Source organism: Phocoena phocoena, chromosome 2, assembly GCF_963924675.1.
Source record: "Phocoena phocoena chromosome 2, mPhoPho1.1, whole genome shotgun sequence".
Taxonomy (NCBI): Eukaryota; Metazoa; Chordata; class Mammalia; order Artiodactyla; family Phocoenidae; genus Phocoena; species Phocoena phocoena.
The window spans coordinates 158,049,565-158,554,963 of NC_089220.1; the positions used below are offsets into that span (position 1 = coordinate 158,049,565).

Consider the following 505,399-nt stretch of genomic DNA (forward strand, 5'->3'; position numbering starts at 1 on the left):
ACAAAGAAGGACACTACATAATGATCAAGGGATCGATCCAAGAAGAAGATATAACAATTGTAAATATTTATGCACCCAACATAGGAGCACAAATACTAACAGCCATAAAAGGGGAAATCAACAGTAACACAATCATAGTAGGGGACTTTAACACCCACTTTCACCAATGGACAGATATCCAAAATGAAAATAAATAAGGAAATGCAAGCTTTAAATGACACATTAAACAAGATGGACTTAATTGATATTTATAGGATGTTCCACCCAAAAACAACAGAATACCCTTTCTTCTCAAGTGCTCATGGAACATTCTCCAGGATAGATCATATCTTGGTTCACAAATCAAGCCCTGGTAAATTTAAGAAAATTGAAATTGTATCAAGTATCTTTTCTGACCACAGTGCTATAAGACTAGATATCAATTTCAGGGGAAATTCTGTAAAAAACACACAGGGAGGCTAAACTACTAAATAACTAAGAGATCACTGAAGAAATCAAAGAGTAAATTAAAAAATACCTAGAAACAAATGACAATGAAAACACGACAACCCAAAACCTATGGGATGCAGCAAAAGCAGTTCTAAGAGGGAAGTTTATAGCAATACAATCCTACCTTAAGAAACAAGGAACATCTTAAATAAACAACTTAACGTTATGCCTAAAGCAATTAGAGAAAGAAGCACAAAAAACCCCCAAAGTTAGCAGAAGAAAAGAAATTATAAAGATCAGATCAGAAATAAATGAAAAAGAAATGAAGGAAATGATAGCAAAGATCAATAAAACTAAAAGCTGGTTCTTTGAGAAGATAAACAAAATTGATAAACCATTAGCTAGACTCATCAAGAAAAAAAGGGAGAAGGCTCAAATCAATAGAATTAGAAATGAAAAAGGAGAAGTAACAACTGACACTGCAGAAATACAAAAGATCATGAGAGATTACTACAAGCAACTCTATGCCAACAAAATGGACAATCTGGAAGAAATGGACAAATTCTTAGAAAAGCACAACTGCCAAGACTGAATCAGGAAGAAATAGAAAGTATGAACAGACCAATTACAAGCACTGAAATTGAAACTGTGATTAAAAATCTTCCAACAAACTAAAGCCCAGGACCAAATGGCTTCACAGGTGAATTCTATCAAACATTTAGAGAAGGGCTAACACCTATCCTTCTCAAACTCTTCCAAAATATAGCAGAGGGAAGGACACTCCCAAACTCATTCTACGAGGCCACCATCACCCTGATACCAAAACCAGACAAAGATGTCACAAAAAAATAAAGCTACAGGCCAATATCACTGATGAACATAGATGCAAAAATCCTCAACAAAGTACTAGCAAACAGAATCCAACAGCACATTAAAAGGATCATACAACATGATCCAGTGGCATTCATCCCAGGAATGCAAGGATTCTTCAAGATATGCAAATCAGTCAACGTGATAAACCATATTAACAACTTGAAGGAGAAAAATCACATGATCATCTCAATAGATGCAGAAAATCATTCGACAAAATTGAACACCATTTATGATAATAACCCTCCAGAAAGTAGGCATAGAGTGAACTTACCTCAACATAATAAAGGCCATATATGATAAACCCACAGCCAACGCTGTTCTCAATGGTGAAAAACTGAAACCATTTCCACTAAGATCAGGAAAAAGACAAGGTTGCCCACTTTCACCACTGTTATTCAACACAGTCTTGGGAGTTTTAGCCACAGCAATCAGAGAAGAAAAAGCAATAAAAGGAATCCAAATGGGAAAAGAAGAAGTAAAACTGTCACTGTTTGTAGATGACACTATACATAGAGATTCCTAAAGATGCTACCAGAAAACTACTAGCTAATCAGTGAATTTGGTAAAGTAGCAGGATACAAAATTAATGCACAGAAACCTCTGGCATTCCTGTACACTAATGATGAAAAAATCTGAAAGAGAAATTACAGAAATACTCCCATTTACTACTGCAACAAAAAGAATAAAATACCTAGAAATAAACCTACCTAAGGAGACAAAAGACCTGTATGCAGAAAACTATAAGACACTGATGAAAGAAATTAAAGATGATACAAACAGATGGAGAGCTATACCATGTTCTTGGATTGGAAGAATCAACATTGTAAAAGTGAGTATACTACCCAAAGCAGTCTACAGATTCAATGCAATCCATGTCAAACTACCAATGGCATTTTTCACAGAACTAAACAGAAATTTTCACATTTTTTATGGAAACACAAAAGACCCAGAATAGCCAAAGCAATCTTGGGGAAGAAAACCGGACCTGGAGGAATCAGGCTCCTTGACGTCAGACTATACTACAAAGCTACAGTAATCAAGACAGTATGGTACTGGCACTAAAACAGGAATATAGATCAATGGAATAGGATAGAAAGCCCAGAGACAAACCCACACACATATGGTCACCTTATCTTTGATAAAGGAGGCAGGAATATACAGTGGAGAAAGGACAGCCTCTTCAATAAGTGGTGCTGGGAAAACTGGACAGGTACATGTAAAAGTATGAGATTAGGGCTTCCCTTGTGGCGCAATGGTTGAGAGTCCGCCTGCCGATGCAGGGGAAACGGGTTTGTGCCCCAGTCTGGGGAGATCCACATGCCACGGAGCGGCTGGGCCCGTGAGCCATGGCTGCTGAGCCTGCGCGTCTGGAGCCTGTGCTCTGCAATGGGAGAGGCCACAACAGTGAAAGACCCGCATACCGCAAAAAAAAAAAAAAAAAAAAGTATGGGATTAGAACACTCCCTAACACCATACACAAAAATAAGCTCAAAATGGATTAAAGACCTAAATGTAAGGCCAGAAACTATCAAACTCTTAGAGGAAAACATAGGCAGAACACTCTATGACAAATCAGAGCAAGATCCTTTTTGACCCACCTCCTAGAGAAATGGAAATAAAAACAAAAATAAACAAATGGGACCTAATGAAACTTCAAAGATTTTGCTCGCAAAGGAAACCATAAACAAGACCAATAGACAACCCTCAGAATGGGAGAAAATATTTTCAAATGAAGCAACTGACAAAGGATTAATCTCCCAAATATACAAACAGCTCATGCAGCTCAATATCAAGAAAACAGACAACCCAATCCAAAAATGGGCAGAAGACTTAAATAGACACTTCTCCAAAGAATAATATACAGATTGCCAACAAACACATGAAAGGATGCTCAACATCACTAATCATTAGAGAAATGCAAATCAAAACCACAATGAGGTATCGTCTCACACCGGTCAGAATGGCCATCATCAAAAAATCTACAACAGTAAATGCTGGAGAAGGTGTGGAGAACAGGGAACCCTCTTGCACTGTTGGTGGGAATGTAAGTTGATACAGCCACTATGGAGAACAGTACGGAGGTTCCTTAAAAAACTAAGAATAGAACTACCATATGACCCAGCAATCCCACTACTGGGCATATACCCTGAGAAAACCATAATTCAAAAAGAGTCATGTACCACAATGTTCATTGCAGCTCTATTTACAATAGCCAGGACATGGAAGCAACCTAAGTGTCCATTGACAGACGAATGGATAAAGAAGTTGTGGCACATATATACAATGGAATATTACTCAGCCATAAAAAGAAATGAAATTGAGTTATTTGTAGTGATGTGGATGGACCTAGAGTCTGTCATACAGAGTGAAGTAAGTCAGAAAGAGAAAAAGAAATACCGTATGTTAACACATATATATGGAATCTAAAAAAAATAATTGGTTATGAAAAACCTAGGGGCAAGATGGGAATAAAGACGCAGACGTAGAGAATGGACTTGAGGACACAGGGTGGGGGATGGGTAAGCCTGGACGAAGTGAGAGAGTGGCATGGTCATATATAAACTACCAAATGTAAAATAGATAGCTAGTGGGAAGCAGCCATATAGCACAGGGAGATTAGCTTGGTGCTTTGTGACCGCCTAGAGGGGTGGGATAGGGAGGGTGGGAGGGAGACGCAAGAGCGAGGAGATATGGGGATATATGTATATAGAGAGCTGATTCACTTTGTTATACAGCAGAAACTAACACACCATTGTAAAGCAATTATACCCCAATAAAGATGTTAAAAAAAAAAAGATGACAAGGGAATATGAGACACGGCATCTGTCTTTTGGGACTCAATGAAGAGGTTAGACATCTGTGCACATGGAAATAAGCAACTTAAATGTCCCATGGCATGGCACGATGGATAATTATGACGGGCACGTGCTGGCTGAGGAAGGGGAGCCCTGACCAGCCCATTTCTCAAAAGATCAGGAGACTAGGATTTAAAAGTTCCATGTTTTTTTTTCTTCCTTCCTTCCTTCCTTCCTTCCTTCCTTCTTTCCTTCCTTCCTTCCTTCTTTCTTCCTTTCTTTTTCTTTCTTTCTTCTTTCTTTCTTTCTTTCCTTCCTTGTTTCTTTCTTTCTTTCTTTCTTTCGTCTGCATTGCATGGCTTGCAGGATATTAGTTCCCAAGCAGGGATTGAACCGCCTGCAGTGGAAGCATGGAGTTCTGACCCCTGGACCACCAGAGAAGTCCCAAGCTCTGTTTTATAGATGTAAAAAGTTGAGATACAGCCTTCCCTGTGCATGAGGATATCAATTCAAATTAGCATCCGAAGCCAAATTTGATGTGTACACAAGAGTAGCATAAAGCTGGGGTTTGGGGCTGGAAAGTAAAAGATGTGAAACTCTCTTGGCTAGCACCCATATGCCCCCTTCTCCCGCCCATTCACCATTTGTCACTGGCAGGGAAGGTTGTGGGGAGGATGCAGGTGGGGGGAAGAGGGCTCTGAAAGCCTCCTTCCTCCTGGTTTACTTCTGAGTTGAACTGGAGCTCATGCCCTCCGTGAGTCTGAATATTCTGATTTCTGGCTCAAAGACTGCATGCAGAGGGTCACATGAAAACTCTGGGCTTTATGTAGGCAGAGCAGCAAAAAAGTTCAAGTGTGTTGTCCAAGGATACATATCAAGCCAGAAATAGAAGTCGGACGCCTGGCCTGCCAGCTTGGGGCTGCCTCTAATTGAACAGTCCTCGTGAGTCACAGCTTCACCCAGTGCAGGGAGGTGACCGAGGGGCTCGGCATCCTTTCCTAACCCTCGGTAGCTGGGTTGAGAGTTTTTGTTCATGAGCTCATCCCGATCCGTGTGTCCAGACACCCAAATATTTGACTTGAGCCTGGTTGCTAAGAGACCTCCCACTGGGACCCAGCTGCCTGAGGGCAGGAGGGCAGGATTGGCATCGCTTCAGATTTCTGCCAATTTATTTTGAAACCAGAAAACCTGGAACCTTGGCCTCCTCAAGGCAGCCACAGAGAGAGGAGAGATCTGAGTTAGCCAAGCAACAGAAGAAAAACCCCCACTGACCTTCTGCCAGGGATCCGTAGGAGGGTTTAGGATAGAATTCTTACATGGCATTTGTTGACTTGGGGTGAAATTTGCTGGTACGGTGATGGGGAAGGAATTGGAGCTTTGTGCCTGGTCATGCTGGAGACATCTCGAAGCAACCCCAGGGATTCCAGAGCGAGGCTGGACTTCTGAGCTCTAACTGGGCGTGGTAAAAGCTGCCTTGCTTCAAACCCAGCACCTTGGGTTTTAATTGCCTGGTGACTTAAACCTCCTCTGGGAATGCCATGGGCAAAAGTCAGATCTACACAGGTGTGTTAGGGGTCAGTGCACGTCCGGGAGCTGGGGAAACCCCACTTTCCCAACATAAGGCGGACAGCTGAGCGTAAACATCTGTATGGTTATCAGTAAATAACTATCACTGCTTCCCCACCCTGTGCAACTGAATAGAACCCCCTGGGCAGGACCCCTGGTCACAGCACCATTCATTCTCAGGACCAGATAGTGATCATGACAGGCTTAAAAGCTTTTCCCGGGTAGTTCGTTTCTGAATTTGGCTTTAGTGCTTATTTATAAATAAGTGTATGGATGTGAGAAACAGATTTTGTTGCCAGGATTTTTGCATGAGAGTTGTTGTGTGATGAGAAACATAAAGGTCATGGATGGTGACCCTTGACTATCACCCAAATCCCTCCTTTCAATTATTTGCTCAGAGGAAGTACAATCTACTGGGTTTTGCTTTCAGATAGAACTGAACTGTGGGCTCCATTCTTTTCCACATAGATGTGTGCCTTTGGGCAAGATCTGATGCCTTGGTTTCCTTATCTGTCAAAAAACACGGAAAGGGGCATTTGTCGGGTTTGAGAAGAGGAGGTAGGAAGTAGTCCTACCTTGGGAAAAATCCACTGGAAATAGGAAAGAGCTGGAAATTAAATGGAAACAAGAGAGCAAAGGGAGTGGGACTGGGGTCATCACAGTGCCATCCTGGAGACCAAGGAAAAGATACTCTCCAGCCATGAAATATACCTGAATCCAGAGAGAAGGCCCTTCAATAAAGTGAGTTTTTGCTGTATGTGTGCTGAAGAAATCTGCAAGAGATCTCTACACTTATTACCCCCAAACTTCTGGTTAAATATACCATGTCATCCAGGGTACAAAGGATTTGTTTCCATGAAAGAAGCTATGATATCACAAGGGCTGTATTGTGACATCATCACAGAATCTCTTGGGCGCCAGACCAAGAGAGACGGCCTCTTGTTTGGAATACAGATATGCTTGCTAATGAGGAAACTTGGCAGGGAGAAGAAGGAGGACACTCCAAATAAGATAAACGTGGCAGATGGAGGGCCAGATCCTGCACAGAGATCTTGAATATTCTACAGGATACTCGGCCCAAACCGACTTTTCTCTCTTAGTTTTTCAGTAATGATAGATGACAAAGCCTGGGGTAAAAATAAACCCACTTCCAGTGTTGTTTCTGGGCGGTTCAACAGGAAACAGCACTGTTAACCTTGAGGGGACCGCCGAGCTGTCTGAGATTTGGAAGCCTGGGCGTCTCCTGGGAGGAGAGTGATGGGGAAGGAGGGGCGCTCCAGGGCTATTCAGGCCCAAGTTCCACTTGGCCCCCTTCTTAGTTCCTGTCTAAATTCAATTAGAAGAAAGGCTCTTCTTCTGGGTGGTAATTTAAATATCTTTCCTCAACATTGTCAGTTTTAGACATTTTGTCACGGGTGTAGTTAATGCCCCAATAATCCCACAGTCTGGTTTATGTCCATCTGGGGTATAAATGCCACGGCTGCCTCTGTCTGTGAACTCTGGAAAAGCCGTTGGACCAGGAATGCTGAGAAGCACTTAAATGATTTTTTTCCCCATAACTTTCGGGTGAATATTTCCCCCTCATGTTTCCTCTGTTTTTAGAAACACTTTGGAGAAATAGAACGATGAAGGCCTCCAGGGGCACTCTGTCACCTCGAAGGAGCATATCCTTTTTAAAAAATTAAGTGACAAGTCATTTGCTTTTGTAAAAACTATTGGTCTCCACTTGTAGGTCTATGGTTTATACAAAAATACTCATATGTTGCTGTTTACAGATTTTTTAAGGTTTTGATTTTGAAGAGTTAATGCCCACGATGCCGAGATGCTCTTAGGGAATAAGGTATTGGCAGGGTCTGGCTAATGAGGTTTCCTGCAGCTAGAAAACCCCTGCTGGAGACAAGAATCCAAGACATTCCAAGACTACTGACATTGAATCTAAAATGCAACCATCCAGTGGAAGTCTTGTGGGTGGATGTGTTTTTGGTAGGATATTTTTTTAATTCTTAAAGCATTCATTTTATAATCTGGGCAGAAAACAAAGAGCCAGATGTGACAGCTATTAAAAAGTAAAAGTGCATACTGTTAATACCTTATGTTTACCTACTGGCTTTCTTCTGAGAAGTCCAGAGTGCTTTGCTGGTGTTTTCTTCTCCACACCCATATGGTACCCTCATTTGGAGAAAGGACTGGAAAATGCCTGAAGTCAGGGAGTGGGTTAGACATCAGAGGAGACCTGGGTTCTTTCTTTTCACACAAACACCTTGCTCTGGTTTGTGCTCTGAATTCAGTGGACCAATATCAGAACACAAGCTAGATGCCTTTCACACCAGTTGTGTTTTAAAAAGAAAACCCCACACTTGCACCTACTCTGTTGTTTCTCTGTAGCCCTAAGGGAAAAGCCTGAACTTGCAAACAGCTCTCACCAGACCGACTGACAAACCTGATTACTTGTTGGCTTGGTTCCTGCGTCAGGCTGTTTGCAAAGTCATTTTTGCATGGAGTACCCACCCACTCACCAATAACAGCACACTAGGGCTCTGTTGGACTGGAGTTACGATTGTATTGGACTAGAGCTAATAGTCTATCGGACTGGAATTAAGATTCAGTGATGCTCCTGACTGTTTCTGAGACTCAGGACTGCAGAGATGCCCCAAAAGGAGATTGCATTTTAGAGTCCGAGCTAATCAGTCCATCCTTGGCACATATGTAGGACCTCACCCCAGACCTCAAGATTCCTTAAAGACTAGAAATTGAAATACATTACTAACATCAAAAGTAGGAATGTAGGAAGCAATACTGCAACCTCTGGAGTTGTTGGTTCGAATTCCTTCAAAGGTGTCCAGGGTTCCGTCGTGCTTAAGGCTGTGTTCTACCAGGATCAGAAAAGCAGCCACAAGCCCATGTACAATCTGTGGGTGACACAGCCGTTCCTGAACTGCAAGGTGGGGTGTGGCTGTTTTCAACCCTGATTGTCACACTTGTTGAAGCACTTAAAATTTTTATTTTGGGGCCCAAAAGAAGGACAGTGAAGGCCTTTCACAAACAGATCCTTCAATTTCTTCCAGCCTATTCTGTGTTCCCGTCTCTGCTCCCTGCATTCTAACCACCAGCACCTCCAGCACCATTTCCTGAACACACAGCCTTCTGCAGTGCCTTTGGTGTGGTTATTAGCGCTGTTTGCAAATCACTGCAGCTCTCCACCTTCTGGGTGCATGATAAGATTGCCTTTCCAGGCCCCCTTGTGGGGTGAGGCTGTGTCATCAGTTCCGGCCAGAGTGGAAGTGATGTGTGTCACTTCCAGGACAGAGCAATCCACCAACTGCTGTGCAAACCTGGCTTGATTCCCCTCCGCCACAGGGACCAGCAAAGTTCAAGATGGCGGCTACTCTGCCAGCAGGTCCCGACCAATTGATGAATGTGAGAAACAAACCTTTGCGCCTATGCTGCTAAGATTTTGGGGTTGTCACCAGGCTATTCTGATGGATATACCTTTCTTTGGTTTTTGTTCCTTTACACATGCTTTTCCTTCTGCTTGAAATCTGCATGCACCCTCCATTCCCTCCTTGGCAAATTTTTACTGATCCTCCAGACCCAGGTCGAAAGTCTTCCTTTCTATGAAGTCTCTTCTGATACCTCCAGGAACTTTGGCCCTTTCTGTTCTGTGCTTCCCCACCCCTCTCTGTGCAAACCTCCGTTATAGCCTCAATCACACTTTATTTTTACTACCTGTTTACATGTCTTTGTCTCTTAGACTTGGAACGTCTTGAAGGCAGGAACTGTGCTTCATTCGTTTTTCAATCTAAAGCTTCTATTTCTTTTTTTTTTTTTTCAGAGTGTCTATTTCAAAGTACAAGCTCAACAAATATCTCACAGAGAAATTAAGCTGCTCAGAATGGTTGATGGACAGAGTTCAGGTCAGTTCACTGGTGTTGCAGTTCATCTTCCCAGTGCCCCCAGATGCACCAGAACTGGTAATTTACCAAACACTGGAAGACATTTCTAAAAAAAGAATTTTTATTGACGTATAGTTGATTTACTGTATTGTGTTAATCACTGCGGTGCAGAAAAGTGATTCAGTCATACGTGCATATATATTGTTTTCCATATTCTTTTTGATTGTGGTTTATCACAGGATATTGAATATTGTTCCCTGTGCCACACAGTAGGACTTTGTTTATCCATCCTGTATATAATAGTTTGCATCTGCTAATCCCAAACTCCCAATCCTTCCCTCCCCCATCCCCTCCCCTTGGCAACCACAAGTCTGTTATCTGTATGTGTGTCTGTTTCTGTTTCATAGATATGTTCATTTGTGTCGTATTTTAGATTCCACATATAAGCGATATCATATCGTATTTGTCTTTATCTTTCTGACTTCCTTCACTTCCTATCACTTATGATAATCTCAAGTCCATCCATGTTGCTGCAAATGGCATTATTTCATTCTTTGTTATGGCTGAGCAGTATTCCATTGTGTGTGTGTGTGTGTGTGTGTGTATACACATACGCCACGTCTTTTTTTAAAATAAATTTATTTATTTATTTTTGGTTGCGTTGGGTCTTCGTTGCTGCGTGTGGGCTTTCTCTAGTTGCGGTGAGTGGGGGTTAATCTTTGTTGCGGTGCGCGGGCTTCTCATTGTGGTGGCTTCTCTTGTTGCAGATCACGGGCTCTAGGCGCATGAGCTTCAGTAGTTGTGGCACGCAGGCTCAGAGTTGTGGCGCACGGGCTTAGTTGCTCTGTGGCATGTGGGATCTTCCCAGACCATGGCTTGAACCCGTGTCCCCTGCATTGGCAGGCGGATTCTTTTTTTTGTTTTCTGAGAAACACGTACATTTATTGAATGGAAAACAAGCCTCTTCGTAGAGCCCAAAATCCTTGGCAGGCAAATTCTTAACCACTGCGCCACCAGGGAAGTCCTATAAAATGTCTTCTTTATCTATTCATCTGTCGATGGACATTTAGTTTTTTTCCCTATCTTGGCTATTGTAAATAGTGCTGCAGTGAACACTGGGGTGCATGTATCTTTTCGAATTACAGTTTTGTCTGGATATATGCCCAGGAGTGGGATTGCTGGATCATATGGCAACTCTATTTTTAGTTTTTTGAAGAACCTCCATACTGTTTTTATAGTGGCTGCACAAATTTACATTCCCACCAACAGTGTAGGAGAACAAATGCTCCATATCCTCTCCAGCATTTGTTATTTGTAGACTTTTTAATGATGGCTATCCTGACCTGTGTGAGGTGGTACCTCATTGTATTGACAGTTTTGATTTGCATTTCTCTAACAATTAGCGATGATGAGCATATTTTCCTGGGCCTATTTGGAAGACATTTCTTAAGATTGATCCCTCTCCTTCTTCAACATTATTTGACTGTTACATTTTAAAAATGTTTGTGGTTCAAGTTACTGAAAAGGAAGAAAGATCATCTTACAATTAGGCTCCCATCTTTTGATAATTACTCATCTTTACAGGAAAAGATTTTTAAAAAGATATGGGGTTTTGGAGAATATCAACTTTATGGGCAATTTTTGGAGGCCATTGTGGTTGGTTGTGTAGGCCTGGCTTTGTTAATATGAAACAGCATATTTATTGACTAAATGCCCTCAAATTTTATAAATGCATTTATGTGTATCATCCAATGTACCTCCTTCAGTTGTTTGGAATATAGCATTAAGTTTAAATATAAATTGATGAGATTCTACTTCAGTGTCTGTTGTAGGTCCTGTTCTGGGTAGAAAATCAGGGGAGGTACCATTTTTGTTTAGGCCTGGTTCCCCATAGAAGAGGAAACATATTTACTACTTTCAGTGTCCTCAATTTAATTTATTTTTTTGGCTGTGCCACATGGCTTATGGGATCTTATTTCCCCGACCAGGGAATGAACCCGGGCCCCTGCAGTGAAAATGCTGAGTCCTAACCACTGGACCACCAGGGAATTCCCATTTTTTTTTCTTGTTTTCAGTGTCCTCAATTTTATAAATGCACCTGTGCATATTGCCAAATGCACTTCGCTAAGTTAGGAATAGACTCTTTTTTTTTTTTTCGGTACGCGGGCCTCTCACTGTTGCGGCCTCTCCCATTGCCGGAGCACGGGCTCCAGACGCGCAGGCTCAGCGGCCATGGCTCACAGGCCCAGCCGCTCCGCGGCATGTGGGATCCTCCCAGACCAGGGCACGAGCCCGCGTCCCCTGCATCGGCAGGCGGACTCTCAACCACTGCGCCACCAGGGAAGCCCAGGAATAGACTCTTAATTCTAACATGAACTGACAAGATTGTGTTGCAATGTCAGTTGTAGCAGAAGCAAGATCCAGGTCTGGGAGAATGTTGGGAAAGGTTCCGCCCTTGTTTCAGGTCTAAGGTAGGAAGATAAAGGTTATGACCACCAGGTAAAGATCCAGGAGGGTGTGTTCATTTAAAAGTCCCTTGAGGTTTGAAAAAAAAAGAAACTTAAAAAACAAAAGATACATTTCTGGATTTAGCAGTCATTTGATTATCCTATTTTGTTTTTGAACAACTATCATTCTCCTCTCTTTCTTTATGGAAAACATGTTTACAGGGTGGGGGAAATCTCTCACTTTTGCCTGCTCAACATCCATCCCTCCCCCTTCAGTAACAGCTTCTCAGTGTTTGTCTGATGCCTTTTATTTGAGTAACACTTTGACGGAGGGACTACAGTACCACAGTTAAGGGCAGGGCTCTGGAGCCAGGCTGCTTGGGTTTTATTCATTCATGCTGTGTGCCCTGGGGTGTGTTTCTTAACCTTTCCAAATCTTGGTCTCCTCTACTACAAAATAGGAATAGCGATATTACCTACTTCATAGAATTGATGTGAGGATTAATGAATAAATATGGTAAAGCACCTGGAACAGGGTCTAATGCATTATATGAACTCAATAAGTATTATCTATTATTATGAAATTCTTACATAACAATTAATTTCTTCAGGGACTTTATAAACATATCCCCTATCATTGGATGTGGCTATGGAAGTCTATGAAAGGCTGATATTTATATTTCCCATTACATGTAACTCGATTTTTTTTTTTTTTTGAGAAAACAAAAGGACTATTTCTTTGGAGGTAAGGAGTTTTACTAGGACATGTCTTGATATTGATCATCCATATATTTTCTGATACCTGATGTGCCCCTTCAATCCGTAGATTAAGTTCTTCATTTCTGGAAAGTTTTCTTCTTTTTTTTTTTGCCACACTGCGTGGCTTGTGGGATCTTAGTTCCCCAAGCAGGGATTGAACCTGGGCCCCCGGCAGTGAAAGCTCTGAGTCCTAACCACTGGACCACCAGGGAATTCCCTGGAAAGTTTTCTTGAATAACATCTTTAAATATTTTTTTTTCCATTATTTCAGTCTCTTCAGAAGGGACACCATTTATGAATATATTGAACTTTGTGTTTCATATAATTTTCTAGGTAACCTTTACTCATTTCCATTTTATTTTCCCACTATTCTTTTATATTCCTTAAAAAGTTTTTATAAATTTTCCTTGTGCCTTTTCCAATGTAGTCTTTATACCTATGGTGATTTCATTTTGTTTCCTGATTCTTTTCTGAGCTCTCCAGCTCATGTTTTAAGTCCTGTTGTTATCTTGCTCTATCTTCCCTGAGCAAGTTCTTGTCTTATACAATTTTTCAAAATAAATTTTGATATTTTGAACACAAATTTTATCTATTCTATAGCAGAGTTTTTTTTTTTTGCAGTACACGGGCCTCTCACTGTCGTGGCCTCTCCCATTGCGGAGCACAGGCTCCAGATGCGCAGGCTCAGCAGCCATGGCCCACAGGCCCAGCCGCTCCGCGGCATGTGGGATCTTCCCGGACCAGGGCACGAACCCGTGTCCCCCGCATCAGCAGGCGGACTCTCAACCACTGTGCCACCAAGGAAGCCCCAGATTTTTTTTCTTGTGTTGAATCTTCACTTCTATTGTTCTTCCTACTCCTTCACTCTCTCTTTTTAAATTGGAGAAATTTTGTAAAGATTTTGTGCTTGTTCTACCTTGATTTTTCATGTAAACTAGATGAGTTCCTCTACGAAGAGCTATTTGTAAGAGGTTCATGGTAAGCAGTGAGACTTAGACATCTTCCAGGCTAGCTGGAATTTTCTTTGAATCACGCTCAGGTTCTTTATAACCCAGGTTTTTGACTAAAGGCTCTTTTGTCTTTACCTCTTTGAATAGAGATCTGAAACAAAAACACTGAGTCCCTCTTCTGGACCCTGCCTCCCTGCCAGGCTGCTTTTTTTTTGCAATGGTGGCAATTATGTGTGATTCCTCATTCAGCTTTGATTTTTCTAGGTGTCGTTGTGTACACAGTCAACAACTTACGCTGATCATCAGCACATGGGCAGACCTCATTTTATTGTACTTCGCAGATATTGAGTTTTTAACAAACTGAAGATTTGTGGCAACCCTGTATCGAGCAAGTCTATTGGCATCATTTTTTTAAATGACGGTCCATACATTTTTTTTAGACATACGCTATTGCACACTTAATAGGCTACAGGACAGTGTAAACGTAACTTTTACATGCAATGGGAAACCAAAAAACTTTTGAGACTCACTTTATTGTGATGGTCTGGAACCAAACCTGCAGTATCTCTGAGGTGTGCCTTGCTAGGAAATATGGCCTAGTAACTCTCCTTAACTATTTCTAGGAATTACATACACAATTTAAGATAACCAAACTTTACAGGGTTTGTGAGAAGAGGCCTCTAGCATCAGAGTGTTGTCACACAATCCATTTGATGGAAAGGATGATGCCCAACTTTTTATTTTTTGGCTGTGCAGTGCAGCATTCAGGATCTTAGTTCCCCAACTAGGGATCCAACCCACACCCCCTGCAGTGGAAGTGCAGAGTCTTAACCACTGGACCGCCAGGGAAGTCCCGATGCTCATCTTCTAATAATGAAACATTTTTCCCTGCAATATTTCTGGCTGAGATTTAAATAAGTTTTTCGTGTAGAGTGTATCTACGTGAAGTCACCTAATAAAACATTTTTGATTAATACATTTTTAGACCAAAGAGTTCTTATGTTTTCAAAGAGTAATGATATTCTGGATAAGCTTTTCATCATATGAAAAAAACACACTGATTTACAAATCCTAAAATCATTGAGTTTACTTACCACTCTCCCTCCTACAACCTGGGTTTTATAGGCTCAGGGAGGTAAAGTGTCTTTAACACAAACTTAGCAACAGACTTGGGACTTGAGCCTAGTTTCCTGGATTTCTAGTTCTTTCTACCACCCCAGCTTGCCTTCCTGGTTTATCACTTTAGGTACTAAAGGCTGAATAGAGGTAATTTAGAAATTTTCAATTATTATAATCTATGCATTTGCTTTAGATAGTATATATTTCCCCCACACCACCTGCCCAGCTCTGAACCTGGGCCACACAAACCTGACCTACTGGCAGGACTGTTGGCTGGAAAAGATTTTGATGGGCATAAAATTAGTAAGTCTTTAATGATGGGTTATTAAACAACGTGTTCTTTGGGTTCTTTAATTAAAAAAATTAAAGGCTTTAAAGGAAATATAAAGACTTGGGACCTAAACTTTAGTAATCTGGAATATCTGCAGAGCTTTCTGGAGTGGAACTGTTAGGGAACAGACAGCTTTTGACCGATAGGTAACAACTGATTGACAACGGAGTTGGGGTGGGAAGAAGAGTGTGGCAGCCACCACCGCTAGAAAAACACGGCAGCTGGAGGAAATGGTCTGTTACTGGAGAACAGTCCAAGCAAGAGTCCTCAAGCAAGCAGAATTAAGCCCTTAACAGGCTACGGTTTAACCATTCTTCGGGAATGATGGTTTTGTTTTCTATTGCAGTTTCCAAGGTCAAGATCTCTTACTTTACATGGCGTCCAGTAAGGGAGGAATGACAGTGCTAAAGCCAGACTGAATTGTCTTTGACATTTCCACCTCCTTCTTTGGGTCATGGGATCCATTCTTTTGGGCTTGGCCTCTTCAACTCCCCATTAGTTTGAGTCTTTTCTCTAGGACCTAGTCCAGCTGAGGATAACTTGATAATGCTCTGAATGAACATCATTACGGAAAATTTGGAAGAGAAAGAAAACTCCCCATTACAGTTCCAACCGTACAAAACTTCTTTAGCATCACCACTTCTTTATTTCCGGGGACAAAAGCTGAGACTGAGAATTGTTATCATGAGCTCCGGTGTTTGATCCATAGGCAAGGAGCAAGGGTGAAATAGAGAGGAAAGAACGGGATAAGAAGAAGGAGTGGAAGGAAGGGAAAGGAGAAAAGTGATGAGCAGATGCATATGGCGGGCATGGGAGTGTCCACTGGGATCTTAGTCACACCTGGTTCCTACTCTTCATATTGCCTAAACTTTGACCCCAATAAACGATAGTATAGTTCTTCAAAAAAACCTTTTTTTTTTATTGAAGTGTAGTTGATTTACAGTGCTGTGCAAATGTATTTCTTCTTGAAGTGGTGCTGTTTGCTTTTGGTGACGTGCCCCAACTTTGAGAGAGGTTCCCTAGTCATCCATCTTGGAAGTTGGGTTTGTCAATTTAGTCAGTTTCTAACAACCGAATCCCCCATTTGCTCTCCTCAGCCTGGAGAGCCTTAAGCTAACAGCCCCTGAAAGGCGGAATCCAGCACGCAGATGTGGAGGAATGGGCAGGCCAGATTATCTTTCCACCTCCTTGGAGTCAGGGAAAAAAGGTGGAGGGCGGCAGGGTGCAGTGTGGGGTGGGTATAGACGGCTTCTGGGAGAGCAGTCGGCCTGCATCCGGCCTGTCAGAACGAGGAAGAAGGTGCTGGGTAAGTTTCCTCTTCAGGGAGTAGAATATTTTTCTCCCCCTTTTACAGTGAAATTGGAACAGTCCTGGGAAAATGGGACAGGTGTCACCAATCAAGACACGGGGCTGTTTACCCAACTCAGCCGAGGGGCCCTCAGGAAGAGAGAGTCTTGATACGAAGGAAACTACAATTTTTCGAAACACGAGGTAGTCCCTGCAGGTTGGGAATGGGCGTCTGTACGTGGATCGCCCTCTGACAGGTGGACACGGGAGAGGGATGGGCAGTCAGAATGCGCCTCCGAAATGGGAGGCCAGAGGCAACTCTGGGTGCGTTTCTCCAATCTGTTAGAAAGGCTATTTCCAGGTACCTTCCCTGGCACAGCGTGCCCTACTAAACCCACTGCGGCTGGGCTGAGGAGGGGCGGCCCCCCTGGCGAAGAGAGTGTGGGGCAGAGGTTCACTTTGCTCCAAATCTCTGGGTTTCGGCCGGCGAAGAGAGGGAGAAACCAGGAGGGGCCGAGCTGGAGCGAAGGCCGCTCCAGCCCTGGGGCCGAAGCAGCCTGGGAGGCGCACAGAGCCCGGCCCTGAATCCACCCGCCGCTCGGCCGCCAGATAACCCTGGGAGTTAAGCTCCCACAGAGAAAACGAGGCAGCGCCTGGCACGTCTTGCGCGTCCCCGGCCGCGAGGCTCCCGGCTCCCTCCTCGCTGCGAGGCCCCCTCCCCCAGCCATAATTGGACACGGGCGCCGACTTTGGTGCAATGCGAATTAGCTCCAGTGGCCCAGTCGGGAGGGCCAGGCAGGCTCGGGGAGCGCCAGCCGCTGGCGGGCGCCGCGCCGCCCGAGTCAACGCCCACCTCCGCCAGCATCCCCGCGGCCGCCGCCTCCCGTCGCCATAACAACCAGCCCCCGCGTTCGACCCTGCGCAGCGCCCGGACGCCCAGGGAGGACGCCCCCGCCCTCGGCGCCCGGCATCCGGGTGGCCTCGCGCCCCCGCCCTCGCCCTCGCCCCCGCCCTGCAGCGTCCTAGCGCAGCGCAGAGGCGCCCTCTCCCGCAGCCGGAGAGGAAAGCCCTCGCGCCCCCGAGACTTGACTTTGCGGAATTAATAAAGCAGCCCCGGGGGGCCGGGGTCCTCCAGCACGCGCCTGGGCGCCCGCACCTGCCTGGGTCCCCCGCACCTGCCCTCTCCTGGGCTCCAGGGCGCGCGCGGCGGCGGGGAGCGTAGCCGGGCGGTGACGGCGGTGCCCCGGCGTCCGGGGCACGGCGTTCCCGGGGAACAGGACATCCCCGAAGGCGGCAGCACGCGGGAGGCGGGGAGGCGGGAGGCGGCCGGGGCGTGCGGGGAGGGCGGGGAGCCCGCGGGAGGAGGAGGAGGGAGGGAGCAGGGCGGGCGGCTGGGAGGGAGGGGAAGGGAGGCAAGAAAGTAGCAGAAAGTGAGGTTGGCAGCCGGCTGCAAAGGAGCCGGGCGAGTGGCGGCGGCGGCAGGAAGTCTGTGCCCGAGACGCGCAGAAATAAGAGCCAGGGAGGGACCGCGGCGGCGGCGAGAGTGAAAGAGGAAACTGCAGAAGAGGAAGCTCTGCCGCAGCACAAAGTCTCCTCCGGCTCCCGCGCCGCGCATCCCCGCGCCGCCAGCCCAGCCCTCCCGGACCGGCTAGCCACCGCCGCCGCCGCCGCCGCCCCCGCTGCGCCCGCACCGCCGCCCCCCCCGCGCCCCCGCGCTCGGGCGCCCCCTCCTCGCGCGCCCACCCCGGCCCCCCGCGTCCCCGGCCGCTCCGCCTCGCCGCCCTCTGCGCACGCCGGCCTCGTCTGCCATGGCCCGGGAGAACGGCGAGAGCAGCTCCTCCTGGAAAAAGCAAGCTGAAGACATCAAGAAAATCTTCGAGTTTAAGGAGACCCTCGGAACGTAAGTGGGGACCGGGGAGGAGAGGGTGGAGACGGCAGCGGCCGCGGGTGCAGAGGTGGCTCCCGCTGCCACCGCCGCCGCCACCGCGGTAGGAACCGGCGGGTCGCCGCGTCCTCATTGTCCAGTTCTCGGCTCTGCGTGCCCCGCTGCGTGCCGGCCGCGTGGGTCGCCCCGCGGGCCCGGGTGGGAGCCGCTCCTGGGCGGGGGAGGCTCTGGGCTTTCGGGGTCAGTCGCAGGCGGGCGACTTTTCACTTCCCTGACACCGCCGCCCTCTCGACTTCTCCCCACGCGTGACTGTGGGCTGAGCATGGTGGATATTCCTGTTTACTGGCTGCGTGCGTCTACTCACTGTGTGCATGGGTGCACCGTGTCCGCGAGAGACGTGGTCACGAGAAAATCGGGCTCCAGGCATTCACATTTCTGTCTTCCCGTTATGTATCCTTATAGAATCGACATCTTCACGTACTAGGTGTAGGCAAGACTTAAGGAAGGGAGGAATTTCGCAGTGTTCAGGGTCACGTGTGGGCTGAGCCTTACCTGAGCGTCTGTCCATTTCACCAGGCTCGGCAGCACACGCTGGGGTGCGGGTCGCCAAGGGAGGGTCTGCGAGGGTCGCTGTACCGGTGGTTTCTCTCTAGGGCTGTGTGTAGTCCGAGGCTGGTGGCGGAGTAACCAGAAGTCCATGGCAGGAAGGCTCCGAGCATGTGCTGCTCCATTCAGCTGCTGTTCCCTTTCTGCCCAGGAGTTGGTTTTTGTTTGTTTTGTTGTGGAGTGCCTTAGAATAGGTAGGGAGGCTGATAGTGAAAGAGAATCGGGCACTGCTGGAAGAGTCTGAAATTGGAGTTATTTTCTCCCCTCATGTGATCGGTATCTGTCAGCATATACATTCATACACATATGTGCTGTATGAACCGAACGTTTTGCAGGGGTTCATGGAGGTGTTAATTAGGCTGGGAAGAGATAGACGAGGTGTTTCATAAGAGAAATCAGTGTGCTCTTCTCTCCTGTCTTCCTTAAACCCCCTTTACTTGTTATTGTGGTTGGTTTGCTTTTCCAGGACCACATTTTCAAACCCAGATTGTTTTCTGTCCCATACTCAGGGTCCACTGAGTTGTTTGGTCATTTTCCCTCCCCCAGCCGCGCATCTGCAATGGTCCCCCAGAGCCCAAGTTGTGAAGGTAGCATCCCTGCCATGCTTCTGATCCTGGGGACACACACTTGCTGAGGATGAGAATAGGGTCTCCCAGCCGTTGTGCTCGCTTCAGGAACACAGTCTACCTGTGGGTGTAGACTTTCTGTCTGTTGGAAAAAAAACAGAAAGGACTTAGCCTTTTCATAGAGAGGGGCTTGGGGCTGCCTCTTAGCATGGCCTGTTAAGGGGTGAGGTTTTGTCCATAACTTTAGAAAATTATCATTGAGGTTTATTTGGGTTTGGGGTAGTGACTCTGAGGTGCTTAAGTTGCCGAGAAAGAAGAAGCGTGTGCTTGCTGGTCATCCTGAGACCGATCGCCTCAGATGAGGGGATGGGAGAGAGTGGAGTCCCATCATGAGAGAATGCGTTCCTTTGCCAGGCGCATCTCCACCCGAGCCCCTGGAGCTGGTCCCTCTGCCTGCAGCCTCCAAGCAGATGGATGCAGCTCCCCTGACTGCCTCATGCTCCCGGGAGAGCCGGGTAGCTGCCCCTCTGCCGTGGCTGGGCTGCTCAGCCCCATGAGCTGTGGCTTCATTGAGTGGCTCCTGCTGTGGCAGGTGCTGTTTGGGTATGACTGCTGGTGGTTCCACCTCTGGGCAGGATGGGGACTTGACTCATGGTGACGGAGAGACTGTACAGCTCTTGCAGAACAACCTCTTGGACTCTGGCCACATTCCCCGTGAACCTGGGGATGGGTCTCTGTTAGGGTTCCAAAGCTTTGCCTTCTGTCTTGGAAAGAATTCTTTGAAAAGAAGCTTCCCGCTATGGTCCTGTAGTGCTGACAGGGGTTCTAGAAGAGTGAAACACAAACAATAAAATGATCAAAATGTTTTCACTCTGACCCAGCAATCCCACTACTGGGCATATACCCTGAGAAAACCATAATTCAAAAAGAGTCATGTACCAAAACGTTCATTGCAGCTCTATTTACAATAGCCAGGACATGGAAGCAACCTAAGTGTCCATCAACAGATGAATGGATAAAGAAGTTGTGGCACATATATATATACAATGGAATATTACTCAGCCATAAGAAGGAATGAAATTGAGCTACTTGTAATGAGGTGAATAAACCTGGAGTCTGTCATACAGAGTGAAGTAAGTCAGAAAAAGAAAGACAAATACCGTATGCTAACATATATATATGGAATTTAAGAAAAAAAAATGTCATGAAGAACCTTGGGGTAAGACAGGAATAAAGACACAGACCTACTAGAGAACGGACTTGAGGATATGGGGAGGGGGAAGGGTGAGCTGTGACAAAGTGAGAGAGAGGCATGGACATATATACACTACCCAACGTAGTAGGAAGCAGCCGCATAGCACAGGGAGATCAGCTCGGTGCTTTGTGACCACCTGGAGGGGTGGGATAGGGAGGGTGGGAGGGAGGGAGACGCAAGAGGGAAGAGATATAGGAACATATGTATATGTATAACTGATTCACTTTGTTATAAAGTAGAAACCAACTCACCATTGTAAAGCAATTATACTCCAATAAAGATGTAAAAAAAATGTTTTCACTCAATAGCATGATAATAATAGTAGTAGTAGTAAAGGTAGGTGACTTTATTAAATGAATACCAAGAACCAGTTGTTATTCTAAGTGCCTTAGGTATAGTAACTCATTTTACTCTCAAGTTAACCTGATGAAGTGGGTATTTACTTTTATCCCCACTTGGCAGATGGAAAAACTGAGGCAGCAGAGAAATTATGTGACCTGCCAAACCGGAGCTACTTATTAAGTGGAGCTGATATTCGAATCTAGGCAGAACAACTTGTGATTCTGCATGTGGGGTTGAGCCCCTCTGTGGATTATGTAACAGCAAATGTTAATAATAATTTGACTAACTTTAGTATTTGGAAAGCTAATTTTAATATTAAGGTAAAGAAAACCTAATTATCCAAACATGTAACATGTGAAAGCTTTTGGGTTATCAACACCTTTTTGTCTCTTGGACTTTCTAGAAGTGGGCCAAAGTTCAGGATGCCTGTTTCGCCCTGGGCCAAGTCCAATGATCTTGACCTGAGTCTAAACAGAAGTCACTTCTGGTTCTGTTAGTGTGGATTTTGGCTTTGGGCTCTACACTTGTTTGCAGTGGAACCTAGCATCAGTCAAGGGTGTCAACAGTTACAATTGGGATTCATTTCCAAGGTACTCTGCAGGCCCAATCATTTTGTTTGTCACACTTTTACCATATGCCTTTAGGATCCTAAGGCAGGAAAGCCCTGCCAGGAGCCAGATTGTCAGCCCACAGTGTTAAAATGCTTTTAAAATAAAGCACTGTGAAGGCTCAAGGAGCACTCACTTGGCAAAACCTTGTAATCTGATATCTGGCTGTCTGATCCCGGTACCTTTCCATGCAGAGCACAACCTCTACTGTTGAAGGCCAGAGGGTCAAGCCATTTAGACCATGTGGTCAGCGGGACCTTGCTGGAGGGTGGGAGCCAAATGGGAGTGAAGGGTGGCCCAGAAGGGTGGGAAGAGAGCTGGAGGAAGCAAAGGACAGCATAGGGGAAGGAACCCACTGTGTGGTTTGGACCTGGGTTTTCTGATGCACCCCTGAGTCAGGCCTCAGGAGAAACCTCTCAACTTATGACCTTCAGTGTGGCTCCCTTTGAAGGGGAATCCCAGGCCCTAACCCTGGCTCTGAACAGGGTGGGAAGGCTTGATTACTGTTTATTAATCAACGCTGTGTTTTCAGATCCCTGCCTGGCACGCCAGATTAATGTGGGATCAAATAAATGTTGTGTAACAGCAATTAGGAGTCGGAAACATTTCTGTGGAGCGTTTGCCGAGGCCGTTCAGGCCATCTCTACCGTAGGTGTCTTTCCACGTCTTCTGAACCAAGACAATGAAAATAGGCCATTTGGAGAAAGATACAGATGGGAAGAAAGGTTTGACCATGGTGTCCAGGAAGTACCCCAGACTCATGGAAGTGGCTTCTGTAATTGCCACACCATGAAAGGCATCTGAACAGAGGAGGCCCTGAGAGTTGACACAGAATGCTTCTCCCAATATACCTCATTTGTTCCCCCAGAGTATGGAAATGGCATGTTCTGGAAAATAGATCTTCATCTCTGCAGGGTATGAATACACGCTTTTCTTACAGACCGAATGTTTTGTGTTGAAGTAATTGCTGTTTGTGGGGGGCTGGAGCGGGCACCATGGAGGCCTTGGGCCTGGGCTCACGGTCTGACTCAGCCGCTGCTGGGTGTGTGGCCTGTGGGCTGCTTGGTCATTTTTCCACATGACCTGGTCTTAGCTTCCTCACCTGTAAAATCAGGGGGAGGGCAAGGAAGATGGGATGATTTTCAAGTGCCCTTACAACCCTAAGATTTTTTTGGCTTGTCTAGGTAACGAAGGCACTCACTATAATTTTTCGGGAGCTTTCGTGTGTAGCTAGAGCGGCTTAGCCCTACTTGGAGGGACATTTTTATGCCCAGGCTAGTTAGCAAAGTGATACAGCTCAGGACAGGAAGTGTTATCCCACTTGATGTCAGTAGCACAATGCCTTTGCTTTTTCATGAAATGAGGGCCTGCTGGGTGCTGCTTTAGGAGGAGTATAAATAGAAATTTCTGTGGGACCAGCGCTGTCTTTCCCACTAGTATCTTCCGTACATGCCTTGTTCTGAAATTGCTCAATCTACACCTGTTGAGGACACAGATTATCGATTTATCTGAAAGCCCGGGTAGAACACAGACTCACCTGTTCTTTTGTGGGAGGCAGGTGTGTGCACGTGGGTGTAGGGGGAGAGGGAGATTGCAGAGCTACCCGAGGTGATTTGTGTGTTTGACCGACTGATTTAAGAGTAATTTTTCTGAGACTACTCAAAATTTTAGTCTGTGAAAAGCATTTAAAAGAATATTACCCAGAGGAGCAGAGAGGTGGGCAGCCCCCAGAGTGCCCCCCGAGGGCATCCCAGCTGCGGCATTGGTTAGAAGTTTGCATTTTTCAGCCCTTTGTTTGAGGCGTGATATAAATTCAGCCTCTTGTACATTTAAAAATATCTATTGAACACCTGCTATATTCTAGGCACCGGTGCACGGTAGCGGGGAGTACAGCAGCGAACAAGCAGACACAAATGCCTGCTTTCCTGGAGCTCACATTCTGGTGAGGAAGCCAGAAAAAAAACAAAACAAAATGTGAATCAGGAAGATGTAGAGTATGTTATCTAGTATACACGTTAAGGGAGAAATGAAGCAGGGAACGGGGATTTTTGGGAGGGGGAGGTGATGGTGGCTTGAAGCAGGGTAGCCAGGGAGGGCCTGGCTGAAGAGCTGCTATTTGAATAAAGATCTGGAGGCTGCATTGGGATAGCTAAAGGTAAAATGTTCCGGTCGGAGGGAACAGCAGGGCTGTTTTGAGCAGAGGTGTACCTTGACCTGACTCAGGTGTTTCCATCATGGCTGTGGTTGCTGTGTTGAGAATGAATGGATGGGTTCAAGGGCAGAAGCGGGGAGACCAGCTCGGAGGCTATGGAAACCATCCAGGGGAGAGAGAACGGTGGAGGAGGACTGGGGTGCTGCTCTGGGGGTGATGAGAAGTGGTTGGATTCTGGAAACATGTGGAAGGGAGAGCCGATAGGAATTGCTGGTAGATTGGGTGTGGGATGTGAGATTCGCCAGGGATTTGGGGTTGGAAGAAGGATGCTGTTTGTTGCTTTTGGTCAGTTTTGTTCCAAGGATTTTCTGAGCACCTGCTCTGTGGGCACAGCAGGGCTGTCCATGTTCTGGGAAGCTCTTGGAAAGAGTTTGGAGGGAAAACTCAACATCCTTTGGGCTCCTGGGTTCTCCTTGTGAGGGACTCTTGCATTTATTTATTTGTTTATTTTTAAAAAATTAAAAAAAATCTTTGGCCACACCATGCGACGTGTGGGATCTTAGTTCCCCCACCAGGGATTGAACCTGCGCCCCTTGCATTGGTAGCATGGAGTCTTTTTTTTTTTTTTTTAAACATCTTTATTGGAGTGTAATTGCTTTACGATGTTGTGTTAGTTTCTGCTGTATAACAAAGTGAATCAGCTATATGTATACATATACCTCATATCCCCTCCCTCTTGCGTCTCCCTCCCACCCTCCCTATCCCATCGGTCTAGGTGGTTATAGGGCACCGAGCTGATCTCCCTGTGCTATGCGGCTGCTTCCCACTAGCTAGCTATTTTACATTTGGCAGTGTGTATATGTCCATGCCACTCTCTCACTTTGTCCCAGCTTACCCTTCCCCCTCCCCGTGTCCTCAAGTCCATTCTCTAGTAAGTCTGTGTCTTTATTCTCATCTTGCGCCTAGGTTCTTCATGACCATTTTTTTTTAAGATTCCATATATATGTGTTAGCGTACGATATTTGTTTTTCTCTTTCTGACTTACTTCACTCTGTATGACAGACGCTAGGTCCATCCACCTCACTACAGATGACTCAATTTCGTTCCTTTTTATGGCTGAGTAATATTCCATTATATATATATACATGTGCCACATCTTCTTTATCCGTTCATCCGATGATGGACACTTAGGTTGTTTCCATGTCCTGGCTATTGTAAATAGAGTTGCAGTGAACATTGTGGTACATGACTCTTTTTGAATTATGGTTTTCTCAGGGTATATGCCCAGTAGTGGGATTGCTGGGTCATATGGTAGTTCTAGTTTTAGTTTTTTAAGGAACCTCCATACTGTTCTCCATAGTGGCTGTATCAATTTACATTCCCACCAACAGTGCAAGAGGGTTCCCTATTCTCCACACCCTCTGGAAGCATGGAGTCTCAACCACTGGACTGCCAGGGAAGTCCCAAGGGACCATTGGATTTTAAGGCTAATCTCTTTCTTTCCAAGAGCTTGTGTCTGGGATGGGCTTTTGAAATATCTCCTGTTCTGTCACAGGGGGAAGTCATGATAGGCTGGACATTTGAGCAGCTGGACGAACTGCTCAACTTCCTGTGAAAATGCTGGGTTTTGCCTCTAGAATTATCAACAGGAAGATCACTTTGGCAGGTTTGTAGGTTACCTACAGCTCTCCCACTTGATTTGGGAATTAAAGCCCAGACGTTCTGTGAAAAATAATAAACATGCAAACTCCTGCTACGTCTTTCTTTGATAGGATGTTTTATGTTTGGAGAGAAAAAGCCAGAAGTTTTTCTTGGTTGCAAAAAAGATAAACCCTCGTGGCCTTACTGATTATTACGGTGGGATCTGGGAAATTGCACTTTTTAGAGCTTGGTCCCAGAGGGGCTAATGACGACTAGGTCTCAAGTAGAAATTTCTGGATCAAACTTGGCAACCGAGTGGACAATAATTAGACTTGGCAGGTGGACTTTCTTGTCCTCTCAGAGGAGGATTTTAGGGGTTAACTTGTTGAGCTTTTTTTTGGCTGGGTCTCCATAAATCCCTTTAATCTTTCCTTTCCCCAAATAAATCTCCGTAAATCCCCTTCAATCTCTCTCCTTCTCTGCCTCTCCCCTCTGGGAGGGCTTAGCATTGGTCCAGCAGGGCACTGTCACATTATTGGACAGCTTACACCCACAAGGGTGGACCCCAGGACCTCACATTGCCTCCAGTCCTCATGAGATTTTGCAGGAATCGCCAGGGAGCCCACAGCCCCTGGGGACACATTTCTTTAATTGAAGAACGAACCGCTTATGGGTGGCCAGCGCGAAGCCTGGAGCCTGGCTCAAGATGTTCCATCCAATGCACAAGGACACATGGACCCTGGGAGACATGCCAACATTACCTTCTTTTGCAGTTCACGTTGGGTGCCTCCCTTTGACTCCCTGTGGTGCAGGAGATCACCTTTTCCTTGGGCTAGTTTTCTGTTAGACCCTTCTTGATTTTTCAAAATGTTTATTATGCAGTATGTGGATTCTTCAGGTTCGAATCAGACCAGATGGATGCCACAGGCCAAGTTCATTCCATGGCAGGCCAAGTTCATTCCATGGCAGACCAAGTTCATTCCCTGTCTCCAGTGGTCAGCTGTGGGTCTCGTGCTGTTTTTCCTAGTATTTCAGCAGGATTCAGAGATGGAGGAATGCGTTTCTTGGTTAACACCAGATCTTCAGGATAAGCCTAAAGACAGCATATTGGCTGAGGCCAGGCAGGGGAGGCGTCAGGAGGCAATGAACCATACTAGAAAGGCAGCTCCAGCACCACCCTTCATAGCTGCATCCCTCTTGATGTCCATCCTTCATCTTTCTGAGTTAAGATGCAGATGGAAGTTGCCGCTTGTGGGATTCCTGTAAGGATTCAGTGCCATCTATGAGGTTCCTGGCACATAACTGAGATTGAGTAAACCGCAGCTGCCATCAAGTTTTAGTTGCCTTCAGCAGCTGTGGTGGAGGATAGCAACCCTCAGATATTCAGGGCCAGCGCTGTGAGGAGGAACATGTCAGTGTCTGTTGGAAATTGATTTTTGGAAGCTCCTGGGGCAGAGATGCAGAACAGTGCATACTTAACCTCTCCCTGCAAAGTTGATTTAAGAGACCATCAACAAGTCCTCTGTCAACCAGGGAAGAACATTCACTGGATATTCCGTGGGGTGCAGTCCTGAGCTGCTAAGAACGGAGGATCTGAGGTCACCAGGCCATGGGTGCAAATCCTGGGTCCACTGATTCCTAGCTATTAGGTTTTGGGCAAATTATGTCACCGTTCTCGGCCTCGTGCCCTTATCTGCACAACAGGATAACACTAGCACCCGATCTAAGGGTTGCAATGAAGGTTAGATGAGGGTGCGTGGAAACCCCTTAGTGCATGGACATGGCTGTGAATCTGTGTGCAGGAAATGCTCCTTCTCTCTCCTTAGCCCCTGTGGGGCTGACACCCTGCTCCTCAGAGGCCACCTGCCCAGATTTGGGGGGTCCATTGCACCATCCAACACATGCTTCCCACAGGAGGCTGGTTGGTTCCCCTGGCGCTGGTGTTTACCAAGAGCCTCAGCCCCAAACGTCCTCCAGGCCTGCTCGCATGTTGAGTGACCTAGTTTGCTGCATACATAGACTCATCCCCTCCCTGGGTTATGTCATCAGCTTTGTCTCTCTGCACCTCTCCCTGTACCCTGAGCTGTTTTGTTTTTTTTTTCTTCAGTCTATCTCTACATCAGCTTGTGCAAGACGCTCTTCTAACTGCAGTTTCTGTTGTTGCCAACAGCACTTAGATCTTGATGCAGCTGTGGCCCTTCTTGCAGCTGAAACGTGCTTCTTTCTGGGAATGGCTTTAGTCTTATCTGCTTTGGTTTCTTATTGAAAATAACGTTTGGCTTGGAGGACTGAAGTAACTTGTTGATTACAGTATTCCAAAACGTCACTGACTTTTGTGAGTTTAAATTCTCTAGGTAGTGAGTTTATTTTAATGCTAGAGTTTTCAAAAATGGCAACGTGTCTAGGTATAGACCACATGAATGTGCGTAACAATTTACTCAAAAATACCCTTATCAGGGATTGTGTGATGGAGGGTGGGAGATGATCTCAGAAGTTTAATTTCCCAGGTTGCAGCATGTAGGTAAAACAGTCGGAGAGCTCATGTCTGAATCGGGTGAAATCCCTCATCTTGACCTCTCCATGTTAGACCTTTCCATGGCCTGACCAGGTCTGGGGTCACAGATTATTGGTACCTCTGCAGTGCAATGAGCATGGGAAGAAGAGGCTTCCCAACTGGACAGAGTCAATGTTTTTACTGGTTGAGAGGCCCCCCTCTCTGACATTTATAACCACGGCTTACATCACTGAAATTGCTTTTACTCCAAACTGGATTCGGGGCTGTAAGTGGAATCCTAAAGGTATCATATTCGACAAATACGATACCTGCACACAATCCCGTCCCCTCCCACCAAGGCCCACAGTGTTGTGGGAAAAAAGCAAAAAAATGAAGCTGTGCTAAGTGGAGAGGTCTGGTGGGATGATGGCGGGGGGCAGACACCCCAGGGCCCCTGCCCCCTGCCCCCCTGGGCTCTTCCCATTTCTTTAACCTTCATAAAAATGGCTGCTCGAAATTTGCCTTTAAACATTAGAAGATAGGAATGCCTTGAAATAGGTTGAGAGACCAGCTGTCTGTGATGTAAGTGATTTTAAAGAAAGTACTTTTTCCTCCCACGTGTAACTGACAAGAACTAGCAGTTTGGCTGGAAGACAGGAGGAAAGTAGGTAATTGTGGTTTTGGAGCTTTGGGGGGGGGGGAAGTGGGGAGGTGCAAATGAGTTCCAAACTGGGAAGTTGAAGGCCAAGTGAGGCGACTGGGAGAAGGATCCCAGACCGACCGACTGATGAAATAAACTGGGTTCTGGGGCTTCCCTGGTGGTCCAGTGGTTAGGACTGTGCTTCCACTGCCACTGCAGGGGGTGTGGGTTCGATCCCTGGTCGTGGAACTAAGATCCCATGTGCTACGTGGCCAAAAACAAACAAACAAACAAACAAAACTGGGTCCTAGACTGGCCTGGGCCCCGAAAGGGAGGCTGCTGTAGTACTGCCTCTGTGACCTCCCCCCTCCCCTCCTCCCCCAGCACAGCCGGGCTCCCAGGACCCGGCTGGGACATTCACACTGTAATTCAGCCTCACTGGGCATTGGTACTCAAGGCTTCTCTAGGTGTGAGTGGGCTCCTTACCCCCATGAGACATTTCACTTTCCATAAAAAATATGCCTTGAACAACCACCACACCCAAAAGGTGAAAATGAACTTCGGGGGCAGACCTTGTATAAAAGCTGGGGACATGGGCTTCCCTGGTGGCGCAGTGGTTGAGAGTCCGCCTGCCGATGCAGGGGACACGGGTTCGTGCCCCGGTCCAGGAAGATCCCACATGCCGCGGAGCGGCTGGGCCCGTGAGCCATGGCCGCTGAGCCTGCGCGTCCGGAGCCTGTGCTCCGCAACGGGAGAGGCCACAACAATGAGAGGCCCGCGTACCGCAAAAAAAAAAAAAAAAAAAAGCTGGGGACAGCCTGTATCTGGTCCTCGTGTACAGGAACGATGCTGCTGGGATTCGCTCTGCCTGCATTAGCGTGGCCAGTGTCAATGGAATTGGTGGTCCTAAGTCATGATAAAAAAACCCCGATGTTGACTTTTTAGGGCCCTCTTGGCTCCTTTGACAGCTGGGAAATAGAAGACATAATATTTGGGTGTGTGTGTTTTTTAATTGTGGTTAAAAAAATGCATAACCTAAAATTTCCCATCTTAACCATTTAAAAAAAAATAAATTTCTTTCTTTATTTATTTTTGGCTGCGTTGGGTCTTCGTTGCTGCGTGCGGGCTTTCTCTAGTTGCGGCGAGCGGGGGCTACTCTTTGTTGTGGTGCGCGGGCTTCTCATTGCAGTGGCTTCTCTTGTTGCTGAGCATGGGCTCTAGGTGTGTGGGCTTCAGTAGTTGTGGCTCGCGGGCTCTAGAGCGCAGGCTCAGTAGTTGTGGTGCATGGGCCTAGTTGCTCTGCGGCATGTGGGATCTTCCCGGACCAGGGCTCGAACCCGTGTCCCCTGCATTGGAAGGCGGATTCTTAATCACTGCGCCACCAGGGAAGCCCCCATCTTAATCGTTTTTAAGCCTATGGTTCAGTGGCACTAAGGACATTCATGTTGTTGTGCAACCATCACCACCATCCATCTCCAGAACCTTTTCATCTTCCCAAAGTGAAGCTTTGTCTCCATTAAACACTCACTCTCCATTTCCCCTCCCTCCGGCCCCTGGCAACCCCCATTCTGCCTTCTGTCTCTGAATTCAGCTACTCTAGGTACCTCCTGTAGGTGGAATCAGACAATTGTGTCATTTTGTGTCTAGTGTATTTTATTTAGCGTAATGTCCTCAGGGTTTTTGCCTGCCCTTTTAAGGCCGAATAATATTCTGTTGTATGGCTAGACCACATTTTGTTCATTCATTCTATTTAAAAAAATTTTTTTTTATTTTGCGGTACGCGGACCTCTCACTGTTGTGGCCTCTCCCGTTGCGGAGCACAGGCTCCGGACGCGTAGGCTCAGCGGCCATGGCTCACGGGCCCAGCCGCTCCGCGGCATGTGGGATCCTCCCGGACCGGGACACGAACCCGTGTCCCCTGCATCGGCAGGCGGACTCTCAACCACTGCGCCACCAGGGAAGCCCTGTCCATTCTTGATGAACACTTGGGGCCGCTTTTGCCTTTTGGGTTTTGTGAATAATGCTTTATGAGCATGGCTGTCCCTCTTCAAGTCCCTGCTTTCAGTTCTTTTGGTTCTTTCATTTCATACCCAGAAGCGGAGTTGCTGGGTCATGTGGTAATTCTCTGCCTCGTTTTTTGAGGTACTCGCAGATAGTTTTGTGCAGCTCTGTGGTGTTTTGCAGTTTGCAAAATACTTTTGCATCCACGATTCCTGTTGCGCCTTAGGACAGACCTGCGAGTGGGGAGCAATCATTGCCCTCATTATACAGAGAAGAACATGGAGGTTCTGAGAGGAGATGAGTCAGGAGAAAAGGTTGCCCAGTGGCGCTTGGAGGTTGGAGCATCTTCTGACTCTGAACTCAGTGCTCTTTCTCCCCCATCGTGCTGCTTACAAGCTGGTTAGTGGGGACAGTGGGAACAGAGAACACTGATGGATGAAAAAGGTACCTCCTCGTTCTGTGGATGTGGTGTGGTTAGGAGACCATCGGAGCCCGTTGTGTGCTGTCAACCAGCTCTGGTTTGTAACCTTGCTGATTTCCATGGTGTAACTACTTCCACTGGAACCACTTAAAGCTACCCCTGGTTTAACAACCGATTGCAGAATTCTTTTTTTTTAAAAATTAATTTATTTTTGGCTGTGTTGGGTCTTTATTGCTGCGTGCAGGGTTTTCTCTAGTTGCGGCGAGCGGGGGCTACTCTTAATGGTGGTATGCGGGCTTCTCATTGCGGTGCCCTCTCTTGTTTTGGAGCACGGGCTCTAGGCTTCAGTAGTTATGGCTTGCAGGCTCAGTAGTTGTGGCTCGTGGGCTCTAGAGCACAGGCTCAGTAGTTGTGGCACACGGGCTTAGTTGCTCTGCGGCATTTGGGATCTTCCCTGACCAGGGCTCGAACCCGTCTCCCCTGCATTGACAGGAGGTTTCTTAACCACTCTGCCACCAGGGAAGCCTCCAAAATTCTTGAATGAGGCTCTTGTGAGCACGTGTGAGTTGACTCAGCACACCTTTGGAGGAAGTTGACGTCAGGAGATCTGAGTTCAGTTCTGGCTCTGTAGCTTCAGAAGTATGGAACCTTGGTCATATCCTCTGTACGTCTGGATTACCTTGTTTGTTAAATGGGGATAATGACACCTGCTTCCATTACAGACCTGTTGTAAGGCCTGAATGAGATAAGGTATGTGCAGTAAGGCTTTATACAAATAGAAGATATTATTATGTTGCAAAGGTTATAGCTTTAAAATAGTTCTTTCTCATAAATGTTGGTGTCATGCATACTCTTTGGAACCTAGCTATCATCTTTTGGGCACAGTTCCCAAGAAGTTGGGCCATGGTCAGCCTTGACGCTGAAAGCATCAATGCAAAACCCAAAGTTTCACAGTATATTTTATCTAGGCCTGTTCAAGTGTATGTTGTTTTTGTTCTTAGTGTTTAAGCAATTGGTACGTTTAGAAAAATTCTTTGCAAATTATAAAAAGGACATGTCATCCGGGTAGAGAATTTAAAAAATAGGGAAGAGTATAAGGAAGATGATGAGAACTAGTTGGCTGGATGGGTCTTGGGTCATCAGTCCCTCTAGGGGGCGGGGAGATCTCAGGAGAGACCCTGGCGGTCAGCGTTTGGGGGTGGGTCTCTGGGGGTGGGGTGGGGCTGTGGTTATTCACTCACTGCTGTGGAGATATTTCAGTATTTTACCAACTGGTCTCATTGGACCACTGCACACCGGTTGAGTATCGGCTCTGGAAATAGGGGTGGTGGTGTTTGTTGAATGCGGTGGGTGTCCGATTTTTCTCAGGGTGCCGGTAGTTTGTGTTAGTTTGGTGCTGGTGGTGATGGCGTCATTGGGATTATTGTCATGATTACCCTCTCTACTCTCATCACCACCTCTAAACACCTACAGAGTCAGCAGTGGGACAGAACCAGGTGCCAGCAGGAGACCCCGCCCAGCAGGCTTCCAATGGGCTAATCACCCATGTGAGAAGAAGGAGGTAAAAAAATATTCGTGTCCAAGTGTGCCTGACTCCCCTTGGTTGGCGTAGGACACAGGAACCTAGATTCTCAGTCACTTCATGGCATGAAATAATTACTGTTCACTATGGACTGAATATTTGTGTCACCCCAAATTCATGTGTTGCAATCTAACCCCCAATGTGATGGTATTAGGAGGTGGATATTAGCATAATATCCTCAAGGTTTATCCACATGGTAGCATGTGTTAAAATTGCCTTCCTTGGGCTTTGGGAGGTGATTAAGTCATGAAGGTGGAGCCCTCTTAAATGGAATTAGTGCTCTTGTAAATGAGACCCCAGAGAGCTCCTTTGCCCCCTCCACCATATGAGGACACAGCGAGAAGGCAGTTGCCTTCTCGAACTAGGAAGTGGGCTCTTACCAGACACCAGATCCGCCCATGTCTTCATCTTGGACTTCTGGGGGCCCTGCCTGGCTGGCTAGGCTCCCAAGGCAGGGTTCTAATGGGGCATGGACGTGGAAGCCTCTGAGTCTTCAGGATCACTGTGGCCGCTCTCCCCACCCCTCAAGGCTGTTCCTGGTGGCCTTCCTTTCTTGTAGGAATTCTTGAATGTATAATATATTCCCTAAGTGTGATCTCATCCTAGGATCGCAGGAATGGTCCAGGTAGATGCAGGGGCCTCCAAAAAGCTTGGTTAATCCTGAAGGTACTAAGAGCTGGGTGTCCTTCCAGAGCTTTCCAGGAATTTGGAGTTTGAGGTCTCTTCTTCTAGCATGGCCAGGGGGTTAGGCCCTAACCCTGCAGAAAACTTCTGGGTTCATTGAACCCTGAGTAAACTGGGCCCCTCTTTACAAGCCAGGTCTGCCCCATAGGAATGAGGGAAACTTGAACTAGTCCTGGTGCTAGAAGTTCCAATGGGTTTGTCTGGCCAAAGCCACCTGGAAGTGTGCCTTCATTTAGTTGCCTCGGTCAGGCTTCAGATAAGACTGGAGAATTGTGAGACTGATTCCACAGTTTTTTCTTTTTTAAAAAAATCATCAGATATTATAGACTGAGATTCTGCTCTGTGCCAGGCACTAGGGAAGTGCTGATAAGACAAAATGTGGTTCTTGTCCCTGGGGAACTTTTGGGGGGGGACAAACATGTAATTACACTTCAGTGTGGTAGTGCTGCATGGTGGGGACACAATATGGAAGCTGCAAAGAGGGGCACCGTGCCAGAATTGGGGCTCAGGGACGGTGAGCTGGGCTGCTGCCTAAAAAGTCAGAAGTGGAAAAGATCTAGCATTCTTCATTACTTAATGAGCTCCTGCTTTATGCCAAAGAGAAAGCTGGCTTCTGTAAGACAAAGGAAACATATAGTTTTTTTTTTTTTTTTTTTGCGGTACGCGGGCCTCTCACTGTTGTGGCCTCTCCCGCTGCGGAGCACAGGCTCCGGACGCGCAGGCCCAGCGGCCATGGCCCACGGGCCCAGCCGCTCCGCGGCATGTGGGATCTTCCCGCACCGGGGCACGAACCCGCGTCCCCTGCATCAGCAGGCAAACTCTCAACCACTGCGCCACCAGGGAAGCCCCATATAGTTTTAATAATAATAATAGCAACCATTTATTGAGCACTTACTAGGTGCTAGGCACTATGCCAACTACAGTATTTTACATGAATTTTCACAATAAATCCTCATAGCAGCCCAATATAATAGGTTCCATTGTCATCACCATTTTAGAGATGAGGACACTGAGCCCCAGAGAGGTTAAGTAACTTGGCCAGGGTCACACAGAACTATGTGGAAGACTTGGGGTTTGAGTTTAGGTTAGGTTATCTGTCTGGGGCCAAAGCCAGTGCCCTTAACTATTATATCATTGTACTAACATTCTGCTGACTTCATAGGTTGGCAAATTTTGTCCCCCGAACTCTTAACACAGCACATGGTGACATAAGCATGGGGCAAAGTGTTTTGGGGTTTCCAAGGGAAGGGAAGTAATTTTTATCAGAAATAATAGATGGAGATGAATCATAAGAGCAGGTAACTGAATTGTTTTCCTAGTAGAGCTTCTCCAGTGGCCCATTTCCCAGATGGCAGCCATGTATTCATTTAACCAGTGGTGGTTAAGCTCTCACTTATGGCTGGTGCTGTACCAACTGGAGATTCAGTGGCAAATGAGAGGAGTGGTCCCTGCTGTGTCCTCCAGACATGCTAGACCTGTTCTGACTTCTGTGTCCTGCTCGTGTAGGTCCTCCTGTTGCCGTCGCTCCCCATTGATTTTCCAGGGTCTTAAGATCACTTAAGTCTGCTCTCTTCCATCGAGTTTCCCCAGACATAAGCAACGCACTTTGGACTTCTCTGCTTCTGTTCTTTCCAGTCTTAGAATCATTCTGTTGAGGGTCAGCCACTGCAGGTTTCTTCCTTTGTGAGAATTTTCTCCAGCTGGTGCAGCTCGGAGCTGCTCGCTGGGGACATTCTCACACACGTGGTTTCCCTCCCGGGTGTTTCCCACAATGCCTTGCACCCTGAGTAATAGGTGGAGAGTGTGTTTGGTTCAGTGTTAAAAATCCCAAGTAATAAAATTGTCTCCATGGTCTGTTAGGAAGCTTGCTTTTCTAAATGTTTTCATTACTGATAAGCTCTTCCGAACGTTCTGCCCGTATTTTCTCCCCCTGGATTTCATCTTCAGATCGTCACCGCTTTTCCACGTGTGGCTTACTCAGCCGGTGGATTAGCTGCGGTGAATTTTTAATCTGTGGGGCTTTGCTTGCTTCCTCCCTTTGGCAGCCTCTTTCTCTTGGCCGCCGTGGGGCTGCGCTCGGAGAAAGAAAACTGGTTGTCAGGCTCCAAAAAAGAGTCCTCCTCAATAGGAAGGCCCAAAGCTAAATAGAAGTGATACTTGGATCATCACATCCTTCTGTTCGTTTTGCGGCCACGGTTGGTTGTGTCCTGTGGTATCCTGTGAAATACCTCTACTTTCTATTATTTTCCATCTTGGAATTTCCCCCCAAATGTGGCTTGTTGCAGTCTTGAGGTACTCATGGAAGCAATATGTAGTTGGCTTTTTTCATCTTTTCCTTTGCAATCAGGCCTTTCATAGTTTTATGACTTTTTCTGCATGCTAGTGTGTCCAGACCCAGGGGCGATCCAAGGGGTAGTTGGCAACTGTGCTGTTTTTCTTCTGAAGGTGTGATGTCTGTGGAACTGATGATGGGATGAGAAATTTCTGGGCACGTACAGTAGTCTTTCCTGATGTTCTTTCCTTCAAAATTCAACAAACTCTTTGTCTCAAAAGTCCCAGATTCATTGACTTGGAGGTAAAAGTTTTCCTTGCTCTCAGTACCTGGGCCAAACCTCCTGAGTGCAAAAATGTGCCGTTTTTCTTTTGCCAACCTATTTTCTGAGGAGGTCGCTGGTGTCCCTGGGAAGGTGTGGAGGTGGTTTGAAAAAACCTAATAATGGCTACCAATATCTGAATATCTTCCAGGTCTGAGGTCTTTCACTGGCCACTTGGCCACTTCAAGGGTCATTTAATCCGTCAATAACCCTGTGAATTAAGTACTGTTTGATAGTTGAGGAGAGCTTACTGGTCCCAGGGCACGTGATTCGTAAGTCACAGGACAGCGATTTGGACCTAGATCTGTCTGAAGAAGCTTCTGGAAGGCTGTGCCCAGCTCACAGCTGTGTTGACTGGGGTGAAGCAGGCTTCTCCAGGGTGTGTCCTGGCATGGTCCTGGGGGCTCTGACAGGGAGACTTGTGTCCTTGTGTGTTATGACCATTGTCACTGAGTCTCCAGAATGTCACCGCGGCCACCCTTCTCCTCGGGCCCATCAGAGCCTTGCTCTGGAGCTTGGAGCCTGGAAGTAGTATGATGTTCAGTGTGCGGGTGAGGACACTGCCACTTGGAATTCGTGCCCTGGCTCAGGCTCATCAGAAACCTCTGTGCTGGAGTCCTCCCTGGAGGTCCAGTGGTGAAGACTGCCTTCCAATGCAGGGGTGTGCAGGTTCAACCCCTGGTCAGGGAGCTGAGATCCCACATGCCTCTGGGCCAAAAAACTAAACATAAAACAGAAGCAATATTGTAACAAATTCAGTAAAGACTTAAAAAATGGTCCACATCAAAAAAAAAAACAAAAAACCAAACCCTTAAAAAAGAAAAACCTCTCTGCTGAGAGAGAAGTGGGCCTCATCACAATGTTACAGGCTGAGGTTAGATTTCGTTATCACGTGGCAATTTCAGTACTGGCAAAATGAAGAAAATCATATTGAAAACATCGAGAGAACCCTGAGATTTTAAATCAGACTATTTGCCAAAAAGAAACAAAACCAAGCCAAGACAGAGCACTCACCTCAGGGTTCTGGCAAACAAAATGCTTTGGAACCTAAAAAAATACACATCATTTATAGCATAGATATCCATTAGCAAAAGGTCGTGGAACACACAGGCAGATAGCCAGAAATTCAGACCAAGTCTGGTTGATTTTTCTCAAATGGCTAAAATATGTACAGGAGTATGATTCTAGCCCCGGCTCTCCTATATGACCTGGCATTGAGCTCGTTCTTAGTGGCAGTTGAGTGACAAGGGGACAGATATTCTTGACTCCCAGTTCAGTGCTGTTTTCCTCACTGAAGGGTTTTTTCTTTTTTTTTTTTATTGTTGATGTTCTCACACTAAATAATTAGCTTTGTTTTCTTATTGCAATGTATTGTAAGTGCTTTTCAAAAGTGTGTTAGAGCAGATTTACTTTTTCTTAGGGCTTGTTAATTAAAAAAAGTGACTATTAGTTGTGCAATAAAGACTCATCATATATGATGGACCTCACATGGTTTCTTTATATTTTCATTACTTGGAAAACACCGGGAGAGAGCCAATAGGAATATTAAACATGTTGAACACCTGCTCTGTTAAGAAAGACGTACCAGCACAGTATGCCACGTTACTCATTGTTTCTTTTCAGGTTATGTTTTTTTTTTTTTTTTTTTGTGGTACGCGGGCCTCTCACTGTTGTGGCCTCTCCCGTCGCGGAGCACAGGCTCCGGACGCGCAGGCTCAGTGGCCATGGCTCACGGGCCCAGCCGCTCCGCGGCATGCGGGATCCTCCCGGACCGGGGCACGAAACCGTGTCCCCTGCATCATTAGGCGGACTCCCAACCACTGTGCCACCAGGGAAGCCCGGGGTTATGTTTTAAAATCTGTTTCTCTAATGATTTTTATGCAAGATGACCTTTTCCTGTTGTCACAGGCAACTTCTTAGCATAAGAAGCAGTTAACACTGGATCTTGTATTGAGTTCACATCCAGAGGTATTAGCAGCCAAACTGTTTAACGTTCCAGTTTGAGATTCTGATTTTGCATGTGGTTAATTTTGGAGAAAGCGTCTGACACATGTAGCTGAGCTCACAGACCAGTTCACAGTCCTTTTGGCCTCATTGCTCTGGAGTCCAAAGTGACCTCTGGGGCCCTGGACACCCACCCCTCCTGGGGCCGGCATCCTGGGTGTGCAAGCTTCATAGTCACACGGGGCCCTGCGCTCAGAGGGCCCCAGGCTTCGTTTAATGAGCTTTTCCCGCTGTCTTGAAATTCTTAATATTTTTTGAACAAGGATCCCCCCCCCCGCCACCATTTTCATTTTGTGCTGGGTTCTGCAAATTACATAACTGGTCTGATCCCTTTTAATAATAAAACGTTCCTCTCCACTCCTTTCAGCCTAATATCAAAGGTCTTTTACTGATTGATTAAAATTTTCTTAGGGCTAGTTGTTAAGGTTTACCAAATACTGAAGTTCATTGGATTCTTGGGAAACCCTTGTGATATTGTGATATCTTGGGTAATGAACACTACCCGGGTATGGGCATACAACTTTTAGTATTAAAAAAACCTCTGAGGCACTACTTCGCAAAAATTTGAGGTGCTCCTAGAATGTTGTGGCCTGCTGGCTTTCTTGGTATTATTAGGGATCTTGTAAGTAGGTCGTGGTCTGTGGATGGGGAGACAGCATTCTCTGCCCAGCTTACCTCCTCACCAGCTGTGTGTGTGTACTGCTGAGCCCCTATTTGTAATTCATAAAATGGGGATAATAATGGCCCACACTGTATAGGATTGCTTGGAGGTTTTGGTGAGATGACTCATGTACATTTTTAAAAAATTTGCATAGTGTCTGGTCTATACCAAATGCTTAGTAAATGGTAGCCGACATCGCTTCATTTGGAGCCAGTTTTTTGCCCTCTGATTCATGGCCAGATATGATACCTCTAACTCGCAGTTAGAGATTGTTCAAAAAAATGGGTCATCAAGTAGATGGATCGGCATGAATCCTTTAGGAGAGCCTGAAAAAAGGGGGTGTCGTTTTGAGATGTCGTTCCCTGCATATGAAAGGCGGGGACTGATAAGTTTCCTGGCAGTTGCTAAGTCAGAGAGCAGCCAGAAATACTATTCGGAGTATCAAATTGAAAAGAGGTAAGACTCCAGCGCCTTGTGTGTGCGTGCGTGTGTGTGTGTGTGCGCGTGCGTGTGTGTACACACACACACACCACCCTACTATATTACAGGCCCTATGGATACAAAATGAAAAAGTCACATATACACACTATGATCTATAAAATACATAATCAACAGGGACCTTCTGTATAGCACAGGGTACTCTGCTTAATATTATGTAATAACTTACATGGGAAAAAAATCTGAAAAAGAATGGATATATCTATATGTGTAACTGAATCACTTCACTGTACACCTGAAACTAACAGAACATTGTAAATCAACTCTACTCCAATATAAAATAAAAAACTAAAAAACAAAAGCAAAAATCCGAAGTGAAGAAGTCCCCATCACTTCTCTCCTCAAGGAGCAATTAGAAGGGACTCTTTCATGATATTTGCTACATGATTCCTCAGAACTGGAAAAAGGGAGGCATTTGCTCCTGTGGGTTTTCTCTGATGTAAGACCTGCAGGGTCTTAGGGCTTTGGTTGCAAGGCATGATGGGAGAAGGTGGATGTGTTAATAAGTGTGTCTGGCCTGCATGACTGTAACAGGGAGTGGGACGGGAACGGGGTCAAGAGGAAGGGGGAAGCTCTGATTTCAGGGTTTCAGATGAACCTCTTCTTCCTCGGGTTTGAATCCTGCAAAGCACGGACCATGATACTGCTTCAGCTTCTGATTAAGTGGATACACGATTTCAAATACGAGCTAACGGTTCATGGTGCTCCAGGGTTTCAGTCACACTTGTCGCCTCTTTTATGTAATAATGATTCAGTTTGACAACAGAAAGGAGGCCAAAAAATCCTTCCTTTCAGAAGCAGGTAAGATAATGGCACGTCTGCTCTCGCGTGATTGCTGCCCTTATAACATGGATTGATTTTTGCATCCGGATCAACATACTTTGAAAGAGCATTTCTCAACTCATTGAAGGCTCACATAGTCAGTAGTGATATAATTGGCGAGTTGGGCATTTATCCATCTCTTTGGGGTTAAAATGAATGGTAAGAGGTTCCGGTGGAAACAGTGCTAGGTATACTACCTGTGTCAAGTCGCTGGTGCATCTTATGAATTTCATCCATTTAGATTTTGTTGAAAGCCTTCCTTTTCCCATTAGACTTAAAGAAATAAAAAGGAGGTGGAAGTGAAAAGAACCCGCTGTGCCTTTAAAAGTCATTGTAAAAGAAGGTCAGGTTTGTACATACATGGAGCACTAACAATGGGATCGGCGACTTACGGAGTCAGAGTTAATGCCACCCCCTTCCTGGTGTGCGCACAGCTGGACTTGGCCAAATGTGATGAAAATGTGAACACTTCAAGGAGAGGTCTGGGGTAGCATTTCTTCAATGGCAGATCAGAAGAAGTAGAACAACGTGAGGTTTTATCGTGGATCATGTCACCCCATCCCTCTGGCAACCAGGCCCAGCCCAGGGCTGTGTCCTGCAGTCCTCACTCGTGTGGCCGTGAGCACATTCGAGGACGTCTTAGATTTTCAAGCTTCAGCACGTTGACTCTGGAGAGGGCCTGGCGAACATCTGGTTCTTTGATCAGGCTGAGAAAGCAGAAGGCCCCCAAAGGGTCAGCTGGGGGCCTTCTCTTTGCAAGGTTGCATTGGGATTCCAGATGCTAAACTAATTTAGGGGACAGAAATACATGTATGTTCTCCTGTGAAATGAATAAAAATGAGCTCAGTGTTCCTTCTTCTTGTCCTACTTCTGATTCGTTATCCAGATCTCAGGGAGGCCCAGGAGTGTAGTAGTTGGGGACCCTGTCTCTGGCTGTGGTGAGAATTAAGTGCACTGACATATAAAGTCTTTAGCCAGCACCTGCTACAGAGTAAGTGCTCATTCAACACCAATTCTCCCTGTCAAGAGCTGCGGGAGACAGGTGAGGAAGGAGTGCACTGGGGACTGGGTGTAGTTTTCTGTGCTTTATGACCACGTGGCCTTCAGCCTGGCTGTGTGCTTCGACGGGACAACTTTTATTTCAGGAGACCATGTGGAGGAGGAGCCCCTATCTGCCAGATTATTGTTGGATTTATTTCTCTTGCTGCCTGATGATTTTTAGTTGTTGATGAATGGTTTTCTCTGGCTGACTTTGCTAATTACAAGGCGGCCCTGCGTCCGGGCATGCACACACGTGTGTGTGTGTGTGTGTGTGTGTGTGTGTGTGTGCGCGCGCGTGCCTGCGTGCTGTTTGCATATGGTAGGCATTTCATGCTGGCTTAATTGTTCTGTGTTGTCTTGGTGGCTCAGCTAAGCCCAGCACCTGGACCAGGGGAGGTGTCCTGGCTGTGATTGTGGAATGAGTACAAGCTGGGTACTGGGTTTAGTTCTTCTCTTAATAACAGCTGCCTGGTGGACAGAGCCCCTCCCCCTTGTTGTTTTCCCCTGCGTGCCAGTGTGCTAAGCTTTTTGAGACAGGAACTGTTGTCAGGTGCCTACAATTTTTTTAAAAAAAATTTATTTATTTATTTATGTATTTATTGGCTGCATTGGGTCTTCGTTGCTGCGCGCAGGCTTTCTCTAGTTGCAACGATCGGGGGCTACTCTTCGTTGTGGTGCACGGGCTTCTCACTGCGGTGGCTTCTCTTGTTGCGGAGCACGGGCTCTAGGTGTGTGGGCTTCAGTAGTTGTGGGTTGCGGGCTCCATAGCTGTGGCTCGTGGGCTCTAGAGTGCAGGCTCAGTAGTTGGTGGCTCACGGGCTTAGTTGCTCCGCGGCATGTGGGATCTTCCCGGACCAGGGCTCGAACCCGTGTCCCCTGCATTGGCAGGCGGATTCTTAACCACTGTGCCACCAGGGAAGCCCGGTGCATACAATTTTCACAGCTAGAAAGATACACTGTCTAGAAGAAGGCTTCAAAGAAGACAGAGCAAACCTCTCCAAATTGATTAGAATCTCAGGCTGAGTTTTCTGAAGCTCGTGGTGTGGTGTCCAGGAGCAGCCTGGCTTCCCCTTCTTGGTGCTGGTACGTCCTCATTAGCTCATTGATTGGACAGTTTCAGATGTGCCAATTAGCCGGGGTTGGAAGGATGCTAATGTGGGAGAAGGGAGGGGTTTGGCAGTGCCATCGCTGATTAGTTTCCAGAGTGTAGACGTGGCCTTTTGGGGGATACAAGGTAAGAGTAAAGCTTTCAGTTCATTGCCTCTTTTCCTCTTTGGGGGATACAAGGTAAGAGTAAAGCTTTCAGTTCATTGCCTCTTTTCCTCTGCTCCCCTTTTAAGGAAAACAGGCAAACAACAGTTGCCTAAGCTCGTATTTGGAATGTATTAATGAAAACCACGTTTTAGGATGTGTGCCAGGTCACTCACTGTGTAGCCAGCCCAGTATCCTGCACCTTCTATCTCTATGAGACTGTGTAATGATCATGCCCCTCACAGCCTTATGGTGTGTATCTCGTTCATTTATACCAGTTTCTGAACTACTTGTGGATGAGCCTGACACACTTTTTGGTCACTGACATAGTATCAGAAATGAAATGGAAGATGTACCTGTCTGTCTACCGTAATACAGAGAGATGATCAATGCTAATATTGTTGAGAAGGGTTTTCAGCCACACAAGTTTGAAAACCAGAAATTATAGTGGACCAGACTACTCCATTTCCTGAACAGTTTAGTTAAGAAGTACTTCTACTACTACTAGTAATAATAAAACCTACTGTGTTCCAGGCACTTTATGAGTAATACGTAATCTTCACAGCCTCCCTGCAAGGAAGGAGTTTTTTGTGTTTTTCTTTGCGGTACGCGGGCCTCTCACTGTTGTGGCCTCTCCCGTTGCGGAGCACAGGCTCCGGACGCGCAGGCTCAGCGGCCATGGCTCACGGGCCCAGCCGCTCTGCGGCATGTGGGATCTTCCCGGACCGCGGCATGAACCCGTGTCCCCTGCATCGGCAGGCGGACTCTCAACCACTGCACCAGCAGGGAAGCCCCAAGGAAGGAGTTTTATCCTTAAATTTTTTTTAACAGTTGGCACAGAGAGGATAAGTATCTTGCCCAAGGATGCACAGGTAAGAATGGAAAGATCTGGGATTTGAGGCCAGGTCTTTTGAAGTCCAGGTGTTTCCCCCTGTACCTCTATGTGTCCTGGCTAACCAAGATGTTGCTCTCATACAATTTGTTTAGGGGTCAAACTGGATAATCCAGGTTTCAGGGTGTAGTTTTTCATCTGAAGTATTTGGTATGACTAAATAATCAAGTTAAGTAACTGTCAAATCCCTCTTTGTTCTAGGATTTACAGATTTAAATACAATTAGAATAGATCTTGCCAAATGTTTTTTTTAGCCTTTTGTGGTAGAACTAATTTTGGAGAGCAGCAGAATGGGAACTCAGGGAACATTCAAGCAGGGAAATTGACACAGAATTTCAGAACATGCTCAGAATAAAGTGGAAATTGACACAGAATTTCAGAACATGCTCAGAATAAAGTGGAAATTGACACAGAATTTCAGAACATGCTCAGAATAAAGTCTTCCTTTCTGCAGGGAATTGAGTAGCTGACAACTCAGGGAAACGTCAAATTGACTTTAACTTCATGCCCACTGCTTGGGCTTTATATTAGCAGTTGTTTATTTCACCAGACACAGGCATTGAATTTCATTAAATCTGTCCATTTCAAGTCTTCTTGAACTTGAGAATTACTTGAGATTTTCTTTAACATGTCACTGTGCTTTTCCTACTTAGTACAAGTACAAAGACTGTTGAAATTGGTTTAGGGAAAAAATTTGAAGATATTGCATATTAGGAAATGGTTGTATTTAGGATCTCTTATGAATCGGTGTTATACTGAAATAGCCTTTTTATCTTTGTGTGACAAATACAGTTAGGAATTATACTCTCAGGGCTAACATCATACTTAATGGTGAGAGAATGAAAGCTTTCCCCTCAGATCAGGAACAAGGCAAGGATGTTTGTTCTTGCCTCTTGCATTTAAGGTTGTACTGGAGGTTCTAGCCAGGACAGTTAGGCAAGAAAAAGAAATAAAAAGCATCCAGATTGTAAAGGAAGAAGTAAAACTGTCTTTATTTGCAGATGACATGATCTTGTAGAGGGCAAATCCTAAGGAATCCACTAAAAATCAATTAGAGCCAATGTATGAGTTCACCACGGTTGTAGGATGCAAGATCAGTATACAAAAATCACTTGTATATCCACATTCTGGCAATGAACCATCTGAAAATGAAATTAAGAGACCAATTCCATTTAGCATCAGAAAGAATAAAATAGGAATAATTTTACCAAAGAAGTGGAAGACTTATACGCTGCAAATTACAAAATACCGAAAGAAATTAACGAAGAAGACATAAATAAATGGAAAGACATTCTGTATTAATGGCTGGAAGACTTAATAGTGTTAATGTAGCAAAAGTCCCCCGATTTTTTTAAAAAAATATTTATTTATTTGGCTGCATTGGGTCTTGGTTGCGGCACGTGGGATCTTTCGTTGTGGTGCGCAGGCTTCTCTCTAGTTGTGGCGCACGGGCTCTAGAGCACTCGGGCTCAGTAGTTGTGGCGCTCGGGCTTAGTTGCCCTGCAGCATATGGGATCTTAGTTCCTCAACCAGGGATCGAACCTGCGTCCCCTGCATTGGAAGTTGGATTCTTTACCACTGCACCACCAGGGAAGTCCCCAAAGTCCCCAAATTTGTCTACAGATTCAATACAATACCTATCAAAATCCCAGCTGCCCTTTGTGTAGAAATTCACAAGTTGATCCTAAAATTCATGTGGAAATGCAAAGGACCTAAAATAGCCAAAAACAGTCTTGAAAAAGAATGAAGTCGGAGTATGCACATTTCTTGCTTTCGGAATTTACGTCAAAACTACAATAATCAAGACAGTGTGGTACTGGTGTAAAAACAGACATATTTGGATCAATGAACTAGAATTAAGAGTCCAGAAGTAAACCCTCACATTTACAGTCTATTAACTTTTGACAAGGGTGCTAAGACAATTTAATGGGGGGAAAGAATAGTCTTTTCAAAAAGTAGTGTTGGGACAACTGAATATCTACATGCAAAAGAATGAATTTGGATTGTTACCTCATACTGTATACAAAATTAGCTTAAAATGGATCCATGACCTAAATATCAGAGCTAAAACTATGTAAAACACCTAGAAAGAAACATAGGCATATATCTTCATGATTTGGAGTAAGCAGTGTTTTCTTAGGACCCCCAAAGCACAGGCAACAACAAAATAGATAAATTGCATTTCATCAAAACTAAAAGCTTTCATGCTTCAAAGGACCATCAAGACAGTAAAAAGACAACCCAAAGCGTGGGAAATTATTTTCTGCAAATCTGGTAAGGAACTTCTGTCTAAAATATGTTTTAAAATATAACTCAATAATTAAGACAACTCAGTTAAAAATGGGCAAGGGATCTGAATAGACACCTCTCCAGAGAAGATGTACATATGGCCAATAAGCACATGAAAAGATGCTCAGCATCATTAGCTATCAGGGGAATGCAAACCAAACTCACAGTGAGATACCGCTTCATGCCCACTAGTATGACTATAATGAAAAGACAAATGACAACAGTGTTGGTGAAGATGTGGAGAAATTGGGACCCTCCCACACTGCTGGTGGGAATGCAGAGTGGTGCAGCTTCTTTGGAAAACAGGATAGCAGTTCCTTAAAAGGTTAAGATAGAGCTGCCATACGAGCTAACAATTCCACTCCTAGATGTACATCCAAGAGAAATGAAAATATGTGTCCACAGAAAAACTTGTATGTGAATGTTCATAGCAGCATTATTCATAGTAGTCAAAAAGAGAAAATAACCTAAATGTTCATCAGCTGATGAATGGGTAAACAAAACGTAGTATATCCATACAATGATATAATATTTGGCCATTTAAAAGGAATGAAGTATTTATATATGCTACACTAAGGTTGAACCTTGAAAACGTTGGGCTAAGTGAAAGAAGCCAGTCACAAAAAAACTGCATGTTGTATGATTCCATTTATGTGAAACGTCCAGAATAGCCAAATCTGTAGAGACAGAACGCAAATTAATGGTTGCCTAGGACTGTGGGTGGGAGGGCTCGAGGGGATATGGAGAACGACTGCTATAGGGCATGGGATTTTTTGGGGGGATGATGAAAAGGTTCTCAAATTGATTGTGGTGATCATTGTGCAATTCTATAAGTATTCTAAAACCATTGGATTGTACACTTTAAGTTGGTGAATTGTGAATTATAGTTCAATAAAGATTTTACAAAAAAGAAATCTGTTTATCTGTCGATCGATCTATCATCTCTCCATCTATGCACTAGTATTTCCTGTAGTAATTGATTTCCTATAGTAAATGAGTTGGAAACAACTCATTTAATAATACAAAATTTACAAAATAAACTCTGGCACATTAACAGAATGCAACACACTGCAGACTTAACTCGTGATGCAGAATATCATTTAAGGGTGTGGGTAGAAGATGTCCTGTTTAATGTGAAAAAGAAGCTATCAAGTAACACCCCATTTTGTGGAAGAGCATTTGTGATTATATGCAGAGGGAGAGAGCTGGAAGTAGCTACGTCAGTTATAATGAGAGTACTCATCTTTGGGTGTGGAGATGACAAATAACTTTAATTTTCTTCTCCTTGCCTTGCTGTATTTCCTAGATTTTCTTTTTCTTTTTTGGCCGTGCTGCATGGCATGTGGGATCTTAGTTCCCCGATCAGGGATTGAACCCGTACCGCTTGCATTGGAAGAGCGGAGCCTTAACCACTGGACCTCCAGGGAAGTCGTTCCTAGATTTTCTATGCTAATCAGATATTAGTTATCAGAAAAAGGAATTTTATGTACAACTTACATATAATAGACTGGTTTAATACTTTAATGAAATAAGAAGGAACTAAGAAGATAACCTTACCCTCACATGTTTCATTTTACAATTATTACCATTCTCAGGATTATAATGTTCTTCCATGTTTTGACATATATACACGTTTAGTCATAGTATATAATAGCTACCTTATTGAGAGCTTAGAAAATATATGTATAGATTGTAAGCTCTTTCTAAAAGTTACATGCGTTTATCTTACAATGTCATAATAATTGCTTAGTAAATTCCAGCTATATCTGTTGGAGGGTAAGTTCTAAAATATTCATTTAAAAAAAGTTGGGCCATAAAACCATCTCTCTTTTGGGACTTCCCTGGCGGTTCTGTAGTTAAGACTCCGCGCTTCCACTGCAGGGGATGTGGGTTTGATACCTGGTCGGGGAGCTAAGATCCTGCTTGCTGTGCCACGGGGCCAAAAAAAAAAATGTCTCCTCTTTCACACCTGCCTCCCCTCACCCCGCCTCTGTTCCCATAACGAGTTGCTTTCATTGAGTGAGTGAGGCAATGGAGCCTCTTGTGGGAGAGAAGAAACCTCAGATATTTCCTTTTCTGTTTCTCCCTAGAGCGTCCCTCCTTTCTGGCACCCGCCACTTAGCATCTCACCTGGGGCTGGTGCTCTGTGTGGTCGGAGCAGTGATTCTCAGGAGATGTTCACTCTCCAGTGATGTCTGTAAACAGTGGCTCCTTCACTGATATTTTGGGGCACTGGGTTGTTTTCCCCTCCGCATTGGCAGGAGACTTCTCAGCCCTCCTGGTGACAGTAGAATCTTACATGTGTCAACCTTGAAACTTACAAGTGTTCTCATTTTCCACTTTTTCCCCAGACTCCAGCTTCTAGGTCCTTTGTCTGCAAATAAATGGTGTCAGTAAAACTGGGTAAAAGCAGAGGAGAAGAAAGCCCTAGGATGTTCTGGGGTGCCTTCTTTCCCCAGGAAACATTTTTGGCAGCCTCTGTGCTTGTGCTCTGCTCTGTGCTCTTCAGAGACCAAAGGAAAGGGGCCAATCCGCTAACTGCAGAGGTTAAAAGCAAAAATTAGAACACATCTCATCTAACGTGCTGCTTGAATTAATACACCGTGAAAAACACACACTTGCAAGGCTTCCGAGGGGCATGTCAGCAGCTCTGGGATCGCCTAGGGCCAGAGGTTCCAACCATTTTTCAGATAAGCTGTGCCAACGCAGAGGTTTGTCTGCTGTGAAAAGAGAAACCTCACGCCTGAGGAAGCCCCAGGCTCTGGCATGAATGGAGTGTGTTTCCATGCTCCCCGGCTTCTCCCAAAAACTCTGTTGTTGGAGGAAAATGCATTATGAGCCCCGAGAAAGGTGAAGCTTGTGATGCAGTTGCCAAGATTTCCATTAAGTCTGCATGATTTTTGTGCCAGGGAGACGTGGCTGCATTTCACTGAAGCGGCTTCTCGTCCGTGTGGTTTCCTTCTGCAGGATCTGGCTGAGGAGGCAACATCATCTGGCTAGAGAAGGGGCTCTTTATTTGTTGCATCAGCTCCAGTGTGTGGTTCCGAAGCAAGCTGAGGCTTTGGGTGGAAGGGGTACTGCCGCATGCATGTTTCATGTGTGTTTCATGCCGTGTCAGCCCTGGCTTAGACCTCTAGCTACAGTCTGGCCTCTGCTCTGGGGACAGGCTCTTTAGGATACCAAGAAATGTCCCGATAACTGCTCCCCTGGCGAGGGTGTGGCCAGAAGTGCCTTCCTCAGGCTTCCCCGAGAGATGCTGAGCCCGACAGCACGACCCGGCTTTGCCCGGTGCCACCAAGCAGCCGAGTGGCTTCGTCCACGCCCGAGTGGGAACGTGACCTAGTTACTGTGCCTCCCAGTGCGTTGGCACAATAACCAGACCTCCCTTCCTCCTCTCCCCACATCAGCAGTCATTCTGCTGAGCCTCTTGGAGGCTGGAGGGCCGGTTTTAGTAACATGCCCTTTCCTGGTCGGCTCCCGTCCAGTTATTTCGGGTGAGTGTTAATGGCCGTGAGTTTGAAAGTTTTATTTATAAGGAGACTGTCCTTCTTGACCCTGGTGTCCTTGTCAACTGTTATTCTGTCTCAAGCCCTTTCCTTCTTGGGGAAGAGGCTGAGAGCAAAGTGGTCACGCAATCCGTGGCTTTGAATTGTTACCTGTGGTCTTCTGCTTTTTTTGGGGATGTGGAGTTGGGCCAAGGGAGGGGGGTGAATTCAGCATCCGTACTGGTAGTAGATCTCCCAGAGCCCCAGCGAGTAGGCCACTTGTCTTGCAGGTGATTTTAACGCTGGTCGTGGGATGCACCCTGCTGCCGTCCACAGTGACTTGAACTTTGGGAGGTGCCTGGTGGTCCTGGATGAGATATCATTTTGAGTCACAAGTGTAACCCATTGATTGTTCTGGCTTTGCTGGAGGAGCAAATACATAACGTTTATACTATATATGACATTTTATAAAGCACTTGTCCCCTGTGGCCTGTCCATTTTCAAAGCCGATGTAGAATTTTTATAGTCCTCCTTCTGGTGATTTGCACCAAGGGGCTGAAAAACGATAAAGTGGTTCAGAGCCTCTGTTTTACTCCCCAGTGGAAGGGATTTCTCCAATAAGTAGAATTCTAGAGCTAGAAGGGACTTAGATACAGCTTAATCCCATGTTTTGTAGAGGAAAATAAAAACCCGGCACAGAAAAGCGAAGCCTGTTGCCCAGGATCACACAACTAGTCAGGGATAGAACACGGCCCAATATGCTAGAGTGAAATGGGTTAAGAGGGCAAGGCCAGGGCAAGCACAGCCTCCGGAAGTGCTTCTGAAGACTCATGTATTTCCAGTCTCTTGGTCCCCTGACACTCAGGTTACGTGAGAGTAAGAGCATCTGGTCCAATGTGTAAGTGACACATGAGGAAACAGACGCCCAGAGAGGTTGAGTGACCTGCCCAAGGTCACACAGCTAGTGTGATCCTGGTCTGAAATGCGGGTCCAGCTTTGCCCACCGGGTGTCCTTCCAGCCCATAGATTCAGCATGTACTCTGTACGTGACTATGGAATGCTGTCTTACATAGTCTTGACTGTATGAATTAAATTGGTGGGGTTCAGTTGGGGGTCACTGATGGGCTCAAAATCTGGCACCGAGTTGTGGGGGTTGGTTCACGATCAGTTTTGGCTGCCTCCAGAGTGGGTGTGTTGGGCCATCATTCATTCTCTTCTGCTAAGAGTGCGAAGCCCTGTTCTCAGGTGTGGTGTGTTGGAATCTCAGTCTTTTTGATCATAGTGGGTATAGGGGGAAGATTTAACTTCTGTTCTAAGTCATATTTCTGTCGAGATTCTTGTTATTCTCAATACAAAATCCAATACATGAACTTAAAGCCTTTGGGGCCCTGGGGACAAGTTGTAGGTTTGCTTTGCCCTGAATCAATTGGAATCACTATGTAAATGAACACTCCAGAGGATTGTCTTTGGGAATTCCTAAAGCAGTCTTAGGATTGGTAACACATATAAAGAAAATGCATCAAGCAATTCATCTTAGAAGCTTATTTTCTATTCAGGGTTTCCACAGGAAGGCAGTTTCACCCCAGCTGGGATCACCGGTTGCTTTCATATTTTTAATTCTTTTGCCAGTTTTCCAGATGCCTTTGGAAATTCATGCTGACAGTTTTTTTCTTTTTTTTCATTCCATTCTGAGTACTGAATATTTTCCCGTCACTACTTAAACCGGCATGAATAAGATATTCCTTTTCAGGATGATGATTTTTCAAATTTTTTTTAAAGACAAACAAAACACCCCAGTTGGTTACATTGGTGAGGTCTGTTAAAATGTCCTCACACTGCCAGTGGGTATATTTGGGAACAGGAATTCTGTCCTTCTGTAGGCCACAGAGTGTCAGGCACAGTGCTTTCTGGTAGTAGGGTCCGTGAAGGAACCAGTAAAAAATAAGCAAATGTGAATGAATGGAATTGAGTCATTCAAGGCTCAGAATTGAGTGTCTCCCTCAGAACCATCTGGATGTCTATACTAAATTCATGGGATGGTTGCTGTCATTGACAACGATATAGATAAAAATGGGGGAATGATTAAAAATAATAGAAAGATCTTAAATTTTGTATACGTTGCTAGGGAGTGTTCTAATTTCATTCTTTTACATGTAGCTGTCCAGTTTTCTCGACACCATTTATTGAAGAGGCTGTCTTTTCTCCATTGTATATTCTTACCTCCTTTATCAAAGATAAGGTGACCATATGTGCATGGGTTTATCTCTGGGCTTTCTATCCTGTTCCGCGTTGGGTCTTCATTGCTACGCGTGGGCTTTCTCTAGATGCGGCGAGCGAGGGATGCTCTTCATTGCGGTGCATGGGCTTCTCATTGCTGTGGCTTGTCTTGTTGCAGAGCACTGGCTCTAGGCACACAGGCTTCAGTAGTTGGGCTCGCAGGCTCTAGAGTACAGGCTCAGTAGTTGTGGCACACGGGCTTAGTTGCTCCGCGGCATGTGGGATCTTCCCGGACCAGGGCTTGAACCCATGTCCCCTGCATTGTCAGGGGGATTCCTAACCACTGCGCCACCAGGGAAGCCCTATGTTTCTGTTTTTGTGCCAGTACCATACTGTCTTGATTACTGTAGCTTTGTAGTATAGTCTGAAGTCACAGAGCCTGATTCCTCCAGCTCTGTTTTTCTTTCTCAAGATTGCTTTGGCTATTCAGGGTCTTTTGTGTTTCCATACAAATTGTGAAATTTTTTGTTCTAGTTCTGGGAAAAATGCCATTAGTAGTTTGATAGGGATTGCATTGAATCTGTAGATTGCTTTGGGTAGTAGAGTCCTTTTCACAATATTGATTCTTCCAGTCCAAGAACATGGCATATCTCTCCATCTGTTTGTATCGTCTTTAATTTCTTTCATCAGTGTTTTATAGTTTTCTGCATACTGGTCTTTTGTCTCCTTAGGCAGGTTTATTCCTAGGTATTTTATTCTTTTTGTTGCAGTGGTAAATGGGAGTGTTTCCTTAATTTCTCTTAAGCAGAACACTCTATGACATAAATCACAGCAAGATCCTTTTTGACCCACCTCCTAGAGAAGTGGAAATAAAAACAAAAATAAACAGATAGGACCTAATCAAACTTAAAAGGTTTTGCACAGCAAAGGAAACCATAAACAAGACGAAAAGACAACCCTCAGAATGGGAGAAAATATTTGTAAACGGAGCAACTGACAGAGGATTAATCTCCAAAATAAACAAGCGGCTCATGAAGCTCAGTATCAAAAAAACAAACAACCCAATCCAAAAATGGGCAGAACACCTAAGTAGACATTTCTCCAAAGAGGATATACAGATGGCCAACAAACACATGAAAGGATGTTCAGCATCACTAATCATTAGAGAAATGCAAATCAAAACTACAATGAGGTATCACCTCACACCAGTCAGAATGGCCATCATCAAAAAAATCTACAGACAATAAATGCTGGAGAGGGTGTGGAGAAAAGGGAACCCTCTTGCACGGTTGGTGGGGATGTAAATTGATACAGCCACTATGGAGAACAGTATGGACGTTCCTTAAAAAACTAAAAATAGAACTACCATACGACCCAGCTATCCCACTACTGGGCATATACCACGAGAAAACCATAATTCAAAAAGAGTCATGTACCACAATGTTCATTGCAGCTCTATTTACAATAGTCAGGACATGGAAGCAACCTAAGTGTCCATCGACAGATGAATGGATAAAGAAGGTGTGGCACATATATACAATGGAATATTACTCAGCCATAAAAGGGAACAAAATTGAGTCATTTGTAGTGATGTGGATGGACCTAGAGTTTGTCATACAGAGTGAAGTAAGTCAGAAAGAGAAAAACAAATACCGTATGTTAACACATATATTTGGAATCTAAAAAAAGGTTCTGATGAACCTAGGGGCAGGACAGAAATAAAGACGCAGACGTAGAGAATGGACTTGAGGACGTGGGTGGGGTAAGGGTTAAGCTGGGACGAAGTGAGAGAGTGGCATGGACATATATACACTACCAAATGTAAAAGAGATAGCTAGTGAGAAGCAGCTGCATAGCACAGGGAGATCAGCTCGGTGCTTTGTGACCACCTAGAGGGGTGGGATAGGGAGGGTGGGAGGGAGATGCAAGAGGGAGGAGATATGGGGATATATGTGTATGTAGAGCTGATTCACTTTGTTATACAGCAGAAACTGACACATTGTAAAGCAATTATACTCCAATAAAGATGTTAAAAACAGACATAAAAAATAATAGAAAGAGCAAGTATAAAATGGTCCACCTTGTCATCCACTCAGTACATTTTCATTTAGCTGTCACTACGTGTCAGGCCCCGTGCTTGTTCCTTTGAGAAAGACAAAAATACTGCACTCAGGGAACTTACATCGTTAGTAGGAAGAAAACTTATAAGCCTAAATTACTGCAATAAAATTTAGAGAAGTAATAAATTTCACGAGAGAGGGGAGGCGAGGAGAATTTAAACCAAGAAGTTTTCTATATATTATGCCCACTTTTCCTGCTCACCATGGTGAGATTGGTTCAGGGGTTTTAGTTTTCTGACCTAGCGGTGTTCAACTAGTAAGTGGCAGAGCTGGGATTCAAACTCCTGACAGGACACTCCCCTGCCTTCCCTGTAGAGCCCTGAAAGCTGTGTCACTTCAGAAATGGAGACATTAATTCCAGCTGTGGGGGAGAAGAGGGAGGTCGGGTTAAAGCATGAGCCAGTCCTTGAAGACTTGGGGGGATGTCCAGCTTTGGAGGCAGGTACCACAGGCAGGTCAAACATGCCAGGCCAGAAGCACCACTGTGGGAGATGGTAGGGTTGGCATAGAGGGTGGGGCTCAGGTGGGCATGAAGGAGGCATGAAGGAACCAGTAGGAAGTAAGATTAGGAAGGTAGGTAAGGGTAGAGTATTCTTGGTCATAGGTTCTTCCCTTTCATCACTTTAAATATATCATGCCACTCCCTTCTGGCCTGCAGAGTTTCTGCTGAGAAATCAGATGATAGTCTTATGGAGATTCCCTTGTATGTTATTTGTTGCTTTTCCCTTGTTGCTTTTAATATTTTCTTTTTGTCTTTAATTTTTGTCAATTCCATTACTATGTATCTTGGCATGTTCCTCCTTGGGTTCATCTTGTGTGGGACTCTCTGCACTTCCTGGACTTGGGTGACTGTTTTCTTTCCCATGTTAGGGAAGTTTTCAGCTGTTATCTCTTCAAATATTTTCTCAGGCTCCTTCCCTCCCTCTTTTGCTCGGACCCCTGTAATGCGAATGTTGGTGCATTTGACGTTGTCCCAAAAGTCTCTTAAACTGTCCTCATTTGTTTTCATTCTTTGGTGGGGGGAGGGATCAATTAGGAGGTTGGAATTAACATATATACACTACTATATATAAAATAGATAATCAGTAAGGACGTACGGTTTAGCACAAGGCACTAATACTCAATATTTTGTAATAACCTATAAGGGAAAAGAATCTGAAGAGTATATATGTATATATGTATAACTGGGTCAGTGTGCTGTACACCTGAAACTAACACGGCAGTGCAAATCAACCATAGCGGTAGGTAAGGGATCAGATCATGATGTGTCTTGAGTTCTAGGCTAAAATGTTTATAATTTTAGCTGGTGATACCAGCAATTAGAGTATCTGGGATGTGGTGATAGAAGCTCCTAGAATACAACATTCTAATATTAGAATATGAGGAACCGACCTCAGTGTCTGGGGCATAGGGGGCTGGGAGGCAGGCACAGGGGTCCCAACGAGGCGGGCCTGAGTTAGTGATGAGGTGCGCGGTGGGGGACACAGGTGAGAGAGCTGTTTCACCTGGGAACTCGGAGAATGGGGCTGGGTTTTGGCGCTGCCTCGGGAGCTCCCCATCCTAGCACAGTGCCCCTCCGATTTGACTCGGGTGTAGTTTGTAGCTGCTTCCTGATGGTGGCTAGAACAGCTCTGTGTTTTCATTTGAACACCTAGTGCCACATTTCGTTCTAAGTGCTTTACAAAAACCAGTTTATTCTTCATGACTACCCTATAAAGTAGACTTTTATTATTCTTCCCATTTTACAGATGAGAGAATGAAGGCGGCTCTGGGATCTGTATTCTTAACGGTTACACGAAGCCTAGCCCTCCCTTTGGTGTTCATAGTACCATGGGGATTCAAATTTTAGTGAATTTCCCTGAATTACGACTCTTTTCTCGTCCTAAAAGAAAACGATGGTAGTGTCCATTGTTTCATAATCTGCACGGTGGAAGCACCTAGAATGAGAGGATATTGGAGTGAGAAAGACAAGATAGGTTATGTGCTAACTGAATTTGGGTCCAGCCTTTTCAATGTGTGGGTGGGAGAGGAGGTGGGGGGCGGGCAGCCGTCGGGGCAGGGCTGGGATTCAGGGCTCTTGACATCTAGTGCACCGAGAAATGCTCTATTATGTTTGGGGAAACTTCCTGAAGAATAACTCTTCCGTAGCCTGCAGACCAGGGCTGCTTAAACAGGTGTCCCGAGTGGGCTTTCCGGGCGGGGAATGCTGGCGGTGACGCCGGAGCCCCAGGGGGCTGTGTGGCCCGGTGAGGGCCCCTCTCCTCCTTGCTGCCGTCCTCTGTACTTTACTCTGTGTCTTCCTCGTCTTCCTCCATTCCTCTTGGAATGAAAACTTCGGGAACTGTTGCCCAAATTGTTCTTTTTCTGATGAGCGTGGTTGAGGTTTTGTCAATTCTGGTTCCTCTAGGGTTTCCAGAAGGGTCTCCCACTTAATGTCCTCTTTACTATCTGTGAAAAAAGCATCCTTCTATCAGAGAACATTCCTTTCCTTACAGGCCCCACCCCCCCATGGTGCAGGGGCTGTGCGGACAGAGTTTTCTCTTGCGTTGGTCTCTTATTATCTCTCCTTCTGAGCTAGGCCTCAGCTGAGCAGATCCTTGACATGGGCTTAAACAAGCACTAAAAATCTTGCTTGAGTTCAGAGCTGGAGTTGTGTTCCTTGCTGCGTTGCTGGTTCCTATGGGCTGTGCCCAGCCTTCTCCGTCCACAGCTGTTGCTGGCTTGGTTCCGTAGTTCAAGGCCACAGAGGCTGCCCGCCGGCCCTGTCCACGGCGTGGGCTGTGTGCCTGCCTTGCGCCGTCCCTGAGGTTTGCATTTTTAACTCGTGTCACCCCCAGGAATTGAATTATGGGCCCAGGAAGAAGCAGGTTTTGTGCAGCATCTCTGCGTTTGGCCCTCAGCTGTGTTTGTATGATGGTGAACCAGTTTCTGTCTCATCTCAGATGTGCCCCGTCGGCTGACCGGGCTCATCTGCCTGCCGTCGGTAATCTCAGTTTTAATTAATCTTTCAAAGAAACAGATTAAGCTGATTGCTTCACAAGCTGAGTTTTGGTGTACGTACCTTTCAGCTGCCTTCCAGAAGTGATTAAAAGAAGAATTTTTTAGGAGCTTGGACGCCCAGTTAAGATTATTTTTGGATCTTGTCTCAATGGTTTATTTCCATCTTGTGCCTGTTTTTAACTGAAGAACTGGAAATGAGGAGAGGGGCTGGTTTTTGTCTCCTCTGGATGTTCTTAGCTTTCGGACGTCCTGTCATGATCTTAGTTCCTGTCTGCCTGATTGGCCATCTCCCAGGGAGCCTTTCCAAGGTAGCCAATCCGATCCCCAGCACTGAAGTCATACCTGTGTTGGCTTCTTGGGATGCTTCTAGTCCTGCCTCTCTTTAGTTTCAAGCTTCTGCAAATAAAACCATCTACTCCTGACCCACCCAAGCCAAGGTGCTTGACCATTGCACCCAGGGTCTAACGGTAGCACTGGATTTTTTTTTTTTAGGATGAAATAGTCTGCTCTCTCTCTGTCTGTCTGTCTGTCTCTCTCTCTCTCCCTCCCTCCCTACCTACCTATCTATTTTGGCCACCCCTCGCAACTTGCAGGATCTTAGTTCCCTGACCAGAGATTGAACCCATGCCCCCTGCAGTGGAAGCGTGAGGTCCTAACCACTGGACCGCCAGGGAATTCCCCTAGCGCCAGGTTTAATAGACGGTATTGCAAAAGGTTGTCTCCCGGTCGATGGCCCCCCTAGGGTGTCTTCCTTGAGGGCAGGTGTTGTTTCTGCCATCGCTGGGTCCCCAGGGCCCGGGATAGCACCTGCCAGCCCGAGATGTTCAGTGAGGGTTGTTTGAATGAGTGGATCTCATTTAAGTATATGGAAACGTTGACAGAGGATGCTAACTATTGCTCAGAGTCAAGGTAGAAAAAATGTTGGCCTGCAGATATGTTTTGTTTGGCCTGCACACTGTTTATAAAATTTCCAAACCAGTATTTTAAAAAAAGATCAATTGTACATAGAAGATCCAGATCTCCAGCTTCTCTTGCAAAATGTTAAGACTCAGACTACGCTGGAACTGAGGGGCAAGCTTCCTTTGGAGGGGCCTGTACTCTGCCTTTTGCTCCCCTAATCCCTAAAATAATTTGGTAAAGCCATCTACCCCCTCACACACTTTGAGTTGATAGCGAAGATTTTTCATCATAATTTAAGAGTTTCATTAGTTTACATTAGGAGTTTGGGATTAACAGATATACACTACTATATATAAAATAGATAAACAGCAAGGACCTACTGTATAGCACAGGGAGCTCTACTCAGTATCTTGTAATAACCTCTAATGGAGAAGAATCTGAAAAAGAATATGTATATGTATAACTGAATCACTTTGCTGTATACCTGAGACTAACACATTGTAAATTAACTATACTTTAATTAAAAAAATGGTTAAAAAAAGAGTTTCAAAGGATGTTATATCCAGCTTATCGTAAATATTGACATATTGAAATAAAACGGTTACATCATTCTTTTAAATAGAACCAGTGGGATCTAAATAGAGACGATACCTATTATCACGTAAAAAATGCTTAAACAGACTCCTCTTTAACCATTGGAATTTCTACCTTATTCTCTTTTTATTTTTGAATTCATATCCTATTCCCACAGAATGATACCTTTGGGTATAATATTTGTCCTTGCAAAAAAAAAAATGTCTATATATGTCAATTAAATTTCCCGTGGCTATAAGGGCCTCTAAAGTTTTCTGTGTTTAGTTACTATGATTGATTACTATTATACATTTGAGTGAAATATTAATATATTACAGATTTTGATAAATATATTAAAAGGAAAAGGTAAAGTTTACTTGGAAGTATATCTCCTAATGAAATGCTTGGAGGTCTTTGTTTTCTGTCTTTTTTGCAGTTGTTTTCTGTAACCAGGGATGAATGTTGCTTATTGCTGGAAAAAGAAGGCCCAATATTGGCTCATTCCTGTTTTTGTGTGTTTTAACAGGTGTCAGCACAGAGAAGTCATATATAACTGAATAGGTAGATGGGATCGGGGTTATGTTATATATTATAGCAGCCCTGTATTTTGGGGGGGAACTCCTTCTGAGTTACACGTCAGGTTATTACTCTGCTGCATTCATAGTTAGTTGCTGTCATTAGCGTCTTCATTTTCAGCAGGTAGAGGATTGGAGTTGGCTGGGGGTGGGGAGGGTGCTGTCCGACTGTCCACGTGTGTCTCTTTGAGGCTCTGGTGTGAGGCAGTCGGAGGTACCCCCAAGTACACTCGGGAGGATGCAAGCTGAGGGTTGGTGCTGTAGCTCCCCAAGGTCAGGAACCACACCGGCAGGGAGGGGCTCAGTTCTGTCGGGCCCTCCCCCAACATCCAACCTAGTCTCAGTAACGTTTGAAGTGTAATGCAGACGACAGCCAGTCCTTGTCATACCCAGATTCTGTGTCTGGGAATTCATTGACTCACTCAAATGTATTTGAATCCCCAAGCAACACCTGAGACGCTTCTGTGACCGTTCAAGGCCATGAGCAGAGCAGTGAGAAATTTGCGTCGCCTGCTGTACGTGTTCCCGGGGCAGGTGGGACAAGGCGAGGCTTTGCCGTGGGTCTGGTTCTCAGTGTAACACGCGCCCCTTTCGTGGTCCTTCTAGGGCTGTGTTTTTCACATTCTCGTGCCTTTTGTCGGTGACTTCACTGTTCAAAATGGTGCCCAGGGGACTTCCCTGGTGGTCCAGCGGTTAAGACTCTGTGCTCCCAATGCAGGGGGCCTGGGTTCGAGCCCTGGTCAGGGAGCCATAAGTTTGTTTTCTACATCTGTAACTCTGTTTCTGTTTTGTAAGTAAGTTCATTTGTACCCTTTTTTTAGATCCCACATATACGTGATATCATATGATGTTTATCTTTCTCTGTCTGACCTACTTCATACAAGAGAGTCTTTTTTTTTTTTTTTTTTTTGCAGTACGCGGGCCTCTCACTGTTGTGGCCTCTCCCGTTGTGGAGCACAGGCTCCGGACGCGCAGGCTCAGCGACCATGGCTCACGGGCCTGGCTGCTCCGTGGCACGTGGGATCCTCCCGGACTGGGGCACGAACCCATGTCCCTTGCATCGGCAGGCAGACTCTCAACCACTGCGCCATCAGGGAAGCCCCAAGATAGTCTTTTAAAGCGGTTCCCTGACATGTGTGGCATCTGCTAGCCGGTCTTTAGAGTTCACCCAAAGGAGAAGTGTTCTAATGATGGGAAATGGCTTTGCTGTTTAAACTTAACTCTGAACCTACTTCTCGCTTCGAACTTAAAGTCTGAGAGTCAGACAGAGGCTGAGTGAGGGGAACAGCATCTGAGTTACTCTTTTATTATTTGACTAAAGCATCTGTCACTGGAGGAATAAAAGACTTGAGAAAAGAAGCCTGGAGTTTGGAAGCTGCACCGACCTCCTGATTTACACTCAGAACCATCATTTAGCCTCTGATGTTACATGGCTTCCACTATATATATTTTTTTTAATACCTGTGAGTCCCACAACCACTAATCCCTACTAACTAGTACATAAAAAGTAATTGTCATGGTTTTGAGACATTTATATTCTGAGGAGCTGAGTGTGTTTTAAGATGCGACTTGAGCCTGCTGGAATCCCCATTTTGAGAGCTTGGCGTTTGAGTGGAGGGAGACTCACAACCTTTACCCAGAGTGTGACGTGGGCATTCAGGAGTCCTTATCTAATTCTCTCCTCTTTCTGGGACAGATCTCTGGTCCAAGGGATCCTTTCTGTGCCCCACCGACTCCTCTTTATAGAATGTTTTATTTTACTTTATTTATTTTTTCTTTTCTTTTCTTTTTTTTGGCGGTACGCGGGCCTCTCACTGTTGTGGCCTCTTCCATTGCGGAGCACAGGCTCCAGACACGCAGGCTCAGCGGCCATGGCTCACGGACCCAGCCGCTCCGCGGCATGTGGGATCTTCCCGGACCAGGGCACGAACCCACATCCCCTGCATTGGCAGGCGGACTCTCAACCACTGCACCACCAGGGAAGCCCTATTTATTTTTTAAATAAAATTTATTTACTTATTTATTTATTTTTGGCTGCATTGGGTCTTTGTTGCTGCGCGCGGGCTTTCTCTAGTTGTGGTGAGCGGGGTCTACTCTTTGTTGCAGTATGTGGGCTTCTCACTGTGGTGGCTTCTCTTGTTGTGGACCTCGGGCTCTAGGTGCGCGGGCTTCAGTAGTTGTGTCATGTGGGCTCAATAGTTGTGGCACACGGGCTTAGTTGCTCCGCGGCATGTGGCATCTTCTTGGACCAGGGTTCGAACCTGTGTCCTCTGCATTGGCAGGCGGATTCCTAACCACTGCACCACCAGGGAAGCCCTATAGAATGTTTTATAAGCTGAAATCAGATTCCAAGTCTGATCCCCCCAAATACATTATAAAGCCATGCATGCTGTTTTTATTCATATTTATGGAATCAGCAGATATGGCTGAGCTCCTGCTTTGTGCCTGGGCCTATGCTGGGTGCTGGGGGTACAAAGACAGCTAGCGCTCAGCCCTGGGGTCTAGGAGCCCACTCTCTGCTGGGGAGAAGCATCCATATCATAGCCTGGAGAGGCTGGTAGGGGACGTTCCTGAGCTGAGCTCAGGGGGACCTCAGAGTTTGCCTGGGAGCATCAGGGAAGGCTTCACAGAGGAGGTGGGGCTAGGTTTGAGGCTTGAAGGACAGGTAGGAGTTTACCAGCTCAGCAAGGGAGAGAGGGCTTCCAGGCAGATGGCCCCACTGTGGTCCTAAGACCCAGAGGATGAAAGGGCATGGGGTCTATTTTGGGGGTGCAGGCAAAAATAAGAGGAGTATGAGAGAGGAGGCTGGAAAGGGACTTAGGGCTTTGGTTTCAAGGACTTCTGGTGCCACACTCAGTAGTTTGGACTTTACCCTGAGGGTGGGGGAATTGAAGGGGAAACGTGATCAGCCTTTGTGTGTGTTTGAAAGACCATTTTGGAGAGAAAGTTGGGAAATTGAAGACGGGCATCAGGGAGACCAGTTAAATTGCCCTTGGACTCATGGGTGGGGGAACTGGGGGAGAGGTAAGTGCCCTAACTGGCAGGGGGCGTGGAGAGATGGGAACGGACAGAAGATGTGCTGAGGTAGTTAAGTCTGATTCTTTGGATTTTGGAACCTCAGTCAAGGAGAGGAGGGCTAAGAGGTTTCATGCTTGGGCAATTGGGTAAAAGATGGTGCCCTCTACTGAGGACCCACAGGAGAGGGCTGTGGGGGAAAGGTAGTGAGTAGAATTGCATGGACCATGAGACCCCAGAATGGAGTGATCCGTTACACAGGTGAATAGATTCATCATTATGGCATCAGTTCAGCTCCAGGATTATAGCCGGGCAGCCAGGTTTTGTGTTTTCTTTTTGTGTTGTTAGCATGGTTTTGCCTGCATTATCTACGTAAGGAATTTATGTCGATCTGTTTGTTAGCAGAAAAAGAGCACGGAGCAAAATGTGTGAAGTTACCTGGGAGGAAGGAAAATTCTCTACCGGTGTGGTCTGAACACCAACGTGGGCACGTGAAACCAGATGCAAGGGAGGCTGTGGGCTGGTTTTGGAAAGTGACTTAGGACAAGCTGTCCCCTCCCGGCCATGCTGTGTTCACCTCTGCCCTGTGGAATTGCACGGTGGCTCAGAACACTGGTTCTGGTTTCAGGTGGACCTAGTTCATCCCTCCCTTGGGCAAGTCCCTGCTCTGTGTCTAAACATCTTTCCTGCCTAATGATGATAATAGAAGCTGCTTTATTTGTGCAGATTAAACGAGCTAATTGATGGTGTTTCTTAGCCCATTTCTTGGCACAGTGAGTCCTGAAAAAACTCATATCTTGAAATAATTACCAGAACAGATTTTATGGAGTGACTGTAAATTCACAAACATAAACCTGGGGATCAGGATTGATTTTCTGAAAGATTTAATCTCCATTTATGCAAGGATGCACCATAGAATCCCTATAGAACACCTTCTTATTAGTGCATTTAAGAATACCTGATTTGCAAATATTCCATGTGCTTTAAGATCATAGTCTGTTATTAATCATGCTTAAATTATGATAAACTGTGTTACATAATGCACTGAACTTTTACTTTCTTCCCCCCAACATTGTCTCAACGGCTGCTCCGTCACAGGACTCCCTCACAGCGGGGCAACACTGTGGTCCCATGGTCTACTGTGACAGTGTGGAGGCCAGGGAGCTCCAAGGACATCACTCAGGTGACAGCAGTGGGGCCTTTTCTTTTGAAAAAAAGGATCAAAGAGAAAAAAAAATGAGCATCTAGTTTCTTGAGCTTTTTGAAGAGGAAGCAATTGGGGAAGAAACCACTAATCGAGCAAATCCAGATGGTTCCTTAACATTTCAGAGAATATACAGTTGCATCTAATTCGGTTTGGAAATATCACACCCCTTATAAATAAATATGCCATTAATTAGTTGAAAAGATATAGACGAGTGTAGGGAAGCTAAGAGAGAGAGCTGTTTGTTATTGTTAATTATGTAGTGGAGGGGGCTGCCCTGAGAATGGATACTCTTGGTATGAAGAACTTCCTGTGAAAATTAGAACCGTAGGATCGTGAAGCAGAAGGGATCTTAAAGATCAACTTTTTCATCACAAGGACCAAGGATACTGTATTTTTTTTTTTTTTTTTTTTTTTTTTGTGTTACGCGGGCTTCTCACTGTTGTGGCCTCTCCCATTGCGGAGCACAGGCTCCGGACGCGCAGGCTCAGCGGCCATGGCTCACGGGCCCAGCCGCTCCACGGCATGTGGGAATCTTCCCGGACCGGGGCACAAACCCGCGTCCCCTGCATCGGCAGGTGGACTCCCAACCACTGCACCACCAGGGAAGCCCATGGATACTGTATTTTTGAGGCACTCATTCATTGCCTGTGTGTTTCTGTTAATATAGGACAGGCCTAGGTGCCAGCTCTTCCCTGTGCTGTCCCCATGGCCACTGCACGCTGAGTTGACATAATCCTAGGCCAAAGCAAATATGTTTTAGCCTGTGCCATTATAGTGTGGGTAGTATGTGGTCTCTGCTGGGACTTTTGAAATACTGAATATAACCCTGGTGTCCCCATCACTCCCTTTGGGGACATCCACAGCCATCTCCCGTCCAGCCAGCTCATTTCACAGACTTCATTAGTGTAAGTCACTTGGCCAAGGTAATACATTGTATCCAGTGCAGATAGAGTGCCGAGAAAACTGGGACGAATCGCTGATGTTCTTTGTGGAAAACACAATGACAAGGGTTGTAGTACACACCATTTTTAAAAGTTGTAATATACACCATCTTTATGTTCCCTTGGAAGGCAGGCAGTAAACCAGCGACACAGCTCAACTGTTTGCTTAGAGTGTCTTGCATCTTGACTCACATGCCCACCGTCCTAAGCAGCTATCTTAAAAAAGTAGTCAGTTTGTCAGATCGTACACAGAATAATTAACACCTGTAATGGTTTAGCTCTGTAAGTATGTACTGTGCGCCCTAACCCCCAGTAAGACCTCATTCACGGAGACCCCCATACGTTTGGAATGCCCCGTGGTAGCCAGCAGGGGCAGGCTGGTATCTACGAAAGAGGAATTTGCTGATGCTGACACAGACAGCATCAACACAAGTGTGGTCACGGTGTTTAACCACTTAGCTTTAGCATTTACACATGTAATTAAATGTTTATGACAAGTAATTCTTACCAGGACCGACAGGACTCCTGCCTAGCAGTACTTTGCCAGCCCTTTGAAGCTGTTTATGAATTTCAAAGCATTTGAAGTGCATTTCTCTACGGATGTCTTAAGATCAGTGGGGAAAGTGCAGGTGAAAGTCTGTGACTTGTGGTGATGCTTTGCCTGTGGTTGACGCAGTGCTGGCACACAGGAGCCGCTCAGCGCTCATTTGTCAAATGGATAATTGTATGCAAATACATCGATGACACTGGGATTGTTGGGAAAAGTAACACATAGTGTTTTTCAATGGGGCTCTGTTGGTTCTGTGACCAAGATGCCTCTTCCTAGCTGAGCCCTGTCCGGGGCATCCCTGGTTAGGGACCACCACTTCTCCCCAAACACCAAAATCAATTCCAGATACTAGAAAGTTAAATGTAAATAAGAACATAAGAAATAATAAGAAAACGTAAATTAATATCTGACAGGATTTTTAAAAATTGAGTTCTCTGCAGAGTCATGCTTTCTGACTCTACCTGGGCCTCCTCCGTTGCCTAGCAGGTCCTTCTCTCCAGTTGTCTATTTGATTTTCTCATGGGCTCTCCCACCCTTTTCCCATGCTGTTCTTGATTTTCTCCGTCTCTTTACAGAGGAGATCGACGCCAGCCAAAGTGACTTGTGGAAACTGCACTTCTCCAAAGCCCAGAATCCCTCCTTTCTTTGTGAGGAAGACTCCTGAGGGGGCCTCACTGCCCCGGCTTGCTGCTTCTTCAGCCCTACCCCTACCTCTAGCATTTTCCATTTTATTTTCTCCTCTGTCTCTTTCCACTTTGCCTCTAAACCTTGTCAGGTGTCCCGAAATTCTAAAATAAATCTTGAACATCCATCTTCCTGTACCACCATCTAGTAGCCTACCTTGGTCCTTATGTTCATGGCTAAACCGCTCAATAAATTATCCTTAACCTGCTGGAAAGAGCATGGGTCCTGCGTTCAGCCGCCCAGAGCACAGTCCAGCCTCTTTGACCACGCTGAGCCTGGTGCGTAAAATGGGGATGAAGATGCCTTCCCTGTAAGGAAAGATCCCCATGAGAGATGGACCTAAAATGCAGACAGGATCCTATTGTGGCCCAGCTTGGAATCCCTCAGAAGCTTGCCATTGCCAGTGGGAGATAACCTCCCTTGCCCTCCCTCCAGCTTAAAATTTTAGTCCCACTGGGCTGTTTATGGAAACCATCCCCATCCCCGCCTCCTCCCCCAACCCTTTCTGCTTTGCTGTTTCCCACATGGGTCTTTTCTGTCTGGCTGTCTGCTTTCCAGATCCCTCCTTCCACCCCATGGGTGACTCCAGCTCATGATTTCACGGTAGCCCCTTCTTCTGGAAGGTTCCCAGAGACCCCTCCCCCACTCCATCTCTGCACTTGCACATTGTCCTACAGGCTTCCCCACTAGACGGTGAACCTCCTGAAGGCAGGGAGGAGGCTGCTTCGGGACCTGTGGACAGGTTGGCCAAGGGATGGCCGGTTGAATGAATATCCATTCAGGGAGATGGTGGATCCAATCCCACCAGTTCTAGCTGTGCTAGAAGTTGACAGACGTCATCCAGATAGGTGATGTTCTTGAATGTTTTACAGTGGTTCATGGTCTAAGTGCCAAGCATATCTTCTGGGGGAAACAAAAACAGGTTCTTTCCCCAGGGACATAGTTTGCTTACTCTTATTTTCTCATACCCCATTTCAAACTCCACAGCCACTGATCCAGGTATGCACATGGCGCAGTCAACTTCCTTTGCTTGAGAAAAGGTTCGAACCAAGGAGAGGTGCCTTCTCAGATCTTTCTTTTGAGAATTGTTTCTATCCAGTGCAGACTGGGCACTCAGGTTCAGGTGGGGGGGGGCAGGTGGTGACGTGGCAAAGCGGTGGTGACTCAGGAGCTCAGAAATGTAAGCAGTTGCCCTTTCTCAAGTTGGACGCCACTTAGTGCGTGGTCCAGTGGTGCTCTCCGTCATTGGTACTTTCTCATCCTTTTAAAGTAAAACAGGTATTTTTTCTCTTTTACGATTTTTGTCTCATTCCATTACTTACTTTGTTTACTTATTCTATAAATGTGAGGCGTCAAGCTAGGTGCTGGGGAGTCAAATGCTTGGTCCCTGTCTCCGGGTATTTGGTCCCTACACTCATGGGTAGGAGGGGAAATGGGATGTAGGCTATGAATGTGTACAAAGAAATAAAACAGCTACACCTTGTGATGAATGCTGTGATAGAAAATAAGGGGAAAGAAGAGGGAATACTTTTACAGATAGGGTGGTCAGGAAGCTCTCTTGTGTTACTTGAAATCTTTAAAAAAAAAAAAAACAGCTTCCGTGAGACCATATAAATTGATACAGATTCAGAGACCATACGGCTCACCCATGTAAACTATACCATTCAATGGTTTTTGGTAAATTATATCAATAATCCTCTTTATTTTATTTATCTTATCTTTTAAAGATTTATTATTTATTTATTTATTTTATTTTTGGCTGCATCGGGTCTTAGTTGTGGCACGTGGGATCTTTGTTGAGGCATGCCAGATCTTTTGTTGCGGTGCATGGGCTCTTCATTGCGGGGGCTTCTCTCTAGTTGTGCCATGCGGGTTTTCTCTTCTCTAGTTGTGGTGTGAGGGCTCCAGGTCACGTGGGCTCTGTAGTTTGCAGCATTCAGGCTCTCTAGTTGCGCACAGGCTCAGTAGTTGTGGCACGTGGGCTTAGTTTCCCTGTGGCATGTGGGATCTTAGTTCCCCGACCAGGGATCGAACCTGTGTACCCTGCATTGGAAGGCGGATTCTTTACCACTGGACCACGAGGGAAGTCCCTCAATAATCCTTTTTAAATTGTGGATAGTATATGAGTATATGTATGGTTAATATACATCACAAAGTTTGCCATTTTTAACCATTTCTTTTTTCATTTAAACCAATTTTAATTGTACATCAGTGGCATTAATTGTATCCACAATGTCAAGCAACCATCACTACTACCTGTTTCGAAAACTCTTTCATTATCCCAAATGGAAATTCTGTAACCATTAAGCAGTAATAGCATTGCCGCACCCTGCAGCCCTCAGAAGCTCTAATCTATTTTCTGTCTCTACAAATTTGCCTCTTCTAGGTTCCTCATATAAGTGGGATCATACAATATTTGTCCTTTTGTGACTGGCTTCTTTCATTTAGGATAAGGTTCTCACATTTCATCTGTATGGTAGCATGTGTCAGAGCGTCTCCTTTTTTATGGCTGAATATTGTTGCATTGTATGGATATACCACATTTCATTTATCCAGGTCACTTGAAATCTTGGTATATGTTGTTTCTTTTCTTTTTTAATAAATTTATTTATTTATTTATTTTTGGCTGTGTTGGGGCTTTGCTGCCGTGCGCTGGCTTTCTCTAGTTGAAGTGAGTGGGGGCTACTCTTTGTTGCGGTGCGCAGGGTTCTCATGGCGGTGGCTTCTGTTGTTGTGGAGCTCAGGCTCTAGGTGCACGGGCTTCAGTAGTTGTGGCACACGGGCTCAGTAGTTATGGCTCATGGGCTCTAGAGCGCAGGCTCAGTAGTTGTGGTGCACGGGCTTAGTTGCTCCGCGGCACGTGGGATCTTCCTGGACCAGGGCTCGAACCTGTGTCCCCTGCATTGGCAGGCAGATTCTTAAGCACTGCGCCACCAGGGTAGTCCCAATGCTGTTTATTTTCTTAGGGCTTCCCCATAATTCTTGTCAGATTAATTTGCCATATTATTAGTAAATATTTCTTTTTTTATTTTGCGGTACGTGGGCCTCTCCCTGTTGTGGCCTGTCCTGTTGAGGAGCACAGGCTCCGGACACACAGGCCCAGTGGTCATGGCTCACGGGCCCAGCCGCTCTGCGGCATGTGGGATCTTCCCGGCCTGGAGCACGAACCCGTGTCCCCTGCATCGGCAGGTGGACTCCCAACCACTGCACCACCAGGAAAGCCCTAGTAAATATTTCTTGATTGACTTTACTAACAATTTCCAACCAGATGATGGTGGTGACAAGTCAGCAATGCCATTTCCTGGTATGTGTGAAACTACATGCATTTTCTTGATATGTGTATATTTTTCTGTCTCATAAGTGAGGTCATCCAGTTGGTAAACGTGTCTGAGGAAGATACTGTGGGGCAGGGGTGGAATCGCAAGAACTTGGAGCCGTTTTGCCCTGCCCCTTGCCCCGAAAGTGTTTGAAGGAAAAGCCAGTTTCTTTGAAGCTTAATATTGTCCTGATTTACAATCTGCTCAAAATAGACTTATATCTGTCTCCTTGTAATAAATGTGTCTCGATAGGCTGAAGAAACACATAGAAAAAAAAAAAAAGTACTTCTCTGGAAGGCTGCTCCCCAGAGAAAGTGAACGGATAAATCTTTTTGTTGCTGGTTTCACACATCAAAGGAGGACACCTGGAGTGTGATAAGGCAGTGGGGCAAATATATATAATACGTTTGATAACAGATATTAGTTCTCTCTGAGCTGGAATGACACGCATCTTAATAGGTGACCAGAAGCAAGGCAATTCTAGATCTTAGGGACAGCCTGGGGTCTCGCCCTTGTTGAGCTTCAGTTTCATCTTGAAGGATATTCTTTCCCCTGCCCTCTTTTATTGATTATTTTTTAACCCATCTCTGCAGATATACTTAGTGCTTCTGCTCGTCTTGGGTTTGTACCAATTGCCAAAGGTGCCGGAGCATCGTGCTTTGTTGTAGTGGCCGCTGTGTGTCTGTGACCTTTCTAGAATGCTTGTAGATCCCATCTCACATTGCAAGACGTGCTCGAAAATCCAGTGCGTTCATGCCTCTACTATCCTCTGACACCACCTCACTAAACGTTGACTCATGGAGTATTTATTTGGGCTGGTCTGGGTGCTGAGTAACCATCTCCGGACGCGATGACCTTGGCCAGGCTTATTTTCTTATCCCGTGGCACAGCTGGGCCTTGGCCGGGTTTTATTTTTTGGGCGGGTGCGTGTGAGGAGAATGCCAAGAACCTGAGCTCACAAGTTTCTGGCTTTAGTTTAAAAAGAATTTCAACTTGACCTCAGCGCCTTGGGCTGTGCTCACGGGTATGAGTTCATGTTGGCTTGCTCGTTTTGTGGCATCTTGCAGAAGTAGAGCTTGTGGCCTTGGTGGCTCTGGATGGGATGACCAGAGGGAAGCCGGCGACTGTCTGCTTTTTCCCCCAGCCAGCTCCGGCATGCTCGCACCGCCTCTCGATAGCCATTCAAGAAAGAAAAGTGCAATGGTGTCTATTAAAAATGAAACCAAGTGTAAGGGGTAGCAGGTACCGGGGTTGAATGTAGCAGAAATGGGTCGGGGTGAAGTGCGGGTGTTTGGCACTGAATTTTCTAGCCTCTTTTCCCCCTTTCTTTCCTTTAGGTGAATCAAATCACATGCTCATCTGTGTTGGGTCCTCCTGGGCCCTTTCTGTCCCTGGCAAGAGGTCATGAACATCCCTGCTGTCCTTTTCTGCTTGACTCACACCGGCCCTCGCACTCACTGCCTTGTGTCACAGGGTTGGTTCTGGGACTTTTGAAGGAGGTGCTCAGCCATCGCTCTGAGAGTAGCTCCTTAGATAGAAGACAGGACCCTTCCCTTCTCCCAGGGGCCTTGCTGTCTTGAGGTTCTAGCAGTGATGCCCGCATCTCTTGGCAGGTGGGGAGGCTTATACAAGGGTTGGGGAGAAAGGTCCATCCGTGCCTTTGTCTGAGGTGAAGGCCAGCCTGGCTGAGGTGCAGGGGAACCCAGGGAAATCCCAGGTAGCACACAGTGGTCCCCAGGGACCCTAGATGCAGGTCACCAGGTCTGAGATTCTGAGTGGAATGTCTGTCCCACCTGTGTGGGGAGGGGCTGAAGCTGCCTGGGGAGACCTTCTAGGGAAGCCTCCAGAACCTCTGCAGCATTCTCTGTGTGCCATATATCACCACAGCAGATTGGCAACCCACTTAGGCAGTTATGAATTGGGGAATTGTACCATGGGAAGGACTCTTGTTGTGCTGAATTGCAAGGGACAGAATGGAGGATCTCTACTGTAAAAACAGAAAATGTAAAACCCCTGTTAAGAACAAATAGTGAATGCTCGAGGTAGCTGACGTGCCCTCACCAAGCCAAACGGGTGATCGTATCTATTACTACACCTACTCCACAGGGTTGCTGGGTTGATCAAAATAAAAATGGAATCATGAATTTGAAACTTGCCTTCACATCTTACATGGTGTGAGCGTTGTACGGTGATGGTGAGGAAGGTGGTGACGATGCAGGGTCCCAGAACAGAAGGACATGGAACTGTGGTTTGAAGGAGAAGTTTATGGTTTGCTGGTGTTTATGGATCTCGAATCCCTAGATGTGGGATTGTTCTGATTTCAAATGCCCTGTTCCATGGTCATACTGTATATTTCAGACTAAAATCGGGCCATTGTTTATTTGGAAAAAATGGGCTGTTTTCACCGAGGTTGATGATGGGAAACCTGGCTGGCCAGCCTTGAATTGGGGTCCTTGCGCTCCCTTCCCGGTTCTGAAGTCCACATGCTTTTTGCCAGTGGTCTTCAAACTGTAGCCAGCATCAGAATCACCTGGACGGCTTGTTAAAACACCCATTCTAGGCTTTAGCCCCTGAGTTGCTTGGGGTTTGAAAATTTGCCTTTCCGACAAGGTCCCAGGTGATGCCAATGCTGGTGGTGGGTGGCCCATGCTTTGAGAAGCATTACTCTGTACCATCTGGACTGCTTTTTCTGGGCACTGGTTCAAGACAAAGTTTTCCCGGGTTCATAATAATGTACTGGGGTTTCCAGAAATCCAGATATGTTAAGTGTACAGGATTGTCCTTTTTTTCCTTGAAATTTTGTCTTTCCTATTTTCTCATGGTAAATATCCTTTCTGTCATGAAATGATGGTAACCGTGTTGGTAGTTTGGAGGTACTGACCTTACTGGAAAAATTAAGAGTTGGCAACTCTCCTCAAGTTCCTTGATTTGGGGGAAAATTCTGCAGCTTTCTGAAACTCAAAATTCGGCCAACGATAATCTAATACCTGTATGTGTAGTTTAGTTCCTTTATTTAGAAATTTTCTCCGTTTGAACAGGAGGTGGGGAGAACGGAGGTGGTGAAATAAGAAATTTGTGTTTGTTACTTTGGCAAAGTCCTTGCTGTTTTATTTTCTGGAGATAATTACACTAAACTTCCTGTTTTGTTCCTTTGTTTTACAAAACCCCTGTCTCTTGCAGGAAGCTCACTGTGCGAAGAAGACAGTGGCCCGGGTATAGTAATGTACATTGGCTGTGATGTGTGTTATCTTGGAAATCATCTTTTTCCTCTGTGGTTTCAGAAGTAGCTGGGAGAGGGGTCAGCCACGGTGAGGATTGGGCAACGGTTTTTGATCTGATGTTTTATCTGTTGTGCCTCCTTATCTTCCTATTTGGCGGGAGATGTTACGGTTTGTACAAACATCTTGTGTTTTGGGAACTTTTTACAGCTTTCTTAAGCCTCGCTTTTGAAGAAATCTAACACTAATAAAGCCCGTTTGCAGGCTGCTTTCTGGAAGTGTTCTGATAAGCTTTCCCTATGGTTTTGGAATATTTTAGGCCAAGTGCAGAAGAAACTCGAGCAGCTATTCCCTGTGAATTTGAATTTGGATAGTTTCCTTGAAAAGCCCTCTTCTTTTTTTTTTTAAAATGCATTACTTTAAAAAAATATATTTATTTAGTTTTTCATTTATTTGGTTGCACCAGGTCTTAGCCTCGGCAGGCAGGCTCCTCAGTGCAAGCATGCATGTGGGATCTAGTCCCCCGACCAGGGATCGAACCCAGGCCCCCTGCGTTGGGAGCACGGAGTCCCATCCACTGCGCCACCAGGGAGGTCTCAAAAAACCCTCTTTCTAGCTCACAGTGTCCGGCTTTTTGCCTTGAGTTTTCAGGTGGTTAATCAGCTTATTTCTCCATTTGGCTTTCCTGTGTAGACGTCATCATAGTTGAAGCCTTTCTGCCCTAGTTCAGTTCAGATTTAGGAAGTAGGTGATGGAGGGTCAGTTTCTCCTCTGTGCTCAAAAGTTTCCATTAATGTTCATTTTGAATTTCTGCTGAAAAAAGGCGTCGAGTTAACCCTCTTTGATTTTCCCTTGTAAGTCTGTCTTGTTTCCCTGTTTGATTGTGTTACCTTCCCACGTGTATAGATTCCGCCCCGGCTCTTGCCGTTTTCAGTCCCATTATTACAGTTAGGACACCGTTTCTTAGCTTACTAACTTTTCTTTTCTTGAAAAATGGTGTTACAAGCTTCCCAAGATTTTCTAGTCCATTAAACTTGAAACGTATGTGATTTTCCCTTTCAAAAAATAAAGTTACTTCCTTACCTAGACATTTCTTTTAGTATCTTGGAGTACCTGTTGGTGAGATACATTTATTCTATAAGTATTTATGCTTTCTAAAAATTATTTCTTGCGAGCATTCTATGTCCATGGCTCTCTTTCAGGGTCTTCTTACTTCTTTACTTTACTTCTTTATTCTTAGCTCAGCGCTAAGAAATCACTTCCCCGTTCAAAGCAGATTGAAATCACGGACAGTTATTTCGTCTTCTTTAAAATAGGCAGTTGACTGTGGGAGCCAAAGTATTTATTAATATGTGATTGTGGCTCTTCTTACTCTATGACTTGTGTCGTGTAGCAGAATAAAGGACAGTATTTCAATTCATTTAAAACGTTTTATCTCTGGGTTTCTTAGGGTCCACATAGTTTTTTCCTTAGGTAATAGGATAGTCCCTTTTAAAAAATCAGTGTTAAGTATATGAATGGAGAGGTCTCTGCAAATGTCATTTCAAAAGAGAACGTTTGGTTTGGATTGAACTTTTTATGGAATTGGGCATGTAATGCCATTTGATTTGCTGAGATTTGGTGTTATTAATAGAACAGACGGATCAGCATTTTCTCGCGTGTGTGTAAGACTTGCTTGTTTTTCCTGTCTTGATTGCTGGTTGCACATGAGATTCAGAAGAGGAGAACTTGTGTAGTGCACAGAGGAAGGGTGGGGGAGGGGTGACTCCAGACCCCCAGGGTCCTATGTCTGCTTCTCTTACAGCCCCTTTGGCTAGAGACCTTCATTTCCAAACTGCCCGGATGGGGCCTTGCAAAGCTAATCCAGGACCCTGTGAGTCTGGGGGTGGGGCGGCAACCCCACGGATTGTGTGTTGGCGGTACTGAAGGTGAGAAGGCTCTGTCTGCAGGGCGGGGTGGCCATGAGGCCAGGATGTCACTGGGCACCAGAGGGGAGGTTCTGACTAGTATTCAATACTTGGCAGTGGAGAGAGCTAGAAGCCACTTGCTTTACTCCGTGTCACAGTTTTTCCAGGGTGAGTGGAACTCTCTTTGCCTGTGGCTTCTGCTGCCCTCAAAGTCCTATTCCTTCCCATCTCTTCTTTCCTTACTGGTCCAGCCCACCCTGCTCCAGCATCCCCAGCCGTTCTGCCAGAAGTGAGCCTCATCGCGGGTGTGTCCGAGTCTGTTGGCGGACTCCCTAAACATCTTCCAGGGTCTGAGATGCCGGAGATGCCGTAGGCTGCTGAGGCCTGTGGACTAGTTTGTTAATATAACATTGTTGGGGCTCCTGAGTCAGACTGCTTGGGGCTGAGTCTCAGTTTGGTTGTGTGACTTTGGATGAGTCATTTAAACTCCTGAAGCCTCTGTTTCCTCATCTGTGAAATGGGCACAGTAACAGTACGTGGCTCATAGGGCAGTCCATGGAAAGAACATAGCATCGTGCCGAGATATAATCAGTTTTCAAAAAATAGTGTCTCTTAGTACTGCCTGAACACAGGGTGATGGATGTGACCTTCTGATTTTTCTTCGTGTGTGTGTGTATGTGTGTGTGTGAGAGAGAGAGAGAGAGAGTGAGAGAGACGGGGGTGGAGGGTGGTATTGCAAATAGCACAACTACTTCATGGACTGTGGGAGATATTTGAACAGAGTTTCGATGTTGTGTCTTTGAAGAGAGAGAGCCAGGAATGTCGGTTTGGGGGCGGAGGTGTGCCACCGTGCCAGAGAAAACAGGCTCCTGAGAAAGAAAACAGAGGAGAGATCCCTTGCAGACCAGGAGGTGGGAAAACGTTGCGGCGTTCAGCCAGGGGGATTGCTCAGAAGGTGGTCCTGGGGCCCAGGGGAGGAAGGCTTTGTGGGGCTGTGGGCTGGGAACCAGGGCTTCAGCCTCAGTGACTTGCAGGCCTCCTGGTTTTTGCTCTGGCTCCCGCGAGGGGTGAGCTCGGACTCTCTGGTGTGGTGGCCCCGCTCTAATGTTGACATCAAATAGACACTGGGCATATTTTCTTTCAAAGACGGTTTCTTCCTGCCATCTGGGCGTTCCATGCTAACTGACACATAGCAAGTGAAGCAGGAATGAATAAGCATCTCCAGGGCGTCAGAGCAGTATAAATTGCTTGGTATCCAAAGAAATGTTTGGACCACTCCTTGCCTGCAGGGAGCTGTCATTCATAGGTCAGCTGTGGCAGATGACATGTCATCCAAAGAGGCGTATGGTTATCATATTGTGATACCATATGGAGGATAAAAGCTTGGCCAGCTGTTGACAGATTCGAGATGCAGGTGGACCTACCTGATCGTTAGAGAAGGATGTGCTTCATCACTGACTCACCATAATTAATGTCCTCATGGGCAAAAGTACATTTATCTAAGTTGGTAGCATCCTTACTGTATAGCTTTACACCTGACTTTTTCTTCCCAACACACACACATGATCCCTAGAGTAATTTACCATGAATTATATAGCTGTTTGCAAATATGCCTTTTAGTGGCATTTTAATATCTCATTGCAGTCTCCTCTCCTGTTGTTCGACATTTGGCTTATTTCCGTTTGTTTTTTTTTTTCTTTACTGTTAGAAAGACGTATGTGGAGAATATCGTGGTGCATAAATCTCTTTCACAATCCTGCTTATTTTCTTTCTTCCCCTCCTGGTTTTGATTTTTGTCAGCTTTCTCAAGGTATAATTGACAAAGTCGTGAGATATTTAAAGTGTACACGTGTACGTTGTGGTGACTTAATATACGTATCCCATCTAGTTAATTAATACACCCGTCACTTCACAAATTTACCTGTGTGTGCGTGTGTGAGAACGTTTAAGTTTTACTCTCTCAGCACATTTCAGTTATATAATACGGTGTTGTCAGCTGTAGTCACCATGTTTTACATTAGAGCCTCAGAACTTACTCATTTTATAGCTGAAAGTTTGTACCCTTTTACCAGCCTCTTCCTATTCTCCCCAACGCCCAACCCCTGGCAACCACTTTTCTACCCTCTGTTTGTTTCTATGAGTCTGACTTTTCTTTAGATTCTACTTATAAGTGATACCACACAGCATCTATCTGACTTCTCTCACCTAGGATAATGCCCTCAGGGTCTATCCATGTCGTCACAGATGGCAGGATTTCCTTCTTTCTCATGGCTGAGTAATAGTCCATTGTGTATATGAACCACATCTTTATCCATCCATCTGTTGACTGACACTTAGGTTGTGTCCATATCTTGGGAACTGTGAATCATGCTTCAGTAAACATGGGTCTCGTGATAGGTTCTGAGATGGGGAATTAAGTTAAAAGATAGATATTTGTCGTAAGGGCTTACATGATGCCATAATGGCTCTCAGAAGGATTTTTTACTAATTTACATTCCTACTAGTATTGTTTGAGCGTATCCATCTTATCACATTCTTGCCAGTGATCATAAAACAAAAAATTTTTTTGGCCATTTTGAAAGTTCAAAATGAAACTTTTATTTAAAAGATAATCAGGGTATTACAAGAAAACCCTTGATGTTCATTTGGGCGAAGGTCCCAATTACTGTGTTTGTCCAGGAGTTTCCGACCCCGACCTGAGTGGGAGGTGGAGAAGGATGGTCTCTCCATGCTGGGAGATGTCCACAGGTTTACTGTACAAGAAGGACCTCAGCTGAGGCTGTGCTGTGGTTAGGGCATCGGGCAGAGGAAACTTTAGAACAGCTGCCTGCTTCTTTTCTGCTTGCCTTTCCTCAGTGAATGGACTTCTTTATTTTTGACTGAAAATTTAAAAAGGTCCCTGGGAGGTCATCCATTTCAAACCTCGTGTCTCAAATAAATGGAAATCCATCCTGCTTTTTAAAACCCCAGGGACAGGAGATTTCATAAGCGTTAATGATTTTCCTCAAAACTTGGCACGTATAATCTCATCAATATTTACCCCCCACCTCCCATATTTAAAATTTTTTTTTAAATGAGTAGGCAAAATTGAGAGAACTAATCCCAAGGAGGTAGGTTTGCTACCCTGCAGCACTTACTAGAGATTCCAAGAATGGAAGGGGGTTTCCCTGACACCCACTGATTTTGGGTGGTGACATTTTCTAGGTTACTGTGAAAAAAACCCAGGAAAATCCACGCGAGAGCCAAGTTCTGTTTCCTGACTTTTCCACAGCCTTTATTAACGAAACACAGGGCACACGTTAGAAATGAGTCAGACCCATGGTTTTCCTGGGGCATAAAGCACTGGGAACAAGTAACCAGTCCTCATTGGGCCTCAGTTATTCTAAATGAAGCCAGAGAGTGATTCAGCCTTAGATCCAAAGAGAAAACACACGCACACACGTGACACCCAAAAGCAAAAAGAGTTTCTGTTATTTCTAGATTGTAGAAAGTATTAGTATTGGAAAAACCATTTTCAGCTTCCTAGGGTTTTATTTTATATATTGGGTTTTTAAAAAATAAGGTTTTCTTTCGTACTTAAGTCATGACCACCACAACTGTTTCACCTGGAGCATGACTCTTGATGGATCCTACTTTCTTACTGACTTTAGTAAACTAACTAAATTAATTGAGTTTAAAAATTTCTTTAGTAAGCAATGAAAAATTGGACACAATACTTTAAAAAAATAACACTTAAAAAATAAATTTATTTATTTTTATTTTATTTTTTTTGGCTGCGTTGGGTCTTCGTTGATGCGCACGGGCTTTCTCTAGTTGCAGTGAGCGGGGTTACTCTTTGTTGCGGGCTTCTCCCTGTGGTGGCTTCTCTTGTTACGGAGCTCAGGCTCTAGGCGTTCGGGCTTCAGTAGTTGTGGCACGCGGGCTCAGTAGTTGTGGCTTGAGGGCTCTAGAGTGCAGGCTCAGTAGTTGTGGCTCACGGGCTTAGTTTCTCCGTGGCACATGGGATCTTCCCGGACCAGGCCTCGAACCCGTGTCCCCTGCATTGGCAGGCGGATTCTTAACCATTGCGCCACCAGGGAAGTCCCCCAAATAACACTTTTGATAGAGGTAACAGAGGGATGATATAATAGCCCTTTTAATATTTTACACTGATGGGCCACTCCGGGCAATTGAACATTATATAATTCGTTTTATCGTTCGACAAATTATAATATTTGTTTTTAGAACTCCAACAAGACCTTACTGGCAATGTATTTTCTGGATTAGTAAGATTTTGAGGTAATTGAGGCTTCCTCATTTGATTCACCCTTTGGGAATTCTGGGTGGAAATCTTAGTCCAATATATTCTTTTTTGGGGAGTTATCCAGAAAAATGCAGTATCCAGATGGCTTGAAGTTTCTGGGTGTTTCTAACAGTCTCTCTCTTGCAGAGGGTTGTCATGGAATCTAGGAAGACTGAATATTTCAGGAGAAAACCAGTTGGATTCTATCAGGGCTGTTACAGACGATGTCAAGTCTCTAACCTGCCACCTATAAAATAAAGTGTCAGATGTATTTTCTTGCATTTCCAGGGGGCTGCCATCTTTTCTGTGGGCTCACTTTGGTATCTGGGCCAACAGAGGAGTTTGGTGCTCTGGCCATCAGATGAGGAGGGGGGTCGCAGGGTGCAGATGGACCCCTTATACATCACTGTAGCGTCTTGCTGCAGGGGCTTGCAGCCCCTCCATGTAAAAAGATTAACACACTGCTTTCCCCCAGGCCTGGAGAAGTCCCTCTTTCTGGTTGGAACTGCCTCCTCAGGGCCCTGCAGGTTTTCTGCATCATCTCCAGCCTTGGGCCTCTGGGGGAGGCAGGAGGCCCTGACCATCATCATGGCCCTGAGCCCCAGCCTGTGCCTCTGGGTAAGGAATTCCAAGACCAGGCAGGTGTGGGCTCCAGGTGGTTGAGCCTCGTCTGCTTCCCACTTTCACATCCAAGGAAGAACTTTCTCTCCAGCTTGCATCAGCCTGGGCTTTGCTCTGTGAGCCTAATGAGAGGAGTGAAATCCTATTGATAAAGCATCTCGCTTATACTACTGATTCTAAGGGCCAGAGGCTTTGTGGGCAGAGCTGTGCCCTCTGTGCTTGCCATCAGAATCCCGGGGAGCTTGAGACCCGGTGTTCCTAGCCCACATTATAACCATGTACAGCCAGTTCCCACGTCCCAACCATTGCCTTCAGTCTGTTTGATTTGTGCCTTAGTTCACTGTCCACTGTTTACGTCAGGCCATTTTGCCCGGGCACTTTAAAAAAGATAACAAATTTATTTATTTATTTATTTTAGGCTGCGTTGGGTCTTCGTTGCTGTGCACGGGCTTTCTCTAGTTGTGGCGACCAGGGGCTACTCTTCATCGTGGTGCGCGGGCTTCTCGTTGCGGTGTCCACTCTTGTTGTGGAGCACGGGCTCTAGGCGTGCGGGCTTCAGTAGTTGTGGCATGTGGGCCCAGTAGTTGTGGCTCGCAGGCTCAGTAGTTGTGGCGCACGGGCTTAGTTGCTCCGCGGCATGTGGGACCTTCCCGGACCAGGGCTCGAACCCATGTCCCCTGCATTGGCAGGTGGATTCTTAACCACTGCGCCACCAGGGAAGTTGCTGCCTGGGTACTTTTTGATAGTTCGCAGTCATGCCCCAGCGGCTTTATTTTGAAGCCAGGCATTCAGAACGATTTCTCAGTGATATTTGGTAGTTAAACCATATGAAAATTCCTCCTTGGTTTCAAGCCCTAACAGATACTGAGGAGGAGATAAATCTGTTGAGGATGAACCTTTAGTAAGGATATTTTAGTTGTGAAACAGGAGGGTTAAAGAAGGCGATCTTATCTTTCTCTGGTTATTCTTGGTTTTCAGCCCGTGTTGGTAATGAGATAATTACACAATGATCAAAAGATCACTCACTAGCTCTGACTGAAGGTGCCCCAAATCCACAGGCATGACCACATAATAACAGGTATTAAAGGGGACGCGATTCCTTGGATGTGAATAACTGCTGTGTTTCAGGTGCCAGCATGCCATGGGAACACCCAGCCAAAATGGAAGAGAGAATCTTGGAGTTTCCAAAGAAGAAAAGACCTTACAGATAAATGGAAAATAATGATCTGGCTTATGGAACTGTTTCACCCCTCTGAGCTCTCTTTAGGAAATATGGGGGTAATATATAGTGGTTATAATGTATTACTTTTGAGGGGATTGCTTATGTCCATGGAGTATGTGTTGAGATCTAGAAAGCAAGGATGTTGTTTTATGGTCCAGAAAAACAGAGGAAGGAGGGGGATTTTTATGCCCCTTCCGTTTACTTCTAGGCACGTGAGAGAGATTTCATCTTCCACTCTCCATGGACCTCATCTAATATGATAAGAGTGACTAGTTAACTGTATCAAAAAGAGAGGCCCCTTAAATCCTACCCTGTGACAAGTAAATTGTTGCCTCTGGCTGCTGAGTGAGATACTGAGGAATACCAGGTACCCAGCACCTCTGTTTGTCTGGAAGCATCAGTGACAGAAATTTCATCTTCTTCTCTCCCATCAGATTGCCAGCTTGAAATGATAACTTGAGTGTCTCAGACTTAAGCATAAGAAACATTTCCCTCAAGGTTCGTTCAGACAGACAGAGATGTTGTATCCTGACTAATTTGGTTATTTTAGGGTTCGTTTTTCGTGGAACCAAAATAAAAAAGATCCTGAATGGTGTGTATTTGGACTTAAGGAGGCCTTTTGCCAACATCCAGGTGATGACATTTGCTCTATTCAAGTACGCCTGGTAGCTTCCTGCTTCAAGTCTTGATCCCTCTTATTTGATGTCCCCCAGCCTGCGACACAGTACACTCTCCAGGACCAAATATCTCGCCCAGTTTGCTTCTTGGTCCCCTCACTTCTCCAGCTCACTGCAGCCTGTACACCCCAAGCCTCCATGGAGACTTTTCTCCCGAAGGTCACGGCTGCCCATTCCAGGGGCACTTGGATCATCACATGGATCATCACATTCCAGAGCCCTGACCCCTGTATCCAGCGGCTCCCTGAATAATCAAGCCCAGCACGTCTCGAGTGAACCTGGCCTCGCTCCCCACCTGAGTCCCCTGGTTTCCAGTGGCCCCAGTATCCTCTGCTCTTTGCCCCAGCCAGACATCCAGTTATCAGTTGGGCTCCTTCCTCTACCTTGCCTCTCTCCTGCCAACGCCCACTTCTGATCCCTCTCCCACATCATAAATTTCAGTGTAAATGTCTTGCATTCCTCTGTGAACAGTGACCATCCCGCCCCCACCCCCATGCAGTGAGCCCTGGCCATCTCCTTCCTGAAATTCTCCAGCAGCACCTTCACCGCCTTCACCGTCTTCACTGTCAGCTTTTCTCGAGCTTGTTGTCCACGAGGGGCCCACAGTGATCCTCCTAAAGCACAGATCTGCCCGTGTTACTTCTCTGCTCAGACCCCATCAGGCACTTGTCCGTGTGAAGTGTGCACTGCCTCACGTGTCGTGGTAAGTGGAGTGACCCCGTGTCTGGGACAGTCCCAGCTTAGGTGGGCCTTCCCAGCGCACATGTGTCCCGGTTTGGCTGATAAACTGTATGGTTTCCCTCCGGATGAGGCCGTTCACAAGGTGTCACCCACACCCCCAGCCTGCTTGCCTCTGTCCTGCTCACACTTTGCTTCAGCCGCTCTGAACGCCTAGAGCCGTGTCATGTTTCCTTTTCCGCTTTACACATTTGGGTCCAACCTGACCACCCCCATCCTCTCTCTCGGGCTGGCTACTGCCCATCTCTTGGCCTCTGCTTAGATTTCATTTCATCCGGAAACCTTCCCTGTCCTCTCCTCCACGCTAGATAAGACACGCCCCTCCTAAAGTTTTCCCCAGCTGCCTACTGAGCTCTCGGCTCCTCTTATTGCCTTGCATTTAATTGTGTGTTTCGTTGTTTTTTTTTTTTTTGAGGCACGCGGGCCCCCCACCGCTGTGGCCTCTCCCGCTGCGGAGCACAGGCTCCTGACGCGCAGGCTCAGCGTCCATGGCTCACGGGCCCAGCCGCTCCGCGGCATGTGGGATCTTCCTGGACCGGGGCACGAACCCGCGTCCCCTGCTTCGGCAGGCGGAGTCTCAACCACCAGGGAAGCCCTAATTGTGTGTTTCTTTATCTCATTCCTCAAAACTAGATTCTCATCTCCTTGAGGGCGAAGGACTGTACCTTGCATTTCTCTCTGAGGTTGGCCCAGTGCCTGCCAGTATCAACAAATATTGATAAGGATTTGTTAAACAAGTGAATACATGGCAAGATTAAGGTAGGATTCCTCCCAAATAAGCAAATGTCATGTATCAGTTGTCCCGAATTGTGTAGGATGACAAGAAGACTATAAAATCCGGCATTAAGAATTATATTCTTGAATGTGTTGGTGGAAGAATTGGAAATAATAACTAGAAAATTCTCCTCCTGCTATTAAAGAATCCAGGCTCGCTGTGATTGTACTGGGGCCCAGGCCATGCCAGGTATGTGTCAGCTCTTTAACTTTAGCTAACTTTAGCCGACCCTGCTATTCCTTTACAATTTCCTCTTTAGCACACTAGGCGTGAGAAGCTGTTAGTTTGAGTACTGCGGCAACTCCTCTTTAATGAGACATCTTTGCGCTTTGGAATAGTTGGACTGGATGGGGAGTCAACCCCGGATACCGGGAAGGCACGTCCCCGTGCTAGATGGGCTGCTGTGTTTCTGGTTTAGAGGGTTTTCCAGGCACCTGGGCATCCCTCATGTTTCAGATGGGATCCCAGCAGGAAGGGGACCCACTCTAGATGCTTCCAGTGAGGAGACTTTAATGGAAGGGCTCGTGACCGAAGTGGGCGGGGGAGGGAATCAGCAACAGATTTGGGCGCCCGAGGTCTAGTGCCCTTCCCCCCTCCCCTGGCAAAAGGGCAAAGAGAGGAGGCCACGAGCCCTGGAGGATGGATGCCAGAGGGAACCATGGTTGTGGGGAGAAGGCCATTGCTGGAACCCCAGACCGAAGCATGGAGGGGGCAGGTAAGTGATACCCTGACCTCTCTGTTTTGCTCTCTGCTCTTCTGACTGTCACCCATGGAAGCCGGGGTCATGCTGTTACCGAATGCAAGTTCATGCGCCCGACGCACAGTGAGGCCAAACAGTACTGAAACGTCACAGTTTGGAGTGGAGAAAGGTTTACTGCAGGTCCACACAAGGAGACAGGTGGCTCATGCCCCCAGAAACCCTGAACTCCCCGCAGGCTTTCAACAAAGCATTTTTAAAGGCAAGGTGAGGGAGGGGCGTGGTTCGTTGTTGCAGACTTCTTGATCCAGGAGTCTTCGGTCCAGGTAGGTCAGGTCACGTTGTTCCTGTAAACGTCCGACAAAACAAATGTTATTCTCTGCTCTGCAATTTTTTAATTCTATAGGAATGGAAAAGTGTTACACTCTTAAAGGTCAAAGCCTTGAGAATAGGCTATAGACAGCATCCTTAACTCTAAGCGAAAGCAATAGAATACAAAGGTTAAAGTGAAAGAAACGGATCTAATGTGGCGTCAGGTTTGTTCTTCCCTACTACAGTACCACTTGCTGAGCTGTCCTGTGGGGCCGAGGGCAGGACACTGCGGGGTGGAAGGCAGAGCTGGGAGGTGAGGGAGAGCCAGCCTGGGCTCTCCTTGTCCGGCAGCCTTGGAGGCCCTTCCCCTGCCTTCATTCGGTTTCACTTATTTTCCTCTCTGGGAGCTGTCACAGGGCTAGCAGGATGCTCCTAGCTTTACAGAACTCACGCTTTCTTGGCAGGAAGGTGCTGGGCTCTGTCCAACCTGTTGAGCATCCTTGCTGGCTCCTGGGAGCCGTCTCACCTGGGCTCCTGATTTGGGAATTGGACTGAGGGATTTTAGGTCGTTGCAAGTAAACACTCGCTAAAGACCCAGACCTCACCGTTCTTTGTCACTGAAGCTTCTTATTCCACTTTCAGAATTCTGCCCCGTGTCATCCCTCAGAGCTGTCTGTTCCTCCCCATCTCTGTTTCCGCAGCCTGAATCCCAGGCACTGTCCTCTCTCTCCTGGGCAGAGGCAGTAACTTCCCAATGCTTCCCCCACTTTTGTCTTGTCCTTCTTCTTCTTTTAATTATTCCATTTTAAAAATATTTGTTTATATTTTATTTGGCTGCATTGGGTCTTAGTTGCAGCATGCAGAATCTTTAGTTGTGGCATGCAGGCTCTTAGTTGCGGCATCTGGGATCTAGTTCCCTGACCAGGGATTGAACCCGGGCCCCCTGCACTGGGAGCACGGAGTCTTAGCCACTGGACCACCAGGGAAGTCCCTTGTTTTGTCCTTCTTCGATGTCACCTCCTCCACGGGAGCATCATCACCGTCCTGGAAGACGGCAGTTGATCAAGGCACGTCCTGTTCCAAAGCTTCCATCTGCTTCCCACCGCGTGTAGAACACAACCCAACCTCCTTACCTTGGCCCGGGGATTCCGATGTGGGGCCTCTGCCCCTTCCCCAGCCCCCCTCTCATTCTTGCAGTTATGCGTCCCTCACCAGCCCCTGCAGCCCCGGACTTCCGGCACCCGGGCGCTTCCCCAGCTCTGGGCCTTGGACTCACTCTTCCCTCTTTTCTGTCTCCTCCTCCCCCCACCCCTCTCTTGGCCTCGCTGGCTGCCCTCACGCAGTTGCAATGTCACCTCCTCGGAGCACTCTTTCCTGGCCACCCAGTGTCACAGTGGCTGTTCTCAGCCCTGCTGTCTCTCTCCTGACACCTGTAACTCGACACATCCATCCCGGTGTGCCCGGCACTTAGCGCAGGGGCTGGCAAACTGTCGGCACCAAGTTCAGGTCTCAGGAAGGTGACCACACGGGTGCACCTGGAACACAAGGGCAGAGGAAGTTGTGTCTGCAGCTGGAAGTCTCCTGAGCTTTCCCTTCTGGCAAGTCCCTGGGCTGTGTGTGCACGACTGTTTGCATTCACTGGATTTAATTTACTGGTTTGGTGGCCCGTGGGCCACCTGGACCAAGGGCAGGCAGTTCCCAGAGCAACAGCTCACCGCCCCCAGTGCGGGGGTCCCTTAAGTGGTCGTGGGTCACCTACTTTCGTTTTGTCTCCCGCCTTCTGTCTTGCTTGCTTGCTTGCTTTCTCCTCTGACTCTTAGCAGCCTCTGACTTGCCTCATTTTAACCGCCAGCCACAGTGATGAAGACACACACACGTCCCTTCTCTCTCTTGCCCTTTTCTCTCGGACACAAGTCAGCAGCCAGGATAATCGTCAAAACCCCTTAACCCCGTCGTACCCCTAGGTACTTCATGACCTTTTTTTTTTTTTTTTGAGCATGGACTTGAGGATATGGGGAGGGGAAGGGTAAGCTGTGACAAAGCGAGAGAGTGGCATGGACATATATACACTACCAAACGTAAAACAGATAGCTAGTGGGAAGCAGCCGCATAGCACAGGGAGATCAGCTCGGTGCTTTGTGACCACCTGGAGGGGTGGGATAGGGAGGGTGGGAGGGAGGGAGACGCAAGAGGGAAGAGATATGGGAACATATGTATAACTGATTCACTTTGTTATAAAGCAGAAACTAACACACCATTGTAAAGCAATTATACTCCAATAAAGATGTTAAAAAATTTTTAAATATACAATTACCATACGAAAAAAAACCCAACTCTTATCACTTCAGATCAGCCTCTTTTCGAATTTGTGAGCATTTGGAGAGGATTAACCTCATGTTGACCTTGGTACTCCCCACAGAGAGAGGGCTTGCTTGGCAAAGCGAAGTGATAAATGTGGCCCCCAGGGCAGCTATCGGCTCTGTAAGAGAACCAGGCGTTGTGGGGCAGTTAGCCCTGCTGGCAGGAGGGTTGATGTCAGTGTGATGGGGGTGGGGGGGTGGGGTGGGGAGGGTGGGGCAGCGCCCCTCAGCCCTGAGGTTTTGCTTCTGATGAACGAAAGGGATCAGATTGCTTTAGAATATCGAGAGCTTCACTAAATCAAATTAGCCTTCACCCCAAGTCATTTGAATTAATTACACGACTTTCGCCTGGTCCTACTTGCGGGCCAAGTGCAGTAGTCTGGGAATGCCGGCTTTGCAGATGAAGAAAAGGTGGTCGAAGAGCTGCTCAGGCTGTAACTACCACAGGCCTCCCCAGGGGCAGAGCTGGAGCCAGAACCCACGTGTCTTGAGTGTTGGATTTCTCTCTTGCTTCCCTCTGGAGCTTTGCAGTCTTGGAGCTTTTGTGTCTGTGTGATTCATATTTTTAAATGCTTTTAGGGGCTTGTGCATAACAAATCAGGAGCTTGGTCTCATCTTCTCATTTACTGAAATGGATATTCCCTCCACCTTGGTCTCGGTGTCTTATTACTGTAGTAGAGAAAGGAAGAACAAATGAAAACAATAAACCAAAATGGTAAAGGGAGTTTTGTGGGAAAGTTGATCAAACACGCATCACCTCAATATGCCGCTTAGAGCCCCCCGAGCTGTTTTTCACAACTGTGCTGTCATCCCTGGGTTTTTTTTTTTTTTTTTAAACATCTTTATTGGAGTATAATTGCTTTACAATGCTGTCTTAGTTTCTGCTTTATAACAAAGTGAATCAGTTATACATATACATATGTTCCCATATCTCTTCCCTCTTGCGTCTCCCTCCCTCCCACCCTCCCTATCCCACCCCTCTAGGTGGTCACAAACCACATAGCTGATCTCCCTGTGCTATGGGGCTGCTTCCCACTAGCTATCTATTTTATGTTTGGCAGTGTATATATGTCCATGCCTCTCACTTCGTCCCAGCTTACCCTTCCCCCTCCCCATATCCTCAAGTCCATTCTCTAGTAGGTCTGTGTCTTTATTCCCATCTTACCCCTAGGTTCTTCATGACATTTTTTTTTTCTTAGATTCCATATATATATGTTAGCATACGGTATGGACACCGGGAGCAGCTCTTAGCTGGTTGCTTACCGAATGGGAGGGAGCTGGGCTTGCAGTCGGGTCCGAGTGAATCCGAGGCTGGGATCCTTCAGTCACTGGGATGAAAGGAGATAATGTAGAGACCTGGGACCCAGGTACTGAGTGGGGTGCAGGACCAATCCTCAGACACCCCCAAGGGAACCGGTTAATCACACAGCACCAAGAGGTGATAGATGGTCCCCATCTCCACAAGGAATAATTTGCTTAAAAGATTCACCAATACTCGAGAAAAGCCGGTGTAACTCTTCAGAGAGCCAGCCTGGCTGGTGGGGAGTAGCCAGGGGGCCAGTGGGTGGAATGTGTTTCTCTCTCCCCCTAGGGCAGGGACGTGGAGAGATGTCCCTGCTTTGCAGGCCTCTCGTCTTGCCTGCATGACCACACCTAACTTTTCGCCTGATTTTCTGCTTCCCCGAAGGGATTGCTTAGGAAAGCTAGGACTGATGGCTCTTACGCATCTTTTCTATATTTACATTTTAAGCTGTAGGACAGCAGAGACTGGCACAGCATTGTAAATCAACTCTACTTCAATAAAAAAAAAAAGGGGCTTCCCTGGTGGCGCAGCGGTTGAGAGTCTGCCTGCTGATGCAGGGGACACGGGTCCGTGCCCCGGTCCGGGAAGATCCCACATGCCGCGGAGCGGCTGGGTCCGTGAGCCGTGGCTGCTGAGCCTGCGCGTCCGGAGCCTGTGCTCCGCAACGGGAGAGGCCACAACAGTGAGAGGCCCGCGTACCACACACACACAAAAAAAGAAGATTTACGACTCCCTCGCCTTCAGTGAGGATTCGGAGATGTTCTCTGCAGCCTCTTGCAGCTCTCCACTGTTTTTTCCTGACATTGTATGACCCCCAACTGTGACTTTCTTTTCAGCCACGAGTTGGGGGCTGGAGAGTCAGGTCACACCTGGGAAAAGATGACCTGAGAAGGCTCAGCACATCTCCTTGAGCACAGCTGGCTGTGGGAACCCTTTGGGCCTGGCATTCTGCATTAGGAAGAAGGATTTGGGGTGAATCTGAGGAAGGCTGGTTTCCAGATTCTGCAGGCTCTTTGAGGACAGGGGGTAATGCTGCTCCCAGCGACCGGGGGCAGTTCTTCCCCTTTGGTGACAGTGGGCTGTGGGGAGCTGTTGGGCCCACAGAGACCGACTGGAACTTGCCCCTGTTGGCGGGGGGAGACAGCTCTAGAGTTTTCCCAACCGTGTGAGGCTGTGACTCTGAAGCCTTTTCCGTCAGCCCACGGTCGTTTGCAGACAGTGCTGGGGGTGATTCCGGGGTTCATTCGTCTGCTGTCTCAGTGTTCTTGGGTCTGTGGCAGGTCCGACTGGGGGGCTGGGGCCAGGTTTGAAGTCTTTTACTTTCCCTCCAAAGTGGGAATGAATGAATGAATGAATGAACGGATGGATGGTGTCAGGTGCCAGCACTTAACCTGTGCTGCTGGAGCTGTTGGGATTGCTCCCTCCCTGAAGACTCCCTGTCGTCCAGCCCCATGGCTTCCTTGTCACCTGTGCTCTGCTGTCATTGGGAGAGCTTGGCAGCTATTGAAGCCCAGATTCCAGCCATCTTCTCCCAGGATGGAGATACATTAGTAATTGGGAGAGCCTGCACAGCAAGGGGAGACCCTTGGAGAGAGTCTTGTGTGAAGCCCACTCAATTAAAGTAAATCCAGATGCTATGTAGCCACTGAACGATCCCTGAAGTCTCACTGGATAACTGAAAAGAACCACTGACTGTGCCCAGATGCATTCTGGGCATTGGGGAGGGGGCGGGGAATGGGTGGGGCACAGATGACATCATATCACCAGGGAGAAACCCACAGACCACACACCAGGTGCTTGGTCAGGTTTCATCTCAGCCAGCCTCAGAATTACCCTCTTTGTGCTGTTCTCCTCTTAGAGATGAGAGGGGCATGGAGATCCCCTGGTCTCCCAGCTGAATACCTTTCCTAGCCTCAGCTACTTTGATGCCTCACGCTTTCCCGGAGATTTGCTGCTTATTCTCATCACTACAGAGTGCCCTTTTGCAGACCACAGGATTTGATTACCAACGATTGGTATTCTTCTTTCTGCCCTCATTTCCTGTTCCAGGTTGCATGGTATTCTTTTTTTTTGCCCCTTTCTCAGATTGAAGGGTTTGATATTTTTTATATTTGCTTTTTCAAACAAAATAGTCTAGGTTTTCTTATGGTTCTCTTCCTCAATTTTCCTTGATGATTCAGTCAACAAAAGAAGGATGAAATTGGGCCAAGGGAAGCAGAATCTGGTAGTTCCAACTCGTGGAATTTTGGAACACTTATTCAGGGTTCACGTGCTTTGAAGGGGAACAGGACCTTATTGTTAGTGTCTCCCCAAAATGCCTTACATGTGGTTCTCCAAGAAGTGGGCACTTGTTGTATGTTCACGGAATAAAGCCCGCAAAAACGAAGGAAAAACAAAGCCATGGGTTCAGAGCGTTTTTGGCAGTAATATGTTTTGGCTGGGCTAAGGGATGCCCAGATAACTGGTGAAACATTATTTCTGGGTGAGTTTGTTTGAGGGTGTTTCCGGAGGAGATTAACATTTGAATCAGTGCACTGCATAACAGAGAGCCTTCCCTAACATGCAGGAGCCTCATCCAATCCCGAGGGCCTGCGTAGAACAAAAAGGCGGAGGAAGGGCAGATTCACTCTCTTCTTGAGCTGGACGTCCATCTCCTCCTGCTCTGGGACATTGGGGCTCCTGGTTCTTGGGCCTTCAGACTCTGGGACTTCACGCATTGGTTTCCCGGTTTTCGGGCCTTTGAACTCAGACTGAATCGCACCTCTGTCTTTCCTGGTTCTTCAGCTGGCAGACAGCCGGCTGTGGGGCTTCTCAGCTTCCATAACTGCGTGACAATTCCTATAATAAATCTCCTCCTGTATCTCTCTGTGTCTCCTACTGGTTCTGTTTCTCTGCAGAACCCTGACTAACATGCAGAGTGATGAACCTGCAGAACAGATAACACATTTGCGGCCCTGCTCCTGGCCGACTCTCAGCTCCGTTTCATCCGGGTACTACGAGCGGTCAAGCCTCACCTGGTGAATGGTTGTGTTTATAGAGTCCCAGTGTCAATGGGAGGACTACCTGTCTGTTAGGCCAGCATTTCAGGATGCCACGCTTCCTGCGGTCCAAGTTTGGGCGGATCTGTGAGTGCCTCTGAGTTTGAAGTATCATCCCTCCTTGGTGCAGTGGGACGGGAGACGTGCGTTCCTGGTCCACACGGCAAAGGGTTGGATCTTGAGTATCTGTGGTACCATGGCTTAGTTGGTCGCTCACAAGATAGGTGTGAAGCCCCCTGGGTTAGGGTCCCCAAGACCACCACGGTTTGATGATTTGCTAGGAGAACTCACAGGACTCAGCGGATCGTCTTACTCATGGCTGTGATTTATTACAGTGAGAGGATACAGAGCAAAATCAGCGAAAGGAAAAGGCATGTGGGGCGAAGTCCAGGGAGACCAGGCGCGAGCTTCCAAGGGTCCTTTCCCTGTGGAGCCACACAGGACGAGCTTAATTCCCCAGCAGTAAGTTGTGACCCTGTGTGTGAGATGGTGTCTCCTGGAGAAGCTAGGTTAAACCCCAGCAGCCTGGGCTTTTACTGGCGCTGACCATGTAGGCACCTCTGCCTGGCTGTGCCCCTATTCCAGACTCCCAGAAGGAAAGCAGATGTTCACCGTAAACCTTTTCACCCATCGTGGAAACGTTCACAGGCGTAGTAAAGTTTTATCCTCAGCTCGAGTGGAATGAGACACTTATGTGGACGCCCACCGTAGGGGCAGCTGGTGCCCTGAATTTCAGCGACTTTTCCTTAAGTCTTTGGAGTCTCACCTGGGCTGGGTATGTTCTTCTCAGGGTGCTCTCAGTACTTCCAGAGGCCTAGGGTGATACTGAGTGTTTTTGTATATGCCAACAGGGAAAAGCTCTCTTGCTTTTCTGTAGTTGTCTTACCTTGAATAATCAGCCCTAAATTTTTTTTTCTTCTGAACAAAACCCAGTCCGTTGAAGTGTTTCTCAGATTGTAGTTGGCTACAGAGTGATGATATAGAGTGTGTGGGGTTTGGAACCAGACACAGCTTGACTTGTGACTTCTGACAAATTGCTCTGCCTTTCCGAATCCCATCTGTAAAATGGGAGAGTCCTTCAGGGTTTGAGGTTTTGTGATAATGTGTGTGAAAGGCCTGGCACAGAGGCCAGATGATGGGTGCCCCGTAGCTATCCACTGCTGTAGTTACCAGGGGCTGGAGCAGGGCTGGGTCCAGTCAAAGCTGTGAAGTAGGCTGGGGTCCTGGCTTTTATGTTCCAGGCTGTTCTTCCACTACTTGTGAGCCTTCATTACTAGCCCTGAATTAACCAGTGGCTTTAGGGATAATAGCACCTAACAGGTTATCGCTTAATGATTCCAAAAATTTAAGGACGTAAATTAGCAAATCTCCATCCATAACTGAAAAGTCAAAAAATTCCTTGCAATAGCCTCAAACCTATTAAATAATATTCTTGTATTATTCAGGGTTCAGCAGAGAAACAGAACCAAAAGGAGATAGATAGATACATAGATAGGTGGATAGACAGTTAGACAGATAGGTAATTTATCATAAGGAATTGGCTCATGTCATTATGGAGGCTGAGAAGTCCCATGATTTGCAGTCAGCAGCTGGAGGCCCGGGAGAGGTGGTGGTATAATTCCAGGCCGAGTCTGAAGGCCTGAGAAGCAGGAGAGCCAGTGGTGTCCGTCCCTGTCTGAGGGCAGGGACATCCAGCACCAATGTCCCAGCTTAGTAATCAGGTGGAGAGCACATTCTCCCTTACCTCACCTTTTTGTCCTACTCAGGCCTGAACCACACTGATACATGAACAGGGTCGGACGGGGAGCCAGTCTCTGCAGTTTGCATGGTGGGAACCCTTTGCACATCCAAGTTCTCAGGTGCCCGTCAAGGGCCAGCCTTGGAAGCAGCCCCTTCCAAGGACAGAAATCAGGCCTGCTGTGATCACTTCCTGCATACCCCGCTCCAAGCCAGGCTTATAGAGTGATTCCGGCAGCGGAAGTCATTGCCCTGCACTTTGCGCCTTGGTCCTCATCCTCTTCACCTTGGACCCCTGATCTCAGATCTGCCTTGGAGAAGAATCCTCATTCAGAGCAGTTCTTGGCCTCTTTTCTCCAACCCTGGTCCTTTGCTTCACATCAGGTAACGGCCTCATTTGTCCTCTGCCCTGATGGAATTATATATTTGGCTTCTGTCCTCTCTGAATTGGAAGGATGAAAAGGCTTAACTCCCCAGGACATTAATTCAGTTCCTTTCTTAAATGGCATGTTCAGCTTCTAAGAAAACCCTATTTCTAAGCCCAGGCTATTCTATCAGTAGGGCTTCCTGGACACATCTTTGCCTTGTCACCTTCCTGTTTGCTGGAACCTCCTTTCTATTCATTTCACTGGTCTGGGACTTAAATATTGTAAGGAAATTTGTCCGCTACTGCTGATCTCTTACCAGGGGTAGTGGGTCTACATTTTTGGAGTCGTGCTAGGGATTACTAACCTTGAGGTTTAAAATTCTCACCATAACTTCTGAAGTTTGAGGCATCGTGGTAGAGATGTGATGGTTTTGTTCTCCGTAGCGTAGAGGAAGCCTGCCTGCCTTGCCCCATTCTACCATACAGTTAATAGTTTTGACTTCAGGTAGACAACCAAAAATAAAGAGACTTGCCTTTGGACACCGAGTATAAACCATATCCTCAAACAGCACTATGTTACTTCCATTTTTTTTTAGAAAGACATAATACTTGCATCGGATTTTGGTTTTCCCTGGAATTTTCCCAAGACCTCAGCCTTCTGGTGCAGGAATCTTTCCCATCTTCCCCTCCCAGCTGTTAAAACGGAGTCATGCAGCCCTTGTGGGTGGGAGACTGTTGTCTGGGTAGAACAGATGTCAGGCACCCTTGTCTACATCTCCCAGGAGCTGTTATCCCAAGCCCAGTGCCTGACTGTCAGAGGACTATTTACTGTTCTGTATCGCACAGGCTAAAATTGTTTTTCTTTTCTGCAACTCATTTTTGAAGTTATATGACAGGTGCTTTCTGTGGGTAAAAAGACTGCGTGTGTCTCAGAGACCAGAACGGTTGTTTGCTGTGGTTTCACGTGGATTGAAGGTGCTCGTGTGTGGGTGCATTTATTCATTGAAGGCCAGACAGCAAGAGCCACATGTTTTTACAATTATTTTGTGAATGCACATCCCTTTATATCTGCTGGAAGCTTTATCACCATTCAGTGCGCTGTGGAGATGAAATTGATACGCCTGAAATGTGCATCGTATTGTTTGCCTGCATGTGAGGGTTCGGCTGTGATGACAGCTGTGGAGTTTTCCTCTTACTGTTCATCCTCCCTCCTTCTGTTAGCATCGTCGGTGTCAACATCTGTTGCATGAACAAGTTGCAGAGCTGTGTTCTGAGTGGTTTGCACTTGAACCTGACGGTCCCCGAGTCCTGAGAGGGGCCTGCAATTCCGTCTTTTCTCCTGCTGTATCTTTGGTACCAGGCAGGCTGAGGAGACTTTGTTTGTCTAAACAAAATGGAGAAGAATTTAGTGGCTTGACGTGTCTTACTTTATAGCAGGAACTTCTCTTTAAATCTGATGAAAGGCAGAGATGGGGCTTCCCTGGCCTGGGGTTTGTTTATTCCTTGTAACTCCTCATAAAAGTCTCTTTTAAAATATGTAGTAATTATGAAAGAGTAGAGCTGTTCCCCTTTTTTCCCTCCTAATACTCTTGTTGTATTTTAGTCCTTTTGGATATATAGATATACATTGGTTTGTTTGGTTTGGTTTGTTTAATTTGATGTGATAAATGGCAAACTCTATTTTTCCCCTCTCTCATCTAAGCTTACTTTTCTTTATTCTACGCTGTACTCAAAGATGGAAACTAAAACCCTCAAATAACCCGAGAAGCACTTGCTAATAGTCAGATTCAGTAAAATCTCTAGAACGTAGAATAGATTGGAAATTGTATAAATTGAATTTTCTTGCACAGAAAGGTGAAAAAATGTAAAATTGCAATTTGCATTTAAAGTTATAAAAGACAATCTCTTTGACGGCATAAAAGCGCAGAGGAAATAATTCTCCAGGTGTTATTAATGAATTAGAATGGACCAAAAACTCCATAAAATTTAAACCATATGCTCAAGGAGTTATTAAAGTAGTCTTTCCTAGTAATTTGCTTTTCTTAAAACTTTGATTTCTTGTAAACGTTATACAGAAGCGGAACTTCATTCTCCTAATGTTTTATTTCAGTTGGATCTGCAAAGCCCTTCCTTTCCTGGTCACTGTTTTTAGTTGTCACCCCAAACCTTGAACATTGACCTGCAGGCAGAGTTTTCACGTCCAGAGTCTTAATGATGTTCCTCTTTGAGGTCGTGAAAGGTGGTGTGTGGAGTGTTCTTCTCTCCTTTTGTTTTGCTGTCTTTTCTAAAAAGGAGAAAAAAATCAAAAAGAAACTTGCAACCACTGTTGAGCATTTTGGGGACCGTGAAAACCTGTTTCCTCCATTTCGTTTGTAAGAAGAGGCACAATAGGAGTGAGTACACCCAGGAACGTCCACAGCTCTTCCAGGAAAGGAGGCTGTGATGATGGATTCCAGGCAGAAGTGAAGAAGGCGTGTGTGTCTTTGCCTCCTTCCCACCTTATCTTTTCTTCTCATTTCCTTCACTCTTTCCACCACCCCTTCCTCACTGTTTCTTTCCTCTTTAATCTTTCCCTTTGAGCCATTTTCTTTTATTCCGTTTATATATTAGCTCACAGCAGATGAGAAGACAGTGACACCCTTCACAGAGATCTACTTTAAAAACTCTGGAAGACAGAGCCAAAGAAATTAACCTTTAATAGTGAAATTCTGGCTTGAGTTGGAAGGATATTTTTGAGCAGAAAGTCTTCTCAGAGATTCTGTGTTTATAAAGATTTATTCAGTATTTATGGAACAGAGATGACAGATGTCCAGTCAGAGCCAGGCGCTGCTGTCAAACAGATGAATACATGGTGTGCTGGTGTTTTGAGGGCCCTGTCATGGAGGGGAAGGGACAGACAAGCATAGAAATTAGTGGTTACAATATAATATTGTAATTGCCTTCCTGGAGGCATGAACCATGGGTTGTGCTTATATAGTCAGGCATGAGAAGGACCGTGGAAATCTCCATTTCCCTGGTCTCTTCGACTTTGAGGAAGAGAATATGCTAGTTGAGTTAATGTGAGAGTTCTGAAATGAAACCACCTTGGAAGTGGTTTAAATACTGCACGGCTAGAGTTTAGTTAGAATTAGCTTTGGTTCTACCTTTTTTTTTTTTTTTTTTTTTTGCAGTACGCGGACCTCTCACTGTTGTGGCCTCTGTCATTGCGGAGCACAGGCTCCGGACGTGCAGGTTCAGCGGCCATGGCTCACGGGCCCAGCCGCTGCACGGCATGTGGGATCTTCCCGGACCGGGGCACAAACCCGTGTCCCCTGCATCGGCAGGTGGACTGTCAACCACTGCGCCACCAGGGAAGCCCCCGGTTCTGCCATTTTTGTCGTGGCTTCTTTGGGGTGAAAGACAGGCCTAGGCCTTCTGTCTCTTGTTATTTGGCTGGCTTCCATGTTGGCCTTGCCATTCCCAACTGTGAGATACTTAGCACCAAAATATGGGTGAGAAAAGGGAAGACACACGACTGGGCTGCAGAATTGACAGACTTGCCTTTGGGTTTTCAAAGTTTCATTGCTTTAGTCATGTCAACACACATTTTTAGACAGGAGACTATCCCAAGGTCTTTTCCTGACTAGCCTTTAGCCATTATAACCGTCACATCTGCACTGTCTGAAGTCATAAAAAGAAAAAAAAAAAAAAGAAAAAGAGTTCCCAGTCTTTTTAATGTAAAAACCATAAAGCATGCCCTTGACGATGGCTGAAAATTATATCACTAATTTATTTTTATTGTTAGTATAACTTCAAATTGCCTTCCTTATCTTCTTGCCTGACGGTTGTTTTCTGGGCCGAAGTTAACCATGTTTTGGAAGTCAGCTCAGAGGTGAACAAATGATGTAGTCATAATAGCAGATAGAGGCCTGCTGTTGGCATTTAGTGAATGTCAGATACTAATTTTCACAATGATAAATTGGGGGAAGGAATGAGAAGTTCCCAGCTAGTGAAAGGAAGCTGTTCCATGTGAGAGGCTCTTGTTATTTGTAGATACCGCTGTTCATTTCCATGGCAGATAGGAAATATGGCCTCTGTGCCGTAATTATTACCTTCCTCATTCAGCCTACTAATTTTTGAGGAAACCCAGGTTTTTCAAATAGGGAAGGTAGCCAAGATAAAAATCCTTTTTCTTTTTGTGATCAAGGCCCTTTGCAGAAACGTTCATGCCAATAATTACTGAACCCTTTGGAGTTAGAACTCTTGGTTCTTGTTGATCTGGTTTTTAGTCTGCCCTTCCCTCCGTGCTTTCAGATGCTACATGTGCTGTATTTTGAGAAATCTTTGAGAATCCTCAAAGAATTGAAGACATCCTTTGAGAATTCTGTGACTTCTTCTAAGATTACACCAGACACCCTTAACTTATTCCTGTTGGATTAATGGAGAGAAAGGGTTCTGGAATGGGACCATTCCAACAGGCAGTATCCCCATTTCACCCTAAGACACCTCACCTTTTCTAGGATCAGTTGTTTCAAATTGATTTTTTTAGTCTTGTATCTCATTTTAGCTTTGAAGACACAACATTAAAGATGTAATTTAACTGTAAAGTTTCTTTCAAAGTCATTGTCACTACTGGAAGCATTAGAGAAGGTATTGGAAGGTTGACTGCATCCTCCTTTCTTTGGTGTGCGTGTGTGTGAAGACTTTTCTGCAGAAACTCACTCAGAGCCCTTGAAGGGAATGACTGGCAGCTGCCCATCACATCGGGATGAGAGGCTCAGTGGGCAGCCTGGGTCTCTGCTGTCCAGTGGGGAGCCTTCAGGTAGTTCTCTAGAGGGGAAATCACAGAGCTGCCTGCCTTTCTAGTCCAGATTTGTTTGGAGAAGAGAGTTAGGCGGGTACTTGAAGGTTTGAATTTTTCATGAGAAAAACAAAGTGAAAGATTTTTCTGACATCGGACATTTTGTTTGGGCCTGTGGGGCGGATTCTGTTTTTTCTCTTTTACCTTTTGTTTTCATTCTTTTGTACTGTTTTTAAGGACAGAAATGAGAAGTATCCCTGGACCATTTCTCCCAGAGAAAAACATCGGCTGTGACTATGTGGAAATGGAGTGTGGCACAAGGAGCACGTACGGCAGAGTCATCCTAAAGGGTGATGCTGTCCCTTAGGGCTCTGTGGTCGTGGTAACTTTCTCAAACTCTCTGTGCTCTGGTCCCTTCCTCTGTATGATGGAGACAACAGCCTCTTTGGATGTTGCAGTGATTAACTGAGATTGTTCTTGTCAAACCCTTAGAATAGTCCCTGGTACATAGTAAGCAGTTCCTAGTTATTAGTGTATGAATATACCCTAATTCTGTTAGGTCATGTTATTACATGATGAGAGATTCTAGTTTCTTGGTACACTGATATGGTTGTAGAAACTTGGAACAGATGTCTCCTCAGACCAGTGTTCAATGACTGTTTGGCCATGCCTTGGTCGTTTGGATCTGAGAAGAAGCCCAATCTAGCAGCTTACTCTTTTCATCCAAGCCCAGTTTGCCACACTAATTTGGACGGTGCAGGGCCCTTCCAAAGCTGAGTGGGTGGAGCCCAAATGGGCCTCTGAAAGGCTGCGGTCATTCTTGAGTAGCTGCTCTGGTGTTGAGAGTATAAAACACTGTAAAGGGTCCCTTGTAAACCAATAGAGGAAGGATGCTTGGCTATTACCCAGCTCCTCCACTAACAAGGTGTGTGTCCCTTGGGTCAGACAGCTATTCATTCATTCGCTTATTTAACTCGCTCCATTTGTGAAAAATGCTAACATATTTTAAAGTAAATTGAAGATATCTTATTGCAGCATTAATCACAATAACCAAGACATGGAGACAAGCTAAGCGTCCATTACCGTATGAATGGATAAAGAAGATATGGTATTGATAAAATGGAGTATTATTCAGCCATGAGAAAAAAGGAAATCCTGTCATTTGCAAAAACATGGATGCACCTAGAGATAAGTCAGATAGACAAAGACAAATACTGTATGATATCACTTATATGTGACATGTAAAAAAGCTGAACTTGTAGAAGCAGAGAGTAGAAAGGTGGTTACCAGGGGCTGGGGGGTGGGGAGGTTGGGGAGATGTTGATCAAAGGGTACAGACTTGCAGTTAGAAGATGAATAAGTTCTGGGGATCTAATGCACAGCATGGTGACTCTAGCTAACATACTCTACTATGTACTTGAAAGTTGCTAAGAGACTAGATGGTAAATGTTCTCGCCACAAGAAAGAAATGGTAATTATGTGAGGCAGTGGAGGTGTTAGCTAACGCTGCAGTGTACTCATACTGCAGTATGTAAGTGTATCAAAGCAACATAAAGCAACATGTTGTAACGGTAAATTTACACAATGTTATATGTCAGTTACCTCTCAACTTCAAAAATAGGTATCTTGACATTCCACCCCGATAATACTTAGTGTGGATTAAGTATTAATCCCATCCTGCGAAGAAAGGAAAGAAGGAAGGGAGGGAGGGAGGAAAGAAGGAAGGAAGGAAGGAAGGAAAGGAGGGAGGGAAGAAGGAAGGAAGGAAAGGAGGGAGGGAAGAAGGAAGGAAGGAAGTTTCCCCATGTAATTAAAATAACATGATCACAGCTAACACAATTAATAATTTTTTAATATCCTCTAATACCAGTTCCTGTTTGGTTTCCCCATGTGTGGTCAGGTCATATACTGAATTTACTTTATGTCACTACAGTTGCTTCATACAAGGAACGAGGGAGAAGGACTAACTGAATGATCTCTAAGGTGCATTGCTTTATGTTTAATACCTTTAGGGAGCTGCTCTGATTTTGTTCATTTCTCTCTCCTTCTTGGAGGGGGAGGATTCAAAGTTTATTGACATAAACTGTGGCTCTATAGCAGGATGAGATGGAAATTTGGAAATGATTTGGTTTACGGGATCAGTTGAGGCAGTTTGGGGTCGCCTCACACTGGCCTTGACCTGTAGGTCAACCTGTAGGTTGGGCAGACTGAGCATTGACAGTGGTTAGAAAAATTGTACACTTGCCAGAGAGAAAGAGGCAGTCAGTTCATTTTAAACCCAGCAGGTTTGGGTTTAAGCTTGCATTTTGTATGTTCCGTAAATGTTCATAATGCCATTTAGAGCTAGCTGAGGACTTTGAGAGTCTTTTTGATTTCGTGGTTTTTTTTTTTAATTGAAGTATAGCTGATTTACAATGTTGTGTTAGTTTCAGGTGTATAGCAAAGTGATATATTACACACACACACACACACACACACACATACGTACTTTTTCAGATTCTTTTCCATTATAGGTTATCACAAGGTATTGAATATAATTCCTTGTGCTATACAGTGGGTCCTTGTTGTTTATGTATTTTATATATAGTAGTGTGTATCTCTTAATCCCAAACTCCTAATTTATCCCTCTCCCTGATTTCATTTTATTTATTTATTTATTTTTGCGGTACACTCTTTTGCGGGCCTCTCACTGTCGTGGCCTCTCCCGTTGTGGAGCACAGGCTCTGGACACGCAGGCTCGGCGGCCATGGCTCACGGGCCCAGCCGCTCTGCGGCATGTGGGATCTTCCCGGACCGGGGCACGAACTCGCCTCCCCTGCATCGGCAGGTGGACTCTCAACCGCTGCGCCACCAGGGAAGCCCTCCCCTGATTTCATTTTGTTACTTGAGGCTCTAGTGTTTTATTCAAGGAGACTAAATGCTGGGTCTCTCAGGTTACCTATCTAGGAAATACCTATTGTTCCAGAACAAAAGAATGGAAAGGTCATGCAGGGACTGCCTATGGGTGGATATCAGGTGCTCCATCCCCAGAGGCCCCTGTGATGGGTGTATTCTCTGCATCATGCAGGGGCCCTGGTAAAGCCTCTTCCCAGCTTCTTTGCCTTCTCACCACTCCTGCCCCAGGGCCCCGGGGGCCGTGTGTGAAGCGTGCGGGCCCATTAACAACACAGCCTTTCCCACCTGAGCTCTGAACCAGTTGAGAAGTTGGGCTGAGGGTTCAGATAGACAGAGACCAAGATATTAACTTTATTCCTGAGAAAAGCTAATTGAGGGCTGTAGTATGTGGTAATAAAGGGCTTCCTCATTCTGAACCTCTGACTCAGGCCACGCTGGTTTAGGGGAGAGAAGCAGTAGGTGGGCTTCCAGCAGGTTCCCAGGAGTCGGGAGGGGGAGGGGGCTTCACCCCTTCTGCTCCTCTGGGCCAGCCTGGCACGGGGGGGGAGGAGGAGGGAAGGGACGCAGTGGGGGGCACTGCTGGGAAAGGGCCATCAGGGCTGTGGAATGACTCCTCGCCCTTTACCCTGACCTTCCCCTTGCGGGGCTGGGTGTTCCCCAGCATCATGGGTGCCTCCTGGGTTCTTCCCTCTGTCTTAGCCTCAGCGACTAATTGATTTAGAGGGGGTGAGAGAGGTAAGTTCTGATAAGAGTATCCTTCAGTAAATATTGTCATTCCTATGACAGGCACTCCTAGAATAGATAAATCTTTTTTTTTTAAAAAGAGCATTTATTTATTTTGGCCGCATAGCTCACGGGCCTCTGTGGCATGTGGGATCTTCCCAGACCGGGGCACAAACCCGTGTCCCCTGCATCGGCAGGCGGACTCTCAACCACTGCGCCACCAGGGAAGCCCGAGTAAGGACTTCTTGGTTAGGATGCTAGCTGACCAGCTCAGGTATAATTTACATAGCGTAAAGTTCACAAACCTCAAAAATTTTAACCCATGTAATGACCACCTAGATCAAGATGTAAGACATTTGCATCACCCTAGAAGGTCCCTGGTCCCCTTTTCCCAGTTGGAACAATGTCCCCCTCCCCAAGGGTAATCATTCTGACCTCTGTCGCCATAAAGTTGTTTTGCCTGATTTAAATTCCACATGAATGGAATCATACTTACATTTTGTGGGATTCATTCATGTTGTTGCGTATGTAAATTGTTCATTTTTCCCCGTTGCTGTGTAGTGTTCGGTTGTATGAAATTTAGATACACATTCTACACTTGATGGACGTTTGTTTCCAGTTTGGGGCTAGTATGAATACAGCAGCTAAAAATACTCTTGTGCATGTCTTTGGTGGATGGAGTATGAGTTACTGATTAAGGTTAACAGACTGTCCCCGGAATTGAAGTTCACAGTCACTAGCACAGGAAAGGATATCGTACTGTCCATGCCAAATGGTTTTAAAGTGTGTTGACGGCATGGTACAAAAGTACAGTTGACCCTTGAACAACATGGGTTTGTGCCACGCGGGTCCACTTCTACGCAGATTTTTTTTCAATAGTAAATACTATAGTACTACGTCATCTGCAGTTGTTTTATCTGTGGATGGTTGATCCTTGGGATGCAGACCTCTGGATATGGAAGAGCCACTCTAAATTATACTTGGATTTTCAACTTCCGGGAGGACTGGTACCCCAGCTGCCACGTTGTTCAAGGGTCAACCGTATATCAAACAAAGGAACGAATTTAGTCTAGTGTACTTGTATTTAGCAAACCGTGCTGGTACGAAAGCAGATTATTGTTGTGCTCCTTGACTATGATGAATATCCTAAGCTAGAGGGTCAGTTTCCTGAAAGCCGAGATTCTCATGTGAAAGTACGTTGTTTCCTCATGCTGTCTCTAAAAGGAGTGGGAGGGCTTCCTGGTGGCGCAGTGGTTGAGAGTCCGCCTGCCGATGCAGGGGACACGGGTTCGTGCCGCGGTCCGGGAAGATCCCACATGCCGCGGAGCGGCTGGGCCCGTGAGCCATGGCCGCTGAGCCTGCGCGTCTGGAGCCTGTGCTCCGCAACGGGAGAGGCCACAACAGTGAGAGGCCCGCGTACTGCAAAAAAAAAAAAACAAAAAAACCAAAAAGGAGTGGGAAAAGGACCTTTTCATTAATTCTGCAAATAGCCATCATTTTCTAATTTTAGGTTCTCACTGTGAAAAAGAGTCATGAATTACTAAAAACTCTGAGAATATAAACTAGTTTTGAGGGGAGTCCCCTGAAGTGGAATGAATAAAGATTTTAAATATTCATTTATGTTTTTCTTTCCATGTCATTTTGGATATTGTGATGAAGTAAAAAATTTGCTGCTGATTGAGAACCCCTGAATACACTTATAAAAATTTAATTCCCCCCCATATTAACTAGGCTTTTTTAGAAAGCCTGTTTTCCTCTAATAAGTTGCTAGAGGGAAAATCTGTTAGCCTAGAGAATTGACGGATAGAAGTAGAATAGGAAAACTGAACCGACCGTCATCAGGAGATGCTGCATTGATTTAAATTTTAAAAGAGCCTGGATTTAATGAAAGTGAAGAATTAGTTTAGCGTTCCCCTTGACAAGAATGGGAAAAATTCTAGTGACCGACGCGGCACACGTACTTTTAAGGCATCACCACCTCCTTATAGCCACCTAACAATATCTTTTAACAACCTACAGGAGGGGAATCTGGCAGTGTGAATCAGTATTAAAGATATGCAGTCCTGGCCTGGGAATCTTCCCTGTACATACACCTGCTCATGTAATGAAATGACATGTGTACACGGTTATCACTGAAACTTTGCGTGTTAACACCAAAACGTCAGAAGCCACCCAGTGTCCATCAGTCATCAGGGAGCAGTTGAGGGATGGTGTATGTGTACAGTAGAATGCTGTGCAGTTGTTAAAAGGGAGTGAGGAAGATCTACATTCTGATGTAGGATGATGTCCGGGTACATTGCCAAGTACAAGAAACAGGTGGAAAGTAGTGTAGACAGTGTGGTACCTATATGTAAGAAAGATTGGGTTGTGAAATATATATAGGTGAATTTGCTAATATTTTCATAAAGAAATGCTGGATGGATAAACAGGAAACGAATATAAATGTGTATCTGGAGCAGGCAGAGGGGAACGGAGCGATCGGGAATAGATACAGGAACAGCTCCTGCACGTATCTTTTTATATCATGTTGACTTGTTGAATGATGCAGAAAACAACCAACCAGCGGAAGTGAATCTATCTGGGCATTGCCCTTTGACACTGAACCAGACCAAGAGTAGGTGGCGTGAAGCTGGTTGAATGCATCATGAAAAGGTGAGGCCATGGGCTCCGTTTCATTTCTCGGAAGCTAAGTCAGTGCATTCAGTGCTTTTTGAGCCAATCTGCCAATCCGACGTGCCAGGCGCTATTTTGGGCGCTGTCAGCAGGCGCCTTACGGTCCAGGCTTTCATAAGGCTGGCGTTGTTGAAGGAGCAGGCAGACAACAAGCAGGTGATGAGCGAGGGAGAGAAGCCTGCTACTGCTGGGGTCCAGGGAAGGAGGTAAAAGGGGTCCGTGCGGAGGTCAGAAGGGAGGGTCATTGCTGATCTACATCCCTACGTCTTTGTGGTGCCTTTGTGAACAATATTCTTACAGATGGGGTAATACAGTGGGGTCATTACATATAGACCCATATAGGTCATTACAGAGTATTGAGTAGAGTTCCCTGTACTATACAGTAGGTTCTTATTAGGTATCTATTCTATATATAGTAGTGTGGATATGTCAATCCCCATCTCCCAACTTATCCCTCCCCCTTCCTTTCCCCCTTGGTTAACCATAGATTTGTTTTCTACATCTGTGACTACTGAATTCAGCTTTCAAAGAGGAAATAAGAAAGACAGGATGCAAAGGTGAGATAGGGCAGTGGGGAAATTCAGCAAAGGTGGGCTGATTCTCTAATGCCTTTTGCTCTTTGGGGCTGCAGTTCAGCGAGAGACATCTTTAAAGTAAACGTAACCCGAAGCAGTGGAAATCTTTCACAATTAGCTTTAGGCATTCTTCCCCTATGATTGTAGTCGATACATGGTCCTAATAGCAGATGAGCAGCCCCGGGTGGAGACGGTGTTGTTTTGCCAAAACATCTTTGGAGCCAGAAGTTTGTTGCTTGTCACAGAAACTGAAGACTGTTCTCCTGGGAGCATCTCTGTCTCCTAAGTACACAGTAGACGCTATGCTCTGCTATCCGCTTACCCTGAATATTCCCATCCAACACCTCTTGCATCTTCTGCACACAGCAAGGGCCTTAGCTCCTTTGTGAGTCAATGAAAGAAGACGTGTGTGTGTTCACAGTGGTTTTAGGGGTTTGCCAAAACCCCAGTTCTGTTAATTTATGAAAAATAAATGATTATTTTATGGGCACGTTTTCCTGAATGTTCAGTTTGTATTTCTGGCCTGTTAAGAGTTTTTTTTAACTGCTGATGAGCATTTGACCATATTTGTGAGCGTCTCAGGGCAGCCCGGCACGATGGGTGTAAAATGACAATAGTAACAAGGACAACAGAAATAGAGTTGACGTTTGTAAAAGGAGGGGGGGTCCAAGGACAGACGAAACAGGCTCAGTGGGCTGATTTGATTCGGGAAGCTTTTATTTTTAACCAGTTAAGGTAAGAGGGTCTTATCATGTTGATGAGAATAATTCAGAGGACAGCACTTAACAGTAGCATGGACAGGACCATTCTGAGTGGACTGGGAAGAAGAAAGGAGCATTGTGCTAGAGAAGGTGCATCTCTGGCAACATTCCGTCGAGCAGACAAGTGGCTGGAATTCGTGTTGGGAGCAAACTTATTTCCTGACTAGCTGGGTTAGGGAATGAAATTAAACTCTAAGAGTTAAAAAAGTATGTGTATATATTTATAAATGTATCATGTATTGGTGTTTATGAGTGTTTTTTAGTAAATTTGATCATTTGTTTATATTCAAAAGTTGACCTTTTTAAGTAAACCACAAGAATTCATACCCCTCCAGCACATCTGTATCTGTGCCAACCAATTTTCTCATGTCTGCGGTTGCCGCTGGTGTGTTTTCACTACCAAGTTCCTGGTGCTTTTTTCTCACCTAGGGCCTGAGACTCAAAGATGTGATATAAATGCTGAGCTGGGTTCTGAAAACCCAGTTAAAATGTATCTCAAAACAGTAATAAGTCTGTGACTGTTCTTCCCTCTTCTTCCCATGATTGTTGAATGACTAAGTAAGAAATTAACCAAAGTGATGGTGTGCAGACACCTGGCACAGGCCTTGGCAGATGGGTGTTCCATAAATTGGCATTTTCCTTCACCCTCAGAAGTGCTCTTCAACCTTTCCCCCGAGGACTCTCCAGTGTAGAGAGTAGTAAACACAAGAACTCAGGCATCTCTGGATGGTTCACGGACTCTCCTTGAGGACACTGGTGCATCAGGAAGATGTGTCATTGTAATTTTGCGGCTCACCCACCCCCCTGGCACCCATACAATAATTTGAGAGGTTTAGTGTTAATGGCTAATGTCAGACAAGGCAGAAAGGAGTGGTCAGTATATTCACTCCAAGTGCGTTTTGTCATATGTCTTTTCTTCTTTTTAATTTTATTTATTTTTGGCTGCGTTGGGTCTTCATTGCTGCGGAGGGGTTTTCTCTAGTCGTGGTACGCGGGTTTCTCATTGTGGTGGCTTCTTTTGTTGCGGAGCACGGGCTCTAGGCGTGCGGGCTTCTGTAGTTGCGGAACGTGGGCTCAGTAGTTGTGGCTCGCGGGCTCTAGAGCGCAGGCTTAGCAGTTGTGGTGCATGGGCTTAGTTGCTCCGTGGCATGTGGGATCTTCCCAGACCAGGGATCGAACCCGTGTCCCCTGCATTGGCAGGCGGATTCTTAACCACTGCGCCACCAGGGAAGTCCATCATATTTCATATTCTTTGAAATTTGGCCACTTAGAGATAGTTCATAATGCAATTCTCTTCAGCCAGAGGCTAAGCACACACTTGTTTCCCAGTCATTCTGGGCATCGGCAGGGAATAATAATCATTTCTAAACCCTGCATTTGTGTATACAGCCATAATGTGGAAATCCGACGAGGACACACCTGTAAAGTACTTAGAATTCTGTGGATTTTAGTTATATGCAGAACTTTAATGGGGGATCTCTGATTGAAGGATAAGATAACAGGGCAGCATTTCTTTACCAGCTCAGATAAACGAAAGGAAAAAAGAAATCCTCTTGCTAATCTGGGCATTTCTGAGGCAGCCACTTATTATGGACGATTCTCAATTACCCAGCAATTCATGCAGATAATTAAAATTCTCTGATAACCCTAAAATTTCACATTGGTTGTTAGTTTCTTATTTCTGTTGAATGAACCTTACTTCAAAAAACAACTTTTGACACAAGGGGTAACATTTTGAGCAACCACTATCTAGACTATTCACGTTGTCACATTGAATCTCCCTTCAGCCCTGCAGTGTGGATGTTAACCCTCGTTACAGATGAAGAGACTGAGGTTCAGGGAAGCTAAATGCAAGGTCACCGGTGAATTATGGAGCTGAACTGTAACTTCACCTCCCAGACTCAAGACCCATTCTCTCTCTCCTAAACTATTGCCTGCTCCCTGGTAGAAATGGGGTAAAATGTCCCCAAAGCTAGGAGAAGGCCAGAAAAAGGCTAAAATTACGTTGAATCGTCAATTCCTGAGTAAGCAAGAACTGATAAATATTTGAGAGAGTTAGTTTCAGTTTCATCAAGTAAAAGTATTGATACGTATCATAAGAAGCAAATGAGATCATGGATTAAAAATACTTTGATACGTTGCAAGCAGCAATAAATATGCCAAGGAAGATTGTCGGTCCTTGACACCTCCATCCCTTGGGAAGAGTCTGTTCCCTGGGACTGTGCCTTTGATCTTTGTGAGTTATGGGGAGGTCACCATGGTAGCTCCGAAGGGCTGTTTAAACTAGTTGAGAGCTACATGTCGTCTGGATAAATAAGAGTTACCAAACAAAGCAGCATGTTAAACAAGGGTTGTCATGGCCTGTCATGCATGGCTTGTTTGTTGAAGATCTCCAGAACTTTCTGGTTAAAAGGTACACAGGGTTTTTTTTATTTAAAGGTGAAATTATTTTTATTTTTAAATTGAAGTATAGTTGATGTATAATATTATATGAATTACAGTGTACAATATAGTGATTCACAATTTTAAAAGGTTATACTCCATTTACAGTTATCATAAAATACTGGCTATATTCTCCATGTTGTACAGTATATCCTTGTAGCATATTTTATACCTAATAGTTGTTGTTTGGTTTTTTTTTTTTACATGTTTATTGGAGTATAATTGCTTCACAATGGTGTGTTAGTTTCTGCTGTATAACAAAATGAATCAGCTATATATATACGTATATCCCCATATCCCCGCCCTCTTGCACCTCCCTCCCACCCTCCCTATCCCACTCCTCTAGGTGGTCACAAAGCACCGAGCTGATCTCCCTGTGCTATGCAGCTGCTTCCCACTAGCTCTCTGTTTTACATTTGGTAGTGTATGTATGTTTATGCTACTCTCTCACTTGGTCCCAGCTTACCTTCCCCCTCCTGCTGTGTCCTCAAGTCTGTTCTCTACATCTTCGTCTTTATTCCTGTCCTGCCACTAGGTTCATCAGAACCATTTTTTTTTTTTTTTTTAGATTCCATATATATGTGTTAGCATATGGTATTTGTTTTTCTCTTTCTGACTTACTTCACTCTGTATGACAGACTCTAGGTCCATCCACCTCACTACAAATAACTCAATTTTGTTTCTTTTTATGGCTGAGTAGTATTCCATTGTGTATATGTGCCACATCTTCTTTATCCTTTCATCTGTTGATGGACACTTAGGTTGCTTCCATGTCCTGGCGATTGTAAATAGAGCTGCAATGAACACTGTGGTACGTGACTCTTTTGGAATTATGGTTTTCCCAGGGTGTATGCCCAGTAGTGGGATTGCTGGGTCATATGGCAGTTCTATTTTTAGTTTTTTAAGGAACCTCCATACTGTTCTCCATAGTGGCTGTATCAATTTATATTCCCACCAACAGTGCAAGAGGGTTCCCTTTTCTCCACACCCTCTCTAGCATTTATTGTCTGTAGATTTTTTGATGATGGCCATTCTGACTGGTGTGAGGTGATACCTCACTGTAGCTTTGATTTGCATCTCTCTAATGTTTAGTGATGTTGAGCATCTTTTCATGTGTTCGTTGGCCATCTGTATATCTTCTTTGGAGAAATGTCTATTTAGGTCTTCTGCCCATTTTTGGATTGGGTTGTTTGTTTTTTTGATATTGAGCTGCATGAGCTGCTTATAAATTTTGGAGATTAATCCTTTGTCAGTTGCTTCATTTGCAAATAATTTCTCCCATTCTGAGGGTTCTCTTTTTGTCTTGTTTATGGTTTCCTTTGCTGTGCAAAAGCTTTTAAGTTTCATTAGGTCCCATTTGTTTATTTTTGTTTTCATTTCCATTTCTCTAGGAGGTGGGTCAAAAAGGATCTTGCTGTGATTTATGTCGTAGAGTGTTCTGCCTATGTTTTCCTCTAAGAGTTTTATAGTGTCTGGCCTTACATTTAGGTCTTTAATCCATTTTGAGTTTATTTTTGGTTACACAGGACTTTGAGAACTCATTTTGAAGCAAACCAAGTACCAGGTTCTCTCTCGCCGCCCCTTGAGAAACTTGTTTCTAAATAGGTGGAAAGCAGAAGGATGAAGGATGCCATGGTTAAGCGTGTAGTCAGTAGTCAGAGCTGGTGGTGGGGAATCCACCCTCATGTTTTCTGGACAGCTGGAACTATGGGAGATGATGAATTGTTACTGGAGCAATGTCCGGTCGTAAATAGTGTGGTTATTTCATGGGTGTCTAAATATTTTTGCCCCTGTTAAACAATTGAAACTGTCAGGCACACGAGGCCTTCCTCAGTGATTTTTCTCTCATCGCTATTCATTTTCTGAGAACATCAGCTGAGGCAGATGTCATAATACCTGGCATGGTAACCGGCACACTGAGGGCTGACATACGTATTTGCTGAATGATAGAAGCCTGGACGGCAGCCAGGCTCAGTTTGTATGACCATCTTGATCCTCATGTAGGATGACCTCTTGGTTGGTCTCTATTCACATGAAGCTTATAAAATATGTTCTTTGGGTTTACTTTAATGGACATTTTAATTGAGGTAATTGTCGATTTACATGAATACAGGAATAATACATATGTAACATATTATAGGAATAATATGTAGAGAGCTCATGTATCCTTTATCCAGTTTCCCCAGTGGCAACATCGTACAGCACTGTAGCCCAATATCACAACCAGGATGCTGACATGCTGACAGTACATCCGTGTCATTCGGATGGTCTGCTGATTTTATTCAAATATGTTGTTTTCAAGTGATTTTAAAGTGGCGACATATGATTGGGGAGAATAAAAGCCAGGCTGTGGGCTACCATGGCAAAGATGGAACCAGACTTTGTAGACAGCTGTTGAGATGAGGCTGGTTCCCAGATGTGGAAGACAGCTGAGTGTAGGATGACTGGGCTGGGGGAGTCCCCAGTCGATGAGGAGAGGTTTTCCCAGGGCATGTGTAGGACTTGAGAACAGAAGAAGTCCGTCTGGCAGCCCAAAGGCAAGGAGAGAGCATTGTCCAGGGATGAGCTGTCCCCCTGGTGGGCACCCCTGCCACCCGGATCCCCCTTTCCCTCCAGCCTCCAGTCCACGTGGCAGGATCATGTGTGATGGTACGGGGGCTCCAAGTCTGGTCTTCACCCAAATCCCAGACCACACCGTCCCCCTTTGGAACCAGAGTTTCCTGAAGGTTTGAGAAGAGTGAGCCTCTGTCTTTGTCATCCTTTTCTTTCATGGGGTTGTTTTTCTTATTGAATTCAGGCAAGCAAATAATTAGGTATTGGAGGGCTGGTAACGCCTCTTTTTATGCATTACTTAGCAGTCTCTTCCCAAGTCTCATCTGCCCTCAGCAGCCCACACAGCATCCTGCCCCCGAAAGGTGGATCATTAAGGCTAATGGAAATGAAGTCAGCATCTCCACAGAGGGAGACCTGTAGCTCCCCTGACACAGAGGAAACAGGGAGAGAAGAGGAGGGTAGTGGTGTAGTGTAGGGCAAAGAGCTGGTTCTGTTCCTGGGACCCTGGATGTCATGGCCCCCCTGAGCTTAAGGGGGCTTCTCTGAAGTGGGAAGGTGGTCTTGTTTCTATTTAGGGAGAGAAAAAAACTCTCAGCATTTTTATACTCCAGAATTAAATTCAGTGTTCTAGGTTAGAAGATCGAGGTTCCGCCCTCCCCCGTCCTTTGCATATGTAGACCTGTAAATGTCTGCATTTTGGACTGTCCAAGTAACTAACTCATGGAATTAACTCTTGCCTCTGAGGCAGGCTTTCCCTCTGGGTGTGCGGACAGCCTGCAGTAATTCCCTGCCTTCGCTTAGACACGGCAAAGGGAGGCGACATTTGTATAATATTCCCTTATTTGACTTGCCATCCTCTGCTATAGATTTGGAAAATAAAAGACACGCCTTTCACAGGAATTACTACTTCTTAAATAACTGCATAAACAACAACTACTATGTGGGAATGCTGAGAACTTTTTTTCCCAGGAAAAGCTAATATAATAATATGCTTTTGAAAATATAGTATAATATAATTTAGTATGTTTTTAAGAATCTGGTTTCCAAATTTGCAGCTTCTGGAGAAACTAATGTTATATTTTACTTGGGGAACAATTTCATTGAAATGACCCTTTCAAGGGATTTGGAAAGTGCACGTGTTAAATTATTCTTTTAAGCCTTGACACGTAATCAGTTCTCGCTGAACTTTGTTATTCCTGGCAGATTTTTTTCTCTGTCCTCACTTTTTTTGGTTTATTAGGTTCTTCTTCTTAAGTATTGAACATTTTCTTACGGGCATATTCTGATATTTGAGTAAATGGATGAAAATCAGAAAAAGGATGGTGAATTCCTGCTTGATTGCTTTAGATTTTTCTTTGTATTCAAAGATATGTCTCAGTGGTTCCAAATGTTCACATATTAGTAAGCAACCAGATCATTAGGTTTTTCAGATTGTGTCAAAATGCCCATTATTACGGAAACACAACTAGCCTCGATGGCAATGTTTGCCTCCCAGATTTCATAATGATTTTCTCTGATGCTTTGAAAACCTTGGCTTTCTATATAGTATGTCTAAGCTTGCTTTTGTAAATTAAGGAAAGTGCTCCCCGTATTTTGTATAATATATAAAGACATGAAGAAGAATGTAAAAATCAACTCTAATCCTACCACTCAAAAATAACCACTGTTACATTTTTAAGGTATTTTCCAGGCTTTTTCTATGCATAAATAGTTAACACAATTACTTTCATATTGTATGTTGTTTCTTCCATTTCTCATTAAATGAACTATCTGGGCATATTCCTCATATAAATCTCCCCTAAAATACTATATATGCCTTTTGAATCCCAAGAAACCCAGTCTTGGTTTGAAGTGAGCATCATGGCCCAGTGTACTGCCGCCTCTGTACTAAACAGGGCCCCCATGTGTGTGTATGTATATGTATGTGGGGTGTGTATATGTGTGTGTGTATGTATGTGTGTGGTGTGTGTGATGTATCTACGAGTGTGTGTGTGGTGTGTGTTTGCATGTGTGTATATGTGTGTATGCACGTGTGTGTGTATGTGGTGTGATGTATGTACGAGTGTGTGGTGTATGTATGCACGCGTGTATGAGTGTATGTATGTGCACGTGTGATGTATGTGCAACTGTGTGTAGTGTATGTGTGCACGTATGTGTGTATGTGTGTGATGTATGTATGAGTGTGTGGTGTGTATGCACGTGTGTGTGTGTATATATGGTGTGTGTGATGTATGTACGAGTGTGTGTGTGTGGTGTGTGTATGCACTGTGTGTGTGTGTGTGGAGGGGTTGGGGTTGACCCTCCCTCTTGCAGTCAGAGTACCATTAGTGCCCTCTCATTTTCCTCTCTTGCTCCCTTTCTTCTTTCACCCTGTGTCTGTTTCCTGCACGTTTATTTTTAGTTCTCCTTCCCCGTTGACCCGTGTAGATCAGAAGCCGGAGGTAGAGCGGCTGCTTATTGATCTTGCTTCCCTGCCTGTGCGTGTGCTCCCTGAAGGCCGTGGGAGCAGGCTTGCTCCTCTTGGAGAGTGGGCACCAGCCCTGGTCTGCCTCCCTGTGCCTGGGTACAAATGGGACAACTTTCTTTTGATTCTCTTTCATGTTGACTTTGGGGCCTGAGCTCACTCGTCCCGATGTTGACTTCTAGCTGGAAAAGCATCTCATTCAAGATGGTGAACCCAGTTTTCAGTGCGGGGCTGGCTTTGCCTATCAGGTGACCACGTGAAATGTGTCCTGGGTCCAGCCTGTCTCATTCTTTCCTCTTCTTTCATTCCCAGTATTAGTCTCGTTCTTTCTTTGCTCAGCATTCATTCATTCATATTTGATTGGATGTCTTCTATGTGCCAGGCCCTCTGCTTGAGGCCGCGTGTGTAGGGATCAGTAGCACAGCCTCTCCCTCTGCCCCTCACCTAGGGAGCCAGGTGAGCAGACACGTGTCCAAGGTGGGGATTGCTTTGATGGTGGGTAAGGGCCATCAGAAACCCAAAGGAAAGTGGGCATAAGTCTGTCCAGGAGCCAGGAAAGCCACCCACGGTGAACTGACACCCCTTCAGGAGTTTGCCAGGTCAACGAGGGGCAGAGGGAGAAGGGCGTGCAGGCAGAAGGAACAGCACATGTGAAGCTGGAGGCGTAAACGGTGTGATGTGTTGGTGAAGATCAGGTAGCAGGGTGATCCGTGCAGGAATCAAGGACAGAAATTGCACTTGGAAAAAGAGCCTGTGGCCACATCGTGAAGATTCTTGTATATCAAAATGATAGCAATAGCTAACACTTACATGATCCTTATTATGTGTACAACACTGAGCATTTTATAGCTATTAATTCATTTAATCCTCATGGCAACTCTAAGAGGAAGGAGCTATTATCGTCTCCAGTTTACAGATAAATAAAGTGAGGCTAGAGAGCCTGAGATTTACACGTCTTTCAGACAGCAGAGGGTGGAACTGGGATTCAAGTCAGGAGTCAACTCTGGGTGACCAGATAGCCCAGAAGTCATCCTCTAACAGCTCAGCTTGCTGCCTCTCATACTCCAGAGCTGGACGTTACCGTGCTGGCCCCGAGGGGCCGTGGAAAGGTGTCAAGTCATGGGGGAAAGGACCTGAGGTTTGTGTAGATAATTCTTTCTCTTTGAGACAGATGGAGACTTGATTCTGGAAGGCTGCTTAGAAGTCCCTGCAATTTTTGTGGGGGAATCTGGTGGAACAACCTTTTTAGAATCACTTTCTCAGAATTATATATACTGAAAAGGCAATTCTGGAACCTATGTTTTAAACCAACATTCGTTTCTAACAAAACATAACCCTATATGCTAATGGAACTTAATGTTTGACTTAAATGAGAAAGATGCTGATAGGATTTAAAGTATTCTGCTGTATAATAAAAGGAATTTCGTTTTTATTAGATGCTTTTCTTAAGTCTCTTTGGACCTTCCTTCCATCTCTGGGTTGGATGGGAAGCTAGCAGTTTTGCTAACAGTACCTTTGGGTACAGCGATTTCTTTAGGGAGTTGCTGGAAGACAGGGGAAGCAGCTGCTCTTTGACAGTGACCCTAATTGGTACCTCATCCGTGATGGTTGTTTTTTTTTTAAATCATTTTTTTGTAGTTATATATATTTATAAAATAAACTTTACATATGTATAAAGTTTTATATAAACTTTTAATATATATATAACATAAACGTTACCATTTTAGCAACAAGTATACAGTTCATTGGCATTAAGTACATTCACATTGTTGTACCACCATCACCACCATCCATCTCCAGAATTCTTTTTATCTTCTGAAACAAACTGTACACCCCGTTCAGCAACTTCCCATTTCCCCCCAACCCTCCAGCCCCTGGCAGCCACTATTCTGCTTTCTGTCTCTGTGAATTTGACTACTGTAGGTATCTCACATAGGTGGAATCATATAATACTTGTCTTGTTGTGTCTGGTTTATTTCACTTATAATGCCCTCAGGGTTCACCCATGTTGTAGCACGTGACAGAATTTCATTCCTTTTCAAGGCTGAATAATATTTCACCATATAGATAGACCACATTTAAAAAATTATTTTATTGAAGTGTATTTGATTTACAATATTGTGTTAATTTCTGCTGTACAGCAAAGTGATTCAGTTATACATATATATACATTTTTTCATATTCTTTTCCATAATGGTTTATCACAGGATACTGAATATATTTCCCTGTGCTATACATGAGGACCTTGTTGTTTATCCATTCTATATATAATAGTTTGCATCTGCTAACCTCAAACTCCCAGTACATCCCTTCCCCCATACCCCTCCCCTTTGGCAACCACAAGTCTGTTTTCTACGTCTGTGAGTCTGTTTCTGTTTCATAGATAAGTTCATTTGTGTCATATTTTAGATTCTACACATAAGTGATATCATATGGTATTTGTCTTTCTGTCTGACTTACTTCACTCAATATGATAATCTCTAGGTGGACAGACCACATTTTGTTTATCTGTTCATCCATCCATGGGTACTTGGGTTGCTTGCATCTTTTGGCTAATGTGAATCATGTTGCTATGAATATATATCAAATATCTGTTCAGTTCTCTGCTTTCAGTTCTTTTGGGTCTTCCATAAAGTTTTAACCCCTCCTAGCTCTGGGTTTGGGAACTATGGTATAGTTGTGTTTATGGGCATGAAAATTGCCTCCTCCTTTTCCTTCCTTTCCTACTATGTTGAATCATACTTAATATTAGCTGCAGATTTCAGGAGGAGTATGTTTTAGAATGGATTCTCCTCCTCACTTTTATGAAATAGGAAGCATAGTGGACATGAGACAGGAAGCACTTACTGAGAAGTTCCAAGCAGGAGATGACTGCTCCCTGAGCTGGGGAAGTGCTGGCAGAAATGGGGGGTGGGGGGAGGAGCAAGGAGAGCAATGCTTATTTGAGCACAGTCTAGGAAGTAGAAATAGGGGCATTCACGAGTCTGCACTTCATGGTGGGGCATGAGGAAGAGAGGAGAGTCTAGAGGGAGTCCTATATTTCTAGCTTGGGTGACCGCATGGCCCTACTACCTAGAAGGACTGGCAAATGGGGAGGGTATTGAGAGATGACAGATAGTACATCTACTTCGGGCTTCTCCAAACTAGGAGAAGAAACTCCATGGATCTGTGAATGCTCTGCAAGGTGGGGATAATTACTTCACAACTGTCTAATGGAACTAGAAAATGAAATAAAGATAACAGTATAATTAATGTGAATTTAGAGTCCTATTCAAAGAGGATGGTTATATTTCTTTATAGATGTTTCTCCTATCGTGTCAGGATATTTTATTTTGGTCACATCTGTTGTGAAGGTTAATATCGTCTCGGTTTGTTTCAGAGGTGACAGATGAAACTAGGAGAGTAAATTGATATTCAGTGTCATAGGTTTTCCCACCTGAATTTGTGTACCCAACTCTGAACTTGAACTTGGGGTGAGTCATAATGGTTGTTATGAGAAGGGTAATGGGTTCACTTACAGATATCCTGATCTCAAGATGCTGGTGGAACATCCAGGTGGAGGGAAGTAGTGGTGGGGTGTGAAGTTCCAGGGCTCAGGATTAATCTGGGGCTGGAGGTGGCCGTGAGGTAGGTCATCCAAATGCCCAGGGGGATGAGATCACCAGAAAGAAAAAAAAAGGCACAAGAAGAGGAGACTAAAGACAGACCAGCCTCTTCTCTGTTCACCTCTGTATCCATATTAGGGGACAGAGTAGATGATAGACCAAGATGAAGAGATGGTCCCTGACCTAGGGAGTTTTCATTCCATTATCTTCATGTGCACAACACAAACTCCAGAGCAGGAAGAATGGGATTTCAGTGGGTTGGCTGGAAGAGAAGTGGGAGGTATGGCAGCTGTGTGGGTGGGGGGAGGAGCCCCAGAGGAGGAGGAAGAGGGAGGTAAGGGTGAGGGTAGGAGAACTAGGACAGGTGGTGTGTTGGAGGTCAAGGGGAGGAGATTGAGGGGGATGGAAGCCATCAACTGTTAGATTCCAGAGGGGACAGTGGTTGACCAATGTCCACTGCATTTGGCTGTTAGGAGGCCCTTGTGACCTCTGCCAGAGTTGTTTTAGGTAACGGTGGTGTTTAATCCAAGATGAAATTCTTCCAGCTTGTTCTCTCCTTAGCTCTTGGATTCCAGACACTGTCAGTTTGGACATGATTCTTCTTCTCACCGTTCCTTACTAAAAATACCCTTCAGCAATTCAGAACATGTTCTAAGGACTTCCATTATACATTTTATTTTATTTTATTATTATTATTTTTTTTGGTGTAGGTAAATCTATTTTAATTCAAATATAAAAGTTAAAAGAGGAAATTATTTAAAATAGCTATGACTAAAATATGTTTAAAGACAAAAATTAGGAACGAATGTAAATTGTGACAACAGTAACTTAAAGTGGGAGAGAAGTTAAAATGTAGAGTTTTTGTATGTGATTGAACTCAAGTTGTTAACAACTTAAGTTAGACTGTTATAAGATATGTAAGTCCCAAGGTAACCACAAAACAAAAATACCTCTAGAATTTACACAAAAATAAATAGAAAGGATTCAAAGCATGTCAATACAAAAAATCAACAAAACACAAAGGGAGACACCTCCGTTCTTAATATATCATTTTTACAGGTTCTCTTTTATACTTTTTATACAAGGTATACTCTTTTATAGAAGATGGTATATATAATCTTTTATACAAAATCTGCCTGTACTGCCCCACACATCTACCAGGAATTGTTTAACATCTACAGGAGAGGTGGTTGTTTTTTTTTGAAACCATCTTTATTTTATTTTATTTTATTTTTTTCACATCTTTATTGGAGTATAATCACTCCACAATGGTGTGCTAGCTTCTGCCCTACAACAAAGCTAATCAGCTATACATATACATATGTCCCCATAGCTCTTCCCGCTTGCATCTCCATCTCTCCCACCCTCCCTATCCTACCCCTCCAGGTGGTCACAAAGCACCGAGTTGATCTCCCTGTGCTATGCGGCTGTTTCCCATTAGCTATCTGTTTTACATTTGGTAGTGTATATATGTCCATGCCACTCTCTCACTTTGTCCCAGCTTACCCTTCCCCCTCCCCGTATCTTCAAGTCCATTCTCTAGTAGGTTTGCGTCTTTATTCCCATCTCGCATCTAGGTTCTTCTGACCATTTTTTTTTCATTCTTTTTTTTTTTTTTTTTAGATTCCATTTATATGTGTTAGTATGCGGTATTTGTTTTTCTCTTTCTGACTTACTTCACTCTGTATGACAGTCTCTAGGTCCATCCACCTCACTACAAATAACTCCGTTTCATTCCTTTTCATGGCTGAGTAATATTCCATTGTATATGTGTGCCACATCTTCTTTATCCATTCATCTGTTGATGGACACTTAGGTTGCTTCCATGTCCTGGCTATTGTAAATAGAGCTGCAATGAACATTTTGGTACATGACTCTTTTTGAATTATGGTTTTCTCAGGGTATATGCCCAGTTGTGGGATTGCTGGGTCATATGGTAGCTCTATTTTTAGTTCTTTAAGGAACCTCCGTACTATTCACCATAGTGTCTGTGTCAATTTACATTCCCACAAACAGTGCAGGAGGGTTCCCTTTTCTCCACACCCTCTCCAGCATTTATTGTTTGTAGATTTTTTGATGATGGCCATTCTGACCAGTGTGAGATAATATCTCATTGTAGTTTTGATTTGCATTTCTCTAATGATTAGTGATGTTGAGCACCCTTTCATGTGTTCGTTGGCAGTCTGTATATCTTCTTTGGAGAAATGTCTATTTAGGTCTTCTGCCCATTTTTGGATTGGGTTGTTTGTTTTTTTGATATTGAGCTGCATGAGTTGCTTGTATGTTTCGGAGATTAATCCTTTGTCAGTTGCTTCATTTGCAAATAATTTCTCCCATTCTGAGGGTTGTCTTTTCGTCTTGTTTATGGTTTCCTTTGCTGTGCAAAAGGTTTGAAGTTTCATTAGGTCCCATTTGTTTATTTTTGTTTTTATTTCCATTTCTCTAGGACGTGGGTCAAAAAAGATCTTGCTATGTCAAACAGTGTTCTGCCTATGTTTTCCTCTAATAGTTTTATAGTGTCTGGCCTTACATTTAAGTCTTTAATTCATTATGAGTTTATTTTTGTGTATGGTGTTAGGGAGTGTTCTAATTTCATTCTTTTACATGTAGCTGTCCAGTTTTCCCAGCACCACTTATTGAAGAGGCTGTCTTTTTTCCACTGTATATTCTTCCCTCCTTTATCAAAGATAAGGTGACCATATGTGCGTGGGTTTATCTCTGGGCTTTCTATCCTGTTCCATTGATCTATATTTCTGGTTTTGTGCCAGTACTGTACTGTTTTGGTTACTGTAGCTTTGTAGTATAGTCTGAAGTCAGGGAGCCTGATTCCTCCAGCTCCATTTTTCGTTCTCAAGATTGCTTTGGCTATTCGGGGTCTTTTGTGTTTCCATACACATTGTGATTTTTTTTGTTCTAGTTCTGTGAAAAATGCCAGTGGTAGTTTGATAGGGATTGCATTGAATCTGTAGATTGCTTTGGGTAGTAGAGTCATTTTCACAATGTTGATTCTTCCAATCCAAGAACATGGTATATCTCTCCATCTATTTGTATCACCTTTAATTTCTTTCATCAGTGTCTTATAATTTTCTGCATACAGGTCTTTTGTCTCCTTAGGTAGGTTTATTCCTAGATGTTTTATTCTTTTTGTTGCAATGGTAAATGGGAGAGTTTTCTTAATTTCACTTTCAGATTTTTCACTATTAGTGTATAGGAATGCAAGAGATTTCTGTGCATTAATTTTGTATCCTGCTACTTTACCAAATTCATTGATTAGCTCTAGTAGTTTTCTGGTAGCATCTTTAGGATTCTCTATGTATAGTATCATGTCATCTGCAAACAATGACAGCTTTACTTCCTCTTTTCTGATTTGGATTCCATTTATTTCTTCTTCTTCTCTGATTGCTGTGGCTAAAACTTCCAAAACTATGTTTAATAATAGTGGTGAGAGCACTATTGGGCAACCTTGTCTTGTTCCTGATCTTAGTGGAAATGGTTTCAGTTTTTCACCATTGAGGATGATGTTGACTGTGGGTTTGTCATATATGGCCTTTATTATGTTGAGGAAAGTTCCCTCTTTGCCTACTTTCTGCAGGGTTTTTATCATAAATGGGTGTTGAATTTTGTCGAAAGCTTTCTCTGCATCTAATGAGATGATCATATGGTTTTTCTCCTTCAGTTTGTTAATATGGTGTATCACGATGATTGATTTGCATATATTGAAGAATCCTTGCATTTCTGGGATAAACCTCACTTGATCATAGTGTATGATACATTTAATGTGCTGTGGGATTCTGTTTGCTAGTATTCCATTATACATTTTAAATACCAGTATTTGAACTCAGATACCTCTAGTTTTCTCTCCAGTGACATTGCCTCAAAACTCATATTATCCTTATTTTAACAATAAAATGGGGAATGCTTTTGGTTTCTGAGATTCCCAGCCCTCAAGATGCTTGAGGAGTCAGTTAGTGGGAATCTCCATGGTTCACAGGTAGTGTGTATGAGTGACCCCGGGATCCTAGGGGCCCTCAGGCGACCTTGGGCAAGGTAGGATGTATCTGACAACTCCCCTTAGCTTCTGTCCTTGGAATATCCTTTAAACGACTTCCCTGAAAAGCAGGGCTGTCATGGATTCCGATCTTATTTACTCTAGGTGTTTCTGAGCTACTGCTGTTTTGTGAATCTGTTCCACTGACTTTGATAGTAATAATAATAAAATAATAATAATAAAATAATGATAATAATAAGTAGAGTGAATTGAGTGTCTACCGTATTTGGGGCACCGTAGCCAGTGCTTGACATCTATTATCTATCTCATTTAATTCTTACATGGTAGTCTCTCATCTATCTCTTTTAATTCTTACATTGTAGCCTCATGAGGCGAGTGTTATTAACCCCCTTTCTTGAGTGAGGAAACTGTGACCCAGAAAAAATTGTCACTTTCTCGAAGCCAGTGGTTTTCAAACTTGGGCGGGCATCAGAATCCCCGGATGGTTTGTTAAAACCCAGGCTGCTGGGCCCCATGCCCAGAGCTTCTGATTCAGCAGGTCTGTGATGGAGCATTAGGAGTTGCATCTCTAACGGGTTCCTGGGAGCTGCTGCCGCTGCTGCCGCTGCAGGGACTGCACTTTGGGAACCACTGCTCAGAGCCATTCAGCTAAGCGGCAGGACAGGGATTCACACTTGGGCCTGTCTGACTGCAGGTGTGCCCTCTTCTTGATGGTAAGGGCACCTCGGGTCCCCTGCAGTGGAAGGACAGTGCTCACTGCCCAGGGTGGATGGACTAAGGGCTTCCTGGTGGGAGATTCAGGTGGGCGGCTCTTTCTCTTTTAGGTGAGATTTTGGCATGCACGGGGGTAACAAGGCAAAGGGAAGCGATGGTCACAGGAGCTGAGAGAGGGCTTTGCCAATGCAGAACTTCAGACGATAATAACATGGACCAAAAGCCTGTCTGCTTTGTGATTGCTGTGAGCTGGCAGTTCTAAACAATGTCTGGATGATGCTCCTTTCCCCACTCCCTTTATATGCTGCCACCTGGCAGCTAAAACACCTGAATACCCTTCATTGTTGGGGCTCTGGAGGCTCCCAGTCAGGGACCTCATCTTCTACTTCTGTGTTTTCCACACATGGCTAAGTGCTGGGTCCACTTCTAGTTGCTAACTCCTTCCTTTTTCATCTTGATTTTGATGCTAAAATAATCGAATTTAAAATAGTCAAGGAAGAAATGAAATACTACAGACCCTTACATTTGGCAGGTAGGTTCCGTAGCGGTCCCTTCTCTCGCCCTCCCTGTGTATCAGACAGAGGTCTGACCCCTGGACACGGGTGAACCGGATGAATCCTCACAATGACCTTGTGAAGTGGCTTCTGTTATCATCCCCGTGTGATGAGTGAGGACCCCCGTGTCCTCACTGCACAGAGATTCAGTGACTTGCTTGAGGTCAGACGACTGGTGTGTGAGCAGAGCTGGGCTTCCTGCCGGGGAGCCCAGCTCCAGGGCCCAGGCACTTAACCACAATGCCATAGTGCCCCTCAGGCAGATAGCGGGGTCCTTAATGAGTGTGCATCGGATGGACAAGTCAAAATGGATAGACCTATGAGATGCCAGCAATCTGGGGTACACCATTCTCCGGTCAAAGCAGGATGCTGTGTGGGTCACCCACTCTACTTGGTGATTACTCTGGGTGCACTCAGGGTACCAGAAGATCCCTCCGAGATGCAGCCCATCTTTTCTGCAGGCTGCTGCAGCATTTACCTCCGCTGTAACGAAATGTGTTTTCCCTCGAGGGGGTGGTTATTGGTATTTATAGAGCATCTTATAGCTGAAGAACTCCAGAAGCAATCATTACCTCTTTCATGCTTTTAGCATCCCTCTCTAGAGCGGGAAGTGAACTGGGGCTGCCTGCTTCTGTTCCCTCTCCCCTCTCGTCTCCACCCCTGCCCCCGTGGTCCACAGACCGCACTGAGCAGTGATGTGATAGAGCAGACGGGGCATTTGGAGGGGGAAAGGCATTTCTTGCAGTTCACGTTCAGAGCTGGGTGGATGTGTGGGGACCACTTGTGAGGGCCTTGAGGTCACCTCACCTGCATTCCCACTTCCTTTGTACCACGTGGTAAGTAAACTGGAGAAGTAAACTTCTCGCTGAAGAAATCTTACCAGTCATGATCACTATTCTCTTCAGGCTCAAGGAAAGAAAGTTGGAATAATGGAATTTTTTTTCCTTCTCAAGCAGTGAATTCTTCTGTCTTGGCAGCTACGGTTTTCAAGATGAGCTATTCAGAGGACTAGCAGAGAAAATAAAAAGGGATGAGGTCTGGGAAACTTCAGTGTTAGTGGCTTTTTTCCATATTCGTGTGTATATTACACACACATTGGCATCTGTGCTGGCTTCCAAGACAAGCCCACGGGGCACGCATGATAAACAGCTTGTGATTGTGACTGTCTTTTGTTACACGGATGTAATTGGGTTCAGCGCAGCACCTGAAGATAGACCCCAAGGAGATAAGACTAATTTTGGTCATCTGAACTCACCGGTGGGGTGCCGTATTGGTGCTGGAGGGTTCTTCGTTTATCCCAATGTTTTCCATTACTGAGGGTGGAATCAAGCCTAGATCAATAAGATTCTGCCATTGCTGGAGTGCATGAAGTTTTCAGACATTAGAATCTCCTATGTCAGGGTTGTTAATAATCATTTTCCTGGCCAGATCACAGTGCTAGCTAGGTGTTCAAGAGACAATACAGTCCGAGAAGTACCTTTAGCTTTTTTTGTAATCCTTCATTCTGATAATTTCTGGCTGGATTAGCTTCCTCCTTCCTACCATTAAGCATCTCTGTCCGGCCATTTCCTGTGTGTCTGGGGCTGGCAAAGTCCCAAATTCCAGACTTTGGGAGACTCCAGTCTATGTTGGTTGAGAGGCCATCATTCGGTCTCACGCTTTTGTTTTAAAATGTTTTAATTTTTTTTAAGGATCTGATTTCTTAACTGGGGAACAGTGGCTCCAAGTTCAGGTTGGTGCACCCAGCCAAGGTCCTGGGAGCTGAAAAGGGCAGGGTGGAGTTGGCATTCTAAATGCTTCACTCTGTGCTTACCTACGTGTCCGTCACCCAGGAGCTTTGCAATCGGAAAGATGTCAATATGGCACCAGCTGGGTTCTGAGCTCCAGCTACCCCCAGGCATCCTCCTCCCTCTTCTGGCCCCAACCCTGGGGTCCTTCTTCTCTCCCTTCCTTGAGTACCTTCTCTGCAGCCAGTGACACCCAGTCACTGTTTGCCTTGGTGTTTCACCTCCGAATAAAGGAAGATGAATTAAATATGTCAGATCTGGGACAAAACAAGAAAAAGGAAGCACGCAGGAAGACCTTTGAAAACTGGTCATACAAGACTTCTCCCTCCTTTCCTCCAGGAAGGCAAAATCAGAGACGGAGAGCTGTCATTATCTCCTGTGTATGAGAGGAGAGAGCCAAAGTTCTAGGAGACGCCAGGAAAGTCAGGGAGCCTTCCAAGACGGCCGAGGGAAGCCAGCAGGGTCGTCGCTCAGGGGAGGATGAGCTCATACAAGGGGACCACTGTGCAGTGGAAATGATAACTTGCCCGGGCCTCAGCCATGGCAGACAGCTTCCTGGGGATGGCTTGCGGAGTTCAGCCTGGTCTGTGCCTTTTTTTTAGATGTTCCCCCGGTTTCTAGCACATGTCCTGTGGCTTCAATGGAGAGGCCATTCTGCAGCTGCTTTTGGGGTGACCGTGACTCTGGGGGCCGGGCGTGTGCCCGTGAGGGAGGAGCAGGTGTGGGCAGAAGGAATTGTGGACTTCACGGCGTGCACAGCTGTCTCCTTCTTGGCCTCTTCCTTTCTCCTCTGACCCCAGCCTTTTTTCTTTTATATCCCCAATGCCCATCCAGCGTGGGAAGGTTATATATCCAATTCCCATCCAGTGCAGAAAGCTTTGCTTTTCAGATGTATGTGCTGAGCAGAGCCGAGAGGAGCTTTCCTGAAGGAAATGCTCTGACGTTCTGAACATACTCACTGCTACCCATACGGGCATTTGTACATAAGACTGCGAACAGGCCTGAAATAGACTGTATTAGTAAGTGTCACAGAGAAGCGAGATGTATTTTTAGCAGATATGGCTAAAGCAGATTATTGCAGTGAGTGAGGGAGACGGAGGCGAGGGGAGGGCTGGGCGCTGAGGCTGAGGGTCATGGCCACCTCGCCTGTTCCCCCGGAGCTGAAACACTGATGGGGCCTGAGTCTGCCTGGACTGGTGGCGGCTCCTGGAGGATGGAGGGCCTCTTGAGGACCCTGTGCTGGTTCTGGAGCCCCTGCGCTCCTGTTTCTGCCTAGAGACAGGCAGCGTGACTGTGGTGAAGCCAGTGGATAACGTCCAGAAAGGCCAGTGGCAGTGAACCCCCCAGGTTCGGTGGAGGGGCTCAGTCACCCACATGCGGTGGCCACCATCCGCCTCTGACTCGGTGGAGGACGGAGAGGCCCGGTCACACGGAGCCGTGTAAGCTGGGGGAGGTCAGGGCAGTGGTTGGCGGGGCTGGGAGCACCACAGGGTCCTGGGAGGGAAGGCAGGGGCTCAGGTTGTGATGGCCAGTTGTGCAACTTCGGCCACAGCACCCCAGACTCTCTCTAGTTCAGTTTCTTTATCTGCGAACAGAGGGTGTTAACATTGTCTCAGAGACTCATGAGTCCCAACAGGGTCACAGACCAGGGAAGGTTGGATCTTTGACAAGAACATTGTTCCAAATTCCAAGATGTCATTTTTTTCCCCTGCAGATTAGCTGTGTTTAATACCTGACAGCAATATGGGTATGTCACTGTCTCTTGTAATGGCACTATTCACGATAGAACAAAGTTCAACCCCAGGTGGGTCCTCCTGGTGTCCTTGTGGGCCTCTGGACAGAGGGCCTGATGCTAAGACACTTTTCACACCCTGGAGTCCCATGGCTGTGTTCCAGCCCTGAAGTCTGGTTTCTTTATGTTGGCCAAGTTCACTCTGGGATCCTCAGCTTTGCATGGACCCCTGACATCTGCCCCTGGATTCCCCTTGTAGAAAACAGCCATTCCTATTGTGATGGTTAATTTTATGTGTCAACTTGACTGGGATCTGGGGTGCCCAGACATTTGGTCAAATGTTACCCTGGAGTGTGTCTGTGAGAGTGTTTTCGGATGAGATTAATATTTAAATCAGTAGACTGAATAAAGCAGATTGCCCTCCCTAGTGTGGGTGGGCCTCCTCCAGTCAGTTGAAGGCCTGAATAGAACAAAAAGGCTGACCCTCCTCTAAATCAGAGGGGATTCCTTTTTAAAAAAAAAAAAAAATAGAAAAGTACCCTTTTATTGAGAGGTAAGACAAGTGTATTTACAATATTCAGTTGTTAGATCATATAATCTGTGATATATAATTCTGATGGCCTTTGAACTAGGACATTGGCTTTTTTGTGCCTTTGAATTTGAATTGAAATAGCAGCTCTTCCTGGGTCTCGAGTCTGCTGGCGTTCAGACTGGAACTACACCATCGGCTCTTCTGGGTCTCCACTTGCCTACTCACAGTGCAGATCTTGCAACCTGTCTGCCTCTGTAATTGTGTGTGCCAGTTCCTTATATTAAGCCTATTTATTGAGTCTGTTTCTCTGGTTCCATTGCTTCTGTTTCTCTGTAGAATGCTGACTAATACAGCCATCTGCCAAGTACAGTCATACTTTGTGGCCCACCCCAGATGCCCCCAGCTCTGTTTCAGGATTTCCTAGGGAGGCAGTGAGTGAGCAGAGCCGTAGAGGCCGGGGTCTCATGGTCTAGTCTTCATGTAACAGCTAGTGGGTCAGAGACTTACAGTCACAGGGGCTTTACTTTTAGAAAGTACAGTGTGTAAAAATTTAAACCGGTGCAAAAGGAGAAGTTAGGAGCTAATTTTTCACTTGAAAAATAGGTTTCTCCACTAGGTCCCTGTAATGAACAAGCTCCCTCTTTTCTATTGAAGATTTTGATTTGCACATGGATTACCTCCAGTGAGCTCCCCTCCCCTCCGCTCCCAGCCCCTCCTGCTGAACCTTGAGTGGCCTTATTGATCAATTCACAAGGCTAATAATATGATGGCTTATTTTCACAGCCTGTTCTCGAACAACTGGCATGGACCTGGGAGTTGCCCTGTGGCAGAGAGAGCGTTGGTTGATTTGTACCCTTTTTGTTTGTTTGGGTTTGATTTTATTGGATTGACCCCGAGTCAATATTTGAGTCCTTTTCTCATCATTCAAGGGCTTGCAGTAAGCCTCGGCTTACCACTGCAATGACACGTATCCCAGAGGGAAGGCGCCAGGGAACTGGAATCATTTCTAATGGGTCCTACCAGGGATTCCTGTCGTCAGAAAGTGGCGTCAGGCTCAAAAGAGCTCTCAAGAGTCAATGGGATGGAGATTTTTCTGTTTGTCTTGACAACACAGACCCTTGGCAGGAGTCAGCAAATGTCAGTATTATCTGAAATAGAAGTGTCAAAATATCTATTCATAGATGCTTATTGAGTAATAAGCAAAGCTTCTGGGCCCCTGGCCCCTCCATTCTTGTGTTAATAACCTGGGCATTTCAGGGTCTCTGTTGATCAGCACAAGCCTGGGAAACACCCCTCCTAGGGTCTCAGGAAACCTTTCCCAGGCTCCCCTCCCTTCCCAGATGTCACCCACACTCATGCCCACCACCTCATTCACCCTGAGATGAAAGCGATGGATAACAACTTAGTAGGATGCTCCAGAGACTTGCAAGTGCGACGTCAAGTTAATGATGTTAATAACTCTTTAAAGGGCGCAGATTTTTTTTCCTGAGGATAGAGGCCTCCCAAACTCCCCCAAATCACAGAGTGGGTACCCCCAGTCCTTCATGTGATGGTGATTCTTCCATAGGCCCTGGATGAGTATTCTATGAGAAAATGACTTTATCTTTAGAGTCTCCTACGAAGCCCCAAATGAAGTGTGGACTCGACTTATCAGACCACCGCAGTCGGCAGGGACTCTGTACGGTGCAGGTGTCAGAGGAGATTTTTTAAAAAATACATTGATGTATTTATTTATTTATTTTTGGCTGCATTGGGTCTTCATTGCTGTACGCGGGCTTTCTCCAGTTGTGGTGAGTGGGGGCTACTCTTTGTTGTGGTGTGCGGGCTTCTCATTGCAGTGGCTTCTCTTGTTGCGGACCATGGGCTCTAGGCATGTGGGCTCAGTAGTTGTGGCTCGCAGGCTCTAGAGTGCAGGCTCAGTAGTTGTGGCACACGGGCTTAGTTGCTCCGCGGCATGGGGGATCTTCCCGGACCAGAGCTTGAACCCCTGTCCCTGCATGGGCAGGCGGATTCTTAACCACTGTGCCACCAGGGAAGTCCCCCGAGTAGATTTTTTAATAGAGGTCGTCCACATGATGTGAATTAATGGAGTGATTTCCCACACTTCCCTTTTGTGGTAGTTCCTGCAGTGTGTACCTGTTCATGCTATTTATCCCTTCCCTTTCATCTCCACCACCTCTTGCCCGAGCTTTTATCTTGAGCCCTCACATTCACTGGCCTCAGGTTGACCATCTACGTCGCAGGTAGCTCTTTGCAGGCAGAGGCCAGCTCTGCAGAGAGCCATGCGCCGCCAGGCAACACCTCAGGGGTGCATTCCTACCTTCAGTACAAGCGGAGTGTGCTGGTAAACACTGTGTCCCCTGCTCTAGATAGCGTGGTACAGCTGTGAATGGGGCAGACCCACGCATGAAAGGTGTGGGTGACACCCAGCCAGGGCATAGGAGGGAGCTGGCCGGCGCCTCCCTAGGGGGTCTCCAAGGTTTTCTGGGTGCGATCTCCAGGGGCCCCTGCCTGGGAGCAGTGCTCTCCTGTGCTGCAGCCCTCGCCTCTGCTGTGAAGCCTTAATTGGGCCTAGGAAACCACTTAAGGTTGTCCCCTCTCTGCCTAGTAGGTGGAGGCAGAGGATGACATCGAGACGTTGTTTTGAAATTAATTAGAGTGCGATATGTGTTATGAAACAGCAATACAGCCCGTGGAACTGCCATCAGAGCCAGCTGCTGGCAGGGCGCTCTGACACCCTGACTTGCTAGATGCTTCTGTCACCCATGGCTGTTAGGTTCCTCTGGTGTGGAATGGGCATTTGGGGGCCCACCCCAGCTTAATCGGAAGTCAGGGAAGTGATGGAGAGGGAAAGAGGCATTAAGACAGAAGGAGGAAATGGGATGGGTGTTGAAGAAAAATATCAGGATGCCATTCCCACTGCCCCTTCGTTGTTACTTTCTCTGTGTAAGGGAGTAAGGCCAGGTTCTCCTGCTTCATTCATTTTTTAATGAAAAGGAAATAATGCTGTGCAGACCCTGGGGATCTGATAATGCTTATTGAGTTGGACACAGTCAGATTTCCATGGCCCATTTCCATGCCTTTTGCAGAATCATCCTGCCCCACGCACATTTGATTGTAACTATGGGTCACTGGAGGCTGTGCATGTGTGTGTGTTATGGACTGAATGTTTGTGTCCCCCCAAAATTCATATGTTGAAACCTAACCCCCAATGTGATGGTGTCAGGAGTTGGGGCCTTTGGGAGGTGATTAGGTCATGAGGGTGGAGCCCCCTTGATGGGATTAGTGCCCTTATAAAGAGATCCCAGAGAGCTCCTTGCACCTTCTACCATGTGAGGACACAGCAAGAAGATGGGAAGTGGGCTCTCACCAGACACTGAATCTGCCAGTGCCTTGGACTTCCAGCCTCAAGAACTTGGAGAAATAAATGTCTGTTGTTTAGAAGCCACCCAGTCTATAGTGTCCTGTTGTAACAGCCTGAAAGAACTAAGTGTCAGGTGTCTAAAGACAGACTCTCAAGCTTTGATAGAAAATATCTGGGCATGTCTGGGCCATGATGTTCTGCTTTGTAACTGATGGCAGGTAATTGAGCTCATCAGGCTGGGCAAAGTAGTCACCAAACTAAGGGCAGAGGTTAAATCGGGTGATGTTGCTTTTTTCGGGAACACATTGATTTATTTTATTAACTTGTGTTTTTGTTTTAAAGTCATACAGCCTCATGGGATAAGTTCACTTTAAATTTACTTTCAGAGGTGATGCAAAGTTAAGGAGATGTATATATATATGTATTTTTTTCTGCATCTGGAAGGACAATTCCTTTTTCTAAAAGAAAATCTCACTGGAATGAAAGATCCCCAGACTCCACCATCAGAGGCTGAGTAGTAGAAGAATTCTGACTTCAGAATGAGTGCTGACTCTATATCCCCTCTCTGCCACCTACCAGCCATGAGAACCTGGTGAGTTGGCTCCTTTCCTCACCTGTAACATACTGTGAGCAGATACGCTGAGATGATGGCACAGAGAGACACTCACTCATTAAAAGATCATTCAAAGCCCTGTAGCAGTGATTTGCCACCATCCTCTGTTTAATACATTTCTAGCTGGAGGCTTAAGTTTTAAAAAAATATGTGACCTCTTTGAGAAGGATCATTCTGGACAGCAACGACTGTGGATTTCATGTCTGCAGGCCCCGGGCTTGTGTCCTCCTGCTCTGGGGCTGTTCTCCAAGGTGGAAGGTTGGAAGCAGAGAGCCTAGAACACCATCATGATGGCTTCCCTTCACTAGGAAACTGGAGGAACAAAAATGCACATCCAGCAGCTGTCATTTGCAATCATATCCATTTGTGCAAGGGCCCTGTGCCCAGTAGGAAGACCTTTCCCATAAGGGGAGCTGGCTGCCTCTCCCCCACAGTCGTGTGGTCTCCCAGCCTGCCCGCTGGCACATATGAGTGGCCTGGTAGAGACAGGGCTTGGAGCTCTCTGAGCTGGACACCAGGACCTGGCTACTCTTGTCCCTGCAGTTGACCCCAAATTGTACCTCTTCTGGGGCGGATTTTATGGCCCCACTCCTGCCTGTTTTTGGCTGAGTGCATACTCCCATCCATAGTGCTGCCTGTGTGGTTCCCTGGTGGCCAGTCTGACAGGTGCAATGTGGTTTATCAATGGATGAAACCCTTGAACACTTGCTTATATATTCTTGTCAGTAACTTAACACGGCATTGTGACATGTTCACTGACCCACACATAGACAGAATCTCTATAAACAACCGTTTTGCCATCTCCAGTCTGCCACTTGGGCTGGCTTGAAAACAGGTCTTTCCGGTGTCTCCTAGAAGCAAGTGGCAGTGGGGCCAGCGGCAGTGATTTCTGTGAAGGTTGAGGAGCCCAGGCTGACATCTGGAGGTGGGCAGGTACCTTTGGGGTACAGAGTGGCCCTGCTGGAGATGTGGCCAGCACACACAGCCTAACCCACCTTACGATGTCTTAGGGCCAGAAGGAACCTTTCAAGATCCTCCCGTGCAAGTTCTTCACCTTTTCACATTGCCTGAAATATCTGACGCCAGCTGTGCATGTTCTCACAAGAAAAAGGGCACATATGCACACACACACCTGCAGTTCTGCAGACCATTTCAGGAGTGCACCGACTGTGTGAAATTTATATATGGACCACAGATAAGAGACAACTGAGCCAGGGTACTCTGGGTCGCCCTATTCCCTTATTCACTGGTGAAAAGACTCTGGTGCCCTCATTTCTGTCTACCTAGCTAGTTTGTGGCGGTTTATATATATTGGATAGTAACCCCTTATGGGTCATATCATTTGCAAATATCTTCTCCCATTCAGTAGGTTGTATTTTTGTTTTGTCGATGGTTTCCTTTGCTGTGCAAAAGTGTTTAAGTTTAATTAGGACCCGTTTGTTTACTTCTGCTTTTGTTTCCTTTGCTTTAGGAGATGGATCCAAAAAATATATATATTGCTGTGATTTATGTCAAAGACTGTTCTGCCTGTGTTTTCCTCTAGAAGTTTTATAGTATCTGGTCTTAAATTTAGGTCTTTAATCTATTTTGAGTTTATTTTTGTGTATGGTGTTAGAGAGTGTTTGAATTTCATTCTTCTAAATGTAGCTGTCCACTTTTCCCAGGACCATTTATTGAAGAGATTGTCTTTTCTCCATTGTATATTCTTGCCTCCTTTGTCGTAGATTAATTGACCATAAGTGCCTGCTCTCTATTCTGGTGCCTTGACCTATGTGTCTGTTTTTGTGCCAGTACCATATTATTTTGATTACTCTAGTTTTGTAGTATAGTCTGAAGTCAGGGAGCATCACATCTTTGTTTTTAAGCATCTGTCTGCTCAGACCCAGTCCCAGTTGTCCTGTGGGCAGTGAGAATGAGCCTGCCATTGGAAATTCATTTTTATAAATGGTGTCAATTACGTTTCTTTGGCAGTGGAGAAATCACACTCTTAGAGAATGAATGCAAAAGGAAATTAAAGACACCACCACCAGCATAAATAGATGAGGAATTCATAAATATTATAATATCTCATGGAGAAACGATGATGTCTTTTAGCCTAGAATAGTGCCTGTGACATCAGCCTGTTTGTATATCTGTTTTAAGGTATTCATTTTATGTGGGGCGGGATCAAGTGGATTGAAGATTAGGTGCCAGTGAGGATACACTTGTTTTCTGGTGGAAGCCCCACCCTTCACCTGAGCTTTAGAAGGACAAATGGGAAATGTTTTAAAATGCGGGAATTGCAATTTGAGGACGGGGAGGGAAAATACTGTGTGAGAGTCATTGAAAGACTATTACAGGAGGTTTATCTTTGGACTTGAGACATGGCTTAACATAATGAAGATCTTTTCAGCACAGTGCTTGTGGAAGGGGAAGTACTGCTCCTGCCGGGGGTCTTGAAGGGGAGCTATGAATTTCTCAGCAAAGTGGGGTGTTCCAGGACTGACAGGTGTCGTGTCAGTACTGACCAAAAAACCTCAGCCATGAATAGTACATCTGTTGAAGGCAAGTACTAGAAGAAGCTTAAATTCAGTTATAGAACCAGATTATCAAGGGTGGATTATCTCTGGGAAAGATTCAATCCCAGGCTAGCTTCACTCTGAATATTTTTGGCATGCAGCTTATTTTTGAGCCGTTTTTCCTTCTCAGTTGGTGTGTGCTTGGGAAATGCATGCTAATATTTAACGTTACATATTATACGAGAAAGTTATACAGAGGAAGGCAGACCTGCTTCCTTGTCTCCCCTCCCCCACCCTTATCATGCCAGCCAGGTGTGTCACCAAGCCTGATAGTTTTGCATTTGCTTTTGTATTCTCTGTGGCCTCGGATTTTCTTGTCACTTTTCACCTTTATTGTTTTGGTTGATTAAGAGCTAACTATCTCATTGTTTCGCGTTTGAGAGCTAGTAAAAAAAGCTGATTCTAAACATACACTAGAAGTCAGTGGGATAAGGGTGTCTTGGAGATGGAATTTGTTTCAGGAGAAAATCTCATTTAGGATTAAAGACACCACTGTCAAAATCCTGCAACTTAAAAAAACGTTGGGAATTCCCTGGTTAGCCCAGTGGTTAGGACTTGGTGCTCCCACTGCCGCAGAAGGGGCCCCGGGTTCAGTCGCTGGTCGGGGAACTAAGATCCTGCAAGCCACATATCACGGCCAAAAAATAAATAAACTGTGAACTAATGGGCTGAAAACTTAGATTCTGGTTCCTTTCAAAGGAAGCACATTTTTTTTCACTCTTGTGTATTTCTCATAACAAAATTTGCTGCTGCAGTGAAAGCCCATGCTGTTTTTGAGAAAGGAAAGTGCCTTCAACTTTTTTACTGCCTAAAACATTCCCAGATACAAATAGTTTTTTCTTCTGTCATGTGTACACATGACTTTATGGTAATGCAGGATACAATGGTGACATCAGTTTTGTGACTGTTTAGAATGAACTGAATGTTATCAAGAATATTTACAGTTAGTTCAAACAATGATATGCCTTTTCCGTGTATCCAAGGCTTTAACGGGTCAGTTCTTTACAGTTTAAAAAAAAAAAGTCTTAATTTTTAAAATCAAAGATTTTTTTTCCAGTTAAGGGAGCAAAATATTTAGCTCTCCAAGAAATGCAGGATGCCAGAATGGTTCGTTTGGGTGTATTACTCACTAAAGGTTTTATGTCCTTTGGAAAGTTAAGGAATAAATATTTAGGCAATTTTGAAAGGATGGCAAGATGCCAATATGTTACACTAGCAGAACACAGAAAGAATGTTTAGGACAACTTATTGTTGTCTGTCAAGGATTTAATGATGTGAAAGATTTACAAAATTGGAGCTATATATTCACTTACTGTAGAAAAAGCTTCTTTCTCCTTAAATGTTCTTTTAAACGTCTGTGTTTGCCTAAATGTTCCTTTGTTCACTAAAGGATGTAGACAAGTGTCTTAGTAAATTAACTTGGTCGTTAATGTCTTTTTGAAGTTCATATTCAGGTTTAAAATTTCAGACTGTTGAACTTTAATATATCAGTTAAGATTAAGGTTGGCTGCAAGTCATAGAAAGCTACAGATAATGATGAGCGAAACAGGATAGAGGCTGTTTCTCTCTTGTACAAATTCTGGTGGGTAGTCTGGGGCTGGCGTGGGTTCATGGTGTCAGGGATCCAGGCTCCTTGTAGCTTGTTGCTCTGCCTTGTGTGGCCTTGAGCTCATGCTCCAAAATGGGGCGTGCATATCCCAGGCAGCAAAATGGATGAAGAGACAGAGAAAAAGGGGCCAAGGTGCATGTGAACTGGCCAGAGCTTAGGCGGTTAGCGACACCTAATGCAAGGGGGGATGGGAAATGGAGTCTTCATTCTGAGACATAGGGGCTTGAAATCAGGGGATTTCTCCCCATAAGAGAAAGAGAGGGACTTCCCTGGTGTTGCAGTGGTTGGGAATCTGCCTGCCACTGCAGGGGACACGGGTTCAATCCCTGGTTTGGGCAGCTTCCACATGCTGTGGAGCAACTAAGCCCACGCACCACAACTACTGAGCCTGCGCTCTAGAGCCTGCGAGCCACAACTCCTGAGCCCGTGTGCCACAACTACTGAAGCCCGTGTGCCTAGAGCCCATGCTCTGCACCAAGAGAAGCCACCACAATGAGAAGCCCACGCACCACAACAAAGAGTAGCCCCCGAGCGCCTCAACTAGAGAAAGCCTGCGCACAGCAATGAAGACCCAACGCAGCCAAAAATAAATAAATTTTAAAAAATGCTTAAAAAAAAGAAGTAGCAAAGAGAAGCAGTAACGATACTGCCCTGCTTTGGATGTAGAACCTTTTCCTTCCATGAAATGGCACCCAGGTTAAGGATTCCTCTCCATTTTCACCATAGCATTTAGGTAGCAGATATTCACGCCCAATTTTAGCAGTGGATAAATTAAGACATTGATTGCAGAAAAACTTGCCTTGGGCCATACTTGAAATCTATGTTCTCGGCTTCTACTAATTCCTTTTTTTTTTTTTTTTTGCATCCATACCAAACTTGGTGATTTATTATCATTTATATTATTGCTTGATTAATGGGCTAGATGCACCTGGGATGGAAAGGGGATCAAGTAAATAAAAATTTCCCCAGCAGTTCTTTCATAGATTGCCTTTTAAAAATCAATCTCAGTACTTAGAGCTGAACGGACAGGGTCATTTGGAGCGACTGACAACCTTGGCTAAGATGCGGATGGATGATTCTGGGTCTTGTTTCACGGCCAGGAACCTACACCTCTTCTCATTCTGATAAGAACCGGACTGCTTTATCTCTGCTGCCCACAATCCATATCCACATGCATATTTCATGATTTTCTTACCTTCCAGTGGCTTCTGGAAAAAAAAAAAGAAGAGAGAAAGACACATCAGAGGCGAGAGCAGAAATAAACACTTTGCTGTCACTGGCCCTGAGGCATCAGGATGGATCTTCCTCCACAAATCTGAGTCCCTCCCCTGGAGACTCCGTCTAGGGAGTGGCACACATGGGGTTTTATGCTAGGATTTGACTGGAACAACACAAAGAAGGGCTATTTTTCTACTCTTTTAAATAGATGGGCTTGAAAGAGGTGAGGCTTTCCCCTTAGAGCAGACCGTGGAGAGCAGAACATAGAATTACAGGCAAGTTCTCTGCCCTTTAAGGGTTAGGCTTTGAGGAAGCTCTTCCGTGGGGCACTGATGGGTGTTGGCAGCGCCGTTACAGTTCCAGAACCCTTCCCAGGGCGCCGGGACAGACCGACACTGCCCATGGTCTGTTTGAGGAAAAGGAATTACAGGGAAAAGGACCCTGCATGGGTCACTTAGTAAGACCATGCAAAGCCGGGATGCCCAGAGAGGAGGTGGTTTTGGCTACGTGGAGGCTGGAGGATGGGGTGGGGGGAAGGGGGAAGAAAGCTATGTAACTTTTTCCTTTCTCTCCCGGAGCGGAATCATTCGCCGTGTGCACCTGTACAGGTGTGCTCACCTGCTTTTAGACCTCACTGAGGAAGGAGGCAGATGAGGCCCAGCATCACCCATCAGTGTGCATCTGCTCTGGTGGGGCTGGGCAGTCAGCCTGGGAGCCTTTCTCCTCTGGGACTGGAGGAGCCCCTGCTGTCACTGCCGTTGCTGTGACCTGACTTCCTAGTGACTGAGAATATATTTGATATACAGGCAGACCTGGTTTTATCGCCCTTTGCTTTATTGCACTTCATTGTGTTTTTTACAAGCTGAAGGATTGTGGCAACCCTGCATGGAGCAGGTCTGTCAGAGCCATCTTTCCACTTCATGGCTGTGTGTCACATTTTGGAAATTCTTGCAGTATTTCAAACTTTTTCATGATTAGTGTATTTGCGATGCCGATCTGTGATCAGTGAGTGTTTTTTTTTTTTTTTTTTTTTTTGCGGTATGCGGGCCTCTCACTGTTGTGGCCTCTCCCATTGCGGAGCACAGGCTCCGGACGCGCAGGCTCAGTGGCCATGGCTCACGGGCCCAGCCGCTCCGCGGCATGTGGGATCTTCCCGGACCGGGGCACGAACCCGTGTCCCCTGCATTGGCAGGTGGACTCTCAACCACTGCGCCAGCAGGGAAGCCCAGTGAGTGATCTTTGATATCACTATTGCAAAAAGATTATGACTCCTTGAAGGCTCAGCTGATGGTTAACATTTTTTAGCAATGAAGTATTTTAAAATTAAGGTATGTGTACATTGTTTTTTTTATACATAATGCTCTTGCACACTTAATAGACGGCAGTATAGGGTAAACATAACTTTTATATGCACTGGGAAACCAAATATTTTAGTGACTCGCTTTATTGCAGTATTCGCTTTATTTCGGAGTCTGGAGCTGAACCCTAAATATCTCTGAGGTGCGCCTGTATAGCAGAAAAGATCAGGCTTTGAGGCCTGGCACCACCCTTCACCTTGTGACTTTCGACACATTAAAGGATTGTCTGTCCTCTCTAATGGCTTGGGACATTCTACCATTTTGTCGTGGAGTCAGTCTCTCTTTCAGAAGACACCGTGGTGTGGATTCTTGGTGAGGGCTTCTCAGTGAAGTTCCATGCTATGCTCTGTACCTCATGTTTTGCTGATGAAAACTATCGTTGAATTCTCTGGCTAGTACAAAGAGGAGGAAACTGTACTGTTATTAAATACCTGCTATGTAAACACTTTTACATAGATTCCCTCCATGAAGCTTCCCAGTAACCTTCTGTGGTTGGCATTCTATTTCTCCCTTTACAGACGACGAAACTGAGGGTCCTAGAGGCCTCTCGCCAAAGACGTCTGAGCTAATAGTTGACATATCCAGCATTCACACCTATGCCCACCTGACACCCCCAGCTCATACCCTTCTCTCTACCCTACACAGTTTCCCAGCTCAAAGCCATTCTGCTTACTCGTCAATGAAGGGAAAATGGAAACCTGGTAGCCCCAGTCCAGTGGGTAGTAGCAATGCCCTTTTTGTTTTAGTTCATAGTTTTTTTTCTATGAACAGTGGCCTGGGTCTGCCCTTATCATTCTTCAGTTTTTTATTGTGCCCTAGTATATTCAAAACACTATCTGCTGGCTAAAATTCGCTAAGGGGTAGAGAGATTCAGAAAATCTGATTCTTGTTTTTAACATAGTAAGGAACATGGGGGATTTTATGTATGCTCAAGCCTGGGTTTACCTGGGGACGTGGGTTGCCCTGTGCCGTTATCCTGCCGTGTGCCTAGTCTTGTATTCATTCCAGCAAGTACTTCATGGTGCTGTTGTGTGCGCAGCCTTGTGCTAGGTGCCGGGGAGGAAATAAAAAGAAATGGTATGGACCCTGTTCTCTAGGAGCTGATGGTTTAATTAAAGCGATAGTATGTACCAGAGATTCTCACCTGGGGGGTGATTTTGCCCCCAGGGGACATTCGGGGGTTGTGTGTGCTGCTATTGGCATCTAGTGGGTAGAGAACAGGGATGCTGCTAAACGACACACAGGACGGCCCCCAGGACAAAGACTGATCCAACCCAATGTCAGTCGTGCGGACACTGAGGAACCCTGGTGTGTCCCAAGGGGCAGCATGTGATAATGCTGAGGACCAGCGTGGGGGGTTGGGGGGTGGGAGCCCCCTGAGCGGAAGTCACAGGGGAGCGATCAGGGCACACTGGACCGGCTGTGAACGTGAACCGTAGTAGAATTTCGGCCCCTGGAGGGGGGAGGGGAAGGGAAGTGTATTGGTGTGTGTATGTGTATATCTGTATATGTGTGTATGTGCAGGTGTGCCTTGTGTATGTGTGCACGCCATGTGTATGTGCTTGTGCGTATGTGTGAATGTGCATGTGTATATGGGTATACGTGTGCACCTGTGGGCATGTTTGTGTGCATGTGTACATGTGCGTGCATGTGTGTACATGTGTGTTGTGTTAATATGTTTGCAAATATGTGTATATGTTTGCATATGTGTACATGTGTATATGTGTGTGTGTGTGTGTTTGCAACTGTGTGTACGTGTGTATATGTTTCCGTGTGTATGTGTTGCTGGGCTTGTGGGAGGAGCCCTCGCTTCTCCCCCTGCTTGTGCCGCCAGGTGCCCGCACGTAATGTATTTAAATACGTTCAATGAGATACATGAACCAAAAACAACTCCTGGGAGCCAGGTTGCAGCCCGGTGGCAGGTCCCTTGGGGTGGCGTGTGTCACAGCCATCTGGCATCCTGGGCTACTTTTAACAAGTGAGGAGAGAGCGGCTGGGCAGAGGGGAGAGAAGGAGAGAAGGGACGTTGGCAGAAGCAGGCTGTTGGGGAGTGGGGGGGGCACTTGGAAACAGAGATCTTACCACGAGACAGAACATTCACGGCAGGCCCCACTGAGCTGGGCTGGCTCCACCCTTACGAATGAATGCATTTGATGGAGGATTAACTGACAGTGATGACTTAGCCTGATATTTTTGTTTTGTGTTTCCTAACACAACAGTCTTCTTTCCTCTGTTTTTGGGCCAGTCCTTCCAAGCTAGGTCTGCACTCCTGCAGGGTGGTCTGGAGGATGGAAGATCATATTAGAACGTTTCTCTGGGCATCCTGCTTTGTGGTGGTATTAAAGGTGCCAGGTTTAAAAGTCCAAGCTCCTAAGCAGGCAGAACACTGGCCTTAGGACAGTTAGCATTTCTCAGGAGACTTGAACCTCCTTCTGAGGGCACCTGGCCGGCTTTGTTATGGACAGAGGACCCCATAGGTGTCCTGCTTTCCTGCCTTCGCTGGAGCATGGTAATCAGATCGGGAGCCTATTGACCAGACCTGGCAAGGCTGGGTTTGCAAGCCGCTGGGTATGTGTCCTACTGGAGACCCCGATGGGCGCTTTGTCCCCTTCTCTCCCCTCCCAGGAGGTGGCTGCTCTCTCAGGTTGTCCCTGCTCTGCATCCATGTCCCCTCTGACTGTCTCCCGAGATGTGACCCACATCTCTTGGGGGCAGGGCTGAAGCCTCACTGGTTGGGGAATTTCAGTGGTTGATGGCAACAGAGCAGTGGTGTCTCACCTCTTCCTGCTTCCAACAGAGAGAACAGTCATGGACCAACATCACCTTGTTCCTTAGGTGTTTTTTGTTTTTGTTTTTTTCTGGCTTGCTGTTTATTTTTGAGGTGTTTTGTGATCATTATTACCCCCATCACCCTGATTGGTGCAAAGGCAGTGAGAGCGTGAGAAGTGTTAGTGGAGCGGGTGCAGGATTGCAGGGGGCTAAGGTGAACCTTGATGGCGGGACCTGTGTGGCCGCCCTCTGGACACGAGGACGGAGGACTCCCAAGAGTCTTCAAGAACTGAAGTTGTTGTTAAGAGCTTCTGGACTTCTTTTCTCTCAAGGTCCCAGAGAAATGAACATTCTTCTGCAAAAACCTAGCGTGGAATAGGAAGGCACAGATTGTCTAAGACCTGTTGTATAATTTTTTTTTTTTTGCGGTATGCGGGCGTCTTACTGTTGTGGCCTCTCCCGTTGCGGACGCGCAGGCTCAGTGGCCATGGCTCAAGGGCCCAGCCGCTCCACGGCATGTGGGATCTTCCCGGACCGGGGCACGAACCCGTGTCCCCTGCATTGGCAGGCGGACTCCCAACCACTGCGCCACCAGGGAAGCCCTGCTGTATAATTTTAAAGGCGATAAAACTGTGATGTAGAAGCTTCTCGAAGGTGGATCCAAAGCTTCCACATGTTATAATATCAGGAAGATTGGTCTTTACTTTCTGGAGGGGACTTTCCATGGCCTGAGTGGTCCATCTGACGACTTCCTTGGCCCGAAGTTGTGCCCTTTACAAACGGGGTCTGTCCTTTATTTGTTTATTCAGCTCACTTGCGCAACCAAAAATAAATAATAGTGAAAGCAAATGGGGCAGCATCAGAGTCTGTTTCACAAGAATTTAGTTATGCTTCTCACGGCAAGATTGGGAGGTTTTTTGTGCTTTGAGGCTTTATTGCTGTTTGTTCTTTATCCAGGCCGGCCCTGCAATCTCGGGCATGTACCACATACTAACAAGATAGAATGAGGAGGGCTGCTCTGATGGAACAGGTGATTTCAGACAGCTGCCTTCTTCGTTGTCCTCCCCCGACCTTTCCTGCCCCCATCACATCACATCACATCACGTGTATACAAGAATTTACCATTTCCCCCAAAAGAAGGGGCACCCCAGAATTCATCCTTTTGTATAAGAGTCATAGACTAGAAGCAGGGGGATCTAGGTGGATTCCAGTCTCTACTACATGCTAAATGTGTGAGAGCTGGCAAGTCACTTAACTTCCTAAGCCTTTATTTTCTCATCTGTGCAATGGGTATATTATGCCTGTCTAGCCAGCTTCCTGGGGTTGCTGTGAGGATCAGAGGAAACAGTGTATGAGCCAGTGCTTGGGACATTTAAGATTCTCTACATGCTGTAAAGGAGTAAATGGAAGGACCCAGGCCATCTATCTTCTGTTCATCCAGCGCTGGGTACCACCAGGCATAGGCAGGAGGGTGGGACCCTGCTACTTCCGGTCACATTGTATCCTTAGTTCCTAGCACAGCTCAATAAGTGTTTGTGGAATTAATGAAAGGAAGCAAGAAAACAGTCTTTTAATATTCCCCATAGAAAGGCAGAGCTGGGAACGTTTTCCAGAGGAACTGCACCAATTAGAGGAAACGATATTGGGTTGTTGGTTACAGTGCCGAGCACCTCATTAAAATTTTTCAGGAGAGCAAAAGAATTGAAATCAGGGTCTCCCAGATCTCTCTGCACCCCCAGGTTCATTGTAGTGTTATTCACGGCAGCCACAATACGGACTAAAAAATTCTAATGTCCATTGATAGAAGAATGGATAAAGAAAATGTGGTATATACCTACAATGGAATATTATTCAGCCTTGAAAAGGAAAGAGATTCTGCCATTTGTGACAACATGGATGAACCCAGAGGACATCATGTGAAGTGAAATAAGCCAGTCATAGAAGGACAAATACTGTGTGATTCTACTTATGTGTAGAGGTGTTGAAAATAGTCAAACTCATGGAAGGAGAGAGAAGAATGGTGGTTGCCAGGGGCTGGAGGGAGGGAGAGATGGGGAGTTGCTTGTCAGTGGTTATAAAGTTTCAGTTATCATGATGAATAAGTTCTAGAGCATTGCATCTGTAGTTAACAACACCGTATGGTGCCCTTTAAAATATAAGAGGCTAGATCTCATGTTGGTTGTGGTAAGTGTTCTTGAAAATTTCTTTGAAAATCGTTTCAAAAGAAACAGAGTTCTTTAAACTTATTTACTCATTTATTTATTTTTGGCTGCACTGGGTCTTCGTTGCTGTGCACGGGCTTTCTCTAGTTGCGGCCAGCGGGGGCTACTCTTCATTGCAGTGAGCGAGCTTCTCATTGCGGTGGCTTCTCTTGTTGCAGAGCATGGGCTCTAGGTGTGTGGGCTTCAGTAGTTGTGGCACGCGGGCTCAGGAGTTGTGGCTCACAGGCTCTAGGGTGCAGGCTCAGTAGTTGTGGTGCACGGGCTTAGTTGCTCCGCGGCATGTGGGATCTTCCCGGACCAGGGCTCGAAACCGTGTCCCCTGCACTGGCACGCGGACTCTTAACCACTGCGCCACCAGGGAAGTACCAGAAACACAGTTTTTAAGGATAGGCGAGGATGAATTTTTGAACACGTTGAAAGACTTACAGCTACTGTTTGAATATGCTTTACTGTCTGGAGTAAAGCTACAGCCTGGATTTTTCTTGCAGCCCTGTTTCCTCACGATTCTTTGTTCCAGTGGGTAGTATGAACAGTATCCCTCAAGCTGATCGACACCGTGGAGGAAACCAAGAGGCTAAGGAAACCCTGGAAACCCTGGTCCAGTGGAAATAAGGTTTCCTTCGGCAGCTCAGCTGGTATCTGCCTCCTGCAGGTGGTGGCTCTGAGGATTCCGTCCTGAGAAGTGAGGGATGCCCAGCCACGGTGAGGCATCCCTTCTCTTTTTAATTTCTGTTCATCAGGTTGGAGAGGCTTAAGCTTACCGAGATGAATCATATTGTGTTGAAGAAGGAGTCTCACCTCCTGGTTTATACTGAGACAGTGATTTGCCACTGACACCAGGAAATCTTATTGTTCCTTTTCCAGGAATGACAAGGGGAGTCATTGATTTAAGCCCCGCAGCTGCTCCCATTTCTGTAAGTTGCTGGCCAAGGGGACACCCAGAGGAAAGGCAGGTTTTGCAAATTGGCACCGTGTATGGGCTAGTGGCACCCTGAAATTTCAGTTTCTAGAAATTCACCAATCAGGTCCCCCTTGACTCAGGTTCTTTCCCCCTCAGCTGGGCCCTTATTGCTGTTTCAGATTCTTTTATTTACTGATTCTCTTGCTGCCTCTCCACATCACGAATTTATCTTCCCTGTTTCCAGTTGGGATTATTTTGGTCCTTCCTTCATGTGAACGTAGATGCTTCTCAAGACTGTTTTCTAGAATGAGCTGCTCCTCTATTCTCTTTATGCATCTCCCGTGTTCACCTTATCTGTCTGATCTCCTGGGGAGCTTGCAAAATGCAGAGCCCTGGGTCCTGTTCCAGCTTGTCTGATTCCTGGGGCCTTGGTGGGGTTGAGACCTTTTAACAGGCATCCCAAGACACCCTGCGAAACAGCTCTGGGATGACGATTCTCAAATCCCGATCTCCAGTTGGCTGCCTGCCCTCAGCGAGAAATCCTCACTTTCAACTCTGTGCCCTTTCCCTCTGTTTATCTCTTTGGTACCTCAGACAAATCCTTCCAGAACTAAAGATGTCATTATTTGCAACAACCGAAAGGTGGAAACAACCCAAAAGTCTGTAGACAGATGATTGGATAGACAAGATGTATACAATGGAATATTATTCAGCCTTAAAAAGGAAGGGAATCCTGACACAGGCTACAACATGGATGAACCTAGGGACATTATGCTCCATGAAAGAAGCTGGTCACAAAAGGAAAAACACTGCTTGATTCCACTTATATGAAGTCGCTATAGAGTCATCAAATTTGTAGAGACACAAGTACGATGGTGTCTGCCAGGGGCTGGGGGGTGGGGAATGGACTCTTACCGCTTAGTGGGGTCACAGTTTCAGTTTGGGAAGATGAAACAAGTTCTGGAGATGGATGGTGGTGATAGTTTCACAACGAGGTGAATGTACTTAATACCTCTGAACTGTACGCTTAAAAACGGTTAAGATGGTAAATTTTATGTTACATGTATTTTCCTGCAATTAAAAAAAACCAAACACATCTATCTCCCCTCTCACTCCCCACCAGCTGAACTCCTTATATCAATGCATATTTAGTTGATATAACCTGGAGAAAGCTGGGAGGAACCACTTTACTTAGTTTGTGCATTTAAGCCAAAGTAATAAAATCAGAACCGTACTTGACCCTTAGACTCTGTAAGTTTATGAAAGGAAAACGAATTCATAAGCAACATTAACACTTCTGGAAAATAGTCTGCCCACCCAAGACTGGGTTGGCAATTCTGGTGGAGTACGAGGTCACCTTTGCTAGGGGGTGTGGGCACAGAGGCTGTGACCATTCACATCTTATTAAATTTTCTGAGATGCAGGAAGGTGTCTCAGAAGAGGAAGCAGCCTGTGCCAAAATGCAGGGGTTGGCAAGAGCCTTCATTGGGTTCATTGCAAGTCTTTCCGTTCAGCAGCTGCTAATGGGAAGGGCCGTGGGCCAAAGGCCCCACCTACCTTTGGTGAGCACGCTGATAGCTACCCTGAGCCCGGCACACACACAGCTATTTCCTGACCTGGAATCCCGCTCTTGGAGGAAAAGCGATTAGAGACGAGTGTTGGACTGGACCAGTGTGGTTTTATCATGACACGAGTGAACGTGGATTGTCACCTTCCTCTTAGACGTGAATTTGCGTGTCTTGACATGGGTGGGGTGATGGCATTCTTTTCCTCCAGAGCTTTGAGGTTGGAGAATGTGACTTCTAATTGAACCTTGTCCCCAGACAGGTGCTGGCAGATCCCTGCTGCTGCACTTAATACACTGGGGTTTGTCCTCCGTTCACAGGGGACTTTGTCAGTGACCGTGATTCAGAAGTAGCCACAGGGCACAAGGTGAATTACACAAAGGCCTGGGTTACACTGCTTATTCCCTCCAGGCTCCCTGGCTGGATGTATGTTTCCATTTGGGGACCAGGAATCACTGAAAAGAACATTCTCTGTTGTTGTCTGCTTTCATTATTATGGGGAGGAAATGCCCTTAGACTTTCAAACAAAAATCGTGTTGTGGGTCTAGAAAAACCTGAGTATAAACCCCAGCCCTAGCCTTCAGCATCTGTGTGTCCTGCTGGCCTAAATGCAGAGCCATACTGTTCATTTTAGGATGGTTTGGGAAGCTTTTTGAAACCTTCTCCAAAGCTGTCTTAAGATCTCCTTTAATCATGTCCTGTTATCCACCACAAAAGCGTTCTTTCCCTCAAGACGCACAGCTGAGAATTGACTGTATTTTCGCTAAGGTGGCCGCATACGGGTGAAGCAGAATTGGATCATTTGCTGAGGGCAGTGTGGTCCTAGTTTCTAGGCCAGCTGCCAGGGCAGCCTCGGGACCACCCGGTAACTCAGCCCTTCTCCAGAGTCACCGACACATGTGATTTCATTCTGGTCATCGCTGAGTGAGTCAGAGGGCCCTCCTGCAGGATGCAGAGGGGACGTGGATGTACAAGCTCGACATTTTCTGAATACCTGTGCATTCATTCTGCAGGAAGACAGTAGAAATGAATGCGGAAAGGTGGTGCCCACAAGCCTTGAGAAGCCTTATTAATTCAGCGGCAGTGAGTACGCACTAGATTTCTCATTCCTTAAAGGCGGTCCCTGCTCTCTGATAAGAAGCAGAGACCGAGGGAGGGAAAGGATTAGGCTGTTAGGTCTTTGCAAAAGACCTGGATTCTGAAGCAGGATGGTTTGACCTTCACTTTTCATTCCCTCAGCAGTTATACTGTGTGCATGGCTTAAATGTGCAGTTGATGTCCCACTTTGTTGCAAAGAGGCTCGACTTATTCATCATCGGTACCTGCCCTGTCTCCCCATTTCAGTGCACTTCAGGTGGCAGGGAATCTAGGTTTTGGAATTGAACATCTCCCTTCCTTGGCCTTTATGGATTGTCACTTCAATTCTCTAGTCAACTCAGATATTTATGACCTGGTAGGGCCTACCGGCTAGAGGTTTTCATCTGTGGCTGCAAATGAGAATCTCCTGGGGGAACTTTAAAAAAAGGCACATACCCAGGCCCTGTTCCAATCCAGTTGGATCAGAATTTCTGGGTGGTGCCCAGACACTGGTATTTACAAAAATCAACTTTTTGGGTGATTCCACTGGGCAACAGTACAGAGAACCCTGGGGCCACACAGAAGGATCCTCATTCCAAGATGGGCATGGAGATTTGTTTCCACTACAGAGAACCTAGGAATGGACCGTCTCTAATTTCTCACCAAGCCAGCAGCATCTCCAAGCAGGAAGAGCAAGTATGCAGGTGGAAAGCCTCATCTATTAGCAGGCTGCCTGAATTCACTCAAAAGTGTGGGTTTTCTTTTTCTGTGTCTTCATCTGTGAAATCGAGATGATCCCTGCCCCGTGTTCCTCACTGGGCTGTTGGAAAGGATGTAATCAAATCATACATGGCCGGGAAAGCACGGTGGTAAAGAGAATGAAACACACGCTAGAGGAAGCTGTCATTATCCCCTGGCATATTTTGGTGTAATGAGATACCCAATGGATTATAACTCTGTCTAAACCCTTAGCATGTGGCTGGAGGGTACAAAGAAGGATCAAAATGTGTTAAGTCACCCAGATATTTATAAAACCCTTCCAACAGAGGGGCTCAGGTGGGCTCCATCAGGGCCCCAGAAGACACTGCCTTAAGCCCCCCTGGTTTCAGATCACCTTGAAGTTTCCACCACCGGCTTCACGAAAAGCCCTTTTTTTTTTTTTTTTTTTTGCACCTGCCCATCGAGAGATTCAAGGCTCATTCCTGGGGCTGTAATTAAATATAGTACGCCTCATTTTAATAGATAAGGCTTCCTTTTGGCCTCCAGGATTTAGACTGCCTGGCTGCCACCCTTGTGTTTTATTCCTTGTTTCCAGTTAGTTGCTGCTTTCTCGATGTCTTTGAGCCTGAAAGTGGGCTTGGCAGTATCTGTGCGTTTTGTTAAACCCAGGAGAAAGGTTGTGCTCGTAAAAGCTCACTAAAGCTCATAGGGGCGTTTTCTTATGTCCGAGGGAAAAATGTTTCCTGGTCCAGGTGATTTCAGTCTGTTCAAAGAGAGCAGGGGAAAAACAAGCAAACCGCCATGGGGCTGATGTTGACAATTCCCATAATAGGAGGACCAACGTGATCAGGCTTTGTTTAACTTTGCTTCAGTTACTGTGGTCCCTGGGTATCCACTGGGAATTGGTTCCAGGACCCCACGGCCACCAAATTCACAGATGCTCAAGTCCTTTATGTAAAACAGTGTAGTATTTGCGTATAACCTACGCAATCCTCCTGTACACTTTAAATCACCTCTAGGGTACTCATAAAAAACATTGTCAATGCTGTGTAAACAGTTGTCGGTGTGTGGCAAATGGGAGTTTTGCTTTTTGGAGCTTTCTGGAATTCTTTTCCCCAATACTTTCCATCCATTGTTGTTTGAACCTGAGGATGCAGAGCCCTCCCATACGGACTGTATTTTCTTTTCCTGAACAGAATCAAGAGCACAGACCCTAGAGAATACAGCTGGGGTTGTGTTTTCACCCCATGACGAGTGGCAAAGGTTTGGCTTTCCCGCGCAGTCCAGCTCCAGAAGAGGAAGTTCTGATGGCGGCTCATGTGGGCAGTGTTCCCAATCACGTGTTTCTGGCTGCAGCTGCTTGGATGGGCGTTTTGCTGGCTTTATTGACGGGCATCTCATTTTTCTGCCTGTCCAAGGTCTTTTTCCTGGCCTTCCTTCCTAAATGCTGTCTGCAGGAGAGTTGTTATGTGAAGCTTTTGAGTTCTTGGAATTGGATGTAAATAAATCCTATGAGCCTCTTGCAGGAGGGTGCTGCGTTACCGTAAGTGCTGGGAATTCTGAGCCTGAACCGCTGGTTGGTTCATCAAGTCACAGAAGGAGCCACAGCCCCACAGAGGAAGGCCTGTTAGGAGGATGTGAGCCTCTTGAGGTCAGGCTCCTTGACTTCTTCCTAAACAGTGCTTAATGAATGTTTGTTGAACCAATGACGCTTTATCCTCTATTTCAAGTGAAAAAGTAGTGAAAGCCCAAGTGATGGATGTGTTGTGTGTCCACATTGGTCTCCTGTGCTCAGATCAAACATTTATTCATCTCGCGGTCTACTCCGTGGCAGTGGTGGGCCGTGCTTGATCCTGAGAGCATCGTGAATGACGCTTTCTGTACCCAGGCCCTTGTTGCTGTGCTGTCTTGGAGAGATCAGACTTTCCTTGGGTTGTTGTGATGGGGTAATGGCATAAGAGGCTCCGAAAGTGCTTTGCAGCTGGAGAAACATTAAAGTGTGCAGTGTGGAAACATTAAAGTTTCATGAATGCTAATACTCATCACAGTTATCTCATCAGCCTGCTCTCACGAGGCAAGAAGGAGATGTTGCACAGGCTGGCTCATTAGCAGAAGGGTCACCCAGCACCCACGTCTATTGCTTGTATTTAGCGCTCTATCCACTATTATGCAGATTTCACAGCAATTTAGGTCTGTCTTGGATCACACCTGGAGTGTTTGCATCAATAAATAAAAATTTATTATGATAAAAATAATAACGTCCGTTCAGTCCTGGTCTGCCATATGCTAGACACTGCCCTGCAGGATCATGCTGATTTAATCGACACGGTGACACAGCGAGGTAGGACTTTTATATCCCTTGTACAGATAAGAAAACTGAAGTTATTTGTCTCAAGTCACATAGGAAGCAGATGGGGCAAGATTTCAACTCATAGGTCTGCCTTGCTTCAAAGTCTATTATTAATACAGTTGTCTCCCTTTATATCGTGGGGAATTCGTTCCAAGACCCCCCTTTGATGCCTGAAACCTGGGATAGTAATGAAACCTATTTATACTTTGTTTTTTCCTATATATACATACCTGTGATAAAGTTTAATTTATAAATTAGGTACAGTGAGGGATGAACCATAATTAATAATAAAACTGAACAATTATAACTCTCCTTGCTCTCTCTCAAAATATCTTATTGTACAAATGCAATGCCTTTGCCTTCATAACTAAGCACTCACCACACACTGGCCATAACTTTTGCAGTTTGAGGTGCGACAGCAAAACTAGCGTGTATTTCTTTTTTCTTCACAATTTCACGGATGGAAGAGTCTCTTTTTTTCTTAATTAATTAATTTATTTTTGGCTGTGTTGGGTCTTTGTTGCTGCGTGCGGGCTTTCTTTAGTTGTGGTGAACGAGGGCTACTCTTTGTTGTGGTGCGCGGGCTTCTCGTTGCGGTGGCTTCTCTTGTTGCTGAGCACGGGCTCTAGGCACGTGGGCTTCAGTAGTTGTGGCACACGGGCTTAGTTGCTCCGTGGCATGTGGGATCTTCCCAGACGAGAGCTCGAACCCGTGTCCCTTGCATTGGCAGGTGGATTCTTAACCACTGTGCCACCAGGGAAGTCCCGGAAAAGTCTTCCTTATCATAGACTGAAGCAACCTCAGCATACAATTTTTTTTTCCTTTCCTTATTAAGTCGAGAACTTTCACCTTTTAACTTAAAGGAAGCACTTTATGGCCTTCTCTTCAGCATATCTTAATTGCCAGCATCACTACTCTAGTGCTTTTGGAGCCATTATTAAGTAAAATAAAGATGACTTGAATACAAGCATGGTGATACCAAGACAGTTGACCTGATAACCAAGGTGGCTGTTAAGTGATTAATGGATGGGATATGCTGGACCATGGGATAATTCATGTCCCGGGCAGGACAGAGTGGGAAGGCGTTATTTCATCATGCTACTCAGAATGGCTTGCAATTTAAAACTTAGGAATTGTTTATTTCTGGAGTTTTCCATTTAATACTTTTGGACTGTGGTTGACCATGGGTTACTGAAACCATGGAGAGCAAAACCTTGGATGAGGGGGGACGGCTGTAAATATGTTTTTTTGTTTCATTTTGTTTTTTCTGCTGTGCCACTTGGCTTGTGGGATCTTAGGGCATGGATTCAACAGAGAATGCTAGACTACCATAGGCTTTTGTCAAAGCTGGTTTGCAACTTGAGAGAAGAAACTGTATATTTCACTTTTCCCACTCAATAAGAAGTGCCTGGTTCATAGTTAGTGCTGTGCTCTTATTGGTGTATGTTTATAACCCTTTTTTAAAAAAAATGCTTTTTAATTTATGGACAGTAAAAATCACTCTTGCAGTGGATAGTTCTATAAGTTTTGACATGTGCCTGAAATCATGTAACCAGCATCACCATCAAGATACAGAACATTTCCATGACCACCAAATTCCCTTGTGCTACCTCTCTGTCATCAGAAACTTCCCCCAGCCCTGATCCTTGGCAACCTTTTCCTATAGTTCTCTTTCTCTATAGTTTTTCTTTGCTGGAATGTAATATAAATGGAATTACACAGTATATAGCTTTTTGAGTCTGGTTTCTTTCTCTTAGCCTCATACATTTGAGTTTCATCCATGTCGTTGCATGTATCGATAGTTTGCTCCATATTTCTAAGTATTATTTTATTGCATGATGTCCAGTAGTTTGTTTGAATCATTCACTAGTTGAAGGGCTTTGGGGTTGTTTCCAGTTTGGATGATTATGAATATAGCTGTTATAAGCATTTGCATATAGGTTTCTGTGTAAACACGTTTTCTTATTTTGTTTTTTTCCGGTATGCGGGCCTCTCACTGTTGTGGCCTCTCCTGTTGCGGAGCACAGGCTCTGGACGCACAGGCTCAGTGGCCATGGTTTACGGGCCTAGCCACTCCGCAGCATATGGGATCTTCCTGGACCGGGGCACGAACCCGTGTCCCCTGCATCGGCAGGCGGACTCTCAACCACTGTGCCACCAGGGAAGCCCATGTTTTCTTATTTTTCTAGTTTCTTGAGGTGAAATCTTAGATTATTGACTTGGGATTTTTCTTATTTCTAACACAAATATGTAATACTATACATTTCTCTCTAAGCTGTAGTCCACAAAATTTCAATAGGTGTATTTTTGTTTCAATCAGTTTATTTTCTACTTTTCTTCTCTTTGACTCACGGATTATTTAGAAGTGTGTTGTTTACTTTCCAAATATGTGGAAGTTTTCTAGATAATCTGATACTGATTTCTGATTTAATTTCACTATGGTCAGATAACATACTTTGTGTGATTTCAATTCTTTAAAAACTTTAAGGTTTGTTTTATGATCCAGAATGTAGTGTATCTTGGTCAGTATTCCATGTACACTTTAAAAGACTGTGTTTTCTGTTGTTGGTGGGTTTAGGGTTTTATATATGTCAATCAGGCCAAAATGTTTGAAAGTATTAATCAGGACTTCCATATCCTTGTGATCTTTTGCTTACTTGTTCTCTAGATTACTTAGGGAGGGATGTTGATGTCTCCATACAAGTGTAATGTTGAATTTGTCGTATTTCCCCTTTCAGTTATTTCAGTTTTTGCTTAACATATTTTGAAGCTGTATTTATGGAGACATACACATTTAATATTGTTATTTCTTCTTGGTAAGTTTATTCTTTTATCATTATGTAACAATCCTCTTTTTTCCTGGATGTCCTTTTTCTGAAGTTTATTTTGTCTGATATTAATGTACGGCTTTCTTCTGGTTAGTGTTTTCATAGTCTTTCTTTTTCCATCCCTTTAAGTTGATTCTATTTATATTTTTATATTTATAGCTGTTTCTTATAGATAACATATACTTGGGTCTTTTTTATAGAGTCTGACCATCTCTGTCTTTAAATTGTTGTTTTTGGACCATTTATATTTAATGTAATTATTGATATAGTCAGATTTAGGTCTACCATTTCATTACTTGCTTTCTGTTTGTCTCTTCTTGTTTTTGTTTCTCTCTTTATTATTTCCTACCTTCTTTGAGATTATTTGATATTTTGAATATTCCAGTAAAACTTTTCTATTGGACTGTGTGTGTGTGTGTGTATGTGTGTGTGTGTGTGTTTTACAGTATACATATCTGTTTTTCATGGTGATTACAGTATACATATCTGCTTTTCATGGTCTACTTTTAGTGTTTTATCACTTGAATAGAATTAAAAAGTCCTACAACCAAATAGATTCCTTTATTGTGGAATTACAGTTATATTCATTATATCTACATACATTAAAACTCCATTTTATATTACATATTACAGTTATATGTATTATATCTACATACATTAAAACTCCATTTAATTTTTGCTTTTGATAGCCATCCTAATTATACAGAACTTAAGCAGAGACAAATAATGTATTTACCCAGCTATTTACCATTTCTTTAGCCTTCCCTTTATTCTTGAAGTTCTTTTTTTTCTAATTATAAAAGTAACATATTTATTATAAAAAATAACTTGGAAAACATAGATAATATAAAAAAGAAAAAGTCAAAATTCCTCCTGTATCACTACCACAATTAATATTCTGATGTATTTCCACATTCTTGAAGTTCTAAGTGTTCTTTTAGTATCGTTTTCCTTCAGCCTGATGAGACATTTATTTGACATTTATTTTAGACCACATCTTCTGGTGATGAATTCTCTCTCTCTCTCTCTTAAAATTTCACTGAAAATGTCTTTAGTTTTCCTTTATTCCTAAGTGGTTTTTTTTTTTGTTTTTTTTTTTTTTGCGGTACATGGGCCTCTCACTGTTGTGGCCTCTCCTGTTGTGGAGCACAGGCTCTGGACACGCAGGCTCAGCGGCCATGGCTCACGGGCCCATCCCGGGTCAGGGCACAAACCTGTGTCCCCTGCATCGGCAGGCAGACTCTCAACCACTGCGCCACCAGGGAAGCCCTTAAATGGTATTTGATTGTATACAGATTTCCACTGGATGTAGAATTTAAAAATCTTTGAAGATTTCTTCCACTGCCTTCCAGTTTCCATCATTTCTGATGAGAAATCTGTATTCATTTTAATCACTGTTTCCTTTATGGTGTGTTGATTTTCTGTGGCTGTTTTCAAGATTCTTTTTTATCTTTGGTTTTTTAGCAATTTGAATATTGTCTCTGTGTTCTTCTCTTTGAATTTATTTTGTTTGGGGTTTGATGAGCTTCTTGAATCTGTAAATTTATGTCTTTTACCGTATTCGGTAAGCTTTCAGCATTCTTTCTTCAAATATTTTTCCTGCACCAATCTCTTTCTTCTCTCATTTTTGGAGTGTAGTGACATGAATATTAGATCTTTTTTTTTTTTTTTTTTTTTTTTTGCGGGCCTCTCACTGTTGTGGCCTCTCCCGTTGTGGAGCACAGGCTCTAGACATGCAGGCTCAGCGGCCATGGCTCACGGGCCTAGCCGCTCCGTGGCATGCGGGATCCTCCTGGACCAGGGCACGAACCTGTGTCCCCTGCATCGGCAGGTGGACTCTCAACCGCTGCGCCACCAGGGAAGCCCCAACATTAGATCTTTTGATATTGTTCCATAAGTCCTTAAGGCTCTGTTAATTTTTTTCAACCTGTTTTCCTCTACCCTTAAGATTCAGTATTTTGGTTGCTCTATCTTCCAGTTTATTGACACTTTCGTCTGTCGTCTACATTCTGTTATTTCGTGCATCTAGTGGATTTTTAAAATATATATAATTTATTATATTTTTCAAGTCTAAAATTTCCATTTGGTTCTTTTCAATAATTTTTATTTTGCTCTGAGAAATTCTGTCTTTCCATTAATTTCAACAGTATTCAAGCTTACTTATGGAATATAGTTAAAATAACTGCTTTACCATTTATTTTGTTTGGGGTTTGATGAGCTTCTTGAATCTGTAAATTTATGTCTTTTACGGTATTCGGTAAAGAGGAGAATTTTCTTGAAGTTTTTGTTTTCTTCTCCCACTGTGTATTTCTTTGATTGGGCCCACTTTTGAATCGAAGCCAAGAGGTAATGGAGGAAAATTTAATCCAGGAAACCTGCCAATGTGTGTTTCTTCAATTTTTAACTTCCTTCTCAATCTGTCTGATATTATTTGCTCTTCAGAGGCTTCAAGAAGTTGGTTTTTATGTTCCGTGCAGAGATTTTACTTGTAATCAGGGGGAGAGAGAGGCTTTTGTGAGGCTCTTCTTCATCCTGGCCAGTCCCACAAGTCTTACATCCCCTTTCTAAAAAACAAACAGTAGCATACTATTTGCTTGGCACTTGTTTTTTGTTTTTACTTGGTAGTATACATTGGAGATAACAATGATACTATTAACGGTGACAGTAAAACAACCATTATTGAATACTTCTAAGTGCCAAGCTTTGTTCTAATTATCATACGTATATTAACCTATTTAATCCTTGCAGTGACCCTATTAGGTAGGTAGTATTACTAAGTAGGTAGTATTATTTCCATTTTACAATGGCATGATACCTCTTTGTGGATATTAAGTAACTTGTTCAAGGTGACATAGCAGTCAATGGAGGAGCTACCTAGTCTGTTTGGTTCAAAATTCCTTACACATAACTACAGTTATATAATAATAATGACGATGATAAAATCCAACACTTACCTATCACATGCTAGCTAGAACATTGCTGTAGCGATAAATGTACAGATCACCTTCAGAGTGAAATGCCTTTGTGAGCACATCACATTTCCCATTCTAAGGTAACAAGTACATTCATTCTGCATGTAGGAAATCTGAGAAAAGTCAGGTGACTTGCCAGAGGGGTGGCAATAGAATTCTCTAGAATAGAGAAGTGGTATTTTCAATGATTCTTGCTGCCCTCTCTGGAAGGTACCATATATTCCTAGCCAGTAAATCTTGGAGAAATAGAATCATAGGAGGTTAAAGTTGGAAGAGACTCACGTGGTTTAAATTTACGTCCTGATTTTATTAATCACACATCATGGTGTATGAGAAAGCATCTTGTCAAAGGTAAAATGATATATGATGTTAGTTGTTTGCATAAGGAAACAGTTCTGGAGAGCTAAACTGATTAAATCCTTTTCTTCATTATCATCATCATAACTGCATTTATAGGACACAAATGTCCCAGGAACTCTGCAGAACACATCTCTGATGTTTAAAATAACCTTGCAGAATAGGTATTATAGTCCCCGTTTTTTAAAAATGAAAAAAACGAATGCTCAGAGATGATAGGAAACTTGCCCAACAAAGGTGCCCCACAGTATTCATCCACATGTCTTTACTGAGTACTTCCTACCTATAAGTATTTGACATGTACTAATTGTATGTGTAATTATCATGTAATACATTGTCCTGATTGGGGTACTTTTCTGAGTGAAAGGGAGACTGAGTAGTCATTATCCTGGAACTGTCCTGGGCAGATACAAAATGCTGTAGATGGCCAGTGTTCATGAGTATGTATTAATAGGTCTGTGGGTCTGTTTCCTAAGGCCATTAGAGGTGAGCCACATGGAGCTGGGTATTCCTTTATGCAGTGGACAGAGGCCACTTACAAATTTTGCTCATCCGTGGGGATTAAGAGAGGCCATTCTTTAAGCCAATATAGTTTTAAAATGAAAGGGCTGTGAAAAGTCATGAAGAAAGCCCTTAAGCTAATATATATTAAAAATTTTTTTCTCTAGGGCTAGGTACTCATGAGCCTTTCAAGATGAATATTATTAAGTATGGATGGGAGTAGATAAGATTCCTTCCCCCTATATTACACTGAGATGAGGGTAGATCCTTTCTGGAGGTAAGGCTTTAGAAATGGAAACGACTTAAATGTGATTTTTTTTCTCTTCTATTCTCATGAAAAAGATATTTATCCAACTGGTCATGATGTATCGAGCTGGGTAATGTGCCTGTAATATACATAAGCATGTAATGCTTATTGCCATTCTAAGGAAGGGACACATATCCCTGTTCTATGTATGGGGAAACTGAGGCTCCGAGTGGTTAAGTTACTGCCCCAAACTTGCAGAGCTGATTGGTGCTGGTGTAGGGATTCGGGTCAAGGTCTGGCTGACTCCGGAGGCCGTGTGCTCCTAAACACTTCTCTGTGATGAACTGGGAGGCTCTTGTCATCAGAACGAGGAACAGGGTGAAGCTGCTCCCTCCCTTCAAGCTGTTAATGGGGAGTATTGGGCAGTCTAACCTCCCGGGTGAATATGAATATCTTGCTTGAGGAAAGCACTAGACTGAATTATCACCCCAGTGTTGTAAGTGCCTGGGCCTTGGGCCAGTTGCTCAACCTTTCCTGAGCTCAGTTTCCTTTTCTAGGAGGTGAGGGGATTGAACTTAATGATTTGTGTGGCTCATCTAACAGTTTGCGATCTGAAATTGACTGGGGTCCCCATTCATCATGGTAGACATGCTGGTGGGAGAATGCAGCTTGCTAATTTGCATGCTAATAGTTTGACAGATGGAGAGGCATGCAAGTCCTGTTGCGACTTATACAGGACTTAGAAGAGTTTACAGGAGGGGTGTCCTTGTGGCTTTGGGGGTCTAGGGGTGGCAGTGGTTCTCATGTGTTTTCTGCCAGGGGCCGTTTTTGTACATTACTTTTGTGGACCCCATCCATCTTTCTGCATTGTAATTCCAAGCTTCCTCCCTTCACTTCTGTTGTTAGTCTGGAGACTGAGATGATTAGAAGTCTGAGATTATCCAGGATCAAATAATTAGAGCATAGGCTTAAAGGACCCTAAATGTCAGGCTTCCCCTTGGCAAATAGAACAGGAAGTGGAAGTTGCATGAAGTTTACATTCATGTCAGTAGTCTTGCTTTGGACATTAGTGGCGAGACCATCACAATTTGATGATGAGTCTCTGATACTTGTTTTTCTTCAGGAGCAGGTAGTGTATCTTAGGGACCCAGTCAGGCAAAAAAAGCAAGGCTCCGTCCAGCAACCTGCCCCAAGTGCGTTCATCCTCCTGTACCTTGTGCTGAAATAGGTTAATGGTTGCTGGGGATGCGTGGAAATTACCTACCTCAGAAGTTTCCTTGTGCCCTGCCCCTTTCTCATCTGTATGCATCACATTTGCTTAAACGGATTGTCTGCAGGCAAAGTCCAATTATTTGGAACCAAGTTCCTAATGATAAACACAATGGCTCCAGTGTCTTTCATTGTGAACTTCCACAGAGCAGGAGAGATGACGGGGAGTCATCAGAACTGAACCAAACCCAGCCCATTTTGCACAAAACAGCGTGGTAGGGCACTAGTTCAAGATGCGTCTTCCATGTTGAAATGATAAACTGTCGAATGCAGAGTGATTATAAGTGAAGCAAGACTTACACGTTGCTTTTCCTTTCTTTGTTTCCTCGCGATAGTGTTCTCATAATGTACTATCTGGGTTGGTCACAAACCGAAAAATGACTTTTGCTGGCTTTCCTCACAGGGTGGTTAATGTCGTAAATAACGGCTAAATGATGAGTTTGGGTCTAGTAACTGAGGCCAGGGAATTGATAATAAAGGCAAAGGAGATTTTCTGTCTCTAATTACAATGATTTGTAACCTAGGAATCAGGGAACTCTTTCATAGGTCATTTTTTTTTTTTTTTTTTTTTTATGCGTTACGCGGGCCTCTCACCGTTGTGGCCTCTCCCGTTGCGGAGCACAGGCTCCGGACGCGCAGGCTCAGCGGCCATGGCTCACGGGCCCAGCCGCTCCGCGGCACGCGGGATCCTCCCGCACCGGGGCACGAACCCGCGTCCCCTGCATCGGCAGGCGGACTCTCAACCACTGCGCCACCAGGGAAGCCCCATAGGTCATTTTTAACAGGTCCCTAATCCAGCTCTTCCCAATAGAGGATGTTCCACATGCTACCCAGTGGAGAGCTTTGGCCAGATCTGCTGATCATTTCCACTGGATAGTACTCTCCCTGGGTAACTATTGAGCAATTAAATCATTCCTAGAAGAGAAAAAAAAAATCTTAATTTTCTCCACTCATAATTGGGCTTCTTTTTCTTAATTTAATCCTTAACCTTGTGCTTTTTCTTTTTTAAAAAAATAATTAATTTTTAAATTTTTGGCTGCATCAGGTCTTCGTCGCTATGCGCGGGCTTTCTCTAGTTGCGGCGAGAGGGAGCTACTCTTCGTTGCGGTGCGCGGGCTTCACATTGCAGTGGCTTCTCTTGTTGCGGAGCACGGGCTCTAGGCGCACGGGCTTCGGTAGTTGTGGCCCATGGGCTCAGTAGTTGTGGCTCGCGGACTCTAGAGCGCAGGCTCAGTAGTTGTGGCATATGGGCTTAGTTGCTCCGTGACATGTGGGATCTTCCCGGATCAAGGCTTGAACCTGTGTCCCCTGCATTGGCAAGCTGATTCTTAACCACTGCACCACCAGGGAAGTCCACATTGTGCTTTTTCTTCTTTGTTGTGTAGGCTTTTAAAAAGTTTATGTTGTCTCCATTCATTCATTCAACAGGTATTTATTGATCGCTTGGCCAAAGGAGTCACGTTTAATTCTTTTCGTTTTATTTTCAAGCCTGACCTTGCTGCATACCTCACTGTTTATGGGCAGTGGTTGGCGTTTCTCTGCCCTGAGCCGTCTCCTCCTTGCATTGTTTGTCTGGCTATGAGATTATTTGAATAGAAGGCTGTGCCGCCCACATCACCCCATGTCCCATCTCCTGGTCCATATCCCGTAATAGGATACAGTACTCCTTCATAGACTGACCAGCTGTGAGTTTATCCTTTTAAAGCCCGAGTTTTCAGGCCGTAACCTTCCAGTTGTGTTTACTGTAAAGTCACAGTGTTCTCCGTGCTCTGCTTTTTAAAGTTTTCCTTGCTTCTTCTATCTCTTTTTTTTTTTTTTTTTTTTTTATTGTGGTACGTGGGCCTCTCACTGCTGTGGCCTCTCCCGTTGCGGAGCACAGGCTCCGGACGCGCAGGCTCAGCGGCCATGGCTCACGGGCCTAGTTGCTCCGCGGCATGTGGGATCCTCCCGGACCAGGGCACGAACCCGTGCCCCCTGCATCGGCAGGCGGACTCTCAACCACTGCGCCACCAGGGAAGCCCCGCTTCTTCTATCTTCAATGCCTTTATTTTAACGGCTCTGTATTATCACCGTGATCCTCCTTTATGCTCACTACTCTGCATTGGGATGCAGACCTCCACTCTAATTGGGTAGTTCTTGTGGCCATTTTATTAGTAAAGAAGTAGACTTGGCAGAGAGTGACAGAGTTCCTGTGAACATGGTATGAACAGATTATGGGTTTATTATTTCACGTAAAAGAATTTAAAAAAATAGGGAAACCAAGACTAGCATGCTGGCTCTATGAAGACACGGAAACCTAGGTTCTTTCTATCTCCCTATTCTGTCACCACTAGGAAGAACTCAAGTTCACAAGCTGACTGCTGAAGTGACAGCTGTCACTCCCTTATTCTAGAAGCAAAGGAGGGACAAGAGACAAAAATATATGCATCACGGCAGGTCAGCCCCCTTTAAAGAGTCTTCTGTAAGCCTCACATGATCACTTTGGTTTAAATCTCGTTGACCACCTCTAGCTGAAAGGGAGGTTGGGGATTGTAACTTTGCAGCTTGGTGTATTAGAGTTATGTTAGCTGTTGGAACAAACCAGCCTCCAAATTTTAGACCCGGGCTCCTTGCCTCTGTGGCACTACCCTCCTCTAGGATCTGCTGTCCTTTGCATTGAGTGAGCAGGTGGCAAACACGGATGGACAGTCCCGTGTGGGATGTTTCTGGGTCAGCCTGGAAGGGACCCAAGGCATCTACTTATGCTCCATTGGCCAGAGCTCTGTCACTTGGTCATGTGTCCCTGTAAGGCTGGGAACTAGAGTCCAGCTGTGTGTCTGGGACAGAAGGGAAACAGGCTTGGTGAGCAGTTAGCCACTGGGCATGTTCCTGCCCCTGTGAAGACACACAGAGATTCATGAAACTATAACAGTCTCAGCCACAGCCCAACACAAGCTCCTGTTCCTCTTTCCCATGGGGACTCTTCCCACGGGGTCACCAGGGTCAGGCCTTGTCTCTTCCGGGTCTGTCTGATGACACCAGCACTTGATATTTTCTCCATTCTCCAACTTCTTGTCCGTCCCACCAAATTTAGCTCTAAATTCCACAGTGACTTGTTTTTATTTGCTCAGTGCTTCCTGGATCTTGATTTTTGTTCCTTAAACCTGTGAAAGCAGGGGCTTTAACCTCTTCTTCCACCGTCATTAGTGGGCAGCGATGCCCTGGTAAGTGATGTGTCCTCCTCATGAGAATGAACAAGAAGTCCTCTGTGGAATCCAAGATCACGAGGCCAGGAGTTAAAGTTAAAACTTTCTGGCCAGCATCCAGAGGCCATTCTGAGGGCATCCAGGCCTCTTTAGTCATGTTCTACCACTGTCAGTTTCATCCTCTGAACCTGGAGAAGGCCCTCCCTTCTCTAGGTCCGAGTTTATTGTAGAAAACTCCCACTCCTAAAAGGTTACTCAAATGCCCCTGCTTTGTAAAAGTATGGCGCTTCATTTTGGCCAGACCACGTTTGTTCTCTTCTTCCTCTGAGTTCTGGTAACGTTTTTTGTGCATGTTTTTGTTTTAGGGCCTATCGCCTCATCAGAACAATTAATATGTATGGATCACACCAGGGAGTGAGGGTATAATTCCCATCTTTTCATTTAATCCTCCCAACAGCCCTGTGAGGTATGGGGTGTCACCATCTCTATTGTACTGAGGGAGAAATGAGAGGTTATTTACATCATGTGGTCCAGTGCTACTGCGAGTGGAAGCCTGTCATTGCTATGCTAGGATGGTAGGTGCATCGGGGTCTGTCCTAAGAAACCGGGGCCCAGGGCTTCCTTCCTTATCTGCCCCGAACTCTGCAGTTCATTAAGGCACCATTGTCTACTCCGCCTTTGGTTAAATGTTTAAAATATCATGAAGTATTTCCAATTTACCAAAAAGCACAGAAAAATAAATGAACAGATTACTATGTACCCACCACCCAGATTGAGCAAATGTTAATTATCATTTTGCCATATTTACTTTAGATATCTAAAAAGTTATGGATGCAGGGCACAGTTATGGATATGTGTCTCATTCTTTTGCCCACCCCACAAACGACTTGTACTGGAAGCTGATGTGTGCATTCTTATTGTGTGTCTTTATACTTTTACTGCATGTGTTTATACTGTGCGTCCTACAGTGTAGGACTTCGTATCGTTGCTGTGTATGTGTGTGTGTTTTATGGAGTGACATAAATGGCCTCAATACTGTCTCTTTTAGTAACCTGCTTTTTCTCACCCATTATTATGTTTTTGAGATTTATCTGTATTAACTCAAGTAGATCTCATCATTTAATTTAATTGCTAGAATATTCACTGAACATCTGTATTTCTTATTTGAGGCATCTGTATCTCTATAGATAAATTTAATATTATGTCACTCTAGATAAATACCTATAACTCTAACTCATTCTTTTTCATGCCCGTGTAACATTCCATGGTATGGATGTACCATTCCAGCATTACTGGAAATTCATGTTGTTTCCATTATTTTCCATTTCTTATAGTGCTACAATCAGCACCTTTATACCTGTATCCTTGTAGAATGCTTTTATTTCTGTAGGATAGATTTCCTAAAATGAAATTGAACAGGGATGGCTAGTTCATTTCCAAAAATGTTGTAGCAATTTACAGACAGCTGCTTTCCCATTGTAGCAATTTACAGACAGCTGCTTTCCCGCATAAACTGACCTTTTTTCAACCTGATAAGAAGCTGTTCTGTTGAGGTTTTATTTAGCCTTTTCTGGACCACTAGGAAGATTGAGCATCAGTTAATATGTTCATCGGCCATTCTGTGAACTTCATATTTGTATCCTGGTTCACATCAATTTGTAGGACTAGAGCATCTCCGCTGGGCATGGTTTCTGTGAGCAGCGCCCCCTGGAGTTGTCTTAGTAGGAAGCCCTTGGTATCAGAGGGATATTAACTCTGTCTTATGGGTTGCAATGATATCCCTTTAGATAAATTGGGGTATTATATTCCTCTAGATAAATACATATAACTCTCATTCTTTTCGATAACCATGTAGAATTCCATGGTATGGATATACCAATCCAGCTTTCCTGAAAATTTGTGTTTCCATCCCACCGTGTCATTTTTTTTTTTACTTTGCTTACAGTATCTTCTACTATTCCCCCCTTTTTTAAAAAAAATATTTATTATTTATTTATTTTTTTGGCTGCGTTGGGTCTTCATTGTTGCGCACAGGCTTTCTCTAGTTGTGGTGAGCGGGGGCTACTCTTCGTTGCGGTGCTCAGGTTTCTCATTGCAGTGGCTTCTCTTGTTGCAGAGCATGGGTTCTAGGCTCAGGGGCTCAGTAGTTGTGACTTGCAGGCTCTAGAGCACAGGCTCAGTAGTTGTGGCGCACAGGCTTAGTTGCTCCGCGGCATGTGGGATCTTCCCGGACCGGGGCTCAAACCCATGTCCCCTGCATTGGCAGGTGGATTCTTAACCACTGCGCCACCAGGGAAGCCCTATTCCCCCATTTTTAATTCATAAGACTTGAATATTTTCTCTTCTCCAGTATTGCTTTTTGGGGTTTTGTGCCCTGCTGTAAAAATGTTAACTTATGCATACCTTCCAATTCTTTTGTCCTAGAACATATCCAACATTGTTATTATATTTTTTAACTGGGAAATTTAAGCAACATCTTTAAAGAACTCAGATTTTCTTGATATGTCAGCACAGCCTGGCTAAGGCCTGGGAACTCATTTACTAAATAACATTTGCTTGGATGCTGTATCAGATGCTCTTTTGAAGAACAGTGCCATGACATGTGTTCTCATCTTTTCCTTTTTCAAGTTGACACTTTGATCTTTCCTGTTCAAATGCGGTGAAGCTCAGAGAGAAGGAGAAAGGCACAGCCAGCCCATAGCCGCGCACCTCCACTTAGGAGGAAGGTCTGGATGGGTATTTGTGTTTAAAAAATCAAGTAAAGAAACAAGGCCATCAGGGGACTTCCCTGGTGGCACAGTGGTTAAGAATCTGCCTGCCAATGCAGGAGACACGGGTTCGAGCCCTGGTCTGGGAAGATCCCCTATGTCACGGAGCAGCTAAGCCCATGCGCCACAACTACTGAAGCCCGTGTGCCTAGAGCCTGTGCTCCGCAACGAGAAGCCACTGCAGTGAGAAGCCCGCGCTCCGCAGTGAAGAGTAGTCCCCGCTTGCCGCAACTAGAGAAAGCCCACGTGCAGTAACACAGACCCAACGCAGCCAAAACAAATAAATTAATAATAATAATAATAAAATTTAGAGGAAAAAACAAGGCCAAATTGTCCCTGATGTTTACCCTTGGGAAAACGCTGGCCCTCAAGCCTCCTGGAGACTGACAGGCGATCTCTTTCGTTCTGCCATCCTGTCATTTTTGAAGGTTGAGACATAGTGATTTGTTCCTGGAGAAGAAAGGAAGGCAGCGGGAGAGAAGAAAGGAATTCATTTTGCTGCTGCTCGCGAGATGGATCTGATTTAATGGTGAAAACAATTTGTGGATCCAGTTTCTATTTTTAAGCCGACTTTTCAGAAGCATTCAGGTCTGTGGCAAATGAAAAAAGAAAGTTAAATCATTTTAGCGTTACGGTGTGTGTGTGTGTGTGTGGTTTCCATACATTTCCATAACCTTCTTTTGTTGATCTGTGCCGTGACTCGAGCCATTATGAGGATGAAATGCCAGTTCCAGGAAGGGCCTGGGGGGTGCAGACCAGTTGCTAGGTGTCTGGCAGATTAGCCATGAGATGCAGAGTGGCACATTTATTCTCCGTGCAGCCAGCGTTGGGCAGGAGACGGGCATGCAGACAGAGTGTGGGACGTGGAGCTGTGAGTGCTGGGGTTTGCGCCTCTGCTCACAGTGGGGTCTGAGGGCAGGCCTGGTGTGCGTTGCCTTTACGACTCTTATTTGGTGCACAAGGTAGAGTGTCATCCCCATTGTGTGGATGGCAAAACTGAGACCCAAAGAGGGCACATCTAAGCAGCTTCCTGAAATAACTCAGGCAAGTACAAAGGGCCTGCTCACAGTTTCATGAGGAACTTGGACTGAATGGGTATGAATTCTACTTTTTAGGGAGCATGAGAGTACCTAGTTAATGTAGCTCAAATGATGGCATTTCTGAAGCCAGTACTGGGCTTGGCACAATTCTTTGTGCTTTTTTTTTTTTCTTTTAAGGTCTCACTCAGAAGAAAAATGTGTCTTCTAACGGGTGGGTTTGCATATCTCTCAGAGAAAAACCCTCAACCTGCCAAACCCTGGCCATGACCCATGGACCCTAATGCTCTGTCTGGATTTCCCGGCCCTCCCCACTGTTTCCTCCTTCCCACACGGCTCCGGGCACCCTGGCCACCTGCTGTTTACCACACCAGGGCCCTTGCCAGCCCAAGGCCTTCATTAATGGTTTCCTCCTTCTGGAAGAGTCTTCTAGATATGCTTAGGGCCCGCTTCCTTGTTCCATTCAGTTCTCAGCAAAGAGGCCTGCCCTGGCCACCCCATCTAGAAATGTCCATGCGATTCTTTTTGACCCACACTTTATCTTTGTTTCCAGCGCTTACCAACACATGACATATATATTTGTTTATGGTCTGCCTCTCTTCTCACTGGCCTGGGAGCTTCCTGGGGCAGAAAGCTGGCTCCATCCGCCTCCCTTGGAGGGAGGCAGATGTTCACTGTGTGCCTGCCGACCAGTCAGCCTGGGCTCTGTCCCCTCTGGGGGCTCACAGATGTAGGGCCTGCTCCCCAGGCAGCAGCAGGGCCTGGGGACACTTGCCCCTGTCCCTCACCACCTCTAGGAAGCAGTGCCGTGTACAGTGGTCAGTGACAGCTTGTAGCTCCGGTTTCTCTTGAGAGTGAAGTTCATTGTCACAGGCCAGAGCTGACTAATGTTTAAACTGAAGATTGTCTCCAGTGTCATTAAGGACTTCCTGCTGAGCAGGTGCGAACATGGCACGCACCCAGGCCATGTACCTCTGCTTCAGAGGGGATGGCAGGAGGTATGTCCCTTTACCAAAGAAGTGGCGCAGGCACCTTAATGGGCAAATGTGGGGAGGTATTTTGGGGCAGACAAGCCTTTTGGAACCCCTCCCCAGCTCTGGGGAGTCTCACTGTTTGAGGGGTTGAACCTGTTTTACCTTTCATAAATCTCAGAGCAGCCCGGCCTGAATATTGCAGTGTCAGGGGAAGGGAACTGTAGAGTTTCTAAGGGATGCATCCACCTTGCGTCGCGAGAGACACATGTGCTCCTTGGCCCTATTGGGAGAAGCCAAGCAGAAAGGACCAGTGGCCTCTCTGGGCATCAGAGCATCCAGTTCCTATCATTGAGACTTGGGGAGGGCTGGCAGGGGCACAGTAGACCCTACATTCCTTTCCATGGTCTCTGTGTTGGGTCATAACCTCCATGGCCAAGTAGTTGAGAAAAGCCCAATGAACCATATCCCCATGCTTCCAGCCTTCCTTTTCCATGCAGAGGCATCTCACAGGATGCTCTTTTGCTTTGTGGGTAGCCACCAGGCAGGTGTACTCATTTTTGGCCAGAGATAATGTCATCAGAGCCTCACAACAAATCGATCAGTAGTTCGTGTGTGTATGGTTGAACAGCAAATAAAGCGTTCCAGCAAGTGACACTAGTGCCTGCAGAGGGACATGTGAACTTTTCTTTGAGATGGGACAATGTTAATGTGATTATGCTTCAGGAAATGGAGAACTGTCAGTTGCGTTTGAAGATTAAGTCGGTTCCATTCATCAGGAGATGAAGAACGGGTGTGTGGGCAGTTTAGAAAAAGAAGGATCAGTAGGTGGGACCATGCCAAGGTCAATCTTGAGTCTACCGAGATTTTATACTTTTGAAAGGAATGAAAATTAGTACGTAGAATTTTAAGATATAAAGGCAATAGGGAGGGGACCTAATTTGAAAACACGGAGGAGTAGCTTAGGGACACGAACAGAAAGTCCAAATTAAAAATTCACCCACGCTCCTTTCATGGGGAGTGTGGGTTCCTGGAAGTGCGGGTTCCTGGAAGTGCCAAGGAAGAGAACAGTCCTGCCTCAGCCCTTGGGATTGAAACGGACAAACATTGTCAGAAACTTACATGGAAACCAAAGTTCCTGGGCTTCTATTTGCAGGTTTGCAGGTTAAGAAAGTTTCAATGAATTTACCCATCAGAACCCAGATAGTCATCGACACAGTATGGGTGAGAGTTTGGACAATTTCCTGGGGGGAAATACAGTAAGAAGGACCTCTGCAACCCACCCACTCTTCTTACTCTTTCTGAACTATGAAATTAACTCTGCCCAAGGAGGTGGCATAGTTTTGAAAATGAAAAAGCATGACAGTGGCATCAAAGCAGAGTTCTCCCATGTCTGTTGATTAACTGATTAGCAAGATTTGAACCTCCTGGAACTTCCGTTTTGCCAGTTGTCAAGTGGGCATGATGTTGTCATGCAGGGTTATTGGTGGGATTAGGACACTGTTGTCAGATCGTTTTTAAAGTAAGCTTTTAATAAGGCTTGTCTAAGCAACGTAGATGATGGTGGCGGCGATTATCGAGGTCAGAGAAGCTTCATTCGTTTCACGATAACCCGTCTTTCTGGGGAAGGGAATTGTTCTCTAGGCTGAAACCTTGCACCTACAAGGAAGCACAGAATAACTTGCATCTTGGCCAGGTTCTGTCTCCAGCCTTGAGTATTTATCTGTCCAACGTGTGCAGCTTGGTGACGGGAAGATGTGTAGACCATGTCATCTGCTTAAGGGAGGGAGATGCAGCCAGTTAGGAACAATCACTAAAGCTAAAAGCAAGAGAAGGGAATTTTCTTGGTGAAAAGGTAGAAATTGTTTTTATATCATTCACAGCTATAAATAGAGAAATGTTTGCCGTAAATGGATTTCCTGCAGGGCCAAGTTTTATCATATCACTGTGACCGGGAGGACACCTATCTGTTTCTGTTCAAAATGATGTAAAAAGACACAAAGAATTACCTGTGACACGTTGGATTGGATTGAGAATATTAATCAGCTATGTTCATTTCCCCTATCTGTTCATGCCTTCTGACTGCCCACTGCATGAAGTGACGGTCTTCCATCGCCTTTTATGATGTCCACAGTGTGATTTTAAGTTACCTGTCCAGTGGCTGCGTTCCATTCACCCCTGACATCTGGGTTTGAATCCTGGCTCCTTCAGTCCCTGGCTTTGAGAGTTGGGCAAGTTGCTGAACCTCGTTGAGTTCAGTTTCCTCATCTGTAAACTGGGGATAAATACTAATAACGTAGATTTGTATTAGTTTCCCATTGCTGCTGTAACAGAGTACCAGAAACTTAGTGGCGTAAAGCAAAACAAATTTATTATCTTATAGTTCTGGTCAAAAGCTCTGAAGTGGGTCTCACAGGGCTAAAATCAAGATGTTGCACGGCTGTGTTCCTTCTGGAGCGTCTCAGGGAAAACCTGTTCTTTCCCTTGCAAGCTTCTAGACGCTGCCTCATGACCCTTTTTGCATCACTGACGGCTGCTTCTGGAGTCCCATGTCCTTCTCTGATTCTGACCCTCCTGCCTCCCTCTTATAAAGACCCTTGTGATTACACTGGGTCACCCGGGTAATCCACGGTACTCTCCCTGTTTTAAGTCCCTTCACCTCATCACAGATGCAAAGTCCCTTTTGCTATGAAGCTAATATTCACAGGTTCCAGGGGTTAGGACGTGGACATCTTTAGGGGACACTATTCTGTCCATCGAAGGATGCTGCAGTGTTGTGAATAGAAATGATGTGTCTTGTAGCTTTATATGTGCCCTCACACACACATGTTCTTCCCATTGCGCTGTGCCCCATAAATTACCCTCTTGCCGCACTCCCCTCACGTGTATCAGCTGCCGCATTGTTCTGCTTTTGTCTGCTTGCCTTTCTTGACCTCCCTCCATTTCCCTGACGTTTGTGTCTGTTGAAACACACTCATACTTCAATTCCCCCTTCCCCCAGAATGAGTTCCCTAGTGTTCTGTATGAATGATCTCTATGAAGAAGAGGTTTTCTTCAAAAAGCTATTGAATTTCTGCATTGGTGAAGGTGTCCAGGCTGATGGTGAGCCGGGTAGAGAGGCTGAGTCACCAGTTCACACCAGCCCTATTTGGATGGACGGTTATCCATCCAGCACAGGCGTGAACTTGGCTCTGTGATGGGATTGTAGCTGACGTTTTGTCGATAGGGTATATAGCTAGGACAAGCCTTCAATTAGCTGGCTAGTCATTTTGCATAGATGATTATTGGTTATTCTCTGTCCTTTTCCAAAAATTTCTCTGCTTCATTAAATAACTTTTAATGGAAAAACAGTGCATGTACATGCACTGGGTATACGGTAAAATGGGTAAAAAGGAAGAAGACTCCCAACCAGCCTCGTTCTTGGGCCTCTCCCTGGAGGCAGTAATTTTACTTGCTTCTTGTCTGTCTTCTCAGATTGCATGTGCGTGCACGTGTGCCTATGTGTTATGCAAACAGGAACACAGACAATTTGCACCTTTATTTTTTCACTTAACGGTGTATCTTGGGGATAGTTCCATATTAGCACACATAAGTCTACTTAATGATTTGAAATGACTGCCTAGTACTCCATTCTATTTTTAGGTTGCAGTTTACTTAATCAGCTCCCGGTGGGTGGACACAAGCAGAGTTCATTCTGTTTCCCTTCACTTCATCGTGCTTCACTGCATTTTCTACTAAGTGGAAGGTTTGTTGCAACGCTGAGTTGAGCAAGTCTGTTGGTGCCATTTTTCTAACAGCATTTTCTTACTCTGTGTCTCTGTATCACATTTTGGCAATGCTCACAATATTTCAAACGTTTCTCACTATGAATGTGTTTGTGATGGTGATCAGTGATCTTTGATGTCACTGTTGCCAAAAGATGACAGCTCACTGAAGGCTCAGATGATGGTTAGCATTTTTTAGCAACGAATATTTTAAAATCAAGGTATATGCATTGTTTTTTTAGACATAATGCTATTGCACACTTAATAGACTACAGTACCGAGTAAACATAACTTTTACGTGCGCTGGGAAACCAAAGAATTCGTATGACTTGCTTTATTGCTATATTCGCTTTAGTTTGGTGGTCACAAACCAAACCCGCAATATCGCTGAGGTGTGACGATATTAGGATATTTCCAGTGTTTCGCTACTTCAAGCTTTTATTGATTTTTTTTTAAACCAGATTATAATAAGCCTCCTATTTTCTTTCTGTAGATACAGCCAAATATCCCTTTAACGTAGTAATTATTATACCAATAAGGACTGTATTATTTAATGGGGGAGCTTGAAAGAATGAGTACCTTGATGTGTGAGTTTGGTTGGCATGGAGCTCAAAGGCATTTCCCTTCAAGTGCTATGTCTGCCCTGAACAAGAATTAAAAGAAGTTTAAAAGAGGGTTTAAAAATATGAGCCCACCAGGGGGCCCCAGTGAGTAGAAATGGCCATGTGAGGGATGGCCAGCTGGGATTAACCATAAATGTCCATCCCGGCTTTGGGAATTATGGTTTTGCCCACCACCTGATGATGTCCCCCGGCCTCTCCAAAGCCTGTGTATTTGGTGTCAGGAGGCTGGATCTTCGTAGCAGTCACAGGATCAGGGGACACAAGTCCACTAGTTCTGGTTTCCCTACCATGGTGGGTGGGAGTGAGAAAGGGCAGGGTCATTCTGAAGAGCCACCCCTGTAGGGAGAATCTTGGTCAAACAGGAGATCTGTGAAGGCTGCAGGTCTAGGAGGTCTGCATGGTTGACAAAGGAACCTGGAAAATATACTGGGAGTTCCAGTTTCATCCAAGTCATCACGCCTGTCATCCAAGTAAAGTGGATTCTTGCAACAGATGCATACATGCCCCACAAGGACGCCTTATGTGCCTTTTAGTGTTGCTAGCCTTTTAGCTGAGGCTACAAGGACACTCTGTAATTCCGGAAGTAATGCCACCACCTTCAAAAACCAGGCTTCCATGAATACTCCCTGTGGATGATGTGCTGAGAAAAAGTGCCGGACTCACTAGGGTTCCAGATCAACCTTTCACAAGTGACTGGAGAAGAGCAGAGAGAAAATATGGGACCGCAGCAAAGAAGTGAAGGGGAAAAGTTGTGCTGTTAAATGAAGCATGTTCTTTAAAATATGACGGGAGGCATTCATTTGGAATTTATTTCTCTTCCTCATTTGGATCGATGATGCAATTAGCGGAAAGATTTACCGCCACAGAAAAACCGTAAGAAACCCAACATGTCACCTGCAAGACAGTGCTGGTGTTTTGCAGCTTCCCCTGGGACAAGCATTGTCATCACTTGCTCCAGTGGTTTTAGAGGCAGGGATGTAATACTTGGAGTGAGAATTGATCCGGGCAATAATCAGGCTAGTCGAGTGAATGCTAAAGAACATTTCATCATGGTTCTTGAAGCTGTTATAGAATCTGGTGGCTAATCATTGCGGAATTTGCCAGTTGAAGAGGGGATTTCTGGGTGAAAAAGAATAGCTGCTTTTAGTAGGAATCCCCCTATTCCTATGCATGATTTACTAAAGTTAAGAAGATGTCTCTGATTTGAACTGGTTGGTGAGACACGGGTTGCAATTAATAAGGGCTTGGGGGGCTTCACTGGTGGCGCAGTGGTTGAGAGTCCGCCTGCCGATGCAGGGGACACGGCTTCGTGCCCCGGTCCGGGAAGATCCCACCTGCCGCGGAGCGGCTGGGCCTGTGAGCCATGGCCGCTGAGCCTGCGCGTCCAGAGCCTGTGCTCCGCAACGGGAGAGGCCGCAGCAGTGAGAGGCCCGCGTACCGCAAAAAAAAAAAAAAAAAAAGAAAGAAAAAAAATATATAATAAGGGCTTGGGTTATACATCATTTTTTTAAAGAAAGTTTGCATTATTTCTAGCTCAAGCATCTACATGAACTAACATGACTTACTATGTAATTGTCAAGTGGAGGGTTTGAGAAGACACACTTGACATAATAGACGCTATATCTAAGTGGGATGCCAATTTTCATGCAAACATATTTGTTCTTGAAGTGAGACTTTTTGGGGCTTCCCTGGTGGCACAGTGGTTGAGAGTCTGCCTGCCGATGCAGGGGACACGGGTTCATGCCCCGGTCCGGGAAGATCCCACATGCCACGGAGCGGCTGGGCCCGTGAGCCATGGCCGCTGAGCCTGCGCGTCCGGAGCCTGTGCCCCACAACGGGAGAGGCCACGACAGTGAGAGGCCCGCGTAGCGTACCGCAAAAAAAAAAAAAAAAAGGAGGAAGTGAGACTTTTTGCTTTGCTTGCTAGTCAGAGCTTTATTCACATGGGGCATGGCTTTCTTCAGATCAGTGGGCTGAATCAGTACAAAATGTCTTGAGTGGTATATGAATTAATGAAGATATTTAAGTGAAGATTCTACCAGAAAGAGTTAATGCCACTTGTAAAATTGCTGAATTTCTGGCTGGAGAGTTTAGACATTGAGACCATCTGACTCCATTACTGTTATTATCTATTTGGATTCTCTGGGGTCAGTACGACTCCTCTTGGGGTGAGCAGACAGGTTTTCCTATTTTAAGAATTGATTCTGCTATGGAACAATAGGTATCAAAGGCACCTGTCAGTTTCTTTATTGTTTGAAGCCAAATATTACCAATTTCATTTTCTGCTGTTTAGGTTGTTTTCATTTTTTTCCCCCATCAGCCCTTAATATTGTCCTGGCCTGACACTGGGGAAAATAGTAGGCTTGGTGGAAAAGAACATTTTAATTTATGGTCCAAAGCCTGGCATAACGTCTGTCTGTCCAGTTGCACGTCGCAGTAGTGGCAATGGGCTAGAGGCGATGCTATTAACAAAGATAATAACGCAGCCAATCTGATTTGTATGTAGAATGATTCAAAAGCGTGGAAAGGCAGTGAAACAATAATAGCTGACTCTAAGGTAATAGGGCAGATCATTTCAGCACCATCTGATTACGTCTTGGTCTAATTTGGGATGGATATAATTTTATCAAGCGACCGCTTTAGTGTACTGTCGTGAGTCAGAAAGACAGCTCTGGAATTCCTGATTCTGCCTGAAAATCAGAGACGTCTTTCGGAGGTTTTGCCAGTTCAATTGGACGGACATTTGGGGAGCACCAAAAATGTGCAAGTCACAGCAGGTGGTCAGAGACTCAGTGTTTGTAGATTTTGTGATTAAAGTGCTCTCGTTTGACAGAAGAGTTTATTTTAAAATTATGTGCACTTACGGGAGCCGGCACATCAGCTACTCTTCTTCGATACTAACTGATGTTTGTTCTTAGCAACTTCAGGTTGTAGATCATAGAAATAGGGAAAACAGAATCCAGAGATCCTTTCTTTAAAAAAAAAAAAAAATTGAAGTATAGTTGATTTACGATATTGTGTTAGTTTCAGGTGTACAGCAAAGTGATTTAGTTGTACATATGTACGTATTACTTCATTAGAGGTTTTCCATTATAGATGATTACAAGGTATTGACTACAGTTCCCTGTGCTCTACAGTAAATCCTTGTTTATCTACTTCATATATAGTGGTGTATATCTGTTATCCTTTACTCCTAATTTATCCCTCCTCCCTGTAGATTCTTGTTTTTACTTTTTATGATCATAAGTGGTAGTGAGTAGTTGTGTTATCTAGCGTTATCTGTGGGAGTGGCTTAGCTCTGAGTTCTGCCCACAGTATATAGCAGCGGATCTGGAGGTAAAGTGCTCTAGGAATTTTCTTTAACAACTGGAAGGTAAATTTCTAGTTGTGGTTCACAAAACCCATAAATGTCTGTTTTAAGCCAAGGCATCCTCAACACGCATGGATTTTGTGCTGCTTTTCCAGGGAGCTCAGAAATATAAGGAATTTCCAGAGCCCCACCCACTTCTTTGCTTGCCCTTCCGCTGGTAAGTTGAGAGTAAGGATCATTTCATTCATGGAGGGTTGGGTGCCGGTCCTCAGCTGGGCTTCATAGCACAGATAGTCTACAGCGTGGATAGTTCATTACTTCGCCAGGGTTCCATTCTTACAACTGACTAGATAACGCAAAAAACTAAGCAGCCCTTTTTCAGAGCCATCATTTATGAAGTGAGAAGCAAAAGTAGTTGCTTAGAATCCTTTAGTGAATATAGAAAATGTGACATTTTCCTCGAGTCTTGGAAATTCAGCTCTCAAAAGATGGTTTATTTTCTCCTGGGTTCCTGGCTTACAATCAGAGCAAGGTGCCTCCAGATGAGGATGTGATTTGCTCTGAAATGTGGACGAAAAGGGGGAAGGATTCAGCTTTTGTAATTTGTACAGCTTATCTTCAGGCGATGAAAATATTTAGCATTTCAAGAATTTTTACTTTGACCTTTTTAGGAATTCATCAAAGAGGTTTAATTTAGATGGAAACTTGGTGTGTTTTTAAAAAATAGAAGAGTTTTCTTTAAATATCAAAGAAATATCTTGTCACAACGTGAAACAATACAATTTTCGAGTCACTGGAATTTTTGCTTCTCCCACGATTATGCATTTCCTAGAGTCCTTTATCTAAAAATCTGCTTTCTCATTGTTCCTACCAAATTTTACTTCTATAACCAGGATAAGGGGGAGAAGTATCATACCATAGATTCGCAAATAGTGACGTCAGCATTATCCAACTGTAAAATATGACTTAAGCATTAAGGTACATAGTGTACAGTTTAAAGTATATCTGGAAAGACTCTAAGAATTTTTACGCTTCAGGAGACACCTTTGAGGATCTTTCTGCATAGGCTTGCATAGAAATTTAGAAGAGTGCATTATAAAGGAGGAAAGGGACAGTATTTTTTCCTCTACACTGAGTGGAAGGTCATTGGCATACATCATTTACTTTGTGGATCTATAGCACAGGGAGGAATCCAAGGAGAGCCCCAGATAATGGTGATCAAACTGCCTTGGATGTCAGTTGGTGCCAATATTGTTAGGAATACAGACACAGAAGAGAATGACTTAGGACTTCTGCTCGCATCAGGCAAGCACACGAAAGACCACCATGGCATGTATAAGTAGGGCAATGACGGTGTAAGCCAAGTGTGTGACCCTCATTCTGTCTGGTGGAAGACAATTGAGAAAGCCTTCAAAGGTTAGGATATATGATATATCAGCTAGGCCCTTCAACATTTATAACGGAATATACTTCCATTTATAATGGAATTGTGCCAAGCAGAAAGAAAAAGGAACGGCATTCAAGGAAAGGGGGAGGTGGGGGGAATTGAACCCAGGCCAGTGGTGTGAAAGGGCATGGGTGTATTTGGGAAACGCCAGCTGACCTTTGTGGCTGGGTGGAGGTGATGTGTGTGTGCATGGTGGGGCGAGTTTGTGTTGGGGAGGATGGCTTGGTGGTAGATGAGCCTTCAGATTGGGGTCAGGTTGGGGAGAGCTTTGAATGCCGTGGAAACTTGCAACGAAGTTTATACTTTATCCTGTGTAGACATAAAACCTCAGTGTTTTAGGTAGGGTAGCCACATAGTCAGATCTTTGCTTTGGAAAAGTAATTCCAGGAGCAGGTAGAAGATAACGGTGGAAGGTAGGCTTGCTGGGGGCAGAGGGGTCCAGGAGAGAGTGCTGGGAGCAGTCCTGAGTGAATAAAGGAACGCGAACCAGAGCAGTGGTGTAGGGATGGACCAACAGACAGGCATCTGAGAATCATTTTAGCGGAAAGCTGGATATACTTGTTGATGGAAATGAGAGAGGGATGACATAGAGTTCTAGGCTGGGTTCCTGAATCTATAGAGAAGAGACTATATAGGAGAGAGAAGTTTGGGGATGAAGATACTGTTTTTTGCTTTGGTTATGGTGCTCTTGAGAGGCTGCTCGGGGGTTTCAGCTGGAGAACCCAAGCGGGCAGCTGGAAAGATGAGATTTGCACAGGAGATGAGATGAGAGATGTTCAAATTTAGACCAAGGTTAGGGGGCCATGAGGAGATAGGTGGTGTGGAAACAGCAAACACCAGATTTCCCGGGGTTGGGTGTAGAATAGGACGAAGGCAGGGCTGAGGATGCAACCTCGGAGCTCGCTGATGTTTGATTGGAAGCAGAGGAGGAGGCCGCAATGGAGAGAAGCTGGATGTAAAGGTGGAAGGAGAGAGCTGCTGTAGAACCAAGAAGAAGGGAGTTTTAGGAAGGAGGCCGAGACCATCAGAGGTCACACAAGAGACCAACAGGATGAGCAGCGAGAAGAAGGCACTGCATTTAGCATTTGGGAGACCACCCTCCCCTTCCCAGGGGCCCAGCCCTCCTGGTTCCAGTCAAGGGATGACAAGGGGAGAAGTCAGATTATGGAGGGGGGATGGGGGGGGATGCCAGGCAGGAGCGGCCACTGCACAGACTGCGTTTCAAGATGCAAGTGCGGGGCTTCCCTGGTGGCGCAGTGGCTGAGAGTCCGCCTGCCAATGTAGGGGACACGGGTTCGTGCCCCGGCCCGGGAAGATCCCACATGCCGCGGAGCGGCTGGGCCTGTGAGCCATGGCCGCTGAACCTGCACGTCCGGAGCCTGCGCGTCCGGAGCCTGTGCTCCGCAACGGGAGAGGCCACAACAGTGAGAGGCCCGCGTACCACAAAAAAAAAAGATGCAAGTGTGGCTCAGTCTGGCTGGAAGGCTCTACCGCTCAGGTTTAAATGCCCAAAGCTTGTATTTTTCAGCTCAGGGAGTGCGAAGTGCTTTGACCTCCTTGTATTTTATAACGTGGTAACTCTCTGTCCTTGCTTGTGTTCTTAGGGGTTTATTTCCTTGGGTTGTCTGGAGGCTTTCTGGCTCCCAGATAATTTTTCTTGCTGTCTTCCCTCCTATTACCAGCCCCCTCTCTCTCCCTCCCCGCTACCCCATTCCCACCTCACACACGCAGACACACACATCACTTTGTTGTGTAATTACATTGAAAGTGCCCTAGCTCTCCATTTTTGAGTTTCTGCTTCTGATGTTTATTTAGCTGTCTTAGAACAGGGAAAGTATCTTCCAGTGATTTGTTTATTGCGGGAACAATAACAATTAATGCTAATCTTATATCCCCCTAAGAAGACTAGAGACCTCTGTCTTTGGAAAGCTTAAAGCCGGGGTAAATGCACGCATTGTTTGGCTCAAAGAGGAAGGGAGGTGGATTTGCACTATCGGTGCAGAGCGGGAGGACAGCTCACCCAAAGGCAGCGTCTGACCCTCCCTTGCAGTCACCTGCCACGCTTGTGGGGAAGACCGCCTGCTAGCAGCCCAGCAGAGTGTCTTGAAAAGGACCTGGGAAGGGTTAGGAAGCGTACGTTTTCTTTTCTGACCCTTACTACCTGAGCCGCAGTATCTTCATCTGTAAAACAGAGGGGACAGTAACTTCTTGGGTTGCTGTACGAATTGGATTTGTTGATAGGGGCCAAAGCACTTTGTAAATGTCAAGTGGTACACAGCATCCGGCACCTCCAGTTATTCATATAACTTCTTTCTCCTTTAGGGAGGTAATGAGTGAAAAAGCTTATCATATGTTTCCAATGTAACCATTTTTAAGCATGCAATTCAGGGGCATTAAGTACATTCACACTGTGGTATAACCATGGCCATTATTCATCTTCCGAAGAACTTTTTCATCTTCCCAAATGGAAACTCTGTCCCCATAACTCCCCATTCCCTCCTCTCCCATCCCCTGACACCCACCATACTACTGTCTGTCTCAATGAATTTGACTATTTTAGGTACTTTGTATAAGTGGAATCGTACAGGATTTGTCCTCTTGATTCTGGCCTGTTTCCCCGAGCATAATGTCTTCAGGGTTCATCCATGTCGTAGCCTGTGTCAGAATTCCATTCCTTTTTATGGCTGAATAATATTTCATTGTATGTTTCTACCACAGTTCGTTTATCCTTTTATCCATCAATGGATATTTGGGCTGTTTCTACCTTTTGGCTATTGTGAATAATGCTGCTATATAATATATAATATATTTTTTATATATATAATATAATATATAATTATATATATATATATAATATATAATACTGTTTGAGTCCCAGCTTTTGATTCTTTGGGGTGTATACACAAAAGTGGAACTGTAGGCTGAGTTTCATTCTGGTAGGATGGGAATATATCCTTGGCTTTGTGACTCTACTTCGTAACCGTGGAGTCACAAGGGTCCTTGTTCGTTGTCAAGTCCCAGCTGCTTAGCTCACGAGGCCCTTTGCGTGTCTGTGTCCCCTTGTCCTGCCCTCGCTGTGGGGTCACAGACAGTTCATCCCTCCCTCCCAACATCAGGGACAAAGGCAGAGAAGCCTTCGACCCAAGAACACCATGTGTCACCTTGGCCTCAGCTGCCCACAGCCGCCCACCAGCACTGGCTCTGATGGAGACCTCCAGCCCCCTCCCCATTGTCATGGGCCAAGGGGTTGATTCACGAGAAACCGCACTTCTCACTCTGTTTCTGGGAGGGATTGATCTGCAGAGCAAGGAAGCACTTCTCTCATGTGTGCCCGACAGCTCAGCAGAACACCTCCTCTGCATTGGCCAAAGTCTGTTACTATTTTTACAGAGTCTGAAGAGGAAGGAGCTCAGGGGAACACAGAGAGGGCAAGGGGACAGCCAAGGGGGAGAGGTCTGCCTGCACTTCTTAACTCAAGTTCTGGCTGCTAAGGGGCTTCTCCACCTTTTGGAAAATGGACGCAGTAAATCTGACAGACTCAGGAGAGAAACTGCTGGAGTGTCATCAGCATCAGGGACCCAAGAGACAAATGGGGCAACTATAAATGAATGCATGGAATCCATGGCATAAAATCACCTTTGGTGCTACCCTAATGTTCATAGCAGCACTATTTACAATAGCCAAGACATGGAAGCAACCTAAAGGTCCATGGACAGATGGATGGATAAAGAAGATATGGTACATATATACAATGGAATATTACTCAGCCATAAAAAAGAATGAAATACTGCCATTTGCAGCAACACAGATGGACCTAGAGATTATCATACTAAGTGAAGTAAGCCAGACAGAGTAAAACAAATACCATGTGATATCACTTATATGTGGAATCTAAAATACGATACAAATGAACTTATCTATGAAACAGAAACAGACTCATAGACATAGAGAACAGACTTGTGGTTGCCAAGGGGGAGGAGGGAAGAGGGATAAATTAGGAATTTGGGATTAACAGATATACACTACTATGTATAAAATAGATAAACAATGAGGACCTACTGTATAGCACAGGGAACTATACTCAATACCTTGTAATAACCTATAATGGAAAAGAATTTGAAGAAGAATATATATACGTATAATTGAATCACTTTGCTGTACACCTGAAACTAACACAACCTTGTAAATTAACTATACTTCAGTAAAAAAAAAAAAAAAAAAATCACCCGTGGCACTAGAATCCTGGCCTTTCCTCACTGATTTTTTCTTGTCTCTAACGTGGATCTTGTTCCACTTCCTGGAGGACAGCGAAAGGGAGCAGGTCCATAGCCGTCCATGTTCCTTCCATCTAAGAACCCTCACTGGGAGAAGAATCCGACTCAATCCATCCCCGAGACAGATGTGAGGGAGAGGGGAAGCTCCTGGCTGGGGATTCCCTCAAGTTGTTATGAATTGGCTTTTTTGGGCGAAAGCCATTGGCAGTGACCAAATGCCACTGGGAATGTCTGATGCCGTATATCACTCTGTGATAAATCTGTCCTGGGTTTTATGTATTTCTAGTTCATAATTGCTGTTCTGGCTGAGTCAAATGTGAGGCATGTGGTGGGAGACTCCAACTTGGCCAATGCTTGTGAGCAGAGGATCTTTGTTCTGACATACTCCACTTGGTCCTTTCGTTGAATGCCTACCTTCTGCCCCTCCGGTTTCTATAATTAGATACAGACCTTGAAGATAGACAGACTCGTCTCTCCAGAGTTAGGGTTCAGGAGGAACACTTGCCCCAAAGACTCACAGTTAATTGCACTAAGTGGAGTGCATTCCTCTCACTGGAAAGGATTTAAAATACATATATTCGTCTTCCTTTGACCAGGACAGATGCCTATCCCTGTCAGATGGCACAAGAGGGGGAGAGAAAAGCCCATTCTTGCATAGGCATCTCTCTTTTTTTTTAAATTAATTTTTATTGGAGTCTAGTTGATTTACAATGTTGTGTTTCTGCTGTACAGCAAAGTGAATCAGTTATACATATATCCACTCTTTTTTATTTTATTTATTTGTTTGAATTTTATTTAATTAATTTTTTTATACAGCAGGTTCTTATTAGTCATCCATTTTATACCCATCACTGTATACATGTCAATCCCAATCTCCCAATTCATCACACCACCACCACCACCACCCCGCCGCTTTCCCCCCCTTGGTGTCCATACGTTTGTTCTCTACATCTGGGTCTCAATTTCTGTCCTGCAAACCGGTTCACCTGTACCATTTTTCTAGGTTCCACATATGTGCATTAATATCTGGTACTTGTTTTTCTCTTTCTGACTAACTTCACTCTGTATGACAGTCTCTAGATCCATCCACATCTCTACAAATGACCCAATTTCGTTCCTTTTTATGGCTCAGTAATATTCCACTGTATATATGTACCACATCTTCTTTATCCATGCATCTGTCAATGGGCATTTAGGTTGCTTCCATGACCTGGCTATTGTAAATAGTGCTGCAGTGAACATTGGGGTGCATGTGTCTTTTTGAATTATGGTTTTCTCAGGGTATATGCCCAGTAGTGGGATTGCTGGGTCATATGGTAATTCTATTTTTAGTTTTTTAAGGAACCTCCATACTGTTCACCATAGTGACTGTATCAATTTACATTCCCACCAACAGTGCAAGAGGGTTCCCTTTTTGCCACACCCTGTCCAGCCTTTGTTGTTTGTAGATTTTCTGATGATGCCCATTCTAACAGGTGTGAGGTGATACCACACTGTAGTTTTGATTTGCATTTCTCTAATAACTAGTGATCTTGAGCAGCCTTTCATGTGCTTCTTGGCCATCTGTATGTCTTCTTAGGAAAAATGTCTATTTAGGTCTTCTGTCCATTTTTGCATTGGGTTGTTTGTTTTTCTAATATTGAGCTGCATGGGCTGTTTATATATTTTGTAGATTAATCGTTGGTCTGTTGATTTGTTTGAAAATATTATCTCCCATTCTGAGGGTTGTCTTTTCATCTTGTTTGTAGCTTCCTTTGCTGTGCAAAAGCTTTTCAGTTTCATTAGGTCCCATTTGTTTCGTTTGTTTTTATTTCCGTTGCTCTAGGACATGGATCAAAAAAGATCTTGCTGTGATTTATGTCAAAGAGTGTTCTTCCTATGTTTTCCTCTGAGAGTTTTATAGTGTCAGGTCTTACATTTAGGTCTCGAATCCATTTGAGTATATTTTTGTGTATGGTGCTATGGAGTGTTGTAATTTAATTCTTTTACATGTAGCTGTCCAGTTTTCCCAGTACTGCTTATTGAAGAGGCTGTCTTTTCTCCATTGTATATCCTTGCCTCCTCTGTCATAGATCTATTGACCATAGGTGCGTAGGTTTATCTCTGGGCTTCTATCCTGTTCCATTGATCTATATTTCAGGTTTTGTGCCAGTACCATATTGTCTTGATTACTGTAGCTTTGTAGTATAGTCTGAAGTCAGGGAGTCTGATTCCTCCAGCTCCATTTTTTTCCCTAAAGACTGCTTTGGCTATTTGGGGTCTTTTGTGTCTCCATACAAATTTTAAGATTTTTGTTCTAGTTCTGTAAAAAATGCCATTGGTAATTTGATAGGGATTGCATTGAATCTGTAGATTGCTTTGGGTAGTATAGTCATTTTCACAATATTGATTCTTCCAATCCAAGAACATGGTATATCTTTCCATCTCTTGGTATCATCTTTAATTTCTTCCATCAGTGTCTTAGAGTTTTCTGCATACAGGTCTTTTGTCTCCTTAGGTAGGTTTATTCCTAGCTATTTTATTCTTTTTGTTGCAGTGGTAAATGGGAGTGTTTCCTTAATTTCTCTTTCAGATTTTTCATCACTAGTGTATAGGAATACAAGAAATTTCTGTGCATTAATTTTGTATCCTGCAACTTTACCCAATTCATTGATTAGCTCTAGTAGTTTTCTGGTGGCATCTTTAGGATTCTCTATGTATAGTATCATGTCATCTGCAAACAGTGACAGTTTTACTTCTTCTTTTCCAATTTGTATTCCTTTTATTTCTTTTTCTTCTCTGATTACCATGGCTGGGACTTCCAAAACTATGTTGAATAATATTGGTGAGAGTGGACGTCCTTGTCTTGTTCCTGATCTTAAAGGAAATACTTTCAGTTTTTCACCATTGAGAATAATGTTTGCTGTGGGTTTGTCGCATACGGACTTTATTATGTTGAGGTAGGTTCCCTCTATGCCCACTTTCTGGAGAGTTTTTATCATAAATGGGTGTTGAATTTTGTCAAAATCTTTTTCTGCATCTGTTGAGATGATCATATGGTTTTTATTCTTCAACTTGTTAATATGGTGTATCACATTGATTGATTTGTATATATTGAAGAATCCTTGCATCCCTGGGATAAATCCCACTTGATCATGGTGTATGATCCCTTTAATGCGCTGTTGGATTCGGTTTGCTAGTATTTTGTTGAGAATTTTTGCATCTATATTCATCAGTGTTATTGGTCTGTAATTTTCTTTTTTTATAGTATCTTTGTCTGGTTTTGGTATTAGGGTGATGGTGGCCTCGTAGAATGAATTTGGGAGTGATCCTTCCTCTGCAATTTTTTGGAAGAGTTTGAGAAGGATGGGTGTTAGCTCTTCTCTAAATGTCTGATAGAATTCACCTGTGAAGCCATCTGGTCCTGGACTTTTGTTCGTTGGAAGATTTTTAATCCCAGTTTCAATTTCATTACTTGTGATTGTTCTGTTCATATTTTCTATTTCTTCCTGGTTCAGTCTTGGAAGGTTATACCGTTCTAAGAACTTTTCCATTTCTTCCAGGTTGTCCATTTTATTGGCATAGAGCTGCTTGTAGTAGTCTCTTAGGATGCTTTGTATTTCTGCAGTGTCTGTTGTAACTTCTCCTTTTTCATTTCTAATTTTATTGACTTGAGTCCTCTCCCTCTTTTTCTTGATGAGTCTGGCTAATGGTTTATCAGTTTTGTTTATCTTCTCAAAGAACCAGCTTTTAGTTTTATTGATTTTTGCTATTGTTTTCTTTGTTTCTATTTCATTTATTTCTGCTCTGATCTTTATGATTTCTTTCCTTCTGCTAACTTTGGGTTTTGTTTGTTCTTCTTTCTCTAGTTCCTTCTGGTGTAAGGTCAGATTGTTTATTTGAGATTTTTCTTGTTTCTTGAGGTAGGTTTGTATTGCTATAAACTTCCCTCTTAGAACTGCTTTTGCTGCATCCCATAGGTTTTGGATCATTGTGTTTTCATTATCATTTGTCTCACGTATTTTTTGATTTCTTCACTGATCTCTTGGTCATTTAGTAATGTATTGTTTAGCCTCCATGTGTTTGTGGTTTTTTTCGGTGTTTTTTCACTGTAATTCATTTCTAATCTCATAGCATTGTGGTCAGAAAAGATGCGTGATATGATTTCAATTTTCTTAAATTTACTGAGGCTTGAATTGTGACCCAAGATGTGATCTATCCTGCAGAATGTTCCGTGTGCACTTGAGAAGAAACTGTAATCTGCTGTTTTTGGATGGAATGTCCTATAAATATCAATTAAATCTATCTGGTCTACTGTGTTATTTAAAGCTTGTGTTTCCTTATTACTTTTCTGTTTGTATGATCTGTCCATTGGTGTAAGTGAGGTGTTGAAGTCCCCCACTATTATTGTGTTACTGTCGATTTCCTCTTTTATAGCTGTTAGCAGTTGCCTTATGTATTGAGGTGCTCCTATGTTGGGTGCATATATATTTATAATTGGTTTATCTTCTTCTTGGATTGATCCCTTGATCATTATATAGTGTCCTTCTTTGTCTCTTGTAACGTTCTTTATTTTAAAGTCTATTTTATCTGATATGAGTGTTGCTACTCCAGCTTTCTTTAGATTTCCATTTGCATGGACTGTCTTTTTCCATCCCCTCATTTTCAGTCTGAATGTGTTCCTAGGTCTGAAGTGGGTTTCTTGTAGACAGCATATATATGGGTCTTGTTTTTGTATCCATTCAGCAAGCCTGTGTCTTTTAGTTGGAGCATTTAATCCATTCACGTTTAAGGTAATTATAGATATGTATGTTCCTATGATCATTTTCCTAATTGTTTTGGGTTTGTTTTTGTAGGTCCTTTTCTTCTCTTGTGTTTCCCACTTAGAGAAGTTCCTTTAGCATTCGTTGTAGAGCTGGTTTGGTGGTGCTGAATTCTCTTAGCTTTTGCTTGTCTGTAAAGGTTTTAATTTCTCCATCAAATCTGAATGAGATCCTTGCTGAGTAGAGTAATCTTGGTTGTAGGTTCTTCCCTTTCATCACTTTAAGTATATCATGCCACTCCCTTCTGGCTTGTAGAGTTTCTGCTGAGAAATCAGCTGTTAACCTTATGGGAGTTCCCTTGTATGTCATTTGTCATTTTTCCCTTGCTGCTTTCAATAATTTTTCTCTATCTTTAATTTTTGCCAATTTGATTACTATGTGTCTCTGTGTGTTTCTCCTTGGGTTTATCCTGTATGGGACTCTCTGCACTTCCTGGACTTTGGTGGCTATTTCCTTTCCCATGTTAGGGAAGTTTTCGACTATAATCTCTTCAGATATTTTCTCGGGTTCTTTCTCTCTCTCTTCTCCTTCTGGGTCCCCTATAATGCGAATGTTGTTGCATTTAATGTTGTCCCAGAGGTCTCTTAGGCTGTCTTCATTTCTTTTCATTCTTTATTCTGTTCCATGGCAGTGAATTCCACCATTCTGTCTCCCAGGTCACTTATCTGTTCTTCTGCCTCAGTTATTCTGCTATTGATTCCCTCTGGTATATTTTTCATTTCAGTTATTGTGTTGTTCATCTCTGTTTTTTTGTTCTTTAATTCTTCTAGGTCTTTGTTAAACATTTCTTGCATCTTCTTGATCTTTGCCTCCATTGTTTTTCTGAGATCCTGGATCATCTTCACTATTATTATTCTGAATTCTTTTTCTGGAAGGTTCCGTATCTCTACTTCATTTAGTTGTTTTTCTGGGGTTTTATCTTGTTACTTCATCTGGTACATAGCCCTCTGCCTTTTCATCTTGTCTTGTCTCTCTATGAATGTGGTTTTTGTTCCACAGGCTGCAGGATTGTATTTCTTGTTTCTGCTGTCTGCCCTCTGGTGGATGAGAGGCTATCTAAGAGGCTTTTGCAAGTTTCCTCATGGGAGGGACTGGTGGTGGGTAGAGCTGGGTGTTGCTCTGGTGGGCAGAGCTCAGTAAAACTTTAATCCACTTGTCTGCTGATGGGTGAGGCTTGGTTCCCTCCCTGTTGGTTGTTTGGCCTGAGGCGACCCAACACTGGAGCCTCCCTGGGCTCTTTGATGGGGCTAATAGCGGACTCTGGGAGGGCTCACACCAAGGAGTACTTCCCAGAACTTCTGCTGTGAGTGTCCTTGTCCTCATGGTGAGCCACAGCCACCCCCCACCTCTGTCAGAGACCCTCCAACACTAGCAGGTAGGTCTGGTTCAGTCTCCTATGGGGTCAGTGCTCCTTTCCCGTGGGTCCTGATGCGCACACACTACTTTGTGCGTGCCCTCCAAGAGTGGAGTCTCTGTTTCCCCCAGTCCTGTCGAAGTCCTGCAATCAAATCCTGCTAACTTTCGAAGTCTGATTCTCTGGGAATTCCTCCTCCTGTTGCCGGACCCCCAAATTGGGAAGCCTGACATGGGGCTCAGAACCTTTACTCCAGTGGGTGGACTTCTGTGGTACAAGTGTGCTCCAGTCTTTGAGTCACCCACCCAGCAGTTATGGGATTTGATTTTATTGTGATTGTGCCCCTCCCACCATCTCATAGTGGCTTCTCCTTTGTCTTTGGATGTGGGGTATCTTTTTTTGGTGAGTTCCAGTGTCCTCCTGTCAATGATTGTTCACCAGTTAGTTCGGGTGTTCTTGCAACAGGGAGTGAGAGCATGTCCTTCTACTCTGCCATCTTAAACCAATCTCCCCACTCTTTTTTAGATTCTGTTCCCATATAGGTCATTACAGAGTATTGAGTAGAGTTCCCTGTGCCAACCGTAGTTCTTTTTTTTTTTTTTTTAATTTATTTACTTATTTTTGGCTGTGTTGGGTCTCCGTGTCTGTGCGAGGGCTTTCTCTAGTTGTGGCAAGGGGGGGGCTGCTCTTCATCGCGGTGTGCGGGCCTCTCACTGTCGCGGCCTCTCTTGTTGCGGAGCACAGGGTCCAGACACGCAGGCTCAGTAGTTGTGGCTCACGGGCCTAGCCGCTCCGCGGCATGTGGGATCTTCCCAGACCAGGGCTCGAACCTGTGTCCCCTGCATTAGCAGGCAGACTCTCAACCACTGTGCCACCAGGGAAGCCCCCAACCATAGTTCTTATTGTCTGTTTTATATAGAGTACTGTGTGTATGTCAATCCCAAGCTCCCAATTTATCCCACCCCCCCTTTTCCCCCTTGGTAAGCATAAGTTTGTTTTCTACATCTGTGTCTCTCTGTTTTGTAAATACGTTCATTTGTACTGTTTTTTTAGGATTCCACATATAAGTGATATCATATGATATTTGTCTTTTTCTGTCTGACTTACTTCACTCAGTATGGTAGTCGCTAGGTCTTCCCATATTTCTGCAATTGACAGTATTTTTTATGGCTGAGTAATATTCCATTGTATAGAAGTACCACATCTTCTTTATCCATTCCTCCACTGCTTAGGCATCTCTTTGATGTTGGCTGAAGAACAGAAGCCCCGAGGGACCCATATTGGGATGACATTCGTCCTTCTAGTGGTTTCTTTTGATGTAGGAGAGTTTGTCTCTAGTCATAACTGTTTAGAAGCCATGTTTGGTGTGTCTCAGAGGAAATGAGTCACTCCTGAAAGTGTAGGGATAGAGAATGACTCGGTGGTTTTCCGTGGCCTGCGTGCACAAAGCCCAGGTTACAGAGGTCTGCAGCGGGCAATGGAGGTGTCTGTTTTTGTTCGAGTAGTTAGGGAAGTTGTACCCCAGTACAAGAGCAGCATCCAGGCATTGTCTGCTGGAAATAGACAAGGTGTCAGGTGCGGGGACAATGCAGCGTCTGGGGCTCGCGGACCACCTCTCTGAAGAAATGTAATCTCTGGCCCCGAATGTTCTGGTTACATTTTCAGTTTGGTGATGTGGCCTCACAGAGTTAGATTTCTGTTTTCAGGCAGGAAGTTCTCCCCACTCAGGGCATCATGTTTCTTTTTATTTGTTTGGTTGAAAAATGAAACAACCTGCTCACTGCAGCCCTGCATGGCCCTAAAAATTAATTAACCTGTGTGGGTACCGTGCGTCGCACATGTTAATTACACCCTTACCTATCTGTGAGAATTAATTACGGCTTTGCCAAGTGCTCTGAAATTTTCTTGGGAATGAAAGGGCCTGGGAGGAATCTAGACATTTCAGTGTTATCCTCTCGTCTGCTTGGGGGTGTGAGTGCTGACAGCTTCAGATGGACCTGATCTTTCCCGCAGGAACCTTTCTGGAGCTTTTCTGTTGCTCCCAAGTGACTGCTGCTTGGTTGTTGTGCAGGATGGCAGGTGCCCACACCCACGTGGGCATTCCTGTGTCCCTTTGCAAGAGGTCACACTTGCCTTTGTCTACCCTCTGCACAAAGAAGTTTGGTTGGGAGTGTGTAGCTGGTTAAAAAGTCACAGTGATGCCGGGAATTGTTCTTCTTGTTATTACTCAGATTTTGGTAGTGGGATCAGAGGAGCTGTCGGGAATGCCCAGATCTCCTGAATCTAAGCCGCTTCTTTTTCTCCCTCTTTGTTCACAGCGGGGCATTTTCCGAAGTGGTCTTAGCTGAAGAGAAGGCAACTGGAAAACTCTTTGCGGTGAAATGTATCCCCAAGAAGGCACTGAAGGGCAAAGAAAGCAGCATAGAGAATGAGATTGCGGTCCTGAGAAAGTAAGTGCCAGGAGGGACGGCCTCTTTCCCCCACCGCCCAGTGGATGATGCTCCGGGATGATCAGGCCTCTGGCCCACAGGAGGGAGGAGGCTGCCGGGAGCTGGCTGCCCAGTGGTCGGAGAAGGTGACCAGGATGCTGGCCCGCAGTGAGGGGTGGGCTTGTTAACCCTGACTGCCTTTTGTGCAGGGCGTCCAGAGCACTTTCCACATTATATAGCATTTCCTAATGTCTGTGCCAGTCATTTAGGTTGTTATTCCTTCCAAAGAACATGGCAGTCAGATGGACTCGGTTTTGAACCGAGACCCCGCCGCTCCCTGCAGCTGGGTGACCTTGGGCTGGTTCCTGAGCTCTGAGCCTCCTCCATAAACTGGAGTTAACAGTATCCTCCCAGGTGTCCTCAGGATTAAGTGAGATGGCGCTTAGCAAGTGTTTGTTCAGCACCTGCTGCATAGTAAGTGCTCAATGAAAGGGTAGCTGCCACTGCCACTGCCACTGCCCCCAGTTACTATTATTGTTTTCTTGTTGTTGTTGCTTTATTTTATAAGAAGGAGGCGAAGCTCAGAAATGGAAGTCACTTGTCCATAGCCTTGCAGCTCAGATGTGGCACAGCCAGGGAGGTAACCCCCCTCCCCCGCCCCACCAGTGTGATTTCCAGTCTTTGGTGGGTCTCCTGCTCTCTGCCACACACCTGGCACCCAGAAAGTGCCAGAGCTCACTGGTTACCTGCTTTACCTCTTCACTGAGTTTGATTTTGCTCCCCGTGTAATAGAACCTGGATGGGGTTCCTGGACCCAATTCCAAGGTGTGTGGCTCAGGGTTTTCCCACATCAACAAACAATTCTTCGTTGCCAGCAGGGTGTCCGAGAGTTCAACTCAGTCCTGACACTGTCTACCCGGAGACAGAATCAGATCCCACAGCTGAAGGGCTCAGTCCCATGAGACCGCTCCCCACTTCAGGCTCCAGTCTCAAGCTTGGGTTGTTACCTGTACTTCTGACCAACTGGTTATAAGTCAGAGGTTCCCAGGGCCCTCTCCTGGAGTTCGATCAATTTGCTAGAATGGCTCACAGAACTCAGGAAAACCCGTTTACTCACTAGATTACCAAATTATTCTGAAAGGATATTAAAGGATGCAAACCAACAGCTAGATGGAAGAGATACGCAGGGCAGGGTCCCGAACAAGGGAGCTTCTGTCCTCTTGGAGTGCGGGGCAGCATGGTGGCATGCAGAAGCGTTCTGGTTCTCCAATGTGGAAGCTCTGCAAAAAGGGACAAAAACTTGTCCTTTGGGCTTTTTATGGAGACTTCATTATATAGTTGTGATTGATAAAGATCATTGGTCATTGGTGATTGGTTCAACCTCCAGCCCCTCTCCCCTCCCCAGAAAGCAGGGGGATGGAACTGAAAGTCTCAACCCTCTAGTCACGTGGTTGGTTCTCCTGGCAACCAGCCCCCATCCTTAGGTGCTTCTAAAAGTCACCTCATTCACATAACAAAGAAACTTCTGTCTCTCTCAACACTTAGGAAGCTCCAAAGCTTTTTGGGAGCCGTGAGTCAGGAACTGTGGACAAGACCAAATATATATATGAGAAATATTTTTTGGTCATCTCAGTGACCAAATATATATTTCTTATAAATCACAGTTTTGCAGAATCAAATCAAAATCATGCCTCCAGCCCAGTGGTGCCACAGAGAACCATTCTGATGTGGCTGGATCCACCCAAAAGATGGCCTCCCGTTAGCGTGGTGTCCAGGCTGCTTCCCATGTCCTCATGATCGAGCCATTCCCCCGTGTCTCACAAGGTTTGGGGGAACAAACCTTTATATGGGACCTGCTTTTGCGTGATTGGGGTGTATCTGAGCATTGTGCTGTGAAGTTTTTAAGCTCTCCTATTAGTAAAAGATGTTAGAAGTATCCTTGAAATTTGAGGGGTTTGGAATCAGCACAAAGTAAGAATCAGATAAGCAAAGAAAAATGGGAACAAGACTTACAGGGTCTCAGAACAAGATGTCACACTCTGCATTCTTCCTGAGTAAGCCACGTCTCCCACTTCTGTGTCTTGGGGAACAACAGTGCCCTCGGAACAGTGCTTTGTTGCCGTCAATACAAACCCAGCGCCACTGAGGTGGTCCGGATCTTCCTGTTCTGCAGCATGTGTGATGTGTGTTCTAGAACAAGTGGGTCTCGATGGCTTTTAAGTCCAAGGGTTTTCTGTTATTTGTTTGGTTGGTTTCTAGGTTGTCTCTTAGGGACCTGAAGAGTTTCAGGTTGTCCTGTGAGGACTGCATGAAATGATTCTGTGGCGGAGAATTTGGGAAAACAAATTACTCTAAGTACATTAGCATCAGGCCGGAAAACAGTATGTTAATGAAACATTTATTTAAATTGTTCATTTTGCAATATGAAATCGGCACTCAGAGAAGAGGATATTGGCTGTATATGAAGTTGTAGCCACATTGCAGATAGTTGGCATTTGAGATGGAATTCTGGGTGGGCTCAGAGCTTCCCCAGAGGGCCTACCTTGGGACACAGGGGCTGCTGGATGCTGAGTCAAGGATGGTGCCTTTATTTTCATGTATCTCCCTTATGGGCTTAGAAGCCACAAAGCCGGGGAAGTCAGTTTTATTCTCAGTGTTATCTTGCATCTACATGGGCAAGGGCAGCAGTGTAGACTTCATAAGCCAGTCTTCATTCATGCCTTGTTCCCTCTGCTTTAAGTAGTGTCTCCACCCTGTGCTTCATTCAAATAATACACACTTCCAGCAAGAGGGCATTTAAAAGTGAGGGAGGGGACTTCCCTGGCGGTCCAGTGGTTAAGACTCCACGCTCCCAATGCATGAGACGTGGATTCAGTCCCTGGTGGGGGAACTAAGATCTCGCATGCTGTGCGGTGTGGCCAATTGAAAACAATTAAAAAATAAATATATCAACTATACTTCAATAAAAAATAAAAATTAAGAAAAAATAAAAGCAAGGGAGGACCAGGGATTGGGAATCACTTATTTTGGTAGTTCTCACTCTCTGCTGTTGGGGTGCCTTGAAGTGTGACCCTTTTTTCAGGAATGGAAAACAAAGAAATGATTTTTCAGGGGATAAAAGGCGCTGTATCTCCTGTACTGATTTATTGTTTCGGTCCCCTGCAAAGGATTTATAAGTGGAGTAAGAAGCCGTTCCAAGTTATAAGCAGCCGGAAGCAAAGTATGTGAGTTGTAAAGAATATAGTTTTGAAACTGCTGTTAAAAGCCACCATTGAAGCATTCATTCATTTCACTGATGTTTAGTAAATTCCTAGGCATCAGTTGGAACCGAGGTTGAAAAGACAAGATACAATCCTTGCCCTCCAGGAGCTAAATAAGTGCAGTAACGTCACAGATACTGTGTGAGAGGTCTGACCAGGGGCTCAAGAGTAGGGCTGCCCAGTTTTCCCTTTGGGGTGGGGTGTGAGGGTAGGCTTCTTGGAGGAGGTGGGTCCGGACAATGAATATATTTTGCTGAAGGCAGGAAGGCAGAGGGATATTCCAACCAGGAAGGAGCAGTGCAAACAGAGGAAAGGAGATGGGGAGGCAGGCTGGTGTGCTGGGAACTCCACATAGCTCACTGGACCAGGTGGAGGGTTCAAGGCGAGGTGTGGGAGACCCGAGGTTGGGGAGGCTGGATCGTGGGGGGCTATATACCCCAGTTTATCCGCTAGACAGAGGGGAGCCTTGAAGGATTGTTTCATAGAGATTATTGTTGCTGAACTTGGAAGGATAGATTGGGGGGTGGGCAAGACTCACTCTCTAGGGGGAGCAGTTAGGCAGCCATTGGAGGCGTCGGGGAAGCAATGCATTGAAACAGGAGGTGTGTGTTGGGATGCAAGGGGCAAAATGGCATCTCCAGGACTTAAGGAATTCAGGAAGAATGGGGGGAGGATTGAGGGGAGAGTGGATTCTAGGATAACTATCAGGTTTCTGATTGGATACCTGGGTGGGTAATGACCCCATTAGCTGAGATCAGAAATCCAGGAGCCGGAGGGCAGGTGATGAGTTCTGATTCAGACATGCTGGTCTTGGGAATGGCTGGGTGGAGTTGACCAGTTGACCATGGAGGTCCGGAGCTCAGCATCTCAGCTGTGATCTGGGCTTGCTGGATGTTAAAGTTTTCTGAAAACACGTATTAAAAAATCCTTTGGTACTTTCCATAGCTAAATCATTGTAGATAGGGTCCCAGAGAGGCCTGCATTATTCCAAATTCTGTCATATACCCTGGTCGTTTGTATATTTCCAGGCTGTTTTTCATCCAGGGAGGCCCATCTGGGAGACTGCTTGCCCTCCTACCTGTTGCGTTTATTGCAGGGTGAGAGATTTATGTATTTCATTGGATTTAAGTAATGTAGCTAATATATCCTTAAGGATGTCTTTATTCTTGCTCTGAAAATAGTTCCAAAATGAATCTCCTCCTTGAAAGTGGATATTAAACCAAGCTCAGAGGGAATAAAAAGAGGCTGGCTTCATAGTAGACAGTGAGAGAGACGCTGTCTGACTGGCCAGGGGCAGGGTCTGTGTGGCTCAGCACCAGCTTTCCCTGGTGGAATGGTTAGCTCAGGTCCCATGCAGGGAGTGTTCTCTGCATTATGGAATATCACATCATCAGTGTTACATACCCTGCACTGGATTATAGAGTTTATCGTTTCTGTAGTATTATTTACTTAGAGGGCAGGCACTACCCAAATCTAGTTCCAAGGCAACACATAAAATATTTTTGGACAAGTAGAAAGGCAAATAGATAGACAGTCTGTATTGAAATGGGGGGATGAAAGGGATGCATAAAGCTGGAATATGGGAGATGGAAGAAACAGGACAGATGTATTTAGAGTAGCCCTTTTCCTAACAGTTGGGGTAACTGAGGCTCAGACTGGTTAAAGAGTTACTGTGCTTATGAAACATGGCACCAGGATTCCACATGCTGTTGTAATGGTTCCTTTGTCGGCTACAGAGATGATCTTCTCTGGGGGAGGAGCCTGGGTAGCGATTGCTTTTAAATTACATGTTCTCCATCTTGAATACACTGAGGAGTCTCAGCTGACGGTCTCTACCTTCTTCTCTCTAAATCAGTGGTTTTCAACCCTGGTGGCACATTAAAATCACCTGGGAAGCTTTTCCGACCATCCTGACACCCAGTCTCCATCCTAGACCAATTGAGTTAGAATTGGAGGTTATGGTGGCCGTTGGGAAATTTTGAAAAGCAGCCCCTCTCCATCCCTGGATTCTTACATGCATTCAAGTCAGTGTTGAGAACAGCTGCTCTAGGGCCCTGGCCTCATGGTCTCACCTCTCAGCGGGGTAAAGATGCTCTTCACGTGTCCAGGAGTAGGGAAAGATGTGTACACACGTGTTTGTGCACACACGCGCATACACACACACACACACACACACACACACACACACACCAGACGACGTTTCCTTTAGGTGAGAGGGTTCATTTACAGGAGCAAACTCAAATGTGGTCCCTTTTGAAGAGCTGGGTTTTATACTAAGAGAGGGGAATTGACCTGACCCCATCCCCCCATCAGTGGGGAGTGGGCACCAGCCACTGGCTGGGTTCAAGAGCGAGAACCTGGCTCTTTGAGGGTGGCAGGGGAAGTAGGGGCAGTGATGGCCATTCCTGGCCTGGAGAGGCTGGCGTAGGGGTTGGTCAAGTCAGCAGGACTCAGTGACAAGGCCACTATCCGAAGGGGGTCAGGGCTGCTGAAGGCAGCAGACGCCAAAGCCCAGGATCCGCTAAGTTCAAGGTCAGGATGGATCTCGGGCAGGGTGGTGGGGCTGGGTCTTCTGGGGGGAGCGTGAGTCAGCACCTCAACCAGGGGACAGCCGGGCTCCGGAGGCCTGGGCACTTCTTTCAGTAGCTTGATTCCCTGGTTATCTTGGACCAGACACGTTTCTCTCGTACAGATTAACTAGAGGGAAGGCAGGCAGCTTGAGCCCCCAAAGGAGAGGACAGCTGGTTTTGAATTAAGTATTAGCCTTCAGAGAAAGGCTTTTCTGTCAATGAACGCATTTAAATCTGGCTTGCTTCTGCTCCTGCAGCTTTGTTCTGATGGCAGCCTGGCCCGTTTGCTTCTTTAAATCACTGCCAAGTGACAGTTTATTGTGTGTGTTAGAGGAACAGACGCATCAATAGAAATTCATCGATTCAGGGCGAACAGAACCACTTTTCCAATGACTGAAAATGGCCGAGCTGGGAAAGCTGATACTCGAGTGTCTCAGGCACCAATACAGCTTTTGAAGGATCTGATCTGCCTAGAAGATGATGTTCCAACATGGAGAGACCTCTCCTCTGGAAAGGTAGTGTCGGGATTAAGGGCACAGGCAGGAAGTAAGAAGAGGAATGGCTGGAGGCCATGTGATAACAAATAGGGAGGCAGGTCTATCTGTTAGGATCCTAGAACCCTTCGCTACCCTGGAAAACCCTTGCTGAAAGTTCCCTTAATTTGGGAAAACAGTTCGAGCAAAACAGGTTGAGGGATGCGGTTAAGTTATTTGGTGGTGGTTATTGTGCTGTGTGTGTGATTAAAGTCACAGTCTTGTCAGGCTTGGAGCATGCACGGGTGGGTGTATCTGCCAAAGGACCCTAGTCCTGTTGGAACGTTGACACAGCCCATCCTGGACCTGTTCACGCCAGGCTCAGTGAAAGCATCAGACACACGCACGAGCTGACGCTCATCCCTCTGGCCCTACCAGAGATTTGACCTTGGAATCTTGCTGAATTTGGTGGACTTTCTCCTCTTTCGCACTGTACCTCGGCCTCTCCATTTCTTTGAGCCCCGTGGATCTGACTGTAAACTCCGCTTTGTTCAGACCGCTATTTGCTGGTCATTGTTTACTTCATCCTAACAGTGGGCATGTGTACAAGAAATAAAACAGGTCTCATGCCAACGTGACTTTACAGCCAAAACGGGATACATGTGATGCTTCCAAGTGGCTTTCCCATGGTGCTTTGTCCATAGCAGATAATCCAGCAACATTTTTAAAATTTGACTTGAGATCCAGAATCAATGTATTTTTATGAGTTTTTATCAATTTCTTGGGCATTGCTTACAGAATGCTGTGAATGGGAGGAAAAGGGAATTGGTGGTATCCCTTAGTACAAAACAGGGATATTCAAACTAGTTTGACCAGGCATGTTGGCTTATCTTTCCAGTGACCATGAACCTCTGGGGCCACTCCCTGCCTGCGGTTTCTGCTTCCCAAGTATTATGTGAAGTGCGGCTCTCATGATCAGACAGACTCCCTTTCTTCATGCCTTGTTCCAGTAACGCTGTGCCACTGAGATTTTAAATGCATGTCTGATTTGACCCTCCCCACCTGAATTCTGGGAAGTCACCTGCTTGATGGAATCCAAGCTCCTTTGTAAACAGCCCCTCCCCTCCACTTTGCCATCTTGCTGTGTAGCGTTCACCTCCCCATCCCCCAAGTTCAATTTCATTCTTCCAAAACAAACAGATGATTCCTGCACAGATGATTCAGGCCTCTGCCTCTCCTTCCCTCTCCTTCCTGCTACAGTAGGCTAAGCCTCAGTTTGAGGTGCCCCCTCCTTCAGGATTCCCCCCCTCCATTGTCCCTGCCGGGGGCGGGGGGGGCCTTCCCTCTGAGACCCCACGGCACCAAGCTTGCCTCTATCCCTCCTGACTCTGACTGTGAGGTCCGCTTCCTGTGGATTTCCTGAGTCCAGCCCTGAGCTAAAGGCATGGTGGGGAGCATGGAGGGGAGGAGTGGGTCGAGGGGATTCAGGTGATAATACGGAGTTAGAAACACTGGACTCAGGAGCTGACTCAGTAGAGATTAGGGCGAGGAAGAAATCTCTGCTGACTTCTAGTGGGCTTTCGTGACCCAGCGCACACGGGTCCATCAGTCAATGGGGGCAGGGAGCATCCTGGAAGATGAGGCAGAGGCAAAGATGATTCTCCTATAACAACAAGGCCGACTTCATCCAGTCTGGCTGTTCCTACCACCTTTTATACTGTACGTATTACTCTAGATATTTAGAGTAGTTGAAGAAACATTGTGTTAGTGTGAGTTATTTGCACGCTTACTTCTGTTTGCTAGCTCTCTGTCAGCTAATCTGGTTCTGTGTTTGGGCAGTTCAGCCCTTGTGGGGATTAGTTGGTGGTTTAAATTCCTCTAATAATATATCTTGGCAAATGTTTTCTCCCTTCTTCAGTAAACTTACTTAGCTAATGATTTATATAAATTTTATTTAAATGATTCCAACAGATGTGTGTGAGTTGATATCTGTATCTGTATATATCTATGTGTATGTGAATATATATGTATATATATGTGTGTGTATATGTATATATATTTCTTGTCTGATATTTCAAAAAAATCAGAATAGCCTTATATTGGAGGGTATTTCACAGCATGAAAGATTAAGTACAAGGAGTCCTAGGATAGACCAGGATGGCAAATACAGAAAAAGAAATAAATATACCCCAAAGGTTCACTGTTTCTTTTCTGTTAAACTTTAGGTTGTGTCAGTTCTATTTTCTACATGGTTTTGGCATTGTTTATATGGGTAGATAAATGATTTCAGTGAAGTTTTATTTATGACTCATTATCTAGTTTAAACTCTATAAAATTTGGTGAATAGATTTTATTTTACATATTTGAAGTCCAGGGTTATTATCCTTGGGTGGTTTAAAAACTTACCATTTTAAAGCCATATCACTGACTTTTGTCCTGAAAGTCAGCTTAAAATCTGAGGTCAGGGCTTCCCTGGTGGCCCAGTGGTTGAGAGTCCGCCTGCCGATGCAGGGGACACGGGTTCGTGCCCCGGTCCGGTAGGATCCCACATGCCGCGGAGCAGCTGGGCCCGTGAGCCATGGCCACTGAGCCTGCGCATCCGGAGCCTATGCTCTGCAACGGGAGAGGCCACAACAGTGAGAGGCCTGCGTACGGCAAAAAAAAAAAAAGAAAAGAAAAAAAAAAATTGAGGTCAGAGTCTTAGGTGATTGGTCTGAAGTTTTTAGGAAATATACAGTGAAAGAAATCATTTCTAAAATAGTGATATATATGGAATTTGGTAAATGGGATTTAATATTCATTTTTTTAACCATTTTTCTTTTATAAATATTTTAAAAATAGGGTTGACTATATGATTCAGATATGAGGTAGATATCATTGGGGAATCCAACCACAGGCAAGGATATTTGTAAACAAATACAGTGGTGTGATGGATGCGCTGTTTTCGTTCTTGTTGAAGGCTACAGAACTGATGTGCTAAATGCATACGTTTATATATGTGTATATGTGCATAAATGTGAACACATGCACATATATGTAGACACATATGTACATACACATATGTATATGCACATTTTAAATTACATTTCAGTTTTTTTATATCTTTCCACTGAAGAGCAAAAAATTCTTTTTGCTTAATTTAGTCAATATACCCTCAAGGCTGTCAAAAATCTGCTGTCTGGGTGCCTAAATAAGATCATAAGGCATATGAAAAGCCTTTTTAAGTTACATTGAAATGCTCCAGTGTTAGGGATTATGTAAATGTTAGGCATTACCACTCTCATCATGCTATTGTAAGAGCTCAGAATGTGTTGGCGGAAGAGGTAAGAGTAGAAATTGTATCCATTTTGTGGAAGGAGAAACTGACGTGCAGAGGGTATAATTTTGGTGAGTGATGGAGCTAGGGAGACAGCAGAGTCTCACTTATGGAGCTGTTCCCCATCTTTTAGGGTCCACAGCCTGTCCTTCTGTTAGGAGACTGTTATGGGAACTTCGTTCAATCTAGAAACAGCCTATAGGAATCAGAAGTCTTATGACTCCCGGAAATTCCCTGGCGGTCCAGTGGTTAGGACTCTACGCTTTCAGTGCCGAGGGCCCGGGTTCGGTCCCTGGTCGGAGAGCTAAGAGCCAACAAGCCACGTGGTCAAAAAAAAAAAAAAAAAAAAAGTCTCACAACTCCCAACAAATAGTAAGAAATAGATGGCAATAGATTTCAATAGATAATAGATGTCAATAGATGCTAAGTAGTTTGATTGAAATAGATGTCAATTAATTAAATTAATAGACTGATAACTCTAAAACCAGAACCTGAAAATTAGAGCCATTTATAGCTACCCTTTGAGACTTTAAATATACATATTGTCACTTTGTCATAATTTAGAAACTAGCTGGGACTTCTAGGAGCCTTGTTTTCTGTAATCCTCACAGTCAACCTCTGAAGTGTCTATTATTATTCACATTTTACAGTTGAGGAGCTGGAACTTAAATAAGAAATTTCTGGAGACCACATAAGTAGATAGAGCAGGAAGTCAGACCCGGGCCTGTCTGTCTTTTCCATCATGATTTGATCGTCTGGTGTTTCCACGCTGCTTAAGACAGGGCCCCATACTCTTGATGTAGGCAACAGCCCACTGCATGGGGGTGCTCATTAATAGTGAAGGAAAATAATCTCTGTCTATCTTATCCTGCCATCAGAGGGGCAGTGTAAATATTGGTGAAGACCTGAGAACCTGCCTGCCCAAGTTTTCATGTGACTGTACCACTTAGAAGCTGTGGGACCTTGGGCAAATGATTTCAACTCTTTGCCTCCATCATCAGGAAAACGGGGGGAACTTCCTGGCCGCTCATTGGTTAGGACTCGGTGCTTTCACTGCTGGGGAGGGGCGGGGGGACCTGGGTTCGATCCCTGGTTGGAGAACTAAGATCCCACAAGCCGCGCCATGCGGCCGGAAAAAAAATCAGGAAAATGGGGATATTATTGGTACTTACCTCACATATTTCTTGTAGGGATTAAAGAGCCGATGCATGCAGAGCACTTAGAACAGTGCCTGGCATGTTATGTGAGCTCTCCAAACGTTTGCTGTTTATTTATTACTATGTGTATGGGGGACATCTTGCTAGACAGCGGGAATGGGGAGGAGGTGCCTTCCTGGAAATCGCATCACACAAGTATGGCCTCCCCGTGGGAGCAGCTGCAGGGAGGTGGCTGCCCTCATCCAGCGGAGAAGGTGCCACAGTGCTAATGCCCGGCGTGGTTGCAGAGTTGTTAGGAATGCATTAGCTTGACTGTTTCTCTTGCTGAAAAAAACTCTGAACGCTGCTGCTCTCTTTGTCTCTCTTACTGTCTGCTTCCCTGACATGAGAGTCACCGGGCATTAGAACTGGAAGATCTTAGAGAACTTAGAGATCTTGATCCAGTTCTCTTGACCTCCAGATGGAGAAACAGGTCCAGAGAAGTTAAGTGAGTGGCCCAAGGTCACAGAGCTGACTTACGCGGATGTGCTGCCAGAGTGATGGTTTCTGGCCTCCTCGTTCAGAGCTCTTTCCACATAACCATGCTGGCCCTCTTGTAGAGCATCCCTTGGTAGAGTGCAAGCAAGTGACTCTTCCTCATCTTTAAGAGCCCCGTGGTGGGCTTCCTTGGTGGTGCAGTGGTTAACAATCCGCCTGCCAATGCGGGGGACACGGGTTCGAGCCCTGGTCTGGGAGGATCCCACATGCTGCGGAGCAGCTAAGTCCGTGCGCCACAACTACTGAGGCTGCGCTCTAGAGCCCCCGAGCCACAACTGCTGAGCCTGCGTGCCACGACTACTGAAGCCCGCGCGCCTAGAGCCTGTGCTCCGCAATAAGAGAAGCCACTGCAATGAGAAGCCCGCACACCACAACCAAGAGTAGCCCCCACTTGCCACAACTAGAGAAAGCCTGTGCACAGCAACAGACACAATGCAGCCAAAAATAAAAATAAATAAAATAAATAAATTTATATATTTAAAAAAAAGGGCCCCGTGTGGTATGTCTGGCAAGGACTAAAGACCCTGCCCCGGTAGCTTGGCCAGATTCCAGTGTGGGACATTGGATCTGGTTCCAGAATCACCTGCTGATTTCAGTTAGATGTGCTGTTCTTTCTGCCTCCCCTCCTTGGTGGTGATGCACTGATGCCGCAGGCTGCCGTGATTGCTCTCGTGTTCTGCCTCCAGCTGTCTCTGGTTCTCTGGAATTTGCTAGAAAGGAGCTCAGAGCCCGTGTTAAAGATGAACCACTAGGAATACTTCCTTCCCATTTCGGGTGTGTTTGAGGGCCTTGGTCCTTTGTGCCAGCTTCTTGGCAATAGAATGACGATACCACTACTCAGAAGTACAGTAGGAAGAAGCCAGCTCCAGACGGTGGAATAATTTGGGAACTATGCAGAGTGGTGCTGTGGCAGGGGGCACGTAATCTGGGAAGCCTTTTTCACCCTCCCTGTCTGGCCACAGGCCAGGGAGGCGTGCTGAGCACCCAGGCCCCGCTCCTGTTCCCGCTTTGCTCTGTTTGACCTTTTGCCCTCGCTGTACCTTTCCGGAATGTTCTAGAAACAAAGGGAGGGGTGCTTCTCACATACCGTGACTGGGCATCAGAGTGGTTTTGAGGGATGTGGGTCATCCTGCGGGTGGCCCAGGGTAAGTGCCACAGGGAAGGGGAGGCCACTGAAGAGCTGACCATAGAGGAAAGGTACCGTTGGCGGGATAAGCCCACCAGTTCAGAAAGCCACAGAATTTTCCTCAATGGCAAGTTTCTATACATCAGTAGGTAACTTTTTCTAGGTATAAAAAGTAAACTTAACAGAAAGAGGTATTTACTCAGCATTAGATATCCTTTCTAGTGAGTCTCTTCGCTGGAGAGTAAGGGATAATGTCGCTACTTCTTTAAAACCAGTGCCTCCCCGGGTCGAGTTGAGGTGGTTGGTGTGAATTGCATTTCCACACATCCAACCCCGATTCCAGAGCCGCTTGATGCAGCCCCTGGGAGGTGACCCAAAGGGGTGGCAGAGTAAAAATTCAGGTAGTGCCCAGTCTTGGGTTGAATGTTAGCAATATCTTGTAGAACGTTAAAACTTGGGAGGCAAATCCGTTTGTGAGCGCATCTTTCTGTTTAACTCGGTAAAGGTCCCCTTTTCTGTTGGATTCAGAACACAGCACATTGTCAGTGAGCCCTAGAAACTCCCACACCTGCTTTTACTCAGGTATTCTTCAAAGATGTAAGAAGAATGGTTGAAACTTTGATTAACTTGTTCTTCTGCCCAGAGCGAGTCCCTCCCTCCCTCCCTCCTGCCATCCTCCCTTCCTTCCTTCCCTTTGTGTTTCCCATTTTTTTTTTTTTTCCCTTAAAACCTTATAGAAGATTGTAGGAATAGGTCAGTAAGCTAAATGTAACTCCTGAACACTACACATGCAGAAGTTGCTTCTGGTCACTTACATCTCAATAAAGCTGAAATAAAAAGTTGTTTATTGGTATAATTACCTGGAGGAATATGGCAAGTGGTTTCACTTTCCGAAACATCATCATTTAATTAAGTGACACAGAGTTTCACTACACAGACTTGGATGCTTTAGCGCATGTAGGTGGTGAGGGGACAACCATTAAGTTATTATTCAGTCTAGCATTATTCTTCAGTCAATGTAATTTTTCCAAAAAGATATTCCTCTTTAAAAAAATAATTTAGCGTGAGAGTTTTTTTTTTCTTTATAAAGACCATCGTGTCAAGCAGTGTAGTACAAACTTCTGGGCGGTAATTTGGTTCTGCAGAAACTACTTACACGGGAAATGTGCCTGAATATTTTCACAATATTGGTGCTGAGTTGGATGAACAGATGGCAGTGACACTTTTCAGAGTAGAGATTTCAGACTTCTGTATTCTCTGTTCTCAAGGGTTCAATTAGTGTGTACATTTAATCTTTTTTTTTTTTGCAGTAACAAGCTGCATTCACTTACTAGCAGAAACCATAATTTTTAACAAAATAACCCATAATATCAATATATCATTCAGCATTTTTTCATTGCATCTTTTTGTAAAATGACAATCATCTATTACATTTATTATATAAAATCTTGCTATTCTGAACTTGACTTACTCAGGATACAGATCCATTTGAAATGCATCCTTTCTACGACTCTCAAAAATTGTGTGGTGAGCGTATGACAGTAAAAAACTCTTAGGAAGGTATTCTAAAAGCTTCCTAGGAAAATGCATATTTTTAAGTTCTTGACCCCAGTGTGATAAATGTTGGTAATTACCTTTTCACCTAAGTAGATGGGGCAGTGATCCTGTGTAGCTGTGAGTTCAAGATTCTACAGGAACTTGAAATAACTCAAGTCCATTTCAAAATATTTTACAGCTCAGGCTTTTAAATATTTTAGATTTGTCCTCTTCCAATTACTCTGAGTTGGAGAGTTCTTAAATCTATTTAAGAAGGCCATATCACACTTCCAAGATGGTTGGTATTTTCCTAGTCTTAAATTTGCTTTTTCCCCGTTCAGTTACCTCTCTGAGATGTTCGTGTCGTGGTCTCCCCTCTGGCTGTGTTCACATCATTTCCTCTGCCTGGTCTCGCCTCCGCTGAGGTCTGGTCTGCACCCTTGCTACTCCGAGTGTGGTCCACAGACCAGCAGCATCTCCAGGGAGCTTGTTGGAAGTGCAGACTCTCAGGGCCCTGCCCTGGACCCACTGTATCAGAGTGTCAGTCTAACGGAACCCTCAGGTGATTCATTTGCACATTTACCTTTGAGAAACACTGATCTAGGAAACTTTCCTTTGGAAAAGAAGATGATATAGCTGCCCCTTCTGTGTGCTCCAGTAACATGGAGTATTTTCCTCCATTGTACCACTTATCACAATATGGAGTAATTGCCCATTTCCTGGTCTTTCTTCCCCCCCCCCCCCACCACCCCCGTACGCGGGCCTCTCACTGTTGTGGCCTCTCCCGTTGCAGAGCACAGGCTCCGGATGTGCAGGGTCAGCGGCCACGGCTCACGGGCTAGCCGCTCCGCGGCATGTAGGATCTTCCCGGACCAGGGCACGAACCCGTGTCCCCTGCATCGGCAGGCGGACTCTCAACCACTGCGCCACCGGGGAAGCCCTTTCCCGCTACATTTAAAGCACCTTGAGGATAGGGCTGAGAGCTGAGACCCTCATGTATTTCTAGTGCCTGGCAAAGTCCCTGCTTCTGTACTCCTCTGTTTTATTGAATTGAATTATACCAATGTCACAGGAGGGAAGATTGAAGAAGACAATGTGTATTCCCTTCCCTCTTAAAAAGAAATCAAAATGCTTTATTTCCTTCAGTGAAGAGAATCTTCACATATTTTGAAAACATAAGCACGTGTATCCTAACCAAAACGTTTTGAGAGTGGCAAACTTGCATTCATTTCAAAGATGGCAATCACTAAAAAACTAAGAACTTAAAAAAAAAAAAGGTTTGATAGAGTACATTAAATCCCTAGAAGAATTGGCACAGAATTTCCAGTTTTGCGGTCAGTTCTTTTCAGATGGAACACATGATCCTCTCTTTTAAAATGGAGACTGCAGAGGGAAACGTTTGAATGGCATACCAAAGACATACCCCTATTGTTTTAAATAATTCTGGTTGAGATTTTCCTTTCCTGTTTATAGCTTTTCCAAAATTTAAAATATGGAAAGATACTATCAATGGCTCTAAAGTTTCAATGACTAAACTACCTTCTGTAAAGAAACTAGCACAGTTTTGCACTGAATTAATAGATTTCATTTCTTGAACCTTGTTGATCGCTATATACACACTTTCAAAAATGAACAAAATCCAGTCCACGCCTCAAGGAACTGAGAGTTGAGACAAGCAGGTTTCCCAGAGCACCCAACAAGTGTGCGTAAGAGTGGCCTGAGCATACTGTAGGAGAGGCACAGATGCTTGGCAGAGGGGTTTGGAAGGGGGACCAATTAGAGCCATTGGGCGAGTCAGAGGAAGGTGGTGTTGGAGTGACCTTGAAGGATGGGGAGGCTTTTCGTGGGTGGGGAAGCAGGGGGGAGGGAAAACATCTCCGTGGATGGAACAACTGGAACAGGTGTGGACAGAAAGAGATGACGTTGGGGCTGAGTTTGGAAGCGTGGCTGGGAGCGTTTGAGAAGATGCAGGTGAGAAGGAGTGGGGGCATGGCTCAGAGCACAGAGGTGCTTACCTAGGAGGATAAAGGGTTTGTACTTCATCAGCTGGGCGGCAGAGTAACTGCTGAAGACTTCTGCATAGAGGAGGCTAGGGAGGGAATGTTGGGAAGGTGAAGGATGATTCCTGTGATGCTGCAGGGGATGAAGGTGGATTAGGGCAATGTCAGAAGAGAGACCGAGGACCATCTGGGGTATGGTTGTGAAAGTCCCCGCTAGAGGGGAGGAACCCTAAACAAAAAGAAAATGGTGCTTGTTTCAGTGAGTGATGCCTACGGCTAAGGCGGGGTTGGAGAGAGAGAGAGGGTGTCCTTGGACCGTTTTTTACCCTGATCAGGGGCTGATTTACATAGATGAAGAGACTGGATATCATGATGGTGTATGATGGTTAGTACTGTCCAGATGCATAAACTCATTAGGACAAAAATTCTGGCCCCTGAGGTAGGTCATAATTATAGTCTGGGTTTTTAAGATGGACCAAAGGAAGCCAACACTTGATATTATTAACAGCATATAGTGGGATCATTTCTCCTCTGAAGTTCTGACTTTTAGAACAGTGGGTTCACCCTGTAGCTTCCGATGGTTTCAGAATGCCCCTCGTTTTCTCTTTCCTTCTTCTGTTTTCTTTTCTTTCCTTCCTCTTGTCTTCTTCCCCTACTAGACTTCTTTAAATTGTGTTTCTGCATGGACTGCTGTACTTCCTCCCTCATCAACTCACTTACTAGCTCTTTACAACACGTCTTCCGCCCAACCATGATACTGACGCTATTTCCTCAAAGAGCCCCAATTAATGTTGAGTTGCCAAACACCATAGCCTTTTCAAAGTACAGATTCCCTTTAATTTTTCTGAAACACTAGACCCTGTTGACCAATGCTGTCTTCTTAAAACTCTCAGAGAGCTTAATTATGACATGACAGTTGCCTTCTGTCTTAATCTGTTCAGCTGCTGTAACAAAAATAATACAGGTGGGTGGCTTATAAATGACAGAAAATTTATTTCTCGCAGTTCTTGACGCTGGGAAGTCCAAGATGAAGGCACTGCTTCCTGGTTCACAGCGGCGTCTTTTTGCTGTGTCTTCACATGGTAGAGTCATTTGAAAAGGTGTCCACTCTAAACTTTTTATCCTGTGTTTCCCTTGGGCATTTTTTCCATAAGCAGAGCATCCAGTGATCCCATCTTTTCTATGGAGGCTGAGGTTGCCCTGTGAAACCACAGAGGGTCTTCGGGCAGAGGCAGAATTCCCCAGTAAGGGGATCCTGAAGGTTTAGTCCTCCAAACCTGGCTGCATGAGCCAGACCGCTCCTGTCTCTAGATATTTCTTAAGGCTGCAGTCTGTTCTTCAATGTGATCTGTAAGTTATTTAATTAACAGATGTTTCTGAGTTGGAAATCTAGGATGTATCAATGTAGTCAGACTAAAATACATATTTTATATATGTAGAGATACATATATATATATATAGCATCAATGAAAGACTGGAGCCTGCTGAGCCAGCCGCTTGCCTCCCAGGTCACAGTATTTGGGGTGCAAAGCTAGTGACCCTGCAAGTGTTGAATTAGTTGCGTATTAAGCCCTCTGAGAACTCTGATTCAGATGACGGTGGGAAACGCGCTTTGTATGCAGCAGCGTTACTGTTCAAACAGGGCTTGTTAGCCAGCTGAAATCTCACTTTGTACTTGAAAAGTAGAATGTAAATCATAACAAAACGACTGTATCATTTAAGCCCCACTGGAGAGGAAAACAAGAGTCATGGGAGACTGTGTCTCCTTATCTGGGTACCAGCCTAAGGAAGGATATGAGAGTGCTTGGGAAGGTTTCACCAGGAGCCACTGGATTGGTCAGAGGTTGGAAATTAGGTTCTGGGAGGAGAGCCAGGAGCAACTGGTATTATTTTACCGGGACAAATTTGACAACTGGCATCCGTTCACATATATTTATTATTGTATGAGAGTGGCTAGCATTCTGTGAGGGCACTGTGCTTTTTTTTTTAAGTTCGTGAAGATTTAGAATCATAACATGTAGCCCTATATTCCATATCATTTATTTTACAGTGAAGAGAATGAGTCCCAGAGAAATTAAAGTACCACAGTTCCCCACTTGCTGTTGGCTGGGCACAGATCAGGACATGGGACTTGAGGACACAGGGGTGTACCGGAGGCAGACTTTTACTTTACTCTCTTAGGGTTCTTTGGGGCTGGACCTGCTAATTAAACTGACCTAAGACAGGTCAGTAGGAGGAAAGCATACAGATTGATTTAACGCAAGTTTTACATGACATGGGAACCTTCCTAAGGAATGAAGACCCAAAGCACTGGTGAAAACGATTGATTTGCTTTCATATGAGGTTGAACAAAAAAAGACAGTTGTTGAAAAGTGATAGGACTATGTGGGGAAACTAAAGGAAGGTAATAATTATTTCAACAAGGTCTGTTTGTTTAGAATGCTCTCAGTTTCAACTTCTAGTCCTTAATGATAAGAATGTTACTTTCCTTCTGCTAACGGGAGGAGATGTCTTTCAAATGGGAATTTCATCTCCTGTTCTAGAAGAAGGAGGGTCAGAGTGTTTTTCTTGTATTTGTTGTTTTTAACTCAAAATATTCAGTATGCCCACATGACACATTTTGGGGTAGCATGTTCTGAACTCCTTCAGAAGTCATAGATGAAATTTTTTTTCATAGATGAAATTTAAATTTTTTCATAGATGAAATAAAAACTTTTTTTGCTAGGGGAAGATTATCTAATATGGGAATGTGGGACTACAGTATCTTATCTGGAGAATTTAGAAAATACTGTTTACACTGGGGCAGTTATAGCTCTGCCTAGAGGGGGAATAGATGAGCTGATGTCTCAATGTCTTTAATTTGATGGCTCCAATTATATGAGTTGGTTTTTCTTTAGCACCTAATATAAGAGAAATTGTTCTAGCAAACATACAGTTTGATATTTGCCATTGTGAAAATGGCTTATCCCATTTCCAGGTATGTTTTAAGATAAACATCAATGATGATGCTGTTTCCCAATAAGACCCTTAGATTTTTATCTGACATTGTCAATGGTTGTGAATCATTTTGAGTATCTCCATATTTCTAATATACTCCATGCTTTGGTCCTTCATTCAGGTAGCATTTCCACTTTGAGTTTTTATCTTTTAAAAAATTAATTAATAAGTAATTTATATTTGGCTGTGTTGGGTCTTCATTTCTGTGCGAGAGCTTTCTCTAGTTGCGGTGAGCGGGGGCCACTCTTCATCGCGGTGCGCGGGCCTCTCACTGTTGCGGCCTCTCTTGTTGCGGAGCACAAGCTCCAGACGCGCAGGCTCAGTAGTTGTGGCTCACGGGCCTAGTTGCTCCGCGGCACGTGGGATCTTCCCAGACCAGGGCTTGAACCCGTGTCCCCTGCATTGGCAGGCAGATTCTCAACCACTGCGCCACCAGGGAAGCCCGAGTTTTTATTTTTTCAAGGACTGCATGAGTGTGATTGTACTAACTAGATTTAGAGTAATCAGAACATTATGATGGCAAAGTAGCTGTCAGCACTCAGGCACAGTGACCACGTGATTTCAGTGGAAACAATGTCTGCACTCCTGGGAGCACCTATTTTCCTTTTTGTCTTTGTGTGTGTGGAGAGTGGAAAGCTGGGCTCAGATAGCTCAGGTTCTGGTTAATACCTTGTGAGTGTAGATTCTTAAAATGATGCTGAACCCTAAGATTTACGTAAGTAAATAAAAAGCTAATGGGGGAAGAGGCTTCTACTAGGTATATTGCTCTTATTTGGAAAATGGCAATACATTTTAAGGGAGTATTAAGGATGAGTAACATGTCAGTTCTACCGGAAGAAAAAAATGGAACTCTCTTCACCAAAGCCATAGAGGCTGTTGTTCAAGAAGTAAGCCATATCTGCGAAAGGACTTGGAGATGATAATGCTGGTAGTGGTGGTGATGAGGAAGAGGAGGAGGAGGATGGTGAGGATGAGGAGGATGGTGAGGATGGTGAGGATGAGGAGGATGAGGAGGATGGTGAGGATGGTGAGGATGAGGAGGATGGTGATGATGATGGTGGTGGTGATATTGAGGAGGAAGGTGGTAATGGTGGTGATGGTGATGTTGAAGATGCTGATGGTGGGGAGGAGGAGGAGGATGGTGATGATGGTGATGGTGATGAGCATGTCCGTTTTTGAGCACACATATTCCTGCTGCTGTGTATATTTATCTCCAGACTTTATAACAACACCATAAGGCAGGTACTGAATCTCCATTTGATGAGGAAACTGAGACTCAGAAAGTTTCAGTAGCGGCCAAAGCTGAGATTAAAATCTAGGTTTCTCTAGAATCTAAGCCTTCTTTGTGTGTGTATCACATGGCCTCCTAATACAAACACGTAGTACAGTTCCTGGATTAAAAAAGACTAACCAACAAGGAAAACCACAGATAACCTGAAAATACTACTAGTAGATTTGGGGGCCTCTTGGGTAGCTGGATTTGGTCATTAGGCTGGGAGCTGATATTCAGAGCAAATATGCCGCTTTCCCTACGTAGATGTAAAGTGAGGATAAATCCTTGCTGAGAAATTCTTCACAACTCGGCCAGTCTTTCTGGGAACTCATTGGAGATTTTAGCTGGTTCCCCAAATTTGAGAGGCATCAGAATCACCTGGGGCAGGGGGCTTGGGAAAACACAGACTGCGGGGGCCAGCCCAGATCCTGGGCCCCAGATTTATGTTTCTGTTATCCCATGATGCTGGTCCTGCTGGTCCAGAGACCACACTTTGAAAAGCACTGACTCAGCCGGCTCAGTCCAGGGGCTCCATTCTGACCCTGCCGTTGCTTCTCAAACATGGTGACCAAGTGCAGAGCCTTTGGGGGCTCTGACGTCAGCCTGGGCTGCTAAGGCTGGTCTCCGGTGACTTGCCATCTGGGCCTGCGGGAGGCTTTGGGACAGCATGCATCATCTATCCTGCTCAAGAGGGCGTTTCTCCCTCACTGAGTGGGATGCTTTGAAGTATGACTGTGCAAGTTCTCGCTGAGGACCGGCTGTGGTGGGTAAACCACCGTCAGCTTCTCTTAGCTTTTTGAAACCAGAGGGGTTTTGCCAGGGTCCCTGCTCTGACGAGTGGTCTCATGGAGCTAACATTTCAGAACAGTCTTCATAGCCTCCAGTGCTCATGGACGGCCCACAGGGATGAAGAACTCAGTGGGTTTCTCCCACCAAACCTGTATGAAGTCTCGCACAACATTTTGAGAAATATTCAAATATCTTTGAATTGTGTCTCCTCTGATTTTCAGTGGCAGCCTAGCGTATCCCTATAAAGTTCTGCATGAGCTAAAGAAAACCAGCTCCAGTTGGCTTAAGCAGACGATGTTTATCGTGAGAATACTGGTTTATCCGAGCTAATCCAAGGGAAAAATGAGTAACCAAGATTCTCCTGCAGAGGCAATCAGGTCTGTTCCTGAAACGTCATCTTAAGAATTCATGATCTTTTTTCTAGGGTGTAACCATTGGTGTAATTCAACCTCAAGTCTCATCCATGTCTGTTTGTCTGTCTGTGTCTTTCTGTCTGTCTGTCTCCCTCCCTCTCTCCCTCTCTCCCTCTCTTTCTCCCTTCTCTTTTCCAACTATCCGATTCCAGGGATAGCATAGACGTATCTTGGGTCAAGAGTTATCTTTGGATCAAACAGATACGGTCAGGCTTACACGGCATGAACGTGACCCTTGGGGCCCCATGTTGGTGCTTTCATAGCTGTGCCCAGAAGAGGGGGCATCCTTGTGAACCCAACACCCCACCTTAACTTGTTTGTCCTATGGGTTTCTCAAAGGTGTGTTCACACTGAAATGGAAGTCAGGGGATTAAAAATGCATGGTTTTGTATGCTAACACATATATATGGAATCTAAAAAAAAAGTGGTTCTCAGGAACCTAGGGATAGGACAGAAATAAAGATGCAGACGTAGAGAATAGACTTGAGGACACAGGGTGGGGGGAGGGTAAGCTGGGACAATGTGAGAGAGTGGCATGGACATATATACACTACCAAACGTAAAATAGCTAGCTAGTGGGAAGCAGCGGCATAGCACAGGGAGATCAGCTCGGTGCTTTGTGACCACCTAGAGGGGTGGGATAGGGAGGGTGGGAAGGAGAGGCAAGAGGGAGGGGATATGGGGATATATGTATATGTATAGCTGATTCACTTTGTTATACAGCAGAAACTAACACACCATTGTAAAGCAATTATACTCCAATAAAGAATAAATAAATAAATAAAAAATCAAGTTACCAAACAGAAAAAGAAAAAATAAAAATGCATGGTTTTATCCCTCAGAAGAGGAGTGTTTCTCTTACCACTGAAGTGGCGTCCAGAACTTGTCCTGTTTGTACTTTAAATCCTCAACTCACTGTTAGCTTACAGGGTGCCTTGGAAGGAGGGACTGAGCCCCCAGAGAGATGCAGGGCATCCTGGTGGCTGACTTTTAGCAAGGAAGATTTGCTTTCGTTTGTAACTGTTTTTCATCCTTTGTGAAATGCCTGGATAGTTTTGCATCCAACAGAGTTAAATACACACGTAAACAGCTGACACTCATGTGGCCTGAATATACTGGCCTTGACGCGTCTTTCTGAAGTGTGGCTCTCCCAGAGTTGTCCAGGGCTCTGCTTTGCAGGAGCTGCAGCAAGGCCCCAGGCTCCAGATGGCCCCCTTTCTGCCCTCTTTTCATAGAGTGCTTACCCTCCCCTGGCTTCTAACTCCCTTAGAGCTCTTCTCAGAGCCACAGGCCTCCTCAAGGCTAGAGGCTGGTCTCCATATGAGAATGCCATTGTCCAGGTCCTAGGAACCAGGGGAAGGAAATGGGAGGACGGGGCCAGGGGAAGCTGGGAAAGCCCCTGATGGGCGCCATCTTCTGAGACTCCAAGTGGAAAAGGAAAGAGCCCAAGAGAATTCAAGTAAGACCAAGTATATATTTGAAAAGTCAGGATGTTTATGTAAGATAGCAAATGAAATCTACTAATGAAAGAATTGAGTAAAGATACATTTCACATGGTTAGGAAATCTGACTTCCTTGGTTAAAGACAACACCTGCTCTCCAAAGTTAGTTCCAAGGGAAGACCCCATAAAGAGAGGGAGCCTGACCCCCCAGCCTCCCCTCAGCCCCAAGAGTCACCTTCTCTGAGTTTCATTCTGAGGAATGTGACCACCTGTTTCTGTCCCTTTACACCCAGGCTCAGACATAGGCAAACAAGCTTTCTTTGGTGTCTCTTCCTTTGCTTACCTCTGGCACTCCTGAGACTACCAATGCTAGGGCATTACAAAGGAAAAATCAAACATGGAGACTTCCATAAATCAAGACGCTTCTGTCCTTCAAGGGACACACAGTATTTTGCTCTCCAGAGCCCAGGGGTTCTGTCCAGTCCGTGTGGGTCCGTTTGGGGATCTGCCTTCTTAGTTCTCAGGTTGCTTCCACCATCTCTCACTCGCCAGGTAGAAGGAAAATGCTGGGTGTTGGCATCTCGGCCAAAAGAGAAAGATCCAGATTCCCCTTCTGCCTTCCCTGATCACTCCCACCATCCCACTCCCTGTCTCTGGAGGGTGCCATCCCATGCCCCAGGGGATGGGCACCAAAACCCAGCCACATTTTTCAGGCAGGATTTGGCTTTTACCTCTGCCCATTTTCTCACGGTCTTTGATAGTTGTGTCTGTACCAGAACATAAAAGGGGAGCAACAGCGTTGATACAACAGAGATTTGCATGTCTGGTGGGAAAAGTGTTTTTTTCCCCTCCCTCACCTTCACGACTGCCTAAGGTTGAATCGTTGATCTGATATAGCCATTGAAATCTATTGTGGATCAGACAAAGATACCTCTCTTCTTTGAAGTACTGATCTAATGCTGATTGCCAAAGGGCATTATCTGCCCGTTTGCTGCTTAAAAAAAATGTACTCAGGGCCTCACACAGTAGGGAGTTACTTGTGTGTACAGGAGCTTTCAATTCAGTTGTTCCTGAAACGTTAATTGAGCAGCTACTCTGTATACACACATCCGAACCAACTAAATCCTTTGTAAAAATCATTTTGCAAAAGAAATAAAGTTAATAGCCTAAACGCACAGGAAAGGTACCATCTCAGAAGAAAGAATAGCCTTTTAAATAAAAAAACCCAAAACTCGGGCTTCCCTGGTGGCGCAGTGGTTGAGAATCCACCTGCCAATGCAGGGGACATGGGTTCGAGCCCTAGTCCGGGAAGATCCCACATGCCACGGAACAGCTAAGCCCGTGCGCCACAACTACCGAGCCTGCACTCTAGAACCAGCAAGCCACAACTACTGAAGCCCACGTGCCACAACTACTGAAGCCCGTGTGCCACAACTACTGAGCCTCCACTCTAGAACCCCTGAGCCGCAACTGCTGAAGCCCTCACGCCTAGAGCCCATACTCTGCAACAAGAGAAGCCACTGCAATGAGAAGCCCGGGCACCACAATGAAGAGTAGCCATCTCTCACTGCAACTAGAGAGAAAGCCTGCACTCAGCAACGAAGACCCAATGCAGCCAAAAATAAAATAAATAAGATAAATGAATAAAAAACAAAACAAAACTCCCCAAACACTTCCTTTCCTATACCTAGTTTTCTGATTCCATCACTGACAGCTGAGAACGTGCCTGACTCTGGTACTGAGAGCAGCTTTTGAGAATAGCTGTTCTCAGGGCCTTCTCTTACTGGTAAGGAACAGGAGTCCTTAGCGCAGGGGCACAGGAGTCCCCAGCAGCAGAGACTGGTCTTCACCCCGTCTCCTACCAGAAAATTGGACTGTGGTCTTGTTTTCTTGGTTCCCTCTGACTTGGGGCATCTTTCTTTTAGTGGTTTTCATTTTATTCGCTCTTGATTTCACTTTCCTCCTCTGTTAATTGTCTAGTTGGAAATGATCTCTGAGTACCATGCTCTGATATTATGGTTTCCTTTTCTTTTAAAGGGAAACAGAGTTCTCTGCAATGTTGGGAGAGGTTTGACGGTACATAACCTAAAACTAATAAGCAACAACTGGGGAGTAGCTAGCCCACAACCGCTTTCCTAAAATATGCTCTGATTTCCCAAATAGGCTGACACAAACAACAGTTTGGAAGTCCCTCTAATAATATCCTGTATACAGAATTCCGGGAGATTTGGAAGTAGCAGCATACTGACTGTCTCATCTACATCTATTCAGGCTTAGGTGATGGATTGCAGTGACTTACCGCCTTTGATTATAGCCTGTGGTCCTGGACTCTGGCTGTGTATTAAAACCACTGGACCCTATTCCACATCAGTTAAATCAGAATCTTTGGGCTCCATACTGGGGTCTGGACATGAGTATTTAAAAACAAACCTCCCATCTGAAAGAGAATAGATTGTATATATATGTCTAACCGAATCACTTTGCTGTACACCTGAAACTAACACAACCTTGTAAATTAACTATACTTCAATTTTTAAAAATGGTAAAAACAAAACAAAACAACCAAATCTCCCTTAATGTGGAGCCAGGGTTGAGAATCCTTAGACCAGAATAACAAATACAGCAGGAAGGACAGAGCAGTGAGGACTCCATAGGGAAGTGCAGGTGACGTGGTTTCTATAATAAAACGATTCACCTTTACATATCATTTTAGAGAAGTATGCTCACCCTCCTTTTCTTATTCGATGCTCAAGAATGAATATTTGGGGGCTTCCCTGGTGGCGCAGTGGTTGAGAGTCCGCCTGCCGATGCAGGGGACATGGGTTCGTGCCGCGGTCCGGGAAGATCCCACATGCCGCGGAGCGGCTGGGCCCGTGAGCCGTGGCCGCGGAGCCTGTGCTCCGCAGCGGGAGAGGCCCGCGTACTGCAAAAAAAAAAAAAAAAAAAGAATGAATATTTGGGTTTGCCTTAGCATCTCCGTAGATTTTTTTCTAGATGTGTGGCTCTGTCACCAGTAAACCCGAGATAAATGAAGGAACGTCTGTACTGTAGAAAGGATGAGTCATTGAAAATTTTGCCTTCAAGCTCTTTTAAATAGTGACTTTGTCGTTGTTTTTAAAGGGTATATTTACATGCAGCTTTGCAGGAGAACGTGAATATTAAGTAAGGGAGTTCACATTTATGTCCTGTTGAAATGAGTCAGTTTATAGCAAATCTGAAGTGACTATTCCCAAGGCGGTGGGAAAAAACTTGGGTGGTTCAGTGTACTTATTGCAGTTGGCAGGGCACCTGGGGACCGCAGCTGCTCTGTGTCCCTTTGTATCTCGTATGTGGGTGACAGCTTGCAAACAGGGCTCTGCCAGATGTGTGCCATAGTGACTGGGTGGGGAGCATCCCATAGTTGGTTTGGCCACCTGAAGAGGGGGAACTTGTTAAGAATAACGATTAGACACGCTGACTGCATACTTAGCAGCATCCTCGAGGGCTTTTAGTCACAGAATTTAAATAGGCACACCCAGGAGAATTTGCAGGAAAACAAAGAGAAACCCTGCTTTCAGAAAGTGCCTGCTAATTGTTTGGGGATGTGCAGTAAATACAGTCAGCATCAGATGGGACCTCCAGATCCCTCATCAGATTTAGTAAATATTGAGTAAGTATTTGGGTGCTTGCTTTTGGTAATTGACAAACCAGGAGCCACTGGTCTCCAAGAACTTCCTGTTTCCTGCCCTCAGATCTCTCTCTAGCTGCAGTGCACCTGCTCAGGGCTGTCTCTCACCCTGGAGAGGAAGTTATAGAACAAGAAAGCCTTTCCATTGCACTGGACATCCAAAAAAGCAAAACAAAACAGATAACCAATTTGCAATTCTCAACTGCTGTTCAAGAAAGTAATGGATGCTCTGCACTGAACTTGAGAGAGTTGTGTCCATCTGAAGTGCCTCTTTTTGTATCAGCGTTTTTTTTTTTTTGTTTTGTTTTGTTTTGTTTGTCTGTTTTTTCCATAGGGAACAGACTGTAAAATGTAACCAAGAATTGTTTGGTGTGTCAGAGAGGCTGACTTGTTTACTGTGGCAGACTACAGAGGCAGTTTGAAAAGCGTGCCTGCAGGCAGTGTCTGTACTTCCTGGGCAGAGAGCACTTTTTATTTTGTGATTTGCATGTTTCTCTTAATTTGGAGAAAATTGAAGTGTCTTTGGATGGCAGCAACAGAGCTGCAAACATTAAAGATCAGGCTTCCCAGCCAGAAAGGGCAAGTGAAAAATCTTCCCTAGCCCCTCTCTTGCCAGTGAAAATGTAAGGCATTCTAATGTTATGAAACTGCATCTTTAAAAAACCCATATCCCCACCCCCCCAACTTCGAGTACTTTCAGGCAGGGGTGGAGGGGAACAGGAAATGGTAATTTTCAATATTTACCACTTCCTAGGAACGGGACTTTGAAGAAAACCGGCCTCATGGGAACATTTCATTGCCCCTTCACTGCAGTTATTTAGTAATTTCTGAGACTGGATTTTCTCTGGCCGGAACATCTTGTCACATGTAGAGTTGCCATTATTCTGCCATAAACCCTCCTTTTAAATGCCCTTTGCAGTGGAGACCAGCTAGTATAACTCTGATGTGCCAAACCCCAAAGTCGAGGGGAAAAGGAATGAGAGCAAATGAAACTTAAAGCAAACACAAATTATTTGCAAGTTACAATATGCAAATTACAGTGTGCATGAAAAGATAACAGCCACTAGCTAATCATTCTTTTTGCAGCCTTTAGGGAAGCCATTCAGAGTGTACAGAGTATTTGTCATTTTCTAGAGCACTTTTGGTATCATTTTAGGGCACTGAGTACTTTGTTTATTTAGAGTTAATTCTGTGCATATTTTCACTTCTCAACTAGCGTCCCTTAGTGCTGGGTCTCTGTTTCTCCTCTGTTTCCCCCATGGCTCCTAGGAGAGTGCTTTGTTCACAGTTACTGTTCAGTAATTACTGCTGAATGTGGATGCACTTTTACAAAACATGGATGTGATTTGTTTTGTTTTTCCACCTCAGCTCCTGATGAATTAATATATCTAGCTGGGCAGACATAACGCTGCCGCATGTAGAATAAAAGAACTCTCCAAGTGACCGGATCATAGAACCATAAAATTTTACAGCCATAAAGGACCTGAGTGATTTTATTTCAATCTATTTGTTTTACAGATGATGAACAATTACGGCTGATAGAGATCAAGTGACTTTCTTGCTCAGAGTTGCAGAGCTGTGGATGAATCAGCCATTCATCTTACTCAGGCATTGATAAGCCACATATAAACTGACATCGCTCACAATTATTTTAGCCACCTATTATAGTACACTTAAGCTTCATCATTCTGTATGCCCCTGAGTTTCCTTGGGGTAGATATTTAATTGATTTTTAATTTGATCTCCTCTGAATTTGGGGTGAATCAGTTGCTTTGTTTTCCCTGTCTACTTTCTAAAATTTCTTCATGCCACTTTCAAGGAAACTGACTTGAATGGTTTGCCTGTTCTCCTCATGTTGGACGCAGAGCAGAGGTGGGTGGGAGACATGATGTAAACAGAAAGTGGCCAGACCACATAGAATATGAAAACTTTGCCTTCTGATCTGAAACACCCAGCCCAGGGAGCCGAACGGTAACCCCTGGGGCAGCTGGCCCTAAATGACCAGGACTTAACTAGTCACTGACACTCCCCTAATTTTTGTCTTAGGACCAGCCTCAGAAAGCCCCATATGTTCTCCAAACCAGCCACAGAGGATGCCCCGCTTCTAGTTTGCCTATAGCTTCTCCATACCGACAGCCCCCAATCAGGGCATCCCTGAAACCTTCCCTTTTTTCACTACAGACTTTCCCACTCTGCCTGCTTTGAGTTTCTGCCAAATGCCAGTGATGGTGGGTGACTCCCTTGCTCTAGCTGGCTCTGATTAAATAATGTTTACCTGTTGTCATTTGCGTGGGCTTTACCCTCATGGAGGAAGACCCACAAAGAAGACCAGTCCTGCCTACTTCAGTGTTCTCTCTGGTTCTCGTTGTGCAGCCAGCTATACATCTGCATCGTGGGGTTTTTAAAAGCCTATTTGTCTCTCCTTTATCAAAAGAATATATGGCAAAGGCTTGGTCATTTGCTTGGCTGAAATCAACGTACACTCTGTGGCATTTTTCTGACCTGTCAGCCCCGTAAACCTACCCAGACAGGGCGGGAGTTTAGCGTGGCTCCGCGTCCTCACCTCAGTGTTTCCTGAATGTTTATAAAATTTCCATTTCATAATCTCTCTAGAATTTCACTAGGAGGAGGATGTCAGGCATCATCTGTCCTTTTTCTGGAATCCATCCTTTTCTCTCATTTTGAAGCTCAGTATTTTTCTTATTCTCCTGGATTTCTCAGTAAAGATTTAAAGGTCTGAAACCACCAATAAGGTTGGTAATTTACCAGCCAGGGATATCCTTCTTTAGAATGTTAATAATTCACTTTAATTCAAAGGATGAAATTATCGTGTATGTTACTTCCCTCTGCACAGTGACGCTGCCACGGCGGCACATGGAGTGTCTGTCAGCCCACACCTACCTCCCGATTCTCTGATGTGAGCAATTGGCATTTTCCCAACATTAAGGGAAGTGTTATGCAAATACAGTTGCAAGCCCCTCATTTCTAATTATATTGGCTCCATAAGCTCCTTCAGGGAGTAAAAAGTTAATGTGTGTAAAGTGCTTAAAATACAGCCTGGCCCATAATACTCAGCGTCTGCTGGATGCTGCTGTTACTCCTGCTTCGATCAGATAGAATCCGTGGAGCTGCGACTATCTCTCTGTCCTGCTTGCATCACCCCTTATAGTCCTTGAACCTGCCAAGCTGTCTTCCACCTCTGCCTTCACCCACACAGCCCCCTCTGCTTAAGACCCCTTTCTCTTCCTTCTGCCTGCCTCTTTCGTCCTCATCTATCAGGTGCCTCTTAGATGTCACTTCCTCCAGGAAGCCTTCCTAAACTTCAGTCTGAATGAAGGTTTGCATTTTATTCTCTTAGGCCAGGGCTCAGTAAATATTTTCTTAAAGGATACAGTAGTAAATATTTTACACTTTGCAGCCATGCAGGTGACTACTCAAGTCTGCTGTGGTCATGCCAAGGCAGCCAAATGCAGTATGTAAATGAGTGGGTGGGCCGTGTCTCAGTAAAACCTTTATTTACAAAAACAAGTGGTGGGCCTGTGGCTGTAGTTTACCAACCCCTGTTTTAGATTACTCCGTAGTTTTTCCACGCAGTGTGATCTTGTGATTGTCTCTTACCTCTCTTCCTCTGAACTGAAGCTTGTTAAATACAGGGATTAATTGGTGTCTATTTCTGTATCTATCGGACAAGCCTAGGGCCGGGCATATAGCAGCACTTAAGTAAATGTTGAATGAATGAATGAATGAATGAATGAGGTGGAAATGCAATAGGCATTGAGGTCTGCCTTCTGCCTTCTCCCACTGTCCTCAGTTTGTTTGCCAACATTTTTCTTTATCTTCCAGCTCTGAATATTTCTTTAAAATAAAATCCTCAGTGGTCTTTGGCCTTTATCCCCTCCTCCTCTCCCCAGTCTAGATCCTTCTGGACTTACTGTCTTCCCAAGCTTGGGCCACTCAGTTGGTAACTATCTTTGGCCGGGCAGTTGTTGTGCCAGATGGGAATTTGCGATCCCTTCTTTTCTCATTAAAACACGGGAGTGAAGTTATGTGTGTGTCATTAGGAGTGGTGAGCTCATTTTAGAGCCTGATGACATTCGTATTACAGGGAGGAATGCTTGGCCATGTCAAATTGTCATTAACGTGATTTGGGGCGAGGAAAAAAAAACCCAGCCACCACCTAGCAACCCTTCCCCAAGCATTTCAAGATGTAGTAATTTCTTTTATACCAAATGAGTTTGTTTTTCTTAACCACAGTTAAGTCTATAGGTGTGAGCCTTGTTTTTATAGGCGTCTCCTTTCGGAGTGATGGTCTGGGACGTGCTGATCCTGGTTGTATTTTTCTTGCCTCTTAAATGGCCTGTAGTCGGGGCTGTCAACACTTCTCAGAGTCCACAGAGCCATAAGTCAGGAGGAATGTGGAATCACCCACCAGCGGAGCCAATGCTGGTAGACTCTGTATCTTCTGCCTTTCTTATTTCCTGCAGTGGATTTTCAGGGAGTCAGTGAACTCAGGTATTTCTCAGTGTCTCAGATGTAGAAACGTTTCTCATGATTGGGAAGTTCAAGGCTAGTTTAGGTTACTAGCAGTGTTTCTATGGGGAAATGCATAATATATATATATTTTTTAGACACATGTTTTCCTGGTAAAAATCTGTTTCCAGAAGGTTGAACCTGTGGTTCTCTCCTGCTCCATCCTGCTGGTGTTGAAGAGGTCCCAGGACACGGTTCACTGAGGCACAGAAGCCATGGTGTAGCCTTGCCTAGGGGCCCAGGACCAGGGCTGGGTAGGGGAACAGAGTTTACTGTCAGGGTTCAGTTGCAGAAAGCAGAAACTCCTGTTTTAAGCACAAAGTCAGTAGTCCAGGACGTCTTTGTCAGCAGGGGCTGCCCTAACAAAATACTATAGACTTTGTGGCTTGAACAACAGATATTTATTTCTCATGGTTCTGGAGGCTGAAACTCCAAGATCAAAGTGCCAGCAGATCCCGAGGCTGGTGAGGGCTCTTCTTCCTGTCTTGCAGATGGCTGTCTTCTCACTGTGTCCTCACATGGTGGAGAGAGCTCTTGTCTCTCTTCCTCTTCTTACAAGGGTACTAATCCCATCATAAGGGCCCCAATCTCATGTCCTCATCCAAACCTAATCACCCCCAAAGGCTCCACCTCTAAATACCATCACATTGGGAGTTAAGGCTTCAACAGATGAATTTGCAGGGAGACAAACAGCCCGTAACAGAGGGATTTGGGTGCTGACACAGTTATTGGAAGGGCTGCCAGGAACGATTCTCAAAACGATTCCAAGAAGATTCCCCTTTCGCCATGGTCAGGAGGCAGAGGAGGATCAGAACTTGGAGAATGATCAGAACCTGGGGGATCACTGAGATGCTGCTGGCGGTGCGATCAAGCCCTTCCTCCTGACTCTAAACACATGAGCCAGGGTCGGCTCCCTGGGACCTCTGCCATCTTGGTGGGTGATAAATCCAGGCCATCTTAAAATCATTAATCATTTTATTTTTGCATTTGTGTTTTGCAGGTTCAGTACAATGAATATGTTCTAGGAACTTGGTACCTTGGCTCATATGAGTTTTTGGTTTTTTTTTTCTTTGTTTTTTTATACAGCAGGTTCTTATTAGTCATCAATTTTATACACATCAATGTATACATGTCAATCCCAATCGCCCAATTCATCAGACCACCATCCCCACCCCCCACACCTTTCTCCCTTTGGTGTCCATATGTTTGTTCTCTACATCTGTGTCTCAACTTCCACCCTGAAAACCAGTTCATCTGTACCATTTTTCTAGGTTCCACATACGTGTGTTAATATACGATATTTGTTTTTCTCTTTCTGACTTACTTCAGTCTGTATGACAGTCTCTAGCTCCATCCACGTCTCTACAAATGACCCAATTTCGTTCCTTTTTATGGCTGAGTAATATTCCATTGTATATAGGTACCACAACTTCTTTATCCATTCGTCTGTCGGTGGACACTTCGGTTGCTTCCATGACCTGGCTATTGTAAATAGTGCTGCAATGAACATTGGGGTGCATGTGTCTTTTTGAATTATGGTTTTCTCTGGGTATATGCCCAGTAGTGGGATGGCTGGATCATACGGTAATTCTATTTTTCGTTTTTTAAGGAAGCTCCATCCTGTTCTCCATAGTGGCTGTATCAATTTACATTCCCACCAACAGTGCAAGAGGGTTCCCTTTTCTCCACACCCTCTCCAGCCTTTGTTGTTTGTAGATTTTCTGATGATGCCCATTCTAACTGGTGTGAGGTGATACCTCATTGTAGTTTTGACTTGCATTTCTCTAATAATTAGTGATGCTGAGTAGCTTTTCACGTGCTTCTTGGCCACCTGTCTGTCTTCTTTGGAGAAATGTCTGTTTAGGTCTCCTGCCCATTGTTGAATTGGGTTGTTTGTTTCTTTAATATTGAGCTGCATGAGCTGTTTACATATTTTGGAGATGAATCCTTTGTCCGTTGATTCATTTGCGAATATTTTCTCCCATTCTGAGGGTTGTCTTTTCATCTTGTTTATGGTTTCCTTTGCTGTGCAAAAGCTTTGAAGTTTCATTAGGTCCCATTTGTTTATTTTTGCTTTTATTTCCATTACTCTAGGAGGTGGATCAAAAAGGATCTTGCTGTGATTTATGTCAAAGAGTGTTCTTTCTGTGTTTTCCTCTAAGAGTTCTATAGAGTCCAGTCTTAGAGTTAGGTCTCGAATCCGTTTTGAGTTTACTTTTGTGTATGGTGTTAGGGAGTGTTCTAATTTCATTCTTTTACATGTAGCTGTCCAGTTTTCCCAGCACCACTTATTGAAGAGACTGTCTTTTCTCCATTGTATATCTTTGCCACCTTTGTCATAGATTAGTTGACCATAGGTGTGTGGGTTTACCTCTGTGCTTTGTATCTTGTTGCATTGATCTATGTTTCTGTTTTTGTGCCAGTACCATATTGTCTTGATTACTGTAGCTTTGTAGTATAGTCTGAAGTCAGGGTGTCTGATTCCTCCAGCTCCGTTTTTTTCCCTCAAGACTGCTTTGGCTCTTCGGGGTCTTTTGTGTCTCCATACAATTTTAAGATGATTTGTTCTAGTTCTGTAAAAAATGCTATTGGTAATTTGATAGGGATTGCATTGAATTTGTAGATTGCTTTGGATAGTATAGTCATTTTCACAATATTGATTCTTCCAATCCAAGAACATGGTATATCTCTCCATCTCTTGGTATCACCTTTAATTTCTTTCATCAGTGTCTTATGTGTCTGCATACAGGTCTTTTGTTTCCCTAGGTGGGTTTATTCCTAGGTATTTTATTCTTTTCGTTGCAGTGGTAAATGGGAGTGTTTCCATAATTTCTCTTTCAGATTTTTCATCATTAGTGTATAGGAATGCAAGAGAATTCTGTGCATTAATTTTGTATCCTGCAACTCTACCAAATTCATTGATTAGCTCTAGTAGTTTTCTGGTGGCATCTTTAGGACTCTCTATGTATAGTATCATGTCATCTGCAAACAGTGACAGTTTTACTTCTTCTTTTCCAATTTATATTCCTTTTATTTCTTTTTCTTCTCTGATTGCCATGGCTAGGACTTCCAAAACTATGTTGAATAATAGTGGTGAGAGTGGATAACCTTGTCTTGTTCCTGATCTTAGATGAAATGCTTTCAGTTTTTCACCATTGAGAATGATGTTTGCTGTGGGTTTGTCGTATATTGCCTTTATTACGTTGAGGTAGGTTCCCTGTATGCCCACCTTCTGGAGAGTTTTTATCATAAATTGGTGTTGAATTTTGTCAAAATCTTTTTCTTCATCTATTGAGATGATCATATGGTTTTTATTCTTCAATTTGTTAATATGGTGTATCACATTGACTGATTTGCATATATTGAAGAATTCTTGCATCCCTGGGATAAATCCCACTTGATCATGGTGTATGATCCTTTTAATGCATTGTTGGATTCTGTTTCCTAGTATTTTGTTGAGGATTTTTGCATCTATATTCATCAGTGATATTGGTCTATAATTTTCTTTTTTTGTAGTATCTTTGGTATCAGGGTGATGGTGGCCTTGTAGAATGAGTTTGGGAGTGTTCCTTCCTTTGAAATTTTTTGGAAGAGTTTGAGAAGGATGGGTGTTAGCTCTTGTCTAAATGTTTGATAGAATTCACCTGTGAAGCCATCTGGTCCTGGGCTTTTTATTCTGTTCATTTTTGTTTTATTTTTATTCTGTTCATTTCTTTTTATTCTTTTTTCTTTATTCTGTTCCGCAGCAGTGAATATCACCATTTTGTCTTCCAGGTCACTTATCCGTTCTTCTGCCTCAGTTATTCTGCTATTGATTCCTTCTAGTGTAGTTTTCACTTCAGTTATTGTATTGTTCATCTCTGTTTGTTCTTTAATTCTTCTAGGTCTTTGTTAAACATTTCTTGCATCTTCCCAATCTTTGCCTCCATTCATTTTCTGAGGTCCTGGATCATCTTCACTATCATTATTCTGAATTCTTTTTCTGGAAGGTTGCCTATCTCCACTTCATTTAGTTGTCTTTCTGGGGTTTTATCTTGTTCCTTCATCTGGTACATAGCCCTCTGCCTTTTCATCTTGTCTGTCTCAGTGAATGTGGTTTTTGTTCCACAGGCTGCAGGATTGTAGTTCTTTTTGCTTCTGCTGTCTGCCCTCTGGTGGATGAGGCTATCTAAGAGATTTGATGGGAGGGACTGGTCATATGAGTTTCTGTCCCCAGTGCCTGACCACCTCTCTAAGGTGGGTTCTTCGCCACGTGCCCCTCCCCCCTTCCAGCAACCAGTGCCACCCTCAGCGTGGTGCTGGCCTGGGCATGGATACCCGGAGGGTCGCGACTGCTGCCGAGGGAGTAGAACGGTGTGCTGACCTTGCATCTTTGTGCCCAAACAAAGCGTGACGTTAAATAGCAAATAAAAAATGCTGTGTCAGATTGAGAAAGAGACTGTGGGAGCAAGGGGAAAACCTCCCCCTCTGCTTTTCTGAGCAAGGAGCCCTGCATTTTTATTTTAAAAATTCTAAAAAATTTTTTATTTTATATTGAGGTATAGTTGATTAACAATGTTGTGTTAGTTTCAGGTGTACAGCAAAGTGATTCAGTTATACATATACATGTATCTATTCTTTTTCAAATTCTTTTCCCATTTAGGTTATTACAGAATATTGAGCAGAGTTCCCTGTGCTGTACGGTAGGTCCTTCTTGGTTATCTATTTTATTTTTAAAAATATTTATTTATTTATTTGGCCACGCCAGTTGCGACATGTGGGATCTAGTTCCCTGATCAAGATCGAACCCGGGCCCCCTGCATTGAGAGTGTGGAGTCCTCACCACTGGACCACCAGGGACGTCCCTTTATTTTGAATATAGCAGTGTGTACACTGCAGTTTTATTTCACAGTGGACTCTGCGGATTGTGTAGCCGGCCGTGGCTAAATCTGATACCTTCAGGACAGTGTGTAGCAGCCTCTGTCTCACTTCTGTCACCCCTGCAGCTGCTGGAGGAGAGCCAGCCATGGGGGAGTCTGGGAAACATAGTCTGGAGGGCTCCACCCTTGGGTGGGCATAAGACACCCTGTGAAGGGGTGGAGATGAGGGATCCAGCTGTCCTAAAAAGGGAGATGACCCAGTAAGACCCAGGGATAGGGGAACAGGGGGTGAGATGAGTGTAGGGAGATTTGGGGGAGGGGTTGAATTTATCCCCAAAGCTCCTGACTTGAGCTACTCCTAGGTACCTACCTGTTCCTTGGTGTAGCTTCCCGCTGTAACGTGTAGATCAGTGTTGTTCAAACTTAGGAAGCAGTAGGTGAGCATGTTTAAAAATCGGGATTTACGGACCCTTACCCTCAAAGATAGTGATGCTGAAGTCCTGTGAGATCCAGAATTTAAAGACGGGGGGTGGTTCTCTGGAGCCCTTATTTAAGATGTGTTTCAGATCCACTGCTAGTATCCCATCCTCTGTGCTTTCGAGGCCACCTGTCCCACCCACATTTTTTTCAGATCTGGCGTTTTCGTTTTCTGCATTTTTTGGGGGGGGCTGTTTTATCTGTCTTTATTAACTCTCTCATTGGTAAAGGGACTGAAAACAGAGTTATTTCTTTCCTATGAGTACTCCAGTGAACCTAGGATGTTGAAGATAAATGCTTAAAAAAAAGAAGATAAATGCTAAGTTAAGATGAGGCTATTGAGTTATCTGTGGGGTTTGGGGTCGACTTCGTTCAACATGTATTGAGCCCCTACCATGCGCCCATCTGCGGGGATACTGTATTATAAATACACAGCCCCTGCCCCATAAGAGTTCACAGCTTTGTGGGGAAGCTTAGCACTTCTCCTCACTAGGGTTCAAGCAGTTGGGGGAACAGGGTCTGTTTGGAAGAAAACAACAAAACAACCATTTTGCAGATCACACTTGGGTTCTGTGGTGAGTGCTGTTTGATTTCTTGAACACAAGGCGCTGAGCTGACTCTGTAATGCCCTGATGGTTGGTGGGACATCTGCGGCTCCCCCTTGAGAACTGAATCCAGCAGTGATGTTCCAGCTATGGAAACTTCAAGTTGAACTTTCAGGGATGGAGGCCAGGGCATTTTTGAGGGGGTGTCCTGGAGTTCACAGCTCTTCTAACTCAAGGTCGTTGGCCTTCCAGGGTTAAAAATCTCCTCCCACAGATGCATTTACCATCTGGAGGGAACAGCATTTCCCTTTCTGGGAGGCACTTCAGTAAGTGATGGGGAGGCTGTGAAGTTATTGCCCTGGGAGGAGGTGGTTATGAGCTAAACCATAAGCAGAGACGGGTACCTTTCTTCTGACAGGGAGGCACATCTGTGGCCCACGTGTTTCCTAATTGGTGGTATGTGGAGAGAGCCAGATCCTTCCTGGAAATTGTAGCCATCCCGGCTTTAGATGATTGCTTCATTCATATCCTTGTCCAGTTCTTTGGCACCCATTTGCCTGTTCTCCTGGGCTGCCCAGAGGAGTGTCTGTATTCACCATCTACCTTCAGCTGTTCTTCTCTCTCCAAAGACAAAGAAAGCTTGATATTTGTGGTTGTAAACTGGGTAGCTTTATCTGTACTCCAACCAGATCTCTGGGAGTTGTGTTCTGTGATCAGAACACCTGGGACGGTTACTTGGATGTAATGCCGGTGTTGGCATCATTTTCAAACAACAGCAACAAGTACTTGCCAGCACTACCTGCAGATGTTACTGTACTAAATGCTGCAGAAGAGAAACACCGCGCAGTCCAGGAGCCAAGGAAGAGCTCCCGTTAAGAGAGACGATGCTGTGAAACACGTGCATTTGTAAGTTACAGAACGTCTTCCTATGCAGACACTCTAATCACATTTCTTTGGTGAAAGATAATTGCTTATTAGCTTCAGAAAGACCTCATTCATGCTTTGATTCTCAGTATTGCCACATGAAAGCAATAGCTGAACCTGGGTCCCTGCTGTGAAAACGAAAATACTGCAGGACATTAGATTGCTTTTCCATTATTCATGTGCACCTGTGGTCTACCATCATGGCAGCTCATCTGCTCGGACCGTGTGATTCCGTGTGGCTCCCACTTCAGCCTGTTTGTTTCATTTCCTACAGCTGCTCTCCAGCAGGATCACATTTGAGTGATGCAGATATTTTGCCCATAAAGACCTCCCAAGATGCATCAATGTGTGCTTTATCCAAAGAGGGGACCAAAGGAAACAGAAGCGTCCTGAGATCCAAAGTAGTTTGAACTAAGGTTTATTGAGTACCGACTCTGTGCCCGGCACCCTCTTCATATCTCAGGAAGCAAACTCGTTTTCAGAAGAAAATGGAATGTGTTTGGGGATAGTCTAGTTCCTGCAGATTTTAGAACAACCCACTGAGAAGTTAAATCCCTGGGTGCTCTTCTGCCATAGTCTACGAAATGCTTGTTGTCATAGAGCAATGCTGAATGCAAACGATCTTTGTAATATGGTCTGGGCTATAGGGCCGAAGACAAGACGGAAGGATTCATTACCTATGGGTTCCTGAAACTTTCTTTGCATGTAGGTTGTCGATTGATTGGACCTCTAGACCAGAGATGGCCCCTGGGTGGGAGCAAAGTAAACCGAGGCTGGTTAATCTTTTAATGAGTGTCTTGTGAATGACATGCTGTCTGCTCTATGAGCGATGCCTGGATATATCAAATCTATTTTCATTAGGTCTACACAGTCCAAAATATTTCAATACGTGTGATGTGTTGTAATCTCTGCATGTGAGGGGGGGCAGTTGCGTAGGGAGAGGATTGAGAAAACAATTACTTTGGAATTAGCAAAAATGTGTACACTGTTTAGTAATTCAAAAGAATGCGTGGATAGGGCTTCCCTGGTGGCACAGTGGTTAAGAATCCGCCTGCCAATGCAGGGGACACGGGTTCGAGCCCTGGTCCGGGAAGATCCCACATGCTGCAGAGCAACTAAGCCCGTGCACCACAACTGCTGAGCCTGTGTGTCACAACTACTGAAGCCCGCGCACCTAGAGCCCGTGCTCCGCAGCAAGAGAAGGCACCGCAACGAGAAGCCCGCGCACTGCAATGAAGAGTAGACCTTGCTCGCCGCAACTAGAGAAAGCCTGCGCGGAGCAGCAGCAACAAAGACCCAACGCAGCCAAAAATAAATAAATAAAATACATTGAAAAAAAAAAAGCGTGGATAGTCATAGAATTGAGAAAGGGGAGACAATTTCCCCATAAATTAGGGAAGGCCAGAGATGTGTCTGGGGGTTGTCTGGGTTCACATGGTAATAAGTGTTTATCATCATTATTAATTGAGCAGTGATAGTGATTTAGTATCTTTTTGGTATTACTTGGACCAGTCGTTCTGTTTCCTTGCGTTGTAAAATTATGGGTCAAGTTTTGGGTTAGAGTGTTGGACATAGGAGGGTCTCCCTGTCCCTGCCGCATTTTGAGAGTTGATGGGGGGAGATTCAGTCAGTTCAGGGAGGCAAGGTGCTGAGGCCTCTAGGTCCTTATTTAACCACTGTGGACTCCTGGAGCCTGGAGGGGGTGGGGTGGAGTGTAGAGAAGAGAGAACGTCTGGCTTCCTGGATCCTGGGTGATTCCATGACTTCATCGTTCGCAGCTGGCATCACGGGAGTAGGTGGTGCAGTGCCTCAAAGGAGCGGTCATCCTGACCGAGCATGAGAAGAAAAGACGGAACCTTTTTGCTTTGCGAGCTTGTCTGTTCCCTCCCACTGAGTCCCTTTCATGACAAGCCTATTACTTGGTAGAGACAGGAACACGATCAGATTTGGGAGAATCCTGACACTTTGGCCTCATCTCTCCAGCCGAGAGATGCTGGTGTTTTATGAGCACTTGCGAGCTCTTGGCACTGACATATGATGCCCCCACCCATAGGTATTAACACAGTTTCCCGACGGGCTCTAGTGGGAGGGCTTGGGGCTTCCCCATTGTTAACCTCTGGAGATGAGACGAATTCCAGGATTGTATAAATCTCTTACTACCAACGAGGGGATGCTTGGGTGTGCATACATTAGGCAAAAAGCCTGTTCTGAACAAGTGACCTTATTTTGCAAACAAACAGAACAATAGAAATTTGTAAAAATACCCAACTGGAAAAAAAAATAGAGGAGGACTATTCACTGAAGTCGATTTGACTCCAGTTCCTAATGCTTAAGTGGCAGGCTGGGTGGGTGTCCCCAGTTCTGATTAAATACTCTCTTTGAGACTTCCTCCACTCGAGGGCAACTTCAGAAACAAACAACCAAAAGAGTGGCCCCTGCGTTTTAACTCAAATGCTTTGTTTAACTCCAGGCAAAACCTCAAAAGAGTCTATACTCTGCAATCCACTCACATTTTTATTTTTTGTTTTCTAAAGAAAATATGGAGCGGTCAGTGAGCATGTGTTTTGTTTCCTAGGAAATTCCAGGCTCCTTTGTTTAGCAAATGTTGATCTGGTGAAGTGTGGTCATGTCTCTCTTTCAGCAACTGAAATGTCCGATAATGAAAGAATTTTCCCTCTCATTTACTTGACCAGACAGGCTGTTTGCTCAGAGATCTCTAAGTCCTTTATCAGTCTTTTGTGGCCTGAACTTCTGCCCACAAGCATTCTGTGTCCTGTAAACAGTGGAAGCAAGTTTTTCTTTTATGACAAGTTTTGTCCCATTCTGTTCTGGTTGGTCCTTATCTTAAGACACATGGCAATGACACATGACACTCTAAATCTCTAAATCTTGTGGTGTCCCTGACCTGGCAGGTGTGTGGAGTGAGGTAACTTCTTTCTTTTAAAAAAAAAAAATTTATTGATGTATAGTTGATTTACATTGTTGTGTTCATTTCAGGGGTACAGCAAAGTGATTCAGTTGTACGTATATATATTCTTTTTCAGATTCTTTTACATTATACGTTATTACAAGATACTGAATCTAGTTCCCTGTGCTATACAGTAGGTCCTTGTTGATTATCTGTTTTATATATAGTAGTATGTATCTGTTAATCCCAAACTCCTAATTTATCCCTCCCCCTGCTTGCCCCTTTGGTAACCGTAATACTGTTTTCTATGTTTGTGAGTCTGTTTCTGTTTTGGAAATAAGTTCAATTGTATCCTTTTTTTAGATTCCACATATAAATGATATAGTATGGTATTTGTCTTTCTCTGTCTGACTTCACTTACCATGATAATCTCTAGGTCCATCTATGTTGCTGCAAATGGCATTATTTCATTCTGTTTTGTGGCTGAGTAATATTCCATTGTGTATATGTACCACCTCCTCTTTATCCATTCATCTGTCGATGGACATTTAGGTTGCTTCCATGTCTTGGCAATTGTAAGTAGCGCTGCTGTGAACATTGGGGTGCGTGTATCTTTTCAAATTAGAGTTTTCATCTTTTCCGGTTATATGCCCAGGAGTGGGATTGCTGGGTCATATGGTAACTCTTATTTTTAGTTCTTTAAGGAACCTCCACACTGTTCTCCATAGTGGTTGCATCAATGTACATTCCCAGTGAGGTGACTTCTTACTTGGGAGTCTCAATTCAGTCCTCAAAGATACAGGGTATAAACACTACTTTCAAGCATTAGAAGGGCTTTCTTCTCACCCTCAGCATCACTGACCTCGTTAAGTCATGTCAGTTGACCTTGCGTGCCTCAGGTGCCTGCCAGCCATCACGTTCCATCATGAGTACTAGTTACCTACCTGTCTCCTCAGGTGGAAGGTGCACCTTCTGAGACCCGGATCCTTTTTCACGTATCTTTGAGTTCTTCGCACCCAGTCAAGCCAGTGTCTGGTACTGAATTGTTTCTCAGGGTGAACGAATGCAGCAACACAGATGCTATGAGATGGGTGTTGTGCAGACAACCTGGGTAAAAACCCCGAGGCTGGTGGAAATTGGGTGCAGGGAATAGTACAAGCGCCAGCATCTTTGAGGACGGTGGACAGTAATCAGTAATCAGCTAAAATCTGTACCATACAGTGACTATTTGACTAGTTAGCCGAGTGCTTGGCACACGGCAAGCTGAATTTCTGCCTCACCTGTGACATCATCCGTGTGGTTATCTTCTCGGGAGAACTTTCTAGAAGCTCTTGTTTGATGCTGTTCAGGGGGTATCAGGAATTTGGGCATCAGTCTTAATTATCTCCAGGTGACTCATTCCTGAGAATAGTAATAATTTGCCACCTATAACTGGTGAGCATTTCTAGGGATTCGGATTCTAAATAACTGTCCAAATGTATATTCATGTATCACGTGTCAGGAGTACAGGGAAGTGAAGGGTGTGACTCTCCAGGAACAGGAGGGGGTGCCCCGGTACTGGAGTGCGAGGGGCTTGCAAACGTCGTCAGTCTCAGAATCCTTTTTCCTGGACACTAGTGTACATGGAGCTCCACTCTGGAGAATACTGATCCGGTGCAATGTTTCTATTTTACAGAGAAAAAAAGCCCTGAGCCCTGGACAGATGAAGGCCGTGGGACCAGGACGTGGTAGACCTGGGGCCAGACCCCAGGTGTCTGGGTTCCTAGGTCAGGGCCCCTCCCTGTGAACCACGCGGCTTCTAATGCAGGGTGAGAGAGTGGGAAGAAGCTGTGTGTGAGTGTGTGTGTGTGCGTGTCTCTGTGTGTCTGTGTATAAGAGAGAGGCGGACAGACACACGTGCCTTGGTCAGAACTGGCCCTGGGCAAAAGGTAGTGTTTGCCTTGGTGTCTGCTCACCCTGCCCACCTGTCAACATCCTTTTGCCCCCGGCCACCCTTCCTTTTCCAGCACCTGGTGATTCTAGGCCACTCACGGGCCTCCCCTCTGACGCCCAGCAGCTCTTCTCCATCCCCGATGCTGTGTCTCAAGCAGAACTTCTCAAATGTGATTCCTGTCCACTGCCTTCAGAGGAACGATTCAGACGAGGGAGTTCTCAGGAGGGAGCTGATGAAGGGCGGCGGTGAAGGTGGGGAGGCCCTCCGGCAGAGGTGCAGAGCACGTGGCCTGTGGCCCGCAGTTCTGCCTCTGCCCTGGGCTGCCCTTGGCCATGGCTCTCTGTGGCCGCCTCCCTGCCTCTCCCTTTGGCAGGGAAGTCTTGGAAACAGCAGTTATTGGGAAACCAAAAGAAAACAGCCTGGCCTCTCCCTGGGGCCCAGAACTGGAGGGGCTGATGCCAGCAGCTGTGCTCGGCCAGCCTGCAGGGATCTGAGCAGAGGCAGGGGGCTGGGAGCCACAGGGCAGATGTGGGCATCGCAGGGGTAGCCGGAGTCCTGACTGCTAGGGGCAGATGGAAGTGTGGAGAAAAGGGCAAACGGAAACGCTTTCTCTGTTTCTCAGCCATGCAACTTGGAGTGGAAAGTAACCAGAATAGCTCTTTACTCCGAGTGAAAGCAGGTGCTTTATCTCATTTCACAGCTGAGCAGAGAGGTTGTGACTAAACCAGGGTCATGCAGGGAAGGGACCACTGGACCTCAGATCCCGGGTCCTCTGACCCACGCATTGCTTTCTCTCTACCCCGTGGATGCCTCACGAATAGAACAGCATCCAGAGGCAGACGATCTGGGTCTCAGAGAGACTAGGATGTGGGATAATTCACAAATAAACCAGCTCTTCTCGACACTGTCCTGCTCTGCCCATTTCCCTTAACGTGCTTGGCTGAGCTCGCCCTGAGGTTCTTAAGACAGCACAGCAGTCGCTGAGGGCTTCGGCTCCAAGATCTTCCAGATACATGTGAAAACCGTGTTCGGTCCTCCCAGGGCGAGGCTTCTGCTGGAAGGCAGGGGTTTTAACTCGTGGCTTCCTGATGATTTTTGAGTGTGGGAAACGTCCTCCCCATCCAGCCCCTGATCTACTCCTAGACCCGAGCCAGCCCAGAGGATACACACATTCTGTGTCACCCCTGCGGTTTGTATGATAACGGCTCCCATTCACCGATTCCCTGCAGCATGTCGAGTACTGAGCACTAAGCGCGTTGTATAAATGAGCTCTTTTCATCACCGGAAGGATGCTGGGAGTTAGATAATATCTCACTCATTTTGAAGATGAGGAACTTGAGGCTCCTTCTGCAAACAATCAAGCCCAGTGCTGTCCCCGTAAGTCAGACTCCTGCCTGCCACCCCAGAGACCGAATGCCCGTTTACTCTTAGGATGGGCCGGTTCTTTGTTTTTTCAGCTTTACTGAGATGTAATTGTCATACAGCATTGTGTAAGTTGATGGTGTACAGAGTGGTGATTCGACACACGTATATATCGTGCAGTGATTACCACGATAAGGTTAGTTAACACCTCCATCACCTCATGTAGTTACCAGGTTTTATGCTGTTGTAGTGGGGACATTTAAGATCTATTCCCCTTAGCAACTTTCAAGTATATAATAGAGTATTATTAAATAGAGCCTTTTACTTAACACTCCAGTGCCGTGCATTGGGTCCCCAAATGTATTCATCTTATAACTGAGAGTTTTCACCCTTTGACCAACATCTCCCCATGTCCCCCACCTGCCCCCAGCCCCTGGCAACCACCATTGTAGTCTCTGCTTCTATGAGTTCAGCTTTTCTTAGATTCCACAGATAAGTGAGACCATATAGCATTTGTCTTTCTCTGTCTGACTTATTTCATGTAGCATAATGGCCTCAGGTTTCATCCATCTTGTTGCAAATGGCAGGATTTCCTTATTCTTTTAGTGGCTGAATGATATTCCATTGTACACATCTACCACATTTTCTTTATCTGTTCTTCCGTTGATGGACATGAGATTGTTTCCATGTCTTGGATGTTGTAAATAATGTTGCAGCCGACATGGGGGTGTAGATAGCTCTTTGAGATCCTGATTTCACTTCTTTTGGGTACGTGCCCAGGAGTGGGGTTGTTGGATCATATGATGGTTCTAGTTTCAGTTTTTTAAGAAAACCTCACACTGATTTTCACAGTGGCTGTCCAATTTCCATTCCTACCGACAGTGTATGAGCGTTCCCTTTTCTCCACATCCTCTCCAGAACTTGTCATCTCTTGTCTTTTTGATAATAGCCATCCTAACAGGTGTGAGATGGTATCTCATTGTGATTTTGATTTGCGTTTCCCTGGTGATTAGTGATGTTGGGCACCTTTTCATGTACCTGATGGCCAGGCCAGGGCTTGGTAACCCAGCTGACCACTGACAAAGGGGAGAAGAAATATATGAAACTTGGCAGTAATGTAGAGCCTTGCTCTTCACTCCTCAACTAAGGGCAATGAATTTCCATCTCATTTGCCCTCCTTTCCCTGAAGACGAGTGGGAAGAAGGGTTAAGGGAAGAGGCTGTCTTCCCCTCTGAAGGCCGGTGGGTGTCCGTGCTTGGTGGTCAGATGGTGTGACCTGGTAGTCGAGGGGAGGCCCTGAGGCCTGCCTGGTACACATTCAGGTTCACCTGCTCACAGACCGAGCGATCAGATTACTTCACGTCTCTGTGCCTCAGTTTCTCCGTCTGTACAAATGGGCTAATAGTAGCACTTATCCTGAAGGTGTGAGATTAGGTGAATTAATACCCGTAAAACAGCAGCAGCAGTACTTGACCTGTGGTATATGCTCAGTAAATAATTACCTTTTTGTATTAGTTCCATTTTCTGTGTACTGTTTTTTTAAATTAATTTTCATTGGAGTGTAGTTGATTTACAGTGTTGTGTTAGTTTCAGATGTACAGCAAAGTGAATCAGTTATACATATACATGTATCCACTATTTTTTAGATTCTGTTCCCATATAGGTCATTACAGAGTACTGAGTAGAGTTTCCTGTGCTATACAGTAGCTTACTAGTTATCTATTTTATATATAGTAGTGTGTATGTGTCAATCCCAATCTCCCAATTTATTGTTTTCTACACCTGTGACTCTATTTCTGTTTTGTAAATAGGTTCATTTCTACCGTTTTTTTAGATTCCACGTGTTAAGTGATATCGTATGGTATTTGTCTTTCTCTGTCTGACTTACTTCACTCAGTATGACCGTCTCTAGGTCCATCTTCTGTGTATTCTTCATCTTTCTTCCCCCTCCTTCCATGTTTCTACCTTCAAAACCTTCTCCAATAGTCCTAGAAAGTCACTAGCTCTTCTGCTGACATCCTATGCCAACGGGGAGAGTACTGTGAAATCTCGTGAACTGATCATCTTTAGGGAGGTCTGGGGGAGTTTAAGATGAGGAATCCGAAAACTCTGAGGTGCGTTTAGATGTGTGGGAGCCCTTTCACAATTTTGTGGCCCAGACAAGTCTCTAACTCCTGACCTCCGAGGGAGAGAATGTACATAGAGGTCATACACAGCTATGTGGAATGGTTTCTCATGACGGCAGAATCACTTTGCAAATGAAATCTTTAACGATCAGTCAAGGCTCAGTTTTCTCCTTGGATGACAGAAGGTTAGAGAAACGAAACTATTAAATGAAAAGATCTACATCATTGATCAGAAAATAGCATTGCATTTAGTCTTTTCTCTTCCTTCTTCTACGGATATGCGGTGTTTGGCCAAACTATCTGATCACTGGGGCCTCAGTTTCACTGTTGGGGTAGGACTGGCAGCAGAGGCGCTGACGTCGGGCAGGGTTGGTGCGGATCCTGCTTCCCTTCTTGCCTGGGTGACCTTGGACCCTTGTCCACACCTTTGTAAGCCTCGCCGTCAGTAGTAAAGGGAGATCTGAAAGTCCTATCTGGTAGAGCGTTTCTGAGGTTGACATGGGAAAACGCCTCCCCGAGGCTTGCTCACCTGAGGCTCTGCCCTGCCTCTCTCCACGCCCTTCCCCTGGGAGGAGAAGCCGAGGGGGTGATGGAGAGCCCAGAGGGAGGGGGGGGCCTGAGCGCTGGGCGTGGCCCCACCTGGGCCTTATGCATCCTCAGGGGACGTGCATTCTGACCCTGCCTCAGCAGAGCCTGCCGCTGGGCTTTGGGGCCAGTGCTCGGAGGGCTGGGCTGCAGAATTCAGGGGCCAGTATTAGCCACCTTCAAGGTCCAGTTCGCTTCTCAGGAACAGAGCTCACGTTTTCATCTCCATCCTCGGTGTGTGTCTCCTCTGACTCATTTTCTCTTGTTTCTAAACTTAGCAAGAGAAGGAAGAGATGTTATGTATTGGTTCCCTAAAACCCGGGAGTGCTTAGAGAGCACTTGGCACCTACTAACTCTCGTTCGGGTGGTGATGGTGCCAGATGAGTGAACTTCTTAGAGTTGCTGTCCATACGAGAGCACATCCTCCGTCGCGTCGCACGCGTGACGTGTGACTCAATATGCTTCACCTGTATGACACAGGGAGTCGAGCAACCCTGTGAGCTGGGTCTTCCCAGTTAGACGGAAAAATAGACAAACCCCGGCTCTCAGTGAGCATGCAGTGGTGCTCAGTGAGAAGAGATGCGTGTAGTCGTTCTCTTCTTAAAGGAAGGGATTGAAGTCAAGGCCCTGGTGAATTACACTTTAGGGATCATCTCAGGGACCCCATTCCTGGGACCCAACACAAGGCTGGCATGGGAAGGTCTTCAGCCTGGACAGAGTAGACGTTCCCAGTGACTTGACTTTTATTTTCTCTCCATTCCCTTTTTCTTTTTCCTCCTTTTTCTTCCTTCCTCTTTCTCTCTCTCTCTTTCCTTCTTTCTTCCTTCCTCCTTTTCCACTTCCCTCCCTCCCTCCCCTCCCTTCCTTCCTTCTCTGTCTCTCTTCCCTCTTTCCCTTCCCCCCATTTCCTTTTGGGCTTTAAAGCCAAGTAAAAACCCATCACCCACATGTCCCGTTCCCTCCATTGGTGAGGAGACTCCAGGGCTGATGGCACACATTCTAATAAGCTATGCCACAGCATTACCATAGAGGGAAGATTGCTCTTGAGAGACATTGTGGGCTTTGTAATGAGAGGAGTTCGGAAGACCTCCTGGGCCATTTAGCATTGTGTTAACTTCCCAGGCACATCTCTCTGTGCTGTGTGTGCTCTCTTAGCATCCCGGAGCACGCGCTGCCTCAGCCGCAGACACAAAGCACACACCTTCTGGCAAGTGCCTGGCAGCCTGTAGTCACCCCCAGGATCTGAAGTGAGGCCCAGTTTTGCAGATTGCTCTGGTGTATCACGGCTTTTTCCTACCCAAACACAAAGATGCTTTTGCTTTTAAAACTAACAGGAGTTCAGACCCAGAGGGCACTATTTATTTTATTTTTTGGGGGGTAACCTGAGAGTCAATAACAAAACAAAACAGACTCACTAGAGAAAATACATGGAGACAATGGACCAGTGGAATTCATAGCCCATTTTCGTAGTGTACAGTGTTTTGCTGTTTGTGTCGAAAGATTTAAGATCATGTTGTAAGTAACAGTTTTCCTTCTTCCATGCTGCACTAATACTTTCACTAAGCCGGTGAAGAAGGAACCATCGGTTGTGTTTTACTGTATAAAAATCCAGCCCCATCGGCCTGAGAAATGGCAGTTGTAAAGAACCAAGTAAATTGGAGTTAGGGGCTACTTCATTTATTCAACAGTGTTATAAACATGAACTTGTATTGAAATAACAGGACATTTACTTTTACCAGATCCCCTGCCTCTCCGTTCCTCTCTTTGTTCCTCATACATACGTTGAATCAAATTCTTGGGCTGCATCAACTGGAAGAGCCACCGTGGGGCAGTGGTTGAGGACATCGCCTTCCATGCCTGCCCGTCAAGGTTCGCATCGGTCTGTGTAATCTTGGGCAGGTTATTCCAACTCTGCGCGTGTCAGGTGTCTCCTGGGAGAAATCATAGGGTTGGCGTAAAGAGTCAATGGAATAATCTATGCAAAGCCCTTGGGCTGGTGCCAGGTAGAGCATGAGCGCCAGGAACAGCCGTTTGTCATTATTGGTTTTATTGTTCTTGCTGTGGTTCCAAGTCCTTGTCCTCCAGGTTCTTACCCTCCAGCAGGAGGGATTACACAAGTAGACGGACATTCACCTGTGATGGCGGAAAGGACAGGAATGTTCTAGAAATGGGCATCACCCAGACCAGACCGGTCAGGGAGGTCTTCCTGGAGGAAGCAATGGCCCAGCTGTGTCTTAAAGGACACAGTGCAATGACCAGGGAGAGAACTGTGGGAACGCCAACATGACAGGGCCTGGTGGGGGAAGGGAATCTTGTAGAGCCTGAGAAAACGTGCTTAGAAACAAAAGAAAAGTCATCAGAGAGTCTCAGAATCTAGGAGGAGAGGAGGTTTGGGAGGGAGGAAGTGATTGATTGACTGTCAACACGCTGGAGAGTTCAAGAAAAATAAAGATTAGATGGTATCCTCTGGATCTAGTGACAGTGAAGTCGTTTGGCTTCCATCAGGGCTATTTCAGCAAGTGGTGGTGAAGCAGCCCAGTGGCGTGCTGGCCAGTGTTTAACAACCGGCTCTCTTGTAGCCTTTACCCACGTCTGTGGGGTAGATACTCCCAACATGGCTGATGTAAAGCCACCAACTTGAGGTCCCTGAATTCTGATTGGGAAGAGAAGCTCACCAGCCTGACCTCAGGGGTCATGGCAGGGTGGCCAGCTGACAAAGCGGAGATGGGCAGATGGCTTCCGGTTTCAAGGTCACAAACTTCCTGTAGCGTTGCTGTAAGCAGTGTGGCACTATGTGTGCTGTCCTCAGTACAGCTGCTCTTGGAGAATCTTGGTGTTCTCCCCTTCTCCGTGGGCACCCCCCTGGTTCTTGGGTGCTTTCTCTTCCCCGTGCTGAGGAGTCCCCTTTTCTGTCATCTGCCTCTCAGAAAGACCCGCTGTCTTACTGTGAATAAGCTGAACCGCCAACTTTCCCAATCCTTAACATGTAATGGAATATCAAAAAGGAGGAGTTTGAGCATAAAGCGTCAGTCCTCCTGGCAAGCACATCTCAGGTCTGGAAAGATGACTCTCTTTCTTTTCTGCTTGACCACTCAGTTGGATGATTTGACTTCGGGCTCAGAAAGCAACCTTTTAATCTTAATCTGGTTTCTTAAGTAGACTTTTCTTGCTTGAATGAAAATATACTATCCAATTGATCTGACTTTTCCCATCTCCTTGGTTATAAGTCTCAGTTCAAAATTATGCGTTGACTTTCTGGCTTATACATCAGTTTCCTGTGAGTTTGGTTAATAGGAGTCAAGACCTGAGAACCCCTGAGGGAAATGATAATAAGAGCAAACATTTACGTGGCACTTAATATATACAGGACACTCTCACAAGTACTTCGTATATAAATCCAAACAATAAACCTACGAGATCTCCATTTTACTGATGAGGAAACTGAGGCACAGAGATATTTAGTAATTTGCCCAGGGTCACTCAAAAAGTATCAGGACCAGAAGTTGAATGTAGGCATCGGTTCCCAGTGTCCTAACCACTACCCTTTGCTGGCTGCTCAGTGGTGCATTCCAGAGCTGAGAATGAGGCCCTGGACCCTTGGACCCCATCCAAGTGCAGAGAACCTGGGAGATACCATCTAAACTACTAGCCACAGGCTTCTGCCCACCCCTGGAAGGAATGCAGCAGAGGCTTCCTGGGGCCTTGAAGAGCTTCCTTCCCACTTTGAAGCTCTACCATTCCCCCTCCTGCAGCTGCCCTGCCCTCACCTGTTTCTTTGGTTTCTGGAAACTAATCCGTGATTACTCTGGCCACACATGTCTGCTTCCTGGTGAGGAGGCTCAGCCCCGCCCCTGAGAACACATCTCTGCTACCTGCCCAACTAATGAACCCCATCCTCCCTGCACCCCCAATTCCCTGGACGCTTCAAGAGAATGTCATTTGAGTTTCTTTTTGCCCCAGGTTATCCTGATAATGCCTTGTTGCCCCACTTCACTGGGCGCTTCATGTCTGAGGCTGGACCATTAAGAGGCTGATAAAAAGGGAACTCGGATACAGTGGTGAAAATGATGTTATTCATCTTAAGACTCTCCTTAGCTCTTCGATGCTTTGTGACAAGATGGTGGCCTTTTGCCTTCCATGTTCCCTCCTCCTTGGACCTCACATAGATGCCCCTGTGAGCTCTTCTCAGTGAGCTTCCACTTCAAAACTCTGAGCTGGAAAAGAGATGACAAAACACCTTCAAGGGTTATGGAGAAGCCTCATTGAGGAACAGAAGTAACTTCTGGGCAGAGGGAAGGATTGGCCTCCCCTGGTGTGTTCATACGTCTGCTGTTTGAAGTTGAGTTTTTTTGGTTTTTGTTTTGTTTTTGTTTTGTTTTGTGGTACACGGGCCTCTCACTGTTGTGGCCTCTCCCGTTGCGGAGCACAGGCTCCGGACGCGCAGGCTCAGCGGCCATGGCTCACGGGCCCAGCCGCTCCCCGGCATGTGGGATCTTCCCGGACCGGGGCACGAACCCGTGTCCCCTGCATCGGCAGGTGGACTCTCAACTGCTGCACCACCAGGGAAGCCCTGAAGTTGAGTTTTAACCTGTGAGTTTAATCGTGCCCTGGCTGTATCAGGGGCAAGAGACAGCTGGCTTTCCTCCCATCGTCCTAGTAGAAGAAGGAGACGACCTTGGCGGAGAGAGGAAGGTGGTTCTTCTGTTCAGGACATGGTGGGAGCACCTTGGGCAGCTCCATTTACTTTGAATGCTAGTTCATCACCTGTGCAGTGGAAGGCTGGAGCTGTTTGATTTCCAGAACACCCATAGACCTAAAATTTCCGTGGTTCTGTTGACAGAGGAAAACTTTTATAGAGGTTCTTTGTGGTTAGTGTCATTGCATTAAAAAAAATTATAATTAGTCTAGTCTTGGCCACGTGAGTCCTATAAGGCAAATCTATGACAATCGTTCATCTTTGGAGATGGTGTCTCTAGGGGATGTGGTTACTACATAGAATGAGTGTCCCTCTTTCTGTCTCGAGACCTGACTAGGATGGTGTGTGGCATTGGTGCCTCCGTCCTTGATGGCTGGCAGGAATAAAGGTAGCTGGGCATCCGCTTTTCCCTACAGGTTAGATCCTAGTCTCTTTGTGAGCTTTAACCTAGCCTACACAGAGACCGTGATAAAGCAGTGGTACCTTCCATCCCCCCCCCCCCCCGCTTACGTGGTCCTCACACCCTCGTGGCCCATTCCCCACGCAGAAACCAACATGGACGTTCTCTGGGGCTACTGCTCTGATAATACAGGAAGACACGTGTGACTCATGTCTTCGAGTGCCAGCCATAGCATTATTGTGTTGGAAACTACTGACCAGGGAGAATCAACCAAAAGAAAGGCATGTGCCCAAATCATTAAAACACAGCGCAGTGAGGTCAACGCCTTCCCGACGAGTCATCAGTGCAGCGGGGCCCAGACCCGGGGCTTCTCAGGCAAGAGGTCAGGGGGAGACAGCGGTTGAGGTGGGTTTTAAGTGTTCGTAGAATCAGCTGAGAGGGGACTGAGAGGGTGTTCTGAGCAGGACTGGCTTGTAGGATGCCTGAGAGCGAAGAGAGAGTGTCCCTGGAGGGTGGGAGGGCAGAGGTAGGAGAGGATGGGGCAGGATGCCCTCAGGTGACCAGAGCCATCGATGGTTTTAAGCAGAAGGAACTCAACTCACTGTTTTTGACACTTGATTGAGGTTCTTCACTTTTTGTATTCCATCTCAATCTAAGTACGAAAATATATTTGAGTCATTGATTCTGTCAAGTATGGTTTCTAGAAGGAAATGGTTCGAGTTCTTTGCCCCTCTTTGGAAAGGAGATTCTCTGAGGAAAGTGTGTGTGTGTGTGTTCACGATATAGTTAAAAGTTGGTAAGGAGATACGAAGAAGTGAAATTAGTTTTCATATTAGGAAAGGAGGGATTATGAGCAAACTGCAAGGTTGTATTTCTTACGTAATGTTTCGATATTGAGTGAATAGCAACACTTCAATTATCCTGGACAGTAATGACGGTAGTCATTTAAAGATGCTTCCAGTTATGCAGACACTGGAAATGTCTAAACTCTTTACACATATGAGCTCATTTAATCCTCTAACTAAGCAATACATAGAATGGGTGTTTGGGGGGTGGGGCAGGGGAGGTGGGAGCAGGACATTTAGTTTGGGGATTGCTTTTTCAAAATTGTCTCTGTTTGGTCCGAGGAGTTCAAGGTGTGCAATAGTCACCTAAGCATTTCACCAGGAGCCTCTCGTTAGCATGGTCACTGGAAGATATTTTCCCTCAATGGCAACATGGAGCCAGTAAGATTTGGAATAAAGTTATTAGTTGAAAATACATTTGTATTTTGCAGTAAAGTTACTTTTGCACCAAAGGAAACATAATTTTTAAGTCCTTGGACTAACTGGTGCTATTGTTTTGTTTTGAAATGTTTTATTTCTTTTTGTAATGACCAAAGCAATCTGTGCTCACAGAAAGCAAATTAGGAAAAGTATATAAGCAAAAGGAGGAAAAACACTCATCATCCCACCTGTGCAGAAATCCCCACTGTTGACATTGGCATCATTTATGTTAAATATTACCATTCATCTTTTTTTATTTTCCCAGAATATATTAATTAGCATCAGCCTTTCAGTGGAGTAGGAGATAGATTGAGCGGCTAGCGTGATAGGCAGATTTGGGGCTGTGATGGCCAGAAGATGAGGAACCCCACAGCATGGCAATTTGCGTTTCTTGCTTCTGGGAGATCTGTTCATTAACTTTGAGGGAAGAAGTAATTTTTGAAATCTTATTAAATATTTTATTGAAGTATAGTTGATTTACAATGCTGTGTTAATTTCTGCTACACAGCAAAGTAATTCAGTTATATATATATTCTTTTCATATATTCATGTCATATTCTTTTCCATAATGGTTTATCACAGGATATTGAATATAGTTCCCTGTGCTATACAATAGGACCTTGTTGCTTATCCACTCTATATATACTGGTTTGCATCTGCTAATCCCAAACCCCCATGGATTGGTTGAGTTTTGAAAGTTCTTTATATAGTCCCAATAGTAGTCCTTTGTTGGATATGTGGTTTGCAGATGTTTTTTTCCCACTCTGTAGCTTGTCTTTTCATTATCTTAACAGGGTCTTTCACAGAGCAAAACCTTTTAATTTTGTTGAAGTCTAAATTTTATATATATTTTATGGATTATGCTCTTGCTGTAACGTCTAAGAACTCTTTCCCTAGCTTTAGGTCGTGAAGTTTTTTCTCCTGTTGTTGTTGTTTCCTAAAAGTTTTCTATTTTAACTTTCACATTTAACTCCATGATCCATTTTGAGTTAATTTTTGTAGAAGGTTGAGACTCAGCTCAAGGTTCACCTTGTTGTTGTTGCCTTTTGCTTCGATTTTTTTTTTTTTTTGCTTTTCGCTTCTGTTGCACCAGTACCATGTGTTTAGATGACTGTCTTTCTCCACTGAATTGCTTCTGGACCTTTGTTTAAAACAATCAGTTGTGAGGGTTTACCCCTGCATTCTCTGTCCTCCGTGGATCTGCGTGCCTACAGCGCCACCTGTATCACACAGTTCTGATTCTGCAGCTAGACAGTAAGCCTTCAAATCAAGTGTTATTCCTCCCACTTTCTTCTTCTTTTTCAAAATTGTTTTTAGCTGTATCCTAGTCCCTTTGCTCCCTTTCATACACATTTTAGAATAATCTTGTTTCCATCTACAAAAAATCTTGCTGGGATTTTGGCACTGTGTTAACCAGCGTATCAATTTGGGGAGAATTGGCATCTTTACCATGTGGACTTTTCAACCCATGAACATGGTATGTCTCTCCATGTATTTAGATCTTTTTTGAGTCTTTTAATCAGCATTGTGTAGTTTTCATGATACAATCCCTGCGCATGTTTTGTTAGATTTATACTTAAGTATTTCATTTTGTGTGTGACTGTGAATGGTATTGCAGTTTAATTATCGGTGCCCGTGGATTCACTGGTAGTATATAGGGCTATGTACAATTGATTTTTGCAAGTATTTCTTTTATCCTGCGACCTGGCTGAACTTCCCTAGAGTTCTAGAAGTTTGTTTTGTTGTGGTTGTTGTTTAGATTACTGGACATTTTCATATTATGAGACTTTGGATCTTACTTAAACCTTCTGTTTTAGATGGCTTTGCTGACACTGCTCTGGCAGGAGAAGGGGGTAGGTGCTGCCTGACTATTGGCAGTTGTAGGGAGAAGTCCAGGTTGGACTGGGCCTCCATTGACACCTGGGAGGCGGCTGCCCTTAGTGCCAGGTGGGGGGAAAAGTGTAGCCTCCTGCGTGGTCTCCACTGAGCTGCCCGAGGTGGAGGCTGGAGGGGACAAGCCTTGTTACTGGCCAGCAGGGACAAAAGTTTCAACTCCCCACCTGGCCTTTCGTGACACCAACTGGTGCAGGTATTGGGGCATCTTGGGACAGTCTTGCAAGGATGGACGTTCAGGCTCCTCGGGTTTTGCTGGGGTGGGCGATGGTAGGCCATCATTTTTCCTGTGCTTTTTTGCTGGAGTTGCGTGGCTGTTGTCTGCATGTCTTGTCTTGCCAAGGACCCTTTCCTGGTCCTTTGGCAAGAGAGAAAGCAGGCTTCCCTTGGGCCTTTTTAGTTTGCACCTGTTGGCGTTTCCAGTTGCCACCTTTTCCAGCTCTATATCTGGGATAGATGGGGCGTAAAGAAAACTCAGGGAGTGCATCACCATCATGTTCCTTGGATCCCAAGGTCCCTCTCCAGCCTGCATCCCCCCTCTGCTGAAGCATCTTCTGATGTTCTTTTTCTATCAGATGTCCGGGGGGTTTGTTTGTACTCAGCAGGAGGGGTAGGGAAAAGTATGTCTGCTCCGTCTTCCTGCAAGAGGACGTGGAGAGCTGGATTTGGTTCCTGGGCCCTTGTACTTAACCCCCAAAAGGAGAGAGGAAGGGAGAGCCGTGTGGCCAGAGTGGTCAGGGAGGCATTTGTAAAGTCAGTTAAACCTGAGTTGGCCAGAAAACTTAGGTTTTGGAAAGCTAAGGAGGAAGGAGCTTTCTCTTCCTGCATTAGCCTGACGAGAGGTGAGGACACAGGAGTGGGATGTGTTGGAAAGATCCGGAAAGAGCCTGGCCCACAGCAGTGAGGGCTGTGGCAGGGGACAGGTACCATCAGGGCGCCCGTCAGGCTGGCGTGTTCCTTGCTTCAGAGATGATGAACCCAAGCTGGGAGTAGCCAAAATGTGCCTGCCTTCTTCCCTTCCTTTTGTGCAGGGGAGTTTGTCTCGCTTAGAAAACTGACTCTCTTGATCCAGGGGAGGCCAATGCTGCTGGCAGTGAATTTTCTTGGAGGAGAGAGTGCCAGAGATGGGGGCTTCCTGCTTATCTCGAACTCCTTTGAGCCTTCATCACACTCTTTATGGTTGTGAAAATTAACTAGCATAGCAGGTAGGGTATCCAGGGCCATGCCTACATGGGCACATGACCTGTGCCTAGTTTTCCTGGCTTCCAGAACCTTCCTTCCCTTCATTCATGGCTCACTGTGTGCTGGTGTCTGCTCTGTAGCAGCCCTCTGGTTCTCAGCTCTTGGAAATCTGGGAGGCGGTTGCTTTATTTATTTATTTTTTTTTTTTTGCGGTACGCGGGTCTCTCACTGCCGTTGCCTCTCCCGTTGTGGAGCACAGGCTCCGGACGCGCAGGCCCAGCGGCCATGGCCCACGAGCCCAGCCGCTCCGCGGCATGCGGGACCCTCCTAGACCGGGGCACGAACCCGCGTCCCCTGCATTGGCAGGCGGACTCTCAACCACTGTGCCACCAGGGAAGCCAAGGCGGTTGCTTTTTACATGCTTGAATATGGTCAGTCAAATTGGATTAGAATCCATAGATGTCTTCACTTGAGGTTTTAAAAGATTTGTCAAGAGTGCATGTGGCCGCATCTGGGATACATGTCACATTACAGTAATCAGGGACGTCTGGACTTCTAGTAGAAGTTGGGCAGGAGTCATACACTCTTACAATATTAGCCCCGTAGGATCCATAGATGTTACCCTGTTTAATCCCTTGTATTCAGTGTTTTCTGTTTTTGTTAATTTTTTAATAGAAAAATTAATATACATTCATTATTACATATCAAGTGACATAGAAGTGTACAATATGGGAAAAGTTAATATCTATGGCATCACCTTGATAATCTTTCATTTCTCCCTCTGGTGTAGCTAATGTTAAAATTTTGTTGTTTACCAGTCTTCACTTTTCTTTCCACTCATAAATTCATATACGTATATGCTTAGTTTTTGTTTTTTTGTTGTTTTAAATGAAAGCTACAATGTATTCACATTACACCGAAACTAGCTTCCTGTACTTAGTAGTACATCATGAACACTTTTATGGGTCTTTATTTTTATTTATTTATTTTTAAATAAATTTATTTATTTATTTTTGGCTGCATCGGGTCTTCGTTGCTGTGTGCGGGCTTTCTCTAGTTGCGGCGAGCAGGGGCTACTCTTCGGTGCAGTGCGCAAGTTTCTTATTGCGGTGGCTTCTCTTGTTGCGGAGCACAGGCTCTAGGCGTGCAGGCTTCAGTAGATATGGCACATGGGCTCAGTAATTGTGGCTCGCGGGCTCTAGAGCGCAGACCCAGTAGTTGTGGCGCACGGGCTTAGTTACTCCGCGGCATGTGGGATCTTACTGGGCAAGGGCTCGCACCCGTGTCCCCTGGGTTGGCAGGCAGATTCTTAACCACTGCACCACCAGGGAAGCCCTTTATTTTTAAATTTAACTTTACTTTTATCAAAGCAGGATACTTACATGTCGTTTCAAAGATCAAATAGTAAGACTAGATTTAAAATGAATAATAGTTTTCATTTGTCCCTTTCTCCCAGTACTCTGATTTTCTCTTCCGAAGAGGATACATTTTAAACTCCTTGAAATGTTTCTTCTGGTATTTACTTCCAAGTTTCTAAACAAAATATCTCTATTATTATATCTTGATTCATTTGTTTTAGAACATCATTTATTGACATTGTACTAACTAGAGGATTCAGCTGTTTCATCTAATCCCACAAACATACATATGCCCTCTCTCTCTCTCTCTCTCTCACACACACACACACACACACACACACACACACACACACACACACCTTAAATGATTAAATCAGAGATCAGTGCTTACATTATTGCTTATTGCTACTCTGTGAATAACATTCACAGCACAGTCATAAAGTATATTAGGGTTACATTTTCTGTCTTGTACCTTTTTGGTTTTCCCTAGATTTAATAAGTACCTTGTTTCTCTTTTAAATTTTCATGTTCTTTATCAGAGTTCAATTTGTGTACAGTAAATGCATCCATTTAAAATGTATGGTTCTGTGAGTTTTTGAGTAGTGTACTCATCCAGATAATCACCAGCCCAATAAAGGTACAGAATGTTTCCATAGCTCAAAAAACTTCCAATGTCCTTTCCCAGTTAATCCCTTCGACTCTGTCCCAGGCAATCACTGATCTGATTTTTTTCACTATAATTATTTTTGCCTGTACTAGAACTTCACATAATGAAATCATCCAGTATGTCTGGTATCTTTGTTTGCTGTCTTTCACTCAGCACCATGTTACTGAGCTCCATTTACGCTGCTGTGTTAGTCCTTCTTCACGCCTGCAAAGTATTGCATTGTATAAACATATACAAAGTGTTCATCCATTCACCTATTGATGAACAATTGAGTTCTTTCCAGTTTGCAGCTGTTATGTTAAAGCTGTTATAAACATTTGTATTCAGGTCTTTGTGTAGATGTGTGTTTTCATTTCTTTTGTGTAAATACTGAGGGGGGACATTGCTGGGTAATTTCATAGGTAGTGTTTTTAACTGTTTCCCAAAGTGACTGTACCATTTTTATTACCTCCAGTAATGTAAGAGAATTCTAGCTACTTGTCAATGTTCGGTGCTGTCAGTATTTTTAAAATTTTAGCCATTTTAGTGCTTGTGTAGGCATGATTCATTGCAGGTTTTTAAAAAATTAACCGACTTTATTCATTTAGTTATTTAGCTATTAATTTATTTAAGCAGTTTTAGGTTTTCAGAAAAATTGAGTGCAGGGTACAGAGAATTCCTATATACCCTCACCCTCGGTTTCCCCTATTATTAACATCTTGCCTCAGTGTGATACATTTGTTACAATTGATAAACCAATAGTGACACATTATTATTAGCTAAAGTCTATAGTTTATATTGGGTTTACTCTTTGTGTTGTACATTCTAAGGATTTTATCGATAACAAATGTGTAATGACATGTATCCAACGTTACAGTGTCATATACAACAGTTTCACCGCCTTAAAAATGCCCTGATCTCCACCTATTCAGCTCTCCCTCCCCCCTTCCTCCCTCCACCCACACCCCAGCAACCACTGATCTTTTCACTGTCTCCCTAGTTTTGCCTTTCCCAGGATGTCATAGAGTTGGAATCACGCAGTCCATGATTGGAAGGCTTGGAAATCAAGCCTTTCCAGGTTAGCGTCTTCCACTTAGCAATATGCTGTTAGAGTTCCCCCATGACTTTTTGTGACTCCATAGCTCATTTCTTGTTCATGCTGAATAACATTACGTTGCCTGGATGTCCCACAGTTTGCTTGTCCATTTATCTGTTGAGGGACATCTTAGTTGCCTCCCGGTTGTGGCAATTATGAATAAAGCTGCTGGAAGCCTCTGTGTGTCTTTTGCTGGGTGGGGATAGAGCTTGGCCGTCAGTGTTCTGGAGCTGAGCTAGGCAGGGCCTTTGTTCAGTCACCTGTCTTCTCTGAAGTGCTTCTTTGACCCCTCAGCCACGTCTGAGGCTGCCTGATTCTATCTGTCTGCAGAGCGAGTCTCAGGCTTTCCCCCTGGGTTTGCTCTAAGGGCAGGAGAGAGAATCGCAGGCCTGATCCATCCAACCTGAGATATCCGGCATCCCGAATTCCTGAGCCTTCTGGGGCTCAGATGCAAAGCAGCCCTGGTTTTGTTTGCTTTTTACTCACCACCCCCCATCCCACCCTCAGGCTTACATTTTGGATCTTCTGATCTGTCAGGCCAGTTACAGGTTGACCTGTCCTAAGTCATTTTTCCTCCTCATCTCTTTTTCTTTCTGCTTATCTGCATCGTATACTATACTGTGAATATATCATGACTTTTCCCCCATTCATTCATTCATTCACTCATATATTAATTCAGTAAATACTTACAATATGTGATGATGGTATATTAAACTTGGAGACAGTCCTTTTTTTTTGGACCACACCCTCTCAGATGCCCTCTTTATCATGACTTGCTGAACCATTTCCCTGTTGATGGACTTTTGGGTTGTTGCTGTGTCTTTATTTTGCTTTTGCCTCCACACATAATACTTGGATAAGCATCCTCCTCTATGTAGCCTGTCATACTGGGTTCTTTTATTTTGATAGAAAGATTCCCCCAAGTGGGATTGCAGGACCAAAGTTGCGTATGTTTTCCATTTTAATAGACGTTGTCAGATTAATTTTCCAAAACTTCGTTGTAGTTTACTCTCCCACAAGCTCTGGAGTCCCTTTCACTTTCCAAGTGAGGAAATTAGGATCCCAGGAGGGCTGAGCATTATTTTAAGCAGAGTATTTGCAATTAGATGATGATTCTTTACTTTTTCAGTAGTAAGTTTTGATAATAATGCTGGACTTTGGGAGTTCCCTGGTGGCCTAATGGTTAGGATTCTGGGGTTTCACTGCCATGGCCTGGGTTCAGCCCATGGTCGGGGAACTGAGATCCCACAAGCCGTGTGCCACGGCCAAAAATAAATAAATAAAATAAAATGGTTAATGGTTAATTAAAAACAAATGCTGGATTTTTTTTTTTAAGTAAGGGGGAGAATAGGACTGTAACCAAAGGTCCTCAGGTCGGCATAGGAACATTTCCTAATTTTCCATGCGGCACCAACAGCTTTGACTGGACCTTGTGTGCGCTATCCCCGAGCTCCTCATGAAGCAGAGGTCATCCTGTCCTCAGTGAAAGGCTGTGAACACCTCTGGTGCCCCATGGGAGCTCCAGCAGGGACACTGCTCGTTCCCCCTGGAGAGGAGGACTTAAGGTGTTGTTTACCTGACTGACCTGAGATGTGTTTTTCTTTGAGGAGCAAAGTGTTCTGTTTCTGAGGCCGTTAGAGGCTCAGTGCATTTCTTCTCTGGACCATAGTGAACAGGACCCAAACGGGTCTTATTAAGCATTGTGACCCCTCTGATTGCCGATTTTTACTGTTCTCATTTTAACTTAGCTGCTTCTAACACGTTCACATCTCTGGACGGTGGAAGGCCTGCCTTTGTGAGTAGCGGTTGCCACCTGGTTCCAGGCCTCCAGCACGGAGGGTTCACGGGGACTGATCCTGGGGAGAATATGGTGCCCCAGAGTTGGAGGCATGAGGAGATAGTTGGAGTGGGGCAGGTGGCCTCAGCCTGCCGGGGCGGAGGGACTGAGATTGTTGCCAAACCAAACTTGGATCCACTGGCCCAATGGGAAGCAAAGCCAATCTCCTGGGTTGTGGGGAAGGAGAGTACAGCGTTTATTGCAAGGCACCCAGCATGGGGCCAAGCAAGGAGAAAGGGCAGCTCAGGCTCAAAAGACCTGAACTGTCTGATTGCTTTCAGGGAAGGGGTTTTAGAGGGAAGGTTAAGGGTTCCTTAACCCTGTGGGTTGCAGGGTGACTGGTCAGCTCACGCACGGGTCTCTGATTGGTCAATGGTGAGGTAACAGGGTGATGTTTCTGGAATCTCAGTTATCAACTTTCTGGCTCCAACCAGTCTGGGGTCTGTGTGTTGGTGGTCAACACACAGTTAACTTCTTCCACCTGGTGAGGGTTTCAGTATCTGCAAAACAAGTCAAGGATATGGCTCAGGATATTATCTGTAGCCCTTGAGGAGGAGCTAAAGGTCCTGGACTTTGTTTTATGGCTAAACTAATATTATTTTGTCTTGCTTGACTATTTTCCTTTGTTTCTGTATTTTCTCACTTCTCTGGTTAAATTTGTTCTTTGGAACACTGGGAAGGCCTAGGAGGCTAAAGCTTTTCTACAAGCAAGAGGCAGGGTACATGGCACGGTGAGGGCAGGGGAGGGGGGTGGGGGAGGAACGTCGGTCCCTGGGAAAACCCTGCAGGGTTCTGCTTGGTTTCAGGTTCTGAGTCCAGCCTGGAGCTTTCCAGCATTGTGGCCAAGGGCAGCCCAGCTTCTCAAGCATCAGATGGGCCACGTGTAGAGCAGTGATAATGACATCTTGTCTGTGTCTATAATGTCTGTAAGACTAAACCCATGTGCTAGCTCAGAGCCCGGTCACACATTCTCCCTGCAACTTTCCTTCCAGAGCCTTCTAGGTTCAATCCTACCTTTCCTGGAGCATCACTTGTTTCTTGTGAAGGCAAAGTTCGGCTCTCCTTTGCTTACTTACCACTGGCTCGCCAGCACCTGCCACAGTACTTAGTGAGAGAGCAAAAGATAAAACAAACACGTCGCTGGCTTCCTCTCACCCTTTGTGCCTTTTTTAAAACCCTGGGAGACATTTAACTTTCTTCATCATCATAGCAATGACCTCAGTGTTCCTGACTTTTCACTCTGCCAGAATCCCTGCTAAGCGCTTGACACGATTATTATATGGACAATATCTATTATATTATTATTATACTATTCTTATTATAGCACATAACTTTCTATTTGCTTATTTAAGCCTCACAGCAGCTCCATGAGGCATCCTGAAAGTGCTCCCATGTTTACGGTTGAGAAAAGTAAGACCCAGAGAGGTTAAGTCATTTGCCCGACAACTCTCAGCTGGGATTCAAACCCAGCCTCTGGATCCACAGCCCAAGCTCTTCTCCTTCACCCCCAATTCCCTCCTTTGTTCCCTTGACCAGTGGTGTCATCACAGCCTTTCCCTCGGTGTCACGTCACAGGAGATCATCATGGTCCCTTGAAGCTCCTCCTAAATACAGTATGTTAGGGTTATGCCCGCTGATGCTTCAAGCCATTTAAAAAAACCAAATACAGTTCAATAGACTCAGATTCTGCTGTATCCTCCCCACTGTTTTTCTCTCCATCCAGTTTTTCTCCCTTAAATGCATCTTCCAGAACTACTTAATTTAACAAACACATACTGTTTCCTATACACAAAGTCATTTGGTCCTCAGAACAACCCAGTGGAAGAGGTACTATTTTTATCCCCATTTTATAGGTGAGAAAGCTCAGGCCCAGAGAGGGTGAGCCACTTGCTTGAGGTCCCACAGCTGGAATCGGTAGAGCTGGGATTCAGATCTTGGAAATCTGGCTCCGAAATTCAGAATCCAAGCTCTGTACGATCAAAAGTCTTTGGCAGCTCCATGCTTGTTAATTAAGAGATGTTCAGGTCCTTTTCCCTGACCTTCAGAGCCCTTCAGAATCACTCCCCAATTTACTTTATTCTGACTCATATCCAGGAAGTCAGCCTTAATCGCTGCTCTTTTAGCCCTTACATCCCTTTAACACCTAATCAGAGTATGGGGTCCGGCAGCTCAGTGTTTGTTCCTCTTGTGTTTGATTCAAGACATGTTGTTTGATTTAGGGCATGTGCTATGGATTATTCGGGATATACTGAGGAATGTTCTCACCACTCGTTGTTAGAGAACCAGACTGATGCACAAGTCCTGAGCAGCTTTCGTTGGAAGAAATGAAATGAACCCAGTTTAGCTAATGTGGACTCTCCTAGATGCTTGTGGAAAGGTAACAGTCTCCCACCTTCTTTCTGAGAGTCTGGGCCCTTTCTTCCCCTTTGGAGTGCATTGATGGAGCTTTTCTGTTCTGAAAAGAGAGCTTCATATATAAAACCTATGCTAGGAATACTAGAATGTTTTCATACTTTGTATTTTTCTTTACAGAGCTTATTAAAGGAGAAAATTCACAGTTAGAAAGTAATTTCATTGTCTTAACTGTGGGTGTAACTGAGGAAAACCTGTGATTCCCTTGCAGAGATTCTGACTCATTAAGCCTGGGGCAGGGTCCTGGGATTTGTGTTTGTAGAAGCTCTCTCCTTGATTCTGATGCATTCCTTCGTTTGAGCACCACTGGCGTTGGGACGTTGCTCTGAAATGTGGTTAACCTTGGAAAAAGTAAAAGGCTTTGCATCGTACTCAGGGGTGCAGCAAACTTTCCTGGTCTCAACACCTTAATATTTAGTCTGTTCTAAAAACTGTTACGAAGCTACAGAGCAAAGATAAAACAACAGAGCATTAATGGTCTGCACTTAAAGGGGATGTTTTTATTAGATGCTGAATTCTTGCTTGTTAGTTTTAAAAAAGCATATGACAAATATTACCATTTTGTTTAATTTACCAGGGGATTTATTTTATCATGATCTTGAAAATTATAACTTTATGCAATCAACTTTGCCCTCCACCTGCTGCCGTGGAAACATCTTGTTCCAAGGTGTTGAAAGCCCAAGATGACAATAAATAAATAGAAATTAAAAGCAGTACAGAAACAGAGGTAAAGACTTGTCCTTCCTGCCAGAACTCTTGTGTGCATCCCATGTCGAGATTGTCAGCACATCACTTGGAGCAAAGTTAGAGGCCTTTGTGGCTGGGAAGGGACGAGCTCCTTGTGTGGGAAGATCTGATTATAGGCATTAGAGACAGGACACATTCTCTACCTCTGGTTTTGTTTCAACCTCCACAGTATCTTGCAGAAAAGTGCCACATGGTAACTCTTAGAAGAGCCGAATGGCATTTTTTGTTTGTTTAATTTTAGAGTTCTCGATTTTGTTAGGATGATCCATTTCTCTGGGCTTGTACCAGTGTTTGCTGGTAGCATCCTCTCAAGCGAGAGGCTCCAGGTACAGAGGGAAGGGGACCGTCTATTGAGAAGGTTATGAGTTCAGGGTTATTATGGTCATAGAATGAGGGTGGATAGAGGTGGGGCTGTGTCCCTCTGTACTGATCACCTGATCTTTAGTGAGTTCAGAGGGAACTCAGGCCAGAAGGGCTTTAATGCTGCCAACATGGGCTTTTCATCTTGCTTTTTGGTATAGTTTGGACTAATGACCCCTTTCTAACCCTAAGGGTATAGGATTCTAACAGTTAAGCCCAAATTCCTCCCCCTGATCTTTGACGCTGTTTATCACCTGGTCATCTCTTACATAACTGTAATACCGCCTCTTCTCCCCAGTATCCTCTTCTCACTGGCAAGCTCATTTCTGCCTCTGGACCTTCCGTCTTTTCTTTTTTATTAATTTGTTTATTTTTGGCTGCATTGGGTCTTCGTTGCTGCGCACGGGCTTTCTCTAGTTGCGGCCAGCGGGGGCTACTCTTGGTTGCTGTGTGCTGGCTTCTCATTGTGGTGGCTTCTCTTGTTGCACAGCACGGGCTTTAGGCACACGGGCTTCCGTAGTTGTGGCACGCAGGCTCAGTAGTTGTGGCTCGCGGGCTCCAGAGTGCAGGCTCAGTAGTTGTGGTGCACGGGCTTAGTTGCTCTGCAGCATGTGGGATCTTCGCAGACCAGGGCTTGATCCCGTGTCCCCTGCATTGGCAGGCGGATTCTTAACCACTGCACCACCAGGGAAGCCCAGCCCAGCCCTTCTGATGGCCCGTTGGGAGTTCTTTCTGTCTGTGGTCTCGTGCTTGGCCTAAAAGGTGGGGTGTCTCCCGGTTGGTGGGTCTCCTCTAGCCAGGCCCCAAGGGGCTGACCCACAGCGAGTAAGTCGGGCCTCCTCTGGTAGATAAAAAGGTAGTAACATGCGTGTTGGGAACTGAGCGTGAGCTGAGAAGTCACTCCTTTCCTGCAATGGGTCCCATCCCTGCAGGGGTGTGTTCTGTCTTGGCCGCCACACTTCGGGAGAATGGGGGGAGATTGGAGCCATGCCTGAGAGGAACAAGCAAATAGATCAAAGCCTGCCTTAGTCATCTTACGGGAGAAGGTTAACGCAGTTGAGAGGCAACAGTAATGCTCAAATAACTGAGGTTTCTGGCAAGTTCCTTCCATCTCGGCAGAAGGTTAAACTGGAGAAGGTCAACTTCAAGTGTAGTGACAGAGGGTGCTGTGGCATCACGAGCTGGCTAACAGTGAGCATTGTTAGATACCTACGCGGACCGCTCAGGGTGATTGTAGAAACTCGGTCCCTAAGACTGTGTGAAAAATCAAAGCTCTTCTTCCGAAAAGGCTGGGCGCAGGCTTTTGTCCTGGACACCCTGACCTTTCACATTCACTTGACTCTCGAGGCCCTGATCTGGGTAGTTTGAAGTCTGCACAGAAAGAATATTTCTCAGGCTTGGCTCCACTTGACCTTGGATGGAGGATTCCTTCTGGGTCACTCAGTGGCACTGTGGGAACTGGGAGAGCCTGAGGCCAGCTGCTGACCGGCTTGGGTTGTCCTGGGGTCCGAGTAGGAGCTTTTTGTTGACTGAAGCATGATTTGCAACCCCATCGTGGTTGGAAACAGTTGTTTGCCCTGTTGCTGAAGTAATTCCTTGATGGGTCCTTGTGCGTTAGCATCCCCCTTCTCGACGGTACCGTCATCTCCTCTGGCCACACAGCGACGAATGTGCACTGTTTGACTGGGGAGAGAAAAAATAAAACGTATCCTAAAAACCCATCTGCTTTTTCAGGAGACACCTCCAAACAGACAGATGCCCCCAGGTTCTCCTCCGGCAGCTGTTTTCAGCTGTAAGACAGCCCCCAGTGACCGTCTTCTTGTCCTGTCAGTTGTCCTTCAGGCACTGGTTCTACAGGGACAGAGCTCTGGGTGGGAGATTTCTCACCTCCTGCTCTAGCTCAGTGGCATGGGGACCAGGAACTCGTGTCCCCTGTCCTGCTGGCCCTGCACCTCCCTTTTCTTCTGTGGATTCCATTCAGGGACCCTCTGGCCAGCCCCGCAGAGCCACTTGCTGCAACTTCCCCACTGAGCATCACTATGATTCTTGACTCTTTACCGCTGTTTCCTGTCCTTGCAGCTCGAGTCTAGTTTGGTTTTTGTTCCTACCAGCTCATTCCCTGTCACCTTCCCTGCCACCAAGAGGCAACATCTCAAGGTTCCCTGGTTGGGGACCGCATGATGACATGAGCCAGGGTTCATGATGGTGGCCAGGGTTCTGGCCATGTTCAGCAGGGCTTGGGTGACAGCACAAGCAGGGGATTAGGGTTTGTTTTGTGCAGCTGTTCATTCATTCATTCATTCATTCGGCATGTGTCACATGCTGTTCTAGGAGATACGATACAATAGTAACCAAGACAGATGCAGTCTCCATTTTGATGGAGTTTACACTGGAGGGGAAAGGGTACGGGACATAGACAGTGAACCTCGTAATTTCAGAAGTTGATACACACCGTGAAGGATATGGGAGAGGACGATGAGAGGGTGAGGGTTTGGGCGCTGCGGACCGAGCACCAGGCTGTCCCAGCTCCGTGACCGTCCAGGCCTGGTCCATCTGGTTGTGCTGGACAGAAGACCAAGAACCACCACCTCCTGCGACTTCCAGCCCAGCTCAAGTGTGTGCTTTTCACTTCTCTCAGGAAACCCAACAGCCTCTCTCAGTTGTTTGTTTGCTTTAAGACCTGTAATCAGTGAAACATCTGATTTAGTGTAAAACTGTTCAGACTTCACCATTTGGAGTAGATGAAATATAAAGTTGTGTTCACTCACAAGTTTACTGAGTGCCCTCTGAGCCCATGGCATCGACCAGGAGCACAGGACAAGGTCCTGCCCTCAAGGAACTCCAGCCTGGGGGTGGGTGAAGGGATAAATCCACCCTTGATAGGGAGGAGAAAACCAGGGGACCTTCCCAGGGATGCAGGAAGCCCCTCTGCATTTCAGATCTATTGGTTCATGGTCCTGCAGATGTCCATAGTTACTGGAAATGAGGCCTCCATATTTTAATGGAGCAAAACTGATGTTATTTATAAATGTTAAACCTAAGTTAAAATTGGGAGCAGTGATCTGCAGAACTAAGGCTTTTACCTTATAAGGGTTAATTCTTTCTCTTTCTTCTTTTCTAAAATATGTGACTCCTGGTAAAACCCAGTGTTTCATTTTATATTTAAATGATGCCCCATTGAACATTTTTATTACTAACAATTCACTACCTAAAAATCCCCTGGGCTGGAAAGAAAAGCAACCAATTTAAAGTGGAAGAAATCTCCCTCTTGATCACTGTGAGTTTCTCCATCTGGACATTCAGACACTTTCCAAATTGTCCTTGGAGTTTTTTTTAAGTTGTGGTAAAATGCACATGAAATTTACCATCTTCGCCATTTTAAGTGTATAATTCAGTGGCAGTAAGTTCACCACATTTCTGTGCAGCCAGCACCACCATCCATCTTATAGACTTCTTTTCATTTTGAGAAAAGACTGGAGTTTTTACAGCTTCTCTTGCTGATAGGTGTATTTTTTTTTTGGTGGTACGCAAGCCTCTCACCGCTGTGGCCTCTCCCGCTGTGGAGCACAGGCTCCGGATGCGCAGGCTCAGCGGCCATGGCTCACGGGCCCAGCCGCTCCGCGGCATGTGGGATCCTCCCGGACCGGGGCACGAACCCGTGTCCCTTGCACCGGCAGGCGGACTCTCAACCACTGCGCCACCAGGGAAGCCCTGATAGGTGTATTTTATTTAGCCAAGGCACTATTACTAGGTATTTTATATATGTAAAATGTATAACATATACTTGATATGTAATCACATTTGTGTTTGATTTAATTCTCACCATAATCCTACAAGGGGCATATTATTTACAGACATACCTTGGAGATATGGCAGGTTTGGTTCTAGACCCCTGCAATAAAGCGAATATCATAATAAAGTGAGTCACATGAATTTTTTGGTTTCCCAGTGCTCATAAAAGTTATGTCCACACTATACTGTAGACCATTACATGTGCAGTAGCATTAAGTATAAAAGAAATGTATGCACCTCAATTTTAAAATACTTCATTGCTAAAAAATGCTAACCGTCATCTTAGCCTTCAGCGCGTCATAATCTTTTGGCAGTAGTGACATCGAAGATCACTGAGCACAGACCACCATCACAAATATACTAATAATGAAAAAGCTTGAAATATCGTGAGAATTACCAAAATGTGACACAGAGACGTGAAGAGAGCAGATGCCGTTGGAAAAACGGCACTGATAGATTTGCTTGACAGAGTTACCAGAAACCTTCAATTTGTAAAAAACCCCAAAAATAACCCCCGCAGTACCTGTGAAGCGCCGTAAAGCAGAGCCCAATAAAGTGAAGTGCAGTTAAACTAGGTGTGCCTGTACTCTGTTTTTACTGGTAAGAAAACAGGTCAAGTACCTTGTTTAAGATTATACAGTCAATAGATGTTGGAATGGGAATTTGAACCCAAGTTTCTCCAAAGCCAAGGTTTTTCCTACTATTTCACAGTGATTTTCAGTATGAAATTTTGGTTCTGGCATCTTGCCCCTCCGTCAGTCACTGTTGCAGCACAGGTCGGAGCGCTGGTCACATTTTCCCAGAATACTGGGCATGCTTCCTTTGTTCTCGAATCTTCCTAGTCAGCACACGTGAGCGCCAACACAGCAGGCGTGTGCAAAAGCAGCTAGAAATCAACGCCATACTCTCTTTGAAGAGGATTTGGAAACTTAGATCCCTAAAACGTGATGACTGCATATACCTCTGTTTAGAATATTCTCCCCTCTAAAAAGTCAAGCATTGTTTTTTAACTCTAATAGGAGGAAGTGAATCTCATTGTTACGTTACCTTCCTGCCCATTGATGATGGCATTTGTGTCTTTCTTTTATGAAAACACGTGGACCTATGACTTAAGTTTCCTTCTTAATCTCATCACTGGCTGGCCCGGGTGTAGAGGGAGGTAGAGGCAACATTAATACTGTATGTAGAAGGTCCAGGAAAGGTCCCGATGTTGGTGCTACTGGACCTGCCAATATACAGGTGCCCTCGTTGTTGGGGAGCCATGTCAGCTGCAAAAATCGTGCAAGTGTTGGCAATCTTTTTTATCCTTGGCAGAAGCAGTCTGTTGGAGAACATGGTTAGGCGCTAGCGGTGAAGCATCCTTGGTAGTGGTAAAGCGTCCTCGGTTCCTTTCCCCTTTGTGAGGCTGTGGTGCTATATCCAGGCGTATCACTCAGATGGGAACATGAACCATATGGCACAAGATGGAAAGAAACGCGCTCCTTCTCTGGTTTGACATGCAAACAAGAGGGAAGACATCACAGATGCACAAGCTGGCTTCTAATCTTAGAGAGTAGGGGAAGGCCACCAAGCACCCCAGCCCATAGCCTCATAATATCTCCTCTCCACCTCCCCACTCCCACGGCTCCTCCCAGCCTGTGCCTCCAGGGACCAGAGGCAGCAGAATGGTGAGGTGTGGTTCCAGACATACACGTGGTGAGAAGGACCTCACGGCAGGGAAAGAGGGTGCTGCTGTGTTTGCAGGAACCGTCTCTCCTCCTCTATCTCTATCTCTCCATCCCCCCCCCGCCCCCCTCTACATCTCATCTTTTCCCTCTCCTTCCTCTCCCCCTCTACACAAACAGACACACGTACCTCCATCATTGATTGAATGAAAGTTCATTGCAAAGTCGGGGTGGGGATTGATGAAGACTAGGCTCCTAGCTAATGTTTCACTTTTTCTCGTTCTCAGATCCAAAACTCTCATCCGTGACCTTCCTTAGATCTGCTTTGAATGGCTTTGCATTGCCATCTGGATAAAGTTCCAACTCCTAGCCTGGTTGCTCTCCAAGATCCAACCATTGTTCTTGGCTTTATCCCACTGCGTCCACCAAGCCTTCCCCATCATCACCCCTAGCCCTTTATAATCTGACCATTGCCATCCCTTGCTGCTCGCCACGTACCGTGATCTCGGGCACTTCGGGCCTTTTGCAAAGGCCCTTCTCTCTACCTGGAAGACTCTGTCCCCTTTATCCCCCACCCACACACCACTTTTCCTGGATGAATTCTCCTCATCCTTCATCTGCCACATTCATTTCCGTCAGGAAGTCTTCTCTGAGCCCCTACAACTGGCCAGGCTCCCCTCCTGCGTGATCCCGTAACCCCTATGTTAACACGTAACATGCGGCATCAGAACAGCCTGCTCGCTGGAGTCTCCTTGGAAAACCCAAGGAGCTCACACGTAGTAATATCCTCAGAGCTCAGTAAACGTCTGATGAAGGAAGGGGTGAACTCCGTCCCACACTCACTGTGTAGCCATCCCTGCCCATCCCTCTTTTTGTACCATCAAGTCTGTAAATGTGGAAGAAGAGCGGGATGGAGGGAGGTGAGCTGTCCACCTTCCCTCTGCTGTGGTAGAAAACACATCCTCGGGGACACGTTCTCTGGCCACTGTCATCTCCATCACTGTTCCTCTTGTCCCACCACCTCCCTTCCAGTGTTCGTTACAGTCATAAATGATCTTACTTGTCTGCTGTCCTTCTTCACCCTGTCTGGACCGTTTTCTTCACAAGCACTGGGACCTCATCCCTCTGGCTCCCTCTTTAGCTCTACCACATAGCTCCTTCCTGGGACATACGGAATGTTCAGTACCTATCTGTAGGAATTAATTAATCCAGTTGACAGCCATATACGGGACTTTCAGCAGCAGAAAATCCTCTCTCCCTTTTTTTGCCTTACAAATATGGAAAAAATGCTTTCCAAGAGGAGTGATCAGAACCAGCAAGCGCTCTAAGGGTTAACTATCTTGTTCATCCCCCCACTGAAGGGAAACCTCAGGAGAATTTTCATCTCCATTTTCTCTAGGACAGGGTCCTGTGAAAACTTGCTCTAAAGGAGATCTAATGTTTATTTACTTTGTAATTAACATTTTGTTTTCCACTGTCCATCTGTTTATTATTTGTTCAGTTACATTGATTGGCATGCTCTTGCTGTCATTACCAGATCGTCTAAGCCCCTAGGCATTTTTCATGGCAGTGCTCTCTGGAAAAGGATTACTGTTTAACGATCCTCTGATTGTTAAATTGTTAAGGATATATATTCCTTAGTTTAGAGAGTCTAACCATGTTGCCCCTGTTCAGTTGGAGACTTCTATGCAACGGATATTTTACAGGAAAACTCTTGGGAGATCTACTAGAATAATCGATGATTTTTTTTTTACAGTGCCAGGTCCTCAAACTCTGAGACTTTAACAAGAGGGAAGAAACCCTATAATATAACATTTTGTGAAACCCCCCTTTTGGATGATAGAAACCGACAGATGTCCTTATTATTATTCTGCAGAACGGTTCCTTCCTCTCACTGGGAGGAATCTGTGTTCCTAGACCCAGCAATTTCTACTCCTAGAAAACTCTTTTCATTTGTTCTGCACATGAAACTGTTTCTCCCAGTTGGGGGTTTTGTTTGCTGTCAGCTTGCCTTCACCCCATGCAATGAAGCAAGGCTTTGCCAAAGTTACATGTTTTGCCAGTAGGGATGGTGGAAAGGAAAAGGATTTTAGAATCAGGAAAACCTAGCTCCAGGATATTTGGCAGGTTAGGGTGTCTCTCCATTCCCAGGTCCTTCACTGTAGAAATAGGGGTTCTTCTGTCTGTCGCACAGGTGGGGCCTCAAGAAGCTAGTACAGAGCTTTCCACGTATTAGATTCTCAGTAAGTGTAGGTTGTATGGGTGGCACTGAGCCACATTGGGAGATCTTATTTGTAAGCCTGTGGACAGATCAGCTAGTAAATTTCACAAAGCAAGTAGTAGTTTGTTTTCTCTGTGGAAACCATGAGGATGTGAGAAATAGATATAAACAGATAAAATTTTTTTCTTTCATGAGATGGAATCAGGCTATTTGCCTCTCTCTGTAATTGGTAGAAAGTACATTCATGGCCTACATCTGTCTTTACTTCACGGCTCTACAAATATGATCTTTTTTTCACCCTCTGGTGACATGAAAAAGATCAGGAATCTGTAAACTGCATATTCTAACTAAATTCTTTCAAACTGATTTTAAAGAATAATTTATCCATCATCATGGATATTCTTTGCCTTAAAATACAATTTTTTTTCTTTTTCGGTACGCGGGCCTCTCGCTGTTGTGGCCTCTCCCGCTGCGGAGCACAGGCTCCGGACGCGCAGGCTCAGCGGCCACAGCTCACTGGCTCAGCCACTCCGCAGCATGTGGGATCCTCCCGGACCGGGGCACGAACCCGCGTCCCCTGCATCGGCAGGTGGACTCCCAACCACTGTGCCACCAGGGAGGCCCAAAATACAATTTTGATAAACTATTTTGACTTAAAAAAAAATAAGTCAATATTTAAATCATCAAAACATGTAAATCTAGGACTATGAGGAATAAGTTGATCCTGGACAGACTCGAAAACATACCATGGAAGAGATGGGCTTTGAACACCGTAAGAAAAGGAAGCAGGAATCACTTCGACTCAGCATAGGATTTTCAGCAAAATTTTGACACAGACGAACTCTCATGTGCTTGGAGATGCTGTACCTGTTATCCAGAGTGTGTTGTAAATATTCACTGGCCCATCGATGGACTAGACTGTGATTTCCTTGAAGCCAAGAGTCATTTAGTCCAGTGCGTGTAGGGACTGGCACATAGTAAGGCTTCAATAAATGTTTGTTGAATAAATTAATGAATATCCTTGTAGGTGAGATGGGAACATGTGAACTAAATCATACCACAGTTAAATGGACAGATGATTGGTTGAGGAGGCACACCCAAAGGCAATTGAAAATATAGACCTGAAAGGAAATTTCTGGAGATTTTCCCCAGGGCTGGCTCAGAACATACTCTTTCCAATACTGGAAAAATAAATAGCTTGAAAGAGGACATGGAAGGCATACTAATTAAATTTACACATGGCCAGAAGCTAGATTCAAAAATAATTCTGCCAATAATAAATGACACAATAAATTAAATTTACCCTAACACTGGTTTCTTTTTGTTTTTTTTCCATGTTTTTTATGCTTTTCATTTAATTTTACCACCCACTCTCTTTAGTTTATTTTAGGGTTTCGAGTTATGATTGGATCTTGACAATGTAGAAGAATACTGTGTAGTCATTTCCAGTGAGTGTAGGGGAATATTCTGTGAAGAAAACTTAACAGTTTTTCCTAGTATATTTGAGGTAAAATATAAAAATAAAGAGTCAAAAGTAGTCTTGGAAGAGACTGAGTTACATAACTTCTTTTTCTTTTCTTTTCCCCAAAATGACTATAAAAACTAGACATAACATATTTATTATGTTATTTATTATGTCACCAAACTATATATATATATATATATATATATATTTATTTATTTATTTATTTATTTATTTATTTATTTATATATTTATATTTAATGCAGTCTGTGTGACCTAGCCTTCTTCGGGGTGTAAAAGTCCCCCCCGCCAAGAGGCTCTCACCCTGTTACTTCTTCCACTAGGGCTGCCTGAGTAAAACAGGACAGAGTTACTTCTCTGAATTTCCCAACAACAATAAATGTCTCTTTTCTCCATTAGTGTGAGTCAAAAAATAAACACAACTCAAAACAGAGGACTGTGTCAAATGACCAAACCTTTGACACCCAAACTCAATTCCTTCCATGTTTGTGACAAATCAGATAACTCACCATCTCAGTAGGCCACCAAATTGAATATTTTCTTACCCACAGCATTGGCCGCATCCCTGGAAACCTCCAAGACCTTCTTCTCAGATGTTGCCTTCGTTTCCTCTCTCGGTTGTTGCTTTCTCAGTGCGCGGCTCCCCTCACCTTTTCCTCGGGGCTCCTGGCTGCTCTCAGCCATCTGAGCTTTGGAGCTTCCCCTGGAATTTTGTTGACCCCCTCATTGTGCAGTCTTCCCTCTGATTCCGAAGGGGCTCCAGGCCTTTTGTGCTAAATTACACATTTTTCCTTACAGGCACTGAAAGCTCTGATTCATATCTTGTGTAACTCCACAGAGAAATGACTTTTCTCATTATTTTTTCATAAGCCATTACAAGTTAATACCAATTTCATGTTAATATCCCTCTAAGGCTGCATTCAGTGGACCTCTTCCTTATCTCTGAAGAAAGTGGAGATGGGTGTCAAACGGCTCCTGTAGAAATTTCCTATGTTGGGATTGGATTTCAAATATGCAGAAATCCAAGTGGGATTGTGTGAAGGTTAGAAAATCTTCACAAATGGCTTAAATCCTGTTCCTTTTCTTTTGTGAAACTCTCGTTTTCTTAACCTCTGACCTTTACCATATGTCTCACATCTCTGAGAATCATTCCAAAGTTTGTATCCTTCTCTGTCTTCCTTATTCTTTTCACATTTTTAAGTGGATGCACATTTTTGTGAAGTATATGAAGAGCAGTGAACGTTTTCCCACACTCTGACAGGAGCAACCATTTATCCCCTGCTATTTTTAGTCAGGACTAATAATAATGTTAGATTCGTTATTAAGGCGATGCTATCATTTTCAAATTTATTGCTAAACCTAGATATGAAACAGACTTCTATTTTTGTTCACACTTATGGCATAAGTTAGAAATATATGAACTTCTTCACTTTTTGGACACTATCCATTAGGATGCATTTGATCGCAAGCAACAGAAAACAAAGCTTGTATTAGAAATTGGCTTAAACAGTCAAGGGGGGAAATTGGTTGATGTGTCTGATTCTCCAAAGATAGGGCTGGCTTTCATTTGGTTTCATTCAGTGAAACGATACTGAGATCAAGACCTTGGTTTCTATCAGTTTCTTTGCTCTGTTCTCCACAATGTCATCCTATTGTTAGTTCCTTCTTGTGGTCCCATGATGGCTGCCAGCAACTTCGAGATCAGTTGCTTCCTTGTTCAAGGTCTGAGCCAAATGCCCCAATCTTACTGCCAGGGGTAGAGTTAACTTTCCCCAAAGCACAAGCTGTGTGGGAATGATGTAGATCGAGTGAAAACTCAAGAACTTCACAAAGGAAGAGGGTTACATGAACATCATCGGAGTTTCCAAAAAATAACTTCTGAGCAGTTTATCTAAAAATGCTGCCTATGTTGTAAACGTTCCTAAGGAAATGTTTTTTTGTCCATCTGCGTCATGGGGCTTTCGGACTTTATTTAAATCATTTTCATACTTTTTGGAGAATTTCTGTAATTTTTTTATACATGTCTAGCTTTTTAGTAAGTGATTGAAACATTGTAAATAGTTTCTGTTTAGTGTCTTCCACAAAACAGAAAATAAATTTCTATGAGAAGAATTACTTGCTCTCTGGTTTATTCTGTTAATTATTTTTATCCAGAAGCTGGGTAAAAACTCAAGTCTCAGTATGGGAGATGATCTCTGAAGTGTAAAGAGTTCTTGTAATTGATTTTCAAAGATTTTTTTCAAGGATATTAGGAGAGTAATTTCCTGCAATATCAGTGAGAACTTTTTAATATTGTTTCATTTGAATGTTCAGAGTTTCTCCCTGTCTGACTTGTGGAGCTCTAAAGAACCCTCCCTGACCACCATTACAGGTAATAGAAATTTGAAAAAAAAAAAATCTTGTTATGTAACTAATATTGTTATAATGTTACAGAAATAGTAAGACTTCTCTTTCTCTGGAAAAATTTACTTATCTTAAAGAAATGTAGGGGACTACACCCAGACTTTCCTTCCCAATAAGACAGTCATGGGTTTGAATTCAGGACATTCCAGTGAACTAATTTTGGGCCAATTGCCCAATCCCCTTAAATCTCAGTTTCCTTTCTTGTAAAATAAGGATAATAGGTCCATCCCCTAGCATTTTCAGTTATTGAAATGAAATGTGATCAGCCCAGGGTCCTGCACATAGAAAGCTCTAAGTAAATGATAGTTATTACAAAAAATATGGAAGTGAACAAGGAAAAAAATCAAAGTCCAACTGAATTGTAGGAAATTATTACTTTAAAACTTCAGCAATTCTTTATCCTTTGTCATGCTGATTTCTTTTACTTTAGCAACATATAGCAGTTTCCTTAAAAATGTTATTTGGCGATGCTTAGTAGAAAATCCATCTCTGTGAAAATGTATGGACATATTTATGTATATGAATATATACATCTATGGAGAGGGAGGGAGACTGCAGGGTCAAGGACACGTGACCTAGGAGATGTCCTGCCCAGGGTGTGTGCCCTAGACTTTGACCCCAGGAATCCTCCCCACGCCACCACCATGAAAGGAGCCCCAGAATGCAAAATTCAAATCTGGAAGGAGGTAGAACAAGTGTTATTTCAGAGTGTGTTGTTTTGATTTATAACTTCATTTATACAGAAGTTGTTTCTCCATAGAATATAAAGGAGTTATACCCTGGGACATACTGTCATCATAACTGGCTGACCATTTGTGAAGTAGTCATTTAATTTTCCCATCTGTAAATGGAGGGCTGGCTGAGACATTGGCTCCCAAATTTGGCTAATCATCAGAGTTGCCAGAAACTTTCAAATATATACATCATTCCCAGGTTCCACGAGCCTAGTCATGGTGTTTTAGGGGAATTGGGTAGGACCTGCAAATGTGCTTGCCTATATTACATGGGAGTCTTGGTGATCTTACCACTCCCAGAGACAGATTTCAGTGTTGGTCTGTTTATTTGATCTAATCTCACAGCAGAGTCTTGTCCTATATATCTGGAGTTGAGGGGCTAGTGTTCACTTTGAAACCCTATGTCTATTCAGTATCTCGTAAGATCTGTGCTTTGCCAAGTTTGAGTTCACAGTAATCCAGAGAGGCAGCTGTGAGGTCTGCTGCTTTGACTTTCATTCTGTGTTATTATTAGGTACTAAGTTTGAACAAGTTAAGAAGAAAAAAAGAGCAGATAGATATGTCTCTAAAAGGAGAGAGAGAGCTGGCCTGCCATATGACCAGAGGCTGTGTGTTGGAGCCCATAGGAACTGTGTTCTGGGCTCGTGGAGCCCAGAAATCCCATCAAGTAGCTGGCAAGTCGGTGGCTGATGAAGAGGCAAAGGTCTTTCCAACATCTACAGTGTGGTTTTGAAAATAATAAGAAATATTCCATCAGTGGGATCCCGATTCTAGAGATGTAGGAAGACTCTGAAGAACAAAACCCCAGATCATGACAGATATTGTTTTCTTTCTCACAATTCTCTTCTCTTTCAGAGGAAGAAAAAAAAAAAAACTATTGGTAGAAAGAGTCATGAACTTGACATTTTTCAGGATTCCACCCTTTCCATCACTACTTACTAAGAGCTCTTGCATTGACCTTGGTCCCCAAGGACATCTAGACATTTACACTGTGGTCAAGTTGACTTTTCTACTTGTTTATGATGAAAGAGAAAAGTGCGTATGAACTTCCCACCTGGGAGGTTAAAAGTGGAAGAAAGTGAAATTTCACGTTTAAAGTGACAACATCAGTAGGAGAGAGAGAGGGTTAGGATTTCAAGCATGGTCTGTGAGGAACTACGTCCCATGGCTTAGTTAAGCAATTAATGTATGTCTTTTTGGTATTTTGCTCTTTTTAAAAAATGAGGTATTTACAATATTATAAGTTTCAGGTGTATAACATAGTGATTCATAATTTTTAGGGGGTAATACTCCATTTATAGTTATTATGAAATATTGGCTATATTTAAATATCCCTGCCAAACAAAACACTACGTGTACTTTTTTCAGAGCTGGAGTTTGACACGTGTATCCCGCTTCCTAGTTCCTTTGGCATAAAACCCACTCTGTTGAACCTGGCAAGCAAGCGTCTCATAATTTTCCCCAATCTACTCTCATCGATTTCTTCCCCATCCATCTGAGTATCCTTATGTCCACATCACTCTTCTGTGTCTTTGCAAATGCTGTTCCCTCTCTCTGGAGTGCTCTCTTCCTTGTTTTTCTATGCCTGGCAAACTTGCCAAAACCCAGAGCGCGTGTCAGCTCCCCGGGTGCAGCCCTGCTGTGTGCCCGGGCAGAATAAGACATGGGAGCAGGCTGTGCTTCCATGATCCACATCCGGCTCCCTGGCAGGAGGTTGGCTGTGCTGTATCCTGATGTTTACATACACACCTGTCTTCCTGAGCTGGCCAGGGAGCCACTGGGTTGCAGGGACTCTGTTTTATTTATCTTTCTAACCCCACTGCTTGGCCTCAGGTCTGGCACCCATAGGAACTCTCTGGATGTTTGATGGAGTCTAGGTCTGTGAGTTTTATGCAAGCTTTCTGGAAATAATGTGCCCTGATGCTCTTGCAGGGGCTCTTGTATGCAGTGAACTTTGAGGAAGAGTGCTGGTGACAGTAAGAGGTCGTGCTTTTCCCTTCCCTTCCCCTGCTGCCCCACCTGCAGTGCAGTTGGTGGCATTCTTGTGCAGGGTTCATCATGACAGCTGATGGACTGTCTTGTTAAGCTGGGCCTCTGGGTGTTTCTTTGTCATCAGGTCACATTAGAGCTTCAGATGCTTCGTTTACCACCAGCCCCGTCCCTCACCCCCCTGCAAGAGAAAAGAGGGAAGGAAAAAAAAAAAAACGATGAAAGAGGGAGCACTACCAGATGGTTCATCTGTCTCCACACCCTTATTGCAAGATCCTAGAACTGACAGTCTGCATTCCCACGTTGGAGTTTGCTTCCCCCTAAGGCTCCTGAATTAACCAGCTCACAGCCACACCGGGGCTTCCTCTGCCTTCTGATTCGGCATTACAGGGTGGGAAATTATCCTGACTCAGTTTTGTGCATGCTTTTCAAGAGGCACCACACTTTGCACCTTCCTCCACCCAGGCCCTTATTTTTTCTGTTCCTTTACCCCTCAAATGTTCTTGGCATCCTTTGCCTGAGATAAATCATTCTGCCAGGCTCTGTGCCTGCAAGAGTGTCTTCCACAGTGCTGACTGCCCCCCCAGCCTCTGGTGGAATAGCAACTGCAATGCTGTTAGATCCAGCACTGTGTGACTTCAGACTGGGCTTAGGGAGAGTGGCCCCACAATGTATGTATGTGTGTGTATGTACATGTGTGTGTGCGTGGATGCCTGTGTGCACGTGTATACGTACGTGTGTACGTAGCGCCTCACCCCCTTCCTGTCTCTGTTGTTGCATGGTTGGCTTCTTCCTGATTTTAACGTTAAGTTAAAAGAAATAACTCTAAAGAGGCCAACGATTCAGGAAGAACATTAGCATCTTGCGGAATGACTTTCTGAGGACAGGTCTTCCCTTTGTATCTGAAAATATATTCATAACACTCGTCTTCTCTAGGTAGAGTAGGGAAGAAACTTTTTTATTCACTTTCGTATTATTTAGTGCACTGGTTTCCTTTTCCCCTATCTTTTTCGTTTTCTTTTCTTCTTTTTTAAAAAAATAAGTTCTTTTAAAAAACAAAAAAGAATAAATTCTTATACATATAGAAAAAAATAAACTCTTATACATATAGAGCCCCAGTACACAAACAGGTAAGAAATAATAGTATTTCACCAGCGTGACATAAGTCCAATTTTATAACTTTTATTTATTACAGAGGCTTTCAAGGAGAACACAAGGGAACGTGCTGGTAGTTTCCACTGTGTTCACATTTGGTATCTATTAGAGTTGGATCTGTGAAAGTTGTATTTCATGATGGTTTCTAAAATATTTATTGAGAATCTGGAGGATTTGGGAGAAACCAGATTGGAAAGCATGGGTCCAAAGTGACCTCAAGGAAGTCTGGCCGTTGGACTAAGATGCTTGGATGTTTGGAGGAAAAAAGTCTCCATGGCTTTGCTCTGAAAAAGGCAGTCACCTAAAATGCACCCGGCGGGCTGTGTATGACCTCAGCCTGGCCCACCCTCCCCGCTCTTTGGCTTGCAGACCGTGGCCATCGCCTGAGCACTTCAGCTGCTCTGCTTGAGCCGAGGAGTCCAGGGACGGCCCCCTCCCCTCCCCGGCTACCCTTGTGTAGCTGTCAGGGACAATCTGTGTGGCTGGACTTCTCCCATCCCCTTCTCCCTCACAGCACAATTGCTTTCCTAATTCTCCTTTAAACTCTGCATAGAAAACTGGATGAATAGCAATTAGTTTATGAGCCACCATCTGTGAATAGTATCATTCCTGAGAATTTGCTCACAGCCCTGGTGCTCATCCCCTGGGTTATCATCATCTTTTATTAGCAGGACATCATATAACTATAAACTCCGAACTGTCTCGGCATTTCACACCCATCTACCATAAAACTGTGATTTGGAGAGGCGATGCATATATCAGACACATCCTCTTAACAAATCATCGACAAAGCAAAACATGCTGTTCTTTCTTTTTTGTTGTTTTTGGCCGCACTGCACGGCACGCGGAACTTCCCTGGCTAGGGATGGAACCCGCACCCCCTGCAGTGGAAGCGCAGAATCTTAACCACTGGACCTCTAGAGAAGTCCGACATGCTGTTCTTTCTAATCGTGCCTCTAATCTCAGGTATGAAGAAACTTACTCTTGCTTTCTCAAGAAAGAATACAGAGTTGCCGTTATTAGACACTCATAGCGATTATCTCTGTGTTTTTTTAAATTATATATATAAAGCATACAACCACCCTCATGAATTCCCACCGTGTAAGTGCCTGAACACTGTTTTTTTCCATTGAATGCACTTGATTTTCTGAAGCCTGGGGCTGACCTGAGCGAGCTGTGTGACGGCTTTAATTACTGATGTGCAAAAGCTAAAGAACGCTCAATTTGGTGTTTGTTGTCTCTGAACGTGGGCACTTTCCTGGAACGGCGAGGAGCATTTTACGGCGCAAGTTCCATCCGCCTAAGTCTGAAGTGGAGCTGACGGGAGACAGTTGTTCAGAGCAGACTTCTCTCCATTTCTCTTTTTCCTTCTTACCCTTTTTCATCCCAACTTTTTCTTTTATAAATTTGCTTCTTGCTTTATCAATAAACAGCACAATATTCCAGCAGATTTAGGGAGCTGCCCAGGATCGTGCTCGCGTGGGTGGCCCTGATGCTTCATTATCTGCAAGGAGAACAGGCAGCAGACTTGTGCCTCTTCGTTTCTTACCCGTGCTCCCGGGGCTCTGTGTCCATGTGCAGGCTGTGCTGTGCCAGGGCCATGACCCTGAGCCATTCTGGGCACCTACGGACTTCGCAGAGTCCTGGATTCAAGTTGTGAAATACAGGACCTTGCTGTGGGTATCAGCACAGAGAAAACACAGGGCTCTCACGGTAGGAAAGAAAAAGGATATGATGCCTTTTCCCAAGATTCCAATGCGTTGTCTTGGTCCCCTTTCCTTTATATTCACATGAATGCAAGTGTTCAGAGCTAGAAGCCTCTAAGATGCTTCTTGAATGCAAGCCCAGTGTCTTCAGTCTGGGGCACAGGGTGTTTGTGATGAAGCTGCAGGATGCGGCCCAGGCCATTGGCACCTGGTTATAGGTCATCACAGGATCTCACATGGGCGTGGCTTCTGAATTTGCCTTGGAATTACCTGCAGTGAACCTGGAACAAGCTTTCTGAGATTCTCCTTCTAAGGTGCCTTTGGAGACTGTGTTTTCATGTCAGTGGAGCTAGTAAATGAAAGTTACAAGACTTTATCTCTGTTTTCAGGCAGGTGTGTGCCTTATGTTCTCCAGGAGTGCAAGGCATCTATTCTCATGTTAAAACATCCAGAAAAACGTATAATTACCCTTTGACGGAAAGTTACCCAAAAATCCAGAGAAGGAAACCACAACATTCCCTTAAATGTGTTAGTGTTTCAAAGCCTTACTAAGAAATACTAGAAATGTTATGGTTAACCAGTTGAATATTGTTAATTTTTCATATTCTTTTTCCCAGAGGACTAATTTGTTGGGCAAGTTGCCTTGAACCTTTATCCTCAGGACACCCTGAATCTTACCTTTAAATCAGATCAATTATGAAATAAATGTATTCAGCCAGGTTTTTTTTTTTGGCGGTACGCAGGCCTCTCACTGTTGTGGCCTCCCCCGTTGTGGAGCACAGGCTCCGGACGCGCAGGCTCAGCGGCCATGGCTCACGGGCCCAGCCGCTCCGCGGCATGTGGGGTCTTCCTGGTCCGGGGCACGAACCCGTGTCCCCTGCATCGGCAGGCGGACTCTCAACCACTGTGCCACCAGGGAAGCCCTTCAGCCAAGTATTTAAAGGTAAATCCTTCCTCACCATCTAAGGTTTTCATTAACTCAGTGACTTACCAGTGGTTCTCAAACTTTGCATTTGAATCACTTTGATTTTTTTTTTTTTCCCCAAAAATATCCAGAAGCCTAGACTACTTCCCAAGCCAATTTAATCATAATGTCCAGGGACTAGATCCAGGTGTCATATATTTTAAAACTCCTCAGGTAATTCTAACATACAGCCGATTTTGAGACCCACCTGTAATTTATCCTGGGTGGTAACAGGAGTAGGAAAGAATTACAGAGAGTCAAATCTTCTAACCTTTTTCAATTCAGGTGCCCAGCTTTTGAGTGCCTTTGGTCTGTAAGACTTGAGGAAGGCTGGAGTTAATTGTTCATTCATTTATCCGTTCTTCTACAATACTCGCTGAGTGTTGGTATGTGCCAGGCACTGGGTTTTTCCCACTGATTTGGACCTAACATTTCTCCTTTGGACTAAAGCTAACCAGGCCTTGGTTGGAACTTCTGGAGTTATTCCAGACATGAACAAATCACTTGGTCCTTTCTCTGTTGGTTCAGGGCCTCGTGGAAGCTGACTTTGGGAGAGGGAAAAGAAGGTCTTTTCCATGTGAATGGATTCTTATCTCAATAAATTCTATTCTACGTCTAACTGACAAACTTACCCACGCAAAAGAGCCTGTTGAAGCATGACTCGTTATCCAGGTTTCTGTGTAGCAAGCAGTGTTCTGGAGAACACTGAATATTGGCTTAGAATCAAGCATTGTGGCATCCTTTATACCTCAATGTACTTTGGCTCCTTAATTTTGAATTCATTGAGAGTTGGAAAGGACCTGAGGGAGCATCCTGTTTGCCTAGTTAATTTCTAGATGAGGAAACTAAGACTCTGGAAAATGATGTGACTGACATACACCATTTTCTGTCCTAGAGAGAATGTCCATCATTTTCCCCTAGAGACAGAGCCAGCCTAGTTAGCGCCCCTCCCGTGGTACCATTACAGGCTCCCGCCCTGCCTCCTTATGTACAAATGCTGGCCAGGCCTCCACCCTGTGTAGCCTGCATTGTGCTAAGGATGCCTGAGATGCTTTTTTGAACATGTGGTCAGCAGTGCACAAGGTTTTAATTGTTGTTTGTTTGTTTTGAAGGATTCAAAGCAAAACTCATTTCAAAATGAGAAAATATCACGTGTACTACTTAATCCTTAAACAAACAAATTGGCTTGCATTCTTAAGATGTAGCTGATTTAGATACCAGTCTTTTGCCTCTTGGTGTCCTGTTGATTACAGCGTCATCTGCTGGCATCAAAAGAAGATGATTCGAAGCTTTGGATTTTGAATCCTCGCCTTCCCAGGAGTGGCCTATATTCTTTTTTAAAAATTAATTAATTTATTTATTTATTGGCTGCGTTGGGTCTTTGTTGCTGCGTGCGGACTTTCTCCAGTTGCGATGCGCGGGGGCTACTCTTCGTTGTGGTGCGCGGGCTTCTCATTGTGGTGGCTTCTCTTGTTGCGGAGCACAGGCTCTAGGTGCTTGGGCTTCAATAGCTGTGGCACGTGGGCTCTAGAGCTCAGGCTCAGTAGTTGTGGCACACGGGCTTAGTTGCTCTGCGGCTTGTGGGATCTTCCCGGACCAGGGCTCGAACCTGTGTCCCCTGCATTGGCAGGCGGATTCTTAACCACTGCGCCACCAGGGAAGCCCCCCTGTATTTTTAATAGACAAGATCTCTATATATATGTAACATGATACATGTATGTGTATATATATAATATTTTTTCTTCTATACATGTATATATATGTGTGTGTATACATAGATAATGAAACCGCATAATTAATGTTCAGTTAACAAATGAGGAAATCAAGTCAGAAAGTATTTAAAGGCTTGTCCAGAATCTTGCAGTTAGATGTGTCAGAGCTGAGACCCAACCTATCTCTTGACTGCTTGAGCGCTTAAACTAATCAATATGTGTTTCTTTGTGTCCAGCATTATGGATACATTTTGGTGAATCAGGTGTGTTGATGATTTTGATCAAGAGCCTTTTAAAAATTACCTCTTCGTAAAAGTCTGGCAGTACAACAGTCCATCAACCTTTCTCTACTTGGGTTCAATGAGAGAATCAGGCCCTAATTCCCTAAAGCATTTATTGTATATAGTGAATTCACTTTCTCCCCTGTGCAACTAGTATGGTGCCATCCTTGGGAGAATTGAGAAAATAGTCACTCAGATCATTTTTCTCTGTTCTGTTCAGATGAAGAACCTCAGTTAAGAAAAACTGGAAGGTGAAAATTTCCTCCCATCCTATAGCACACTCTTTGAGGTGCTCGTTTACTGGTTTAACATGTATCCTTCTAGACTTTTATTCTCTGCAAATAAAACCATTTAACTATGTACACACATGTGCATACAAACAGATGGATACAATGCAGTATGTACAAAGACAAGGTGATGAAAGAACTGGGGTGGCCCAGAGGAGAGGGAATCAGTCCTGCAAGAGGTAGGGGATAGCAAGGGATTCACAGCGGAAGTGATGGGTCTCGGAGGATGAGTAGTTTAATAAGAAGATAAGAGAGGAATGAGCACACCTATGTGGCCAGAGAGGAAGGTGTGCGCTAGTGTTTGAGAACTGCCTGGGTCCAGTAAAGGTCTGGTATGGGGCAGCGGTGGAGGATGAGATGGAATGGACGGGTGAGGACCAAGCAATATGGGACCTTGTAGGTCATGTCAAGCCGTTTGGACTTTATTCTGGACTGTGGAGAGCCATTGATGAATTTCATTCTAAGACATTTGATCAATTCTATATTGTGGAATGATGGCTCAGGAAACAGCATGGAGAATGGTTAGAAAGAGAGCCAGACCAGAGGGAAGATAGGAGAATGATTAAGTGGTTATAAACTAGGAGTGATCATCAATAAAATAGGAATAATAATGCCTACTTTATAGCGTTGTTGGGAGAATGAAATGTGATAACATCTGTGAATGCGCCTGTTAAGTTATAAAAAGGAAAGGTATTATTATTTTAATACCACCTGGCAAATATTTCAACTTTATCACTTTCCCTTGTGACTGACAAATCCTGATTTTCTCAGCATTGTTTCCTGTACTGCTTGTAACAAGAGGGAGAGAAAAATCTGACCCAAGGAAGGATTTCGGGTGATTTTTTAAATGATTTTGTTTATTAAAAAAAAAAAAAAAGGAAATCATAGTTACTTAGAAAAATCAAGACTGTTTGCCAAGACTTCAGAATATTCTTCAAATATTTTTGAGGCCATTTGCCATGCCAGAGAACCATAGCGTCTTTTCTGTGAATGAAATTTAAACTTTCTGGGCTGTTTAGAAAAAGATAAGAGTGGTGGGTGGTGAAAGACCTGGTCCTTTAGGTCTTTGCCTGAGAGGGACCTGCTTTTCCCCTGAGGGAGAACTTCCTTGGATCGGACTGTTAACCCGCAAGTGCTTGTGGGAGGAGGACAGGAAGCTGGTCGTGGCTCATTGACGTAACTCCCGCCTTGTGCACCTGCGCCGAGATCGGTTCCTCCACCATATTTGTTCTGCTTTCACTAGTAATCACCGTGTCTCCTGTCTGCCCCTTCTGATTATATTTCCTTCCATCTCTTACCTTCTTGTGGCCTCTTTAAGTTGAGTAGATAAGTGACCTTTTCCAAGGACCACCCAAAGGAAAGGTGTTTTGTTGCCTTTCCTTCTGATAATTCTCTTAGTGCTCATAATTACTGCCATGGTCTTCCCACCCCCCTCCCCCCCCTCCCCCCTCCAGATTAGTGAACCATGATAGGATGAAAACAAGCAAAAAATGTTGGATTTTCCTTTCTCTTCTCTTCTCTTTTGTGTTTTTCTAACTTTCCTCAGTACATATGGAGTTCAAAATGTGTGGCTCCTTGGACCATGGAGAATTAGACCAGAGGGAGAAATGATGTCACTGTCATTTTCATAGGAGCATGTGTAGTCAATAGGATGCCCGTCCTTTGGGTCCTGATGTTCTCTCCAGCCTGGGGGTTTGGAATGGGGCCTACTTGGCACGATTTTTTGCATGAATTAACTTTAAAATGTTTTCCTGGCTCTTTCTAGGGTTTTCTTGCTTGGCTGTCAGTTACCATGCAGGCAGAAGTCTGCCTCAGTGCCCATATGCTGTTTTCCCATTCAACTTTTCTCTCCCTCTCTCTGCCTGGGCCCACTTCCCTCTATCCACCTCTTCTGTCCATTATTGTAGATTATGGAGACTTTAGAGAAGATTACCACCTAAACCATTTACCCTCTGTACATAGATATACCAGACAGTGCTTACTTTGGGCCTGGTAGATAAGTGATTAAAATTAAGAGAGGGGCTTCCCTGGTGGCACAGTGGTTGGGAGTCTGCCTGCCAATTCAGGGGACGCGGGTTCGTGCCCCGGTCCGGGAGGATCCCATGTGCCGTGGGGCGGCTGGGCCCGTGAGCCATGGCCGCTGGGCCTGCGCGTCTGGAGCCTGTGCTCCGCAACAGGAGAGGCCACAGCAGTGAGAGGCCCGCGTACCGCAAAAAAAAAAAAAAAAATTAAGAGAGGTTCTTTTCATCACAGAGTTGCTTTCAGTGATATTATTCTTTTGAATTATGCATATTTTAGAAAGGATTGCTGTTTGCGGGTGGACATTGCTCATGTTTGAAGGTCCTCTTGGCCGTGTTTTGGAGAGACCGAGTACTGACCTACAGGTATTTCGCTATGCAAGGTTAACAGAACCTTGGTTTTCATTTGCTTGTAGCTGAGATGCCCCACCTCTTTTCTCTGTCCACTTTCTTCACCCTTCTGATGATACCAGCAGATGTAGGCTGATGCAAGGCTCTTCCTAATTGTAATTTCTGGACTCCTAACTGTTCCTTCTGCTTCTGAATATCTCTGCCTCTGGTTCCCTTTGACCCGCTGGGATATCATCTGTCAGGATGTGTATAACCAAGTATCCTGAGAGCTTCCAGTAGATTTCAGGATAGTAGAACATATCTCTGCCCCACTCCCCTCAGAAGTGGATATCATATTGTTAGTTATGAAATTTAATGCTTTAGGTGTGGTAATTCTATGCAAATGACTGAATTTATGTGAACTGTTCGGTATTCTCATAGCTACTAGTTAATATGAAGTTATAAGTGCTTGAACAGGGTCTTGGGAGTTAGAATCTTGGCAATTCCAGTTACTAGTTGTATGACCTTGGAATACTTTCTTAGCCTCTTGGGGGTCTTAGTTTTCCTCTTTTAAAAATAGGGAGAATGATAGCTACTTTGTAGGATTGCTGTATTAAATGAAATCCTTAAAAATGCTTAGTATAGTTTTGACACAGACTTAACACTCAGTAAATGGTATGTACAAAACAGCTATGTAAGTGGGGCCTAAAGAAAGTTATAAAATTAGTTCACTAGGTTTAGATGTGTTACATCCCAGGGGACTAAGGAAATTGCACTTATCGCAAAAAAGTCACAGTTGAAATATTTGAGAAAACAATATAAGAGATGTCGGCAAATTTTCCAAATACGAAAAAGGTAGGCTGTGAGATGTATAAACAGGGAAGTTTGGCTCCAATGCACAGCAAAGTTCTGGAACAGTAAATTAAGCATATGGTTTACAATCATTTAGTAAAGACTGTAGTAGTTGCTAGAAGTCACCATGGGTTTACTAAGAACAAAACTTCCCAAACATTCCATTTCCCTTTCAAATAGTATTCTGTGCTGTGTAAAAGTGAGGAATGCCATTTCAGCCGAGAATCTAATTGTCTACTTATGGTTAGTTCAGTAAAATGTGGGCTAAGACTGCTGGGTTTGTAACTCAGCAGCCATTGAAGCCAGCTGATTAATGTCTTGGTTTTCTTGATGGGGTCTCTGGTGGAATACCATGGAGTTCTGGCATGTAACTCTCTCACTTAAGACTTTAACTAGGAATTTGGATGAAGACATACGGTATGAATGTGTACCAACAAAATATGCACGTGGCCCAAAGTGGAGAGGGGTAGTAACTATAATGGAAGAGAGAATCGAAATTCAGACTGTTTCTGATCATTTGAAGCATTGCATGGAACCCAAAAGATTGGGTTGAATGAAGCTAAAATGAAGACGTTAAGCTCAAAAGGTCAAGCCTGAATAAGAAAGGAGATCTTGTTTGGCAGAAGTTCAGGTAAAAATGATCTGGTCATTTAATTGACCCTAAACTTTATATTCTTCCATTCATCCATCCAGTCATTCATTAATTCACTCTAACATGTATTGAAAGTACTACCTGCCATGCCCTTTTCTTAGCACTGGGGAGACAGTAGTAAACAAAATAGTCAAAAATCCCTACCCCCATGGAGCTTATCTTCTTTATATGCCAGCAGCTGTGTAGCTGCCTTAAAAAAGTGAACCTCATGTTAGACTTTAATATCCAGCTCATGATGGTTAATAGTTCTACTCCGTTATTTAATATGTTGTTCTTGGTGCTGTATCTTACACTGGGATCGTTACTTTCAGTTCTGAATGCTCTAGTCTGGACAAACAAGAGTGACAATAACATGATGGTAGGAATATAAACCATGTTGAAGGGAAATTGGTCGATGATAGGAAGAGTAAACTAAGTAGGGAAATTATATCCCTCAAATATTTGCAAGATACATGAGACGAGTTTACATGATATGTAAGCTTGTTATGCGTGGCTCCCAGGAGTCAATACTAATTATGACGAGGATGATTTCTGGTAAACAGAAGAAAGATGGAGCTCCGTGAGGGCTGAGATGTCGCTGCTGTGATTCCTAGTCATGTGCCTGATACATGGTGGGCGCCCAGAGATGTGTGGATGGATATTCACATGGCATTTTGTGAAGATAGCCTAGGTACTGAAATAATGTAAAAAATTTAAGTTCAGTTTTTGTATATCTTTTTGTGGTACATGGGCCTCTCACTGTTGTGGCCTCTCCCGTTGTGGAGCACAGGCTCCGGACGCGCAGGCTCAGCGGCCATGGTTCACGGGGCCTACCGGCTCCGCAGCAAGTGGGATCTTCCCGGAGTGGGGCACGAACCTGTGTCTCCTGCATCGGCAGGCGGACTCTCAACCACTGTGCCCCCAGGGAAGCCCTAAGTTCAGTTTTTGTATATCTTAAGGAATCTGAGGGGGAATAAAGTACCTGAGAACAGCTCTGAGGGATCAGGATGTTTTCTTCATTCGCGTTCTAACATTTACAAGTGAATTAAACCACTTTTCTTTTTTTTTTTTTTTATTTTTTTTTATTTTTATTTTTTTGCGGTACGCGGGCCTCTCACTGTTGTGGCCTCTCGCGTTGCGAAGCACAGGCTCTGGACGCGCAGGCTCAGCGGCCATGGCTCATGGGCCTAGCCGCTCCGCGGCATGTGGGATCCTCCCGGACCGGGGCACGAACCTGTGTCCCCTGCATCGGCAGGCGGACTCTCAACCGCTGCGCCACCAGGGAAGCCCTAAACCACTTTTCTTAAGAGACATTTAAGAGGCCACTTTAAGATTTCTTTGAAATTTCTAATATGCTTATTCACACATTACCCAACCCAGCTCAACCTCCATCACTTTTTGAGGGCTTCACCATAATTCTGACCCAGGGCCTTGCTTTCTCTGAATTTAACAATTCTGCAGAGCGTAACGTTTAATTCTTCCCTAATTGCTTCATGGGTCTCCCCATCAGGGTGATAAGATTTTGGAAGGAAAAACCTTATTTTATAGTTTTCTTGTATCAGACACAGAGCAGAAAGTCAGGAAATGATGATTGCTTGCTGGCTTGATTCATCCGCTAAGAAGGAGAGTCAGTAGCAATAGCATTTCAGCCACTGTAAGAACTCATGTAAGACATAACGGTTAAATAGACTTTAATTTCTCTAGCCCCTGCATACAAAGAAGGGATTTATGTTCTTAATTTATTAGAGTCTCCTGCGTTGGCCAGGCATGTGCTTTGTACATAGTTGATTCTCTGTATATAGCTGAATATTAATGGCTGTAGTCCAGGGCTCAAATTGTCTTCTTGGCTGAACCTCTGAGGGGAGCTGGGACTCCAGGTACAAACCCCTAAGCCCAGTTTGGAGGCTCATTGACTGTGATTCATGTACTTGGGTGGCCGGATCTAGGACCCAGTTACATTTGAATTTCAGATAAACAACAATGCAATGTTTGGGACACACTTATATTTAAAAAGTGTTCATTGTTTATCTACAATCAAACGTTAACTGGGTGCCCTGTATTTTATCTGGCAACTCTCCATATAAACCCCATTCTTTTCGTGTTCCCATGAATCTAAGCTGCTAATTAACCCCTAAATTAACTTCACTGAAAGAAAATATTCGTGCCCATGTGATTGATTCCAATGGCAACTTTTTTTAATTGAAAAGAGGGAAAATCTATGCGCTGTATACTGTTTTTGTCATATTCTTTCAGGTGTGTCCAATAATGATACTTCCACAGACACCTAGGGTCTCAGCAGTTCCAGATTAATCTCTCATGGTTTCCTTGGTGGCATAGTTTAGCTGGTTCACATGATATGTTGCTGATGTTATTTTGCTCAGACATCACAGAAACCATTGCTAACAAATGATCAGGTTCTCCACGTTAGAAGCGGGTGAAATGTGAATTTGGGATACTCTGTCTTCTCACTTCCTACACATCAACTGCATTGGCTAATAAGAACCGCAGCAGTCGAAGCAAAACATTACCTCTCCTGGTTAATTCTTTTGTTCTCTTCTTTCATCTGCTCAAAGGGAAGATAATATTCCTTATAAACTTCTTTTGAGGGGAAGACAGCTCACACTTAGGAAAGTTGCATCCATTTTCCCTAAATAAATAATGACTTGCCGTTTAGGAACAAAAGCCTTAAATATCATTTATTCACTCAGCAAACATTTATCAAGCAGCTCTATGCTAGGTACTAAGTGGAAACAGAATGAGTAAGATGTAGTCCCTGCTTTCAAGGGTTCACAGGAATCTGCCCGTTCAGTGCTTGCTTTTAAATGGCTCAGCAGTCATTTCAGAGAAAAAGTGTGTAGTAAGAGCTAACTAGCTCATAATGAAAGGATTCTTCTCTCAAATGCTTTCAGCAAATACCAAACCTTACATTCCGAGCAGAGGCTGTTCCTAATCGGTATTTCGAGGGGCTAGACTTGGACTGGTTCCTTCTCCCTTCGTTCAGTCGTTAGGACTTTGCTGCTCCCAGTGTGGCCCGCAGACCAGCAGCATCAGCATCTCCTGGGAGCTTGTTAGCAATGCAGACTCTCGGGCCCTGTCCTGGACCCACTGAATCAGAGTGTGCAGTGGAACCAGGACCCCGGGTGATTCATGTGCGCCCTGAGGTTTGAGAAGCCCTGGTTTGATACAGAATTTCTCCAGCTCCACTTTGTGTGGGATGATCATCTGAGGACCTTGTTGAGGCAGATTCCTGGGCCCCAGCCTCAGGGATTCTGATTCTGTATGACGGGGCCCAGCCTGAGAATTTCCATTTCTCACAATCTCTCAGGAGATGCTGGTGTCGCCTGTTTGGGAAGCACTCTTGGGGTAGCACCAGTCTAGCTCGCTCGGGGTGTTGAGCTGACCTATGTTGGCGATGGTGACTAGAGCCCCAGTGAGGAGCTCAGTGTGGTTTTCCATTGCTTACGCTGGAGTCAGGAACATGAGGACGAAACTGTTCCCTGGACCATCTAGCCTGTTGTGGGGATGGATTTGCATACAGTGGACTATTCAGGCCAGTCTGTTCTGGCCGTTGTGAGACTACAGAAGAGGGAGCGATTAAATTCTCCTTGGGGGCTCAGCCATTTGAGTTGGGCCCTGCAGGATAATAGGATTTTGGCCCATTCCTGGGATTCATATGAATAAATGCCAGGAGAGTGGGATATACATGAAGCAGTGAGAGTTAATCCAGTATTGCTACATTGTAAGATATAGAGCCTCCAGAAAGAAGAAGAGCAGAGAGCATGGGAGGTGGGTCTGGGAAAAAGTTTGGGGACAAGATGGAGAGGTGTCTTAAAAATGTCACCTTAAGGAGTTTCGATTCTGTCTTAGAACTTTTTGCTATAATGACATCTGTTTTTTTTTTAAAAAAAGTTTGCATGTCTCGTACTTACTATTCTGTGTGTGTGCTTTTTTTTTTTCTTTCAGGATTAAGCATGAAAACATTGTGGCCCTGGAAGACATCTATGAAAGCCCAAATCACTTGTACTTGGTCATGCAGCTGTAAGTACCTGATTTAATTGATGAGTGCAGACCAGGGGTTGCAAACTCAAATGCCTAAAGGGCCAGGAGGTAAAATAAATTAATGGAGTGGGCCGGGCAAGACAGCAGGGAGTGGTGAGAACTGTAGGGCAGTGGGCAAGAATGTGTCCGTGTAAGAACAGTGGTCTTTAGACCTCACTTGGTCTCATCTGCGGCTGCTGGATCAGACCGAAAATCTGGAGTCCTCATAATGGAATCCAATGCTACTGTTGCAGGGTTGCTCTATTTAGGATGATGTCTCTTTTGCTTTTTTAATGTGCAAGGTCCAAATGTTGCTTCCTGAAAGCACTTCAGTGGGCCCACTGTGAATACACTCTGCTCCTGTCTCCAGGAGAAACTCCCACCCTTGTCTTCATTTCTAGGGAGGCTGGGGGATGGCAGCAGATGGTAGCTGTGTGTTCTGTCCCTTCCCTTCTCTTCTGCTGGCAGATAAATGCACATGTGATTCATGCCAAACATACGAGACGTATAATTGGAGTTGGACTATGCCATTATCATAGTCCCCCTTTAGAATATTTCTGCATTCCAGTAACTCTGGAGCTTACCAGAAGGTGGAAGAAATAAGAAAGCCAAATATCTAGGTAGAGGCTATACTTGAACAGATGTTTTTTGGTTTTTTGGTTTTTTTATGTGAGGTGAAATTAGCCTGCCCACATACACAAATGCTTTATTCTAAGTGATGTAACTCGTAGGAGTATTCCAGGACTAAACTTGTTATAATTAAGTGACGGAAACTGTATCAGAGTGCTACATGTTCACCACGACTTGAGTAAATTCTGGAACGCTGTGTTACTGAGCTTAATGACCAAAGAGGATTTTTGCTGAAGGTCAGAATATATACTTAAATTTCATTATTTATTAATGATTTTCAGACTTTGAATTTCCAAAGGTATTTAGAAGATTTGAGGGTCAGGCTAACAATTTCTTTTTCATCGATTTTCCTTTTTCTTTTTTTTTTTTCTGCGGTACGCGGGCCTCTCACTGCTGCGGCCCCTCCCGCTGCGGAGCACAGGCTCCGGACGCGCAGGCTCAGCGGCCATGGCTCACGGGCCCAGCCGCTCCGCGGCATGTGGGATCCTCCCAGACCGGGGCACGAACCCGTGTCCCCTGCATCGGCAGGCGGACTCCCAACCACTGCGCCACCAGGGAAGCCCCGATTTTCCTTTTTCTTATGAATGTTTAAACAACACATTAACTTGGAATCATGTTAGGATGCAAATAAGTTTTCATCATTGCATTTATTTAATCTTTCATTATTTTTAAAGTATTTTTAGTAGATTACGACACTTTTGTATAAACACTTATAAAAGTGTCAAGTTGGAAGCATGTGGGCAGTTTTTCTCTGACAAATGACAGTCCTAGGTGATGACCAGCAGTTTTACAGGTTTGTGTGTCGTTGTCTGCCGTTAGGCAGTGACTGGTGACTCCGTGTTAATTTTCAGTATCCTAAGTGCGATCTTTCCTAGTTCCTTGCTATTCTGTTTGTTTTATGATTCACCACATTTCTAGTTCCCCCCAGATCTGATATCCTTCCTAGAAACTCATGTGACTTTCTTTTATGCAGAATCAACTCTTAAAGAAGCAGGTGAATCACTTTTCCATCAAATACTGACTGCCCAATAGGAAAAACGCAACATTCTGGGGACAAGAAAAAGCCCCACAAAATGTCTGTAGTACATTTAAATGTGTGCTTTTTTATTGGCGATGCAAAAAGCAAGATATTAATACTTGAATGCAAAGCTATATGCATTCACTTGCTTTAAGTTCTCTGTTTATGAAACCATCACTAAATAAGAGGAAACACCCCAAATATGTACGTCTCAGCTCTGCCTCTTACTGGCTGGGTGAACTTTAGCAAAATAACTGGGCCTTTCTACTTTCTCTGTGGAATTATTTTATCAGTTTGTCTCTGCAGATGGTCTTTAATTTTATGAGATAAAGTTCAGGTACATTTGAATTCTACCTTTCTAAGCAACTTGATTGTATACTTATGAGCAGTAGTGTATATAAAGAGAGGTTGGCAGGAGAGCATGAAAGTGTCCAGAATGGAATGAACTTTAGAACATTTCTCTTACTATTTTATTGTTTTCAGTGTGTAAGTCTTCCATATCTTTGTTGAATTTATTCTGAAATTTTTTTCTGATCTTGTTGTAAATGGGTTTTTACTTCATTTTTCCAGTGACTTGCTTCTGTTGTAAAAATACAGTTGATTTTTGTACATTAACTTACAATCTTGCTAAATTCACTTATTGTTTGTAGTAGTTGTTTTGTGGATCTCTTAGCATTTTCTATCTAAACAATCATGTCATCTGCAATTTACGTTGATTCTGGTTGGTCCCCAAAGGAATTCTATTTGGTAAAACACTGATAGTTTAGTTCTAAATATTAAGTGTATTTGAATGCTGTAATTATAATCCTTTAAAATGTTTTATGTCAGATGTTTTGAAAATTCAAATTGACCTCCCTCTTATTCCTTCCTCTCCTCCATTCGTTATGTTAATCAGTGAGATTTTTAAAAAAGCAATGGCAAAAAAGAAAGAAAGGGAGGGAGGGAGGGAATGAGGGAGGGAGGGAGGGAGGGAGGGAGGGAGGAAGGAAGGAAGGAAGGAAGGAAGGAAGGAAGGAAGGAAGGAAGGAAACCCTTAATGGATCAGAATATAATCCTGAGAAAATCTTTGGTCTGGTTTGAGGATTTTGTGGGCTTTATTGTTATTTTTGTTGTTGTGTTTTAGTTTTTGTCAGTAAGGCTCAATAGTTTTCGCTCGTGAGGCCCCTGTATTTTTTCTGCCTGGGTCAGCGAAATCATGGGTTGGTTTGTTTTTTTTAAGAGTTTAGAAAGTCCTTGATTTCTAAATACTTGGGGGTGATCTAGAACACAGCATTTGAGAGGGACTTTAGTTCACAGTATTTGTGCCTGGGAGGTTTCTGGTTTCCTAAGAAACATCATCTTGGGCACTGACACTCAGATATAATAGGGGATGCTCAGTAGTAATTTTATTACTTAGCTAATTGCTCTTTCGACTCTGAGTACTGTAGCATGTTTGTTCCTTTGCTACTGCAGCAAAGGAAATTTGATTGTTTATAGAGGTCTATATTTAAATTTGATTCGGGGTTCGGGACAAATATCTTTTTTTTCCCCAGAGTGCTATTTTTGGGAGCATTCTTCTCTTTTTTCAGTTCTTTATTATTATTATTATTGAGAGATAATTGACTTATAACATTTTATTCATTTTAGGTGTACAACATAATGAATAGTTCTTTTTTGGAACATTCTTCCTTAGATAGTGTGAGATCAAAATGACATTGAAGTAAATTACAGAAGAAAGGTCAGTTTGTTTAAAGTTTATTTCTGGTCTGACTTTGCTTGTGGGGTGTTAGCCCACAAGCTGGGCTTGAGGTTATCATATTCACCAGATCCAAAGTAAGCTCCTGAATGTTTCACAAAATCTGCTTTCTCCTGCTGTCTGTTTCATCCCAGCAAATGGTAAACTTCTTTCTTCCAGTTGCTCAGGCCAAAACCCAAAGTCTTCCTTGACTCACCTTTTTTCTCTTAGGCCCTACAGTCCCATCCATTGGCAAGCCCTGTGGTCACCAACTCGAGACTATCTAGAGAATCCAGCCACTTTCTCTTCATCTCCACCATCATGGATAAAACTTATCTTTCTTCTCCCATCCTTTCCCCACTGCACTGGTCTTTCTCATCATGTTAGCCAGACCTTGTCATGCCTTTTGAAAACTCCTACTGGCTTCCCATCTCAGAGTACAAGACCAAGTCCCTTTTTTTTTTCTTTTTTTTTTTTTGGCCGCACCGTGTGGCATGCAGGATCTTAGTTCCCCAACCAGGGATTGAACCCAAGCCACAAGCAGTGGAAGCGGGAAGCCTTAACCACTGGACCACCAGGGAAGTGCAAAGACCAAGTCCTTGTAGCAGTCTCCAGGGTCTTCTGTGTCCAGACCCCCTGGTCACCTCTCTGACCTCGCCCCCCCACTCCTCTCTCATTATTTCATTCACCTTGCTGTTCCTCAGACACATCACGCCTGTGCCACCACGGACCTTTGTTCTGCTTGGAACACTGTCTCTTTGATATCTTCATGCCATGATGGAAATATTAGAATTTCTACCAAATGTCACCGTTTCAATGAGATGATATTCCCCAGCGCCCCTGTGAAATAGCACCTCTCCCTACCATCTCTTGCCATGCACACATTCATTCCTGGCCCCCTGCCCAGCTTGATTTTTCTCTGTAGCACTTGTCACCGTCAGAAAACGTATCTCTGCTTTGTTCTCTGCTAGAAGCATGCTGGCATATTACGGTAGGCACTTATGAAATATTTGTTCCATTAATGATTACATATAATAGGAATAGTGGTTAACACTTATTCACTCATTTAATCCTATCACAAACTCAGGAGCAATTTTTTTTTTTTTAACTTAAACTGCATACAGCATATGTATTTTTTAATTTAAAAAAATTTTTTGGCCGTGCCGTGTGGCATATGGGATCTTAGTTCCCCAAGCAGGGATCAAACCCATGCCCCCTGCACTGGAAGTGCAGAGTCTTAACCACTGGACCGCCATGGAAATCCTCAGGAGCAACTCTTATCCCAATTTTACATGAAGAACCTGAGCAGAAAACTTGGATCATTTATCCAAGCCAGCAAGTGACCCAGTGAATACACTTAATGAAAGTAATACAATACACTGATGACATTTTCTAGGAAAAAATCTTGTAGGTAATATTAATGTGAATAGTTCAGTTTACCTTGAAAAATGTATTACTTATGATTCCATAAATGCTTAGCTAACTATAAAATGCCCTGTATATTGTAGTAGTTTGTGAGGGGAATAAAATTTACTGCATAATATCACAGAAAGTCACTAAACCAATCTCAGTTCACTCACAGCAGTGATTGTGTTTCTTTCTTAATTTTTTCAACTAATGAAGGGATGGATGAACGTGTTTTACCAGTATTGTGATTTGCTGCATTGTGCATATTCCATGCGAGACAGAGAGATTTCTAATATTTCTGATAGTCCTTTTATTCCAGGACAGCATTAAGATATGTACAACTAGTTGCCCGCTGAGCCTGAAAACTAATGATTAAACACACGTTCTTTCAAGAATGTTAATTCGATTCCTGAGCAGTCCAAGACACAAAAATATATGCAGCTTCCAAGAGGAAATATGATTTATCTACTCCACTAGCTGGTGCATGAATCTGTTTGAACAGTTCCCTATTTGTGGGTTGCCAGTGTTATTTCATGTGGATATTGTATTCATAATTCATACTGTGTGTTCCCAGAAACAGTTTTAATTAGAACACAAATTATGACTCCCAACAGAAAGTCTTTTGTAAGTAGCCAAGCATAATAATGAAGACAGAAGTGTTTCTGACTATGACACCTTCATATATTTACATATAATTTACCCAAATCTTCTCCCTGTTCACAACAGGCACTAACTGAGAGCCCAGAGGGCCTGTGGCCTCTGTTCAGTATTGGGTGGGTGGGCAGGGGCTTGGGGGACACACATGAGGTGCAGTCGGGGCATTCCATGGCTCTCTTTGTGGAGGAGCAATCATAACCCACCAGCACTGCACCCCTCAAGGTTTGCGCAGGGAGCTCTGGATCACCAGGAAGTCCTCAGTGGAGGAAACGGCCTTAGGTGGAGGGTGATTAGGACGTAGCCAGATAGATGTGCTGGGCATGGTGTAGGTGGGGGGAGCCATGCTCCAGGCTGAAGGGCTGTCACACAGAGAGGCTTTAAGGAGCCTGGGTGGGATGTGTGGGGCTCAGCCTTTGGGGACTTCAGTTTGTGAGAGGTTTAGTCTGTGAGGGGTTCAGTCTACGAGGGGTCCAATCTGTGAGGGGTTTAGAAGGTAGGGGGGGTCCAGTCTGTGGGGCTCTGTTCTTTGCGGGTTTCAGTTTATGGGGGATCCAGTCTGTTGTGAGCGATCCAGTCTGGGAGGAGTTCAATCCGTGGAAGGTCCATTCTGTGGAGTGTTCAGTCTTTGAGGGGTGCCATCCGTAAGGTGCTCCGTCTGATGGGGTCTGCCTTTGGGGGTTCAGCCTGTATGCGGTTTTGTCCTGTGGGGTCTCAGTCTGGCTAGGATGGGGAACTGTGTGACATCTTGGTGGGAGATACGGCTGGAGACCTGGGCAGAGGCAAAGCCAATACTGCAGCTGCTGCTTCTTTGTCATCCTCCAGGCTAATTACTTAATATGCTTTTATTTTTCCTGCCACTGGAAAACCTACTGAGGGTTAAAGAGTTTAGAGAGTTAAGGAGGAAAAGAAAAGAGAAAAGCCAAGGTCCAAGATAATGATGAACCAATTTTACCAGGTTCAGCTGTCTGAAATTGCCAACATACAATCACGTATTTTAGATCTTCCTTATTTAATGTAAGCACTTAAAACTGTAAATTTTCCTCTTAGCACTGCTTTTCCTGAATCCCATAAGTTTTAGTATGTTGTGTTTTTATTTTCATTTGTCGCAAGATATTTTCTCCTTTCCCTTGTGATCTCTTCTTTGACCCATTGGCTGTTTGAGTGTGTTGTTGAATTTCTACATATTTGTGAATTTTCCAGTTTTTCTCCCACTGTTGATTTCTACTTTCCTTCCATTGTGATAGGAAAAGATACTTTTGTATGATTTCAATCTTTTAAAATTTATTCAATTTTTTTGTGTTTTGCGGCCTAACATATCCTGGAGAATGTTCCATATGAACTTGACAAAAATGTGCATTCTGCTGTTGTTGGATGCTCTGTTCTGTGTATGTCTGTTGATCCGATGGGCTTGTAGTTCAAGGCCTCTATTTCCTTATTGATGTTCTGTTTGGCTGTTCCGTCTATAATGGAGAGTAGCATATTGAAGTCTCCTCCTGTTTTTACAGAGCTGTTTCTTCCTTCAGTCCTTTCAATGTTTGCTTCATATATTTTGGAGCTCTGATGTGTAATACATGTTTGATGTGTGTATCTTCTTGGTGAATGGATCCTTTTATCAATGTATAATGTCCTTCTTTGTGTCTTACAACAGTTTTGACTTTTTTTTAACATCTTTTTTGGAGTATAATTGCTTTACAATGCTGTGTTAGTTTCTGCTGTGTAACAAAGTGAATCAGCTAAAAGTATACATATACCCCATGTCCCCTCCCTCTTACGTCTCCCTCCCACCCTCCCTATCCCACTCCTCTAGGTGGTCACAAAGCACGGAGCTAATCTCCCTTTGCTGTGCAGCTGCTTCCCACTAGCTATGTGTTTTACATTTGGTAGTGTATATATGTCCATGCCACTCACTCACTTCGTCCCAGCTTACCCTTCCCCCTCCCGTGTCCTCAAGTCCATTCTCTATGTCTGTGTCTTTATTCCTGTCCTGCTCCTAGGTTCATGAGAAGCATTTTTTTTTTTTTTTGATTCCATAGTTAGCATACGGTATCTGTTTTTCTCTTTCTGACTTACTTCACTCTGTATGACAGACTCTAGGTCCATCCACCTCACTACAAATACCTCAGTTTCATTTCTTTATATGTCTGAGTAATATACTATTGTATATATGTGCCACATCTTCTTTATCCATTCATCTGTCAGTGAACACTTAGGTTGCTTCCATGTCCTGGCTATTGTAAATAGAGCTGCAATGAACATTGTGGTACATGACTCTTTTTGAATTACGGTTTTCTGAGGTTTATACCCAATAGTGGGATTGCTGGGTCGTATGGTATTTCTATTTTTAGTTTTTAAGGAATCTCCATACTGTTCTCCATAGTGGCTGTATCTATTTACACTCCCACCAACAGTGTAAGAGGGTTTCCTTTTCTCCACATCCTCTCCAGCATTTATTGTTTGTTGACTTTTTGATGTTGGCCATTCTGACCAGTGTGAGGTGATACCTCATTATAGTTTTGATTTGCATTTCTCTAATGATTAGCCATGTTAAGCGTCCTTTCATGTGTTTGTTGGCAATCTGTATATCTTCTTTGGAGAAATGTCTATTTAGCTCTTCTGCCCATTTTTGGATTGGGTTGTTTGTTTTTTTGATATTGAGCTACATGAGCTGCTTGTATATTTTGGAGATTAATCATTTGTCCGTTGATTTGTTTGTAAAGTATTTTCTCCCATTCTGAGGGTTATCTTTTCATCTTGTTTATGGTTTCCTTTGCTGTGCAAAAGCTTTTAAGTTTCATTAGGTCCCATTTGTTTATTTTTGTTTTTATTTCCATTTCTCTAGGAGGTGGGACAAAAAGGATCTTGCTGTGATTTAAGTCATAGAGTGTTCTGCCTATGTTTTCCTCTAAGAGTTTTCTAGTGTCTGGCCTTACATTTAGGTGTTTAATCCATTTAGAGTTTATTTTTGTGTATGGTGTTAGGGAGTGTTCTAATTTCATTCTTTTACATATAGCTGTCCAGTTTTCCTAGCACCACTTATTGAAGAGGCTGTCTTTTCTCCATTGTATATTCTTGCCTCCTTTATCAAAGATAAGGTGACCATATGTGTGTGGGTTTACCTCTGGGCTTTCTATCCTGTTCCATTGAGCTGTTTCTGTTTTTGTGCCAGTACCATACTGTCTTGATTACTGTAGCTTTGTAGTATAGTCTAAAGTCTGGGAGCCTGATTTCTCCAGCTCCATGTTTGTTTTGTTTTGTTTTTGCGGTATGTGGGCCTCTCACTGCCGTGGCCTATCCCGCCACGGAGCACAGGCTCCAGAAACACAGGCCCAGCGGCCATGGCTCATGGGCCCAGCCGCTCCGCGGCACTTGGGATCCTCCCAAACTGGGGCATGAAACCACGTCCCCTGCATCAGCAGGCGGACCCCCAACCACTGCGCCACCAGGGAAGCCCCTCCATTTTTCTTTCTCAAGATTGCTTTGGCTATTCTGTGTTTCCATACAAATTGTGAAATTTTTTATTCAAATTCTGTGAAAAATACAATTGGTAGTTTGATAGGGTTTGCATTGAATATGTAGATTGCTTTGGGTAGTATAGTCATCTTCACAATGTTGATTCTTCCAATCCAAGAGTATGGTATATTTCTCCATCTGTTGGTATCATCTTTAATTTCTTTCATCAGTGTCTTAGAGTTTTCTGCATACAGGTCTTTTGTCTCTTTAGGTAAGTTTATTCCTAGGTATTTTATTCTCTTTGTTGCAGTGGTAAATGGGAGTGTTTCCTTCATTTCTCTTTCGGATTTTTCATCATTAGTGTATAGGAATGCAAGAGATTTATGTGCATTAATTTTGTATCCTGCTATTTTACCAGATTCATTGATTAGCTCTAGTAGTTTTCTGGTAGCATCTTTAGGATTCTCTATGTATAGTATCATGTCATCTGCAAACAGTGACAGTTTTACTTCTTCTTTTCTGATTTGGATTCCTTTTATTTCTTTTTCTTCTCTGATTGCTGTAGCCAGAACTCCCAAAACTATGTAGAATAATACTTGTGAGAGTGGGCAACCTTGTCTTTTTCCTGATCTTAGTGGAAATGCTTTCAGTTTTTCACCATGGAGAATGATGTTGGCTGTGGTTTTGTCATATATGGCCCTTATTAGGTTGAGGTAAGTTCCCTCTGTGCCTACTTTCTGGAGGGTTTTTATCATAAATGGGTGCTGAATTTTGTTGAAAGCTTTTTCTTTCATCTGTTGAGATTATCATATGATTTTTATCCTTCAGTTTGTTAATATGGTGTATCACATTGATTGATTTGCATTTATGGAAGAATCCTTTCATTCCTGGGTTAAACCCCACTTAATCATGGCATATGATCCTTTTAATGTGCTGTTGGGTTTTGTTTGCTAATATGTTGTTGAGGATTTTTACATCTATGTTCATCAGTGATATTGGCCTATAGTTTTCTCTTTTTTTTGCGGTACGCGGGCCTCTCACTGTTGTGGCCTCTCCCATTGCGGAGCACAGGCTCCGGATGTGCAGGCTCAGCGGCCATGGCTTACGGGCCCAGCTGCTCCGCGGCATGTGGGATCTTCCCAGAATGGGGCACAAACCCGTGTCCCCTGCATCGGCAGGCGGACTCTCAACCGCTGCGCCACCAGGGAAGCCCTGTAGTTTTCTTTTTTAGTGACATCTTTGTCTGATTTTGGTATCAGGGTGATGGTGGCCTTGTAGAATGAGTTTGGGAGTGTTCCTCCCTCTGCTATGTTTTGGATTAGTTTGAGAAGGATAGGTGTTAGGTCTTCTCTAAATGTTTGATAGAATTTGCCTGTGAATCCATCTGGTCCTGGGCCTTTGTTTGTTGGAAGATTTTTTTTTTTTTTGCAGTACGTGGGCCTCTCACTGCTGTGGCCTCTCACGTTGCGGAACACAGGCTCCAGACGCGCAGGCTCAGCAGCCATGGCTCACAGGCCCAGCCGCTCCGTGGCATGTGGGATCTTCCCAGGCCAGGGCACGAACCTGCGTCCCCTGCATTGGCAGGCGGACTCTCAACCACTGCGCCACCAGGGAAGCCCCTGTTGGAAGATTTTTAATTACAGTTTCAATTTCAGTGCTTGTGATTGGTCTGTTTATATTTTCTGTTTCTTCCTGGTTCAGTCTTGGAAGGTTGTGCTTTTCTAAGAATTTGTCCATTTCTTCCAGGTTGTCCATTTTATTGGCATATAGTTGCTTGTAGTAATCTCTAATGATCCTTTGTATTTCTGCAGTGTCAGTTGTTACTTCTCCTTTTGCGTTTCTAATTCTGTTGATTTGAATCTTCACCCTTTTTTTCTTGATGAGTCTGGCTAGTGGTTTATCAATTTTGTTTATCTTCTCAAAGAACCAGCTTTTAGTTTTATTGATCTTTGCTATTGTTTCCTTCATTTCTTTTTCATTTATTTCTGATCTGTTCTTTTTGATTTCTTTCCTTTTGATAACTTTGGGTTTTTTTTTTTTTCTTGTTGTTGTTCTTCTTTCTCTAATTGCTTTAGGTGTAAGGTTAGGTTGTTTATTTGAGATTTCTCTTGTTTCTTGAGGTAGGATTGTATTGCTATAAAGTTCCCTCTTAGAACTGCTTTTGTTGCATCCCATAGGTTTTGGGTCATCATGTTTTCATTGTCATTTGTTTCTGGGTATTTTTTGATTTCCTCTTTGATTTCATCAGTGGTCTCTTGGTTATTTAGTAGTGTGTTGTTTAGCCTCCATGTGTTTGTATTTTTTACTTATTTTTTCATATAATTGATATCTAGACTCATGGTGTTGTGGTCAGAAAAGATACTTGATACAATTTCAATTTTCTTAAATTTACCAGGGTTTGATTTGTGACCCAGGATATGATCTATCCTGGATAATATTCCATGAGCACTTGAAAAGAAAGTATATTCTGTTGTTTTTGGATGGAATGTCCTATAAATATCAGTTAAGTCCGTCTTGTTTAATGTGTCATTTAAAGCTTGTGTTTCCTTATTTATTTTCCTTTCAGATATCTTTCCATTGGTGAAAATGGGTGTTAAAGTCCCCTACTATTATTGTGTTACTGTCGATTTCCCCTTTTATGGCTGTTAGCATTTGCCTTAGGTACTGAGGTGCTCCTATGTTGGGTGCATAAATATTTACAATTGTTATATCTTCTTCTTGGATTGATCCCTTGATCATTATGTAGTGTCCTTCTTTGTCTCTTGTAATAATCTTTATTTTAAAGTCTATTTTGTTTGATATGAGAATTGCTACTCCAGCTTTCTTTTGATTTCCATTTTCATGGAATATCTTTGTCCATCCCCTCACTTTCAGTCTGTATGTGTCCCTAGGTCTGAAGTGGGTCTCTTGTAGATAGCATATATATGGGTCTTGTTTTTGTATCCATTCAGCCAGTCTATGTCTTTTGGTTGGAGTATTTAATCCATTTACATTTAAGGCAATTATCGATATGTATGTTCCTATGACCATTTTCTTAATTGTTTTGGGTTTGTTATTGTAGGTCTTTTCCTTCTCTTGTGCTTCCCGCCTAGAGAAGTTCCTTTAGCACTTTTTGTAAAGCTAGTTTGGTGATGCTGAATTCTCTTAACTTTTGCTTGTTTGTAAAGATTTTAATTTCTCCATCGAATCTGAATGAGATCCTTGCTGGGTAGAGTAATCTTGCTTGTAGGTTTTCCCCTTTCATCACTTTAAATGTGTCCTGCCACTCCCTTCTGGCTTGCAGAGTTTCTGCTGAAATATCAGCTGTTAACCTTATGGGGATTCCCTTGTATGGTATTTGTTGCTTTTCCCTTGCTGCTTTTAATATTTTTTGTTTTTATTTAAGTTTTGATATTTTCATTAATATGTGTCTTGGCATGTTTCTCCTTGGATTTATCCTGTATGGGACTCTCTGCACTTCCTGGACTTGATTGACTATTTCCTTTCCCATATTAGGGAAGTTTTCAACTATAATCTCTTCAAATATTTTCTCATGCCCTTTCTTTGGGACCCCTCTAATTCGAATGTTGGCGCATTTAATGTTGTCCCAGAGGTGTCTGAGACTGTGTTCAGTTCTTTTCATTCTTTTTTCTTTATTCTGCTCTGTGGTAGTTATTTCCACTATTTTACCTTCCAGGTCACTTATCCGTTCTTCTGCCTCAGTTATTCTGCTGTTGATTCCTTCTAGAGAGTTTTTAATTTCATTTATTGTGTTGTTCAACATTGTTTGTTTGCTCTTTAGTTCTTCTAGGTCCTTGTCAAACGTTTCTTGGATTTTCTCCATTCTATTTCCAAGATATTGGATCATCTTTACTATCATTACTCTGAATTCATTTTCAGGTAGACTGCCTGTTTCCTCTTCATTTGTTTGGTCTGGTGGATTTTTACTTTGCTCCTTTATCTGCTGTGTATTTCTCTGTCTTCTCATTTTGCTTAACTTACTGTGTTTGAGGGCTCCCTTTCACAGGCTGCAGTTTCCTAGTTCCTGTTGTTTTTGGTGTCTGTCCCCAGTGGCTAAAGTTGGTTCAGTGGCTTGTGCAGGCTTCCTGCTGGAGGGGACTTGTGCTTGTGTTCTGGTGGATGAGGCTGGATCTTGTCTTTCTGGTGGGGAGGACCACGTCTGGTGGTGTTTTTTGGGTGTCTGTATTATGATTTTAGGCAGCCTCTCTGCTAATGGGTGTGGTTGTATTCCTGTCTTGCTAGTTGTTTGGCATAGGGTGTCCAGCACTTTAGCTTGCTGGTCATTGAGTGGAGCTGAGTCTTGGCATTGAGATGGAGACCTCTGGCAGATCTCTCACCAACTGATATTATGTGGGGCCAGGAGGTCTCTGGTGGCCCAGTGTCCTGAGCTCGGCTCTCTCATCTCAGAGGCTCAGGCCTGACACCCGACCAGAGCACCAAGACCCTGTAAGCCATATGGCTCAGAAGAAAAGGGAGAAAAAAAAGAAAGAAAATAATAATAATAAAAAAATAAAATAAAAAAATTTTAAATTATTGAAATAAAAGAATTTTTTAAGTAATAAAAAAAATAAAAGAATAGAGCAACCAAACCAATAAACAGATCCACCAGTGATAGCAAGTGCTTAAAAACTGTACTAAGATAAGTATAAAAATCAGAAGCTAGTCAGTCACATACAGCAAACCCCAAGTGTACAGTTGCTCCCCGTGTCCACCACCTCAATTTTGGGATGATTCGTTGTCTATTCAGGTGTTCCACAGATGCAGGGTACATCAAGTTGATGTGGAGCTTTAATCCGCTGCTCCTGAGGCTGCTGGGAGAGATTTCCCTTTATCTTCTTTGTTCGCACAAGCTCCTGGGGTTCAGCTTTGGATTTGGCCCCGCCTCTGCGTGTAGGTCTCCTGAGGGCGTCTGTTCCCAACCCGGACAGGACGGGGTTAAAGGAGCAGCTGATTAGGGGGCTCTCGCTCACTCAGGCCGGGGGCAGGGAGGGGTACGGATGCGGGGCGGGCCTGCGGCGGCAGAGGCCGGCATGACATTGCAGCAGCCTGAGGCGCGCCGTGTATTCTCCCGGGGAAGTTGTTCCTGGATCCCGGGACCCTGGCAGTGGCGGGCTGCACAGGCTCCCCGGAAGGGGGGTGTGGATAGTGACCTGTGCTCGCACATAGGCTTCTTGGTGGCGGCAGCAGCAGCCTTAGCGTCTCATGCCCGTCTCTGGGGTCCGCGCTTTTAGCCGCGGCTCGCGCCCGTCTCTGGAGCTCCTTTAAGCAGCTCTCTTAATCCCCTCTCCTCGTGCACCCCGAAACAATGGTCTCTTGCCTCTTAGGCAGCTCGACACTTTTTCCTGGACTCCCTCCCGGCTAGCTGTGGCGCACTAGCCCCCATCAGGCTGTGTTCACACAGCCAGCACCAGTCCTCTCCCTGGGATCCGACCTCCGAAGCCAAAGCCCGAGCCTCAGCTCTCAGCACCGCCCCCCCCCCCCACCCGCAGTGCGTCCGCCCCAGCAGGTGGGCAGACAAGCCTCTCAGGCGGTGAGTACTGGTCGGCACCGATCCAATGTGCGGGAATCTCCCCACTTTGCCCTCCGCACCCCTGTTGCTGTGCTCTCCTCCGTGGCTCTGAAGCTTCCCACCCCAGCCCAACCCCTGTCTCCACCAGTGAAGGGACCTCCTAGTGTGTGGAAACTTTTCCTCCTTCACACCTCCCTCTCAGAGGTGCAGGTCCCATCCCTATTCTTTTGCCTCTGTTTTTTCTTTTTTCTTTTGCCCTACCCAGGTACGTGGGAGTTTCTTGCCTTTTGGGAAGTCTGAGGTCTTCTGCCAGCATTCAGTAGGTGTTCTGTAGGCGTTGTTCCACATGTAGATGTATTTCTGATGTATTTGTGGGGAGGAAGGTGATCTCCATGTCTTAACTCCTCTGCCATCTTGAAGGTCCTCTCACAGTTTTGACTTTTTATAACCATGTTTTTAATGCAATCACGTTTGTTGTAAAGATTTTTATAATACTTTTCTAAACAACATCTTACCCATTTTATCCAATTTGAATGAAATTGAACATCTTTCATGAAATCTAATTAGTTCTTTAAAGTATGCACAATTTAAAAATCCCATACATTATAGAACAATTGTAAAAATATTGGTAGGTAACATCTGGTCACTAATACTCAAATTTGAGAATCCATAAAAGTACATAAAGAGTAGAGCATGTGTAGAATATAAAACATCAATTTCAGAAATCATCCACTTATTAACTTACATGTTGTACACATATTTATTTGATTTAAGGATACAGGTAATGCTGTAGAGTCAGCAATTGGAGCTTATAAAATAAAAAATAGAGATAGCACTGTGGACTTCATTGCTTCTAATTCCCTAGTATATAAACATTTGGAGCTTGTAAAAAGTGTGCCTATGCAGTAATAAATTTCTGAATACATCGGATTAGACATTCTGGTTTAAGATGCCCCTGAATTACAATTCTGTCTGATGACTTATTAAAGGAAATGGGCTCTCTACTCCAAGCAAACCAATTTCCTAGGATTTCTCTCATGTCTTCCCAGTTTCTAAAATGCTCTTTCTCCTCTTCTCAGGCATCTAGACCCTCTCTTTTTTTTTAGACCGTCAGACTAAACCCCCTCATTATCCTGCCCAGGCTCCTTAATGCCTCTTTTTGTACCAGCCCTTCAGCTTGGAGTACAGCCTCCCAGCCCACCCCATGCCTGTGCACGGCCCCGGGCGTCCCCGGGAGTCCCAACCAGCAGGACAAATCCTTGTGAGTCCGAGGAGGAACCTGTAGGGGTTGAAAAGAGAAGAAGGGGCAGGAGACGCGAAAGAATGGAGGCAAGACAAAATCCTGATCAAGCCTCAAACTTTTATTGCTGCAGTAGCTGTATTTATACAGTACAGAGAAAGGGGGGCGGGATCCAGAATAAGGGAAGTACTTGGCAAATTATCATTGGTGCTGCGTGCGCGGGCTTTCGTTTTAGGCGCGGGCTTTTATCTCATTAAGCAGGAAGAGAAGCAGGATGTCGGCCATCTTCTAATGGCGAAAACTTCTTGGCTCCCAACATCTCCTCCCTTTTTATTTCTTTTAAGGAGGTGGGCATTAACCGAGTGAGGGAGTAGTGACCTGAATCCTCCCGTGGACAATGTATGTGTGTCCACCATTGCTGGCTCTTGGTATCTTTTGGGGAGGAGAGGCAGAGCCAAGAATAATCTTAGATACTGAAGCCAAAAACAATGTTTAGATACCAACCTCTTTCATAATTCAGGTATACTCACAGGGAATAACAGAGATTACCTTATGTATAAAGGTTTTCCCTTGTGCATGCTTTGCTGTCACACTCAACTCGGTACCCATACCCTCCCATCAAAGAGGGGGGTAGGCATGTCTCTGTCTCATGCCGCTCCAGTGGAGGGGCAGCCAGAATCATCTTTTGGTTCTGCTTCAGGTTAAATTCTGAGGCAAGTGTGGAGGGGGTTCAGCCTGGCTGACAACCAGCAAAGATGACAGGATCAGGGTCACAACGGATAGTCCTTGTTGTCTTTGTCGTCTTTTCAATGCCAAGAGGATCTCCATCTTTTTCTGAAAAGGAAAAGAAATACAATCTCAGGGAAAAGGGCCCTGGATAATTTTCATTATTTCATAGAATTTATAGGTTTAATAAGACGCTCGGGCAGCCAACGTCTGGGTGAGGGGAACTTGTCCAGATTTTTGAGGAACAAACCGAATCGCCCCTTGGTTCGGTTCCAAGGAAGGGGCCAGGGGCTGGCCCCGTGAAAAGTTTCCCTGTTTTTTTTGGGGGAGTAGTTGGCCATTTATGTCCGTTTTTGAATACCATTCCGAAGACCAATGTTTGCCTCTTTTACAGCGAGGACAAACGGTGATGGGAGGAGCTCGGGATTGATGTTGGGGTTGTTGTGGGTTAGCCTTTGATGACTGTCCTTGTCTATATAGTGGACAATCCCGGGCAAAGTGTCCAGGTTGTTTGCAATTATAGCAAGTTTTTTGTTGTTTGTCTAGGGCGGATGTGTCTTTAATAAAATCTTTTAGGGCGGCTCCTATTGCAAGACCAACAAAATGGGAGGGACCAATTCCGGAACACAATTTAACATAATCAGCAAGGCTACCACCACGATGAGCCCGAAGGGCAGCCTGGCAGGCCGGATTAGCATTTTCATAAGCTAAATGTTTAACAAAGGCGTTATCAGTTTCACTGTCGCCCACCAGACGTTCGGTGGCGTCCGTGAGGCGGCTAATAAACTCACAATAAGGCTCTTCTGGTCCCTGGCGAATTTTCGCCAAGGAAGTTGTGGCCGAACCCTTAGGCGGAAGGCGGCGCCAGGCCTTAAGGCCAGCATTTTGTATTTGAGCCAACAGACCAGGGGGAAAAGCAGCCTGAGCCTCATTGGAATCATAGGGGCTGCTTTAAGAATTGTTTCTCCGGTCTCAACAACCTTTTGGATATCGGGGTCAAAAAAAAATGACCCATAAGAATCTCTCTAATTAAATTCCAATATGAAAATGCAGTCACAGGTACTTTAGAAGGCCCAAAAGTCTTATAATAATCATTTAAACAATCTCCTACACGATTCCAACATTTTTTATCTATCGTCCCTTCTTGTGGGAACCATGGGCAAACATCAGACAAAAATATAAAAAAATCACGCAAATCTTTTTTTTCTAGCCTTAATCTTTCGCATCTTGAGGGAATCCTCGATCCCCTGAAGAAAGAGTTCGTGGGAACTCAATTCCTGTCCCATTTTTAAGCTCCACTTACCTTACTCTCTACCGGTCACAACTGCCGAAGGGCGGCTAGTCCTCCGGGGACCTAATCGAGCCGCACTTTCGAGTTCACTCTCGCGGCGGCTCAGTGGGTGCCTGGCCAGGCGTTCGTAAGCGTGCTACCTCCGTTAGGATCCGTTCCTCGAGCCCCACGTTGGGCGCCAATTGTGCACGGCCCCGGGCGTCCCCGGGAGTCCCGACCAGCAGGACAAATCCTTGTGAGTCCGAGGAGGAACCTGTAGGGGTTGAAAAGAGAAGAAGGGGCAGGAGACGCGAAAGAATGGAGGCAAGACAAAATCCTGATCAAGCCTCAAACTTTTATTGCTGCAGTAGCTGTATTTATACAGTACAGAGAAAGGGGGGCGGGATCCAGAATAAGGGAAGTACTTGGCAAATTATCATTGGTGCTGCGTGCGCGGGCTTTCGTTTTAGGCGCGGGCTTTTATCTCATTAAGCAGGAAGAGAAGCAGGATGTCGGCCATCTTCTAATGGCGAAAACTTCTTGGCTCCCAACACATGCCCAGCACATCCATCTGGCTAAGTCCTAATCACCCTCCACCCAAGGGTGTCACCTCCACTAGAAGTGACCTGTGACCCCAGAGCATTCTGCACAAACCTTGCAGAAAGAAATCATTGTATAAAATTGCTCCTCTTTAAAATGTAAGATGTGCACCATCTGTGGTCCCAGGGGACCAGGCCACAGAGATTCGCTCTTTCCTGAAATTCTGTAACATTTTAAATGTGTACCGGTCATTATGCATTATGATAACCATTCATTCATTTACTCAACGAGTACTTCTGGAGCCTCTGACGTGTGTCTGGCTTTATTAACCCATGGGGATACAGCAATGAATACAACGAATTCCCTTCCCCTATAGAGCTTACATTACAGCAGAAGAGAGGGACAACAGATAAACAGTTCACTTCATAAACAAGTTAGTATATACCAGACAGTGGTAAAGTTTATCGAGAAAAGTAAAGTCAGGGGGATGTGGAATGCTGGAAGGTGGGTGAGGGTTTGCTATTTTATATACAGTCAGGGGAGACCTTTCTGAGAAGGTGACATTTGAGCAAAGACCCGGAGAAAGTGATGTAATGAGCCACGTGGCTAGGCCTGACTTCATGGGTGTGTGCCCAGTGTGGGCACACAGAGCCCCATGCCCAGGAGGGTCCCATGCTTGGGGTTCAGTTCTTTGCACTTGCCATCTTAAAATTCTTAATAATTGACTCTGAATTTGTGTTTTGTAAGCAAAGTCCCAGGGACTTGGAGCATTGGCTCACATCAATTTCCAAGTCCTGTCACCTTCCCACCGGACACCTTCTCCCTTGTTCCCACCCAGTGGGGGTCTGGGCATAAGCGGGGGGGTCTGCTCAGATGTTTGCAACTCACACGCCAGTGTAGGCGGAACCGCAGGTGCTATAGGGTCTGCACTCACCCCGCAGGTGAGTATCCCTGTGACCGAAGGAGTGTGACATTAAATAACAGATTAAAAAAACCCACCATGACAGGTTGAGTGTGAGACAGTAGAAGAAAGGAAAAAAAAAGTTTTCCTGTTTTTTGTTTTTGTTTTTGTTTTTTTTGTTTTTTTTTTTTTTGCGGTACGCGGGCCTCTCACTGTTGTGGCCTCTCCCGTTGCGGAGCACAGGCTCCAGATGCGCAGGCTCAGCAGCCATGGCTCACGGGCCCAGCCGCTCCGCGGCATGTGGGATCTTCCTGGACCGGGACACGAACTCGTGTCCCCTGCATCGGCAGGCGGACTCTCAACCACTGCGCCACCAGGGAAGCCCTTCCTGTTTTTTGAACAAGGAATGTAGAGTTTTATTTTGCACCAGGCCCAGCAAATGCTGTGGCCAGCCGTGTGTGTGGCTGTCAGAAAAAGCATCCTGGCAGTACAACCGCAGGTACAGGATGGGGGTGAGCAGCTGCGCCCTGTGGTGGAGGAAGATCAGGGGGCCTGAGAGGCGGGAGGAGAGCCAGTGGGCAGGTGAGCCACTCAACAGAAGGGCCCTGAGAGGAGTTGGAGGCCACGCTGAGTGCGGCCTGGGTTCAGGAGGAGGAAGGGGGTAGCAGGGAAGGAGTCTAAGGGGGGAGTTCTAGAACACTCCACAGTTTACTGATGTGGTGCATTTACTTTTCAGTGATCATATCCTGAATTGCCAATTTAAATCTGAGCTCCTGCAGGGCAGACTATTGAGTCATGGGATGTAGCCCAAGCTAACCTTGGAAATAATCTAATCCAACCCCAACTTCTGTCCTTTTGAGGGAATCACTGCCCCTTCCTTGGAATTGTGGAAATCCAGATGATTTTCAGATTACTTCATGGTGAAAGTTGAGGCTCTTCGGTGTAAACTCCCTCACGGTCCCATTGGGAGATTTTGTCAGGCATCTGGTAGGAGATTTGGGGGCGATCTCACAGGGCTTATTTAAGGACTTCATTTAGGGATGCTGCGAATGGAAAGAGCACGGGACCGGAGCTGGCGGGCACGGGGTGCCAGGCTCCCTCCTGCCCCTGACGAGTCCTGTGACAGCCCAGCACCTGCCCTCCCTGGTCTGTCTATAAAGTGGAGGGTTCTTATTGTTATTGTTTGTTTACTTGTTTTAGACAAGCCTAAGGTCTCAGGTCTAAAGTTCTGTAGTCTGTTTCATTTGCTGTTTCCATTTTCTCGGTGTAAAACTCCATGAAACAAGTGCAGACATTAGAAATCCAGTACTGTAGTTGGGTTTTCTGCGTTTGCTAGCCCAGCCACTCCATTTCCCAGATATTTTTAAAACCATGTCTTATCTCTTTGAATCCATGGGACTTTATAAATAAGGCATGTTGGTGATGAAGCTGGTTCGGCAGCCCTGATGAATGTAGGAAAGTTGATAGGAAATTGATGTTTTACAGGGCAGGGCGCATGGGAATGGCTGGGATTATGGAGATGTTCTCAGGTTGCTCTTTGGAAGCAGGCGTTTACAATTCTGCTAGATCTGGATGATTAACTTAACATTTTTTAAAATTAATTTTTATTGGAGTATAGTTGCTTTACAATGTTGTGTTAGTTTCTACTGTACAGCAAAATGAATCAGCTATACATATTTCCCCTCTGTTTTGGATTTCCTTCCCATTTGGGTAACCACAGAGCATTGAGTAGAGTTCCCTGTGCTATACAGTATGTTCTCATTAGTTGCCTATTTTATACATAGTATCAATAGTGTATATGTGTCAATCCCAGTCTCCCAATTCCTCCCACCACCCTCTTTCTCCCTTGATATCCATACATTTGTTCTCTAATCTGTGTCTCTATTTCTGCTTTGCAAATAAGATCATCTGCACCATTTTTCTAGGTTCCACATATATGAGTTAATATGTGATATTTGTTTTTCTCTTTCTGACTTACTTCAAAAAGATACATGCACCCCAATGTTCATTGCAGCACTACTTACAATAGCCAGGACATGGAAGCAACCTAAATGTCCATCAACAAAGGAATGGGTAAAGAAGATGTGGTACATATATACAGTGGAACATTACTCAGCCATAAAAAGGAATGAAATTGGGTCATTTGTAGAGATGTGGATGACGTAGAGACTGTCATACAGAGTGAAGTAAGTCAGAAAGAGAAAACTTTACATCTTGAAATAAAAATCCTTGCTCCTTTTTGGCTCAGACTCTGAAGCTCTGTTCTCCTCCACCCATCCTTGTTTCTCCCAGCTGCCCATCGTCTTTTTTTTAATTCCAGTTTTATTGAGATAGAATTGCCATACAGCACTGTGTAAGTTGAAGGTGTACAGTACAATGATTTGATTCATGTATGTCATGAAGTGATATCGCAATACGTTTAGTAAACATCCATCATTTACAAAATTTAAAAAATAGAAACTTAAAAAATAGAAATTTTTTAAATTTAAAAAATAGAAATTGTTTTCTTGTGATGAGGACTCTTAGGATTTACTCTAACAGCTTTCATACATAACACACAGCAGCATTAATTGTATTTACCGTGTTGTACATTACATCCCGGTACTTATAACTGGAATTCTGTACTGTTTGACCCAGCCTTCTTTTATACATTGCAGACTTTGGTGTCTGATGCATCGATTTCTACCCCCTCCCCCAATGTCTGTGCTCAGGATGATCAGTGTGGTACCTTCAGTGTCCCTGTGGACAACCCACATGATAAACCTTTAGTGTTTTTCAGCCAGCTCCTCTCCTATCACACAACCCCCTGGGCACTTTCCAGAATGGTGTTCCCCGAAGTTGCTTCAGCTCTTAATCTTAATCTTTATCTTCACCACTCTATCTCTGTTTTCAGCCTTGCTGACAATAATCCCTCAATTTTTTTAATTTCTTGTCTCTTCCTCGGCATTATGGAGAGCCCCCCAGCACCTCCCTCCTTGGGCTTCCTTACCCAGTCTAAACCCTTTCAGTATCCCCGCGGTCAACATCCTTCCTTCTTTGCCTGCTGTATCCATCTTGCAGATGCAAAACTCGACATCACTGTAACTGCCTGCATCCTCTGTTCCTACATCAGGGCTGCTGGGTACTGCTGGGGGATAGGACACATGTGAGTGGCTTGGAGCTGCTGAAAATTAAATGGTCTCCAATCCCAGCCCAGTCCCAGCACTGCTCAGCTCTCCTTTCGTGAGATTCTGGCAAGATTCTTCTTCCATTCTCTTGTTTTCCATTTAACTCTATACGTTTATCATTCTTCTAAGCTACCTGCTCCAACGATTGGATATTAGAACTGTATGAGCCTTTAAGGATGGTACTTTGTAAATCAACATAAGGATACTAAAATGGTATCGAACTTCTTTGTAAACAAATCCCCCCAGAGTTTGGCTGTATTGGTTGAAAAGCAGTTGGAAATCTTTCATCAAACTGTTCAAAAATTTAAGTGCAAAACACCAGCAGCTTTTGACGTTTTTAGCAAATTGCAGTTATTGAAAACAAAACTTGAAACACATCCCTATGAAAGAAAGAAACGGAACAAATTCATGATGAGAGCTCAAAGAATGTATAAGAGTTTTGAAAGTCTGTGATTGTTCTCTGGAATAACTCAGTCTGTGGGCAGTGTCTTAGTGGAGCTCCTATTTTCAATTGGGTAATTTTATGTCTGTTCTGCACTGGATTGAGATTGGGAAGGCTGATCATTTTGCAGCATTCACACACAGAAAAACATTGTAAAAATCATCAACAGAGACAGTTGACTTGACAGGGTTTGTCTGTTAAAAGAAAGGTAGTATTTATTTATCAAAGAAAGGTAGTATTTGTCCAAGAAAGGTAGCAAAATGACAGTAACTATAAAAAAAACTTGGGCTGGAGTCTTTATGTATTCGATTTAAAATTTACAGTTTAGAATGTTTTTGTTTAGCAGGATTTGCTCTGAATGTACTAGGTATTAAAGCAACTTACAGAGTGGTTTCCAAGTTAAAAATATTATGGTTGATAGAGAAGATCCACTTGGAGGTGTTCACAGTTTCAAACTTAGTGATTGTAAATTGCAACTTTGAAGACTGTAAGCGATTTTTTATTGTTTTGGAGTATAATCGCTTTACAACGGTGTGTTAGTTTCTGCTGTATAACAAAGTGAATCAGCTATATATGTACATATATCCCCATATCTCCTCCCATTTGCGTCTCCCTCCCGCCCTCCCTATCCCACGCCTCTAGGTGGTCACAAAGCACCGAGCTGATCTCCCTGTGCTATACAGCTGCTTCCCACTAGCTATCTGTTTTACATTTGGTAGTGTATATATGTGAATGCCACTCTCTCACTTCATCCCAGCTTACCCTTACCCCACCCATGTCCTCAAGTCTATTCTCTATGTCTGTGTCTTTATTCCTGTCCTGCCCCTAGGTTCTTCATGACCTTTTTTTTTTTTTTTAGATTCCATGTATATGTGTTAGCATACGGTATTTGTTTTTCTCTTTCTGACATACTTCACTCTTTATGACAGTCTCTAGGTCCATCCACCTCACTACAAATGACTCAATTTTGTTTCTTTTTATGGCTGAGTAGTATTCCATTGTATATATGTGTCACAGCTTCTTTATCCATTCATCTGTTGATGGACACTTATGTTGCTTCCATGTCCCGGCGATTGTAAATAGAGCTGCAGTGAACATTGTGGTACATGACTCTTTTTGAATTATGGTTTTCTCAGGGTATATGCCCAGTAGTGGGATTTCTGGGTCATATGGCAGTTCTATTTGTAGTTTTTTAAGGAACCTCCATCCTGTTCTCCATAGTGGCTGTATCAATCTACATTCCCACCAACAGACCAAGAGGGTTCCCTTTTCTCCACATCCTCTCCAGCATATATTGTTTGTAGATTTTTTGATGATGGCCATTCTGACTGGTGTGAGGTGATACCTCATTGTAGTTTTGATTTGCTTTTCTCTAATGATTAATGATGTTGAGCATCCTTTCATGTGTTTGTTGGCAATCTGTATAGAAGATTGTAAGCGATTTTATGAAAAAATTAAAAATAACAGATCCACATTGGAGAAAATGAATTCTTCAAATATGGATTTGGAGAGGGATATGAATTAAAAATTGATTAAAATATGTAACTGTGTTCCAAGAGTAATTATTCTACTTACAGTATTTTCTGATAGTCAGACAAGCAACTAAAAAGTTTTTAAAAGTGTTTCCATACATGGATGTAGGTTATTCTAATTTTTTGGAAATAAGTTTATTTTTTAAAATAGTTATTGAACAAAATTATTTTCATAGGCCTACCAATGTGATAAACCAATTGTCAGTCCATAAATAAAAATTTCAGACATTGTATGGTTTTATTAACTTCGGTAGCTTCTTTCATTCTCTAAATAGGCTAGTTAGATACTAAATTATACAGTAGTTCTAGCTGTGATACTCTTTCTGGCCTGCTTCTCTCCAGGAATTAAACCGATCCTCCCTGTCTTTTCCCACTTCTTGTAAATGACTTCATTGTGCTCTTACTTGCCCACACATCTGTCTCTTCTAACTGGAAGTGCCTTGAAAACATTGTCTTATTATTTGTGCATCCTCAAGGTTTATCCCAATGCCTGGAACCTAATAGGTCTGTAATAATGATTATTAAGCAAATGAATTTAGGAATCTAGGATTTTTTTTTTTTTTGTAGAACATTCTAATAAGGTAACCTGTCCGTAAGCATTTTCATTCAACATCATACCTTTCTTTTCATCTCCCCTCCAATAACCATTTATTCAGACCCCTAGTGACAAGCACATGAGACTGAAAACATTTCAGGGCAGCTACACATGGTGTTTTCACTCATAATGGATGCAGGAGTGCCCTCTAAAAGGGATGAGGTTGCATTGCATACAGATTTGACATCTGGTGCCTTTAAAGCAAACCAATGAAGCATGAGGAAGATGCATCGTTAAAGAAGGGGAATTTCTTGTCTGCGAGAGGGTGGTGTACACAGATGTCACTGGGGCACAAACCACAGAGCCCCGTAGGCCAATTTGTAAGGCTTACGGGAAGTCAGAGAGGCTCCCGTGCAGGGACCGGGCTGCAGCAGGAAGTGTTTTCTAACATCTTGATGGTTTAAGAAACCATCATTCTCCCTAGAAGAGTGGAGTTCCTTGAGTCGCCAGGGGCTTTCAACGGATCAGTGACATCTGTCCGAACTGCATCTTTGTAGGCTCAGATGGGATGGGGGCGGGGCAGGGGGATAAACTGTGTTGGGTCAGACATGGGGTCAGTGCAGAGGAAGTCCCAACCAGAACATTTCCTGCCAGTGGATGCCAAGTTATTTGAAAGAAAGGACTCCAGCTATTTTAGGTTATAAACCCTTGGTAAAGGTCCTTGAAGGAGGTAGCTAAATCTTTTAGCCATTCCTGAGTATAGTAGGAGATTATTAATTCATGTATCTAAATACTAAAAAGTATGCAAATAATTGGATTGTTCTAAAATAATGTTTAAATGACTGCTTATTTTAAAAATCATTCTCACTTATAATACTTATAATGAAAAGAAAGAACTAAGAGAATATATTCAGAAGATATTGGGAATTGGGCAAAAATTTTTTCAGTCATGATCCTTTTTATTTATTTGGGTTTTTTGGTTCTGGCGTTAAGAGCTCTGAACCCTGGAAATAGGGATTGTTTGTTTTCACATGTAATACCACAAATTTATTATCATACACACACCAGAAACCAAACCCAAATTTTGACAATATCCACGGAGTTTTCCACAGTCTTTAAAATAGTTAACAAGAAATAAGGGATAATTGAAGAAATGTAACCTCATAATCTTATAATTTCTATAACAGTGTAATCTATTCAGTTAAGAATTCTACTCAATTAAGACTGTAAAATGGCAAATTTTATATGAGTATTTATTTATAATATAGATAGAGGTCCTAAAGGATTTATAGAGATTGTTGTCATAAACCGTATTTTGTAGCTGGACTACAAATAGACAGCCTGAAATAGGTTACCTTTTACTTTGTAAAATAAATATTCATCTAGGGTGGTTAATATTTAATATCCCAGATAGAAGTGGGGATGGAGTAGCTGCCTCCTGAGATTCCAGCAAGGGCTGCAAGTGAATCGTGTTTTTCAAAGGCTCCTAAAGACTTAAGCCTTGTCTTCCAAACGTTATCCAACAATATCTAACGATAGTCATTGCTAACTGCACTGCACCAGAACTGCGACCTTTAGTGTAGATATGTGTTAGAACTATTTAGAAACACCAACAAGCCTGAGCTTTAGCATCTTTTACAAGGACTCAGTGCTAAGGGACTGCCCCCTTATATTAGGAAGAGCCACCATAAATCAATAATAACTACACTATTAACTTTGCTCAAATATCTACCTTCCCAAGAAGCGCAGTTGGCTTAACTGAGTAAATCAACCTGGACCCCTTATGAAGAGCCTGAGTGGCTCATCATCTGTTTCCAGGAATAGTTCTCCAGCCACAGAATTATGCATATTTATATTCAGAAAAGTCATCCCCAGCACCTCTCGGTGGTGACTCACTGTCTCCTGTTCTCAGTCATCCCAGGCTTGATAGAGTGAGAGAGGAGATGGCGTTTCTGGGTTGTGCAAACAAAGTCATGGAAGATTAAGGACTGGCGAGTGCCCGGAGGTGGATAGACTTGCGTCTTGAGAACAACTGAGTGGACAGTAATGGGAATTTTGGACTCTAGGGAAGTTTTGCAGGAGATTTTGAAGGCTAGCCTGCTTCTGCCCTTCAAATGTATCTTGTTTTGTCCCATCATCTCCCAGCTACAGCTACCCACCCACTCTGCATGTGACCCAGAGAGCTGATACATCTACTGTGCAGAGAAGGGCACAGTTTTCTGGATTAGAGTAACAATGAGTAACAGTGAGTAACAGCCAGACCCCTGCGCGGTGGCATCTGCAAGTAAAACAACATAGTTGCACAGGAGTATCTTGTTTCTAAAGTTCTGGATGCTCAGGTCAGCATCTAGAAATCAACATTGTTCACACTTTGTAAGTTCCACCATGTATGCCATATATATGTGGAAATATTATGCTCCGATGTGGTTACTTCTATGTGCTGATATGGGGTGCTTTTGAAGATATGATTTTTTTTCATTTATTTTATTTATTTACTTTTATTTTTTTTATTGGAGTATAATTGCTTTACAGTGTTGTGTTAGTTTCTGCTGTACAACGAAGTCAATCAGCTATATGTACACATATATCCCCTCCCGCTTGGACCTCCCTCCCACCTACCCCCATCCCACACATCTAGGTCGTCACAGAGCACCGAGCTGAGTTTCCTGTGCTTTATAGCATGTTCCCAAGCTATCTGTTTTACACATGGTAGTGTATATATGTCAATCCCAATCTCCCTCTTCGTCCCTCCCCTTCCCTCCACGCCAACCATGTCTACATGTCCATTCTCTACGTCTGCATCTCTATTCCGGCCCTGGAAATAAGTTCATCTGCACCATTTTTCTAGATCCCACATATATGTATTAATATACGATATTTGTTTTTTTCTTTCTGACTTACTTCACTCTGTATGACAGACTCTAGGTCCATCCATATCTATACAAATGATCCAATTTTGTTGCTTTTTATGGCTCAGTAATACTCCATTGTGTATATGTACCACATCATCTTTATCCATTCATCTGTCGTTGGACATTTAGGTTGCTTCCATGACCTGGCTATCGTAAATAGTGCTGCAGTGAACATTGGGGTACATGTGTCATTTTGAATTATGGTTTTCTCAGGGTATATGCCCAGGAGTGGGATTGTTGGGTCATATAGTAGTTCTATTTTAAGTTGTTTTTTTCTTTTTAACATCTTTATTGGAGTATAATTGCTTTACAATGGTGTGTTAGTTTCTGCTTTATAACTAAGTGAATCAGTTATACATATACATATATCCCCATATAGCTTCCCTCTTGCATCTCACTCCCACCCCCCCTCCCTATCCCACCCCTCTAGGTGGTCACAAAGCACTGAGCTGATCTCCCTGTGCTATGTGGCTGCTTCCCACTAGCTATCTATTTTACGTTTGGTAGTGTATATATGTCCATGCCACTCTCTCACTTCGTCCCAACTTACCCTTCCCCCTCCCCGTATCCTCAAGTTCATTCTCTAGTAGGTCTGTGTCTTTATTCGCGTCTTGCCCCTAGATTCTTCATGACCATTTTTTTGTTTGTTTTTTAGATTCTGCATGATTCCCAATGATTTGGGCCTTTAATTATCTCACTGAACAATTCATGTTGATTCAGGATCACCCGTAACCTTTGATTTTTTTGAGTCTACGCTCAGGAAAAAAACATTGCCCAGTCTGTTTTGACAAAGAGCCTTTCAACCCAATGCTGCCTGTCTTGTGCCCCCAGAATTGTATGCCAGAAATGTTTACATCTGTTCTCTCCCTACTGGGTTGTACGTTTGCAGTAAAGATGCTGTTTAATTGTGAGTTTAATATATGATTATGGAACCTTTGTGAATTTATGAGCTTCTCATTTTGTTGTAAGGTGAAATGGTTGATGGGTGACCAGGACTGGCACCTCAATCCCAGCAGAATTACATTTTCTCATGATCACATCACTAAACTAAACTGAAGGCCTCTGTGTGTGTACAGCATAGGAGTGTCCAAAGAAAAGGGCTTAGGCATCAGGCTAGAACAGGAGGCAGCGTTCGCCACAGTGCAAGCAAGAGAGCAAGCAGTTGACTGAAATAAAGACCACTTCTCTCAATTCTGGAGATAAATAAAAAAGAGGGGAACACTGAAGTTCACAGCAGCTGAGGGTTGCAGTAGCTGGGAAGCGTGGCTTTCCCCCTGAAGAACTGTGTGGCTGTAACAGGCTGTGCTTCTCTGCCAGTTACCCTCACGTTCTTCCCTGACAGCATCTCAGGGACATCTCAGCTTGTAAGCCCAAGAATGGTGTGTTGCACTTCTTATGATTTTGAGACTTTTGTGACTTTGAGCATGGCTGTAAATACATTTGATTAATGACCTACATCTATGCAGGTCTCTGGTCTGTTCAGATTGGTTGAAAACAAATCATCCCTGCTCCCCAGAAGTGGACATGATGAAAACCAGCCGGGGATTAAGATGAATGAAATACTATTTTGATCCAAGCTCTGCTCAGAAAGTATTTCCATGTTCTAATTTTGTTTTGTAAGTTTAGATGATACCATTGTGACATGTGTCCTCTTGTTTTCCAGAGTAGCCTTTCAGGGGCTGTTTAGTTCTTTCCAGGCCTGACATCCCTCCTGGCCACCAGGTGGTCGAGTGGCCTGTGGCTCAGTTGGCAAAGCTTCATTTGGTACGAATGACTCAATCGTAGTGTAAGGGCATCTGGCCACACAAGTCTGCGTTCATCCTTAAAGAAGCAGTAATTGATTGAAACAAGAAAAAATGCAAACCAGTTGCTAATTACTAACCTCTGTTTAGCTTCTCAAAGATGAATCATGGAGAGAAAGATTTAAAGGCTTACAAACAACTCAATAGGATTCCATGCCCTAATATTACAGTTACAATATTGGCAGTTTTTCCCTGCCATGTTTGGGTAGAAAACTCATCCAGAATCCCTGGGATTTGCAAGTCAGTGAGGTGGTGTAGATCCTTCAAGGGCCTAGAATTCCTTTAATTTCCAAACCGCTTACAGCTTTAACTTATCCTCAGACGTCTGTGCAATGAGTTATATTCTTCCAGACTTTTTAGAAGGCTGTTTATGCTCCTGAGAAAGGAAGTACTGAGTTCCCTTCTCAGCCGTCTTATATAAGCCTCTAGAAGAGGGAGATTAATGTCCCACCATTGCCTTCCTGCTTCCTACAACTTGGATTAAACCGAAAAGAAGAGAGATTATGACCACCCTATGGGGTGACTATATTTTTTCACAGAGGAGGTTTCCATAGCAACCAGCTTTCATAACTCACTCAATTTTCTTCCCCTCGCCGCTCCCTTCCCTTTCAAACGGAGCTTAATCTCTATTAGTTGGTTAAATAGACTCATTAACTAAACAAAGTATACTGTTTAATAACAACCTATTTCTCCTCATGGCAGTTGGACAGCCTGCTTCATGAAGAGGTTTCATTTCTTTCTCACCCCTCATCTAAAATTTAAAGTACTGTTGAACAGGAAACTCAGTTAAAAGCATAGATAAACTGGTTTTCTCACAAAAGTGTAGATATTAGAAATTGGTTTGAGCTGAGCCTACTATTTATAAAAGTCTTTATATTCACTTTCTCATTAAATGGAAAACAAAATAAGGTTTAGATTGTCTTTTTTTTTTTTACAATAAATATGTAGTTTGATCCTGTCTTTGTTTATTTTTTTTAATTTTTAAAATATTTATTTGGCTGCACTGGGTCTTAGTTGCAGCACGCAGGATCTTTTAGTTGTGGCATGTGTGCTCTTAGTTGCAGCATCTGGGATCTAGTTCCCTGTCCAGGGATCGAACCCGGGCCCCCTGCATTGGGAGCATGGAGTCTTAACCACTTAACCACTGGACCACTAGGGAAGTCCCTAGATTTTGTCATTTTTATGGTTCATTCTGATTCCGGGGTTCACAATTTCATCGAAAGATTAAAAGTAAACAAGGCATTAACACACAGAGAGCTCTCCAATGTTCAGGGATCATGGATGCTGAGAGATATTTATATTGGTTTATGATTTGGTCTTGACAGTAGCACTGACCCATAATGCACCAAGGACTGGTCGGTTCTCTCTGATGTCCATTTGGACCTGTCAACTTCACTCAAACATTGCCATGACCGTATGTCACATGACCACAGACTTGACGAGAGTCATGGAGAACTGACAGAAATATTGATGAGCTCCCATGTGTTGAGCACTTACCGTGCCAGCCACTGTTCCACGTACTGTTTGTGCCCTGACTCCTTTCATATTTCAACTCAAGTCGCAGCTCCCACCGATAAGAGGTTCCCACACACGTGTATGGCTGAAGACCTCATTCCTGAAACAACACAGAGGGTTCAGGAAACTTCCTTTTCCTTGCCCCCAGATTCTTGAAACCTGTCTTCAGAGTGATGCTTGAAACTGACAAAGGGCCAGGGTGGGTAAGGGCCTTCCAGAAATTGGGCTGATGCATGAACTAGGTGTTAGAAGCAGAGAAGTTGAACAGATGGGAAGGTGATAAGCAACGGTGTGAATGGGCATTTGTGGATGGGGATAGAAAGACTCTGGACAGAGAGCTTAAATATTTGGCATGGGGCTCAGTTTCTTTATATTTTAATCTACAATATTAAGTTCTGTGAATAAACTGAAGAGGAGGAGAGGGAAGCCTTCCATAACCAAACCAACATTTACATCCTGTAAGTGTCAATTTTTAGATTGTCAGAAACATTGAAGCAAAGTGACGTCCACTCCCCCGTAGCTGTGGGGCCCTCCTACCCCTGGCTTTCCTGTCTAGCTCACTTTGGCCCCTGGACTGACACAGTTTGGTAGTGTCACCTTTGACTCCAGAGAGAGATGAGACAGGCCTGGCAGCTCCTAGTTTGCTTGTTGTTTTTCTTTTTAAAGGTGAAGTGATTTAAACCAAATGGTTGAACTCTTTTCCTCCGTCATAGGGGCCGTATTAACAAAGCACCTGTTTGAGTTCACGTGTTGGTAATTTTATTTCCCCTTCACAGCTTTTTCTGTATTTTGATACAGCTGTTCATTTCAGCTGCAAAACCAGCCCCTTCAGTGATCTGGTGGTAAAGTGTGGCCTGTTTCTTGCTGGTTAGAATAGAGGCTATTAGCACATAGTGATTTATGTAATATGTGATACTGTTGCAAGACTAGTAAGGCTCAGAGGAGAGAGTTCAGAAAATAGACATTCCGCCCACCCAATTACAAACATATTTGTGTATAAGCATACACACACAGACACACACACACACACACACACACACACACACACACAGAGTTTGGTATATGTTAAAGAAAATATTTCAGACCAGTGGGGAAGGTGGATTATTTAATAAATAGTGCTAGTAATTTAGGAAAACAATAGATCTCTGCCTTATTTCTTTATATAAATATAAAATCAATTCTAGTGGTCCCAAAGATATAATTATAAATAATGAAATAGTAAAATACTAATATCATACTACTTTTTCAATCTTTCTACGCTTGACGTAAAACTCAGAAGCCATAAAGAATGATATTAATAACTTTGAGACTACATGAAAATAAAAATAAAACTTCTTTATGGCTAAAAACAGTTTTTGTAAAAAGGGAAACAGGAAAAAATATTTGCAAAACACATAACTGACCAAGCTTTAATTTTTGTATTCATTAGAGTGCAAAGCAACAGGAAAAGTACAAGCCGTTTAAATAGGAGAGTGGGCAAGGGACAGAAATAGCAATTCCAGGAAGAGAAATTCATTAATTCTCTCGATACATATGGACTGAACATCGTCTGCTGGTGTAGGTGCTGGGAATTAGCAGTGCTCGTGGCAGATAATCATCCTGCCCTAAGGAGCTTACATTCTAGTGGGGCTAACAGAAAATAAACAGAACAGAAATACACGAACAAGAAAATAGCTCACTGGTAAAGTATTATAGGGTAATATGACAGTGTATTAACCATGTGTTTCTGAAGTTTTGATATCTTGGGACCTTGCTAACCCTGGAGGGACTGCCCTTCTCAGCATTAGCCAGTTCCTAGAGATAGTACACAGCTTTACCTGTGATGACACCTTCTGTATGTAGACCGGCCAACCCAGAGCCCACACCCTAACTACCTCCTCTGTGGGGCTCTTATTCTCAGGAACAATACTCCTCTCACCCCTTATCCCCCAGGGCTAGACAATTTAAGACAGGCCCTATACTCTAGAAGTTGTTCAAACTAAAATTATCACTGAAATTATTCAAACTAGCCAGTGCTAAACCTGCTTTCCCTACCTTGCCCATTCTCTTCTGAAACTCCTATAATAATAGGTGATGTGTTTTCATCTTTATATATTTGTCTATAGTTATACAATTCCCATGTGTTATTTAATTTTTAAAAATATTTCAGAGAGTTTTTTTAAGTATTGGGATGGCTGAACTAAAGACATGGCTCATATATTCCAGACTTTATTCTCCCCTCCATCCCCGCTTCCCCCCGAATTTATTTGCCCTCATTAAAATGCCAGAGAGCTAATGTCTTCTATTTGAAAAAGAGAGAAGTTTTGTAATAATTGTGTGTTATTCAGGACTCATTCAGTTAACAACCCAATCCAATTCACAGTGGATTAAGCACAAAGTATTGCTTCAACACTAAAAGTCAATGGGGGTAAAACTTGCTTCTTGACACAACTGGACTTCGGTCCAAATCTGTATCCATCATTTAGTTCTGTGTCCTCTTGAGTCCTTTATTTTTTAGGCAGTTTTTCCAGCTGACAGCCCTAGACTCACCTCTTCACCCTGTGGAAGGAACTCTCCTTTTTTCTCGAAAGTTCCAGCAGAAGGCAGGGCAGGAACTCACTTCAGTCGCCCTCTTGAATGCCCAAGCACTGGGGCAGAGCAGCCGCTGTGGTTTCCATCACTATGGTGGCATCCCTGTTGGGACGAGGGTCCTGGCCTGAACTTGCCTAGCCTTTGCCAAACCTCTGTTCCCAGAGACTCAGACAAAACCCTTCCCCAGTCACTAAGATTCTATTTCCAACTGGGTGGGGTCCCTGACTTACCCAGCGTGGACCCCTTGAGTACTGACAACAGCCTGCATCCTGCCCCATCTCACTATCTCAGTCCCTTAGACACTGACATTTAGATGTTGGCTTCTGTATTAGTTTCTTGTTGCTGCTGTAACAAATTACCATAAGTGGCTTAAAACACCACTACAGTTCTGGAGATGAGAAGTCCAAAATGGGGGGTCACTGGGCTAAAATCAAGGCATCAGCTGGGCTGCATTCCTCCTGGAGGCTCTAGGGGAGAATCTGTTTCCCTGCCTTTTCCAGCTCCTAGGGGCCACCTGCCCTCCTTGATTCCCAGCCTCTTCCTCCACCTTCAAAGCCATCAGTATAACATCTTCCTCTCTCTACCATTTATAGCTCCTTCCTTGGCTTTTTTTTTTTTTGAGAGAAATTTTATTATTATTTTTTTTAATACGTGTTCTTTTTTTACCGTGCCATGTAGCTTGTAGGATCTTAGTTCCCTGATTAGGGATTGAACCCAGACGCTCAGCAGTGAAAGCATGGAGTCCTAACCACTGGACCACCAGGGAATCCCCTCTGGCTCTTTTAAGGATCCTTGTGATTACACTGGGCCCACCTGCATATTCCAGGCTCGTCTTCCCATCTCCAGATCCTTCATTTAACCACATCTGCAAAGTCCCTTTTGCCATGTAACCGGTCAGACCCATGGGCTGCGGGGATGAGGATGTGGACAGCTTTGGAGAGCCACTGTTCCGACTACCTCAACCTCCGTCCATCCTCAGGGCCTTCCTCCCTTTAGCTTCATCTCTGCCCATTCCCAGCTCCCTCCCCTCTCCTCCATGGTCCTGTGGCCATGGCATTATGACAATGACAATGGCATTGTTAATTATTGTAAGTAAAAGGTGATGTTTCACATCAGATAGTAGGGTCCATGCTTTAGTTACCATGGAATGCCTTGTAGTTCACGCAGAAGGGCTTACAGACCACTCGATGGACGCCCTTCTTGTTAGTTATGGCCACATTTTGATTACCCCCAATTGAGGTACTGCGGTCCTGCCTGGCTCTAAAATTTAACGGTATGCAGTATAATCTGTGTAACAATGTAGTCAATTAAAAAAAATAAAGGAATATTTCATCTCTTTGGAAGTCCTGCCATACCTTTGACTTATAAAAGAGACATGGAGCTTGAATATTTCCCAGATATTTTTCAGTCATTGTCCTGGGGGTGGAAAAGCTTGAAAGTCACTGCTTTAAAATTATCTCAGGAGTCTGAACGCCTGAAGAAATATCCATCTACTTAAGTTATATATTCATATTCATGTTCATCAGTAATTGTCTTAATAGATGAAAATGTCATTCTCTACAAGCTGTCATTTGCTGAGTCAACACTACTTGTAATTCTTGATGCTCTTCATGATATTTGGAAACATAAGAATCTTCTACTCAGTAGAACAAGTAGATCTAGTAATAAATTTCGAATTCTTGCTTTCGTGGGAAAATGGGGCTTTCCAAGAAAGCAGCTCTTGAAGCTCTGTCAATTTTATATAAATACACACAGCTCAGGGTTAGAAATGGTCCCATCTTGGCAGCGTTAGTTAATATTCTAGGATATTTATCCGCCTGGATTTTTTCAGAATGGATCAGAGTTCCCAGCTAAGCAGTTTGTTTGTGGTCACACTAATATTACTTTTCACTGAACTTAGAAAGGCAAAAAAATGATGCCGAACTCAGCATAATTTGTAGTAAAAACAGGCTACCCGAGGGTAAAGGTAAAGTACAACCCAAAGTAAGGGGTAAGGATAATATACCTATTCACACAGAATTTAGAGGAAATTATGGAATCAGATTTGGGTTAAATAGTCCTAAAGCCTCTCGAAATGTTTTTACCTTTCATATGTCCTAGAACTGGAACTAGAATTTGGGATTCTCTAGGGGCCAGGAAACGATTCTCTACTTTTTAACCTCCTGCTTGCTAATCTCTTGCCACAGGAAAGGCAGAAAAGATTAAGAATAGGAATCTGGGCTCAACTTCAGCAGTGTTGCTAAACTTTTTGAGAATGCAATGATACTTTTAAAAATCAAGGACAAGGGAAAGACCAGACCCTCCACACAGGCACACTTTCTGCATTTCCACTGATGTTACTGAGCCTCCAGCTCTCGTCTGGGTTTTGGCCAGTCATCGTTTTGGCCAGGGTTTGGGGCAGAGGCAGCCATGTGGTGTGAAAGGTGGGTAGCTTTGCAGACAATCTGCAGGAAGTGGCTCTGGTCGTTTCCAAACCCACTAAATCTCACAAAACCCATTTGGATTATTTGGCAAGAGTTGCTGGTTTGATAGGAAAGTTTGGATGGCCTTGGAATGGCTGCTCTTTTCTCATGGTAGTAACTTTGTAAATAGTACCCTATTGATACGTTTTCAAGTATGCCTCAATTGCAGAAACAGTAGATACTCCTGAAATTTATCCACTGGGATTCTTAGATGTATGAAGTCACTGTGAACACTGATTTAGTAATTCCTGAGCTCTTGCTCCTGGGGGAAAAGAGGCTTAGGTGCCTGTGAGCCTCTGGTCACATTTCCATGAACCCATCAATACGTAACCTTGGTTTCTGTGTGCTTCTGTTTAAAGAGACCTCATTTCATATGTAGTGTTGGTTCATTAACATTGAGCTCACAGCCAACAGCCCTACAACTCATGCTTGGACAAGCTTATCTAACACGTGTCTTTCCTTCATAAGGCACATCCCAGCCTTCTTGAGCTCAGAAACACTAGACAGCATTTCAGCACTATGCTTGGGGGCCTTTTTCAACAGCAAAATCAGCAACAAAGATGTGAAAACCGTGGCAGTAAAGCGACTGCAACAAAAGGATCCTGGTTTACAGTCAGAGCTGAAACAAGAAGGCAGAGCTTTTCTCTGTTCAACCTTAGCTGGGAATATGCAAGTTGGGACTTAAATTTTCTCCCTTCTGTTCATGTCCCCAAATGGCCACAGAAGTGCCGCAAGTATTTTTTTTTTTTACATCTTTATCGGAGTATAATTGCTTTACAATGGTGTGTTAGTTTCTGCTTTATAACAAAGGGAATCAATTACACATATACATATGTTCCCATAGGGTGGGAGGGAGGGAGACACAAGAGTGCCACAAGTATTGATTTTGGGGTCCCAAAGCCATTTTAGCAAGTAGGCAAATTCACAAATAAGAAATCCACAAATGATGAGGCCTGACCGTACTTGTATTTTAATTTTCTTTACTAACTATGTAAAGCACAAAAATGAGGTATTTTTCCCCAAATAGTGTTCAAAATTCAGACCAAAACCAGAGGCTAACTCAGTGGAGATGCAGGACGTGCTCCTGTGTCAAGGGTATTTCATTTGTCCTTGATTTTAAGAAACATCGTTGCACTCTCAAAATATTTAGAACACTGCTGAACTCGAACCCAAATTCCTTTTTTTTAATCTCTGTTGCTTTACATTTAGCAACAAAGGAGTGAGCCAGGAGGTTAAAAGAGAATCATTTTCTGGTTCTTGGACATATAAAAGGTAGAATCTTTTTGAGAGATTTTAGGACTATTTAACCCAAATTGATTCCATCATTTCCTCTAAATTCTGGGCAAATCCTCGTATTTTTCCAACAGTTGCTTTGGGCTGTATTTTACATTGCCCCTAAGGTAGCTGTTTTTTGTTTTTTACTGTAAATTTATTGAATTCAGTATCATTCCTGCCGCTCCCCCCCTTGGGTATGATTGAAATATACTGCTGTTTAAAAGGTGACATTTTCATTTTTTTAAATTGCCTATAGCTTATTCTTTAGTTTCCAATGAACCTTCACTTCCAGTGGCTTATTCCCTGGAATTAAAATCTAAAGCGATCTGCAAAAAACGAAACACCTGCAAAGATTACAAAGATTTTAATTGGTTAATTAATTGCAGTTAATTGTCATCATTTCCGTGGTTTTAAGTACACCCCTAAACAGACTTCAGAATTCTTCCAATCAGCTGGGCCAGGGCTGAGGAGGAGAACAGAGGGCTAGATTGCCTCCTCTGTGCCAGGTCAATTTGTTCAAGGTAATGTGGTTTCTTAAAGTGACATCTCTGTGATAAACATCTCGAAATGTTTCTTAAATATCCACCTTCCCACGAACTCCAGGTCATTTGCTAGTATTCACTGGAGGAGCCTGGTATAAATTTAGGCTGTTTTATTTTTCTCCAAACACATGGTGTAATACTCACCTGCTCCTAGAAAGGAAATCTAGAGTTCTTTCCTGCTAGAGCAGATACATCCCAGGACTTGAGGGCTTATGACAGAAACTTCTCTCTCATTCATGTGATATCCAGTTGGGAGCCTGGCTGGGGCCCAGGGTTTCTCGTAGGCAAAGATTCTGCCATTGCTGGAGTTGCTGTTTTATATGCAGAAGTGGCGGAAGGCTCCAAGGGTCCCACTGGCAGGGCTCAGGACAGCCTGTGTGGAAGCCACCAGGTCCACGGGCTGTGGGGGTCAAGTCCTGCAGTGCTCTTGTCTCCTGGTGACTCAAGTCACTGTGAGGAAAGGTGCCTCCATAGCACCCACCTGGAAATGACAAACAGCTATCTTCCCTCCATTGCCCAGATACCTTGTGAGATAACAGAGTTCAATAGTATATGTAGAGCTGATTCACTTCGTTATACAGCAGAAACTAACACACCATTGTAAAGCAATTATACCCCAATAAAGATGTAAAAACAAAAAGTGAAATGCTGTCAAAAAGTAAACTCTCATATTTATTCAAAGGTATAAATTCCATGGATGAATCATCTAAGGTTTGACACTTGATTCATTTTTCTTGGTGAGCCAAAAATAGACCAGTATTGTTCTCTGACTTACTTCCTGGCTGTTTTGAAGAGTGTGTGTGAGTGTGTGTGTGAGAGTGTGTGTGTGTGTGAGAGTGTGTGTGTGTGTAGATGTGTGTGGGATGAGGGACACAACTGCCCCTCCAATTAGTGATATTAATGAACTCTTATTGCCCAGGTATGCCCAGAGCTGTGCTATATTCATCCTCCTTTTTAACCTTTTAAATACAATTTTAAGAAGCAGCTGCATTAGGGCAAGGTTTAAAAATAGAACATTATTTATGTAAAGCCCTTTGCTGTTATCAGTAAATGCTATCAATGTAGTTGATTACAGCCAGCAGTCACCCACTGCTGCTGGAATAGCAACATGAGTTAATTATACCAATTATAGCATTATCTTAGTTCTGTACAAAACACTGAGTGAAAATGGCTAGGGACAAATGAAAGATGTGGGTCCTCAGACCCTGTAACCTGCCCTTGGAGTTTTGAGTTGAGACCTTTGTCCACACAGCCAGACTTCCCAAAAGATGTCACATTTTCGAGAGTCTCTTATTTTCTTTACCTAAGGTTATAACTCAAAAAGAAGGGATATTTCCCCAGAAATGAGTCATCAAGAGTGGAAAATCAAGTGAGGTACCTGTTCTGGGTGATTGACATTTGACAGAATGACAGCTGGGAATACAATGGATTCTGTAAAACTTTGTGGGTAGGAGGCGGGGTAGGATGTGAAGTTTGTCAGGTGATAAGCATTGTTTGTATAATTCCTTTAAATATTTGATGGCATTCATTTTAATACATCTCCCGTGGAAGGTCTACTTTTAGTGTATATTTATAACATGAGTTAAATATCACTTATTTTTCTTCTAGTTCTAGTAAATTATCCCCTTGCAGTGGTGGTGTTGGTAGTAATATTGGTTCTAGAAGTGTGAAATAAGACTCGGTGAAAACCGTTAGACGTAATCAGAATTTAGAGGCACTGAGTATGCTGTCTCCTCTATACCATCATTTGTGATCAGTAGGGATCAGGGATAAACTAGGGCTGCTGACTTGTGTGCTGCTTAATTGGTGGCTTTTGACTATAGATTAGATTTCTTCATACTCGGGTCTTGACCTACCATCTGATCTTGAATTCAGTTTGGTGGATTGTAACTGGCTTTACAAAAAGAAAACAACAGAATAGAAAATGATAGTTACCATATGTAGGTAAGAATAAGAAAATACTGTTTTCTGCAACTTTTGTTTTATTTACATGAACATGTGTGTGTTTATAACATAGGCTGGTTTAGGAAGACCAGTCTGGTCTTTGGCTGTGACTATGGCTGGCCATTTCCATTTGACAGCTACCTCTGTTCAAGGTAAATGAAACCAGGAACGAAGGTCTTCGTTGTAACAAGGACTTAGGCCAGAATTCAGTTGTTCATTTCTCTTGCCAAGGGTTGAGACATACTTTCTTTTAGTCTCATCCAAACATGGTTTATGGTCTGTGCTGCTCTAAGAATAGCAATTTTTTAGCTGGAGTGCCTCCAGGATGAGAATGCTTTTATTAATTGAACAGTCAGATTAACCAAAAGTAGTGTTAACTAGAAACTCATGATTTCATCAGTAGTCGAACATCCTTATGAGATGCATTGTAATACCTAAGCATCCTTATTTAGCAGTAAGTTATACGAAAATCATTTCATCTTTATCGATTTAGGAAATTACAGCATCGTCATTCTGAAATAAAGAACCACAGTGCAGCAATGTAGATATGGATATAGAAGATGGGAAAGAGCTATTTTTCATGAATTTTCTTATTTATTTTTGAATGCAAGCAACTTTTGAACACCCACTATGCACTGTGTTTTGGGAACCCGAAGATGATGGCCTTGCCCCTTGGTGCAGAGGCAGAAACAGATGTGTAGATACACAAGAGCCATTCAGGATGGTAAATGCTAGAACAGAGAGAGATGTGTGTAAAATTATCTGGGATGTTAACAGAGGAAGGACTGACCATGTAGTTTGGGAAGACATTACCCATCACAAAATCTTGGAGTTAGAATTTGACAGGCAAATAAGACTTCTCCAGCTGCAGAAAGATAGAAGTTTTAGAGGGGTGGGGCGGGGACAGCCAGACCCCAGAACATAGCCGGGTATTTGTTTTCTTTAGTGAGCACTTGATGTGTTTTGCGTATCAGTTGCTTCATTCTCTTAAAAATCGAATTCAGAAAAAAAATTGTTGTTACTCAGAGTACCAGTTAGGGGAGATCTGGTTAAGTAAGGTTTCACTGTAGCTTTTCGTGTATAAGAAAGCAGGATTATAATAACATGTTTTGTTTTAATTCTATTAACAGAGGTTTTTGGGTGGTTTTTGTTAGTTTGGTTGTTTTGGTTAGGGTAGAATTGGATCTGTATAATTCTGATTATGAGCTCTCCCTTACAAATCCAATTTGGCATCTTTTTTTAAGAGCTGAAATATAGTTGATTTACAATATTGTGTCAGTTTCAGGTATGACTCAGTTTTTATATATATATATATATTTCACATTATTTTACATTATAGGTTATTACAAGATATTGAATATAGTTCCCTGTGCTATACAGTAAATCTTCTTTGCGTATCTATTTTACGTATAGTAGTTTGTATCTGTTCATTCCATACTCCTAATTTATCCCTCCCCTTCCCTCTTTGGTAACCATAACTTTGTTTACTATGTCTGTGAGTCTATTTCTGTTTTGTATATAGATTCATTCATATCTTTTTTTTTTTTTTGCGGTACACGAGGCTCTCACTGCCGTGGCCTCTCCTGTTGCGGAGCACAGGCTCCGGACGCACAGGCTCAGCGGCCATGGCTCACGGGTCCAGCCGCTCCGCGGCATGTGGGATCTTCCCTGACCAGGGCACGAACCCGTGTCCCCTGCATTGGCAGGCGGACTCTCAACCACTGCGCCACCAGGGAAGCCCCCATTCATATCATTTTTTAGATTCCACAAGTAAGTGATATCACGTAATATTTGTCTTTCTCTGCCTGACTTACTTTACTTAGTATGTTATTCTCTAGGCCCGTCCATGTTGCTGCAAATGGCACTATTTTATTCTTTTTTATGGCTGAGTAATATTCTGTTGTGTGTGTGTGTGTATACATATATATGATTGATTTTCAAAGATATATATATCACATCTTCTTAAACCAATCATATGTTGATGAGCACTTGGGTTGTTTCCATGTCTTGGCTATTCTAAATAATGCTGCTATGAACATTGAAGTGCATGTATGTTTTCAAATTGGGGTTTTCATCTTTTTGGAATATATGCCCAGGAGTGGGATTGCAGGATCATATAGTAACTCTACTTTTAGTTTTTTAAGGAAGCTTCATACTGTTTTCCATAGTGGCTGTACCAATTTACATTCCTACGAACAGTGTAGGAGGGTTCCCTTTTACTCACACCCTCTCCAGCATTTATTATGTGTAGACTTTTTGATGGTGGCCATTCTGACCGGTGTGAGGTGATACGTCATTGTGGTTTTGATTTGCATTTCTCTAAAAATTAGTGATGTTGAGTGTCTTTTCATGTACCTGTTGGCCATCTGTATGTCTTCTTTGGAGAAATGGCTATTTAGGTCTTCTGCCCATTTTTTTGATTGGGTTGTTTGTTTTTTTGGGCTGTTGTTTGTTTGAGTTATATGAACTGTTTGTATATTTTGGAAATTAAGCCCTTGTCGGTTGCATAATTTGCAAATATTTTCTCCCATTCCGTAGGTTGTCTTTTTATTTTGTGGATGTTTCCCTTTGCTCTGCAGGACTAGGCATCTTGTATCCTCTGCCCAACAAGAATTTAAGGTGTGTATTGGGACTTTCCTGGTGGTCCAGCGGTTAAGATTCTGCACTCCCAGTGCAGGCGGCCTGGGTTCGATCCCTTGTCAGGTAACTAGATCCCGCATGCCGCAACAAAGATCCCACGTGTCGCAACTAAGACCCGGCACAGCCAAATAAATAAATAAAATAGTTTCTAAAAAATAAATAAAGTGTTTATTAAAAAGGGGACGAGAGGTGGGTCATGGGTAGCAGAGAAAATGGCAATGCCTTCAGAGGAAGACAGGAAGTGTTTGCTGGCATCTTACACAGCAGACGCGAGATGGGGAAGAGATGGCCAGATGCGGGAATTCCAGAACACCGAGGACAAAGGTCAATACCGTTTATTCAAAATTATGGTTTCCTGCGTCTAACCTCTCATGGATTCCCTGTTCTTCGAGTCTAATGGGCACAGGTAAGTGTTCTAAGGAAGCAAGGCATTTCAGAAAGCACAGGGGTTCTTGCAGACCTGCCTTCCAAGTCCAGATCTGGAGCCTCTTTGGGCCTGCTTCCTTAGCTGTAAAATCAGCCATGAAAAGACTCTCTTCATGCCATTTCTTACGAGGATTCCTAAGGATTTATGTCTGCTTAGCAGGTAGTCTGAGGTATAGGAGATGCTCTGTAAACCGTTTTCCTCTTCCCGCATCTCTCACCCCATATATGATCCTGTGTTAGTCTTTGACTAGGAATTACAAGGTGACATGGTCACTGCAATGGTTCGGCACACGTTGTAGTTAGTTTAGCCTGTTCTCTCTAAAATTCAGATTAGGTCTGTACGGGAGAGGCAATTTCAGTGTAGCGCAAATAGTTAAGTCCCTTTAACTGTGGTTTTAATAACCCACCCAAAGTTCCACATCTGTGCAGTCTGCATGCTGCCACCTGTGATGCAAGCTGGCAGTGCTCCCCCAGTGTGAGCCTGGAGGTTCTTCGAGTCCCAGGGCTGTATGGATGCATTTACACGCTCTGTTGCTGTTGTTGATACTGACTTTGGGAGGTGCTGGTGGTAGGGAAGTGAGGCGTAGGACGAAGCAATTTGACTCAATCTGGCCGTCAGTAAAGCATAAGAAGGATGAGAGATACTCTGTATGTTTACTTCCCTTCTCTTCTGCCTGATTCCTGATCCCAGTTGGATGTCAACTTAGAATAATAAAACTCTGATCAAGGTAGCATAAATGCAGTCAGTTTTGTGTTAAACGCTGTCATACGCTTTTGTTCCGTGTTTCTCTGAAGTCTTTAGATCACCTCAGCAAAAGAGTTGGTGATCGTTTCCTTTGCCTCTCGTTTAAACAATTTGCGTGTCTCTATTTTCTTCAGTGGCACCGATGTCCTCCATCATTTTACAGCTATTAACTCCCAAGACAGTATAATCAAAACAGCCTTGCAGGCAGATGGGCTCTTCATTCCTTCTTATTTTTGTAATATTGTGAGTCTACATCTGATTTGACTAATCCGGGATATTATTGGGTATTGAATATGGACATCTTGTATGATGCACTGGAGCTTACTTTGAATGACCCCGACTATATGTTAGGGTCCGGAGGTCCTCAGGTCACCCAATAAGAAGCTGAGCTGGAATCCACACTCCATACTCCAGAGTTAATTTCCCCCCCATCCCTCTCCATTCCTGTGGGAGTTTCTCATGCAGTGTTAAATCCCCACACACAAATATTTGATTTTTTTGGACATATGTGAGACAAGTACATTCTCTATACAACTACACACAGATGCACATTCCTTCAAAAAACCCTGTGTTGTAAAACTGAAGTGAGTTGGGTCTTGATGTCCAGTTGAGATGCTGATTGTGGGGTAGGCTGGTGAACTCCCTGGGGAGAAGTCCTTGGCTCACGGCTCACGGATTCTGTGAAATTCTTAGATGGAATTCCTCACCACAGCAGCCCCCCTTAAGTCGTGAAGCAAATTGAACACCCACAGGCAGACGGTGAGTGACAGCTTGTGTCCTGAAATTAGTTCAAAATATTACAGTCCAAAAAATCTACTTTTTACTAGCTGAGGCCCTTTGAGCAAATTACAGGGCTTCTGGGCAGAGGTTGCCACTCTGTAAAATTGGTGAGCGCCTGCCCGGCCTCGCTCAACTGTTGTGAGAATGAAAAGACGGAACAGAAGCGCAAGTGCCTCGCAGTGTAGAATCGAACATCTGGGCCCTCAAGCGAGCAAATACCGATGGTCTCCGGTGTATGAGGCAGAATAAAACGACAGGTAAGGTCAGGTAGGAGTGGAAGCAGCAGAGACAGGTGCTTTGGGGCCTGAGATGTAATTCACTGACAGAGGTGTCTAACTCGAGGGTTCTGCGGGGTGATGCTTAACTCACGGGTACCCCGCAGGTTTGAACTGAATGGCGATCCAAATCCAGGTCTGCATGTCCTTAAAAGAGATTTGAAAACCAGAAGGAAGGAGCCTGAGAGGCCTGAAGCCCAGAGGGTTCACGAGACACTGCTAAGATGGCTTCTGGAAGCGTGCCTGACCTTAGATGTGAACCTGTGGGCGAGGAGGTAAGGAGGAGGTACCACCTCTTAGCAGCGTCCCAGTTGGCGGCAAGGCCAAGAGAGGGACCCTGACTCTCTGGGGCTTGAGTTGTAGTGTGGGGAGGGCTCTTTGGGGCGGGTAGTCACCCAGCCCCGCCTCCCACCCCAGACCTTTCTCCCGGGTGAGTCACCCTGTCTGGGGGCGGGTGAGAACCTGATGGTGAGGCCCAGGGAAAGCCTCCACAGTGATATAAATGGAAAGTTTTTTTTAAAAAAAAAGACATGGAGGGTTTGTAAAGATGGACTACATTGTGGCTGAAAAAGTGTGGGGAGAGTGCTAAGGCCATTGTTGGAGGGTTTTTTCTGGTTTGTTTTTTCTTGGTAAAGGGAGATGTGGGCTCGGAAGGGACCAGCTCTCGCCACCCCGGGCCATGGTGGAAACGACCAGACAAACTAAAAAGAAGACTTTGCAGTGCAATTAAGAGTCAGTGGAGGGAAAGTGAAAATATGAGGCATAGAAAGAACTGACTGCATTCTTAAATCTTACGGGGATAAAAATATCTAGCACGGAGGCTTGGAGCCCAAAGCTCAGAGTCTGCTAACTCAGAAACAGCAAGCGTCTTCTTCAGTGGCTGTAGAATTGAGTGATCCCCTTTCCTCCCTGCAGCAGCGTCCATGAAAATATCTATTTACCCAATACCTTGGGGGAGGGCATTAGACGAATTTGTGATTCAATCAGCTTGAAAATATTTCTGTTGAGTTTCGCCACTTTGTTTAGTTGAATTTAATTTTTAATTTTTTAGTAGCGTGTAGGCTCTAGGCGTAGCCAGCAGTTGGGACATTTTGAAGGAAAGGTTACTTTTGATAGGAAGCCAGTAGAAAAGGAATAAAAGAAAGTGGACTAGATGCCCAGAATTTCTTGTTATGAGAACAGTTGACCATATTTACATTTAAAAAAATTTTTGAATTGAAATTTAGTTGATTTACAATGTTGTGTCATATTTACATTTTTTGGAATTTGTTTTTGTTTTTAAGCTTGTCATACTTACACAGAGACCACTCAGGGCACCTCCAAAAAATAAAACAAAAGCACTGAGAGTCTGTCGAGAAGAATTAAGGGAAGCTGCTCTGACTGACTCAGGCATAAGATGGGAGCTGGCTGACACACCGTGGTCTTTTCTGAGTCTGCTCATTAATGAATCATTTTGGGTACACAGATGATTTCTCCTCATTACCCAGTGGGAAAAAGAATGCTATCTGATGGGTACTGCTCCCACAGTGGCTGGGATTGTCATTATTTTCTGGCTCTGTTCACTTGATCATTTGTGAGGCTAGCCAAACGGTCTTAGTAACTTGTTGCCTTTGTTTCCCCATCCGTGAAGCTATCAGCCCCTATTTCAGGGACATCAGTGGTTTTGGTTGTCTTTTTGAGGTATCATTCCAAATGCAAACGCAGACACCTGTATTATTTGGTTTAGTTAAACTTGGAACACCCAAAGTAATGCATTTTGCAAATTGCAAATGAAAATGTCATAGGCGATGTCTGTTAAATTTTGAATTTGCATCAGCAGTACTTTGCATTTGTAGAGTCCTTTCATTTTCCCAATTAGTTTACCCTTTTTTTTATCCTGTAGCCTGTTGACAGCCTGCCCCTGCCCTGACTTTCCACCTCCTCTCTGGGAGAAAGACCAGGAAGTCCCATTCTCATTTTAAAACGTTGAAAATGAGGAGATGTACACTATTCAGAGCCTAGAACTTTTGAGCTATTTAGCAAAGAAGACAAATTCCAATCCCCATCTCTTGGTTCTTAATCAAGGACTTAAGCCGTTAAACCAGGCCTGGGGAAGCTACTGTCTGTAGGGCTTGGGTTCACTTTCATTTTATCCATGGGTCAAGGGCAAAGGGGTATCTGCTCATCTGATTTTGTATCTTCTTGCGAAAATCCAACAAGGCTTTAAAGAGTATTTCAGATTGTATTACAAAACAGCCTCCTCTCTCCCCCTCCCCCTTCTTCCTACTTTGGTTCATTCATTCCTTATTTTCGTCTTGCTTCCCCAGCTGTTTGTTAAATACCTCTGCCAACCACCAGGAGAGGTGCTGAGGATTAAAAAAAGAGAGCATGATTGCATCATTATCCTTATAATCTGAAAGGGGGGGGGGGGAATAGAAACAGATTAGTGCAATGACATTCTGTCTTCTGGAATTAGAATATGGACATCCTCTAAAAGATAAATCCTTTAAGGTGCTAACTCATCACAGAGGCTTACAAATAATTGAAGTGCCTTAGTCCAATTTCTTTGCTGCCTTACATTACCAGTCACTGTATATCCAATTTTAGACATGGGCTCAATTGGGATCCTACGTAATTAATTAGTTGATTTGGTCAGTTAGAAAGGGATGGGGGAACCCGGGGATGGGAAGGAGAGGGAGTCGGTGGGGGGGTCGCTCCAGGGTCCGCGCGACCGCGAGTACCGCGGGTGCCGCGCACTTTGCGGTTGGCCCGCTCCGCTCCCGGATCCACTACTACACGGTCCCCGAGATGAAGGGGGAGCAGGGCAGGGGAGGATAGAGCCGAGACTAAAAAATCGATTGGCGCCTTCGCCCATCTTTCCCTATCCTTCGCCTTCCTGAAGGATAGGTTGGAACGGCTCCTGAATGCAAACTCGTCGAGTGCTGTGGTTATTCACAAGACAAAGTGGACCAGAAAGAGGACAGATCTGGATATCTACTCTGAAGAAAGTATAAGCAATTATTTCCCTATCAGTCTATCATCAGTAGGCACTTCCCATACATTAGCTGTGCTTGGAAATTGCAACAAGGCTGTAAGAAAGGAAAAATTTATGAACCGCAGCATGAAAATGTACCAAAAGTCTACTTTTTCATCCCGGATGAAGAATCGTTCATACCTGGGCAAAATAGGAATCTTCGCTGACACAGGTGGTACCTCAACTGAAAAACTGGGGCTAGATCTCACTCTTATTCTCAGATTAACAGAAGTATGCTCTGTCAACCAAAAGAAACACAATTCAAAAGTTTGAAAAACACACAACAATGAAGGAAAGACAACTCATGAAAGCAGAAGAAAAGCTTGAAGAAGACGCAATGGCCTTTGAAGAGTTCCTTCGAGAAAACGACCAGAGATCTGTAGATGCTCTTAAAATTGCAGCGCAAGAAACTATAAGCAAACTCCAAATGACAGCAGAGCTGAAGAAGGCGAGTATGGAGATACAGTTGATGAAAAGGTGAGGCCGGGCACTGTCTTCTCCTCATCAAGTGTCCTTGCCCCACTGAAACCTACTTGAGCCTGGCAAGACCTCAGTGGGACTAATCCTGATCAGTTGATGACTTCATAAGTTTTATCACATTTTAAAAATAAGTAATCTGTCGATCAAGGATTATCTCTACCTGGGTGCCAGGACAGTGACCTCTGGCTGAAACATTTCTGTAACTTGTCGTTACAGAAACCTAGAAATTAGTTGGAAAGAAGTAAAGCAATGTTAGGGGTGAACGATAAATTATTTTCTAAGTGTCCTTTTTTCTAAAGCACTGTTCTTCTCCCATTTTAACATCTCTGAAATTGGGGTGCTTTTATATTTTTACAGTCATCTTACAATTATAATTGGGAGTATTTTTTATATTTATACTTACACTTGGTTGAAACTAACTTGGTTGATATTAAAAACTGGATTTATGTACCAATTTTTCTTAAGTCAATCTCCGAAGGCAGTAGAAATAAAAGCAAACAATAAACAAATTGGACATAGGCAAACTTACAAGCTTTTGTACAGCCAAAGGAAACAATAGACAAGATGAAAAGACAGCCTACAGACTGGGAGAAAATATTTGCAAATGATGCAACTGACAAGGGCTAAATTTCCAAAAAATACAAACAGCTCGAATAAGACAATAACCAAAAAACAACCCAATCGAAAAATGGGCTGAAGATCTAAAGAGACATTTCTCCAAAAAAGACATACAGATGGGGACTTCCCTGGCGGTCCAGTGGTTAAGACTCTGCGTTTCCCAATGCAGGGGGCGTGGGTTTGATCCCTGTTTGGGGAGCTAAGATCCCACATGCTGCCCGGCGTAGCCTAAAAACAAAACAAAACAAAATATACAGATGGCCAACAGGCATATGAAAAGATGCTCAACATCTCTAATTCTTAGAGAAATGCAAATCAAAACTACAGTGAGGTACCATCTCACAATGGTCATAATGGCCATCATTAAAAAGTCTACAAGTAAAAAAAAAAAAAAAAAAAAAAGTCTACAAGTAGGGCTTCCCTGGTGGCGCAGTGGTTGAGAGTCCGCCTGCCGATGCAGGGGACACGAGTTCATGCCTCGGTCCGGGAAGATCCCACATGCCGCGGAGTGGCTGGGCCCGTAAGCCATGGCCGCTGAGCCTGCGCGTCTGGAGCCTGTGCTCCACAATGGGAGAGGCCACAACACTGAGAGGCCCGCGTACTGCAAAAAAAAAAAAAACAAACAGCCTACAGGTAACAAATGCTGAAGAGGATGAGGAGAAAAAGGAACCCTCCAACACGGTTGATAGGAAGGTAAATTGGTGTAGCCACAATGGAAAACAGTATGGAGGTTCCTCAAAAAACTAAAAATAGAGTTACCATATGATACAGTAATCCTACTCCTGGGCATAAATCCAGAGAAAACCATTATTCGAAAAGATACACACACCCAATGTTCATTGCAGCACTATTGACAGTAGCCAAGACATGGCAACAACCTAAATGTCCATTGACAGATGACTGGATAAAGAAGCTGTGGTACATATACACAATGGAATACCACTCAGCCATAAAAAGGAATGAAATAATGCCATTTGCGGCGGCATGGATGGACCTAGAGATTATCATACTAAGTGGAGCAAGTCAGAACGAGAAAGACAAATACCACATATCACTTATATGTGGAATCTAAAATATGACATGAATGAACTTATCTACAAAACAGAAACAGACTAACAGACATAGAGAACAGGTTTGTGGTTGCCAAGGGGGAGGGGGAGGAGGAGGGAAGGATTGGAAATTTGGGATTAGCAGATGCAAACTATTCTGTATAGAATGGATAAACAACAAGGTCCTACTGTATAGCACAGGGAACTATATTCAATATCCTGTGATAAAACATAATGGAAAAGAATATGAAAAAGAATGTATCTGTATATATATAATCAAATCACTTTGCTGTACAGTAGAAATTAACAAATTGTAAACTATACTTCAATAAAATAAAAGTTTTCAAAAAAGAGTAAAAAAAAAAAAAAAAAAAGAAAGGGATGGGGGCAGGAGCAAAGGTATAATCGTAATCGCAGGGTTTCTGGCAGAGGCAGCAAGATACCCATTTTTTGCAGTGGAAAGTGACATAGGAGTTGGTGTCTGGTGGTTGGTCCAAAGGCTTGTGAGCTTCTCTGAGCCTAAGCCCTGAGAAGACTCCAGTGTTGCATAGAAAGGTGATCTGCTTACAGGACCACACAGAGCCATCAATCATTTTTCATTCAGCTAGTGTTTATCTTTAAAAAAGGGGGCTCCTTGGACTTCCCTGGTGGCGCAGTGGTTAAGAATCCTCCTGCCAATGCAGGGGACACGGGTTCGAGCCCTGGTCTGGGAAGATCTGACATGCCATGGAGCAACTAAGCCCGTGCGCCACAACTACTGAGCCTGCGCTCCAGAGCCTGCGAGCCACAACTACTGAGCCTGTGAGCCACAACTACTGAGCCTGCGAGCCACAACTACTGAAGCCTGCACACCTAGAGCCCATGCTTCACAACAAGAGAAGCCACTGCAATGAGAAGCCCGCACACCACAACGAAGAGTAGCCCCTGCTCGCCGCAATTTGAGAAAGCCCACACGCAGCAACCAAGACCCAATGCAGGCAAAAATAAATAAAATAAATTTGTAAAGAAAAAAGGGGGGGGGGCTCCTCAATGTCACATAGTTGCTATTAACTGGGAAAACACAGCTGTAGAGGTAGATGTGGGAATACTGACTCCTGGGTTACTAGCATAGATTTTTTTTATCGGTCCCTCCATAGCTCTTTACAGCAGCTGACGTGGCTTTCTAAACAGTAGTTTTCAAATTTGCCTCCCAGAGTCCTAAGATACACCAGGAGCCTGGGGTCGAGAGAGGGCCTAGCAAGGAGCCCAGTGGGTGGGCACCAGTCCTGCATCCCTGCTTCCGCAGAATACGTTCATCTTTTTGTGATTTCTGCCACCACCAGCACTTTGCCTCTGTGCCATCGTCACTTGTGGTTATGTTCTCATCAGAGGATGGTATGAAATACTGGTTATGTCCCTTAAAATGTTAATGCAGAAGCAGAAGTCAGTAATTGCTGGGTGCAGCATCCCCCTGCCAGCATGGCCATAACCTATAAGCAGTGGAAGGAGATGAGCAGTGATCTCCTTGTGGGGATGAAAACACCCTAGAAATTGAGACGGTCCAAGTTCTTGCTTTGTTTTATTTCGTATAAGCCCCTCATGGGTTGCATGTATCCCGTTTGGAGAGGGATGGTGATCTATTTACACAAAATGAAGAGCCTGAAAGTTCCAACGTCATGGTTCTCTCTTTTAAAAGACAGAAAGAAGAAAAGTATACACGATATACTGAGATAATGAAGGGGTTTGAAATTCTTTTATTGTTTTCATCTTCTGTTAATTCTAAGATTAGTCTGTGTGGCAGAAGCTGCCTAGCTGTTGATCAAGCCCATTTCCTTTCCCTCCTGGGCGCAGGGCTCGATTGAATTCCTAGTTCATTCTGCAGTTGGATTCAGCCCCATGACTACGTTCTGCCCAATGGAACGTGAGCAGAAGTGATATGTGCTCTTCCAGGCCTGGCCCATCAGAACCTCCATGCAAACCTCTTTGTGCTGTTTCTCCTGTCGCTAGATGGAAGGAGATGCACACCCTTCCTCTTGGAGAAGGTGGAACGACCAGAAGGAAGGATCTGGGGTCCGGGAGTCACTCCTAGGAGGACAGCAGTGATCGTAAACTTGTGTGCACAAGAAATGAATGTCTACTGCCTTGGAGCCATTGTACAATTTAGGGCTTTGTTTGTCCCAGTAGAGCTAGACATCATAATTTCATTAGGTAATTTCATTCCTCCGATTTAGAGAATGGGATCTGCAAGAAGCACTTGAAAGTTCCAAGAACAACAGAAATTCTGAACTAAGGGGCTAGAACCTCCCCTTAGTGGATGATGATGTATGTGTAGGAACAGCACGGTGATCAGCTACTGAGAAGGTTGAATAAGGCCTACCTCCCCCCATCACCCACCTTCAAGCAAGAAGTCACTGATGTTAGTGTGGTGGCCGCTTTAGGCTTTCCATTAAGAGAATCTGAGACACAACACAGCAAAGAGAGGCGGGACAGTGTGATGATTCAGAGAACCAGCTCTCGAGTCAGACTGCATGTGTTTGTACCCTGACTCTGCAGCTTACTGTGTGACCTTGAGCAAATCACTTACCTTCTCTGTGCCTCAGTTTCTTCTCTTTAATATGTAGTAACAATATTTATCTCACAGATTGTTGTGAGCATTAAATGAGATACTATATAAGTGCTTAACACAGTATCTGTCACATAATTTTTCAAAGATATATTATCTATTGTCATGTTTCCCCACTTAGAACCCAAGTTACATCTCTGCAAACAGGTACAGTAGGTGGGTGCAGATGAGATGACATTGGTTTATAAATAACAGTGTTATGCCTCCTCCACCAGAATACTTCGGACAATCTATTGACAATTTTCTGTAGTTGGGCTGTACCCTGCCATTCATTTCATTCATGTTTTTTTTTTAAGACTGTACTTTATTTTATTTTATTTATTTATTTCTTAACATCTTTATTGGAGTATAATTGCTTTACAATGGTGTCTTAGTTTCTGCTTTATAACAAAGTGAATCAGTTATACATATGTTCCCATGTCTCTTCCCTCTTGCGTCTCCCACCCTCCCTATCCCACCCCTCTAGGTGGTCACAAAGCACCGAGCTGATCTCCCTGTGCTATGCGGCTGCTTCCCACCAGCTATCTATCTTACGTTTGGTAGTGTATATATGTCCATGCCACTCTCTCACTTCGTCCCAGCTTACCTTTCCCCCTCCCCATATCCTCAAGTCCATTCTCTAGTAGGTCTGTGTCTTTATTCCCATCTTGCCCCTAGGTTCTTCATGACCTTTTTTTTTTTTTTAGATTCCATATATATGTGCTAGCATATGGTATTTCTTTTTCTCTTTCTGACTTACTTCACTCTGTATGACAGACTCTAGGTCCATCCACCTCACTAAAAATAACTCAATTTCGTTTCCTTTTATGGCTGAATAATATTTCATTGTATATATGTGCCACATCTTCTTTATCCATTCATCTGTCGATGGACACTTAGGTTGCTTCCATGTCCTGGCTATTGTAAATAGAGCTGCAATGAACATTTTGGTACATGACTCTTTCTGAATTATGGTTTTCTCAGGGTATATGCCCAGTAGTGGGATTGCTGGGTCATATGGTAGTTCTATTTGTAGTTTTTTAAGGAACCTCCATACTGTTCTCCATAGTGGCTGTATCAATTTACAGTCCCACCAGCAGTGCAAGAGGGTTTCCTTTTCTCCACAACCTCTCCAGCGTTTGTTGTTTGTAGATTTTTTGGTGATGGCCATTCTGACCAGTGTGAGATGATATCTCATTGTAGTTTTGATTTGCATTTCTCTAATGATTAATGATGTTGAACATTCTTTCATGTGTTTGTTGGCAATCTGTATATCTTCTTTGGAGAAATGTCTGTTTAGGTCTTCTGCCCATTTTTGGATTGGGTTGTTTGTTTTTTTCTTATTGAGCTGCATGAACTGCTTGTAAATTTTGGAGATTAATCCTTTGTCAGTTGCTTCATTTGCAAATATTTTCTCCCATTCTGAGGGTTGTCTTTTGGTCTTGCTTATGGTTTCCTTTGCTGTGCAAAAGGTTTTAAGTTTCAGTAGGTCCCATTTGTTTATTTTTGTTTTTATTTCCATTTCTCTAGGAGGTGGGTCATAAAGGATCTTTCTGTGATTTACATCGTAGAGTGTTCTCCCTGTGTTTTCCTCTAAGAGTTTGATAGTGTCTGGCCTTACATTTAGGTCTTTAATCCATTTTGAGCTTATTTTTGTGTATGGTGTTAGGGAGTGTTCTACTTTCATTCTTTTACATGTAGCTGTCCAGTTTTCCCAGCACCACTTATTGAAGAGGCTGTCTTTTCTCCACTGTATATCATTCATGTTTATTGAGCACCTATTATGGACTAGGACCTATACTCGCTGTGGATGAAAAATAAAGAGCCCGCAGGTTAGTGGAGACAGACAACAAAGCAGTACTTCTGATGCAGTGTGACAGCTTTTGGTTTTTACATGAAAGTTGTTAGCATTCTGGGTGATGACTGGGAAGACCAGGGACACAGGCTTTTTTTAGGACTCAGGTCCTACAAGTTGTGGACTGGAGGCTGGACTCATGCGTGGCCACCATGCTCGGACGAATCCACCTACAGCTGCCTGGAACACTGTCCAACCTCAGCCAGTGAAAACACAATACTTTGGGAGTCGGGACCCAGGCAGAGGGAGATTTTGTGACGAATGATGCTAAATTCCACTAAAGCATACTGACAGTCACACAACACACCACTAGTACAACAGAGAAACCCGGGAAGAACAGAGCCCTCTCAGGGATGTGTCCCCCACAAGGGTACACCAAGGCAGCCGTCAGCACACCCGGCACACAAAACGTTACACAAATCCCTGTTGTGTTTGATTGACGTTTGATCCATCACAGTTGGAATTTCCATCAATTTGTTGAGGCCAGAAGATGGATTTCTGTTTGGTAGACCATGCTTTTGTATGTATTGCTTGTCTGATTCATCCTGAAATCGAAATCCATCTCCCACATAAACCTGTTGGCTAGAACTCCCGATCATGAAAGCCTGTTCTCTTTTTTATTCTCTGCCTCTTTGTATTCATTTCAGTTTTATAAAATCTAATGGCCCTGTGATTCCAGGAACAGTTGGTTTCTGGCTAAAAGCAAAATAGAAAACTACCCGTTTTAGTTACATAAGGTGACGTGGAGAGTACTTGCTTCTGAGGAAACTGGATCTATTTCTAGCAGGGCAGCCGGAGCGCCCTGGAGCAGAAGCACCACCTGCAGGGCTGAGGGAGAAACACACACAGCGAGAAGCATCCAAACCTTGCTTTGCAGGAAAGACAGGAAAAGTAAAAGGGAGGTCGTCCCACGGGATAAATAGCAAAGAACTCATCAGGATTGCTTGTGGATAAATATGCATGAGAATGCGTCCTTGCAAGAGTTCTGACAAATTCCCTTCATTCCTACCTTTTGGAGTTCTCAGAACTCCAAAAGTTTATATTTTTATTTACTTTATTTTTTTCATTTTTAGAGTGTGGAGACCCTAAATTGTCCCCCAGAGCACTTGCTGCTGAGTGCTGCTGCTGACTGATTTTCAAATAAAAAGCAATGCAGCACAAATATTGTTTGTCTTGATAAGACAAAGTGAATGCCCCTGCAAACTCTGTCCGTAGGAGGCAGGGAAAGACACACTGGCCTTGACCCACAGTTGTCACACCATTTGATGTCTGTCCTCTCCAGCAGATCTAAATATCTGGCCCACCTGCACCCACCCATCTGTTCCTGCAGAAACAGCACTGCTAGTCTAGAATTAAGAGAACTTTGACAATGAAGATTAGCAAACATTAGTTTTCCCAGATGCCATGAAAAGTGAGTTGGTCCAGAATAAAGATCTGCCAGAATTCTTCTGCTTATACTTCGCAAGAGTATCTCGGGAAGTATAAATAAGATGTCGCCAACGTGGCGACATAGGTCATTTCACTCCCTTCACAAGAACAGCTAACATCTATTGAAGAACAGGACACTACTGAGAGAATCGTAGAACACAGGGGTGAGGCTGAAGCACCCCCTGCATCACAGAGACCAAGACAGACTGCACTGGAAGGGTAAGAGGAGAAGCTACATGCTGACCACACTGCCGCTCCCCATGCCAGAGAGGTCTGACCTGAGCCTCTGGTTCCTCCAGTAGGAAAAGAAAACCCGGGGAGACATCTAGTTTCCCCCAGCATGGTGGGTCACTTTGTGGAGCCCCTATTCTGATCTCACACAATGGGGATCACAGGGGAATCTGTGGGGCTCAACCCCTGGGAATCTGACTGTGACAGAGAAGCGGGGAGGGGTTTCCAACACCAGGCACTTGAATCTTGGAAACGGAGTTCCTACCTGCAGAGCCCAAGTAGTAGTCCTAACCAGCAGAACCAAGTCGGGGCACACTCAGACCAGGAAAATTGGATGGTAAAGATCTGCCTGATTGGGACCCTCATATGAGGAGTTTTGCTGGCCCTGGAGCCCGGTTTGCCCATGTCCAGGCAAGGTGTGGAGCCACAGCCCCACTGCTGTGGAGGGTGCCTTCCAGCCCCATCTGATAAAAAAAAACATGCTGGTGACAACTTCCGGAAGCTGTGTGCCTCAGCGACATTCAAGCTAAGAGGTAGGCAGGCAGACTGATGGCTCCCAGAGCAAAGCCACTACCAGGCCTCAGTCTACTTCAAGTTAATTTTTGTGAGTGGCATAAGATATGGATCCAGTTTCTTTCTTTTACATATGGATATCCAATAATCCCAGCACCATTTATTGAAGAGACTGCCTTTTCTCCATTGAATATTCTTGGCGTCCTTGTAAAATATTAGTTTTCCTAATTCGATTGCTTTGCAGATATTGAACCATCCTTTCATCCCAGAGATAAATCCCTCTTGATCATGGTGAATGATCCTTTTTTTTTTTTTTTTTGCGGTACGCGGGCCTCTCACTGTTGTGGGCTCTCCCGTTGCGGAGCACAGGCTCCAGACGCGCAGGCTCAGCGGCCATGGCTCATGGGCCCAGCCGCTCCGCGGCATGTGGGATCTTCCCGGACCGGGGCACGAACCCGTGTCCCCTGCATCAGCAGGCGGACTCTCAACCACTGCGCCACCAGGGAAGCCTGAATGATCCTTTGAATGTGCTGTTGAATTTGGTTTGCTAGTGTTTTAGTGAGAATTTTTGCGTCTATATTTATCAGGGATATTGGCCTGTAGTTTTCTTTCCTAGTATCTGGTTTTGGTATCAGGATAATGCTGGCCATGTAAAATGAGCTTGGGAGTATTCCCTCCTCTTTCATTTTTGGGAATAATTTGAGAAGAATTGGTGTTACTTCTTCAAATGTTAGGTAAAATTCACCAGAGAAGCCATCTGGTCCTGGGTTTTTCTTCATTGGGAGGTTTTTGATTACTGATGCAATCTCCTCACTAGTAATTGGTCTTTTCAGATTCAGATTTCTATCTTCTTCCTGATTCAGTCTTGATAAGCTGTATGTTTCCAAGCATTTTTCCATTTCCTCTTTATTTTCTATTTTTTTATATATCTATGAGAAAATGATGTTAGCTAAACCTTTTGTGGTAATCATTTCACAGTATCTGTAAGCCACGCCATCACGCTGTACACCTTAAACTTACACGGTGATGTATGCCAGTTATTTCTCAATTAAACTGGGGGGAAATGTATACTTCCCTTAAAGGTGACACATCTTTCTTGGACAGACCTGATTTGAAATATTCTGTGCACCATGCTATCTGATCACGTTTCTCACATACTCGGCCACACATCAGCTGCTGTTCCTGTAGCTTCATTTACATTTACTTTCTAGGGGCAAAGTAGGGTTTGTTTGCTGATTTATGCATCTCGTCAGTACCTATCTTTTGGGCATCTGCTATCATGCCACGAACAGGAGACACAGCAGACGTAAGAAGATACTTTTAAGAACGTCACCAGGAAGTTCAACAGCCAGAGTTTAGTTGCATCTTGAGGAGCGTCCCTCTTTTCTTCACCTGAGGATCCTCAGAGCCAACAGGAACGGACGTTTGTTGAAGCATCACAGTGTAGCAGTAATTGTGACAGATTCAGCGACGTTAAGGTGCAGCCCTTGTTTCTAGAGTATTTAGAGTTAAGTGGAAGACAGGGCACAGGGGACGGGGTAGGCATGCACATAAATATCATTCATAGCCAGCCTCAAGAAGTGCCACGGAGAGAGATCCAATGCACGTGCATGTGAGCACACACACACACACACCCCACACACACCCTTTACTGATGAGAAAACTAAAGCAGAGAGAGGAAGGGCACGGAGCTTAGCAGCAGCAGGCTACATTGTCAAGCTGACATTTTGAAGAGCTTCAGAGATCACTCTCTGTGGAAAGAGCAAAGCATAATCACATGACAAAATACATTTCTGTACGGAAAAGATCCTTTTGAAACTCCTGGAGGCACTGAACCTATTTCAGATCTCCTTAGGGCTTCCGTTAAGTGGGTGCCTCCTTTAAGAAATCAAATGGTAGGAGACTTGTGGAATACACCTTAGGTTTATTGTGGGTCTTGTTTTGGCTTTGGGGTTTCCATGAATTAATTGTCTTTTACCCAGAGGTTGGTTGAAGTGTAGCATTAGGTTAACTTTGTTCTCAAGAATTCCAGGGGTGCTCATTGCTAACTGGCTTTTCACAGCAATGACATTTAAGGCCTGGATGTTCTGTGTTGGTACAGCGGATACACACGCATCTTGTTGGTTAAAAAAAAAACCAAAAACAACCAGGGAAGGAATGTAGACTTTGATCAACGTTTGCAGGAATCAGAGTAGAGGGAATGGAAGAGAGGATGGTTGGACCACCCCCGTGCTTGACCTTCATGCCGGTGCAGATGCTCCTTAGGCTTGAGGAAGATCCGGGGAAGGTCAGCCGCACACATAGGTGACCCTCAAGGAGTGGCATTTACCTGGATGAATCAGTGCCTTGCAATCCAACATCTAGACCTCCCCTGATTTCTCAACACAGTGAGAGTAGGTCTTTTGGTCAGAACATAATCCCGTTAATCAACAGGGAGAAAGCCAGTTTTATTAATTTATAATGAAATGTGTAATTATCCAGTGAGCTTATGTTTGCTAAGCATCCTAGTCTTTGCCCTTTAGTCAAAAATACCTGAAAAGGCAAACTCTAATCAGGACATTGCTTGGAATCAGAGCAAGAGGCGGGAATGGGCTTGTTTTAATGGTTGCTACCATCAAGCTGTGATGGATAGTCTGAACTCTTCACCTCCATTGCAGGTACATGCCTGCCTCAGTCCATGGTCATGGTCAGTGGGCCAGGACTCTGTGCCCCCCTGACAGTGCTGGGAGGCACTGCTCACTCTTCTTTACACTTTCCGTGCTGATTGACTCCATACTCACCCTCACAGGTGTGTTTCTTCTTTAGAGTATTAATACAAAGAAACCTCTATCTTCTTACATACTGTATTCCCCAAAACATGGTACTTATTTGCAAAACTTGATCCATACACGCACATATTTCTGTTCCAGGGAGATTTAAAAATACATTAATATTTATATAAATTGGTATATAAAAATATACAAAATCCCTCATTACACCTAATCTTTCAGTCAGTTTCTGATGCTATATTACGAGTGTTCCATATAGTTCTTTGACTTTTGTTGTTTCCTTTCATAACTAAACCCAAACAGTGGACAAGCTAGAGTTCAATAAGCAGCCAGTTGGCCACTTTGGCTCCATTTAACGGGTGCCATCTTCGTCTCATCTCACCTGTGTCACTATCGTGAGATCTTCATTTTAATCACTAGTTGCTTCAGGTGCATTTTATCATTTAACATCTATTTTTGCGAATAATAATAGGAAAGTGCCAAAGGTACTCCAACAACGAAACACCATTCTATAGTAGACAAACAGTGATTCAACTCAAACTTGACTTTGGCTACAAGTCGTGGCCGAAATGCAAAGCTGAAATTAATTGTGTGAGCATCTATCTTTCGCACGCAAAAGGCCATGTCACCGTATGTTATATGAGAGTATAATGTATTTTTAAAAGTTAAATGTAGGAATGTTAGGGTTGTTTATACCCTCTGTCAGATTATACTTGGATCTTGTAGGGGAGGGAGAGTGGAAGGCATTTTGCTTATTTTGGTAAATTCAATAAATCGTGAATGCCTGCTATGTGTCAGGCAACGTGCTAGGCATCTATTTTCAAGTTCTAAGTAGCGGTAGAACGAGGGGAACACCCCCTCTCTCGCGCCCTTACATATGCTTACAAATCATCGTTTTGAAGTCATTTTAAAATCTCTTTAGACCAGGGGAGCATGTTTTGAAAACATTTTACAATTAAGGTATTTAATCAGAGAGGAGAGGAGAAGAACTGTATTTAACACAGAAATAGAAACATGCATTCCATTCTGCTGTAATACTATCGTACGTATTTCTAAGACTCCCCGTGCGAGGCAAAAATCACACAATAAAAACCACAGAGCTTATGGGAGAAGTGGCGTGATGCATGCAGCACTCCAGAAGTTCATCAGTGATACGTTATACAGAAAAGGTGGGAACCTGATAGAGACAGCACGGTTTTATGCATGTTAAATGGTTAAGAATAGTTACCCTAAAAGCAACCTGAAATGTGCTTGTGGAAGTGGGTGTAAGAAGGGTTGGAGCTTGTGAGTTACTGAGAGGTGGTAGAAGGATGATCTGTAATCAGATGGAAAGCTGTAACCGTGACATGGATGAGAAGGACTCATCACACAGGGAGATCCAGGGTAGCTGGTAGATGCTTGAAGGGTGTGCCTGTGTGCATTTTACATATCCCTACCCGGCTCCGTTCTTCGTTCACTGAGTGCAGTGTTCCTCACGCTTTTCACTACTGACATTTGGTACCGGATAATTCTGTGTTGTGGTGGGAGAGCTGTCTTGCTCATTGTAGGATAACCATCAGCATCCTTAACCTCTACGCGCTAGATGCCAGTAGCAACCCCCGCCCAAGTCATGGCAGAAGCGTCTTTGGACATTGCCATATGGCCTCTGGGGGGCAAAAGTGCCCTGATTTAGAACTGACTGTTTCTCACAGGCAAAATTGCGTATATGCAAATGGGAAATTTTGTGATATATCAGTCATGTTGGAACAAGTTCATATTTTCAAAGCAAGTGTTGTAGCAAAAATGGCTGTGTTTCATTACATTTAAAATAATGAATTTCTGATTTAAATGTGAAGGAATCATTTGAGTTTTAAAAACTGAACTGGTTCATGTTGAATACAACACAAAGGTGAAGATGAATTAAAAATAAAAACAGAATACAATTTAATATCCGTAGAAAATAAAGACATATGGCAATAACAATTGGAGTTAAAACTGATTTAAAGAAAACAATTCAATAAAATGTGGAACATACATTTAATGTAATTAAAGTATTTTAAATTAGCAAGCATATAATTTACATATCTAGTTATGAACCTCAGAAAGTGTTCAATTTATCCAAGACAACCACAATAATAAACAAAGATGTTAGGCAAGGAAAAAAAAGAATGCTATTAATTTAGAAATAGTCCAGTGACAATGTATATTTCATAGTCTTTTAATATATTTGGTTTAAATTATAGGTTAGGAGATATCTTTTTTTAAATAGCCTTTGTATTGTTTTTATAAGTAATTTGGAAAATTACATTTTGATTTTCAACATTTATGCCAACTTTCTGGTACATTTCTACAGCCAGTTTATACTTTAACAATGAACAATAATGAGAAACTCTTAACTGCTTCTTCTTCACAGTTGCCAGTGAAATCACTGTAATTTGTCTTTTGTGTAAGGAACTGGGTTTTCCTCATGCAAAAAAAAAAAAAAAAAATCATTTCCAGTAACTTATTTGGTGCTGGGCAAGTTGAAGTAATGGAAGGTTTAGAAGAAAAGTTTATAAAGTGTATTGTTATCGAAGAACCACCTCCTAGTCAAGGCAATTATCTGAAATTTGGAAGTCATCTTTTCTCCTTCTTAATGAGCATAATATGTACGCTTTTTTCAACATGAAAGAAAATGTATTGCAGAGAAAGAATTTTCCAGTATTTGAAGAGGTAGACACTGCACTGAAACCATAACATTCTAGATGTGAAAGAAAGGGTGTATTAAATACTAAATTATTTTTATTAACGATGCTCAGGGCTTGAATTTTTAATTTTTCTGAGCAGGACCTGTATCTTCCCATCTTATACTACTGCTTCTCTTACAAAGTCAGAACAAGCTGTAAAGCTAATTAAACCTGTGCATCATTTCAGCAAGCCATTGATTTGGTTTGATTTCTAGTTTTTTAATTATTAAATTGTCTCCTTATTCTGTGTGAAAATACAATCTTGAAATAGAGTTCAAAACACAACTTTTTATTTTTTTTAGCCATTATTTGGTTTCTTTTTCAGAGCAGGTAGAGAAAATAATATAAGAATTACTCTTAAGCATACCCACCCTTAATTTAGTTCGTTTGTGTCTAAATTACACTACTTGGCTTTTATACAGCATAAGAATGCTTTTTGTCAGCTCTTGTTTGTCTTGTGCCATTTGCTCCAATGACAATACCCACAGGGCAGCAATCTTGTGTCCAGGAGATGGATTTTAATTAGTCGGCACACAAGCCACCAGATGGCTCCCTCAGGTTTTTAAATCTCCACTTGGGTAAATAAATTGACTTGCCCCGAAAAAACGACTTAAGTAAATTTTGAATAATGCCCCAAAGTCACAATATGAGCAGGTGTTCGTAGTTTCAAGCTGAAATGCTGTGTGTAGAGCTGTCAGGGGATGATCATACAAGATCCTCAAGATGGTTTTACCACATGCATCGTGACTTACCTTCTTCATTGACTTTTCTCTTTGATTTTTTTTTTTTTCATTCAAAGTTGAAATGCCTCATAGCTTGTTTCTTTTTCTCCCTTTTCCCTTTTCCCTTCTGAATGTATGGTGCCTTAAGGATCTCATAACTGGCCCTAAGCCTTCCAGAGATGTTGGGAGTTCACACGCAAAGTGGAATGTGGAAGTTGTGTTGCTCATCTGACATCAGTATTCTCTGCTGACCTTGCCTACTTGCTTCCCAGACAGAATCCTCACAATTGGGCGGTTTCACATCTGCCAAGAACTCCAAAACCCGATGGGATAGATTCTTTAATCAAAACGAGGCAAGGGAAAGGGATAATGGGATTGTTTTTTTCATTGTGGTAAGAACACTTGACATGTAATTTACTCTCTTAAATTTTTAAGTGCACGGTAGAGTATCATTAACTATAGGCACAACGTTGTACAGCAGATCTTCAGCTGAATAAGTTCTAGCTTTTTGATAACAGCCATTCTAACAGGTATGAGGTGATATCTTATTGTGATTTTGATTTGCATTTCCCTGAGGATTAGTGATGTTGAGCACCTTTTCATATACCTGTTGGCCATTTGTATGTCCTCTTTGAAGAAATGTCTGTTCCAGTCATTGGCCCATTTAAAAAATATGGTTATTTGGTGTTTTTCCTATTGAGTTGTAGGGATTCCTTATATATTTTGGATATTAACCCCTTATCCAGTAAATGGTTTGCAAATATTTTCTCCCATTCCGTATGTTGCCTTTTCATTCTGTTGCTTGTTTCCTTTGCTGTGCAGAAACTTTTGAGTTTGATGTAGTCCCACTTACCTATTTTTGCTTTTGTTGCCTGTGCTTTTGGTGTTATATCCAGGAAATCATTGCCAAGACCATTGTCAGGGAGTTTTCTCCTATGTTTTCTTCTAGGAGTTTTACAGTTTCAAGTCTTAAGTGTAAGTCTTTAATTCATTTTCAGTTGATTTTTGTGTAAGATGTAAAATAAGTTGTCTAATTTCATTCTTTCGCATGTGGATATCTAGTTTTCCAAACTCCGTTAAAGAAACTATCCTTTCCCCATTGTGTATTCTTGGCACCCTTGTGGAAGATCACTTGCCATATATATGTGGGTTTATTTTTGAGTTCTTGATTCTTTCCACTGATCTACATGTCTAGCTTTATGCCAGTACCATGCTGTTTTAATTACTGTAGCTTTGTAATATATTTTGAAATCAGGAAATGTGATGCCTCTAGCTATGTTCTTCTTTCTCACGATTGCTTTTGCTATTTAGGGTCTGTTGTGGTTGTATGAATTTTAGGCTTGCTTTCTTCCTATAAAAAAGTGCCATTGAGATTTTGATGGCAATTGCATTGAATCTGTAGATGACTTTGGGCAGTATGGACATTTTAACAATATTAAGTCTTCCAATCTATGAAGATTGGAAGGATGTATTTCTATTGTGTTTTCTGTAACTTCTTTCATCACTAGTTTGTAGTTTTTAGCATACAAGTCTTTCACCTTCTTAGTTAAGTTTATTCCTAAGTATTTTATTCTTTTTGATGCAATTGTAAATGGGATTGTTTTCTTAATTTCCTTTTTGGATGGTTCATTATTAGTGTATAGAAACACAATGGGTTTTCTTTTTTACTTGTCATGGTGTTGTGTTTTTTTAACTTTTTTTAATTGAATGAAAGATTTAAAAAAATTCTATAGTGCTTTACAATTTTCAAAAGTTGTAGACACATGGTTTCTTATAATCCCATAATAACCCTTTTTTTTTTTGGTCCCCTACTCCTGTATTGCCCCTGCCCCCTTCCCTCTCCCCACTGGTAACCACTAGTTTCTTCTCTGTATCTGTGAGTCTGCTTTTTTCTGTTTTATTCACAAGTTTGTTGTAATTTGTTGGTATATAATTGTTCATAGTGGTCTCTTATGGTCCTTTTTACTTCTGTGGCATCAGTTCCGTCAGTTGTAGTATCTCCTCCAGAGTTTCTCATTGAAGATTCACTCTGAGAACTGTTGAGAGTTTCACTCTCTTCATAGATGCACCACGCAAGGTCTCAGGGTGCGGATTATCATAGTAATGAAGAAATCCGTGAGGAGAAGTTCACCTAATGTTTCTGTGATCACCTGATGTGAGGCAGGGAGGAGTAAGCAGGCTGAATTGAGCAAGAGGACTCATCCATAACCCTCTTCTCTTTCTAGGCTTAGAACTACTTTGTATTGACATTACCCAAAACCACTCGCCAGAAAACACTAGGAACTCAAAAAGAACTAACCACTAGCACTGACCCTCTGCCTCCTCTGTCAGTCTTACTCCTCCTTCTTCAGTGTACGGGTTTTATTTAGCAAGTCTCTCTTGCAGTCATCCTAGGGCAAAACCTGTGTATAACACTGTTAGCACTTACAGGAACCTGAAAATAATTACCTGTTCCAGTCTTTTGATTCCAGTCTTCTGGGAAGTATGGCTGAGAAATCTACATGGGAGTGCTTTAAAGCACATCTCAAATTTTAGCGCACATCAGAATCACCTGGAGATTTTGTTCAAACAAAGATTTCTCGGCCCCACCTTCATTCTGATTCTGATTCAGTAAACCTGGGTGGGAAAAGGGGGCGTGAACTTGCATTTCATTAAACTCCCAGGTGATGCTGATGCTGCTCTTCCAACGGTTCCTTTTTGAGTAGCAAGACCTTCCGGAACACGCTTCTAATATCAGTTGTTGTCACCTCTAAGGAGAAATGATTTTGAAGATGAACAACAGAGCGATGCTACAGCAAACCATTTGCAGTTTGAGCCGTGCATGATTGTATGTGACTTGAGACTTATGACTTCAATTAGGGTGTAAGAAACCCAACTTGGTCCATCTCCAGAATTCCTAGCAAAAAATAACTCTTGGGGTTTCAATGAGAGAAGAGGAAGGGCACTGGACCATCACCTAGAGAATGCCCCTACTGGTTTTGTCTTCACTTATACCTAGAAGAAGATGATTGAGACGAATCTCAAGACATGGTCCCATTAATAACACAGAAGAATGGATGCCTGTTGTTGAACGTGGAAAGACGGGATGAGTGATGAGAAACATGGCAAGTCTGTGACCTGCTGCCTCTAACCAGTCATTTCAAGGCATTCTTACTAATCTTTCAATGCAGCCATTACTTAATGGCAATGAGACCCAAAGGTGATGCCTTAGATAAGGTGACTGCTGACAAATTCTCTAATCTCAACTAAACACAGATCCATTGTCCCAAACCACTGGCTGGCACAAAGCCCTGATTGTCTTAACAGGGATTTGACATGGCAACGGGAGACTTTCAAGCCTTTGTTTTTTGAGAAGCCTTCATTTCTGAGAATGAAATGCTGCAATGGAGAAAAATGTTTTTCCTCTCGAATGGCCCTGAAGAATCAATAAGGATTTATATCTAAGACTTTTCAAGTCTGTGGAAAGGTGGTGGTTCTTGGCAGGTTACGCTCAGGAGTCTATTGTGTGTGCAATCGTCCTTCAGTATTTTCAGCCTTAGAATCAATTGCAGCCCAAAGATGTACTCCGAACCACACTTGTGAGTAGTTCTCTGAAGCCAACAGCAGCACACCTATCTTCTGGAATTTATTAAGTCATTCAACAGAGATCTTTGGTGAGACTCTGTGAGATCATGTAACATAGGCCTTGACTCATGGGGCTCGCTATGTTTGGGTGAGGTATAGATGTATGTACACAAATAATTACAGGTTGGTTAAATGACATCCCGTGAGTAACAGACATTGGGCCATCCCCAGTACGCTTGGGAAGCATCCATGATGGAGGAGCTGGTGTCGCCAGGGGAGGTGCAGGTGAGCAGAGCCAGGGAGGAGGGTGAATTTGCCTGGCACACCGGGATCTTCAGAGTCAAGGGAAAAGTCTGGAGAAGTATGCACATATGCACAGGGGACAGAGACCACGTTGCAACGCATGGAGCCTCACTGCCTACCCCGGCTTCTGGCACATTTCAGTCGCTCAATGAGTAATTTGAGACCAATCACAATACATTTTCTGACAGTACATTTTCTCATCCTCACTGCGAGTGAGAAGTCTCTCTGCTTCTGTCTCCCTCCACATCCAGGTTATGAAAATACCTTCTAGAACTCTGTACGGGGAAGAATGCAATTCATCAGAAGAGGAGTGCTAGGGAAGATCGTTTATCACTCAATATTGCACTGTTGGTCGCAGGTCAAAATCTGGGATCCATGGTGTTGACGGCTCAGAGCTCAGAATTGAATGTTGCCTTCTCTGGCCACTAATCATTCATATATTTGTTCATTCATTCATCGAAAAATATCTCCTGAGCATCTACTGGGTGACAGTCCCTTTCTAGGCATCAGGAATACAGCAATGAACAAAGTAGACGGGACCCTGCACTCACAGAGCTTCTTATCTAGTAGAGGGAAACCCAGAAATCAAGTCAACGCATAAATGTTCAAGGTCCATGTAGACAGTGGTGAGTGTTATGAAGATCTGATCGGAAATGATGGTGGGAGATGGTAGGTTTGGGTGAACCCAAGACTTCCTTCCTGCAGACAAACACTTATATTGTTATAGATACAGTACTCAACTCTGCACGTCAGAAGTACCAGCGTAGACTTAACATTCTGTAACAGAAGTGGGTTTTTTTGTGATTTTTGTTTGTTTGTTTGTTTTGCAGTATGCGGGCCTCTCACTGTTGTGGCCTCTCCCGTTGCGGAGCACAGGCTCCGGATGCGCAGGCTCAGCGGCCATGGCTCACGGGCCCAGCCGCTCCACGGCACGTGGGATCTTCCCGGACCGGGGCATGGACCCGTGTCCCCTGCATCGGCAGGCGGACTCTCAACCACTGTGCCACCAGGGAAGCCCTATCCAGTGATTTTTAAAATAACAAATCTAGATATATGAGAAGGCAATGGATTTTTTTCTTTTTTTTGCGGTACGCGGGTCTCTCACTGCTGGGGCCCCTCCCGTTGCGGAGCACAGGCTCCGGATGCGCAGGCTCAGCGGCCATAGCTCACGGGCCCAGCCACTCCGCGGGCATGTGGGACCTTCCCCGACTGGGGCACGAACCCGTGTCCCCTGCATCGGCAGGCGGACTCTCAACCACTGCGCCACCAGGGAAGCCCCAGAAGCTTTTATAGGAGTTAATTAAACCTGTTGCTGGTCTCGAAGTGCATCGGGTTGTGTACCTGGAGAGACCCCGGGTTTACTGACCTCAGAGGCGCATTAAGAAGTTGTTGGAGAAGCAGTTGCAGAGCAGAGTGAATTGCTCTGTACAGCAGAGGGAGTGAGAAATGGGAGGAATGCAGGAGAGAGGAGCCTGGAGGCCGGAAGCCTGTGAGTAGGAGGAACTGGTGAAAGACTAGGACCTCTGCTGATGGGTGGGATGGGGGAGAACTTCAGCGCGCCAACAAAGCTGTCTTGTGAGGAGTTGCTTCTTTATTGTTGTCTGAGCAGATCGAGAGGTGAACTCCCTCCTCTGTGGGTCCTTCAAAACCTCAGGTGATTCTCTTTGCTCACTGATGCTTTTCTGTGGCTGGACTCTTTTGGGTAAATTCAAAGATGGGCTGAGTTCCATGTCCAGGCTGGCAATGGGCTATGACAAAGCCTGATCAGGGGACACAGGAAATGGAAGGTAGCAGGAGCCGCTGACATCTGGCTTGCATTTTAATGTAATCCCAAAGAGGTTTGAAATTAGCACAGATTGTAAAGTCATCTCCTGGAAGTAACAGAAATGTGTTCTTCATTACCCTCATCTGGAGGTGGAGAAAATGGCCCTTCCTAGAAGCGTTATGAGGAATAGCCAAGTGCCTGGCACGTTTTAGTAGCTATGGGCCGAACGTTTGTGTCCCCCCAGACTCATGTTGGAATCCTGACTCCTAATGTGATGGTGTTAGGTCATAGGATCTTTGGGGAGGTAATTAGGTCATGAGGGTGGAGCTCCATGGGCGAATTGGCGCTTCTTAATCTATAAGAAGAGACAGGTGAGAGCTTGCTGCCGTTCTCTCTGTTCTCCACCTTATGCGGACACAGTGAGAAGACTGCTTCCTGAAAACCAAGGAACAGCCTCTCACCAGGCATCAGATCTGGCAGCACCATGATCTTGGACGTCCAAAACTGTGATAAATGTTTGTTGTTTAAGGCACCCGGGCTACAGTATCTTGTTGCAGCACTAGCGAACTAAGACAGTAACCATTCTATTTGACAGATGGTGGTTTCCTCCCCCGCTGCCTGCCAAGGGATTTGGACCAGGTGCACGCTAAGGGTTTTATTTAAAATTGACAAAGCTGTAAGTTAAAAATACTTGTCCCTACCGAGTTTCCAGTATTATGGCAGAAACAAGAAATGTAATCATGGGAATGAATGCAGTCTGTCAGGGACCACTTGAAACAAGAGTGAAAAATTAGAAAACAGTAAACAGTCAATAAATATTATTTAATAGTAACAGAATATTGGAAGTTTAATAGCATTTCTCTAATGGCCATATAATAGGGGCTCTTGAGACAGGTGAAAAACTGGGTGGGCTGGAACTTGAGTAGACTGTAGAGGGGGAAAGGGTAGAAAGGAGAGTGTAGAGTGTAGAGTCTGTGGTGGGAGAAAAAGCTTAAGTACAGGCATGTACTTAAGCTGAAGCTTCCAGGGCATCATCTTGTGGGTTTACACGTGTGTGCGCCCTCACATCTTCTTAATTAAGCCATCTCATTGAGTCACACTTAACTCATTTAGAGTTCATGATTATTTGGAAAGAGATGGCCTACAGTTTGGAAGAAAAGAGAATTATTAGGTGTTTGAACAGTCTAAGCAGGACAATTGTAGAATTTTAGCTCTAACAAGGAAAGGGTGGGGCACCTATAGCTCAGAGAGGTTAAGTAGCTTCCCTAACCTCACACAGCTGGTCAATGACAGACCCAGAACTAACTAAAGGCATCAGTTTCAGGGTACCTCAGAAAGAAGGGGAAGGTTATCTACATAAGGAAACAAATGATTAAAAATACCCACAGAGGTATCAGTTGCATGAGAGCATGCTGTGATTGCAGTACAGCAAGTCCCCTACATACAAACAAGTTCCAAGAGCACTTTGTAAGTCCAGTTTGTTCGTAAGTCCAACAAAGTTAGCCTAGGTACCCAACTAACACAATTGGCTATATAGTACTGTACTGTAATAGGTTTATAATACTTTTCACACAAATAATACATAAAGAATAAACACAAAAAATCAAACGTTTTTGATCTTACCCGACAGTACCTTGAAAAGTACAGTAGTACCAGCTACATCACCACTGCTTTTATGCTTGCTCGCAGACGTCCTGGGCTTGAAATAAAGGTACTGTACTGCTGTACTCCATACAGTGCTGTACAGTAAAGTACACAGAAGCACAAGCACTTGTACAGGATGCACGCCCGTGACAGTGTATGCCAGACACGTGAACCAACTTACATGATTGGACATACGAAAACGTTCGCATCTTTGAAAGTTAGCAACGCGAAGGTTTGAGTGTAGGGAACTTACTGTATAGCACAGGGGGACCTGTGTCTTTTGGTACAGTTTAAGCTCATCCTTTATCAGCCTGTATATTTGAGGAAGCAAGAGCTCTATGGGCAGCACAGCTGCTCTGTAAACTGAGAGTAATTTTTTCTACTGAAATACACCATATATTACCATGTTTGTGTCCTTGAGGTAGTCTTAATGCACACAAGCAAGGTTTTAAAATGGATTTCTGGGTTTGTATCTTTTTATCCTCGGTCATCTTTTACTTTAAAAGTATAAGGAAAATGGCATCCATATATATAGAGAAGCGACCCTATGGTTCCGTGTTTGTGTTCTGGGGTTTTTTGAGTCTCTGAGAGGGTTCTGTAGTAGTCACATCGCTTCCTCAGGGTTTTCCTCTGCTTGAGCTGTATTACAGCTATACCTCCGCATCTTCGGGTATAAGAATGGAGTGTGATTGCTGGACAAAAACAAAACTTTGTCAGTCCGCTTTAAAGAAGGCAGCTGAGTACACGGTCACAGACACTGAGAAGTTCTTGCATATTTAAAGGCTGTTTGGGGAACTGTTAGTACTTTGAAGAGCTTGGTACCTGGGATTTTAGGAGATGTTCCTTCTGCCTTAAAAGGAACAAAGCCCTGCCCAGTCTTACTCCTCAGGACCTTCCCTCGGGTCTAAGAGGTGACTGATATGCTCCATCTGTGTCCCAGCTTCTGCCACCCAAGTTGCGTGATGTAATTGTGGAAGTATTAAAGGCATGTTTCCCTCTATCACAACTTTCTTAAAGGTTTAAATTTGTTGAATAATAAGTAAGCACATTTGTCTGGCAGTTTGCAGTAGAAAAGTGTTCCTGCCGTGTTTCTTTTGAGCCACGTGGTTGGGGCGCAGCCCCTCGGATCCACAGTCCTCTGTCCGTGAGATCAGCTTGCAGATGCCTGTCCTGGCTCCCCACCAGGTTGCCGCGGGCCGAGTAAGAAATGCATGTGAGAGCACTTTGTGGTCAGGACTGTGGAAATCCTCACCAATGGAAGGCATTAGTATGTTCCTGTGTGATGGGATCTCAAAGCTCCTGTACATCTCAGCTCAAAACTAGGGTGTTTTCACAACAAGGTCCTACTGTATAGCACAGGGAGCTCTATTCAGAAATATCCTGTGATAAGCCATAATAGAAAAGAATATGAAAAAGAATGTATATATATATGTATAACTGAAGTACTTAGCTGTACAGCAGAAATTAACACTGTGAATTTTTAAAAAGTAGGGTGTTTTCTTCCTAAACAAAAGGACATGAAGTAGTCATTTGAAAGAGAGAATAAATGTAACCTCAACCCAGGTATATGTGGATCTAGCTCATAGGCTGGTGGTTGCCAGGGGGGGGGGCATGAGGGGTGGGAGAAATGGGTGAAGGGATTCAAAAGGTAAAGAGAAGAAAAATAATGGTGCATTACTGAGCAACGAAAAACGAAAAGAAATTGTTTGGTTAAAAAAAAGGTACTTAAAATGCCTGAGCCCAGAGGGTCTTGTTCACGGTAGCTAAATTTCATGATTTGATTATTATCTCGTAAGTTATAATGCTACACCAACATTGAGTATTGCACTGTATCCTCGCTTTGGCTGTGTCTTTTTGTTCAAAAAAGTCTACCAAAAATATATGAACATATAAATGCTTTGAGCAGTTGTGTAAAGACTTAACAATGCTGCAGAAACGAAGACATACTGACACTTGAATACAAGGCATTTTCTTTTTTTTTTAAAGGCATTTCCTTAAATAACACACAGCTTTAAAGAATACTTACTTGGAACTTCATCTCACCATCTTTGAAACTAGAGAGGGTTTAAAATTGTAAAATATGCTATCAGTTGTGGAGAGGAAATTAATTTTAAATAGAATGTATGATTCGGATAGGTTTATCTTTAAAAAATAGAATATGACATTAAATAACTTTGTCAAAGTCAGCTGATAGTGATTCAGTGTTGACATTCAAATGCTAATTTTGACCTCTCTGTCAACTTTGTTTCTTTTTAAGAAATTATAAGCTACACTGTGAAATTTATGTACAATTTTCCTTGTTTAAAAAATTTCTTAAGTATGAAAAAGTGGAATATATAGTGACCAAATCATGCTTCCTGTATTCTGATGTCTTTCCAGATTGCTTATCAAGAGGTAAACAAATGATTTCACAATTACCTCATACTTAAGTGTAAAATTTGTAAAAATATGTACGAGGCAATAATAAATTAATATACTGAAGTGTCAGATAAATTGCCAACTGTTGTGGAGGTATCTTGGTTGATGGAGTAAACTACCTTAAAAACGGGATATTTTTTGTTATTCTCAATAAAAAGGGATAATAACTCATACTGTAATTTTTTTACTCCAATGGAAGTATCTTTTGAATTTAGAAAAATTTTCCATTTATAAAATACAATAACAAAAAGGCACAACTGCAGAAAAGAGTAAAAATGTAACCTCAATTCAGGTATATTAACCCAAACATGATTTAAAACTTTTTTTCAAAGGATATTCATCCAGAGTAGTTTGTAATCAGACAACTTTTAACTACTCCCTTAAAAAATCATAAGTGCCCACTGGCAATGTCAGTTAATACTTTGTCTTCTCAATATTCGCCTTCTCTCGTCTTGGAGTCTAGCAGGTAAAATTAATATCATAAGACATGTCTACAGCTGTTCTGAGAGGGAAGGAATAGAAAGGATTTCAAAACGGGTCATGCTTTCCTAGCAGATTAGACGCTGACGAATAGTATGGTGTTTGTATAGACCATTTCCCTTTTTTAGGGAATATTCCTGATTCACCCATGTTCAAGGTCAAAACCATTTTAATGTACTTCTGAGTACTTTTAGTATCAGAGACACGTGCTCAAAATAACATTTGCTATGGAGGATTTCCAATTTTGTTCCGCAGTCATTGACCATAGCAGGATGAAATTTTGAAATTAGATGTTGTGTATATTTAAAATGATTCCCCCCCCACAAAAATCTTAACACTTGTTTTTCTTTAAATCCCATTGTTTACATAACATATTTACAGGCAATGCTTAAAATCTTCAAGAAAAAATAAATAGTAATTTTTCTACTCTGCCCACACATTGCAAATACATTGGAAAGGAATTCTCGGGGTGGAAGTCTTCAGTATTTCATCCCTATGCACATGCTGTATGCTTTTCCTAGCTAATAAATAGTTCATCAGGATTTTTACTTAGTTTATAAAATGGAAGTGATGACATTTAATGTCATAAAGGGAATACTGAAGGCTAATAGAAAACAGACTTACATACAGTCAACATTAATTAGATCCAGTTCAGCAGAATCCAGAGAGACGTGTCCTGAAAAACAATTCTACAGAAGCCACAATCAGAGCATGTTATTAGAGTACTAATTATTTATAGACCTCCTGTTACAGAGCAAAGCTGTGCTAAGTACTTTATATTATTCACTAAATCCTCACACCCATTCCGTGATGGCTGGGGAAGCTGAGACTTAGAGAGAAAAGTGACTTGCCTGAGTGATACAGCTTGGATTTGTTCTCAGTCTCCCAGGTCCCAAGCTTTACCTACGATGACTGGTTTTCAACAAAGAGGAAGGTTTTGAGTTCCCAGTTCCCACTTTTGTTTCCACCAGAATAGCTGGAAAAAAAAAAAAAAACGTTTTTGCGCTTGTTTTTGCATCCAGGTGAAAGTCCACTGGAACCAAGTTTCCTCTGGGCTGTACTCCTGACCACCTAAGGCCAAGGTGAAGGGCAGTTGTGTTAAATCCATGCCCCTGACAGCCCTGCCTATGATCACATCCATACCCTCCTTCTCTGCAGTCCTCTGGCCGTTCTACCCAGGGCCTCTGTAGCGTGCGAAGGGCTGTGGGTCATGGGGCCCAAAATACCAGCATCTGGGGCTTTGCTGTTTTGTAAAAACTTATTACCCAAGGAAGGCAAGCAAAACTCAGGCTCGTTCTGATTACCATAGGCTACAACTTAAAGCCTTCTGCAGACTTTTCAAAATAATCCCCTTCAAGCCCAGAAATGTTAGGAAGATAAAGACTGGAAAACATCCAGCCGGGGTCTGTTTGTCATCCGAGGTTAAGTAATCATTGAAGACAAAGAAGCTGTCACAAGTCTGTTCTGATATTCGAGATTTCTTAAAATCTTGCTTCAAGTAGCTTTTTTACTGACAGCATGTGAATGTCTAAGCAATCTGTATCTGGAGATTGGTACTGAGGTTGTGTACGACCCATTGTATTTTATAGAACAAGCATAATCACTGGGTTGATAAAACGTTCAGAGGCAGAAGTTACACACACTGGGATGAGGGTGTTTTGAGGTCACACTTCCGTACCATGTGGGGGCCCCCGAAATACATCCCAGCCTTAAACACAACTCTCAACATCACGGCAATGAGGCCTCTTTTTTTATTTGATTATGTGCAAGGTCAGATTCTGGTGTATCACTGTATATCATACGATGTATCTAAGATCCACAGAATTTTTTAAATGTGGCATGTTTCTAAGTAAATCAGAGCCCTTTAAACTGGAAGATGTGCTTAAATGCCTCCCTGGGAGCAAAGCAGAGAGCTGCCTTCATAGCGCTGACTTGCGATTCCAGACTTGTATCGCCTGTTAATGGGCTGATACAGTCATGATATTGCCTGTCTTACTAAATACGGTAGATTTGCAGTTTCTAAAATTCAAGATCTAAGGAAATACTGCACGTTTTTCTAGCAATCCATCTTGTGCTGACATCTTGCAGGGACAGCCCTATCTGCTTTGTCATCCCACTTGGCCGCTTGTACAGATCCTTGGGCAGGCCTGGTTATACCTGTACAAACATTGGGATTGTGTTATAATTTTAGTCCATTAGGAGAGCCCTTGTCCAAGGGTAATAGCCACTGTAGGGTGGAGACAGCCTGTGATGGGAATTGGCATCAGAGCAGGGTTAAGTGGCCTGACATGGTCTGCATGTAGGAACCGGAGGCTATGAATTAGTCTTTGGGAAGAAGCGTTCCGGTATTGCATTATCGGTGTGGTAATAGGACTGAGCCAGAGACTTGGCTTCTAAAATCATTATGAAGAAATGAGATCTTTGTGCCGTTGATGGCTGCGTGAGATGAAGCAGGCTGGTTTCTCTATCTGCCCTTAAAACTCCACTCACTCACCCTTCCCGTGGACCCCCTGGCTTTTTCATGCTACAGAGCTGTGTGCTTTGGTTGCCAAAGTCAGTGACTCTATAGAAGTTGCCACTGTGGTTTGGCTTTTCATGTGCACGTGTATGGATGTGTGTGCGTGTGTGTGTACACGCGTGTTTCTGACCTCACTTGCTCTTTGGTCAGTTGTTTACCTACAAAAAAAGCCTAGAAGATATGACAGTACTGGAGATGATGATTTGCAGTATCTCTGCTTATGACGAGCAATTATAACAACTACAGATTCTATAAACAAGGAGAAGAAGATTTTAAAGGTAATCCAACACATGGAAAACCTTAAAAGTAATTAAAATCAGCCTTCCTTCCTCACTCAGGTTATCAGTATCCTGACGGATGCCATCCTTTGTGCCTGCATGTCGTTGCAGTTGGGTATAATAGAATTCCCAGAATAATGGAGCTTTGGAACAAGGAACAGAGCTGTTCTTCTGTGTGTGTGTTTTTCATTCAACAAATCTTGTATGTTAAGTATGTGCTGAGTGCCAAGGATGGTTATAGGTTACAACAGACAATACAGTCTGTCTCTATAGAGCAGAGGACACAGAGAGTACCAAAAAACATAATAAGTATATTCTTTAGTAAGTTAGAAGGTGGTGAATCCTCAAGAAAAATGAAGTGGTGTAGGGTGCTTAGGGGCCCAGGAGGAGAAGCGTGGTCAGGTATACACCTCATTGAGCAGGTGGCATCTGAGCAGAGACTTAAAAGAGTTAAGGGAGTGAACATAGTGGATATTTAGGGGCAGAGGGAAAAGTTAGTGGAAAGATCTGAGGCTGGCGTGTGCCTGGTGTGGCCGTGGAACATTGCAGAAGCCAGTGCGGCTGGTGTGCGTGAGGCAGGAGAGCAGAGATGGAGATGGGGTCTAGGTGCGCTAGGGGCCGGGTCCTATAGGGCTCTGTAACTATATGTGGACGACTAGACTTTGGGTTGACTCCGAGAAGAATGTGGAACCTTTGGGAGATTTTTAGCAGAGGTGAATTGTGATCTGAATTCATTTTAAAAGAATTCTCTGGCCGCTTGGCTATGATGAGAATAGACCATAGAGGGCAGTGGTGGAGCCAGGGAGGTCATTAAGAGGCTACCGCAGTGACCCAGTTAGGATGGGCTTCAGGCCAGGATGGTCTGCAAGGGAGACAGGGAGATGTGGTCGGATTCTGGAAATATTTGGAGGGTCAATGATATTCCCTGGTTGGATGTATACCAGGAAGAGAAAAGCAGGCGTCAGGAATGGTGCCAGGATCTTTGCCCTGAGTAGCTGGAAGGATGGAGTTGCCACCAGCCGAGAAGGGGAAGGCTGGGGTTAGAGCTGATTGGGAGGGAAAGTCAGTTCACTCCTGGACGTGCTGAGTCTGAAATGTCTGAGATGTATCCAAGTGGAGAGTTGGAATAGGCAGGTCAATACGTTTAAGCTAGAGGTCTGGGCTGTAGACAGACGTTGGGGAGTCACTGGCATTTTGATTTGAATTTGTCTATGACCCAGCGTGAGATCACCAAGGTAGTGAGGGTGGACAGAAAGGAGATGGAAGACCAAGGCCTGGGGCTCCCCAACATTTAGGGGCTGCAAGAAGAAGAGTCAGAGAAGGAGACTGGGAAGAAGTGACTGAGTTGGGCAGAGCGGTACCTTGGAAGGTGAGTCCAGAAAGTGTTTCAGGAAGAAAGCCATGGCCATTGGTGTCCAATGCTGCTGGTGGGTCCAGTAGGTTGAGGACTGAGACTTCATGGCTACATTGAGCAGTGGAGAATCACTACCTTGGTGATCTTGATGAAAGCATTCTTAGTGATAAGTTCTAGGGCGAAAGCCTGATGGGAGGGAAAGGGTTCAGAGAGAACTGTGGGGAGAGGATTTACATTAAATGCAGAGAGTGTATTTTGCTTTGCTACCAAGGAGACGAGAGAAATGGGACAGCAGCTGGCAGGGGAAGCAACATCAAGATAAGAGTTTTGTTTGTTTTAATGAGAATCCTTGTGTTCCAGTGAGGATGATCCAGCAGAGAGAGGACACGTTGATCCTATGGAGGGAACTAGAGAGAATTGTTCAGATGTGGTCCTTGGACCAGGGCATGAGATCTGGTGAACAGGAAGGAGGATTGTCTTTAGAAGGATGAGACATAGTTGACTAGGAAAAGGCAAAATAACTTAGTACAGATGCTTTAGGTGGTGAAAGTCCCTGGGAATTCTCTTCTGATTATTTCAGTTTTGTCAGGGAAGGAAGAAACCAACCGGATCCTATGTACTAAAAGTCTTGGAAAATAGAGAATGGAGGAAAGAAGGCGTGAAATGATTGTCTGTCGGAATGGAATGTAGGGAAACAGAATACAGTTGCCAGGCAGTGGCGTGGGTCAGCATGGTCAGGAATTGAAAGTGGGACCAGTCATCACGTGTGTCTTCCACCACCATGGGCAGCTTGCACAGGTACGGGCACAGAGTAGGTAGAGTTGGATCAGCCGGGGTCATGGCTTTGCCAAGTAACTGAGACGGGAGAGGAGCAAGGGAGTGTGGAAGGGGGTGATTACAATGATTGGCTATGGAGTTGAGGCTGGTTAAAGGAGAAAGGGAGAGCGTGTAGGTGACTGAGGACAGTGAAAAGATGACGGATAGAAAAGGTGGATTGGAGGTCCAGTGAGGTTGAAGGATTGCTGGGTCCCGGCTACTAGAAGTAGTAGGTTGGGAAGATTGAGGGTGGAGATCAGAGAGGAGGATGCCTGATGTTAAGATTATGGAGGGGTTGCAGTTATTAGTAATGACAAGGTCCAGGGTATGACCAGGAGCATGAATGCGTGTGAGGTAGGGTGCAGGACTAAATCATTGAAGGATCCGAGAGGCCCTCCATTCAAGAACCCGAGAGACTCAGGCACGGGCAGGGTAGTCTGTGCATAGAGAAATGACCAATCATTCATGGTGTTGGAGAAGAAGACAGTGAACAAAGAGCTAATAAAATCATTGAAAAGTAAGGGGGAAGTGATCTGGAGCCGATAGTTGACAGCAGCAATGAGGGACCATGGTGCTAGCATCTGGCAAGATCATCTGTGTCTTAGGATGGACGTAAGACATTGGCATTGGAGCCGAAATGCACCTTATTTCAGATCTTATCTCTGCCACTTACTATCTGGCAAGTACTAAACCCTCTCATTCTCAGTTTCGTCACCTGTTGCATGGAGACAATGATAGCACGTACCCCAAAAACTGGGAAGTCATGAAGGTCAAATAAGATAATGTATACATGATAAAATGTTAAGCACAGTGCCTGGCATGTAGTAATTACTTAAAACATCATTACAGTATCACCCCCTTGCCCCGAGTCTTCACGTAAGACCCTGTGCCTCCATTTGAGAGCATAGTGGCTGTTGGTCTTTCTCTTCTTAGGTAGCAGCAGCTGTTTGCTACCTTAAGGTTCAGTCGCCTTTGTCTCTTGGAACCATTTGGCTCAAATGCTTTCTTGGTTCCTGAATTGAACTTGCTTTTAGCCAACTAATTGAAAACTTCATTTTACTGTGACTTTCAAAACCATAAATATCCATATATACGTTTGTTGTATGTATGATCAGTTTCTAAATTAAAATTTTTGAAAGGCCAGAGGTTCAAAGGTGAGCAGATCAGACCTGAAGCCTCTTGAAGATTCTCTGCGATGACGCCCCCAGCAGTGGCCTCCATTCGGGTCCAGCATGTCTCGTGCTTCCCTTGAGCAATTGGTTCATGTTATTCTAGACACAAACCTCTTGGACTTGGTTGTCGAAAAATCTTAGAGCCACATCTGTGACCGCTTTCGCCGGGGGCAGAGAACTTCGTGGCTTTCCCGTGCTTGCCTCTCCCCTCCCCTCATCTTTGTTTTATTTTCTTCTTCAGCTTTATTTTTCTTATGTTAAATATTCTTTCTCTTTCTGTATTGCCTGCATCCTTTCAAAGGACTTTGAAGCCTGCTGTTTGGAGTGGGTTGTGCATAAGAAGTAGTTCCGTAGGAGGATGGATTTGGGGCTTTGGATCTCTCCTTCCCCACACCTCACAGAGTACGTATTACAAAATAGGCATTCAGTGAACATTTGTGACAGCAGTTAAATTTTACTCAGTCCTATTTGTGACGCGAAGATATGATCCCAAGCATTTGCTTAGAAGTGCTTTCTAATAATGATAAAACGATGATAATAATAGTAACAATAATAATAACAGCTAGTAGTTCTAGAGTGCTTGCTCTGTGTCTGCCTTTCATACGTTATCTTATTTAATCCTCCTAATGACCTTGTGCAGTAACACAGTTATCACACCCATTTTACAGATATGAGATCTAGAGGGTAAAGTATGATACCTACATTCAAGGAGCTGGAAATTGAGGAATAAGGATTCAACCTCCAGCGCCTGGAACCTTCACCCCTGTCCCGCAGTGTACCATCCACACGATAACACTGGCAGAAGTGTGTCTGTGTAGAAGGAGCTGGACACGCTCATCCATCTGTGGCCCTCTCTCTGCACCGTTTGGTCCAGGTCACCAAACCCCACGTAGAATACTCTGCTCTGACCTTGGAGCAAGGAGCAGCTGGCAGCCTGGCCGGTTCTAATACCAGCAGGTTGTGGGGCGGCATAGTCGGTCAGTGTCTTTCTTTAGAAAAAGAAATGAAATGAAAGACTATACTTGCCATGAAAAAGCATGGAGGAAACTTAAATGCATATTAAGACAGTAAAGAAATCAGCCTGAAAAGGCTACGCCCCATATGATTACACTAACATTATGGAAAAGGTGAAAATATGGAGATGGTAAAAGGATCGGTGTTTGCCTGGGGTTAAGGAGGAGGAAGGGATGAATAAGCAAAGCACAGATGATTTTTGGGGCAGTGAAAATACTCTGTACGACCCTATAATGGTAGATACATGTCATCATACGTTTGTCCAAACACGTAGAACGTACAACACCATGAGTCAACCCTAACGTAAGCTGTGGATTTCGGGTGATGATGACGTGTCGTTGTAGGTTCATCAGTTATAACAAATGGTGGCATGTGTCGATAATGAGGGAGGCTATGCGTGTGTGAGGGTGGGGATAAATGGGAAATCTCTGTCCCTTCCCCTCAGTTTTGCTGTGACCTAAAACTAAAAGAAAGTCTGTTTTTTAAAAACCCTGCATTTCTCATACCCTCCCCACCCAATATTTCATTGCTGTAGGGTTGAGGGATGGCTGGCAGCTCGCTCAGGTTGCAGGGGGAAGAAGGATGAGCTGACTCTGGTTGAAATCCCACTGTCTGCACGCTGAGGAATTTTAAAGAAGCGCTGAGCCAGTGGGTGCTGTGGGTCCCTTTGTGTAGATTTGGCAGTGGCTGGAAGGCTGTCTGCCGGCGGAGCTATTGTGGAGGACAACCAGGTCTGCAGCAAGTCCTGAAACGTGCCCTCTTTTCATCCCGAGAGTCTGATCATGGTGCCAAATGCCAGGGCTTCTGTGGAGCCTCTAGTGCTCCAAGTAACCCATGAGTTTCTTCCCCATGCAGAGGACCATGCTCTCCCTTTTCTCCTCTCCTCCTCCCCCCTCCCCTTCTCTTATCCTCTGTTATAGGCCATATTACTGTGGTAGACTGCTCAGAATTTAACGCTATACTGGTCTTTGTAGTGTTGTGGGCCAAAATATTCCTTTGGTTTTTAAGTAAAAATAAAAGACAAATTTTTCATTTTCACCAAGAACTTTATTGAACAACGTATTCACCCTTTTGTTCCACTACCTTCTGCCATTTTTTTTCAGGCAGCTTCATAATTCCACCTTCCCAAAACTTTTTATCTTTTTGAGCGAAGCACTGGCCCAGGTGCCTTTTAAAGTCTTCTAGGGAATTGAAATTTTTTCCATTAAGAGAATTTTGTAAAGACCTAAATAAATGGAAATCCGAAGGTGCAATGTCTGGTGAATACAGTGGATGAATCAGAACTTCCCAGCCAAGCTCTAACAGTTTTTGCCTGGTCATCAAAGAAACATGCGGTCTTGTGTTATCCTGATGGAAGATTATGTGTTTTCTCTTGACTCATTCTGGACACTTTTTGTTGAGTGCTGTTTTCATTTGGTCTAATTGGGAGCAGTACTTGTTGGAATGAATCATTTGGTTCTCTGGAAGGAGCTCATAATAGAGGACTGCCTTCCAAACCCACCATATACACAACATCACCTTCTTTGGATGAAGACACCTTCTTTGGTGTGGTTGGTGGCCATTCGTTTCGCTTGCCCCGTGATCTCTTCCATTCCCTCTTCTTGCTTTTAAAATTCTCTCTTTGTCTATGATTTTAGACAGTTTTATTATAAGGTGTCTTCAAAAGTATCATTTTGGGTTGAAATTTTGGGAGAACTTATGAGTTTAATGAATTTGGATATTCAGATTTCTCCCCGGGTTTGGGAAGTTCTTCACTATTATTTCTTTAAATAAGCTTTCTGCCCCTTTCTCCCTTTCTTCTCCTTGTGGATTCCAATAATGTGAAAATTATTTCTCTTAAAGGTATTCCATAATTCATGTAGGCTTTATTCACTCTTTTTCATTCTTTTTTTCCTTTGTTCTCCTCTGACTGGGTCATTTCAAGGGACCTGTGATCTAGTTCACAGATTCTTTCTTCTGCTTGATCCAGTCTATTGTTGATGCTCTCTGTGACATTTAAAAAATTTCATTCAGGGCTTCCCTGGTGGCACAGTGGTTGAGAGTCTGCCTGCCGATGCAGGGGACATGGGTTCGTGCCCCGGTCCGGGAAGATCCCACATGCCGCGGAGCGGCTGGACCTGTGAGCCATGGCCGCTGAGCCTGCGCGTCCGGAGCCTGTGCTCCGCAACGGGAGAGGCCACAACAGTGAGAGGCCCGCGTACCGCAAAAAAAAAAAAAAAAAATTTCATTCATTCAAATTCAGCTCCAGAATTTGATTCTTTCAATTTCCATTTCTCTGTTAAACTTCTCATCTTGCTCATGTATGGTTTTCCTGATTTTGTTGAACTGTCTGTTTTCTTATAGCTCACTGAGCTCCCTTAAAACAACAATTTTGAATTCTTTACCAGAGAAATTGCAGCTCTCCATTTCTTTGGGGTCAGTTATTGAAAAATTATTGTATGTTTTTGGTGGTGTCATGTTTCCTTTATTTTTTGATATTCCTTGAAGTCTCGCACTGCTGTGTTCACGTTTGAAGAATCGGTCATCTTTTCCAGTCTTTACTGACTGGCCTCAGGAGAGAAATGCCTCCCATCAGCCCTGATAGGGATTCTGAGGCTTTCTCACACCTTTTCTGTGGATACTCCCGCCTCACACCTCTTGTTTCCCCTTGCGGGAGAGCTCTCAACTTTGTACGCCTTGTCTTGATCCTGCGAAGTCCTGCTGGGTGCTGACGGCCTCCCATTAGCTTGCTTCCCCTAGGGTGGTGCTGCACCTCGAGCTTGTATGCTCTCTCCCAGTCTCACAGCGTTGGGCCAGCTTCCTGTGCATGCTCCCAGCCGTCTGTGGAGTCTTGCTGTCTCCACCATTGGGGATGTGCACACATGGGAGCCAGCCACAGGGTAAGGCGGTGTGTGGGTGAGGTACGTGGAGCACTGGTGGCACTCATGGTTGAACTGATGGATCTGCAGGCACCGTATCCCCAGTGGCTTATAGGTGGGTTTCCTGATGGAGTCAGCAAAGCGATTGGTAGAATCCATGTCCTTTTGCCCTCCAAGAGCCCTGCAGCCTCTCCTTGTCCTGCAGTCATATAGCACACCACAGTTTTCTGGATAGGGTGAGAAAGAAGTGGGTCTCTCTGACAGTGTCCTGCACAGCTGGGGAAGCCAGGGACTCACTCACATGGTCTCACTTTACCACCTGGGAGAAATCACAGGCTGAGAAGTTCTCTTAGTCCTAAGCTGTGCTGACCTGGGGAGATTTACATGGGTAAATTGAAACTATTCCTCTCGCCTTTTCACTGGGTACAATCTCAGATCTTATTTTGCTCCAGTGATGTGCTGGAACATCTCCTCTGGACCCCTGGACTTCCACAAAGGCACTCTCAGTATGGGTGATTGGGGGTTCTTTGGGGGTAAGACAGTAGAAAACGCATATTGCCATTTCGATTACACAAATATTTTTAAAAAAATAAAGATTGACAGTGGTTAAGAGTTGAAAAGTGGTATTATTTATGCCAAATATTTTTCCTAACTTGTAAAAATATTTTATAATAGCATGGTAGCAGAGTAGTGCGGTTTGCTATTTCATCACATAATTTGGGGTTTAATTTTCCTGATTTTTCCCTATGCATTTCTGTGCCCACGCCCCAAAACTCTTTCCATTTGGGCAGCGCTTCCTGCCACTCCTGGTTTGGGGTTGTGGGACAGCTTGCACAAGGGCCAGCCTGTGGGGCGAATTCACATGTAGGAGAGGACTGTGTTGTAAGTGAATGATCCATTGATGTCAGTACCATGATGTAGGTACCATGTCAAGATCAGAAGCAGAAGCTGGAACCAGAGGTAGACAGGATGGGCTGATGAAAATAGGTGAGGTTACAACTGGAGAAGATGAGACACTGGACAAGGCACGAATAGGTAAACTGAGGCAGTTCTGGAGCAAATTGCAAGAATTTGGAAGGCATTGCCTTCTTAGGAAAGATCTGTTTTTGCATCAGACAGCACACTCCATAGTGCTAGGTTGCTAGGTATTATTTGGACCTCCTACACATAACAAAATCAGTAATTTACATCTCTTTGTTTGAGAACATTTAGTATAGTGCTGGCATTCGTGTAATGGGCCAATGGGATTTAATAATGGTAAGACAACAAACACTTTCTAATACTTGGGATTTCTTTTCAGCAAAGCAATGTCAGATAATTGGTGGCTCCTGGATTCCCTAAGGAAAGGGGATTTTCCAGATCATCCTTTTGATATAACAGACAAAATATGTGGAATGCTGTCCAAAATGCTACAATATCAGAGACTTTAAATAATTTAATCACCGAAATCTTATCATCCTCTTGCCTGCAGGCTTTCTAGCAGAGTGCAATTATATTAAACGTAGGGGAAAATTGGACTCTAAAATCAAGACCTTCCTGTATCTCTTTGCCTTTCTGAGGGTCTCATACTCTCAGATTTCCTTGTTTTCCCTTCTTCATGTTTGACGAGGACAGACACTCTTGGAACTATTTCAGACAGGGTAAGAAGAGCCCTTCCGAGTTCAACACATCCTTCTGGACAGATGGGCGAATACATTGCACGGTCCTTTATGAAAGAGCAGGGAAGACACTGATAGTGGGGCATCAGGTTTCTGACTCAGAGTTCATCGAACGACAGATTTAGTATTGGCTACAGCATCTGTGAAATATCAGGTGTAATTTTCCTGGAGTTTGTAGTACTTCACTTTGGGGAACTTCTAGGTGTATGTTTTTTGTTTTGTTCTTTACTGCTTGTTATGAAAAATTTTAAACACTTAAAACTGTAGAGAGAATGTATAATGAGCTTCTCTCTTAGGTCTGGTCCCCTGGAAACAGGTTCTGAAGCAGAGCTCTGGGGGTAGGTGATTTTCTGGGAAGAGCTGTTGGGATCAGCATCTGCCAGGAGTGAAGGAAGCGGGACAGGGCAGAGGGAAGAGGGGAGTTAGTTGCAAGGCAGTTTCAACAGCCAGTTCTGAGAACTGTGGACTAGGGTGGCCTGCAGGGGGCGCACGAGGCAACACCAGCGGTATCCGCTGCATTTACCCATCACCCAGCCTCCTCTAATTGTCAGCCTAAGGGCCACCTTGCTTTCCCTCTACCTCTACCCACTTCCCCCCGCTCTACCCCCCTGCCTTCTACCACCCTGCCTTATTTATTTTTTTGTTTCTTGACAACTTTAGTGAAGTATAATTATATACCAGAAAATTCACTCACTTTAAGTGTACAAATCAGTGATTTTTAATAAATTTACCCAAGTTACACAACCATCACTCTAATCCACTTTTAGAACATTTTATTACCCTAATTAGCATATTCCCTTTTAAAAATGACTTCTGGTATGTTTTGAAGCAAATCACTTTAGTGAGGTTTTAATGCAATTAAGTTTTTAGCTGAAGGGATCTATTGATAGGAATGAAAAAGAAATTCATATTCCTTTGAGTGAGTGAGGTACCATTAAAGTTATTTGAGGTCACATGATAGGAGACCTTAGGAGATGTAGTTAACTAAAGGCTGTTTCCAGAAAATGTGGTTTATTCCCAAAGGTTGTCTAAGAATAACACATCTGACAAAGGTGTGTGCTTTATAGTTCTTCTGCTTTATTCCTCGAGAAGAACCTGTATTCGAGACAGAGGGTTGGTTTAAATGGGTGTGTGTAGGCGGCAGGCAGTCGACGAGGAGGGCTGTCCTAAAAGAGGTAGGTAGCTCCAATGAGAGACCACCTTTGTATGTCATCAGAAAGGAGAGAAAGACCACATGTGGAGAAGATACAACCAATAAACGAAGACAGAGTGGAAAATTCTGTCTGTTAAATGGCCAAGGCAAAAAACTAAGCTATTTCTAGGGTTGGTATAAATCCCACTTCATCTTCCCCTCAGCCTTTGCAACCACTCATCTACTTTCCATCTCTGTAGAATGGCGTATCCCGGACAGTTTGTATAAGTGAAATCATACAATATGTGGCCTTTTGTGTCCGGTTTCTTTCCCTCAGTGTAATGTCTTCACTGTGTTTGCAGTGTTGTACTGTGTATCAGTACTGCGTTCCTTTTAATGGCTGAATAGTATTTCCTTGTATGACTTATATGGATATACCACTATTGTCCATCTAATCATCAGTTGATGGAAATTTGGCTGTCATGAATAATTTTGCTCTGAACATTTATGTGCAAGTTTTTATATGAACATAAATGAATATGAAGAATGTTTGCCATTCACCTAGGAATGAAATTGCTGGGTCATATTGTAACTCTATGTTTAATTTTTGAGGAGTCACCAAACTGTTTTCCCCAGAGCAGCTGCTCCACTTTATATCCCCACCAGCAACGTCTGAGGGTGCCAGTTTCTTCACATTCTCACCAACACTTGTTGTTTTCCATTTTTTTGTTTTGTTTGTTTTTAAAATGGTAGCCATCTTAGCATGTATGAAACAGAAGGTCACATTTTAAAAGATGCTGGCGGCAAAGAAATGTGAACATTAAAGACAAAAGTCGAGTTCTATGCTTGAGACTCTCAGTTCTGTGCCTGCAAAGCCTCATTGTATGTGCTCCGTGAGTAGGTTTGGGGGCCACCGCTGCTGAGGGGCTTGACCCTTGAGGGACCAAGAGGGTGCCCATTCCGGTCTCGCTCATTGACGAGGACCTGCTGATTTGTAAGACCCAGATTGACCAGAGCTCGTAGTCATTTCTGAATACACGGGCATGCACGTGCATGCACGCACACCAGGTGAAAACACTAGAAACAGAATGTACTGAAGACAATAAGAAAGTGAGTCTCTACCTAAGGCAGTTGTGGGGTTTTAGTGTTGCTGTATGTGGATTTTCGTTGGTGTTTTTGTTTTGCCAAATTTAGGCTGAGAAGGAACTTTGTTCAAGAAAACCACAAATCAAAACCAGCAGCTTTGTTGAAGGTGTGTCCTAAGGCCCATTTGGCACTTGGACAGCATTTTAGACTTCTAATTGGCTTTGCAGCATTTTTGTCATCAAAGATACACTTGGAATTTGGCTCGATGCCTGTGTTACCTGTAAAAGTAAAAACATAAGATACTGTATCTCAGATCCGCCCTCTTGGGGCTCATAGATCTTAGAAATTGAGGGGGAAGTTGGAACAGTGGTAAATCACTTAGAAATGTGAGTTTTCCATGCTGTCCATTCCCACTCAGGAGAATGTTTGAGTGGGGATCTCTGAATAGTTGGACAACTCCTGAAACCACTGTCTCTTTCTTGTTTTCCTCTCCGGGCCACCTCTGTGATTCTCATCTTCATTTCCCAGTCTTTCCCACACTGTCTTTTCTGCTCTCCAGCTTCTCTTATAGGTTAGTGACTAGACTTGCTGAGAAAGGGGTCTTTTCACAGGAGGCACCATGAGGCAGTGCCGAGGGGCTGTGCCATCTGTGAACCGTGTGACCACAGGTGCGTCACGCCATAGCTCAGAGCATCACTTCCCTCCCTGGTAAAAGGAGAGGGTTGACCTGTTGGCTTCCAAGGTCCCTACATTTGGAGACCAGGAATTTATCTTCCTGAATGCAGCAGATGATGCCATTCATTGGGATTAAGCCAAGGAGTCCTATAAACTCCCAGAAGCTTCCGAGACCCAGAAGCTGAAAGTCCCTGTATTAGTTAATATATTCATCAGGGCTCTACAGAGAAACAGAGCCAATAGGATGTGCACATACATGAGATTTATTGTAAGGAACTGACTCACACTTTGTTAGAGGCTGACAAGTCCCAAGATCTGCAGGGGAGGGTCAGCAGGCTGGAGGTCCAGGAGGGCCAGTGGTGTAGTTGTAGTTCAAAGCCTCAACACCTGGGAAGAGCCGACATTTTGGTTCAAGTCCAGAGGCAGGAAAAATACCAATGCTCAACTGGAAGGAATTCAGGCAGGAGGAGTTTCCTCTTTCTCAACCTTTTTGTTCTATGTAGGCCTTCAACTGATTGGTTGAGGCCCATCCACATTGCTGAGGGCAGTGTCCTTTACTCAGTTCATCAACTCAAATGTTAATCTCATCCCCAAACACCCTCACAGACACACCCAGCATAACATTTGACCACATGCCTGGATACCCTGTGTTCCAGTCAAACTGACAAATAAAATCAGCCATCAAAACCTCAGCCAGAGATGCAGCAAAGGGAAGCTAAGACATTATCCTGGCTTCTGGTCTGGCCCAGGACAATGCAATTTAATTCCTCTCTTCACTCCTCACAGCTCATGATATTTAAACTTTTCTTATTTGTTAAATGTATTTTTTAAGCAGTTCAAAAGCAAGCATGCTGGGTGTGCCTTTCAGAATAATCTTGAAAAAGGAATAATTCTGTCAGAGGTCTGCCGTGGAGCTGCAGCAGTGAAGAGCCATCCACGCCCAGACATTGCGAGAGCAGAGGGGGGAAGACGTAGGAGGCTCATGTGAACCCAGGGACTCGGGTTCAGGGTCAGGAAAGGGACGGGCAGGCAGGCTGTGCAGCTTGGAGTCCCCCCTGAGGACATGAAGAGGGAAAGAAGAGAGTTCCTGGAAGGAGCTTTCTCTTTGGAACCTGAAAAAACACTGGTAGTTGCTACAAGCTTCTGATATGGGGTCATTGGCTGACCAGAGTGATTTTTCTGGTGACAAGGACAGCGGCTATATATACACAGACCACCAGAAAGGGCTCTTCACTGCGCCCACGTCTCAAAGCTCCTGCTGGCAGCAGACAGAGTAGGGAGAGGCCCCAAATGTTCATTAGCGGTGATGGATGATGAGCGAGGAGTGGCCTGAAGAGGCCCGAATCCTTTCCATGACTTCTGTTTCCTCTATTAAATTTGATTGTAACTAAAGTTTCATACTCTTATTTTAACAAACAATTTGTTTTTGTAAGGAGATACTTTCAGGTGTGAAAGCATGAACTTTAGGTCTTACCAGTTATCCACACTTTGACTGTCACTCTTTGTTTAAAGGCAGCTCGTACGTTTCGGGCATGGTGCCTCGGAGGTAGTAAATTACCTCCCAGATTCAGGATGGTTTTCACAAGGCAGCTCTTCATTCCTCGGGGTTAGTGGTATCCATCTTTAGGAGACCTACTCACTTTGGAAAAAACCTTTCTTTGTTTTTATGTTAAGGCTCATACTTAATAAAACCATAATGAGGTTTTGTAGGTTGTCATGTTATCTTCAGATATGTTGCAGTGATCACATTCAATGTCATGATACATCTTATTTCACTCTGCTACATGTAGAGGGTAAATGTATGGGTGCTAGAAAAAAATGGAAGTCCATCAGCAAGAATTCTTTTTGCCCAATAGGGGACTAGAACACATGGGAAATATGTGAGTCTGTGAGTGGAGGTTTTGTTGTATATTCTCAGACTTGGAGGAATTTGAGAGTGAGAGAGAGCAATAGTGGATACTTTAGTGAAATATCTGGAACCTGGTTTGTTTCATTATCTTCATTCTAAAAGAGCAAATTAACTGAAGAAGCCATTTCAGTGTATGATGTATATTTGCGCAATTACAAGGGAATGTTTAAAACAGTTATCAATCAAAATTCGCAAACGACAGCAAACTTTGATGGCTTCACTGCTTTCGTTCTGCAAACGGCTTTGGTCTGTTTTGATCCGCCCCATCCAGTCCTTGGGGCACGGATTAGGTCATGACAGGCACTTACACCCTGGGGGTCACTCTGTCCCCACACCCTGCTCTATATCACTCATAACTCACCCTTCAGCAAATTATTCTAAAGGAATTTTTGACATGATTTTTAAATGGATCATTATAAAAATATGCTGAAGCGTTCTCTTATTTAGTTGCTTTTAGGTAATCTTCTATTGAGGGGAAATTACAAAGTCTCATCTGCTCAGGGTACCTGGGCAAAGCCAGGACCAGCCAGGTGGGAGAACCATTCACTGGGTGCGTCGGGGACCCTAGAACATCCTTCAGTGAGGGTGCCTCTTCCAGGCAAAAAAGCAAAACGCAAAGCAGTAGAGGTCAAGGGGAGATATGATTGGAGAGACGTAGGTAGAGCATGCAAACCAGTAGCAAGTTTAGGTGCCTGGGAGAATTGTGGATGGATGGATGGGTGGGTTGATGGATGAGGTGGGCCTCAGAGCACTTCTGTTGTGCCCTCCGTGGCATGAGCTTTGAGGATTTGCACGACTGCTTGTGTATGCCATGCCCAGCTACACCCAGATCCCACTCACTGTTTTGTTTTTTGTGTATGCGTGTGCAAAATCTCTCTTTATTCAACAACTGTTTGGTTAGCTTTTTGTCTGTGCCAGGTACCTGGCCAGGTCCTGTAAAACAGCGTCAGTGAAGAGGTTGACGTTGCCTCTGCCTTCGTGGACGTCACAGTCTGGAATAGGCAGGGGCAGAGTAGGAAGACAAGCATTACACAGACAAATATGCCAACAGTCGATTCCACCTGATGAGTGCTGGGCAGAAATACAGATGCTGAGAGAGAATGTAATGGGGCAGGGGGAAGGGAGGACCTAATCTGGTCTGGGGATCAGGAAAGGCTTTTCTGAAGTAGTGATATTCAAGCTAGGATCTAAATGATGACTGGGAATTAGAAAGAAAAAAATATGTGAGGATTCAACAGGTACAAAGGTGGCCCAGAGCCAGGGAACCCTACAGTGGGCAGCCGTGATCTTGTACATTTGTCGATGCTATTGATAGAAAGTGAACTTGAACTCCGCAGACTTAATGAAGTCTGAACAACAGGTAGACGATTTTTATTTTGGTTGTGTTTTTTTGAAGGCACTGTTAGACCTTTCTCATATTACCTGAAAGCATGTGCTGTCCCATGCATCTGCTGTAAGATTTTCAGTACAGATTGGCTGAGAAACACTAGAATGAATATAAATACATATAATAAATTAAAGCTGGACAAAGGAATTAAATGCATTTTTTTAGGCTTGTCATAAAATTGGGACCCCATCAACTTGTCTTTAGATTCTGAATCTCTGAGCATATGTAAAATTGCATAGTTGTTCTCCGTTAGTTTTGAGCAAACTCACCCAAGATAGGCAAAGCTGTGCTTAACAGCCAACTGTCAATTCCCTACATGGGAGCTAGCAATTTTACGGACTACCTGTAACCACGCCATACTCCAGACCTATTCCAGAGCCGTCTCCAATCTCTTCCAGTTGTTATCTACTCAAGGAATGCAAAATTATTTTAATACTAGAAAATTACAAAAGAAAAACAATTGTTGCCAAGTGAAATTTTCCTCATCGGAACTAATGGTGGGAAGGCCAGTATGTAACAAACATTTCATTACAGAATTTTTCCAAAAATTATATTTGATATATTGAAGAACATCTGTTAGTATAAAGCCCATACTGTGTACGTTCTACCACAAGGTCACTGCTTGGGGCTGTGGCACATCTATTAGTATTTCATTAACCTAGAACATCTCAGGAAATGTGCCATCGGAGGTCAAAAACGTTCTGACCCTCACATTGCGAGTCCTCATGATAGAAGGTTATAGAAATGCATCTAATTAATACAGACAGAAGTCACAATACAAAGTTGTGAGATTACGTAAGAAGGCTGACATTGTCACAGATTTCCATCCTAATCAAGTGCGTGGATATCTTCAAAAAGCCCAGCCTGTCTGCACGGAGCAGAGAAGAGAGCAGGGGACTCTCCTGCCTGTTCAGCCTGAAGCCCTATGTCACCCTCCTCACACTGCAACTCCCTGTTTCTAGCAGCTCCCTTCACACCGATCCCTTGTCAGTCAGTCAGCTCCTGCCCGCCCCCCCATCCCCTGCAGAAAAGGGAGAAGGGCACCGATATTTACAAAACACTGCAGCACACCAGGAGTCTGCCTAGGGATTTTCCCTTCATTGTCTCAATTAATTCTTTTCCTTTTTTTAAATTAATTAATTTATTTATTTATTTTGCCTGCACCGGCATGCAAGATCTTTGCTCTGGCATGTTTAGTTGCGGCATGTGGACTTCTTAGTTGCGGCACGCATGTGGGATCTAGTTCCCGGAACCAGGGATTGAAACTGGGGTCCCTGCATTGGGAGCGTAGAGTCTTACCCACTGGACCACCAGGGAAGTCCCCTCACTTAATTCTTAGATCAGGCATAATTCCCCCTTGTATAGTTGAGAAAATGAGGCTCAGATAGGCCAATCCTGTACTCAGACATCTCCAGTCCCAAGGTCTAGAAGCATCTCATATGCCGATGACTCCCAGCTCTTCGCCTCCAGCCCTGATCTTCATCTTCGTAAATACAGTGGACATTTCTCTGCCCTCATCTCTCAGCAGCATCTGTCAGGGTTGACTAGACCCTTCTCCTTGATTTCCATGGCCCCACACGCCTCCTTTGCTTCCTACTGCTGTCTGGTCCTTTGCTGGCTCATCCTTATCTGAGTGTTGGCATCCCCAGCACTCAAACGCCTTTCCCTTATCCAGCTACACTCTCTCAGGGGATCAGGTCTACCCTCTTGGCTTTGAAGACCATCTGCATGCTGATGACTTGCTAGTTTTGAACTCTAGCCCTAATCCTCCCCAGGACCTTCAGGCTCGTATCTATGGCTACCTGCTTGACATCTCCATCCAACAGGCATCTCAGACTTCCATATCCTACCCAAGGCTCAAGATCTATGCAATCCAATATGGTAGTGCCGTGGAGCTATTTACATTAGTTAATACATTAATTAAAATTAAATAAGATTTAAAAGTCAGTTTTCCAGTTGCACTAGCCACATTTCAGATGCACCGTAGCTCTCTGTGAGTGGTGGTCACCACATCAGATTGCAGATAAAAAGCATTTCCACCATCACAGGAAGTTCTGGTGGTCAGTACTGCCCTAGTTGTTTTTAACCCCTCCAAATTTGCTCTTTCACCAGGGACCCCCTTTTCAAATAATCTAGCTGTTCCTCAAGTCAAAAATCTAGGAGACGTTCTTGATTCCTCTCCTTCCAGCATGCCTTATATCATCTTCATCAGTTAGTCTTGTCTACTGTGTCTCGAAAACATACCTCATGTCTGTATACTTCTCTTAGACTCCAGTGTTCCCCAAGCTGAGCCACCAGCCTCTGTCACGTGGATCACTACAGTGGCTCTGCAATGATCTGCCTTCTTCCACTCTTGCTCTAAAACCTATTGTCCACACTGCAGGCAGCCAGAGTGATTTTTGAAAACTGTAAACCAGTTCCCCTGTTTCCTGGCTGAAAACCTTCCAATGATACCTCATCTGATGTAGAATAAACCCCCTGTTTAAATCTTAGTTTACATGGCCTCTTTTTCCATTTGGGCTGCCATAACAAAGTACCATAGATCGGGTGGCTGATAGACAACAGAAATTTGTTTCTCACAGTTCTGGAGCCTGGAAGTCCAAGATCAGAGTGCCAGGGTGGTTGCATTCTGGTAAGAGCCCTCTTTCAGGTTCTGCCAACTTCTGTGTCCTCACGTGGAAGTAGGGCCAGCTAGTTCTCTGGGGTCTCTGATGAGGGCACTAATCCCATTCATGAGGGCTCCACCCTCGTGGCCTGATTACCTCCCAAAAGCTCCACCTCCTAATACCATCACTTTGTGGGTTAGGTCAGCATATGAATTTGGTGGGGGTGGGTGGGGAACATAAACATTCAACCCATAACACGTGGCCCTGCATGACCTGAGCCTTCGTCTCTCTCAACCACTCTACTCTGCCCACCAGATTCCAGTCACCATGACTTTGCTTTTGGTCCCCAGATACCTTAAGAAAGACCTGTGCTGTCCTAAGGGTCTTAGGACAAGCTCACCCCTTTGCCCAGAAGCTGTCCCGGATCCTCACTGGGCTGGCTCTTCCCTGTCATCCAGTGGGGCCGTCTCGGAGCCCACATAAGAGTGGCTCCACCACATACTCATCTCAGGCTTGTTTCTATCTCCCCACAGCATTTTGAACTCTCTGAATGTTTCACATTTACCTATTTGTTCACTTATTTCCTTTCTCTTCCTCCTTCACTAGAATATAAGTCATAAATCCTGGGGATTCAATATGGATAAGACACGCTTTGCCCTCTTAGGATACAAAAATCTAAAAATGATTTGTAGCAGGGCAGTGCAGTGGAAGCGTGCTGGGCCCGTAAAAATGATTTTGTAATTATCTTTTTTTGGAATGTGGACAGGTGATGGAAGAGATTAACTGTTTTAATCTTGAGCATGCTAATAATTTTTTTCGACAAATCTTTTCATCCTTTTCTTGAGTAATGCAAAAGTAGAATTTCTCTATCAGAGTCTCATCAAGCACATTTCATACACAAAATTAAAACACCTTCACTTCTTTCTTACCCATTGTTTTGGCTGTGACCATATTTTTCCTGGCCAGCCTTGAGGGGCAGCTGGATGGGAGCTGGAGGGGCACAGTTGGAAAACAGGGAGAGGTGATTGTTAGGAATCACTGAGGCCCCACCAAAGGCAGTGAAAGTTGTTGCCTGGATGGATGGAAGATCAGTGCACACTACAGAGCTGGTTGACATGGAGTCAGAGGAATGGATTTTAGATGTGCTCTTGTGAGCACATCTAAAAGTGGTAGGAAGCCTGCAGGACCGAGACTGTAAAAGCAGTAGGCCTCCAGGATGGCAGGGACAGACCTGCTTTGGAGGACAGGGTACACACCCTGCAAAAGGACTTTGGTTCCAAGATGTCCCTCCCCTCCAGGCCCACATGCACAGATGGTCACACTCTCAGTAGCATCTCTCTCAGAAGTGGGTTGCCTTGGATCACAAGCAGCTTCGAATTAAGTGCGGTCCAATGCAGCCCATCCAGTCTCTGCTGCGTGGTTTCCAGAATCCTTCGTGATTTGACTCATCCTCACCGGTCACATCTTCCAGATAAGTCCGGCTTCTTTGCATATCTTGTCCATTCCTGCGTCTCCCTCTTCTCCCTACCTGTCATGATCTTCCTCCTAACGCCTTCCTTCAGGAATCAGCCAGCACTTTTCTGCCATTCAGTGAGTGCTGTGCTAGACTGAGGACACAAAGGAAGTTCAGATACCTCCTTCAGGAACCTTCTCTAACCACGGATTTCTCCCGTCTACGACGTCCTGTGGTCAACCAGCCTGGATCACAGCCTGGCAAGTCATTAGTTGCTAGTGGTCTTGATGGTCAACTTGAATTTAGTTTGTAGCTCCCCAAATAGAGACTAACTGCATGCCACGTGGTGGGCTTATAGAAGGTGCTCACTTAATGCTTCTTTCATTGATTCTATTTCCCTGAAAATTAATTCAGCAAAAACTCCTTTCATGATCGTTCAAATGACTGGACTCTGCCTGCCCACTGGACTTTTCTCCACTTGACTAAATACTGCTCCTCCTTTAAGACAGCTCTGATTCACTTTTTCCTGCCCTGTCCCCTGGCCTTCTGCGGTCTTCCAAAACACCTTCACCCCCTCTCCCTTCAACATCAGAACATCCGTACTGTGTTCTTCTTGTCTGTGTATCTTGGTTACCTGCCCCCCATATACACTGGCCTGTGTACCCCTTGGAAACAGGGACAGCATATTTCATCACTTGATGCAAGACTATTTGATTAGGTGAATAAAAAGGCAAACGATGCAAGTAAAGTAGCAAAAATGTTTTCCCCCAGTAAACCTTGAAAAAAAATATAAAGAGAGTGTACATTCAAAGATACGGTACACAAATATGGACAGTCTGCTTGGGCTGCCATCACAAAATACCACGCACTGGGTGACTTGAAACAACAGAAATTATTTCCTCAGCCTTCTAGAGACTGGAAGTCCAAGATCAGAGTGTGGGCATGTTTGGCTTCTCCTGGAGCCTCTCTCCTTGGCGTGCAGACAGCTGCCTTCTTACTGTGTCCTCACGGGGTCCAGCCTCTGTGTTCATCCCTGGTGTCTTCTCTCACTAGACCTGTATGACCTCATTTAACTTTAATTACCTCTTTAAAGGCCCCATCTCCAAGTACAGTCACATTCTGAGTTGTACTTTGGCTGGGGTGGGAGAGGGAGGGGCGGTGGGAGGCTGTTAGGATTTCAACGTAAAAAAATTGGGGGCTGGGGGACACAATTCAGTCCACAACACCCAGACACTGAGAAGGGAAAAGAGCCAGAATCAAAATGCAGTGGCACACAAGGGGTTACATTTCTCTGCCCCATTCCACGGAGAGGCGTGTGTTTGTGTTTTGGAAATTTCTGAACAGATTGAGGCTGGGAAGATGTTGCGAAACTGAATTCTGAGAATAAAGGTATTTTGATTATTAAAGTGGGACTTGTTGAAGGAGGGAAATATTGAGGACAAAGTTTTCATGAAATAAACCCTTAATCGTCCCAGAGTGGGTGAGAGAGTCCCCCCAGGAGCAGAGAGTGAGGGCACCAAAGACACATGAAGTCGTGAGGATCAGGGGACAGAGAGACGGCGGGTGCCCTGCATGGGAGGAAGGAAGTTCCAGGGGCTGCCAAGTTGGGACTCGATTGAGGCAAAGACTGATGGTCTTTATCTTTCTCCAGGCTGGGTGAAAAAAAAATTTCTGTCATCTGGGCCTTGGGGTTTCACAGTTGAAAAATGCTTTGTTTGCAGCCTCTCAGTCACAACCTGTATGTTTCAGGACTGCCTTCCCCTTAGGATTAAATAGGGGAAATCGTTCTTAGAAAACACGCATTTTTAACCAGCCTTGCTCTGGGGCACATTAAGCCATGTGGCTCCTGTAGCCACGTCTCCCGGGTCTTTAACACTGGCGCTGCCTAGTTATCTGACATTCTTGTGAATTTCAGGGCATATCTGCTGTAACACTGCTTTTTATCATCCCCAGTATCAGCACTAATACTTCTCAGACTCCTGTCTCTAATATTAATAGCACAGCACTATACTATTTGGCCTTTTTGGGAAGGAAGAAGTTTTTTTCTTTAACCCTCAGTTTTTTTCTTTAACCCTGGCTGGATCTGAAGATGAAACTCACAAAGACAGATGAATAGGAAAAAAAGCAAACAAATTTTATTGAATTTTTACATATCCACAGGAGGCTTCACAAGGGAATGAAGACAAGAAGTGACCAGAGCAGGAAGCTTTTATACCTTTTAGGCAAACAATAAATTTGTGAAAAATGGACAAGACAAAGGAGTTTGTAATAGGGGTAGTAAATGGTGAAGACGTGTAACGAAGATGATAAGGGTTAGTTGAACATGGTTTGCTTGCCAGTTTCACTCTGGGCTGATAAGAGTCTGTCTCCAGTGAAAGGAGAATTTATTTCCTGCCTTCAGACAGAAAAGTGGGAGCTTCTTTTACATTTACTTGCTTCTTAACTGCCTTCAGTTCAAAATAATTTTATGTCGAAGAGGCATATTTGAGGGTGACATATTCTGGTTTCCACTGGCCTTCTTCATATTTTATTAAATCTAACTCCTAGAGGAACAGATTTTTGGAGCCCATTTTTCAGCATTAGCACAAGTACCATTTTTGAATGAACGTGTGGGTGATGTAAGATATAAAACATTTTAGACTATAATTAGCAGTAAATCTTAAAATAAGAGGAAAATATCTACCAAAATCAGATGGAGAAGTTCAAGTGCATGTAAAAAACAACATGGTTTGCCCAGTATTAACAGTGGATGCATGGTATACTGACAAAGTTGTATATAATAGTACATTACAGAATATATTACAGTACAGAATCCAAACTTAGTTTACTTGATCCAGCAACTCTGAAAATCTGTTTCTTGACTATTTTTTAATTTGAAGAGATTTTGCATTACTTAAAATTTTGCAAGTAAACAAATTTTATTGAGATCATTACGTCCAACTATTTGGTTTTTGCATAGTTAAGATTCACATACAGTGATAGCAGTGCAGTGTAATAGGCAAGGAAGATCAGAGACTGAGCAAACCCAAGTTCACTGCAAAGGCAGGTTATTCTAAATAAGTGTCCAAGTTCAAATTGAGACGAGTAGAGAATTTTTCAAACCATATTCCTGTCTTCTGCTTCCTCAGTCTTTGGTAGCCAGTTTCCTTCTATATAGTTACATCCCCTGAAGCTGAACCTCTCTCCCATAGCTGCCATTAAGTAATTTTATTTATTGACCTGTTATTATGGTCCTATTCCTTTTCTCCAATCACCTGACCCCTGATCCTTCCAGCTACATTCTAATGCTTTGCGTGTTTTCGTTGGGGAACTCCATTTCTAAAGAGGACCTTTAAACCGCGCACATTGGAAGCTTGCCGTAGAAGGATATTGACTCAAGCAAACAACCTGTCAGCTCAGCAGCCCACCACCCCAACCCTCACGTGTCCTGCCAGCCTGAAAATGAGACAGGCCCCTTGCCACAATTCTAAATTTATTTCCTTATCAGTGATTCTGGGATTCTGGTTGTTCACAAGTGATTTTGAAAATGATTGGGTGTCTTAGCTCAGGCTGTCATAACAAAATACCAGCGACTGGGAAGCTTAAAGGACAGAGATGTATTTCTCACAGCTCTGGAGTCTGGGATGTCTAAGATCAAGGTGCTGGCACATTTGGTTCCTGTTAGGCCTCTGTTCCTGGCTTACAGATGGCCGCCTTCTCACTGGGTCCTCACATGGCTTAGAGAAAGAAAACTCTCTGGTGTCCCTTATTCTTCTCATGGAGACACTAATTCCATGATCAGGGCCCCACCCTCATGACCTCAACCAAACCTAATTACCTCCGTAAATTCCCACGTCCAAATACCATCACACAGTTCGGGGGAGGGGGACAGTTAGAGCTTCAACATACGAATTGGGGGACGGCGGCGCACAAACATTCAGTCTGTAAGAATGGCCTTTTGAAATGTGTGCTTAAGGAGATTTCTGGAAAGTATAAAGTGATTTACAAACTTTAAGGTATTTTTATCAGTATTGTTACATTTTTTATTGGCAAGTTTTTTAAACTTTCACCCTGTTCCTTGGTTTCTAAGGAAATGACATTCTTTCTGAGCAATGTTCAGAAAGATAAATCCCTGGTGCAGGTTGGAATTTAAGAAGTGAAATACTAAATGTGCAGGAAATTGAGATCCTGACACTACATGTGACAGGAGAATCTTAAACTTCAACTCTAATGCTTCAATTCTTATTGCATTGCTGACCTATCACAGTGAAAATATTATTCAATGGCTATTAATACTTTATATCACATTGCAGAGAGGTGGACTTTGAGAGAATGGGAAGCAAGAAAGATCAGTTTTGAGGGAGGGAAGGGATCTGGCAAAGTGCAGGTCACAGAGTGCTAAGGGTGGGAGGTGGAGGAAGGGGTGAGCTTTATTTATTTATTTATTTATTTATTTGGCTGTGCTGGGTCTTAGTTGTGGTATGCAGGATCTAGTTCCCTGACCAGGGATCGTACCAGGGATTGCTCCTGCATTGGGAATGCGGAGTCGTAACTGTTAGACCACCAGGGAAGTCCCAGGGGTGAGCATTGTTGCTCGAGGGCTTCCAGCACCTTGCAGAGGATGTGAGTAGCAGGCAGCCCAGCGGTAAGAAAGCACTGGAACACTAGTAAGTGTTGTCATTATTGAAGGTGGGCTGATGTAGGGGATGAGGAGGGGCACAATCAAGACAGGGTTTTCCTCCGGCGCAGCTAATGCCGCCTTGATTGGCACCAGCTGCACAGGGTGGCTGGCACCTAATGGGTGCCCAGTACACGTGGAATGAATGACTGAATAAATGGTTCAGTGAAGTGAATGCCTCCAAGTGAATGCACGCAGGCTCTCCCTACCCCTGGCAACTGTGCATCTCCTGTAATACATCCTCAAGCTCTGCAAAGTTCTTCCATTGAAATCATTGGAAGAAGGTTCCAGAAAAATGAAGAGTGGCGAGAACTTGATGTGAGTTACTGAGAGGGAATGTCTTGGGATCTGGGCTTACCTAAGGATGGTTAATGTAGACAACATGGTCATCAGGATGTAGTTGCTCCCCTGTTTGTATTTCTTTTCACTCTTTGAATTGCTTTTTATTTCTCCTGAGCGTCCTTCTTCTTTTATCTAGATTGCTCAGTTTGCTTTGGAAATGAGACATTACGCAAGCGCAGTATGGCTTGGAATGATTATATGTAATGGGAAAGACTCTAATACATAGGCCTTTTATAGCTGCAATTGTGTTTTATTAGTTTTTTTGAAAAGAACATTTCAGTGGCTCAGTTACTGAACATTAATTGCGTTGACTTGAACAAAATGAATCATAGCTTTGTGTGTTAGTGTATGTGTGTGTGTCACTCCTGGGGTCTGTCTTTTAAAGATGTAAACGTTGTTTGTGAAACTTTTATGATCTTAATATTTCACATACACCTTTTTCATTTTGTTTTTGGAAAATTTTTTTCTCTTTTATTAAAATAGTGCTGATATATCCCTTGAAGCTAATTTCAAAGGATGGCTTAATTATTTGCACAAAGCATTGTTTTTCTTAGAGAAGTCTGTACTCCAAGAATTTGAAGGCAAAGGTATCAGTTGAATTGTTTCTATTCAGGATTTAACAGTTCTGTTACTTTGTTCAACTCAGAGCAACATCGAATCTCAGAGCTGAAAGGGTCTCTGTCCACCAAGCCTTTTTTAACCTTTAGCGACCTAGGTCCCCTTTTGATAAATACAAAAAAAAAATGGTAATGCAATCTGAAATTCAAAGAAATTGAAATGAAATATTCTCAACAAAAACCAAAGTAAAACAATGTAATGGAGTGTCGTTCTTCTATCTCTTTTTGTAAATCACAAGTGGCTTTAAGGCTCTGATGCCTCTCAGGGAGTGGTTGACTAGATTAACTACCTCATTTTACAGATAAAAAGAATGAGGTGCAAAGATTCCAGGAGTGCCCATCCTCTCAGCATCTGAAGAGCAGAACTGGGTCAAGAACCCGGACGTCCTGTTGGCTGCTTCCTGCTTTGCCCACAGCACCCCTCCCACCGCCCAAACCTTTAAGGCTATACTCGCATGCAAAGGAGGCATCTTATCCGGTGTCATCGCCCTATAACTGATGATGCTGATATTCTGGAAGGTTATCCTGAGTTAATGCTGTCCCAGCAGGATGGAGGCAAAGGCCAAGAGAAACTTCTCAGGCCTGGCCAATCCATGGATCCTGGTTGATTTTTATTTACTTTATTTCGTCCTGGACCATCTGTACCATCATGACATAGAAACACTGCCCTGATATAGCTTCTGGGGAATAAGGGGGCAACATTTAAATCTGAAAATTGATTTTTTTTTTTTTTTTGCACGGTACGCGGGCCTCTCACTGTTGTGGCCTCTCCCATTGCGGAGCACAAGCTCCGGACGCTCAGGCTCAGCGGCCATGGCTCATGGGCCCAGCCGCTCCGCGGCACATGGGATCTTCCCGGACCGGGGCACGAACCCACATCCCCTGCATCGGCAGGTGGACTCTCAACCACTGTGCCACCAGGGAGGCCCTGGATTAATTTTTGAAATAAAGTCTGGGTCTTTCACCTTATTGAAAGGTCTTATTGGTAGTTTTCACTGAAAAATTTAACACGTCTTTTTTAACTTATACTGATGTGTTCTCTCTCTCTTTTTTTTTTTAACAGTGTATCTGGTGGAGAGCTGTTTGACCGGATAGTGGAGAAGGGATTTTACACAGAGAAAGATGCCAGTACTCTGATCCGCCAGGTCTTGGATGCTGTCTACTATCTCCATAGAATGGGCATTGTCCACAGGGACCTCAAGGTGAGGCTGTCGCTTAGCAACACCCTCCAGTTGCTTTCCAACCCACAATGCACCTGTCGGAGCAGATTGGCTCCAGAGGAGGGATGAGGTTGCCTTGATGTAGATACGGTGGGCTTTGTGTACTGTCAGTCGTCAGGGTCTTTGGGACCCAGAGGTAGCTTGAAAGATGATGAAGATCAACGGGGCTGGCCATTGTTTGGGACATTTAATAACCACTGTACAGCGAAAGGGCCATGGGGAGGTAGGTTGTGTATTGCTTCAAACTTATCTAAAGGGTAATTTTGTTCAAGACATGGATGCCATGAAGATTGTCCAGTGCAGTTCTCCACTCTTTTCCCAATTCCAGCCCTGTTTCAGTGCAACCCACCATATGAAAGAAAGGGAGCAGTAGATAGAGGGTGTGAGGCGAGGGAGAAAGGAAATAAAAGGTTATCCAGAAAGATGGGTTAAATGACATACAGTTACAGCCTTCTCCCAATGTCCTGTCGGTTCCATTCTTATCTTTTCCCTATGAGGTTTTGAAATACTCACCCTTCACCAATAGCATTGAAGGATCTGGGCCTTGGTCACCTTGGCCCAAGGGTGTCTGTGGATGCTGGAGGGTGGGTATCATAGTACCAAGGGTAGGTATCGAACATATCAATTTGAGGAACAGAAAAAAATCTGCGCTGTTGACCCGAGGCTATAAAGTGGCTTCATTCTACAGCAGTTTTAGGTCCAGCCCCTAGAACTCACGGCACCAGTCAAGATAGACATCTCACCCCAGCACACATACTCACCACTCCTATCAGAAACACAGGGATTATATTGTACTGAAGCCATGCTATACACAACTACGGGCAATCTAAATCAATTTAGGGAATAAATGGTAAACGTGTGTTAAAACAGAATGTTAACATCTGGCCGTTATCTGGTACTGGCTGTCAAGGTATAAAACGGTATACTGGAATTCACTGTGAAGTTTTTGCTTTTCTCCATGTTAATCGCTTTCCATTGACTAGGGTAGTGGCTCCCAAATGTTAGCCTACACCAGAATTGTCTGGATGGCTTGTAAAAACGGATTGCTGGCTCTACCCCAGAGGTTCTGATCCTGCAGGTCTGCACCAGGGCCCGGGAGCTTGCATTTCTAAGGGGATGATGTTGGCCTGGGAACCACACTTGGAGAACTGCTGGACGAGGGTATTTGAGGACGTTGATGGACTTCTTACAGCCTTTGCTAGCCTCCTGATGGGTGAAATGGGCTGTGAGCACAAGTAGTTCATCTTCAGGACTTGCAGGTCCTTCAGAGGGCCAGGTAAGGGCTAGGTAAGGTGACCTGGAGCCTCTGTACCAGGCAGCCGTGCCTTCTCTGCTCTCTTGTGCCCTCACCAAATGCCGGTTCTGTGCTTCCAGGCCACAGCAGGCAGCTAGCTCTTCCTGAACAAGTTAGTTTAGTGACCGTAGAGATGTGATGTGGTGTACTTACTAGAAATCATTTCTAAGCAGGTAAGCCATTTCCTAGATGGGCAATGTTTATTTCCCCCTTAGAAAATGGTAAGGAAGGCTTTATTCAAGACTCCTGCAAGAGGGACATTGCGTTAGGGGAGAGAATTGGGCTCCACTGCACATGTGGCAAGGACACATGGGGAGGTATAGCCGTTGAGCAGAGTGAGGGGTCATGGATGGATTGGCTTTATGGGAGATCATGTTTTTTACACGCAGGTAACGCTTTTGGAGAAGTACATGCAGCTCCCAGCCTGTAGAACTTTAAGATCACCAGGCTTGTAATTGTGGATAGAATGTTACCATTTTAGGACCTTTCTGTGGTCTCTTTTCAGAGGCACAAAGAAGTTTGACCTATGTGGAGGAAGTTGGGGTTCAGGAATTAAATTTTCGTAAACCTCTAAGAAAATTAAACTCTGTGATAGAGGCCAGAGCAATAGAGAACACGATTGGGTTAATGTAAGATTAGAGCACAATTTGAGATGCTACCCTACCCCCACAGGTGGCTATACCTCTTTCTCCCTTCAGAAAGGTATTCTTGTGTCTTCTTGCCCCAGAAGCTGCTAACGATGATCAGTTGTCTTTTTTTTCAAAACAAGCGAAATGTCCACTGTTGCCTCCTCCTGTTAGGCACTGTTGCCCTTTGGAGCTGGATCATTCTTTGCTGTGCAAGGCTGCCCTGTGTATGTTTAGTAGCGTCCCTGGTCTCTACCCACTAGATGCCTGTACCAGTCCTGAAGTTTTGACCACCAAAAAATGTCTCTAGGCATTGCCAGATGTCTCCTGGGGGGCGAAATTGTCCCCAGGAGAGAATCACTGGATCAGAAGTATGACTATAGGTAACATGAACTTTACAGGAAGTGTTGCTTCAGATCTTTTAGAAGCTTGTTATGTGAACAGGGGTTGGAATTGACATCCCAAGTCAAGTATTGGCCACAAATTGTCTTGCAAAGATGCCATAAAATACAGAAAAATCATTTTTCGGTGAGTCCTGGGCCTCATAGGATCCCAGGAAGCATCGTAAGATCCCCTCCCTCCTCCTGTCCCTCCACCCCTCACAGCGCTCCTACTGCTTAGTGGGGGCCTCCACCCACATCATCCCTGAGCCCATCTTTCCTCCCACTTTTTCCCTGTTCACCCCTCCCCGCAAGTAAAGCCCTGCTGTGCTTACTAATCTTGAGGTAAGTAAAAGTATTGACCTAAGCTGAGAATGACCAGTCCACTGAACCCTCCTTGGTGATTGCCCTTCAGAAGAGCAGTTTACTGATCCAAATGCATCTCCTGTAGGAAGAAGGTATCAGGAGAGATTCTGGGCTCTTAGGCTGTCTCCTGCCTCGATGCAGCCTTGTCTAGGAGCATGAGATCCTTGACTTTACAGCTGTAGAAGTACTGGGACAGGAAGTCATAAAATCAGAAACTTTAAAAAAATATTCTCTTTGCACCCATGATTGGATTCTCACTGTTCATCAAAGGCGAATCCCTAAACATTCAGAGAAACCATGAACCACGTGCACTGTTTGGTTAGATTATTTCCTCTGCTTTCTAAGTGTTGTTGTTTCTACTATTGATTGGCTCATTTTATTCTAGTTTAAAAGGAATTGAAAGCATCCTCAAGCATGCATTTGATTTTCTTCTAATTTTGTGCTTCATCCATAGGATTAAAGTCACTGTGAATGATGTGTCATGTTATTTTGAGTGAGGGGTAGTATTTTTTTCCTTGGGGTTCAGTTAAAGAAAAAAATGGTCCTGACACATGTTAAAATGGTAAGGAAGGCTTTATTCAAGACTCCTGCAGGAGGGGCATTGCGTTAGGGGAGAGAATTGGGCTCCACTGCACATGTGGCAAGGACACATGGGGAGGTATAGCCGTTGAGCAGAGTGAGGGGTCATGGATGGAAAATTACTGTGAGAGACAGCAAGGGTGGGGGGATGCTTGCTCAACATCTCCCTCCGGCTCCATAAGCCCCGCCCCCATTTTTTGCCAGAAACCACCAGATTCCCCAATTTTCCACAAGATGTCATACAAATGAAACTTTGCTGTCTCCTGGTTTACCCCAGGATTGCCATCCGTAAGCCCCTCCCATGTAGACACCACGGGGGTGCCACTGATGTACAGACTTAGAGTGGAAACGGGAGCTGTCATCGGACCTTTGCTGCATGTCGTGCATTACTGCTGCCTGAGCTCTGACATTTTACAGTCAGGGAAGCAAACGAGGAACCATCTTGACCCGTCTTCTACAGAAACAGAGCTTTTAAGGACGCATGGCTAGAAAGCTCTAGATCTTCCGCCTCCGATTCATTCCGTGATGACCTCCCGCTGTTTCCCAGGAAGCGGAGCGCTCGGATATCAGCTGGCCCGGGAAAGGGGGAAGTGCAGTGCATGTGCCCGAGCTATGGACACAGGACGTCCCTTAGGGCGGGGAGAGAGACCCTTAGGTTGGAGACAGGTTGCTGACAAGGGTCAGAAAAAAGAAACCGAATAGCACCTGCAAAGACAGTTTTCTTTCTGGGAATCTCTGTGCCCCTAACCCAAGAAATGAATTGACAAGTCTGAGAGGCATCTGCTTTCTAGTTGCCTCAATATATGGTTCATTGTTCTTAAGTAGGGAAAGTACTAATAAGGGAAAGTGGCTCACATTTATTGAAAATCCATAAATGCCCAATACTATATAAGGCACCCTGCATTGTTTTCACTAAACACTGCTTTTCTTAAGGCATTTACTGTGTCTAAAGGTCAAGTCTGTTCTTCCATTGTCATTAAGTTTTGGTGGTTTGGTGAGGCTCCCACAAGTAACCCAGCTTTTAAAACAGATTTTTTTTTTACATTTCTTTTTAGCCTGAGAACCTATTGTACTACAGTCAGGATGAAGAGTCCAAAATCATGATCAGTGACTTTGGATTGTCCAAAATGGAGGGCAAAGGAGACGTGATGTCCACAGCCTGTGGGACCCCAGGCTATGTCGGTAAGGACTGCGCGTGTGTGTTTTCCCACTTGTCAACCTGATCGCTTGTCTTAAGCATTTGAGCCTGGCACGTGATCACAGCTGCCTTCGTTTCCCTTGAGGGAGGAATAAAAGATTGAGAGACACTGGAATGAGTTTGAAGGGAAGTGATTTCCCCTGAAACCTTTTAATAGTTGGGTGGAAATCCCGTTTGATTTGGGTGTGGGCCTGTGTGGAGGCCAGGAATTGATTTGGGTGAGTTCCCAGGTTCTAAGACCAGAAATATGTCATGTGTATCTATGTTTTTAAATGATTTACAGTGACATGTGGGATGACAATAAGGTGCAAACACACATAAAACAAAATGTTGAGATAGAAACACGTAGAAAGAAAATATTGATAGGAGGAATCTGGTTCAGACCTTGACCAAGTCACTCTCTTTAATTAGCCAACCCTGATCTGTCCTGGAGAAGCCAAGAATTAAAGTTTTTTCTAAAATCAGAACCCCAGAGATCCTTTGTCCCTGACACTCAGAATGCAGAAAATGCTATGGCAGGTCTGAACACATACTGAGACTCAACTTCCATCTCCGGGGGGCCCAGAGAAAGGCCATCAGAACTGGGTACGAAGTTATCGAGGCTTCCATTTCCATGACTGTATGCGTTCATCCAGCAAGTGCCTGCTGTGTACCAGATGCTGTTCTAGGCACTGGGGTGAAGACAGTGAATGAGACGGAACACCTGCCCTCGTGGAGCTGACCTTTTAGTTGGGAGAGACAGGCAGAAAAGAAACAGGTGAACAGGGGCATTTCAGATCTTACATGCTGTGAAGAAGACAAAACGGGAGTGTATGATAGAAGTTGGGACAGTTAAGGGGACAGGAGGAGACTCAGGCATTAGCCTTCATGACGAGAAGCAGCCCCAACCATGGGAAAGTCAGGGGACAGAGTTCCAGGTAGAGGCATCAGCTTGTGCTGGGGAGAGAGTGAGTACAAGCTAGGAAGGTCTAAGAGCAGGACGAACTGAGACTGGAAGAGACTTTGAGAAAATGGAGACCGAGGCTGAATTCTCATCATACAGACCATGATGGCTTTTCTTAATGAGAACAGTAAGCCTGCCCTGAAGGAGAGGAGGTGATGTTATATGACCAATGTTATTCCTGTTTGTTCGGGGATACAACCACGTGACCTTCCCAGGCAGGCTGAGGGAAGCAGGCCTCGTGCTAAACGGGTCTGGGGCCCAGAGCATGGTCAGAAACTTCGAAAGACCTCGGAGGCACTTCAGGGCCCTCCAAGGGCTTGCATGGTAATGGGCGTTAAGTTGGCACTGTTAATGTCACAGCTGTTGCACTTTTAAAGGAACTCAGGAGAAAAGAACAGACTTGAGGGGAATAGAGACTAAAATGAGGGGAAGGGAAGGAAGCCACAGATTTAGGAGGAGATCAAGATGGTATAAATGTGGGAGGGGAGGAAAAGATGTGGTCAGTACCTGTTAGCTCTTGACTGTCACAGTACCCAGGAATTTTGTCCCTGGGTTGTGTGTATGCACTAGATACAGAAGGGGAGATGGTTCTGATCGTGTTTGCGAAGCCAGCACATCTGATGGAGATGCATGGCAGGGTGAGCAGTCCCCGTTCTAGGAGAGAAAAGTCATGGTTTCAGGAAGAGCTTGGACTCCATCAGGAGGATTTGGATCAGCAGCTGTGGTGTGAGATGCACGTGTAGACACGTGTGTGCCCTGAGGTGGGGGCCGTGGGTGGAAATGTGAGCGTGAGCGGTGTGTGTGTGTGTGGAATTTCTCCAGTTCAGTCCAAGCCACCAGGCAAGCGGCAAATAAAAATGAATGAGGCAAGCTTATTCTCATTTCTCTTAAAAGACAGGGAGGAAAACAGCCGGTTCCAACCATGGTGAGTCATAGGCATCAGAAAATGGACAGGCCTACAAGGTCATGGGGTCCAGTCTCCTGGCTGGAATGGCTTTGCTCTGCTCCACAGGGGCTGCTGCCCAGGCCACGCCGGGCGAGGAAGCTGAGGATGCTGTAGCCGCCCAGCTCCTGCTTCAGGACATGGGCTCTGACAAAGAATGTGCATATTTACATATGCATCGTACTGCTCTCATATTTGGCTCTGATGTTGGAAAGCTCTAGCACTTTCTGAATTGATTTTCGCATTTTTACATTTTGACAGAGCTTTGGAGTGGCAGTTTCTCTGGGTTTCTAAGTGGCTGCCATCCTAGTGGTCTGGTTGTGTTTAGATGTCAGTCGCTGATGAGTCTGGGAACCGGGACTGGTGTTTGGATGTGGCCTTTGCTCTTTTACCCTAAATGGTGGCAAGTGGAGACATCGGGTAATTTTGTTGTCGGATACAGAGTTTTCTTGGAGTGAAGAGGGGGAAAAGGAGGACTATGGGAATATAGCAATTCTGTTTGTTCACATTTATTGAGCACCAAATTCTTGGGGGACCTTTTAGAGTAAGAAAGAGGCAACACTGGGGAGCTTGTGTCTGTGTAGACATGCCTTGGGCAGTGAGAAGCTGAGCTTAGGCTGTTTCTCCCCAACAGTCTGCATGGCAAGCTCCTATTCGGCCATCAAAGCCCAGCTTACATGACCCTCTTTTTGTAAATTTATTTATTTGTTTTTATTTTTGGCTGTGTTGGGTCTTCGTTGCTGTGCGCAGGCTTTCTCTAGTTACGGCAAGCGGGGGCTACTCTTCATTGTGGGGCGTGGGCTTCTCATTGTCATGGCTTCTCTTGTCACAGAGCATGGGCTCTAGGCATGCGGGCTTCAGTAGTTGTGGCACGCAGGCTCAGTAGTTGTGGCACACAGGCTCAATAGTTGTGGCTCGTTAGCTCTAGAGCGCAGGCTCGGTAGTTGTGGCGCACGGGCTTAGTTGCTCCGTGGCATGTGGGATCTTCCCGGACCAGGGCTCGAACCCATGTCCCCTGCATTGGCAGGCAGATTCTTAAGCACTGCACCACCAGGGAAGCCCTACACGACCCTCTTTTGACTGCTTTCCCAACATCCATCCTCTCCTTTGTCATCCTGGTTCTTTTCCTTTTCTTACCACATTGCATCAGCTTCCATATTTATCCGTGTCTCTCCCCCTCTCCACTAGAGCAGGGGCTCTGGCTTACTCATCTTTGCACAGATGCTTGTTGAATTCAATAAAAACCTAAGCTTCGTAAACATGAGTGATTTTTTATTTCTCTGCTCCCCTTCTCTTCATTCAGCATGTGTTTATTGAATTCCTGTTATGTGTCATGCACAGGAGTTTGGTGTTAGGAATACAAATACAAATTAGATAGAGTCTCTGACCTCAGAATGTTCACAGTCTTGTGTGAGAGAGGGCTAACAGGTAAATTGAATAATGTATGGTAAGTGCTATATTATGCCTCATTCAAGAATTATTTATTTAGTGCCTGCCTTCTGCGCTAGGCACTGGGGATGCATCAATAGAAAGAAAAAACAACAGGTAAAAATCCTCAACCTCGTGGTACTTCTGAGTGAGAGGGAAACGGGCTATAAGCAGACAGCTAAATATATTAATTAGTATCTTAGATGGACATGAGTGCTATGCAGAAAAATAAAGCAGGAAAGACAATAGGAAGTGTGTGTGTGTGTCTGTGTCTGTGTCTGTGTATGTGTGTGTAGGGAGTTGTCATTTTAACTACACTGATCAAGGCAGCCCTCAGTAAGAAGGTGACAGTGGGGTAAAGATATGATTGCAGTGAAGGAGCCAGCCATGCCGTTATTGGGAGGAAGAGCATTCCAAGGATGGTTCAAAGGCCCTGGGGCAGGAGTGTGGGAGGAGCAACAGGAGCAGGGTGAGAAAGGAGGAACTCTGAGAAGCAGAGGGCAGGGCATGTGCAGACCAGGACTTTAGAAGTCGCTGTCACGACCATGGGTAGCTGGAAGCCACTGGAGGGATCTGAGGTAACGGGTGACATGATCCAAATTTCACCAAGATCCCTGTGGGGGACAAGCTGGGATAAGGAGAGGTGGCAGGGGGGACAGGGCCAGGGTGGAAAGGAGGAGACCAGGTAGAAGGCTCTGGAGTCGTCCAGGCGAGAAATGGTCGGGGCTGGGTCAGGTTGGCAGAGTGGAAGTAATGAGACGCTGTGGGATTCCGAATATGATGTGCAGGTGACGTCATCAAGATTTTCTGAAAACCCAGAAGTAGTGTTTGAAAGAGACATCAAGGGTAATTCCAAGGGTTTTGGCCTGAGTCCTTGGAAGGGTGCAGTTGCCTTTAATTAAGATGTGGGGGGAGAACGTTGCAGAAGTATCACCAGGGGTTCAGGTTTGGATTTGATAACGTCTGTGAGGTCAGGAAGGCAGCTGGAATAGGAGTCAGGCCTTGAGGGGAGATTCTCGTTTTGCACAGCAGTTCTGTCCTATAAAGTCACGGTGAGCACTGAACGGGCAGACCCTGAGTCCCACTCCCAGGGGAAATACAGGGCTGGGTTCCTGCGGGTCTCTAGTCCCAGCACTGTCATCAGCTGGTTGATACTTGACCTTGTTATATGTGTATCTCTGTCCAGTGACGCTTTATTTAATACCGTTGCTGATTCATTACTGTTCAGCTTAGGCTGACAACACTGTAACTCACGCCCAAGTGAAGCTTATCGGACACGCGTTTTCTCCGTAAGGCGCAGCCTTCTTGTGCTTGGGAGCACTGGACAGCACCTCGGCACTGACACCTGGCGGCCATTTTTTTTTTTTTTTTTTGGCGGTACGCGGGCCTCTCACTGTTGTGGCCTCTCCGGTTGCGGAGCACAGGCTCCGGATGCGCAGGCTCAGCGGCCATGGCTCACGGGCCCAGCCGCTCCGTGGCACGTGGGATCTTCCCGGACCGGGGCACGAACCCGTGTCCCCTGCATCGGCAGGCGGACTCCCAACCACTGTGCCACCAGGGAAGCCCTGGGGGCTGTTTTTAATAGTGAAATCAACAGAATGCACAAAAGTGTGGGAAAATGTGGCACTAACTGGACCATAAAAACTATAGTTCTTGTCACTGTGAGAGACAAAACAAGAGGGCAGAGCATTGCGGTGTTCGCCCTCAGCTGGGAGCGAGCACTTGGGTGACTCCCTGCCCACTCTGGGCAGGGCTACAAACGACCGCAAAAGCATCCCAAGTATTGATTTGGGGGCTGCAAATGAATTTTAGCGAGTAGGCAAATCTCAAATATGGATCCATGAGCTGTGGGGATGGATGGTATTTGGGAACTGATAGCCTCTGGTGCATTTTATTTGGTTTTTTGTTGTTTGGGGTTTTTTGTTTTTGTTTTGTTTGGCCTCACCACGTGGCATGTGGGATCTTAGTTCCCCGACCAGGGATATCGAACCCGTGCCCCCTGCAGTGGAAGCGCAGAGTCCTAATCACTGGACCTCCAGGGAAGTCCCCTCTGATGCATTGTAAAGCCATGAACCTGGATGGAATCATCAAGTGGGGGGCGGGTGTAGATGGAGGAGAGGAAAGGTCCCAGGGCTGAGTCCCGGGGACTCAGAGGGACAGAGAAGGGACAGTGAGTGACGTAGGAAGAGAACCAGGGGAGTGTGTGGCATGTGGACAGTACTTCAAGGAGGATGAAGTGCCTTGTGTCAGTTGCAGCTACTAAGTCAGGTAAGATAAAGACTGAGTGGGGACCACTGGTTTGGGGAACCTTAAATTATAGATTAATCGAACAACTAATTATTTCTGTGGGAGCCTGGTAGTCAGAGTAATGCTGCAGAGAAGATGAAACAGGTCTTCATCAGAGGACCCCAGTGTGCTCTCAGCCTGGGGCTGGACACAGCCCCGTCCACCTGCCCACCCCACCCCCCAGCAGTCTGATGGGGACACTATTTGGAACCTTGGACACAGAAGCCACGGCCTCCTTTTTGCCGGGCAGTTTTTCATTTGGACAGGGCAGAGCCATTAGGCATCTACGGGAGAGAAGGGAGGGAGTATGTTCCCCTGCTGCCCATCCTGGGGGCCACACGTCCCAAGAGCCCAAGCTGGGAGCAGAGGACGGCTGTCGGCTTTAGTTCAGCTTCCTTCGAGGCAGTGTTGGTTTCCATTGGTGAGCGCAGTTGTTTTGTTGTTGTGTCAGTTATGACCTAAATGACTCTTCAGCTGAATAGTTAGTTTCACCAACCTCAAGTTACTACTTCAATTTAAATGAGTTCTCTAATAATGAAGAAATAATGGGAAAAGGGCTGTTTATCCTAAGTATCCCAAGGCACAAGGTACCCTGGGAGAAAGCAAAGAAATCTGAGCCTTTTGAACTTCACCCTTGACCCCTTAGCAGCCGCCTGGTCCTTACACACCCCGTATAAGGAACCAGGGCCCATGCTGAGTGTCAGGTCACTGATGACAGGAGATGGCGGGCATCTCTCCATCCAGGTGTATTGCGTTCCTGCTGCAGGCAGCGCCTAGGGCTCTGTCAACACCTGGGGCTCCTCCAATGCAGTATGGCCAGTGGGTGATGTGGATCCATGTAAGGTATCGTGTTTGCAGTATGAAATAACTGACATAGTTGAGAAGCAGCCTCACAGATACAGGCGAGAGACGGATCAGTAAGGGCTAGAACCAGCAGGGGAAAACTCACAGAGGAGGCAAGATTTGAAGGAAGGGTGGGACTCGGGCCAAGATGAAGGGCTTACGGATGCAGGCGAGCAGGAGAACAAAGGTCCAAGGTCATGAATGGCTTCTGGTATGTAGGGCCTGGGGGAAATGAGCAGACTCACTTGAGGAGGGAGGGCATGCATAAATAAGTTCTTGGAGAGAATTGAGGAGAAATGATAAGGCCGTCTGGTGGCAGTCAGGTCCTCAGGGTAACATGGTGACCGTTAATGTGGTATTGACCTGGATTTAGAATCCATTTAATTGAGTCAGATATAACATTCCCCTTGGCATCGCCAATAAGAGATGAAAGTCAGAGCTGAGAAAGTTTGTAAAATGATTTATGCAACTTGCTCCACTGCGTTAATTAAAATATCCAAACGGGCTCTCTTGAATCACTAAATAGGAACCATACGTCACAGAAAGCACCCATGTCAGTCATGTAATTGACAAGACACTACGAGATGACAAATGTACTTCTGTTCCGTAGAAGGAAGCCTGTCGCTTTATTTCGCGATGTTGCTCTTTGCACACCGATGTGATTTCTCAGATTCTATGGGAAAATTAAACTCTTCCAAAAGAACTTGGAACCTTTGTCTCTAGATGAAGTGACAGAGTGCCTCAGCAGGGGAGGGCACGCCTGTGCTCCTACTTATTCTTCCAAAGAGTGGCCTTTCTTATTCAGGGATTGCAAACTGCACTTTTAAAAAGGGCAAGAAGGCTGGGGTGGTGCTGGGTGGCAGGACTCCTAACTGCTTTGTGATGTTTGCCTTTGAGCAACATGAGACGTGCCTTTTTCATCGAGCCTTCTTGAGTGGTGATACATCCCTTTGCAGTATTCCATTTGGAGTGCATACTGGAAACCACTCTTTCATTATTGAATGTTCCTCAAAGATAGGAAGGTGCATTTCTGTCTGATCCGTCATTGCGTTTACAAGCAGAGCTACATCTTGGGTCTTTACGAGGTGGCTCATTGTTATTTTACTTAAAGTGTGAAGAAGGAGGCATTCCAGTCTCTTCTCGCAGCTTAGTTGCCTGCATAGACATTGCCAAAGTCTTTGGTCTAGCCCTGGCTTAACTTGTCTAAAATAGTTTAAACAAGTTTCGTTGTGTTCTCTTCTAAGTGGAAATGGAGAACAGTTGGTTCAACATTCTCAGCATATTTTTTCACCATTAAAGGAATACTTTTAATTCATGGGATCATCGCATTTTTAAAGCTTGATAAGGGGCTTGAGGTTAGGATGAGACCTTGGAAACCAGGGGTTCCAGGAACCAGGGTTCCGTTTGGGGATGAGGGACTGTTCTCAGAGCCACCCAGCCTGTAGCTGGTGGCAGTCACAGCAGTGGGTCTTGACTATGAGATTCTGTCTCTGCCATTGCTTACATGCAAGGAAGGCCTGAGCCCTTCCCTTAAACTCTTGGGTTCTCAGTTTCTCGTACGTAAAATAAGCGTGATGACCTATGAGTCATCAAATCGGGCCCTGCCGCTTACCCCTTACACAATCAATACTCACAAATGTTGACAGAAAGGAAGGTTGCCTTTAATCTGAATGCCGGCAATCTGGGGAGATGGTAGACTCAGCGTCCCCCCAAAACTACCTCCCAAGATTCTGCTCCACCATGAAAGCTTTTAAAGGGAAACAGGGAAGCAATCTCGGTGAATCTTTGAGGTAGGGGGTCAGAGTTGTCGCCATCCCCACTGTGTGCAGGCTGGGTGCAGGCTGGTCGAGGCCTCGTGATCTTTCTTTAGACCCCACCTTGTTCACACAGTTTGCAAGATTACTGAAGGGAAGCTAAGGAAGAGATCTGGTCATGTGTCAGTTACTTACTTTTCATTCCTACTTCTCTGGTCTATGAAAGAACCACGAAGTTAGGCAAAGTATTGTGTGATCAAAAGATATGAAAGGTGTGCTCGGGCTGGAGATGAGTAGAGCATGGGGTGCCTGGTTTAAGGTTAGTGACAAGGCAAAGGGCACCTTCTGCAAAGGGCTCTCTCCCACAGAGTTTTTTCCTGCCAAGAGCTGCTTACGCATTGACCTCCATGATTTTTTTCTGGTTCTGCTGTTCTGTATTTCTACAGATGTGTGACTTAGTCGCCTTTAAGTGTATAAATATTCGTGTGTCAAGGATATTGACTGTCGTTTTTTCCCATCTCCACTCAGAACAGACAAGAAAAAATTCAGTTAAGTTGACATCATCCATCTCTGTCCTCCTGAGCAGGCTAAGTCACGCAGTTCCTTTTATCTTTCCTCATAGATCCTCTGTTCCTGCTGCTTTAATCTTCACTCTTCTGTGTGGTCATTTTCTCCCAAAGAGCTCGGTTTTTATTTGTTGTTCACTTAAATACCATATTTTAGTACACGGCTCTGAGCATTACATCATTGTTCTCACCCTCTCAGACTGTTAGCGTTGAAACAGGATTTTATGTAACTGATAAATTGTCACACAGGGCACAGATGAGTAGGCGGAGGACCCACATCAGAACTTTCTCGTTCCTTCTCTCTCAGCAGCGACTCAGTGACAACCAGCAGCGACCGTTTCATCACACTGGGCGCTTGCAGCCAGCCCCCATTTGTCAGAGAGAACAGCGCCTCCCCACGTGGGGAGACTTGTAGGGCCTGGTATTAGCCTTGACATAGTGAATATGGACGAGGGCAGAAGCTCATGATCAGAACGTGTGCCAAGAAAACCCAGCCCTGCCCTGGAAAAGCCCCCAACCCACTAAATCCCTCTTAAAACTATTTGTAAAGCACTCTCCAACCTTCTGGAACTCCTGACGGCTCCTCTCTCAGTACTTGAATCCTGGGATGGAGTTTCATGGTTTCTAAACTGGTACCATTTTGCGGTGGTGGAGAGGAAAGAAGCACTGCAGCATTTTGTAACTTACTCTTTTTTTTTTTTTCTTTTAATGTTTATAAACCAAAACACTGGAATGACCGTAACAGTATTCTTCATGTTGAAGTGTAGCTCATCAGATTTCAGAAGTGAGGAGGGCTTCAGTGCAAAGTTAACCATCCGGTTGCGGTTCACAAACCCGTTAGGGCGGAGGTGGAATCCTGGGACAACCTGCAAGGAACGCATTACGGGGTTATCCGTTGCCACATTGCTCTAAAATGCCTTACTCAGAACATTTTTCTTCCTCTGTAGCACTGAGTTCCAGGTCTCTCCCACATTTGAAAACACCAGATACCAGCTGCCCTCCCGTTTTCTACTCCCTTCCCGTTCCTTAGTCTCTCCCCACCACCCATCAGCCACATTTTGGCTTCGGCGGCATTTGAATCATAACCCAGCTCCGATCAGACTGGTAATGAGAAACCAGGATGGTGCTTTAATGGGGACTCTTCATGCCTGTGGTAAAATTCAAGAAGCTACTAGGAAAATCCAAGTGAGCTGCTCATCTGCGATGCATTTTTAGTAAATTACAGCTCTAGGGGAGGGTGAGAAAGAGCTAAGGAACCTATAACGCCCGGAAAGAGAACAGAGCTGTCCCAGGAAACTTCTGCTCCTCTCGTGCAGCTCCGGGCTGAAGACAGACCACCGGCGAGGAATGATTCTGTATCTCGGCTGTGTTTTTATTTGCCAACAATCCAGGCTGCAATCCTCTAAACCTAGGTGAAGCAACACCTGCTATTAAGATGCTCACAGTAAAGCCCCTCAGCGCTTTTTTTTTTTTTTTCTTTTTCAATAGCTCTCCTGCTGAAAGTTCTACTGGCGGGAAGCAGACCTGAGTTAACCCGTTCACTACCACCTCCTCGTTGTGGTGCAGCTCTTACTGAGACTGGATGCTCCTCTGAGCTGTATGCCTGAATCTTACTTTCCTTGATCTTAGAATTTTATTTACCGTCTCTGAACAGTCCACTGCTGGGTAGAAAGGTCCTCTTTCTCTCCCACTGTTTTGTTTTTTTTACAATGTTGTGTTACTTTCAGGCGTACAGCAAAGTGATTCCGTCCTACATATCTATATCTATATAGACATATATGTGTATATCTATTCTTCTACAGACTCTGTTCCCTTGTAGATTATTACAAGATATGGAGTAGAGTTCCCTGTGCCATACGGTAGGTCCTGGTTGGTTATCTATTATACGTAGTGGTATGCATCTCCCACTGTTTCAGTGACATCCTTTTCACCACAATGATGACACGCAGTGTCACTAACTCTTTGGAACTATATTACAGTTTGGTTTAAGACTATCCCCTTATCCTCCAGCAGAGGAGCTCTGTCCCTTCTCACTACCTGTGGAAATCCCTTAGGGACAGGAAAACTTGGATCGAGTGTCTTTGGACACACATCCCTAACGGTACGGTTGGCCGTCTGGATCCACGGGTTCCACATCCTCGGATTCAACCAACTGCAGATCAAAAATATTTTTGAAAAATTGCCAGAAAGCTCCAAGAAACAAAACTTGAATTTGCTACTTACCGGCAACGGCTTACCCAGCGTTAACACCGTGTTAAGTGTTACGGGTCATCTAGAGGTAAAGTGTGCAGGAGGATGTTGTAGGTAATATGCAAATACTATGCCATTTCTTTATGTATGGGACTCCAGCATCCATCGATCTTGGTGTCCACAGAGGGTCCTGGACCCCCATCCCCACAGATGCTGAGGGACAACTGTGTGCCTTAGAATGAGGGGACACCTGCAGCCCTACGGGTGAGCACAGATTCTTTTCCATGAAGGCCTAACACTGGGACAGACTGGCAGGTGCCCTTCAAGACAGGAAGCTGAGACACAGAAAGATGATGAATTCGAGGGACACTGGTGCAGAGCCCAGCCTCTCATTCTGTCCTCTGAGTCAGTGCTGGGTCAGAGGTGACAGATGCTAGCACCAGCCTACAGGTGCACAATCTGCTTGTAAAACCCGCGTGGAAGTTCGGTGCTCTCCCATGAGACCACCTACTCCTCTCTTAGGCTCCTTCCTGTAAAGATGCTATCACGTTGCCGGCCTGCCCAGCAGAATGGAACTTGAATCCAGGCCTCCTGACCCCTAGGCCTCCTGACCTCCTTTCATGAGCGACTTGGGAAAAGCCATGATATCAAAAGAAGACTCCACTCCCTCTGACCATGACTGGCGTTCGTGTCTCAGAGCCTTTTCCTCCCCACCATGGCATGCATTAAGTTCAAGTCAGATGCCTTTCTCCGTGGCCTCCTCAGGGAGGCGAGGCCAGCCAGCAGGGTCAACAGATGAACCTGAGACTAAGCTGTAGGCTGGCAGGTTGCCCATCTGCCTGCGTGTCTGTCTGCTGACATCATAGGCTACATGGTAGGTTAGAAGTTTCAGGTTCATTTTCAAAGACAGAAGCTTGTTCAAAGACAGGTAGAGGTGCTGATCTGAGTGTTTTGTCAGCTTTGTTTCGCGGGTGGCACAGATAGCAGCAGTTGTACACACTCCAGAGAATTAGGGAATGCACCCCAGTGTTCATAGCAGCACTGTTTACGGCAGCCAAGACATGGAAGCAACCCTAAATGTCCATGGACATTGGATAAAGATGAATGGATAAAGAAGGTGTGACATACACACACACACATACACACACGCACGCACAACGGAATATTCCTCGGCCATGAAAAAGAATGAAATGATGCCATTTGCAGCAACATGAATGAACCTAGAGATGATCATGCTAGGTGAAGTAAGCCAGACAAAGATAAATACCATATTATGTCACTTCTATGTGGAATCTAAAATATGACACAAATGAACTTATTTATAAAACAGAAACAGACTCAGACATAGAAAACAAACTTATGGTTACCAAAGGGGAAAGGGGGTGGGGAGGGATAAATTAGGAGTTTGGGATTAGCAGATACAAACTACTATATATAAAATAGATATACAACAAGGTCCTACTGTATAGCCCAGGAAACTATATTCAGTATCCTATAATAAACCATAATGGAGAAGAATATGAAAAAGAATATATATATTCTTTTTCATATTACTGAATCATTTTGCTGTACACCAGAAACTAACACAACACTGTGAATCAACTATACTTCATTTAAAAAGAGAAAGAATTAGGGAGAAAATAAGGATATGCCCATTTTTATAACCAGTCTTCCAGAATAATCTTTAAACACCCCTTTAAAAAAGAATTATAACTGGGGCCAATGAAAACAAGAACTGGTTAGAACTGGGCATTGCACCCTTGTAGCTACTTAAAGGATGGGGAGAGCTCAGGACAATGGGGTTAGGAATCTTGATGACACCTGGCCTGGAGGTAGGAGAGGGTGGGGCTGGGCAGGGAGAGGAAATGTGGAAGGAGCACAGCCTCTCCCCTCAATAAATGCACAGCCACGAAGGGGCCACGCACAGCCAGAGGTCCTCGGCCATCACATGGATCTCTAATATCGGGACAAATGGTCCTGATGCCCACAGCGCTGTCTGTCAACCATGATGAACAACCTGCTCCTGCTGCCGTGCCTAGGCTGGTGCCTGGACCAAGGGGGGATGATGATGTAAACGTGTTGGTGATGAAGTGACCACAAGGATCAAGAACTAGATGAACAAAGGGACCAACTGGCTCCTTCCAGCTCTAAGATTCAAGTTCTCCTGACCTGCCCTTCCATCGCGTGTGGCCCCAGCTCTGTCCTGACTTCTGAGGGTTTTCATCAAAAGGGTGGAAATCTTCATTTATGAATCATTTTATGTTACGCTAGGATCGAAGGAAAGTGCCAAAAGATATCAAGAATCCGTTCAGCCTTAATTCTAGAGAGTAATAAAACCTACATTCCTTTTGCTCCTATGATCTTTCCAACTTTTCCTCCTTACATAACAACTACTAATTATACCCATACATATGTGCTGCATATTTCCTTTAAGCCTCATAACAACCCTAAGAGTTGGGCTCTCTTAATGTTCCCATCTAACAAAATGGAGGCTGAGAAAGATTAAGGGACTTACCCAAGTCCACACATGTAGTAAGTGGTGGAGCCTAGGTTTCTTTCACTGAAAAGCCAATGTACCCGACTATTTAAAACTTCTTAAATCCAGACAACTAAAGTCATTTTAAGTAACAAGAACCTAAATCCCAGCAACCATTTCACATCCTTCAGACCTCTCCTACTCTTTCATCTTTACGCCTATTACTTTATTCTTGGAAAACAACATGAACAACATGCATATACTTTTGTTAACAGCACCGCTAGCCACAGCGATTTCTTTCCCCGGCTGTATCTTTCTCATTCTGTTTGCACCTTCCCCATCATTTGACTATTGGAGGTCATATTTCCTTTCCTTGGATATTTTTGAGTTTTATTTAGAGTAAGTTCAGTATTTTCAGGGTTGGATTTTGACTGAGTTAAACTTAAAAATCAACACCACCTCTCCCATCTTGCCATGATCTTGTCTGACTCTGATCATCGTCCTTAGGAGGGCGGCCGAGGCTGGCACTACGTCTGTGGCTTGTGTGTTGTCCTCAACGCCCTGGAGAACAGGTGTGCCATGAGGGCAGGGGCCAGGTGTGCTTTCGTCACCCATAAAGCCAGTGCCTGAAGTGGGATGCAGCCCATTAAATGATTGAATAAGGAGAAACACCACCACCATGGTTCTGGACCACAAGTTCTCCTTTTCCAGCATTGAGGGCTGCTCCTGCCACGCAGGGCTGCCCCTCCTGCTTGTGTCCCCACCCTTATCCCAGTAGAAGGGGTCATATTTGAAGTACGAAGAGGAGTGGTCCTCAAACGTCCGTGGAGGGGAACAGATCACCTTGAACATGAACGTGGTAACACGATGAGATCACATTCTCCCCGCTCTCTGCAGAGACGGTTCTCAGCACATCCTTGGACGCAGGAAATGGGAAAATTCCTTTTCTGTTTTATGAGAGCCTGAGGATTGGTGACTGTGGCCCCCACCTTCACAAGCCACTGTCCTCGTTTCCAATTCCACTTGGTTAAGCCTTTTTTTCCTCTCTCTCTTTCAGTAAGGAAAATGGGCAACTTAGTTGTTTTAAAAACAACATGAAAAGTTTCTGAAGTCTCTGAAGTCCTTCCCTTTACCAGGAAACCTTGCTCTGAATCAATATAAAACAGCTCGGTTTATAGAAGACGTTTCCCACCAAGTGGAATTTTCCACAGTGCGTTGGTAGTGAGTCTCACAGCAGTAAATTCAATTATTTTAAATTTTGAACGTACTGTTTCACTAAAGAGCGTGGGTTAAGCCTGGGGCTCAGAGGAGGGAACATCTGTCCACAGATCTCTCCAGTAGCTCGTGGGATGCTCTGCTGAGGCTGTGTGGTTTATATGGAGATCACTTCTATTGACTGGTGTAAATTAAGCTGATGGGATACTGTTTTTATCGGCAGTAGCCTCAAAAAACCTGAATTGATAGTCCCCAAGATCTGACCAGGAAGGAGGTTCTGAGAGATCATTTAACAGACTATCTTTTCTGCCATTTAGCCCTAGAACTAATAATTCTGAAATCCCTTTGAGAAAAGCTTTTAAAAGGAGAGCAACGTGAATGACAGACACCCACAGAGAATTAGGGCTAATTCTGGTTCTTTTATCTCCCAAATTCATGTCAGAAACAGGGCACGTATTCAGCAATTTATCTTACTTGTACCTAATACAGGGACTTCCCAAATGACAGTTGCTTGCAATCCAAAATTTATTTGTGACCCTCTCATTTTTTTGTTCCTGTAGGTACTCACCAAAAATATTTGAGGCGGCTAAGTTTATTTGTAAATCAGTTGTCTGCCGTTTGGAAAACATTTTCTTATAGAAATAATGGCGTGTGTGTTGAGTAGGTTGGGTTCAGTTGCATCACCATTTGGTGAACTACCAGAATGTACTAAGCCCTGAAAATACAGTCTAGAGATGTTCTCCAGCAGCATGAAGTCTGGACCTTGACGGTGTGATTCACACAGCAGTAAAGGGATGGATAAGGTATGGTAGGAGCCTACCAGAGGCTAGTGTGTTACAGATTTTTGATGAATAGACCTGGGAACCCAACTGTCATGGCCCAACACATGTCACCCAGGTGGAGCTGCCTCCACCCCACCCCTGTTCTCTCCACCTCTATTGTGGCTCTTAGCATTTGCCTTGAGGTGCTCCTATGTTGAATGCATACATATTTACAATTGTTATGTCTTCTTGGATTGATCCCTTGATCATTATATAGTGTCCTTCCTTGTCTCTTGTAACAGTGTTTATTTTAAAGTCTATTTTGCCTGATATGAGTATTGCTACCCCAGCTTTCTTTTGATTTCCATTTGCATGGAGTATCTTTTTCCATCCCTCACTTTCAATCTGTGTGTGTCCCTAGGTTTGAAGTGGGGCTCTTGTAGACAGCATATATATGGGTCTTGTTTTTGTATCCATTCAGCCAATCTGTGTCTTTTAGTTGGAGCATTTAATCCATTTATATTTAAGGTAATTGTCAATATGTATGTTTCTACTGCCATTTTCTTAATTGTTTCTGGTTTGTTTTTGTAGGTCTTTTTCTTCTCTTGTGTTTCCCGCCTAGAGAAATTCCTTTAGCATTTGTTGTAAAGCTGGTTTGGTGGTGCTGAATTCTCTCAGCCTTTGCTTGTCTGTAAAGCTTTCGACTTCTCTGTCGAAACTGAATGAAAGCCTTGCTGGGGAGAGTATTCTTGTTGTAGGTTTTTCCCTTTCATCACTTTAAGTATATCATGCCACTCCCTTCTGGCCTAAAAGGCTGACTTCAGCCAAGCCTAAGAGGCGGTCGGGAGGTTGGACCAGCCACCTATCTTGGATCTGTCCCTTCAGCACTTCTGGGTGGGTGGGTCTCTCTACTGCCACTGATAGCCACTGACAGTCCCCAGGGCCCAGGCCTTGAAATGCACTGGAGGAACGTGTATGCCCACCCCACTGGAGTCTTTCCCTTCTGCTATGGCTGTGCCAGGGAACTGAGCCCTTTCCCGCTCTGCCTGGGGTTGATGGCATCACCGACAAGCCACGGTGCTTCTTAATGACTGCTTTCTCTGTCAATAGCTCCAATTAAGTTATTTCAATTCAAAGCCTCCCTCTGTTAGAAGGTGTGGGGTTGGCCAGAGTCACTGCCAACCTCCCACGACACATGAATTATGCTGGGTACAATTAGGAGAGAAAATTGTGACCGTGCTCTGGGCTTCCTCAGCCTGGGAGCTCATTTGTTGTCCCAAAGTTTGTAAGTTGGATGCTGTGACTTTTTAGAATTACAGCTGAATTCTTGCCAGTGGTATAAGATTGATAACACAAGGGAGTTTGGCTGGTTCTCAAAGTGAAAATGGGTCTATGAAAAGATCAGAGAGAAGGGGATTCTCCCAGCACTCCAGCTGAAAGGGATCAAGGGAATGGAAGGAGGACCAAAACCAGATAAGTACAACAGTTGGCAAAACAATAGTGCCAACTGCAGGACGCAGACGGACAGTGGGAGAGAATATATCCCACCTGACCTCAGGGGTTCATGATTTGTTCACCATATCAAATTGTCAGGAGGGTTTTGAATATTGTCTGAGAATTTATGTTTTTCAAGAATTACTATGAGATGACAAGTTAGCTATTTAAAGCTAGGTGGGCTTGTTCAAACAATGTCCCAAAGAACATTTGTTTCCAGGAATCATATCACAACGGAAAATAGAATTTAAGCCATTCACGTGTGTGCCATCATACAATTTTAAAAATATTTTAAGTTGGTGAGAATTTTATTTCCAAATCAGTTTGCTTTGTCTTTTTTTATCATGACGTTACACTTCTGGCTTCCCTCTCTGGATTGGGTTCAAGTGCAGTTAAGGACCTCACCAGAGGGCAAATGGTTCACCTGCCACCGACTGGTTAAAAATGTTTATATTTCATTGCAGTTGCTGTGACCCAGATAAGACACAACACCAAAGAGGACAAGACATGTTTGGCACAAGCACATAGAGTTCCACCACCAATGTAGATACCCTGGTATTTGTTAATCATTTAGAACTTTTCCCTAACGTCCAGACTGTTGATCTAAATCAGAAGTCTTTTTATACAAAAGCATATACTTGGTGTTATAAAGTTACTAGTTAAACAAAAATCTCGTATTTTAAAAAATTTGTGTCATCTGTGATTTCAAGAATCTAAACGTCCCAAGTAACGTCCAAGCTCCGACTTGCATAAAAATCAGCCGCTTGCTTTTCAAGTCTGCAGCGCACTGCCCGATTCTCCAGAACCCTGGAGCCTTTGCCAGACTGCAGGCAAAGCGCCTGATGTGCAGGTGCCGCCAGGTGTGTGGATTTCAGGAGGGGAACCGTGTTCTTTATTCCTTTGTTTGCTGAACAATGGATGGTGGCCAGTACTTGCTGTTTTCTTTTTTTTTTTTTTTGCACGGTACGCAGGCCTCTCACTGTCGTGGCCTCTCCCGTTGCGGAGCACAGGCTCTGGATGCGCAGGCTCAGCAGCCATGGCTCACGGGCCCAGCCGCTACGCGGCATGTGGGATCTTCCCGGACCAGGGCTCGAACCCACGTCCCCTGCATCGGCAGGCGGACTCCCAAGCACTGCGCCACCAGGGAAGCCCGCTTGCTGTTTTCTAACAGATGATGACGAGGAGGAGGACTTGTTCTTTTAAGAATCCTTCCTGCCCCATCCACAGAGGTGGTCAGGAGAACACAGAGGGTTAGCTCTTCCTAGGAGTCAACCCTGCTTTCTAGGGGCCAGGTCTTATACCCTCGTCAGTTGACATCTGGTTTCGTGGAGCATTTGGGCCAGGCTGTCTCACCAGCTCCCTGAAGAGCCCTGCAGACCTCGTGACATGGAAGCCAGGGCCTCTGCCCACCTGCTTGATGCGGCGCTCCTGATGCCTGCTGTCAGCTGTGCCGGGAGGAGGGGCTGGGTCAGATGTAGCTCTGTGAGCCTTTTCTGCCTCTCTTGAACTTTCCATCAGGCTACGAGGATGGCCCTGGAGGCTCAGAAATATGTTCCTTGCAGAACCAGTCCCCTCCCGCCACCTGTGCTCGTGTGGCTGTCAGACCAAAACATCAGCTCTGAGAGCACCTTCCCCCTAAACCAGCAGGACGTTGGCTGTGGGAAATGGCTCCCTTTTGTCAGTTGCCATAATAGAAGCATCTGAGAAAGAGGCTCTTAGCAGTTCTGGGGAAGAGGAAGGATGGATTCAGTCAGCTCCCCATTATCTAAGGGCCACTTCTCCAGTTTGTGAGTTCCCCAGCTTTGTAGCGCTCTCTGCTTCTGCTACTGCATTGAGGGTAAACCCAGCAAAGCCGTACAAACGTATTTATTTAGCTCTTATTAAATTAAAAAAAAAGTCTCATCAAAAGTTTGGAGGAATTGAGGCTGAAACCTAAAAATTAGATTTGGGGATTATCTGTGGGTTGTATTTCTTACCATCATAACCAGAAACATCCAGCAAGAGTTTGTGTCCTTCTCTCTTCTTGCTCAGGAAGGTGCTTATCTGCAACAGGATGAGAGGGTTTCCCTGTTCATTTTTCTACAAAAGGACTTTGCTTAGAGACTGAAGAAAGACCTTAACAGTCAGTAGATTCCAGTGGAAAGAGCTGGGACAGGGTGAGATTGAATTGTGTTCAGATCCCAACTGGTCCATATCTCCTATGTGGCGTCAGAAAAGGAACATCTCTGAGGCTCATTTTCTTTATGGATCAGGAGCAGATAATGGCTAATTGGCAGAGTTGTTGAAGGGATTACAGTAGAGAATGTTTATGAATGACGAGGACGGGACCCAGATCACACGGGTACTTAATTCGGGTTAGACTAAGTTGGTGTAGAGGCCTCTTGGCAGCTGGATCCTGGGGATAACTGGCTTGATCTCTGAGTCCCCGTGCACCCTCACCTGTAACTTGGGAAGAAGGATAATAATAACTAAGCTCTTCCCCACCAAGAAAGGTTGTGGTGAGTTAATGCATCCCCAACGCATAGAACACACAGCTTAGCCTGACAAGTGCCTTGTAAGCTAGAGCTCTTTTTACTTCCTCTACCTTCTTAAACTTTCTGCAAAGTTTATCCTAGACACTTCAATCAGATGTATTTGCATAAAAAGGAGGTTCTACTTGTGAAGAAGGTTTACTTCCTTTCCTGTGTTTATTTACTCTTTGCACAAATATGTATGGCAGACCCTGCTGAGTGCCAGACACTGGGTGGGTATCCAACACTGGGCAGTAGCCACAGCCAGGAACAGGAAGTATGGGAATAGTACAAAATAAGCCAAGGCCCTGGACTGGTGATGCTTGATGAAGAGTGGGTTAGAACCAAGGAAGTGAGATTCAATAGCATTTTTCCTGTTTCACAGATGAGAAAACAGAATGGCAGTATAGTGACAGATAACCCGCCCAGAACCTTAGAGAAGGAATCAGGAGCAGGCCTGAGGCAGGACATGGAGAGAAGGTTTTAGGTCTGAACTTGACTGTAAGCCCCATGAAGGCAGGGGGAAGGGGCTTCACCTGCCTGTCCCCACAGCACCTAGAAAGACCCTACACAGGGGCCAGAAATGCTTCCTTGAACTGATTTGAGGTGAATCACACCCCAGGCCCCAGACTGAGTATTCTCTCCTCTCTGTCAGTCTGGTCTGAGCTACAGTGCGTAGCCCAGCACTGACATAAAATACCTCCTATCAAGTATGTATTGATTGATTGATAGCCTCCAGTTGTACACACACACAAATGCTCCCCTTTTGTCTAGTTACAAAAGCCAACAAATATATCAGATTGTGTCTGCCTACTCAGTTTCTAGAATCACAGAAAGTTCAGCCCAAGTAGCAGACAAAAAGAGCAAAAAGCAAAACACACCTAAAACCCGCCTTGTGTCTTAATCATTTAAATTGTCAGGCTTGTGTCTCTCCTTTGTTGTTTCACAGCTCCCGAGGTCCTCGCACAGAAACCCTACAGCAAAGCTGTCGACTGCTGGTCCATTGGGGTGATTGCCTATATCTTGTAAGTATGGCTTGCCACCTCGGCTTCTTTTTTCCTTTTTTAAAAAAAAAACTGTGACAAAATGTACATTTAATTTTGTACACCATTTTAACCTTTTTTTTTTTTTTTTTTGGCCGCGTTGGGTCTTCATTGCTGCGCGCAGGCTTTCTCTAGTTGCAGCGAGCAGGGGCTACTCTTCGTTGTGATGCGCAGGCTTCTCGTTGCGGTGGCTTCTCTTGTTGCAGAACACGGGCTCTAGAGCACAGGCCCGGTAGTTGTGGTGCACGAGCCTAGTTGCTCCGCGGCATGTGGGATCTTCCCGGACCAGGGATCGAACCCGAGTCCCCTGCATTGGCAGGCGGGTTCTTAACCACTGCGCCACCAGGGAAGTTCCTTAACCATTTTTAAGAGTACAATTCAGTGGCATCAAGCACATTCACAGTATGGCACAACGATCACCACCATCCGTCTCCAGAACCTTTTCATCTTCCCAAACTGAAACCCACTAAATACTAACTCCCATTCGTTTCCCCCGAGCCCCTGGCAACCACCATTCTGCTTTCTGTCTCTATGAATTTGCCTTCTCTAGGTATCTCATGGAAGTGGAATCATAAGATATTTGTCCTTTTTTGTCTGTTTTCTTTTTCCACTTAGCATAATGTCCTCGGGGTTCATCTCTGTTGTAGTTAGTATGTGTCAGAATTTCATTCTTTCTTGAGGCTGAATTATTCCATTGTGTGTATATACTACATTTTGTTCATCCATCCATCAATGGACACTTGGGTTGTTTCCACCTTTTGGCTATTGTGAATAAGGCTGTTATGAACACAGGTGTGCAAATATCTGTTCGAGTCCTGCTTTCAATGCTTTGGGGTGTATACTCAGAAGTGGAATTGCTGGATCATATGGTAATTCTATGTTTAACTACTTGAGGAGCTGCCATAATGTTTTCCAAAGCAACACCACCATTTTACATTCCCAACAGTGATGCACAAGGGTCTAATTTCTCTACATCTTTGCGAACACTTATTTTCCATTTTTTCGTAATAGCTGTCCTAAGAGGTGTGAAGTGGTGACTTGTTGTGGGTTCGATTTGCATTTCTCTTATGGCTGGTGATGTGTTGAGCATCTTTTCGTGCACCACCTTGGCTTCGCTGGGGATACAAACCACTATGAAAATATTAGAGCATGTCCAACAGAAGTCACAGTAAGAAAAATGTGATAAAAAACCAAAATTTAGCCTTTGAATTCCTCATTTCTTCTCAGGTGCCTTATCTCCATGACCCAGGAAATGCCATGGTCATAGGCTTGTTGCAGTTATTTTAGGATGATCAATTTTGGTTTTTATGTTTTGATTTGCTAAAGTCCACTGTAAAGTTACTTTTTAAGCTACAATTTCTTTTTGTAGTCATATTTTCAAACACTTACTATGGAGCATACTTTCAGGATAGGTTTAGGCCAATGAGTTTCTGAAATTGATCAGAAATGAATTTCTCCTCGTTAGCATCCCCAAGGAAGGGAATGTTTTCTCGCCGGCAGAGCCCACTGCACACAACAAAAGGCTATGAGGGAACTCTCCTCAACATAATAAAGGCCATATATGACAAACCCACAGCCAACATCGTCCTCAATGGTGAAAATCTGAAAGCATTTCCACTAAGATCAGGAACAAGACAAGGTTGCCCACTCTCACCACTCTTATTCAACATAGTTTTGGAAGTTTTAGCCACAGCAATCAGAGAAGAAAAGGAAATAAAAGGAATCCAAATCAGAAAAGAAGAAGTAAAGCTGTCACTGTTTGCAGATGACATGATACTATACATAGAGAATCCTAAAGATGCTACCAGAAAACTACTAGAGCTAATCAATGAATTTGGTAAAGTAGCAGGATACAAAATTAATGCACAGAAATCTCTGGCATTCCTATACACTAATGATGAAAATCTGAAAGTGAAATAAAGAAAACACTCCCATTTACCATTGCAACAAAAAGAATAAAATATCTAGGAATAAACCTACCTAAGGAGACAAAAGACCTGTATGCAGAAAATTATAAGACACTGATGAAAGAAATTAAAGGTGATACAAATAGATGGAGAGATATACCATGTTCTTGGATTGGAAGAATCAACATTGTGAAAATGACTTTACCACCCAAAGCAATCTACAGGTTCAATGCAATCCCTGTCAAACTACCACTGGCATTTTTCACAGAACTAGGACAAAAAATTTCACAATTTGTATGGAAACACAAAAGACCCCGAATAGCCGAAGCAATCTTGAGAACGAAAAATGGAGCTGGAGGAATCAGGCTCCCTGACTTCAGACTATACTACAAAGCTACAGTAATCAAGACAGTATGGTACTGGCACAAAAACAGAAAGATAGATCAATGGAACAGGATAGAAAGCCCAGAGATAAACCCACGAACATATGGTCACCTTATCTTTGATAAAGGAGGCAGGAATGTACAGTGGAGAAAGGACAGCCTCTTCAATAAGTGGTGCTGGGAAAACTGGACAGGTACATGTAAAAGTATGAGATTAGATCACTCCCTAACACCATACACAAAAATAAGCTCAAAATGGATTAAAGACCTAAATGTAAGGCCAGAAACTATCAAACCCTTAGAGGAAAACATAGGCAGAACACTCTATGACATAAATCACAGCAAGATCCTTTTTGACCCACCTCCTAGAGAAATGGAAATAAAAACAAATGGGACCTAACGAAATTTCAAAGCTTTTGCACAGCAAAGGAAACCATAAATAAGACCAAAAGACAACCCTCAGAATGGGAGAAAATATTTGCAAATGAAGCAACTGACAAAGGATTAATCTCCAAAATTTACAAGCAGCTCATGCAGCTCAATAACAAAAAAACAAACAACCCAATCCAAAAATGGGCAGAAGACCTAAATAGACATTTCTCCAAAGAAGATATACAGACTGCCAACAAACACATGAAAGAATGCTCAACATCATTAATCATTAGAGAAATGCAAATCAAATCTACAATGAGATACCATCTCACACCAGTCAGAATGGCCATCATCAAAACATCTAGAAACAATAAATGCTGGAGACGGTGTGGAGAAAAGGGAGCACTCTTGCACTGCCAGTGGGAGTGTGAATTGGTACAGCCACTATGGAGAACAGTATGGAAGTTCCTTAAAAAACTACAAATAGAACTACCATATGACCCAGCAATCCCACTACTGGGCATATACCCTGAGAAAACCATAATTCAAAAAGAGTCATGTACCAAAATGTTCATTGCAGCTCTATTTACAATAGCCCAGAGATGGAAACAACCTAGGTGTCCATCATCGGATGAATGGATAAAGAAGATGTGGCACATATATACAGTGGAATTTTTCTCAGTCATAAAAAGAAACGAAATTGAGCTATTTGTATGAGGTGGATAGACCTGGAGTCTGTCATACAGAGTGAAGTAAGTCAGAAAGAGAAAGACAAATACCGTATGCTAACACATATATATGAATTTAAGAAAAAAAAGTGTCATGAAGAACCTAGGGGTAAGACAGGAATAAAGACACAGACCTACTAGAGAATGGACTTGAGTATATGGGGAGGGGGAAGAGTAAGCTGTGACAAAGCGAGAGAGAGGCATGGACATATATACACTACCAAACGTAAGGTAGATAGCTAGTGGGAAGCAGCCTCATAGCACAGGGAGATCAGCTCAGTGCTTTGTGACCGCCTGGAGGGGTGGGATAGGGAGAGTGGGAGGGAGGGAGACGCAAGAGGGAAGAGATATGGGAACATATGTATATGTATAACTGATTCACTTTTTTGTAAAGCAGAAACTAACGCACCATTGTAAAGCAGTTATACTCCAAAAAAGATGTTAAAAAAAAAAAAAGGCTATGAGGGATTCTGATGGGAGAAAGGTCTGACAGTGGCATCCTCAGGGAATGCTGGAAATGTCCCCCCTGTATTGGCTTTGTCTCATTATTTGAGAGGCAAATGGTCTTTCTACAGCATACATTCAACTGGGCAGCTTTTATAGTTGAGTGAGGATTTAGCTGACAGCTCCTGTAGATTCTTGTCATTTTCACAGGAGAATTTATCCATTATAATATATTTGGCCTGTAGGGCTCCCACTTATGGAATTAGGTAAAAGCCAGGTTCATCTGAGCTGCAAAACTAACACACTGCACCTAGAGAATGCTTTCAGTTCCAAGTCACGTTGGCCATCTTCTGCAGTGGTTTCATCCTTTTTTGGTGGGGAGGTGGGTTATGGACCCTTTTGAGAATCTAATGAAAGCTGTGGACCCTCTTCCCTAATAAATTCACACTCACACAATTTTGCATACCATACTGGAGGGTCCTGGGTGAGCAGATACTGGCCATGGGCCCTGTGTTATTTACCTGGCTCCCTAAACCCTCGACTAAAATTCTTATCCTCACCCAACTTGACTGTGAAAGACTTAGAGAAATGAATGATAAGCCAGTCCCCTTCTAGCAAAGCACCAAAGCGGGTGTTATCTACAGAAATCTTCCATGGGGCTTAGCAAAACAAAATAGCCCTTATCTGGCCTTCTGCTTATTTGTTCCATTACGTCTGTCCTGAATCTTGAACCACTGCTCTGATCTGCACTAATGTCTATAGATTCCCTTGGTATTCTATAATTGTGTATATAATTATCTCCCTGAAGTCTTGGCATCAGGGTATGATATATCAGTACACCTATGAGGAGGTATGTACTGCATTATTGGGATAAGCAGTTTAAAACCAAGCAGTGGTGCCTTAGTCAGCTCCTGCTGCTCTAACAAAATACCACAGGCTGGGTGGCTTAACTAACTGACATTTATTTCTCACAGTTCTGGAGGCTAGAAGTCCAAAGTCAGGGTGCCAGCTGGTTTGGTTCTTGGTGAGAACCCTCTTCCTGGCTTGCAGATGGCCACCTTCTTGCTGTGTCCTCACATGGGAGGGAGGGAGGGAGGGAGGGAGGGAGGGAGGGAGAAAGAGAGAGAGAGAGAGAGAGAGAGAGAGAGAGAGAGAGAAAGCTCTCTGGTATCTCTTCTTATAAGGGCACTAATTCCATCATGGGGGCCCCACCCCCATGACCTCATCTAAACCTAATTACCTCTCAAAGGAGCATTTCCAAACACCATCATGTTGCGGGGGTAGGGTTTCAGCATATGAATTTGGATTACAAAAGTCAGTCCATAGTAAATGGTTTGGTTGACCGAAGCTTAGTGAAAGTATGACAGCAAATTCCCCTTAAAACATGGATGCTTCAGGTTGGGCATGGCACCCACTTTATAATAATGATATCAAACGTTCGTATGACAGTGCAGTGCACCCTTGAATGAAATCACAGTGCTGCTAGTGAGGAAGAAGGCAGGAATTGGATTTGCAGGAGGTAACGAGCCATGTCCGCCACGGCCCATGGGTAGGAAAATGTCAGAAGACCAACGTGGTTGGAGTACCAAGACAGGAGGATATCAGCAAGAGCCAGAGGAAGGAGAGACCTGAAAGAAAGCTTAGGTTTTAACCCAAGTGTAGTGGGAAGCCAAAGAAGGGTTGACCAGAGGTGTGATGTGATCTTATTTTCACTCGAGTGTTATTCTGGCTACTCTGTGAACAAGGGATTGGACAGAGCAGAAGTGGAGTGTGGAGACTGGTTCAGAGGCTTAGGTCAGATGAGTGGTAATGGTTGCTTCTACCGGTAGGGCAGGGATGGAGTCGGAATGGTAGATATACTTCGGATTTGAAGAATGAAGGAGAGGGATGTTTCAAGGATAAGCCCAAGTTTGGGGCAGATGGCTAGGAGAGTGGTGTAGGAGCAAGTTGGGGGGTAGGTGAGATCAAGAATTTCATTTTGGGCATGTTGAACTTGAGACGCCTTTGGGATACCCACTGACTAGTGTAAGCACGTGTGGAGGTATAAATCTGGGTATGATCTGAGCAGTAGGACATCCAAATCCTTATCATTGCAGTGTATAATACAATATTTGGTTGGGGTCATGTAGAGCATCGAGCAAAGAAATACTGTATTTCTTTGTTTCTATTTTAAGTACAAACTTGATAACCATAAACTTGACGGTTACCTGGTCACCAGTAGCTTTACCCCAGGGATTAGTCTCAGGTTGATGTCATGATTGTGTCAGATTTCAAAATGGCAGCCTGGGTTTTTGTCTTCCTTGGTGCCTTCCAGAGCCCTGAGAGTCTCAAGCAGGGAATGAATGGACTTTGGACATCTCATTTGTACCTTCCAAGATGTTCAGATCCTTATGAGTGAAAGGCCAAATCCTAGATATAAATTGCTACATAATAGGTGTATGCCTGGAGAACCACTGGTCTCAAATTCATCATTATCATTGGACTTCCCGGGCGGTCCAGTGGTTAAGACCCCACGCTTCCACTGCAGGGGGCACAGGTTCGATCCCTGGTTGGGGAAGTTCCACATGCTGCACGGTGCAACCAAAAAGAAAAAAGAAAAATCATCCATTATCAGTGTCACCAACGGGCATTTCTTGAGTCCATTCTCTATTCCAGGTACTGCAGTAGGTGCTAAAGGTAATCAAGATGACAAAGACATGATGCCTCTCATCAGAGCACTAACGATGTATACGGCGGGACAAGTAGTTTCCTAAGTAGACTGAGTGACAGCAAGGCTTGTGTACAGCTCTAGGAGTTTCTAGGATGAAGCCACCATTGAGGAGGATGGGAGTATTCAGGAAGGGGGCACCGCTATTCCAATGATGTCTAGAAGGTTGGAAAAGTCTAACATAAGCAGAGAAGCTAGAGGTTAGCATCCCAACCAGGGGAGGGATGCAGGCACAGGAACAGGGGTGCCTGAGGCATGTTTGAGGACTGATGAAAATATTCTGTGAAAGGCTCTAGCCGGGTTGGTGTTCCCAGCACAAGGCTGGCTCCAGGTTGAACTAGTGTCGGAAGCTAGAACTCGTGGACCTCAGCCTCAGACTCTGGCTACTTCCCACGGATTCTCTGTGCCCGGTCTTCCCATCCCATCCTGGATCTGAAGACTGGTGAGGAAGGCTGCTGAGTGGGTCGTGACCAATAGGAAGCACACGGGGATCCGTGCAGAGCCCCTCATTCTTCACATCACCTGTAATGGGAAAGAGATTAGTCTCTGCCATTTGGGGGGTGCAGCGGTATTATTTTCCTTTGATGAACCTGTCACACTGAGATATCAGGTTGCAGCAATGGTGGCTGTGACAGACACCGCATTTTCTCCTCTCCGTGTGCCATGCAGACGTTCTTCATTTTGTCAGTGCAGGTCCTTGATGAATCGGTTCTCTTTGGATCTCCACACTCATTTCTGTTATCCATCATTTGGCAGGAGAGATATCTTTTCCTAACAAGGAGACTCATGTTTTTAAAACCCTTTTGATAGGTCCTTACCCTGCCCAGGAATCTTCCTTTGGGGATCAGGGCCTGCAAAACACATCTTTGCCTGAGTAGCCTAAGCTGCTGGGAAGGATTGAGGATGGAGCGGGCTGGACACCGTGATGAATCTGCTGGTGTCCAGGCTGATGAGGTTGGCTCAGCCAAGATAGCCCAAGTTCCAAGGAAATAAAGTTCCCCACTCAAGATGAGAATCAACGTCTCACTGTCCAAACTCGATCTTGTGATTCCGTGTAGGCTGCCTTTCTACTGACAGATTCAAGGAGATTGTTGAATGATCACTTGCCTACATTCTGCCCAGGGATACAACATGTTGTGGAGAAACATGGTGAATGTTTGCTGGTATAAAAACTGAGATCTTAAGGAGATTAGGGCATTAGGGCAGGCTGGATGGTGAGGGTGGACTTTCCGTGGGTGGTGAGGGTACTTACCCATGCTGTGACCTGTGACCTCTCTGCCTAGAGGAAATCCCAGGCAAATACTTTTGGTCACACCCTTACTTTGTGACTGGCCGCCTACATGGTTCAGTTTTCTAAACTAGGTCACAGAACTAAATGGGCCAATGTACAGAGCATAATTAGCTTTGTAAGAATGGAACTAAGGATGCTTAACCCGCATGCCACATCCATTTTCTGAGACAATGGACGCTCGTCACCAAAGTAGTCACCATTCTTTCCACCACTGACAGCTGCCTCTTTATGGATACATATGTCCCAGGGAGGCGGCATGAACCCAAGCTTCAGCAGGAGAGAATGCGTTGTAATTACTGAACCCCAGTGAACATCCAAGCCTGGGGTATTGTGATGGTTGTTACTAGTACTCTCAGTATGAGGGTGGGACAATGGACTGGCGTTGTCAGCGGGCAGCAGTCATCTTATATTCATATGCTACAGCAGAGCGGGACACATAGCCGCATTCAGGCCGCCGTGGGTTCACGGTCTGAACTTTGGCTTTAGACGTTTAGAAACGAAATCAGGTCTGTTGCTTCATCTTGCTCAGGTGATCCCAGCGAACTGATTCACACTAGCCAGACTCCAAAGAGATTAAAAACACACACACACACACAATTAAGAGTGTCCGTTTATTAAATCCTAATGAGAGGCATGCCCTGTGCGTTCATAGGATAGGCACGTCATCAAACTAGCAAGTTCCGGGAGAAGAGCTCCAGGAGAAAGCAAATTCAAATGGGGAATTTCTTTAGTGAATGAGGGATCAGAGCAGTGGAGTTGGATGGAGTTGGATGGTCTTGGGTGTTTTCATAAAGGCTGTCATGGGCTCCAGGTCCCCTTTCTCTCCCAAAGGTGATTTCTGACAAAGCGCACAGGTGTACGCATCGGCCGGTCAGAGTGGTGCGTGCAGACAGTTCGTACACCGGCTGCTCCTTCCTCCTGCCTTGAAGACCAGCCACTACCCTGCCGCCCTTCCTTTGTCATTCCAGCCTCACCGTTTTTGTTTTAGCAGGCATTGATGGTTGGTTATAATTCACGGGTTCACGGACTTTACTTCGCCAACTGCATTTCAGTATGGCTGCTTTCTGAGGGTTTTCAGAAAGATACCCAGTTCTCCCCCCATCCCCCGCCATAGTCTATACTGAGTGGACCCTGTGGCTGCCTAAACGCCTTTTGTTTACAAGTCCTGCTTGACCATATTTCAGCTTTGTTGATGGGCCTGTGACCCTCTCTTCGCTGCTTTGGAAGAAAGACGGTTGGTTGTCTGTTGACAGTTGGTTCACCTCTAACCCTTAGGAAAGAGCCCAACATAAAATACTCCCTGGTTTCAAAAAGTGAGTGCAGGGACGGGCACAGGGTGATGGAGGAAATTTTACAAGCCGTGTCACTGAGGTGAAGAAGTTCTGCATCTTCCGTGGTGGTGGGAGCAGCTTCCTGCCAGTGACCTCACGGAGGATGGAATCCACCCGTATCTGTGCCTTTGTCTTTGCAAAGCCCCAGGTAGAGAGGGCACCCAGTGGGAGAAGCAGGAAGGGAATGGCTCCTTTTACACACTGAATGGTGCCGCCTCAGGCCAAATGGAAAAACATTTCATGTAAAGCATCATCTCCTGGAAACTGTCATTTAAGTATCTAAATGCATCGGGATATTTAGCCTGGAGAGTGGAAGGCAGGGGATTGACATTCACTCACTTAACTAACACTTATTGATCCTAATATGTGCCCGGCAATCTCATGAGGCTGCTGAACTGGATTCATTGCTGCCTGGCCACAGAGTCGCTACTGTGGCGACAGACAGTAAACAGATAACTTACAATCCAGTCTTGCTGGCTGTCACAGAGATGGGAGGCAAGAGCAGGGTGAGTTCCCAGGGGAGAGATGTGAACCCTGCCCAGAACTTGAGGAAGGCTCCGTAAGAGCGGGGTACGGTGATCTGGGCTTGGAAGTACTGTCTTCAAATATCTGCAAGGCTGTCAGGCAGGGGAGGTCGATGGTTTATCCTCCAAGACCCAATTATCTAAGGAGATGATGTGCTTACTGTGTTTGATAAAAGATGTTCCATTCAATTTGAGACATAATTTTTAAAATATAACTTGGAAGGTTTGATCCGGCTTTGAACTTATATATTACCAACACTTGGGACTTCCCTGGTGGCGCAGTGGTTAGGAATCCGCCTGCCAGTGCAGGGGGCATGGGTTCAAGCCCTTGTCCGGCAAGATCCCACATGCCGCGGAGCAACTAAGCCTGTGCGCCTAGAGCCCGTGCTCCGCAACAAGAGAAGCCACCACAGTGAGAAGCCCGCGCACCACAACGAAGAGTAGCCCCCGCTCGCTGCAACTAGAGAAAGCCCGCGCGCAGCAAGGAAGACCCAACGTAGCCAAAAATAAATAAATAAATATATATCACCAACACTTAGTAATGGGAAAAATATAATCTCTGAATATCAGGATGTTGAACTCGTCTAGCACCACACCGAGCAAACTGAAAGAATCAAAAGAGGCTTTTATTATGTTTTCAAAGATTTACCGTCTGGAATGTAGCACCGCAGCACAGAGACGGAAGGGAGGCAGTACAGAGATAGTTAAAAAACCAAAGGGGGCACAGAGAGGGAAATGGTCAGCTTGCCAGGAGCTGTAGTAACAAGAGTCATGAACTCAGACCACTCAGTCTGAGCAGGATTTGTGCCCGGGAGGGGAAGAGACGGAGGTGGGAAGGGGAGAGGTACCAGTTCACACCAGCAAGTCCGGAAACACTCGTGGAGGTGGTTCAGATGGAGGGACCGGGAGCCCATGATTCAGTGCCAAGTACAGGTGCACCGGAGTCGGGCAACACACAAGACCGCTTTCCGGCTTCCGATCACCTTGCTGTGCTCTCACAGTGCACTTCCAGGGATGCCCCTCTGAGAATGCAAACAGTTTCTAATCATCCTCAGAAGTGCCTTGGGAGAGAGCCATCGGAGGCCAGGGGACAAGTGAAAAGTTCAATCAAAAGCCAAGGCCAGCTTCTCCCCGGCCGGCCGCGCAGGAGGGAGGCCGAGATGGCAGATGAGATCTCCAAGGCTCAGGCCGCCCGGCCTGGTGGCAACACGATCTTCGGGAAGATCATTCGCGAGGAAATCACAGCCAAAATCATTTATGAGGGTGACCAGTGTCTTGCTTTCCACGACATTTCCCCTCAAGCACCAACACATTTTCTGGTGATACCCAAGAAACATACATCCCCGATTCTTTCGGCAGCAGATGGCGATGAAAGTCTTCTTGGACATTTAATGATTGTTGGCAAGAAATGTGCTGCGGATCTGGGCCTGAAGAAGCGTTATCGAGTGGTGGCGAATGAAGGTTCAGATGGGGGACAGCCTGTCTGTCGTGTTCATCTCCATGTTCTTGGAGGTTGGCAGATGAATTGACTTCCTGAGTAAGCATGTTGTAGGGATAATTTTCCCTTCTCTATGCAGTGATCAGGTCTGCAAGTTCCAATACGCAAAACAATACTTTTTTTGCCTGTGTATGGAGAGATTGCAGAAATAATTTTTTAAAACCCATACATAATAAAAGACATTGTTGCATGGTCTGAATTCTGTATTTGACTTTTTTTTAATTAATTAATTTATGGCTGTGTTGGGTCTTCGCTTCTGTGCGAGGGCTTTCTCCAGCTGTGGCAAGCGGGGGCCGCCCTTCATCGCGGTGCGCGGGCCTCTCACTATCGCGGCCTCTCTTGTTGCGGAGCACAGGCTCCAGACGCGCAGGCTCAGCAGTTGTGGCTCACGGGCCTAGTTGCTCCGTGCCACGTGGGATCTTCCCAGACCAGGGCTCGAACCCTTGTCCCCTGCATCGGCAGGCGGACTCTCAACCACTGCGCCACCAGGGAAGCCCTGACTTCTTTTTTTAAAATATTCGTTGGAATGTTTAAAGGTGGAGTTCATAATTTGGGAGGTTTTGGTTTTTTCTCCCCAAGGAGGACTCAGCATATGCACATGGCAATAATGCTGCGACTGATCTTTGAAGACAAATTTAAAATTTTCATAAATTTAGCTTTAGCTTTGAAACATCCTTTTAGGGTAAAATATTAGTCCAGGAGAAGACTTTCTAGTCCAGTTCTCTTGTTTTCTAAGAACAAAGGAGCATGTGGTGTGATTGATCCAGAAAGTGACACTTGTAGGTGTAACAAAAATGCTTTTTGTCCAGCTCACATGTTTCCCCTGGACTACTGGGTAGTGTGGAAGGGATGAAAGTAGATTTGTCACAGAATCTTTGATGACCATGTGAAGCCATACGATGGTGTTTCCTTGTTACCTAACGCTATTGATTATAAAGACTTGAAAATATATTATTGAGAATTAACTCTCCAAATTGAAAACTCATTGTTGTGAATGTGTGTGCAAACTAGCAAAAACTTTTAAGTTTTGCATGACTCTGGCTATGTAGAGTTGGGGGTTGATCTCAGGGTTTGAGTTCTTATGTAGGCTGATAGCAAAACTTTTTTTTTTTTTGGTCTTGCCATGAACCCTACCCTCTCTAAGGTTGCACAGGGAAAATAGTTCTGCTTCTTTACTTTCCTTCATGTAGGCACTTTCCAGCTTCTAAAATTTATTTAATACTTCTTACCTGCTTTGTCTCTTCTCTCGTTCTCTTTATGTTTATGGGTTCCTTCCATTTTTAATCCCTAAGACCATTTCAGTAGGTTTTGACACATTTTATTGTAAATTGTTTTTCTTCTAAATGTTTAATTTTATTAGTGATTTCAAAAATTCAGGGGGAGTGGATTAGGGAAATTGGCTGTATATGTCTTACAAGTGAGTTTTTTCCAACTGTCATTTTTTTACATTGTTTATGGTGTTTAAAATATATAGTTAATGTATCAATTTTTAATTTAGTTCATATTTTTAAGGGCCTTTCCAACCCTAGGAGGATTTATAAAAAAAAATTTTCCCCTAATACTTTATGGCTTTACGTATTTTTATGACTTTTTTATGAGGGAAGGTCTGGGGCGGGGGAGGAGTTTTGGAGGGATTATATATTATATATAAGAGGCTTGAGTCTACTTTCCTTAGGCTTATTAACTTTCCCATTGATTTCATCAAACTATTGCTAATAAATCAGGTAGATAACCAAAAAAAGATAAAATAACATAAAGCCAAGGCCAACAGGATGGAGGTACCAAGACGTCTCCCAAGCGCGGCTGTTAGTCTGCACAGATTCATAACTGCTTCCCAAGCAGAATGTGAGAGAGAAGGACGCTGCGGGGATGGAGGAGGGAGGGAGGGAGCAAGAGCCCCACAACAAAAAAAGCAAAGTCTAGTTGCAAAAGTCAAGCTGGGAATCCGCTGGGGCTCAGAAACATCAGTTAGTGCGCGTGTTAACTGCCTCCAGACTGGGTGTCTGCACCCCTTGGTGCAGGTCCATCGCTCTGCTGAAAGTCTCGCTGTGTTTCTCCTAACACAACATCCCAGCTGTTGGATGCTCCCCTCACTCACCCTCTCCTCCCCACCAAGCCCTCCGATCCACTGTCAGCGGGAGCTGAGTCGCAAGTGGGTTTGTCCGAACCTCCTTCAGTTGTACCTCACCTGCAGGAGGAGGCGTGCGGCCTCTGCGCTCATCCCCCAGACTTCCTGGAGGTGCTGTCCGTTTGGCTGACGCAAGAAACAAAAAGTTATACACGTGGAAGTAGAACCCTGGATCACAACACAGCAGCTTTGCGTGATGGCTTGTCCAGCCTAACCCTTTACTGTGTACGGAATTTTTTTTAACTATTTTACTCCAAGTGGAGTATGCTGCTAACTTCTCACGCTTGGGGAAGTGTTTGTTCTTCTTCCCCTCCTGCCTGGCTCCCGATCTTCAGCTCCGGTGTGTATAAACTTTCTAAGGGATGTGTTTCCCATCTACCTTCCAGTGTCCCTTTCCTTCCTCCTCTAGGTCTTTGCCTGATCTGCTTCCTCCTTCTCAGCGTTCAACGTATTAACCAGATCTCAGGGGTGACGTGGGACATTTATCCGTTGCATTTCACCAGCGATGCCTTGCCGAAGTCAGCCTGCATGTGGTTCTAATACGTGAACCTTCCCTTGTCTCTTCCAAGTTTGTAAGGAGAAAGCTCTGGCATGCACATAATCAAATCTCTAGTTGCTGAAGTAATTGCGTTACATTTTTGTAAACATTCGGGTCTCACTGGTCATTCTGGTCTATAAATCCGAATAATACGCTGAAATCTATTTTGCTGGGCTTTGCAGCTAATTGCCAGAGATTTGTCAGCTTAAAATGCTTTGCTTTATTTTATTATTTTTAAAAGTCTGTCCTATTAACCAGAGGAAGACAGATACAACCCAGATTCCTTAGTATGGGGTCCCAGACATTCATCCAATACACACTTGTTGAATAACTACTGACAGCCGAGACAAAGGGTGAACTGCTGGCTGTCCAGTGGTTGTTACATATCCAACAGACTAGCATCCAGAGGAGGGATGCCCAGATTTGATTGATTTTGTCTTTTTCAGAGACCCATTGGGCCTGGGTGGGCCCTATGTGGCTCCTCTGGTTTGCAATATACGTGCAGGTTTGTTGTTTTGCTCAATTGCATAAAAATATTCTTTCTTCACAAGTATACCTTTGAGTAAGTGTTCTCAGGGAAGCTTGAGCTCTTCCTAGAATTGAGGGCTCCTTGGCAAGATGCTTGGAAATACCAGCCCACAAAGATTAAGGTTGAAAAGCAGGTCTCCAGGACATCCTGTCCTCATATCCATCACGCAGGGCACAGAATCCTGACCAGAGGGAACATCTCTCTCCTTCCCTTCTAGAGCAGTTTAGAAGTTTAGGTCGGGATGTGTGGTCATTCGTGGGTGATTCTGAGACTAGTTACAAAATTTTAAAATATCTTGCTTTGTTTTCACATTTAGAATGTAAACTGAGTCCCTCAGGACTCGTCTGTTCTCTCCCCCTCCCATTGGCCTTCCTGATGCTGAGCGGGGTCCCAGTTCACAGTATTTCAGCTGAAGGAGCCTGAAAAGTGAGATGGAGTTGGTGGGATGGAAAAGAGAAGAAGTGGTGATAAGGGTGGACAGCTGGTATATAGTGATTGTTTTGTGACAGGCGCTTTCAAATGGTATATCTTTTGTCTGTATCCACCCATCAATCCATGTGTGTGTGTCATATGTAATATAGATTAGTATATAGTGTATGTTATATATGTTATAATATCTCTCTGTAAGGTGGGCCTTGTTATCCTCCTTTCACAAAGGAACCTGAGACTGGGAGACAGTATATAATTTCCCCTAAGTCACTCCAGCAGGACTTGCTGGAGCCAGGATTTGAATCTGTGTCTTTATTTCTCTAAATCCCAGGCTGAGGAAACCACGTCACGAAACTCGTCCAAAAGCAAAGTCAGTCCTCAGAGAACAGCAACACACCTTCCCTTGAAAAATCACTTCTCTCTTCACCTTCAGAGCCCTTCTTCCAATTAGACTAAAGGGCAAGATCTGGGTTGCTGTTTCCTAGTGATGATTCAGTCATCAGTGTGGAGTGTTGAGCTCAGATGCTTTTTATGTAAAATACTTGCTATATGTTTGGGCACTTAAGATGTATATTTCAGGTGGTCAGAAAACTTGCTTATACGTGTTACTTGATTTTGCAGTTACTCCGGGTCAGTGAGACAGGCCTGAACTTCTGCCCAGCCCTGCCGAGTTCCACAGGGTCTGGACAGCAGATTTTCTATCCTCTGCATCCCCTTGCAGCTCTGTGGTGGAGCAGAGGGCTGAACAGAGGCTACTGGATGTGACCATAGTGGGACTTGGTTGAGTAGAGACCCGGGTTCACTTTTCTCCATCCTTCTCTCCCACCGACAGGCCAAAGTGGTCCCAAGCATGCTCCTGCCATCTGTCTTTCCAGAAGCCAGGCAGGGGTGGAACATTAGGTGTTGATTTTCTAACTGTAAGGACACAACTTCCCAGAGCTGCTTCCCCAAGGGGGGACCATGTCCACTGAAAAGAGAAGTTTTAATTGCCAGGTGCCACAGTGACGTGTCGGGGCCACTCTCAGACCCACCCTTACCCCTGTGTTCTCCACCACGGTTGACGGCAGCCCCCGTGTCCGTGCTGGGGACCTGGGAGGCATCCTGGCCTTCCCTCTCCACACCGCTGATCACCTAATCTTCCCGGCTTTCCCTCTGAACTCTTTTAGAATCTGTTCCCCCGATCCAACTACCACCACCTGCGCCGTCCTGTCCTTCCTTTGCCAGAGCACAGCTGCTAACTTGTCTCCTGCCTCAGAGCCACCTTCCTCACAGCTGCAAAGCCAGCCGCCTGCCTATATGGCTTCCCTGTCTACACCTTTATCCATTTGTCCATCAGTGGACACACAGATTGTTTCCATGTCTTGGCTATAGTGAATAATGCTGCAGTGAACATGGGAGCATGCATATCTCTTCAAGGCACTGATTTCATTTCCTTTGGGAATATATCCAGAAGAGGGATTCCTGGATCACATGGTAGTTCCATTTTTAATTTTTTGAGAAACCTCCGTAACATTTTCCATACTGGCTGCACCATTTTGCATTCCCACCAACGGTGCACAAGAGTTTCATTTTCTCCACATCCCCACACTTGTTAACTTCTATTTTTCTGATAATAGCCGTCCTAACAGGTGACATCTCATTGCCTACCAGCACTTCTGATACCAGCTCCTTCCCGTCTTCTCTGTGTCTGTCTCTGGTACCAAAAGCCGTAAGGAAAGGCAGAACCTTAAATCTGTAATTCAGAGGTCCAAGAAATATGCAAGAACATAGAAGATTGAGGTGAATTATAATAAAGTTACATAAAAGGGGAAAAGAGGTAACAACTGATCATTATTTGCAAATCTTTTCAGCAGGTGTCCATTTTTATAGGGACGCATATACATGGCCGAGGGCAAGCAAGGAGGAAGAACGTCCCTTAATGTAGCATAATTACCACAGTCAAGTCTCAGGACCTCTCAGCAGGAGCTCTTATGCTATCACAGCATTTCATTTTCCAAGAATAACTGTGCCCTGGTGAACCAGCCACGGTTGGCCATGGCCAATTTTCACATTCATTTATGTTAGAAGTGCTCTTCATGGAAAACCTCCTTTATGAACCTTGTCCACAAGACGAAAGTGGCATTTTAGATAACCCATTGCTTTCTCTCTACAAACACAGGCCAGGTTGCCCCCAGCACCTGGCCCTGCACACTGGGTTCTTCTGGAACATCTGTCAATGACACAGAGCATTGCTTTTTTGCCACCTCCTGAGAGGGGTGAGGTACAGGAGGGAGGAGTCGGGGTAGGTGGGAACTTTGACAGCTCCCTGGGCTGGGCAGTGGTGGGCTATCCTTCATCCGTCATCCATGTCTCTGTTTCAGAGCTCATCCGGGGGCTCAACAGCCAACGATGAAGCCTCTTTTTCAAGAACGTCGTTGTTCATCCAAACATTTACCCAGGATCTGCCACGGGTAGACCCTGGGCTGGACACTGAAAATCCAAAGACAAGAGTAAGACATAAGACGCGGTCCTGCCTTAAGGAGCTTGTGGACAGGTCAGGGCAGCGTGCAGTGTAGGAAGTGTCACCACGGAGCTCTGTCCGCGGCCGTGGGGACACAGAGCAGGGCACCGACCCCACCTGGCAGCTGGGCACTGGGTCTTACTAGTAACACGGCAGCCGGTCTCCAGGGGTGTGCCAGAGTCGATGGAAGGGGCCAGGGGAGGGCAGCCCAGGTCGAGTGCATACCTTTACCTTGGTCCAGAAACAAAAAGTGCCCAGTGGGCAGCGAACCAACCCCAAGCATCTTAGCTACTAGACCCAGAGTGTGGGAAATGAGGCTGGGGAAGTAGCGTCCAGTCGCCAGGTTCTGTTTGCAGATGAAGGGACCGGTGGGCAAATGAAATGGCCTGCAGGGAGAATGCGAAGTCAAGACTGAAACATAAGGTTCAGTTCTCAAGCCTCCTTCCCTTTAGTGAACAGGCAAAACAGTTAAGAACACAGACCCGGAATCGGACAGGTAGGGCTGGCGTCCTGACTTTGCTGCAAGTTAGTTTCTCTGCCTTTTTTAAAAAAATATAAATTTATTTATTTAATTTTGGCTGTGTTGGGTCTTCGTTGCTGCGCGAGGGTTTCTCTAGTTGTGGCGAGCATGGACTGCTCTTAGTTGCGGTGTGCGGGCTTCTCATTGCGGTGGCTTCTCTTGCTGTGGAGCACGGGCTCTAGGCGCGTGGGCTTCAGTAGTTGTAGCACTCAGGCTCAGTAGTTGTGGCGCATGGGCTTAGATGCTCCGCAGCATGTGGGATCTTCCCGGACCAGGGCTCGAACCCATGTCCCCTGCCTTGGCAGGCGGATTCTTAACCACTGTGCCACCAGGGAAGCCCCGTTTCTCTACCTTTAAAATGAGGATTGTATGAGGGACTGTATACACAGATCTGGTGTGAGGGGACCACAAGGAATAGCACCAGGACCTTGAGATTTATAGCAGCTGAGCCGTAAGCACCCTTAGACCCTCGGTGATTGGGGGAGGGAGAAAGCAGTTACCACACCCAAGGGAGTCTGGTAGAGTCCCCTCCCTTGAGAGCAGCCTGGCCCTCAGCCCAGGGCTGTAACCAGCCTGAGTGCTGGATGGAAAGGCTCAGGGCAACACTCACCCTGCCCTGACTTCCTCCTTCCTCCCTCATCTCCCCTGGGGCCCGCACTGGCCAACCCCCTACCAGACGCCAGAGAGTTCAACCCTCAGTCAACCCTCCGTACAGGTCAGCCTCCCGGGGACAGAGCAGAGTGGAGGGTGGCTCTGAAGGACACAGGGAAGGTGTTGGGGAAGCACACCTCCGGGGGGAGTGAGGGGTTTTTTGTTTTCGTTTTTTTGTATTTTTTTATATTTTTTTAATTTTATTTTTTTTAATCCTTTTTTTTGGCCGCACCACGCACCACGCGGCATGTGGGATCTAGTTCCCCGACCAGGGATTGAACCCATGCCCCCTGCAATGGAAATGCAGAGTCCCAACCACTGGACCACCAGGGAAGTGCCTGGGAGAGTGAGGTTTAAGTGAGATAATACAGCAAAGCTCCTTGGTGCAGTTTTTGACCCCAAATAAGTACTCAGTCGAAGCTACACTAGAATCTAGTAGTATGTTTGTGTAAGTGTGCCAAGGTAGATGAGATGGCAGACTAAGTAGCAAAGGGAAGACGGGAGGTGGGAGCATTCTCTCTAGACGGCCATCCTGAGGCTGGGATGGATGTGATGGATGAGCCCATGAAGGCGAGTTGCCCGTGTTGGGCGTGACAATCTGTTGTTGGGTTGTCAAGTTTAGATGTTATTCTGAACCATGGGCTTTTAGGCCTAGAACAGTTGGGAGTGGCTTTATCGTCTTTGAGAACCCACAGTGAGATCATCTGTAGATTATTTAAATGGTTTGATAACGTGAAATATGAACACAGACATGAAATCTGCAAATGGGTGATCCAGGACCACGGAAGTCAGCATTCTGTATACGGAAAGAGAAACAACTCAAAGTCCTTTCTCCTAATCGAACCCACCACACAAACCTGCTCACGAAATAGCCTGACCAGGGAACTCTGAACCTTCTAGATCTGAGGAAGGTTTTACAACTTCTCCTTGCCCTTCTGTTCTGTTTCAGCCCTTATTTAAAAATGTTCTGTCTTAATTTTAACTCAGTCCCCAGACTCCATCCGTTTCCTTTCCTTCCATCCTCAGTACAGACACATAAACACAGTGTTCTTTACTCCCCCTCCCCCCCTCAAAAGAGGAGCTAAAACCAGAAGAAATCAGGATTACTTTAAGAAAATTGGCACAAGAAGATTAAATCTTTCTTGGAATTTTCTTGAAGATTTTTTTTCCTTGAAAAGAAAGCCAAACTGTAAAGTAAAACACAGTCCGTTGTTAATAAACAAAAACCTCACACATCTAAAATTTCGTTATTTTCCGAGATGAACTAACATTTTGCCCTGTCTGCTTTTCCTAATATGCACATTTCATGTAGCCCAAATCCTCATTATGGGAAACATTTCCATATCCCTTTCTCAGCTGCAGGCTTTCCTGGGTAGTGAAGTATGTGCTTCGTGGTTTCAGAAGCACTGGCTCTTACTTCGCCAAAAGGAGCAAATCTTTAAAAATGAAATTTTCCAGGCACTTAGCCCCTAAATCCACCTTGTAGAGATAGATGATTCTGAATCTTATCAGCCCACAGAATGTCTCACAGCCTTTAAAAGTGTCATCGGCCGTTCCCCTGTGCAGCATGACCAGTGATGCTGTGTAGGGCGGCAGGAGCGGCTGAAAATTTGTACTAAAAGCTGTGTTTTGAACCTTCATTAAATTTCCTACTTGCTGGCAGCCTAAATCCCTCGAAGGCCTGGAGTCTGTTGATTCCCGTTCACTTGTTCTCATTAAACTGGTCTCTAGGCTGTAGCTGTGCTTTGAACAAAGTTGGGCTGCGTGGGAAGATTCAGGGCTCGTCTGGGGGCGGGACTCTCTCACTGTGGCTGCTGCCACCCTGTGGGTTGTCTCGGGCCCGGAACCAAGTTCTGCGCCGTCCAGCTTTGCGCTTGGCCCACCAGAATCCAGCCTCGCCCTCTGCCCTGTCCGTCACTTATGGCCTCAGCCTCAATCTCACCCCTTCCCGATGTCCAGTCCCAACCAGAGGCTGCCCCTGCCTGCCCGCCGTGGGCCTCAAGCGTAGACCAGCCAAGCAAATTGGGGGAGGAAGCATAGACCCACAGCATCTTAAAGCCAGAAAGAATATTAGGAATTTTCTAGTCTGGCCTCTTCGTGTTTAGATGAGGACATTTTGGTCCAGAAAATGCATCATTGGCCTTTAATGGTAAAGGTCACCTCAGAGCCCGTAGCAGACCTGGGAGTGAGAACCCACAATTTCATGGCAGGAATTGTATTTGGGGTATTTAACAAAAATTCCTACTTCTATTATGACTGTCAGTACCTCTAGAACTAGAAGTTTCTTGCACCAACATCCTAGTATCCTCTTTTTTTTTTTTCCTTTCTTAAATGCTTTTTGGCCGTGCCACGCGTCTTGCAGGATCTTAGTTCCCCAACTGGGGATCAAACCCAGGCCCTCAGCAATGAAAGCGCCGAATCCTAACCACTGGACCCCCAGGGAATTCCCATATGATCTTTTAAAAATCAACTTTGAGACTTCCCTGGTGGCACAGTGGTTGGGAGTCCGCCTGCCGATGCAGGGGACGCGGGTTCGTGACCCGGTCCGGGAGGATCCCACGTGCCGCGGAGCGGCTGGGCCCGTGGGCCATGGCCGCTGGGCCTGCGCGTCCGGAGCCTGTGCTCCGCAGTGGGAGAGGCCACGGCAGTGAGAGGCCCGTGTATCGAAAAAAAAAAAAAATCAACTTTGAAACAGTTCAATGGAAAAAGGGTCATGGTATTAAAATTTGTCAACTTCTGCTTACTGCATATTAATGGGCAAAACTGTAACCCTCCAGATACCTGAACTGGGCACAGGAGGCGATGCTCTGCAGTCTGGGGCCACTTGAGGCAATTTGGTGACTCAAGTGTATAAAATTTCCCTTTCTTCCTTGGATGATTTATTAAATAAAATGAACCTGGAAAGGTCTTGCAGTGTATACCAAACATATATTTGGTTTGTTTCACTAACCCATCATCTATTAGGGACCATATCCCAGGCAGTAAGATCAATAACGTTTATACACAGAGGGCGGCCTGGTAGGTGTTCAGGGCGTGCAGGACTCTGGTGAATACCGTGCAAAGCGTTAAGATGTGTTGACCCTCAGGCGCCACCAGGGTTAACCCTTTTAGCTACCTGTGAAGTCACAATTTTACTTCTGTGCCACGTGTGCCCAGAGAACGTGTGGGTCCTTTGCTGAGATTGCGTCTGTAGCGCACACGGTGCAGGCGTCCTCCACTCCAGGGAAGACAGCTCTTCCTCCCAGGCAGGATGTCAAGCCACCACGTGGTGTTGGGTCCTCAGCCGGTTCAGATCCTCACAAGAGATCCTCTTGTCTTCCAGGCTCTGTGGCTACCCTCCTTTCTATGACGAAAATGACTCCAAGCTCTTTGAGCAGATTCTCAAGGCGGAATATGAGTTCGACTCCCCCTACTGGGACGACATCTCCGACTCCGGTAGGTCTCTCGGCTCCTGGGACCCCGACGCCCAGCCCACCTGAGTCTCCAGCAGCCCCCGGGGGCTCAGAACGGTCCTGAGGCTCCTGAGGATGCTACGCACTTAGACTTGACTTGAGAAGCGAGGAGAGGCTTGGGACACGTGTGGGACACGTGCCCCGAGCCAGGCTGAGGGATGGGGACTCGCTTCTCCACCACTCCTGGCCGTACCCTGATCTGGGTGCCCTGGAGTGAGACAGTATTAGCTCGAGTTTATTGGGCTTACTTACTGTGTGCTGTGCACTCTAAGCTCCGCATGTGTGCCTAGTTCACCCAGTCCTCAGGACAGCCTATCAGGTGGGGATTACTATTAGCCCCATTTGACAGATGAGGAAACTGAGGCCCCGGAAGGTGAAATAACAGCTAGTAAGTGGCAGAGCTGGGGTTTGAGCCCACGTCCTCACTCCAGAGCCCAAGTCTCAGCGTCTGTGCAACACAAAACATTCCCAGGGAAGTTCACCATTTCCTCCTCAGGGATAAAAATCAAACCCAAGGCCCACGTAAGCAGATGGAATGTCTCCAGCCTCAGTTTCCTCCCTGACAAGATGAGGATGGTAATAATAACACTCCCACCCTGGTGGGTGGTGTAAGGATCACATGAAATAATGAATGAGCTATTCAAATATCCCATTTTATTATTTGTGTTATTTCCTCCTAACTGGAAATGCCCTGCTTTCTTCCTCAATCTTCCAAAACCTGGGACCGGGCTATAGTTCTCCAAGGCTTGCAGGAAAGAGCCACATGGGGAGTAGTTTACTCCTGAGTCAGGAAGGGCCCCAGCTGTCCCCCGGAAGTCCAGCCCTGTGGGCAGTGAGCTGCCAGACGCCACAAGGCGACAGATTTCCCGCCTGGCACGTGTCATCTTCTGGTTCTGGGTCCCAACCTCTCATGTTCTCGGTGTCCTGCTCCGGGTCATACCTGGTCCTGGGCCTCCAAGCAGTTTTGCTTCCCCACCAGGGCACATCTCTTGCACCGTAATTTCCTGCTCGCTGGTTGTAATCATCCACGGGGGCTGCAGAGGGGGCTTCTGGAGGGCTGTGCATCCACAGTGGATGCTCGGGCGACTTTGTTGAATCGGTGAGCTCCTAACGTGAGGACGTCAACAAAACAGCTCCCTAAGGCAGCAGTGAGCTGAGTGAGAGGCACCTGGCGACAAAGATATTTCACCTTTTCCCCGAAACAAAGGCGCCACTAGCTGCCGGCGGGAAGGGACTTCGAGCTGGGAAGGCAGGGTCCCAGGCCTGGCCGGGCTGCTCCTCGTTCACTGGGTCACCACTCAGAAACCCAAACCTTGTCTTCCCTTTTCCCCAGATGCTGGTACCACCTGCCTTTTTGTCCCAGGTCCCGAGTGTCCATGGAAGGCTGGTCTCGTGTTTCCATGGTAACCTTGATACCCACAGAGGCACCCTGGTATCATATTGTCATATCTCAAGCCACAAACTGACTCCCCCTCTTGTGCCTTCCTTTTGAACAGCAAAAGACTTCATTCGGAACCTGATGGAGAAAGATCCAAATAAAAGATACACATGCGAGCAGGCAGCTCGGCACCCGTGGTAAGAAGAATCACCCGCTAGAGATGCCAGTCAGCTGGGGCTTCGTTGTGAAAGCCACGGGTGAAGCTTGCATCCCATGTGGCCGGTGGCTTTCATCCTTTCCCCAAACCAACACTCGAGGACACAGTCTTCTGAAGGCACTAATTGCAGACGCACAAAAGAGAGCTGTAGCTTTTTCGCTTCATGTGAAGTATTTTAGGATCATTTTTAGTGAGGGTGATTCCCAAAGGAGGCATTAAGAGTGGAGTTTTATTCCTTGAACTTATTACTCAGTCCGTAAATGAATTGAGGTCACATGTTCTTTTCCTTTTAAGATGCTTTTCAATTTAGTGTTTCTTCACCTCCAGAGGGATGAGTTGATAGTTTACAACATCCTGGACTACATTTCCTGCCGTGCCCCGAGGCCACCTTGTTTTTGTGCCACTTACTAGGGTTGAACCCAGTGACTTTGGGTTTATACTTCTCTGCGCCTGGATTTTCTCATCTTTAAAGTGAGCATAACAATACCTAGTTTACAGGATTGAAGTAAGCAGTGACTGAGGTCATACACACACAGAAAGGGTTTAGTGCATCTGGCACGTAGCAATTGCGTCATTAAGCTCTTCTTATTTAAAGCACCGTGAGCCTCCTTTTTGAAACAAAGGCCAGGAGTAGTAAAATAGCCGATACAATGCTCAGACTTGTCTCCTTGACTTCAGGAGACATCTGCCCCAACCAGTCCTCTAGAACACTGTTCCCTGTTGATTCTACCGTCTCCTGCAGCATTTTCTCCGGAGGCTCATGTGCCGATTAGCCTTCCAAAGGGGACCTGCCCAAGGTCCTTTCCTGACGAGTTTCACAGTATTTTAATGTATAATAACAGCCGTCATTTATCATCTATGATGTCCCAGGCCCTGTGCTAATCATATTAAAATATCACCGCATTTTTTCTTTTATGATAATCCTGTAAGGTAGTTTTTTGTCTCCATTTCTGAGATAAGGAAATATATGTAGAAAGATAAAGAAACTTAGGCAACAGGACACAACTAGCTAACAGGAAAGCCAGAAATGTTTCCAGGCAGAACCGTCAGATTCCAAAATGATGCTCTTCACCCCAAACTGACAAGAGAAGGAAAGGGAAGGAAGGAATTTTCTGAAAAGGAGGCAGTTTTGATTGTGTGTCAGCCTGATATTTTTTTAATAAGTCGCTTTGGATGATAGGTCAAAGTATGTGACAGTGAAGATATGAAAGTTTGTCTTATTTTATAAGCAGTTGGCTTTTACAGTATATGAGACTTTTTCCCCAGTTTTACAGAGAGATAGCTGGCGTCAGCACTGTGTAAGTTTAAGGTGTCAGAGCATAATAACTTGGCATCCATATATGTTGCAAAATGACTACCGCAATAAGTTTACTTAATATCCATTGCCTAATACGTTAGTTACAAAAAAAAAAAAAATTTTTTTTTCCTTGTGGCGAGAACTTTCAGGATTTTACTCTTAACAACTTTCATGTATGCCATAAAGCAGTGTTAACCATTGTCACCCGGTTGTACATTACAACCCCAGTACTTATTTATCTTTCATGTAGGAGGCTTTTGAGGTTATCTTAGAGAGGAGGAAAATGACCTCAAAAGAAGGGAAGTGATTTGCTTCCTAGAACTTGTTCACTGATCCAGCCTCACTCTGTGGAAGGCAGGAAGGCCAGTTAAAACCTCATCTCTCCTTCACCAGACATTTTTGAAAAAAAGCAAAGAAGAGAAAGGTCAGTTTCACTGTCAGGGGCCTGGCAGAGGGGCAAGGTGGGCTCAGAATCAAGCAGGACTTCACGGAGATGCCAGCCTCACCCGGGCCATCCAGGGTAGGGTGGGGATTCCAGGCTGGACCAGCCAGGGGGGCTTCAACTCTGCACCCTCCTCAGCGTTCATGGAGACCCCTCCCCTCCCCGGATTCCAGCCAGACAAGCTGTGGTGACCACAGGAACTGGGATGGATCCCAGGAGTTTGGGATACACACCAGGCATCCCCAAGCCTGTTTTGAGCAAGTGACTAGAAAAGTGTACAATCAGAGCCGTGCAGGTAGAACAGACCGTGTACAAAGCACAAAAACACCCAAAGGCGAGGAGAAGAGTTTAATGATCTGTGTGTGGAGAAGAAGAGCCAGACAGGCCTGATGGAGTGGAATTGATATAAATGCCATGTCCTTTGTTAGTTTAGAGGCAGCAATAGGGAAGCGAGAGAGGGTCGGGAGACCCAGATGAAATGGGGGTGCCTGTAGCTTTAAGTGTGTGTGTGCGGATTCATAGGGAAGTCTCCTGTCTCAGGGGCGTTGTTCAGTTCCTAGGACAGTCAGGGTGACATCCAAAGTCCCTTCCAGTGCTGAGACTCCACGCCTCCGGTCTTGTGGGTGAATGATGCTGAAGCTGGGAGCGCTGAGCATCCCATGTGATCCCTGGCCGACGGGAGCAGCAGCGTGATTGCGGTGCCTATTTTTTTTTAAGTTTTTTTCTCTCTTTTCTTTCTTTTTTTTTTAACACCTTTATTGGAGTATAATTTACACGGTTGCGTTAGTTGCTGCTGTAGAACAAAGTGAATCAGCTCTACATATACGTATATCCCCGCACAGTTGCCCGTTTGAGGAAGGTCGTGAGCTGTCGTGAGCCGAGGTGGCGTTACCTCCAAGAAGAGTGTTTAACAGCGGCCTCTGGGCCACCGTGTGCCCCGCTTGGTCCTTATCCGGAGGCAACGCGCCCTGGCACTGTGGGAAGTGAGCACGGAACATTCCTAGAATAACTGAAAATTTGCATTTTCCTCCCCTCTCAGCCTTTTGCTCACCCACAGGGAAGGGAGTCTCCCTGACACCCCGCCACCCGGCCTGTTTGGTTTGGAGCAGGCTCTGCCCCCTCGTCAGTGCTCAGCCCGAGAATTCCGTCCTTCCTACCACTTCTGCCCCCTGGTTTCCAAGAAGGAGCTGACCACCCCGAGGTGGAGCTGGCGTCCTTTTCTGAGGATGCAGCTGTTACAAACAGGAGGAAACACTCATGTGAGGCCTCCAGGAGGAGAGGCTGAATAACGACATCTGCTCCCCAGCTTCCTCGTGCCTGGGCTTTCGGGTGGACTTGCTCATTCACGTATTTCTCTTCACTGATGTGCATCTGGGGAAATCAGGCAATTGACGGTTGTTGGAGATGGAAGCCTGCCTGGCCTTGGTTCGTTTCTGAGTATCGTCTGAGCTGTGTCTTTTCAACCCTGCTGGGAAAACTAGAGGAGTCTATCTAGGGGGGGCTCTTGCTCTGAGCTGGGAATAGCAGACTGTACGGTATTCTAAACTTAGGCCCAGCCTGGCACAGACTTACCTTCCAGAGTCCACCAGCCATGTTTTCGGTTCCTAAAAGGAAAGGCTGGTGGTGGGAACATATTTTTTATCCCGGGCTGGTTTCCTATCTGAATAAGCCCCAAGCTTGTTCCTCTCATGTCCTAAATCGGTTGAACACGGCAGTCTGTGCCCAGTCTGGTCTGTGTCCAGGGCCCTCGGAGTCGGACCTGACGGGCTCTGCCAGCCACCAGCCAGCCAGAAAGTATGGTCAGTGTCCCCGGCATCTGTCTGCCCCTTAACAGTTCCGAGATCCAAGAAATTACTTCTGAGGCATCAGGCATCAGCTCAGAATTGAATAGTTTGGTGCTAAAGGAAAGGGAAGATGGATGGCTTCAAGCCCAGAAAAGACTGAGCAAAATGCAACTTCCTGTGAGATTGGGGGAGGCCGAGCGGTCAAATGTAGAGCAAAGGTGGCATTGAGGTTGAGAAGGGGTGTGAGGGAGAAGAATGGGCTGGAGGAAAAAAAAAAAAAAGAATGGGCTGGAGGGACCCCCAGCTCATCAACGAGACTGGCGACTGTGAGCCCAGAGAGAAGAGGGAGGTGTAAGAACGGATGGGGGTCGGGGCGGGGGGGGGGCAGAGAAGAGGTATGATAAAGCAGAGGGAGGAAGTAATAGGATGAGGGGGGACTCTGAGGACAGGAGGTCGAAACTAAACCTCCCTTCCTCCCTGCTAATAGAAGGCTAAGGTCAAGCAAGAACTAGAGAAAAGATTGCCCAGTGTTGTAAAGGACCCAGTGGAAGGCAGCGGCGACATGGTTCTTGCGGTTCTGAGAACTTTTCTAGGAAATGCAGGAGTAGGTGTGCCAAGCAGGGCCGAGCTGAGGCTGGGAACCCTGTCACTGAGCACAGAGAAGATGAGGGGCCCCGGGGGGAGGGAGGGGAGTAGAACGTGGCAGAGCTCAGGTCAGCCGGGATGGAGCCAGAAGGGAGCAGTGGGCCCCGGGTGTGAGCAGGTCCATGGACCAGAGATCCTGGGGATGCCAGAGGGGCTGGGGGGAGGAGGCTGGGGGGAGACCCTGGGTAGGGGTCTGGTGCTCAGACCAGGTGGGGGGACACGCTTGAGACCTCAGAGGTGAGACACGGCGGGTAGGAAGCTGGGGGAGGGGGAGAAAGAGGAGAGCTGAATTCAGGTTGTGTTGTCCTTGTGGACTCTGATGTTGCAGGAATGGGGGTGAAAAGGGGAAGAAGGGGGAGCCGGGCAGAGTGGCCCACCATGAAGGTGCTGACCCATCCTGGAGGGGGTGCAGGGTACGGAGGTGGGACCGGGCTTGGAGTGCAGTGGTGGTGGGTCATGGACGTTCAGACAAGAGCTGTGCATTGAAATAAGCAGCCTGGAGGGGCAGTGACATGCCATCCTCTCAGCAAACCTGTGGGAGGGGACAGGACATGGCTTCCCCAGGAAAGCAGCTTGGGACCCAGTGTCAGACGCCCCCCTCCCCCCAAGAAACCCTCTTGAGAAGCATCTTTGCCTCCATTTCAGGATCGCTGGTGACACAGCCCTCAGCAAAAACATCCACGAGTCGGTCAGCGCCCAGATCCGGAAGAACTTCGCCAAAAGCAAGTGGAGAGTAAGTCCTGTGTTTCCTACATTCCCAGTGAACTTAACCACTCAAACGAAACTGGCCCTGCAGTTCAAGCATTTTTTATTTCTAAGTGTTACTATCCCCCAAGTTTGATGAGAATCCCCATAGCCTCACCCAAATGTGTGCTAATTTTAACCGATAAGGATTAAGACTTGACGAGAGCATCATGGTGTGAGAGGGATAAAGTGTATGATTTAATAATATCTCCCCTCTGTGATCCAAAAATGTAGCAATATTGCCAGCTTTTCCTCATTTGCTGTTTCTTAAGAACATAATCTCTGTTGTCTTCCTTCACTTTGCTGGAACTTTGAAGGGTTGACTATTATTAAAGTGACATAAAAAGGGGGAAAAAAACCCAGGAAATCTCAGTTGAACTCATCAGTACATTCTGGTAAAAATGTGATGGATTTAATCCATTACCCTGTGTTCTCACAGCACGGGTAATTGAGAGTTGGCTGTTCTTGCACGAGAGCCAACAACTAGAGACTACACAGACAGTAATTCCACTGATGTACTTTATTTAGGACAAAACACCAATAATCAGAAAATTAAAACGCTTAAAATATATTTTAAGGTACTCTATTATTATAATACATCTCTTGTTCTAGAAGTCATTCTCTTAAATTATGGAGGGAATTGGCTTACGTTTACTCTATATTCTACGGTATTATGTCAGAAGAAAAATACTCTTTTCATCTCCAAAATATATTTTCCTGGGGGGAGAGGGTCAAAGGATGAATGTACTTTTGGAAGAAGAGGCAACATCAGTTTCCTTTCTAGTGGATCATGAGACCGTTGTCAGAAGTTTGACCTGCTTAGGGTAACAGGATAAATGATAGGAGACAGTCTCGGTCTTTTCTAATTAGCTGTAATATTTTGTCTGCCTTTCCCCTTCTTAAATTTCAGCAAGCGTTTAATGCCACGGCCGTCGTGAGACATATGAGAAAACTACATCTTGGCAGCAGCCTGGACAGTTCAAATACAAGTGTTTCGAGCAGCCTCAGTCTGGCCAGCCAAAAAGATTGTGCGTATGTAGCAAAAACAGAACTTTCCAACTGGCGTTGGAGACAAATCTAGTAGGGAGAGAGGGGGGACGCTCGTTCGCTGAGTAGCTACTGTTTGTCGGGGTCTGTGAATACTTGATCTTGTTTAATACTCCCAGCAATCCTATTCACTATTTTTTAAATATTTTTTCAGATTTAGTTATTTCATATTTCTACAACCGCAGCTACCGTTGTTTCCATTTATAAGACATCTGAGGCTCAAGTCCCACACAGCCACGTGTGTGTGGACAAAAGCCCGACACTTTCTCATCCATCTCCTTGTGTTCTGATTTGCTTCTCATTGGGCATCACCCTTAGGGACTGAGGAAGGGATGGCAGAGACTCGTATGACAGTCTGATCTCATTGACTTTTAAAATGTTTTTGTTTTTTTTTCTGATAATCATTTGAGCTAATTTATATGAAGTGCGTTGGCTTTGGGATCAAAGTAATAGTACTAATGTTTCGTTGTCCTTCATCTGTGTGTGGGGTAGTTCATCACAAGGGACACACTCACACCCTCCTTATTTTTCTCTCCCACTCTCCACTCTGTATTTCTCTTGATCTCATACTAGGCCTTTCCATGGGCTCCTCTGCACTGCAGAGAAGTTGCCTTGATCGTCCCGGGTAGGCCTTCATTTCCATAATCACGGAGACCCTTCAGTTTGATCTCACTCTGAGCATCACACTCCTTCCTGTTTGCCTCAAAAAAGGTTCCCCTCCTCTTTAAATAGCCCTCCCACCCCATTCCGGAATGTCCAGCCCTTAAGTTTTCCCGGGAAATCTCCATGAGCGTCCCCTGACACAACTGCACGCTGCTTTAGGCCCACATTGACATCTCAGGGCAGATCATTTCCACCCTCTGGTCAAAGGAAACCCCACAATCTATCGTCTACTTGAAGATTCAGACAGTGGCTCTGACAGCAAAGCCATCTTAGTGATTTACTTTATGGCTGTCCCGCTGTTCGAGCCCACGGAGTTCACAGTGACGGGGGTGAGGGGTATACTGCTGCAGCCAGGAAGATAATCCCACGTGAGAACATTCTGATGCCAGCACATTTGCTTGGGGAGCATTGGAGGTGCAGCCCGTGAAGGATTTTTCTAGGCCGGGGGCTGCCGAGTTCACACAGGACTCAATCAGCAGCCCCGTTTCAATGTGCCCTATGTCACAAACGCTTCTTAGCCAAGAGTCCAGACCACACACCAAGCTGGGGTCAGAAGGGGGTATCACATTCTTTATTCACTCTTAAAATCCCTGCTTCTCACCGCCATTGTAAGAAATAAACAGTTCTTGTGAGGACGGTATATATTCAATACCTAGCCCAATGCCTAGTATGTAGTAAGTGCTCAGTAAATGGAACCCATCGTACTATGGTGGCTAAACCATGTTGTATCCAAACACAAAGCAGTTATCATTATTATAATGAAACAAGGAGGGAGGACCTGGGTCTAAGAAGAATTTGGATACATTGCAAATGTTTTCCCATGGATAGGGAAAAATTTGGAGTCAAGTGCGTAAAAGTTTGTCCCCCGCGACAAACCCTTGCAGCGGGAAGAGGGAGTGAGTAGATCCTTCTGAAGCTTTGAACTTCTTGTGTCTGCTATCCCCCTGCAGGTCTGGCACCCTCCACGCTCTGTAGTTTCATGTCCTCTTCATCAGGGGTCTCAGGAATGGGAGCGGATCGGAGACCGAGGCCCACCACTGTGACGACAGTGCACTCTGGAAGCAAGTGACCGGCCCTACAGGTGGGGTCCAGGGGGTGAGGCCAGGGAAGGGGGCCCCCAGGGGCCCCCAGCGCCACCAGCCACTCCAGAGCCATCCCACCTTGCACGGTGCACCTCCCTGCACAGGACTGGAAGACAGAAGTTTTTTACGGCCATATTTTATACTGCAATTCTGAAGTGTTCATTTCTCACAAAGTGTACTGGCTCAAGGGAGCGGATTTGATAGGATCTGGTGCTGTACATATGAGTCTGCAAAGCCCTAACAGAATGGACTTTCTCAGTTCCTCTCCCTCAGCCCTGTCGTTTCCAATCTTCTCAGTAGAGGTAACCGTCTATGTTGTATTTTTTCATTCATAACAAAAAAAAGTTTCAACTGGATTATTTAAGTATCGGTAAATATTGTGCATTAGGGTTTTTTTTTTCCTTTTAAGAAACATGTCCTTTTGAGCTATACTTCTTACTTCTGTGCCCTGTACCTTTTGCTTGTCAGTAGTAGAATTTTATGTTAACCTTTAAGAGATTTTTTTTTTTCTTCCGAAGGGAATTTAAAAGTACTTTTTAAAATTCTAATAAGAGGATCGATCAAGAATCTGTTTCCGAGGTGAAGAGTGCACTTTACTTCAGTTCCTTCCCCTTCTCTCCCCTTCTTCCTCGGAGGGGCAGTTTTCTGAGAAGACAACTCAGCCCTTCTGCAGCCTGTCTTCTCCCCGGGGGTGCGGGCACCGTGGGAGGGAACCTGCAGAAAACCTTGCCCGGCAGCTCCTGCAGCAAAGCCCTCTCCAGCTGGAGACCCTGGGGCCTCTTGCCGTCAGTGGTCAGAAATGAAGAAGCCTGCTATCCCAAGACAAAAGGCTAGAGTTGCTGTGAAGGAGAGGGCCCCCGCTCCCCCAGCAAAGATTTAAGAGCCTCCCTGGCCGAAGGAGCACAATGCCATTTTGTTTGGAGTGAATTTCCCACACGGCTCTCGTTTCTCACAAGGGGAGTGACAGCGTGGAAGCCCTGCTCTCAGCTATGCAGTTTTAAAATTAATCTCTCTGTTTTTTAAAAATGCATTTCTAACCTTACAACTGAAAATGGCCTCCAGCTTACACCAGTTGCTTCTGCAAATGTTTACGCTGTTCTTAGAGGCTGATCCAGAAGGGAGGAGAGGGAAATGGCCTTGGAAAAGACTCCATTTATCTGGGTTGGTTAAGGAGAGCAGGACAGTGGCCACTGCAGTGATGGCCGGAGACCCGGCAAGCAGGACAGTGGCCACTGCAGTGACGGCCAGAGACCACCCCAGCCAGGCCCAGCCAGTGCTGAACGCCATCCTTCTGACCAAGGGAATCCCCAAACCAAAGACCTGTGATGGTGGGGTCACCAAAGGTCCCAGTTTGCCCAGGACTGAAGGATTTCCTGGGATGTAGGACTTTCAAACCAGCAACGTCCGGGGACCACTGGGCCACATTGTCCACCCACGTGGTGGATTGGTGTGCAGGATAGAGTGAGCACAGCATGAAACCCAGGGAAAAGCGCTTCTCCAGGAGGCTTCAAGGATGCTGTCTTGAAGAGGCGAGCAGGTAGCTCCAAATGCCCACTTTGCAGAAGACCCCTCCCCCCCCGGCTCTTGTGCCCACGTGATCCCTTGAGTCTGCGTCGCACAGTCAGCCTCGAGCCCGCAGTGGGTCCCTGTACATCTGCCTGATGGTCCAGTGACTTTCCTGGTGGTTGTCCTCATGCCCTTCTCCCACAGTTGACCAGACACAGTGGATCCTGTAGGCCGTGCCATCTTCGTCACTTCTGCACCTTGGCCTAGGTCCAGGCCGAATGTTCAGTAATGCCCCCCATCACACACACGGTGTTATGAGGCTCAGCACGCCATTCTGCCTCCTTTAGGAGGGCAGTGCAGGTGTGCAGGAGAACAGCCAGAAAGACAGGCATCTGGTCTACCGCGTGTCCGCCGTGTCCCAGGCACTCAGCCCCTTGACAGGATTCCCGCTTGGTGTCTGCCACTCCAGCGTCCAGAGTGAAAATCAAGCTCTTACTCTTCAAAATTTGTAAAAAGCCTGGAAATGTCTATAAAACGACAGTAGACCCGGTTAAGAAGCAGGTTCCTGAGTTGGAGGACAGTAGCAAGAATATTATAAACAATAACAGAAAGCTGAGACATCTCTCCCAGGGGTTTATTAGAATGTTGCTTACCAACAAGTGTAACGGAAGATTCAGGTTGAGACAGTATAAGAAAACAAGGAACTAGGGACTTCCCTGGCTGTCCAGTGGTAAAGACTCTGTGCTTCCAATGCAGGGGGCATGGGTTCGATCCCTGGTCGGGGAACTAAGATCCCACGTGCCTCGTGGCGTGGCCAAAAAAAAAAGAAAACAAGGAACTAGATGTTTTGGAGGAGGGGCGATAATTGGCCTGACTTTGATACTTCGAACGTGTGTCTGAGTAGTTATCAGCTCCTTGTGCTGTGTGCTATATGCAGTCATTTGCACTTGGAAAGCAACATCTGAAGCCAAATTTATTGATGATAAATTATTTTCTGGAGCTGATGTGTGGGGTGCGTGTTCTATGCAATTAGTTTGAAAGTATGTCTTACCTGGAAAGTGCAGAAGAGCTGAGAGATGGGCCGGACCCCCTTTTTGCAGTTGGGGGTCTGCTCTTGGCCATGGTTGGCCTGTAACACGTCAGGAGATGGTGACTGTTTCAGCCCCAAAGTAGACCCTGTTGAACTTGACATCAAGTGAGTCTCTACTGTCTGGATGCGTGTATTCCCATTGTTTTAGGAGGAGGAGAAAATACTGATAACTCCCATGTAGAACTTACGCTCTGTTGAGAGAGCCTTAGTGGTAAAAGAATGGAGGTTCTCTTTCAACCGTATTTAGTATTATTTACACTTTATGACAACATGGGAAGAGAGCTCAGAATGTGCCTTTTGGTAACGCCTGCCAAGTGGAGTGGCAAAGTCCTAGGACCCTCACTGATGTCAAGTTCCACCGATGAAGCTGAGCATTTCATATGGGCCCCCACCTTACACACCCCCTGGAGGCCACTGTGTACAGCTGAGGCTAATGGTGGACCATGGACTTCATCACAGTCTGCCTTCCAACCTCCCCGCCCCCCAGCTTGGTCTCGTCACCTCCTCAGAGCAAGTGGATTGCTTCTGTCATTTGAAAGAGTGTCCTCAAATGGTCTTGCACTCAGCTGCCTGTCTGTCCCCGTTCACTTCCCTGGTCTTCATCTCATCCGTGAGGCCATCAGGGAGGCTAGCATTTGTCTGAAACAGAGAGCGTGCACCCGCATGTGGCCCCAACAGACCTTTGAGAAGGTCCCAGCTCTCCAGCCAGCTCTTAGCATAGCATCCAGGGAACTGGGCAGTCAGGCTTGGGGTTAACCAGGCAAGGCTCTGGCACTTAGGGAGCATGAGCCGGTGAAGAAAGGCATTTGGCGTTTGGCGCCCCAGACTCAGTTTACCTGCCCGTCACTGACCTTATCCTGTTCATTTGTCTCCCTTGGCGTCCGGCAGATCCTGGGTGAATTGTGATAGGGAGAGGGGGACCTCCCCCCTTTAGAACGAAGGCCAAAAACACCAGGGACAAAAGGAGGGAACCCAAGTGACCCCTCCTGAAAAGGGGGATTGACCCTCTCTCTGGAGGAATGACAGCTTAATCTGATGAACGCCTTGGGGTTCGACGTTTTGTGAGCAATTTTAAACAGAAAGAAAAGACCGTATCCCAGGGGAGATAACTCTGTATTTTAAGGCTTTGGCCACCGTGGCCCCCTGGCCCACCCAGAGCCTGGGCTTGTGTTGATTCTTCACCCTGGAGAAGCCACACTGGAACCATCACTCCAGGGCGGAGGGCAGGAGAAGGAGGGTATGGCCTCTGTGCTTTGCCTGCAACGCTCATGACTTCTCGACTTCATATGATTTCCACAAGCTCACTGCTGGGTTTCCTCTGGATGTGAGAAGGAACAGCAGAATGCAGCAAAGGGCAGCTCCTCCCGTTTCCATAAACAGAAATAAGATGTACTCTTTCCCAGGGCTGCACAGTCACTTCTGGCAAAAGGAATGAAAGTCCTCCGAGTCAACCGATGCACGAAACCTTTGCATGTTCTTCTGAAACAATACTGCTTCCCATCCTGTCCACTCACACTCTGCGGAGTTGGCCTTTTCCTTAAACACATTCCAGACCAAACACTGTTCAGTTTGTTTAAAGAAAAATGTATGTACCTGTATGTAACCCACAACTCTTTGCGGGGGGCAGGGGGCTGGCCGTAGGTTGGGGCTTCGGGTGTACCTGACATTGGCCAAAGAGTGTTCCAATCCTTTGGTTTTCAGAATTGAAAATGTTGTGATAGGAAAGGTAAATTGGGCAGATTTCTAAAAGGGGGACAATTCACAGAGATGCCAAGAAAACTAGTCTGCAGATGAGATAGCTTGGAAACCTCTACACCGGACAGCAGGCAGGGAGGAGAAAGAGGAAGATAGAGGCCCAAGCCCCCTTCAGCCCTGCCCTTCGTCGTGATCTGCAGCCTGGGCATGGGCACAGGAGCCCAGCCCCACTGTGAAGTGGGCCCTGCGTGCTGGCCACGGCCTGACCCGCCTCCTGCTCTGCGCCGAATCAGACAGCAAGGAACGTCAGCCCTTCCCGCCTTCCCTGCCCCCTGCAGCAGGAGCAGCTGGGCTTGTGACTCCGGGGGCCTCTGCTTCTGGAAATCCAGAGGCTGTGCATTTGGCGGCCAGCCCCACAGCATGTGGCTGCCAGGTCTGGTTTCGTGGACAAAGTGTGGAATGGCTTCTCGGTGTCTGAATCTCTCTACACCAAAGGGACTGACTATTGCATTTCCCCCTTTGTACCAATGCCGCTTCTGCATTCGCCACATCCATTTTGAATCTTTGGGTCTCCAGAAAACTTCTCATACGATGATTATGTCTTCTGATGATTTACCAGCTTAGTTTACTTCAAGGTGATTTTATTTTCTTATGGACAGGAAAAAAGGAAATGAAAGGAGTGTTTGAGGCTTTAGTCATAGGGATAAGGTATGACCAGGGACTCAAAAGCCCCAAACGCTAGAGAAATTACTTCTCAAAGGAAAACCTTCATCTGGACAGACTGAGGTTCCTGGGCCCTCACGGTAGCCTTGCACTTGAGGGAAGAGGAGCGCTGGGGCAGGACTGGGAGCGGTTTGGACATTTTACAAAAACGAAAACATTTTGACAGCGACAAAAATGCTGCAACCTTGCAGCATCTTTGTTTTGCAAGACAGGCGGCATGTTTCAGAGGATATTTCTCTTAACCCCACGATCAGGTTGGAAGACATGAAAGGTACATTCTGTCCAGCATAGAATTTGGAACAATTTCTAAATCGGCTCTGGTCACCACACATAACATCATAGTCCTTCTTGCAGCTCTCCCAACAGTGAGCACGTTTTCCAAAAGCTTATGACGTCGAACCCGGGAATGTCCCTGTGTCTAGTATTACCAGGCTTGCAATTGGTTTGATTTTTCCATAAAACCATGCTTGTCCAAAAGAAGGGAAACTGTGCATTTATTCCGTGCATGTAATAAACTCTGCAAGAAGTTTACCCCACGTAGGTTTGCGGCACTGCAAAATTGTTAACGGGCCTGTGTAGCAAATGATTCTCTGCCTTGACAATCATGTACACATATCAAGATTTCTATCATAATGACAATGAGATTGATGACTTCTTGTTTTCCTCCAATAAAGACAATTAATCATCTTCAGATGTATGTGGTTTGTTTCCTCCATAAGAAGCAAGACTGGGGTGTTTCAACAGCTCGCTCTTTCCTCCTCTCTCTGAAGTTTGGGTTTGAAGGAAGGAGTTTGAATTGAGCCCCTGGAAACTCATAAAGTCCCCTAAATACTTTATCACCAGCCCGATGGGCAGGGATGCCAGGGATGGGGGCAGAGCATGCACATCGTGGCATTGAGGTTTGTGGCAGGCGCTCGGGCTCCCCCCGCTTTTCCTTGCCACTGCAGAAGGTGGCTAGAGGCAGACCCAGAAACCCAGATCATATTCTTGAGTTGTTTGGAGGAAAAGCCAACACTGATTTCCAGGAAAACGTCTCTGAGTAGCACTTGCCATCCTCAGCACCACCTTGGAATTCTCGATGCCCAAAGGAAGATTCTCTGCTGATCCCGTTACCAGAAGTGGGGTCCAGCTGCTCATCGCTCAAAAGCCAATAAAGAGGCAAGGTTGGTGGCAAGGACAGTTTGCTTCATTTTGGATGCTGGCACCCGGGTTGTGGGGGGAGGGGACGCCTGTCCAAAGCCTGACTCCCACACCTCCCCGCCCCGGACAATCGGGGGGCAAGAGCTTTTACAGGCGGAGGGAGAGGGCTACGTGTAGAAACAGCACAGTCATCTTGAAATTGGTCATCGGTGGTCTGACCAGCATCATCTTGATTGTTTTAGGTACACTTAGTCTTCAGTTCCAGGGTCGGTTTGTTCCCATTTCTTGAGGCCAGTTCTCAGAACTGTGGCAGCTTACATCATAGCTACAGTCTGGTTATCGTGTAGTTAACTTCTTCCACCTGGTGGGGTTTTCACTATCTACAAGACAGCTCACAGGATATGACTCAGAATATAGCCCTTGAGGAGGAACCAAAGGTCCTTGACTTTGCTTAATGATTAAACTATTATTATTTGGTCTCCTTTGATTGTTTTCCTTTGTTTCTGCATTTTCTCACTTCTCTGATTAAACTTATTTTTTGGCTAAAGTTTTTCTACAAACAAAATGCAGGCAGAGGACGTGGGGGACAAGGACCATAGGGTCCTGTCTGTTTCAATCAGAAGAGTGAATAGTGTCTTTTTTTTTTTTTTTTTTGGTCGGGGGTGCTTACAGCTCATAGCTCATCAAATATATTGTGGGGATTGGATCTGATCACCAGACAATCCAAATAGTAAGTTGTTGTGTAGAGGGGAAAAAATGAATTAGACGTGGGTTGTAGAAATGTAGAATTAACGCTATCCCGCACAGCCAATATCAAGTGAAAACAGCATGGGCCTTAGTGGAAATAAGTGAGCCCCAAAGAAATACCTGATACCTGATGACTAGTCCTTTCTTAGCTGACAAGGCTTCTCTCAACCCAGACCCTAGTTAGGAAGTATATCATAACAAAGGGATCATTCAGTGGGTGCATAGGTGACACTGTTAATGCAGACTTTACGGAACAAAAGAACTTTAGTAAGCTAACCACTTCTGAAAACTGTTTGTGAGGAGTCATTAAAGAGAGGTCTCCCCCACCGTGGCCGACAATGTAGCCAAAGCAAATGCACAGAAGTGTGAAACTGCTCCTAATAGAAAGCTGGGATTTATCAGGGCCTTACAGTTGAAATGTTAAGGTCAAACCTAAACTTTTGACTGAGCGCCAGTCACAGTAACCAGGCCAGCACCTCTATCCTTCAGACATTCACCGAACCTCCCTGGGGCTCAAACAAAGTTCAACAGGCATTGAAATTCACCCCACATTTCTTATATTTTTCAGATAAATTTTGGTCTGACACATTCTCTTGGGATTATCTATCATCGGCCGTAACACATTCAGGGAGCCAAGAATTAAACAAAAGCCTTCCTGCATAGATACAGAACTGTCCGCCCAGAAAAGAACCATAGCCGCATTCTTGTCGGCAACGATAACTACTGCTACTAAGCATGTCACGGATTAGCCGTTTGCTGTGTTCTAGGTACTGTGCGAAATGAATTCCATTCAATGTTTCATTTAACCGTTAGCTCAACAAGGAAGGTGCCCTTATTGCCTAAATGGGTTCAGAAAGATTCAGTGATTTACCCACTGGCAGCAGTGTTTCAAACTCAGCTGGACCAACACCAAAGGTCATCCCGCTGTATTACCTCTCGTAATTTTATGTAGTTTGAAATTTTATGAATTCCAAACTACACCATCTGGATTTCATTTACTTAGTAAGTAACTGGGGGCCACTGATAATTACTGAGTTGAATGACACAATCGAATCAGTTAACATTTTGGGACATCACTTCCTAAGCTCCATTCTACATCTCCAAGAGAAATTTCTCTTAGCGGCTCGGCCTAGCCTTTCACATAGTTCAATAAATGAGGAATGGCAGAGAGAACCCAGACATTACTGTGTTATTAGCCCATGTGTTTTCTGCTGTTCTGTTATTCCATGTTTCAGGAGGAATGTCACAGAAGCTGGATTTGATCTGGAATCAGAGATGCAGACAGTAGTCATAACACTGCCAGGTTTTTGGTTTGTGTTTTGTTTTAGGCTAGTCTCTTCTCTTGCTCTGATTAATATCTCTGGAGAGTTCTGTTCATACACACGGAGTTTCATCCCTGACACGCAGGCTTCCTTGTCATCTCCTCTTCTCCAGATCGCCTTCAAAACCTCTGATTTATTTTCAAGACAGTGTCTCAGATCTCTCGTTTTCTTCCAGCCTCTCCCGGGAGGAACTGTGTTTATCATGAGCTCATCTTCCTAATATGTTTCCACCGCAAGCACAGACTCTGTCCAGAAAGACTTAGTGGGCCAGAAAAACGCCGTTCTCGGTCAACTTATGAACCCTTTTTCTCTTTCCTACATCTCAGGCCACTTTCTCCCCCTCCCTGTAACATTGTTTTAGCTTCAGCGTGAGATTTGTCTTGAGGGCATCAGGATTCATTTCTGTGGGCCTTGCTGAGTCAGGCTGTCTTATGTCAGCTCGTGGAGAAAAACACACGGGATGCTGGGCCTCCAGCCAACCTGGCTGTAATCATACAGAAGAGCGTCCTGACGACCCCTCTAACGAGGGCCAGCGGTTCCCCAGCAAGAACATGGAAAGCAGCTGACTTCTGTACCCACCTAGCACAAGGTGCTTGTCACAGGGCACCCCTGGGCGAGGAGAGGAAGCTCACTCCGGGGTGAGTCTTTTAAACAAATTGTCTCGTATCTGGATGGTAATCCCTACAGTGAAGGAATGTCTCGAGGGCACCGCGAGTGGGGAGGACTTCCCATCACCTCTGGCTCAGGTAAGTCAGACTGCCCTAAAGGGGAGCCCTGCTCCCTCAGCTGTGCTCCCGGCAAACAGTCCCCAGGCTGCCGCTGCTCCAATAGCTGCATCCCAGGGCTTCTCACTCCTTCTCCCGGGGGTCTTGCTAAAATGCGAATTCTGAGTCAGCAGGTCCGTGGTGAGGCCAGAGCAGCTGTGTTTCTAACAAGCTCCCAGGTGGTGCCGCTGCCGCGGATCCCTGGACAGGGACCCTAAGCAGCTTCTGCCACGCCTGCCTGCACATTCGAATCACCTGGGGAACATTTCAGAAATACCGATGTCTAGGCCAACTGCACCAGGGTCGCTGGTGAAAAGGTGCCCTCGTGGACTGAAGGCTTTATTCCTGGCCATACAGGTGGGCCTCTTCTAGGACTGCTGAAAATGAGTGATGCTAGAGGGAGAGACAGGCAGTGAGAGAACACGAAAGTACCCAGCATGGAAACCACCATCTGTTTGTAACCTAATCTTGGAAATGGTGCTCCACTGCTCCTGCCGTATTCTATTCAGTAGAAGTGAAGACTACCCGTGGCCGTGACTACCAGGACGTGGGGACCGCAGGGGGCACCCCACAGCATTGTCCCTCTGTCAGCACACTCGGGACCACTCAGCCACCCTTGCTGACCGGAGAGAGAGGGTGAGGCTAGACTGTGATTCATGACCCAAGTCCACGTGCTGAGGGAGAGGCAGTGTGGGGAGAGAGCCCCTGGATGCTGGAAAGAACCAAGATGTTCTCATAAACGACATGCGTCCAAGTAATGTCTTTAAAATCTTTTATTTGCTTTAAGAATGTAGCACAAAATACCAAAGCATTAGCAAACTGCCCTGGGAAAGCTGCAAGCCTCAAGACACAGCATTTCCTGTGTCCTGAGAAGACGTTTTTAACTCTAAAGAGAAAAAAAGTAAGCTTAGGCCAAATGCCTCAAATCCACAGGTGCACCCCATCTACCAGTCGGTGTCAACGTGGTCCTTCTTGAAGAGCTCAGGAGTTCGGATGCTTCAATGTGGAGGTGGGAAATGAAGCCATGCCCACAGCGGCTGGTCCTCATGACTGAGGTTAAACCTGGGCACAGAGACTGGCTGGAAAGGGCTCTTCCTCTGGACCAGTTCAAGTGGCTCCGCTTCACCTGAGTATAAGCAGGAACGTGCTCTGGGGCAAAATCCACCAGTGGTCCCTTGTCTCTAACGCCAACGCACATGTGCAGAGGGGTTCACAGTGACTGAAGCACTTGACGGTGAATTATCATTCAGTCCTCACAACAGCCTGTGAGGTGAGTGGGAATGGTCCTGATCTCTGCCTCGTACACGAGAGAACTGAGACTTAGAGGGAGGACGTGAGTTGTGTAAGGGGCATTGTTGGGCCTGAGGGGTCTCCTGGGCTGGCAGGCAATATAACACAGCTCACGACCACGTCAAAGTGTAAGAGAAGGAGGCTGACTGAGATGTCTCTTGGGTCCTTCCTGACCTAGTCTCCAGGCTGGACTCCCAGCTCTCACCTCTGTGGCCACCCACAAGCCCAGCACGGTCAGGGCTGAAAACTCAGTCCTCTCACTTGTCCTGTCCCACCCTCTCGGGTGAGGCCTTTTTCACTCAACAAAAATTTCCCGAGCGCCTCCTGTGTGCCAGGCACATCCTAGCACTGAGGATACAGCCGTGAGTGACACATCGCAGACCTCTGCCCTCCTCAAGTTTCCATCCCACCCCCCCACTCTCATTTCTCCTCCACCGCCCGGTGTGTGTTGGAGCTGGAGGCATGGTCAGAAGAGCTGGAGCTGTGAGTCCATCGTCCAGTGTTGAAGAAGCAGCAGGTAAGCTTTCTCCTCTCCAGGGGCAGGGCTGTGCAGAGGGACCTTTCCCAGTGGGAGCCCCGCATGGTCCTCTCACAATGGACCCCACACAGGTGTGCTGAGCCATGTGCCCGGGAGATGGCTGTTAAAACACTGACTGAGATCACCAAACGCCAGACATTATCTGGCCGTGTCTCATCAGAGGGCAACAATTCTCCATGTTCCTCCTGGCATCCCCCCATCCCACATCAACCCTGAGGGGATATTATAGAGTCCGAGAGCCCAGATGGAATCCAAAGACTTGGTCATGGTCCTGGATGTGCCTCTTAACGACCTGTGTCATCTTGGGCGAATCATTCTGACCTTTGCCTTCTGTCTTCACTTACACCATGATGGGTACCCAAGGTAGCTTCCAGCTCTAGAACCCTCTGACACCCATACCTCACTGAATCCCCGTGTTATAATTGTGCTGGGGGCCAACGCCTCTCTTTGGGTTTTTCTCTTTGCCTAGTAAAGGGTGTTGCCATGTCCAGCTTACCCTGTTTGCTTCCTGAGAAACGTGGGAAAGAGTCTCAGTTGAATCTGTGAATTTCGGGCTCTTCTAGCTTTGGAGCCCAGCCCAGAGGCAGGAAAGAGCGTTAGTTAGAATTGTTATAATGGTTATGAAACCCACACTTCCTGTCGGTTCTTTCCAAGTCTGGTGTTAAATGAACAAGCTCAAATATGAATGTTAACAAGGATGACTCAGGCCTAGAGAATGTGGTAGCATGATTCTGGCTTTAAAGAATGGCAATAAAAGGACTTTTCTGATCCATCTGTTGACAAAAGACAGCAAGAGATCATTAATCTAGTTCACTGATCTCCAAACAGTTTTGATTCTGTACCCTTTTGATAAATGTTTTTGAGCATGCAAGCATTCCTAATATATGAATATATATTTGGAAATTATAGGCATGTAGTGTTATACCTACAGATGAACATATAAAATATACACAAGGGAAGAAAATTAAAAGATCAAGACAAACTCTTGTCAGCCGAACACATTATCTTTGTCACATTAATGTAATTTAGTAGGTTTTTTGTTTTTGTAATACAGCAGTTTGAAAGTCCGATTCCAAGTCTAGTTTGTCTAAATTCTTGGTCTCTAAGATCTGTTATAACTGAAAAAGTTGCAATGCAAAAATATGTAGATCTAAATGGAAGACATCTATTGTTGGAGGGCTTGTAATTGAGGACTTGACCAAATCTAAATTGGAAACTTACAAGACTGAAGGTAGTGTTACCATGTTACTGAGCCCAAGCTTGTGCTGCTCGCCACATGACAGGCCAATAAACTGAGAGACAAGTTGTTGGGGCAAGGAACAGCGACTTTATTTCAAAAGCCAGCAGACCAAGATGGTGGACTAGTGTCCCAAAGAACCATCTCGCCTGGGTTTGGATGCTAGTTTCTTTTATAGAGCAAAGTGGGGAGGTGGGGAGGTAAAGTTAAAAAGGCCTTAAATTGTTGCAGATATTTCCTGGTTTCGGCCATGCACTGGAGGGGAGGTGTTAATTTCTTCTTTCTTTCAGCCATGGGCAGGTGGGCCAGGTCAGTATGTTTCCTGGGAGCTAAACAAAGGTATTTTAGCTTAACCTCAGGCATGAGAGGCGGGGTTCCTGGAGATGGGCCATTGTGTATACTTTAAGCTAAAGGCAATATCCCTTTAGTGATGACCTTGTAGCAAAAGCAATAGAATACAGAGATTAAAGTGAAAGAAACAGATCCAACATGGTGTCAGATTTGTTACCCTTCCTGCCAAAGACCCTGTACCCCACTAAATCATGTTACACAAATATATAACCATAATCCAGGTACGAACAGTTCCCCCAAAGACCCTATTTTTTGGTAGAACAATAGGTCAATGTTTATATTTAACTCTTAAAAAGAAACTTAAATTTTTTGAAAACTCACAGCTGAAAGGAAATAGGTACTAATGTCTTTCTTTTGATTAAGACACTCCAGGGAGCTTGGGGCTTCAGACCACTAGAGCAATGGTCCCCAAACAATGTGGCCCAGTTTCATGAACCTCAGCACACTAGCAAGTAGAATTGACTAAGAAAAGGTAGTGCAAATCGCTTTTAAAAATGAATTTGCGAAAAAAAAAAAAAGTGGTATTACATTCAATGGAATATTCAGCCTTAGAAAAGAAGGAAGTCATGCCATTTGTGACAACACGCATGAACCAGAAGGACATTATGTTAAGTGAAAAAAGCCCATCTCAGAAGGAAAAATACTGTCTGATTCTACTTGTATAGGGTATCTAAAATAGTGAAAATCATAGAAGAGACTACAGCAGTGGTTTCCAGGGGCTTGGGAGTCCGGGAAGCGGAGAGTTGTTATTCAGTGTGTATAAAGCTTCAGTTATGCTGGATGAATGTATTCTATCTAGAGGTCTGCCATACACATCATGCCTATAGTTTACAGTACAATCTTGTGCATGTCACAATTTGGTAAGAGAGTAGATCTCATGGTAAGTGTTCTTACCAAACCAAAACCAAAACGAACAAAACCAAAAGGTCATAAGGAAACCCTGGGAGGTACTGGATCTCTCTATTGCCTTGATTGTAGTGATGGCATCACGGTGGTTTTGCATGTGTCCAGACTCATCAAATTGTACACACTAAATATGCGTGGTTCTTTGTAAACCAATTATACCTCAACAAAGCTGTAAAAACTGGATTTGTATTTTATCATTTCAAGTGGCATCTATGTCTGTTGAGCAATAGTAAATACACGTAGGAGACATATCTCATCAGTCGACAGGCAAGGAATTAGGCAACCTTGCAACTGCAGCCCTCCACCACAGCCAAGCCCCCATGAAAACACTCCCCTAGAGGGAGGAAAAGCACTTGGGAATAAACATCCAGACCTCTTAGCGATTGTCTTAAAAATCCAAGCCTATTACATGTGACAAACCTTACCCTAACCAAAGGGCCTTGTGGTAGAGCAGGCATTGTGAGATTATAAGTCCTATCCTAGTTCCAATCAGTGTGCTGAGTGACACTTGTGACCTTGTGGAGCAAAAAACAAGGTACAGCAGACAGGGATACAGCTAAAATGCTTGCACTGAAAGAGAACCATCCGTGGTCTGAGATGCTAGGGCGTCCCCTCCTGCAGGGGTTCTCTGAGTTAACTGGTCATATGAAACACCTGGGCATACCCTTAAAGTGCAGATTACAATTCAATAGGCCTGGGATGGGCCCTGAGATTCTAAATTGCTAACAAGTTCCCAAGAGGCACAGGTGCTGCTGGTCCAAGACCACACCCTTAGTAATGAGACCCTACCATCTATGGGTCTTCAACAGGGGAGACCAGTCTTTCCTGAGCCTTTCTCAGTTAGCTGGCAGCAGCCAACAGGTGTGGAATCCAATAGAGGCCGGCACTGGTGAGCTATATGTAAAGCTCAGAAGCTACAGGTAGTAACTAACTAAGGTAGTAACTAATTATCAGGAGGTTGACTGCCCAACCAACTAACCACACCTCAGTATTACTTCCAGCCAAATCAGGCGGCACCTTTGGGTTAAACTTCTTTAAATCCAATTCTCATCCCCCTCCAAGGAGCGGATGCAGCGGTCAAGCAAGGAAGAGCCCTGCAGGTGAGCACCGCAGCGCCCCCTGCTGGCGGGAGGGATCCCCAGCAGGAGACAGGATGCTCTTTAGGGGAAGAGGCAGCAGCTGAGCAGCCAAAGATGGCGCTAAAGACAGAGGAAGTGGGGCTACATCTCTGCTCCAGCTGTCTGCACAAAACCCTTCCAGGGTAGCTCTTCGTAGAAAGTCCCCCTGTGACCTGAGGCACCAGGGATGCAGCTCCAGCGGGAATAAGCCAGCTCTCACGTGCTGGGCAGGACTGGTTCCATCACCCACACCTCGAAGGTAAGACCAGGAGCCCCAGGGGCAGCCATTTCTTCCTGTCGGGACCACTGTGGCTCTTCCCCGGCCTCTCCTTTTCTGAAGGAAGCTACCCTCTGTGATTTTAAGGCAATACGCTGGCCCGCACATTACTGTGAAGTGGCAAGAAACTGCTGTTGTCTTTCAAAGAGAGGCGATAAAAGATTCATCCGCTTTCTGGCTGGGTCTCCCCTCCTCAGCAGCAAGAGAAGCTGTTAGACTTTGCTGAAGCAAAAGCAAGTGCCCCAACCCCCCAGGTAAATGTGTGCAACCCTGTTCTTCCAAGAGGAAATGAGACGGGTTTTTTCCAAAAGTTTCCTAAAGTAACTGTGAGTTAGCTTGTGATGCTCTTAAAGGCGTCTGCTCAGAGATTCACACTTGGAGCTGACTTGCCAGTGAATCGTCTTAGGAGGCTACAAGGCTGATTTCCCCATTTAGGATGAGCTGCCGGAGCCTCCTGCTTCCCCTTACCGACCCCTGGCTATTGTGTTACAAATGGCGATAGTGGAGGGTGGATCTGAATGATTGAGGGCAAAGGTCAGGACTAGTTTGCTCACCTTCTCATCCCCAGGACACCGGTCAGCACTAAGTAAATATTGGACGAGTTCATGAATCGCCAAATTTCTGCTTTAGTAAGTGGAACTAGCAGGTCAGCCTCTCTGCCAGTTACACGTCTGGGTGAATACACGTGGTCCCGCCACGCCGCTCACCTTGGGTCCTTCCACCTGGAGCCCGTCTGTTTGGGCGCTGGCTGTCTCAGCTGTGCCGGTTCATTTTCCCTTTGGCCACGCTGCTCTCCCTCTGGCCGTTTATTAGCCTGGTAGGCTCAGGCCCCTCTTAGAAACTGCCCGGACGCTAGCTCTGCTTCCCTGCTTGCAGAGGATAGGCAGAAGGAGCCTCGTCTTAGGGCTCTGTCATCAGGCACCACTGTCACACTGGCTCGTGGGAGCCATCAGAAGGTAGAGCTTTGCCATATTTACCTTGAAGCCCAACTGGAATAGAGTTCAAAACCTTACTCTACTGCCTTATCCCCTTTGTTTCTCTTCCCTCTGTGCCCAGGTTGAGGGATTTTTAAACTTGAAAAGGTATTGGTTCAGAACTGAGCATCCCAGCCTAGCATGTCAGTGCAGCAATGGCTTCTGGGAATTGGCCAGAACACACCTGGAGCCACTGGGGACACAAGTCACTAGCCTGCCCTAGACCTCGCCTGGTGTCACCTCCGTGTCGTCTTAGGGTCATCCCACCACTAGGATGGATGTTTACCCAGGATTCAGTTTTCACCGAGCCTGGCCCTCTAGCGGTAATCATAACAGCTGGAAGGCGCAATGTTCCGAGTCAATTTAATCAGACAGTTCCAGATGTTTCCTTTCACTTGGCCAATTGTGTGTATCTGATGCATTCAGGATGCCTAGGAGAACGTCAGGAGCTCTGAGGACCTAATCAACGATAGACATGCTTAGGCAGTGTTTGCCAGGGGTTAGCCTGGAGGGAAGGATGAAAGGGTGGAGCACAGAGGATTTTTAGGGCAGTGAAACTACTCTGTATGTTACTATCATGTTGGATACATGTCATTATATATTGTCCAAACCCTTAGAACGTACAACACCAAGAGTGAACCCTAATGTAGACTGTGGGCTTCGGGTCCAGAAGTTGTAACAATTGTTCCACTCTGGCGGGGGATGTCGATATTGGGGGAGGCGAGGCATGTCTGGGGGCAGGGAACATATAGGAAATCTCTGTACGTTCCCCTCGTTTTTGCTGTAAACCTAAAACCACTCTACAAAACTCTTAATAGACAGGGTTCCCTCAAAGGTGGAGGGGTATGATGGGCAGAGATTGTGTTGGCAGCTGAAGAATGGCTGCGCAGATTCGGAGGTGAGCGAGGAGCCCCCTCCCTGGGTGCCTTGTTGATGATTTTGAGGCTCTGAGGTAGGTCTGCTCCTCTGAGAATGAGGTACAGGAATAGAAAGTCATGGGTTAGGACCTGGAGCCCAGGGGACGCCCTCCGGCAGATCTGGATGTGAGGGGTGGCTTGTCTGCACACGGGGAGGGCAGGAAAGGGAGGCTGTTGTCGGTTATCACGGATACTCATCTAGGGCACCTCCACCCACCACCCTGCCTGCCCCTCCGCTCCCTCCCCCTCGGGGAACAGGCACTGAGCGAGCGAGCGAGCAAGGCATGAAACTCTATGTCAGGCGCTTTGTTTATTCTGGAGCTGATTGCGAGCAAGGCTGGGCCACCCTATCTGCTTTCCTGTGGCCCAAACACCTGCTGGCACGTGGCCCGGCGTGGGCAGGCCCGGAATGAAGGCTCCACGGTGTCCGAGCCTTCAGGCTACCACGTTGGCTGATTCCCACCTGCGGTGATTTGTTCATTCCTGGGGGTCGCTGGGGGCTGGAAGGGTGGGGACACTTCAGGATGAACTTCCTCATTTCTTGTTTGAACTCCTACAGTTTGGTTGAATTTCTGAAGGACCTGGCTCAGTGGTTCTCGGACGTGGCAGTACATTGAAATCGCCTGTGCGAGTCTTGCTGATTCTGATGTAATTGGTCTGGGGTGTGACCTCTGCAGTGGAAATGTTTAAAGCTCCCTCAGATGATTCAGTTATTGGGGAAAGGGGACTTTACTGGCCCAGCTGAAGCATTTCTGGATCTGATGAGGATTAAATAGTCTGACGCTGGAACTGCCCTCATCTGCGTAGTGCAAAGCAGGGGTGACTTGGAGAAGAAAGATTACATTTGGATGCTTCTGTGGAAACCTTCCTTATTTTCTCTCCATGTTCTTTAAGGGTAAATCCACCAGGTGACCAATCTCCTCCCTTTTGAGTAAAGGATTTAAAAACCATTTTGACACGTTATATATCAGATAAGATACAGTATGCCCAGTGAAATCTGAATTTCGGAAAACACTGAATTTTCTTAGTGTAAGTATACCCTATGCAATATTTGGGATATACTTATAGTAAGAAATTATTCAAATTCAAGTGGGCATCCTGTATTTTTATAAATTGGAAGACTGTAATAGATAAATGGAATTCTTTTTATTACAGATGACAAAAACCCAACTCAAACTAATTCAAGCAAAAAAATAAATTAATGGGTTAGGTAACTGAAAAGTGCATGTATTGGGGCTGTACTTAGATGTGTCCAGGGAGCTCTCTTTGTATTTCTTAGCTCTTCTTTTCTCCAGCCAGGTCTTCCTAAATAGAGGGAAATAAGGCCCTTGGGGGCTCTGGCCTCACATAGTCCTAACAGCTTGAGATCCCAGTGGAAGAGAAAGTCTCTCCTGAGCACTATAGAAACAGGCAAGGCTGATGTTTCTGACTTGAGCCACACATCTACCCCTGAACCACTGTGGCCAAGGAAGTTGAGTAGTGGGTTTGCTGTTGTGTTTATCCCATGGCCACCCCTGGGGCTAGAGGGGTGGTCATCACGCTCCAAATCACAGGGGCTGATCAGCATTACAGTAGACTGGGGTATGGGTGGTTTTCCAAGGGAAAGGATTTTGAGCAAGCACACATCTCCATGCAAAGAGGAAATGCACTTTTTTTTTTAAATTAATTTTTATTGGACTATAGTTGCTTTACAGTGTTGTATTAGTTTCTGCTGTACAGCAAAGTGAATCAGTTATACATATACATATAGCCACTCTTTTTTAGGTTCCCTGCCCATTTAGGTCATCACAGAGCATTGAGTAGAGTTCCCTGTGCTATACAGTAGGTTTTCATTAGTTATCTATTTTATATATGGTAGTGTATATATGTCAATCCCAGTCTCCCAATTCATCCCATCCCTCCTTCCCCCCTTGGTAACTGTAAGTTTGTTTTCTAGAGTCTGTCATTCTGTTTCTGCTTTGCAAATAAGTTTATCTGTACCATTTTTCTAGATTCCACATATAAGCAATATTATACGATATTTATCTCTCTCTTTCTGAGTTACTTCACTCTGTATGACGATCTCTAGGTCCATCCATGTCGCTGCAAATGGCATTATTTCATTCCTTTCTATGGCTGAGTAATATTCCATTGTATATATGTACCTCATCTTCACTTCTTGCTCGTCCCAAATGTGAGCATCCGCTGCCTAAGGAAAAGCGGATCTGAATTAGCTGGGATGGCTGTGAGGTCAGAAAGAGTGGACGGCTCTCTGAGGGTCTCTCAATGAACTTCACAGTTGCTCAGTTGTTGTAGCAGGAGAGCATGCATACCTTGCTAGCTCTCTGCCATCCAGCAATGTCTCCTGCATCAAGAAGAGACCAAGGTCTTTTTTTTTTTAATTTTTATTTTATATTGGAGTATAGTTGATTTACAATGTTGTGTTAGTTTCAGGTGTACAGCAAAATGATTCAGTTATACATATACATTTATCTATTCTTTTTCAGATTCTTTTCCCATATACGTTATTACAGAGTACTGAATAGAATTCCCTGTGCTATACAGTAAATCCTTGTTGATTACCTGTTTTATATATAGTAGTGTGTATATGTTAATCCCAACTCCTAATTTATCCCTTCTGCCCACTTTTCCCCTTTGGTAACCATTAGTTTGTTTTCTAAGTCTGTGAGCGTTTCTGCTTTGTAAACAAGTTCATTTGTATCGTTTATTAGATTCCACAAATAAGTCATATTATATGATATTTGCCTTTCTCTAACTTACTTCACTTAGTATGATAATCTCTAGGTCCATCCATGTTGCTGCAAATGGCATTATTTCGTTCTTTTTTTATGGCTGAGTAATATTCCATTGTGTGTGTGTGTATATATACATATACATGTATATATATGTATATCTCACATATTCTTTTTTTTTTTTTTTTGTGGTACACGGGCCTCTCACTGTTGTGGCCTCTCCCGTTGCGGAGCACAGGCTCTGGACGTGCAGGCTCAGCGGCCATGGCTCACGGGCCCAGCCGCTCCGTGGCATGTGGGATCTTCCCGGACCGGGGCACAAACCCATGTCCCCTGCATCGGCAGGTGGACTCTCAACCACTGCGCCACCAGCGAAGTCCCTCACATATTCTTTATCCATTTATCTGTCAGTGAATATTTACATTGCTTCCATGTCTTGGCTGTTGTAAATAGTGCTGCAATGAACAGTGGGGTGCATATACATTTTCAAAGTATGGTTTTCTCTGGATACATGCTCAGGAGTGGGATTGCTGGATCACATGGTAGCAAGGTCTTTAGTGTGTCATTTAGGGCGGGGGCCAGAGGGCCAGTGCTACCTTTGCTGGGGGCATCCTTCCTCCAGCTTTGTGCAGCCTTATGGCCGTGAAAGTGGGAAACCTTTCAATCTGCTATGGTTGAAGACACCCACTTCTGATGTCTGAATGGCTTATCCACAGCATTCTGACTGCCCTATGCCTTAGTAACGTTACCAAGCTGACACCTGAAAATTCTCTGGCCCTTTGGGTGCTGGTTAATTATGCTCCAGAGGAAAGAGGAGAGCTTTAGGAGTTGCCCACTTCTGCTTTGTGTTGTGACCTTTTTGTTCATGGGACTTGCGTTTGAGTTCTCGGCTGTCCTGCTAGAGCATAAGCTTCTCGAAGGCAGAGATTCTTTCTTCTCTTCTTTCACTGGGTCCAGTGTGGCGCTTTGTTGGATGTATTAAGTTACTAGAAAGATGGGGAAGAAGGCTCCATTATCCTCTTGTCCCCAGTTCTCATAAACCAGCATTCCCATTTAACACACCTCTCCATCAGGGAGTGCATATCAGAATCAACATTTTCAAACAAAATTGCCTATCTCCTGCTTTAGGAAATTCCGATTGAGAAGGTGGGGATATTGGGTTGAATTGGAATGTACATTTTGGTTTTGGAAGAGTCTACCGATAATTCTGATAAACTGCTCTCTTCTTCCCACAAGCCGCCTTCAACTGAAAATAGTTCTGAAAGAATTCTCTTCTATGGCTTAGAATATCACAACTAAGTCTGGGGCTTCCCTGGTGGCGCAGTGGTTAAGAATCCACCTGCTAATGCAGGGAACACGGATTCGAGCCCGGGTCAGGGAAGATCCCACATGCCGCGGAGCAACTAAGCCCATGCACCATAACTACTGAGCCGGCGCTCTAGAGCCTGCGAGCCACAACTACTGAGCTCGTGTGCCACAACTACTAAAGCCTGCACACCTAGAGCCCATGCTCCGCAACAGGAGAAGCCACCGCAATGAGAAGCCCACACACCACAACAAAGAGTAGCCCCCCGCTCACCACAACTAGAGAAAGCCCGCACACAGCAACAAAGACCCAACGTAGCCCCCTCGCAAATAAATAAATAAATAAATAAAATACACACACACACACACACACACACACACACACACAAAGTCTGGAGCAATAATGCCTCTGGTTCGATTTCAACACATCTTCACACTATGGTATACCACCATTGTGTTGGAAATAATTTAGTAGAAACGTCAGCCAAGTGGAATTGCATGTCACTAACCAATTCTAGTCTTATATTTAGAAGTACTTTCTTGTAAGCACAAAAAGGAGATTTCTAGAAAAAGTGGTTCCTTAATTGGGGGAGGTTCCCCTTCTTACGATGATTTAGATTTAGTTCCGACAGAGCTTGAGGGTGGAACTCAAAGTTCTTTTTCCTCTGGCTCCTGAAAAACAGGTTGTGACATGTTTCCCCATGAAGTCTGGGGATAGAACTACCATTGGCAACATGGATATTAAATATGGGGATGAATGAATGCTCTGTTTGTTTTACTTCATGTTACAATGAATAAGAATCAAATCCTGCCCAGTAATGTCAAAAAGAAGTGGGGCCTAGGAAGCATAAAATCGAACAATCGCCATGAGCTGAGCTCAGTGTGGGATTGCCAAGCTGGCAGAATAGGAAAGGAAAGTGTTGAGTAAGAGCTCGTGGATGAGAGACCTAAAACCCAGGACTCTGACTCACCTGTGTAGTAGATTCCACCTGTCGACTCCAAACTTATTCCGGTGTCGCAGCTACAGCAACCACAGAAGAGCTTCCCACACCCATGTCTCCTCCATCCCCGTCCCGCTCAGCTCAAGGTAAACCACTCCTCTCCAGAATCAGTGGGAACATAACTAAATTCAAGGGTTATCTGGTCCCAATGCTTAGGTCTTAAATGATAACAAATGAATCAGAATCATTCAGGAAGTCAGGGGCTTCTCCCACCCTTGCTCCTGACACCCTCCCCCATCAAATAAAAACCGTAATTTTCAGTCAAGCTAAGTTTCCACATTGCAGGTTTATACATGAGGACATTAATGTCTAACCAAATCCATTATTTTCACATTCATACTTGAACTGAAATGATGATAATACTTTAAAAAAAATTTTCCCATTAGATTCCTTTCCTAACAGTGGAAACCTTTCCACTGAAATACAACTATAGGGTTTCTGTGTCCTACCCTCCTGAGGGATTTGAAATCATTGTCCAAAGAAGCCATTCACAAGCCCCAAATTTCTCTGAAGACCTATGACTTACCTTGAAAACCATTGAAAATTTTCTTATTCTGCGTCATAATAGATCTGGGCTTATTTTACTGTAAAATAAGATTTTAACTCATTAACTGTCAGGAAAGCTGAAATAAACAATAAGTGATATCATATAACCCTATATTAGGCTTATAAAAATTTTAAGAACATAGACTCACATAAATATGTAGAAAATAACAGTGTTTTCTCACTGCTATACAGGTTATGACTGGTAATTATTAAGGAGAGCTGCCCAGAATAGTGTCAAAGAATTGGCATAGTATAACATTTGGGGCCACTTTTAGTATATATTTACTCAGACAGTGAAGTTGAATGGTAGACTGAAAAAGTTTCTGATCCACTGTATCTTTCACCATATTGCAAAGTATTCATCAAGAACGTTTTCTTTAAGGAAGAATGGCGGGTCCTTAGATAGCGTCCTTAATTTTACTACCAGTGTGATGTTACACATCAAGTAATTAACAGTCCCAAACACTTTATAATTCTCTTAGTTCATTCTCTTTAACTCTGAAGCCTTTTTTCATTGCAGAGATCTTGTCATGTTTAGTTTAGTTTTTATTTTTATTTATTTTTGCGGTACGCGGGCCTCTCACTGCTGTGGCCTCTCCCACTGCGGAGCACAGGCTCTGGACGCGCAGGCTCAGCGGCCATGGCTCACGGGCCCAGCCGCTCCGCGGCACGTGGGATCTTCCCGGACCGGGGCACGAACCCGTGTCCCCTGCATCGACAGGCAGACTCTCAACCACTGCTCCACCAGGGAAGCCCTAGTTTTTATTTTTTAATGCAGTTTTGCCTTGAGATTGTTGAGGGTATTCAGACTTGGAAAAATAAATATCTGCCTAAATAAACCAATCTTGAGATACTTTTTAAAATATATTATTATATTTAACCAGTAGTGAACTGTTAAATCAGTTCTTAAAAAAAAAAAAAAAAAAAACACAAAACCAACCCTGACTTGTTTGCCAGTTACAGTGGTGTAAATAGTCCCAGAAATCAGAAATGGCTGATTTCTAGCTACCAACACGCATCACTGAATGCGAAGTTGGGAAGAAATAGCACAAGTTGGTATGAGGAGGCAGGACCAGCAGACTCTAGCACAGCAGTGATGTTAACCTGTACACATAAAGATGCACACAACATATACGTATAATTTAACAAATTCTTTTAGAGAATAGCCATGTAACTCCAGCAAGGTCAGGAAATAAAACATTGCCAGCACCCCCGAAGTCCACCACGTGTCCTTTCCCATTTATAATCTCTTCTTCCCCATGAGAGTTAACCTATCCTCCCTTTTAGGGTGATCTCTCCCATGCTATTCTTTATACTTTTACCACCTAAGCATACATCCCTAAACATTCTGATTTAATTTGGCCTGTTTTGAACTTCATATAAATGGAATCATACTCTATGCATTCTTCTGAGATTTGTTTATTTTGCTCAATGTTATATTTGTGAGATTTATCCATGTTGGTGCATGGAGCTGGAGTTCATTCAATTTTACTGCTGTCTCATATTCCAAAGTATGAATCTACTCAATAATGCGCTGGAACCAACTTGTACAGGCTCACAAGAGCTCACTGTTGAATGTTCAGGAATTTTGCGAGTTGGTTGATAACCATGTTGGGAGCCTGAAATTGGCCACAGTGGGAGTATTTACGTCACAGACATTGGCAAATGCTGCAAACCAGGGCTTTCCCCCACTGTTGTAAACATCTTCCAGGATGCCACTGAATATACTGTAATGCATTTATCCATTCTAGAGTAAACGGGCCTTTGGTTGGTTTCCAGTTTTTGTTGATGAGTATTCTCTTACGTGTGTACTGGTACACATGCACTCACATTTCTGAAGGATAAACTATCCATCCCTCAGGAGGAAAATTGTTAGGTCATAGTGTATGCAAATGTTCAATTATAGTTACTAATGTCAAATAATTTCCTGAAATGTTTGTATCAATTTACATAGAACCCTAGCAGCTTTGTTTGAGAATTGCTATTACTCAATATCATTGCCATCCCTTGAAAGTGCCAGACCTTAAAATTTTTGCCAGAAGAGTGATTGTACACTTATATATCATTATGGTTTTAAGTTGCATTTTCCTAATTACTAGTGAGCTTGAGCACCTCTCCTTGTGTTATTTGGCCCATTTGAATTTTTTATCTCTTCCTTGAAGTTTACTAGGATAGTTGCTATGCCATTAACAAAATATTGTTTATGGTTAATATGGGCACCTTAGTACAGGCTTTCTGTTTACTGTGATCTGCTCATGAATTTTGGTTAACAGCCTTTAACCCTCTCTGGAATCACTTTTTTTTCTCTTCATCCTGAACTCTAATTTAAAGATGGAGTGTTGAGATTCTTTCCATTTCTCTGAGGCTTAAAGAGGCAGGAAGAAGAGGGGAAATTCTGCATGGGTTGTGTATGGGGTCCTGTACTCTCCTCTCCAGCCTCCAGTACTTGTAAATGTCCTGGGCCCACTCTTTGTAGCCAGTGTCTTCCCTTCTCTTGGATGCTGGAAACTTCCTGTAACCCAATACAGTACACTGGAAGACGGCAAGTCTTGAATACCCTTCTACACCTGCTAGGTCCCATTAAAGACTAATGGTACAGAGAGAGAAGGAAGCAAAATATTATCATATAATAGAAAGACGTATGTCCTAGCCCACTTGAACTGCCATAATAAACTGTTACAGACCGGGGGGCTTAAACAACAGACATTTATTTCTCACGGTTCTGGCGGCTGGGAAATCCAAGATCAAGGCACTGGCAGATTCAGTGTCTGGTGAGGGCCCACTTCATAGACAGCTATCTTCTCACTGTGTCTTCACATGGCAGAAGGGGCGAGAGAGCTCTCTGGGGTCTCTCTTATCGGAGCACTAAGCTGACTCTGTTGCTTCACCATCCCACTAATGCTCTGAATACCTGCATGGCCAGGAAGAGCTCAACACCACCACCCTCAGCCAATAAGAAGTGGGGAAAAGGAGTGATGGCCAGACAGCTCCCATGTAAGTGCCCAACCAGAATTGCATACATCACTTGCACTCATCCCATCAGACAGAACTTAGACATATGGTCACACCTTCTTGCAAGGGACGCTGGGAATTGTAGTCTTTAGTTGGGGAGCTAAAACTTGAGGGGTTCTAGTAATGAAAGGAAGGAGCGGGGAAGGTCTGTCAAGTAACAGTCTTTCCACAGGTCCTCAGCCAGGCTGCCTGGTGGCAGCATTCAGAGATCACCAGGAAGGTACCTTCATCCTGCCTCTACCCCTGGTCTCACTTTCCCCTTGTGAGTTTTCTTCTTCCTTTCCTGTACCTGCTCTTACTTCCTTCTCAGACTCTGCTAGCTCTCTGGGGATATCAGGCCCTCAGAAGTAGCTCAGGTGAGTTCTATCAGAGCCCCGAAGGCTCTATAAAGCAGGAACCATGAAAAGCCTAAGGACCTCTTGAGGCAGGTTATACCCATCATGTTCTGTGAACTTCATCCTTTGGTTGCATAGGGAGCCATCAGAACTCTTGTTTTAATTTTTCTGATATTTGAGTTTGGACCTAGGGAAATGAAGCTGCGTGGGCGAAAGGAAGAGAGACTAGAGAATGGGGCCGGCCCACCTACAAGAGAAGGTCTAGAACATGGGTTCTCAACGTTACGGTCATCCAGGGAGCTTCAAGGTGCCGCCAAGGCTGAGAACACTGGTGTAGATTGTGGAGAGCACGCACCCCATGTTGTGCAAACCCAACTTCACAGGCTCATAGATGGGGTGACAGGGGTCACGGTGGCCCATCAGTGACTATGTCTCAACTCTGGCTGATTAGAACTATGTCACCCCACCCTAGGAGCCTTCTAGAAGTGTTTGTGCATCCTAAAAGACCATTTAGGGTGTGAGCTAGAAGCCAGAATCCTCTGAAACAATCCAGCCACCCGGGAATAAAAAGCACACCAGTGAATCTGACTCCTGTTTCAGGTGTCACATCTGTCACAGCTTCCCCTCTGCTCCCTCTTCTGAGCAGACTCTCTTTGTCCCTGGGGCCAGATCTAATGAGCCAATATTGCTGACAACAGGAAGGGATGAGAGGACAGGTGGAGAATTGGAGGGCTGGTTTACCGAGGGGCGTGGGAACACCCTGGAGTGGGTCCCGCCCTTTGTGTGCTTTGTTGCCTCAGGAGTCCCTCTCCTTGTGGAATAAACAGGTAGAAGGGCAGAAAGTTGCTGTATTAAAGTCCACTAGAATCGGAGCTAGCCTGCAGCTGAAACCCCACCAGAAAGAGGACGGGCTGGTGCTAGGCGCACAGGGGGTTCAGAGAACAGTGCGAGGCTCCCCATCACTGCTCCCTTCGGGTGAGATGACTCAGAGCTATTCAAATTACAGATCTGCTCCTAAATAGAATAAAACCATATTGTAAAAAAAAAACTGTAGAGGGGGAGGCACAAATCTTGAAGGATCATTTGCTGAAGTGAACAGTCGTGTGTGAGGGGAGTGATCATGTTAGGGGGGTGATGGGCATGTCGAGAAGTGGGGAACGTCCACAGACCCCGCCTCCCCTGGACACCTGTGCTCCCAATCCATAGCTTTTCTCTCCTTTACATTTTGGATACTTCCATTTGTTCCTTCCATGCCAGCTCCATGTCCCATTGGACTGGTGTGACCACTAAAAATTGTCTCAATTTTTGGCTTCTGTATCTTTGTTCTTTTTCATCCTTCTATCATTCTGAAAGCAACGTATCTGTCCCATTTCAGTCACTTCACTCCCAAGAGCCCCAGGCTCAGCTCACCTCTCGTGCCTCTTCTCCCAGTTACAATCCCTACTAAAAAGAGCTTTGGGCTCTCCTTTGCATAATAAGGATGCTCAAATCTGTGACATGAGTAGCCTTCAGTGCTACTCAAAGTGTGGTCTGTGATGAGAGAAAAATACAGAAAGTGAGTATAAGCATCTAGAAAGTTTTCAGCAAGTCGACATTGCCACAACATCCTAGTGGGTGATTTTGAACTTTACATGCTAGTCCCAGATGCCAGCCCCCTTCCAGTGGCTAAAATGGGCCCTGGACTTGCTAAAGTGGTGTGGTGAGGATTATGACCCCTGTGCCATGCAGGTTCTTACTGCATTATGGTTGCAACAGGTAGGAAGCAGGATGACCTGTGTCTTGGTTCACCTGGGACAGTCCCAGCCGATAACCGTTGTCCCAGCATAATTATGTCAGAATGTCCCTTTTCACTCTCAGAAGTGTCCTAGTTTGGACAATAAATAAATGGTCACTCTACTTGATCTCCATCCTCATTGCATGGCTTCTGTGTTCATCCTCAGCTCACCACCCCATATCCCATAATAAGCAGCTACAGTGATTTCACAGAAGGCCAGAGAAACTTCCCATCCAATTCAAATATGTTTCTACTTCAGGGATCTAATCCTAGTACTTACTTACTTTATATGTTCTCGGTGCCTTGTGAGTTATACACCAGTCAACACTGAGAAAGCCCTCCAGTGGGAGGGGAGAACCTTGCCCAATAAGCAACTTTCTGTGATGAGATATCACAGGAGTCAGGAGCCACAGGGTACCAGGAGAGGGACAAGGGGGGTGCTTTCTTCTCACTCTTAGTTGACTGATGGTCTCTGTAAATGACAAACGGGTTTGTCCCAACCTGTAGTTACTGCCTATGTGGTCCCGCATTGGGAAGACACTGAAAGTCCAACTTGTCTACAAATGCATGCCCTTAACTGTTACTACATCTAAAATTCTTACCTTTGGAGCTACTCTTCCTGTTAAACTTAGGAGCAGATCTTTGTTAAGATGCAAACACCAGGGACACAGGACATTTAAAGAGGGATGTGAGTCAAAAAACAGGGCACTAGTCCACGCATGGAAGCAGGCAGGACCTGGGCGTCCAGACACGGGTGATGGTGTAGTGGGAGACTGTTAGGTAGCAGAGAGGGGGAGGCGTGGAGGCATCCTCTCCATAATTGAGCACATCACTGGCCTGAGGTCCCCGTGTGTAACAGGATGCAGAGTGGGGCTTTCGTCATCTCTCAGAAGTTTAGCTGAGGTCCAGAGTTAAAACAAAGAAAGCCTCCAGTGCTTGAAGCTTTGATTCAAAATACCCCTCCACCCCCTTCACCTATATCTTATCACCATGGAAAGGGAAATGAAGAGGAAGAAACGGAAGTTATGGTTAACTTGGTGGGAAAAGGCATGCTTACGGGGGAGGACTATCTATAGGGGTGAAGAGGGGTGCCCTCCCTTCACAGAGGCCAAGTAGCAAAGAATGGGGTGCCAGCCAGAAAGGAAGACCAAAAGTTCTGCTTTCCATTGGGTTCATCTTCCAGGGAAGGACATGTCCTAGTTAACTGAAGAGTGACTGGTCCCAATTTGTGGTACCTTACTATGGATGGCTCTATTTAGTATAAAGGGTACATAGCACAGCATTTTGTTTTTTCTCCCATATTTAGCCTTTAACTGAAATTCTGGGGCAGAGGAAATCTCCATCAACAGTTCTTGACCCTGATCCTTTCCCCCCAAATTGCCCTAGTTCCAGTAAGTGAACTGGGGAATCAAGTCCTTTTCCACTTGAGCAAAATGAGGGAAGCAGAGCTGAAATGAGCTGTTAGGCCATCCAGAGGGCTGGTGCAAGCAATGCCCTGGTCCCAAACAGGGAAGCCAGGTTCAAGGTGGATGCAGGGCTTATCAGCAAGCCAGACACATGGCAGGAATGGCTGAGTGCCTGGTGGGCTTTGGGGGCTAGAGATTTCACGGCCATGTTGGAGCTGAGAACATGGAAAAGAACCTGAAGCCCTTAATGTTTGCTGAACTTGGCCGGCGCTCTGTGCTGCTGGCAGGCCCAGCTGGAAATCTGTTTACCCAGCGGAACAAAGCATCAGATAAACTGGTGGCGGAAGAGCGCCACGATTCTCAGTCTAAATCTTGCAATTAGAGGGACACACAGAGATGATCCAATGGAACTTGAGGCTGGTGAAGCTCTGGTGAACCTGATGCAGAAATTTGCATCTGGGGTGAAACCTTGTTTCATTTCTAGAGAAGTGATTCCAAGAGAGAGAGCAATTTGTGGCCAGAGTTTTAGGGAAATCAGGGTTGACGCAGAATTAAGCCACAGACTTAGGACTTAAGGTCTTTTGGATTTTATTTAAACTGTATTTGGTAGAAGGAGACTTACAAATACGCGAATTCCTCTTTTTCTTAACTTAGCAGTACAGGTTCTACTAGGAGATGAGAATGACTAAGAAGTGGGCCTTGTGGGTTTTGTGAATGTATTACTCAGGGTCCCCCAGAGAAACGGAACCAATAGGATGGACGGATGGATGGATGGATGGATGGGGGGAGAGAGAGAGAGAGAACGAGAGCGAGAGCGCACAGTATATAGATATATAGTTTTTCTAAAGCATTTAAAATTTTTAATTTCTTAAAATTTTATTGGAGTGTAGTTGATTTACAGTGTTGTGTTAGTTTCAGGTGTACAGCAAAGTGATTCAGTTATACATATATTCATTCTTTTTCAAATTCTTTTCTCATATAGGTTATCACAGAATATTGAGTAGAGTTGCCTGTGCTATACAATAGGTCCTTGTTGCTTCTCTATCTTATATATAGTAGCGTGTGTATGTTAATCCCAAGCTCCTGATTTATCCTCCTCCCCGTGTTTCCCCTTTGGTAATCATTAGTTTGTTTTTGATATCTGTTAGTCTGTTTCTGTTTTGTAAATAAGTTCATTTGTATCGTTTTTTAAATTAGATTCTACATGTGAGTGATATCCCATGATATCTCTCTTTCTGTTTCTGACTTACTTCACTTAGTATGATCATCTCTGGGTCCATCCATGTTGCTGCAAATGGCATTATTTGATTCTTTTTATGGCTGAGTAATATTCCATTGTATGTATGCATCACATCTTCTTTATCCATTCCTTCATTGATGGACATTTAGGTTGCTTCCATGTCTTGGCTATTGTATATAGTTTTCTATATAGCTCTAGATAGATCTATTTAAAAAGGAATTTATTATAAGGTATTGGCTCAAGTGATTACAGAGGCAGAAAAGTCCCATGATCTGCCATCTGGAAGCTGAAGGCCCAGAAAAGCCAGTGGTATAGTTCAATGGCAAGAGAGTAAAAGTGAAGATTCCAGTCCAGGTCTGCAGCCCTGAAAACCAGGAACGCTGAGGGCAGGAGAACATCCATGGCCCAGATCATTCAGTCAGGCAGAGAGGGAACGCAGCCTTCTTCTGCCTTTTTGTTCTATTAGATGAGGCCTGCCCACATTGGGAAAGGCCATTTGCTTTACTTAGTCCACTGACTCAAATGCCCGTCCCTTCCAGAAACACTTTTACAGACACACCCTGATGTAATGTTTAACCAGCTATCTGGTCACCAGATATCTGGTCAGCTATCTTTACTGCTATAGATATTTAATTTGTTTCTACCCACAAGGGAAGTATCTGTTTCTCACATATGAAATACTCAATGTTATTTATTTCTTTTCAGTTCCTTTGTGAGTTCTGTATGAATTTCTCTATGTTTCTACCTGCTCCCTGGTACCTTTTACTAGAGGGTTTGGATAATTAAATGGAATTTCATCCTGGGGGTTGGCGGAGGGAACCTTATAATTATGTGCTAAATATGACTTTCTTCAGAGTCCAAGAAGAAAGTAGTTAAGAAGTGAAGCCTTCCCAGGGGATCCCCTCAATGGTAGATTCCTGTTCCTGCCCATTTCCCAAAGGGAAATGTTTCATCTCTGCAATCTTCCAACATGTGGGAATCTCCGCTTGCCTAGAGTGTGTGTTGCAATGCCTTAGCATTCACTTGGTGGCCAAGACGATCGCTGGAAATCAGATATCTCAAAGTTCACAAGCCTAACTTCATTTGCTAGCTTTGTGAGTGGAAGGAAGCTAGCCTTTCTGACCTTTATTTTTCTCATCCGTAAAATAAGGTTCCATTTTATATTTGTAAAATACTTGCTCCAGGATGGTTGTGTGGATTCAATGAGACTAGAAAAGCACTTAACCCAGAGTCTGGTACAGATTAAATAACAGCCCAGGTCCTCACATTGGCAACACCTCTCCATGTGGGTCACAAACCATCAGGCATACTTTTGTATTCATAGGACCGTTGTCTGACACTCAGATAGCAACTCTTCAATGGTGCTGAACATCTCCTCTTTAATAGCATGGGATTTATAACCATGCTTCCCATAGCCTAGCCTTCATTTTCTCCTTCTCACAATAACCGTTTAAGGGAAGAACTACTTGGCAGTATCAAATGAGGCTAGCTGTCCTAAATTGAAACTTTATTTTATTTTTTAAACATTTTTTGAATAATTGTAAGAATGGAAATCAATTTAGAATAATGTTCACAATGGTTATCTCAGGGTTGTTAGGTTAAATAAGTGGTTTTATGTTTTAACACTTTGGAAATTTTTATAGGTCCTATAAATGATCACTTTTTTTATGATGACATTTCTTTTTTTTTAACATCTTTATTGATGATCACTTATTATAGTTTTTTTTAAATGATGACTACCTTGCTTTCCAGTAATAAAAATCTAGTTAATATAAGAAGCCAACAGGACTAGGGCCCAGATTTTCTTTTCTTTTTTTTTTTTAATTAATTTTTATTGGAGTATAGTTGCTTTACAATGGTGTGTTAGTTTCTCCTGTACAGCAAAGTGAATCAGTTGTACATATACACATATCCCTCTTTTTTAGATATCTTTCCCACTGAGGTCACCACAGAGCACTGAGTAGAATTCCCTGTGCTGTACAGTAGGTTCTCATTAGTTATCTATTTTATATATAGTAGTGTATAGATGTCAGTCCCAATCTCCCAATTCATCCCATCCCCCTTTCCCAACCTAAATTGAAATTTTAAACGTTTAATTTGGTTCTATACTGAAAAGGACAAAATGTCTCCAAAGAGCTCTCTGATACCTGGAGAAGTTTTTGTTTTGTGTTTTGAAAGTGTACCATTTTGTCCTCTGCATGCCCTGAGGTTGGCTACTCATGAGACCTTGCATTTTTTCATTCAATAATCGAAACCTAGGCTCTATTGCAGTGGTACAAAAGAACCTCTACACCTTTTCTCTTTTACTGAGAGATAATTGACGTAAACATTGTACAGCTGACCTTGAACAACATGGAGATTAGGCACCACATGACTAATGGAGGGCACCGACCTCCCCTCAGTTGAAAATCTGCATGAAACTTCACAGTTGGCGCTTCTCATTTCTGGGTTCGTTCTGCACTCGTGTGTTCGTGTGTTTTGCATCCACAGATCATGTAGTATATATTTAATGGAAAAAATCTGCTTAAAATTAGACCTGCACTGTTCAAATCTGTGCTGTTCAAGGGTCGACTGTATTCATTTTAGGTGTAGGCATAATGATTTGATATAGGTATAGATTGTGCAATGATTACCACAGTAAGTTTCATTAACATTCACTACCACACATGGTTACAATTTTTTTCTTGTGATAAGAACTTTTAAGATTTACTCTCAGCAATTTTCAAATGTACAATACTGCATTGTTAACTATTTCTCCATGCTGTACATTACATCCCCAGGACTTATTTAGCTCATAACTAGAATTTTGTACTTTTTAACCATCTTTACCCATTTTGCCTACCTCCCACCCCCTGCCTTTGGTAATTACTGATCTGTTCTCTATCTCTAAGTTCAGTTTCTTTTTAGATTCTACCTATAAGTGAGATGATACGGTATTTGTCTTTCTCTGTCCAACTTCTTTCACTTAGCATAAATTCTTTAAGGTCCATCCATGTTGTCCCAAATGGCAGGATTTCCTTCTTTTTTATGGCTGAATTTTATATAATAAACACACACACACACACACACACACACACACACATATACATACATCACATCTACTTTAACCATTCATCTGTTGATAGATAGTTTGTTTGTTTCCATACTTTGATACTTTGATTGTCTTGGCTATTGTTAATAATGCTGCAATGAACATGGGGGTGCAGAGAGGTTTCTTGTTTCCTTTGGATAAATACCCATAAGTGGAACTGCTGGATCATATGGTAGTTCTATTTTTAATTTTTGGAAGAACTTCTATAGTGGCTACACCAATTTACATTCCCACTAGCAGTGTACAAGTGTTCCCTTTTCTCCACAACCTCTCCAATACTTGTTATTTCTTGTCTTTTTGATAACAGCCATTCTAACAGGTATGATGTAATATCTTCTTGTGGTTTTGATTTGCATTTCCCTTATGATTAGTAATGTTGATCACTTTTTCATGTACCTATTGGCCATTTGCATGTCTTCTTTGAAAAAATGTCTATTCAGTTCCTCTGCCCATTTTGAACTGGATATTTTTGAGTTTTTTTTTTTTCTATTGAGTTGTGTGCATTCTTTGTATTTTGGGGGTATTAGCCCCTTATCAGATATATCATTTGTAAATATTTTTTCCCATTCAATAGGTTGCCTTTCATTTTGTTGATGGTTTTCTTTGCTATGAAGAAGCTTTTTAGTTTGATGTAGTCCCACATTTTTATTTTTGCTTTTCTTGCCTTTGCTTTTGGTGCCAAATCCAGAAAATTATTGCCAAGATCAATGTCAAGGAGCTTACTCCATGATTTCTTCTAGGAGTTTTATGGTTTCAGGTCTTACATTCAAATCTTTAATCCATTTTGAATTGATTTTTGTGTATGGTATAAGATAGTGATCTAGTTTCATTCTTTTACATGTTGACTGTCCAGTTTCCCCAACACCATATTTTGAAGAGACCATCCTTTCCTTGCTGTATATACTCAGCTCCTTTGGCATAAATTAACTGACCAAATATGCACATGTTTATTTCTGGATTCTCTATTCTGGTTCCTTGATCTATGTGTCTCTTTTTATGCAAGTACCATACTGTTTTGATTATTAGAGGTTTGTAATATAGTTTGAAATCAGGAAGCATGATGCCTCCAGCTTTGTTCCTTCTCAAGATTGCTTTGGCTATTCGTGGTCTTTATGGTTCCATACAAATGTTAGAATTGTTTGTTCTATTTCTATGAAAAATGCCATTGTAGGGATTGCATTGAATCTGTAGATTGCTTTGGATAGTTGGACATTTTAACAATATTCTTCCAATCCAGGAGCACAGAATATCTTTCCACTTATTTGTGTCTTTATTTTCTATTATCAGTGTCTTACATATTTCAATATACAGGTCTTTCGCTTCCTTGGTTAAATTTATTCCTAGGTATTTTATTCTTCTTGATGTAATTGTAATTGGGATTGTTTTCTTAATTTCTCTTTCTGATAGTTCATTGTTGGTATAAAGAAACAACAGATTTCTGTATATTAATTTTGTATCCTGCAACTTTACTGAATTCATTTAGTAGTTCTAATCGTTTTTTAGGGGCATCTTTAGAATTTTCTATATATGGTATCATGTTATCTGCAAACTGTAACAATTTTACTTCTTTCTTTCCAACTCAGATTCCTTTTATTTCTTGTCTGATTGCTGTAGTAAGCACTTCCACTACTATGTTGAATAAAAGGTGCAAGAGTGGGCATCCTTGTTCCTGATCTCAGAGGAAATGCTTTCAGCTTTTCACCATTGAGAATGTTGTTGGTTGTAGGTTTGTCATATATAGCTTTTATTATGTTGAGGTGTATTCCCTCTGCACTCACATTGTTAAGAGTTTTTAACATAAATGGATGTTGAATTTTGTCAAAACTGCATCTATTGAGATGATCATATGATTTTTATTCTTCAATTTGTTAATGTTGTGTATCACATTGACTGATTTGTGGATATTGAACCATCCTTGCATCCCTGGAATAAATCCCACTTGATCATGGTGTAGGATCATTTTAATGTATTGTTGAAAAGGTTAAAATCATTGGCTGAGTACCTACTAAAAGTCAGGCATGTGGGAGGTTCTTTACATATATGAACTCATGGACTCTTGAGGCAATGCTATGGGCAGCTATTATTATTCCCATCTCATAAATTCTATTCCAGGACTCTCTGTCCCCAAAGCCTTGCCCTTTCTGTTACTCTAGTCTGCCTTCCTCTAGAATTAAGTTGAGACTACAACCATGCAGGGCTACTGGGAAAGTCACCACTTCTGCAAGTTAAGATCACACATCTCCCATTGTCACTATTAATATCATTCTGATAGTTTTGGTTAAAAGGTAGAAAGACTACAGTAATGGAATAAGCAAGCCCCCAGGGCCCTGGGCAAAAGTCTCAGCTCTGAAATTTACTAGTTGTATGACTCTGATAATAATAGCTGCCATGGACCGAGTTATGTCCCCCCACCCGCATTTCGTAAATTCGTATGTTGAAGCTCTGATGGTATTTGAAGATGGGGCCTTTGGGAGGTAACTAGGGCCAAATGAGGTCAAGGATGGGTGCCTTAATCTGATGGATTGATGTCCTTTTTAGAGGAGGAGGAGACACTAGAGAGCTCTCTCTCACCTCAAGCATGCACAGAGGTAAGGCCATGTGAGGACACAGTGAGGAGGCAGCCTTCTACGAGTCAACAAGAGAGCCCTCACCAGACAATAAATCTTTTAGCACCTTCTAGTGTCCATAACTGTGAGAAAATAAGTTTCAGTTGTTTAAGCCGCCCAGTCTCTGTGGTATTTTGCTGTGTCATCCTAAGCAGACTGATACAATAGCTAACACCATTATAAGCACTTGATATACATCAACTATTCTGACGTATACCTCTGAGGAAGATACTGCATTATCATCATCTACATAATACAAACAAGAAGCCTAAAGCTTAGAGAGGCCATATACTTTAGTGGTGAAAAGTACTTCAGGCACCAGGAAAAAAAAACAAAAGCACACATACCGATGGAAAGAAGATCAGTGGGTTCCCGATGCCAGGACAGTGGAGACTGACTGCAAAGGGCCACAGGGGAAACTTTTGGGGGTGATAGAAATATTCTATATCTTGTTTTATATGGTAGTGGTGGTTCCAAGATTGTTTATATTTGTCAAAACTTACTGGACTGGGCTTCCCTGGTGGCGCAGTGGTTGAGAGTCCGCCTGCCGATGCAGGGGACACGGGTTCGTGCCCCGATTCGGGAAGATCCCACATGCCGCAGAGCGGCTAGGCCCGTGAGCCGTGGCCGCTGAGCCTGCGCGTCCGGAGCCTGTGCTCTGCACGTCCATTGGAGAGGCCACAACAGTGAGAGGCCCACGTACCACAAAAAAAAAACCTTACTGGACTATATACTTAAAATGGGTACATTTTATTATATGTAATTTATAACTTGATAAAAATGATTGAGAAATTTTTAAGAAAAATAAAATGTACTTGCTATTAAAGAGAAAAAAAGATTACTAGAGTCAGACCACTTGGGTCTGAATCCCAGCCTCATTACAGATTCACTGTGTGATTTTAATCAAATTACTTAATCTCTCTGGGTCTCTCAGCCTCCAGTTCCTCATCTGTAAAATGGGGATAAGAATGTCTTCTTAATATGTATTTTAAGACTGTCATAAAAATATTTTACAGTGTATTTTATTCATTTGTGCATTCATCCAACAAATGTATAATGAACCCCTACTATGTGTCAGGCACTGTTCTAAGCAGGAAGGATGGACCCAGCCTTCTGGGTGGTATAGCAGTATACAAAAGAGGGTTCCTGTACTCTTGGAGCTAATATTCTAATGGGGGTCGGGGGAGACCACTGACAAGTAAAAAAAAAAAATAAGATAACTGCAGGTGGAAATATATTGTATGAATTAGATTAAACAAGGTAATGCAATCAGCTAGGGACTATATTAGAGAGTGTACCCAAGGAAGAGCCTCCTGAGGGGGTGATTTAACCAAGTTTTAAAGGAGAAGTGGGAAAAGCAGGAGGAGAAAGACCATGCCAAGTTCTGAAGGACGAGGGCTCCAGGCAGAAGGAATAATATGTGCAAAGGCCCTGAAGCTGGAATGAGCTTGAGTAGTAAAGAATAAAAAGCTCAGTATGACTGGAGAGGACTGAGAAAAGCTGAGTGTCGGGAACAAGGAGAATGGTCTAAGGTAGGTCTGAGAAGGGCATGGGTCAGTGGCTTTTCAGGGAATATGAAGGCCATGAGAAGCCCTTGGAAGGTTTACTAAGGGGATTAAGAAGACCTGGTTTAATGTTACAACAGTCACTCTGTGCTGTGGAAAAGTAGTTGTAGAGGAAACACTGATAGAAGCAAGGAAGCTTGTAGGAGGCTGTTGCAGCAGTACAGGCACTGAGGACTTGGACCATGGTGTTGGCCTTGTACCATGATGGTGGCCTTGGAGAAGGAGAGAAGTGGGTGGTTCTGGATATATACTGGTGATAGGGTCTTGCTAATATATTGCATGAAGGGGATGAGAAAAAGAAAAGAATAAAGAATAACTCTGTGTTTTTGGCTGGTGCTACTGAGTTGGTGTCATTTACAAGGTAAGAGAATCTCAGACAGAAAATTAAGAGTTCTGTTTTAGACCTGATAGATTGGAGGTGTACATTGGACAGCCATATGGAAATAGTATGTATGCAGCTGGACCTGCAAGTTGAGGTTCAAGATAGAAGGAAATGTCCATAGCAACATAAAGTGTGTTGTTATTATGTCTCCTTGAAATTGCAGTGGTTCCCATCTCTCCTGCCTCCCTCTAAGTCTAGTTCAGTGTCTCTAGATTTTTTTTTTCAGTTATATAATAACTTTTATTATATATTCTAAAGAAATAGTAAGGCACAATGTTCACTTACACAATTAACATGCAGTCAGCACTGGGTAACTCAGAGACACAAATGTCAACAATTTTTGTTCAGGACTCATCTGCATGATACATAAAGTTTTCATTGCTGCTGTGACTCTGCAGACAAGCTCTCAAAGCTGGCCTCCCCAACAGTGGCATCAGAACCATAAGAGAAGCTTAAATAAAACAACAGATTTCTGTCCCCATACCCCCAAAATTCTGATTGAGAAAGTTTGAGGTAGGGCCTATGAACCTCTCATTTCTGTGCCGAATACAAGAACACTAGACCCACAGGGAGCAAAGTATAGGGGCCAGGAAGAGGAGGCAGGCATAGAGACACTGATAGCCAATCACCACATTCCAATGAATAATTCCCTTTCCTGAGGGATCATATACATTTTCAGACTCCTTCTAACTCCTTGTTTTCCAGGTCTCGTGATAAAGGCACCTTCTCAGAAAGACCTTCTTTAGCCTCCCTATCTAAAATAGGTCTCCTCACTTGGTTTCCACCCCTACTGCAGTATTTTCTCATCCCCCACACTGTTAATTTTATTCATATCATTCGTTCATAATTATTAGTTTATGTTTAGTTTATTATTAACTAAAATAAATTATTCATTTCTCCCTTCCATTGGAGAGAGAATTAGACTCTGTTATGGAAGGGAACCTTCCTGCATGGTCATCATTTTCAGCCAGAACTAGCACTGTGCCTGGCACATAATAGGTGCTCAATAAATACTTGAAGAAGTGAACAAGCTGCCCTTGCCTGAGATACCATGAGTGGATTAATTGATGCTCTAAGCATGGGCTGGTGTAGCCTTACTCCAGATCACCAAGCCCTCTGCCCAAGACAAGGAATGGGTTTTATTTTGTTTATTATGATAGAAACATTTAACATGAGATTTACCCTCTTAACAAAATAGTCAGACTCATAGAAGGAGAGAGTAGAATGGTATTTGCCAGGGGCAGGGTGAAAGGGATCTGGGGAACTGCTATTCAGTGGGTATAAACTTTCGGTTATGCAAGATGAATCAGGTCTAAGGAAAACTATGTGGCGGAATTCCAACACCTTTAGGTGCTGGATTCCGTTTGCATCAATCACTGAGCACGATGACATGTGCACTCTTACTAGCAGGATCATGGCCCAGAAATGGGTGGATCCGCTCCAACTCCCTAAACTAAGCTCCTGAAACGAAAGATTTTTGTAAGCATTTTGAATTGTTCTCATGAGATGTCAGGGCCTACACACTGAAAACCCATTTGGCTATTTGCCAGCTGCAGAGTTTAAGATCTAGTCCCTTTCATGGAAAACGAAATTGAGAAAATATTTCAAGATTTCTAATCAAGATCTGTCCCCTGCAGGGGAAAACGTTATTTTTATGTTCCATCCCAACACACTGGAGAGTTCTGGGAATGCAGCATGTATCCAGCTTCTATGAGAGGGACTGGAATGAGAAGCTAAGTGCTAGCTCTCCTCCTAAGGAGGAGGCTGAAAATATCACAGAGCTCTGTGTTTCCCAGCAACATCTGTCCTCCAAATCTATTGAGAGATGGGAAGAAGGGACAGTGGGTCCAGTAAGGAAAATACACAGTGAAGAGAAGTGGCAGAAAAATTATAAAGGGAACCTGAAATGGTATAGACTTCTGTTAATCTAAACTAAAGGGTATTCTTTTTCTTTTTAATTAAAGTATAGTTGATTTACAATGTTGTGTTAGTTTCTGGTGTATGGCAAACCGATTCAGTTACATATGTATAGATTCTTTTTCATGTTCTTTTCCATGATGATTTATTATAAGATACCGGATATATTTCCTGTGCTATACAGTAGGACCTTATTGTTTATCGGTTTTATATATAGGAGTTTGTATCTGCTAATCCCAAAGTCTAAATTTATCCCTCCCCTACCCCCTTTCCCCCCGGTAACCAGAAGTTTGTTTTCCATGTCTGTGAGTCTGTTTGTTTTGTAAATAAGTTCATTTGTATCATATTTTAGATTCCACATATAATCAAGATCATATGATAGTTGTATTTCTCTGATTTACTTCCCTTAGTATGATAATCTCTAGGTCTATTCATGTTGCTTCAATTGGCATTATTTCGTTCTTTTTTATGGATAAGTAATATTCCATTGTATATACATACCACATCTTTATCCATTCATCTGTTAATGAACATTTAGGTTGCTTCCGTGTCTTGGCTATTGTAAATAGTACTGCTATGAACATTGGGGTGCATGTATATTTTCAAATTAGAGTTTTCTCCAGATACATGCCCAAGAATGGGATTGCTGGATCATATGGCCAGTCTAGTTTTAGCTTTTTAAGGAACCTCCATACTGTTTTCCATGTGACCCACCAACAGTGTAGGAGGGTTCCTAAAGGGTATTCTTAAGAGTATAAACTTATGCATGTGAATTAGCCAATAGGGAGGCATGGAGGCAAAGGGAAAACTGTCAAATTTTCCATTATTCTAGAGGAGGTCAGAGTTCATAGGGTGAGAGAAATCATGATCTATCCAGGGAGATGTTAGAATTTGTTCTTCTTTTGAGATATTGTTTATGTCTCTTTTTAGTCTGATGAAAAACTATCTCTTTCTCACTAAACAGTTAGTGAGAAAGAGCTGGAAACACCTGCATATATCAATCTTGGTATTTTGGAAGGGAAAATAAGGAAAAGGAGGGCTTAAATCTTCACAGGCTGAGTTTCCAGGAAAGAGGATCTGGTGACCTTCCCAGCCAAAACCTTGCTGATACTTGATTATTTGAGAGCCAGAAAATGGGAAGCACTTGAAGTGTACAACCTGTTGGCTTGTTGGTACTTGGTGTCTGACACCAAAATGGTAAAAATGAGTTGAGAGTAGCGCCTTTTCTTCAGAGATGTAAGAATAGTTGTTTGTGAAATGCCCTGTGATTAATTTTTGTTTGTCGTACTTTGTGGGTTATAATTTTCCCTTTTTTTTTCCCACCACCACCTTCCAAAGAAAGGAACAATAATCCAACCCTTGAAGGTCGCAGTGAAAAAGTAAAATTAAGAAACGACGAACAGCATGAGTTGGAAACATGTATAAGCATAACTAACAATTTTAAAAGTAGGTGATGCGAGTTAGACTGTGGGAGAATCCTCCCATTCTTTCTTAGCTGAAAGCCACTTGTGGCTCCCCCCACCCCTGAGGCCTCCTATCCCCCATCAGTGACCCCGCTCCGTGCCACTGGTGGGCCATCCGTCATGGTGTGCAGATAAGGTAGGGCTGCTGAAGGCCCAGCCTCAGACTGCTTGCTGGGGTGGATGATGGATGGATGAACATTCTGTCGTGGCAGCAGGACAAATATTCTACTCATCATCACTGATACTTATGACCAAAACAAGAAAAAATTTTTGGAGATTTAAAAAAAATCATGTCTCTCAAACTGATGTGTCGTTTTCTTCTCCAAAGTCCCCGTGATGTACAGTTCTTGGCAAGCAGGCAGACTGGGTGGGTGTAAAGGCTTATGCCTCTGGGATATTGACAGGGGTTACCTGTCAATGGAAAGGCTGTCAATGGAAGGGCTAGGGTCCCCTCCCTCCATCTGATGCTTAGAAAAACTTTGCACTTGGCCTTGGATTCGGTAACCCAGAGATTTACAATAACCTCCATCTTCCAAACTAAACACTTGGGTCTGAGTTATTGACATAAACTCTAAGTAAAAAACTGCCTTGGGGCATCCAAAGGAAAGTCACACTTAATGAAGTAAGCCTGTTTTAAGTGCTGCCTGCAAACGGCAAGGTGGGGTGTAGGTAGAACTGCTCTTTGGAAGAGATCCATGTACTTGAGCAAGTGTAAAAAAAAACAGTCGTCTTGATGTATTTTCCAGTGGCTATGCTGGAGAGCAAATAATAGATATAAGGATAATAGATAGATTGATTGATTTTTAAATTTACTGATGGGGACACTAGTACAGAGAAGCTGAATCATCTCCACAACATCGTAGAGAAAGCATTTATGAGGAACAAGAATTAACCTCAGCGTTGTGGTTTGCCTCTCACAACGATGGCCTTCTGCTTGGGAAGCATTCTCTCCATCATTGGAAGTTTGCCCGTGGATCCTGGGCAGCAGTGGAGAATGCTATAGACTGAATGTTTGTGTCCCCGCCAAATTCATATGTTGAAACTCTGATCCCCACTGTGATGGTATTTGCAGATGGGGTCTTGGGGAGGTTATTAGTTCATGAGGGTGGAGCCCTCATGAGGGAACTAGTACCCTTGTAATAAGTTACACAGAGAGCTTGCTTCCTCTCTCTTCGCTCTCTGTCACTTGAGGATATGAGAAGACAGCCATCTGCAATCCAGAAAAAGGGTCCTCATCAGACACAAGATCTGCCAGGGCCTCAAACTTGGACTTCTGAGCTTCTTAGAACTGTGAAAAGAAAAAAAGTTTGTTGTTTAAGCCCCATAGTCTGTAGTATTCTGCTGTTATAGCCCCAAGTAAGAGAGAGCTAAAGAAGGGTTTTGAATATGGAGTTGACCTCCAGAATCTTAAGTTCCCTTTTACCCTGGATTTCTATGTGCTTTTAATTGAATCTTACAGATTCTTTGTTGGATGTTGGATAACATCAAGGGACAATAAATGTGTTTTCAGTGCTTCTGTGACTTTCAGCTACTTCCAAGGTTACCAGTTGTCCTTCATGAAAATACCCAGCCATGGAAATGGTGGAAACAGTGATAAAAATGTGTCAGTAGGACATAATAAAGGCCACATATGACCAGCCCACAGCTAACATTATACTCAACACTAAGAACTGAAAGCTTTTCTTCTAAGATCAGAAAAAAGAGGAGTATGCCCGCTCTCACATCTTCTAACATTGTATTGGAAGTCATAGCCATAGGAAAAAAAAAGACATAAAAGATATCCAAATAGGAAAAGATAAAGTAAAATTGTCTCTGTTTCCAGATGACATGATCTTAAATATAGTAAACACAAAGACTCCACTAAAAAACAGTTGGAACTAATAAATGAATTCAGTAAAGTTGCAGGATACAAAATCAGCATACAAAAACCAATTGTGTTTCTATATAATAACAACAAACTATCCAAAAAAGAAATTAAAAAAAAAACCTTTACAATACCATCAAATACAGCAAACTTCTTTTTTTTTTTGCAATTGACAAGGAAATTTAGTTATTTCTGAGATATACATTTTAAAGTAATAACTAGAATTATGACTTATAACGTTATACCAGAACATACAAGATGTTTAGAAATTTCATGTAATGTCTGAAACATTTATGTGAACATATTTCCATACAAATAACCCAAAGAAAGTTTACTACTAGTTGTTTTTTGTTTATACTGCAGATTCTTATTAGTCATCAATTTTATAAACATCAGTGTATACGTGTCAATCCCAATCGCCCAATTCAGCACACCACCATCCCAACCCCACCGCGGTTTTCCCCACTTGGTATCCATACGTTTGTTCTCTACATCTCTGTCTCAACTTCTGCCCTGCAAACTGGTTCATCTGTACCATTTTTCTAGGTTCCACATACATGCGTTAATACACGATATTTGTTTTTCTCTTTCTGACTTACTTCACTCTGTATGACAGTCTCTAGGTCCATCCACATCTCAACAAATGACTCAATTTCGTAATATTCCATTGTATATATGTACCAAATCTTCTTTATCCATTTGTCTGTCAGTGGGCATTTAGGTTGCTTCCATGACCTGGCTATTGTAAATAGTGCTGCAATGAACATTGGGGTGCATGTGTCTTTTTGAATTGTGGTTTTCTCTGGGTATATGCCCAGTAGTGGAATTGCTGGATCATATGGAATACTATTTTTAGTTTTTTAAGGAACCTCCATCCTGTTCTCCATAGTGGCTGTATCAATTTATATTCCCACCAACAGTTCAAGAGCGTTCCCTTTTCTCCACACCCTCTCCAGCATTTGTTGTTTGTAGATTTTCTGATGATGCCCATTCTAACTGGTGTGAGGTGATACCTCATTGTAGTTTTGATTTGCATTTCTCTAATAATTAGTGATCTTGAGCAGCTTTTCATGTGCTTCTTGGCCATCTGTATGTCTTTGGAGAAATGTCGATTTAGGTCTTCTGCCCATTTTTGGATTGGGTTGTTTGTTTCTTTAATATTGAGCTGCATGAGCTGTTTATATATTTTGGAGATTAATCCTATGTCCGTTGATTCGCTTGCAAATATTTTCTTCCATCTGAGGGTTGTCTTTTCATCTTGTTTATGGTTTCCTTTGCTGTGCAATAGCTTTTAAGTTTCATTAGGTCCCATTTGTTTATTTTGTTTTTATTTCCATTACTCCAGGAGGTGGATCAAAAACGATCTTGCTGTGATTTATGTCAAAGAGTGTTCTTCCTATGTTTTCCTCTAAGAGTTTTATAGTGTCCGGTCTTACATTTACCTCTCTAATCCATTTTGAGTTTATTTTTTTGTATGGTGTTAGGGAGTGTTCTACTTTCATTCTTTTACATGTAGGTGTCTAGTTTCCCCAGCACCACTTATTGAAGAGACTGTCTTTTCTCCATTGTATATCTTTGCCTCCTTTGTCATAGATTAGTTGGCCATAGGTATGTGGGTTTATCTCAGGGCTTTCTATCTTGTTCCATGGATCTATGTTTCTGTTTTTTGTGCCAGTACCATATTGTTTTGATTACTGTAGCTTTGTAGTATAGTCTGAACTCAGGGAGTCTGATTTCTCCAGCTCCGTTTTTTTCCCTCAAGACAGCTTTGGCTATTTGGGGTCCTTTGTGTCTCCATACAAATTTTAAGATGATTTGTTTTAGTTCTGTAAAAAATGCCATTGGTAATTTAATAGGGATTGCATTGAATCTGTAGATTGCTTTGGGTAGTATAGTCATTTTCACAATATTGATTCTTCCGATCCAAAAACATGGTATATCTCTCCATCTGTTTGTATCATCTTTAATTTCTTTCATCAGTGTCTTATAGTTTTCTGCATACAGATCTTTTGTCTCCCTAGGTAGGTTTATTCCTAGGTATTTTATTCTTTTTGTTACAGTGGTAAATGGGAGTGTTTCCATAATTTCTCTTTCAGATTTTTCATCATTAGTGTATAGGAATGCAAGAGATTTCTGTGCATTAATTTTGTATCCTGCAACTTTACCAAATTCATTGTTGATTAGCTCTAGTAGTTGTCTGGTGGCATTTTTAGGATTCTCTATGTATAGTGTCATGTCATCTGCAAACAGTGACAGTTTTACTTCTTCTTTTCCAATTTGTATTCCTTTTATTTCCTTTTCTTCTCTGATGCCATGGCTAGGACTTCCAAAACTGTGTTGAATAATAGTGGTGAGAGTGGACATCCTTGTCTCGTTCCTGATCTTAGAGGAAATGCTTTCAGTTTTTCACCATTGAGAATGATGTTTGCTGTGGGTTTGTCATCTGTGGCCTTTATTATGTTGAGGTAGGTTCCCTCTATGCCTGTTTTCTGTAGAGTTTTTATCGTAAATGGGTGTTGAATTTTGTCAAAAGCTTTTTCCACATCTATTCAGATGATCATATGGTTTTCATTCTTCAATTTATTAAGATGGTTTATCACATTGACTAATTAGCCTATATTGAAGAATCCTCGCATCCCTGGGATAAATCCCACTTGGTCGTGGTGTATGATCCTTTTAACATGTCGTTGGATTCTGTTTGCTAATATTTTGTTGAGGATTTTTGCATCTATATTAATCAGTGATATTGGTCTGTAATTTTCTTTTTTTGTAGTATCTTTGTCTGGTTTTTGTATCAGGGTGATGGTGGCCTCATAGAATGAGTTTGGGAGTGTTCCTTCCTCCACAATATTTTAGAAGAGTTTGAGAAGGATGGGTGTTAGCTCTTCTCTAAACATTTGACAGAATTCACCTGTGAAGTCATCTGGTCCTGGACTTTTGTTTGTTGGAAGATTTTTAATCACAGTTTCAATTTCATTACTTGTGATTGTTCTGTTCATATTTTCTGTTTCTTTCTGGTTCTTGGAAGGTTATACCTTTCTGAGAATATGTCCATTTCTTCCAGTTTGCCCATTTTATTGGCATAGAGTTGCTGGTAGTAGTCTCTTAGGATGCTTTGTATTTCTGCAGTGTCTGTTGTAACTTCTCCTTTTTCATTTCTAATTATATTGATTTGAGTCCTCTCCCTCTTTTTCTTGATGAGTCTGGCTAATGGTTTATCAATTTTGTTTATCTTCTCAAGGAACCAGCTTTTAGTTTTATTGATCTTTGCTATTGTTTTCTTGGTTTCTGTTTCATTTATTTCTGCTCTGATCTTTATGATTTCTTTCCTTCTGCTAACTTTGGGTTTTGTTTGTTCTTCTTTCTCTAGTTCCTTTAGGTATAAGGTTAAATTATTTATTTGAGATTTTTCTTGTTTCTTGAGGTAGGGTTGTATAGCTATAAACTTCCCTCTTAGAACTGCTTTTGCTGCATCCCATAGGTTTTGCATTGTCGTGTTTTCATTGTCATTTGTCTCTAGGTATTTTTTAATTTCCTCTTTGATTTCTTCAGTGATCTCTTGGTTATTTAGTAACGTAGTATTAAGCCTACATGTGTTTGCATTTTTTACGTTTTTTCCCCTGTAATTCATTTCTAATCTCATAGCGTTGTGGTCAGAAGAGATGCTTGATATGATTTCAATTTTCTTAAATTTACTGCGGCTTGATTTGTGATCCAAGATGTGATCTATCCTGGAGAATGTTCCATGCACACCTGAGAAGAAAGTGTAATCTGCTGTTTTTGGATGGAGTGTCCTATAAATATCAATTAAATCTATCTGGTCTATTGTGTCATTTAAAGTTTCTGTTTCCTTATTTATTTTCATTTTGGATGATCTGTCCATTGGTGTAAGTGAGGTGTTAATGTCCCCCACTATTATTGTGTTACGGTCGATTTCCTCTTTTATAGCTGTCAGCAGTTGCCTTATGTATTGAGGTGCTCCTATGTTGGGTGCATATATATTTATAATTGTTATATCTTGTTCTTGGATTGATCCCTTGATCATTATGTAGTATCCTTCCTTGTCTCTTGTAACATTCTTTATTTTAAAGTCTATTTTATCTGAGTATTGCTACTCCAGCTTTCTTTTGATTTCCATTTGCATGGAATATCTTTTTCCATCCCCTCACTTTCAGTCTGTATGTGTCCCTAGGTCTGAAGTGGGTCTCTTGTAGACAGCATATATATGGGTCTTGTTTTTGTATCCATTCAGCAAGCCTGTGTCTTTTGGTTGGAGCATTTAATCTATTCACGTTTAAGGTAATTATCGATATGGATGTTGCTATGACCATTTTCTTAATTATTTTGCGTTTGTTTTTGTAGGTGCTTTTCTTCTCTTGTGTTTCCCACTTAGAGAAGTTCCTTTAGCATTGTTGTAGAGCTACTTTGGTGGTGCTGAATTCTCTTACCTTTTACTTGTCTGTAAAGCTTTTGTTTCTCCGTCAAATCTGAATGAGATCCTTGCTGGGTAGAGTAATCTTGGTTGTAGGTTCTTCCCTTTCATTACTTTAAGTATATCATGCTACTCCCTTCTGGCTTGTAGAGTTTCTGCTGAGAAATCAGCTGTTAACCTTATGGGATTTCCCTTGTATGTTATTTGTCGTTTTTCCCTTGCTGCTTTCAATAATTTTTCTTTATACTTAATTTTTGCCAATTTAATTACTGTGTTTCTCCTTGGGTTTATCCTTTATGGGACTTGCTGCACTTCCTGGACTTGGGTGGCTATTTCCTTTCCCAAGTTGGGGAAGTTTTCTACTATAATCTCTGCGAATATTTTCTCTGGTCCTTTCTGTCTCTCTTCTCCTTCTGGAACCCCTATAATGCAAATGTTATTGCGTTTAATGTTGTCCCAGAGGTCTGTTAGGCTGTCTTCATTTCTTTTCATTCTTTTTTCTTTATACTGTTCCACAGCAGTTAATTCCACTATTCTGTCTTCTAGGTCACTTATCCATTCTTCTGCCTCAGTTATTCTGCTATTGATTCCTTCTAGTGTAGTTTTCATTTCAGGTATTGTATTGTTCATCTTCGTTTGTTTGTTCTTTAATTCTTCTAGGTCTTTGTTAAACATTTCTTGCATCTTCTTGATCTTTGCTTCCATTCTTTTTCTGAGGTCCTGGATCATCTTCACTATCATTTTTCTGAATTCTTTTTCTGGATGGCTGCCTATCTCCACTTCATTTAGTTGTTTTTCTGGGGTTTTATCTTGTTCCTTCATCTGGTACATAGCCCTGTGCATTTTCATCTTGTCTATCTTTCTGTGAATGTGGTTTTTGTTCCACAGGCTGCAGGATTGTAGTTCTTCTTGTTTCTGCTGTCTGCCCTCTTGTGGCTGAGGCTATCTTAGAGGCTTGTGCAGGTTTCCTGATGTGAGGGACTTGTGGTGGGTAGAGCTGACTGTTGCTCTGGTGGGCAGAGCTCAGTAAAACGTTAATCTGCTTGACTGCTGATGGGTGGAACTGGGTTCCCTCCCTGCTGCTTGTTTGGTCTGAGGCAAGCCAACACTGGAGCCTACCTGGGCTCTTTGGTGGGGCTAATGGCAGACTCTGGGAGGGCTCAGGCCAAGGTGTACTTCCCAGAACAAGTGCTGCCAGTGTCCTTGTCCACATGGTGAGCCACAGCCACCCCCGCCTCTGCAGGAGACCCTCCAACACTAGCAGGTAGGTCTGGTTCAGTCTCCCTTGGGGTCACTGCTGCTTCCCCTGGGTCCCGATGCACACACTACTTAGTGTGTGCCCTCCAACAGTGGAGTCTCTGTTTCCCCCAGTCCTGTTGAAGTCCTGCAATCAAATCCCACTAGGCTTCAAAGTCTGATTCTCTAGGAATTCCTCCTCCAGTTGCTAGACCCCCAGGTTGGGAAGCCTGACGTGGGGCTCCGAACCTTCACTCCAGTGGGTGGACTTCTGTGGTATAAGTGTTCTCCAGTCTGTGAGTCACCCACCCAGAAGTTATGGGATTAGATTTTGCTGTGATTGTGCCCCTCCTGCCATCTCATTGTTGCTTCTCCTTTGTCTTTGGATGTGGGGTATCTTTTTTGGTGAGTTCCAGTGTCTTCCTGTCGATGACTGTCCAGCAGCTACTTGTGATTCTGGTGTTCTCACAAGAGGGAGTGAGAGCATGTCTTTCTACTCCGCCATCTTGGCTTAGGCCCTTTCATTTCGTTTTATTATTTAATTGAGTTTTTTTGAATTGGAATATAGTTGCAGATAGCACTTTCTTGATTAGGTTATGCAAGACTGTAACTTACATCTTACTTGGGGACTTTCCCTATTGCCCTCTTGGCCTGTATGCTTTGATGAAGTAAACAGTCATTCTGGAGCAGCCTATGTGGCAAGACATTGAGGGCAGCCAACAGTCAACTGCCAGCTAGGAACTAAGGGCCTCAGGTCAACAGCCTGCAAGGAACCAGTCTTACCAGTAACCCATGTGAGCTTGGAAATAAGGTTGAGCCTTCAGATAAGACCCCAGCCCTGGCCAGCTGCTCACTTGCATCCTCGTGACAGTCCCTGAAGCAGAGAATCCAGCTAAGCCATGCCCAGACACACCTGACCCATGGAAACTGCGAGATAATAAACATGTCTTGCTTTGAGGCAATGAAACGTGTATTATCTCACAGTTATTACTAAGTGTGTGGTACTTTGTTACACAGCAGTAGATAGCTAACTTAGTCTAAACTATTTGCATTTGGATCAGTTTACCAATATTCAGAGGTGCTCCAAGTACCTCAGTGTATATCTTCTTACCCAGGGGGCCTCCCCAAGATAAAGTGTTTATTCTGAAGGTAAACAGCCTATGTTACCCTCAGAGCAGTGACTTCTCAATTCTTCTTGCATATTATCATCATAGGGAAGGTGTTTTGTTTTGCTTTGGCTTGATTTGATGTTTTGCTTTGTTTTTAATGCCTTTGTTGCTGCCCCATTCAGGTAAGAAGGGGGCAGACTGGCAGGCATCCTTTTATTTATAGCTCCCCAGTTGTTCCTAATGGGCTGCCAGGGTTGAGAATCAGTAGTTCAGACTCAGATTATATAATTGTCTGGCACTTCTAGAATGGTAGTTCTATCACTGTTTCCAGCACTCAAAGGTTCAGAAATATTGACGTTCACTCTCAGAGTGCCCAGCTACACACTTAAGCAATGTTTTTAATAAAAGAAAAAGGGGCATTTCAGTGTCTGGTTTGAATTTTCTCATGTTACTGGACAGGAAAAAATGAAATGCCAGGCCATCCGGTTCATGCCCGGCCATCTGGCAAATGGATATTCATCACTTAGGGACAGAGTGATGCAGCCAACTCATGATCCCTTAGTGGGGAGCAAGATTAACTGGAAAAACACAGATGATCAAAAAGTTTCATTTTGGTTTCTTTGTTCAGCCTCCTCTCTTAGCCTTTAGCAAAAGCTGAAGAAAGCAGTAGAAAAACTCACAGGACTTTACTCCTATGTTAAACCTCTACTTCCAAAGACAACAAGTTCTGTAGACATCAAGGCGGGGGCAGCAGGGTTGAAGGGGCAGGAGAGAAGCAAGGGGCTTTTTAATCCCTTTTCTGGAGAAATAGTGTCTGGGTAACCCCAAAATGATTTTGCCACATGGTTATTTTCTTGTGTGTTAGTTGTATGAGGTGGCGAGCAGGTGAAGATGGTGAGAAACATACTCAAGGATGTTTCCTATGGTCCTAGAGTCCAGGATAGTTGGATGCTAGAAAGAGACTGAATCTTCATGCACAGAACAGGTAGCTTTGGGTAATGGCAGTTCAGCTGCTGTGGGACATTAACATGGAAGAAACTGTTCTGGAGGTAAAAAGTTTCCTTGAGACCAGCAGCTGACAGGACCCTGGAACACATGGAGTGATTCCCATGGTCCCTGTTGCTGGCCAAGGCTGAGCAAGATGTTAGGCCCGGATGTACAGGAAGAGGAGGAAGCCTGGGTGATGAACACAGTCATCCTTTGCTTCTCTCCCTTCATGTCTCCAGTCCTTACCATTCTGGGTACAGGATTCTGTCTTCTTCAACTCTTCATTTTTCCCTCGACAAGTATTCAGTTAGTGTCACTCAGAGATGAAGTTGCCATAAGCCCTGCCCTCAGGGAGCTCACAAATTAGTGAGGGGGACAGAAACAAGAACTAACCAGAAAGAAATGTGGTCAAACCCTAGAATGGGAGTATGCCCCAGATGCTGTAGGATCACAGAGGGAGGAGTGATTGATTCCAAATAGGGGGTTGGGGAAGACTTCACAAATCAGGGCTTAGTGCTGGTTAGCTATTATGCAGTGTGCATATAACTAACACAACTGAAATGTATGCTTAAAAATGGCTGAGATGGTAAATGTTACGTGTGTTTTTTACCAACCTTTTAAAAATGATCCTTCCCAAAACTTTCCAGTTGAGATTAGACCGCTTAGCCCAAGGTTTCTCAATAGCTACCCACTTCCACACTATAAAATTTTGAAGAATTGCAATAGGAGTTGCTATGGGAATGAGAATCATGACAGGCTTTGAGCAGATTTCGAAACTTGAATAAGATTTTTTGAGATAGAGGGGACAAAGAGAGACCAAGGCAGAAGGCATGGGAATAGTATAAGCAAAGAGATTGGGTGCTGAGTGAATTGGATCCAGTGTGGCTTAGGATGAGGGCATATAATGAGTGTGGGCAGACAGGAGGAACTGAGATGATGATTTCTTTTTATTGAAGTAAAGTTTATATAATGAAAAGTTCACTATTTTAACCATTGTAAGGTGTATAATTAAATGTTTCTTTAGTATATTCATAGTGTGCCAACAACACCATGATCTAATTCCAGAACATTTTTACAACCCCAAAAGAAACTCATTGCCCATTCACCCCAGCCCCTGGCAACCACTGATTTAAGTTCTGCCCTTTTAATCCTCTCCTTCTGGAATTCTCATTATGTGTAAGCTTCGTGGTGCCTTGCAGGCCTCTTAGGCTCTGTTCATTTTTCTTCGTTCCTTTTTATTTCTGTTTCTCAGACTGGATAATCTCAATTGAACCATTTTAAGTTCACTTATTATTTATTCCGTCTGTTCAAATCTGCTGTTGAGCCCCTCTAGTGAATTTTTTATTTCAGTTATTGTGCTTTTCAATTCCAGCATTTCCCTTTGGTTCCTTTTTATAATTTACTTATAATTTATTTTTTTGATATTCCCTATTTGGTAAGATATTGTTCTCATGGATTCTATTTTGTTTACTATTTATATCCTTTTGCATTACTTAAGAGGAGACTTCAAGGTTTCCTCTTGACCTTCCTTACCATACTAGCCTTAACTGCATGGTTCAGGGATCCAGTGTGGGCATCTGTCAGACACTAAGAATGTCTATTCCAACTACATACTCGGGAGCTGGGGAGAATAATTGCAGAATGGGTTCACAGACCCATGAGACTTACTGTGACATGGATTTGGGCCAGAACACCATTTTTTATGGGACCTCCCCCCACCATAAGCATCCCCTTTGACTGTTAGCTCAGGGATAGCTCAGTGCCACTATCCAGTCCTATAAAGGTTTCAGGATTTTCCTTTCTCTGGTGCACATTTACACTAGTGAGCACCTGTAGACAACTAGGAAGATATATAGCATCCTGTAAGGTTACCACAGAGTTTTCTTCAGGGTTTCTGACCACCCTCCCTCCCCTTTAACCAAGGGGTCCTGTGAACTGTCTCAGGTCTTCAATCAGTTGAAGGACCATTACTAACCCATAAGTAGAGAGTCGAGGCAGACCTCTGTTTGATATATATATTTATATGTACACACACACACATACACAGCAGCATGATGAGAATAAGGGTCGTAATAATGGGTATTTTATTTCATGTATGTGATAGTGATAGTGTGGTGGTGGCTGAGCTATAAATGAATAATATAAATATGGTAAGTGTTATTATGATATAAATTAGGTTTGGGATTGTTATACTTGGATTATACCATATAATGACTGTTTTTCATCCTATATGGGCAATTGATGTATAAGCTATGATTTTCCGTAATTGGGTTTTGTTTGGGCTGCCTTATCCCCCAATTATAAATGATAGTATGGATGTAGATAGTATTAAATTTAGGTTAATATTATAGTACAGATGTAGATAGTATTAAATTTAGGTGAAATTTGATATAATACTGATGGGGTGTAAGTTTTTGTCAAGTTAATAAAATTAAGCCTGCTATTAATGAGATGCCTTGTGTGACTTCAGGTACTCAGAAGTGGAATGGAGATAGTCCTAGTTTTATGATTAGGGCTACTGTTATGATTATTGATGCCATTGGGTTAAAGATTTCTGTAATAGTTCATTGGTTGGAATATAATAGATTAATGATAATAGCTATTATAAGTAATATTGATGTAGTGACTTGTGTCAGAAAGTATTTAGTGGATGCTTCTATGGCTTGTGGATTAAACTTTTTTATTATGATGGAATAATGGCAGGTATATTTCAAATCTGATTCAGATAAGCAATCAGTGGGAGCTGGTTATTACAATTATGGTTCCTGAGATGATGGTTGTTAAGATAATGATAAAGGTGATAGGATTTATTAGTACGGGAAGGATACAAACCAACATTTTCGGGGGATGGGCCAGGTAGCTTATTTAGCTGACCCTACTGTAGAATGTAGTGTAATGCAGAAGCATGAAGAATTTTGAATTCTTAAGGGTAGGTTCAATTCCCATGATTCTAGAAATAGGAGGGTTGAAACCTCTATTATTTATTCTATCAAAGTAACTGTTTTATCAGACATATTTCTTATGTTGTGGGGTTATGCTTGATGTTATGATATGTGGTGAGACGTGTCGTATGCATAGGGATAGTGTTAGCCGTAGGAAATTTTTTCAAAGCAGATGTACAGTATAAGTTGATTGTATTTGAATCAAAGCTAGGATGTTCGGATTCATAGGAAAGAAATTGTTAATAATAGTGTTTTGATAATAAAGTTGGTTGTATATCCTTCTGGTGTGGGGGGGTTGTGGAATGGCTCCTAGAAAAAGGATTGTTTTGAAAATATTATGATGATGTTGGCATATTCTCCTAAGAAAAATATAGCGAATGGGCCTGCATATTCTACTTTGAAGCCCGAGTTCAGATTCTCCTTCTGTTAGGTCGAAGGGGGCTCGATTAGTTTCTGCTAGAGTAGAGATAAATCATATTATGGCTAGGGGTCCTGATGGGAAGATTCTTCATAAATGAGGGTTGCAAGAGTAAAGGATTCATTTATTATCAATAAAAGGACTGATAGAAGAGTAATCGCTAGTGTTAGTTCATATGAGATTGTGCTACCGCTCATAGAGCTCTGATTAGTGCATATTTTGAATTGGAAGCTCATCTGGATCATAGGATAGTATAGACAGCTAGGCTTGACACAGCTAGTATAAATAATACTCTTTAAGTTGATATTAATGAGGGGGTAAGGTAGAGGGATTCGTATGGTTAGGTCTAAAGTTAGGGCTAGAATGGGTGCTATGATAAATATGGAAATGGAAGATGTAGCTCGTTGTAATGGTTCTTTAATGAATAATTTGACTGCATGGCAATAGGTTGTAATAGGCCATATGGTCCAGTGATATTTGATCCTTTTCAAAGTTGCATGTAGCCTAGAACTTTTCATTCAATTAATGTGAGGAATGCCACAGCTAGAAGAATAGGGATAATGAATATTAAGGTGTTAATTATAAACATTTTGTTAGGGAGAGGATTTGAACCTCTGGTTATAAAGGTTTAAGTTTTATGCAGTTATCGGGCTCTGCCACTCTAACAAACCCTGTTCTTGTGTAAGATTTGTATATACTAATTAACTTAAGATTATATCATTAATTGGTTTTAAGATGCTTTTATAAAGTGAGCCTCATTTATCTTTTCATCCTGGGAGAAATATATAATAGAAACCAACCTGTATTACTCCAGTCCGAGATCAGATCATGTAGGACTTTAATCATTAAACAAATGAACCTTTAATAGTGGTTATACCATTGGGATGTCTTCATCCAACATCGAGATGGTAAACCTTTTACAACAAATACATCATCGATATGAACTCTAGAATAGGTTTGCACTGTTATGCCTAGGGTAACTTGGTCTGTTGGTCAATTTTTGGAACAAAAAGTGATCATATATTTTGACTAGTATGTCTAGACTTTAATCACTCAGAGACTTTTTTGTTCTCCAAGGTCACCCCAACCAAAATTGTCAACCCAGTTAGATAGCCTCATCCACCAGAGGGAAGACAGGAGAAACAAGAAGAACTATGATCCTGCAGCCTGTGGAACAAAAACCACATTCACAGAAAGACAAGATAAAAATGCAGAGGGCTATGTACCAGATGAAGGAACAAGATAAAACCCCAGAAAAACAACTAAATGAAGTGGAAATAGGCAGCCATCCAGAAAAAGAATTCAGAATAATGATAGTGAAGATAATCCAGGACCTCGGAAAAACAATGGAGGCAAAGATCAAGAAGATGCAAGAAATGTTTAACAAAGAGCTAGAAGAATTAAGGAACAAACAAATGGAGATGAACAATACAATACCTGAAATGAAAATTACGAGAAGGAATCAATAGCAGAATAACTGAGGCAGAAGAATGGATAAGTGACCTGGAAGACAGAATGGTGTAGTTCACTGCTGCGGAACAGAATAAAGAAAAAAGGATGAAAAGAAACGAAGACAGCCTAAGAGACCTCTGGGACAACATTAAACGCAATAACATTTGCATTATAGGGGTTCCAGAAGGAGAAGAGAGACAGAAAGGACCAGAGAAAATATTTGCAGAGATTATAGTAGAAAACTTCCCCAACATGGGAAAGGAAATAGCCACCCAAGTCCAGGAAGTGCAATGAGTCCCATACAGGATAAACCCAAGGAGAGACACACTGAGACACATAGTAATCAAATTGGCAAAAATTAAAGATAAAGAAAAATTATTGAAAGCAGCAAGGGATAAATGACAAATAACATACAAGGGAAATCCCATAAGGTTAACAGCTGATTTCTCAGCAGAAACTCTACAAGCCAGAAGGGAGTAGCATGATATACTTAAAGTAATGAAAGGGAAGAACCTACAACCAAGATTACTCTACCCAGCAAGGATCTCATTCAGATTTGATGGAGAAGTCAAAAGCTTTACAGACAAGCAAAAGCTAAGAGAATTCAGCACCACCAAAGCAGCTCTACAACAAATGCTAAAGGAACTTCTCTAAGTGGGAAACACAAGAGAAGAAAAGCACCTACAAAAACAAATGCAAAATAATTAAGAAAATGGTCATAGGAACATCCATATCGATAATTACCTTAAACGTGAATGGATTAAATGCTCAAACCAAAAGACACAAACTTGCTGAATGGATACAAAAAACAAGACCCATATATATGCTGTCTCTAAGAGACCCACTTCAGACCTAGGGACACATACAGACTGAAAGTGAGGGGATGGAAAAAGATATTCCATGCAAATGGAAATCAAAAGAAAGCTGGAGTAGCAATACTCAGATAAAATAGACTTTAAAATAAAGAATGTTACAAGAGACAAGGAAGGATACTACATAATGATCAAGGGATCAATCCAAGAACAAGATATAACAATTATAAATATATATGCACCCAACATAGGAGCACCTCAATACATAAGGCAACTGCTGACAGCTATAAAAGAGGAAATCGACCATAACACAGTAATAGTGGGGGACGTTAACACCTCACTTACACCAATGGACAGATCATCCAAAATGAAAATAAATAAGGAAACAGAAACTTTAAATGACACAATAGACCAGATAGATTTAATTGATATTTATAGGACACTCCATCCAAAAACAGCAGATTACACTTTCTTCTCAGGTGTGCATGGAACATTCTCCAGGATAGGTCACATCTTGGATCACAAATCAAGCCGCAGTAAATTTAAGAAAATTGAAATCATATCAAGCATCTCTTCTGACCACAACGCTATGAGATTAGAAATGAATTACAGGGGAAAAAACATAAAAAACGCAAACACATGGAGCCTTAATACTACGTTACTAAATAACCAAGAGATCACTGAAGAAATCAAAGAGGAAATTTAAAAATACCTAGAGACAAATGACTATGAAAACACGACAATGCAAAACCTATGGGATGTAGCAAAAGCAGTTCTAAGAGGGAAGTTTATAGCTATACAACCCTACCTCAAGAAACAAGAAAAATCTCAAATAAACAATCTAACCTTACACTTAAAGGAACTAGAGAAAGAAGAACAAACAAAACCCAAAGTTAGCAGAAGGAAAGAAATCATAAAGATCAGAGCAGAAATAAATGAAATAGAAACAAAGAAAATAATAGCAAAGATCAATAAAACTAAAAGCTGGTTCTTTGAGAAGATAAAACTGATAAACCGTTAGCCAGACTCATCAAGAAAAAGAGGGAGAGGACTCAAGTCAATAAAATTAGAAATGAAAAAGGAGAAGTTACTGCAGAAATACAAAGCATCCTAAGAGACTACTACCAGCAACTCTATGCCAATAAAATGGACAACCTGGAAGAAATGGACAAATACTTAGAAAGGTATAACCTTCCAAGACTGAATCAGGAAGAAACAGAAAATATGAACAGACCAGTCACAAGTAATGAAATTAAAACTGTGATTAAAATTCTTCCAGCAAACAAAAGTCCAGGACCAGATGGCTTCACAGGTTAATTCTATCAAACATTTAGAGAAGAGCTAACACCCATCCTTCTCAAACTCTTCTAAAATATTGTGGGGGAAGGAACACTCCCAAACTCATTCTATGAGGCCACCATCACCCTGAAACCAAAACCAGACAACGATACTACAAAAAAAGAAAATTACAGACCAACATCACTGATGAATATAGATGCAAAAATCCTCAACAAAATATTAGCAAACAGAATCCAACAACACGTTAAAAGGATCATACACCACGACCAAGTGGGATTTATCCCAGGGATACAAGGATTCTTCAATATACACAAATCAATCAATGTGATACACCATGTTAACAAATTAAAGAATAAAAAGCATATTGTCATCTCAATAGATGCAGAAAAAGCTTTTGACAAAATTCAACACCCATTTATGATAAAAACTCTACAGAAAGTGGGCATAGAGGGAACCTACCTCAACATAATAAAGGCCATATATGACAAACCCACAGCAAACATCATTCTCAATGGTGAAAAAATGAAAGCATTTCCTCTAAGATCAGGAATGAAACAAGGATGTCCACTCTCACCGCTATTATTCAACATAGTTTTGGAAGTCCTAGCCTCAGCATTCAGAGAAGAAAAGGAAATAAAAGGAATACAAATTGGAAAAGAAGAAGTAAAACTGTCACTGTTTGCAGATGATATGATACTGTACATAGAGAATCCTAAAAATGCCACCAGAAAACTACTAGAGCTAATCAACAATGAATTTGGTAAAGTTGCAGGATACAAAATTAATGCACAGAAATCTCTTGCATTCCTATACACTAATGATGAAAAATCTGAAAGGGATATTAAGGAAACACTCCCATTTACCACTGCAACAAAAAGAATAAAATACCTAGGAATAAACCTACCTAGGGAGACAAAAGACCTGTATACAGAAAACTATAAGACACTGATGAAAGAAATTAAACATGATACCAACAGACGGAGAGATATACCATGTTCTTGAATTTGAGGAATCAATATTGTGAAAATGAGTGTACTACCGAAAGCAATCTACAGATTCAATGCAATCCCTATCAAATTACCAATTGCAATTTTTACAGAACTAGAACAAAAAATCTTAAAATTTGTATGGAGACACAAAGGACCCCGAATAGCCAAAGCAGTCTTGAGGGGAAAAAACGGAGCTGGAGGAAATCAGGCTCCCTGACTTCAGACTATACTACAAAGCTACAGTAATCAAGACAATATGGTACTGGCACAAAAACAGAAACTTAGGGCTTCCCTGGTGGCGCAGTGGTTGAGAGTCTGCCTGCCGATGCAGGGGACACAGGGTCATGCCCCAGTTGGCGAAGATTCCACATGCTGCGGAGCAGCTGGGCCCGTGAGCCATGGCCGCTGAGCCTGCGCGTCCGGAGCCTGTGCTCCACAACGGGAGAGGCCACAGCAGTGAGAGGCCCGCATACTGCAAAAAAAAACAGAAACATAGATCAGTGGAACAAGATAGAAAGCCCAGAGGTAAACCCACGCACCCATGGTCAACTAATCTATGGTAAAGGAGGCAAGGATATACAATGGAGAAAAGACAGTCTCTTCAATAAGTGGTGCTGGGGAAACTGGACAGTTACATGTAAAGGAATGAAATTAGAACACTCCCTAACACCATACAAAAAAATAAACTCAAACTGGATTAGAGATCTAAATGTAAGACTGGACACTATAAAACTCTTAGAGGAACACAAAGGAAGAACACTCTTTGACGTAAATCACAGCATGATCTTTTTTGATCCACCTCTCCTGGAGTAATGGAAATAAAAACAAAAATAAGCAAATGGGACCTAATGAAACTTAAAAGCTTTTGCACAGCAAAGGAAACTACAAACAAGACGAAAAGACAACCCTCAGAATGGGAGAAAATATTTGCAAACAAATCAATGGACAAAGGATTAATCTCCAAAATATATAAACAGCTCATGCAGCTCAATATTAAAAAAACAAACAACCCAATCCAAAGATGGGCAGAAGACCTAAATTGAGATTTCTCCAAAGAAGACATACAGATGGCCAAGAAGCACATGAAAAGCTGCTCAAGATCACTAATTATTAGAGAAATGCAAGTCAAAACTACAATGAGGTATCACCTCACACCAGTTAGAATGGGCATCATCAGAAAATCTACAAACAACAAATGCTGGAGCGGGTGAGGAGAAAAGGGAGAAAAGTGCAACTCACTTGCACTGTTGGTGGGAATGTAAACTGATACAGCCACTATAGTGAACAGTATGGAGGTTCCTTAAAAAACTAAAAATAGAATTACCATATGATCCAGCAATCCCACTACTGGGCATATACCCAGAGAAAACAATAATTCAAAAAGACACATGCACCCCAGTGTTCATCGCAGCACTATTTACAATAGCCAGATCATGGAAGCAATGTAAATGCCCATTGACAGACAAATGGATAAGGAAGATGTGGTACATATATACAATGGAATATTACTCAGCCATAAAAAGGAACGAAATTGGGTCATTTGTTGAGACATGGATGGATCTAGAGACTGTCATACAGAGTGAAGTAAGTTAGAAAGAGAAAAAAGTATCAGATATTATCGCATATACGTGGAACCTAGAAAAATGGTACAGATGAACCGGTTTGCAGGGCAGAAATTGAGACACAGATGTAGAGAACAAACATGGATACCAAGAGGGGAAAGCGGCGGGGGAGGGTGTGTGTGTGATGAATTGGGCAATTGGGATCGATATGCATACACTGATGCGTATAAAATTGATGACTAATAACCTGCTGTAAAAAAAATAGAAAAAAACTATTAAAAAAAAATTGTCAACCCATGTGAAAATTTTGTTATCTGTTGAGGGTTTGTTAGTTTTTGGGGGCTAATAAAGCTCCAGAAGGCCTTCCTATCGTATTTTGTTATTCCTGCCTCTTCGTGGGAAGGTCAGCTTCACTGATTGAAAGTAAGAGGTAGTGAAACCCTTGTGTGGCCATTCATACAAGTCCTTATTTAGAGAACAGATGATTATGCTACCCTTGCATGGTCAGGATACTGCGGTAGTTTAACAGTTGTCACTGAGCAGGCAGTGCCTCTAATACTAGTTATGCTAGAGGTGATGTTTTTGGTAAACAGGCAAGGTTTGTGTTTGCTGAGTTCCTTTTACTTTTTAAAATCTTTCCTTGAGTGCATGCCTGTGTTAGGTTAACAGTGTACTTAATAAATAATTCAATGTTGAATTGTGTTTATTTGCTGTTAGCTATCAGTAACTGATGTAACCTTATGCGAGGAGAAGTGGTTCTTGTTATTCGTGTTAACATTATTGCTTCTATTGGTTATTAGATTATTCCAGTGTAAAACTAGGGGTTGATTTGTTTATTGTTGATATTAAGATAAAGTTATTGTTGAGTTTGAACACTTTTTAATTGGTGGATGATTTTAAGCCAACTATTGTGTTGTTTATTTTTACTCTCTAGATAAGGTTGTGCCCATTTCTATAAACCTGTACCTTTGTAAAAATACCTTAAAATATATAATTTGGGGTAATTTTTTAAAGTTGAACTAAGATTCTTTCCTTGGACAACCAGCTATCACCAGGCTCATTAGGCTTGTCATCTCTATTTATAAATCTCACTATTTTGCTACATTGATGAGCTTGTTCTAATAAACTGTTCATAAGTAGCTCATTGGTTTCTAGGTATTTAACTTAATTTCTCTTTGTTAAATGTTTACTAGTTAAATCCTTTTGCAACAGGTAAAAGGGTAAACTTTGCTTTTCATTCCCTTATGGTACTTCCTCTGTAGCACCAAAGCTTGTTTTAAATTTCTGTCTTCTATACTTTGAATGTTGAGTGAATGATTTATTTAATTTGCTTGTGGTAGTGTGTGTGTGTGTGTACAACTGATTTTTGTATATTGATTTTTGTATCCTACAACTTTATTGTCTATTCTAACATTTTTGGTGTGGTCTTTAGGGTTTTCTATATATAATAGCATGTCATCTGCAAATAGAGACAGTTTTACTTCTTCATTGCTGATTTGGATGCCTTTTATTTCTTGTGTAATTGCCAGGTTAGGATTTCCAGTACTCAGTTGAATAAAAGTGATCAGAGTGGGTGTCCTCGTCTTGTTCTTGATCTTGGAAGATAAGCTTTCAGCTTTTTACTGCTGAGTGTGATCTTGGCTGTGGACTTGTCACACAAGGCTTTTATTATGTTGAGTTTCAGTCACTTTGTATCCACTTCATTGAGAGTTTCTATCATGAAGGCATGTTCAGTTTTGTCCAGTACTCTTTTTTTTTTTTTTTTTTTTTTGCGGTAGCGGGCCTCTCACTGTTGTGGCCTCTCCCGTTGCGGAGCACAGGCTCCGGACGCGCAGGCTCAGCAGCCATAGCTCGCGGGCCTAGCCACTCCACGGCATGTGGGATCTTCCCGGACTGGGGCACGAACCCGTGTCCCCTGCATCGGCAGGTGGACTCCACCAGGGAAGCCCAGTCCAGTACTCTTATGTATTATTGCGATGGTCATATTTATCTTTGATTTTGTTAATGTGGTGTATTACATTGATTTGTGGGTGTTGAACCATGCTTGTATCCCTAAAATAAATCCCACGTGATCATGCTATATGATCCCATTAATGTATTGTTGTATTTGGTTGAATATTGAATATTGTTGATTTTTGAGGATTATTGCATGTATTTTCATCTGGGATATTGGCCTGTAATTTTCTTTTCTTGTAGTGTCCTTGTCTGGTTTTGGTATTAGGGTAATTCTGGCCTAGTAAAATGTGTTTACAAGTATTCTCTGCTTTTCTCTCTTTTTTTTTTTTTTTTGGACGAGTTTGAGAAGAATTTGTATGAGTTCTTCTTAAATGTTTGGAAGAATACACAAGCAAAGCCATCTGGTACTGGACTTTCACTTGTTGGGAGCTTTTTGATTACTTATGCAATCTCCTTGCTAGTAATTGCTTTGTCACATTTTCTATTTCTTCATGATTCGGTCTTGGTAGGTTTTATGTTTGTAAGAATATATGCATTTATTAAAAATTGTCCAATTTGTTGGCATATAATTGTACATAATAGTCTCTTATGATCCTTTGTATTTCTGTGATATCTGTTGTAAATTTCTGTTGTAAAATTTCATCTTTTATTTCTGATTTTATTTGAGTCCTCTCTCTTTTTCTCCTGGTGGGTATAGTTAAAGATATGTTTAACTTTTTTTTACCTCTTGAAAGACCAGCTCTTAGTTTCATTGATCTTTTGTCATTTTAGTCTCTGTTTCATTTATTTCTGCTCTGATATTTCCTTCCTTCTACTAACTTTGGGCTTACTTTGTTCTTTTTCTAATTCCTTCCAGTAGAGAGTTGTTTATTTGAGATATTTCTTGTTTCTTAATGTAAGCATTTATCACTTGAACATCTCTCCCATAACTGCTTTTGCTGTACCCCTTAAGTTTTAGTATGTTGTGTTTCCATTTTCATTTGTCTTGTGTTATTTTTTTATTTCTCTTAAAAATTTCTTCTTTGACCCATTGATTGTTCAGTAGTGTATTTTTTAACCAACACGTATCTGTGACTTTTCCAGTTTTTTTCTTGTAATTGATTTCTAGTTTCATACCATTATGGTTGGAAAAGATGCCTGATATAATTTCAGTCCTCTTAAATTTGTTGACTTGTTTTGTGACCTAATGTATGGCCTATCCTGAATAATGTTCCATGTGCACTTGAGAAGAATGTGTTGTCTGCTGCTATTGGATGGGATGTTCTTAAATGTCTGCCAAGTTTATCTGGTCTACCATGTCAGTTAAGTCCAGTGTTTACTTTTCTTTTTTAAAGGTTTTTTTCTTTTTCTTTGGATATGGACCATTCTCCAAAGTCTTTATTGAATTTGTGACGACACCACTCCTGTCCCATGCTTTGGCTCTTTGGCTGTGAGTCATGTGGGATCCCAGCTCCCAAACCAGGGATCGAACCCGCACCCTCTACATTGGAAGGTGAAGTCGCAACCACTGGACCACCAGGGAAGTCCCAAGTCCAGTGTTTTCTTATTGATTTTCTCTCTAGATGATCGACCCATTGATGAAAGTAGAGTCAGTAGAAAAATAGTCCCTACTATTATTGTATAGCAGTCTGTTTCTTCCTCTAGGGCTGTAAATATTTGTTTTATATATTTAGGTTCTTCTATGCTGGGTGCATAAATATTTACAAATGTTATATCTTATTGTTGCATTGGCCCCTTTATTGTTACATAATTACCATCTTTGTCTCTTATTGCAACCTTTGTCTTAAGGTCTATTTTATCTAATATAAATATAGCTACCCAAGCCTTTTTTGGGTTTCTGATTATATGAAAGATCTTTTTTCCATTCCTTCACTTTTACTTTGTGTGTGTTCTTAAAGACAAAGTGAATCTCTTATAAGCAGCATACAGATGGGTCTTGTTTTGTTTTTTTTTTAACATCTTTATTGGAGTATAATTGCTTTACAATGGTGTGTTACTTTCTGCTGTAGAACAAGTGAATCAGCTATATGTATACATATATCCCCATATCCGCTCCCTCTTGCATCTCCCTCCCACCCTCCCTATCCCACCCCTCTAGGGGGTTACACCGCATGGAGTGGATCTCCCTGTGCGATGCAGCTGCTTCCCACTAGCTATCTATTTTACATTTGGTAGAGTGTATATCTCAATGCTACTCTCTCACTTCGTCCCAGCTTACCCTTCCCCCTCCCCATGTCCTCAAGTCCATTCTCTACGTCTGCATCTTTATTCCTGTCATGCCCCTAGGTTCTTCAGAACCATTTTTTTTAAGATTCCATATATATATATATGTTAGCATACGGTATTTGTTTTTCTCTTTCTGACTTACTTCACTCTGTATGACAGACTCTAGGTCCATCCACCTCACTACAAATAACTCAATTTCATTTCTTTTTATGGCTGAGTAATATTCCATTCTATATATGTGCCACATCTTCTTTATCCATTCATCTGTCGATGGACACTTAGGTTGCTTCCATGTCCTGGCTATTGTAAATAGTGCTGCAATGAATATTGTGGTACATGACTCTCTCTGAATTATGGTTATCTCAGGGTATGCCCAGTAGTGGGATTGCTGGGTCATAAGGTAGTTCTATTTTTAGTTTTTTAAGGAGGTATCAACTTACATCCTAACCAACAGAGCAAGAGTGTTCCCTTTTCTCCACACCCTCTCCAGCATTTATAGTTTGTAGGTTTTTTGATGATGGCCACTCTGACCGGTGTGAGATGATACCTCATTGTAGTTTTTGATTTGCATCTCTCTGATGATTAGCAATGTTGAGCATCCTTTCATGTGTTTGTTGGCAGTCTGTATATATTCTTTGGAGAAATATCTATTTAGGTCTTCTGCCCAATTTTGGATTGGGTTGTTTGCTTTTTTGATATTGAGCTGCATGAGCTACTTGTATATTTTGGAGATTAATACTTTGTCAGTTGCTTCATTTGCAAATATTTTCTGCGGTTCTAAGGGTTGTCTTTTCGTCTTGTTTTTGGTTTCCTTTGCTGTGCAAAAGCTTTTAAGTTTCATTAGGTCCCGTTTCTCTAAGAGGTGGGTCAAAAAGGATCTTGCCATGATTTATGTCATAGACTGTTCTGCCTATATTTTCCTCTAAGAATTTTATAGTATCTGGCCTTACATTTAGGTCTTTAATCCATTTTGAGTTTATTTTTCTTTATAGTGTTAGGGAGTGTTCTAATTTCATTCGTTCACATGTAGCTGTCCAGTTTTCCCAGTACCACTTATTGAAGAGGCTGTCTTTTCTCCATTGTATGTTCTTGCCTCCTTTATCAAAGATACGGTGACCATATGTGCATGGGTTTATCTCTGGGCTTTCTATCCTGTTCCATTGATCTATATTTGTTTTTGTGCCAGTACCATGTTGTCTTGATTACTGTAGCTTTGTAGTATAGTCTGAAGTCAGGGAGCCTGATTCTTCCAGCTCCGTTTTTTGTTCTCAAGATTTCTTTGGCTATTCGGGGTCTTTTGTGTTTCCATACAAATTGTGAAATTTTTTGTTCTACGCCTGTGAAAAAATGCCACTAGCAGTTTGATAGGGATTGCATGGAATCTGTAGATTGTTTTGGGTGGTGTAGTCATTTTCACAATGTTGATTCTTACAATCCAAGAACATGGTATATCTCTCCATCTGTTTGTATTGTCTTTAATTTCTTTCATCAGTGTCTTATAGTTTTCTGCATACAGATCTTCTGTCTCCTTAGGTCAGTTTATCCCTAGGTATTTTATCTTTCTCTTGTAATGGTAAATGGAAGTGTTTCCTTAATTTCTCTTTCAGATTTTTCATCATTAGTTTATGGGAATGCAAGAGATTTCTGTGCATTAATTTTGTATCCTGCTACTTTACCAGATTCATTGATTAGCTCTCGTAGTTTTGTGGTAGCATCTTTAGGATTCTCTATCTTTAGTATCATGTCATCTGCAAACAGTGACAGTTTTACTTCTTCTTTTCCGATTTGGATTTCTTTTTCTTCTCTGATTGCTGTGGCTAAAACTTCCAAAACTGTGTTGAAAAATAGTGGTGAGAGTGGGCAACCTTGTCTTGTTCCTCATCTTAGAGGAAGTGGTTTCCATTTTTCACCATTGAGAACGATGTTGGCTGTGGGTTTGTCATATATGGCCTTTATTATGTTGAGGTAGTTTCCCTCTATGCCTGTTTTCTGTAGAGTTTTTAATCATAAATGGGTGTTGAATTTTGTCAAAAGCGTTTTCTGCATCTATTGAGATTATCATATGGTTTCTATCCTTCAATTTGTTAATATGGTGTATCACATTGATTGATTTGTGTATATTGAAGAATCCTTGCATTACTGGGGCAAATCCCACTTGATCATGATATATGATCCTTTTAATGTGCTGTTGGATTCTGTTTGCTAGTATTTTGTTGAGGATTTTTGCATCTGTGTTCATCAGTGATATTGGCCTGTAGTTTTCTTTTTTTGTGACATCTTCATCGGGTTTTGGTATTAGGGTGATGGTGGCCTCATAGAATGAGTTTGAGAGTGTTCCTCCCTCTGCTATATTTAGGAAGATTTTAAGAAGGATAGGTGTTAGCTCTTCTCTAAATGTTTGATAGAATTGGCCTGTGAAGCCATCTGGTTCCAGGCTTTTGTTTGTTGGAAGACTTTTAATCACAGTCCATTTCAGTGCTTGTGATTGGTCTGTTCATATTTTGTATTTCTTCATGGTTCAGTCTTGGCAGGTTGTACTTTTTTAAGAATTTGTCCATTATCTTCCAGGTTGTCCATTTTATTGGCATATAGTTGCTTGTAGTAGTCTCTTATGGTCGTTTGTATTTCTGCAGTGTCAGTTGTTACTTCTCCTTTTTCGTTTCTAATTCTGTTGATTTGAGTCTTCTCCCTTTTTTTCTTGATGTGTCTGACTAACGGCTTATCAATTTTGTTTATCGTCTCAAAGAACCAGCTTCTATTTTTATTGATCTTTGCAGTTGTTTCCTTCATTTCTTTTTCATTTATTTCTGATCTGATCTTTATGATTTCATTCCTTCTGCTAACTCTGGGGGATTTTTGTTCTTCTTTCTCTAATTGCTTCAGGTGTAAGGTTAGGTTGTTTAATTGAGATATTTCTTGTTTCTTGAGATAGGATTGTATTGCTATAACTTCCCTCTTAGAACTGCTTTTGCTGTATCCCATAGGTTTTGGGTCATCATGTTTTCATTGTCATTTGTTTCTAGGTATTTTTTGATTTCCTCTTTGATTTCTTCAGTGATCTCTTGGTTATTTAGTGGCATATTGTTTAGCCTCCATGTATTTGTATTTTTTACAGTTTTTTCCTGTAATTGATATCTAGTCGTATAGTGTTGTGGTTGGAAATGATACTTGATACGATTTCAGTTTTCTTAAATTTACCAAGGCTTGATATGTGACCCAAGATATGATCTATCTTGGGTAATGTTCCATGAGTACTTGAGAAGAAAGTGTATTCTGTTGTTTTGGATGGAATGTCCTATAAATATCAATTAAGTCCATCTGGTCTAATGTGTCATTTAAAGCTTGTGTTTCCTTATTTATTTTCTGTTCGGATAATCTGTCCATTGGTGAAAGTGGGGTGTTAAAGTCCCCTACTGTTATTGTGTTACTGTCGATTTCCCCTTTTATGGCTGTTAGCACTTGCCTTATGTATTGAGGTGCCCCTATGTTGGGTGCATAAATATTTACAAGTGTTATATCTTCTTGGATTGATCCCTTGATCATTATGTAGTGTCCTTCTTTGTCTCTTGTAGTAGTCTTTATTTTAAAGTCTATTTTGTCTGACATGAGAATTGCTACTCCACCTTTTGATTTCCATTTTCATGGAATAACTTTTTTCCATCCCCTCTCTTTCAGTCTGTATGTGTCCCTAGATCTGAACTGGGTCTCTTGTAGACAGCATATATACAGGTCTTGTTTTTGTATCCATTCAGCCAATCTGTGTCTTTGGTTGGATCATTTATTCCATTTACATTTAAAGTAATTATCGATATGTAAGTTCCTATTACCATTTTCTTAATTGTTTTGGGTTTGTTTTTGTAGGTCTTTTCCTTCTCTTGTGTTTCCTGCCTAGAGAAGTTCCTTTAGCATTTGTTGTAAAGCTAGTTTGTGGTTGCTGAATTCTCTTAACTTTTGCTTGTCTGTAAACATTTTAATTTCTCTGTCAAATCTGAATGAGATCCTTGCTGGGTAGAGTAATCTTGGTTGTAAATTTTTCCCTTTCATCACTTTAAATATATTGTGCCACTTGCTTCTGGCTTGCAGAGTTTCTGCTGAAAGATCAGCTGTTAATGTTATGGGGGTTCCTTTGTATGTTATTTGTTGCTTTTCCCTTGCTGCTTTTAATATTTTTTCTTTGTATTTAATATTTGATAGTTTGAATAATATGTGTTGGCATATTTCTCCTTAGATTTATCCTATATGGGACTCTGTGCTTCCTGGACTTGACTATTTCCTTGCCCATGTTAGGGAAGTTTTTGACTATAATTTCCTCAAATATTTTCTCAGACGCTTTCTTTTTCTCTTCTTCTGGGATCCCTAAAATTCAAATGTTGGTGTGTTTAATGTTGTCCCAGAAGTCTCTGAGACTGTCCTCAATTCTTTTCATTATTTTTTTCTTTATTCTGCTCTGTGGTAGTTATTTACACTGTTTTATCTTCCAGGTCACTTCTCCGTTCTTCTGCCTCAGTTATTCTGCTGTTGATTCCTTCTAGAGATTTTTTCATTTCATTTATTGTGCTGTTCATCATTGTTTGTTTGCTCTTTAGTTCTTCTAGGCCCTTGTTAAATGTTTCTTATATTTTCTTCATTCTGTTTCCAAAATTTTGGATCATCTATACTATCACTACTCTGAATTCTTTTTCAGGGAAACTGCCTATTTCCTCTTCATTTGTTTGGTCTGGTGGGTTTTTACCTTGCTCCTTCATCTGCTGCATACTTCTCTGTCTTCTCATTTTGTTTAACTTACTGTGTTTGGGGTCTCCTTTGTGCAGGCTGCAGGTTCGTAGTTCCTTTTGTTTTAGGTATCTGTCCCCAGTGGATGAGGTTGGTTCAGTGGCTTGTGTAGGCTTAGTGGTTGAGGGGACTGGTGCCCATGTTCTGGTTGGTGGAGCTGGATCTTGTCTCTCTGGTGGGCAGGGCCACGTCTGATGGTGTGTTTTGAGGTGTTTGTGAACTTAATATGATTTTGGGCAGTCTCTCTGCTAATGAGTGGGGTTGTGTTTCTGTCTTACTAGTTGTTTGGCCTGTGATGTCCAGCACTGGAGCTTGCTGGCTGTTGGGTGGAGCTGGGTGTTAGCATTGAGACGGAGATCTCTGGGGGAGCTCTCGACGATTTATATTACATGGGGCTGGGAGGTCTCTGGTGGTCCAGTGTCCTAACCTTGCCTCTCCCACCTCAGTGGCTCAGGCCTGACACCAGGCCAGAGCACCAATACCCTGTCAGCCACACAGGTGGAAATACATTTGCTCTTGATTCTTGCATGTTCCTGGCCTGTGAACATAAGAGACTTGTCTCCTGCAGCTGTTAAGATGAGTAGTTCTCTGCACCTGCCCACCAGAATCTTAAAAGTTTATATAGAGTTTCAGTCGCATATTCAGTGCCGATGGTCTCAACCCTGCCTTACCTCTCAAAGGCTGCATCCTTGGAAAAGCTATGTTTGTTTGTTTTTTAATCCATTCAGCCACTGTATATCTTTTTGTTGGAGAATTTAGTTCACTTACATTTAATGTAGTTATTAATAGATATGGACTTGTTGAAATTTTGTTAATTGTTTTCGGGATGTTTTGTAATTCCTCTGTTCCTTTCTTTTCTTGTTCTCTTCCCTTGTGATTTGATGGTTTTTCTGAGTGGTATGCTTAGATTTCTTTATCTTTTGTGTGTTTTCTGTATGGTTTTGCTTTGTGATTACCATGAAGCTTACATAAAACATCTAAGAGTTATAACAGTTTATTTTAAGCTGATGACAACTTAAGTTTGAATGATTCTAAAACTCTACATTTTTACTCTCCCCTCCCAGCACATTTTATGTTTTTGATGTCACATTTGCATCTTTTTATCTTTAGTATCCATTAACAAATTATTGAAGTTATAGTTATTTTTACTATTTTGCCTTTTAACCTTTATACTAGTTATATAAGTGATTAACCCACCACCATTGCAGCATTAGATTATTCTGAATTTGACTCTACATATTTACCTTTATCAGCAAGATTTATACTTTATGTTTCCTGTTACTAATTAGTGCCCTT

At 44.2% G+C, this 505,399-nt stretch overlaps 1 protein-coding gene, 1 non-coding gene and 1 pseudogene across 2 annotated transcripts; all 3 read left to right on the forward strand.

The window, feature by feature from the left end:
• The first annotated feature begins 18,257 nt into the window (after positions 1–18,257).
• Positions 18,258–435,420, forward strand: CAMK1D (calcium/calmodulin dependent protein kinase ID). Its single transcript, XM_065870982.1, has 11 exons — positions 18,258–18,349; positions 184,367–184,498; positions 277,360–277,434; positions 378,794–378,932; positions 383,251–383,377; positions 403,752–403,827; positions 425,648–425,760; positions 427,274–427,352; positions 432,186–432,273; positions 433,195–433,312; positions 434,945–435,420. The coding sequence occupies exons 1-11, from the start codon at positions 18,258–18,260 to the stop codon at positions 435,061–435,063; spliced, it is 1,158 nt and encodes a 385-aa protein (XP_065727054.1). The 3' UTR covers positions 435,064–435,420.
• Positions 101,492–101,622, forward strand: LOC136119737 (U6atac minor spliceosomal RNA). The gene has a single exon (XR_010655697.1). It is a non-coding gene; the product is annotated as a U6atac minor spliceosomal RNA (small nuclear RNA).
• LOC136119185 (adenosine 5'-monophosphoramidase HINT1 pseudogene) lies at positions 414,693–415,061 on the forward strand (annotated as a pseudogene).
• Positions 435,421–505,399: the final 69,979 nt, after the last annotated feature.

Bases quoted from the DNA above. Each gene is read 5' to 3' on its own strand.
- CAMK1D (XM_065870982.1), top strand. From the start codon at position 18,258: ATGGCCCGGGAGAACGGCGAGAGCAGCTCCTCCTGGAAAAAGCAAGCT. The intron at 432,274-433,194 runs GTAAGTCCTGTG...CTTAAATTTCAG, and splicing joins TCGCCAAAAGCAAGTGGAGA to CAAGCGTTTAATGCCACGGC. The intron at 433,313-434,944 runs GTGCGTATGTAG...ATCCCCCTGCAG, and splicing joins TCTGGCCAGCCAAAAAGATT to GTCTGGCACCCTCCACGCTC.